Genomic DNA, 576,716 nt, shown 5'->3' with positions numbered 1-576,716 from the left:
AAGGCGAAGAGCAACTATTCTAACCACGTGCAAAGAAAAGTAAGGGCAGAAATATTGTTTACACAGGAAAGAATGAAATGGAGAGTCAAAAGAAATTCGGACAGAATGTTGTCATAAAGACAATTTATATTATGGTTTTGTCTTTTACCCTGAGCCATTGAAGGGGTTTATGAAGAAGGACAGATAACATGACAGATTTTTAAGTGATCATTGTGTATTCTATGTTGTGGGTAAAATTTGAGTTAATAGTAATTAGGATAGGCTAAGTTATGCTGCAGTGAAAACATCCTAAAAATTTCAGTTGATTACAACCATGAAGCTATCTCTCATTTGTTCTACATCTACATTGTTAGTCGGAAAGGAGATTGTATACATAATAGTTACTTAGGGGTCTAAACAAGTGAATTTGCTTCCATAAGCAGAGTACAAAGAAAATACTGTGACACACCACACATTGGCTCTTAAAGCTTCTGCCTCTCTGTGTGACACCATCAATTCTGCTCATATTGCACTGGTCCATGCAAAATCACCTGACGCTGCTTGAATTCAACTTGTTAGAGAATTTTAATAGTAAAAAATGCCTAACAACAACTAGCTATTTTTGAACACCCCAACTGATCAATGTTCTTCCCTTATGGTCACAAATGTTGGGTTTACTTTCTTTTTTGATTGCAAAATTCCCTCTCCAAGAAGAAAAGCCAAAAGTCCTATCCAATAAAATTAATATTATTTAAGATTTAAAAGAACAAAATTTAATGATTATGTCTATAGAAGTCTAGATGTGGCACCTCTTGTTATAGAGACTTAAGGGGAAAAAAACACAATTTATATTATCATTCCCCTCCCCACTCCGCCACTCCCATTTGTCTGAAGAAAGTGAAATGGAAAGATTGGAATAAAAATTCTTATTTTGGAAGGGGAAGAATGCAGGGCTACCTAGAAGCCACTGAATCATAGAAATTTTGCACTCCCACTAAGCAGATATTATGAGGGTTTCTTCCTAAGAGTAGATCTCCAACCTGTAATTAGGGGTCCCAGGCTCTGATCTCTCTTTTTAAATTGTCCTCACTGGATATTTCTGAAGAGGATATCAGAAAAGGTGTCCTCATTCAGACAGGAGTAGCTTTCTAAGCTTTCCTTACCTCTAGAAAGTTCAGGGCCCAAGAACTATTTTAAGTTTCTAATAATCAGTTTCACAGGTTGATGGTTCTTTTAACACACAATGCTCTTAAAGCTACAGTCACCTATTTCCTATTTGTTTTCAGTCAGTTTCATGTGCCAATAATCTCACTCAAATTTTTTTTGGCACTATACTCCTCTCTCTTGACTTCTTTGCAGGTATAAACAACAGATATCCTGGGAAAAGCACACCCCCAGTATTTTTCTCTATGTCTACCTGTTCAACTGAAACGATTTGCTAGGTGAGAAACTAATCCATTCAGAGATTATTAAATGGATGTGATGGCCACGCTTTTGTTTTGACCCTTGCTGCTGCTAAGCTACATTTCAATTAGTTTCTGCTTTTTCAAGGCCTTCACAGTTTTATTTTTACTAGATAGAGATGGAAATTAGTTATACATGGGAACTTCCAAGCTCCCACATTGTTTTACTTTCTTTTAGTCCTTTTCATTCTTTGTTGCAAATTAATTAATTTCTTCCCTTAAATATCATGTCAAAATACAGTCAAAAGTAAGAAACTCAATCTTCTAATGCTTTCTTATTCTTTCTTCTGAAGCTATAAATCCAGTAGTTACAACCTTTAATTTCCACATTGCTACATGTGAACATGAACCACCATCCTTCCAGCTGTCAATAATATCTCTTTGACACCTACCATCCATCACCATAACCAATGCCAGGTATTTTGTTGCTGCTGTCTTGTTTTTTGGTAACTCCTGAAACAATTCCTGTCTCAGGTAACATAGGCTAAACTAAGCTGTTTTTCAACCTGAAAGTCTCAGTGGTTTAAAGCTACATTTATTTTTTCTCTTATTCTTCAAATCTACCCAGTGTTCTCAAGGGAGTTAGGCTCCTAACAGAAATCTTAGTGAAGGGCTTATGGAAGCTCCATCTGTCACTCTGTTTCTTAAAGCTATAGCCCAGAAAGGATTCAGATCAATTCTTACACGTTTCACTGGCCAAACAAGTCACATGGCCATGTCTGAGCTTAAGTGAGTAGAGAAGCAGATTCCTCCTCTATGGCCAGTGCTAAAAGAAGTGATGTTAGCAAAAAGTCCTAACGAATACCATGATGAAAGAGGGTGAAGCAAGGGAGACCATATAAGAGTGTACTGGAATAACCCAGGAGTGAGATGGATGTGGAAGGGATTCAGGTAAGTTCTGGAGGTGGTATGAGGTTTTACAAGTCTGGATAAATTTTGAAAAAAAGGTCAAATAGATTTTGCTAATGAAATGGGAAATTATAAAGAAAAGTGAGTGAAGAATCAATCTAAAGTTCTGACCTGAACAAATATAACAGAGTTACCATTTACAGCTATGAACATGCAAGGGGAGCCATTTTTGAGATAATAGCAAAATTCAGTTGTATGCATGTTAATTTTAAGATGCATATGCTGCATTAAATTCTCCTTTGGGTTTCTGAAGAGAAGTTTTTTTTTTTTTCTTATAATGTCTATCTGCTTACACCTACTCTTTAAATGTTAAGACTGAAACTATTCATGCTGCACAAGAGTAAGTTCATCCCGGACTTGTGATGATGTGATGATCACTCTTATTCTGTTTTTTTTTTTCAGTATTCTTTTATCCACATATATTCAAATTTTGAGAGATTTATTATGCATTCCTATATTCAGTGACCCATGATACCTACCACACTACAAGCTAACAACATTAATTAAAAGCTTCTGCTCACCTTAGAAAAAGTGATCTTAGAGAAAACAATCATTCTACAGCACTCCTCAAAATTTTGGATTATTTTTACCCTATCAAGCACTATTTCCTTTTTAAGGAGATCATGTCTCACTTATAAAGATAGAAACGTACTCTTATTTTCTAACTACCCTTTTAAAAACACAGGAGATCAGAAAACATCGAAATCGAATATTCCTTAAATGTCTCAGAAAACTGTATACAGTGCTTCCTGGCATTTCTCCCAAGGCTCTGTGAATGTGACAAAAGATTATTCTCAATAGGCAAAATAAGGGGCAGCATAAACAATAAATTTTAATTGATCCAATATGGACCATCTATGCAATCACTTTTTGATTGTAGATACACTCTTGCAGAAAGGCCATTACTATGTAGTCTGCATAATCTCTTTGCAAAAATCCAATTTCAACAAACTTTTCTCCGGAATTTTGAAATTTGTTTGTAGTCAATATAAATAGCTATAACTTTGTACAAAAACATAGATCAAAAGCCACTCCAGTGGTTAGAAGTTGTGGTAACTTGATTACTGTCCAGTATCACTTGGCATTCATTTCTCATAAATCCTACTCAGATTTTTACTCAGCCTTCACTACCCTTATTAAAGTGCCAGAAACGTCTGGAACACAGCTCAAACTCAGTGTTAAGTCTCATTCTCAGGGGTTTTACCGGCACTGGTCTGGAGACTTTGCCAGTTTCCCGGCACTGTCACTCAGAGGACGTTCACATTTTTTACAACAATAAGAGGGGATGTCTTGGTTCTTGCTATTTCTGTCTATAACAGTGGAGAATAGCCGACACCAGTGGTACTTCCTGATTCTGCAGAGCTACACCTAACTCTTCCCTAATTTGAAGCTCAGTGTTCTGATTACCAATGTCTTCGCGGGGAGTACAATCATGTCAAATCAACTCCCAATGGCTAACTCTCCCCTATGGATGAAGACGCGAATGTGGGTCAGGGACCTCACTCTAACCACCCAATATTACTGTTTATTTTGTTTTGCTTAACTAATGTTGTTTTTCCTCAGGTTGCTTCTCTTCTGCTTAAATTTGCATAAGATCAAGTCTTTTTGTGTGCTAAATTTGGCTACATTTTCCTTGGCCCTGAGCTGTTCATGTAAGCATAAGTTCGATCTTTGTCTTTTTGTCACTTACTTCCAGAAAAGGCCATAATATTGGGGAAAAATGTATATCTAGTCTCCTAAAACTGCAAGTTCTCTTATCCTTTCTATATTGGGTAGTGAAAAACTCATGCTTCCACAAAAATCTCTGCCCTTCCGAAAACTTGTTCGAAATTCAGCATCCAGTCAAGCACAGGTGCAAAAGCCTTCCCAGCTTTCACCTCATGTTTGACTTAAATGATCTATCTCTACATTATCCAGCTGTGCATCTCAATCTCTACGGCATTTTATTCTTTCATCTTTCCCTGAGGATGTTCAGTGTGGAGCCTAAATTTTTATGTCCAGAGAACACATTTCAACCACCTGAAAATTGTCTGAGCTTTTTATCATATCATAATCATCACTTAGAGATCTTTTCTTCTCTGGGAAAAAAAAGAAACATTCATTTTACATTTTATGTTCCATAACAAGGCACAAATCACCATCCATGAACACTATTCCTTCAATATTCTCGCATGAAGCTCATTTCTCATATTATGAACTCTAAGATCCTGCACTGTCCTTGGAATATCCAGTTTTGACATTATATTCCCCAAGGGCATCCACTGAAGATGACCACCATATTCCACAGAAAAGGGATGTCCACCCCCAAATACCATTAACTAACAGTTTAGAAGTTTTCTTTAAATGGTATTAAGTTTTCTTTAAATGGCATTTCTTTAAATGGCAAGGTACACAATATGAACGTTTCAGCAGCCAAAGACAGCAAACTCTTTCCTATGGCCCTAATTCTTTAAGAGTTTAGGATTATATGAATCTGAAAAATGGACACACATGCCAAAACATGAAATCCAAAGGATATTTTAATGATAATAATAATAATAGATAACAAATATGGTGCTACTATATGCCAGGACTGCTTCATTATTTTATGTACATTAACTCAATCTTCACAGTATATTATGAGCTCAATACTATTATTTATCTAGGTTTGGCATAGGAAATTGAGGCAAAGAGAGGTTGAGACTTCTGCCCAGTGTCATACATTTGGGAAGAGATAAGGACAGGATTCCAAAAAGTCACATCCATTTTCATGGAGTTGCATTATAATTCATATAAAGTCCCCTTTTCCATCAAAGGACATCAGGAAATCTGTTTATTCCTGTCTCCTTTCTCCCGTGTCATTCACCACTTAGCCTATTCCCAATTTCAGAATCTCTGTTTGCAGATAATTCATTTCTTTGAATTTTCTTTCTGTTTGACATTTGCTTGGTATTTTGATGGAGCTATAGTGTTTTGCTTCACTTGTCATTTCTCTCATTTGCTTCACATTCATTTCTCTTGCTCTTATGTATAATTTATTTTCACTGTCTCACTAAAATCCAAGGCATGAAAAAGGGAAAGATGTGGGTTGGAGAAACCCTGAACTGCCACAAAAATATATCAAATATGTGTGACTGTATTTAGGTGTATCAATTAATTTGTACAAGGTCACACTGAAAATAAATGGTGGAGTGAAGCTTTCACCTCAAGTGGCATGGTTTTCACATCTGTGCAAACTACCACTCATTCTCACACTATCATAATAATGATAATAATAATTCTATTATAATAGAATTTATCTTATATAGAGGTTATCATGTACATGATTTTTATAAAAATGACTGGCATATAGTATGTACAAAATAAATTTTAGCTACTATTATCAAAGATGAGATTTTTTCTTTGGTTGGTTTTTAAAATAATATCATTATTAAACCTATTTTTCTGCATTTCCTTTGCTTGATTTTCAGCTGCCTTTTCTACTGTAGATTCATTATTGACAAGAAAATCTGTTTTCTCAAGGAAATTCCATCATGCCACCATTCAAGTTATTTAATTAACTTTGAACAGTTGCCCTGTAGCCCCAAGAATAATGCCCAAGCTCCTTAACATTTGGCTTCCTTTTACAACTCCAGGCACGCTTCTCAGTAACTCCCTCTCAATGCAGCAATATGGAGCCATTTCTCATCTTTTTTGTTCCCTAATATTATGTAAGAGTTGACTCCTACTTTCCTCCTTTAAACACAGCTCAGACGGTCTCACCTTCAGACCTGCCTCCAGTGTCACCAGTATTCAGTGAAAGAACTTTGCCATGAACACTCTGCAATGTATGAAGAGGGCTCTTTATATTTGTCCTGCAGCATGTATCACACTATATTCTAATAGTCTGCTAATTTGCTTGAGAATTCGACAGTCTTTTGTTCTTCTCTCAGGCCAAATGAAATATGTCTTTCTTATTTTGTACCAATAAAAAGCCTGATACATGATAATGACCCCTTGTGGAACAAATTGACTAAAATTTTGTAATAAAAAACATAAAATTGGGCTGCATGCAAGGAAAACAATGTCAATGTTGGAGTTACAACTCATAATTTTTCTCAGTTGCAAAGATAGGCAGTCAATTATTGATATGAAACACTGAAATACAAGACAGGAGGCTGTTGCACCTCAGAACACAAATTCAAAACTATTGCCCTGTAGTAAGTGGTAACTGAGCAGAACAGACAGATTGCTTCTGTCTATAATAGTGGAGAATAGCCGACACCAGTGGTACTTCCTGATTCTGCAGAGCTACACCTAACTCTTCCCTAATTTGAAGCTCAGTATTCTGATTACCAATGTCTTCGCGGGGACTACAATCATGTCAAATCAACTCCCAGTGGCTAACTCTCCCCTATGGATGAAGACGCGAATGTGGGTCAGGGACCTCAGAACACAAATTCAAAACTATTGCCCTGTGGTAAGTGGTAACTGAGCAGAACAGACAGATTGCTTCCACGCAAGGTTCAGAGTAGAGCGACTTCTCCTGCAACCAAGTTTTAAGAGAGGTTTTCTATGATGAGAGAGCAACAGAAAGATAAAAGAGATGGACAAGGGGAGAGAAAATTAGATTAAACAGGATCAGAAGGAGAAAGAGAAAAAGGATGGAAAGATGAAAGGAAGGAAGAATGCAGAGAGGGAGGGATGAAAGAGATGACGGAAGAAATCAAAGAGAAAATTTTGTAGGCACACTGGGTGATAATGCAGGTATATGTTAGGATGGGGTACTGGGTCAACCTTAAAGAAATAATAACTAGGACTAGTACATCAGGAAAAAAGTGATTCTGCAGCAAATTATTATTTATTTTTTTTAATAAGGGGCTTTGAGGCTGAACAAAAGTCAACAGCAGAATGTTTCCCCCTCTAAAAGATAGAGCAAGTGATTCACTGAACCAACAAATAACTTTTAAGTAGCTTCTATGTGTCATACAGGAAACAGTGAACAAGAAAGATATAATCTCTCCTTTAATCGTATTTATAGTTCAGCCAGGGAATGAGACATGAATTATTTATAATGCTCCAGGCATCGTGCTATGTTTTTTACATGCATTTTCTACATTTAATTCTTAAAATAACTGTAAAATACTGGCTATTTAAAGCTGGTACCATTTTAAAGATTAGAAAAATGAGGCTTATAGGCAGTAGTTCTCAACCTTTGCTGCCTGTTAGTATCACCCAGAGAGATCTGCACAAAGCCAGGACTTCAGGCCAAGAAGTTATGATTTATTTTTTTCTGGAACAAATATATTTGAATATTTAAAAACTCTTAGGTAATTCTAATATGCAGACAATTTTGAAAACATTTGGCTTAGACTAAATTTATAATGTATTCAAAGTTTCTATGCAAGTAAATGCTAAGCCTGGACTCAAGACCCAAATGTTTCCAATACCAAAGCTGGCACTCTTAATTCCCTTGCTATGTCCTTATGCTAACATCAAAAGACATCAAGAATGGAACAGTGAGGATTGTTCATTGAACACATGCCTTTTGTTGGTCTAAAGTTTCATGACAATTTGTAAAAAAAAAAAGAAAAGATATTGGGGAAATAGTATTGAAAGATGGACATGCTAGACATAAAGAAAATATTTAGCATAAAGATGAGATATTTTTGTGGTTTCTATAAGGAGGTAGAAAACAAGCTAAAGCTAACATTATTACATGGTAACCTGCCTCTGTTATGCCAAGGAAACTTTTGACAAAAGGGGCACATAAATGACATTCTAATCTATGTTCACTACCAGGTATCCCCATCAAATGGGATAGTGTAATTGTATATATTTGAGGTCCTCTTTTATTCCTGGATATTAAGGAAAAACTTCCTGATGATAATTTCCCCAGTGGTATTCAAAAGCTCCATGATTGGAATATATTACAGCAGTCTAATGAGAACATCATAAAGATTCCAAGATGGATACTTAAAAAGCATAATTTTAGTGTCTTCACAAGTGTATAATTTTAAATATCAGGCATAATGCTATTTCTGCTATGTAAAATGAAAAATTAAAGTTGAGATTAATGAGACTTTAGGGAAGCAAAACACCCAAAAAATGTAGTATACATTTTAAACAACGTCATTTCTCTTGATTCTTATTCTGTTTCATGCTTAGATTTGGTTAAAATTTTGGTTGTACCTCATTTTCTCATTATCCACAGCAAAGACAAACCTTTAGTAACTAACGAACATTAGGGGGTCAAGTTAGTTAGCTGGAGGACTTATAAAGGGAGAATAAAACATACAAAATATTCAAAGTTTCCAGGAATGAAGATGTAAAATACAGGGCTGAAATGGCAGTGATGCGTTAAAAGTCTTATGCAGAGAGGATGAACACATGGTGCCAGCCTCTTGCCATTTTCTTAGGAAACACATTACTTTACCCTCAGGATACATAGTTTTTATTATCAGGAAGAATTGAAAAAGGGCTTTAAATAGAGAAGAAAAGACAAAACAAAGGGTAGGAGTAAGGCATCGGGCTGAAACATTGAGAATTAATTAATTAATGTATTTTTTATTGTAACTGTACACACTTATATTTTTTAAATGTTATTTTTCCACAAGTTATTGGGGTACAGGTGGTATATGGTTACATGAATAAGTTATTTAGTGGTGATTTATGAGACACTAGTGCACTCATCACCCAAGCAGTATACACTGCACCGTATTTGTTGTCTTTTATCCTTTGTCCCTCTCCCATTCTTTCCCCAAAGTTCCCAAAGTCTATTGTATCATTCTTCTGTCTTTGCATCCTCATAACTTAGCTCCCACATATCAGTGAGAACATACGATGTTTGGTTTTCCATTCCTGAGTTACTTCACTTTCAATAATAGTCTCCAATATGTCTAAGCAGCCAAGAGCTTTTTACTACAGAGGGTTGCAGTTTCCAGAACAATGGAAATCAAGCAAGTATCTACTAGAGGGAAGTCCAGCTTCACACGCATGCAATTTATGCAGTCTCACACAGGGCCACAAGCTTTGAAGGGCCACACTCTTAAGTGTATTTTTCTGCTGTTGGGATCTTGATATTCTTAATATCTTTTATAACAAGAAGCCCTGTACTTCCAAATTGTATTATACCTCACAAATTATGTAGCCATGACCAGATTTTATTTTCTAGAGGAAAAGAATGGCCAAAAAGAAAAGATTCTCAACTTGGAGTCAAAAGGCTCTCAGGCTTGACTGTGAAGACTGGGTATCTAATCAGCTATTTCATGCCTTAGTTCTAAGTATAAATAGACATCTAAAAATGAGCAGCCATTTGAGAAAGCTTATTAAATGGAAGGAAGGGGAAAACCAAAGTCAAACACAAAAGGGAACTCAAAGTAAAAATAATACTGAAAAAAGGAAGACTCATTTATACTAAGAAACTGTAATGACTGATGGTTATTATGTCACATAAATAAAACAAAAACATTACACTGTAAAACGAATGTTCAGCAAACAAAAATAACTCTTGCAAAATAAAGTATTATAACTGAAATTATAAGTTCTGGAAAGGCATTGAAAATAAACTCGAGAAAATCAGTTCGTTAAAATAGATTGATAGAACAATGGAAAATAGGAAGAAAGATGAACAAATTAGGGAATTATTCAGAAATGTTGACAGCCAACACATAGGATAACAAATAGAGAAGGGAAAAATGCAGACAACATAATTTCAAGGGTATAATACAAGACTTTTTTTTTTTTTTGAGATGGAGTCTTGCTCTGTTGTCCAGGCTGGAGTGCAGTGGCACGATCTCTGCTCACTGCAAGCTCTGCCTCCTGGGTTCACGCCATTCTCCTGCCTCAGCCTCCCGTGTAGCTGGGACTACAGGTGCCCACCACCATGCCCAGCTAGTTTTTTTTTTTTTTTTTTTGTATTTTTAGTAGAGGCGAGGTTTCACCGTGTCAGCCAGGATGGTCTCGATCTCCTGACCTCGTGAAACGCCCGCCTGGATCTCCCAAGTGCTGGAATTACAAGCGTGAGCCACCGCGCCTGGCCCCAAGACAAATTTTTTACAACTGAAACAGGAAGGGGGACATCACACACCGGGGCCTGTTGTGGTGTGGGGGGAGGGGGGAGGGATAGCATTTGGAGATATACCTAATGTTAAATGACGAGTTACTGGGTGCAGCACACCAACATGGCACATGTATACATATGTAACTAACCTGCACGTTGTGCACATGTACCCTAAAACTTAAAGTATAATAAAAAAAAGAAAATAATATATCAAAAAAATGCAAAGACTTATGAGCCTAGGATAGAAAAAAAAGTGCAACATCAAATATAAAGAGAAAATTCTAAAAGCTCTCAGAAAGAAAAACGTTCACAAATATTAAGACTGAGAATGAAATTGACGCCACACTTAGCAATAACAATAATGAAAACTGGAAGACATTCATTAATGCCTTCACGATTCTGAGAATAAGAGATTTTCAACTTTAAATTTTATAAACAAACTGCAGTATGGAATAACAATGTTTTTAGACAATATTTTTAAATTTTCCATATGCCATTTAATAGGAAGCATTGGGAGAATGTGATTTAACAAAACGAAGTCATTTTTGATAAAGGAAAAATACATGGGATTTTGCATAAGTTGCATGCCCGTGAAGTTGGTCCTGTCCTTAGTAGATATTTATTTGACCTCGACCACAGGAGAGGGACAAAACGAATACACAAGATGAGAGTTCTGGCCTAGAGAGTGAGATTTTCTTTGGGAAAATAAGAAAATCAAGGGGTATGGGACATACTAACAGGGGGGGAAAAAGTGAACTGATACAGTATTTGGAACATTGGAGCGTTTAAATATTATACTTCTAATATTTTAAAAATACGTTGGGCTTTTTTTAACTATTATACTTTAAGTTCTAGGGTACATGTGCACAATGTGCAGGTTTGTTACATATGTATACATGTGCCATGTTAGTGTGCTGCACCCATTAACTCGTCATTTACATTAGGTATATCTCCTAATGCTATCCCTCCCCCCATGTTGGACTATTTAAATGAATAAAGCAGAATGTCCACAAAAATTAGGCAAATGCAGGACTGGTCAGTCATTAACTCTAAGAAGATAAAATGCTATGTAAAATAAAATATTTTAAAACAGAATCAGTGAAAATATATGTGTATATATATATATTCATCTTTATACATCTATATATGTATATGCCATTTGGTTAAGTAGTGAGTGATGTCTATCAAATCTTACTAATTTCAACATTGACTATTGATTTAATCCAAGCTTGTAAGAATGGGAAAGTAAAAAATAAGGAAGTGGTATACTAATAAAAAAAGCTAAATTTTTAATCTAACATAAAGTTACCAGATAATACCTAAAACTAATAAATTGAGATATATCAATATATGCATATTTTGAAACAGAGAGGAAAATAATTGAGGCAGCTAAAATCATTGAACTTCTAATAAAAAAACTGCTGTGTTATTCTATGATATAGCATTTACATATTTTTTGTTAAACCATTTTCAATTAATTAACCTTCAAATTATTTGGCTAGATTTCTCTAATAAATTAAAATTATTTTAAATGATTTAAAATATAAACCGCTTTAAAAAAATTTAGGAAGCAAATTGCTTCCTGAGTATCAAAGTAAGCCAAATTTTAGGGAATCAATTTATAGACATCTTTGCATTAAATAGTGAGGTCTTTCGAAACTGCATCATTAAAAGTCCTTCAGAGAGTTTAATAAACCCACAAACATATGAAAGGAAAACTCTAAGTAAAGACAAAGTAGTAACTAAATTGAATAGTCAATGATATTCATGACTGAAATAGAGTATGCAACACATACACGCTAGAGATACAGAATTTACATAGAGTTAGAATAACAACAAGAATAGCAACTAAAATTATATACATTTTACAGTTTTCAAAACAATAGCCAGATTTGTCATTTTACTATTTAAATGCAATAAAATCTGTAAAGAGAAAGATGAGCTGATAATATAGCAATAATTAAATAAATAATACTAAAGATAGCATTCCTCTTCTGCTTGAACTACCCGGATGTTGCAGGTCAGAGGGCTTTTATAGGCTAAATTATTTGGATAATCTGTTTATATATACCCACTCATTTATCAAGGATACAGATAGTCATTAACTCTTTTCCTACTTGAAAGAAAAATTAAATAGAATTAATTTGCAAGAAATGAAAGTCCTCTAATATTTTCTTATTCTCCTTCCTCTTAATTTTAATCACAAAATGATAACCTCCTCCACACCTGCCAATATATATGATACAATCTCCAGCCACTTAAACAATATTTTGAGGCATTACCCTCAAACCTGATACAGAACCACTTCACTCTCATTTGCAACATCTGGGAAAGTCTTAGCCATTTGATTTCTGTCATCTTCTATAGGCTCCATTTGCATACATTACATTGAATGAGACATTTCATGTTTCTCAAAGTGAACTTTAACCAAATAACTGGAGTGGAATACAATTCTTCATTCTTTTCAACTTCCCATTTTAGTTTCTGCCATAAAAAATCAGGTGGCCTGTAGTGCACTTTGCTGTGCTCCAGTCGAGGACATCAAGCTGTTCAACAACATGCAAATGAAATTCCCCTCAGGATTGTGTATTCCTGCACTCGGTTCAAGAAAGATGAAAATGAAGATTTAATGTAAAGCCTTGCCACTGCAATGTCAGGGAAATTCATATGTTTTTCTTCACAACATTCTGGATGTGTTTTGAAACCAGAATACATTTAATTTATAAGAACATTATCTAAAATTCTATCTACAAATTTGAAGGAGGAGAAATAGCCTGACTCTACTTAAAAATTGAAAAGGAATTCAACTTTTTTTGTTTTAAAATTTACCTATTAAATTATTCTTAGTTATTGAAAGCTCTCCTCATTAGCCATCCAGAATCAACAAAATAATTTAATATGTTTCAAGTTCTAGTGATAGAACTCACTTTCCACTTTCTCAGCACTTAAAACAATCTTTGATTTATGTGTTTTTATTATTCCAAAAGCTTTAGACAAGGGGTGGGTATTTTACTTCAAAAGCTTTGGTCAAGGAAAAGCCTGGAAGACAGAACACATCCCACCCATGCCCCACGATCCTTCTGACAACTCAAAGCAAGGGATGGGCAAGAACAGAAAGCACCATTCTTCGATGCCCTAAAGCAGGTGAAATGTAAAAAATGTCTCATTTTCTTCTAAAGGCCATTTAAGACCCACAGATGTCCCCGACAACAGTATCATGAGAATTGGCAAATTGTGTCTAGACAGATCTTCCTTGTGCATCTCCAAAAACAGTAGAGGCAAGTCAGAGAGGTTATGATCATGAAAAGACCTCACAAATATGACAAGAACCCACCATAGGAAAAGTAGCATAGATCACACATCTGCAGACACCAACAGCACAGTGTCTTGAAATGAGTTGTTCATATTTATCAACATCTAGAAGCATTGCTTAATGTTGATAGAAATGAGTATGGTTACTTTAACATAAATGTATAAGGCAAATACACACTCATACATCAAGCTTAATAAGAAAATATTATTTTTACTATTTTGCTTGTGCTAAAAACAAATATAGAGATGTAAACTTGATGATTCTACATATCATGGTAAAAGATTAGTGATGTCCAAAAATTACTATGAAATTATTGATACATGGCCGGGCACAGTGGCTCACGCATGTAATCCCAGCACTTTGGGAGTCCCAAGCGGGCGGATCACAAGGTCAGGAGATCGAGACCATCCTAGCTAACACGGTGAAACCCCGTCTCTACTAAAAAATACAAAAAATTAGCCAGGCGTCGTGGCGGGCGCCTGTAGTCCCACCTACTCGGGAGGCTGAGGCAGGAGAATGGCGTGAACCCGGGAGGCGGAGCTTGCAGTGAGCTGAGATGGCGCCATTGCACTCCAACCTGGGCGACAGACAAGACTCCGTCTCAAAAAAAAAAAAAAAAAGATTGTTTCATGTGTGAATTTAAACATATTCTTAAATTATAATTGAAAATATAACATGCAAAAAAAAAAAAACTCTCCCACCAGACACACACAAAATAAACATATAACACATGTGAATAGCACATATAGTGATTTAAGTTTAGACCACAATAATTACTACCAAGGAAAATACAAATTAAAATATATTTAAATAGAAAAATACACACACACACACACGTTGATATGGTTTGGCTCTGTGTCCTCACTGAAATATCACCTTGAATTGAAATAACGCTCATGTGTCAAGGACGGGACCAGGTGAAGGTAATTGAATCATGGGGAAAGTTTCCACCACGCTGTTCTCATGATAGCAAGTGAGTTCTTAAGAGATCTCATGGTTTTATAAGGGGCTTACCCCTTCAATGAACACTTATTTTCTCTCCTGCCTCGCTGTAAAGAGGTGCCTTCCACCATGACTGTAAGTTTCCCGAGGCCTCCCCAGCCATACGGAACTGTGAGTCAATTGAACTTTAATTTTTATAAATTACCCAGTCTCCGGTATTTTTTCATAGCAGTGTGAGAATGGACTAATACTGCACACACACACACACACACACACACACACACACACACATCCAAACTTCTCTAAAAGACGTGAACATTTAAGATGGACACAGTCTCATTCCTGTAATGCCAGCACTTTGAGATGCAGGATGATCACTTGAGGCCAGGAGTCGGAAGCCCGCGTGAGCAACAAGGTAAGACCTTTTGTCTCTACAAAAATTTAAAAATTAGCCAGACATGGTAAAATATGCCTGTAGTTCTAGCTACTGAAGAAGCTGAGGCGGGAAGATCATTTGAGCCCAGGAGGTTTAGGCTGCAGTGAGCTATGATCACACCATTGCACTCCAGCCTGGATGACAACATGAAACCCTATCTCTTAAAAAAAAAAGTGAACATTGAAAATCCATGAAATATATATTAAATAAGTTTTTAACAATATGTCAGCATAGATCGTCTAACTTTAATTACTTAGATAATGTTAAATACTATTCCACCCAATAAGAAGGAGTACTGAGTTCTTGAAAAAGCACATACAACTTAGTATTCTTTGGGGCCACAAGAGCTCTAATACAATAAATTAAGATAAATCTAATAAATCTCTTCTGTTTAGTACTTTAGTACATTCTAATATGATGCTACTCCATTCTAAAATACTGCTACTGCAGCTGTGCTATGCTGAGAATGAATTCTAAATTCTATTACTTACTATCTATATTACTGGAAGGAAAGATTTAATCTCACTTAATTTCTGATAAATGGAAATGCTGTAAGTTATACATAGTCTCCTTGAGAATTCAATTAAATGTAAATGATGAAAACATTTCTCATAAAGCCTCACATAAATGAGGTGATAAAAAATTCATTGAGTTTATGACTATTGCACCTTGCTATGAAATTGAAAGGTAAAATGAGAAGGTAACATTTAGAGGTGCAGCAATGGATGGGCAATAAAGATGCCATCAACAAGTAGTAGCCTTCACTATAATGTTTGTCATATTCTTGAAAGGCATGATCATTGCCTTCAATTAATTGCTTGAAAAATTAAGCAAAATGGGTAGCCAATCTGTAGTATTTTAAAAACTATAAATAATTTAGAAATTTTGTGAAAAACCATCAGTTTTGGTTGGAATAATTAAAGCAGGCTTCACAAGGATGTGCTCCTCAAATGTATCTATCAACTTCAGAGCATTCTGTATGTTCTGAAGGTAAGTTCCATTATTAATCATAGAGACCTAGACTAAAATATCAAACTTAAAAGTACTTTTCAATACATATCATTTATATCTGAGTATATTTAAAATTGGCAGCTATTGAACGCTTTCTATGTGCCTATACATACGATGTTTCTCAACATTTTTAATGAATTATCTCATTTTATATTACTTCCTAAGTGACATAGAAACCAAAGCTGAGTACAGGCAGATGGTGTGAGTGTAGAGAAGCTAAGCACCAGAGAAAAGGTTTCTTGAATTAATCAAGTTCTGTCAGAAAATGTGAAAACTGCCTCATTTTCTTCCAATTGCGAGATCATCTTTTGACCATACTAACTCTAAAGTGTGATCCTTTTGCTAAGATTTATGTTTAATTTGTCATTTGTCTACCTTCAAATATTTGTTATTATTCTTTTCCATGTCAGATATGATTAAATGTTGGGAGTGACATCGTATTAAAGAATATCAAATGCTATTAATACTTTCTCTTTTTAATACTTATTACTATTGATCTTTACCAAACTTAAATGTGTGAAAAATTTGAAAAACTCTAAGAGAACAAATAAATTCCCGAGTTTATATAAAATTTTAATCTTTTGAACTCTCAGGATCAATATAAAAATAAATTAGGTAAAAATGCTATTGTTATATTTTGCATAAACATTTTTAGGGGTTGGTGTACTATAAATCTTAATTGAGGAACATAATCAAAATAACACCTTCTATCAACTTCCAGCTTAAATGAATCCATCAATATAAAAAGAAAAATTTGTGAACTCTTAGAAATCACACTCTATACCCATTTCTGTGGTTTTAGGAGAAATAAGGAAGAAGTGAGAAGCACCTCCATGGTTCACCATCACCTGGTATTGAACACAAGCATGCCCTGGTATCTAGAGAGACTCCTTGCTTGTGAAACTGTGCAATCTCCATCTCTAGAGACGGGCTCTTCAATAGAGGTTATAGAAGTTAAAATCTAGAAAAATCCTGCTTCTATGCCAAGTTATGTCCCTACTTGTCCTTAATATTCTGTAGCCATCAACTGGAGTAAAAGCTTGTCTTGGAGCATGCTACGCTAAAACAAAACAAAACAAAACAAACAAAAACCCACTAAACTAACTCCACAGTTATCTGTTATGGTCCTATTTAGAGATAGTTGACTTTAGAGACTCAGCATAGGAGAGCAATCAAACTTGAAGATAATCTGATTTCTGTCCCAGCAGGGGATGTCAACAAGGCTAATAAATCTAACCACCCCACGCCTCCACCACCATTGTTCTCTCTGGAAAAGCAGGATAATGTAAGAAAGACACTTCTTTCTCATTCTATCCATTGCTGCTACATTCTTATCTATGCTATCTCACTCTCCTGTATATTTAAATAAATATGAAATAAAATGGCACACAATTCTGAGGTAATCTTTTATATATATATAAATATAAGTATATATAGACACATATATAAGTATATATACATATATGTGTATATATATAAATATAAGTATATATACATACGTGTATATATATACATATATACTTATATATACACACATATATATACTTCAGTAGAAGTCATATATGTTTAATAAGATTACTTGAACTATATGTGTATATATATATACATATATATGTATAAACTGATTACTTGAAATTTCAGTTTATAAATAAGAAAAACAAGGAACAAGCAAACAGACAGGAAAAATCAGCCTATTAGAAGAGATGTACCAAGCAAGCAATGAAAGCAAATGGATAAAGACAAATAATATAGGAAAAAGCAAAAAACACCGACAAACGTGCTTGTATTTTTTCAGAAATATCTGACTGTACACACAGGCTGCTATGTCTGTACAGTTGACAACTGAATAATTTTGGAATATGGAAGATGCATAAAAATAATTACATCATTAGTTTATACATGTATAATATATAATGCACACACATATATATAGACTAAAGTTGTTGAAAGTAAAAGAAATGAATACTAGAACAGACAGAGCTGAAAGGTAAACTAGCAATTGTGTAAACAATTTACAAACTATTTAAAGCATATAATAAAATAATGAAGCAGACTATTAGGAAAAAATAAGAGACTTGGAGGAAAGAGGCAGAATATGTATATTAATAGCTGCATTTTCAGTAGAAGTCATAAAACTGTCTAGAAGAAATTCAAGAATAAAAATCTAAGAGTATGAAATTCCTCATAGTAGAAAGGACAAAAAATACTCTAATCATAGGGTGGAAACAGCTTACTAAGTACCATCAGGATTAGAAATGGTGAAGGAACAAAAACAAAAGAAAAAAGAAAAAGAAAGATTAAATACAGAAATGATTATAGCCCTAAATTTCTTATCATACAAAACTATTAGCAATTATCACTTGAGTAATTATCACTACGAGTCAGACACTATTGTATGTGTGTTATATACACATATAATTGATTTATTAGTTATCGCAACCACCCCTGTGTTAGAAACTGGAATATCCATTTTAGAGTAGAAGATAGCTAGAGTTAGTAAAGGTAAATAATGAGTCCAAACTTACATAGTTTTGAACCTTGTTCTGTCTGAATATAAAGGATGTTTTTTAATGGTAATGTGTATAGCCCTTCTAAATGTTTCACTTAAAAACCTAATAGAAACAATAAAAGCAATATTCAGAGAACAAGTCACAGGCCTAAATTATTTTTATTTTAATAAAAGAAGGCCTATATTTCAATTGTTAGTAGTTAAATAAGAGCTGACACTTGGAAACCAGAAGGCAGAAAAACAAATGAAAGTGAATTGATCAATAATGTTAAGTGCTTGCTTTTTACAATGACCAGTATAATATACAAAATTCAGGCCAGTCTTTTCATTAATATTGGTAAAAACATTCATGCAAAACATTGAAAATAAAAAATACCACCTCCGTACAAAAATGTGCAAATGTTTCTATTCATGTTATTCTTATCGTTACTAAAGAGAAAAGCTATTCTTACTATGCAGTGTCAAAATGTATAGGATATAAAAATATTAAAATCATTTTCTCTTCTCCATTTAAGCAATAACTACTCCCAGAATGTAGTGCAACAGATGTATTTAAAGCACTCAACAGAATTCCTCAAGAAAAATAGAAAGGCTTGTTAGAAATGAGTAAGACCTATATGAAGGCTACCATTAAATTTACTAGAAGTAAACATTACTAGAGACAAGAGAGATCCTTTTATGATGATAAAGGGGGTCAATGCATCAGAAAAAATAACTTGAGTAAACATATATTCAAATTAGAATGGACCGAATTTGAATGCACCAAAATCTAACATAATTTAAAGGAAACAGTAGACAATTTAACAATAGTTGGAGGCTTATATATCCCATTTTCACTGATGAATTACAGCACTAGGCGGATTATCAACAAGACAGAAAATATTTGAAACACTCACTAACCCAAGTATGAATCATCTAAGTAATATTTCACCTAACAACAGCAAAGTATGCATTTTTCTCAAGCACATATGGAATATTCTCTGGGATAGACTTTGCCAGACCATAAAACAAGTAAAATATTTAAAAATAATTGACATATAAAATATGTTTTACATTCACAATTCAATTAAACTAGAAATCAAAAGCAGTAATTATGTGAAATTCACAAGTATGTGCAAAGTACACATTCTTAGTCAATGAACCAAAGAAAAAAAGCACTAGATAAAGTAGAAAATACTTTGAGATATATAAAAATGAAAACACTGAATAGAGAAATTTACAAAATGCATCCAAAGCAGTCCTTAGCAGGAAATATATGGCAAAGACATTTTGAATAAGATGTTGAAAGCACAGGTGTCCAAAGCAAAAATGGATAAATGGGATCATCAAACTAAAAATCTTTTGCATAGCAAGGGAAGCAGTCAACAAAGTAAAGAGACAATCCACGAAGTGGGAGAAAGTATTTGCAAACTACCTATCTGACAACAGATTAATGAGAAGAAAATATAAGAGCTCAAATAACTCAATAAGAAAAAAAGGCAAAATCCAATTTAAAAATGGGCAAAACATATGAGCGGTCATTTCTCAAAAGAAGACATGCAAATGACTCACAGATATGTGAAAAAAATGTTCATCACTAATCGTCAGAAAAATGCAAATCAAACCTACAATGATCTATCATCTCATTCCAGTTAAAATGGCTTTTATCCAAAAGGCAGTAACAAATACTGGCAAGGATGTGGAGAAAGGGGAGTCCTTAAACACTTTTGGTGGGAATGTAAATTAGTACAACCACTATGGAGAACAGCATGGAGATTCCTCAAAAAAAAAAAAAAAAAGAAAATAGAACTCACATATGATTCAGCAATCCTTTATATTTATTGTCAATTTACTTTTCATGAAGGTGCTAACACAACTAAATGGGGAAAGAATAGTCTTTTTAACAAATGTTTCTGGGACAACAGGATATTTACATTTTAAATGATAAAGTTGGACCTCTACTGCATACTACATTCAAAATTTAACAAAAAAGATGCAAAGACCTCAATATGAAATCCAAACATAAAAAAATACCTCTTAGAAAAAAAGCATACAAGTAAATCATCATGAGTTTGAACTAGGCAATGGTGTCTTAGATATGACACCAAAAGCACAAGTAAGAAAAGAAATATAAGATACGTTGGACTTCATCAAAATTATAGCTTTTTGTGCTATAAGTGGTATCATCCAGAAATTCATAGAATAAAATATATATATATTTATTTGCAAATTTATCTGACAAGGGACTTGTGTCCAGAATATACACATGTGTATATATATATATATATACACACACACATATATATTTTTATATGTTCCAACTTTATTTACAACTTAATAATAAAAGCACAAATAACCCAATTACAAAGTGGGCAATAGATTTTCATAGAAAAATTCCAAAGAAGATATGCAAATGGCCAATAACTACATGAAACTTTACTCGACATCATTATTCATTATGGTAGTGCAAATCAAAATCACAGTGAGATACCCTTTCACACAGTCAAATGGATTTGATGAATAAGACAGTGAATAACAAGCATTGGCAAGGATTTAGAAAAATGATATCCCTCAGACATTGCTGGTGGGAATGTAGAATTATGTAAACTCTTTGGAAAAAGTTCCATACTTCCTCATATTATTATTATGCAACATGCAGTTACCTATGACCAGCAATTCCACTGCTAGGTATATACTCAGGAGAATTTTTTTAAATGTCTGCATAAAATTTTATATGTGGAGGTTAATAGCAGTTTTATTTATAATTGTTAAAAAGTGAAAACAATTTGAATGACCATCAACTGACGAATGAATAAATAAAATATAGTACTTCATAAAACATGATATTATTTGTTAATAAAAAGGAACGAAGTGCTGATATGTGATACAACATAGACAAACCTTGAAAATATTATACCAAATGAGTAAAGTCAGCCATAAAAGATCACATGGCATAATTCCATTTATATGAAATATGTAGAACTGGCAAATTTAAAAGAAAATAAATAGATGAGTGGTTACCTAATGTTAAAGTGGGAAGGATCCACTAGAACTGCAAATGGATGTTGGTTTCTTTTAGGGTGATGAAAATATTCTAAAGTTAGATTTTCATAATAGTTTTACAATGCTATAAATTTACCTAAAAGCAAGAGTTTATTTTATGGTGAGATATATCTCAAATATCTCTCTCTGTCTCTTTCTCTTTCTCTCTCTGCCCCACCCTTCCCCATTCACACAGAGCAATGCTTAGTACTTCAGGATAGCACTTAATAGTCCTTATAAGCTCTGGTTCTGAAATAACAAACTGGTTATGTTAAAATTTCCATTTTTTCTTCTTTTGATTGTGATACATAATCACTAAGTACTATGCCTCAGTGTTTTAACTCATTTAATAAGTAAAACAATAAAATGTATTTCATAGGGTTATTATGAAGAGTGAACAACTGCATATAAAATGCTTAGTATAGGACACAACACATGATAAATGCTCAATGTTAGCTATTGTAATAATTGTTATTAATATTGTATTAAAATATGAACTTCATAGTTGTACACTATAAAAACTCCTTTCAAAATATTGTCAGTTTAACATACATGGTCATTGACATAAGAAATATTATTATCTATCTGTCTCAGATTAAGAAATAAGAAATTTGTTTACAATCCTTCCCTCACTAATTCTTATTACAGAAAATGTAATGGACTCTATAAACAAAGTTATTTTTCTACTATAAGTTCAGGGAGATAGATTTCTTATTATATTTTACCATGGCAATCATGATATGCAAATTGGATCCTGGCATAAAAGATGGTGTGGGAATAAACGTGAATATAGTAAACTAGATAAAAAAAAGAAAACAAGGAAGTCTAATTTTTAAAATTGTTGGAAATGAGTAAAGGAAGAAACTGAGGGGGTAGAAGAATATTCAACTGTTCTCAGTAATAACAGACTAATGTCGTGTTAATAAAAGAACATTAAAATGGTTTTAATTTTTAAAACGTAGATAGTTGCACCCTAAGTTTAAACATCAGGAAAATTAACCAAAATATCAATATGTGTTTTTTGTTTGTTTTAACTTGATATCTTAAAATTTCCAGATTTTTTTATGCCTCTTTTATTGCAATGGAACATCCTTAGCCAAAGTCTCATTCAGCATACATTGTAGTTTTAGAAAAATAACATTCAGCTTCATTAAACTACTCTTACAAATTAGTAACTTGAAAATAAAAGGAAGACAGTCTTCATAATTGAAGGATGGTTTTATGTTCTAAATGGAGACTTTTTATTAAAAGCTAAAATGTGGCTATTCCTGATAAAAAAACATGGAAGACCTTATCAGATGTATATAGCTACATGTATTTGCCACATAATACTTTGACCAAATATTAATTCTTCTTATAATAACAAATGTTAAAAAATCATGTCATTGAAATATAAAATGTTTTATATAAATTGAAGATGACTAACTTATGTGATTATATCATATTTTGCTACTAAAAATTATAGATTATTATGCATATAAATATAGACACATATTAAAATATTCAAGTCTAATTTTATTAATACATATTACAAAACAAAGAATGAAATTAGTGCAACATATGTACTTCAGTATGCAGCTTGTTTTGTCTGCTTATGTGACACATGCCTATATTCCTTTTGGATAATTTCTCATAGTTCAGCTTTTATTATTTGAGCAAAAATCCTAGTAATGAAGAGTAAAATGTGTGGACAACTTTTAAGCTGCTAATAGCATGGCTTTAAATAAATCACTTAAGCTCTTTGATTTGTCTCAGTAAAGTCAGGAGAAAACAATAATACCTTTCTCTTTAAGCGAGACAATAAAGTGCTTGGTGCACTGCTTACCGCATAATATGTGTTCAAAATTGTTATATCACCACCACCATCACCAGCATCCTCCTCATCATCTTCACTATAGTATCTTTGAAGGCAGACATGGTGTATCATTAAATCCCCATAATTTTCTCAATGAGCATTATCAGTAATATTAAAATGAAGATATTTCTAGTTAGGTGCTGATTAAAAATCAATGTTTTAATCTGCTTCAATTCCCATGGATTTTGTTCATTCTGAGCTCTGTATTTGACCTTTGGTGATTTACCATGCGGCTAGTTTAGAAGTGTGTTTAACATACCGATGATACAGTTTTATTGAAAAATCTTGCTACCAAAATAACTCAGTTAATTTGGGGAATTTCTCCTAACACAACATAACACAACAGAAATGTTAAACTTTTAAATTTGTTCTTAGTGTATTTGTTACTAGGGTTTCCATAACAAAGTACCTCCAGAAGTGGCTTAAACAACAGAAATTTATTTTTTTCACAGTTCGGAAGACTAGAAGTCTGAGATCAAGAACTATTGGGTACTGAGAACTATTGTGTACCTGACTGATGTAATATTCTGTACAACAAACCCCCGTGGCACATGTTTATCTGTGTAACAAACCTTCATATGTACTCCTAAACCTAAAATAAAAATTTTGAAAAGATACCAGCAGTGTTGGTTTCTTTCGAGGCCTCTATTCTAAGCTTGTAGATGGCTGTCTTCTACCTGTGTCCTCACATAACTTTCCTCCAGCACTGTTTGTGTCTTAATTTTCTCTTATAAGGACACTCATCATGTCGGACTAGGACCAACTCTAAGTACATCATTTTTTAATTTAATTACCGCTTGAAAGACTATCTCTCCCAATGTAGTCACATTCACAGATACTGGAGGTTAAGACTTCAACAAATGAATTTTGGGGAGACACAGTTCTGCCCACTAATAGTTACTTGACTTACTAAGAAACTTGTAGTTTACATTTTCATAGTTGAATTACATTCTGTATTTTACGCCTTTTTATTATTTTCTGAGGCTTATTTTTTGCATCACTCTTTCATAGCAGCCACATGATTACATTCCTTCTTGCATTATAACTATTTTGAGACAAATCATGTACTTGTGAAATTCTTTTTCACGTAAATGGACTTAACTTTTTACTTTCTCTCCTTTCCCACACTGGAAAATACTTAAATTAATTCTAAGCCATCAGTTTTTCCTATAATAGCATCTATTACAATCCTCAAAAAATTAAATTAACAACATGATAAGCATCCTTGTATATCTTTAAATTTTAAAATAATTGGCAAAGGTTTAAGTTTTCTGTCTATACAATTTTTATCTTATCATATATAATTTATGACCATAATAATTTGTATGTCAATAAGAAGCATAAATGCTTTATATATATAATATATATAAAGAGCAAGTTCAAAAAGAATATGTACTTTTCTATCACTAATTTTTTAAAAAGCCAAAAGCAATTAAAATTGCATTATAAATATATCAACATTAGACTAAATTGAATAACTGTAGTGTATTAGATAAGTTATTTTTTAATTATAAGGAAGAAATGTCAGAGTATATTTAGTGATGGGCAGAGCTCATTAAGGTGAGGGTAAACATGAGGGCAATATGTCCAAGGTCTTAATTTTTTGAAGGTGTATATTTTAAATTATCAATATTATATATAAATGGGATTATAATACAGTCTTTGGATTTTGATTTGCTCAGCATTACTTGTAATATGTGAACCTTGACACTTTTATGTCATTTTAATATTTTTTAATATGCCAGGCATCTCAAAAAGTAAAAATGGTCCAGAATTATTTTTATCATTGCAATGTGCTAGCATCGGGATTGCAGAGGTTGAGAAGCTGCAAGTTCAGCAAGGAAGTTCACTAAAAGATTCAAAACATCACCCTGGGTTCAACACTTTCAAGAATGGAATGTAAGCTGGCCATAAGAAGGATGCAAACAATACATTTATTTTAAAAAATGATTTCAGACAAACAATAGAAACCTTGTTATAGTGTGATTTTTACTCCTTATGAATACTATAAACTTTATACTACTTAAAAGTCTATGCTGAAAAAGTGATTTTTTCATATTTAAGAATCATTGTTCTAAAAAAGAAGAAACAATCAAAGAATTGCATACATTCCATGCATGGATAAGGATGTTAAGGCACATTCATTCGAACAGCATGTGGTATATGAGACCAACTAAAATTGCTATGTCATTTCTATATATTTTTGGATTTGGTTACTGCTTCTTGTATTCCACACTCTCCCTCTCTTCTCACTAGTTCTTTCCTTTCTAACCCTCAATTGTAAAGCTACATCCTATTCTTTAAGATTCAATGTGACACCACCATCTCCAGAAAATCTGCTACTAGCTGAAGGTAACATAAGGAATTAATAATATTATTATCTAAATAAATAAATAATAAACTTAACCACGCAGAGAGAAATGTGTGCTTGATAATTTGATAGAAAATTAAATGAGATATGTTCTGTACCGTCAAAATTTAGTTTGATTTAGTTAAGGATATAAGTAGCATCAACTTTATCCTACAAAAGTTATTACATCAGCCTTCCTTTAAAATATATGTTCTATCTCCAAGTAATTTAAATGTGTCATTTAAATAAAAAATTTAAACATGTAAAATAATAATTTAAGATATATAAAATACATGCATTTAGAAATTACTGTCAATAAAATTTCAGATTTCTATGACATATAAATCAAAGGAAACATAATTTGTTCCATATGCAATTGTTCAGGACTATTGAGCAACTGTCAAGCATATTTATTCAACAGATACTTATTATCACCTAGTATTTGTTCTATGCTGTATACCATGTGAGAAGTTGAATAAGTATATTTTTATAGTAAAATAAAGGAGAACCAGAGCAAACAACAATTAATTCAAAATAAATTAGCCACTCTATATGTAGCACATGTTTTACTTATTGGTACTGTGGTGAAAAGCTTGTTATTCAATCAACCCCTCCTCAATTTTTCATCATGTGGATTGAAGAAACGTTGGCATCAAAACATTCACTATGATGGATTACATCATTAAGAAAGAATTTCTCTCTGCAACGGTCTATTGTAAATTCTGGGTCATTAAAAGTCTTTTATCATAATATTGAACATTTATAAAAAGAAGGATGAGGTGCAATTTAAAGGTTAAATAAGAACAGATATAATAATTATAGTAATAATAAGGATAATATCAATATCAATATTGACCAAGTGCTTCTTTAATGCAAAGAATGACCTAAAAAAATACACAAATTATCTCATTTAATTCACATAATAACCTAGCTTCCCATTTCATATTTAAAGACTATTTTATTATTTATTTATTTTTACACAGGCACACACATATGTGGATATAGAATAAAAACATATTTATTTTTGTCTTCCTGATCACCATATCATAACTCTTTCTTTCCTTCTATATACTTGTAAAAGAAGAAACAACATTTTTAAGTAACTTAAATATCACAATTTCTAAGTAAATTATCTCTGGCTTACACTTAGACATTAATCACACAGGATGCATAGAGGAATAAAGTGACAAATTCAATCATACCATATATCTTATGGAAAATATTGATCTTTCAGAATTTTTGTTTGTTTGTTTTATTATTATTATACTTTAAGTTTTAGGGTACATGTGTGATAATAGCTGAAAAATAAAGATAATTGTTTTCAAAAAGGCATTAAGTTGATATTTTCAGTACTAGTAGTAGCACAACCTGGAAATAATAACAATACAATAACTTTGTTCTTGCAGACCTATTACAAAAGTATACCAAGGTATAGTTTATGGAAAGTGCTATAATTTGTTTACTTACATTTTTTACATTTTCTTTAAAAGAGCAATTATTTCAGTACTAAATAAAATAAAGCACCATCTTCATTTAGAAGAGAAAAGAAAGCAAGTGTTTGTGGGAAAATACGCTGTTTTTCTCCAAAAAAAATGTGAAATAAACTCCAAGCTTATTTTGCATTCTATTAATCAATACAGAAATGTTCAGAAATAATTCTTCATTCATTCAGTTTATTCAACAAATATTAATTAGATATCCAATGTCTGCCCAATCCATAGTAACAGCTATAAATACTTTGGTGAGAAAAACAGACCTGTTCATATAAAGAGCCATTGGCTAGTGAAGATAGATACGTATTTGTTATTCAAATAATACCAAAATAAATGTTAAGTTACAACTATGATAAGTGTGATGAGTGAGAGGTATGTGGCTCTATGGAGGGTGTGAGATAGAAGAATGTGGTTTGGTCTGGATAGTTAGGAATATTTTCCCTAGGGAAGTGATTTTTGAATTGAGATTTTCAGGTTGTATTTTCTAGGTAAAAAAGTTTACGATTTTTCTCCAAGGAGGATATGAAGTGTGCAAAGGAAATGAAATGTTCTATGACACTAGAGAACTCAATTAGAAGGAACTGAAAGAAGGCTACCAGGTCTTAAGCAGGCAAAGAAAATGGAAAATGACTAGATGAGCCAGAAGAATAGAGAAATAGCTGCATATTTAAGACCAAGTGGACCACATTAATGATTTAGGCTATTAAAAGCAACAGAAAATAATGGAAAAAACTTTATGAACTACCAAATATATTTTTGATTTGATAAAAAAATCCCTCTAAAAGAATCAAGATGTATGAAAATAGACCAGTTAGATGAGAAACTAGATGATGGAAATGAATATCAAGGGAAGTGGACAGAATCAAAATAATTTAGAAGGTCAAGTTGACATTTTCATGGTTTGGATATGCAATAAACGTGGTTGAATTGTTAGAGTTGACTCCTGTGCTTTTTGGCCACTGTACACGGGATGTTTTCAGGGTATATGATGAACACTTTAAAATGATAAAAGGGTAATTCATCAAGAAGGCAGAACAATTCCTAAAATGTGTACATCTAATTAAAGAGCTTTAAAATATATAGAGTCAGTATGTAAAGTCTAAAGGAAAAAATAGAGAAAGCTACAAGGATATGATAGGTAGAAAAGCGAACACTGATTGAAAAAGTAAGCAAAACATCAGTAAGAATACACAATTTAGTGATGAAAGATCAGAGAACATTTTTGGTTTTATGATGGTGGTAAAATTAGCATATGCCTTCTTTTAGTAATTTAGTGATGGCCCTGGTTATCTAAAAGATTCCACCTTTTTTTTCTGTGTTCTAATCTTATACTATTTTGCCACATTTAAGGTAGAATCCAGTTCTGAAAATTCTAAAATTACAAGATAACTCTAGTAATCCCAGAATACTGGAACACAAAAAGAGTTACCTAGCAGATAAGCCTCAAAACCAGGCTCACACAAATAATTCACAAAGGTTAAAAAGAAAGTTTTCCTTCATCATATTTATGTAACCCTATGGTGATCTCTCCAATGAGCTTATATTTTTCAAAATAACCAGAACAAAATGTGAAATTAGGGATGTTTAGGATGATGATGGTCTTCAAATTAAGCAATTGAAAGATACCACAGGCAACACAGAAAGGATAAACAAAGAGTAACTCCCCAGCCCACTAAAACATCAATTTAGATATAATTACTGATATTAGCACATGTAAAGAAAAATAAAAGGTAATATGAGAAAGGAGACTGAGCCTCATAAGAAATAGAAAATCTGGTGGTCCATGAAGTAGGATGAACAGGTCGAGTATGTCAAGAACTGGGCAGGCACAAGTGACACTGAATCTAAGAAACCCAAAGTGTGTGGTCAGGTCTCTTGAAAGACAGAAAGGGTTAGTTAGATTTGACCCTGACTTAGAGAAATTTATCCCTCAATACTCTCAATTTAACTTTTTTTAATCAAAATCAATGCCCACATCCTGCTTACTTACTCAGTTTCCTGGGACCATAACACTGGGAAAGCAGATGTCATGCACACTAAAGCATCTCCTTGCTGAAAAGGATTATCTTCTTGTACGTTTAACAAATTGGTATTCTGTTTTAAGTACTGGTCTCACATAAATTATACTAATAGTGATGTTTCTTTGAATGACTACTCACATAAGAGTGGCTTAAATAACTGTGGAGTTACACAAGTGAGTCTTAGACCCTAAACCTTAAAAAATTCAGCAAGAGATATTAACCCAAGAAATATCTTAGTAGTCAGGCCTTTTTAATGACATCCTGATGGTTTAACACATTCTTCCCTTAAAATTTCAATGGAGTAAATATCTAGGAATCAGTATAAATAACTAGTACTTATCTCAGGAGAAATTGTCAGGAATGCAAATATACAAACGGCTAAAATTAATCTAGATTTTTCAAAGGGATAAGGTGAGGGGAGTGGATATGAGGAGAGTGAAAGGGCACCAGGGAGAGGGAGAAATGCAGCACTTACTTTCCTATTGTCTTCCTCTCTGAGGAAAGTATTTATCAGATTAAAATGTGTGAAAACATACTGATAAGAACAAATGGAAGAGAATGTTTGAGTTCAACTTTTAGGGGCTTAATGAATTATATATCTCAAAGTACTGAGAAAACTCTCAATATGTTTGGAGTGGTACTAATAATTTTTGAGAAAACAGGCAAAACATGAAAAGAAAGGAGAAGTGTAGATTAAACTTCAATTAAAATAATAGGAGGTAGGGATGATAAGAAATACACTATGGTAAGAATGAAAATAAGTTGAGGAAATAAATGTTTTAAGTGTGTGTGCTTGTGCATTGGTATGGTTTGAATGTGGTGTCTCCTCCAAAACTAATGTTAAAACTTAATTCCCATTATGGTGGTATTGAGAGGTGGGGATTTGGGGGAAGTAATTAAGCCATGAGGGCTACACCTTCATTAATAGAGTAATACCCTTATAAAAGAGTCTTCATTAACAGTTCACTCTCTCAGCCTTTTTTGTCCTTTCTGTCTTGGAAAAACACAATGACCCTGCCCCCCTAGAGTATGCAGCGACAAGGCATCATCATGGAAGCAGAGAGCAGCCCTCACCAGATACCAATACTGCTGGCATTGTGATCTTGGGCTTCCCAGCTTCCAGAACCATGAGAAATAAATATATGCTCTTCATAAATAACTCATTATTAAGTTTTTTGTTATGGCAGCGCAAATGGACTAAGACGTGAAAGTAACAAGAAAATTAGTGAATATAGCAAAAGCAAAAATGACATTGCCAAATGCATAAAAGCTACTTTTATTCTCGTGCATTGCTACTAAACTCAAATATCAGGAAAATTGGTATACTCAGAATATATAGATATCAGCATAATGCTCAACCAATTCTAACAACTCACACATTTGTTAACATTTAAAGCACACTAAACAGCTGTCTGGTTATAATTCAGATTACTGATTGCTCATTTTTTCATTCTAATGTCCAATTGCTCATTCTCTCATTCCCATATCCTTGACATTAGAGTAGAAAATTCATTGGTCTGGGCTTGCTTTGTTATTGGATGAATATGTCTTACTGCTGCTTTGTTATGGCACCACTACTTACTGCCTTTTTTCTACCCCAGGGAGAGCCAAAGGATCACAACTGGAACTCAAATATCCTACCATAGAGGATGGAAGTAGGTAAATAGCAGTTTAAAGATTTTCAGGACTCAGAAATGTATAGTGACTCTCTCAACATCTTCCCGTCAAGTCGTAACCCATTTTCTACTAAGCCCTCTTTAGCAAAGAGTTACTTTAACAGTGTGGAGTGCGTGTAGGTAGGTGTAGTTTTGGGTGTGTTAGAGAGACACAGAGGGACAGTAGGGGGATCTGGAGGTGTGAAGGTGGTTCAGGAGACAAGGGCTTTTTTGAATTGCCTTATTTCCTTCTAAGCACAAGATTATAAGACAGAAGTCTCGATATTAGATCTTTCATAGTATTTAGTGTCCTAAAGCAAGATTTTTCAGTGCCTGCATTATGCAAGGCAGAATAAAATATTATTGCATAAAAACTAAAACATACTGACTACCTTATCTCAATATTTGTATGGCCTCATTCTCAATTTATATAAATGGAAGAAATACTCAATAGAAAGTACTTCATTATTTTCCCAAATCCAAATATTAAATAAGCACCAATAATTTTTTTTTAAGTTTCTACATTTCTAATTCTATTTGTGCAATTAGGTAAATTGATGACTGCTTAACTGACCATACCTATATGTTGATGTGAAATCACTGCCCATGTCAATGATGGTAGAAAGTCCCAGAGCTTTATTTTCTTCTACTTCATTAGTAACTTGCATTAAAATATTCAAGGCACAATCAGAAAATGTGTTTAATATGAGTTTGGTAGTCATGATGACAAAATAACATTCCAAGAAACTGACAGACTCAAATGATGGGCCAAATTTAACAAGACGGATTTAATCAAAATAATTATAAGGTTACTCAAGGGATATCTTATGTCCAAAAACCTAATTGCACAAAAATGACTGGAAAAAAATGTGGCTCAGCAGTAAAAAGTATGGTAGAAAAGTATAAAGCAGCTTAAGAGTTTCAGTTAATATTCATTCAATGTTAGTTAGCAATGTTGTTAGTTGAACATAAAGGCAAATTTCTTACTTTAATATTTTTCTTTATTGATTAAAAATAAACATCTATAACCTGATAATTTCTTATAGTCTGTTATGATCCAGCCATATGTAGGTCATTGTTTTAGCTACAGAACCTGCCATTTTTAAGAATACTTAAGACAAAGGAAACCCATCCAGACAAAGATGAAAAATTAATAAGTTTATGAAGCTTGAAAAATGTTACAAATATTTGACAAATTCTGGATATTTATTTTAGAGGAAAGGCTTTATGTGGGAATGGTACTAATATTGAACAACTCTAAAAAGGACTAATGGGTAAAAGTTAAAAAGACAACTGATTTTAACTTCTTGTAAAAACATGATGAATAAATGTTTATATAATGCCTGTTATGTGTCAGATGCTATGTAATTAAATCTCAAAAAGTTATGTTACTTTGCTTATATGGCAGAGACTGTAAGTACTCAATTTAGTTTTCAAACCCAGGCTTGACCATATTTAAAGTCTTTGATAATTCCAATTAACCTTTTTATTATAGAAAACGTTTCTGTCACATGCACCTACTGGTGAAATGAGCCAGCTCAAAAGGCGACATATTTCCAAACCCTGGTAATGTTAAATCATGTAAAAAAAGGCATTTTCTATTTAGTCAATTCTACTAAAAATGTCTTTCCCCTAACTTATCACCTTTACACATGCAGTATTTCCTTAAAAAAGTGTTCTCAAAGCAACTCCGTAAAACCATGGTTCCTTGGGGATTTTATGGAACTGTCACAGCTGAGCAAAGAGCTCCATGTAACCAAAACAAGTAATCTGAGTCAAGACCTTCTGTGTCCCCCTCAAAATCTCATCTTGAATTGTAGCTTCCATAATTTTCACCTGTCGTCCCAATGAGAAGTAATTGAATCATGGGGGCGGGTCTATCCTGTACTGTTCTCTTGATAGTGAATAAGTCTCATGAGAGCTGATGGTTTTATAAAGGGGAGTTCCCCTATGCAAGCTCTCATTTCTGCTGCCGTTTAAGATGTGCCTTTGCCTCTCCTTTGCCTTCCAACATGATTGTGAGGCCTCCCCAGCCATGTGGAACTGTGAGTCCATTAAATCTCTTTCCTTTATAAATTATCCAGTCTCCTGTATGTCTTTATTAGCAGGATGAACATGAACTAATACAACTAGTAAATGAGAATATAGACTAAGAAAATTCAAACAGATTAAACTCACAGACTTCAAAACCTTGGTAAGAGAAGTTCTCTATTCCTTGTAATATATATGCACATATTTCATATAAATATATGTATATGCATGTGTATTCACTACGATTCATGATGCTTCCTAGTTTTAGAGTACAATAATCACGATATTTATAGATTGTCTAATATGCCCCAGGTATTGAAATTTTATTTATATCAACACATTTGATCCTCACAATTCCATGAGGCAGACTTTACAGGTTAATTAACTGAGGTATAGAGACACTGAATTACTTGCCCAAGGGCACACAGATAGAAAGTGCTGAAACAGGATTTAAGTAAGTAAGCTCTACTGTTGAGTCCATGTTCTTAACATTTAAGGATACTGCATCTTACAATTATCTGTCACAGTAATCAAAATAACAAATAACTTAATAAAGGTGTTATTTTTTGAAATTTAGTTTAGTGTCAGCATGTGAAAAGCCTAAAATATAATTTTTTAAAATAATGTATTTGGTGTAATTGCCCAGAATATTGTTTTATTATTTTCAACCTTAAGCTTATTTTCCAAGGCATTTATTTTTTTACCCATATGATATGCAACAAATCCTCAGTGGATATAATTTTTGCTAACCTATCTGCTAAAAATCTAATTGGATAACTTACACTTGAAAAAATGCAAAAACCTGTAAAATATGTTTGACACTGCACTATTGATGAGAGAATTATCAATACAAGGTATCTGCATGCAAAGACCATATTTAGTAGAAAAAAATGTAAAAATATTGCAAATCAATTTTACCTGTGCTATAATTAGATAAAGGCACAGAAATAGAAGAGAGTGATTGGGGAGAGCATGTCAGGCACTACACTGACATACAGTCCAGTGAAACTTCAGCAATGTGTCAGCTGAGTAAAGTTTTGCAATATGAATATAGGCTTAGCAACTAGCCAAGACTTCGTGCACAATAGGAAGAAGAAAATATACTTACAAAATAGGAAGAAATGAAACAGCTGTAAACAGAGGAAACTTTATAGAGTTTGATATGGGAGTAAAGAATCACTGTGAGTATGGTGTGGCGCTAGAACCTGCAGAGACTTAAAGAGACTAGGCAGAACGTAAGGAGCTTCCTGCATTCTGTTCTGTAGCCAGTGAGGCTCTACACAAGGTTCCAAACAGGAGAACGATATGTGGATCTCTCTGGTGGCAGAGGGGAGCATGAGCTGGAGGTGGGGACAAGGGAAAGGGTTCGAGGCATAAGAACAGTTGTGAGTCTATGTTACTATAGTTTGCAGGAGAGATTTGGATGGCTTGAACTTAAATAATCATAAGAAAGATTGAGAGAATGGGAGTTGAGAAGATAAAGAGGTCAGCAAGATCTGGCTTCTGGTATAGGTATCTGGAGGGATTGTTGATCAACTGAACAAAATCCTAAACACAGGCAAAATAATTGCTTTGATGGGAGAAGAAAAAAACAAGAGACAAACTCAGGACTGGGGTTTGAGCTGCTTTGTGTCATTCATTTGAGATTTGAAACTATGAGTCTGGCACTCAGGACACAGGTAAAACTATTAATAGTATTTTTGAGCTTGTGATTGATAATTTAAAACTGTACATCTTATTATAATCACCCAAGTAAAGCAAGTGAGTAAGAAGAATGCTGAAAGCCTTCCGACCAGTATAAATTCATACCCCAATGCAAAGTAGGCAATATCATTATGAGACATTTGCACAGCACGGTTGATAACAAGGAGGTGACTAATCCTTGACTCATTTGACAGAGACAATGCTACTATAATAAGGGTAATAAAGTACAGTTTTTATTTAAGTCCCAAATTGAAACACTATGACAAGGCAGGTAATTTGTTTTGCTCAGACTCAGGCTTACCCTAGGGGTAGCATGGAAAAAACTGGCACCAAATTACTATCAGATTTAGGTCAAAGAAACCCTGAGCTCTGTTTTAGGGCAGAAATTCACTGAAATTTTGTGGACAACTTGCAGAATTTTTTTTTTCGTTTTACAAATGAGGCACAAGAAGAACAGATATTTTTCTATTAGAAACAATATTTCCTGAAGGTTTCCTCTGTCCACTTAATGCTTCAGAAAGATTTATTTTCAATCTACAATGATTAATTAGAAAATGTCCAACTGCTACAGAATTAATCTGAGACTATACAAGCAGACCACGCAGTAGGAGCCTAGCCATTAATATCTCATGGAATAAAGCTGTTCATTCTTTATAAAAAATAACCTCTGAAGTGCTTGGAAAATCCTCTGATGAACTTATGAAACCATATTTCCATCAGCTTCCCTTATTGACATAAGAAAAACATTGTGATCTTTACAGAAAGTGCTTTCAGTTCCTTCTTGCAATTGTGTTGACAAGAGCTCCCACTACTTGAGTTAAACAACTTCATTTGTATAGCAGAAAGTTCTTTACCAATCAATCAACACAGAACTGTGCTCTGTTATCTTGTGCTTAATACTGCTTTTCATCTTGCAGCAAATATAGAACAAACACAGGACAAAATACATAGATAGGAAATGTCTAAATTTTGATTGGAAAAATAAACCTGTATGTGAGAATGAGAGGTAGGTAAAATCAATTCCCTGAGAGCTTAAAGGAGAAAACTCTAAAGACAACTGGAATAGCCAGAAAAAAGCGTTGTATGGAGATAGAGGTTTGAATAATGTAAAAGTACAGGAAAATTTTTAAAAATCCCAGGGATCAAATTGATAAAAGTTTGGTTTTGATTACAGTGAGTTTGGCAATCCAGACTAAAAATCGTATGATTTATGCAGTAAGATAATCACATTTCTCAGTTTAATTTTCTGAATATTCTAGTTACATTGTATTACTTGTACTATAAATTTTATTTGATGCCCCCTAAAAAGTACAGTGCAAATTAATCTCCATGACATGAAAATTCTTCTAAAACCTAAATCTTATTTACCTATAAACCCTTATCTAATTATACTCTGGAATAGTTAATAAATAATTTACTCATAACTTTCTTAAACACAGCAGGCCCTTGAATGTCTCTGCTTAAGATATTTACATTTTATGGATTTATTTTTTGAAATTTTCAATCTATAGTATCATATTTTCAGTAGATTCAGTTCTCATGTCACCTATATTGTAAAACTTTCCTTACCTGTAAGTTGGAATTATTTACTTCTTTCGCTGTGGAATATATGTCCATATATATTTATTTATATATTTTTGTGTATGTGTGTACAGGGTGTATATATCTAATACAGCACGTGATAATTGAGCTCCATAATTTAGCTAGGGGGTTGTGTATTAATTTCCTCTTCTAAAGCCTAACTCATTTAAAAAATTATTATCTATAGCCTGCATTGCTTAAAACAATTGTCTTGCTTTCCAAGACAATTACCTAAGAGATATATATATTGCATATTAGAAATATATACAGCAGGTATTTTATAGTGCCATTTTGTTAAATTAAACGTTGTTTTGTTTTGTTATAATGTTGATAAGAAAAAAAATGATTCCGGGATGTGGTCACTGTGTGTCATTTGCATGTTCTCCCCATGTCTGCTTGTGTTATCTCCAGGTACTCTGGTTTCCTTTTACCATCAATTAGCCTATAATCTCATTTCTTAAAGTCACAGTTTCCAAGAACCTATTGATGTTACGTGTGGACTTACTGTACACACACACACACACACAGAGCCATATTTATTGAGAACAACATTTATTTTATAATCCACTTATTCCACTTATATTTTTAATCCATAATGGATTAAAAACAAATGCCCTGTGGAATGGATTATGATGATAAATGATTCAGATAGATCTATAGCATTTCAGATAATAAGAAGACATCACAGTTCATGCTAGGAATTGGTTTCTCAGAAAACCACTATATTTATAAGACCCTTTGACATCCAGGTCTGGGGGTTCTAGCTAGTGAAATATAAATCGAATTGATATGTGTTAGTCCCTGGTTTTAGAGGCATTGTTCCTTCTCTATGATCTCCTACTTTTAGTTCCACTGACAGGAAAGTGAAGTCAACAAAACATTGTGGATAGCAAAGCTGGGTCCAGAGAATCCTCACATGATATAAAACTGCCTGCTAAACTGGAACAAACCATCATTGAACTTGTTACGTGAGTAACAAATACATTTACATTGTATCAAGCCATTGAATTTTTGGGATTCATTAGTTACAACAGCCAACATTGTCCTTACTAATATTCCTGGATGACATTCAACCAAATACTTAGTAATAACACTCTGGTCTCATAGTATCAAAATGAAGCACTAGTTTCACATATTTAGCACTTAAAGCAAGATACGACACATTTATATAAAGAAATCAGTTGGAAAATTAATTTATGTAAACTTCTACCAATGAACAATTTACAATGATTCACAAGTATATAAAAGGTGAAAGAAATTTACAAATATGTAATTAGCGAAAGATATGTCAGCAACCTCATTTTATAAGTGAAGAAAAAAAGAATTTAGAGATGTAAATTGTCTTCTCCAATATCATACACATCTTAAATAATATACATATATACGTATATATGTATGCATATATACGTATATATGTATACATATATGTATGCATATATACGTATATATGCATACATATATGTATGCATATATACATATATAATATACATATATAACATATATGTATGTATATGGGTTTTATAAGGTTTTAGTTATACAGTCTAGTTTGGGGTCATACAGAATTACTTATAATTACTTATAATTCTGTATTTTTTCTTTTTGTTCTTCTAAATATACCATACTAAGAAAGTGTTTATCTTCTTGTTAAGCCAGTGGAAAATCCATTACCAGACAGTATATACAGCCTAAAATAAAACTATAGTAATGTCAAATTATAAACTCCTTAAATTATACTCTCAGAAATGCATTTTGAGGGAATTATTTATAAATCCTCTAGCTAGTTTTCAGTTACCTATATTATTTATTAGCTGAAACAAATTTGTCTGGCTTTCTTTTAAATTACTTAATAAATCAAAATTATTATATGCTGGTTTTTAACAACCATAAAAAAGCTGTAAAATGAAATTTTAAAGACATATAGTAATAATTAGACTAGGTCTAAAGTACTTCACTTACTAATGTAAACCAGAAAAATACCAACCAAAACCTTGCTGATGAAATTATTTCAACTGGTTACCCAAGGGCAAACCTTCCTATTTATATTTGCAGTATTTCTATGATATTATAAAGGGCTACTCAAGTAACAGGTTTTATCCAGAAAATTTTACCCTTAAATTATTAAAATCAAAGAACATCATTTTCAAAGTCCTGAAGCTAAATTTGGACATGGTACATTCTATTTAATCTTTTTTTTTCTGCTTGAGAATATGTAAGCTTTGACAGTTGATGTAAAATATGAGATGACGTTAGAATGTCTGAGTGATCTTCTTTACTGCCTCAACTAATCTTGACTGCTTCCAGAATTTGTCTACTGGTCTTTAAAGGGTGTTCTAAATTTAGCTTTCAGAAAAAAATATTCAGAGATATGATGGATAATACTCTTTCAACATGTCTAGACTGTGGTGCCTATCCTGTTAAACACTGGTCTGTATGTTGCAGTGAAAACATTTTTTTAGATGCTACTGTATTAACATTTACAATCAGTAGACTCTGAGTAGATGACCTTTATAATACGAGTGGGCCTCATCCAATCAGTGGAAGGTCTTAAGAGCAAAGGCTGAGGTTTCCAGAAGGAGAAACAGTAATGCCTCAGGACTGCAACATAAAAAAAGTTTTCTGCCTGCTTATTTGTACTGAAGGTTTTATTTTAACTCCAGACTGAAAAATCAAATCTTACCTGAATTTTCAGTAGGCCTGCCTGACCTTACAGACTTCAGATTTGCCAGCCCCCACAATTATATGAGCTAATTTCTTAAAATAAATGTCACTCTATCTCTGTCACACTCTCTATTTATATATTCTTTTATATCCTATAAGTTCTGGAAAAACCCAGATTAATATAGGAAATTACACTAGCCACCACTAGAAAAAAAATAGGTGAAAATATGAGCCAATTTAGTTAGATAAAACTTCTTGCTACTTGGCAAGTGTTATTCTCTCAACATGCCATAAACACCTTTAACTGTTACTCAGTATTTCACAGTAGCTTATTGATCATCTGGTCCCTTCCAATTAAAGATGAGAAAACCAAGGCCAAGAGACATAGAGGTTGAGAGGCTTACCAAAAATACCACACTTTCTTATACTGAAATTCTCAGAAGAAGATCACAAGACAATCAATGATTGTTGTGCAAGTGATGTAATATGAGGTAAGTGATATAGGACAGGGGAAGAAGCTAAACAAAAGTGGACATTAATATAAATTTTATGCCTCAGCTTGATCCTGTGGGGACACTTTGTAAAGTATTAGACTTCACTGAGTAATGCTGAATATATCCATCTATCCATCAATCTAGTGTATATACTGTATATGTGTATCTCCTCTTGTATGCATACAGTATGTGTTTGTATCTCCTGTTGGTTTGCCTTTTTTCAAGAATGCTCACTAATACACGAAGTGTATCACATTCACCTAGATATACATAGGGATAGGTCATAGGTCATGTGAATCGACCCTAAAAGTAGCACATGTAGAACTCATTATACTTGGACTACTTCTAGAAATGGGATATGTCCACTTCAGAGCCCTGAAGAGAGGAAGTGTTATAATTAAAGCCAACAGTGATTTAAGACAGCCCAGTTAGACTTCTGGTTGGCATTTCTATCAATAATGTAGTTTACCCTCAAAAAAATCACAGGCATATTGAAACTTTAAGGGTCAAATGGTTTAGGATTATTCTACAAAATAAGACAATTAGAAGATATCCCCTCTATTTACCCAAAGGTAGACAAAGCACTGAGCTTCATTGACTATGTCTCCATCAGAAAGTGACTGCAACAGTATAAGTGACAGTGAGGCATGACTGAAGACACAGATAGGTCATGGTGGATGCAAATCAACAAGAATAGCAGGCAAGGAAACTAAGGACCAGTGACTTTTCACTCAGTACTGAAGACTGTAACATAGTTGTGACTTTAGTAAGGTACGGTGATGACATCAAGCCAGCATCAATGGCAGCTTCAAAGACTGAAGGTGTATATCGATGAACTTCTAGAGGCAGATTTCAGTATTTATATTGGTTAGAATCCCAGTCAAGGACACATGGATATTTGGAGAATTTTGGAATAATGATAATGAGGACTACAGAATATTATTGATGAAAACTGTTAGTCAACTTTGAGAGCCATGAAGGTAGAAACAATAAATGAATCCCCATGTGGTTTTGTATTCATTGTGAAAATAATGTAGCTGGACAATAGATAACAGACAGCAAGGAAGAGTAAGAGCATCTTGAATATTGACAAAAATGGCATTGAACAAAAAACATTGTTGCAACCACAGGTGTGGCCAGCAGCGGAAGATGGCTATGCAAAGGATGTTCTAGTGTGGTAGAAGCGCCTCACTTTGAACTACAGAGGCTAATCAGATCACAGGAGAACCATCAGATTTTTGGCCAAGTACAGGCCTCTACACAAAGCATTAATGAGAACCAAGAGCGTATCTAAACCTCAAGAAAATATATGAGCATCTGGGCCAAAATATAAATAAAATGACTATGAGCAAAATAACCCTAACAAAAATCTCTATTTTCTAATTTTCAAAATAATACTCTTTCAAGTATATGATCAGCTGTTTTCTTTTATTTTAGTTGTTAAAAATGTTTTGCATAAGGGAAGGGAAACATGATATAGACTTCTTGGTAGAATTTAGTGGGGAAACTCAAGTAAACTTTTCAACTTCATAAGCTCACCATCTTTATTCACATTAACTTTGCAGAAGAAAGCATTATAATAAAGTAGTTTTGATTTTTAAAAATATACATATTAACACAATACGTCATTTTGCCAAAGAGAAATCTAACTACAGTTTCTTAAACTGAATTGCTCACATTACAGTATTATATTAATTATATGTATTATTTTTACTTTTCCTATTAGAACTAACTTGGTGGACAGAGCTGAATTTAAAAAAACAGCATTATATATATTTTTAACAATTAGGGTGTAATTTGAAAAAATATATTGGAATGAGAGAAGAATTATTAATATAAATAAACGTGACAGGCTTAATATGCTAAACAGGGAACTTACCAAAAAGCATTCTTGATATATCCTATCAGATTTTTGTCATTAAAGTTTTCAGGATTTAATTCCACTTTTTCATTTGGCAATATTTTCTCTAAAGTTGTTATAGTAATATGTATTTGTTCAACAATTTTAGGTTTTATTCGTTTGTATTTATTTCTGTATATCTCAATAGTTACACATTTATGAACTCTATGTGACCTTAGTTTCTTATTCTAATCTATAAATCTTATAACTTTTAGACTGAAGGGCTAGATGGAATTGACATTTTCATGAGCAGAGCTCTCATAATTGAGAAAACTGTTTTCAAAATTAATATTAACTTGAATTCTTAAATTAAATACAATGACTAAACACATATACTATTATACAATAATTCCCCTATATCATAGTTTATATAAAATATACATAATTACGTAATGCATATTTTAATATGTAACATGTAATTATACAAAATATATTAATAATACATTAATATTACATATATCATTGTAAATCTATCACAAAGAGAATTTCTATATTAAAAATAAAATTATAGAAATGTGGTTACTTCAGTAATAATAACAATCTATAATTAGATAATGGATGATAGGTTTCTTTTTACATATGAAGCTCCTTTGGGACAAAACTGTAATTCGATCAGTGTGCTTATTTTCAGGATATTCTTTTAGTATTATTAGAAGTGAATCATAAAACATTTATAGTCACAATCAATTCTGCAGTTACCTCATGGCTGATCAAATTTCATCTACATCCCTACTTACTTATGCTCCTTCTTAGACAAGGCCATATACTCAAGAGAATATAAAATTAGTTAATGAACAGTCATCTCAAAGAGCTTTCAACTAACTATTAAAGTTCTACTTTAAATCAACTGAGGAGAAAGTGAAATAAATGAATTAAAGATCAAAAGAAAATGCTATTACACACCTGTGAGTATGCTGGGAAAGCTCATTTTATAAAAATTGTTTTATAAAACATCTACTCTGAAAGTTTCGGTGACCCCGAGTTATATAGCAGCTCACATATTCCGAGCATGATGGATTGAATTGAGCATGAGATTGGTTATTTGGAGGCTTCATTTTTATTTTCTGAATGTAAGCTACCTTAAGCAAATCAATTCACCTTTTTATAATATGAGTTTCCCTACCACTTTCTTTAATTTTATATATTCAAGATTTTTTTTAAACTTTCAAATCATAACATAGAGCAGACTGCTAGACTTTTTAAATCTTGCAATACTGCCTTTCGTCTCAAGCATTCTCTGTCCACACTTTTCTCATTGTCTCTGGCATTTATGTGACGTTTGGAAACAATCCACAACTTGTAAAGAATCCACGTTTTATTAGACATGTTGAATCCCCTAAAAGCCCTTAAATAATCTACATTTTTATTTCAAATACAGTAAAAATGCACACTTTATTCTCACCTCCATAGCTACATTTAATGTGATTCTGGAGCTGAGGCTAATGTATGGGCTGGAGACATTTTTCTTTAGTAGGTTACTCTAACGTCTATGGAGTGAAATAAGGGAAAATAAAGAAAGGCCATTATACGAATTAATCAGTGTCTGCTCTCACTTGTCTTAAAGATGTAACATTTCTGCCTTAATTTATCTGCTGATAACTCTATTTGCCATGCCTTGTTACTGTACAATTGCAATGAAAATAAATGTGAGGAAAATTTTAGCAAAGGTTGCATAATAGTAGGGCTAAAAAAATGTTTGTGAACTCCTCCCTGGCTGAACCCATGTTTGTATCAGTATATCTCAAGTCTGAGATCACAGGTTATTAATGTATGTCCAATTAAACTTATGAAGAGGCCTGCCAGTCAAATCTTCTTTGTCTTAATTTACCTTAATGCAGGACCTGACATACTTTCTCTAAAGAAATGAAAATATATTTTCTTCTATAAAATAGAAGTGCTTCAGTAAAGTAGAGTGTTAAAGAAGCCAAGTATCCTGGCTGATTTTTAATATGTTTTGGGGTCTTGCATTCTCTTTTTCTATAGAGTCCCAAAGTGGGTAACTGAAATGGGAATGTGGGACAAAAACTATCATGGGGATCACAGATATAGGTGATTGAGTATTTTCCTGGTTAATCAGAAAACTCCAGCCGGGCACGGTGGCACACGCCTGTAATCCCAGCACCTTGGGAGGCCGAGGTGGGCAGATCATGAGGTCAGGAGATCGAGATGATCCTGGCTAATATGGTGAAACCCTGTCTCTACTAAAAATACAAAAAAATAGCTGGGTGTGGTGGCGGGTGCCTGTAGGAGCTCATGAATACAAAGAAGGAAACAACAGACACTGGAGTTTACTTGAGGGTGAAGAGTCAGGGGAGGAAGAGAAGCAGAAAAAATACTATTGGGTACTAGACTTAATATCTGGGTGATATAATAATCTGTACAACAAACCCGCATGACACGAGTTTGCCTATATAACAAACCTTCACGTGTACCCATGAACCTAAAGTAAACATTAGAAATTTAAAAAAAAATAGAAAAACAAAGTTAATCCTGGGCAACATAATGAGACCCTATCTGTACCAAAAAAAAAAAAAAAAAAAAGGCTGAGCATATTGATGCATTCCTGTAATCCCAACTACTCAGGAGTATCACTTGAACCCAAGGGTTTGGAGGCTGCTGTGAGTGATCACACCACTGCACTCCAACCTGGGTAACAGAGTGAGACCCTGTCTTCAAAAAAAAAAAAAAAAAAAGAGAGAAGGTAATGTGAAGAAACATGTACCCTCGCACCCAACTTGAAGATGTTTGGACATGCTGTTACCAATTCAACCAACCTCAATGGAAAATAAAATAAAATTTTCTATGTCTGAAATACTTGTCATAATAACAAAGATCAAGACTATTGGATGGAACTATTAATACTTTGAGTGTTTTAAATTTTCATTGTAATAATAACATTTTTTCTTTTCTAGTAAATGTTCAAAAAATAACTTACATAGTAAACATTTGTGATACTAAAAACAATCTGTGCATTTTCAGTACAGATGCATTTTTTTGAAGAATATTTGTTGAATCCACAAATACGGAACGCACAGATAACAGAGGGTCAAGTGTACACACACATACACCTTTTCAGCTGTTGTCTGTCTTGCTAATGTTTTCAAAGATCAACAGAGATCATGATAAAATAAAGTTTAGCTAAAATTTGTAAAGGTAGAAAAATATCCTGAAGTCCTGTTTTTTATTCTATTCACTAAGAACATTAGAATTAAGTTACCCTTTTTTTTTTTTGGCTTACTTTAAGATCTTATTATATAGTTCTTTAAAGGAAATTATTTTCTTGGAAACCTTTCGTTTGGTTAAGAAGTGGTGCAGTCAAAAGACACATTGAAAAAATGCTCACCATCACTGGCCATCAGAGAAATGCACATCAAAACCACAATGAGATACCATCTCACACCAGTTAGAATGGCGATCATTAAAAAGTCAGGAAACAACAGGTGCTGGAGAGGATGTGGAGAAATAGGAATACTTTTACACTGTTGGTGGGACTGTAAACTAGTTCAACCATTGTGGAAGACAGTGTGGCGATTCCTCAGGGATCTAGAACTAGAAATACCATTTGACCCAGCCATCCCATTACTGGGTATATACCCAAAGGATTATAAATCATGCTTCTATAAGGACACATGCACACGTATGTCTATTGTGGCACTATTCACAATAGCAAAGACTTGGAACCAACCCAAATGTCCAACAATGATAGACTGGATTAAGAAAATGTGCCACATATACACCATGGAATGCTATGCAGCCATAAAAAATGATGAGTTCATGTCCTTTGTAGGGACATGGATGAAGCTGGAAACCATTATTCTCATCAAACTATCACAAGGACTAAAAACCAAACACTGCATGTTCTCACTCATAGGTGGGAATTGAACAATGAGAACACATGGACACAGGAAGGGGAACATCATGCACAGGGGCCTGTTGTGGGGTGGGGGGAGTGGGGAGGGATAGCATTAGGAGATATACCTAATGTTAAATGATGAGTGAATGGGTGCAGCACACCAACATGGCACATGTATACATATGTAACTAACCTACACGTTGTGCACATGTACCCTAAAACTTAAAGTACAATAAAAATAAATAAATAAAAATAAATAAATAAATAAAAATGTTGAAAAAAAAGAAGTGGTGATCTCAAAATATTTTTCTTATGTTTCAAATATATTTTTCCTAAAACTTATTTACATTCTTCTTTATGAATTCACATATATTTATCTTTTTATCAAAATCAACATTTTATGTTCTTAGTAAGCTGCATTATTTCCAAATCACATTATAGTTAACATACACTCTTATGATGTTATATTTTAATATCTACTATTGTGCAAAGACATAAATATGTTTGATGTCAGTCTTTAATGTTCCTGTCCTTATAAACCTATTTCACAAAGTTCATTCAATGCTCTCTCTTTATTCTACATTAAAACACTATAAAGTGAACTCCAAATGTGTAGTAGCAGCTAAGACACTGCCTACTTATTATACCATTTACAAGGAAACTATTCACATTGGTGAGGTTATATTAACTAATATCTTTATTAGATCAAAGATATAATGGACTAAAATATGGCGATAAGCTAGAAGATATCTTCATAGCTCAAATAAGACTGCTGTTGCAGGATAAACAGGAAAGTATAGGCAAAGATATGGACCCAAGAAAGCTCATAGTGATCTAGGAAACAGGGGTTTATGTTAATGACTGGAGCTTAAGGGATATAGAGGTACATGCAAACCTTTTAGGTCAGTTGATCCTAAATAATTAATAATTTTAAAATTCATGATAATTATTTGAGTTTATGCAATGATTTCAAGTTTTTAATTTCATTTTATTTAAAATTGACAAAAAAAATTGTCCATATTTATGAGGTACAATGTGATGTTTCGATACATGTACACATTTGTGGAATGATCAAGCCAACCTAATTAACATTTCAAAATAGCTAAAAAATGATTTTTTTCTTTTTGAGAAATTAAATCACATATCAACTGTACAAAAGATGTACTTGACATGTAACAGCTATAACAGCAGGATCCTTTAGGAAACAGTTACTTTAGTAGGACACTTTACAGAAGTTCAAATAAGCAAAACTCAGGGTTTGGCTTGGGGCAGCAGGAATGCAAGCAAAAGGGAGGAGACATGTAAGGTTGTAGTTATAGGTGTAATTACTGCTAAAAATGTGGGGGTCTTTGAGATTAGATGTAATAAATGGTTACCAACATCCAAATTCAAATAACATTGTTGGTTGCTGCACTATTAGTTAAGACATGGAATGCAGAAAGTACAGGCTGCCTATAAATATGTGTTTTGCATTGTAACCCCACTTTCAAGATGAAAGTAAGAAAATTATGTGGATTTATCCAAGTTGCAAAGATTATCAACTGACCATTTCAGAAAAAAAAAAAAAACTGGCACTGCAAGTTTTTGTTTGTTTATTTTACCCAAGCAATAAATTCATACAACTTTACAACTTTAACTATACAACTATACAACTTTATATAAACTATACAACTTTACAACTGTATAGTTGTATAGTTTATACAACTATACAACTTCAACTTTTTAGATTTCTAAGTAAGAATGGCAAAGCCAAGCCATATCATATTAAATATTCTGAATATCTAATAAAATGAAGAAACACTATAAATACGAGTAACAACTTTAACCATAGAAATCAAACAAGAAATTTGATAAAATCTTAATTAAAACTATTCAAAAGACATCTGCCAAAGAAACAAGGGAAGTTTATTGTGAGGATGGATGAGACTCTGTGTGGCTCCCAATCCTAGTTTCAACCATCAGAAACAGAAGATGTGTTTTCTAACTCTACAGCTTGGAAATACACATACACACATACACACACACAGAATATTATCATTATCTTTCTCACCTTCTGACTGGACCAAAGATTAGAAGAGTACAGAGGTGAGACTAGGAAATTGTGAAAAACAAAAAATGTAATGGTAATTTCTCAGTTAAGTAGTAAAAAGAAATTGTCAGTTAATTAAAAGAAGACTCAGCTATATATTGTCTATAAGAAACCCATGGTATTACATTAAAAGGCTCAGGTTGAAAGTAAAGGATTAGAGGAAGATGTATTATCCTAACACTAATCAAAAGAAAGCTGGAGTAACTGTATTAATTTCAAGAAAAGTAGACATGAAAACAAAGAAGACTGTCAGAGATAAAGATAAATGTTAGATTATAATAAAATGGTCAACTGTTCAATTCTTCAAGAAGACATATAATTCCAAATATGTCTGAACATGACTTAAAAAAAAGTTTCAAAATACATGAACCAAAACTCATAAAACACAAAGGAGAATTAGGAAAATCTACTATTAAATTCAAGAATTCAACACCCTAAGATGACCTAAATAACACTGCTGAACAACTTTATCTTATTGGAATTTATGGAATCTTCCATCCAACAGCAGAGTACACATTCTTTGTAAGCTCACATGTGACATTCTCCACGATTAACCCATATTCTTAGCCATAAAACACACCTTAACAAATGAAAAGAATATAAATTATACAAGTATGTCCTCAGATGACAAAGGATTTAAACTAGGAATTTTTATACAAAGCTGCACAATCTCATAATAGAGATTTTTAAAAACACATTTCTAACTAACACTTTGGTCAAAAAGGAAGTATCAGATAAAAACAATTTCAATTATATGAAAATGAAAATACAATTTATGAAAATTTGTGGGATGTAGTGCAAAGAGTACTTAGAAAATTATAGTATTACATGCACATATTAGAAAATAGAAAAGATTTAAAAAATAACTTCAGTTTCTCCTCTGGAAAACTAGACAAAGAGAAGCAAATTAAGCCTAAAGCAAGGCAAAGACAAAGAAAACAATAGGAATTAGAATGTTCTCTCATTCCTACTATTCATCATCACACTGGATGATATGGGTTGGGTCTGTGTCCTTACCCAAATCCCATCTCAATTTGTAACCCCCACATGTTTGGGGAGGGGCATTGTGGGAAGTGATTGAATCTTGAGGGTGAACTTCCCTTTTTCTTGTCTCATGATAGTAAGTTCTCACACGATCTGATTGTTTGAAGTGTGTGGCACTTCCCCCTTTGTTCTCTCTCTCTCCTCCCGCCATGTGAAGAACTTCCCCTTTACCTTCTGCCAAGATTATAATTTTCCTGAGGCCTCCCAGTCATGTTTCCCTTTAAGTCTGTGGAACTGTAAGTCAATTAAACCTCTTTTCTTCATAAATTACCCAGTCTCAGATAGTTCTTTATAGCAGTGTGAGAAAAAATACAGAAAATTGGTACCAGGAATGAGGGGCATTTCTGTTAAGATACCTGAAAATGTAGAAGTGATTTTTGAACTCGGTAATGGACAGAGGATGGAACAGTTTGGAGTGTGCAATTAAAGAAAGAATGATGTAGAACGTTTGGAACTTCCTAGAGACTTGTTGATTGGTTTTGACCAAAATGCTGATAGTGATATGGACAGTGAAGTCAAGGCTGAGGTGGTCTCAGATAAAGATGAGGAACTTTTTGGGAACTGGAATATAGGTTACTCTTGCTATGCTTTAGCAAAGGGATTGGTGACAATTTTCCCCTCCGAGAGATCTATGGAACTTTGAACTTGAGAGATATAATTTAGTGTATCTGGCAGAAGAAATTTCTAAGCACCAAAGTATTCAAGAAGTTACCTGGCTGCTCCTAATAGCATACAGTCATATGCATTCACAAAGAGATGCTCTGAAATTAAAACTTATGTTTAAAAGAAAAGCAGAGCATAAAATTTTGGAAAATTTGCAACCTGATCATGTGGTAGAAAAGAAAAAAAAATGTGGGGAGAAATTCCAGCCGGCTGCATAAATTTGCATAAGTAAAGAGGAGCCGGATGTTAGTAGCCAGGACAATGGGGAAAATGTCTATAAAGCATGTCAGAACCTTCATGACAGCCCCTCCCATTACAGGCCTGGAGGCCTAGGAAGGAGAAATGCTTTTGTGGGCCAGGCCCAGGGCACAGGCCCCAACCTTTGATGGCTTCCATGTGGTGTTGGTTCTCTGGGTGCACAGAAGTCAAGAGTTGAGATTTGGGAACCTCTGCCTAGATTTCAGAGGATGTATGGAAGCACATGGATTTCCAGGCAGAAGTCTACTGCAGGGGCAGAGCTCTCATGGAGAACCTTTACTAGGGCAGTGGAGAGGGGAAATGTGGCTTTGGAGCCCCCACACAGAATCTGCACTGGCACACGGCCTAGTAGAGCTGTGAGATAGGGCCACCATCCTTCAGAACCCAGAAATGTAGATCCACTGACAGCTTGCGCAGTGTTCCTGGAAAAGCCACAGGCTCTCAATGCCATCCGAATAAGCAGTGGTGGGTACTGTACCCTTTGGAGCCACAGAGGTGGAGCTACCCAAGGCCTTGGGAGCTCATGTCTTGAATCACCATGCCCTGGATATGTGACATGGATTCAAAGACTATTTTGGAGCTTTAAAATTTAATGATCTGGTTGTTTGAAAGTCTGTAACACTTTCCCCTTCACTCTCTCTCTCTCTTCCCACCATGTGAAGAGCTTTCTCTTCACCTTCTGCCATGATTATCAGTTTCCTGAGGCCTCCCAGCCATGCTTCCTGTTAAGCATGCAGAATGTGAGTCAAACCTCTTTACTTCATAAATTACCTGGTCTCAAGTAGTTTTATGTAGCCATGTGAAAACGTACTAATTCAATGGAAGTCCAAGTTAGTGTATTAAAACAAATATAAATAAAATCTATCCAGACTAAAAATGAAGAAATCTAACTGTCTTTATTTGCCAATAACATGATTGTCTATGGAGAAAAGTCAAAAGAACCTACAACAAAAAACTCCTGGTACTAATAAGCATGTAGAGTATGCATGCAAAATACAAAGTCAATATGTAAAAGTTGGTTAATTTTCAATATAAGCAACAAAAAATGGGAATTTGAAATGTAAAAAAGTACTAATTACAATAGCACCTATATATAAACATTTAGATATCAACCTAACAAAACATATACAGATTATAAGTGTAGAAAAATATGAAACACTGATGAAATAAATCATAGAAGATCAAAATAATAGATATGTCATGTACATTGATGGGAAATTCAATGGTTAGAATATCAATTATTAACAATTTGATCTAAATATTAATAAGATTCCAATAAAAACCACAGAACAATATTTCATAGTTGTAGATAAACATTTATAATTTACATAGAAAGGCAAGAATCTTGGACAGTCAATAAAATGCTAAAGTAGAACAAAGTAGGAGTACTGGCACTACCCCAATTTCAAGACTCCTATAAAGCTTCCTGTAGCCATCTATAAATCTGCAGTAATCAAAACAGTGTTAATAAGAGAATAACACATAGATGAATATGACAGAATAGAGTGTTCAGAAATAGACACATACAAATATTGTTTATTGGTTTTGAACAAAGGACCATGGGCAATTCAGCTAAAAAGAGATAGACAATTTAATAAATGTTGCTGGAACAATTGAATGTCCCTATTAAAAAACAAAATTGAACACAGATACAGACCTTATAATTTAACCAAATATTATATTAGCACAAAATAAATCATACCTCTAAATAATAAATGCAATACAATAAAAATTATAGAAAAAAATCGGAAAAAAAATCATGTGAACAAAGGCTGAAAAACCTTTCAATTTTTAGGTACAATAACAAAAGCACAATCAGAAAAGGAAAAGGTTGGTTTTAGAATGTACTAAGTAAACTTTTGTTCTGTTAAAACCACTAATGCCTAATTGGGTCAACTATTTGGAAAACAGTTGAAAAATCATATTTCTGAAAGAAGACTTACAACCCAAATATAAAAAGAATTATTAAAACTCATTAAGAAAATGAAATTTCAATTTTAAAATGAGCATAAGACGTGAACAGATATTTTACCAAAGTAGACAGACAGGTAGAAAATAGCATATACAAAACATAGTCAACATAATTTGCCATTAGAGGACTGCAAATGAAAAAATTTTAAAAAAAATGAGATATGAACACCCATCTATTAGAATGGCTGAAATCCAAAAATTTAAGAATCTACTAACAGGGTTACAGAGCAAAAAATCCCTTATTCCTTCCTGGTGGGAATGTAAAATGGCATCTCTATTTTGATATAGTTTGGCAGGTTTTACAAAGCCAAATCTATTTTTTCAATACAATTCAGAAATTTTGCTCCTGGTATTTACTCAACTTATCTGAAAACTGATGTTCATATACAAATATGCACAAAAATATTGAGAGCAGATCTCTTCATGGACACTCAAAACAGAAAGCAATCAAAATATCCTTTTGAAGGTAAATTATTAAGCAAATGTGGTATATCCCATAGAATGGAAACCAATTCAGTGAAAAAAGGAATGAGTTTTGAATCCATGCAAATACAAATACATAAGTTTTTTTTGCTGCTGTGTTTTTTTTTTATTATTATTATTTTTAACAAGGTATTGTTCTGTCACCCAGGCTGAAGTGCAGTGGCATATTCTAGGCTCACTGCAACATCCACCTTCTGGGTTCAAGATGTCTCCCACCTCAGCGTCCCAGGTAGCTGGGACTACAGGCATGTGCAACCAAGCCCACCTAATTTTTGTATTTTTGGTAGAGACACAGTTTTGCCATATTGCCCAGGTCTTTAACGCCTGAGTTCAAGTGATCCACCCGCCTCACTCCACCAAATTGCTGGGATTACAGGTGTGAGCCACTGCACCCAGGCTAGATAATTCTTAAATGCATATTTCTTAGTGAATTTACTCAATGTGTAAAGACAACATACTGCACCATTCCATTCAGCTAGTATCCTGGAAAATGCAAAACTATAGAAATTATAGATAAGTGGTTGCCAGGAATTTGGGGAAGGGTATGTTTTGAGTAAGGGAAGTACAGTGAATGTTTCAGAATAGTAAAACTATTCTATATGACACTGCAATCATGGATAGTGGCACTATGCTTTTGTTAAAAGCCATAGAATATTATAGCACCAAAAATAAAAACATAATGTATAAAAATATTTTTAAATAATGTAGGAGAGCAGGGAATTCCAGGATATAATATAGAATGCTACAAAAGCATCTAACCTTGTAAGTGTGTAAAATAACCTCACTGAAAGATGTGGGGTAAATATACTGACCCAAGTAAGTTTTAAAATTAAAGGCATTAAGGAACTGTGCATAAGCACTATATTCTAATTGGGAAGGCAATAGAGAAAGTTAAGTGGGTAGTATATAAAATCTTTATATAACCTCTTTGCAACTTTTTCGTAAATTTAAAAATGCTCTAAAATAAAATCTTTATTAAAAATGAAGAAAACATTATGCCAAGTGAATGAAGCTTATAATTAAAGGTTTCATGCTGAAGTGCAGGTGTATCCAAAAGGATCTTTGCATTGAAACAGGATTCACCATCTAATCTGTCAAAGAAACTCTAGTGCTAGACATTTAAAAAATAACATCCTGAAGAATGAAGAGAGTGCTTCCAAAATGGCCGAATAGGATCAGCTACAGTCTGCGGCTCCCAGCAAGACAGATGCAGAAGACGAGTGATTCCTGCGTTTCCAACTGAAATACCTGGTTCATCTCATTGGGATTGGTTGGATAGTAGGTGCAGACTACGGAGGGTGAGCTGAAGCAGGGCCGGGTGTTGCCTCACCCAGGAAGCTCAAGGGGTTGAAGAATTTCCCTTTCCTAGCCAAGGGAAGCCATGACAGACTGTACCTGGAGAAACTGTACACTCTTGACCAAATACTGTGCAACCTGCAGACAAGGAGATACCCTCCTGTGCCTGGCTCAGTGGGTCCCAAACTCACAGAGCCTTGCTCACTGCTAGCGCAACAGTCTGAAATTGACCTGCGATGTTGCAGATTGGCAGGGACGGGGGTGTCCACCATTGCTGAGGTTTGAGTAGCTCACAGTGTAAACAAAGAGGCCCAGAAGCACAAACTGGGCGGAGCCCACCACAGCTCAACAAGGCCTATTGCTTCTATAGATTCCACCGCTGAGGACAGGGCATAGTAGAACAAAAGGCAGCAGACAGCTTCTGCAGACTTAAATGTCCCTGTCTGACAGCCCTGAAGAGAGCAGTGGTTCTCTCAGCAAGGCGATTGAGCTCTGAGAACAGATAGACTGCCTCCTCAAGTGGGTCCTTGACCCCTGTGTAGCCTGACTGGGAAACACCTCCCAGTAGGGGCCAACAGACACCTCAAACAGGTGGGTGCCCCTCTGGGACAACGCTTCCAGAGGAAGGATCAGGTGGCAATATTTGCTGTTCTGCAGCCTCTGCTGGTGATACCCAGGCAAACAGGGTCTAGAGTGGACCTCCAGCAGACTCCAACAGACCTGCAGCTGAGGGATCTGACTGTTAGAAGAAAAACTAACAAACAGAAAGAAATAGCATCAACACCAACAAAAAGGACATCCACATCAAAACTCTATCTGTAGGTCACCAATATCAAAGACTGAAGGTAGATAAAACCACAAAGATGGGGACAAACCAGAGCAGAAAAGCTGAAAATTCCAAAAAACAGAGTGCCTCTTTTCCAAAGGATCACAGCTCCTCACCAGCAAGGGAACAAAACTGGACAGAGAATAAGTTTGATGAGCTGACGGAAGTAGGCTTCAGAAGGTCTGTAATAACAAACTTCTCTGAGCTAAAAGAGCATGTTCTAACTCACTGCAAGGAAGGTAAAAACCTTGAAAAAAGGTTAGACGAATGGCTAACTAGAATAAACAGTGTAGAGAAGACCTTAAATGACGTGATGGAGCTGAAAACCATGGCATGAGAGCTTCGTGAACATGCACAAGCTTCAATAGCTGATTCAATCAAGTGGAAGAAAGAATATCAGTGATTGAAGATCAATTTAATGAAATAAAGTTAGAAGACAAGATTAGAGAACAAAGAGCAAAAAGAAATGAACAAAACCTCCAAGAAATATGGGACTATGTGAAAAAAACAAATATACGTTTGATTGGTGTACCAGAAAGAGACGGGGAGAATGGAACCAAGTTAGAAAACACTCTTCAGGATATTATCCAGTAGAACTTCCCTAACTTAGCAAGGCAGGCCAACATTCAAATTCAGGAAATACAGAGAACACCACAAGATACTCCTTGAGAAGAACAACCCCAAGACACATAACTGTCAGATTCACCAAGGTTGAAATAAAGGAAAAAATGTTAAGGGCAGCCAGAGAGAAAGGTCAGGTTACCCACAAAGGTAAGCCTATCAGACTAACAGCAGATCACTTGGCAGAAACCCTATAAGCCAGAAGAGAGTGGGGCCAATAATCAAAATTCATAATGAAAAGAATTTTCAACCCAGAATTTCATATCCAGCCAAATTAAGCTTCATAAGTGAAGGAGAAATAAAATCCTTTACAGACAAGCAAATGCTGAGAGATTTTGTCAACACTAGGCCTGCCTTACAAGAGCTCCTTTAAAGGAAGCACGAAACATGGAAAGGAACAACTGGTACCAGCCACTGCAAAAACATGCCAAATGGTAAAGGCCATCAACGCTATGAAGAAACTGCATCAATTAATAGGCAAAATAACCAGTTAACATCATTATGACAGGATCAAATTCAAGCATAACAATATTAAACATAAATGTAAATGGGCTAAATGCCCTAATTAAAAGACACAGACCGGCAAATTGGATAAAGAGTCAAGACCCATGTCTGTATTCAGGAGACCTTCCTCACATGTAAAGACACACATAGGCTTAAAAGAAAGGGATGGAGGAAGATCTACCAAGCAAATGGAAAGCAAAAAAAAGCAGGGATGGCAATCCTAGTCTCTGACAAAACAGACTTTAAACCAACAAAAATCAAAAGAGACAAAGAAGGCCACTACATAATGATAAAGGGATCAATTCACCAAGAAGATCTAACTATCCTAAATATATATGCACCCAATACGTAAGCACCCAGATTCATAAAGCAAGTTCTTAGAGACCCACAAAGAGACTTAGACTCCCACACAATAATAACGGGAGACTTTAATACCCCACTGTCAATATTAGACAGATCAATGAGACAGAAGGTTAACAAGGATATCTAGGACTTGTACTCAGCTCTGGACCAAGCCGACCCAATAGACATCTACAGAACTATCCACCCCAAATCAACAGAATGCACATTCTTCTCAGCACCACATAGCACTTATGCTAAAATTGAGCACATAATTGGTAGTAAAACACTCTTCAGTAATGCAAAAGAACAGAAATCACAGCAAACTGTCTCTCAGCCCACAGTACAATCAAATTAGAACACAGGATTAATAAACTAACTCAAAACCACACAACTACATGGAAACTGAACAACCTGCTCCCAAATGACTACTGGGTAAATAACGAAGTGAAGGCAGAAATAAAGATGTTATTTGAAACCAATGAGAACAAATACACAACATACCAGAATCTCAGGGACACATATAAAGCAGTGTGTAGAGGGAAATTTATTGCACTAAATGCCCATAAGAGAAAGCAGGAAAGATATAAAATCGGCACCCTAACATCACAATTAATAGAAGTAGAGAAGCAAGAACAAACAAATAGAAAAGCTAGCAGAAGGTAAGAAATAACTAAGATCAAAGCAAAACTGAAGGAGATAGGCACACAAAAAACCCTTCAAAAAAATCAGTGAATCCAGGAGCTGGTTTTTTGAAAAGATGAACAAAATAGATAGACTGCAAGCAAGACTAATAAAGAAGAAAAGAGAGAAGAATCAAATAGCCTCAATAAAAATGATAAAGAGCATATCACCATTGATCCCACAGAAATACAAACTACCACCAGAGAATACTATAAATACCTCTACGCAAATAAACTAGAAAATATAGAAGACATGGATAAATTCCTGGACACATACACCCTCCCAAGACTAAACCAGGAAGAAGTTGAATCTCTGAATAGACCAATAACAGGTTCTGAAATTGAGGCAATAATTAATAGCCTACCAACCAAAAAAAGCCCAGGACCACACAGATTCACAGCTGAATTCTACCAGAGATACAAAGAGGAGCTGGTACCATTCCTTCCGAAACTATTCCAATCAATAGAAAAAGAGGGAATCCTCCCTACCTCATTTTATGAGGCTAGCATCATCCTGATACCAAAGCCTGGTAGAGACAGAACAAAAAAAGAAAATTTTAGGCCAATATCCCTGATGGACATCAATGTGAAAATCCTCATGTAAATACTGGCAAACTGAATCCAGAAGCACATCAAAAAGCTTATCCACCACAATCAAGTCGGCATCCCCATCCTGGGATGCAAGGCTGATTCAACATACACAAATCAATAAGCGTAATCCATCACATAAACACAACCAATGACAAAAACCACATGATTGTCTCAATAGATGCAGACAAGGCCTTCAACAAAATTAAACAGCTCTTCATGCTAAAAGCTCTCAATAAACTAGATATTGATGGAACATATGTCAAAGTAATAAGAACTATTTATGACAAACCCACAGCCAATATCATACTGAATGGGCAAAAACTGGAAGCATTCCCTTTGAAAAACAGCACAAGACAAGGATGCTCTTTCACCACTCTTATTCAACATAGTGTTGGAAGTTCTGGCTAGGGCAGTCCAGCAAGAGAAAGCAATAAAGGGTATTCAATTAGGAAAAGAAGAAGTCAAATTGTCCCTGTTTGCAGATGACATGATTGTATATTTAGAAAACCCCATCGTCTCAGCCCCAAATCTCCTTAAGCTGATAAGCAACTTCAGCAAAGTCTCAGGATACAAAATCAATGTGCAAAAATCACAAGCATTCTTATACACCAATAATAGACAAACAGAGAGCCAAATCATGAGTGAACTCCCACTCACAATTACTACCAAGAGTATAAAATATATAGAAATTCAACTTACAAGTGATGTGAAGGACTTCTTTAAGGAGAACTACAAAAGGAGAACTACAAATCACTGCTCAATGAAATAAAAGAGGACACAAATAAATGGAAGAACATTCCATGCTCATGGGTAGGAAGAATCAATACCGTGAAAGTGGCCATAATACCCAAGGTAATTTGTAGATTCAATACTGTCTTCATCAAGCTACCACTGACTTTCTTCACAGAATTGGAAAAAACTACTTTAAAGTTCATATGAAACCAAAAAGAGCCCACATAGCCAAGACAATCCCAAGCAAAAAGAACAAAGCTGGAGACATCACACTACCTGACTTCAAACTGTACTACAAGGCTATAGTAACTAAAACAGCATGGTACTGGTACTAAAACAGATATATAAACTAATGGAACAGAACAGAGGCCTCAGAAATAATGCCACACGTCTAAAACTATCAGATCTTTGACAAATCTGACAAAAACAAACAATAGAGAAAGGATTTCCTATTTAATAAATGGTGCTGGGAAAACTGGCTAGCCATATGTAGAAAGCTGAAACTGGATCCCTTCCTTACACTGTATACAAAAATTAAGACAGATGAAAGACTTAAACATAAGACTTAGGTCATCATAAAAACCCTAGAAGAAAACCTAGGCAATACCCTTCAGGATATAGGCATGGGCAACGACTTCATGACTAAAACACCAAAAGCAATGGCAACAATAGCCAAAATAGACAAATGGGATCTAATTAAACTAAAGAGCTTCTGCACAGCAAAAGAAACTATCATCAGAGTGAACAGGCATCCTATAGAATGGGAGAAAATCTTTTTAATCTACCTGTCTGACAAGCTAATATCCAGAATCTACAAGGAACTTAAACAAATTTACAAGAAAAAAACAAACAACCCCACCACAAAGTGGGCAAAGGATATGAACAGACATTTCTCAAAAGAAGACATTTATACAGAGCCAACAAACATGCAAAAATGTTCATCATCACTGGTCCTCAGAGAAGTGCAAATCAAAACCACAATGAGATATCATCTCACACCAGTTAGAATAGTGATCATTAAAAAGTCAAGAAACAACAGACGCTGGAGATAAAGTCATACTGTGGTAGGGTGGGCTCCTAATCCCATAAGACTCATGTCCCTATAAAAGGGGACATCTGAAGATAGACAAACAGGGAGAACAAACACTTCTCAAAGAAGACATTTATGTAGCCAACAAACATGAAAAAAATCTCATCATCACTGGTCATTAGAGAAATGCAAATCAAAACCACAATGAGATACCATCTCATGCCAGTTAAAATGGCAATCATTAAAAAGTCAGGAAACAACAGATGCTGGAGAGGATATGGAGAAATGGGAACACTTTTACACTGTTGGTGTGAGAGTAAATTAGTTCAACCATTGTGGAAGACAGTGTGGCGATCCCTCAATGATCTAGAAGCAGATAGACTGTTTGACCCAGCAATCCCATTACTGGGTATATACCAAAAGGATTATAAATCATGCTACTAAAAAGACACATGCGCACGTATGTATGTTTATTGTGGCACTATTCACAATAGTAAAGACTTGCAACCAACCCAAAAGTCCATCAATGATAGACTGGATTGAGAAAATGTAGCACATATACACCATGGAATACTATGCAGCCATAAAAAAGGATGAGTTCATGTCATTTTCAGTGACAAGGATGAAGCTGGAAACCATCATTCTCAGCAAACTATCACAAGAACAGAAAACCAAACACCACACGTTCTCACTCATAGGTGGGAGTTGAACAATGAGAACACATGGACACAGGGTTGGGGGAACATCACACAGTGGGGCCTGTCGGGGGGTGGGGGGCTTGGGGAGGGATAGCGTTAGGATAAATACCTAATGTAAATGACGAGTTGATGGGTGCAGCAAACCAATATGGCACATATATACCTCTGTAAAAAACCTGCACGTTGTGCACATGCACCCTAGAACTTAAAGTACAATAAAAAAAATTTTTTTAAATCACATCAAGTGACAGCATGGTGAACTTTCTTTACCAATTTATGCACATAGCTCAAATTAAGTACCCTTCTCCACCCATATAATTGTAACCAGTCAACCCAGTATCCAGTCCTCGAAGTAGAATTTGAACAATCTTTCTTTAAAGTAGCACTTCTGACCTAGAGTTTGTGTAAAGCAAATGGGTCACAAGAACTGTCTGACAGTATATCATAACTTGTAGAAGATCTGCGCAAATCTACCCATGTTAAATATAAACAAAATATAAAGAAACAATGAAATTCCATTATTAGAATACGTGGGAAACTAGATAACCTAAAACTGTTCTGCTAAAACATAGATAAAATTACTACATAAAATCAAATGAAGTCTTTTAAATGATTAGACAAGACTCCAAAAATGTAATAAGATTTCTCTAAGGCCAGGAATACATGACAAAGGAATTAAGACAATAGTGCCTCTAACACATTTCCTGAGCATATCCAGCGATCTGGAAGGTTTAAATATTGTGTGCCCCACATAGAATAGAGTATACAGTCTTCGTGTGTGTGTGTGTGTGTGTGTGTGTGTGTGTGTGTGTGTGTGTGTGTGTGTGATGGAGTTTTACTCTGTTGCCCAGGCTGGAGTGCGGTGGCGCGATCTCAGCTTACTGCAACATCCGCTTCCCAGGTTCAAGTAATTCTCCTGCCTCAGCCTCTCGAGTAGCTAAGATTAAAGGTGCCCACCACCACGCCTGGCTAATTTTTATATGTTTGGTATATACGGGGTTTCACCATGTTGGCCAGGCTGGTCTTGAACTCCTGACCTCAGGTGATCCACTCGCCTCCACCTTCCAAAGTGCTATGACTACAGGTGTGAGTCACCGTGCACTGCCAAGAATAGAGTCTTAATGAAGACCAAGCCGTGTAAAGACAGTGTGTAGAAAAAACTTACTCAGCAATGCCAGACTGAAGGAAGAATTTTCTTTCTCATCATTAGTTTGGTTGGTACTGAAGAAAAAGGAAATTTCCTTTGATATTTCATAAATGTACGTAAGCTAACATACTTTGGGAACTGAAGATCATATCTGTGTAATGTGAAACCTTAAAAAATAATTCCATTTAGCAAAGAAAAATTTTATTGTGTAATAGATGCTTGGCAGAGGCAAAACACAGCTACTTCATGGAGGAAGACCTCCTAAAATATGCCTCATAGAATACTCATGGAAAGAATTCTTAATCATTACCTTAAATTTGAGGTTTTCTTTTTTGTGGTGGCTGTCCTTGGCTATCATTGTCCATTTTCTCATTGGACTAGTTTTTTTATTAATATTTAAATATTCTGCATATTACATTGTCATCATAAATGTATTTTTTCATAATCTATTATTTGTAGATTTTTCATGGTATATTTTCTATATCCCAAATTTTATTTTTATACATCCTTTGAGTCTTCTGTCTGGGTTGAGAAACTCCTTCTTGACTCAGGATAGTATTAGTAGTTGCATATTTCTTGCAAAAATTTTTTTAAAAATCTATGTCTAAGAAAAAGATTCAATTTATTTCTACATGTGACAAAAGATATGGATGTTATAGTCTTAAGAAGTTCATAATTTTTAAGATAGTAATTTGTGTCAGAACCATTTATTAAAATCTTGTTTAACATTATTTTTAACTGTAATATAATTGAACACTGTCAAAATTATTTCAAAGAACCATAAAAAATATGTATTAGCAGATACTTCAAGCAAATCGATCAATTTCCCACTTTATCCCACTAGCAAAATTATCAGGTGGAAAATGTGAAATAAGCATGTCTAGTGTGCTTAAGGAAATACCAGAAAGAATACAATACATAGCAAAAAGCAATGAAAAAATAAAAAGATAACAATAGAAATTATAATTCTAAGTAAATACTTAACAGCAGACTAACCATGACAGAAGATAAAGACACTTGCAATTTTAACTATACAAAATTTACAAATAATGTAGCAAAGAGAGATAAAGAAGTGGAAATTTGGAAATAGCAGTTAGCATAGTTCAGAGTTCCTGAATGAGATCATAGGGTAGACAGCAGAGAGTGATGAAATTTTCTTGAAAGAAACAACAGCTGAGAATTATTCAGCATAGATTTAGCGACAAAGATTTTTATTGTCTGTTACTATAAGAACTACAAACAGAAAATAAAAATAAATCTATACCATAGCCAAACGGCAAAATAACAAAGAGTCTTGAAGTAGATATAGAAAAAAAAAGATAGATTATTTGAAGGGAACTACATTGACAGTTGCAACTGTCTCAACAAGGGTAGATAACAGAAGACAATTTCTTCACTGTTCTATGAGAAAATAATTGTCAAACTAGAATTCTTATGTCATGTAAATTCTTTCACAAGAGGGATTGTGAAATAAAAGTATTTTATATAAATAAAACTCCAATCTTTTATCATCAAGAAGCTCTCATTAACAAAATTCCCTGGGAATATTAAAAAATAAATCTCTGATAAGCAAAAAGAACAAATAAATTAAGAAAACTGTAACAATGTAGTTAAATCTAAGCAAAACCTGTCTATACATATCAATAATAATGTTTAATTTACAGAATAAAAAATTAACAGAAGTTTGAGAGGTGGAATAACAATGATGGGGTGATCAGCATTACGGCATAGTTTATTTCAAATTAATGCAAATATATTACTTAACTTTAAATGTTTAAATGTATTGTTACAAGTTAATGGCTGTTAGCATAAAAATAAAAATATGTATCTTTCAAAAAGCTGAAAGGCAAAAAAGAGAATGAGGCCAAAACCAACAATAGAACCCTAAATTTAAAATATTAGGAATTGAATAAAAGGTAAAATTGTGACAAATAACCCCCAAATTACTTGGTAGAAATAATTTCAAACATATTCATAAGCCAAATGAATATATTTACCCTATTTTTATATAATGTAAATACACTAAATTTTTCAGTTGAAAGCATAGATTCTCAGTCTCACAAAATAGTAACCAAAGGAAAGCAGGTATATTTAATTAAAATAACATTCTGATCATTTATTCTATTAAACATTGTACCAGAAGTTTTAGAAAGGACATTTTGACAAATAAAGTAAACGAATGGTAAAGATTTGAAGGGGAGAACATGAGGTAGTTCTCTAGGATTAAATTTACAAAAGAAAGAAAAAAATTATAAAATATTTAATTAAAAATATTAGGGAAGTACAAAGTAATTATTTTTGTAGAGATTGCACTAACTTCATGAAGATTTCAACTCTACCCAAATTTATATAGTCATTGCAATTCTAACCAACATCCCAACAAAGTTATTATTGACTTGATAACTAAAAAATAAAATTTTTATAGAAGTCCAAAGAACCAAGATTATCCAAGACATTTACGATTAAAAATCAATAGAGTGAGTATATTTGACCTAGAATAAATAAAGGTCTTACAAACTGAAGTCATTAATGTAATATGTGGTAAGATTCTGACATGGTCATGAAGAAATAAATAAATGGCACAGAACAGAAAGCTAAGAAACATATCCACACATATATAAAAGTTATTAATATATCACAGAAGAGTCAAAATAGGTCTTTGGAAAAAGAATGGACAATTTAATAAGTGATGGGACAAATGATCATTGGCATAAAAAACCCATAAAACAGTTTTTATAAAATTCAGTGTCAATATAGAAATTTATTTTATAAATTAGAAAAGAAAGATTTTTTTAAGTATATAGATTTTCCCCATTACTTGGAGAAGAGGAAGCATATCTTAACAGGACACATCAAGTGTGATCATAGAAATGAATATTGAGCATTTGATACTGTCAAATTAATAACTCATATCAATTAATTGACACCACAAGAAAATAAAGAGAAAAGCAACTAACTGAAAAAATATATATGTTTGACACTTATAATAAAAATAAAAATATGTAAGGTCTCTACTTGTAGTAAAAGCAATTTTCTAAATATTATCTCTTTAGCATAGAATATCATCCAGCAGTATACCAGGGATTTTATTTTACATTTTATCAAGGTAAAAACTATGGCAATTAATTTCACCAAATCTGATAATGACAGGGCAAGATGTAAGCATCCAGGGAGTCTAATATAATCTAATATTATCAAAAATGTTAGTGGTGTATTGATAACCATTCTCTGTATTCTGTTAGTGGACTGCATATGGATTGCATGCTCTAGTTCATGGATAGGATCAGAAAACATTTCCTCCCTAGTAACACAGAGAGTTTGCTGTATATATAATTTGATATCTTTAGATTGCATAGTAACACATTTCCCAAGTACTTCCGATATGAAATTCAACTTGAAAGTTAGATTTGTGTGCTCCAGCTCATGAACTTGACACTATTCTGACTATCACCATGGGTAAGTTATTCTCTGCATGGTATCGAATTTTAGAAGTTAATCAGAGATGCTACATGATTTCAGCTACTTGTGAAATGTGCAAATGGAGATTTGATAATCCTCCGGAAAATATTTTTTCTGACACAGAAAAAGGATAGATATGTAGCTGTAGCTGATTTGCATTTTAGTGTTTCATATAACGTGACTAATTTAGATAAAATTGCCAAATTGTCTACCGTTTATCATTTGCTTACAGGCTCTGAGTTCTGTGTGTCATCCCTCCAGTGATATAACAATTTATAAGGAAGTTACAGGAGCAAGACTATTGGTATTAATGGTAATTAAGACTAAAGACAATGCCAATAACTCTGAGGGATAGGATATTGAATTTCTTTCCAATAAAAAGTCACTTAAAATCATAGCTTGTGTACCACAATATATTATAGTATCTGATTTTGTTTATCTATATTCACCACAATACCATAAGCTTCATGAAAACAAGGACTTTATTGAAGCTAACAGTGTGTGTAACGTGACAGGCCCTAAATAAATATTTGCTGAATGAATAACTAAATGAGTAAATGAAATGATCTTTTTCTCCTTGATAAACAGGTTATACAAAAGCAAATATAAGATTAACCAGATTAAAGATTGCTTTTTTAGTGTTCTGTGGTAGATATGCTATGATCTAGCCAATTTGAATTCTTAGTGTAGTATCAAAACACACATCCCATAATACTGCTGGAGGGAAAATGGCATTTAGGATTAGAATTAATTTTTAACTGATGCAGTTCCAAAATGTTCTAAGCATAAAAGCTATGAAAAACTGAATTACTTATTATGGTTCTTACAGACCTTTCTTTTCACTGAGAGTCCAGGTAAGTGCAAGTTAATTATAAAAGTTGTAGGCTGGGCGCGGTGGCTCACGCCTGTAATCCCAGCACTTTGGAAGGCCGAGGCGGGGGGATCACAAAGTCAGGAGATTGATACCAACCTGGCTAACATGGTGAAACCCCGTCTCTACTAAAAATACAAAAAATTAGCCAGACGTGGTGGCATTTGCCTGTAGTCCCAGCTACTCGGGAGGCTGAGTCAGGAGAATCACTTGAACCTGGAAGGCGGAGATTGCAGTGAGTCGAAATCGCGCCACTGCACTCCAGCCTGGACGACAGAGCGAAACTCTGTCTGAAAAAAAAAAAAAGATTGTAGGTGTTCCTTAAAATTTGGGGGTTTTCATTTATAAATCGCATTGCAAAATGTGTTTATATACAGCATAACTTCATAAATTTGATTCAATTTCCCAAAGAAACATGGGATTGGTGTATTATTAACCAGAACATAGTATATATTATAAAAGTACTAAATAAAGGATAATTTAGTGCAAATTTCTGCATTAACTGTAAGGCAAGAATAGTTTCCAGAGCTTACATAATAGCACGTAAGTGTGTCATATACTTGCACCTCCTAAAATAATAGATGTATAAGTATATATTCAGGACATTAAACAATTGTTTTGATTTGTATGTTAAAGATTTGATCTAAATGACAGTAAAAATTAAAAAAACAATTGTTTTGGTTTTCATTTTAAAATTTCACGCTATTTAAGAGAATGTTCTAGTTAACTGTAAAATCATGTTGAATTAAGATTTCTTGGATTTTTCTTTTTCAAGGAGTAAACTTTCTATTTTTTATGCTTATTGAAAGTGTTTTCACAAATTTTAAGATCACCTCAAAAATGTATAATTGTCAATGTCTATATTCTTGTTGGTGATGGTAGTGATAATGATGACAAGCTTTTAAGAAGTTTAGAAAATAATCAGTTTTCTTCTCTTTATTATTTCCTAACAATCACTTTTCTTTCAAAAACTAAATTAATATATGACAGGTATTCCAATTCCAGTCTTCATTGAAAAAACGAAAAAGGAAATCTATTATCAACCTTTTTCAAACTTTTCAGAGGATTCTAAACCTCCTCAACAGACTGCTAAAATATGCATTAACATTTCAACAGTATATGCTTAATTGTCATTGCCCTTTTACTCAGTGAATGAATAAACGCACATGGGGTATGGGCACTTATTAGGAAATGTTGAATCAATAGAGAAGGAAAATACAAAATTTTCTACTTTAGTAGGTAAAACTTATATTGATGACTTCAGGAAAGGCAACTTAAATAAAAATAGCTAATGTATGTAAAATGTGAAGTATGCATGTGTTACGATTTGATATCATTTACATGAGCCAATAATAACTGAGTGAAGTATTATAAGTACCATTATGCAAACCATTTCACAGATGAGAAAACTAAGGTCCAGAGAGATTAAACAACTTGCCCAAAGTTACACGCATACTAAATGGAAAAACTGAGACTTAGACACAGGTAAGCTGGTCCAGAGTCTACGTTTTTTTAACAACTAGCATTCTGCCCTAGCATTGAATTTAATTGATTTGAATTGGAACAATTTTTGGGTCAGCAGCTAGTGCTTTACTGAGAAAAAGGCAAAGATAAATAACACACAGCTTCTGCCCTGAAGCAGCTTTCAATCTCATAGCCATTCATAAATATTGAACACTTAGAAATGCATTCACAGATCTTTGGTATGCAAAAATATCTTTTTTGTATGATTTGCTATTTAACACCTCTACATGTTTTTATCTCTCTTCTTTGAATTACTTAGCACTAAGTTGGCTGGGTTGCTTATTTTAGCACCCAGTCACCTATTTTCTTATCCCATTAATTGCATTCAGAGTCACTCACTCAGGCAACTTTATTGAATGCCTGTATTGCTTAAGAAACTGTGGTGACACTATTTTTGTCTTTTCTCAATGAAAAGTCTTCAACCTGGGGCCCTGGGGTACATAAAGACTTTCTATCAAGTTGGCATGCACCAGTAGTTTCAATGGAATTGATTCCTAGATTCTCGTTCTCATATATGCCTTTTTTAAAAAAATGATCTGAAAACAAATCTAAATTCACATAATCTGCTATCAATATACACAATTACAGGCACACCTTTCTCTGAACCTAAATCTTAATACTGCTTATTAACCCAAGGTTTATAAAACTTCGGGATGTCAAACAAATGGATACACATATATAGAATACAGAAAATTCTCCTTTAATCTTTAATCAAAGCTGTCTTAAACCTTAAAATATTTTTTCTCTTTACACACACAGAAACACACCATATCAATACAAACACACACACAGTGTTTTATATTATTAATGGATATTTTGATCCATGCCTCAAGATCAAATTTAGAATAGCCAAAGCATAAGTTACTGATGTTCCTATTTTGAAAGATTAATAATTCATACATTTTGCAGGAATACTGAACTCTGCCAGTAAACAAAATACATGATATGGTTTGGACCTGTGTCCTCACCCAAATCTCATGTTGAATTGTAATCTACATTGTTGGAGGTGGGGCCTGGTGGAAGGAGACTGGATCATGGGGGCGGTTTTCTCATGAATTATTTAATACCATCCGCTTGGTACTAACCTCAAGATAATGAGTGAGTTCTGGTGAAATAAAAGTGTGTGGCCCCACCCCCTTCTCTCTCTTGCTCCTGCTTTCTCCAAGTGACTTGCCTGCTCCCCCTTCACCCTCTGCCACAATAGTAAGTTTCCTGCGGTCTTCCCAGAAGCAGATGCTGCTGTTTCCTGTGCATCCTGCAGGACCATGTGGCCATTAAATCTCTTTTCTTTATAAATTAGCCAGCCTTGGATATTTATTTCTAGTAATGTGAGAATGGACTGATATAATACATTTTTTATATTTGTTTTATTCAATTAGGTAGTTAAAGTTGACTTTATAAATATATTCAGTATTTATTACTACTTTAATCAGTACGTTGTTTCAAATTTTAAAATGAAATATCTAATATTTTTAATCACTTATGGGTAATAAATTTATTTAATCTTAGGATGGACATCTTTAGTTTTCACCCCTAAAAAGGAAGGGAAGTACAGTGTTCCAGAATTCTTTTAGGTATGTGTAGTTAAAAATTTGAAGGCTACTACTCTAAAAGTTTAGCTCTTAGAGAACTTCCTGTGAATCTACAGTAAAATATTGTGACTTTTCTACTGAAAATGAATTATTGAAAGACATTTGAAATATTAGAAGTTGTAAAGAAACATATAGGCTAATACTCCACTGTAACATTTCACAGTAAGTAGTAATTCAGTTATGGTCAAAGTTAAATCATGTCCCCAAGGATGGCAATGGAGGATTCAAATCCTTCTCAATAGCACTGAAAGGGTATTTATTGCTACAGCAATATTGCATAACATTCACAAAATCTCACTGATATACACTTATTAGCATTTATTTCACTTATATGAACCCCTTAACAACTAAGAGTAGCCATAAATAGAAGATCTTTTTGATTTTGGCCGAGGTGACTTATGCACCTGAGTATATGCAGTGATAATTGGGGCAACTCAGCTCTGCCCCATGTGTTTCTCATCTTCCAGTAGCTAGACAGTGAATTTCTTTTTTACATACAATTTAAAATTGTATTTTACATTCAGGGGGTACATGTGCAGGTTTGTTACATGAGTATATTGCATGACACTGAGGTTTGAAGTACAAATCATCCTGTCACCCAGGTAGTGAGCACAGTACCTAATAGCTAGTTTTTCAGCCCTTGCTCTCCTCTCCACCTCCCCTCCCTAGTAGTCCCCTGTGTCTATTGTTCTCATCTTTATGTCCATATGTACCCAATGTTTAGCTCTCACATTTAAGTGAGAACATGAAGTTTTTGGTATTCTTCTCTTGTGTTAGTTCATTTGGAATGATGGCCTCCAGCTACATCCATGTTGCTGCAAAGAAAATAATTTTATTTTTTATTTTTTTATCAGCCAGTGCATTTCTTAAGGCAATGAAATAAGTATAGGAGAACGAGTAAAAATATTCACAGACTTGGCTTAGTACCAGCATAATGTCACTTCCACCTTACTTCATTAGTCAAAATTAGTGAAATGACCAAGACCATATAGGTAGGGAGGGCACTACAAAATACCATGCCAAAGAGCATGGTAACAAAAAAGAGTAAAAAATTATATTCAGGGCCAGTTTTATCATCTACATCAGATGTACACAGTATTGAATTATTTCCCTTTATTAATTAAGCAGAAGGATGAAATCTTAGGTAGTTTGCCTAGATGTTAGCTTTGGGCATATTTTTTACAGCTCTGAGTTAGGTGACTATGTTCTAGATGTCCAAATCTGAAGGGGAAAAAGAAGAACACTTCGCTTTATATATAATAAGTAATTTTCAAGCTATACAATTTAATATACAAGATAATTAAAATATGCACCATTAAACCTAAAGATAAAAAAGAAAGATCTTACAATGTGGGTAAGGCTTTTAGACCAGTGGTATGGCCTGGGACCAATTTGACTATTTTTTCCACTTTTTATATTTCCTGTATTTTCTATCATTTATTACATGTGTGGTACTTTTTTCCTACTTTTTATATAAATATGATGAATTTTTATCATAGCTATAATAGAAAAAGCATGAAAAATATTCTGGAAATAAAAATGGGTTAATTATAACACTGAGCCTAAGTCTTTATATCCCTAGTCATTTTTTTAAATGCATGAACTTTTATTTTATCTTCTTTGTACTCAGATATATTATAGGTTGGTGCAAAAATAATGGCAAAAACTGCAATTACTTTTGCACTAACCTAATAATTTATACGACAAATTAAGAGCGTATTTGATTACAAATTTGTGGTTAAACAAAAAATTGTAAGTGCTTGTTAGAAAATCCCTGGAGGCAGAGATAGTTCTGGATGTACTTGTAGATGTCACAGTAATTTCACTGTTCAACAAAAAAAGTAAATTATTATTTTTAATGTCTGAATTAAAAAAGCTTTATATAATTTTAGTTCAGAAATATAAACAAAATAAGGAAAATAGTGTATTCACATAGGAAATTAATTACCAAATATATTAAGTCATCTAACTTGTTAGATGGAAATATGGTCTTTGTCTTTGTGAATATTTAAGACCATATCAAAAAAATATGAGCATAAATCTTGATATTCTGTTACTGAAATATAATATGGTCCTGATGATGATGGGGACAAAAGTATCTTTTTTTTCTCCAAAAGAGCAATGATTAATTAAAAGCAACAAGTTTATGATGGTAAATCATCTTTCATTTCCTCCAAACAATACATTCCGTTCTAGCCTTAATGTCCAGCTTTAAATTCCATTAATGTTAGACCATTCTGTGAACAAATTTTCAGGGTCTTCCTCATGAAAATCACTGGAGATATTTGGGATTGAAAAGGGGGGGTGAAGAAATAACTAATGGGCTTCCTTAAGTTGCTTATGAAATATTTAAAGATACATAAAGACATAGAATACAAATAGCTAGAAAATTAGTGTCTATGATAACTAAGAGAGAAATAGATAATGTAATCTGGGACTTTAGGGGATGGGGCAATAATACTATAGCATATCAATGCCACTGGAAAATAAGGAATATAACTCAATCAGATAAATAACAAATGTTTTTAAGCATCCTCAATAGCCCCAGAAGTTTGCTAGCAACTGTGATAGAAAACTAAACTAAACAAAAATATAGTGCCTGCACTCCATAAGTTTTTTTAGTGACCTAGTAAAAAAATCGATTCATTTTGTAAAATTTAAATACTTTATTGTATGGTAGAGAATGTAAGTGCATTCGGGCTAGGGAAAAAGAGATCAGGGGAACCTGGCAGAAAATAATTCATCGAAGAAACAGAGCCAAAACTGAACTTGGTAAGCCAAGGAAGACACTGGCTGTGAGGAAAGGGCATGTGAAGTGATGAAGAGCTCATAATGAGTGTTTGTGTTCCAGGACTAGAGAGCAGATATATTAATTTTTATAACAGGTACTTTTTTTTTTGGAGGAAACAACAATGGGCTAAACATATAATAGAAAGGCAGACAAAAGGAGACAATGGAAACACATCTGGGTTTAAAATGCATTTAGGAAAACTTCTAGTTTCATAAAGACATGAATATTTATTTGGCAGCTAAATGCAACATGGATTGGAACAGGCAGAGAGAGGAGAAACAGATGACAGAAAAAAATTGAAATGCTTTTCCAATACAAAAGCATATTCCATTCTTGCTCCTTTTTCGGAAATGAAGAGTTTATTTCCCCAGCTGCTGCCACTGCTGCCAGCAGACAGCTCAGTTGTCAGCCCCCTTGGAGATTCCTTTAGCCAAAGGGAACCACTCTACCAAATACCAGACCTCCCTCTCAGGGTGACCTGCATCTAATTTTCTTGTTCCCACTGGGGAGATTTCTGAAGGATCATCCCATTTACTATGACTACATTGGAGCTTGACGTCTTTCTCTGTCCAATCCTGATGCCTTGTCTTCTCTTCCACAGGTCATCTGGCGAGCACCCTGGTGTTTCTCCCGCACATTAATTTCCTTGGAGTCCACTTCACACGATCCCAACTGGCAGACATTCTCTCTTTTTTTCTCTTTATAGAACTATAAAACTGTGTTATTTGAGTTATACATTACCAGAATGGATGCGGTAATAGTGCTTTGTCAGCTGTATCTCCCTGTTGGCTGTCTCTGCTTTTGCCTTGAGGAGCTGTTATTGTACTGTAGCAAATGTTAAGAAAAAGAGTAGACTTCTATCTTATTTATTAACAATGGTGAGTAATTATATCTTAAAACATTTGTCCCACTCCATTTACCCTCCATAACATAGTTTCTTGCCAAGAAGACATTATTTAAGAGAAATTGAAAGAACATATGCATTGTGCACTGCCCCAGTATCACCATCACCTCCACCTCTACTTCCTGGGTAATCCTGTGTGCTGAATTACTCACTTTCTAACCCAGCTCTTCATTTTTCAGCAAAGAAGAATTGTGTTTATAAGATGTGTGAAAAGAGAAGAAAGATGTTTGTCAGTAGGTTGGTTTACTCTGTGAAAGTAAGTGTCCTTAGGACGCATCACTTCTGTTGTAAGAGTCTTAATGGGAATAAGCTTTAAGTGGAACCAAACAACTTCAAATGCCCTGTTATTTATCATCTCACATTCATTTAAAAAAGTGTGTGAAGAATACTCTTTTGAAATGCTGTATTTTTTAAAAATGTATTTGTATTAAAAATAATAAAAGTCATTTTGACCATTAGTAAAGGTAATAGGTTTTAATTAAAATATTGAAAAGAACAAGTTCACTTAAAGAATAAAGCAAGTATATTTGGGGCAAATTATTCTTTGAATATTAAAGGAGCAGAGGCTTTAATGAGCTAAAAAATTACCATTATTTGTCTCAAACATTGTTTTCTCATTGGCTTATAACAGAAGAAAAAGCCTCATTTTTGGATATGCAAATTTGCCAGAAAAGCTAACAGGTCACAACTTTTATCATTTAATTCATTTGAAGGAGAATACTCCAATTAAAGTAAAAATGGTTCACAGTTTTAGTCAGAAACGTGAGTCTGTGGCCCATCCATCAGATTAAGTATTGAGAGCTTAATTAGCCAATTCAGTACTAATTTCCAGGGAAGTATCCAGCTGAAGTCAAAAAACGAGGAAAGACTATTCAAGGGAATGTTCTTCTCTATTAGGCCTTACAAGTGAATTTAATAGTTCTGAATTTAAAAACCTTAAAATAAATGCTTTTGCTATATACAATTTTAAGTTATGTTATATTACTTTCATCTCCAAATATATCTATATCTAAAAATTAACCTATTTAACTTGTGCAAAAATTTACTTAAATAAGATGTATTTTGTTAAAAATAGTAAAAACTTGTATTTTTTTATTATTATTATCATCTCAAATACTATGACACAGAGTGATTTATACACACAGTATTTAGCAAAGATGTCAGCTTTAAAGATCCAGGCTGATCAACAAAAAGTATTCATTTTTATTCTGATAACCAGTTAATGGAAACCATCCTTCAGCTGGGAAAAAGAAGCGATGAGCTTCCACAATCTAATAGCTAGGTAGATATTAACTGAAACAGCCTCAACTCTATAATATGCAAATGTAATACAATTTTGTGAACATTTAATAGAGATATCAAAAATTCACTCTATCTTATGCCTAACTTCTTAGGTTTTGAAAGTGATAAAAATAATCAATAGTTAATATTTCAAAATATTTACTCTAATTGCCAAACATTGTTTTCTGTCAGATTGTTTATTCTGCAACATACCCATAAGCTCTAGTCTCCAAACCTCTGTGACTAAAATAATCAGTTGATTACTTATTAACGTATTTTATTCGTCACTTTACAATTTCTTGAAGTGATAACATTTTTTTAATGATAGACTATGTTTTTCTCCAAAAGTCCTCGCTGTCCTGGTAAATATATTTTATTGTTATGGCTTATAATTACTATGCAGTGAAAATTCGACCAATGCTTCCAATATCCTCTCAAAAAGAATAAAATGTTACAGAAACAGGAGTCTAAACAGAAACAAATCTAAAAATGGCAAAAGGATAAGGAAATAACTATAGTATAAATCATAGGCAATTAATGAAAACTCTAATATATCTTCTTGCATACTAAATATCTTTATTCCTGTATATGAACTGATTCATATTTCTAAGGATTTTATTCTCAAACAATATTCTTCTATGCAAAATTATATAGCACTTTAGTTTATTAGAATAAATCAAAAATTTGTTGAAGCTTTACTTATAATCCCTAAGTGTATCCTGCTAAAATTATCAAATAATATATTTATATAATAAAGTTACTCTCACTGAGAATGGTATATTATTTGCCATTATCTATGTAGAATGATTTTATAAAAAGAACAACACAAATTTAAATGATTGAGTGCATAAGGAGTTGTTTAATAAATCCCAAAGCAGTTAAAGAAACGTCAGAAAAGTTTTCAAAAATTTACTGAAAACTATAAACAAAAATGGCCTTTAACTTTTATAAAACCATAAGATTTTCTTTTAAAACTATTCATATTTATATGTACTTTCCTGTCATCTTCTTAGAATGTTTGCAACCTGAAAATAAATGCTGCTTTGATAACTATTTATATTTAGTAGATATTTGCTCTCTCTTAATAGAAGCTCAATATATATTAATTGACAATTGTAAAATCTACTAGTTTCATAAAGTACTTGTGGCAAGTTTTGATAACCATATCTCTGGATATGCACAGAATATAATTCAGCTTTGCAATGACCAGATGACTCTGGAGAAGTTCATGCTCAATCTCCTGGATTCCTGGAACAGCAAAAGGCCTAACAGCAGAAAGAGTGAGGCACAAGAAAGCCACCCGGGGAGCAATGCTGTTTGTTAGGTCTATGTAGTTACAGCCTGAGTAATCGCAGGGTGCTTGTTCTAGGAGCAATTTTGTTTTCTAGGTCTCTGGAGCCCTGCAACAAGCAATAGATCAGACTAGCCACCAAGGAAAGAGCTCATGTCACACAGCCCTACATATGGCAAGGAAGGCAAAAATGGCCAAGAATGGGAATCAATCTTTTTTATGGGCTCCATTTGAAAACCAAAGTAATATCATGTGGTACAAGACTAAGTGACCCACCTTGGGACAAATGCAATTGTACCAATTCTTTGAGCATGAAAATAGCTCAGTGGATCTTTGGTTGAATGATACGTAGCCCTTAACTATACGGTTGGGAGCAAGTTGTCTCTTGTAAGAATGAAATGTTTTGCACCATTATTTTCTAGGTTGGGTTATATAAACAAGGCTGTTTTATTTTCTATGTGGTGGGTTTAGAGAGAAGAATACATACTAGTCTATCACTATTTAGTATTCAGTTGCTAATGTGCAGTGGTTTTTTTTCCAAAAAAATTTCGCTTACAATTCTCATTTTTTATACAAGGATTGAGTCTATCCAGTAGTTAGCATTGAGTAAGGCTTACCTGAGGAATCTTGCCTCTGAAATTCATCTTCTTAGAGAGAATGCCTATGTGGCAACTGCTAAGTACTAAGCAGTCAGGTATCCAAAGAAAACAATCAAAAAAGTAAAAAATGAATAAGATGAAAATGAATTTTATCTGAAATGGGTCCCAATGATTACATTTTGCATTTCATAACCACATGTGCTTTGTAAAATATTCAATCTTAATGTAATTGTGTTATAATGATTGCAACAGGTAAACATGGGAGGAAAATGGAAAGACTAATAAAATCAGCAGAGAAGTGATTTTATATCTCTCTTCCACTCAAAGTTATGATTGAGGCCAAAGAGAATAATGAACAACTGTTGTGTCCATTGAGGTAATTAGGGAGTTTTAGGAAGAAATTTAGAGAGTCAAAGGGCAGAGTCTCCTGCGTAAGCAAAGTAAACTCCAATGACTGAAAAGCCTAGGACAGTAAGTGAAAAGTGGAAAGAGTAGGAATGATGATAGAGGTAATTTTTAGAGCAGTAGAAATACTGTCTGTACAAACATACCTAGTGCTTAAGGTTAGTAAGTAACATGGTATCATTTTCTCAATTATAACACTGAGGGTCAGATTAAATGGCAAAATGGACAACCATCAGGAGAAAATGAATCACAAAAGTAAAGCAACCTGTTCCTATGAATGTGGTACTTCCAACTTATTGATACATGTAGATGTCCAAAGAAGGACTGGTGGTACGCATTCCCTTCAGTCATATCATACAGGCTTGGAGCGGCTTGATCTTTGAGAACATTCATTGCTACCGAGATTATTGGTGCCTTTCGACAGCTCAATTCAAGGAAACTGACCTGGTAAACTTCTTGTTCTACTGCTCAGTTAAGATATTCCAGAGGATACCTCAAGCCCAGCATTGTCCTTTTTCTGAGCTTCACAATCAGGTGTTATAGCCATTTAAATTACTGGAAAATAGCTCGGTGTGGTAGTGCACACCTGTCGCCCTAGCTACTGGAGAAGCTGAGGCAGGAGAATAACTCAAGCCCAGGAGTTTGAGGCTGCAGTGAACTGTGATTGTGCAACTCCAGCCTTGGTGACAGAGTGAGACCTTGTCTTTTAAAATATTGTAAATATTGATATTTGAATTTTCATATATATGGATATATATATATATGTATATAAAAATAGACAACATTTCAGTGAGGCAGCAAGTAGGTACTATTTACCACTGTTAGATACTGGAATGCTAGACATCATGCTATACTAAGTGGTTTCAGAATAATGGGGTAGTCTGTCCCTGGTAACAACCCAAATAAGATAATCTTATTGTGCATAACACCAAGGAGGTTTATATACCATTTCCAACCACAGTCACAAGAAATACATGAGTGTGTGTGTAAACATAGATAAGCTTATCTGTATTTCAAGTAGACTTAAATCTAGCAATTTGGTATCCACTTAGAGTTGAACAATGACAAAACTATCAAAATATTAATTACGATCATCATATAGGTAGTTGAATTACTTTAAAAACTAGACTTTCAGTTTCACAAATAAATTAAATCCATTACTCCCTTCTTTGTTTAGTTGTAGGGGCAGAAGGAAGAGGAGAAGGAAGGGAAAAGAAGTAATGATAAAACATTGATAATAATAATTAATATTTATTTAGCACTATAAAAATTTAGGCACTATTTTAAGACATAACATGTATTAATGCATCTAATTATCTACCTGGAATACAGGAACTACTGTTGCTTACATTTTCCAAATTCAAAAATTTGCACAGAGAGAATCAATAACGAGTTCAATCTGATGCAGTTACATAGTGTCAGGGACAGAAGATAAGCCCTGGCCTTCTGATACCAATGCCTATATGAAAATGAACAATCTGACTTAGGTGTTTTCTGAAGAGCATTAGATAAGAATGTCAAGGTGAATAGAGACAGATCCCAATATACTGCATAACTGACTGATAACCTAAAGTTATCAACAACAGAGGAGATGGACTAAAAGTTAACAGTATATCCCATTGCATTCATACTTATAAATTACTCTGTATTGTCAGCAATATGATATCTATTTCCAAGACTTATAAACAGTATGTAGTTTTCCCTAGGCTTAATTAATTCCTTTTTTTCCTTCATAACATTTAAAAATTAAAGAACCACATCAGACAACACTTAAGATGAGGTACCTGAAATTTTTGGTTTAAGGCATATTTGTGTAATGTTTATTTTGATATCCAAAATTAGAAGTCAGATAAGGCACAAGTCTACACAATGATTTTGACCAGGACTTGTTCTTAGTATAAATTTGTATCTACCTACTGTTATTATATACTGTTTACTATCCACTGTCACTATCTACTGAGCTTTTGAGCTTGAAAAACATAGAACCTAAAAAAAAAAAACTAGAACTAATGTCACCCCATTGTTTAATTTAAAACTATAACAAAAAGCTGACAAAATTATTTTTCTTGTGGCTAGCTGCATCTCCTTAAAATGTACTCCCTGTAAAGGATACTTTTAAATCATATTCTGAAATTTCAGTAATATAACATTCATTGACATTAATGGAAACTGCCCTGCTAAAACATCACATGATGTTTTCCTAATGCACCCTACAATCCCCAGTGACCAATATGGCCATAACATATTGATTCACTCATTACTGCCTGAAGCTGCACAAGAAGAATAAACTAGAAAACTGTTAGTTCCTAGTTTTATTATTCTGCTTCAAAATGAAAAACAAATACCCTTTTCTACTATTAAAATTGCACCCTATAACTTAGGAATTACAAATAAAAGCAATTACATCATAATTCATGTTAAAAGGGCAATACTGAATTTCGTCTTATTGAACAAACTCTTGCCACATCAAGATTGAAGACACTGAATACTAGCCATGATCTCATGACCATTGAGTAAATATTGCTTTATTGCAAACTGGGATTCTGAAGTATACAGCTACTGACCTGAAATCCTTTCAAGTACAATGATCTAAGAAGGATGTTTAAAGCAATCCTTCCTTATGTAAGAATTTCTCAGATGTCTGCATCTTTTTCCTTACTTAGTACTTATAAAATTGTGTTCATTATAGCACAAAATGCCTTGCAATACATTAATAGTGATTCAAAATATCTTTGTGACTTTGTTTCATTTTTGAAGGAAGATATAATTAGTTATCTTAGAGAGATGTTAAACACACACATCCATGATACTAACATATATATGTATCATATATATGATACACATACTAACATATATATGTGTGTATCATATATATGATACACATACTGACATATATATGTGTGTATCATATATATGATACACATACTAACATATATATGCGTATATATATACACACACATATATGTATATATATACACACACGTATATATAAATATATATATATGATACTGTTCCACAGACATATGAGTGATTTTAAGGAAATCTGCTCAGAGAAAAAGTCCAATAACTTCATCCCTGTAAGCCATGTTTATGTCTGATTCCAAGGTTCTTCTGCATTGCAATCAGTAAATACATGCATTTCTAAACATCAAATAGGTAAACAAGTTGAAGAAACAACACACAATGATGATATACTCTGACATTATTTTGATGGACTCAAAATACCAGACTAAAAAAGACAAAATAATGAGAATACTAGTTGTTACATAATATTCAGTAGTAAAACCACTTTCTTCTTAGTTGTTCATTGCATTTATTTTCAAAGTCCATTTATGTGTGTTTGTATTAACCAAAAGAATGTTAGATGTTCCCTAATACCAGAGAGAGCCAATTTTGTAGAGTTTTGGGGATAGGGTGATTCTGTAAAAAATATATGTATAGTCTTATTTGATGAGTAATTTCAACCCTAACTATACTAACCTTTAGCTCCACTGTTTATCTGTTTATATTTGCATGAATTAATTATATATTGATACATACCTAAACTATTAAAATTGTTGCGCGGTTTCTATATCTGTGGTAATAAGGGATGAGCATTTTAAAATAGTTAATACACTTGATCCGTTCAAGGCATATACAGAGTTATTTAACTCATTTTTTTTCAATAATTTTACCTAACAAGGCTATACATTTAATAAAGAAGATGTGCTACAGTTATTTAAAGAAAATTTCCCATACTCTCTTGGTCAGTACCTTTTTGTGCTTAACGGCTGTTCAACCTAGATATTCTTTGTCATTATGCCAGAAATCCCCCATACAGGGTTTAAGCCAATTTATTCTTATCTCTCATTGAGAAAGAAAACCTCTATTCACAGTTTATCTAGATTTATTTTTACTTTTCAAATACCTCAAATTAAATAAATCAATTTTCTTTATATAATCAGAGTTGCATGTATCATCTAATTGTAGATAATCTTTTTTTTTTTTTTTTTTCAAGACTGGGTCTTACTCTGTCCCCAGGCTGGAGTGCAGTGGCATGATATCGGCTCACTGCAACCTCCGTCTCCCAGGTTCAAGCGATTTTCCTGCCTTAGCCTCCCGAGTAGTTGAGACTACAGGCAGGCACCACCATGCCCAGCTAATTTTCTTTTGTATTTTTAGTAGAGAAGGGGTTTTACCATGTTGGCCAGGATGGTCTCGATCTCTTGACCTCTTGATCTGCCCACCTCAGTCTCCCAAAGTGTTGGGATTATAGGCATGAGCCACCATGCCCGGTCTGGGATATTATTCTTAAATTTCAGTTTTTATAGTTATTCTATAGGTATAATTTCTAAATCTTTATATAATTATTTAAATACAGTTTATTTCTAAAAATTAATATCTAGAGTAGTCTCTCCTGCTGAGAATCATAACTCCAGAAGAATTGCTTAAAAAATATGTTAGCTTCTCCATTGTTTAGAACTATTGTCATTTTTGAGGGAAAAAAAGGAAGTGCTTCACTCTTGAATGCGAAGTATTATGTATACTTATAACATACAATTAAAAGAATCCACATAACATACAATTAAAAGAATAATGATTCAGTTTCAGCTAATTATTTTGCTGTTTGTTTACTCTTCATGTTACTATAATCTAATGTTTAAAATATCTCTCCTTCTTCTTAACTCTACTTTTATTCCTCTTTAGCTATGTGTCTCTATTCTCATCACCTCTGATAGCTTAATAAATATTTTGTCATATATAATAGAGAAACATTTATTTTTTTAATTAAAAAATAGATTTTAATGGTAAAAATATGCTGCAAAATTTTGTCTTAGTCTTTAGGCTTTTATTATGCAAAGTGACTTCAAAAACCTGACGGAAAACACATATAAGAAACTCTGCATGGCTTTCCATCTTTCTGCATTAAACTCACCCTAGCTTGTTACAACATGCCTGAACAGGAAGTAGCTTGAAGCCTTAAGAAGGATACGACATCAGTTTGCAAAGAGCTCCTATTGGAGCAACGTGAATTCTGGTAAAATCGAAGCAAGAACAAACATCAAACTTATGGTGAAGCTTGGGTAGAAGAATGGTGAAATCATGATGCATTACAAAATGTTTGTGAGGACAATGCCCCAAAGAAATCAGCAGTTTACAGTTGAGTAACTTGTCTTAAGAAGGGATGAGATGATGTTGAAGATTAAATCCACAGAGACAGACCATCCACATCAATTTGCAAGGAATAAATTCATCTTGTTTGTGCCCTAATTGAAGATGACTGATGATTAACAGCAGAAATTATAGCCAACCCCTTGACATCTCAACTGGTTTAGCTTACACAGTTTTGACTGAAAAATTAAAGCTGAGCAAACTTTGCACTCAACAAATGCTAAAACGGTTGTGCCCAGATCAGCCGCAAACAAGAGCAGAGCTTTCAATGCAAATTTTAAACAAGTGGGATTAAGTTCCTGAAGACATTTTTGAAAAATTGTAACAGGATATGAGACATGGCTTTAACGGTAATATTCTGAGGACAAAGCAAAATCAAGGTAATGGCTATGTGGAGGTGGAAGTAGTCAAGTCGAAGCAAAAGTGAACCAGCCAAGAGCAAAGATGATGGCAATCGTTTTCTGAGATGTCAAGTCATTTTGTTTGTTGACTTTTCTGGAGGGCCAAAGAAAATAATATCTCCTTGTTACAAGAGCATTTTAAGAGAGTTACCCAAAAGCGTTAGCAGAAAAATGCCTAAGAGAATTTCACTAGGGAGTCCTTCTCCACCATGACAATGTGCCCGTTCATTACTCTCGTCAAACAAGGGCCATTTTGCAAGATTTTCAATGGGAAAAAATCCACCTTATCTAAGATATCCACCTTAGAGTCCTGATTTGGCTCCTTCTGACTTATTTTTGCTTCCTAATCTTAAAGAAAACAAACAAACAAAAATACTTTAAAAGGCACCAATTTTTCTTCAGTTAATAATGTAAAAATACTGCATTGACATGGTTAAATTCCCAGAACCATCAGTTCTTTAGGAATGAACTAAATGGCTGATAGCATCACTTACAAAATATCATGACCTTGATCAAGCTTACGTTGAGAAATAAAGTTTATATTTTTCATTTTTACCTTGTAATTCCTTTTTCCACAAGCTTTTCAAAGTCTCCTCGTATTGTCTTAGAGTAATATCTTAATGAATGGGTTCCTAAAAGTACTTTTATATTTCAGAGTGGATCAATTCAATTAATTTACAATAACTACTTGAAGGTCTCTGATGTGTAATAAGCAATTTTAGGAAGATAAAAATGATTTCGTGGAGTTCTTATGTGAGTTGTGTATTTGTGTGAAATCAGAGGAAAGACAGAGAGAGCCTCGGAAATGGATAGCACTTTTAAAGAGGCATAGTTGCCTTAACTTTACTGTTTTTATATTGTATGTCAATGTTCTTCTGCTTATATGCAAATAACCATTTTCCTTAGTGCGGTTATGCAAACATTTGACTTAGAAAGGGAATAGATTAGGGAGAATTAGAAGAAAACAATGCATATTAAGTAAATTTGTGTGTTATGCTATGTATGAAATGAAGCCTATAATATACTTTTACTTGAATTCTATGATCTAATGAGGCAAATACTACTCACAATTGAAAGGCTGGCTTCCAGAAACTTTCTTTTCAGCAGTCGCAAACCCCTTTGTTAATCTCTCTGATTTGAATGTCAGACACCCATTCCTCAAACTTTAAATAAAATGACATTTCTAGGTTTTTTTGAATATCTTTAGAAAATATAAAAATACTTTCTAAACATAAAAGATTCAGATGGAAGGTATATTTCATGATTGTGCTGAGATTGATCTAAAACTAAACACAGCTTATTTTTCTGTGTGCTTCATGAAATTTATTTGTTATCGAATAGCTATATTTAAGTCTTAATATTTATTAATTTTATTGCTGTCACAACTAAGAAATCATACCTTTTCTAGCATTTGTTTCCAGGATCTTCTCTTAATTAAAAAATAATAATTACTGCCTCCTTTTTATACATCTTGTGACACAAATTCTTCAATCTTGGTATTGCTTACCAAGTTGAAAGGGAGAGTGATTTTCCCAGTTTCCACGGCACAGTCTTGCATCTTTTCTTCAGCAGTCTAAAGCACAAATCACTGCTGAGTACCAGGTACACAAGCAGGGGCTTACATGAGATATCATGAGGAACAAACAAGCTGCTCCGACACTGATATAACTTGCATTATAATAGGAGTTTGATGAAAACCCCAATTTTTTTTCCAAAGAACTCCAGAAATGTGAGATCCTAGGGTGATAACCATAAATACTAGAAAGCAAGGAAAGGGAAATGAATGCATTTCTTTGTTGTCCTCATTCTCTTTTCTAAATAAGATACAAATGGCAGCTAATAAAATGCAAAGTAACAAATAGCAATTTTTCCCTGAAGTGATTGACCATTGTACTTCGCTTTCCTACTACACAGCACTGTTAACACTCAAGCACCTCCTGGATTCTATCTTTCCCATCATATAATTCTTGTTTAGGTTTATGGATCACTTACACTCTACTCTTTGTGACCTTTTAGACACTCTTGCCACTGAGAAAACCTCACATTTATGCCTATTTAACCATTGCCTCCTCAAGTATATACTTATCAATGTTCAGAGTATATATGAATAGAAAAACAGGCCGGGCACGGTGACTCATAGCCGTAATTCCAGCACTTTGGGAGGTCGAGGCGCGCGGATCACCTGAGTTCAGGAGTTCAGGACCAACCTGGCCAACATGGTGAAACCCTGTCTCTACTAAAATACGAGGCACACATCTGTAATCCCAGCTACTCCATGGGAATCGCTTGAAGGAATCGCTAGGAGGCAGAGGTTGCAGTGAGCCGAGATCACACCACTGCACTCTGCACTCCAGTCTGGGCAACAGAGCAAGACTCTGTCTAAAAAAATAAAAATAAAAATAAAAGAAAAAAAGGAAGTACAGATGTATTTTAAATGCATTTAATTTAATCAGCAATGCCTCAAAATGCTTTCATGCAAGTCATTATTAACATGCAAAGAATAAAGTGTACGTAAAACTTTAAACCCTTTGTGTAATAAAGGAAGAATCCCATCTTAGAATATCTTCAGATGTTTTACTTTTTCTGACACTAATAGAATGTTATCAAACTATTCTATCACCCAAATTTGAAAGAAAATACAATGGGTATAACAAACTAAAAATAAATTGCTGATTTTGCAGTGATTGAAACTTATTACCTATGATGACAAAGAAAATATGAATATCCAAATAATAAATAGTACTGTATTTTTCCTGATTCAGTGAAGAAAGCAGCTGATGGCTCTATCAAAGATAAGATGAGTCAAAATAAATATCTGGAAGATTATAGTTTTCTGCTTTTGAAGATTAAAAAACAGAAAAATTGAAATTGTTCTTTACAGAAAGGAAATAATCAAGGTGATACGTATTTCAAAAACATATATAAGGTTGCCTCAGAACAACTTTAGGACTTAATATTTACATCTTAATAACAATTTCTTATAACAATTTCTAATTACTCATTAGAGCTTCTAGGAAGAACATTTGTAAATCGTGTTTATGAAGCAAAAACAATAAAAAGAAAAAGAAGTGATTGTTGGTATAAGTGTCATTGTTTCTTATGGTACATTTTCTTAAAATGAAGCCTCAGAAAAGCTAGAACAAAATAATAAACCAGTGAAAAGAAAACAGTAAATGGTTAACTTTCTAAATAATGAGACTAAATTTATCAATCACCATAATTTCTAATTCCTAATGTAACGTTTACATAATTTATTGTTAGCTCAATCATACAGTATATTATTTCTGCTGTAAAAGTCTTACTTTATAATCTCTATTGTATAATCCCTTATTTTATTATATATATGAAACAGTAGAAAATATTTGTAATAATAGAAAATTAGTAATTATCATTGGAGCATCACTATGTTTAGGTACATTATCATTTTCACAGTCCTTTTTTAATTTTATTTTTATGAATAGTGGGATAAATATTCTAATACTGTATTTTTTGGAGATCAATATGTGTTCTTCGTGGCATTCATTATTATTTTTATTAGCAGTAGTAGTCATAGTAATAACAACGGTATGCTTCTTTTTCTGATAGTGATACTAGAGTACTTGGGGAAAGATATGATGTATACATGCCATTTTCAACTTCATATTTTGAATTGCTATAATGACTGATTTTATTATTACATTAAAGATGAAAGATTATTTAGCAAAGTGAAAAAAGTTAAATTTGCTACATTATATACATGAGTATGGATAGACATAGATATATTTTGGATATATGTGTATATTCACACATACAGATGTGAGTAAAAATTTTATAGGAAGAAAACATTTGTTTGAAAAATGCAAAGGCAATAATCATGGAATGTCCATCATCACAGACTGCAGCTGTGGGTGAGTTATGATTACTATAAGAAGCCACATTTTTGCTTTTCCTGACTATAATGGTTTTCAAATTTCCATCTGCCACATTGTTGAAAACCTCATCCCCTGTTGCCGTCCACAGTAAATCATACCTGATTGCTCAGCACCAAGCTTTATAATCGAATCTCGGGGCCAAATCATTTACTAATGATTACTGTTCCAAACAGGAATAAACAACAGAGCCTACAATTGCTGCACTGTTTTTTTTCTGGTTTTAAAAACAAACTGCTTTCCTGCAGCTAATTATGTTCCATTTTAAGCAGGTATAATCTTTTCCTTGGCCTTTTCCTCTAAAAATTAATTCATGCACATAGAATGCAATCACACGCTCTCCTTAAAAAGAGACATGCTTTTAAGAGACAAAAAGTTAATTGAAATATCATAAACAACAGAATAATACTAAGTAAAAAACCTAAAAGTAAAATCCTGAGCATCACAAAAAGAGACAGGGGACCCTGGGCTTTTCTTTGTCTATTATTTTCATTCAGTCAATTAAACACTTATTTTTCCTTTTAAACTTTCTCCAAGTGGTTTCCCATTTTCCTCTATGACATATACATTATCTTCTTCAATAACATATCAAAGTTCTTCTTTTACACAGCATATAATAAAAGGTCTATTAACCATCTAAAAAATCCCCAAATAGATTATATTCTTTTTATTAGGGTTTATTCAATTAGTAGAGAGCTGCTATCATTAAAATGGTTTGAAGTATATCAAAATGCCTTTTGATCCTGAAAAGGTCAGAGTAATTGTATGCTTTCCATTTATTTCCCACTTGACCAAAGCTGACACTAAATGACATGTTGGCAAGAGTACCATCATTACAGGGACAATTTACTAATCAGTTGATTGTTGATGGACATTAATGGATAATTCACTGTCACATTTAATATAGGAAAATTCTATTCCCATAATTTCTTCCAGAAGTTAAATGTAATTCAACTCTACATTGGCTTTACAGATGAAAAATTGCCTTAAAAGTAGTAACTTGCTCACTTATGTCAATTTTATTTCAATAAGAAATTTCAAAGGCATGAGGACACAAAGACTCAATGTTGCAGGTAACATTTTTTGAAACATCACTTTGAAGTACATAAGACCATTTAAACACAAAAAGTAATATATCTTTCCAACATTTTAGGGCGGGGTATAAAGCCATGAAATTTTTTCTATCTCAACATTCTAGATATCCTTAGTTATTTGTAACTTATTTTGCCATTTACCCAATCAGCACAACTGTAATATAACAATTGGAAGGAATTTTATACCATCAGTTTTTTCCTAACCATCTATTTAAATCAAAATTTCCTCAATTTTTCACTATATAAACTTCGAACTTTTTCACTACATTAATATCACCGATTGTTTATATTTACCTTTAGTGAAAAGTATTAGAATTTTTTAGAATTCCCTTGAAAAGAAGTGTTTTGAAAGGATTTTATAAATTAAATACTGAAAGTAAAACTTGTTTTGCAGTGTATAGAGTGGTTCTAATGTTAAGAATGAACACCAAATGACAATGACTTGGGGATACAAAATTCTTATATAATACAGAATTCTAGTTTTTATAACTGATATAAAAGTGTAAATATTAATGCAAATTTACATCTGTAAGACAATAATCGTCTCCCTAACCTAAACACACTACCTTTACTATTCCTTAGATTAATCACAGTCTTATTTCTAAGGTAAAATCATTTTTTAGTTTTTATTGGTTAATTACTGATGCGATGTTTTTCTTTATATGGGACTGAGTCTACTGCACATTTTACAACATATGTTAAATAATGTATGATTTATACATATATTTCACAGTTTAATAGTGTAACTGAGAAAATGAAGGGAAATATTGTCCTCAAATCAAATAGAAGTGATTTTTTAAAACGTGATTGAAACAAAGAGGCATAATTCAATGAGGAGTTTAAGGTGATTTCATTATAGCTATCACTCTTTAAAATGGAAGAGAGAAAACTAGATTATAAGACTTTATCTTCAAAAGCATTAAGATTCCACTTGACAAGTTATACTTGAAATTTACTTAAAATCACCTGTGACTTAATGGGTTGCCAGTTGCTTCCACAATAAATTGTTCTTAAAATTGATGAGATTGGGTTGAATAACAACATGCATATAGTCAACACTACCGTAATGTACTTAACAGTTTTCAAGACAATAAAGTTTATATGATTTTAAGCACAATTTTAAAAATTGTATGAGATTTCAATGTTTGAAAATGATTTTAAAGACAGGAACAGTGTAAGAATCTAAGATTAGCCCAATTAAATAAATAAATTCTAGATTAGGGTTAATAATATATTGTTTAATGAACATAATTACTACACTATCTTAAGAAACACTTACAAATGTAAATATAACCTATAAAGTCAATAAGAAGTGTTGTCAATTTTAATGATTTACTTAAAAAACACACAGTCTGGTTTGATTTGAGCTTTGTATTTTATGACATGAAACATGGAATATTTTAAGGAAAAGGAGTGTTACATTATAAACAGGAATAAAAATGCTAATGAACACTAATAGAAATATGTAAAGTCTTTAAACAAATCATAGCTTACTTAAAGATTAAACAATACCAAAATCTTTTCTTGTTATTTTTATAGCACCAGGACCCAAACACTGACGATATTTATTTTGTTGTTTAACTGTATTCACTTTTTTTCATATATTGCTCTTAAAAGCAGCAAATGTCTTAAAATTATTAGTTGAAATAATGTTTCTATAGCATGTTTTGAGTGTTCTGGGTGGAAAAATACATCCGCTAATAATGACAGTGTGCTGTTTTTGTCTCTTAATTTATTTTTCTTGGTTTCGTACACAGGCTGGAACTTCTAGTACAAAGTTTATTACATGAAACAGCAGTGGGTATCTATCTGTGTGTTTGCATGTGAGGTTTCTCTTTAAAGAACATATCTGTTTAGGTTTTTGTAATGTCAGTATTCACAGTTGAAATTGATCTGTAATTTTCTTCATGTATAGTCTTCTCAGATATTGTTATTAATATTTTAAATATTGATACATAATAATTGTACATATTTATTGGGTACATGGAAATATTTTGATACATGCGTGCAATGTGTAATTATCAAATCAGGGTAATTAGGATATCCACCAACTCAAGCATGTATTATGTCTTTGTGTTGAAAACATTTTAAATCTTTTAGGTATTTTTAAAATACGCAGTAAATTATTGTTAACTATAGTCATCCTATTGTGCTATTGGACACTAGAATTTATTCCTTCTATCCCACCTGTATTTTTGTACCTAATAACAGACCTCAGTGTTACCCTTTTGCTCATCTTCACCAGCATCTCTTAGTCATTGTCTTTGTAATAATGGCCATTTTAACTGGGGTCTGATGGTATCTCATTGTGGTTTTGATTTGCATTTTCCTAATAATTAGTGATATTGAGTATTTTTTCAGATAGCTGTTGGCTATTTTATGTGTTCTTTTGAGAAATATCTATTCAGATCATTGATCCATTTTAAATTGGATTATATGATTTTTTGCTATCAAGATTTTTGTTCCTACTATATTTCATTTATTAATCCTTTATCAGATGGATAGTTTGCAAATATTTTCTTCATTCTGTAGGCCGTCTCTTCACTTTGCTGATTATTTCCTTCGCTGTGTAGAAGCTTTTTAGCTTGATGCAATCCCATTTGTACATTTTTGCTTGTGCTGCCTATGCTTTTGCGGCCTTACTCAAAAATCTTTGCCCAGACCAATGTCCTGTAGTGTTTTCCCCCAATGTTTTCTTCTGGTAGTTTCATAGATTCAGATCTTACATTTAAGTCTTCAATGCATTTTGAGTTGATTTTTGTATACAGTGAGAGATTATTGCTAAATTATAAAAATGAGTGAGTTAATTCCATCTTGTTCCATCATTTGAAACAATTTGCATAATATTGATGATTCATTTCCTGAAAATTTGATAGAATTTTCCTAAAAACTGATGTGTGGTTCATGTGTGAAAATAATTACAGGTCTATTTTCTTTTTGTTATACTTCTTGTGTCAGTATAGATAATTGTATTTTGTGAAAGTTGTCTTGAATTAAAATTTCTACTTTAAGAACATATAATTTATTTATAGTATTAATTCGTGACTTTTAAATTTCATATACATATAAAATTTGTAACGTTCCTCATACTTATTGATCAGTCATACCAGAGGAGTATTTTTTGGTTGAATTACATTTACAAAGAAAACGGTTTTCTTGTCACTAATATCTTTGACTTTTTACCTTTATTAAATTCAAAATTTACATATAATAGTCACCTTACAAAGCTTTCTATCAATTTCTCTTGTTCTTTATGAGATTTAAAGTTGTGCACATTAATATCCATTTTTTCTTCCTTTCTAATATATAAATATATGCTAAAAGTTTTCTTCTAAATGCTATTTTAGCTGAATTTTAGGGATACAGCAATACTGTGTTTTTGTATTCATGTGACTAATTTGTCATATTCATTTTAATGAATTATTTTGCAGTAATTTTTAAATTTCAAAAAGGTGCTGAGTCTTATATCTTCATTATTGAGTTATAATAATTGTATGTGATTACAGATTCATTTGCTAAGACCCTGCTGAGATTTCTTCTGTTGCTTAATACATGGTCAATATTTCTAAGTATTTCATGAATGGCTTTAAAAAGTGTTTCTTCATATGTTATTTAAGTCAAATTTGCTAAATATGTTAATTACAGTATTTCATATCATTGCTTATTTTTGTCTATTCTATTTATCTATTGTGCAAATTACACATTAAAATCTCCAATGTGATTGTGAAGCTTTTGTTGTCTACTTGTTAATGTTTAAATGTTTGCTTTATAAATTTAGTAGTTTGTTTCTAGAGATATAAAGATTTAAAGTGGCTTTTTTTTCCTGTGGAACCACAGAAATAATATCAGTAATTATCCTTTTTATTACCAATTTGAGCATATATATGCATATACACTGGTTAGTATGTAAATATATTTACATGCAAATATGTGTGTATATATAATTTTATAGTCAATATTTTAATTCTCCTCTCCATTCTTTATTTCTAAGCATATATAGTAAATAATATGCAGTGATATATTATAATTATATAATATATTATTAAAAGCATGTACTATTATACATACATATATACGTACATTGATAATTTCTAGTAACTTTGTTTCAACTTTGAATTTTATATACCTATTGTTTTCCTTTTCAGCTTGCTAGTTTATTTATCATGTTCACTTCATTTTCTATTATTTCCTCTTATATTTTTGGCAATTAGGTTTACATTTACACAAATACTTAGACAGTAGAAATTTCTTTCTTTTTATTTGTTTGTTTGTTTTTAGAGACTGGGTCTACCTCTGTTGCCCAGGCTGGAGTACAGTGGCACAGTTAGAGCTCACTGTAATCTCGAGTGCCTACGCTCAGGCAATCCTCTCACCTCAACCTCCCAAACCCTGGTATTACAGGTGTGAGCCACTGCACTCAGACGTGGAAGTTTCTTAATCGCTGTCTCTACTAGCCTCTTTCTGAATAATATTAAGATAGAATGTTGTAATTTTCATTAACCCAATCCTATCTTGTTATTATATCTATATATTCTCAATTGGTAACTATCATCATTACTATTTTTCATAGTTTATGATTGTTCAGATTTACTCATATACCTACCAATTACATTGTGTAATGTTTCTTCTAGCTTTCTCTCAACTGGATTTGATTTCACTTTCATGAGTGAGTGACAGAATATTTTTTCCTGAAAAAAAGAAACTGTTTTTGCCCTTATTCTCACATTATAGTTGAATGGGATATAGAAATCGGGTTGACTTTTTTTACTGATGGATTTGATGATATTATTCTATTGTGTTTGGCCTACATTTGAGGTTAAGATACCTAAATATATATCTGATAAATGTTCTTTTGTTGAAAATTTAGTGAGCTTTTTTCTCCTTTTATGGTTATCTTTTTGCAAATATTGTTCTGTAGTTTTACTAAATGTGTAAAAGTATGAGTTTATTTATTTATTTATTTTTCTTTAAGGCCATTTTGTCTTTCCCAAGATTTTGTGCTTGCCTTAGCCAGAAGCTGACATGACAATAGCATCCTGGTACCATTTTTAATATTTTCTTCACTTGGAAATTTTCTACCCACAAGGATTCTGAAACACAGTTTCAGTTTCTCAGGAAACTCCACCCCACGCCTCATAAACTGTCCCTAAAACCAGGAAGAAACAAGGTTATTTTTTCTTTTGCCTGTAACGCACAGGGAGGCATTTTCTGGTTCTTCCTTTCATGCTGATGTAGCCTTTCAAGCATTATGGTTCATGCAGTTTCATTTGTTGCTCTGAGTTTGGTTCAGACTCAAAGTCTTTTAACCTGTGATTGTATGTCTGTGAGCACCAAGTTTTTACAGAACATCGTCTCATATTTATTCCACCACCTCTTCCAAAGCAGTTTGAGGTTGCAGTCTCAACAGTGGCTCCTGTGTTTAACACTTTATTTTTATTTTTTTATTTCTGCCAACTTTACATTTTCTAATTATTGTTGTTATTAGTGTGAATAATTATATTAATTGTTATATTTAAGCAAGCCTAGGTCTTTTAGCTGAAGGGCGTGTAGATTTTCTTAGTCCTCTATTTTTTCCAGGATCAAGAATACATATTTATTGATTAAAATCTTTTATAAGTAATAAATAAATCCGAGATCATTTCACTTTAAAGCTGTTTATGTCATTACTCAAAATACTATCTTTTTAATAAAATAAAATTTATGAAGATACATTAAAACATATGTTCTACTAATTTGATGTATTACTAAAAAGGCATATGATTTACATTTAACTTATAGAACAGAAATATATATGAGTAATGCAAAAATCATTATAATCATAATGAATAAACTTTTTAACTTTGCTAAAATAATTGTTATTACAGATTATGCTCCTTTGGCTGTCATAGATCGTTTCACCAGAATCAAATGATACTTTGACTTGTTTTGACAGGAATATTAAAATTTTGGATGTCTCACGGTCTCTGATGGCTACATAATTCAGTTAATTAATTTGACTAAACCCAAACACATTGGTTGTATCACTGCTCCATTTCTTCAGTATATTGACTTTCCAATTAATTGAATATTCTCACTTTATTTTAGTAGTACAATATAATGCTATTAATAATAGTTAACATCCTATATTTGAGCACTTAAAAAGATTAGGGATTATAATTGAGCACTTAATAATGGTTTGGCACTTCTATTGTTATTAACTTATTTCTATTTCTCAAGAAACCTCAGAATTTTTTTTTGTTAATAACTCTATTTGATAAATGAGGAAACAGAGGTAAAGAAAGCTTAACTATCTTGCTAAGGGAACACAGATAAGTGGTAAGATGGGTTTGCAAATTCAGACATGTTGGGCTCCAGAGACAGGACCTTAACCACCATTCACTGCTCTGCAACTGAGAGAGACCCTTGTAGAAATTACCTTGCAATTCAAGTTGAGTGATCATTAAGTTAGAGAGAACACAGAAAAAAAATAGCAAAAATTATACCCTTTTCATTTTTAAGAGTTTCCCTTAAATTTAATAAGAAATACACAGATTTATAAGACAAAAATTATAAATCTTAACTCAGAGACAAAAGAGAAGACTTGAACAAATCACATCATATTCTTGGATAGTAAGATTTAAATGTATAGATCCTCTTTCTCCCTCAATTCTTTTATTAGTTCATGAAGAACAATATGAGATAATTTTAACAAATACAAGTGGAAAACAAGAGTTCTAGAAGAATGTACTTTAGTACATATATTGTATAGTTAAATAATGTGGCTTATTAATAGAAAAATTGATATAGTATCAGTCAAGTTGATATGATAGATTGTGTTGGAACACTGTGTGTGTTTGTATGCCCGTGTGTATACAGAATGTACTTTCTAAAGGATAATAAAGAAAATCTATAAAGAATATAGGCATTATTCAACAATTAGTGCAAATAAAAATTTTTAAAACTTTAAATATTAAAAATCTATTCTAGCATATATCATATAACAAAGATATACTTCAGACGTAGTAGAAATTTAAAACAACAAATAAATTCCAAATAGTATAACAATTTGAAGGAAACATTAGCTAATATTTATTATCAAAACAGTGAAGAACTTTCTAAGCATAAAAACAACTACAAAAAAAAAACAGAAAAGAATCACCCAGAAAATAAAGTATGCATTTAACTACATATAAATTAAAACTCCAATATTTGCAAATATTATATGAAACTTGATAAATGAGAAGCTTGGAAAAGATGTCAGTATATATAAGGATGAGTTACTGATATGTTTAATAGTCCTTAATGGATAATAACTGATGTCTTTATAAAAATATGGTACTATGTATAGGAACCAACAAACATGTAAAAAATGACTAAACTGTAGCACTCAAGGATTTACCTATATAATTATGATATATTTTCAAGACTAGAAGTTGATGAGACTTTCTTTTCTTTAATGATAATTCCCCATGTTAGTGACAGTGTTTAGAGAGATAGGCACTTCCAAGCAATGCTGGTGGTGAGACAACTTAATCCAACATTTCTCAATGTCATATTGTTGATATGCACTAAAGCCTTCAAAATAATAATATCCTTCTATGACTAGAAAGAGTTGTAAGAATTTCTCATAGTTGCATTTATACCACACAGAAAAAGAAAAAAAAACCTTAATATAATAGACAGGAATACAGTTTGATTAATTATAAGGCACTTATGTTTCAAAAAATTGATTTTATGTAACTTTTTATATTTTCAGGGTATTTAAAAGCAGAAAATAATAATTATGATTTATTTATCTGAGAGGTGAACAGGGTACTATATTATGTGCAGTAAAAAGAAAAATTCATTTGTTATATATATATATAATATTTTTGAAAGTGATAAACATTTATTCTGTGGTTTTCACAGCATCAGGAAGGGAGGGGGAAAACTGGAGAGGGCCTGCGTGGGTGCTGTAGGGACTCCTGAAGGCTTCTTTCTGGTGGCTGGAGGGCATAGGTTGGGGAAGTAATCAAGTTAAAGTGTTGTCCTGGAAGTTCTGCAGGTTGAGAATGGCTCTCAGGTGACAAGGTTTAGGAAAGGCCCAGATGGTGGTGGAGTAGAGGTGCTTCCTTCAGCCAGGCCAAGCAGAGCAAAGGGCACAGAGCAGATATAGGAATGCAGACTGCAATCAAGAATGAAAAGGGTCACTTAGCCCAGTTTGGCTTAAAGGGCACTGGGCTTTTTCCCCACCAGCTGCACCTTCAGCACACTGTAGATGGGCAGCACATGTCAGATGTTCAACTCAGAAGTCACTGTTCATGACAATCTTGATTTCACTAAGTGTCTTGCTCATAATAGAATTTGTCACAGCAAGTTTGGAAGGTCAGGAAGCCTTCCCTTATGTGTAACAGGGACATCTTGCTGAAAAATGAGAGAATAGAAAAGAGCATCCCATAAATTAGCTGCACCTGTACATCACCTCCTTGGGATCTCCAATTGTTCCCTGAAGTGCCATTCCTTATAGCGCAGACACACTTGATTCCAGAAGGCCAAACAGGTTAAACAGATACAGGTTGTGGACAGTGATTTGAACTGCTCCTAATTGCTCCTAATGCCTATCACTAGCCACTTCTGGTATATATATATATACATGTATACGCACCCACTCAGACATACGTGTCTATATACATATATATGATGATTTGTGTGTGTTTGGGACTCAAACACCCAAGTTTTGTTTATGACATTAACGCTCACAGAGTGACCTGGGCTCTTTCTTAATTGAGCTGAGCTCCAGTTTTGTCATCTATAAAATAACAATAATCAAACCTAACTCCAATGTTGGTAAATTAAATAGAAGTCTACATAAAAAACACCTAGTAAGTCCCCAATGCATTTTTCATAACTACATGAAGTTATATTAAAACTAATTTTGAAATAAAATGACTGCTTATTGTGACAAATTGTTTTTTAAAAATTAGATTCTTCACACATTACATTTACTAGTCAAATAGCGTAGTGTCATTGTTCTAATACTATTTTGTCTTGGAGATAGTATATTAATTTTAGTAACAGGGGATATGGATTGAGAGTGACAGGGTGTAGTGAAAGATTTGGAGTTTGAATTGTGCTTCTGAGACTTGTGAGCTGGGCATCCTGGGACAGCTATTTAGGCTGTTAAAACTTTCATTCACCTTTTTAAAATATGATAACATTTATATCTAACTTATAGGGTTTTTATAAGAGTGTGATTCATTAATGAACTTAAAGTGACTGAAATTGTGCCTTCCAAATAGCGAGTATGAAATTTTAAATAAATTTATTATTAGTGGTACAATTTCCTCTATTGGTTGTAGTAGAACTAGTAGCAGAAAGCATAGTACTGTTTTATTTTAATAATATCATGCTCACCTTTGGATGATGTTACCTGTTTGCTGTGTTATAGATTTCTTACATATTTTTCAGAGTTATTCTATAGCATTAATATAACAAGCTACCTGTAAGAAAAAAGGCTGCCAGGGCTTAAGGTACATGTTTGGTACTTTCTTAGATTTGCACCTGTATTTAGAGATAATTAAGTAAAATTATTACCAAGTGTGTAGAATTGTATTTATAAGTATAATGATGAAGATTTTCATTGGATAGATTAATTATTTAATTTAATCAAGAGCCTAGTAAAGTTACTTAAAATGAAATTGTCTGGTATTATGTCATATAAGTAAATTAAGAGCATTATCGTAGTTGATTTTTTTCAGTTGGTCTTTAGGCACATGCCTGATTAATGTAAGTTAAGTATTTAAGGAGAAAAGCTATTGTGATTATTTTAAAAATCTACAAACAAATAATATTATCTCGTTATGATTTTAAGTTTTTCAATGTTTGAAATATTCCCCTCATATTTTTATTTATCCAACAAATATTTATTATCAACTTTGTGTTATGCACACATTTATGTCAGTTTTTAATCATGTGTTTAGTAAACTATATGCCCTGTTTTGACCATGTAGTTGTCACAAGTTCTCTATATGAGAAAATATGTATGCTTTATTTAAAAGTAAAGTAAGTAATTGACCATGAGGCTTTTTCTTTCCTCTTGACTTTTAAGTTAGTAACTTTGAATTCTTAAACCATTTCAGACACTTTTATGGTAGTGAGATTTTGCATTTGGACTTCAATTTGAAGTTCGTTCAATCTGAAAGCCATTCTCTAAGAGATCCACAAAAGGTCTTGTACATGGATGTCTACTTTCCCCATCCCTTCAGTCTTGGGCTAATTATAAGCAGATTAATACTTCTAAATTAACATAACAGCTCTTTGCCTGAACTGATTGCTTAATATTTGGTGACCAATGAGAAGGTTAAGTTCAATTAAATCTACCACTGGGATCTAATCTATGTACAAGTGATGTTAGATGTAATTAAAAAGTCTTTATAAGGCCAAGTAAATTTGAGTAAAACTTTTACTGAGTTTGCCAGGCACTTTCATATCTCAAAAGCAAACTTCATAATTATTTGTTTAGGAAAACTGAAGACATTCATCATGTACCTCCTAAGTGAGCTTAGTCTTCCAAGGAGATCACAGTGGCAACAGAATATGGCTTGATCTGTATTAGTTCCATCTTTGTTTTTTGAGACAATTAAAATAGTCTTAATCTTATGTAATGTTCTGTGAAAAACACAGCCTCCTGTCTGTGCTTTCAACAGATTGTAACCTTGGGTTCCCTCCCATAGAGAAATGTTTAATCTGCCAGAGAGCAGTGGCAAGATCCTTAGTGAGGTGCCATCTAGTGGGATTTGGGGGATTTTCCAAGGAGGAGAGAGCCTCTAAATTAAACTTGTCTACTTAATTTCTAATCAGGGCCATGAGTATCAGTGAGAATAAGTCTCAACACATCATAATAGGAATTAGATAAACGCATTATTTACAAGTGAAACAAATACAATATTATAGAATTATAATGTTAGAAATTATAGAAATTTAAATCTGTCTTCTAACCCACATCGTCAGCTATCTAATGCTGAATAAAGCTTTCCATCTGAGCTAGGAAAGATAGTGCTGTGTCAACTCCTCACAATGAATCTAGAATTTCTAAGTCTTATAAAGTGAAACATTCTATTTTTGAAGATGAAGCTTTCAGCTGTAATTTACTACTGAATACATTTATAGGTGATGCTTAAATAATTCAAGCTAAGTGAATTGGACCACACTTACAACTAAAATCAATTTGTATTTGCTCCATAAAATAGCTACTGCTCTCATTTACTTGAGTCTTAGATTGAAACCCAAAATACTACACCATAGTTTTTAAAGCTTTATAAATTATTTCACGCGGTGTCAGGCAAAGGTCATCAAAATATGGTGTAGTGGTTACATTGGAGAGTCAGAAGTCTTGAATTATATTCTCGACAACGTTAACAACTCCCTTTTTTTTGACTCTGCGGAAATAAGTCAGTTAACCAATAGCCAAAATAATTAGCTTTGAAATAGTCCAATGATATTACACTCAGGATTTTTAACTCGGAATTTTAACTTCAGCCTAACTTTAATATTCTTCATTCTAAGGGACCACACTTTGGCCAAGTGCAGAAAAGAAAATGTAAGATTTAATAAAATTTAAAAATATAAAATATCCATTGCCATCTGACTGAGCACCAGAATCACCTGTAGAAGACCCAGAGATGCATGTGAAATTCATCTCTATTTTAACTTTATAATGCCCTCCTTTTATTGCTTCCACCTCAAAGAATCCTGTACCATTATGCTATTGCCCTTTGGAAATTAATCACCATTCTTTACTCTCTTTCATACTGTGCTTAGTCTCCTGACTATTAAAAATTGACCATCTCTTATCAAAACATTAGTGTCATGTGTCATTTACTGAAAGCTGACTTAGATCTAAAAATGCATCTCATTATCTTATCTTGTTCTTTTTCTTATTCACCAATTTTTCCATTTACGAAATTCTGACAAGTTTTCTACTCTCTACTTGCCCTTAGATTCAACTTTAAATTGGTAAATCTTTTCTATAGCTTCAATCTTCGAAATCTTATTTAAGATAGCATCTCTTCCCACATCTACCTCTCTGGTCCCAGAATTTATATACTTAACTCCCTAGCTCCAATTTCCTGCCAGTCCTCTTTGCCTAAGGCCTCTATTATAGTTCAATTTGTTTAATTTTGACAGCCAAAATTTGATTTTCATTTATTTTTTGTAGATGACCTTTAAATATTGTTGTAACTGTTATTATTTAATGTACTATATTTCATATACTTCATCTATCTACTATGCTTATTTTTGGATTATTGTTAAATTAGAATAAGTATTAACAATAGTAAAACAATTAATTAAGAGGACCAAAACACTAACAGAGTTACAAAAGAGTCAACACCAAAAGAGAATCATATAGACAACTAAGAAACAGAGAATTAAGTAATATGTAATTAGATTAAGGTTAAATATCTTGAGATTAAAATTTGAAAATGTAGCTAAATATATAAACATAATTCAAGAATAAATAGTATAATTTAAAAATGATTTTATAGGCATTAAGGGTGGCAAAAAGTAAAACTGTAGAATATTACATGAAGACCGCACCATGTAAAGAAATAGAATAAGAGTGGAAAAGATGAAAGACAACAAAAATACTAGTGATGGCACAAAATAGATATTTATCAGAATTTAAATCCTAGTACTCTGGGCAAAGATAAGAAGTCTGTCATATTTACCTACATTAAGTAATTGGATATTGATTAATTATCTAGTATTTCATCTTGCTGCTAACTTCAAAGGATCCCTAGAAAGAAACTGCCCTGGAAAGATTACCATTGTTGTGAATTAAATACACAAATTTAATACACTAGATGCATTAAAATGTTGATTGATCAAGCATCTAGTTGCTTCTGGAATGCAACTTGTGGATGTATATTTTACAAAAATATAGAGCACTAAAATGTTACATAATAAAATTAGTATTGCTATAAAGACATTATGTATCTTAATTGATTCAAAAGAAAAATATTAGAATAATTTGACCATTTCAATGAACTAAAGAAAACAATTATAATTAAACGATTCCTGAATTTCTAATGAAGATTTGCTCTTTTTCTTTGCATCAAGTCTTATATTAATCACAATTCTGGCCACACTGAGATCTCAGGAAATTTGAAATGGTAAGAAACACAATTATAGTGACTTACTTGTTATTTTTTCATTTAGAAAACTTTATTGCTACTTCCATGTGTCCCTCTTGTAAGCTAACATTCAAAATAGTGTTAGAGGCACTATAATAAATATCTTTATAGATAAAATTAATTTTTGTCATTAGAGTTTGTTTAATTTACACGAATATTAAAATTATATAATTAAACAGAGCAACTACTTATTCTGACAAGTTACATCAATTTAGCATGAGTGATAATGTAAGTAAAAATGATAAGAAAATAAATACATTCATTGCAAAGTTTAACAGTGTCTTTTCAGAAGAAAAATTTTGTAGTGTAGAAAAGGCCTCCAAACTGTAAATTAATATAAGATGAAATGGTATCACTAAGAACAGTGAAATTTAATAAAAATAATTTCTCTTTTATTTGAAAATAAACATTTCATTTTAAATAATGAAAACATTTTTAAGGAAAATATTTAACTTCTTAGGTAATATAGTGAAGAAACTTTTAGCTGACTTTGTCAGAAACAAATAATCAATTTTCATGAAATATTTATTTCATCCCTGCGTTTATATACCATTAGTCAATCCAAATAAGAAAGATAATTTAAAAATCACTCATGATGAAGACCAAATTCTTTTAACTGAATTTCCAACTTTCCAGATATTTTGACACCTTAGCAGGCCAGTCTTTCCCAGAATTTTATTCTCTGGACACCTACATTAGAATCATGTATGTGATGAGGTAGAGGATGTAAACTGTTGAGATACTCAAGATTGACACACAATTTGCTGAGGGAGTGGTAAAGGCCAGGAACTGACTCATTTCTGAGATAATCCTGATGTCCAGTAAAGTTTGAGAAATGTTGTTTTAGAGAACATTTGATGTCATTAAAAATCCATTGAAAACACTCTTGATAAAAGGGTTTGCCTACACTGTACTATTCATTCTTAAATAAAGGAGAGTGGAGAAGGAAATAGAACCATTGGACCATAGAACTGGAATTTAGGGTGATCAAGTTTCATTGTTTCACAGAATCTGCCCAAAGAAGGATTAGAGTGAGTGTTCATTGACTACGTAAACAAGAAAAGTGATTTTTGAATCACAAGCCCAGGGATACAAATGGTACTTATTTGCCTCTAAATAATAATTATTACAATTTTTATTTTCTGTACCTTTGGAAATTATATTTTAAAGATAAAAATAAACAAAAATAGTATTCTAGTTTTTGAGTACTATTTATTCCAGCATTTGCCAGTGAGTCAATAGAAAAAACAGCAGAACACTATAAGGGTGCCAACAAGAAATTATTGGGGAAAAAAAAAAAAAACTATTATTGAGGTTCTAAAAATGAACTTAAATTTATCTACAGTTCACATTAATTTATTTTTTACTGATTTTAAAGAAAGTAAAAAGCAAATCAAGACTAATAAAAGAAATAAATAAAAAGCATACGATGAAAAAAATCCACAAATAATAAAAAGTAAAGAAATGTATACAGCCGATTTTAGCTATTCACAATTGCTAAGGCAATATCAGTTAATTCACTTGACTTGCCCCTTTAGCTCAGTTAGGGCAGTCATCATAGAGAAGAGAGTGTTAAGCAATTTTGAAAGCATAATCTATAAAAGTGTTCGAATAAATTAATTATAGAGAAGATACTAGATAAGACTGTGTGTGATTACTCTTCAGTACATTCAGGATAGAAATTAAGTTTGTTTCCCATAGAAGAGCAAGAAAACAGTGGTTAAGCACCCAAGAAAGAAGGTTAAAATTTAGTTTAATTTATATTCAGAGCTACATACATTTCCCCAGTCTCAAAGCTCTAATTTTCTATTGCTATCATTATAAAACTTAAAATTATGCATGGTTAAATGGAAATAACGCTTTATACTACTCACTTTTTCCATTAGTCTTGGTATTAATCACTATATTCTGAGACACCAAACTCAGAAACATGTAATAATTTATAATCACGTATTTCTCTTTATTTCTCACAGTGTATCTATTAAGCTTACTATTGTGCATATGTTATGTCTTATATTAAAGTTTCCTGTTACCATATTTACTTATTCCCATAAAAATATGCTCTTTTAGTCTAGGAACCAAATTTTGTATGAGGTGCATGACATTGACTTGATATGAACTCATGTTAGATATTCAAAAGTCACTTACTCTCTCCTCTAGATCACCTAAAAGACTAAGAAGCACAGAATTCTAACAAATAAGTGTTACATAAATATGAGTTTATTAAATATGAAAATGCAGGTTCTATTGATACTTTCTGTATCTTATTTCAGCTTTTCTTTATTTGTTAGCTATTACCCTAATGTAATCATAGAAAGACTTGCACATTCTTATAGCTGACTCCAAATTTGCCATTCCTTGGTTCATTCTGTATACAGCTACAGTTACAATGTATTTATATAGCAAATATATATAATCTGTCTTTCGTATTTGCAACAACAAACTAAGCACTGTAGGAGATCCAAAATTTAATAAGAAATAATGCCTAATATCAAAGGAACTTAAGATACATATGTCTTTAAATAACACAAGGGTACATGGAGTATAGAGCTCAGGAAAAGTAGTTTGAGTTGATGTGGTAAAATACTAAGAGTGGATTCAAAATGAAAATGTAGAATCTTGTGTTTCCATAATTAGAATTATGATTTGAGGGTTTTATTAAACCTTACTCATTTTAAGTAGCACCATTGTATAAACGTTTTTTCATCTTTCTTGTTCAGTGGTCATTGGGTTGATTTGTACTGTTTCCAAAGAGTTGTGATCCTAAATGACATAACAATATTAATTCTTATGTAAATATATGGGTTCGCACGTTTAAATACCATATAGATATTAACATGTGGGAGGTCTTTAGTCTGTTATCTCTGTATTCACAATAAAGAGTATCACACCCAGGCCATACTAAATGCTGAAAAAATAGTTAACAGAATTGAAAACGTTTGATAAAAAAAGTCATAAATTTTGTAATATTCCATTTAAAATACAATAAACAGCTTTTAGGAATTGGAGATTCTTGAGGACATTTTTTAAGCCACTCCACTCAAAAATTCATTCAAAAAATGTTTCTAAATGTATTTAGTTAAATGTTTTATGGCTAAATTGTTAAATGTAATAACTTAAGACTTTTAATGCACCAACCTTATTAACTTGATCTGGAAAGATAATTTTGATCCACTCTATTGCTTTCATTTTTCTATAACTTTGCATGTCTTAAATGCCCTAAGACTTATGAAATGCTATTTTATGTCATAATAGACACAGACAATGCTCCTTTTCCTTAAAAATAAACAACAACAATGAGAACACATGGACACAGGAAGGGGAACATCACACTCCGGGGACTGTTGTGGGGTGGGAGTAGAGGGGAGGGATTGCATTAGGAGATATACCTAATGCTAAATGACGAGTTAATGCAGTACACCAACATGACACATGTATACATATGTAACAAACCTGCACATTGTGCACATGTACCCTAAAACTTAAAGTATAATAATAATAAAATAAAAATAAAAAATAAACAACAACAAAAACAACAACAACAAAAACAGTTTAAAGTAACGTATCCATAGATACTTAGTGAGTCCCAATTGACCTGAATGTACGCTGCCACAACATAGAGTATTTATTGTTGACTTGTACATGAATTCACACATAAACTATTTTACTAAAGTTTGTGAATAATTTATGCATATAGATAAATAATGCATTCTTTTGCAAAGGATTGAAGTTTAAACTTTTTGTGATCATTTTTAATTTTTAGTCACCAAAGAGGCACTGTCATCATAGGAGCAAATAAACAATGGTTATTAACCTAGATAGAGAAAAATGTATTTACTGATAATTAGATGAGGTGGCATTTTGGAATTCTGCTTTGTTGGAGTAAGGTTCCAGAAGTTAGTAATATACTAATTATAGAAAGGCTGGTATATGGGTTAGTTAAGGACACACAGGTAAGTGATAGTTGCTAGGTCCTGGAACTGAATTTTAAATATGAAAAGAGGAATAAAAAATCAGGGTCATTAAAAAATAAAAGAGGAGCCATTGATAGTTTGGGCAAGAAGTAAGTGAAACACATATGACAAATTTACACCTAACAAATAAGGCTAGTGAACTCAAAGTAAATTCATTCATTTAACAATTATGACAATCAGATTTGTGATATGGAAAACATTTTAAAATGAAAACATTCTAAAATTCTATAAACAACCTTGTTCCCATCATGACCAAAATGTTTCTTCTTTCCATTACCAAGATACTTATCAAGAGAAAACAAAAACCGTATAGAGTGATACCAGCAGAGTCGTCAGTTCCAAGCTCTTGTTATTCCACAGAAATTGTCAGAACCAACTTTTACAGAACTCTGGTAAATAGTCAAAGATTTACCTCAACTATATGGATGATAAATTAAGAAAACTGCAACTTAAGATGGTAGAAAGGCATTTGTGGCGTTTTTACTTTCCTTGTCCATCTTTCACAAGTCTTAAAGCAGTAGCACCCTGTGTACCCAGTTCAGAATCCTGGTCCTTCATTCTGAAGAAAGTCAAATGGACCTTATTCACAAATTATTGCGTATGTCTGTTCTATTGTGTCTGGGGACTACCTGGAGAAATCGTGAAAAGCAGTCATCTCTGTTTTGGATCTCAGGCTAAAGAATCAGGTATTGCTCAAAAATGCGGCAAGGCAAACAAACAGATGCTTGAGGTAAAAGATTACAGTTGTGACATAAAGTAGACTGCTTAAGATCTAGGAAGAAATTCTTTGGAAAATCAGGATATTCAAAAGCACTTGTATATACAGGGGAATTTATAAAGCCAAGCACATGATTAAGGCAAGACACATGTTAATAAAGGAACAGAGAAAACTCTGTGTTTCCACCCTGAGCTGATGCCTAGGCTCAGTGCAAGTCTGGCTAAATGACGAAAATGCCACAGCACGGAGACAATCTCCAAATACTAAAGCTTTTTCCTTTTGTGATTATTTTCTAATATTTTATTTGCTATGTTTTGTATTTTTGCTTTGTTTTATCTTTATTTTAGCTCCTAGAGTTCAAGGAAATGTCTGTTAAAACATTAGTCAGACATTAGCTGAATGAACAGATACTTTAATGGTCACAAAAAAACAAGTAAAAAGTTTTGGCAAGAATAGCTTGCAAAAGTAACTAAACAAATAGACTAGCACAGACTTCAACAATTGAAAATATAGCAAACTTTAGGGAAGGAATAAAGTTTGATTTCCAGATTCACTATATTATAATATGTAAATGTCCAATTTTCAACAAAAATCAACAAGATGTATAAAGTAATAAGAATGAGTAAAAAGGAAAAAAAGTAAATTGAAATAAACCGTATCAGAGGAAGCCAAGCATCACACATACTGGAAAAATATTTTTAAAAAACTGTTTAAATATGTTTAAAAAGCTAAGGGAAAACATAGAGAACTACAAAAAACATAAACAAAAAAAGGATATATGAAAAAATTATGGTATCAGTAAAAACAGAAATTAGAGAATACAACAGAAGTTATTGAAGTAAAATTATAGTAACTGAAATAAAAAATCACCAGAGGTATTCAACAACAGATTTGATCAGGCAGAGGAAAAACAGCATGGACTTAAACATAAGACAGATTAAGTTACTAGGTTTTAAAAGAAAAAAATAAAGAGGAAAAGTGAACAGAACATAAAGGCCCTCTAGAAAACCATCAAGCGGATTAACACATGCATTATCTAAGTCCCAGAGAAGACAGAGAAAAGGGGGTTGAAATAATATTTAAAGAATATTCAACTTCTCAAACTTACCAATTTTAACAAAATACATGAATCTAAAAGTCTAAAAAGCTCAACAAACTTCAAGGTGGAAAAATTCAATTATACCCACATTTAGAAACATTTCACACACTGAAAACCAAAGGCAAAGAGAGGATCTTGAAAGCAACGAGAGAAGAAACTTGTCACTAACAAGGGATCTGCAATAAGATTCATAGGCCAAATGTAATCAGAAAGTATGATGGTAAGAAGGCAAGGGAATAGCGTAAAATGTTGAAATTATTTTATCATAAAAGAATCTTATTTGATTTTAAAAAGTCAACCAAAAATTCTATATCCAGCAAAATTGTACTTAAAACTAAGAGAGGTATTCAGAAATTCTCAGATAAAAAAAAAAAAAAGAGGATGGAAGACTGTTTTACCATCAGATCTGGCCTAGAGGAAAAGCTAAAGAGAATCCCTCCAATTGAAATGAAAGGACACTTTACAGTATTTCAAAATCATGTAAGTAAAGGTCTTAGTAAAGATAAATACACAGAACTATAAAAAACTAACATTACTTTATTTTTGGTTTGTCATTCTAATTTGTATTTCTTAAAAAATGTGTAAAACACAGTATTCTATGTACCCTAGAACTTAAAGTATAATTTAAAAAGTGTAAAACAGAAATGCATACAAATATTTATAAACTTATGTTATTGGATGCACAAGGTATGAAGCTGTAGCTTTTGATGATAACATAGAATGAAGGCTTATACTATTTAGGAGTAGAAATTTTGTATGCTATAGAAGTTTAATCAGAGTCAATTCAAATTATGTTGTTATGCATTTAGTATGATAAATATAACTCCCATCATAAACACAAAGAAAATATTCATATAATATACATGGAAGAAATGAAAAGAGAGTAAAAATGATTCATCATCAAAAATTAACTAAATACAAAAGAAGGCAATAATGAAGGAAATAAGGGACAAACAAGGTATAAGACATACAAGAAAACACATAGCAAAATGAGAGAAGTAAATATTTCCTTATCAGTAATTATTTCAAATGTAAATTAATTAAATTCCCCAATCAGAAAAACAGAGATTGAAGACATCATGAAAACAGAATGTAAAATATCTAGTTAACATTTTATATTTGAACATAAATGTAAAATTTGAGTTTTGAATCTAAACACTATTAATGTTTCTCTGTCCTGCTTACTGATAGCTGCAATGATAGAAGATATAACTTACTAAAAAGTCCTAATTAAAGAGTATTTTTTCATAATTTGGTGATTACATAAACTCTATTGGTATTCAAGGACTCTTGAAAGCGGAGGTCCTGGATATGTCATTGTTTTTTTTTTGTTTGTTTTTCCTCTTTCATGTTTTCTGAGGTTGCTCATTGATATCTATGTACTGAGACATCTTATGATTTATCCCAAGACATCTTATCCTAAGACATCTTATCATTTATCCTAAGACATCTTGTCATTTATCCTAAGACATCTTATGTTTATCCCAAGACATCTTATGATTGACCAGAGAATGGAAGACCAAGTCCTTCTAGTTTTCACCAAAGAGAATATGACCATGTGGAAAAATGCCAAATATAAACAATATTGTGTGGAATTTTTTCAAGAGTAAAAAAATCAAACAAATAAAAAAATCCAGTGATTGGTAGAATTGGTAAGAAAAATCACCCAATAATATGCTGACACAAATATTGTGTCCAAAAACATAAATATATAAAAGGGTCACTTCATCAAGAAATATAACAATTGTAAACTCATATACAACAACAAATATAAGCAAAATGAGCAAACATTGACATAATCAAAGGTACAAACAGACAATTCTACAGTAAGTGGTTGGAGACTTCAGCAACCACAATCAGTAATAGATAGAACTGACCTTAAAGAATCAAAAAGAATTATAAGAAAATATTACAAACCACTGGTAAATTAGATAGCCTAGATGAAATTCAGCAATTCTTAGAAACACAAAAATTACCTAACCGACTCAAGAGAAAACAGAAAATCTCAGCAGGACTATAACAACAAATACATTGAATTACAATCCAAAACCTTTGAAAAAAGACATGCCAGGACCAGATGGCTTCACTGGGGAGTTCTACAAAACTCTTAAAGAGAATTGTTATCAGTTCTTCTCAGACTCTTTAAGAAAATGAACAGAAGAGAGGACACAGTCCTTAACCCATTCTATGGGGCCAAAATAGTCCTGATACCAAAGCTAGATGAAGATATCACAAGAAAATAAAACTGCACCAATACCTATTTTATACATATACATATACATTTATTATATATATTACATATAAATAAAACTGCACCAATAGTCATTATATATGTATGTATATTATATATAATGTATATATAAATGAAAAAGCTATATATATACTAATCTACAACAGAACACTAGCAAAAGAAGTGCAACAGTATAGTGAAAGGATAATAACAATGGCCAAGTAAGATTCATCCCAAGAATGCTATGGTAATTACAGATCGAAAATCAATGAATACAATACAACACAATATAGTAAAGGAGGACAAAGCACATATGATAAATCAAAACCAATAGGGATTTGATAAAATCCAACACTCCTTTCTGATAAAAACACTAGAAAACAACAATGAAAGGGAACTTCCTTAACATGACAAAGCTTATTTATGAAAAATCTACAGCTTACATCATACTCATCATGAAATATGAAAACGTTTAATATCAATAACAAGACAAGGATGTCAATTTTCACCACTGCTCTTAAACATTCTACTGGAATTCTAGCCAGAGAAATTAGAAAAGAAAAGGAAATAAAAGGCATCCAAATTGGAAAGGAAGAAGCAAAGTGTCTCTATTCACAGATGACATGATCCTACATAGAGAAGTTCCCAAAGAATCGACAAAAAAGCTACTAGGGCTAATCAACACATTCAGCCATGTTAAAGGGTACAAGATCACATATAGAAGCAACTGTGTTTCTAAATAGCAACAAAACCTTGTTGAAAAAAATTAAAATGACACAAATAAATGGAAAGACATCCAACATTCACAGATTGGAGGTTTTAATATTGTTGGCATGTTAATACCACCCAAAGCAATGTACAGGTTCAATACAATCTCTGTAAAAATTCCAACAGATTTATTGCCAAAATGAAAAATCTAAACTTCAAATGAATATGAAATTGCCAGGGGCTTTCACTAGACAAAACAATCTTGAAAAAGAACAAAGTTAGCGGACTCACAATTCCAGATTTCAAGACTTACAAAGCTACGGTAATCAAAACACTGTAATATAGACAAATAGACCAATGGGATACAATAGAGATCCAATAAATAAACCCATACATCTTTGACCAATTGATTTTTGATGAGACTGCCAAATTAAATGAGAAAATAACAGCATCTTCAACAGATAAAGCTGAGACAACTGCATTTTCACATCCAAAAAAACGAAGTTCGAACTCTACCTCACACTATCTACAAAAATTTACTCTAAACAAATCAATTACCTAAAAATAATCACCATTGTCTTGTGCACTGAAACTATACAACCCTTAGGGGAAAACACAGGCGCCAATCTTCATGACCTTGAATTGGGAAACAAGTTCTTAAAACGACACCAAAAGCACAAGAAACAAAAGCAAAAAATACAATCAGACTCATAAAAATTTTAAAAATTTAATCAAAGTATATTATTAAGAATGTAAAAAGACAATCTACAAAATGGGAAAAAATATTTGCTAATTATATATCTGATAAAGGACTGGTATCCTGAATATATAAACAACTACCAAAAGTCAACACAATTTTAAAACGGGCAAAAATGTTGAGTAGACATTTCTTCAAAGAATATATACAAATGATCAATAAGCACATAAAATAATGCTCAATATCATTCATTATTAGGAAAATGCAAATCAAAACCAAAACCCATAAAAAAATTAAAAAGTTGGAGAAATTGAAACCCTAACACCCTCACAAATTACTGGAAGAAATCTAAAAAGGTGCAGCTATGGTAGAAAACACACTGACACTTCCTCAAAAAAGTAACAAAAAACTCAAAATTAAAACTATCATATGACCTAGCAATTCCACTGCTAGATATATAACCAGAAGAACTGAAAACACACAGTCTCAAACAGATACCCGTACACTGATGTTCAATGCAGCATTGCAGCATTATTCGCAGTGGCCGAAGGTAGAAATAACGAAAGTGTTCATCAAAAGATGATGGATAAACAAAATGTGATACATAAAATATCATTATATCATAAGAGGAGGTGAAGATCTGAGGCATACTTCAACATGGGTGAGCCTTGGAGACATTACAATAAGTGGAATAAATTAGACATCAGAGGGCAAATATTGTATGATTCCACTTACATGGCATATCTAGAATTGGCATATCATAGAAAAAAGGTAGATCGGAGTCTATTAAAGACAGGGAGAGAGGAGGAATGAGTATTATTTGCTACATGGGTACAGAGTTTGTGTTTAGGTCATAAAAAATCTTTAAGTGCTTTTTAAGAAATATTTAAAATAGAAGGTGATGATTGCACAGCATTGTAAGTGTAGTTTACACTATTGGCTTGTACAGTTAAAATGGTTAAAATGTCAAATTTTATGTTATATATTTTCCAAAGTAAAATCTTCTTTAAAAAAATTAGTGTAGATAGCCTCCCTATATAATTTTATATTAAATAAAATAATCAGGTGCTGGGGACTTTTACGTGGTATATACTTTTACTTTTTTACTTTTACTCTTCTACACAAAAATTTATACCTCATTTGCATTTTTAGATAATTTCATATGTTTCAATACACACCAGTGCACATGATAATTAATTATTAGATCTATAAAAGTCTGTATGAATATATTTTGGAAACATAAAAGTAAAGAAATAAAACTTGAATAATTTTCTGGAACAAGTACAACAGAGTGATTGAATAAATAACCTGAGTTTATGAGTTTATTTTAGAAAAAATAAAAAAAGTGTCCTAAAACTTTCCATATATAAGAAAAAGAATATTTTGTGATTTATCTGACAGTTAAAACTTGTATAGAAACTAGCCAGAGAGCTACAAAATTATACATAAAATAAAAAATAAAAGTTATTTGAGATTTATTTCCGTGTGTTACTCCTTTCTAACAGTACTTTATTTCTACAAATTGTTAGAAATATTAGAACTCTTTAGTTCTAAAGATTATTCCAAATTTTAAAAATCATGATTTTAGATTTTCAAAAGAGGAACTTATAGTTTGAAGTCTACTTCCACACCTCATTCAGCTATAACTCTATTGCATTCAAAACACTTTTATTTGAAATTCTTGTGTTTGTTGTGCTTTACAGTATATACTATGCATTAGATGTGCCCTAAGATGTATGTATTTATACTTTCATATTTTTGGCAGCTAGACTACTTCCAAAATTACCCAGGAATGTAGAGTAACAGGAATGATTTAAATGGTTTCCAGTCTATGTCCATTAACATTAGCATTGAGACTTGTTATCATAGATTAGCTAATTCCTGTACCTTATAAATATGCTCAGCTAAAACAAATTTCTCCTGCTTATTTTTAAAATATAATTATGCCACTTTCTGTAGAACTTTATGTTTTTGTAGAACTCTATTTGTTAATGATTATTAATCTTATTTAGTTACGGGTATACACCTATGTTCTCTTAATCTCCTTAATATAAGAATTAAATACCATTTCAGAGGTGGCAGCCAAGATGGCTGCATAGGAACAGCTCCGGTCTACAGCTCCCAGGGTGAGCGACGCAGAAGACGGGTGATTTCTGCATTTCCATCTGAGGTACCGGGTTCATCTCACTAGGGAGTGCCAGACAGTGGGCGCAGGCCAGTGGGTGTGCGCACCGTGTGCGAGCTGAAGCAGGGCGAGGCATTGCCTCACTCGGGAAGCGCAAGGGGTCAGGGAGTTCCCTTTCCTAGTCAAAGAAAAGGGTGACAGACCGCACCTGGAAAATCGGGTCACTCCCACCCGAATACTGCGCTTTTCCGACGGGCTTAAAAAACAGCGCACCAAAAGATTACATCTCCCACCTGGCTCAGAGGGTCCTACCCCACGGAGTCTCGCTGATTGCTAGCACAGCAGTCTGAGATCAAACTGCAAGCAGCAGCAAGGCTGGGGGAGGGGCGCCCACCATTGCCCAGGCTTGATTAGGTAAACAAAGCACCTGGGAAGCTCAAACTGGGTGGAGCCCACCACAGCTCAAGGAGGCCTGCCTGCCTCTGTAGGCTCCACCTCTGGGGGCAGGGCACAGACTAACAAAAAGACAGCAGTAACCTCTGCAGACTTAAATGTCCCTGTCTGACAGCGTTGAAGAGAGCAGTGGTTCTCCCAGCACGCAGCTGGAGATCTGAGAACGGGCAGACTGCCTCCTCAACTGGGTGCCTCACCCCTGACACCTGACCCCAAGCAGCCTAACTGGGAGGCACCCCCCAGTAGAGGCAGACTGACACCTCACACGGCCGGTTACTCCTCTGAGACAAAACTTCCAGAGGAACGAGCAGACAGCAGCATTCGCGGTTCATGAAAATCCGCTCTTCCGCAGCCACTGCTGCTGGTACCCAGGCAAACGGTCTGGAGTGGACCTCTAGCAAACTCCAACAGACCTGCAGCTGAGGGTCCTGTCTGTTAGAAAGAAAACTAACAAACAAAAACGACATCCACACCAAAAACCCATCTGTACATCACCATCATCAAAGACCAAAAGTAGATAAAACCACAAAGATGGGGAAAAAACAGAGCAGAAAAACTGGAAACTCTAAAAAGCAGAGCGCCTCTCCTTCTCCAAAGGAACGCAGTTGCTCATCAGCAATGGATCAAAGCTGGACGGATAATGACTTTGACGAGTTGAGAGAAGAAGGCTTCAGAGGATCAAACTACTCCGAGCTACAGGAGGAAATTCAAACCAAAGGCAAAGAAGTTAAAAACTTTGAAAAAAATTTAGATGAATGTATAACTAGAATAACCAATACAGAGAAGTGCTTAAAGGAGCTGATGGAGCTGAAAGCCAAGGCTCGAGAACTACATGAAGAATGCAGAAGCCTCAGGAGCCGATGTGATCAAATGGAAGAAAGGGTATCAGCCATGGAAGATGAAATGAATGAAATGAAGTGAGAAGGGAAGTTTAGAGAAAAAAGAATAAAATGAAACCAACAAAGCCTCCAAGAAATATGGGACTATGTGAAAACACCAAATCTATGTCTGATTGGTGTACCTGAAAGTGATGGGGAGAATGGAACCAAGTTGGAAAACACTCTGCAGGATATTATCCAGGAGAACTTCCCCAATCTAGCAAAGCAGGCCAACGTTCAGATTCAGGAAATACAGAGAACGCCACAAAGATATTCCTCGAGAAGAGCAACTCCAAGACACGTAATTGTCAGATTCACCAAAATTGAAATGAAGGAAAAAATGTTAAGGGCAGCCAGAGAGAAAGGTCAGGTTACCCACAAAGGGAAGCCCATCAGACTAACAGAGGATCTCTTGGCAGAAACTCTACAAGCCAGAAGAGAGTGGGGGCCAATATTCAACATTCTTAAAGAAAAGAATTTTCAACCCAGAATTTCATATCCAGACAAACTAAGCTTCATAAGTGAAGGAGAAATAAAATACTTTACAGACAAGCAAATGCTGAGAGATTTTGTCACCACCAGGCCTGCCCTAAAAGAGCTCCTGAAGGAAGCACTAAACATGGAAAGGAAAAACTGGTACCAGCCACTGCAAAATCATGCCAAAATGTAAAGACCATCAAGACTACGAAGAAACTGCATCAACTAATGAGCAAAACAACCAGCTAACATCATAATGACAGGATCAATTCACACATAACAATATTAACTTTAAATGTAAATGGACTAAATGCTCCAATTAAAAGACACAGACTGGCAAATAGGATAAAGAGTCAAGACCCATCAGTGTGCTGTATTCTGGAAACCCATCTCACGTGCAGAGACACACATAGGCTCAAAATAAAAGGATGGAGGAAGATCTACCAAGCAAATGGAAAACAAAAAAAGGCAGGGGTTGCAATCCTAGTCTCTCATAAAACAGACTTTAAACCAACAAAGATCAAAAGAGACAAAGAAGGCCATTACATAATGGTAAAGGGATCAATTCAACGAGAAGAGCTAACTATCCTAAATATATATGCTCCCAATACAGGAGCACCAAGATTCATAAAGCAAGTCCTGAGTGACCTACAAAGAGACTTAGACTCCCACACAATAATAATGGGAGACTTTAACACCCCACTGTCAACATTAGACAGATCAATGAGACAGAAAGTTAACAAGGATACCCAGGAATTGAACTCAGCTCTGCACCAAGTGGACCTAATAGACATCTACAGGACTCTCCACCCCAAATCAACAGAATATACATTTTTTTCAGCACCACACCACACCTATTCCAAAATTGACCACATAGTTGGAAGTAAAGCTCTCCTCAGCAAATATAAAAGAACAGAAATTATAACAAACTGTCTCTCAGACCACAGTGCAATCAAACTAGAACTCAGGATTAAGAAACTCACTCAAAACTGCTCAAATACATGGAAACTGAACAACCTGCTCCTGAATGACTACTGGGTACATAATGAAATGAAGGCAGAAATAAAGATGTTCTTTGAAACAAACGAGAACAAAGACACAACATACCAGATCTCTGGGACACATTCAAAGCAGTGTGTAGAGGGAAATTTATAGCACTAAATGCCCACAAGAGAAAGCAGGAAAGATCCAAAATTGACACCCTAACATCACAATTAAAAGAACTAAAAAAGCAAGAGCAAACACATTCAAAAGCTAGCAGAAGGCAAGAAATAACTAAAATCAGAGCAGAACTGAAGGAAATAGAGACACAGAAAACCCTTCAAAAAATTAATGAATCCAGGAGCTGGTTTTTTGAAAGGATCAACAAAATTGATAAACCGCTAGCAAGACTAATAAAGAAAAAAAGAGAGAAGAATCAAATAGACACAATAAAAAATGATAAAGGGGATATCATCACCGATCCCACAGAAATACAAACTACCATCAGAGAATACTACAAACACCTCTATGCAAATAAACTAGAAAATTTAGAAGAAATGATAAATTCCTCAACACATACACCCTCCCAAGACTAAACCAGGAAGAAGTTGAATCTCTGAATAGACCAATAACAGGATCTGAAATTGTGGCAATAATCAATAGCTTACCAACCAAAAAGAGTCCAGGACCAGATGGATTCACAGCCGAATTCTACCAGAGGTACAAGGAGGAACTGGTACCATTCCTTCTGAAACTATTCCAATCAGTAGAAAAAGAGGGAATCTGCCCTAACTCATTTTATGAGGCCAGCATCATCCTAATACCAAAGCCGGGCAGAGACACAACCAAAAAAGAGAATTTTAGATCAATATCCTTGATGAACATTGATGCAAAAATCCTCATTAAAATACTTGCAAACCGAATCCAGCAGCACATCAAAAAGCTTATCCACCATGATCAAGTGGGCTTCATCCCTGGGATGCAAGGCTGGTTCAACAAATGCAAATCAATAAATGAAATCCAGCATATAAACAGAACCAAAGACAAAAACCACATGATTATCTCAATAGATGCAGAAAAGGCCTTTGACAAAATTCAACAACCTTCATGCTAAAAACTCTCAATAAATTAGGTATTGATGGGACGTATCTCAAAATAATAAGAGCTATCTATGACAAACGCACAGCCAATATCATACTGAATTGGCAAAAACTGGAAGCATTCCCTTTGAAAACTGGCACAACACAGGGATGTGCTCTCTCACCACTCCTATTCAACATAGTGTTGGAAGTTCTGGCCAAGGCAATTAGGCAGGGGAAGGAAATAAAGGGTATTCAATTAGGAAAAGAGGAAGTCAAATTGTCCCTGTTTGCAGATGACATGATTGTATATCTAGACAACCCCATTGTCTCAGCCCAAAATCTCCTTAAGCTGATAAGCAACCTCAGCAAAGTCTCAGGTTACAAAATCAATGTACAAAAATCACAAGCATTCTTATACACCAATAACAGACAAACAGAGAGCCAAACCATGAGTGAACTCCCATTCACAATTGCTTCAAAGAGAATAAAATACCTAGGAATCCAAGTTACAAGGGACGTGAAGGACCTCTTCAAGGAGAACTACAAACCACTGCTCAATGAAATAAAAGAGGATACACAGAAATGGAAGAACATTCCATGCTCATGGGTAGGAAGAATCAATATCGTGAAAATGGCCATACTGCCCAAGGTAATTTATAGATTCAATGCCATCCCCATCAAGCTACCAATGACTTTCTTCACAGAATTGGAAAAAACTACTTTAAAGTTCATATGGAACCAAAAAAGAGCCTGCATCACCAAGTCAATCCTAAGCCAAAAGAACAAAGCTGGAGGCATCACGCTACCTGACTTCAAACTATACTACAAGGCTACAGTAACCAAAACAGCATGGTACTGGTACCAAAATAGAGATATAGATCAATGGAACAGAACAGAGCCCTCAGAAATAATGCCACATATCTACAACTATCTGATCTTTTTCAAACCTGACAAAAACAAGAAATGGGGAAAGGATTCCCTATTCAATACATGGTGCTGGGAAAACTGGCTAGCCAAATGTGAAAAGCTGAAACTGGATCCCTTCCTTACACCTTATACAAAAATTAATTCAAGATGGATTAAAGACTTAAATGTTAGACCTAAAACCATAAAAACCCTAGAAGAAAACCTAGGCATTACCATTCAGGACAAAGGCATGGGCAAGGACTTCATGTCTAAAACACCAAAAGCAATGGCAACAAAAGCCAAAATTGACAAATGGGATCTAATTAAACTAAAGAGCTTCTGCACAGCAAAGGAAACTACCATCAGAGTGAACAGGCAACCTACAAAATGGGAGAAAATTTTTGCAACCTACTCATCTGACAAAGGGCTGATATCCAGAATCTACATTGAACTCAAACAAATTTACAAGAAAAAAACAAACAACCCCATCAAAAAGTGGGCAAAGGACATGAACAGACACTTCTCAAAAGAAGACTTTTATGCAGCCAAAAGACACATGAAAAAGTGCTCACCATCACTGGCCATCAGAGAAATGCAAATCAAAACCACAATGAGATAGCATCTCACACCAGTATAGAATGGCAATCATTAAAAAGTCAGGAAACAACAGGTGCTGGAGAGGATGTGGAGAAATAGGAACACATTTACAGTGTTGGTGGGACTGTAAACTAGTTCAACCATTGTGGATGTCAGTGTGGTGATTCCTCAGGGATCTAGAACTAGAAATACCATTTGACCCAGCCATCCCATTACTGGGTATATACCCAAAGGACTATAAATCATGCTGCTATAAAGACACATACACACATATGTTTATTGCGGCACTATTCACAATAGCAAAGACTTGGAACCAACCCAAATGTCCAACAATGATAGACTGGATTAAGAAAATGTGGCACATATACACCATGGAATACTATGCAGCCATAAGAAAGGATGAGTTCATGTCCTTTGTAGGGACATGGATGAAATTGGAAATCATCATTCTCAGTAAACTATCGCAAGGACAAAAAACCAAACACCGCATGTTCTCACTCATAGGTGGGAATTGAACAATGAGAACACATGGATACAGGAAGGGGAACATCACACTCTGGGGACTGTTGTGGGGTGGGGGGAGGGGGGAGGGATAGCATTAGGAGATATACCTAATGCTAAATGACGAGTTAATGGGCGCAGCACACCAGCATGGCACATGTATACATATGTAACAAACCTGCACATTGTGCACATGTACCCTAAAACTTAAAGTATAATAATAATAAAATAAAAAAAGAATTAAATACCATTTCATAAAAACAATAGATTCTCACGAACCTTGAGAATCAGAGTCTGTGCCTACTCTTCATCATAAACAAAATTAAAAAAAGAAAATGTGTACATTATGGGTGTCTGAGTAATGTTGTTTGATTGAATATATGCATAAATGGAAATTTTGGATTTAGGTGTAGGGGATGCAGGGTAAAGTCTTGAAGTGATTAACTTTCATTTTAACTCACTAACAATTCTGTTCCTTCGAAAACAATAGCATAAATATCCTGAATGAATGAAAAAGTAGATGACAGGACAGGCTATGAACAACACTGCTTTGTTATCACCATCAAGAAAAGAATTAGCCCCAAAGGGGTGGGAGGACTGTAAGAATAAACAGGACAATGTCCTTGAGGAACCAAGATAACTGAAAATGTCACTCTGAGCTGAGATCCAGGAAAGCCATTCCTGTTCTTGATTCTCTCTTTACACATGTATATTAGGAGAAAAGCTGTATACAACAGCAATGTATTTGCAGAGGCAGAATTCACTGTTCAATCTGTCTCTTTTTAATCATCATACACATTTATGTATGCATATGCATACACACCCATAAGCAAAATTGTTCCAGGGTGTTGAAGTTGTCAGAGAATTAGGTAAATTGCCCAATGTCGTGACTACAAAATGTAACTACAAAAATTCAATTCAAACTTGTAACTTCTGTTTCAGTCTTGCATTGTGTACGTCAGGGAGTGTGTGTGTGCGCGTGTGTGTGCCTCTATGTGTGTGCATGCAAACAACTGTGTCTATGTTGTCCGGTGGAGTTACGTTCCTGAGCACGGCTTCCAAATGTTCTAAATGGCTAATGTCTTGAAACCTCTCCTTGGATGACTGGATATTTTTAATAGTCCAAATGTGGAATAATTAACAGATTAACCTGAATTTCTTAAAAGGCAAAGAGTTTTCTAGCTTATTTGACTTGAATTAAAAAAAAAAACTACATATTGGTCTCAATGATAACTATCAGAATTACCAAGGAATAGAGATATAATCTATAATATCTGAGAGAGTCTGAATTCAATTGGGAGTAACAATGCTCTTATGAATATTTTTATTGAACTTATTGCTTTTGCCATGTATTCTGATAAATGTACGTGTTTTCAAATTTTACACTAATATCTTTTCTATGACAACATGGAAGATTGCTGTGCATAACTGGCCAAACTCACACAGCTGAGGCCTGCTTCACACCAGGGGCAGCTCTTAAATGCTTAGCTTGGATATTGCTTAAATATGACTGCATTCTCCTGTATTAGCCCTCAAAATTAACTCAGTTCTACGTGTGCTGGTAGTGAAGCAGATGCATATTCTTTGTTCTTACTCTGAACTTGTGCAAAATTGGAGAAATGTGCACTTAAGGCTTGTAATTATTAAAACCTCTTTTGCCCCGGCTCCCTAGAAAAGCAATGAATCAATTTGGATTAATTATAATATTCCTATCTTGATCATTTTGGAAGTTTTACTAGGAGAAGAGAGCCTTTATCACTTTCTATCCTATACTGAGGCATAAAATTAGTATAAATTTGCTTAAATAGCTGTACTGCTCTCCCAAAGAACTGGGTGCACTGAATCATGGAAGAAATATTTCCAATATTATAAAGCCGCTTGTAATCTCTTAAGGTTTTTGCACGGCCTACATGTAAAACAGTAGTATTAGTTCTTGCAATAATTATTTCACCACTCACACTTGAAGCAATGGGTACTTTCACAAATCAGGCAATGTGCAAATTCTGTCATAGTAAAACATTTATTTGTTAAAGTGATATAGATTATTCAAGATTCTACAGTCTGTTAAATCATGGACGGCAATGTAAGATGGATTGATACAGAACTTGATGCCAATGTAGGCTTTTTTTCTTTCTTAAAAAAAAATACTTGTAGGCCAGAAGAAAAAAAAGTTTGGTTTTAAAAGAGGATGAACCATGGTCTAATGGAGCCAGTTCCGCCGTCATCAGAGACTTTCACCTCGGCTCCTGTAGATAATTTCTTCTACGACACCAGTTCAACAATTAGCCTTTGTGAATTGAAACATTTTTGAATTTTATCCAGTAAAAATATCAGTGGCAAATTTTTTCAGGAGAGAGAGGAGAAGTGGTGCTCTTCAGATTAACTCCAGCCTCTGAAATGAAAGAAAAAGAAAAAGGAAAAAAAAAGAAAGAAAGAAAGAAAACACATAGCTAATAAGATCATTGTGCTAGCAATCTAAAAGTAATTAAATGTAAGCACCCAAGGAGGAGTTGCTTGCCATGAAATACAGCACACACCCATGAAAACTATCTAAACATGCATATAAACATATCAAATGCTTTTTAGTAACTTCAATTGGTGAATATATAAAAGTATCTTATTTTTTTAATCTAAGTATATGAAGCCTAGATAATTATGTAAAGTCAAAGCTACATTGTAAAATGGCATTTTCTATTGCTTTGTTTTTCACATATATAATTTCAAGGTAAGATAAACAAATAATAATTGCAGTTATTAATTCGTGCTACTTACAAATTTTAAAAATTCTGCTAGAAAATGTGTATGATATTAAAATTTTACAAATATTTAATAATACATTTAATGGTAGTAAATTATTCACCTTAACTAATCAGTTTTTCACCCACAAAACAAAATAAATGGAAAACTCACAATAACTCTTAAAGGCATTCCATGTTTGAATTAAACATGATTTTGAAAGAAAATAATGTAAAAGCCATTTTATAAAAATATTTAAACATACAACTGTGAAAATATTTTTCCTCTAATATGTGTTCTCAGTCTTCATGGATTTAAGATATGTCTAATGAAGTCTATTCTTGATGAAAATGGAAAATAATTTTTGAGAAATATATGCTTTCATATACATGAGTACAAGTAATTTTCTCTTTTCCATTAAAAAACAACTGCATCTTTACAATTTTTTATTTGGGAATTATAAAATGCATGGCATGAATGAATCATGAAATAGAGATTCATTTATTTAGTATTCTATATTAAAATGTTGATGTAGAATATCTTTAGATAATTTTATGTGATAAAGTTATTGAAGGATATTAAAGGTTATTTTGGTAACTTTAGGTGAAGGTAGGTAAAATGCTGTAAAGATATTTTATTTAAGAAAACATTTCAAAATAATTGATAATCTGAATAGTGAAATTGATTTTAGCAAAAATAATAATTTTGGAAAGCTAATAAGAAATACACCATATATGTGAAGACTGTTAAGGGACCAGTGTGTATCTTATTTGTAAAAAAAGAATTACTTTTTAAAAAGCTACTGAAATATAGATATTATTATCATAATTTACCTGGAATATACTAAGAAAAACATTGCAAAATCACTGTAAAATGTAACGGTATATATTACTAAATTCTTCTTTATTTGGTTCATTGCAGAGCTCATATTGGTAAAATTGAAAATCAACATGTTTTCTCTTTTTATATTTCAAGTGATATACTCCCTTTGACACAAAAAAGGTGTTATGGTACTATATCAAAGGTCAAGTTACAAAAAGTAGTAACATAGTAAAAGTTGCAGTACACCTAGAAGGAAAATGACAGTGGACAAAATAACTAGTTTAAGCTTTTAAGTAATAAATGGTTCCAGGATAGCAAACTTTAATTTAGTATCAAGTTAATGATTTTGTAAGCTGACATACCTTAAAGATTTACTTGAGTTTCACATTAACTAATGATATTAACAAACTGTGAAATTATGGTTCATATTTGAATAGTAGGAAATAAAAATTTTGTGAACTATGAAGTTTGTCTGCTCTGAAGATGTAGCAATATTAAAATTATTAAATAATATGAAGCCAAATAAAAACTGGCATTTAATAGAATATCCAAAATGACACTTTTTAATTTACTTATCAATAGATAGCTCCTATAGTAATTCCATAAATATCTAAACATAAAACACAAAATTACAAGAGTATCAAACAATACAAATAATACAGACTAAATATGGTAAAAATGTTACAAAAACTAAAAATAATCAAGTTGTAGTAGGTTTAGGATGTTTTGGTTATTGTCCTCATTTAAGAGTGAGTGGATATCATGCAAAAATCTGTGGACAGTCTTATTAACAGTACTAAAAGATAAATAAGAAATGTAAGCTCCCTGAACATTAAGAGAAGAAAAAAATATCCTGACATTGAATGAATTGTGGGAAAAGATTTATTACTGCCCCTATTCTCAATGTAATTAAGAACTGTGAAATATTTTGATCTTTTATAGCTAGGATGTCTAAGCAAGGAGATGATTTCTAAAGGTTATTGCTGACACAAAGGCTCTCCTTTTTTAAAATTTGGTATAATATTCAAATATATATGTTAAAAACATGCTTTAATTATTATAAAAATAGCCAAATGTTTCCTACATATGTGTTTATTCTGTTACTCTTATTTCAGAAAATTTACTTGAAGAGAATATCATAGGAACCTCCTCCTGCAGAAGCAAATATTTTACATTGATCACACTCACCTGGAAACTTATTGGAAGCATATTTGCATCATGTGTATAAAATTTGCTTTTCTCTTTGGCTCTTATTTCATGTATTTTCATAACCCTGTGTTTTCCCATAGTTTTATCAGTGTTGTTATGTATTCATAATCAATATTAGCTTTTTATTAATTTGTATATTAATTATCTAAAAAATTGTACTCATCTGTAACAGAGATTTTATTGCAAAGTTTACATTTTTGCTTGTTATTAAATGTGGACTAATCGCAAGTTAAATTTATTAACATCAGGAAGCAATTATCTTAAAGGCCTGTGCAAGCAATCACAGAATAAGCTATAGCTCTTGTGCAAAGCTACACACACACACACACACACACACACACACAATGCATACATATTTTATTGGTCAGAAAACAGCAAACACTTCTTAAGAAATTTTATTTAAGGCATTTTCAGTATAAATGGAAACTACTCAACTATTTCTTACTTAACTGCCGAACAGCATAACTATTGTTTTACTGTGTTCCTTGTAAAGATAAAAATCTTGGCCAAACACAAGGAAAATTTATAGGTAAGTGTCAATTTCCACGTAGAGTTATCAGCATTAATTTTATACGTAATTCCTTTCCCCTTTCCTCTCAATTCATTTTAGTGTGATTAAAATTTTATGATTATATTATAAAAGAATTGTATTATATATTAGATATTAAAATATTTCAAGGCCACTCTACTTTTATATACATTCCTAAAGGCTTCTAAAAAAGAAAATTGGCATGGGGCATATTCTGAATAATGGAAATGAAATATGTGTTTTAACTCTCTATGCTTAGAAAGAAATTCACCTTAACAGGTACCTCAGTATGACTGGCTACGGAAAACTCGGAGCTGAAGAGTTGCAATCACAAAGGGTCTCTGCCCGCTCTCCACCTCTGTTCATTCACACACTAACAATGTGAAAGGCTATGACAAAGCTAAGAACACACAGGTCACACACTGTCTTCAGTAGGGGCATCACTGTTTGGTCTTCTCACAGTGGTAGACATAGGCCTGCTATAGCACAAATCATTTACCGAGAATCAAGAATAGTTACCTTGGGGTCATACAGTAACTTAAATCTGATAATAGAAAGGTAGCAAGGAGCTGGCTAGTAAGTGAATGATGTATGGCCACTGAATTTTGTTAAAACTATTATTTGTCTTTGGATTTGTTTTACTTGCTAATATTTATAGAAAGAGGAACAAGGTAGCTTAAGTATGAAGGGAAGTTTTCTATAATGTTATGACAGTCATTTATTTTTAATGATATTTTCTTATTTTTTGTAATACTAATTATTTTAAGATAAAAAGTCATTATTCAAAGCCTTATGTATGTATCATATTTGCAAAATTTTGTGCTATATCTCATAGTACAAAGACTTCCAAAGAAAGTCCAAATTCCATTTCTAATAATATACTAAAATAAATACATAAGCAAAATAATATACAATATTCCATTTCAAATGTGAATCTTTCGAAAATTCTTTAAATTGATAATTGAAAAATTACGTAGACATTTACTCACCTGCTTCCAAATTTTGAAACAACATTTAGTACCATTTTGGCTTGTGTTCCTTATAGATTAATCATCTGTTTCCTAATTATTATATAAAGGTATCCTATCCTAAATTTCAGGTTGGCTGGATATGATTTATTAAAGTTACATGATAAATGAACTTTAAAAATGAAAGAGAGAAAGAGAAGGAGAGGCAAAGAGGGAGAGAGAGTGATGGGTAGAGAGAGAGAGATGGAAAGAGAAATAAGAAGAAATGTTAAAATTGAGAGCGAGAGAACAAAAGAGGTGATGGAGAAACAAGACACCTTCATGCAGGTCAATTCACTGCATACAATAGAACACAAACATGTGCCAGACATTGTGCTATTGATTGTTTCAGTATTTCCAATGAGCCATCTGCTGTTTTTTGCACATAAGAATGGGATTCTAAATTCAGTAAAGAAATGATGCATGAAAACATTTTGATTTGTGGATAGAATTCATTAGGGAAGATCCTGAAAGATTGACAAAGTTGTTTTTCTTTTAAATATAAAATGTTAAAAACCAAGACCCTATTTTTACTACCAGCAAATAAATCAATGGCCTTTTTTAGAACTGTTAAAAGCAGAATTTTTGTGTGTGTGCCAAACCTCAAGCAAATGGCTGATGCTTCCAGCTGTTTGAACAGATTGCTAAAGTGCTTCTCTGCTCTGGAAACACACTCTCCGATCCAATTAAAATTCAAGAATCAAATACTCATTTCAAACATCCCCCCTAAAAAAACCACTCAAGAAGAATAATTGGTTGCTGACAAAAGTAATACCATGAATATTTCATATGTAGTCTTTTGCTCCATTTTAAAGAGGCTTCATTCATTTTCGATAACAGTGAAACACTTCTGTTCATCTGTTTTCAAAGAGGCATAATGTGTCATCTCAGCTCTAATTAGGATGTGGAGGTCAAGGATAGGAGTAAATACATTCTTATCAAGGTACTGTCTTCACATTTGGAAACATTTGTAAAAATGCACATTGTATCATGTATGACTACAAGAGTGACTCCAAAGTTGCATGCATCACAATTATTATTAACTTTATTTCTTACAAGACAAAGCAGAGATGTTTAGTTAACCCCAAATATCTCTAAATTTAGAAACCGTGAATTCGCTTAATCAAACTAAACTTCAATCTTCACTGTTGAGAATTATAAGTAAATTTTAAAAGAAAATTTCAACAAGCTACATAAATTAGCAAACTAATTTCTTAAAGTTAATTTATAAAAAGTGTATACCCATTTAAGTGTTGAAGTAAGTTATAGGTAATAAGAATCTCACCTGTGTTTCCTGGAAAATCTGGTCAACATTAGTCAGCAAAGCATCTGGGAATAAAATGTTCAGTGTCATAAACAATTCATTTTTTTAAAAGAGATAGATTCAAAAAACTTCTTACTGAAATCTTGGTAATACTTCATATCAAGAATTAACAAAGATTTATCTAAAGATTTTTTTTAAAAAACCAGTTCATGGGTTAATTGCAATTGACTTTTATAATATTTCAGTTCTCTCTGTCTACTTTCTTATTCCTAATGCTTAAAAACATAATTTTCTAAAATGTTATTCTAATAACTAAAATGAGTGATTTTCAATATGCATTTGGTATTCGTGACAGAGTTCAATAAGATAATCAAGTTTCTGTTCATTTTCTTACTCACAGTTGACATTTCATCTATATAGATTCATATGAATAATATGCAAAATTACATCAAGGAAAAAAGAATTCAAAGCAGAAAATATAGTTTAACTATGTTCACCATATGGAGTACAAAAGAATCACTTAAAATATTAATCATCATTCAATACCTACTCCCCAAATAATAGCTAATATTTTAACAAGTACCTGTTTGTCCCTATGTAAGACACTAACATTCTAAATATGAACAACTTTCCTTTAAATGTTTATATGTAGGTTTCAATTGCCTATAAAAGTTTAATACCATTACATAAATCTGTGCAGCACACATTCTATTTTTTTCCAAAATGCCTTCTTTTTAAGCAAATACGTTTAATCATTGAGAAGTGACACATGATAGAAAACTAGGAGTAAAGGATAAGTCCTTCTTAGGATTCATAGGTGAGTGTTACGAGATTGAGACAAATTGTTTTATACAAAACTTTCAGCACAAATATTCATGTAAATATACAACGGTCTTTGGAGATTAGATTTTACATAAAATCAATAATAGGAGATGTTCACATTATAGATGAAAAAAAGAATACAGAATTGTATTATGGTAGAGCCAATAGCCAACACAGTATATTTCATAAGCTCCTTGATTTTACTCAAATATTTATTTATTAGACATATTCTAGAGCAGAAACATAATATGTACATAGCCTATGTGTCAGGTAAGGTTAAATGTTTAACCACTTCCAAACACAAGTACATTAAATGAAAGGGCAGTCATGGCTTATTCCTGAATGAATTTGAAAATATTTCGTTTTTGTTTTCAGACATCATGAACATAACAGTCACCAAGTTTGAAATGGATGAAATTAGGTTGTAGAGATGGGTATAATTAAAAAATGCAGAAAATTAAATTTGTACTTTATATTCTATTGTTATCTGATAAGTAACAGTTATAATTTTTACAGTTTTTCTGGGAGAAGTTCTCTGACAGCCAGTCCATTTAAATCTATGTTTTCATACTAATTAAAATTAATCTATATTGCAGGACACAAAATTATGATTTTAGCTGGTTAATGTTATGAGTATAAATATTTATATGTCTATATAATACATATATAGGCAGATATTTGTTGAGCACATATATATTTATACAAATGTATGTGATGTATATATTTATTCAATGTTAACTTTAGATCCTAAATTTTGACTTTGAAAGTGCTGAACATAACCAGAAGACAATCATTCTAAGTGTACCATTACACTTACCAGAGTAATCAGTGATTACTTTGTTATATTCACTGTTTGTGTAATTTGATGAAATCCCCAATGCATTAACAGTACCTTAGTGAGGTAATTTACTACTTAAATATACTCCTGGTTATAAATTGTTACTTTCTATATCCCTCTTCAAGATAACACCACATTTTTAGGATGGCTCAATCAAAACAATATGCTTACCACTCTATTTTTTAATATTTATTTATTTATTTATTTATTTATTTACTTATTTTGACAGAGTCTCACTCTGTCACCAGGCTGGAGTTCAGTGGCACGATCTTGGCTCACTGCAACCTCCGACTCCGGGGTTCAAGTGATTCTCCTGCCTCAGCCTCCCGAGTAGCTGGGATTACAGGTGCGCACCACCACACCCAGCTAATTTTTTGTATTTTTAGTAGAGATAGGGTTTCACCACGTTGGCCAGGATGGTCTGGATCTCTTGACCTCGTGATCTGCCTGCCTTGACATCCCAAAGTGCTGGGATTACAGGTGTGAGCCACTGAGCCCGGCCTACCACTCTTTTTAAGTGGCCTTCTGTACCCTGCTACATGAATTGATTGTTTCTGTGGAAAAACATAATAATAAATAAATAAACAAACAATAAAGATGTGAACAAACTAATTTTATTAATAATCCCAGCGTATATTTATCTAGCATGGGAAGAAAAAGACTGGGCAATCTGTCCTTTGAAAGTAAAACTTCAAATATTAATTTTGATTATTCTTTTCTGAATGCCATTTCAAAAATGACATATTTCTTGTCTATAAATTTACTTAAATATCACTAACATTGTAAGGTACAGTGTTATTATTAGCAACATAAAAGGATAAGAAAAATATCCTTTTTACATACAATCCACCTCTGTGCAGAAGTCCTTTCCTCAAAACACTTCACACTCACACAGAAGCATACATTGTTAATCACTGGACTGTTCTTGAAACAAGGGAAGGCTGAACAAGGGAAAGATCGTAGATAGTCTTCATTCTGTCTCATGTAAATGAACATTGTTTTCTTAGCATGATAAAATCCAATTGGAAATCAACTATGCTGAGAAGACAATGGCTTGCATTTGCTGTCTTCTTAAGAAATGTCTAATTTGCTTCACAATTCTACCCAAAAGATGATACTTTATATTTATGGATTTTTAAACTATTGGAATTTTAAAAAGTCTTATGTTTATTGCTATAATGAAAGAGAAAAACTTAAATTTAAGAGCTAAAAGGCAAATAGTGTAAATTTTAGGGCAACTTTTAAAGTTTTTAGCTTTATAAATGATATATTTTCTTTTCAAAAATACAAGCAAATAAAATAATAAAATTTATTGGATGCAAGTACTTTAAATTGAAGAGAAAATACATTACAAAACTAAAAGAAAAAGATGTCTGGAGACAAATGGATCACATTTATGTTTTTTAATTGTTTATAAATTTGTGGAGAAAGTATGCATCTTTCAAAGATTAGACTTGTTATGTTTAGAGATTTCTTAGAATGGTTCAAAACTTCTATTCCAAAATCTTAAGTAAAATATATCTACAAAGCAGGTAAAAACCCACTGTTATAAAGCATGAAACAACTTACAGAAACCCCCACTGACTCCTTTAATGGTTAGGAAAAAAAAAAGGGGAAATAAATTGGCCACAGTTTGAGTGTTACTGTGTCTAATTTATTTATTCACTTATTTACTTTTTTTTTCTTCTCTTTTGAGACAGAGTCTCTCTCTGTCACCCAGGCTGGAGTGCAGTGGTGGGATGTCAGTTCACTGCCACCTCCACCTCCCAGGCTCAAGGGATTTTCCCACCTCAGCCTCCTGAGTAGCTGGGACTACAGATTCCTACCACGCCCCCAGCTAATTTTTTTGTGTTTTTACTAGTGACAGGGTTTCACCACGTTGGCCTGACTGGTCTCTAACTCCTGACCTCAAGTGATCTGCCCATCTTGGGCCCCCAGAGTGCTGGGATTACAGTGTGAGCCCCCGTGCCCAGCCACTGTGTCTACTTTAAATTGCTGTATTTAATCTTTTTATGTATTTATATATTTGTAGACATAAATAATATCCATCAAACTAAAATATACTGCTTCTTAAAATTTGGGGCTACCTTAGATGCTTCATTATCCCTTTATGACACTACTGTAATAATAACTTTATATTTTCAATTGGGGGACAATTATTCAAAAGGGACAAAAATAATGCAGGAACACAATTTTAAAAAAAGTTTGAAGTAAACATCGTTAATACATGCATAACAGGAAACACATTATTTTGTTTGTTCTCACATTGAACAAGCTGAAACTATAATGCAAAATGACAAAAATAAAAGAAAAATAAGAACGAGGAAGCAAAAATAATATATATGTATATATAATCTTCATATAGTCAGAAACAACAAACAGCAAACCAGATGCTTCCGATCACATATATATGACTGTTTAAATGAGGAATAAAATAATAAATGACAGAAAGCAAAACAAGAAAAGGACAGAGAATTTGTTGCTTATGGTAATATAATACTTAGATAACAAATCTGTATTGTACTAACAAATGAAAATTCTTATTTCCACACCTTACTCCATGGCCATATTTACCTATTCATTTACTCATTTATTCATCTAAGCAACAATTACGTTTCAGACATCATGATAGGTAATATCATTCCCAACTTTTCTGTAGACTTACTTTTGAGTCACTTCACACTGCAATTACTTTAAGCAAAAATTTCTTCATATGTTTATAAACAAATACAAAAAAATTTTGACCTTCTTGATAAGCCAGTCTTTTGTTAATCTCTCAAAATATAGACTTTTTGAAGGGCAAAATCTCAGGCCAGATACTCACCTTTCTATCATTTTTAAGAACAAGTGTTCAAGCATTTGGTTTAAATATTGTAAAAATGATCATATTAAAAATATATTAAATCACATTAAATTATTTTCAATGGTGTTAGTCAAACAAAATAAATCTCATATGATTAAATATGGAATTTTAAATGTCTATGAGAAATGAAAGATATTTAATCAAACTTTATTAGAAATATAAGTAGGCAAATGATTTTTAAAAATACTGGAAAACACTAAGTTCATCAGTAACTTATAGTACATATGTTAACCTTGCTAATGTTGCATGATTTCAGAGCATCCTTATCTTTGATCACAACCTTCATAATCCCAGAAAGTCTTTGAAGATTCATTTCTTTAAGTCTTGCAAGCCTTTGTATGTTCAATATTTTTAATACTATGCTGATAAATCTAAGAAGGGAAAAAGTAGCATGCTTCTGCAAATCAACACCTATTGAGGAATTAGGCAATTGATGTTAATTAAAAATATTTAGTTGGAATTAGAGCATTACTACATTAATAGTACTGAAAATATATTTCACTCTGAGTGCTGCTTTTGATTTCGCAAACTACGACCACATGTGACCTCATCTATTCCTTACAAGAAATAAATAACTGGGCAGTGAAGGATAATTAGACTTTGCAAATGTGAAAAGTAAACTTTTTAGAAAGAGAATCAGGGCAGAGAAGGGATTTAGCAAACGCCTAAAATAAAAAAGCCCGTTGGATAATTATTTTCAAGACTGGCACTGAAAGTAATCTCTAACTACTTTAATCTTACATACTATTGAATGGCATCATGATACACTGTGTATCAGAAGATGTGGCTTTGTCAAGTTAACAGTAACTGAAATTGTTCTATATGCTTCTACCAGAAGGAAATTAACGATTCCACATTCCTCACTTGTGTTTTAAGTGGTATTTCAAGTGATCTGAAAAAGTTAATAAACTTTTACTGTGTGTTTAAGTTACTCCCAAAGAGTACTTGACATAAGATAGTAAAGTATCTATCTTATGATATTATGGCTAAAATGTCATTTCTTTTGTGCAAAGCAATGGGTCAGTTCTCATGTGAGCCTTATTCTCAAAACAAAACAAAATAAAACCTCTTTGATGGTAACCTGTTTGTAGATCTTTAATAGAACACCATCAAATTATTATATAATTAAGTTTTTCAAGGAGTGAATAGAAACATTTATCTATAGACCTTAATTTCAGTAAATTTCTAATAATTCCACATTATCCAGGAGCAATATTAGTTTCTACTAAATTTAAAATCCTGTTTTTAAAAATTATGTATTCTCACTAAGCGGCATGATTTCTAGTTAAATTTATCACAGTTTTTGGCTAAAATAGCAAATGCATTTACTTTAAAAGGAAAACATTCAAATGCAAAAACTATAGTGCAAATGGGAAAAAAAATCCACTATCTGCTTAATGAGCAATGACTTTTATGACTTATAAATATAATGAGAACACCATTAGAAGTTTTAAAATTTTACTTGGTGATAAAAATAAACACCCCTTTGATAAAGGCAGTCTTGTATGTTTGTCTCCCTCTTTATCTTGCATTAAGAACAACATAAAACTCATTTATTCAAAAAATGTGTATTAAATGAATGAAAAAATCTTCATATGTCCATGTAGATGCATAGGCATTTGTAGCCTGTGACTGAAAACTGATTAAAGTTTTCATAAATGCAAAATAAATTGCACTTTCTTCTCCTTTCCACTGAAAAAGGTGTATCATAGAGGAGAAATATCTTACAACCATTAAGGCGCCTGCACCAAGGATGTTGTTTAGAAGTGAACTAATTTTAACATTAACTCGGTATACTAATGGAATATTTTATTTTAAATAATTTAGCAACATGAAGTTGTTCTCTACATTTCCCTAAAAACAAAGGAAACACTATTACCATTGAAAGAAAATATACAGTCTACTTATTAAAAATATCAATTATCCATAGGTGGCCCTTTGTAAAATTAGAGAAATATCATTTTTTATGCAATACTTTTTTCTACAACAATTTTCATTTTTTTAATCTGCTGTTGCTAGCCCTAGGAGTTGGTCCTAGAATAGGGAAAGGCACTGCTGCTATGTCATGCTTTTTCCCTTATCCATTTTATTTATGTTTCCTTCCAGTATACCTATACATACATACATATATATATAGTTATATATGTATATATATATACTGTACCTGAGAAGGTTGATTTATACACAGCATTGGAATTGCAAATTCCAATCTTCTATGTGAGTTCTCAAAATGATTTTTCATGAAAAAGAAATTATAAATTACACAGAACTTTCCAGTAGTCCCTCAGAATTTGAGAGTTGCCTTTCCACTATGACCATCAGAACAGTCAGACTGAATAAACATCACATTCATAGACATGCTTCTTTTAGGAAACAGTCCACATGTGTTCGGCGAGTTAATATAACAATAGTATTCCTTTAATTTTCCATTGAGGGAGTACTTGTGCCTTGCTCTGGATCTCTCAGCAGGCAAAGTGATAAACTTACTTGGCTTTATATGTGCTCTTTTAGACGTGGGCCCCTCTGTGACAGAATCGGGAGGTCGGCTAGCTAACTGCAAGGCAGTTGAGTTGTTCCTGTTAGTGTTTTGGGATTCAACACTTGTGACGGCTTCATTCTGTGGTTCTGTACTTGGCTTTGTGCCAGTCTTTCTTTTCTGCTTTTGGGACACAGAAGTGCTTGAAGTCCAGGAAGGAGGCAAAGCAGAGGTAGTGGTAGAGGAGTCCTGACTCGAACAAGTTTCTGAAGATTGAATCACATTGTCACTGGCAGCTTTACAACACTGGGCATTCTCTTCGTGTCCCACAGCTTGTTTGGACACGGACTGGGGCAGAGTTACACTACAGCCTTGTATTTGAGCCCCGTTAGTTTGAGAATAAACATTGCTAACCTTGGTGACCTTGTGTTGCCCATTATTGTTGCAAACCTTATACCGGATCATCAGAATAATGATGAATACCAGCACAGATGCTACAATGATTCCACCAATAATAATAATCATGGTGCCTCCCAAAAACTGGGACTGCATGAAATGGCAACGCACATAATCCTGTTCCGTAGTAAACTGGATGCAACCCACGACTCTTGTGGCAGTGAGGGAAGTGATGCCATCATCATATATGGCCAAGACACACAAGTCATACATAGTTCCAGCAGCCAGATTATTGACCAGAAAAGTTTTGCTCGTAGGAGGTATCATTCTGAGGGACAATGGAATTTGTGTTAATATTAATAACAAAACAAAACATATACACAGAAAGTCATTATGACTTTAGTTCAGTGTCATTTTAGTATCATTAAGATAAGTACATTTATAACATATGAATTACTGAAAAATGATCTAATCTCATATTTACTGAGTTAAAATGGCTAAAAGTCCTTGTCAGCATCTGCACTATATTAATCGTGCCTACCCCAAGCCTTCACAAGCTTACTAATTACATTGCTTAGCAAAGGAGAACTCCTAATAAAAAACACTGCTAAAAAAATCATTGATGACAAATTACTTTTGAAAGGTGTGACTGTGACATTATCTGACTGCTAAACAAATCCATTTAGCACTTACAATACCTCTATGACTAAAAGCAAATTTGAAGGAAGGAAAAATGTTGACAATCACATTAGAAATCAAAATAGATACGCATTTTAGAGCATTTATTTTCCATTTCAGAAAAATGAAATGGCACCCAGTAAATATATACTTAATAACTAAGATTATTACTAAGATTAAAGTATTTTCTTTACAAATATAATCCTTTTATAATGCAGTCAACACTTGGACCGTGTTATGTTTTTATCTATACATGAGGATAATGAAAACATACAAGTAATATTATCCTAGAAACATGAACAAGGCAAGGCTATTGACCAGAGCATAAATCCCTCATCCCATTGTATGCTACCGCAAATTTCCATCAGAGCACAATTTATAAAGTGCAAGAGTTTAGACAGTGCCTAAATCTAATATCACCTAATTCCAGTGATACTTTCACTGCGGTGGCTCATGCCTGTAATCCCAGCACTTTGGGAGGCCAAGGCAGGTGGATCAACTGAGGTCAGGAGTTTGAGACCAGCCTGACCGATATGGTGAAACACTGTCTCTAATAAAAATATAAAAATTAGCTGGGAGTGGTGGCGGGCACCTGTAGTCCCAGCTACTGGGCAGGCTGAGACAGGAGAATTGCTTGAACCCAGGAGGCAGAGGTTGCAGTGAGCCGAGATTGTGCCACTTCACTCAAGCCTGGGAGACACAGCAAGACCTTATCTCAAAATAAATAAATAAATTAAAGAGTTTATAGACATCTCTGAATCTACTACATTCTAAAAGTTTCTTGTTGATGTCTATTTTCTTCTGTTCCTTCAGTTGCAACTGAATATGACCTAATTTATAATTAAATAACAGGCATTACTAAGCATTTTGTATACATTAAAATTTAATCTTTACAATGACCTTATGAGACAGGCATTATCACTATTTTACAAATTACAAAAAGGGTCAGGGATTCAAGAAATTTCCTCAAGATTAAACAGAATTTTACTTGTCATTGCAGGATTAAGATCCTGGAATTTGGAAAATAAAATCTGGCTTATTTCACAGAGCTAATGTTTAAAATATATAGAATATCCAATAGCTACAAAAAAGTGTGGGGTGGGGAGGGGTATTTGTCATTGACAGTAGTCCATGAGTTATGTGAAGAGCCTGGTATGACAAGAGCAAATTACTTTAAGTTAATATATATGTATCATAGTCCATGTCCCCATATATTTAGTGATGAAGGGATATTAGAGACCTTTAGTCTAATTTCTCCCTTGTAATGACGAGGAATTGAAACTCAGCCATATAGAATCCTGCTCTGAGCTGATCACATGGCTAGATAGGATAGGTTTAATTTTGCCTATTAGTCCATGCTTTAAAAAAAAAATTACTCTCATTTCCATACAGGAATGAAAATCAATTATATTGAATAATTCACCTGGGTACATAGGAACTGATCTGATCTGATTTCTGAATATCTTAAACAGAATATATATATATAGAGAGAGACATATATATAGAGAGACATATATATATGGCTTTGAAATATCTATATATGTGTGTGTATATATATACACATATGTATATATACATGTGTATACATACACACATATACATACATACATATGTGTATATATATATATAAAATGCAAAGCCATGGTTTTGCATCATTTCCCAGGGCATAGTAAGTCTCTCACAAGTGAAATTATATGAAAGGGTAAAAATATGTCTTTTTAACTGAAAATTGGATAAGATGTGACTATAAATCAATGAGGCTGAACTTTAGAAAAACATACCAGAAATTGTTTAGTAGGTGCAAATTCTCCATCATCATCCTTACTTGGATATTACATACCTAATTCCAGTGATACTTTCACTGCTCAAATTATTTATAAGGTTTCTTTTTGGAACTGTCTTAGAACCAGTACACATGAGACAACACAACCACACAGACACACGCACACACACCCCTTAATCACTCAAAGCATCAGTCTCATTATTTTATAGTTACATCCTATTTTTGACCAAAAATGGCAATACCCATCTTGATCACCCACCTTATTCACAAGACTTGACTCCAAATGGCTTTTGCTTGTTTCCAAAATTCAAATTCACCCTCAAAAGACGAAGATTTGCCACCACTGAGGATATTCAAAATAGTATGACGAAGGTTCTAAAGATAATTCCAAAAGTGCTTTGAGCAATGGCAGCATCATTGGGATAATGGTATAGCCTCCCAACGTGGCTTCCTTGAAGGAAAGAACACTCATGTGGATGTGTAAGTTCTGGTATGTTTTTGAATTTTTATAATAAATCAGTGTTGTTCTCTGATAGTCACATCTCTTAGATGAGGGGGAAAAAAGTAAGTAAGCATAATATTAAATATAAATTGAACTCTCTAAAAAATACCATTCAAAATATCTCCCCACTTGTATTACCACCTTTTTCAAAGCTTACACTATGCACTTTAAAATATGGAATTACAACACAGAACAGCACTGCCAATTAAAAAAAAATCAGTAGTACATTAAATTCTACACTAAGATGCATGGTAAGTATACAAATTTGCTTAATTTTTCTTACCTGTAAACAAGGGTGTCATCATAAGTACCATTGTACTGGATTTGAAACATACGTATTCCAGGGATATTTCTTTGAAAATTAAATTTAAGTAGTGCTGTTGATGATGTAGCTTCTGCCACCACAATTTTATCTTGACTCAATTTAGTATCACCATTACTACTGCTTGTATTAGAACCTGACTTGGTAGAAGTTGAGATATCTGAAGAACCAGGATCAGGCTCATGGATATGGTTTGTACTATTTAGTAAGTGAGGGAGCTTAATTATATGAAGATCCACTATTTGTGTTGCTTCCCCAGCAGGATTGGAAGCAATGCAGGTAAAAGCACCTGTATCCTTTACAGTTGTGATAAGAATGTCAAGTGTTCCGTTATCATACACCAGAGATCTTGTTGCATTTGAAATAAGCTTCCCTTCAGGAGAAATCCAGTGAATTGCAGGCTCAGGGTCTCCCCTGGCTTTGCACCTCAGTGTTGCCCTTTGTCCCTCCAGGACTCTCATCTCATGTGTATGACGAGTAATGAGAGGAGGCTCACACAAAAACTCTTCTTCAGGAATTGACCAAAAGTAGCGGCCAGTTAAAAGTGGAGGAGAAGCACAGGTCTCTAAGTCATCTTCTCTGGACAGACGCCTCAACCACAACAATTCACAATTGCAATGCAAGGGGTTTCCACCAAAACTTAATGCAAAAGTAGATGGGCTTATGATTCCTGAGGTTGCTAGTACCTGAGCTCGCTGAAAGAGAGGGTCAGGTGGTAGCTTCTGCAATTTATTTGATGTCACATCTAACCGAGTCATCTTGTGCAAATGGGAGAAGGTCCCCTTAGGAATGTTATCAATCATATTGTGATCCAAACTAAGGGTATGCAAGCTAACCATCTTCTCAACAGCATCCCAAGGAATGGTTTCTAGATTATTATAGGACAGATCCAGCTCCTCAAGGGCGAAGACATCATCAAACGCTGTAGAGGAAATTAAAGTCAGCTGATTGTTGTTCAGTATCAAATGATGAAGATTGGAAAGACCACTGAACATATCATTTGTAATTTTAGTCAATCTGTTGCTATTCAAATGCAAAGCCCTCAAATTTCGTAGGTCAGCGAAAGCATGAGGTGTAATAAAACTTATTGTATTCCTGGATAGAGTCAGGTCCACCAAGCTGGTCATATTGGCAAAATCTTTCCTTTTAATATTTGTAACAAAATTGTCTGCCAACCGCAGTTCCACAGTTCTTCTGTCAATGTTTGGTGGAACAAATAAAAGCCCTTTCTTGGCACAAAGGGTTGCAAGATTAGGAGACAAAATCTGACAGACACAACGCTTTGGACAGATCTGAGCTTTCACTGCTATGCCAATGAAAAACAGATAAAAAAGAATTTTTTCCATTGTAGATCGGATTTAAGAGCCTGTAACGGAAGACACAAAATAGAATGTTAGCACCCAATAATTTAATTCATATTCATATTCCTACTAGCATAATATTTGTATGCAATCTAGAATAGAATAGAGAAATAATTTCACTTGTTTGCTTAACAAGTATTAATATTTATTCTGTAGTAAAGGCTATAATGGGCACTAGGGATGAATAACATACCATTGATAATTTCATGGGATTTAAAATCAAGTAGGAAAAACAAAGCAGTCAAAAGTTTATTATAACTCTGCAAATTAAGCGCCATTTTTTAAGTATGTCCAGGGTACTCCATGGGTGAACCAAAAGAGATATACAGCCGAGATTGTAGGCCTGGGGGTTCAGGAAAACATACCCTAGACCCTGAAGAACATCTTGTTACATAAAGATATTAAAAAAATTAGAGGCATATTTGAAGATTTGTAAGTAGGTCAATTCAGTAGCCTAAACAGAAACAATAAAAAACAATATTTGTTAGCTTGCAGCATGACCTTTGAAGATAACAAATTCTTGATTAATTTTTTTCATCTTTACAAACTATCTTGACATAGATCAACCTTCACTTTTTTTTTTTTTTTTTTTTTGAGACGAGCCTTGCTTTGTTGCCCAGGCTGCAGTGCGGTGGCGTGATCTTGGCTCACCGTAACTTCCACCTCCCAGGTTCAAGCAATTACTGATGACCGTTCAGCCACCCTGAGTAGCTAGGATTACAGGCGCCCGACACCACACCCAGCTAATTTTTGTATTTTTAGTAGAGACAGGGTTTGTCATGTTGGGCTGGCTGGTTTCGAACTCCTGACCTCAGGTGACCCGCCCACCTCGGCCTCCCAAAGTGCTGAGATTACAGGCATGAGCCACTGTGCCCGGCCAATCTTCACATCTTAACTGAAAATACAAAAATCTTATTCTCAAAAATAACAAGGTTGAATGTTTATCACAATAGCTCTGAGTTCCCTAAATATTAAAATATTTTATTGGTTAAAAATGTGGATTTTTAAAGATAATTTCTGGGACGCAGCCGTCAGTGCTTTCACTTAACAGTATGTTCAACAAGATATTATATTCTGTTTTCCTTCTTTTACAATCTTAACGAATGTATATTTATCCAAATTTTATTTTAAATAAACACTTTGACAATTTTCATTTTTCTGTTTGATCTTGAGTATATGCTATTGAAATCAATTCTCAAAAATAAAAATAATAGCATATATTTGATTAAAAGTTCTCATATGTTGCGTCAGGTTTTCTTGTTTTTTTTTTTTTTTTAGACAAAGTTTTTCTTTGTCACCCAAGCTGTGCAGTGCAGTGGTGCGATCACGGCTCACTGCAGTCTCGACCTCCTCAGCTCAAATGATCCTTCCTCTTCAGCCTTCTGAGTAGATGGGACTACAGATAAGTGCCACCACCCTAGGGTAATTTTTTTTTTTTTCTGTAGAGACAGGGCTCAAACTCCTGGACTCAGCAATCCTCTTGACTCAGTCTCCCAAAGTGCTGCAAGTACAGGCATGAGCTACCTTACTCAGCCCATTGCATGAAGTTTTAAAAACCATGAGTGAAAATAGCTGCAGAAAATCATACATATTTTCAATTTAATATAAATATGAAATCATCCTGGAAATGTCATGCCTAGTTTTCTAATTAAAGCATATTTTATGACTTCTAATTATTTAATGCCTTTTGTAGGGTAAAAGCCCCTGATAGCAATAACTTAAACATATATTTAGAATGACCCCAGATTGAAGATGCACCTGAATGTGTGTCCTGAGCTAGGGAATCCAGGAGTGGCCAATCCGGAGATTCATTCCTTGTCTATGAGAAACATCTGAGCCCCCAACCTGTCCAATGGAACATGGGCTGTACAGGGGATTGATGCCCTGAATTTTGGGTTAAATGGAGGCTGCCAGGTGGAGATCATTAAGGGGAGGGTGTTAAATGCTATGTAAGTTTCAAGCAGTTGTGGTTTTCCTTACCAGCTTGTTGCCACTGGACTGTGCATAAGGCAGATAAGCAGTCCAGCCTGCGACCACTGGACTCTTCCCTGTGTGTAATCCCCTAATCAAACCCCGTATCTCACTTGCTGGCTCTGGGTCTCTTCTTCCGCCTCTTGAACCTGGATCCTTCCCTACTGAGGTTAAGAGGTGTCCAGCACAACACCTATTTGATGCCATATGAAATGTTGATCTAGTTAATAAAAATGATCATTATCAACAAATAAAGATAGAATCTTCTGTTCATTACTAACTGGTATTAAACTAGCCTTTCCAAAATAAGCATTAACAAATAAAATCACAAAAATACATAAAACAACAAGTTTTGGACATTGGAAGTGAATAAATACAGAACTGTGATCCTTGAGATAATGAGTTAAAAATTAATTCTATAATTACCCCTGGAGACATCTTCCAAATCACAGCACAAGAAGGGGAAACGAGGCAAAGTATGAACAGTCTTGTTAAACTGAAAAGACAAAGACTGGAGAGCAGAGTCTCAGGTGGCTTGAATTTATGGGGCAGTGTACTAGCGAAAAGAGAGTTATTGAAAAAGAGCTCTGGTAAACTATGTAAGTGGAGGCAGGGTAATAGGTACAAACCATGCTGTAATACTGATAAAAAGGGATGAAAGGAAAGGGACAAAAATCCAATGACCTGTGGAATGGTGTTAAGAAGTCAAACATATACGTAATTGCAATATCAGAAGAATGCTGTTAGGCAGAAATATATTTAAAGAACTAAAAGCAAACAATTTGTTGAATGTTATTTAAAAAATCTATAAATCCAAGCTCAACACAATGAAACCATACCAAGACATATCATCATCAAATTGCAGCTAACCAAAGGAAAAATAATCTTAAATGTAGGCATAGAAATAAGACGGATTACAATAAGGTAAGGTAAACAAAATAAAACTAACTGCTGACTCCTCACTGACTTCTCATCGTAAATAAAGTGAGATGGAAGATAATGAAAAACATCTTTAAAGTGCTCCATGAAGAAAGGAAAACCTAGCAACCTAGGTAGGATTATACTTTTATAAAAGATGAAAACAAGGTAAGAAATTTTAAGAGAAACAGTTTCTTCACCGGCAAACCTGCACTTATATGAAAATGTAAAGGATAGTGCCTTTAGGCTGAAGGAAAATTATATATGATGGAAGAAACTTGAAACTTTATAAATGTCTAAAGAACAACAGAAATGATACATCTGTAGATATGTATGCAATATTTTTATTGCATTTTAATGTGTTTATAAATAGTATTTCTGGAATAAATATAGAAAGTAATAAGAAACCATCACTGTCACCCTAAACAAACAAAATAAGCTGGATAAGCTATAAATCATATTTTTAAAAATAGTAACATTATAACCTTTGGAATACGAAGAAACTTAAAGAATCTAACTTCCAGAGGTGGCAGTCCTTGATAAAAGGGGGGAAATGGCGGGGGGTGGTGACTCAAGCCTGTAATCCCAGCACTTTGGGAAGCCAGGGTCGGGGGGGACAGATAACGTGGTCAGGAGTTCGAGACCATCTTGGCCAATACGGTGAAACCCCGTCTCTACTAAAAATACAAAAATTAGCCGGCCGTGGTGGCGTGCAACTGTAGTCCCAGTTACTGGGGAGGCTGAGGCAGGAGAATGGCGTGAACCCAGGAGGTGGAGGTTGCAGTAAGCAGAGATCGCGCCATTACACTCCAGCCTGGGTGACAGAACGAGAATCCATCTCAAAAAAAAAAAAAAAAAAGAGGAAATACATAGCTGTTGCTCTACTTCCCCCACCAACAAAAAAGAAACTAGGACATCGTATCTATCTGACATAACTTGGGATAAAACGCACCCTGCCTATATTTTACCAAACTTTTAAGAATGCATTTGTGGTTCAACATAACAAAATAGAATCCACAAGAGCCCCAATAGCAGCAGTGAGAAAATATTAACACCTATCTCATTCTCATACCTTCATTGAGTAACAGGAATATTATCTTAAAAATATGGGAATAGAAAGAGGGTAGAGATCACTTCTCTCAGATACACCTTATTTTCAGACGAGTAAAAAATTGAGGAAGGAAAGGAAAATTGAAAGAAATATTTCAGGCAACCTTGCTTTTCAGCTTGGAAAGAATGGGAAAGATGCAGAGGAACTAGAAGAAAAATACAGTCCCTCAGGGATTTCAGCTATCAGGACTGACAGAGGGGAGGGAGAGCTCAGTCCCCTTCATTTCCATACAGATACCTGTGATTTTAACCACAAAATGCCTAGGGTGACATTTGGCAGCTGAAAAATCCTTCCTAGAGCTTCCTAGAGGATATTTCCACCTTCGTAGACTATGGGGTAGGTGCAGCCAAAAGAAAAAAAAATGCTAGGGGTGAGATTTGAGATCAATAAATTCTCCTAGGCCACCAACAAATCTGGCCCCAGAGCTATAAAGCAGGGTGGTGAGACCTCCAGAAATTTGGAAATCAAAAGATTCATCTGTAAAATAGAAATAGAGCTCCAAAACCACCATAGGGCACAGATCTCAGGTCTTACTAAATAGGAAATTCCCAAACATGTAAGAATTCACATAAAAACTTGAAGAAGCAAGAAAAAGTGATGAACATTAAAAAGGAAGTGATTAATAGAAGCAGATCCAGAGACACCCCAGATATTACAATTACCACAGGGAGCATAAAATTACTATAATAAAAATTCTAACGTATCTGCAGGAAAAGATGGACATCATGCATGATTTGATGGGTAATTTTAGCAGAGATGTGAAAAACAATTTTTAAATGTATATGATCTAAAATATAACAATATCTTTGTAACAGAAGATTGGGCACAGCAGAAGAAAGTATAAATGTAATTGAAGACAATAGAAAAAAAACTAAATTCAGATTTTAAAAGCCTGAAAGAACAGAACAAAAAGTATTAGATCTGAGGGACAAGTATTTGAATGATTAATATTATCATAATTTTAATCCCTCTCAGAAAGAAAGGGAGAATGGGGCAGAATAAATAGTAGAAGTAAAAATATCTGAAAAGATTCCAGAGTTGATGATATTGATAATATAAAACGACCAATGCAGCAGATAAACACCTAGACACAAAAGAACAAATGGCTGAAAACTAAATATAAAGATAAAGATTTATTAAAAGAGGCAGAGAAAAAGATATTGCATATATGGAGAATAACTATAATTTACAACTGAATTCTCATCATAATTAAGGTCAAAAGAAAATGAAATAATATATTTAAAATTTATAAAGAAAAGAAAAATCCTATACTCTAGAATTTTATATCCAATAAAAGTATTCTTCAAAATGCATAAAAAGGTATTCACAGCTAGGCAAAATCTAAGAAAAATTTATCTCAGATATTCTGTGCAAGATATAACAACAGCAGTTCACCAGTATAGAAGGAAAAGAGAAATAATGAACCCACTGGGAAAATAGAAAATCACTGCCAAGGTAGTAGACTTAATCCTAAACTATACCAAAAACTTCAAACACGAATGGGATGTAAGAGTTAAAGGCAAAGGTTTTTATCCTGCCTAAAATAACCAGGCCATCCATGAAGCATTTAGAAAAATACACGTTGAAAATAAAGATATGAACAACTAAAAGTAAAAGGCTGAAAAAGATATGTCATTAAAACACTGAACATAAAAAGTTGATGTGGCTATAAATTAGAAAAAGGCAAACAGTATATGAGAGATAAATATGGGCATTTTATAGAGAAAAAGGATCAATTCATCAAGAAACCACGAAAACACTGAATGCACATGGACTCAGCAGAAGATCTTCAAAATACATGAAATGACACGATAGGAAAAAGGGAATTTTTTTTTAAAGCCACAGTTACAATTGGAGATATGAACTCTTCTCTTTCACTATTAATTGATACAATAAGCTGACAAAAAAGAGAGAGCAGTAGCTATAAAAGATTTACACAGCACTATCAACCAACCTGACCTAATTTATAATTATAAAATGCAACTTCAATAGAGAATACACATTCTTTCCAGATTCTCATGGAACTTTAGCAAGACTATTAAATTGAAATGAAATTAAAATTAAATTAATTAATTAAATGAAATTAATTTAATTGAAATTAAAGTATAACAATTTATGGTATAAAAAATAGTATATTTGAATTGTTATGGTGATTCAGACTAAATATATTATTAGAAAGAAAACATGGTTTAAAATCAGTTATCTAAGCTTGATACCTAAGAAGCTAGAAAATAAATACAAAAGAGAGTAAATAGAAGAAATGAGACTATTAAAATGAGCAGAAATTTATAAAATAGAAATCAGATCAAAAAATAGAAAAAATACATAAAGTCAAAAGCTGTTTTTTAGAAAAGATTGAGGGCCGGGCGCGGTGGCTCACGCCTGTAATCCCAGCACTTTGGGAGGCCAAGGCGGGCAGATCACGAGGTCAGGAGATCGAGACCATCCTGGCTAATAGGGTGAAACCCCATCTCTACTAAAAATACAAAAAATTATCCCGGCATGATGGTGGGTGCCTGTAGTCCCAGCTACTGGGGATGCTGAGGCAGGAGACTGACGCGAACCCAGGAGGCAGAGCTTGCAGTGAGCCGAGATTAGATCTTGCCACTGCACTCCAGCCTGGGCAACAGAGTGAGACTCTGTTAAAAAAAAAAAAAAAAAGGAAAAATTGATCCCTGCAAGATAATTAAGAAAAAATGAGAGAAACCAAAAATTGCCGATGAGAAGAATAAAAAAATACAAAATCCCCTGTCATGCCAATACATATACACAATAACTTAGATGAAATGGACAAATTCACTGAAAAATGCAAATTACCAAACTACTAATAGAAGAAAATGTATAGACAACAAGATACATAGAAAATATAAACAATATCACATTTGTTGAGGAAACTGAATTCAAAATCAAAATCCTCTCATAAAAGTAATTCCAGATCAAGGTGGAGATCTATATGTCCACATATCTATCATAATATAAATATATAGCATATCAGTTATGTATACAATTTAAACATGTAATATATAATTTTATATATAACAATATAAATACACATATATAGAAAGAGAGAGAGAAAAATAGAAAGAAGACAAGAAGATGAGGAAAGAAAATGTGGTATTTGTGAGTATTTGGGAATCCGGGTGAAGGGTATACAGAAATTCTTCATGCTATGCCACTTTTTAGTAATTGTGAGTAGGTGATTAAATTTTTTTTAAAAAGGAAATAGTGATTTTTCATTATGTTTCTAAATATTTGCTCCAAAGGAAGAATAATATATAAAAGGGCACTTTATCTGTAGTTAATCAAAACTTAATCATATTTTAGGAACATAAATCCTCTTAACTTTGTCATATATGTTCAAAGAGGTGACCCTATTGCAACTTAAATTATATTTCCTATTTCATAGCTTGATTTACTTTTTATCATCAGGCAACATATATACAGATACGGTAATTTAGAAAGTAAGAGTAAGTGTACAATAAAATCTGGACTACTCCCTAAAGTCTATTTTCCGTGTGAGACCTCTAAGTAATGAAAAAAAATCATATAAATTGTGATTAATGATTTTTCCCAAGTTATTTGGACAAGATGAAGATTTCAAAGTTTATTAAAAAATACAAGGTAAGATCTCATGTAAAGAAGCATAGTTTTCATCTCCTACAAGTTCACAAACTGATCCTTGACATATTTATTATATTAACACATAACCACTTACAAAAATCAATGTAAATGGAAAGTCAGAATGGTTTTCATGCTTTTCTGGAATTGATAATTTAAAAATTCATAAATATAAAACATACTATGTTTTTAATCTAGTTAAGTAAAGCCATTTCAAGCACAATCTGTCTATTTCTCCAAATAGTTAAATGTAAGCAACACAGACAGGTTTTTGTTAAATATTTGAGTGGAACTGTAACTCAGCAAATAGTGATGCAGTTGCAGCTCTTTAGATAATATTTACGTATCTCTTTATTATATGTCATTTGAAGCAAATTCTGTTCAAAGAAGAGTCTATTACACACAAACTGAAAAATGATTTTCCATTACTACATCCATCTTTCTGTCATGGCTATTACATAACATATGCTCAAGAGTATCAGTACTTATTTGGGAACCAGGATGGAATATAAAAGCAAATTTAGATTTCACAACCAACTGAGAGTAAAGCCTATTCTCTGCAGAAACCAATATGGTAGCAATTTATATGTTGAGTTAAAGGAAAGCTATTGGGCTCCTCCATAGCTATTTTGCCATCATTCAGTAGAATGCTATTAATTCAATTAGTGCCCCTTTGTCTCAACTAATGTCTGGGGACAAATGTTAATGTCTGTTGATATTGATGAGTTTTTGCAGGATGTGTTAAACGGCTACAGTATTGTAAAGGATATTTTATAATATAGCTTAGAAACTGAAATGCCTTTAATAGTTTTATTTCAAATATTTTAGGTTTTCTGTCTAACTTTTTTTCTAGAGAGACTATAAATGCTAACATTTTAACTGCATTCTCTGTTAAAATACATACTAATAATATTATTATTGAGCCTCTAAAATTCAGGCCTCAAAATATGATATATATATAACCTGGAACAATTACATTTTGGGATTTGATTATAACAGTCACTAGTAATATGGCTAAGTACATGAATGTAATAAATTCTTAAAATTCACCCATGCATCAATTTATTTATCCTTTCATTAATATTTTCGGGAAGATGTGTTTAGCAACTGCAACATACACAAGGTGCATTGCAGGAATCTACCAAACTTAGAGAGTTAGGATCTGTGTAAAACGGGTATATAAACAAAATAGATGGCCAACTATGAAAATGTTGACTTATTATACTTTGATATTTAAATTTGCATAGTCCTAATGGGTTTCTGAGTTCTTAATATAGTATCCTGTAATTTTTGTTCTCAACATGTGCGTGTGTATATATATACACACACACATGTATTTTTACCATGAAATAAATTTACATAAACATTATTTACATAAATTAGCTACAGATAAGACACCAATTACTTACACAAAACAAATAATTTTAAAAATAATAATTATCATTTATTGAAGATAGGTAAACACAAAATAAGTAATAATTTCTTTATTTTATAGATGAGGAAACAAAATTAGTCATGATCATGCCTTCTCTAACTTGTGCCTTCTCTAACTTGTAGATATGCAATATTCCAGATATTCATTGCTTTCTAAAACTGAGGTGAAGCCTGCATAAAAAGATGTTTTATGTCATTTTGAAAATTTATTAGCAGGGCATAGTATTCTGCACCCGTAATCCCAGGTACTCAGGCGCCTGCAGCTGCTGAGCTTGTGCAACTATATTGCACAACTGCATATAGTTAATTTATTCTCATTGTATATGATAAAACTGAATTTAGGAAATGTAAGTGATATTCTCACAGTCGTATAGAAAGTAAACAAAAGGCAGTTTTAAGAGAGAGAGAGACATCTATTTCCCAAAGCCATGTTCTTCCTAGTATGTTAGATTGCTAGTGGTAAATATTATTTATAGTGTTTTTCTGATTATGTAGCACTTTCATATAAAGGATTTTTAATTCTCACATTGTAAACAATGATACTTTACATTCATCATGTCATTTACTCGTTTATTTTCTTTGTCTCTCTTTACAATTAAATTACATTTTAAAGGTGCTAGCAGATTATTGTGGCTGTTAACCAAAAAGTGATTTCGACAAGTGTCTCAATTGATAGAGGTTTATTTAGCCAAAGTTTGAGGATGCTTCGGGTAAAAACACAAGGCATAGGAGCATCTGTATTGTACACTTTTCCCAAGAGGGTTTTGGAAACTTCAGTATTTAAAGGAGAAAGAGCAAGCAGGAAGGATGAAAGAGAGGGCAGGTAGGCAGTAAGGCAAATGTTCACATTCTTGTGAGACTCTGATTAGTGCTCAGTAAACCTATATTTTACAGGTGAAAGGGAGTAAAAGAAAAAGACAACTGGCTGGGCACAGTGGCTCACGCCTGTAATCCCAACACTTTGGGAGGCCAAGGCAGGTGGATCACGAGGTCGGGAGATTGAGACCATCCTGGCTAACACGGAGAAACCCCATCTCTACTAAAAATACAAAAAAAAAAAAAAAAAAAAAAAGCCAGGCATGGTGGCGGGCACCTGTAGTCCCAGCTACTCGGGAGGCTGAGGCAGAAGGGCGTGAACCCGGGAGGCGGAGCTTGCAGTGAGCTGAGATCGCACCACTGCACTCCAGCCTGGGCGACAGAGCGAGACTCCGTCTCAAAAAAAAAGAAAGAAAGAAAAAGACAATTACACATTCCTCTGGTGCTCAGTGTATCTACATTTTACATAAAATATAGGAAACATGAACAAATAGAATAGAGAAAAATTCTATTATGCATTCTTCTCTGGGTAGGTGGAGAAATGATTTCTGGTCTGCTCTTGTCCTGCACCTGTGAAGATAAGCTAGTAATTGACATAGTCGGGGTGAGATTAAACAGAACTTGGATTTAGTGCTAAGTTACAGAGGAGGATATCTCCCTTACATGTATACATATGTATCTTTCAGGTTATATATGTATCCTGAAAGATTTAGGAGCTTACAGGGAATTTCCTCATGAGCAATTTGTGAGGGAGGCCAGCTGGTTAAATACGTGGCCTATAGTGGGAACCTGATTTATGTATGAAGTCAGGACACAGTGTTGTGAAATAACAACTCTCTTTTGGGGAACAGAAGGAAGACAGTATTACATGACTCAGTTTCCAACCTTAACTTTCCCTTTGGCATTGTGAGTTTGGGATCCTAAAGACTCTATTTTCTTTCACACAGTAAAGACATCAGAACAACTTGGAAGGCAACCAAAATGACACACTTAACTATAGTCATTCATTTTTCTTTGGTAAGTGAAAACATGACTGAAGTCACCCAAATATTTTAATTCAGAATGCTAAGTTTTCTTTTAAGTGTATAAATTCCACCTCATACGAGAGAGTGATTTCTGTATGTAAAGAAATCTCAGTATTCTTTAATTGGTATAGCTTGAGTTGTCACCTATCTTGCCTACTCAGAAATCTCCCTACAGAGACTCTATGTGATATTGGGAACCCATGGATCCTACCAGTAAATACTACTAGGAACTGTGAAGGTAAATGTGTTCTTTCTTGCAGAAAATTGTTTGGGGAGAAAAAGCAGCCTAGAAAAGGCTAGTGCTAAGAGGCTGTGAAGATTCCCTACAGTGCTGGAACAGCAGGAGTTTGGAGTTGAGTCAGCTGGCGCAGGTGGCAATGGTTCCCTAAAATGAATTTTTGTTGATCATGAGCATTTCCTATGCATGTGCAGAAGTAAGTGGGAAATATCTGGGAAAGGGGAGTGATGTGTGTAGAAAAGAGGGAGAAAATTCATATATAAAACTTCAATTAATTAAAACAGTAGTACCTCCAGGAGATAAGTACAATTAATCTGGGGAGTAGATGGCTATTTGTTGATATTGTTTGACTTTCTCCCCACCCAAATCTCATCTCAATTTGTAGTTCCTACAATCCCTATGTGTCATGGGAGGGACCCAGTTGGTCGGGGGGTAACTGAATCATAGGGGTGGTTACCCTCATGCTATTCTTGTGACAGTGAGTGAGTTCTCATGAGATCTGCTGATTTTATAAGGGGCTTTTTCTCCTTTTGCTCAGCACTTCTTGCTGCCACCATGTGAAGAAGGACATGTTTGCTTCTCTTTTCACTATGATTGTAAGTTCCCTGAGGCCTTTCCAGCCCCGCTAAACTGTGAGTCAATTAAACCTCTTTTCTTTATAAATTACCCAATCTTGGGTATGTCTTTATTAGGAGTGTGAGAATTGACTAATATATTCATTTAGATAAATAATTTGATTATCCACTTTGTTTGTGAAAGGTACATTCCCCAGGGCATTGCTTTTGTAGGTACAATAAAACAAGGATAGCCAAATTCCTCTACTTGATAAATTAAAGTGCATTATGAGGAAGAGGAGAAAGGACCCAAGAAAGTATAGCAAAGAACAATATTCTATATAAAATGTGGGTAGGCATGTGGCTTCAAATAAATAAGCAGAGTTGTTACCTTTCAGTTACAGAGTATATTGTTGCTGTGATATTGCCCTGTTGCTCCCTATCAATGTCAAACCTGAAGATGTTTGCCTCAACATATCTGTGCCTTTTGGAAAGCATCAGAGTAAAAAGATCTTGAGTTCTACATCATTGATTAATGAGGAATCTGAATCTCAGTGAAGGCCAGAAAACATTATTAGGTATCTAAGATTCCAACCTGAATTTAATGCCCCAGTTCTCTTTCTACTGCATCTCATTGCAGGATAATTAGGCTTCAATGGTCACAGGAATTAGGAAAGACTCACACATTGAACATTGCCACAAATGTGAAATGCAATGAAATCATCATGCTGCTACCTCAGCACAGTAGATGACCCCTGTTTCTTCCAATATAGCAGCCTCTTTCCTGGAATTCATGTTGATTTATGACAACTTGAAAGGACATAAAAAAGGTTATAATACAAATTTGAATGCTATTAACTGGTGTTTCCAATCTAATAAATGATTTATTACTTTATCCAGTTTTTCCTTGAAATTCTGAAAGGTGAATCTCTGAGCCACAGAGATGTCAAACTATCCACTGTATTTCAGTTTCCCTAGGGTATTTAACATTTCTTGTAACTGTAGTCCCTGTGGTTATATTGGCTCTGTTGTGCTGTTGCCATAGCAATTAAAGAAACACAGTAGTAAAGCAATGCAGAAAGAATGATCATCAGTATGGAGATGCTGTATGACAGAATTCAGGCATCTAGAAATATGGAAAATTCTTCAGGAAATAATTTCTCTTCATATTATTGTGGGCATTGAGGTAGCCTAGTTATCTCTATCAGAAAATCAAATTGAATAGCTGAGTCTCTGTGAACATGAAAAATGGGAGAAGAAAGGCATACCCACATACAGAAGGAAGAAAAATGAATTTACTGAGGGTATAAATACTAAGTATGTGTGTGGGTGGAAAGTTCCGGCAGTACTCCTACAGAAATATTTTGACAAACTAACACCATATGGAAGATTTTATATCACTGAACGCAATGTCTCTCTCCTTCTCTCTCTCTCTCTCTCTCTCTCTCTTTCTCCTCTCTCTTTCTCTCTCTTCTGTCTTAGGAAAACGGAGCATTAAGAATATTTAGTAAATTTTATTGTATTTTTGGAAGTGCACTCTGCTCTTCTACCCCTAAAGAAAAATTTAAAAAAGCTCTGCATTAATTGTGTTTCTGTGATTTGAGTTTGTGTTTCCTTCAAATCCTGCACTATGCCTGAAAATAGGATCAAGATGCAGTTTTATTCACTCATTGTAAATACAAACTGTTTAACAAAATTCTTGGCCCAGGACAGATTCTCCATAAGCAGCAGCTGCAGCAGCAGTCATTACTGCAACAGTGTAGTAAGCAAGAACAATAACAAAGTGGAAACAGCCTATTACCAATTTTAGGGTGAACAATGCTACATCAACTCAGTGAATTTTAAATCAAGACATTGAAATGTTTATGACTCATAAAGAAGTGGAATTTAGACAAAAGTTCAGTGAAAAAACAGAATAAACTATCATATATACTTTTGTGTATGCAAATCTATACACATATCTGTGTGCACACATATGTGCCCATGTTAAGTGTTTATGAGAAAGTACGAGTTGCGTTTCTAATATCCACTTGTCCCTTCTTTAGAAGAAGAACCTAATTTTTACCCATTGCATTGCCCAGAATGAAGTTTGTTTTGTAAATTGTGCCTTCCAATGATACTAAGCGAAAATGTTGAGAACTTCAGAGCAGGCTGCTTACACGGAGATAACTGAGATGGGATCTACCACTTATCCCGTGCTGTTTGCCTTCTTTCGAATTACAGTTCGAATATAACGTGTGGAACCCTAGCACCAAACTGGGACATTAAAGTAACCTTGAAGATGAGAGTCATGAGCAAGGATGATAAGGACTCATTCCTAATTGCCTTGAATTTACTCTTCCAGCCCTGGATTGCTCTCTAACATGTTTAAACTACTACTATTTTGAAAAGTCTGTTATTTATAGCCAAACTAATTTCAATTGGTTACAGTGTGATTTTAAATCATTAAAGCATCAAATATGAATATGCTAAAATGATTAGAAAAAAACATAGCATGCATTCAAGTCTATATGTCTATAGATACTTTAGATACTTTTTGTGTGTAGCTCTTTTCTGTAAATTTTTCAAAAAGTTAAAAGTAACTTGGGTTCTTTCAATATTAAATCATCCACATTAGTGATTAGTCATAGCCATAAAAGTTATCTACTAATTGAGAAGTTTTTGACAGGTATAGCTGTAAGCTGTAACAAAAATTACTAAAAACAAATATTATATGATGATTAAAGTGAATAAACACATTTAGCCTACATCTGTCATCTATCAGCAGGCAGGCACTGTTCATTCAGTCTCTGAAGCATTTCTTGATAGTAACTTAGATAGGAGAGATTATTATTTCAAACCAGCTAAAGAAATTCTTATTTAAAAAAAGCCATTGAGCCCACATTCCCTAACTATAAGAATGTAAAATAATAATTAAAAAAAGCTTTCCAACATGGTTATTGGTTAAATATGTGGAGTAAGTACAAGTGTTGGCTAATGTCCTCAACTTTAGCTTGGGTAAAAGAGCAGGTAGAGTAATATTAATTAGAATGTAGTAAAAAAAGTTGGACTGTGATAAAATAAATTAATTGGGGTAATCTATTTTTGAAGGTAACTTTCTGGTTTAAATCAGGGTGGGAGAGATGTTGAAATAAACAGGATACTGTGAGTAGAAAACCTTGGAGGATATAATGGATAGATACGGCTGCTTTGCAAACAATAAGTATGTGCTATTTGAAATTTCTTGACAGCACCCTATTGTATAAATTTGGGATTTTTTTTTTTAACAGAGTTTTGCTCTTGTTGCCTAGGATGGAGTGCAATGGTGAAATCTCAGCTCACTACAACCTCCGCCTCCCGGGTTCAAGAAATTATCCTGACTCAGACTCCCGAATAGCTGGGATTACAGGTGCCCACCACCATGCCCAACTAATTTTTGTATTTTTTAGTAGAGATGGGGTTTCGCCATGTTGACCAGTCTGGTCTTGAACTCCTGACCTCAGGTAATCTACCTGCCTTGGCCTCCCAAGTTGCTGGGCTTATAGGCATGAGCCACTGTGCCTGGCGTAAATCTGGGAGTATGTTTTTACTGTTATTTGTTATCACACAAAATAATAATTACTTTTGATTTTATGATTATTTTTAATTTTTCAATTGGCAAAGCTATTGATGCAAGCATTTTTTTAATGAGATAAATCTAGTATCTACTTTTGTCCCTAGGATTTTAAAAATAGAATTGGATGATTTTTAAATAAGACCCCATCTCTCATTTTTTTCTAGTTTTTAAAAGCACTTATTTCTAGCTGAGAATATCAAGGCCTAAATATTTATCAGATATGATTGGAATTTTTCAAACCTTAAAAACTGACATATGCAACCTAATATGTACTGATAATCTAGTATTTAGATGAATTATAATATACCTGGTCGGTTGTAATATAAGACACTCATAAAAAATTTTTGAGAGTTAAAAATAATAATAAAACATGTGCTACAATGTATGTTGGCATAATTGTAAAATGTCCCTGTTATTGCTACTCCCCGGTGTATACACTTTTGTGTAATCTTATTCCATTGAGTGTAGTTAAAAGCTAAAACTTCTAATCAATATTAAATGTCAGTAAAAAAAAGGCAGTTTGTATTGTATGTACAACTCCCAATTATTTGACTTTGAGTTAATAAAAAGAGAGTTATTGATATGGTTTGGCTCTGTGCACCCACTCAAATATTACCTTGAATTGTAATAATCGCCATGTGTTGTGGGATAGACTCATTGGGGGTGGATTTTCCCAGTGCTGTTTTCATGATAGTGAATAAGTCTCAAGAAATCTGATGGTTTTATAAAGGGGAGTTCCCCTGCACATGCTTTCTTGCCTGCTGCCATGTAAGACATGACTTTGCTCCTCATTTACCTTCTGCCATGATTATGAGGCCTCCCTAGCCATGTGGAACTGTGAGTCAATTAAACCTCTTTCCTTTTAAATTACCCAATCTGGAGTATATCTTTATTAGCAGCAGGAAAACAGATTAATACAGTTATTTTGAGGGATGCCATATTGGGCAAATCGTTTGAAAGAAGGTATTTTTCCTGAAGTTAGAGACTCCAAACAGCAGATTCCCTCTCTTAATTGCTGGCTTTGAAAAATCAAACTGTCATAATTCTACAGCAGTGAGAAAATGAATTTTACCAACAACCTGAAGGAGCTTGGAAGTGAGTTCTTCCCCAGTTAAGCCTCCAAATGAAAACTCAACCAGGCCAATACATTTATCATAGCCTCGAACAGAAGACCCAGCTAAGATGTGTTTAGATTCCTACTCCATGACAACTGGAGATAATACATGTGTACTGTTTTAAGCCCTCAGTCTTTATTCATTTCACAGCCATAGTAAACTAATAAAAATATTTAGATTAAAAATTGAGCTAAAAGTCAAATGTGCACCATGGTCACAATTATTGATATGGTTTGGCTGTGTCCCCACCCAAATCTCATGTTGAATTGTAGCTCCCACAATTCCCATGTGTCATGGGAGGGACCCAGTGTGAGATAACTGAATCATGGGGGTGGGTCTTTCTCTTGCTGTTCTCATGATAGTGAACACATCTCACAAGATCTGATGGTTTTATAAGGGGGAGTTTCCCTGCACAAGCTCTCTCTTGTCTGCCGCCATGTAAGATGTGCCTTTAGCCTTCCAACATGATTGTGAGGCCTCCCCAGCCATGTGGAACAGTGAGTCCATTAAACCTCTTTTTCTTTATAAATTATCCAGTCTTAGGTACATCTTTATCAGCAGCATGAAAACAGACTAATACAACTATGTAAAAAAATAAAACTAAAATAGTACTCGATATAATTTTTATTTCAACAATGCCAGGCTAGATAATTTGGATACCTCTTTAAGCTGAATGAAATACTAATAAAAACCTTTTTTTAAAAAAAAAAGCTGCATAAAGTTAACACGATGAGGAATAGCAGACTGACATTTAGGAAACATAAGATGCCATAGAGGTAAACTTACTTCTTAAAGACAATTTTGTTCTGAGAGCTTTTTCTGATGATGAAAATAGGGACTTCCTAACAGACCTGTGGTGTTGTACAGGTGCTCAGGAGACATGCAAAAAGTGTTTTCCTTTCAGCAGTGTCATTTGTGATAATGTCAAACTGGAAACAACCAAGTTGCCCACTCAGAGTAGAATAGAAATATAAATTGGAGAGAACAAGAAAATACTACAAAGCAATGGAAATGAATAACTACCACTCCAGCAGTAACATGTTGCTTGTAAGCATAATGTTGACAAAAGAAAGACACAAATGAGTGAATACTCTGGATTTTATTTATATATAAATTTCAAAACCAAGGACATATTTAAGTGGTGATGGAATCATAACTAAAAGCAAATTAAGTGATTAGCATAAACGTGTGCATTATGTTTATTTGCCAGTGATTGGAGGGAATGTAGTTTCCATGGGACATATAGGATTTGAAGGTACTGGCATGTTCAATTTCTACACCGAAAAGCAGGCTGCACGGCAGTCATTTTATAATTACTCATTGTACTACACATGTATGTTTTATGCACTTTTCGGTATGAATAATGCATTTCACAAAAATGTTTTAAATGGCTTAAAATATTGAAAAGTATTCAATGTGTCCTAAGACTAGCAATGGCCTCTATTCAAATGCTTCTCATTTTGGCAAATTAGATACTGCTAACGCAGTGGAAGGAGTCAGGGAGCAAAGAGATGTCTTCTAAAGACATTTCATGGCCTACATTCCATTCGTACCATGCATCAGCAGGTGGTGGATAGTTGCAGAACAGGGACTCATATTTATGTGCCCTCTGGAGAAGCCAATTTTTAAGCACTTATTCAGGATTTTTTAGATAAGTAAATGACTACCAACACTATTATCACTAATAAAATTAGAACTAGAAATAGTCTGGCTACCACCATGCATTCAATTGGTTTCTTTGTGTTGGTGCTAAGCTTGAAGGAGCATGATAATTAAAATACTACTCAATACGGTAACTTTTTATCCTAAAGTTCTAGTTCCTTTACATATTCCATTGTTCATTCTTTCCACTAGCCAAATATTTAGAACCTTGTCATCTGCTATTCCATAGGTAGTCAAAATCTAAATAAAATACAAAAAAAGTAAAGAAAAGTTAATTTTTATGAGCTCTTGAAGGCCTATGTCTTGGAGAAAACTTTTTTACTGTATTGCATCCCAACTAGTTTGCTGCTGCTTTTTGTTTGATTTTCTCTGTCACAGAGGAATGTGATTAAAAAATTGTGGCCTGGAGAAAAAAGTACAAAAACAAAAACATACATATGGATAGCAACTCCATGGTGAATATAAGTGAAATATATTTATAAATATAAAGTGAAAACATTAATGCTTTCTAGGAGTCAGGAGATCTGTCCTACACTTTCTATCTGATTTCCTGGAAGATCTCTCCCCTACAAAAGTTCTTTTTGCAATTATGGCAAACAGAGACAAAGAAGAAATGAAAAAAATATTCCCAGTTAGCATAAGACTAAGAGGGAGGATATGAGGGAAGGCAGCAAGGAAGTGAGAAAAGGTGAGCAAGGAAGTGAGAAAAGGTGAGAAGTGACAAAAAATAAAAAGTCTGAATGAAGAGATTTTTTCAGCCAATTCTTCACTGAACAAAATGGCAGAGATCTGATGGAGATAAAATACATAAGGAGAATGTAATATGGAGATCTGCTGTGAACTGAGAATCAGCTGGGATGACGTACACATGAAGCATCAACACCAGTGTAAATTCACATTTAATACATGCCACCCATCCTAACCAAACCAAAACTTAATTGGCAGTCTGGAAAAATGAGTGGAAAGAATTAAAAGTCAGGTGGAAATAAGTTGAAATATAGAGATTTGCTTTATGTAAAACATAAATCTCTTTTCATAAGCCAGAGATTTGGATTAAAACCAGGGCATTAGGATTTTCACCATGTGCACCCATGCACACACATACCCCTCCACACACACACAGATGTGTGCATATGTGTAATACACCAACCAACATTTAACATGACACTCTTATATAGGTATTATAATACCTTTAAAATATAGGTTCCAAGAGTCTAAGTAAATCATCAAGAGTCAAAGAACTATTAAAAATCATAGCTTCCATTCCAAATATACATATTTAAATCTAAAGTCTATATTCCTATCCAGTATGTTTTATCACCTTCATTGAAAATATTCTCATACCATACTTGTACTGCCTTATGGATTTAAGGAGGCTGGTCTTAAAGTAATGTATATAATTAAAGGTTATGTCAATAACCTTTTCAGTGTAGTTTTGGAAGATAGTTCTTCGTGATTTGCAGACTGTGTATCTCACTATGTAAGATAAATTACATTGACAACTACATAAATAAGAGCATGTGGTCCATATAATAATATGATCCAATATTATGTAGCTAATAATATAATCTAGGTCATATTCTGGATTCACTAATCAAAATTACTTGTGGGAGACAACATTGATATGTGTCTATGTTATTGTTTAGAGATTAAGTCATATGTGTGTTAAAATCAGGTATATTTGATTTGTCTCTTAAATGCAACTTGTTAATTATGTGATGATTTTAAATTCTGTGATTTTCTCTATAAAGGAGCTTGCCTGTTTGGCTGTTCTACATAAGTGATATAAAGATAAAAATCAAACAAAAATGTAGAAGGCTTTTCTCCTTTCTTATATAATAATATAAAATGGCACAGGGTTATCAGGGTGAGTTGAAGGAAAGGCAGCTAAGCAATAAGACCAGGTCCGAGGGAGTTTACATAGTTTATTTGCACATTTTGGAGATCCTTGGCCTCCTTGGTTCAGATATACCATAACTCGGGGTGAAACTTCTTCTCTGCCAGTGATTTTATCTCATGCTAAGAGACCCAAGAGTAGAGGATTTAATAGTGGCAGTGTATCTGCAGCTCTTTTAATGGTAACCTAGACTTGCTCCTCAGCTGTAACTGCCCTGAGCCTACAGAAGATGAGAAAATTCTTTAAAGGTGTTTTCTCTCTGATCTCTTTTTTAGTGTAAGAAACCCTGTTAACACAATCTATAATTGTCAGAATTCCCAGGAAGAAAGAAAAATGAATGATGGAGAATGAACCCATTTCCTTTACCAAACTTAACTAATGGATCCAAATGTAATATCTAACCCTATAAAACTTCTAGATAAAAACAGAGGCGTAAATTGTTGTGGCCTTGAAATTGGGAGTAGTTTTTTAGACGTGTCATCAAATCCCAAATAATAAATGAAGCAAAATTGGTCATCAAAATTTAAACCTTTTGTGCATCAAATGATTCCATAAAGAAAATGAAATGACAACTTGCAAGATCGGAAAAAGTAGTTGAAAATCATACTTATGATAAGGGTCTGGTATTCAAGAACATATAAATGACTTTTACAACTTAATAATAGGAAGACAAACAGATTATAATTGGGCAAAGAATTTCAATAGACATTTCTCAAAATAAGATATACAAATCATCTATAAATACATGAAAATATGTTAAATATCAAGGGAATGTAAAACAAAACAATAATGAGATACCACTTTGCACACATTAGAATGGTTATAGCCAAAGAGAAAGATGAAAGCAAGTGTTGGTGAACATGTAATGAAATTAATATCCTCATACATTGATTCTGGAAATGCAAATATGTGTAGCCACTTTGCAAGCAGTTAAATACAATTGCTTAAAATGTTAAATATATGGTTACCATATGACTTAACATTTCCATTCCTAATTACACACCAGAGAAATGAAAATATGGTGACACAAAAACTTGTACAAAAATTGTGAGAGCAATATTACTCATTATGGCAAAGATGTGGAAACAATCCAAATGTCTATTGGCTGATGAATGGATTAACAAAACCTGGCATATTCACACAATGCTATATTATTTGTCAATAAAAATAATGCAGTACTGATATACGCAATACCATAAATGAAACTTGAAATCATGCTGCATAAAAACAGCCTGTCAAAAAATACTGCATGTAGTACAATTCCATTTATATGCGGTATCCAGAATCAATAGATTCACAGAGATGGAAAGTAGAGTGGTGGTTATATGGAGTTGGGGATGGGGCATGGGGAGTGATTCTGATGAGTATGGGTTTTTTGTGGGACGACAAAAGTGTTCTTAAATGTGATTACGGTAATGGTGGCACAACTTTGTAAATACACTAAAAACCACTAGATTGCACAGCTTTAATGAGGAGATTGAATGGCACATGAATTATATCTCAATAAAACTGTTCTAAAATAATGATACACAAATTTTTTTAAAAATAGAAAAGTAAAATTCTATAAAAACCAAGAAGCTATTTTTAATGTGATGTGGTTTGCTGCCTAAAAAGTGGCAAAGTAATTAACTAAGTCATCTTGTAATAAATTAAGAATATATATTATAAAATAATATAAAATAAGGTACAATGTAATAGCTGATAGAGGAGAGGAATGAGCATCATTGTAAAAGCTTTTCATTATCCCAAGGGAAAAATAATCAACCAAAAAAGGAGAGAAAAGAAAATAAAGTATAATAGGTCAGAGAAAGGGAATGTAAACACTAATGTAGTATATGTAAACAAAAATACATCAATAAAAATATAGATGGGCTATCTACCCACTGTTATGGGTTGAATTGTGTTCATCCTAAAATTTATATATTGAAGTCCTAAACTCCCAGTACCTCAGACTGTGACCTTATTTGGTGATAAGGTTACTGCAGATGTAAATGGTTAAGATAAAGTCATACTGTAGTAGGGTGGGCTTCTAATCCCACATAACTCATGTCGCTATAAAAGGGGACATTTGAAGACAGACGAACAGGGAGAACAAACACTTCTCAAAGAAGACATTTATGTAGCCAACAAACATATGAAAAAATGCTCATCATCACTTGTCATTAGAGAAATGCAAATCAAAACCACAATGAGATACCATCTCACTCCAGTTAGAATGGCAATCATTAAAAAGTCAGGAAACAACAGATGCTGGAGAGGATTTGGAGAAATAGGAACACTTTGACACGGTTGGCGGGAGTGTAAATTAGTTCAACCACTGGGGAAGACAGTGTAGCAATTCCTCAAAGATCTAGAACCAGAAATACCATGTGACCCAGCAATTCCATTACTGGGTTATACCCAAAGGATTATAAATCATTCTACTATAAAGACACACGCACATGTGTGTTTATTGTAGCACTATTCACAATAGCAAAGACTTGAAACCAACCCAAATGCCCATCAATGACAGACTGGATAAAGCAAATGTGGCACATATACACCATGGAATACTATGAAGCCTTAAAGAAAAGGATGAGTTCATGTCCTCTGCATGAAGCTGGAAACCATCGTTCTCAGCAAACTAACACAGGAACAGAAAGCCAAACACTGCATGTTTTCACTCATAAGTGGGAGTTGAACAATGATAACACAAGGACACAGGGAGAGGGAGATCACATAACCGGGGCCTGTTGGGGGTTGGGGGCTAGGGGAGGGATGGCATTAGGAGAAATACCTAATGTAGATGACAGTTTGATGGGTGCAGAAAACGACCATGCGACGTGTACACCTATGTAACAAACCTGCACGTTCTCCAAGTGTATCCCAGAACTTAAAGTATAATAATAAAACAAATCAAACATTCTTTAAATTAAAACTAGCCTACAAAATTTCAAAGAATTGTATTTATTCAGAATAATTTATACTGCAGTGCAATTAAACTAGAAATTCATAAGGAAAACATGTCTATAAAATATGCATTTGTGTAGAAATTGGCCAGTGCACTCTAAATAACCCATGGGTCAAAAGAGAAATCATAAAATAGATTAGAAAACATTCTGAATTAAATGATGATTAAAATCTCTATATATCAAATCTTGTGGGATATAACTATAATCACCAATAGGTCAATGTATAATCTTAAAGACATTTTTTGGAAAATAAGGAAGGTTGAAAGGCAATGACTACTCATCAATCTTCAAATGTTTTAAAGAGAACAACAAATTAATCCTAAGCAAGTAAAATAGTATAATAAAGACAAGAGGAGAAATTATTGAAGTAGAAAGCAAATATAAGATAGGAAAGATCACAAACAAAAATATTATTTAAGATATCTATTAGAATTTACTACCCACTAGTAAGACTGATTAAGAAGAGACTTAGGCTGGGCGTGGTGGCTCACGCCTATAATCCCAGTACTTTGGGAGGCTGAGGCGGGCGGATCACAAGGTCAGGAGATCGAGACCATCCTGGCTAACACAGTGAAACTCCGTCTCTACTAAAAAATACAAAAAATTAGCTGGGCGTCGTGGCGGGCGCCTGTAGTCCCACCTACTCGGGAGGCTGAGGCAGGAGAATGGCGTGAACCTGGGAGGCGGAGCTTGCAGTGAGCTGAGATCGCGCCACTGTACTCCAGCCTGGACCACAGAGCGAGACTCCGCATCAAAAAAAAAAAAAAGAAAAGAAAAGAAAAAAAGAGACTTAAATAAGCACTTCATGAAAAGTGATTATTAAAAGCCAATATAAATATGAAGAGGTAGTCAACCTTACTAGTCATCAAGAAAATACAGAATAAAATAACACTGTGTTACTACTACATATATACACATCCACCAATGACCCCTCATAAAAAATAAAGTTGTCAATTATAGATAGAGCAACATCTACTCTCATACTCTGTCTGTAATTTGCACAATCATAACTTGGCATTTTCTACTTAATGTTGTATGTGCATGTAAAAATTATGATCCAGCCTTTTCACAAATGGCATATATCCAACACGAGTGCATGCTCATAGGCACTAAAAGTATGGGAATGTTCCTATCAGCATTATATGCAATTACGAAAAAAAAGAAGGAATTCAAATGTCCATAAATGTTGGAATTAATATAATTGAACAATATAAAAGAAAAAAATTAATTAAACCCCTTTTAATATACAAAAATACAAATGAATGTCACAAGAGTAACACTAGGTAAATAAAATCACATAAAGTACTGGGTGATTCTACAAGATGTAAAAACAGGCTAAAATAATTAATAATGTAGAACTCAAGATAGTGGGTTTTATTTTGTTTGTTTTGGTTTGGTTTGCTTATTTGGAAGAGAAAACATGAGTGTATTAGTCCATTCATACTGCTATAAAGAACTACCTAAGACTTGGTAATTTATAACGAAAAGGAGTTTAATCGACTCACAGTTCTGCATGGCTAGAGAGGTCTCAGAAAACACTGTGGAAGGTAAAGCATGGCACGTCTTACATGACAACAAGAGAGAGAAGGTGAGTGAAGTAGGCGGAGGGGTACTGCCAAATACTTTTAAACCATCAGATCTCGTGAGAACAGCATGGAACAAACCGCCTGCATGATCTGATCACCTCACACCAGGTCCCTCCCTCAACACATGAGGATGATGATTTGAGATGAGATTTGGGTGGGGACACAGAGCCAAACCACATCAATAGGCAGGGTACGAGGGGAGTGTCTAGGCTGTTGGCAATAGTCTTTTTCTTGACCAAGGTGGTGTTTACATAAAGATTCAGTTTGTAATAATTAATAGAGCTGTACATTTACTTTTTGCACCATTCTGCATATTACAATCTACTTCAATAAAACCTTTAAAATTAACGTAACTCACATGAGAGCTATTGCAGCCTTCTATTCACCCAACAAATGTTTGCTGATCACTACTACTATGCAAGCATTCTGTCAGACATTGGAAATACAGAGATAAATAACACAAGGTCTCTCTGCCCAGACAGTTCAGTAAAGATGGAAAACATGTAGACACTCATTAAAAATGCAGCATAATATTTGCTAAAATGAAGCTTTTAAAACCGTGATGCTTAAAGTGAGTTACATCCAATTTTAACATCAAAATACATATAGCAATGTATTAACCTGTTGAATAACATAGGAATTCATCAGTCAATATGATATAATAAACATATAAACAAGTAGTAGGGAAGGAAATGCTCTTCTTTATAGTAATAGAATGGCAATGAATAAGCAAAGAAACAACGAATAAGCAAAGAAACAATAATCGAGCTAGTAAAAACCACCATTTGGCAAAGATCATAGTAATAATTGATTCAGGCATAAGTCAATGTTAAAATAGTGGGTCTAATTTTGATGAAAAACAGGGTGTTTTTACAGTGTCAAAATATCTCCTCACAATTGCTAACTCCGAAGAGAAATGTGCTTTCTTTATAGCAAGGAAACCTGGGAGATAACATATTAAATTAAAAATGTATAAACATTAATGACATTCTGAAGAAGTGTTCCAGATAGAGACTAATAAACTCCATGAAATAAATGCAACAAGTAATCCTGCACCGGACTCTGAGCAGAATTACTTTTCTTATAAGGACAACCTTGGAATAGTTGGCTTTAGAGTATTCTTTCAAAGTGCATTATTCTTTAAATGTATTTCATTTTGTTTAAATTTGCAGAGGTTTCATTTTGTAGTGGATGTCTGTAGCTTTCGTTTTCCAAGTATTTCTTCCTCCTTCATCTGCTAAAGAAGTCCTATGTCTGCAGAACTGCCTCTGGCACTCCAGGGAGTTCTGGAGAAATGACTTGTTACAATTCTCTGTCTTTCTGTCCTGAACACCAGGGCAGTCATGTAAGCCAAGGGAGGCAAATCAGAGTCATTTGCTTACTTATCCAAACTTGGATGAAAATGTAAAGAAAACATTCTTTTTCCTCTCTTTAATTTTTAAATAGCAGTTTCAGCAACTTGGTTAAATATAACATAGAAGTATGCTATGACACAGTAGAAATAATATATATTGTGTGTACAGTGTAATTATGTCCACAGTAAGGTGTTAAATTAAAAATGATTAGCTTCAGAATAGTCTACTTTGATGAACTGACGTATATTAAAATATTGTATATTTGGTTATATTTATTTTTGTTTATGTAAGAAGATATCAAAAAGAATATAAATCTAAAACAAAACTAAGATTGGATTAAAAAGGAGAAACACTTTTACTTTCTAAAATCCTTTAGTGTTTGAAATAATTATCTTATAAATAAAGCAAATGAAATAAAAGCAACATTTTCTTGTTGTTTATTGCTGTGTGCATAAAGTATGAAAAGATTTTTATTTTGTATGCTGAGTACCTTATTATGCCTTTAAATTTCCTGGGGTGTTTTTGTTTGTTTTATTTTGTTTGTTCTCTGGACTATAGTAGGAATTCTGAACTTCACTTTTCTTCTGGATAGCTGGAATTGTGTTAAAGTAATGGCAGCGATAACTGTCTGTACCCACGGTCCTTGGAACCAAGTCCAGAATATTTGGAAAACAGTTAGGCACAGGAATGCATGATGGCCACACCATCTCCAAGTATACTCCACATGTCTTTGCCTGTGAACCGCACTAACTGTCTCCAAAACCCAGTGTAGAAAGAAGGGTATAGTGATTGATGTGATAAATGGTTGATTATTATGTATAAGAAACCTGGCACAAATAAGGGGAAAATGATACTTTCAGTGTGATGACAACTATGAGAGAGTATTAAGGTATAACATTAATTTTTAAAAAGGTATAATATTAAAATATTCGAGAAGCAAAAAGAAATGTTAAAACTGCATCTTTTCTCTTAATCTGTGCCAGAATGTTCATGAATTTCTATATATTTGGAGAATGTTTGAGTGTTTTCTGTCCTGAGTTAGAAAACTTTTGTTAAATAAAGCTTCTTCCTGCATTTGAACTCATTTATAGCACTACCTAAATATGGCTATAAGTAGGCACAGTGACCGCTGAAAGCTTCCCCCTCTGGGTTACACAATAGATATTTGTAATGTTTGGCGTGAGGCAAGAAAGAGTTTAGCCATTGCCTACTTGTTATAATAAAGAAGGTGTTAGGACCTCACCAAACATTAGGGTTAATGGTCTTTCCTCGTGAGGTTACTTCCTCTCAAACAGGTGCAAATGGCTATGGTTTTACCTGCAGAATTGTATTTGGAGATAGCTGAATTTGTAGACAGGGAACATAGAAAGTGAATAAAAGTCTGGGAGTAATGAAATCATTTAGAATTGCTCTCTATGTCAAATTAGTCATAAATATAGTCTGATTTTTCACGACATGTAGCTAGAAAGTTTCTGAATCCAGTGGTATGCTGGAGATGGCTCTCAGTGGCACATGGAAGACTGTTAAATTTTCAGGAATGATGTCAGCTTGTTCACCTGACAAAGGTAGCTTGAAGTTGGCCCTGGTGGGAATAATTTCACCATAGAAATTCATAAATGCTACAAGTCAGGATTTCTCCCTCAACGACCAGCCAGCTATTAATATACATTTTCCAAAACACTACTGTGTAATATCCTGCCAGCTAAATGATCTTTCTCTCAATTCACATAATCAGTAAGTCCACATAGACCATTACTCCAGGGCAGGATTTGTATGGGAACCATTTGGAAGGAAAACTAAAGAACAATGCTACAAAGTAGGGATACTGGGGAGTTCTAGAGTAAACCAGATGAAATGCCTGGAGAGCCCAAATAAGATTGTGACTGAGGAATATACACTGAAGTTCAGGGTTAATCATGATTTTTTTTGTGTAGTGGTGGAGACAAAGCAATGTGCACTGGAATGAGTAAAACCATGGGAGGATAGAGAGTGGTGAAAGTGAGTTTCTTTGGAGTACTCTGAAGATTCTGCTTTGAAGATAAGACTCAGAGGACAAAGATAAGAAAAGCATGTGACATTAAAGGAAGAGTTTTACTTTGTTGTTTTGCTTGGTTTAGTTTTTAGCATCGTCCAGTCCCATGCAAGGCTGAGGAAAAGTCCCAAAAGAGAAAAAATAAGCCTATGGCAGAAAAAAAACTTACTAGAGCAATGCCTCTGTGAGGCCAAGAGCTGATGACATTGAGAACATAATCCTTATTGGCAGGGAGGGGAAAAAAAGGATGTATTATGGGTAGAATCAGAGAAATTTTTTACTGGAAATAGGCATTTGAGAGAATGCATGTCTAAAGGCCTTTTTATCTTGGAGAAAGGGGGACTTGTTCTGCAGAACTGCCACCTTTACACGAAGGTGGCAATAACTGGGTGGTGCTTGGAGAGAGTGGTAAAGGGTTACGATAGGCCCTGGGTTAGTGAGCATGGACGCTGCCTTGCTCACTAACAGGTGAAGATAATATTCCTGAATGTGTATTAATTTGCCTTTTGCTCCTTCTCCTCCAGTTTGTTCTTCCTACAGCTGGCTCCATACGTTAATGTTTGAAATTAAAAACCCACAATGTCATCTCTTAATATAATAACATTTGCAAATGTATATTTATAAGATAAAATTAAACTTTCTCCAATTTAGCTCTAATGTATTATATTCCCCTTATCTTTCAACATTCCCTGTTGGAACTCTACATTCCATTCACCCTGGCCTGCTTAATCTTTGCCCAATCATTTCAGCTCTTGTATTTCACATCCAATGGAACTATCTCTTTTCTCTTCTCCTCTTATTTTCAAACTTCAAGTTTCAGCATAAATGTTCTCATGTCTATGAGGTCTTCACTGGCATTTTTGCTGAGCATAAATTGCTATCTTCTTATTGTCTAATAACATTTTTAGAGACTTCTAGTAAAGAACTTGGAAGACTGAACAGTAATTTGTTTTCAGATTTGTGTCTCTTTCCAAATTGTGTGATGAACAAGTCCAGAGTATGTGTATTATGCATGTTTTTATCACCACACAGGTAGTACAGGTTCGACCACAGTGTTTAGTATGTGGGACTTAAGAATGAATGACCAAATACATAAAACGATGAGTTGCACGCAGTAGAAAAATCAGAATTATAAACAGCAGTATCACCAACTGTAAATAACCTTGCTTACTTGAAGGTAGAAAAAATAAGTAGCATATATACTATAGAGACAAACCATGAGGAGACAGATTCTGGGAATTATATTATTCCATCTATTTATTTCCTAAATATTTTATCGCATAAATAACAAAATGAATGGCATCTGTCTCTTTTCTGTTTCCAGGGAAACAGTATTATTAAATAAGTTAAAATTGTGAGATCTGGGCCAAATTATTTGGGCTCCATCAAAGCATGGCTCTACCACTGAAAGCTAAGGGACCTTGAATATGTCACAAAATGATTTTTTCTTGAGTTTTATCTATAAAACAATAATATGAAGATTAACTTCCACTTAAATAATTGTGAAAATAAAACAACACTTATAAGGTTCTTAGATAAGGACTTTATACATAGTAAGTGTTATTATTGGCCTTTAATAATTAGGAAAGAAAGAATTACAAAATACTTAGAAGACTCACTAACAAAACTTGGCAAGTTCAGATTCCTTACATGCATTGGGTGATCAAAACATGTTCAATAAATGGTTCAGAGAGTGAAAGTTTGAAATGCTCACATTCAAGGGGGCGAACACACCCCATAAGTTTTTTCTTCCATTATTGCCTCCACTAGGGCTTTAACTCCTTGACGGAAACGGCCATGCACTATTTAAATGTCTTTCTCTATTAGAGATAGAAGCCCCTTGAAGCTCCTTGAATGAAAGGGCTATGCACTATTTACATTTCTATGTGTAGAACATACCACGAGGTCTAATGGATAATATATATTCAAGGACTATCTGCTAAATGCATGGATTAATTAGGTTAAAATCACACATTTAGTATGTAAATTTTGATCATGTGTTTATAGAAGATGATTCCCTTTGTTTACTGTCTGGATCATTAAGCATGGTCAGTAATTTCACAATGACAGTACATTTGCTATATTTGCTGAAAGAAAAAGCTAGATAAGAGAGACAGTGTCTTTGTACACGTCACATTCCTCTCATGAAAGGACTACTGAAATTCGACTATGCATTGATGTTAAACTTAACTCCTTTACAACACAAAATTAACTGTCTGAAATGCCTAGATATTAGGGTACTAAAAGAGGAAACAAAAAAGGTAACAGGTTGATTTCTTAAATACTTTAAAAAAAGAATTATTGATGATTCTCTAAGTTGTATCTAAAAGGTCTCTATACACTAATATATGTATACTAATGTAGACATATATCACTATGTCTACAGTGATACATAATTTCACAAAATAAATATTTTATTTGGTTAGATCCTAATAGGTAAAACAGTTTTGCAGTGAAAACGTCTGTTTTACTGAAATTTATGTTTGGACTGTTATAGGTGAATCAAAAATATATTTTAAGCCAGTGGGACTCGTTAAACATTTATTCAAATGTTTATTCAGCTTGCTAGCATAGTCATCAAGAGTTTCCTTAGTAGGCAAGAACACTTTTGTCGTTACATTTTTCAGAGTGGAAATGTGCCATGGATGCTAAATGGCTAAAATATTTAGTTATATTTTAACAGACAAAAATACACCCCAGTACCTACGACATTCTTGTCCAACTGTATAAAAGAGCAGTGTCCTCCAGTGTTGCCCTAGGCTTGGAATAGAAAAGATAATAGAAGGAAAAAAGTGTCAACCTAAAGTGTAGCTAGATATGTTTAGTGGTATTAAAATACCACACATTCCAAATTACAAAACAGTAAGGCTCATTATCTACTTCCAAATATATTTGTCTCATCACTCTACTGCTAAAACCCTCCCCTGTCTCCAGGTTTATTACATAATAAATCTATACACAGTGTGATGTTCAAGGCTGTCCACAATCTGTCCCTAATATCTATGTGAGTTATATCCCACTATTATAACTTTATTCACCCTACGTTTAAGCCAATTCAGCTTTATTACTTCTGATCATGCCTTTTCTCACCCTGCCACATCCATCTGGATTACTCTTCACTCAAAATTTTGCCCATGAAAATCCCACTCATTCTACAAGTGTCCACTGAAATGTGTTTTCCTCCATGAAACCTTTTAAGATCACTGGATTTAAATGCAGCCATTTTTAAGTTTGATAGAATTTTATCTTTCACCTGGAGAATTTAATTAATTCATGTCTTACCCCGCTTTCTGCAGTCACGGTTCCTTGCCAACAGATGACTCATGCCATAGATACATATAAGTGCATACTATTTATGAAGCTTTTGTTTTATCGATCAGAGATGTGAATTTGTAAGTGTATTGAGTTTAAAACCTATAAGATAATTAGGCTCTCCTCCACAAATCAATCTCCTTTGATTCCCTTTTAAAACACAACAAAAACAAACAGAAGCAATCAAAAGGGAGCTCCTCATCTTCACATGCACAAGCTGCACATTCTCAATGCACTGTACATTTGCTCAATTTCTTCTTTCCTCCAATTACACTAACTACTTAAAGACCAACCTATTTTCTTGAGCTTTGGATTCTGAATTTTCTTTCCTTCAAATTCTCAAGGGCATAGCTTCAGTGTTAATTCTGTTTCTTTCCTACTTCAGCAATTTCTCATTCTCTCTACCAGGTCATTTCTTTTTTTCTTTTCTTTTTTTAAGTTCTAGGGTACATGTGCGCAATGTGCAGGTTTGTTACATATGTATACATGTGTCATGTTGGTGTGCTGCACCTGTTAACTCGTCATTTACATTAGGTATATCTCCTAATGCTATCCCTCCCCCTCCCCACCCCACGACAGGCCCCTGGATTAAGTGGCACATATACACCATGGAATACTATGCAGCCATAAAAAAGGATGAGTTCATGTCCTTTGTAGGGACACAGATGAAGCTGGAAACCATAATTCTGAGCAAACTATCAAAAGGAAAGAAAACCAAACACTGCATGTTCTCACTCATAGGTGGGAATTGAACAATGAGAACACTTGGACACAGGGTGGGGAACATCACATACCAGATCATTTCTAATAGCACACAAATGTGTTCTGGTGCTCTCTTATTAAACAAATATGCAAGGAAAAATAACCTCTTCAACCCAGACAAGTCACTTTACTCTTTTGTACCTTACCTGCCCCTTATGCCAAATGAAAGTGATAATAGTGCACACAGCATATGGCTGTCATGACAATTAAATGAGTTTTCTAAAGTAGTGTAAAGTGCTTAGAATACTGATTGGTTTAGAATAAGAACCCAGTAAATCATAGTTGTTGCTATGACTGCTGTTGTTACTACTACCAACACTATCCTCAGTCATCAATTTCTCTAGCTGGTATCTAAACATTGCTATACCACTAGAATCCAGTACTTCTTCCAGCTTCTATTCCTCTTTACCCATATTCTTATTCAAAGTAATCTCACCATTCCCCATGGTTTTAAATAATTTCTATAATGTTATTTTTTCCAAATATATCCTGTGTCCTGATTTCCCCTCTGAGTTCCAGAACCTTATATCTATCTGCTTCTTGATATCTATATTTAGATGTTTAATAATATCTCAAATATAATATATCCAAAATGGAAACCTAATTTAACCCAAGGAAACTACTCCCTACAACCTTATTTTCCCCATCTCAGGGACTAAAAAGTTCGCTTAAGAGTTACTACTGTGGCATTACTTTTCCCATGCTGCAATATCCAATTCACTGGTAAGTCTATAGTCAAATATATCCTGAAAATACACACTTAACTTGATCTCCATTGTCAGTTCCCTAGACCAAGACTCTATTACCTTTTGCTTGAAATGCTTAATTTCCCACTACCTGGTATCTTTGTTGTCTACAACAATGTTCCACTTATTGTATCCAGAACAGAGCTGAAAACTATTAGCTCTAAGGTGGCACTTGTTGTATAAATTAATGAATAAAATATGCATTGATCTCTCACACATAGTGAACAATTTATTTGAAAAATTCAGGTGGATTCTAAATTTCGAAAATATTTAATGGATCCAACCTCATTCTTAAATTTGGAGATAGTAAATTCAAGAACGCTGTGATAATAGCTTTATAAACAAATTAGCTACTACTTTTTATGCCTACGAGTTCCGTGTCTTTCTTCTGAGACTAATACTAAGTTTGCATTAAAGATAGTGTCTGTAGATAAGAGACACATTAATGTGCTTTAATTATCTTATAATGGGACAACTTGGCAGCAAGAAAACACAAAAACATTATTTTAGTTATAAAGAAAAAATACCCTCCATTTGAAGCATCTTGGTGGAATGTGACAAGGTATAAGATCAGGCAGAAGATTCATGGTACCTGTCACAATGTGACATTTCATTGGTGAAAAAGAAAACATGCAGATAGTTTCATGATTTAGGTAGTTTTATTCAATGGAGCAATAATCTCTGAAAGAAGGATAGCATAGACGTTTTTGAAGCCCTGTGAGCTAAAGAGAATAAAGTTTTGGCAAGGGGCTTAAAACTTAATGGGTAAATTTAGTGCAAAGCTGAAATGCTGGCTTTCAAAAAAAGATAAAATAACTACAGAGCTCAGGAAAAAAACTATGTCAAAAAAGAAGATAGGCAGCAGAAATGGGAGAAACAAAACTTTATGTCAATATGTAGTATCTGAAAGTCTGAATGCCTTTCATAATTAGCTTTAGATATTTTGATGTTCTTTAGATCAAGGAAAGAGAACAAATCTAATTTTGAACTACCTGCGAGCCAGTGAAAAGAAATCAATATATAAAAGGAAAATGTGAGTGACATGCTGAAAATTCATTTTTCATAGATTATCAATTATTTCGCTTTAATGTTGATGGTAGTGATAAATTAGAAGGTTGTCTTCCTTTACATATGTATCTTTGATTCAAAATGCAAAAAAAGAAGTATAGATTCATTTAATTATGTTATTTGCCAACTTCTGAGGGTGAATTAACATAATTGGATCTTGTTCATAGAGTACTTTCTAACAGGATTGCATTAACAACTTTTTTCTTTTTAACATGTTAAAAGAAGACTGAAAATGGTAAATTAATTATGATCATTTATAGTAAATAAGCAATTTTAGGGAGTATAGTTATATCCACAATTTTCATTAGGAAAGAAAATGCCATGTGAACTAAGCTGGACAAAAAAGGATGTTGTGGGTTCCACAAAGATTCTCTTTTATTTTTTCTGCATTAATTTAGAGCAAGGATTACCACTGCCAGAGGATACACATCAAATTAGGTATGGTTTCTATACCAAAGCTTGATCATTAATAAAACAGCCTAATTTCTGATTTTTCTCAAGTGCCACAGACCAAACAGACCCATTAATATTGGTTTATTAATTATGGGCAAAGGCCTGAGACAGTTAAATGCTTAGACTGAAACATGCAATACTAATAAACTGCCTATGTAATGCAAACTGATGTTTTAAAATATGCTTTTCTATGGCATTTGGTACTTTAAGCCACCCAACCTGTTTATGAAAATTAAACTTAAAATTACATTTACAGTATTTATATTAAATAACCTTGTTTTGAACAGCTTCAGAAAAAATTAAACAACCGCCATAAGTTTCCACACTGAACAGATGTACATGTTTAATTTAAATTAATTTATGTAAAAAAGTACCTGTAGACATATTTTTAATTTTTCAAAGAATTGTGGTTCCATATTGGGGAACTTTTACATAAGTATTTTATGCAAATATCAAAACATCATATGTAACATAATCAAAAGCTCAGCTTTTTACCCATTAGCTCTTATATTTGAAGTGAGAATTAGCTTTGAAATCAGCATATTATAATATTACTCTAATAATCATATTCAAAATGCTTTGCATGTAAACTGAGTAGTAAATATACCAGAATGTAATTCATATGTTAGTATTGTAAGTCTGAAAAGTCCCTAAGAATTGTTTTCTAGTTTCATTGTTTTATGTAATATACATAGCATGTGTGTTCAGATGCCAATTTCCACAGTTTAATTATAGGCAGAAGGGACACCAAAGTACAATGCATTATTATAACTTCTGCTTGGAGTAGTAAATATGGTGTACTACAATATTGTTACCAATGAAACTGTTATCTATTTGAAATTAAATTAATTGTATTGAAGCAAGGAAGGCAAATGCATAAGATACTATGTTACACACATTTCAATAGTTTATTCATTATTACTAACCCTTTGGGCAAAAATGGTGGACATTTTTCTTACCCACTTGTTAACTGCAAAGACATTTGGATACTGTCATTCAGGAATCCTTCAGTAACACATATTTTTTTTTCTGAAATACTACAATTACATTTGGATAACAAAGTTATAAATTGTTTTGCTAAGATGTAACTTTCAGGAAATAGTCTCTAGCATGGAGGGGGTGCTGTGTAAGACAGAGGACTGTTGTACTGTACTGGAATGTACTGCAAAAATAATGGCCAACTGGTGATCCTATAACAGACTGAGATCATATAAAGGTAATGAAATTGAAATTGCTCATGGAAATTAATTCAGCAAATAAAGAAAGAAAATATATCTATAATTATCAAAGGGACATTAAACTGTTATTCTTTTTAATGTGCTATTTACCTTTTTATCTCTTTTTGTTCTCACTTTAATGAGAGTAAATGCATTGGTGTGGTATGTAGTCCCATAATTTTCACAGTTCTATGATATTTTAATAACTTGGTAGTAATAATAAGTAAGAGGCCTCAATATTGGGTGTTAAATATAGATTTTTTTTTCTTTTTGGAAAATGACTATGTTTCTTAGATGCAGAAGTTATTCAAACAATTCATTCATTTTTGAAGCAGATTTATGTGACTGGATTTAACTTCTCTACACCTCAGCCTTGTCCTTATTCTACCTCAATCACTTTTATTAATCACTCATTAGTCAGATCTTTCATGAGCATGTATTGTGTACGTGTCAGACATATATCATGTAAGTACTTGCATTACCTATGTGTATTCTACTTGTTACATGTATGTAAATATACTATACATGTTCAGCTCCAAGTAGTATACATGTACATAATACATGTACTATACATACATGTACTATATTATACATGCACATATTATTACATGTATAGTACTTGGAGGTGAAGACCGAAACCTAAGTAGGTCATTGTTTCTATCCTAACACTTGAAAAGCTCACCATCTAATTTGGGGCAGTGGTAGAGATGTCATAAAAATAACTGCAAATTTAGTATGATAAAATATTTTTATAAACAAGTTTTCTTTTAACAAAGTTGACTAATCACTATAAAAAATCTCAAGTCTCAAGTATATAGAATATAATATTTACTTATTAATGGTAAATAATGACAGTGATTTAGAATTTCAGAGGGGAGGATTGACAGGAAACTATTTTAAAATTTATAAAAGTTACAACATTACTTCCCTTTGAGCCGATGCATTAACTGAATTTACACCATGCATGCAGTAAACCACCCCACAAGGGCAAGAGCATATGATTCCACGTAAAAGAGACAGAGAAATCTTCACAGATATGGTGATGTTTGAGGTGGTTCTTAAAAATTAAATAATCATTTGGAACAGAGGGAGTAGGAGAATATATAGAAAGGCAAGGAGGTGTGAAGAAGCAGGTGAGCAAATGGATGTTCACAAGAAGGTGTCCCAGTAATTGTAGTGCAGTCTGGCAGAGTCTGAAAAGAGCCTCCCACTTTTGTTTTTTTTTTAACCACACTAAGAAAATCTGATGCTACCTTATAAAAATGTGTTGAAATGTTTTAAACAAGAAAGTCAAAACTGTGTTTTGGATTCAAAATTTCACCATAGAGTGGAAGACAGTTTGGGAAGATAAAGATGAAGACCTAGGGATGGGTTAAGATCTTCTCAAAAGTAGAGCAATATTTTAGAAAATAAATAGCTGGATTTTTGGGGAATAATAGCATTGGATTACCTCATTCTATGCAAGAGGGGTTAATAACATAAGGTTTTGTAATAGCTAATGGAAGTAAAATTTGTTACTTTATAGTGTAAGAATGTATAGAATTTCATGCCACCATTTCTTAATACTGACTCTTTAGGGGCATAAATGGAGATCACATCAGCGCAAGTTGATTCTCATGTGTCAAACATATGTGAGTTCAGCTGTTAAATTAGTCAATATTTATCTTAACATTGCTGAGAGGGACCTACTGTAAATGTGACATCCTCACACTTCCCAAATCTTTAACTCTGAAAAAATCTCAAAAACTTGAAGCCTAGAAGTATTCCAAAGCAAGGGTTACAGAAGTCTTTATTCTCAGGCTCACTGAATTAAACTCAGGACTAATTTCACAATACAGGCACAAGAAGCCTGTTGTATGGTATACTCTGCCAGTGTCTTGGTTGAGGGGCTCCATGGGGAACTGAATAAAGCAGAAAAGATATGATTTGAAGCCAGTCAGTCCTGGTAATCTATGAAATGCTCACTTACAGCCAGGTTTCATAAGCTTCCAATTCTACAGAAAAACCAGGCTCTAAGTGTTTTAGAATTTCCCAATTCATAGTGTTTCTTGTCTTGATCCCATGACCAACAGTTGAAGGTTGGTAAGGACTTTCCTACAGTCTAAACACAACCTGAAGCCCTCTTCATTGTTCACACTCTAACTCCTACTTCTGACGAATAGGAAAAAAAAAATAATGCAGAAGAGATTTATGTCTTAGCCATAACTCCCGCTGTACAACTCAATTGCCCCATTATCTTTTGCGGTTCAAAATGTACTGCTGACCTTGGGTTTGTTTTACTTTTTTCTTTTTCCTGTTAGATTTTATTTGGGGACTTTTGGTAGTTTAAACTTTCTAACTTTTTCCTTGCTGTGTATGAGGAAAGCTAAAGCTGTTATCAGCTTCTTATTCTACGATACCAACACAGGTTTTCAATGTTTGTTTGTTTTTATTATTATTATTTATTTTGCGTGATGTGAATACCCTCTTCCATCAATATTTGTATTATGGTGCTATATACTGGTAATGATCCTTTAATATTGGGAAGGGATTTTTAAAATACTCTGATTAAACTGGGGTTCTTCCTTTGATTTTCATATTTTAAATAAAGCCACAGTCATTTATATAAAAGAAAAGCATCTGCCCCTAGGCAAATCTTTTGAGGACAGAAGTGAAAGTAAACTGAATAAGGTTTTCACATCATTTCTGCATGTGTTTGATATGTAGATCAATATCTGTATAAATTTGATCTTTTATTTTCTTGGTAACTTGTGGTCATTGAGAAAGTGTTTGAAACTTCCTCATGACGTGTTTATATAATGGCGTGAAAAATTCCTTTGGAGAATTTTATGTTCCTTTCATTGTTATCTAATTGCAAATGTACAGTATGTATGTGAAAAGCATTAAAATTATAAATTTTGTGCAAGATAAAAATAATTCATAAATTTACCCTTTATAAAATGTTAAAATGAAAAAATATATATATTCCTCCACCAATTACTAACTCTGGAAATTTGGAAACATTTCTTCACTTTGATTTTCTCATTGGAAAGAAGGGTAATAATTCTGAAAAAAAACACATATCAAACGATTAAAATATAGTGAGAGCATAATCAAAAGTATTATTTGTAATAAAGCAGGAGAAAGGAAGATACTAACCATGGTGATGTAATTTTAAAAATTTGAGAAGTATTAAGGAGTTATGTTCAATTTTAAGACCAAGAAAAAACATTTCTTATGCATGATGTTAGGAACTTTTTCAGGATATTTTTGAAAAATTCCAACTATATTTTGGTAACACTGGGTTAATGCAGGCAAGTAAATTAAGTAAATTTCTTTACCGGAGAATATCTCAGTCTTGCTATACTAATGCATACTATTACTCCCCATGAATGAATATAGAAGTCAGGTTTCTCAAGTTTAATTAGACATTTTTAAAGGAGGACTAGCTCACTTTTAACAGAAATCTTGAATGATCTCAGGTAGTTTACTAACCTCATGGAGCAGAAGGGCAAAGAGTGTGGGCCCCAATGAAGGCTCTAAAAAAAAATAATTACTCTTGAATTAGTCCTGTCTTGATATGTTTTTAAAAACACTTTCATGAAAATGTTTTATCTTGAAGGTTAATATCATGGTAGGCAGAAAAATTGTACCTCCAAAGATGTCCAAGCCCTAATCCCTGGAATCTATGAATGTTACTTTACACAGCAAAAAGAAGCTTGAAGATGGAAGTAAAGTTAATAGAAAACATGAGGGGACGGGGCCCAACTTTGTCGCTTTGAAGTTGAAGGAAGGGGCCATAGACCAAGAATATGGGTGACATGAGAAGTTAGGAATGGTCCTGACCTGACAGCCAGCAAGGAAATGAGGCTCACAGTCCTTACAACCTCAATAAGTTGATTCTTAGCAACAATCAACAGAAGACAGATTCTGCTCTACATCCTACAGAAAGGAACACAGCATTGCTCACACCTGGGGTTTAGCTAAGTGAGATCCAAAGCAGACTTCTATGCTACAGAAACATACATATAGGAAAGTGCAGAAAATATAAATATGACAAAATAAATTTCCACATAAACATAGTTATATAACTAGCATCCAGATTAAGAAACAGAAATTCCAGTTTTAACACCATCGAACATTATTTTGCTAGTTTTTGAATGGTATGTATATGGAATCATACAGTATTTTTTTGCATGTGACCTCTTTCCCTCAATAGTTTGTGAGGTTAATCCCTGCTGTATTGTTTTCACTTTCATTGCTATACATTATTACATTATACGATTATAGCAAAATGTATTTTTGATTCTATTGTTGGAGTCTTTTTCTAGTTTTTGATTATTTCAAATAGTGCTATTATAATAATTCTTCTCATTTTCTAAATATATGCAAATATATGTTGAGTTCATACCTAGGAGTAAAATTGCCAGATGGGAAAGTGTGTGTGTGCGTGTGTGTGTGTGTGTGTGTCTGTGTAAACATATACACATCTCTGGTAAATTCTGGAAATAGTTCTCCAATACTGTTGTACCAACTGAGATACACACTAGCAGTGTATGGACACAGTTTTGAGTTTGCTGGATTTCAAGATTTCAAGATTGCATTCACCGCCATGTAACCAGACACATGGTCATCTGTACAGTTTTTTAGTTTTATAACAGTTATGGAAGGGGCTCTGAAATGGCTACAAATACTGTTGGTTTTCTTTCTGAAACAAATACTTTAACAAGTGTTAAGCCCTTGAGATTCAAACTTTCCTATTAGTTTTAGCTCTGGAATGCAGGGAAAATGTCCCTCTTATTCATTACTTAATTAACTAACTTTCAGAAGTAGCTGGCAATAATAGGCACTAAATGCTTTGGCTTTATATAAGAATGCATGCATTTACAGTGGTTAGCTATATGCATATGAGCTATTTTAATACTCTTATTGTTGGGTAGTATTCAACTTTTTTTTTGTTGACAACTAATGAAATTATTATCTGTTGCTAGTTGCACCTAATAATCTTGAAATTTAAAATTACATTATATGATATCCTAGAAAAGAACTAGGTTCTCTCTTCACATTTATATATGTCAGAATTAGATGTCAGATTTAAAATCACAGAATACCTTGCAGTTTCCAAGGAGATGTAGACTACTGAGAGAATAGAGAAAAACAAGAACAAAGAAAGAAAAAAATTTACAAACTTCACATAGGATGAAAAATGCTTTTGTTTAGATACACCATGCAAATATGTAAATATACATGCATATGGCAGACGACATATAGCATTTACATAGTATGTGTATATTATATACACATGGTTGTATAACTATATATGAATAACACAATAAATGCAGATATAGTCTATTAAATGTATACAGTCTTTTCTAATAAAAGACTATACATGCTGTCTGGTTGCCTCCTTTTCCAATATGTATTCTGCAATAATTTTGTCGTGTCCTTTAAATAGTATTTCAAAATATTTTATATAATGCATGCTTATTAATCTATCTTCTAGCTAAACCGTAACTGGATTAAAATATTTATTATTATCTACTCATGTTTTCCCCCAGCAGTTGCTCAAAAAAGGTAACACTTCAGTGAGCCTAGTGTTAGATAAAATTGTGCACGTTCATTTTAATTTCCTTAGGATAATCTAGAGGTAGAATTTCTGTATTAAAATACGATCATGTTTTTAGATTTGATACTTATTTATAAATTGGCCTCCATGAAGCCAAAATCTTTTAATTTTACATTTTACATGAGGAAAATAAGTCATATTCAAATCCATTTCTTCTTGAAATAATTAATTATATCTGATATATTTCTAATTTAATCTCTTGTTTAACAATTCACAGCTATATGAAAATGATACAAAAAAAGACTATATGTAGTGGAATTCTTGTTCTGGCTTGAATTTTCTTGCAAAGAGATAACTGTGAAATTCTGTGAATGAATTGTTAAACTGTTAATAGCTTGAAACTGACCATGTTGGGAGTACTTATATCATAAACATTGGCAAATGCTACAAATCAAGGCTTTACTTTTTCCAGAGAGTCAAATTAATAGCATACCATGGTTATGTGTATTAGAAATCAGTGTCAGTGTAAAGTGGTAAAAGATGTGATATTTATATAACTAAACTGTCCTTTAAAATGTTGGAATGCTTTTTAAACTCACCAGGAGGTTGTAGAAATTCCCATCTTACCGCAACTCCAAAATCAGTGTAAATTATACATATATATATACATATTTTTTTTTTTTTTTTTGAGACGGAGTCTTGCTCTGTCACCCAGGCTGGAGTGTGGTGGCAAGATCTCCGCTCACTGGAAGCTCTGCCTCCCGGGTTCACGCCATTCTCCTGCCTCAGCCTCCCGAGTAGCTGGGACTACAGGTGCCCGCCACCACGCCTGGCTAATTTTTTGTATTTTTAGTAGAGACGGGGTTTCACCATGTTAGCCAGGATACTCTTGATCTCCTGACCTCGTGATCCGCCCACCTTGGCCTCCCAAAGTGTTAGGATTACAGGCGTGAGCCACTGCACCCGGCCGAATTTTATATTTTTAAAATATTCATTCATTTCAGTTGAACTGTGACATTGTTATCCTTTCCATTTCTCTAATAATTAGCATAACCAAAAATTGTTCATGAGTTTGTTATCTGTTTTTTCCTCTGTTATGAAGTATCTATTCACCTCCATTGTTCTTTTAGCTATTGGCGCCTTCATGTATTTTTATTATTTTGCATAAGCTATTTCTATAACAGTGACCATTAAAATTTTATTTTTAAGTGCCAGTTGTTGCAAATATCTTTCCATATCTTATTTTCTATATTGTTACTTGTTTATGAACATGTGTGTTTATCTTCTTTATCTTTCCTTTGTGATTAATTCCATTTCTTTCAGGTTTGTAAAATCCATGCTCATGAAGTGATTACTTACATGGACCATATATTCAGATGTAGGTGCATTTTGTGTTGACATATATGTATACGTAGGCAAGAAAGTATTAATACAATTTATCAGTAAAAAGAAGGCCTTTTTGGTAAATGGTGCTGGAGCAACAGTATATCCCTATGGTAAAAAAAGGAATCTCGAATGCTACTTTCAGCATCCACAAAGACTGATTTGAATTGGATCATTCACTAAAATGAGAAGCTTCTACAAAGTTTTTAGAATAAAACACAGAAGACGATTTTTATAACAGAGGGGTAGGCAAAGATATGAACAGGACACAAAAAGTCAGTAACCATTAAATAAATAATTGATAAATATAATTTTATCACAGTTAAAGTTCTGCTTATGAAGGATATCATTAAGAATGTTTTTCTCACGTATGAAATCCCAGCACTTCGAGAGCCTAAGGCCAGAGGATCACTTGAGGCCAGGAGTTCACGACCACCATGGGAAACATAGTGAGACCTCATCTCTACAAAACAAATTTAGAATATAGCTGGGCATGATGGTATGCCTGCAGTACCAGCTAGCTAGCTACTTGGGAGTGTGAGATGGGAGGATCACTTGAGCCCAGTAATTCAAGGTTGCAGTGAGCTGTCATTATATCACTACACTCCATCCTGGGAGACAGAGTGAGACTCAGTATTAAAAAAAAAATAAAAGAAAAGACAAAAAGAAAAACGAAAATTTTTAACAAACTATAGAGTGGGAGAAAATTTACATACACCTATATCTCAAAAAGAAATGATATGAATAACATATAAAACATTGATATAAATTAACTAAATATAAAATATGTTTGAACGGCAAAGATCTTGATCAAATACTTCATTCGAGAAGTATTGCCAATAAAATGCAAATAGGCGTTCAGCATAATTTCCATTAGGTAATGTTGAAATCACAGGGAATGTACTTAAAACCACATCAAAATGCCAAAAACACCAAAATGACTAAAATTTTACAGCACTGACAATATTAAATGTTAGATAAGATGTAGATTAATTAAAACATTCATACACTTCTCATGGTAAAAAAATGTTATACATCCACTGAAGAAAAGCCTTCAGTACTTTGTTTAAAATTAACTATTTTTTAAAGTTTTGTGTTGTGTGGGAAATATTTCACAAACAGCACTCTGAAAATAAATGTATCAGTGTATTTAATGCTTATAATCCATATAAGCCCATATACAATTATTATAAATTTTAATGATATAATGGAAGTGTAACCCTTAATGTACAAATACTAATAGACTACAAAATTCTATTTGTTGTAAATTATATACAACTAACATGTTTTAACACAACATTTTTTAAATACCTGCAGCCAACCTATGGTTGCAGTTAATCAAGTGTAGTTTTGACATAACTATTTGTTGATATTTGGGTTTACATTAATCAGCAAGACAAAAGTTAACCTACAATGATGCTTGTCACTGTCTATTTAACGATGTATCCAACTTGTTTGCTGACTTAGATAATAGTTTTTGAATACTGAAAGAATATTAGTTAATTTTTGTGATAATCTCAATGCAATATCTACAAATGCAACAAATGTTTAGGTTTAACCTGCATAAGTAATATCATCTCCATCATTTTCTTAAGCCTGGAAAAGCCAAAAACAACAAACCCAGCTATTATTTATAGCATATATCAAATTGTGTGGTATAATTAGTCCCACCATATTCATTGTGACATCACTGAATGGAAAGCTGGGGGGAATATGTACTATAGCACATATTTACACAGCATTTCCACCATCCACATATAAAAGACATAAATTACCTCAATAGCATAGATAATAGAAAATTATAATAGAGTAATTAGGGCATAGTGAGTTTTGAGAATTTTTTAACTTTAGTTTTAATATAATTTATTTAAGTGTAAATTTACATAATTTATTTTTTATAATGTCCATGCATAAAAACTAACCCACAAAACAACTAAACATTTAATAAGATCTGATGGGCTGATATGAGATTATTCCAGCATGCCCATCTACCCTGTGAACAGAAAGTCTACACTTAGTATACTCATAAAAAATGAGTGTACAAATCTACAAAAACATAAGAATGTTCAAAGCACTTTACTCATAATAGCCCAAAACTGGAAAAAAAAACATGTGAGACCATCAAGAAGAGGATTCGTCAAGAAATTCTGATACACTCATGCAATGGAATAGTACATAAATATAAAAATAATAAATTACTGACACGTACAAATCATGAACTAAAATATTTCATTGAGTAGAAGAAACCAGACACAAAATGGTATAACCATCTAATGTCATCTGTGAGCATTTATGTAACACATACACATACAAACATACTTAAACCAATGAGATTTATAAAATAATTCAAAGGGGAAAACAAGGCAATTTATCTCTACAGCCCTAAATTTCGAACTAGCTATTTCCATCCAGTGAAGCCATTTTACTTTTCTCTTACATGAAGTATAATTCTAGAAATTTCTTTTTCATGTTCAGGTTTTCTAATTAGGATAGTAACAGATAATGTCCTTATATAATTTCTATAATTGCCTGTAAAAATTATTAAAATGTGATACTAGAATCACTGGTTTATTTTTAGCCTATTTATTGATTTAGTTACATATTTATGTATTATTTATACAGTTAAATGATTGCTATTGTAGAAGAAAAGTGGTTTTTTTTTCCATATTGCTACAGACACATACCATACTATTGTTGATTGTGGGTTTGGATTACACACAGATCTCTTGAATAGTAACATTTTTAAACAAATTCAAATACTGACTACTAAAATACGTAATACATACATTGATTCTGTGCATTTGTATAACCAAAAAATAAAATATTACAACCCCTGTGTAGATTCATATTTGAATCCAAATCCATAGTTGAATCCAAAAATAATTCTATCTCAGGTTTATACAACAAATAGATACCACATTATTAAATCATTTAATATCAACAGGAGCTAACTGGATAAAAATTAAAGAACAATGTTTAGAATTATTTTAGTTGCCTTCCAGTCCTCTGAAGAATATGGCTCTTTTGGCTCTCTCAGCTGGCCTATAAAATAATATAATGGCAAGGTTACAATTTTCCCTACTTAAGGGATGAGGGGAAAAAGAATATTAACTATTGATGTACACAGAAAATATTTATGCCTAGGAGAGGTACACCAGAGTTCTTATCATTGTCAATGGCTACTTTAAATTGCACTTAAGCATCAATAAAACATTTTACATTCTACTTCTGTAATTTTGATGTTTTGTGCATATTATGATACTAAAATATTTAACAGATTTGATTAAATAATAACAGAAGCCATTCCATGGCACTGTTGCCTAAATAGCCTTCAGGAATAGCTGCTTTGAAAATAACCACAAAATACATTTCACTAATAGTATTTATATTAATTTATTTTATAAGAGAACAAAGAGTTTTAGAGATGTGAAGTTATTAGTCTATGTATTTGCTGCTTGAATTCCTTTTTAACACTGATAGTTTTACATTGGTGAGAAAAAAACTCATAAAGAAATATTTTGCAACTTTTGAAGGTCATATAATCAGCATACCAGACCAATTTTTCTACATCTTTTAGGACATTGTGGATTATTTATTAAGTGACTGGATAATTCTGTCTAACAAGAATGATCTTCTTTAATTAACGAAAATTTCCAAGTTGCCTTCCACAGTTATTGCACACATCCAAATTATCCTTCCAAATAATCATTAAATTAAATTTACAGATTGGGGTTATATGGATGAACAAAAGAGAGGAAGAATTAAGAAGACACAGAATGCCAGGATAATGTGACTATTTATAGTACAAACAGCATGCCTGTCTTGATTTGGTGATTCTTTGGCTGTTCCCCTCTGTATTATCAAAGCTATGAATATGTGTACACAGCATGCTTTAGCAATACCCGCTGGTTAGAAATTGAATTAGCTAAAGCCAGGGAAGTTCAATCGAAAGACCTCAGCAAGGGTATAGCAATAGGTTCACAGGTATTTAGATCAGGAAGAAAAAGCTGATCATTTTCAAGGTCCCTCCACAGAAATAGCTTTGGTGAGTTGAGCTGTCTTTCTCACAAATTTTACAGCTATTATTCTTATAAAGAAAATCAATGGCTCACATTTAGCTTGAGCATGTAGTCCTTCCTCCCAGAATGCATATTATTTGATAAAATACCTAGGCTTGCTTGTATGGAAAGCATCAGGCAAAAAATAAGATAGCTGCTACCAGGTTGCAAGGACTGGCAATAAGTATAATTAGGTGAATGTAAAAACAGAGATATTGTACAGACTGATCATGCAGTCATCATTATTGAAATTATTGTTATTGTTATTGTTATTATACTATCTTAAGGATCAAATATACATTTCTGAATACCAACAATATGTTTGAAACCATTTCATCTTTCATTAAGAAGTTCCTTCTTTTTTTAAAAAAAGTCTACTCTTATGGTTGTTCAAAAGCAACTTGACTAGGACACCACATCTGCTGAAGTACTCAGTAAATTTGTTCACTTCGATTTCTACTCTGAGAATTATTTTGTTTATATATGCAAAGAGGAGATAGCTGTAATTAATAGAACTGTCTAAATCGTAGAAATTATAAAAATATATGACATTCCAAGTAATTTATGAAATTAAAACTCTGTTCAGTAGTAGGTAGAATACACTATCTCAGGCTACCAAAGACCTTGAGAGGAGACAGACACAATTCAATATTGTAACCTGAAGCAATAGAAAAGCATATAACATAAGCAACAACAAAAAGACATTCTCCAATAGCCAATCCTTGTCTCCATAAGGGAGAAAAAATAGCGGCTGCAATATTTTAAAATTGCCTTCCTTTAACTCTCCTTAAAATAAATAATGATTTTGGTCATATGTGTAGAGGCAATGAGCCAAGAAAATAACCACACATTCATGGCCACCAATAATTTTAGTGCTATCTATTTTCTAGTCAACATTCCCACATCAGTCTAAGACAGGCTAAGTTTAATGTTTTTGGAAACATGTTAAATATTCATTCATATCTAAGACACTCATTATTTAATGACTTTTGCAAAATATTGCTATAGTATTTCTGGAAATAATTGTTTCATTTAATTATTTTTGCCTTTATTTCTTTACTCCCTGCACCCCCATCTGAGTTTCTTTCAAAACCTCAAGGAGAACAGGGAGAGACATAAGACATATCTGCCAGGAAGATGATAAACATATTGTTCCTACTCTTCTTATGTCTGCTTAAGGTTCATCTGTTCATAGCTCTAAATGCAGAAATTAGAAACAACTTCATAACTAGGTTGTATGGTGCGGGCAGATACTACAGAAGGGTGCTGGAGGAAAGAAAAGCATAGAACCTCTCTTCCAGGATTGCAGCTCTTATCCAAGTCCACGGAGTCCTACTTCATTAGCATCTCCCTTGGGTATGTGATACCAAGTATTGCCTATGCCATAATCATAGACTTCCCAAAATGAAATGTTTAGCATTAAAATCTCATAATAGTTTATATATTATGTGAAGGATCATCAAAGGAGAAAAATAATATGTCAGAACCAATATGGATGTAGTCTTAGTAATAAATAATACAAAATAGAATAACATAGTGCATATCCGTGTTTTTGTAGATGTTAAAAAATAGTATTACATTGATATTACACTAACGATAAGCACACATTTCCTTTTTACAACATTCACTGTGCTTTAACGATGTAAAAACCACACAAATCAGGCTCTACATCCTTTTTAGATGATGCACAATTTTTCCCGATACTAAATATAGTCTCATGTGGGTATGTTAATGTTGTATATGTTCATAAGCAAAAGCACACACAATTCCTACATTTACGATGAGTATATTTGTGAAAAATTGGTCCATAAGAGAGAATTAAATTAGAATTGTCAGCGGTTAGCTTGCCTTGGTTTGCATTACAAGCTTCAAAGCTGAATATCATTTTACAAACTCCCAGATAAATTATTTTAGCTATTTTAAAGCAGCAGCTCTTTAAACAGAATAATTCTTCCACATGACAGAGAGCTTGCACATGCAGGAAATACATTTTTTAAAGTGTCTCTAGCAGAATAACTGAAAAAAAAAAATGATCCCTTTTCCCCTTGCTGGCCTACCTTCTCCATCTTTTTACAGCAAATATCATTCCCTATTTACTACTTTATGTAAATTTATATTTGTCTCTAAAGTGGGTTGTTATTTTGGCCAGATTGTACAGCTGACAGGTTGCTTTTAGTTAATAAAATTTAGTTCTTACAGTTTAATACTACAAATTTCTGATTCAGAGGTCTCTCCATGCACCATCTCAGGACAGACTAAGGAGACTAAGAAGCCAGTGGAAGTAGATTCTGTCCTTCTATGTCTTTCTCCACTGCCCTGTACTAAGTCTAGCATTTCACCACAGGGGCAGAGCAGTGGGCAGGGAAAACAAATGCCGATTTGTCTTTAATTGCAGGTGTGGTTGTTCCTCTAACACTAACCTGACTGTTGATGCTCTTGATTTAACTGAGATTTATTCAAACGCTGGCTTTTTTTTTTTTTTTTTTTGGTGGAGTGTGTGAGAGAGATAATTCTTCAAATTCCCTTTAGTGCCTCCAACTTCTCAGTCCGCTGATTTGGGAAACAAATTGGACTCAACATTTTTCACCTTCCAATTCTCTAGAGGTTCTGGCTTGACTTCTTTCCTTTGGAGCAATCTTCCTGTGTGGGTAGGAAGAAACTGGCAAAACCACCCAAGCTTAGTTAACTTCCCAAGTAACCACTAGGCTCAAAGAAATTTCACCTGTCCCAGCCCTGTCAAACAGGGGACTACACACTGCTCCTCTGTCATTCCCTCTCTGTGTCCTGCTGCTACTATCTTCCTCACTCCTTAGGAAAGCACAGGCTGAACAGGAAAATTTCTGACTATTAAGATACCCAACAAGGAGGCTACCAATGAGAAGGAATAAAATGCCACTCTTGGAGGCATCCCTATCTCTCTGAATGAATCTGTTTAGGTGCAGTCATACACTCATACTGAAGAAAAGGAACTGCCTCACAGAATAAGCACTACAAATTCCACAAGGCCAAAGATTGTGTCAATTAGCAAAAATTGGGTAATATTTGATCCAGTTGTTGCTGGATCACTTCAGAACATGAATATATTTAGCTTCTTTTTGTCCTCAGCTTTGGGCCCCACTCCCCAAATCAAAAGCAACAAAAAGTTACTTATAGCGTCCTATAACAAATATAAACATGCATGTATTATAACAAATATATACATGCATATTAACAGACACATAAGTACACATGCATATATTATACATGCATATGCCCAAACATACACATGTCTACTTATATGTATATACATGTATATCAAGTATGTGCAATTCATGCATTTTAAGTGAGTTTGTTTTGTTGGTAAATATATAATCTTTATTTGCTAAGATTGTTAAAGTAAAAAGTGTCTCCTTTTTAGCAGCACATATTTGAAAACTTTGTCAAAGAATACTTGCCCATTTTTCCAGAGATATTCATGTTCTCAGAATAGTGGAAGCGTGACAATTTACACTTTAAATAGGATGCAAAAGCTGAAACTAAAGTCTGAGTTCATAGAAACATACACTATTCCTCTTTCCCCCAAGTCCAAGTAAGCAGCATTTATTTGTAAAGGCTTTTTATATCTTTGTGATTCTTTTAAAGGTGGAAGATCATATAATTTCTGAGCTCATTTTGAGATTTCTCTCTTTAAGAGATGGGATTATTATAGTATTTGTATTATAGTGAATTCTGAGGATAATAGAAAGCCACATTTTCAAAGGTTTTTTTTTTTAAAAAAAAAAGAAAAAGAAAAGAAAAACTTTTTATCCTGATTAAAATCATTTTTGGTTTGCATGCTCTTTGTTTATGAACCACTACTTTCATCTAGAATGATTACTTTAACATAAACTCCAAAGATTTTTATCTGCATTTCCAAAATCTGTTTCTCTCTACCTCATTTATTAACTCATTAGTTTGTTTTGTTTTGTTTTGTTTTGTTTTGCTTGAGACATGGTCCCACTCTGTCATGCCAGGCTGGAGTGCAGTAGAGTGACCGTGGTTTACTGCAGCCTCGACCTCCCAGGCTCAAGCGACCCTCCCACCTCAGCATCCCAGGTAGCTGGTACTGTGGGTGCATGCCACCATGCCCAACTAAGTTTTGTACTTTTTGTAGATACAGAGTTTCACCATATTATCCAGGCTTACTCATTAATTTTTAATGCTACCTTGACTACATTTAACCCTACTGGAAGTTATGAGGTCTATTTGACTTCAAAGTAATTGGCAGGTGTTTGGAAATCCAAACATAAGCATCTGCTCAAATTGTTCAGACCAAAGGTTTATTTGAACCCTTGTTTACTGCACAATTTTGTGTCCTTAGGCAAGAGAGAGCATTCCATGTTTTTAGCCTATAGCCAAAGAAGCACAGACAAGCAGTGAAATACAGCAGTAAGCATTTATTTATCATGACCATCCCATCTGGTTTGCAAAAATGATGTCCTGTATGTTTAATAATCCTGGACTCAATTATCTTTTTTTTCTAAGCAGGACACTTGAAAATGGAAACTGCTAAATAATTTTCTGTTTAAATTTACACCTCACTTTGTTTTTGCTTTTAAAGTCATTATGTTCAAGAAATAAGAATATATAATGATGAAAAAACTTTGCTTTCATTCTTTGGGCTTCTAAGATTCTCTTCTATTTCATGTTTTTTTTTTTTTAAATTTGTTCTGAAATTCACTGGAGACTAACATTCAAATGTCAGTCCCAGGCTGGGTGTGGTGGCTCATGACTGTAATCCTAGCACTTTGGGAGGCTAAGGTAGGTGGATTGCTTGAGCGCAGAAGTGCAAGAGCAGCCTGGGCAACATAGCGAAACCTCATCTCCACAAAAAATACGAAAATTAGCCAGGTATGGTGGTGCATGCCTGTAGTACCAGCTACTCAGGTGGCTGAGGTGGGAGGATCACTCGAGCCCAGGAAGTTAAGGCTGCAGTAAGCCTTGATTGTGCCACTGCACTCCAGCCTGGGCAACAGAGTGAGAACCTGTCTCACAAACACAACAAAACAAAACAAACAAACAAACAAACAAAAAATCCACCCACAAATATTAGTCCCTTTATAATATTTAACATGATTATCAAGTAATTAGATGAAGATATAGAGAGTGTACTTTATCGAATGTTAAGGTGAAATAAAAATATAATTAAAACATGTTATGTAATTAGCATACAGCAGATTTTGCTGGACTGTGAGCACAGGTGAATGTTAATAGGATTAAATGCCCTAAGTGTAGTTGGGTTCAAAAAGTAAATACAGATCTCATTCAATATGGTAATTTGAGCCCTTGAGTTTAGCTCTAAAAAACCAAATGAAATGACCAAAGTGCAAGTAAGTAATTGAATAAATGAATAAACCAACACATATAAATAAAACATAAGAATAAACTTAGAAGATAACAGAACACTTTGCAAAAGATATTTAAGATTTTCAGCTAATTATTATGCAGATTGAGACCAAAATGAGATCTAAAAATACTGAGGTTCCCTGAATGCAAAATATTTTTTTTTTCCTAGGGAAAAAGTGGCACATACCTTCACTGGAATCTTACTGACAGCTTTAGCTCACAATGTAGATCTGGAAGCAAGTATAGGCCATGCTGACACACAAATAAAAATGTTCTCTAGTTCTTCCTTGCTTTCCGACACCACTGCACTAAAATAGGCAATTTATAAACACATTCAAAACATCATGCCCTCACATATCTGGGGCATAGACTGCTGTACAAAAATCACTTCAGCTATCAGATTCCCAATAATAACTAAATACTGAACTTCACCCTGTTAAGTGTTCTCAGAGATTCAGTAGTTGAAAAGAAAGAGACTAATTTGGAGAATCTGAGCAACTCTCTCCCTACCAAGAGATTTATGCCAAGGAAAGGGAGAAACTAGGAGATGGTTATCATATGAAAAAATAATTTGACTAAGTTAAGAAAGTAGAAAAAGTAAATAATAAATTGGATGTTGCCCAAAAGCCAATACTGAATACACACATCCTGTTCAGAGAGGTACACTAAATGTTCTTTGCACAAATATGAATAACAGCAGCTGTAGCCTTAAAACATCACATAAAAGTGACATTGAAAGACAATGACGAAGGAAACTCTGCTCAGCAGGCAGGACTTTGAGAAGTGTACCTGGTTGTAACTTTGCCTTGAAAGAGATAAACCGAGGTGCGAATTTTCTGTAACTCATGTGTAGTGGCTAATATTTTGGCTGGATGGTTAAAGATTTGAAATACTATAATTGGAAAATTGGTATCAAGAGATTCTATAGAAGGGGGATGTGGCTAGACCCCTCTGATTGAATCCAGAGAATGAAGAAATTTGTGCCCTCTCTGAATGCTCATCACATAGCCACCTCAGCAGAGGATCCTAACAATCAGGTGGATAAGCTGACTTTTCCTGCGGATTGCTAATCATTTTCTTTCTGTGGCTACTTCTGTTCTTATCAATGGGCTCGTAAAAGCATTGTCATAATGGTTGTAATCCAGTTGTGATTGAGCTTATCAGGATAAATTTCTACTTATCAAGGCTTATCTGTCTAGAGAAATTACTGAATGAGTAAACTGCCAACAGCAGAGATTAATACTGAACCCCTAATATGGCATGATTCCCTGATAGGGAGGAGCCAGCTACCTGGTCACAGGTTGAATATATAGGACCATTGGACCACATCTAAAACAGAAAAGGCCGCATGTTGTTCTCCAGATATATATATTTATTATGGATGCAGATTTGACTTCTCTTCCCACAATGTTTCTGTTAAAACTAACATCTTACATTAAAGAAAAGAATGTATGACAATGGGCTCACAAACTAGGAATTTACTGGTATTATATTTACCATTATCCTGAAACAGCTCACACAAGAGAAAAGTAGAATGGCATTTTGAAAAATCAGTAATGGTATTATCAGAGTGATAACACATTGTGGGACTGGGGCAATGCTTTACAGTATGTGAGAGGTCCAGATATATGTTCTGAGAAAGGGACCAATATATGGTGAACCCATAGCAAATATAAGGTTAATGCACCACAACTAGCATTAAGTCCAGGAGTCATGTTGTGCAAAGGTGAACAGCTCCTCTCATGATTACCCCTAATGACCCTCTAGAGAAAATTTTGCTTCTCATTACTGCAAATCTGATAGTGCTGCTAGTATAATAATCTTATTTCCGAAGGGAGGAATATTTCCACTTAGGGGCACAACAATGTTTTTATTAAACTAAAAAATGAAATTGCCATTGGTCGTTTTGTGCCCCTTATGCCAGTGACCGAATATTGTATTGCTACTATAAGAATATAAAAGGTATTCTGGAAATGGGGGGAACTCTTGGGAACCTCTTACTACTTTTACATCCTGTGATTAACCAATGGAAAATGTTAACAACCCAATACAGGCAACACTAGCCATGTCACAGACAATTCAGAAATAAAAATTTGTTCCAGAATAATGTTCTGGGTCACCACACTAGGCAAGAAACCCTGACTAGCTGAGATGCTTGATGAGGACTGCTATGGACTGAATTGTGCCTCCCCACAAAATTCATATATTGAATCCCTAACCTCCAAAGTGATAGTATTTGAAGATGGGGTTTGGAGAGGTAATTAGAGTTTGATGAGACCATGAGGGTGGGACAATTGTGATGTAATTAGTGGCTTTATAAGAAGTGGAAGAGAAAAAAGTTAAAAAAATTTTTCTCTCTGCTATGTGAGGACAAGGAGAAGGTGGACATCTGTAAGCCAGTAAGAGGGCTGTCACCGGGAACTGAACTTGTGGGTACCTTGATCTTGAACTTCCTAGCCTCTGGAATTGTAATATATAAAAGCATATTGTTGAAGTCACCTAGTCTTTGGTATTTCATGAGGCAGTCTGAGCTAAGACAAGAGCAAAGGGAAATGGAATATATAAGGTAAGAAGGAAGAGGCAAATACTACCTTGAGCCATATGAACTAGTTACAGAGAAAAAGGACTGTGGTAGTTGTAAATGTATAAGATGTAATAATATATTAATATTTGTTTATGTGTGTATTCAGTTTAAGGAAGAAATACTCATAAGGTAACAGTCCTTTTTCCTCTAACTAGCATGTACCAAGCATATATATAGAGAGAGATATGTGTATATACTTACAAACATAAACACACACACACACATACATCTATGTAAGAGTATAGCATACGCTGTGTGTATATTTTACATATTGCATACATTGTTTCTATTATATATCTGTGACATGTATATATGTGTATAGTGTATATTTATGGTATGTATAGAATGTGTGTTTACGTCTATGTATGTATACACAAACATTACACATACAAAATTATTACACTTTACTCATTCTCCTATTCATAAAATGTGTTAGTAGTGATTAAGTTATATCTCAGTATTTAAGTTACAAGCTATCAAAGAATGGTGTGATTCAGCTAGTAAAAAAAATAAACATTATTAAAAGACGGGTAATGTAACACATATCCTCTTTGTATTCTTTTTTGGAGAGAAGGTTAGCATGTTTTCAATTGTATAAGGTACAGCTGCATGGGCTTTTTAACTCACTTTATTCAAAATAAACAGATGATTAAGAAAATGAAATATAAATACTGAGTTTTTAAGAGTGACAAGAGTGGTGATAGACTGTATAAAGTTGTAAGCTGGAGCAATGTTTCCCAGAATTTCTAGTATAAACAGTGGTTGCCTAAAGATAAATTTCTGTGAGATGTAGAAGAAAGAAATGACGCAACAGCTACTAATCTCTGAAGGCTGTTGCAGTCAGATGAGAGAAGAGGCAACTCGGAGCTGGCAGGTTGCAACTTGTCCTGGCTTCCCTTGTTCCATGGCCAGTTCTTTCCAACTGCTGACACTGCTGACCAACAGGCCCACCAGGAGACAGAGCAGCAGCAGCCTTTCACACACATCTCTATCAACTTCCCTTTATGGTTCCCCTCTGGCAAGTCAGCATCCCCAGCTTCCCTGCAGCTCAGGTTTATCTACCTGAGCCAGCACTGCAGGAGTGCTAGTTTCTGACTCTTCTCTGACTCTCCAAGTGCTATTTCTGGACTTCATCTCCTATAATTCATTCTTTATTCTTCAAAATTTATAGTAGCTCTGCTTTCCTGATCAACACTGACTGATATAGAAGGGTGTATTTATTAAAATATGAGGTACGCTAAAGATAAATCTTTCACAATATTCAATATATCAAACAGCAGTATTGAAATCAAAGATAAAGCTGATGGGAAACATTAATAAAACCCTTTAAATATTGTATTAACAGTATTTAATAGATTGAGCTTTGACTTTTAAGGATCATATTTTTGAAAGCTAAGTTAGAATTCAAAATATATGAATATTATTACATATGAGTATTGATCATGAAATAAGCCAGAAAGAGAAATTTTGCCATATCAAAAACAACAACAAAAAACATGAAAAGTTGTGTGGGCTACATAACACTACTACAATTGAAAAAAGACACATATAAACACAAGAAATATAAACCAAAGATTTATAAGTTTATAATACAAGTTAAAATTTATAAGATTTATAATACAAGTTAAAATAATTGTATGATCTGAAATAAAATGAAATCCATAATTTAAAAATATAAGATAAATAAAGCCAAAAGTTAATTATGTATTAAGATACAATTAGAGATAAACCCAAAGCTCTAAATAGTAAGTTTATTTATGTATTAAGTAATACAATTAGAGATAAATCCAAAGCTCTAAATAGTTTCATAGTTAATAATGAACAAAATATAGATGAACTAAGCATTCAAGTAAATACATTTTAAAAAGAGACAAAAAATAATTTGAGAAAAGAATAAAAAGGTTGTATAAATGTTACAGCAGAAATTAAAAAAAAAGTATTACTAAAAAAAGGTGTGGAATCAGAAAGTTCAAAAAATATTGACTTAGCAAATAAAAAGCAAATAGTTTAATTAATAAAAAGGTAAACACACACACAAATATATAATATTTGAAATGAACAAAGGAATATAACCACTTAATGAAAGGGAATTTTATAAACAAAGATATATTTGAAGTCATTAAGAAAATAACCAGATTAATTCAGAAAAAAAGATAAAAATCAAGAGGAAAACAACCATTAATAGACCTGGATAATATGGTTTATAATTTACCTCATTCAAGATAAGGTCAATCAGATAAACAAACCACCAGACAGTGTGGACAATTGGTCTGAAATTGCTCATCTCATCATAAATTTTATTTAAAAAACTAATGTTTTCATGAAATATACTTTTAAAAACAAATCAAAAGGAAGATATGAGTTTTTTGTGGATTTGAATACTCATGATCTCTGTGGCTCTTTTGTTAATATTGACATTTAATGTAATTATCTTCAAAAATTCATTCATGGGTTGTGGTTTTATGTTATCTGTAAGGAAATGTAACAAAATTAGTTCTATGTTCACAGAACTAATCTCTGTCTTCATAGAATGCAGAGTATAGTGGAGGTGGAGGTGACAAATATTAAACATGTAATTATGCAAATGACATATAAAGAAGAAGCAGAGTACTCTAGGATTGTGAAACTAGGAGTGATTTTATCATCAGAGAAGTAAGAAGAAGGTTTTCTGAGGAAATAAAAATTAAGCTAATAAATGAGTAATGGTTAAGTCATAAAATGTGGGAGAAGGATAAATGAAGAGAGAGGGAAGATTATTATAAGAAAAGACATTATGTGTAATATCTCATATTAGGAAAGACAGCTTTAGAACAACTGAAAAAGGATCATGAATCTGGTGCCTGTTGTAAGGAAATTGCATCAGGTAAGTCTAGAGAGGTCATAAAAGAAAGTCCATCATAAGCATTTTCAACTTTAAGAAAAATGATCTAGTAGTTAATTTGAGATTGGAGAAAGTTATAACATTATTACTCAAAGTGAGAAATAGTAGTGTCCCTGACTATCACAGTGTTGACAATAGAAGCTTGAGATTTAGTGAAGAGATTTGGGAGTTAATTTTGCTGGAGAATCAATAGGACTTATTTTCTTATTAGGTTTGAATAGGTAAACGTATGGACAGTTGCCATAAAGGACTTCCAGATTTCTGACTTGAGGAATACTACATGGAGAAAAGTGGGAAAAAAGGAATAGGTTTCAGAAAACGATCATGAGTTCGGTATTAAACATGTTGATTTGGATGTGCTTGTTAAAGAAGCATTTGTTTAGTATGTAACATTTCTTCATCAACTACTTGATCTGTTTGCTTTAGGGTAGAAGTTGTGAAGAATGCAAATAAACTTGATTCTACTAGCACTACTACCCTCTCTAGCTAATCTGATGCCTACAAAATAGATGATTTGTTTGAATTTCAAATCTTGATCTGTGAATATTATTTTTTGAGAAAACACACGTTATTAGGTTAATTAATATCCTATAATAACAGCAATAACTTAAGAAGAAGTTGTATTTAGATAATAAATGAAAGGAACTATTTTGAGTTTGAAAGGTTTTCTTCATATCTAAAATCTAAAATGTACAGTCTGTTCTACTGACATAAAGTTTATGACTAGAAAAAGCTGAAAAAAGCTGACCTATTTCCCTTTAACTTACTTCAGTTTCATGATACAACAATACATACTTATTTTTACTGTGAACAGATATAGTCCCCTTGTGACATGAACCAAATGCTCAACATTAAGGACAACCTTGAAGCAAGTGCAAATTTGAAGGGTAATAGTTGAAACTTTTGAGAATAAAAGCACATAATCAAGGCAACTGGCAAGGAAGATCATGTATGTTACGTTTCCTTTTACTGCTAAAATAAAGTAGGAGAACAGAAAGATGTAAACGAGAACTAGTTCCCAAATTTAGAAACATATAAGCAATGAAATATGTTGGTATTTCAGGCAATTATAAACAAATAAAAAATTGTTAAAACAAATGGTTCTAAATTTTAAGTTTGGAAAGATATAGTAATCTTATTCAAATATAATTAATTTTGCTTTAATTGGTTAATGAGTAGCAGGTCTATGGTTTTGTTGTCATAGTTTTTGGAATTTATGTCAAGGAAAAATTAATATCAGATGGTGCCTAGAATTTCAGAGAACGGCTAATGAATGTGCCATTCATTTTTTTCATTTTTAAAAAATTTTCCTTTGATACATTTTGCCTCGATTATTTTTCAGTGTATGTGGCTTGATATTTCCTCTAGCTAATAAAAATATATACTTGCCAAATATATATTTTTCAAAGTAATTCAAGCAATAACTTTTGAAATATGATTCTATCTTTATTCTTATGCATTCAAATTTATATTCCAGCATTGCCTATAATTTACTTCTTCTTGAAAATTAGAAATAAATGCACAGATCTTTTTAAGCAGCTGAGAAACCCAATTGCCATCATAAGCTTACATTTTAATAGCTATGCTTTTATGTTTTGTAAAGTGCCAGTAGGTTGATATAAAAAAGAAAGCTCTAAATGACCCTCAGCTTCATGATTGTGAAAGGAAACAAAGTATATGCCATTCAACACTAATTCACTTGATATTAATCTTAATTAATTTCTATACTTCAGGTATAGGTAATTTGTTCTAATTATATGTGTTGTAATTTCAGATTTTTGAATTAGGTAAGGTTAATTCATATTTCTGAAGTTACTTATGAGATGATGGAAAATTACCTTTGGAAAGTTGGATTGTTTTGATCTGTTTTACTCAATGTGAATCAAAATAATTACTTATTTTGTGAATCAAAATAATTACTTATTTTGTGAATCAAAATAATTACTTATTTTGTGAATCAAAATAATTACTTATTTTGTGAATCAAAATAATTACTTATTTTGTGAATCAAAATAATTACTTATTTTGTGAATCAAAATAATTACTTATTAAAACAACATTTACACAATTCTTACAACATATCATATATATTATTTTCTCATATTATAGATGAAGATACTTATATATTTACTTAAATAACATGTCCAGAGGCATGTGAGTAGGCACTGGCAGAGCTGGTATTCAAACCCAAGCAATCTGGCCTCTGGTTTCATGCTTCTAGTCAATAATCCACACTGCTTTATGATTTATGTGACAAGGATAAACCTACAATAATGACATATATATTCAACATCAAAACATTTCTTAGTTATTATTGAGTATATATTGGACCAACAGAGAGATTGGGCATTTTCTATAATATCCCTAGGTAGGTGGTGAAACTAACAGCTGAGATAGTTATGGTAAATGACTTTTCAGACGAAATGACATCTAAAATTTGATAAGAATGAAGACAGAGTATTAATGGAGAAAAGAAGAGCATTTCAAATTAAAAGTACAGCATGAGAAAGGATCAAATATAAGAAAGGCATAGATGACATTTGAAGAGCTAAAGGAAGTTAACCATGATTGGAACTTCATGTGTAAGGAAAGTATGGTACAAGGCTAGTTTAAAAAGCAGAAAGTCACTTTTAAAGCATCTACATAATCTTCATAATGTAATGAGCAACCTCTGAAGGGTTGTAAACTATAAGTGAGTTAGTGTGACTTCTCAAAAGAATTTCCTCTCTCCACACTCCACCTCACAAAATCCTTTTAAAATGATGGCAGTGAGATCATTTCAAGATTGATGACTAGATCTATCTGATGCCAGTTCTCAGAAAGAATAATCAACATTATGGATGAACATCACAACTTGAACTAAATGTTGAAAGTAGAATGCTGGAGCCTAACAGAAGACTCACAGGAAGAAAATGGGGTGATGAGAAAGAAGGAAGCAGAGAAGCAACACTGAAGAACTTGAAGTCCTATGGAAAAGGTAGGTGGAGTTATTGTTAGTTCATCAAATCCCTGCAGCAGGCTGCTGGTTTCCAAACTGCTGGAGGGCTCCTCTGCCCTCATAAACCCAAGCTCTGGTGTGGGTGGCGATTTGAGAACTTCTTGAGGGCATTGCACTGAGCTGCCAGCTGGCAAAGGGTAACTCACCCTCCCCCCAAACCAAAGCTGAGGTGGCAGGCACTATACTGAGTATGCATCCATTATGGGCCACTGTCATGCCCAGGAAACCTCAGCCCTAATGTATTCATATCCCCTGACCCCTGGAAATATACACCAACAACTGCTCAGACTACAGCGGCCACAAAGGGCCAACGAGAGCCAAGGGAGCTGCATAATTACTGGTAGTCTGAACCTCAAGGCAGACAGTTCTTGGGGAAAGAGAGTGAGTGCAGCATTCCAAGAGAATGCCCCTTGGGACAAAGGAAACCAAAATCCAGAATGCATGTTCTCCCGTACCAAGAGCTCCCTGAATGTGAGCTGAAGGTGATTGTTCTCCTTCCAGCAGGGACATGAGCATTGCTCTGGGCTCTGAAAGGGAGGAGTGTGGTTCTGTCCCAGCAGCCAGGCAGTACCAGCACTTTCACATAAACATGGAGAGGGGGACTTCTCCCCCTCCCAACCCTCTAGGGTTCCTCTCCCAGGGGCTTGGTGCAAAAGCGTCTGTGGATGGCCATTCCAGGTCTATTAAGGGTGACAGGACCCACAGTGGCAGTGTGCCCATTGGGCCAGGGCTTGAACAGAGGGCATGGTCCTTCCCCCTTTCTACATGGAGCGGCAGAGTTCCTGCAACAGGGAATAGGTGAGCTGCAGAGCTATCTGTTCTGGGCTAACAAAAGAGCTTCTGCCCAGAGGCCATTGCAGCAGATAGCTGTGGCTAAGCATTTTCCACAGCCATTAACTACGGTGCAGCATGGAAATAAATGACAATATCTCTCTGAACAGAGAGTCCGGAATCCCAGGACAGGGATATGATAGGGAGGTGGACATTGTTTTTGCTTGCCCAGGACTTGGAGCTAGTGCAGTCCCCTCTCCCCTCGCAGAGACCACAGTGCATTTCACCACAGGTTCCATCTCCCACTTCCATAAGGGGCAGTGCTAGTAATTATGATATCTGAGAGCAGCTTTGTCCCTCTCTCCAAGGCTAAGAAGGAAACTCAGGCATCAGGCATGCATTCCACAGAACACCCCACTGCCTGAGACAACAGAGATGTCCTTCTCATAAACAAAGATGGAACAGTATACCGATTTGCTTCTGCTACAGCTTTTACCCATAAACACCACCTACTGGCCTGGAGGCAGAACTACATAACCCAATAAAAAACCTGCTAACAAAAGTGCACAGCACTGGGTGTAAGATAAGCTTCCTGAGCTCCGCAATCTCAGTCTTGTGGAAGGTAGTGAGTCTGCTCATACAACCAGTGCATCACTACTACAACTGAGATTTGAGAAGGTCACTATACAAAAGCTTCTACAACCAAGGAACTCATAATGAGCCTCAGCACCCTGAAAGCACCTGGAATAAAAGCTAAATGGTAATATACAACATACACACCCTTTGGGAGGGAAGAGGAACCAACTGACCAAAAGTAAATTCAAACCTAACAAGTGATAGCTTCTCCAGATGATAAAACACAGTGTAATAATTCTCGCAGTGTGAAAAAACAGGATGTTACAACACCTCTAAATAACCATAACAGCTCTCTAACAATGAATTCTATCAGAAATGGAAATTCTGAAATGCCAAATAAATAATTCAAACTACGGCTTGTAAGGGAACTCAATTAGATCAGAGAGAAAGTTGAAAACCAACACAAAGAAATCAGAAAAAACAATTCAATATATAAATGAAAAATTTACTAAAATGACTTAAAAAAATGAACAGAGTTTCTGGAAATAAAACATTCATTGAAGGAATTACAAAATACAGTTGAAAGCTTTAATAATAGCCTAGACCAAATAAAATAAATTATTTCAGAACTTAAAGACAGGTCTTTTGAATTAACTCAGTTAGATAAAATAAGGAAAAGATAATTTTTAAAAATGAACAAAGTCTTTGAGAAAGAATCATGTAAAGTGTTCAAAACTATGAGTCATGGGTATTTCTGAGAGAGAAGAAGAAAAAGTAAAATGTCTGGAAAACCTATTTGAGATTTTCCTCAAATATTTCCTATTTGAGAGAATAACTGAAGAAAAATTCACTAGTGCTGCCAGAGATTTAAATATCAAGATACAAGAAACTCAAAAACCTACTGAAAAATACATTGCAAGACAAACTTCACCAAGGCACATAGTCATCAGGCTTTCTAAACTGAATGTGAAAGAAAAAGTCCTGAACCAGCAACACATGAGGATGTAATTACCTATAAAATAAATCCCAAAAGACTAACAGTGCACTTCTCTGCAGAAACCTTACAAATCTGAAGAAATTAGGGTCCTATTTTCAGTCCTTTAAAATCAAATATAGATATAGATATAGATAAGCCAAGAATTTTGTATCCTTCTAAACTAAGCTTCATAAATGGAGGAGAAATAGTCTTCCAAACAAGCGAATGCTAAGGGAATTCATCACCGCTAGATCAGCCCTACAAGAAATGATCAAAGGACGTCGAAACATGGAAACGGAAGGTTAATAGTCACTGTCATAAAAAAAAAAAAATGAAAGTAGAAAACTCACAGGTCTTATATAGCACATACACGTATACAGTACAAAACAACTAGGTAAAACTTATTATGACAGAAACAATAAGTCACATATAAATATTAACCTTGATCACAAATGGGCTAAATACTGCACTATAGATGAGCAGAATGGATTTTTTTAAAAAAAGATTCAACCATATGTTGCTTACAAGAAGTCCGCATAACTAGTAATGACACTTATAGACTCGGGTGGAAAAAAATATATCATACATATGGGAACCAAAAGTGAGCAGGAGTAGCTACACTGATAATAGACAAAACAGACTTTAAATCAACAACATTAAAACAAGACACAGAAGATAATTATATAATGAGAAAGAGATCAATGCAGCAAAAAAAAAATAACCCTAAATATATATGCAACCAATACCAGAGCACCTGGATTCATAAAGAAATGTTACTAGACCTAATAAAATATATGGAAAGCAACACAATAATAGTGGTGGACTTCAACACCCCACTGATGCACTAGAGAGACCGTCAAGGCAAAAAACTAACAAGGAAACAGAGTACTTAAATTGGATGCTAGACCAAATGAACCTAACAGACATTTACAGAACATTGTTCCCAACAACAGAATATACATTTTTCTCATCAGCATATAGAACATTTTCCAGAATAGACCATATATTCAGCCAAAAACAAGTATCAACACATTTTAAAAAATAAAAATCATATCAACTATCTTCTTCAACCACAGTGGAATAATACTTAGAAAACAATACCAAGAGAAACAATCAAAACTACAAAAACACTTAGAAATTAAACAACCTGCTCTTGAATGATCTTTGGGTCAATGACAAAATTAAGAAGAAAATTTTAAAAACTGAAACAAATGAAAATAGAAACACAACCAAAACCTTTGGGGTATGGCAAAAACAGTGCTAAGAGTTTATAGTAATAAATGCCTACATTGAAAGGATAGAAAAGATCACAAGACAACAAGTTCACATTACACCTCAAGGAAATAGAAAAATAAGAACATAACAAGCCCAAAATTTGCGGAAGAAAAGATATAACAAAGAACAGAGAAAAATTCAATAAAATTGAGATGAAAAATACAAATAATCAACAAAATGATAAGTATGTTACTTAAAAAGATAAAAAAATTTGCTAGGATGCTGGCTAGATTAACCAAGACAAAAAGGGAGAAGATTCAAATAAGCACAATCAAAGTTGAGAAACGAGACATTACAACTTATACAACAGAAACAAAAAAGATCATCAGAGACTTCTATGAGCATTTCTACATGCACAAACAAGAAAACCTAGAGGAATTTGATAAATTCCTGGAAACATCCAACCTCCCAGGACTGAACCAGAAAGAAATAGAAACCTTGAGTAGACAAATAATGAGTAGTAAGATGGAAACAGTAATTTAAAAAAAAATCTCCCCCCACCCCAATTAAAAAAAAAATCCCTCCCCCACCCCACACCCAGGAACAGATGGATTCACAGCCAATTTCTATAGATGTACAACCAACTGGTACAAATCCTACTGAAACTGTTTCAAAAAATCAAAAAAGAGGAAATCCTCCATACCCCATTCTACAAAGCTCATATCATCTTGATATTAAAGCCAGGCAATGACACAACAAAAATAAAATACTACAGGCTGGTATCCCTGATGAACACAGGCACAAAAATTCTGAACAGAATACTAGAAAACCAAATCCAACAGCACATCAAAAAGTTATTATATTATAATCAAGTAGGTTTTATTGCAGGATAATTCAATATATGCAAATCAATAAATGTGATTCAACCCATAAACATAATTAAAAATAAGCATCATATAATCATTTCAATAGATGCAAAGAAAGTATTCAGTTAGATTTAGCACTCCTTCCTGATTAAAAAAAATTAAATTAAATAAAATTTAAAAAACTTGCAACAAACTAGGAATGGAAGAAACATACTTCAAAATAATAAGAGCCATGTCTAACAAACCACAGCCAATGTCATACTGAACAGGGAAAAGTTGCAAGCTTTCCCTCTAAGAACTGGAATAAGACAAAGGTGCCCACTTTCATACTTCTATTTTACATTGTACTGGAAAACCTAGCAAGAACAATCAGGCAAGAAAAAAATTAAAAACATCCAAATTGGAAAGGAGGAACTCAATTTGTCTCTATTTGTTCATGATATAATTGTATACCTTGAAAACCCTGAAGATTCTTCTCAAAGACTTTGACATTTGAAAATTGACTTAATTAAGTTCTATAATGCAAAGCAACATACAAAATTCAGTAGCATGTCTATACACCAATGACAATCAAACTGAGAACTAAATCAATAACTCTGCTCCATTTATAATAGCTACAAAAAATAAAATATCTCAGGATATATTTAACCCAGGAGGTGAAGATCTGTACAATTAAAACTATAAAATATTTGAAGGAAATTGTAGATGATACAAACAAGTCAAAAAGCATTCCATGATCATGGAATGGAAGAATCAGTATTGTTAAGATGAATATGCTAACCAAAGCAATCTACAGATCCAATGAAATTACTCTGAAATGACCAATATGAATGCTCACAGAATTAAAAACAAACAAACAGAAAACTAAAATTCACAAGGAAACAAAAAAGAGCCTAAATAGCCAAAGCAATTCTAAGCAAAAAGAGCAAAGCTGGGGGCATGATGTTACCTAACTTCAAATTATACTATAGACTACAGTAACCAAAACAGTATGGTACTGGTATAAAAATAGACACACAGATCAATAGAACAGAATAAGGAACTCAGAAATAAAGCCAATATCTACAACTAACTGGTTATCAATAAAGTCAATACAAATACACCATGGAAATGGGAATCTATTTGATAAATGGTGCTAGAATAATAGGATAGCCACATGCAGAAGAATAAAACTGGACCCATATCTCTCACCATATTTAAAATTTAATTCAAGATAGATTAAATATTTAAATATAAGACCTGAAACTATAAAAATTCTAGAAGAAAACCTAGAAAAAAACTCTGGGATTTGGCCTACGAAAATAATTTATGACTAAGACCTCAAAAGCAAATGCAACAAAAACAAAAATAGACAAATGGGTCTTAGTTAAACTAAAAATCTTCTGCATAGCAAAACACACAATCAACAGTATCAGACAACCTACAGAATGGGAGAACATATTTGGAAACTATGCATTCAACAAAGGACTAATTTCCAGCATCTAAAAGAATGCCAAAGAAATCAGCATGAAAAATAAAAAAAAAACAAATAACCCTATCAAAAAGTGGACATTTTTCAATAACATACAGGTGGTCAGTGAACATATGAAAAAAGGCTCAACATCAGTAGTTGATATGTTTCAGATATGTGTCTCCACCCAAACCTCATGTAGAATTGTAATTCCTAATCTTGGAGGAGGGGCCTGGTGGAAGGTGATTGGATCATGAAGGCTATCTCTCCTGGTTTAACACCATCGTTCTTGGCACTCTAGTGACCATAATGAGTTCTCATGAGATCTGGTTGTTTAAAAGTGTGTGGAATCTCACCTCTCTCTCTCTCTCTTTCTCCTGCTCTGGCCATGAGATGCCTGCTCTGACTTTGCCTTCTGCCATGAGGAGAAGCTCCCTGAGACCTCCCCAGAAGATGATGCCATGCTTCCTGTACAGTCTGCAGAACTGTGACCAATTAAACCTATTTTCTATAAAAATTATCCAGTCTCAGGTATTTCTTTATAGCAATGCAAGAAGGAACTAATACACTAGTCATTGGAGAAATGCAAATTAAAACCACAATGAGATAACATCTTTCGTGAATCAGAATGGTTATTAAAAAATCAAAATCAATAGATGTTAATATGAATGTAAAGGGAACACTTATACATTATTGGTTATACAATTTAGTATAACCTCTAAGGAAAAGAATACAAAGATTTCTCAAACAGCTAAAAATTGAACTACCATTTGATCCAACAATCCCACTACTGGATATCTACCCAAGGGAAAATAAATAATCATATAAAAGTGACACCTGCACTGGTATGTTTATCACAGCACTATTTACTATAGCAAAGTCAAACGAAGTGTCCACCAATGGATAATTCGATTAAAATGTGATGCATTTATACTATGGAATACTATATGGATATACAAAAGAATAAAACCTTGCCTTTTGCAGCAATATGGACAGAACTGGAGGCTATTATCCTAAGTAAAATAACTCAAAAACACAGCCAAGTACCACATATTCTCACTTAAAAGTTGGAGCTAAACAATGTGTGCTCATGGACATACAGAGTGGAATAATAGATACTGTACACTTAAAAATATAGGAGGTTTAGGAGGGGCATGAGGGATGAGAAATTATCTACTGAGTACAATGTACACTATTCAGGTGATAGATACACTAAAAGACCAGAATTCACCACTTTGCAATATATCCATGTAACAAAACTGCAGTGTGCCCACAAATCTGTTTTTTAAATTATGGTAAAGAGATGAACAAAGAATTAACACAAAAAGACAAAAATATTTGGAGAGATAACAGTAGCTATTCCAACACATTAGTTACAATTGAAACAAGAGAAGTAGCCACAACAAACTTGAAAGATCACAAGAATATAGCCAATTAGCCCACATACTACTTAAGAAATATTGGAAATGTGATGGCATATATCACTTGAAGGGAAGGAATGTAAATGGGATGTGTATGTGTGTGTGTGTGTTTGTGTGTGTGTATATCATATGTATATGATATATATATGTAAATGATATATTTAGTTATTAAACATAAATAAAGTTTTGTTAATGGTCTCTATATAAAACAGTGAGATATTTTAGTCCCCCATTAAAAGCCAAGGTAATTAAGAATTTTGTTCCCTGTTTAAATTGATTCACAAATCAAAAATTGAAATCTATATAAAAGGCAAACTGGAAAAAATAGTACCATGAATTACAATAGATAAAATTAAAAGAAGAGTTGAAGATACAGTTAAGTATTCATCCAGGAAATAGAATGAAATGGCAATGAATGCTAAACAGGAAGGGAAGAATAAAAAAGGAAAAGGCTAAGACCCAGATAATTAACATGCAGTTAGCATGATTTTTTGAAATAGAAAATAAGTATATAAGTAATAATTTAACATTTCCAGAATTAAAGGAAATAAAATAAAGTATATGTGAATATTCCAAAATACATAGAGGAAATACATTAAAATACATTAAGTCATAGAAAAGGATTTAGAATCAAAATGTCATTGAATTTCTGGTTTCATGATGGGATGCAGAGAATCACAGCTTGCTAGAGCAGAAACCAAGCCCACAAACCTCAGAAGGAACCACTATCTATATAGGAAAACCTCAGTTATGACTGATAAATTGCTGAAGGCTCAGCATGAAGTTTGAGAGTTAAAAACTCCAAAGGAACCTAGTCATCAGGGGCCCTTACCCTTTTGTATTTTACCCCCCAGAGTTTATCTAGGTTCTCATAGTAAACACTAGAGAAAACTCTTGGTGCTTCCAGCAGGAGAAAGATGAAAATAAACATTTTGAAATGTGTCAGAGCATCTGGCTCTTCTAATAAGGTCTTCTCTCAGAAGACGGAATTTAGCCAAATCCTAACCTCTAAGTTTCATCAGAGTCTAAGTGACCTGGAGGAAGAGAAATACCCAACTGTGGACCCCTCTAGTCATCCTGTCTTATAGAGTGGCAGAAGTGAACTAAGAAGCATGTGAGAAGCTCTCAGTTCAGAGGTACAAGCTTGTAAAATACAGTTCTACTCCTAGGATTATAGAAGGCTTCTCCACTCCTATCCATTGCCACCATGTCACTAACAGTCTATTCATAGCATTTCTATTTATCTAGCACACCATGTCCAGTTATCAAGTACAAAGCTAACTAAAAGGGAAGAAAAAAAAATACCTATGAAGAGACAGAGCAAGCAGCAGAATGTGACTCAATTGTCAGGCATGTTGGAATTCTCAGGCTGGGAAATTAAAACAACTATGATTACGATGCTCAGAGCTCTAATGGACAGGCAACATGCAAGAACAGATACAATGTAAGCAGAGATATAAAAATTTTAATAAAGAAACAAACATAAATGCTAGAGATTCAAAACATTGTAACAGAAATAAAGAATTACCTTCATGGGCTTACCCATAGACTGGACACAGCGGAGGAAAGAATCTGAGCTTGAGGCTATCTCAAAAAAAAAAAAAAAAAACTTCCCACGTTAAAAAGCTTAGACAAAAATAAAACTTTTAAAAAGAACAAAACAACCCCAAACTGAGAAATAATTACAAATGGTATAACATGTGTGTCATAGGAATTCTAGAAAAAGAATAAAAGAGAGAAAGAAAGATAGTAAATATTTGAAACCACAATCACTGAGATTTTTCCCAAATTATGTTTAGACACCAAATCACAGCTCCAGGAAGCTCAGAAAAAACCAAGCGTACATATGTCAAAAACACCATACTTAGGTATATCATTTTCAAGCTACAGAATAAAGAGACAAAGTTTGGAAAATACCAGAGGATAAAAAACATCTTACCTCTAGAAGAGGAAAGATAAGAAATTACATTTAGCTTCTCAGAAAACATGCAAGCAAGAAGAAATTAAAGAGAAATATGTATAGTGTTGACAGAGAAAGAAAAAAAACATAGAATACTGTACTCTATGAAATTATCCTTCAAAAATGAAGCAGAAATAAGGACTCCCTCAGACAAACAAACATTGAGGAAATTTGTTGCCAGTAGACTTTCCATAAAAGAAATGTTAAAAATAAATTCTTTAGAGAGAAAGAAAATAATAAAGGCCAGAAATGCACCTCTCCATAAAGAAGGAAATAAAACAGAAGATAAAATAAAAATTTTAATTTTTCTTGTTCTTAATTGATCTAACAGATAACTTTTAAAAATAATAATAGCAAAAATCTGTTCAATAATCTATGCATATATATATATGTGTGTGAAATGAATGACAGCAATGATGTAAGGAACAGGAGAGAAGAATTAGAATTATTTTGTCATTATAAAAAACTCACAAGGGAGAGAAAATAGAGGGAAGGAAGGGGAGGAAGAATAGGAACATGGGGGAGAAGGAGGAAGGGAAAAGAGAAGGGGGTATAAAATAGAAATATAAAACTCACACTACTTGTGAAGTTGGTACAGTGTTCTGTGAAACACTACAACATCTTGGAGTAGTTGTAAAAGTATATCGCACACTCTAGAGAAAACTCTAAAAAATGAAATTAAAAGAGTATAATAAGGGCAACAAATAGAAAACACTAACGAATACGATAGATATTAATCCAACTATAACAATACTCACATTGGACATCAATGATCTACATGTAACCATTAGAAAACAGAAATTAACAAAGTGGATCAAGAAACAAGATCCAATTACATGTTGTCTACAAGACATCCACTTCATTTTATTTATTTATTTATTTATATTTATTTTTATTTATGAGACAAGGTCTCACTCTGTCACCCAGGCTGGAGTGCAGCGGCACTCAGTGGCACTCAGGCTGGAGTGCAGCTTTGATCTCTTGCATTCAAGGGATCCTTCCACCTCAGCCTCCAGAGTAGCTGGGGCCACAGGCATGCACCGCCACACCTGGCTAAGTATTTTTATTTTTAGTAGAGATGAGGTCTCCCTATGTTGCCCAACCACTCTCAAACTCCTTATTTCAAGTGATCTTCCTGCCTCAACTTCCCAAAGCACTGGGATTACAGATCCCAGTGAGCCACCACGTCTAGATAAGAAACCCACTTTAAATACAAAACCAGGTGAAGATTAAAAGTAAATAAGTGGAGACCCATACATCATGTTAGTACTAATCCAAAGAAAGCAAGAGTAGCTATATTGATTTCAAAGAGTAAACTTCAGACCAAGGATATTAATTACATATAAAGAGGGGCATTACACAGTAATAAAGGGCAAATTCTCCATGAAAAATATAACAATTATTAACATGCATGTACCTGAAAACAGAGCATCTGTTTTGCAGAAACAAAAACTGATAGGATGGCAAGAAGAAATATATTAATTCATTATTATAGTTGGAGACTTCAACACCTGTTTATCAGAAATAAACAGATCCAGAAGGCAGAAAATCAGTAAGGACCTAGCTGAACTCTACAACACCATTAATCAACTGGATATAATGGACATCTGTAGACCACTTTTTTATTATTGGAATAGACTTTTTTTAGTTCTTCAAGTGCCATCCATGCTTTTTTCGATGGATGTTTTTCCATGCTGTTCTTCTAATCTAAAATGCTCTTCTGCCCTCTCTTAACCAGCAATACTCTTTCTCTTTCTTCATACCAAAGCTTAAATGTTATTCCATCTCAGAAGTGTTTCACAGTAAGTGTCCCAACTATTAGATTCACCACCCACCACCCAACACTATAGATGCCGTCCAATTTGTCCATTTGTCTAACATATACCCAACAATGAAAAAGACATGTTTTGATGTTGACTGAATATGGCATTTCTGTAGGTTAGTTGTGACAAAATACAAAGTGGGGGGAGCAGTAATTAGAAGCACGAATTGTCAAGACAGGCCCAAGAAGACAAAGATTCTCTTAACCTAACAAGGCCAGGCCAGAACTAATACTCAAGAAATAAGGCCAACAGTTTATTAATAAAATAAATTGATGCTTCTTTCTACAGAATGTGATTTAAGACATAAATTCAAACTCTCTATGTCAAGAAATTAAGGAGAAAACTGGGTACTACCAGTAAATCTTTGTAAATAGGGTACACAGGAATCAAAGCACCTGCCATCCTTCTGCCCAACTTAGAGGACCACAGCTTACCATTCTCTATGTTGGATCATATAACGTGGCTAAGGTTAAGAATTAGATATAGCAGTTAAGAGGCAAGAAGTATTTGCACAATGACTAAGAACTCAGGTTGTTTTTTTTTTCATTTGTGAAATGGCTTAAAAATAATAAAACTTCCATCCTAGGGTTGTCGTGAATACCAAAATAATACATAGAGTTTATTGAATAGTACTTTATTTGCTTCCCTCAAATTCACCTAAGGCAGAAGGATTTCCAAGATACAAGGAGGAGCCCATTATTAAATAGTCTATGGTCTGTCCATTTAGAAGGAATAAGATGAGTATCAGGCTAGGCAAGACTCTAAAGTTTGAGCTCTGAATGAGCACAGTAAAGATTTAGGATATTAAATTCATGTATTCCAAGTCTATACTGCCATGTTATATTTAATGTGTGGTGATATTTAGGACTAAAGCTAAAGTTTCTAACAACCTAGGGATTGAAAGAAAGACTGTGTCTTTCCTCTTGGATTATTTGGCAGAATAAATTACAGGCTACATTAAAAACTCCTCAAACCTTGGAAAACATAGCACTTATTTTTCTCCTTTACAGAATGAAAAAGAACACTTATGATTCAAATGTCCACTTCAGGTTGTTGAAATGCCCTCTTTGTTACATTACCCTCTCTGCTAAAATCCCATCGCTACTGCAAATTCCAGATCACAAACTATTAGATTCTCATAGTTTTTACGTTATGAAGAAACTTAAGCAAAGTAAGACAGCTAGGAATGGAGAGTCAGAAGACCAAATTTCTGAAGGTTTGGCCATACAATACTTGAGCAATATTGATTCTGAGTGTTGATTTAATCATCTGAGAAACAGGAAAAATTTGGCTCCTAAGATTGTTAAAATATTCCATTCTGTAAAACAGGCAAACATGAAGCTCAGTCAGTATGTGGTACATAGTAGGGTTTCTTTCCTAGTCTATTTGAGTCCCCATTGATTTATTCCCTCGTTGCTGACTTCCTTGAGTGCATCTAGGTTGCCCAAGAACATTTACCATTTAAGTAGGTTCTGTAAATATCTTTATACAGGGTCCCCTATGTGCATTTGTTATGCCCCTAAAAGCATTATAAGCTATTTAGGGAAAGAACTATGTTCCTGACTCAGTTGAACTTTCATACCATTTAATTAAACCTATTGTTCAATTAGTATTTATTGATTGCCAGTAAAAAAGACCTTTTATAGTGAAGTGTAGCCCCTTTTAGACCAGAATAATAAGGTCATAATAAGAAAGGATTAGAAAAGTTGCTCTAAACATTGGCTTTCTAAATCCAATACCATTCAGGACATAGGCATAAGCAAAGAATTCATGACTAAAATACCAAAAGCAATTGCAACAAAAGCCAAAATTGACAAATGGGATCTAATTAAACTGAAGAGCTTCTGCACAGCAAAAGAAACTATCATCAGAGTGAACAGGCAATCTACAGAATGGAAGAAAAATTTTGCAATCTGTCCATCTGACAAAGGGCTAATATGGAGAATCTCAAGGAACTTAAACACATTTACAAGAAAAAAACAGCCCCATCAAAAAGCAGGCAAAGGATATGAACAGACACTTTTCAGAAGAAGACATTTATGTGGACAGCAAACATATGAAAAAAAGCTCATCATCACTGGTCATTAGAGAAATGCAAATCAAAACCACAATTATATTGTCAGTTAGGATGGCAATCATTAAAAAGTCAGGAAGCAACAGATGCTGGAGAGGATGTGGAGAAATAGGAATGCTTTTACCCTGTTGGTGGGGATGTAAATTAGTTCAACCATTGTGGAAGACAGTGTAGCGATTCCTCAAGGATCTAGAACTAGAAATACCATTTGACCCAGCCATCCCATTACTGGGTATATAGCCAAGGGTTTATAAACCATTCTACTGTAAAGACACATGGACACGTATGTTTATCGTGGCACTATTCACAATAGCAAGGACTTGGAACCAACTTAAACGTCCATCAGTGATTGAGGGATAAGAAAATGTGGCACATATACACCATGGAATACTATGCAGCCATAAAAAGAATGAGTTCATGTCCTTTGTAGGGACATGGATGAAGCTGGAAACCATTGTTCTCAGCAAACTAACACAGGAACAGAAAACTAAACACCATTTGTTCTCACTCATAAGTGGGAGTTGAACAATGAGAACATATGGGCACAGGGAGGGGAACATCACACACCAGGGCCACAGGGGGTTGGGGGAAAGGGGAAGGATACCATTAGGAGAAATACCTAATGTAGATGGTGGGTTGATGGGTGTAGCATATCATCATGGCACATGTATACCTATGTGACAAGCCTGTACACTCTGCACATGCATCCCAGAACTTAAACTGTAATAAAAAGAAAAATCAAAGGGATGAAATTGTTAATGTAATTGTTCTCTGTAGTTAGTTGAAAACAGATTTGAGTGGACTATTAACAAATGTAGTTTAGTATTCACAGTCATCTTCAAATTATCTCTGCATAATCAGTATTAGGAATACAGCCACTTCAAAGGGTGGGAAACAACTTTCCTATCTATTTCTCATCACTTTCAACCTATATTTTCTATGCAGTTACCATCTTTTACTTATTTTCCTCAGTTGAAAGCTACCTGTGTGTGTCTTTTCTCTAGTCTGGAACATGATGACTTCTTCAAATCACCACCCCATTCCTGAATCTAGCACAATCTAAGTTTCTTCATGAAACTTTCCATCATTACTTACACTGCCTTGTTCTCTCCTGAAATAATTTTGGTCTATACTAAATAAAATATTGCCCAGAAGGCAATCATTTAAAACATTGTTTCATCATCAATTTTATTTTTCATCATCAATTTTATTTAACAAATTTTATTGTATTAAAATCATTTTGTTCAAGCAAAGAAAAATACAAAATTTTAATTACAATCTCTTTCAAACAGATCTTTTTGAATGTTGACTCAATAATGTATATATATATATTTATTTCTACTTCTGACATGTGGCTGAAGTTACAAAAATAAAACTGCAAGTTTTCTGTGTGCCTTTGTATATATAATTGAGAATAATCTTTGTCCATCGTTGCCGAAGTATACTAAGAAGGTACTAAGGAATTAGTACCCCCAGAAGGTACTAAGAAATTAAAAATGAATGTCTTAAAACAAAGGAGCTCTGTTCTGATTAGTTTATCACAATTCCCAGGAAATAAGGGAGCTAAAATTATAATATTATTAAGATGCTAGTCTTTAAAAAAACTCATAGAAATTCCTAGTTAAAAATCATTTTAATATATAATAAATCCAAATTCTGTAAAAAATGAAGACCTGTTTTGATTATTTTGTTTTAAAACAATCTATGTATTATTTCTCTGATATCATTTTGGAATATATACAAGTACATATGGATTTGTGTAAGGTAAATGAAAAATTGGTTCAGAGTATTTAATTAGTTTATAATAAGGTTACCTTCTGTGTAATGTCCTAGATAGTAGATATTCCATATTCACCAGAATAACTTTTCATGCTTTGTGCTGACTTTTTAAAAGATGTTATGCTATAAAGAATTACTTTGAATTATCTTATACTCCATATTTATTTCTGTAATTATTTTAAATAGATTTATTGAAATATAAATCAATAACCATACAATGTACCCTTTTAAAGTATATAATTCAAAGGGTTCTAGTGTGTTAATGTAGTTGTACAATAACCACCACAATCGATTGTTGAACATTTTCATCACGCCAAAAATGAAACCCCCAGTCCATCAGCACTCACTCCCTACTTCTCCCAAGCCTTCCCACCTGACCCAAGTCCTAAGTAAGCACTAGTTCTTCTTTCTCTGTAGATTTTTCTATTCTGGACATTTCATACCAATGGAATCTTATAATATGGAGTCTCTCTGACTGGCTCCTTTCATTAGTGTGATGAGGATTCATGCACTTTGTAGTACATATCATTACTTCATTCCTTTTTATTAATAAACAATAGTTCACTGTGTATATACCATGTTTATTTATGGATTTATCAGTTGATAGTTCCCTGGGTTGTTTCCATTTTTGGGCTATTATGAATTATGCTGCTATAAACAGTTGTGTACAAGTATTTATGTGGATATATGTTTTCACCTCTCTTGAGTATGTATACCCAAGGCAAGGATTGCTGGGTCATATCTAGTCATATATTTAAGAGTTTGGGAAACTACCAACTGTTATCCAAAGTAGCTGCAATATTTTACACTCCCATCAGCAATATATGAGAATCCTAATTTCTCCACATGCTCACTAACACTTGTTATTGTCTGTCTTTTTTATTGTAGTCATCTTAGTGGATGAGAAATGCTATTTTATTGTAGTTATAATCTGCATGTCTCTAATGGCTAATAATTTTGAATGCCATTTCATATGCTTATTGACTATTTTTATACCTTCTTTGGAGAAATGTCTGTTCAGATTATTTGCACCTTTTAAAATTGAGAAATTTATCTTTTTATTATTAAGCCCTTACTGTCCATATTATGCTCATCCTCAGGAAAAACACCAATAAAATCCTTGTGAAATAATTCTGTATTTTAATCTAATAGATGGCTTTATTGTCCTTTATTCAGATATCATTTTTATTTTCATAAAAAAAAACACAACCATCAAGTCTTGTCATCAACATGTAGTTTCTGCTTTTCCTTGTGCTTGCCTGAAGGCTTTTCTAATAGCTGCATACTAGAAAGAGTGTTTTCAACTAAGAAAGACAGTACAGAAAAGACAGCGTTAAGGTTGGCAGGTTGTTTGGGTGTGTTATTGATATCTTAATTTTGTTTTTATTTTCTGATGAGAATGGGATGAAATATTCTTACTTTCTTCATAATACAACTTAATGATAAATATAACGCATTTGGAAAGTAAAATACAACCTTTAAAACAGTATTTCATTTTCACTCTACCTCAGAATTTAGGAAAATAATTTTAACCTGTATCTTTCTTTTTAATGGCCATGTAAATATTGCGTAAGTCAATGAAAAACTATTCTCCTATTTTATCTGGATCTGATAGGAAAATGAGACAGTCGACAATATCTTGGGTGTCATATTGAGGGTAATTCTGATTTTACTATGGATGATAAGCCCAAAATTACTACCAAGGCTTTTAGAACAGACATGAAACTAATGCCTACAAAGCTCTGACCAAAAAACTGGCACCTCTTCGGAGTCTTAACAAGCATCCAGCCTCACAAGTAGCTATGGTCTTCCTGGGAGGCCAGGAAAATTAACAAAATTTGTGGATCTCAATGAGGCAGTAATGTATTGTTACCTATAGCTCTTCAGGCAAAAACTGGTGGAGATGAACTTCTTAGGTTTGGTTTTCTAAATTCTCTAGAGTAATAAAAGTCACTGAAGTAAACTACAATAGAATGTCTGTTAATCTGTGTATTGGTCTACAATTATGTCATAAATCTCAATCAACTCAGTGAATTCACAGCTTTAAAAACACTAATTATAATGTTAATTTTTATTATTAAAGAGAAATTTCATATTATTTGAAAGCTGACTTTTACATTAGTATAGATTTGAAGTGACTTATTCTGCTATCCACACTTTCTGGTCATAGTTTTGGTAAACTTGGCTTCCCTTAGATGCTAAATAAACAGATTGTCAGTAATTGTCTGACATACTTACCTTTCATTCCTCTTGTATTCATTACTTCTTATCTGGAAAGGACTCAAATCAGGAATGTACAGTATTTTTAGATAGTATTTTTACACTAAATAAATCATAAATGTGTGTATGTATATCTCCTATAAATCTGTATGCTATCACTTTGTTGATTTATATTTAAATATCTTTCTTTTGTTTGCCATAATTTAAAAAAGAATAAATATTAAATATAAAAATATGTAAATATGATACAAAAATACATAAACATATATTTAAAATATTAGACAAAGGTAAATATAAAACATAATGCTATCATCCAGAGGTAATATGGTTAATAATTAATAAACACTCTTAACATCCTTACTTGACTTATATATTTTAATTAAAATTTTGAAGAGTTTTATAAAATTAGACTTTTTCAGGTCACATCCTAGCTCTGTCACTTGGAGAAATGTAACGATTGGGTTGCTATACCTGTATCATTTTTTGCCACCCTCTCAATATTTCAGTGTTGCATTAAGAATTAAAAAAATAAAAGAGTTTAGTAAGGTGCCTGCCTACTATTTTAGATATAATACAAATAATCAATTATGTTATTTTAAACTGCTTTTTAAAACAACTTGTTATAGTCACTTTTCATGAAAACACACTAGACTCATTTTTATTCCATTTTATATTCACTTCATGACTATTTCATAATTTGTTTAATCACTTTCCTACTAATGGACATTACCTAGTTGAATTAGCCATTTAAAACACTACTTTCTAAAACAGAATAATTGTGCTTCGTTAGACTAAAAAATCCAGATAACTATAGCTATATGGCACTTTGTACTACAAAGGAAGAACAGTCCGAGGATAGGAAATGTCCTCCTGCTTCACATAACTAAAGTTCAACAGCAGGCATATTTCTGCTAAAGCTGATGGTACTTACAGTGCCAGATGAATGGAGGACTTTGTGTTTTAGAATGAATAACTGATCAAGTAAAGTGCCTAGAAACCTATACTTTGGGACAATATTATAATCAAATGCACAATGCAGGGTCGTGATTAGGAGCTGGAGTGGATTTCTTCCTGACCTAATAAGCAATCAATTGACACTCAAAGCCTGAAAGTTATCTTACCTTTAGCTTATCCTAATAGTGAATTATGTTAAATGACACACGTCTAATTCATTATCGAAATGTTAGAAGGAGTTTTACTTATTTTGATTTATCTTGTTTTAGTGTTTTTACATCTGCTTTAGTCAGGATTAATAGCTCTGGCCACAATTGGGTACACTATTTCTGAAACTAATTTCATAGGTCCCTTCCTTCCTTCCTTCCTTCCTTCCTTCCTTCCTTGTCTGGCCACAATTGGGTATACTTTTTCCAGAACTAATCTCATAGGTCCTCCCTCCCTCCCTCGATTCTTCCTTCCTTCCTTCCTTCCTTTCTTCCTTTCCTTCCTTCCTTCCTTCCTTCCTCCCTTCCTTCCTTGTCTGGCCACAATTGGGTATACTTTTTCCAGAACTAATCTCATAGGTCCTCCCTCCCTCCCTCGATTCTTCCTTCCTTCCTTCCTTTCTTCCTTTCCTTCCTTCCTTCTTTCCCTTCCTTCCTTCCTTCATCCCTCCCTCCCTTCCTTCCTTCCTCCCTCCCTTCCTTCCTTGTCTGGCCACAATTGGGTATACTATTTCCAGAAGTAATCTCATAGGTCCTTCCTCTCTCCCTCCCTCCCTCAATTCCTTCCTTCCTTCCTTCCTTCCTTCCCTCTACTTCCTCTTCTTCCTCCCTCCCTCCACTTTCTTTATGCTTCTTAACATATAACATATAATTATACAGGCTCAAGACACAGGCATTGTCTTAACATCCTACAGTGCAAATATGTAGACAAGCTAATCCTGGGGGTTAGCTTGTCTACATATTTGCACTGTAGGATATTAAGGTATCAAACTTTAAACAGCACATTTTAAATCACCAAATAGCTCATCTTGGTCTTACTTTGACTGAGGGTCAGGACTAGACTACAAGGAGTCCTGGAGATAAACATTGTGAAAATTATTCACTTCGATGGCGTCAGCCTCAAAATTATTTTTTACATTTCCAATATCTAACTTCCCAAAGTTACCCAGTACAGGAGGCCAATTATTAAAAATAAAAGGGGCAGGGGCTCATGGTAATTTCTATCTTCATTCAAATCTATGTAACAAGGAAAATTCTTATTAAGCTACTGCTACCTATACTTTCTTTTCATCACATGCTGTTCCTATTAGTATGCATCAATTTAAAAATACACCAAAAATATTCTCATTGTCCCTCCCAGCAGACAGGGTGGTCTGTGCTTTCTAACTTTCAAACTTTCACACATAGTGCTCAGGATCTTCTTGCAAAGAGCATTCAAATCTCATTTACTCAGATTTCAGTGCCTAGATCATGGTATAGATTCAGTAGATGTGTATGAAATAGCTTTTCATCAGATGTTTTCCATATTCCTCAAATGGCTAAGATAATTCTAGAACTATTGTTTACTTTATTAAAAATGTATTACGCATAAATATAGATGCTGTCATTCTGATAACATATCATCTGCAGTTGTAGTTTTGGCTAACAGGTTTTAACAAGTGATTTCTGTTCTTTAATGTGTCCCCTATTCAATGGATACAAAACGATCATATTATGTTGAGCTAAAAAAAAACTTTTACTTTTAAACTAATTGGCAATTCTAACCAGTTCATATTTCTTCAATAGGTAGAAAATCAGGTCTATAGACATCCTTTAACTTCTGGATTATACCTAAAAATACCAGCAAATTATTCTGGATGTTTGCATTACACATCCTTCTTACAGAATGTATCTTATTTCTTTACTTCTTATATTAATTTTTTGACTCGTTAGATGGTATGAATTCCTTCAACAGCCATGCAAGTTAGTCTTTTCTGGAAGGTGCTAGGTAAGTAGTAAAAGGTAGTAGTGTAGTTACTTCTCTAGAGTAGCACATAGGCGTTCAGACTTAGGCCATTTAGTTTAGTAGTTTAGGGGTAGGGCTTCAGAAAGGCTCTAGATTCCCAGGCTGCTGCAATTTTGACTGTTAAAGGTTTAGTCTCCATAAAAAAAAAGGAGCTGTCCAGGCCAGCAGTAAGCTGATGAGACGTCTTCATCAGTGAGATCAGTGTCCTTCTTCAGATCTGTCTGTGTACAGTAAGCAGGCAGGTGTACTTCCTGTTTGTGTGTGGAGGGTATCTGCTTAGCTGAATTATCCCCAGAATTCAGTTTATTTGAAATGAATCCCCAGTCCTAATCCATAGCCAAACTTCAATCATACCGTGTTCCAATTTCATCATCACCAACATCTGGGCTCATTTTCCCAGTATAAAGGATGTGGCTTTGGCCCTGGTTTATTATTTAGAAATACTCAGAATACTTAGTATTATCACACGTAATCACAGCAAAGCTTTTAGTTACTCAAGATCTATGTTAAGTGCTATCACTTCTAGGAATATCATTCTGCTTACTCTAGCAAACAAAACTTCCTTTTCTCTAATGGTAAAGTACAATAAAATAGCAATTGACTATCCATCTAGTACATTTTTCACTTTATGTTTTTTAGCCCTTTTCCCTAAGAAAGCAATAAAGCCTTTGGCTGGACAGATAGCTCATATGTCTGTATTCCCTGAATGCTGAGCACAATGAAGGCAGTCAATCCTAAGTTACCTAGAATGATCTAGATATGTAGCTATCTAATTTAGCAAGGTTAATGTTAAAGATTATCTTACAGTTTAATTGAAGTATCATTAGGCTTATTTCTCAGACTCCTGAACGTCTAATCCTGACCCTCAGTCAAAGTAAGGCCAAGATGAGCTAGTGAAAGGAATAAAAATATTTTACACCAAAATATATTTATTTGACATATTTTGAGATGGCTGCCAGGGGCTAGCAAACAGAACTGGCACTGCAAGTTTGTCTTTTGTGGGGGAAATTTGCATCTGCAGATCTGTAGGTCTGTCTGCAAGACCAGTGGGCAGAGTCCACTGAAAACTTATGCCTCAGTCGTGTGACCAAGATTCCTCATACATACCCTAATGATTCATGATATGATGAAAAAGGTATGCTGTGCAGCAACCAAAAAGAAAACCACTCTGAGGAGTTGCACCAGGAAGTCACTCAGCTCCTACGTTTGTCTTCACTTTCATCTTCCTGTTCTAACGTATCCTCTACTTAAATAAAACTTACACGGTGTTTGGTGTTTTGTTCTTGCGATGGTTTACTGAGAATGATGATTTCCAATTTCATCCATGTCCCTACAAAGGACATGAACTCATCATTATATTCTCACTCATAGGTGGGAACTGAACAATGAGAACACATGGACACAGGAAGGGGAACATCACACTCTGGGGACTGTTGTGGGGTGGGGGGAGGGGGGAGGGATAGCATTGGGAGATATACCTAATGCTAGATGACGAGTTAGTGGGTGCAGCGCACCAGCATGGCACATGTATACATATGTAACTAACGTGCACATTTACCCTAAAACTTAAAGTATAATAATAATTAATAAATAAATAAAATATAACTTATGTAAGTATGCCCTGACGAGTTTTGTGAGAACTTCCAATTATCCAAATCTGCATAATTGATATACTTGTTCTTCTATATTTTATTCTATAATATATAAAAATAAAAATCTAATATTCCTGATATTTTTCACTTTCATAATAACCAATCTGGCCAATAATTTTTCTGATAAAAATGTTCAGACATTTACTGACATCCAAACCTTTGCTTCAAAAGCAAAGAAGCCACATAATGTTGCTGTAATCAAATTTTTATTTAAATTGAAAATACAGATGCTATTTATTACTTTTCTTCTGTAGCTAATTTTAGTAATGTTATCCTCCATCTGCTTTTTGATTCACATTGATTTTTCATTCTCATTCCTTCTGCAGTAAAACCATTACCATCACTAATGGCCTAAAGATATTTACAATTAATAGCTAATATAACAATAATTTCTAGAATTAATGAGCTGACATTTCAAAAAAAAAAGGAAATGCACATTTCTATTCTGGAGGTTTATTGGTATTAGAGGTAATATCAGTTTCCATTCAAAACATTATAAGGCAATTAAAAAGTAGAAAAGAAAATAAGAGAATAAATCAATTATTTATTCGTTTAACAAATATGCTTTTGAAACTGCCTTTGCCAAAATTATAACTGAGAAAATTGTGACAGTGAAAGAGATCTGATCTGACCAACCTCCATCTTGCCTTTAACCTCTAAAATTCCCTTAGTCTTTCCAGGGCTTGGGTCAAGCTAACTTTAGGATAAATTTAGTTTATAGTTTAAATGATAATAGTCCTTCTCCAAAACTGAACCACCTTTGTAAAACTAATGAAAGACCACCAGGTTAGGAGGATGAGAGGAGGCTGAATTCTGCCAAGATGTAGACATAAATGATTACCAGTCATTATTCCGGAGGTCACAAGATTTGCAACTTCCCCAGTTACTCCTGCAGGTAATATCACTATTGTAGAAATTAAGATTGGCCTTTGAGATGTCTTTTCAGGCTTTTGCATTTCTGATGACCAAATGGCTCCACCCAGATCCGCCAACTTGTCCTGTGGGCCCTACCCAGAAGTGAACTTGGTGCACTAGGACCATTTTCTACACCCCTATGATTGCATCCCCAACCAATCATCAATACTCATTCACTAGGCAACTCCCTCTCTGCCAAACTATCTTTGAAAAACTCTAGTCTCCAAATTTTCAGGGAGGCTGATTTGAGTAGTAATAAAACTCTGGGCCAGGCACGGTGGCTCATGACTGCAATCCCAGCACTTTCAGAGAGGCTTTGGGCAGATCACTTGAGGTCAGGAGTTTGAGAGCAGCCTAGCCAACATGGTGAAACCCCGCCTCTAACAAAAATACAAAAATTTGCCGGGTGTGGTGGCATGCACCTGTAATCCCAACTACTCAGAAGGCTGAGACACAAGAATCACTTGAACCTGGGAGGTGGAGGTTGCAGTGAGCCTAGATCGCGCCACTGCACTCCAGCCTGGGTGACAGAGTGAGACTGTCTCAAAACAAACAAACAAAACAGAAATAAACAAACAAATGAAAAAAAACTCTGGCTTTCTGTTTAGCTGGCTCTACCTGTGTAAAGCTCTTTCTCCATTGCATTTCCTCTGTCTTGATAAATCAGCTCTATCTGGGCAGCAGGCAAGAAGAATCCAGTAGGCAGTTACATTTTGAGAACTCGCTATGTTCTAGTTACTGTTATAAGCATATAATGACAAAAATGTTCTAAAACAACAACATAACTAAAAGTGTATTTGGGCTAGGTATGGTGGCTCATCCCTGTAATACCATCATTTTGAGAGACCAAGGCAGGAAAATTGCTTGAGTTCAAAATTAGCATGGGCAACAAAGTGAGGACCCATCTCCACAAAATTAAAAAAAAAAAAACTATCCTGGCACAAAGGGGTGCACTTGTAGTCCTAGCTACTCAGGAGGCTGAGACTGAAGGATTGTTTGAGCCCAGGAGTTTGAGGCGGCAGTGAGGTATGATCATACCACTGCCTTCTAACTTGGGTGACAGAGTGTGACCCTGTCTCAAAAAAAAAAAAAAAAAAAAAAGCTATATGCACGTAAATGCACTGTTCAATGAGTTGAATTAGCTTTTTTAAACCAATTACTGTAGGTACGGTATGTAGTTTTGGAAAAGAATGTACATAAAACTTAAAAACTGCACATCCATTGGCTATCAAAAGAATCTTAATGACAAATACTGAAATATATTATTTGTTCTGGGGATAATTCATACCTGCTATGATTTATTAACTTATCTGATTTTTACACATAAATAATTACATACTTGAAAACCACTAATATCTTTATAGTACTCTATTTTGTTTGTTTGTTTTGGGAGGTATAGGTCAAGAGCTTCACTTTGACTCGATAACAACACTAAGCCAACTTGCATTATTAAATAGGACACAAGAGACTCTTAAATTTATTTTCCATTTACAGAAGAACATAAGCAGAAAAGGATTATGCTGAATAAAAGGTCTTACAATTTGTCTTCAGTAATATACAATTCCCTTTCATTTCTGTTTTCTGCTACCATCTCATTGTCAAGTAATTCTTCAACCTTCTTAGATATATTCTTCCCACTTCCTACCTTCTATTAAACAATTTAAACTCCAAGTAAGTGATATTTTTGGAGCCTAAAGCTACAGAAAAGGAAAAAAAAAAAATCCTGCCTATGAATGTCATCTTTACTATGATTTTAGCCTAAAATTTACTTAACTGGAAGGAAGCGTTTTCAGTTTGCACGTAAAATTTAAAGACCACAAAACTCTGGGCTAAGAAAATTTTATCCTAGCCTATTAAATTATTCTATGGTGATAGACTTTCCTTGACAAAACATTTTTCCCACTCCTCTAAACTCTTTTCTCAACTAGGACTCCACCTTTGGGTTTTGTGTTCCTCTTTGCATTGCCTAGTTTCAGTAAGAATCCTGCTAAATCACTTTAGGAAGAATCCCTTACCCTCATACCTGATGGAATTCCTTATCTCCTACCCTTAGTATTAGATCACCCTGGCCTGCCTTCAGCAAGAATCCTGTCAAATCAGTTTAGCCAGAATCCTCCCTGCCTCTGATGTTTTCTCTTAGTAATTTTCCATCTCCCAATTCCCATCCCTGACAACCTGTTCCTTGGCTATAAATCCCCATTTGTCTTTGCTGTATTCTGACTTGAGCCCACATCTATACTTAGGTTTCTTTTCCACTATTGCAATAGTCCCTAAGTAAAATCCATATTTACTGCTTTAACTTTTGTCCAGCTCTGGTTTTCTCTGACAATATTAAGGCTGACTGTTGCCATTTTAATACTGCTGAAAGATGACTCAAAAGGGACAGAAAGATGCATTAAATCAGTTGCAAAAAATTTCCACCTTAACCCTGTTTCATCTCATCTAATTTCTCCACCATAAGACTTCCTCAATTTCCAGATTCTGGGAATTTCGAGTCCATTCCCCTTTCTGCTTCTTCATTGAGGTCCCTCCCAGTTCCTTGTGAACACCCCTTGGCAGGTGTACCTCAACCTTAAGACCCACTTGGGATGTCAAGGAACTGGCAAGTAAGATGAGACTCGTCCCTCCCACCCGGTGAAACATGCTGCTTTTCTCCTGCAGGTTTTAAGGCATTCTTTCATTCTCAGAAGAGCAATTTATGCAGTTACTACCAATCACTCAAAGCTGGCAGGGTGAGAAAAAAGCTATTTACCATCTCCAACACACTCTGTGTGGTGCTTCAGTGCCCCAACATCTGGGATAATGAGCACATGCTGCGAGATTCAAGCTCCTCAAGGATCCTTCTTGTAGAGAAGTAAACAGGCATAGGAGAAAACTAGAAAAATGGAGGAACACTGATGGAGCACTGAAAATCTTTACTCTGGAGTAACTTATCTGTCAATGGCACTGGAAAAGAACACTTAAAGTATAAGATCAAGGACTTTTGTCTAAGATATATGCAGTTTGTTTCCTTGTAGGTAGGCATGATGACTAAAAGTTCTACATTACTCTCGAATACTAATTTCAAAATGAAAGATTAAGAATAATATTTAAAAATATGCAAGATTTTAATTGACATTAATTGAATCCCTATCATTAGTTGGATACACAGAATCTAAGTGCTTTACAAACATACATATACTTAATCCTCATAACAGTTTTTAAGGGAGGATTGATGTTCCATTTTTTATATGCAGATACGGAGTGGTTGAATATTTTTGTGTATATTTACACATCATTTAGTGCTAAGTACGAGAAACTAAGTTTAAATTATACCAGGCTTCAAAATCATTTTTTTTTCTACTCCTTTACCAACATTTTCATATGTATATTATGTAATATGTACATATATATAACTCTGATATTGTTAGATATAGTGTGATATTGTCATTATATATAAACAAAAGTGTCCCATTAATTTTGCCATAGGATTGTTGAAAAGTACAAATAATTTATATGTATATCCAGTCTTTTTATCTGACTCATAAGTGAAGCAGTCCCTAAACATTACATATTTTTCTTGATGGCCCTGCTCTCTAGAGCTAGTATTTTTTAAAAAGACAAATTTGCCTCTTCCTATAAAGCACTTAGACAATACTAGTGATTTTTATATTTTCCTTGAACTGAAGTGTTTTTTTTTCTCCAGGGTAATCTTTTATGAGTTAGGAGACACAGAATTTAGACTTACTTTTTTATTGTATATATTTTCCTCTGATTTGCCATGTATGCTGCATTTAATTTTTTTAAAACATATTATTTCATTCGTTAGGAATTATAGACTTTAGTTTGTATCTCATATTTATATAGAGTACAGCTGAATTCATATTAAATAAAGTAGTAATGAGTTTTTTGCCTATATCTCTACTGTCTAATAATGTACTTGTTACATAAAATTGGTTATATATTTTTGCTTAATTATTTAATATAATCATTCAATTATTAGAAAATATATTAAAAAGTTAGAATTCATTATCTAAAATGAAAGTATAAGTATTAATAACCTATATGTTAATACAAATTTCTCACTTTTACCAATTTAAGTTTAGTTATACTTGAGGAAGTAGAGTCCAGAATTATAAACTAAAATAATATATCATTGCAGTAATTAGCTTTAACTTAAGGACATTTGCCAATAATTTCTTTTGGTTTCATCTGTGATCAGTATTTTAAGAAACAACAACATCAACCAAACATAAGTCCTGCCATTTAAAATCCTCCAATTAAAGATAAATGAAGGCAAATACATAAATAATTATAGGATGTGAGGCAACTTGAAATTTTAAGTGACCCACATGGTACATCAGTAAGGTGTCAAATTTTGGAAGTGCCCTTTAGAAATATTAGCTGATGTCAATTATATATGATATAACAGGTGAGTTATTCATATTAAGTAAAAATACTTAGTCCATTATCTTACCAATAATTGATCAGTGATAAATTTTTCCTTCCCTTCCCTTTCCCTTTTCCTTTCTCTTTCCCTTTCCCTTCCCTTTCCTTTCCCCTCCATTGACTCTAATTCATAGCCTGAGATATCATTTTATCAGTTACACTATTTATAAAGAGGATTTTTAGGACACAAATACTAAATACCACCCATTATTTATAAGTGATGAAACAACAATGGCAAAAACAGCAGCAAGAGCCACATTTCCTCAACTTCCAATTCCAAAGGACAGAGAACACCACCAAATGCATTTATCTCCTCACATACCCTACCATAAAACTGACAGTAAATCAATTCAGAAAGAAAAGTATCCACAGTGATGAGGAAAACCAGTCTGAAGCCATCAACAGAAAAATATATTAACAAATAAGAGAAAGAAAAAAAGTTGATAAAGGAGGTCTAGTGTCTACAAATCAGATTTGTAGAACTTGTAGAAAAGGGGTTATAGTATTGGAAAATGGAGGCAAGCAATGTTTCAGAACACCAGAAAAAGAAGTTGTACCTAGAAATACTAAGCATGAGGGAAAGGAGAAGTGAAATGTGCAGTAGAAAACAGTGCTATTAGTTGTTAAGTTTGTATTTGGATCAGCAGTGATCCCCCTCAATACACACATGTTGCTGTGCACAGAATGCCTGGCAGCAATCCAACCTTCAAATTCCCGGGCAAAAAGTGGAAAAGATTTTCCTAAAAAACAACCATTATGAACTCCCTTGCAAAAATTAGAGCAGACTTTTGGTTATTTGTACTCTACAGAAAAGGTCTTCATATTCTGACGTTTAGTGATCCCTTGGCCCAGTGCAACAACCAGCAATTTATGCACTTGCCCATGAGCTAAGTTCACTAGTCAATAAGGTTAGATCTTACACAGTGCTCCCAACTGGATTTATACTCTATTTTAAAGTTTGGACATACAACTAAGTTTTCCAGGTCATCTAAGGAAAACCAGAGACCAAGTTAAAACAAACAGAAAAAAGAGTAATAAAAGGTAAAATGATAAAAAGAGCACACACACCACAAGAAAACCTCAACTAGAGTAGCCTCAGAAAGATTAAAACATATATTACAGAGATATAAATTAATATAACACTATAATAAATGATCAGAGACAAAAATGAGTATATGGAATGAAGTCAAAATGTTAAAATAGTAGAAAACCTGTGTGATTACGTGAAAAGTGAAACTGAGTCCAAATTTTAGAACAAAACAAAGAAAAACATGATAAAAGGCATAACCTGCAAAAGATTACTATACAAACTTTTACCTCTAATGAGACAATGTTTCAGGGGAAAAAAAAGTGAATTCAGTCATTACAAACTAATACAAGATAATTTCTGTTGGTTAAGGTTACACTATTTCTGACGAGAAGGGCTTGCTGAAAGTCTAACAATGCATATAAAAAGATACATTCATGGATCTAATCATTAGGAAATTGCTAGTCTTTCTCTGCCAGCTCTATGGTAAACTACGTAAGAGCAGGAATTTTGCCTACTTTGCCCACTGCTCTGTTTTAAGTACACAACATAGAACCATAGCCAGCACACAGCAACTACTTAGTGGATGAATAAATAAGTCAAACATAAGTTCTTAAATTTTCTAGAGAGGAAAAGCAGAAGACAGGTACCATAAATCCTGGATTCTAATCAGCAGCAACATTGATGTTAACAGAAAGTGGAACAATGCGTGTAGGCCAAATTACAAAATTAAGTAAGAATATTTTCAGACATGGAAGAGCTCAACAAGATTTACTCCCCCAAATTTTCTCATAAAGTATCTGAAGATGGCTAAAGTATCTGAAGATGGCATAAAATGATTAATTCAAGTGATAAGAAATCCCATGCACCAAGAAATAAGTTGATTTCATGATCTAACAAGGTGAGTAATGAAGGCTGGTCTGAGGATAACAGTTTGGAGCATGTCTAGAGAGCAATAAGTCTAAGTTAAAGCAGGGATAGAGATACTTCCAAGAGGAACACATGTGTGCAAATAATGGGGCACTTGTATTTTGGTACTATTTTAATAATCAATAATAAAGATACGAAAAACTACATAATAAAGTAAGAGAGACATTTAAAAAATAAAACCAACAAACTTTTAAAAACAAGAAATCCAACATTAAAAAATTCAAAATTGAGAAGCAATACATGTATGGTACATCGAGTAAATTAGAGATTTTCTTGTAAGAAATACTTAAAAACTAAAATCAAGAAATAGTCTGAATGGAACAAATGAATATCACTGGGATGTTAGTTTTCTCAAAGATGAACAGACAGATAGATGGACAGATGGGTAGATAAATATATGCATACATATATACATACATACATAAATATGTAAAAACTTTGATTATTTTATATAATATAATTCAAATGTGTAAAATCCAAAACTTTTTCTCTGGCTGGAAATTTAGCAAATTCTAAGCAGAGAAAAAATAGTAATTTAGCTAAGAAACTTTAAGAAAGAAAGAAAAAGAATAAGGACAGAGCACTTTTCCAATAAGGTATTAAGTAATATTATAAAGCTATTTATATTTAAAACAGAACAATGCTATCATAAGATTTGCCAAGTTGATAAATAGAAATATATTCCAATGACTAAACTTAGGTGTAGAATTTTAAAAATCATCACAAAATAGGAAGGTGATATATTCACAAACAAATGGCATTAGGAAAACTGTCTAAATACTGAGAAAAATAAACCAGCTAGGGTATCATATTTAATAGTATTCAGAAAAATTAACTCCCAAATAAATAAATAATTTCAAAATTAATGCCCAAATAAATAAATAATTTCAAATGCCATGAAAAATGCTAAGGAAACACAGTTGACTATTTATCTGATCTCACTATGACAAGAAACTTTCTCTGCATAAGACATTAAAAATCACTAAAATATTTGACACTGTTGATTAATATACATTTAAGATTTCGTAGATTAAAAACTATTTGAAATAATTAGTAACCATGTAGGAAAATGTGAGCAGAAAGTACACGAGATAAATATTCTTACTAATCAATTTAAAGACAATTTAATTTTTAAAATAAGTAAAGGATACAAAGAGAATATACAATTAGAAATAAAAATCATAAGCAAATATTACAAAAATATTTAAAACCTTTAATGATTGAAGACGTGAAAAAATACTAAAGAATTATTATCTTCGACAGCTAGTTGAAAAAATATTTAGGAGTGCCTGTTTAGTAAACATACCCAAAGCAAGAAATGAAACCATCAGATGGGCAAAAATGTTGCCATGCTTGTGAGGTTGTTAAATAGAGCAGTAAGATCAGAGATTCATGCGGAATTCTATAATATGTAGTTTTATAGAATTAATATACATTGATATAGTAATGCCTAATAAAGTGACCCTAATTAATTGCTAATATAATAAGATGCAAACAAAAATTATGTGATATACTAAAGTACTTATAACATAAAACTATAAAAAATACAGCAAAGTATACATTTGTTAAGGTATACATAAATAACAAAACATTACCCAGGCTTTTTAAAAGCACATTTTGGAAGACTAATATAGAGGAACTGTCTGAAAAATGCACTTACGTTAAAAATCTGAAACTCTATGTAAAATATGATTTCAACTTATTTGCTTATCTACCATGCGTATTCACATGCACTAAGCTTATTAAAACACATGGCAGCAATATTTTAATGCTGGTAATATCTGAATAACAAGTTTATGAATGACATATAATTCCTGCTAATTTTCTGTATTCTCTACAATAACATTACTATTATCATTAAGCAAAATGATGTTTTTAATAAAATTGTAATATCAATCTTTAAGAGGTGATTAGAAAAACTTTTTTATTCAAAGAATTACTCAGATTTTTGAATTCACAAAATATAAAGAACATTTTGTGTTTAAAATTTATTTTTTTATTTTTGAAAAAACTTTTATTGATTTTGTATTTTTAGAAAGTAACTACTAAATTAATTTTATCTACAAGAATAAAATTATGTATTATTTGTATTATGCCCATTCCTAAGATAAAAAGTGTCTTTAAGGCACACAAATACAAATCTGATGACAGAGTGTTAAGCCGGAACTTTTTTTTTTATATACTTTAAGTTCTAGGGTACATGTGCACAACGTGCAGGTTAGTTACATATATATACATGTGCCATGTTGGTGTGCTGCACCAATTAACTCGTCATTTACATTAGTTATATCTTCTAATGCTATTCCTCCCCCCTCCCCCCACCCTACGACAGGCCCTGGTGTGTGATGTTCCCCACTCTGTGTCCAAGTGTTTTCATTGTTCGATTCCCACCTATGAGTGAGAACATGTGGTGTTTGGTTTTCTGTCCTTGTGATACTTTGCTGAGAATGATGGTTTCCAGCTTCATCCATGTCCCTACAAAGGACATGAACTCATCATTTTTTATGGCTGCATAATATTCCATAGTGTATATGTGCCACATTTTCTTAATCCAGTCTATCATTGTTGGACATTTGGGTTGGTTCCAAGTCTTTGCTATTGTGAATAGTGCCGCAATAAACAAATGCGTGCATGTGTCTTTATAGCAGCATGATTTATAGTCCTTTGGGTATATACCCAGTAATGGGATGGCTGGGTCAAATGGTATTTCTAGTTCTAGATGCCTGAGGAATCACCACACTGACTTCCACAATGGTTGAACTAGTTTACAGTCCCACCAACAGTGTAAAATTGTTCCTATTTCTCCACATCCTCTCCAGCACCTATTGTTTCCTGACTTTTTAATGATTGCCATTCTAACTGGTGTGAGATGGTATCTCATTGTGGTTTTGATTTGCATTTATTAGATGGCCAGCGATGATGAGCATTTTTTCATGTGTCTGTTGGCTGCATAAATGTCTTCTTTTGAAAAATGTCTGAAGCCTGAACATTTAATAAATATTCAAAGCATAAATTTTAACCTATTTAGCTGCCAAACATTTACAGCCCACTTATAAGAATATATAGTATATATACCAAACATATGTGTGTATGCATAATTAGAATATACAGCATGCATACATATGCATAACATAGATCTATATTTGTATATATACACACCTACAGACATATATATTTAAATATTTATAATTAAAGTTTTCAATAATTGTGCATCTTAGGAACATATGACCACATTGCACAATTAACAAATATGGAACAAGAAAACCCCACAATTTTGAAGCAGATTATGCATTTTTTTATATGCTGCGATGCTTACCTGATTCTAGAAAAATTCCTGAACTCAAAGTGCATCTTCTACAATTTCTGACTAGCATAAACCATATATTCTTATTATTAACTCTATACAGATTTATTTTATCTACCAAAGGACAATCATCTCAAGAAAGGTACCTTCACTTATTGATGTCAGTACCCTCACATCTAAGCTCATCTTGAACTTTTCCCACACTGTACTTTTCTGTATTCCTTTATGCACTTATCCTGCATATGAAGGCTACACTCCTGTTGAGGAGAGAGCTAAATAGAGCAATTCTTATAATGAAGTTTAGTAATTGCCAAGATAAAACTAGTAAAACATGCAATACAAATACAAGTGTAAATTAAATGAATCAGAAAAGTCTTACAGGACGTAATATTTGAACTTAATTTTTAAAATACAGTAGAAATTAGATCAAAAAAGGAAGAATAATTTACAAGAATAAAATGTCATATTTTCAGGCATAGAATGTATTGAATTATTATATGTTAGACAGAGATTATGACCAGTTTAGTATTATTACAAAGCATATATACAGGAAGGAGAAATAGTCAAATGGGGGTATGGATGACAATCAGTAATGAATAAATGTAGCAGATCCTAGAATGTAAACAGTAAAATGTCTGGACAGCTCTTTGGAGCTATTATATTATTTTCATCATTTGTGGGGGTCACATTTATAAATATGAGTTGATATGGGCAGAACCAAAGCAGTGGAATAAAGAAAGATAATAATGAATAAAATCTATGAAGTTGGTGAAAGAATAATTATGGAAGTGAGTGACAGGAGGAATCTATAATAACTCCCTTGTTTCTGCATGTGGCAAAGGAATATAAAGACGGGAGAGTAGATTTTCAAAGATGAATTTAATTTCAGATATATTGTATGTAAGGAACATTTAGGACATACAAGTGGATGAACCCCCAAAGTAACTGAACATCGAGGATAGGAACTTAGTGAAAATCTCTGGCTAGAAAGTAGTTAATTAGTGATCTGCTTTTGTGCTTCATCCATGTTTCTCATTCGTGGGATCAAACTTGGGCAGTGTGACTATTTAGTTCTATTTTTTTTTCTTAGGAGTAGGATAACTGTATATAATAGTGATGCTTGGGGGAGTCCCAGTTGATAACTGTGGCCCCACCATGCTCTTTGGATTAACATTTTTACAGCTAAAAGTGTCCCAGTTGGACAATAAATTGTAGTGTTGCCCTACCAGGAGGCAGTGGTCTTATGGGTCTCTTGAATGAATATTTAAGCATTAGAGACAACAAAGATTACACCATGAGGTGAGAAAATATATTAAAAAAGTTTTCTAGTAAAATTATATTACAAAAGTTACAATATTTTGAAATTTTACTGGAAAAGAACTATTTCAAAAACACAATACACATGCATTATTATACGTAGGACTTTGGTATGTCAGAGTGCACAGAGTGCATTTTATCTCATCTCCAACCTGTGTGCCTTACATATGATTTAGGAGAGCATTCAAATTAATTGTTGTGAGAAGTCAGGGACCCCGAACGGAGGGACCGGCTGGAGCCCCGGCAGAGGAACATGAATTGTGAAAATTTCATGGACATTTATCAGTTCTCAAGTAATACTTTTTTTTCTTTTTTTTTTTTTTATTATACTTTAAGTTTTAGGGTACATGTGCACAATGTGCAGGTTAGTTACATATGTATACATGTGCCATGCTGGTGCGCTGCACCCACTAACTCGTCCTCTAGCATTAGGTATATCTCCCAATGCTATCCCTCCCCCCTCCCCCAACCCCACAACAGTCCCCAGAGTGTGATGTTCCCCTTCCTGTGTCCATGTGTTCTCATTGTTCAATTCCCACCTATGAGTGAGAATATGTGGTGTACAAACAAAAAACCAAGTAATACTTTTATAATTTGTTATGCCTGTCTTTAATCTCTTAATCCTGTTATCCTTGTAAGCTGAGGATATAGGTCACCTCAGGACCACTGTGATAATTGTGTTACCTGTACAAATTGATTGTAAAACATGTGTGTTTGAACAATACGAAATCAGTGCACTTTGAAAAAGAACAGAATAATAGTGATTTTTAGGGAACAAGGGAAGACAACCCTAAGGTCTGACTGCCTGCGGGGTCAGGCAAAAAGAGCCATATTTTTCTTTTTGCAGAGAGCATATAAACGGATGTGCAAGTAGGAGAGATATTGCTAAATTGTTTTCCTAGCAAGGAATATTAATATTAATACTCTGGGAAAGGAATGCATTCCTGGGGGGTGGTCTATAAACGGCCACTCTGGGAGTGTGTGTTTTATGTGGTTGAGATAAGGACTGAAATACACCCTGGTCTCCTGCAGTACCCTCAGGCTTATTAGGGTGGGGAAAAACTCCACCCTGGTAAATTTGTGGTCAGACAAGTTCTCTGCTCTCAAACCTGTTTTCTGTTGTTTAAGATGTTTATCAAGATAATACATGCACAGCTGAACATAGACTCTTATCAGTAGTTCTGTTTTGCCTTTCATCCTGTTCCCTCAGAAGCATGTGATCTTTGTTCTGCTTTTTGCCCTTTGAAGCATGTGATCTTTGTACCTACTCCCTGTTTTACACCCCATCCCCTTTTGAAACCCTTAATAAAAACTTGCTGGTCTGAGACTCAGGCAGACATCATGGTCCTACCGATATGTGATGTCACCCCCAGCAGCCCAGCTGTAAAATTCCTCCCTTTGTATTCTTTCTCTTTATTTCTTAGCAGGCCAACACTTATGGAAAATAGAAAGAACATACGTTGAAATATTGGGGGCGGATTCCCCGATAATTAATCATGTTTGCTGCAAAAGTATAATAAATTGTTATTCAACCATACTGGATAGCCAAAGGAAAGGAACTGTATTGCTTATATGATGTTTCATATTCAAAGACTCCACAGTAATTACTTCTTAGTTCATAGTGACATTCAAAAGTCTTATCTAGCATAAATTTTCAGAATAGCCTCATCTTTGAATAAAACATAGATCATAGACATTATCTCATCTCTTGCAGCAGTATTACCTGAAAGTTGAGATTAAATAATCCTTTTAATGAAAACATAGTATCATCAAAGACACTTTTATCAGTAAAAAAACTGAACGCAGTTAATCAGTGATACTGTTAACAGGAAACATTTTTTTAAATGACATGATTGTGACAAAAACTACCAACCTAAGTACTATTCAGTCTTGAAATTTTTACTTCCCATATCAGAAATGAGTAAATATTTCAGACAAAGTTAAGGGAAATAAATGGCAGTCCACTTTGACAAAATACATCATATGGAAAAAGTTGAGTCATTGTTACCTATTACTGCCTATTAATCTTACTTTATTTTCAGACATAATTGGTCACTCCTTAGAAGCAAGTACATTCATTATGCTGAGGAGACAGGTAGATAACTATAACAGAAATCTTCTACTGATACTGACTGATCATCTGCATTTGTAGAGAAAATGATACATAGCAGATCTTTTATCACCTTGCCTCCAGGTTATTGTTGATGTATTTATTTTATAATCCATAGTATAATGAGTGTCAAAATGACAATTTCAATAAAGTTGGAATGTTTTCCAAAATACTTTTTAAAAAAAAAACACTAGGTAATCAAATTGGTATTAAGGAAAAAAATATACAGATAATCTGGGTTAATAATGTTAACATTTTTAACTCTTAAAGTCAATACCATCTTTAATCACCAAATAGTATAGCAACAAAATATATAGAGTAAAACTCTGTCGTACCATGAGGACAAATAGGTAAATAGAAAATAATATCTGGATATTTTAATACACATTTCTCTGTTACTGATAGACTAAAAAGAAAAAAGCCATTAAGTATATAAAGGATTTAGTCACATAATTAACAGCTGAATGTATAGTGCATAATGCCCAACAATTATAAGATAAATAGTCATATCATATGCTAAAAGTTTATTTAAAAATTGGACTGTAAACTAGTTCATAAGGCATTGTCTTAACATATTTCAATCTGGAATAATAAAGACCATGGTTCCCTACCAAAATGAATTAAGCTTTAAATTAGTCATAACTGTTAAAAGATAAGAAACATTCCTAAATGATCGACTGATAAATAAAGTTCTTTTTTATAAATCAGAATATACTTTAAACTCAATGGTTATTAAATACTACATATCAATAATATGTATTGCAACTAAATCAGCCCTTAAAAAAAAAACAAAATTAGCCTTACATGTATATTAAAGAAGAAGACCAAATATTAATTAGTAGAAAAAGAAAATCCACCATAGTTAGGAAAAAAACATATTAAAATAAATTATGGGAGTAACGGGAAGGAAATAGCAGCGATAAGAACTGAAATTGAATAGAAAACAAACATACCAGAGAAAATATCAACAATGTCATTAGTAGTACCTTTAAAGGACAAAATGAACAAATAGTTTATAAGTCACTGGTAATATTAAGAAAAAAAATAAGACTCAAATAGGAATTCCATCCAGAATGAAAAAGAGAACACTACCACAGAAAATGCAGACATAAAATAATAATAAAGTTGTTTATGCATAAGTAAATAACAATACATTTTAAAATTCAGCTTTAAAGTACAAATTCCTAGAAAAAGTGACTCTCGAAACTAGTTTAAATGGTAATGGAAAACCTGAATAGTCCTTTAATCATCAAAGAAGTAGAATTTATAATACCACATCTTCCACAATGAAAATTCCAGGCTCAGATGTATTCACTGTAAAACTTGAGAAAGCTTTCAAGGAATAAATGATTTAAGTTATACACTAACACTCCTAAAAACTCAGAAAAGGGGAAAGTCCCCAATGCATTTTATGAAGCAGCATAACCTTGAAAGTAGAAAAAAGGATAATTACAGGAAAATCACTCATAAACTCAGATGCAAATTGTTTATGAAAATATTACAAAACCAGTCAAAAAATACATTTAAAAAATCCTACCCAATAAACATTTATCCCAGGAATGCAAAGCTAGTTAAACATTATAAAATCACTATGTTTATCTTAGCAGATACAGAAAAAATGATGGGAAAATTAAAATTAGAAAAGAACAGCACACATAATCCTAGATACAAATGAAGATTCTATAGTGAAATAGAAGTGAGTGAGAGGCTAAGATGCAGAGTGTACCTTTTGAGAGTCCCTTGGGTCTGGGAGAACAGTAAATGGAGTTTGGGACTTTCCAGGTAGAGTAGCCTTTGTAGAAATACCAGAATCTTGATTGCAATAAAAATGGGCTACTCTAAAGGGCATGTGTGCATTACAAATAAGCTAGTCCTCAAAATGACTGACATTTAGGTCTGTATTCATTCAAATTCTAGTTGGATTCAAGTGAATATCAAGCGATATCAGAGAGGAGGAAGATGCCTCCAGCTTACTTGCCATTTCTAAGCAAAGGTAAATCCTCCATGTGATCTAATCTACTAAAATATTATCCATATACTGGAATTATTTCCATAATTTTTTATATCCAATAGTTGGAACAAAATTTAAAAATAAATCAGTCAAATAAAAAGGCAACATTTGACTGCATAGAAACAAGTAATGGATATAATAGCAAAAAATGTAAAAGACAAGAAAATATTTGACTTACCACTTATCAGACATGGTCTTTAAAATAAATTTAATTAATATGAGCTATAAATTAAATGGCACAATTTAGAATGCTAGAAGAAAAGTATAACTTATTTAGAAACTTCAAACATCAATTATCAGAACTAAAATTGTAAACTCAATAAATGAGTTTAGTAGGAAATTAGGTATCTTTTAAGAAAAATTACAAAGTTGGAAAACAGTATAGAAGAAAAATAATTTTTCCTCAACCCTTTCAAGTTCTTAGTTGGAACAGACTTCTGTAATTCCACATTAACACGAGAAAAACAAACAGAAGTATATTAACGTGTATATTAACACGCACATGGGAAGTACCTAAGGAATTAGTAATTCTGAAAAAGTTGTCCTTGAATTGCAGCTTACGTGACATCTCAAATAAAAGTTAATGATTGGAAAAGTGATAAGTCAAAGAAAAAGGACTTTGAATCTCTATAGGCAGAAAATTGTGGAAAAGTAAATAAATAGTAGATAAAGGCTAGTTAGTAAAGCATGTTAATGTAGATTCCTTTGGTGCTATCTCCAGGTAAATAATTGTTTATAGTTGTCTTCAGTGGTTATTCTTTGTTCTCCCTGGAGAGAGGAGATGGAACATCTTTTTCTTTAAACATAATTTTTTAAATTTATATCCCTCTTTTATGTAAATAGAGGAAAGGCAGAGAGCTTTCCTGCATCTACTTCTTCCCAATTGCATTCAACTGGAAACAATACTTAACGCCATATCTGGCCTCACACAATTGGGAGTAAACATCCAGATAAAACTTTAAGAGGAATAAGGACAAGAAAACAGAAAAGATAAGTAAATATCAATGGAACAAGGAGAATGAATCTGCCATACATGTAATTGAAGTGGCAGAAGAATTAACTTCCATATAATGGAAAAAAACAATATTCAGAGATATAATGAACAGCATTTAAAGCTGTTAGAAGGTATCATGAAATAGATTCAAGTAAGTCTATGAACTCTAGCACAATAAATAAAATAATATAACTCTGCTTGGGCTGACATAATAAAATATCATAGACTGAGCAGCTTATACAACATAAATTTATTTTCTCACAGTTCTGGAGGCTGGAAATCCAAGATCCGGGAGCCAGAAGAGTTGAGTTCTGGTGAGGGCTCTTTTCCTGGTTTTCAGACAGCTGCCTTCTCACTATATCTTCATGTTTTAGAAAGAGAGACACAGCAAACCCTCCGGTATCTTTTCTTATAGGGCACCAATTCCATTGGGAGGGCCCACTCTTAGGACTTCATCTAACCTTAATTACCTCCCAAAAGGCACAAGTCCAAACATCATGACACTAGGGGTTAGTGCTCCAACATGTGAGTTTGGAGGAGACACAAACATTAAGTACAGAAGATACTGCTGCATCATAAAAATAAAAAATAAAATATAAACTACTGAAAAACTACAAGGAGAAAATACAAATAGCAATAGGATAAAAAAGTTATATTCCTGTAATGAAAAAACAAACATAAAATATAAACTAGACAACAAGGAAATGAAATAAAATATTTATGAACTTAGAATACCATGTTCAGCAAAATATACTTTGAAAATTCAGGAAAAATAGAGATTTCTGCTTCTACCTCTACTGAAGAGACTGATATATTTTTTCCATTTTTTAAGCCACTAGAAAAAAAAAGACAAAAAAAAGTGCTATATATTTCAAACATGAGACAACAATTGGCACAGAATTTTAATTGCTAAAAAAAGAGTAGCAATGAGATTATCCCTAAAACTGCTTCAACTTTCTTTGTGGAGGCAGTTTCCAGGTTTTATTACAGCACAGGAAAGAGTGACTCAAATAGAACCTATAAGTTTGGTTGGGTTGGGTGGACAATGATAAAGTTCAGAGAGATGTAGATATCAGAGAGGAGGAAGATGCATAGAGAAAGCTCCCAAGATCTGCATTGGGGTCACCCTGAATCCAACAACCAATAATTTAAAATTCATTATGTCTGGTATCCAGCTAAAATTAATAGGAAGGAACAGAAGCAAGAAAATATTATCCCAAGTCAGAAAAAGTCAATCAATAGAAGAAAATGCAGAAAAGAGATAACAGAATTAGCAAACAAAGATATTAAAATAGCTTTAAAGATGCACCATATAATCAAAAATTTAGAGGAATACATGACCATGATGAGTAAGGAGATGAAATATATATAAAACACATCAAATAACACCTGGAGATATAAGAAATGCAATATGCAAAATGAAAAACACACAAGATGGTATTCATAGCAGAGTAGACACAGTAGAAGAAAGGTTTAAAGAATGTCAAAACATAGTGATAGAAACTGCCTAAAATAAAGCACAAATATACTAACAACAACACAATGAAATGAACCAAAAAAATAAAAAAATAAAAAGGTATAGTGCATCAGTGTCCTGTGAGACTCCAGAGCAGTTCAACATAAGTGTCATTGGAATCCTAGAAAAATGAAAGCGTACATGAAGAAAGAAATTTGAAGCAACAATGGCTAAAATTTCCAAAGACAATTTAAAAAAAATCACAACCTCACCGATGCAAGATGTTCAACAAATCCCAAGCAAAAGAAATCTTAAAAACGACACCAAGCCATAGTATAATGAACTTTCTGCAAAAAAAAAAAAAAAAAAAAAACTCATAAAGAGGAAAATTCAAATACAGCTAGAAAAACACATACACTACATACAGAAGAACATAACTAAGAATGGATGTATGCTGTTCTCAGAAAATATGTAAGAAAGAAGATAGTTGAAAGACATCTTTAAAGTACTGAAAGAAAAAATGTTAAATTAATGTATTAAAAAAACTCTAAATATGAAAAATAACTACTTTTTGAAAAAACAAAAACTGAGAAATTCATCACCTGTGGACTTATACTACTGGAAATGCTAAAAGAACTTTTTTAGGCAAAAGAAAAATGAAACTAGATAGAACGAAGTCATACAAATGATAAATATCTTGTGGGTATTATTTTGCCCATTGTCTGTCTGTTGAAAATGCAATTGCCTGTTTAAAATAAAAATAATAACCCTATGTTGTAGAGTTTATAACATACATAGAAGTAAACTATAAGACAACAATGGCCCAAAGGACAGGAGCAAAAATATAGACATAAACCATTGTAAGCTTCTTGTACCATATATCAGGGGTCCCCAACCCCAGGGCAGGGAACAATGCCAGTCAGTGGCCTGTTCTGTTTAACACAGCAGGAGACGAGCAGTGGGCAAGCTAGCAAAGCTTCATGTTTATTAACAGCTGCTCTGCATCATTTGTATTACCACCTGAACTCCACGTCCTGTCATTAGATGGCGTTAGATTCTCATAGGAGTGTGAACCCCACTGTGAACTGTGTATATGAGGGATGTAGGCTGCATGCCTTTTATACGAATCTAATGCCTGATGATCTGTCACTGTCTCCCATCACTCCCAGAGCGGACTCTCCAGTTGCAGGAAAACAGGCTCGGGCCTCCCACCGATTCTACATTATGGTGAGTTGTATAACTATTTCATTATATATTACGATGTAATAATAATAGAAATAAAGTGCAGAATAAATGTAAAGTGCTTGAATCATTGAAAAACCGCCTTCCTCTCATCTGGAAAAATCATCTTCCACGAAACCGGTCCCTGGCACCAAAAAGTTTGGGGACCGCTGCCATATGTGATATGGTATAGTATCATTTAAAGGAAGTTTTGGTAAGGTAAAGGTTTATAAGTGCTGAAGCAAACCATAAAAAATAAACAAAGAAGTATAAGTATATAATCCAACAGAGGAAATAAAATCCTAAAAATACTCAATTATTTTCAAAGAAGGCAAGAAAAGAAGAGAAAAATGAACCAAAGATATAAGGGACAAATAGAACAAAAATAACAAAGTGGAAAATTAAAACCCACCATCTCAATAATTGCATAAATTATAAGTGGTCTGAACACTGCAATTAAAAGGCAGAAATTATCAAGCAGAATAAAATAGCAAGACCTAACAATATGTCCGCTAAAAGAAAGACACTTTAAACTCAAAAATGCAAATAATATAAAATAGTAAAGGAATGGAAAAGCTACCTTATTCAAGCACCACTCCAAAAAAAAGCTAGAGTGGCTATTTTCATATTATTTGAAATAGATTTCAGAAGAATGAGTATTTTCAGGATTGAGATGTATTTCATGATTATCAATATGTCAGTGTCTCCCAGAGAACATGGTAATGCTCAATGCACATTTAACAATTAAAGAGGCTACAGGGCCAGGCAAGGTGGCTCAAGCCTGTAATCCCAACACTTTGGGAGGCTGAGGCTGACAGATCACCTGAGATCAGGAGTTCGAGACCAGCCTGACTAACATGGTGAAACTCTGTCTCTACTAAAAATACAAAAATTAGCCGGGCATAGTGGTGTGTACCTGTAATCCCAGCTACTTGGGAGGCTGAGGCAGGAGAATCACTTGAACCCAGGAGGCGAAGCTTGCAGTTAGCTGAGATTGCACCATTGCACTCCAGCCTGGGTGACAGAGCGAGACTCTGTCACACACACACACACACACAAACACACACACATACACACACAGGCTTCAAAATACACTTAGGCAAATGAAGAAAAAATGAAAACATTTTCAGATAAACAAAAAGAAAAACTATGTCAGCAGTCTACCTACAATAAAGGAAATTTCAGAGAGTCTTTGCGAGGAAGAAAATAATACAAGAAAGACATAGAGGAAGGAATAAAAGGCAACATGAGTATGAGGGTAAACCTAAATGATTACTGTGTTTTTTTTAAAAAAAAAGAAATAAAAATTTTTAAAAAGGTCATGAAAACCTAAGAAAATTTGGAAATACAACAATGTTGGAGGATTGGCACTATCAGAGATCAGCATTTATTATAAAGCTATGCTAATTATGAGTGTGTTATAGATACAAATGTAACAAAATAGAGTAATATAATAAAGTGTCAAAAATCACTACCTTCATTCACTTCACTGCTATACTCTGATACATTTGGAATATATCAAGTATCTAATATAAATAATTTTAAATAAAAGTGGTGGAGCATAGCAGTGATGTAAAGAAAATTTTGTCATTAATAGAATGGTAAGTCAATTAGTTTTTGATTAAGAAAAAAATCTTAAATCCTACCCAGCTCCTTACATATAGGCCAATGTTCATGGGCATGAGAATGTGAAAGGTAAAATAAGCTTGTAGAAAGCAGCATTAAGAGTATATTCATGATTTGGGTACTATAGAACTTTTCTTATAACACAAAAATCATAAAATGAAAATTAGAAAAAGACTAATAAATTGTACTACATTAAAAGTAAGAACCTCTATTAATCAAAAATCACCATTATGAAACTAAAATGCTAATCTTCAGAGTAATACATGATAATGATATTTATAACATGTATAATTTACAAAGGACTTATGTAAAAAATACATAAGGAACTTCTAAATTAGTGAAAAAATAACAGAACATCCCCTTTTTTTAAGGCATGGGCAAAAAGTCTTAAAGAGGTACTGCACTACAAAGAATATCTAAACGGACAAGCAGCATGCAGGAAATTACTGAAGTTCATTACTCATTAGTGAAACTGTCAGCCGTATTAGTCAAAATTGAAACCTCTAAACTACCAACCAAAATGGCCACTAAAAATGATTGATAAGGTTTTAGCTGTAACACGTAAAAAAAACTTGGATGCTGTCATTCCAGGCCTTACAACAATAAAGAGCCGAACAAAATATCAGTGACTTTTCATGGACCCATCAGATAACTGAAGATACAAGAAAAACTGCCACAATGAAATCTGGAGACTCAGGCACATCCAGAGAGATACAGACAGCATCCGCTTACCTGGAGCAGCAGCTGTTAGAGCCACACAAAGGAATATTTACATTGAAATTTTGGTGATTTGCTGAAGGCTGAGAGTGAGAGTGAGAAACTCTTGGAGGCTATAGTTCGAAAGTCTCCCCCTACATTCTTATATTTTAGTTCATAAACCCACCGATCTGATTGACAAGAAAAATCCCCATAGGCTTCTGGCAGGGAAAGGGGAAAAGTAACCATTCTGAAATATACCCAGATTTTTCTCCACAAGGAAGCCCTATTTGTCAAAGGAAATGATTTTACCAGGCCTTGTACCATCTCGAGAAAGGATTTCCACCCACTTGAGCCAACACTAGCCTTCCTGATTCATCTAATAGAAAAATAAAAAAAAAAAGCTGTATCACCACAGGAACACTTGTAAAGATTATAGCCAAGAGATATAGCTCATTAAAAGACAATATTCAGTCATAAGATTATAGAAGACTTCCCCTATCCCACATTACTACCACTATAACAAGGCTCCAATGTAATAAGAGTGATTTCAGGTGGAAGAGCTGTAAGTAAGACACAGTCTCTTTCTGAGGAGAAATACTTGGAGAAGCCCAACAGTGAGAAGAGGGACAAAAATAAGTACACTGAAAGAATTTACAGCCTCTGGCACCTTCAACTAGAGCAAATGCTAAACAAAGTCTATCTCTAGCCAAATGAACATAAATCCTCAAAGTAAAGGCCTATTTACTTCAATTCTGTTACTCAATGCCACATGTTTGATGTTTAACAAAAAATTACAAGGTATCACAACAGGGAAGAGAAACAGTTTAAAGAGACAAAGCAAACATCACAACAAGATTCAAATATGACTCAGGTTTTGCAGTTATCAAAGAGGGAATTTAAAATAACTATGATTAATATGTTAAGGGCTCTAAAAAAGACATCATGCAAGAGCAGATGACAATGTAAGCAGAGAAATGGCAACTATAAGAAAGAACCAAAAGAAAGAGTAAGAATTAAAATATTGTAACAGAAAGGAAAAATGATTTGATGGGCTCAACAGTAAACAGGATAAAGCTAAGGAAAGACTTAACAAGTTTGAGAAATGTCAATAGAAACTCCCCAAATTAAAATATCAGAGGAAAAAAAGAATTAAAAAATAATAATAAAAAGAAACGGAATATCCAAGGTCTTTAAAACAATTTCAAAAGGTTAAACATTAAAAAAGTCTGAAATAGCAGAAGGAAAAGACAAAGATAATGGAGTAGGAAAATATTTAAAATAATAATAATAACCAATAATTTTTTTAAAATTAAAGACAAACTCTAAACTACAGATCCAGGAAGCTCAGAGAACACTACACAGTACAAATGCCAAGAAACATACATATAGAGAATATTCAAATTATAAAGCAAAAATCTTGAAACAAATCAGAGGGAAAAGCACCTTATTTGCCGAGCAAGAATATGAATTGCATTGGGCTTCCCATCAGGACTCATGTAACAATAAGAAAGTGGAATAGAATACATAAAATGCTGAAGGAAAAACAAGACCAACAACCTGTGATACTGTATCTAGCAACATCTTTTCCTCCAAAAAGTAAAAAGAAATAAAGGCTTTCTCAAAGAAAATAAAAACTATAACTTCCTTCCTTCCTTCCTTCTTTCCTCTCTCTTTTTCTTTCTTTCTCTTTTTCTTTCTTTCTTTCTCTCTTTCTTTTTCTTTCTTTCTGTCTTTCTTTCTTTCTCTTTCTCTCTTTCTTTTCTCCTTCCTTCCTCCCTCCCTCCCTTCCTCCCTCCCTTCCTTCCTTCTTAATTTTATTTGAGACAGGGTCTCACTACAGTGCCATGATCACAGCTCAATGCAGTCTCAACCTCCCATGCCCAAGTGATCCTACCAGATCAGCCTCCCTAGTAGCTGGGTATATAGGCACTGTCTATTTTGAAGAAAAGAGGTTTCACTACATTGCCCAGGCTGGTTTTGAACTCCTGGCCTCAAGCAATCCTACTGCTTCAGCCTCCCAAACTCCTGGGCTTACATGCATGAACCAACACACTTGGCCTTAGAACTAAGGAAATTCATCACAAGCACACATGCCCTGCCAGAAATTTTAAAAGAAGTTCTTTCAGGAGAAGAAAATAGTAAGTCAGAACTTCAATTTGTATAAAGAAAGAGAGAAAGAAAAAGTAAATGTAAAATATTTTCCCTGTTCTTAATCAATCTAAAAGATAGCTAGTTGTTCGAAGTACAAATAGTAATAATATTTTGTTTGAATATAGCATAAAGTGAAATATGGTATATGTGAAATGAATGACAGCAATATAAAAAGGGATGGGAAAAGAAATTAGGAAAATTCTGTTGCTAATTATCTGGATACTTGTAAAATAGTATAGTGTTACTTAAAAGTAAATAATTTATGGTAAATGTATATTATAAACACTTGGGCAACTGTACTATAAATTTTTTTGAAGTAGAATTAATACATAAGGAGAGAAGGTGGAATCATATAAAATGTTCATTTAAAACCAGATAATGCAGAAAAATAAAAATTAAAGAAACTAAAAATAACTGAAATGAATAGAAACAACTAAAACATGGTAGATATTAACTCAATATAGTAATCATTTTTAACATGAATGATCTAAATTCTTCAAATAAAATACATAAATTTTCAGATTTGATTTACAAAAAACTCAATTATATGTTATCTGCAAGGAATCCACTTTAAATTAAGAACATATTGATAAAAACTAAAGGGATGAAGAAATATAGACCATACTAACCCTAATCAAAAGAAAGCTGACGTAGCTATATCAATTTCAGACAAAGCCGACTTCAGAGCAATGAAAGTTATTAGGGATAGACAGGAACATTTAGTAGTGAGAAAGCTGTCAGTTCTTCAGGAAGACACAACAATCCTTAACATGAATTCACCTAACAGTGCATTAAAAGATGTGAGGCAAAAACTCACAGAAATGCGAAGGAAATTATATAAGGATAGAAAAAAATATTATGTTCTAAGATGACTATGGAAATAAATGTAATTAAATTAATGACAGAAAGATAGCTTGAAAATATCAAAACATTTGGATAATAAGAAATATACCTGTAAATAATCCACATGTCAAAGGCTCAAGAAAACTTAAAAAAAATTTTAACTAAACAAAACTTAAACTATAACTTAACAAAATCAGTGAAAGCACTGCCTATGGAGATATTTATAGCATAGAATACATAAATTAGAAAAAAAGATATAAATTCAATAGTCTTTCTACTTTAGGAGCCTAGAGAAAATTGACCAACATAAACCTAAGGAAAGCAGGAGAAAATTAACAATAGTAATTAAAGCAGAAAATAATTAAATGGAAAACAGAAAAATCTAGTTATTTGAAAAGACCAGTAACATTTATAAACTTCTAGCCAGACTAACCAAGAAAAGAAAAGGAGATAAGACACAAATTACTACATCAGAAATGAAAGAGGAGTTGATATTACTGGTTCAATGTACATTTGAATGACAATAAAGTAATATTATGAATAACTCTATGGCGACCAATTTGATAAACTGGACAAAATGGACCAATTCCTTGAAAGACAACTACTGAAACCCACACCAAGAGAGTCAGATAATCTGAATATCTCTTTATCTGTTAATGGACATTGAGTAAATCATAAATAACTTTCTAAAGAAAATGCACCAGGTCCAGACTATTTCACTGGCAAATTCTACAAAACACGTAAGGGGAAATTATGTTGTTCTCTACAAATTCTAACAGAAACAGAAGGCAAGCATATGCTTCTTAACTCATTCTATGTGAAGAGCATTAGCCTAATAATAAAAACAGATAAAAGACATTACAAGAATGGAAATCTATAGACCAACTGCTCTCTTTAACATAGATCCAAAAATTTCTAATAACATATTAACAAATTGAACAAACAATGGATGAAAAATTATACACCATGATGAAATCAGATTTATCCAAAGCTAATTTAAAATTGTAAAATCAGGGTAATCCATCACAAGCTAAAGCAAAAACAAAAAAAGTCATATCAACTGATTTAGAACAAGCATTTGACAAAATCTGATATCTTTTCATAATAAAAATTCTCAGCCAACTAGAAAGAGAGGAAAACTTCAACTTGATAAAGAACATTTACCAAATACCTACAGCTAATATATACCCTATAATGTGAAACTAGATGCCTTCCCTCTAAAATCAAGAACAATATAAGAATGTTCCCTCTCAGCATTCCTATTAACAGTATAAAGGCAATCTGAACTAGTATAATAAGAAATGAAAGAAGAATAAATGTTGCACAGATCAAGAAGACATAAAACTGTCTTTGTTCACAGATGACACGTCTGTCTACATAGAAAATCCCAAAGAACTGATTAAAAAAACTCCTGCCATTAGTAAGTGAGTACAAACTTAACAAAATATGTACAAGATCCTTATGTGGAAATTTGTGCACATGTACAACAATTCACATGTACTTTATAATAACCATAAATCTAAAAAAACAAAAAAATGGTTATTACATAGCTTAGATCATTATACAACTTTTAGCTTTAGTGAAGGACAATATTGCACACAGAGGCAGAAAGGGATCATAACAATGTTCTATTTCTTGAACTGAGTGGTAGCTCCATAGTTCTTCACATTGTAGTTATTAATTAAAGTGTACATGAGTTTTATAAACCTTTCTTCATTAAATGTTACAAAAATAATAGCACAATATTATTCACTAAAATACTAAACCATAATCATGATGATAATAATAACAATCTGTCCGTAGGAGCAAGTGGCAGTATAGAAACCAATGATAATCAAAGAAATAAACTGGGAAAGAAAACCAAGAAATTTTACCTGTAAAACTATAAAATAGTCCCCAAAGTACTTTAAATTTTTGAAGTTATAACCCAGAAGAAGATAAGCCAATTACACAAATTGTCTGCATAAGCTCACGTAAATTAATCTCTTGATGGCCCCTAATCCTTCAGTTATAAAAGAAGAGTCATGTTGTTTCAAATTCTATCCAATTATGAAACATATGCCTAATTGCTCATTTATTTTAAAAATCCTATTTTCTTCTAGATTCAGACTGGGAATCAAATTTCTATTTTCAGTTATTATAAATATTTCATATTTAAATATGCCAAAATAAAGTTTTCTGGAAAAGAGCTGAGAAGGGACATTATTCTGAGCCTGGAAAAAATACTATTAAAAATTATCAAATATTGAGATATTCAAAAGTATAATCCTCCCCTCTCAATCCCCCCCCACCAAAAAAAAAGGATCCCATGCATCTTCTTAATGGTTCTTTTATCCTGACTGCAATGTAAGTTGAGAAGAATTACCATCTTAAAGACAGAGTCAGAAACAGGATTAAGGTTTGGTTAGTTTAAACACCATTACTCATTAAAAATTAAAACAGACTACTGCAATAGAATCTCCATAATGTTCATTATGAAGAAGATAATAAAAAGGACAATTGTGCTTCTGCAGTTTTACAGTGTATATATCCAAAAATGGTACTCACCATAAAACGATTTAAAGAAAACATCCTACACTATGGCAAATACAAAAAGCAAAGGAAAACATAAGAATGACCTTGATCACTATTTTCATTTACCATTGTAATGGAGCTCCTAGCATGCTCAATTAGATGATGAAAAAAATAATATAAGGAAAATTTAATAGTGCTATTTTCATAGATATTATAACTACAAACATGTAATCGGAATAACAAACAAAACTACTAAAACTAGTTAGACTTCAGCATGTTAGTTAGAAGAGATAATGATAAAAAGCAATGTTACTGCTCAGACAAATCAATGTAAAAATGTAACACTTTAAAAATCCATACACAGAAACACAAAAAGCATCATTTGTGAAGAAATAGAAAAGAAACTCAAGATGTATCGGATAATTTTATAAAAATGTAGTATAGGACCTAAAAAAGAACATTGATAGAGTAATTATTTAAAAATATAAAATAAAATATTTCTACTCATCTAAAATAAAAATTACTTGTGACTCCAATAAAATTTACAACATAATTTTTCACCAAACTTGTGTACTCCTAAAATTAAAATAGAAGGATAAAGAATAAAAAATCAACATTAGGCGAGGCAATTTTGAAGAGAAATGGAAGTAGCTATTTATTCCACAATCTATTGAGACATATTACAAATAGGATAATTACATTAGAGTATAGTATTTGTGCAGAGATGATGAATATAACACTAAAATAAATAGAAAAATCAAGATATATCCATTCATATATGAAAACTGTATATGGCAGTGCTAGAATTCCAATTCAATGTGTAAAGGATACATTATTCAATAAACAATACAAGACAATTGGTTATAAGTATGGAAAACATAAATGGAACTGTACAGTACTGCAAATCCAACTTAATTTCTACATTACACAAAAAATGTGAAAATAAACTTTTAAAATACTAAAGAATGCCTAGGAAAATATCTTTATTTCTTCCATAGCAGAGAAAGATAGCTTAAACAAGGCACAAAAAAGCACACATGCACACACAGCAAAATAAATAATTGATAATTTCATCACATTAAATGAAACCTTTTTATTTTGGTAAAGGGTTTCTGAGACAATCCTTTTCTTAAAATGTTGGGTCCTTTATGAAAATTCCTCTTTGTAAAAAGGACCGTCACCCTCAGTGGGCAGTCCCTTTAAATTAAAGACAAGTTATGAAATATAAAAACGTTTCACAAAAGCTGATGACAATAAAACACACTAAATTAAGGCATCCATACATTGTGTGAAATGATAACTGTGTCATTATATTAAAAAATTATCTCTGTGTTATTTGCATAGGTAAACACCAGAATGCCCATAAACCCACACCAAATAAGACTCAGGAATCCACTCAGAAGACACCAAAACGGGGATACTCACGTGGTAACTAAAAGATTCTTACTTGACATTTCCTTCAATACCTTCCTTATCTATCATTACTTTTCCTATTGGGGCAGCATAGATCCCTTGACATGAATACACTTATGGAACTAACTAAACAGGAAGTCATTTATGTGTATTTTGTCCCCAAATATTTAGGAATCAGGATTACTACTATAAAACTTCCCATAAAATACACTAAAAATTTAAACAATCTCTTTTAACTTTCAAAAGAGTAACATGTATGTTATGATAAATAGAGAACCACAAATCCAAGAAGCGATTCCAATGTTGGTTGTTTGCTGGAATCACTACTTAGTGACACATTCAGGCACACCAATTTCCAGACTGGAGTGTTTGCATATAACTACCTAAAGAAAATCCATGAAGGCCATAAGCCCACTCTCATCATCAGTATAACTGTTACATTTAGAACCACTTTTTAGTAAATCTGACCGAAAATTTTGATCACCTGCTGTTTTATTGCAGGATGCATATAAGAAATGTTGAAAAATGCTTCATAATACAACCTTGATAAAATGAGAACATTAATTTAAAATTACATATAATTTTATTTGTGAATATTCCTCCTTTTTTATAACGAGAGGGTTCTCATTATAAAAAGGTTTACCCTATAATTCTGTCACTTTATAAATAATGAATGCATTTTTTCAATTGTGGATGATTTCTGCGTTGAAATCATTACTGCAGTAGGTATTGAAATAATCTAAGAGATGCTTATTTGCCTGTAATGGAACTACATCTTCAAGACATAAATAAGTAAGCAGGTATGAAAAGGTTATTTGTTTTCCAGATATTAAACAGTATGTGAAAGCTTGAAGATTTAGCATAGTAATCCATATTTGCATGCCAGTTATCAAAAAGAAAGCCAGATTCTTATTATGGATTTATGATTGCCTGGCATTAAGAGGAAAAGTCACCTTATAAAAAATAGTTGCTTAAAAAGTAGCAACTGCCGGGTGCGGTGGCTTGCCTGTAATACAAGCACTTTGGGAGGCGGAGGTGGGCGGATCACGAGGTCAGGAGTCGAGACCATCCTGGCTAACACGGTGAAACCCCACCTCTACTAAAAACACAAAAAATTAGCCGGGCCTGGTGGTGGGCGCCTGTAGTCCCAGCTACTCGGGAGGCTGAGGCAGGAGAATGGCGTGAACCCGGGAGGCGGAGCTTGCATTGAGCCGAGATCGCGCCACTGCACTCCAGCCTGGGAGACAGAGACTCCGTCTCAAAAAAAAAAAAAAAAAAAAGAAAAAGAAAAAGTAGCATCAAATCTTTCACCTCAATTGTCAAATCTAATGTGCCTGGACTTTTATTGTATTACTACAGGGGAAATGTGTTTTTATGTTGAGTCAGTTATCCTTCATTATTCCTAAGAGGCCAAAGGGAAGTTTAGTTATACATGTAAGATCAAGCTACCCCCCTGCAAGATCACAGTCATTATCCAGCCTTACATATGTAATCAGGAGTGATGAAAGAGGTTATTGTCAGCAACTAACCTATATATCGCCTACATGTCAGCATTCCCAATAGGTGTGCTTTATGTATCCTCTCTGTCATGATCTTTTCAACCTCATTGGGATTCTTAAATATTCTAACTATTGAATACTTACGTGTGAAAACTGTTATGATCAAAGTTAACTAACATCTAAGTTAACGCTTTTCAAAATCAAGTCTAGATTTTCTTATGCTATTAATGTTTTCACCTGGTAGTCCTGAATCTATCAAATTCCTGATGTTTCTTCCATACAATTTGTCATGTAGTTCCAACATTAAATTTTGTCGTGTTTTATTCATTTCATATTACAAATCATTAGTAATATTATGTAAGCATTTATAATCAATACACAATTCTTCCAATCTGTGAATTTCTTCCCATAATAAATCATGAATTATCCTAAAAGAAGCCTTTGTAGAGACTGCCAATGTTTTTCTTGCTGTAAAGGCTCCCATATTCTGTTTCATATTGATAAGAGATGCCTCAGTTTACACAGAAATTCTAAGTTTAATATGTGTTAAAATACTCCATAGTGTAGTCTGTAGTGGTATATGGAGATCAACTGCACATTCACAAAATAGATTGCTCATTACAATAACTGAGTTAATAACCTTACATTGAGTCAGTACAAATTGGATTGTTTCCATTGGTTTTCATAGCCAATGCTTTGCAATTAAGATTGTTGTCATGCATCTAATGTTGGTTGCCAAGAGTACTCTCCAAGTTACATAAATCTCTCCTAGTCCTAAATGTAAACTCATCATTATCTCATAAAGAAGAGCATTTATTCAGACTTCTTCCCTGGACATTTCACAGTAAGAACCATAGTGTTAGCAACCCAAAGACCAACATTAACAGCAGGCAGAGACAGCAGAGACTCCTCTATATCAAGTACTGCCAGTTAAGACATTTGTAGCTGTTGTATCAGTATGTATGGGCTTTCAGAAAGACTCTGCATTGTCTTTCTAGTTTTTATAATTTTTATTTAAAAGAGACAATATATCAGCATATTAACCACAATAGTTTAATGCTGAAGCCTGTCTCTGAAAGCCAGAAAATTTGTACTTCTAATAAGTATATTTGCATTATCTCAGATGGAAGTAATCTCCTTTTCCACTGAACTCACATGACTATTTGTAGCTTTTCCTCACTATTTATCATATGGTAGTTATTTCTGCAGTGTACTGCCTTACCTCACCAACAAGTCTGTAATTATTTTTTAGACAAAAATTCCAGTCGTATTAATCTGCAGAGAGAGAGAAAGAGAAAGAGACAGAGAGAGAGAGAGACAAAGAGAGAGAGAGGAAAATGCTCTATGCCTGATTATATACAATATAATAAAAAAGGCATTTTAATGTTGAGCAAAATTGATGTAGACTCTGATCTTGCAGTGTTTACATTCTGGAGGAGAGGACAATATTAATCAGACAACTAAAGAAAAAAACATAAAAATATAATGAAATACAGGTATATGATGCTATGAGACCATATAATAGAAAGAACATATCTGGTTTGGCTGACCAAGAAAAGCTTCCTTCAGAAAGTGACTACTGAATGAGATGCAGGCAAAAAAAGTGAGCTGCTCAGGAAGAAACAGTCAGGTGCAAAGACCATGGTGGGAGGTGACATTATATGAACAAGAACAGAAAGGTCTTTGTGCCTTGAATGCAAGAAGTGCATGATGGGGGACAACTTGGGGCCATTTAGAAAAATGCTAAACCATGGATAACATCGTAAGCCATGTTAAATAACTTTGTCTTCAGTCTAAGAATAATGGTCTTTACTGAGGTCACGACATCTCAATCTTGTGTTTTGTAAGCTCTCTCTGTCTGCATGTGGAGAATAAGCAAAATAGATACATCACTGGGTATTGTAAATAATTTAGGAGGCTCTTGGGGTAGTCTACGGGAGAAATCACAGTAGTAAAGATTAGGATAATGATAGTAAAAATAGGGAAAAGTAGATGAATTTTAGAATTTTCTTTGTAGGTAAAACTGACCAGATTAGGTGATGAATTGTTTTTGTGGAGTGAAAGACTGAGAAAGATGACAAAATGATTCAGAATTTTACTGGTATATGGTGAGCCGTATACTGAGCTCAAGAACACCAGAAGAATGTATGTGGCAAGATATCAAGAGGTTAGTTTTCCACAAGTTAAATTTAAGGCATGTAGGTAATTAGATATATCAATTTGGAATTGACTAGCAAGGTCTGTGCTATACAAATTTGTGAGGGCCATTATAAAGAATTTTTTATTGTCTGAGGGTTTTTTATTCTTTCTTCTTTGTAAAGTGAATGCTGCATAAGATAGCATGTCTAATTTGCTCTAACTTTTGATATCATTTAAACTAATTGAACTCAATTCATGTAACCAGATAAGCATTTATAGGTAGCATATTGCTTTTGTCCTATTGATGACTTTATTTTGTATCTGTATGTTTTTGTGGATCATATTTTATGGGATGATTTTAGGCAGTGAAGTATATACCTAAGGATATTAAACATGAAAACATATCTATCAGATTTGATATGGTTTGGATGTTTGTCTCCTTTAAAACTTATGTTGCAACGTAATCCCCAGTGTTGGAGGTAAAGCCTAGTGGGAGGTGTTTGGATCATGAGGGTGGATTTCTCACGAATGACTTAGTGCTATCTCCTTGGTGATGAATGAGTTCTCACTCAGTTCATGCAAGATCTGGTTGTTTGAAAAGATGTGTCATCTCCCCCCTCGCTCTCTTGTTCCCACTATCATCATGTGACCTGCTGGGTACTGCTTTGCCTTCTGCCATGATGGTAAGCTTCCTAAGGCCCTCACGAAAAGCAGATGCTGACACCATACTTCCTACAGCCTAGAGAATAATGAGCCAATTAATCCTTTTGTCTTTATAGATTTTCCAGCCTGAGACATTTCTTTATAGTGATACAAAAATGAACACAGATAATTGGTATTAAGCAGTGGGGCATTGCTATAAAGATAACTGAAAATGTGAAAGTGGCTTTGGAACTGGGTAACAGGCAGAGTTTGGGAGACTTTGGAGATCTCAGAAGACAGAAAGATGAGGGAAAGTTTAGAATTCTAAGAGACTGGTTAAATGGTTTTGACCAAAATGCTGACAGAGATATGGATGGTGAAGACCACACTGACAAGGTCTCCGATGGAAATGAGGAAGTTACTGGGAAATGGAGTAAAGGTCCTCCCTGTTACACCCTAGCAAATAACTCGGCTGTACTGCATCCAGGTCCTAGGGATCTGTGAAAGTTGATAATTAAGAGTGATGACTTAGGGTATCTGGCAGAAAAAAATTCTAAGCAGCAAAATGTTCAAGAAGTGACATGGCTCCTTCTAACAGCCTAAATTATATACAGGAGCAAATAAATGATCTACAGTTGAAACTTATATTTAAAGGGAAACAGAGGATAAAAGTTTGGAAAATTTGCAAACTGGCCAAGTGACAGAGAAAGAATATAAAGAACCGATGGAGCAACCATGTGCTAGAGAGGCATGCGTGACCAGAAGGACGCCATGAGCTAATATCCCAGACAATGGGAAAAATGCCTTGAAGGAATTTCAGAGATCTTCAAGACTGGGCCTGCTCCCAGAAACCATTCTATTCTCCTGGGCCTCTGGGCAAGGAGATCCAGGGCCAGAGGCCCAGGAGAATAGAATGGTTTCAGGGGCCAGGCCTAGGGCCCCACTGCCCTGAGCAGCCTTGAGATATTGCTCCCCATATACTTGCTGCTCCAGCTATGTAATGGCTCAAAGGGGCCCAAGTGCAGCTCAAACCACAGCTCCAGAAGGCACAAGCCTTAAGCCTTGGTGGTTTCCACATGGTGTTAAATCTGCAAGCGTGAAGGGGGCTTGGTGGCTACCACCTAGATTTCAGAGGATATATAGGAAAGCCTGGGTGCCCAAGCAGAAGCTTGCCACAAGAGTGGAGCTCCTCACAGAGAAACTCTACCAGGGCAATGCTGAGGGAAAGTATGGAGTTGGAGCCCCCATACAGAGTCTCCACCAGGACACTGCCTAGTGGAGCTGTGGGAAGGAAACCATTGTCCTCCAGAACCCAGAGTGGTAGATTCACTGGCAGCTTGAACCCTCTGCCCAGAAAAGCCACAAGCATACAACTGCAACCTGTGAGAGCAGCTATGTGTACTGTGTCCTGCAAAGCCACAGGCACAGGGCTACCCAAGTCCTTGGGGGCCCATCCTTCACAACATGCTGTGGAACATGAAGTCGAGGATTGTGTTGGAGCTTTAAGATTTAATGCCTGCCCTGCTGGGTTTCAGAGTTGTACAGGGTCTATTACCCCTTGCTTTTTGCCAATTTCTCCCTTTTGGAATGGTAATGCTTACCCAATGCCAGTAGCATCATTGTATTTTGGGACCAAATAACTCATTTTGATTTTACAGGCTCATAGGTGGAAGGATGAGACAGGACTTTAGACTTAATGTTGGAATGATTAAAAACTCTTGGGGCCTATTGGCAAGTGATGATTGTATTTTGCAATCTGAAAAGAACATGTGATTTGGGGGGCCAGGGATGGTGTGACAAGGTTTGGATGATTATCCCCTCCAAATCTCTTATTACAATGTAATCACCAATGTGGGAGGTGGGGCCTAGTGAGACATATTAGATCATGGGGATAAATACCTCATGAATGGCTCCTTGGTGATGAGTAAATTCCTGGTCAGTTAGTTCATGTGAGATCCGGTTGTTAAAAAGAGTGAAGCACCTCCCCACTTTCTCTCCTGCTCCCACTCTCTCCATGTCATGTGCCTGCTCCCCCTTTGCCTTCTGTCATAATGATTACCTTCCTGAGGGGCTCACCACCACACTTCCTGTACAGCCAGCAGAACCAAGAGCCAGTTAAATCTCTTTTCCTTCTAAATTACCCAGCCTTGGGTATTTCCTTATAGTGATGCAAAAATGGACTAACACATGGTTGAAGAAATAGACAAATGAAAACTGGACTCATAGAAATGGTATACATGGCAAATAAATTAATGTTTAGTAAAGAATACTACAAATTGTCAAATGATAATATGTTGACAATTATTATGATAGCTAGTTAAGCCACTTTCAAATAATGTCATAAAAGGTGATAATTTACACACTTTAAATATAAGGGAGTTGATTTCAGAAAAATAAAGCACCACTTAAATATTATATATTTAATGTCATTAAGGGTACCTTAATAGTTAAAAGGAATATTAGCTTTGTAAAATAATTATCGTCATTGTGTGTACAATAAATTATCTTTACATATACATACACATATATACATATATACACACATATGTAAATATATACATACACATACATGCACATAAATACACACACATACATAGGTATGTATTTTCAAAAGCATGTACCTACAGGCACATTTGCTGTTAAGACATTAAGCACTGTTTAATTTCATCAATACTTTTGTCAAGTGAGAACGAATAGAGAAACAGACAAAAGTAGTCTTCTACTGTCCAAGGCTAATTGGAAATGCCAGAGTGAGAAAAATAATCATAATAGCAACTGTTACCACCTCAGCTGTCCTCCTTAATCACAAGTGGATATTCCATTGCATCATTATTCTGCTACTACTACTCCATTCACTGTTTCACTCTAAGAAAGTTTCTGGTATTCCATTAATTTTTAAAGGGATTTTAATGGATGTCCTATGAATTTTCAATGAGCTATTTGAAGTTGGACAAACCTAATTAGGAACGTGTTTACTTTCTGTTTTTTTTTTTTTCAGAGTGATTAATTTCACGCAAGACTTTAACCTAATGTTACTCCAAAGAAAAAATAGAGAACATGAGGTACTACTTCTACACACTAATGGACTGCCAATTTAAAAAACCGAATCAAGCATTAACTTGGAAGAGTCTTTTTCAACATACAAATTATTTCTGGTTAGCCTTTTATTTCCAGGTTAATTAAGAAAATCTTTTGGCCTTGATTTTAGCAATTAGTAAATGAAAATGTGTTTGAATTTACTTCGTTTTGTGATTTACACTGGAGAATCTATCAGTAAACACAGTTCCTTTGCTAACAGCTTTTGTAAAGTAAATGCTTTTATCTAGAAAAAGTCTTGCCAGTGGAAAACAACATACAAAAAATTATTAATTAACGGATTGGGCAGATAAAATCTCTGGAGTTTCTTGTGGGGTTGCCATAAAGAAACACACTATTTTTACATTTTCACAGTCACCTCAGGCTTGGACAGTGTCCTCTGTCTCCTTAAGAACATGAAAAACACAGAAAATTTAGAATGCATTTCTCATGTTGTTTCATTTAATGGAAATCTAAAGAAGCAAAGCAACAAAAGCAATTCCTAAAATAAATGAATAAATTATGTACAAAAGCAGTACCAGGTAACAAAATATAGGAAGAAGAAACCTACACTAAAATCATGTTTGGAATGAATCAATCTGCATACTCAGACTCATCATTTTACACCATCATCACAGTTATAATCAATTAACCTCAATATAATCTAGATATATTATTTTTGTATATGTCTTAAAAGTAGTCCCTCTACACCACCTTGAGCATACTAGCAACAACATACTGGCTGCCTATTTTAAATGTTATATAATTAGATACATCATGATTCAGATATAAATTCTTAACTACAGTTTTTCTGTTCTTCTAATAACATATGCATTTCTATTGCATATTGACATGTAATATGTTGCAAAATAAAAGTGGGTTCATTAAGTATCTCTTACCTGTTCACTTCAAGAAAATTTTAACTGCCAAGCATCCAATCACTGACAATTTCAGCTATATCAAACTTTTGTTCTATATAAAACTGCACCTACAATCAATTTTCTGTGCAGTGACATTGCGATGTAAATATATCCCCAAGAGCAACAAGAAATGCTTACATCAAGTATTTAGGAGAAGAAAAAAAAATGCCTCAAACATGAAGTTAAACTAGAAACATGGCAAAACAATAGGCTCATAAGTATGAACCAGGAAAGTCCGAACTTTTCCTGAGACGTTGTCTTTATTTTCAAATCCTATGACCATAAATAATCTTTTAACTAATACATTTACCTGATTTCCCTAGAAGTTAGAAAGCCCATACATAAATTTATGCCTGGGAATTTGTTTTGTGGTGGTATGCAGTACATTGTGTTATGCATTTTACAGATCTTCATGTCCCCTGATTTCAATTCATTTTCCTATATATGATTTTCATTTTCTTTTGTTTTTCTAGTATGCACATTTAAAGGCTGGCATAAACTCTCCTTGAATGACCCAGATAACGTATCATTCAATAAACCAACCAATCAGGAAAAGTGCTCTTTCTAGCACCAGTTCATTACCCTCTATATAGCACTGGACATCAAAGCCATGGAAACAACACTTTTTTTTTTAAATTTAGAAAACGAGAAATTGTATTCCATTTTCATAGTTTATTAGCCAAGCAAATTTGATAAAATATTTGGTCATTTTGAACCTTTTTATTCATTTGCAAACATTGTTATTTTAATCTATTCCTTGTCCAGGCCTTAGGGTTGTAAGTATAAATTATGATAATGCATGTGAAACACAAATCCTAAAAAAAAAATCAGAAAATTCCATAAGGATAGAGGTTATCAACACAAAAAGTGGTAGACATTGAATCTCCAAAAAATATGACTCAAAAACAACAACAACAACAAAAAACAAGATAATCAGTGATGAATAATACTAGGTTTAATTTGTATGTAAGTTAGCAAGATTTTTAGTTTTCCTCCCTTAAGTGTTTTAAACCCACTGACAATGATTGAACTGAATGCAATCAACTTACTTCTGGAGCCTGAAGAGTTCCTCACGGCTGTGAAGGAGTCGGCACTCTGCCTGGCTGCTGCAGAAGACGGACAGAGTGAAAGCATCTCCAAAGCTGATTTCAGAGGACGGTGTCAAAAGATGGGTGCTCGGCTGCTACATATCTTCTCAACACCTGGATGAATGGTTACAGGGATTCTTCAAAGGAGGCAAGCACAAAAAAAGAGTGTATCAAAAAATGCTTATAAAGTATCCTTGAAAAATATAGTGGCTGTTAACTGGGTGATCAATCTCAAACTACAGCAGGAGTATCATGCAATATGATTTAAATATATTTGCATAATAAAGCTTTCCAATGGAATGTGCAACATACTGTGATTTCAATAAATATATTAGCATTCTCCTTTCCTTTTTGAAATAAGTTTTCTTATCAAAACTGAGGATAATTTAAATAATCTTAAGCTGTATAGTTCGATTTCATCATATTTAAATTAATTCAACTTGCAGTCTAATGTTAAAACACTGCATAAGTTAACATATATTTAAGCATCACCTACTACTTACGAGTCATATGACAGTTAGGATATGGCAGTGAATGAACCTGAAAAACCCTTATCCTGATTAAACTAATAGTCTTATGTTGTTTTTCCCGTATATTTTTCAACAGAGAAAATCTGAGTATTGCAACCTATATGTCTATGAAAGAAATACATAGGCATGCCATTTATTTTTTAACTTTATGTCAGAAGATTACTGATTTCTACCTCTTTTTGAGGTTTTCATGTCACTCTAAAGAATAGCTAACTTGGCTCTATAAAACACAATGCTTAACTTTCTTTCCTATAAGATTACTATGTAATAGTACCAATTGATATTCAATCACTGATATTTGTAATGCAGAAATAGGCTGAATTTTTAAAACGTTCTTGAAATTAATAAAAGCATTGTAATTTTACTTTAACTATAACTTATTTTGTCTGAAGAAGCGAAAGTGAGAAATAATGAAATTCCGAACCATAATAATAAAAAACAGACCTAAGATGAAACAGCAACTTGAGTTTAGCTTATTATTTCTGCTGCCTCCACTTGTAAAGATATATGAATGATCTTATAGAGTCAAAATTTAAAGAAGTGATTATATTGTCTTAAGATACTCAATAATTAGGAATTTATTTAAAAAGGAAAATTAAGCTATTGCTTAATTTAATACTAATATGGTCAGAAATACTAAAAATCAAGGCACAGATTAATTGTACAATTAAATAAAAGTAAATTATAGCTTACATATTTCAATTATTTATCTGAATCTGTCAATCAATGCTGTATCTTTTTGAAATTTATGTTTACTATAGCACTTTAGAATAACTAGGACATACCACATACACCAATATGAATATAAATCAATCATTTGACAACCATGTTGATACAGCAATTGTTTACCTTTTCATTTATTTCCTTCCATGAATATATTTTAAGCTAACTTTCACATTCATATATGCACGACAAAAACATCAGAAACCCAATAGTACATCTCCCTCCAAAGTAAGATATCCTCCTCGGAGAAAACCAATTTCACATTTTAGAACATTCTTTCAGAAATAGTTTGTGTGTGTATGTATGTGTGTGCGTGTGTAAATTTTTGTACATATATCAGAATACTTTGCTCTGTTGTGCCCTGTTTTTTTTTTGTTTTTTTTTTTTTTTCTCCTTTTTTTCTTTTTGAGATGGAGTCTCGCTCAGTAGCTCAGGCTGGAGTGCAGTGGCGCGATCTTGGCTCACTGCAACCTCCGCCTCCCGGTTTGACGCCATTCTCCTGCCTCAGCCTCCCGAGTAGCTGGGAATACAGGCGCCCGCCACTACGCCCGGCTAATTTTTTTGTACTTTTAGTAGAGACGGGGTTTCACTGTGTTAGCCAGGATGGTCTCGATTTCCTGACCTCGTGATCCGCCCGTCTCGGCCTCCCAAAGTGCTGGGATTACAGGCGTGAGCCACCGCGCCCGGCCTGTGCCCTGTTTCTTTAACGTCTTGAAAAACATTCCATCTCTGTCTTCTAGCATGAATCCATCCATTCTAACAGTGCACATCTACCATAAGCATAATCTTAGCTGGTAAAGTATCTTAACTGAAAAAGTACACGTTTCTGGGATTTTGTTGTTATAAAAATAATATTTATATGAATATATATGTATTCTGCATATATAATCATATATATGTATTCTGCACACATGTTAGTAAATACAGGCACAATATATTGCTAAATAAACTGTTTAGGTTAAAACACCTCATTGTCCGTGCAGCTCTGATCATGTTTCTTTCTTTGTAGTAGAGATGCAGTATAAAAAATAAATCTGAATTCTGTAATTACATTTTCTACCATTTCTAGCAAATGTAGCAATTACATTTGCTACCATATTTCATTATGGTAGCAAAATATAAAGGCCTCAAAATATCATCCTAACTCCCCCTAAAACATACTGTTGACCAACAGTAGGTCTATGTCTTTATTTTAGCATGAAAAGCACAGTAACAACTGAAATTCCTACCTAAATTATAATTTCCCAGAGAAAATTTATTGTCTATATGGCCACATTACTAATGAGAACAGCATTTCCTTTTTTGTAATAATACCTTTTATTAAGATTTACTATGTGCCAGCTACCATAAAACATGTGTTAACTTAAAAAAATTCTCTTAAGAATCGAATAAGGTAAATATATATTTCTATTTTAGTGCTACAAAAATGCAAGGACAGAGAAAGGTCAACTAACCTTGGGCAAGGTCATATAGGTAAATAGCAAAGTGAGGACTCTCACCTAGGGCTATCTCACTCTATGAAATGTCTTATATCTCATAATGTAAGTGAAATTTTCAGAAAATCAATAAGGATTCTATATTAAAGTAAGGTGTTTTTTTTTTAGTCCATATATTTTGGTCAATGCAATGACCAAAGAGGGAAAGTTCAGATTTGAGATTCCAATACTACATTTTCTAGTGTTATCATACAAAGTTTTTTTTCTTGATATTATGTTGAAATGGAACATCCTATAAAAAATTATGGTCAATTTCTTAGTTCCAAGTTGTTACATTCTTAGCATAGTCTTAGAAAATTCAGCAACTGTTATTGTTTATGTACATGTGTTTCCAAGAAATATAGTTCTCCCTCTAACAATTATTGTGGATGCCATATTAGTCTGTTCTCATGCTGCTAATAAAGACATAACTGAGACTGGGTAATTTATAAAGGAAAAACATTTAATGGACTCACAGTTCCACATGGCTGGGGAGGCCTCACAATCATGTCAGAGGATGAAGGAAGAGCAAAGGGACGTCTTAAATGGCGGCAGGCAAGAGAGCATATGTGGGGGAACTCCCCTTTATAAAATCATTAGATCTTATGAGACTTATTCACTATCACCAGAACAGCTTTGTAAAGACCTGCACCCATGATTCAATTCCTTCCCACCATGTCCCTCCCACGACACGACACATGGGCATTACTGAAGCTACAATTCAAGATGAGATTTGGGTGAGGACAAAGCCAAACCACATAAGGTGCCAATACTAAACTCAGAAAGAACTTAGAAAAAATGGGCAAAGCTCTAGAAGTTATTAGAAAATATGTATTTAAAAGTGAGAATCATTACCTCCTCCAGCACCCAGTGATACTTTCTTATCCTCTAGGATATCTTTACTAAGTGTTCATCAATTGCCTGAACATATGCATTGGTAAGAGCCTTAAAATCAACAAAGGTAGGACGTTAAAGTCTTCTAGACCAAGGCTGAAATCACAACTGTGACCATTTTTCTCTTTCAAAATGAAAACAGTTACAAAAAGTTGTAATTATTTCAGGATACAATGTATGTGAAAGTACTCATCATAAAACCTTATACATTATAGGCATTGCAACAGTTTTGTTACCCTTAGAAAATTCTTCCTAAACCTGCCCTAAGTTTTGACCCATTGAAAGCCCTTGAAATACTTGAAGACACCAGAATATTATCTCACATATTCCCTTCATTTTAAATATTCATAACATTTGAAAAATTATGAATCCATCAAATGGTATCATTACCAATCATTTCTCCCTAGAATTCCTAATAGTACAAAATAAAGAATGAGTTGTTCTAACTTTGTTTTTAGCTATATTTACTTTGTGTTAAAAATGATTAAAAAATAAACAGCCAGATGTTTTGGCCTACATGATGCAAAAACCAGCTGTTTTAAAATATATAAATAATTGAATCATATGGTTTTACTACAGTTCATTCAATTACTTATTTATAATTATGTAATAATATATTGAGATAAAATAGCCATTATCTTTTGGGGGATTACTCCAAAACTGAGGTTATAAGATAGGAAATGCTATTTTATTAAAACAAATGACTTGAAAAATAATTTGGGACACAAGCAAAAAATTGAAAATTACTCCATATTAATGAGTTTGTTAAAGCATAATTATTCAGAAATTCATATAAACACTATTATTAAAACATGCTTTCCTCACCATTAATACTGCTAAACCTACTTTAAAAGTAAATTAGAGGCAATGATTGAATATGAAAATGCATTTGTTATTGGAAAAAATGTAGCACCATATGCTTGGCTATAGGAAAACTTTTACAAATTATTACACACATCCAAGATCATATGACAAATAAATTAATATACTACTAGAGCATTTATTGCTTAATGTAAATGTCACGTTGGAAATGAGAACAACTAATCATTCCTTTCCTCTAATAGCAAGAGTTCAGCAGTTAAATAAAGCTTAAATCTTGCTGACCTAAAAATTTTATTACTGCATTTGTAATATCTTGTTAACAACTAACGGAAAATAACATTAAGGGATACTGTATTTCAGTAAGCTAGAACTTAGGTGAAGGTTTTTTTTTTTTTTTTCAGGGTGTGAAGACAGACGGTGGGTAGAGGTTGTGCTTGCTTTTCATTGTTTTTAAAGAAATGACTCATTCACTATGTTTCATAGTAATAGTTTAAAATAAGATATTCTCACCACATACAAAAAAGAGATGCTAAATTAATAATGGATTCAGTGAAAACCAAAATGTATTATTATAATTTAAATTTAATTACAAAATTTCTGATTAGTAGATAGTGGTTGTAAAATTCCTGTACAAAAAATAAACAAAAGAAATGTAAAACCAGGCCCAGATGAAGATCCCAGAGCTATCAAAGTACTTCTACTTGCACAACAATATTTTGTCAAATGATAGAATCAAAATAATCCAAAATAATAACAAAAATACTTCAAATAATGACTTCACAATTTAAATTTACTCTGCTAAAATTTTTCTTGATATTTATCAGAAATTCAAAGTGCTATAAACTTTTTTTCCCTGAAGACAACTTTGGCACATCTTCATCCCTTGGTTAAATGAGAGAGTGGTCCTTTGACTTCATTTGCTAGCTTATGCTGTGCTCTTGACAATGTAAATGTCAGGCCTACACTGTTTTTTGGACCATAGGGAAAAACAAAATACAACATTCTTGTTGCTCTTGGTGGTTTGGCAAAAGTCAGCAGACAGATAGTATGGTCACACTAATATGTATGTCAGTTTATCTCTTTGGTAATGATCTTTTTCAATTAAAACAGAATATCAGTTTGTGCCTATCAATAGAATAATTATCATTTTTTATCTACATACGGTATTTTCTTCTTTCTTCCCATCTCCTTTCTTTCTTTTTTCCTGTATCCCCCATTTCTTCCCTCCCTCCCTCTCTCCTTTCCTTCCTTCCTCTCTTTCTCCTGCCTCCCTCCCTCTCTCTTTTTCCCTTCAGTAACTCAACAACTTATACTTAAACCTTTTGTCCATTAGTATTTAAATGGTTATAATACCTACATCAGAGTGTCACTGTGAATGTTATTGGATATATTACATACATGCACACACCTGTGTATGCACATGTACCCAAGTACCATAACCTGAAAAAAAATGTTTTATATAAATCAATATCTTATCTATTTCAAGTTTGTTTGACCTGATTTTTGACCTCTTTCCACTACTTCCATCAGGGGCCCAATTTAGGTTCATGTCAGGAGGAGGTGGCAAATCTTTATTAGTCCAAATGGACATTGGGGCTTACTGTCAACATCATTTTAGCTGATTATTGGATAATAGCAAATCTCCGTGTTAGTGTATTCATGGAGGTTTTATCTCCATCTAATCCCTAACCATTTTGTTCTATAATATAATCCCCTTATTTAGATCCTTTATATCTACCAGTTTTCACCTTCCCTCTTTTTCTCCCCTCTTCTGTGTCCCTTCCCTCCCTGTTTCCTCTTTCTTCTCTCTATCCCTCCCTGATTCCCTTCTTTCCTTCCTCCCTCCCTCTCTCATCCTTCATTTATTCCTCCTTTGCATGTTACATCAGAAATTATTTCATAAAGAAACCATAATACTGCACATTTTATAAACATACAAATTTTTAAAAACCCAATTCAGTAGAATTTCAAAACATTTATATTACATTATGTGTCCTCTCTTTAGCGTTCTGATTCATGTGTAAATTTGCAGAAGTCAGATCAATTTTTTAATGTGCAAATGAGAAAGTGCATGTTCTGTTTGTTTATTAATATTCATAATACAAGTAATACATGAGTACATTATTCTTTTAAAATTAGATATAATAGAAGCAAGGCACAGTGACACATGCCTGTAATCACAGCTGCTTTGGAAGACTGAGGTGGGAAGACTGCTTGAGCCCAGTAGAACAAGCCCAGCCTATGCAACATAGTAAGACCCTATGTCTGAATATTAAGAAATAAATGTTTATTTATTTATTTATGGATGAGGGAGAGAATTATTTGTGGCTATACATGTGTAGCAGAATGTATCATGTTAACTGAACTTTTCCGTATTTTTACTGTGTTCATGTATACCTACATATGTGATAAAATTTAGAAAACTAAAAGGAAGCAAATACAAATATATATAAAATTGATAAAAATCTGATAAGGTCAGTGGGTTGTATGAATGACAGTTTCTTGATTGTGATATTGTACTACAGTTATGCAAGATGTAACCACTAGAAGAAACCAGGTATAAGATATGTGGGAATCCCTCTGTGTTATTTCCACGACTGCATGAAAATTTACATAATAGCGCATCATCTGCCTTAGGGCGGACTTAAGTGTGAACAGTTTCAGGACTGCAATCTTAGCACTTTACTAGAAAATGAATATCTAGAAAAACATGCTTAATTGTCACAGTGAATTATTTGTCCTTATTAAACCACATTTGAAATACAGCGTGTCTCACAGAAAACTAGAAAAAATATAAATCTATCAGTCAATGAAAAGCTCTGAATTGCTGTTTGCTTTGGGTACGAGACCACATCAATGGCATTATAGTAAAGCACAGAGATTACATTTTGTACCAGGTATGTAATATGGTAAAATGACCACCTACTAAGTGCACTCCTGGACTGGTGTTAATCAGAGTCTTAACCTGTGCTTGTCTAATTGCATTTCCCTTTATTAGCCAATAAAATAAAATAAAATGCTGTTTTCTGGTGCTCTCTATATGTGTGTGTGTGTGTGTGTGTGTGTGTGTGTGTGTAGAGAGAGAGAATATACTTTATAATGGTCACTGTAAAAATACTGGAACATATATATTAAAGTGAGTGGGTTGAACATGAGACTGTAAGTCCTGGGAAACTATTAAGCAACTGAAAATTTGATTCATAGATAGTTAAGAGAGATTTTGAAATAAACTCAGAAAAACTAAGCACCACATGGAGTATGGGAGTTTCGAAGAACTGCAAATATTCTGAAAAGCAATATGGGTGTGAGAAATATCTACAAGCACGAGAAGCACCTTTTTTGGAAGGAGGACTTAAAAACACATTACAATGACCGGGAAGAACTAAGAGTTTTGATGTGAGAGGTATTACACTTTAAAATGTACCATCCTAATGGTACATCATGTGATGTACCACGTGTCTTAGATCTCTTATTGGCCTGTAAGCTCTTTGAGGTCCAGGAATATAATATGAATAATTGTATGCCCTGCAGCATCTAGCACCTTCACCTACATGCAACAAATTACATTTTTAACTGCAAATGAGGAAAAATCACATAGTAAAAAACATTCAAAGAAGTCATCTCTTGAGGAGAAAGTTTCCAAAAGAAAAGATGACTCAAAAAGAAGAGAATATTTTAAAAAGGAAAATTAAATGATGCAATTAGAAATTATTTTGATAGAGAGGTCATTGGAAACAAAGTTAAACTATGAAGGCTGTACGGGACAAATTTTCCATAAGGTCAGCTTATAAACCATCATGTATAAAAGACAGAGGAAGAATGAAGAACTAAAGATGAATACAAAATAATGTTTGCAAAGCATTTTCAGAGACGTTATTTTATTAGACTGTAACCCTGCTGTCCTTGGTCTTTTCTTGTTCAGCATTTTAACATTGACCTAAGAAAGGACATAAGAAATTATACTTGTTAAATCTGTGAATCTGTGACTGACACAAAACTGGGATATAAAAATGTCTCCATAGGTTTAATGAATGGGCCAAGACTGTCAAAATGAAATATAGTAAAGCCAAAGTAAAGAGCCTTAGATTTAGAAACTTAACTATTAAAGTACAGGCAAGGGTTACTTCTTTGAAAGTAGTTTATATGAAATACACATAAGGGATTAATTGTCTCTATGATCCTTAATGGTCAATAGTTTCAGGACTGCAATCTCAGCATTCATTAATAGAAAAGATATATCCAGAAGAACAAGTTTAATAGTCATATTGAAATATCTCATCCTTATCAAGCCACATCTGGAAAACAATGTGTCTCATTATGAACTTGGTGAAACATGCCAAGAGACAAAAACTCAAGGAAATCTGGCAAGCACTGCAACTAAAAAGTGGTTGGAAACACCTTGGAAATTTTAGCTTGAGAAAGAGATACGATAAAGAGAAGACACCTTCATAGGCCATTTGAAAGCATAATTTGGAAGAAGGATAAGAGTTGCATGGGGGCTCTACTTTTACATTAAGAATATACTATTAGGATAGTCCCATATTAGTATGAGCCACCATGGAAAAAGTGAGTGAATTGATTTCTGATAGCTCACTCTATATGGGTACCAAAAATGACATTCTGGTGGAGCCAAGACGGCCGAATAGGAATAGCTCCAGTCTACAGCTCCCAGTGTGAGCCACGCAGAAGATTGGTGATTTCTGCATTTCCAACTGAGGTACCGGGTTCATCTCACTGGGGAGTGTCAGACAGTGGGTGCAGTACAGTGGGTGCAGCGCACCGAGCATGAGCCAAAGCAGGGCAAGGCATCGCCTCACCTGGCAAGCGCAAGGGGTCAGGGAATTCCCTTTCCTAGTCAAAGAAAGGGGTGACAGATGGCACCTGGAAAATTGGGTCACTCCCACCCTAATACTGTGCTTTTCCAATGGTCTTAGCAAATGGCACACCAGAAGATTATATCCCACGCCTGGCTCGGAGGGTCCTACGCCCACGGAGCCTCACTCATTGCTAGCACAGCAGTCTGAGATCAAACTGCAAGGCGGCAGCGAGGCTGGGGGAGGGGCGCCCACCACTGCTGAGGCTTGAGTAGGTAAACAAAATGGCCAGGAAGATTGAACTGGGTGAAGCCCACCACAGTTCAAGGAGGCCTGCCTGCCTCTGTAGACTTCACCTCTGGGGGCAGGGCATAGCCAAACAAAAGGCAGCAGAAATCTCTGTAGACTTAAATGTCCCTGTCTGACAGCTTTGAAGAGAGTAGTGGTTCTCCCAGCACACAGCTGGAGATCGGAGAACAGACAGACTGCCTCCTCAAGTGGGTTCCTGACCCCCGAGTAGCCTAACTGGGAGGCACCCCCTAGTAGGGGCAGACTGACACCTCACACGGCCGGGTACTCCTCTGAGACAAAACTTCCAGAGGAACGATCAGGCAGCAACATTTGCTGTTCACCAATATCCTCTGTTCTGCAGCCTCTGCTGCTGATACCCAGGCAAACAGGGTCTGGAGTGGACCTCCAGCAAACTCCAACAGACTTGCAGCTGGGGGTCCTGACTGTTAGAAGGAAAGCTAATAAACAGAAAGGACACCCACACCAAAACCCCATCTGTACGTCACCATCATCAAAGACCAAAGGTAGATAAAACCACAAAGATGGGGAAAAAACAGAGCAGAAAAACTGGAAACTCTAAAAATCAGAGCACCTCTCCTCCTCCAAGGGAATGCAGCTCCTCACCAGCAATGCAACAAAGCTGGACGGAGAATGATTTTGACGAGTTGAAAGAAGAAGGCTTCAGACGATCAAACTACTCTGAGCTAAAGGAGGAAGTTCGAACCCATGGCAAAGAAGTGAAAAACCTTGAAAAAAAATTAGACGAATGGCTAACTAGAATAACCAATGCAGAGAAGTCCTTAAAGGACGTGATGGAGATGAAAACCATGGCACGAGAACTACGGGACCAATGCACAAGCCTCAGTAGCCAATTCGATCAACTGGAAGAAAGGGTATCAGTGATGGAAGATGAAATGAAGTGAGAAGAGAAGTTTAGAGAAAAAAGAATAAAAAAGAAACGAATAAAGCCTCCAAGAAATATGGGACTATGTGAAAAGGCCAAATGTACATCTGAATGGTGTACCTAAAAATGACGGGGAGAATGGAACCAAGTTGGAAAACCTCTGCAGGATATTATCCAGGAGAACTTCCCCAATCTAGCAAGGCAGACCAACATTCAAATTCAGTAAATACAGAGAATGCCACAAAGATAGTCCTCGAGAAGAGCAACTCCAAGACACATAATTGTCAGATTCACTGAAGTTGAAATGAAGGAAAAAATGTTAAGGGCAGCCAGAGAGAAAGGTCGGCTTACCCACAAAGGGAAGCCAATCAGACTAACAGCTGATCTCTCAGCAGATACTCTACAAGCCAGAAGAGAGTGGGGGCCAATATTCAACATTTTTAAAGAAAAGAATTTTCAACCCAGAATTCCATATCCAGCCAAACTAAGCTTCATAAGTGAAGGAGAAATAAAATACTTTACAGACAAGCAAATGCTGAGAGATTTTCTCACCACCAGGCCTGCCCTAAAAGGGCTCCCGAAGGAAGCACTAGACGTGGAAAGGAACATCCAGTACCAGCCACTGCAAAATCATGCCAAATTGTAAAGACCATCGAGGCTAAGAAGAAACTGCATCAACTAACGAGCAAAACAACCAGCTAACATCATAATGACAGGATCAAATTCACACATAACAATATTAACCTTAAAGGTAAATGGGATAAATGCTCCAATTAAAAGACACAGACTGGCAAATTGGATAAAGAGTCAAGGCCCATCAGTGTGCTGTATTCAGAAAACCCATCTCATGTGCAGAGACACACATAGGCTCAAAATAAAGGGATGGAGGAAGATCTACCAAGCAAACGGAAAACAAAAAAAGGCAGGGGTTGCAATCCTAGTTTCTGATAAAACAGACTTTAAACCAACAAAGATCAAAAGAGACAAAGAAGGCCATTACATAATGGTAAAGGGATCAATTCAACAAGAAGAGCTAACTATCCTAAATATATAGGCACCTAATACAGGAGGACCCAGATTCATAAAGCAAGTCCTTAGAGACCTAAAAAGAGACTTAAACTCCCACACAATAATAATGGGAGACTTTAACACCCCACTGTCAACATCAGACAGATCAATGAGACAGAAAGTTAACAAGGATATCCAGGAACTGAACTCAGCTCTGCACCAAGCGGACCTAATAGACATCTACAGAACTCTCCACCCCAAATCAACACAATATACATTCTTCTCAGCACCACACTGCACTGATTCCAAAATTGACCACATAGTTGGAAGTAAAGCTCTCCTCAGCAAATATAAAAGAACAGAAATTAAAACAAACTGTCTCTCAGACCACAGTGCAATCAAACTAGAACTCAGGATTAAGAAACTCACTCAAAACCGCTCAACTACATGGAAACGAACAACCTGCTCCTGAATGACTACTGGGTACATAACGAAATGAAGGCAGAAATAAAGATGTACTTTGAAACCAACGAGAACAAAGACACAACATACCAGAATCTCTGGGACACATTCAAAGCAGTGTGTAGAGGGAAATGTATAGCACTAAATGCCCACAAGAGAAAGCAGGAAAGATCTAAAATCGACACCCTAACATCACAATTAAAAGAACTAGAGAAGCAAAAGCAAACATATTCAACAGCTAGCAGAAGGCAAGAAATAACTAAGATCAGAGCAGAACTGAAGGAAATAGAGACACAAAAAACGCTTCAAAAATCAATGAATCCAGGAGCCGGTTTTTTGAAAAGATCAACAAAATTGATAGACCACTAGCAAGACTGATAAAGAAGAAAAGAGAGAAGAATCAAATAGACACAATAAAAAATGATAAAGGGGATATCACCACCAATCTCACAGAAATACAAACTACCATCAGAGAATACTATAAACACCTCTACACAAATAAACTAGAAAATCTAGAAGAAATGGATAAATTCCTCGATGCATAAACCCTCCCAAGACTAAACCAGGAAGAAGTTGAATCTCTGAATAGACCAATAACAAGCTCTGAAATTGAGGCAATAATTAATAGCTTACTGAACCAAAAAAAAAGTCCAGGAGCAGATGGATTCACAGCCGAATCCTACCAGAGGTACAAGGAGGAGCTGGTACCATTCCTTCTGAAACTATTCTGATCAATAGAAAAAGAGGAAATCCTTCCTAACTCATTTTATGAGGCCAGCATCATCCTGATACCAAAGCCTGGAAGAGACACACACAAAAAAGAGAATTTTAGACCAATATCCCCGATGAACATCAATGCAAAAATCCTCAATAAAATACTGGCAAACCGAGTCCAGCAGCACATCAAAAAGCTTATCCACCATGATCAAGTGGGTTTTATCCCTGTGATGCAAGACTGGTTCAATATACGCAAATCAATAAACGTAATCCAGCATACAAACAGAACCAAAGACAGAAACCACATGTTTATCTCAATAGATGCAGAAAAGGCCTTTGACAAAATTCAACAGCCCTTCATGCTAAAAACTCTCAATAAATTAGGTATTGATGGGACGTATCTCAAAATATTAAGAGCTATTTATGACAAACCCACAGCCAATATCATACTGAATGGGCAAAAACTGGAAGCATTCCCTTTGAAAACTGGCACAAGACAGGGATGCCCTCTCTCACCACTCCTATTCAACAGAGTGTTGGAAGTCCTGGCCAGGGCAATCAGGCAGGAGAAGGAAATAAAGGGTATTCAATTAGGAAAAGAGAAAGTCAAATTGGCCCTGTTTGTAGATGACATGATTGTTTATCTAGAAAACCCCATCGTCTCAGCCCAAAATCTCCATAAGGTGAAAGGCAACTTCAGCAAATTCTCAGGATACAAAATCAATGTGCAAAAATCACAAGCATTCTTATACACCAATAACAGACAAACAGAGAGCCAAATCATGAGTGAACTCCCATTCACAATTGCTTCAAAGAGAATAAAATACCTAGGAATACAACTTACAGGGGATGTGAAGGACCTCTTCAAGGAGAACTACAAACCACTGCTCAATGAAATAAAAGAGGATACAAACAAATGGAACAACATTCCATGCTCATGGGTAGGAATAAGCAATATTGTGAAAATGGCCATACTGTCCAAGGTAATTTATAGATTCAATGCCATCCCCATCAAGCTACCAATGACTTTCTTCACAGAATTGGAAAAAACTACTTTAAAGTTCATATGGAACCAAAAAAGAGCCCGCATCGCCAAGTCAATCCTAAACCAAAAGAACAAAGCTGGAGGCATCATGCTACCTGACTTCAAACTATACTACAAGGCTACAGTAACCAAAACAGCATGGTACTGGTACCAAAACAGAAATATAGACCAATGGAACAGAACAGAGCCCTCAGAAATAATGCCGCATATCTACAACTATCTGATCTTTGACAAACCTGACAAAAACAAGAAATGGGGGAAGGTTTCCCTATTTAATAAATGGTGCTGGGAAGACTGGCTAGCCATATGTAGAAAGCTGAAACTGGATCCCTTCCTTACACCTTATACAAAAATTAATTCAACATGGATTAAAGACTTAAATGTTAAACCTAAAACCATAAAAACCCTAGAAGAAAACCTAGGCATTACCATTCAGGACATAGGCATGGGCAAGGACTTCATGTCTAAAACACAAAAAGCAATGGCAACAAAAGCCCAAATTGACAAATGGGATCTAATTAAACTAAAGAGCTTCTGCACAGCAAAAGAAACTACCATCAGAGTGAACAGGCAACCTACAGAATGGCAGAAAATTTTTGCAATATACTCATCTGAGAAAAGGGCTAATATCCAGAATCTACAATGAACTCAAACAAATTTACAAGAAAAAAACAAACAACCCCATCAAAATGTGGGCAAAGGATATGAACAGACACTTCTCAGAAGAAGACATTTAGCAGCAAAAAGACACATGCAAAAATGCTCATCATCACTGGCCATCAGAGAAATGCAAATCAAAACCACAGTGAGATATCATCTCACACCAGTTAGAATGGCAATCATTAAAAAGTCAGGAAACAACAGGTACTGGAGAGGATGTGGAGAAATAGGAACACTTTTACACTGTTGGTGGGACTGTAAACTAGTTCAACCATTGTGGAAGTCAGTGTGGCAATTCCTCAGGGATCTAGAACTAGAAATACCATTTGACCCAGCCATCCTATTACTGGGTATATACTCAAAGGATTATAAAACATGCTGCTATAAAGACATATGCACATGTAAGTTTATTGTGGCACTACTCAAAATAGCAAAGACTTGGAATCAACCCAAATGTCCAACAATGATAGACTGGATTAAGAAAATGTGGCACATATACACTATGGAATACTATGCAGCCATAAAAAATGATGAGTTCATGTCCTTTGTAGGGACATGGATGAAGCTGGAAACCATCATTCTCAGCAAACTGTCGCAAGGACAAAAAACCAAACACTGCATGTTCTCACTCATAGATTGGAATTGAACAATGAGAACACATGGGCACAGGAAGGGGAACATCACACACCGGGGCCTGTTGTGGTTTGGCGGGAGTGGGGAGGCATAGCATTAGGAGATATACCTAATGTTAAATGACAAGTTAATGGGTGCAGCACACCAACATGCCATATGTATACATATGTAACACACCTGCACATGTACCGTAAAACTTAAAGTATAATTTTAAAAAAATGACATTCTTGTGTGGGACTTAAGTTTGGAGGAGATTGGTCCTAAGGATTCTGTCTGATGCTAATGTCCTGTGAGACTGCCTTTAGTAAGATACTTAGGGTTAAGTTAACCCTATGCTCAAAGTCAAACTGACTTCTCTGCATCCTCAGAGTGTGCATCTGCTTGGAGAGACTTCCAAAGATGAGATAAACAGATACATTGTATGTATCACCAGTGACTTCATAATGTGATAAACATTTAAAACTAAATATAAGTGTGAATATTTATCTCATCTCCTTGAACATATCTAGAAGTCCATTCTTAAGCCAATACATATGTGCATTGGAGGAATGAAAAATATACATATGTGGAAGGATTATAATTTCAATTTTTTTCAATATATTCTAATTTGTGATTTTGATGCTTGACCACGGGAGCTGTAATTCCATTTATAGCTCTAAAAGTATGTGCATTTGAATTTTACCATAGTGCTATTAACACCGAACTTTATTAACAAGAGCACAATTTGATTTTCCTCTTTAGAGTGATTACATGCTGAAATGGTTTGGCTCCCTGTTCTCACCCAAATCTCATCTTGAATTATAATTGTGTTGAGGGAGGGCCCTAGTGGGAGGTGATTGATCATTGGGGCAGTTTCCCCTGTGCTCTTCTCATGACAGTGAGGGGGCTCTGACAAGATCTGATGGTTTTAAAAGTAGCATGTTCTCACTCATAAGTGGGAGGTGAACAATGAGAACACATGGACACAGGGCGGGGAACATCACACACTGGGGCCTGTCGGGACGTAGGGGGCTGAGGGAGGGATAGCATTAGGAGAAATACCTCATGTAGATGATGGGTTGATGGGTGCAGCAAACCAACATGGCACGTGTATACCTATGTAACAAAACTGCACGTTGTGCACGTGTACCCTAGAACTTAAGGTATAATAATAATTTTTAAAAAGTGGCAGTTTCCCCTGTGTGCTCTCTTCTGCCACCTTGTGAAGAAGGTGCCTGCTTCCCCTTTGCCTTACTCCAGGATTTTAAGTTTTCTGAGGCCTCCCCAGCAATGCAAAACTCTGTCAATTAAACTTCCTTTGTTTATAAATTACCCAGTCTTAGGTGGTATCCTTACAGCAGTTTGAAAATGGACTAATACACATGCATTAGCCAAATAATTTTGCGTAAGTGGTAACTGAGATCACAATACAATGAAAGCAAATTTTAATATTTAATATATGTACTTTATTATTTTCAAAGCTTTTTTACATACATTATTTTATGTGCCCTTCAAAATAATATTACAAAGCAGGTATCACAGTTATCATTTGCTCTCATTTTCAAGGCCCAAAGATGATATCTCTTGCACAGGTCTATGCCACTATTTGCTGGCAGGTAAAACAACAAACTATAGAATCTCTTTCCATTCTCTCTCTCTCTCTATAGAAATATATATACATGAAATCTTATATACATATAAAAAATCTTATATATATATATAAGAAAAGTTACTCAGCCTCAAGAAATTCCAACTAAGCCATGACGTTAAGAGAGAAGAAAACTGATAACATTATACAGGATGTAAACAATAAGAAATAAAATGGAAATTTAATTTATAGGGACCAAATTGTAAAATTACTTATACACAATTTTTCTAGTTTATTTTGGAGCTAAGGACAATATATGTTTAAACTTATCTCATCATATCAAAATGAATAAGCCAAACAGAAAATATGTTTTAATATAGAAAAGAAAGTTAGAGAGACAGTTTCAAAATGTGCATGTCTCCCTATTGATGTTAACTAAAAGTTACCATTTTTGATATTTTATTTAAATATGTGCTAGTTTTCTAACATCAGTAACCCAATTCTTAATTCCGGCATTGATTTAGTGACAATGAACTTTCAACATTAGGATGAAAATTTTCTCATCTAATTAGTGAACTTATTTTAACTTTTATTTTAGGTTTGGAGGTACATATGAAGGATTGTTACATAGGTAAACATGTGTCATGGGAGTCTGCGGTACATATTATTTCATCACCCAGGTATTAAGCCCAATATCCAATAGTGATCTTTGCTTCTCCTCTCCCTCCTCCCACTCAAATAGACCCCAGCGTCTGTTGTTTCCTTATTTGCATTCATAAGGTCATATGGTTTCACTTTCACTTATAAGTGAGAGCGTGCAGTATTTGGTTTTCTGTTCCTGTGTTAGTTTGCTAAGGATAATAGCCTCCAGCTCCTTCCATGTTCCCGCAAAAGACATCATCTCTATATACACCATGGAATACTATAGCTGTATAATATTTCGTAGTGTATATGTAGCACATTTTTTATGGAATCTATCATTAAATCAATGAATGTTTGTTAATTCAGTGTCTATGACATCCTTTGGTTCTATTTGCACTCAGTTCTTGCTTTATTATAAGTCAGTATTTCACTACCTCTGGCATGCATTAATACAATAGCTTTATAAATGGATTCAGTCTTATAAGACAATACAGTTTTATAAGACAATACAACATATTCTGGATTGTTACTGTTTGCATACGTCTCTCAACGCTCATGTATTGGAAATTTAATTGTCATTCCAACAGTATTAAGAGGTGAGGCCTTTAAGAGGTGATTAGGTAATGAAGGCTCTGTCCTCGTAAATGGTTAAATGACATTATTATGGGAGTGGGCAAGTTATCATAACAGTGAGTTCATTATAAAACATATGAGTTTGCCAATTATTCTCTGTCTGGTGTCCTCACTTCCACCTTCAGCCCTTCTATCATGGAGTGACCCTTGCCAGATGCTGGTGCCATGCTATAGAATCCATTGCCTCCAGAACTACAAGATAAATAAATTTATATATATATATAAAATATCCCGTCTGTGGTATTCTGTTATAGCAGCAGAAAAGAGAGTAGGTCATCCACATTTTTATTTTGCCAACACTGTAATGATTACCTTTAAATGCAAATGAAATTATGTGTCACATATAAAATTCTAGTGTACCATTAAAAGCCCATAAGCATCTGGCTTTCACCATTCCTCACACTAAGCTGTATTCATACTGAACCATACATTTTTTTCTGAGTTTTTAATATTGGGGTAAAAATGCACAACACATTTACTATTTAATAGTTTTTAGTGCACAATTTAGTAGTATTGTGTACATTTATACTGTTGCACAACCATCATTACCACTCTTCTCCAGAACTCTTTTCATCTTGCAAAACTATTAAAAAATAACTCTCCATTATCCCCTACCTGAAGCCCCTTGCAATCACCATTCCACTGTCAGTTGCTATGTTTGGGACTACTCTAAGTTCCCTCTGTAAGTGGAGTCCTATAATATTTTTTGTAATTGGCATATTTTATTTAGCATAATCTCCTCAACATTTATCCATGCTCTATCATATATAAGTTGTTTTTTCCTTTATGAGGCTAATATTCCATTGCATATATATACCATTACCTTAGCCATTTGTCTCCTAATGGACAGGTGAATTGTTTCCAACTTTTAGCTTTGTGACTAATATAATTTTAAACATGGGTATACAAATACATTTTTTGATATCTTGCTTTCTATTCTTTCCACTTCTATACCCCAAAGTGGAATTACTGAATCACAGTAGTTCTATTTTAATATTTTGAGGAACTATCTTATTTTCCCAGGCAAATGAACCACTTTCACTTTACATTCCCACCAACACATCAAGAGCGTAGAAAGGTTTAAATCGCTTCACATCTTCTCCAAGTCTTCTTATTTTCTGTGTTTATATTCTTTGGAGAGTCTTCATCCTAATGATCATGAAGTAGTATTACATGGCGGTTTTGATTTGCATTTTCCTAAAACTGTTGATGCTAGGCATTTTATTATATGTTGTTTTCCATTTGTATATCTGTTCTGGATCATGCCTGTTGAAGGCCTTCATCTATTTTTGAATTGGCGTATTTCTTGTTGAGTTTTAGGAGTTCTCTATATATTCAGGATATTAATAACTTGTCATATATATAATTTCCAAATACTTTCTCCCATTCTGTGGGTTGCCTTCTTACTCTATTGATAGTATCTTCTATGCACTTTAAAAAATGTTCATGATTCCAATTTGTCTATTTTTCTCTTTGTTGGCTATGCCTCTGCTGTCATATTCAATAAACCATTACCAAATCCAATATTTTAAAGCATTTGCCTTGTGTGCTGTTTTAAGAAGTTATAGTTGTCAGTGTTATATTTAGGTCTTTAATCCAGTTTAATTTTTGTATATGGTGTTATGTAAAGGTCCAACTTAATTATTTTGCATGTTTTTCCAGCATCACTTGTTAAAAAGACTGTCCTTTCCCCACCTGAATGGTGTTGGCAACCTTGTCAAAAATAATTTGTCCACACATGCAAGGGTTTGTTTCTAAATGCCGTATTCCATTTCATAGGTATATATGTTTGTTTTTATGCCAGTACCAAAATCCTTTGATTACTGTAGCTTTGTAGTAAGTTTTGCAATCAGGAAGTATAAGCCCCATAGCTTTAAAAAATATATATTGTGTTGGTTATTCAGGATTCCTTGAAATTCGGTATGTGTTTTAGAATTTTTAAAAATTTCTTCAACAAAGTAATCAGAATATAGTGATTGGAAATTTGTAGATCCTTTTGGGTAATACTGATGTTTTAATATTAACTCTTCCCATGGTGAACATAGGGATTCTTTCTAATCTATGTCTTCTTTCATTTATTTCAGAAATGTTTTGTAGTTTTCATTCTGTAAGGCTTTTGCCTCCTTTGTTACGTTTATTCCTAACTCTTTTATTCTTTCTGATGGTATTGTAAATGGAATCATTTTCTCAATTTTCTTTTCATACTGTTCATTATTAGTGTATAGACTGCAAATGCTCTTTGTGTGTTAACATTGTTTTCGCTTATTTTGCTGAATGTGTTCATTAGTTCTAGCAGGCTTTCAGGTGTGTATTTTCTTTAGCATTTTCTACTTAAAAGATCATATCATCTGAGATCAGAGATAATTTTATTTCTTTCTTTTCAATTCTAATGCCTTTTCCTTCCTTCCTTTCTTCTTTCTTTTACACATTTGGAGTGCCTAATGTATTTTTGCTTTTTAAAAAAATTTTTGTGAGTACACAGTAGGTGAATAGATATTGCTCAAAAGAGGAAATATAACTGGCAAAGAGGTATAGGAAAAGGTGTTCAACATCAGTGATAATCAGAAATAAAAATAAAATCTACAATGAGATATCATCTCACCCCTTTATTTGTTTTTATTGCCTAATTGCTCTGGCGAAGACCTACCACTCCATTGAGTAAAAGCGGCAAAGTGGATTCTTGCCATGTTCACAATTTTAGGAGTAAATATTTTAGTCTTGCCCCACTGAGTATGATATTTCTGTATTTTTTGTCATACATGACTTTTATAATATTGAGGTAGTTTCCTTCTATTCTTTGAGTGTTTTGTATCAGGAAAAGATAGTGAATTTTGTCAAATCTTTTCTTGGCATTAATTGAGATAATCGTGTATTTTTTCCTTCATTCTGTTTATGTGGTATATTACAGTGAATGATTTTAATATGTAGAGCCATCATTCCATTCTAGGAATAAGTCACACACAGTCAGTCGGTATATAATCCTTTTAATATGCTGCTGAATTCAGTTGGCTAGTATTTTGTTGAGAATTTATACATCAATGATCATAAGGCGTAACTGCCTGCAATATTTGTTTCCTGTATTATCTTTCTTTGACTTTGCTACCAGGGTAATGGTGGCCTCATAGAATGAGTTAGGGAGTGTTCCTTCATTTTCCATTTGAGAAAGATTAGTGTTAGTTCTATAAATGTTTAGTAGAATTCATTAGTGAAGCCATCAGATCCAGGGCTTTTCTTTTTGGGGAAAGTTTTAATTAGTGGTTCAATTTCCTTACTAGTTACAGTGCTATTCAGATATTCTATTTCTTCTGGGTTAATTTTGGTAAGTTTTGTATTTTTAAGAATTTGTCTATTTCATGTAGGGTTATTCAGTTTGTAGATATACAATTGTTCAGGATAATTTCGTAATCCTTTTTATTTCTGTAGAATTAGTAACATCTCCACTTTCATTTCTTATAACAAACTTATTTTGAATCTTCTCTTTTTTTTTCTTAGTCCAATATTCATAAATTTTTATTAAGCATTTCAAAGAACCAATTTTTAATTTGAATGCTCTCTCTTATTTTACTATTATTTATTTCAATGATCTCTGCTCCAATCTTTACTATTTATTTCCCTCTGCTATGTTTGGGGTTTAGTTTGGTACTCTTTTTCTAGTTCCAGAAATTGTAAAGTTGGGTTGTTCAATGAAGAGCTTTCTTATTTTTAAATGTAAGCATGTATAGCTAAAAGTTTTCCAGTTAGTATTGCTTTCACTGAGTACCGTAAGTTTTGATATATTATGATTTTGTTTTCATTCATTGCTAAGTATTTTCTAATTTCCCTTGTGATTTTTGACCCATTTGTGTTATTTAATTTCCACAAATATATGTTATTTAATTTTGACAAATTTGCGGTATTTTCAGCTTTTCTTTTGTTATTTCTAACTTTATTCTGCCATTGTCACCAGAGTAAATATTTTATGTGATATCAATCTTTTAAAATGTATAGATACTTAATCTGTGGCTTAATATATGTTCTATCCTGAAAAATGTCTTGGGTGAACTTGAGAAAAATGTGTATTCTGTTGTTGGGTAGAGTGTTCTGTGTATATGTTAGGTCCGGTTGTCTTATTTTGTTCATTAAATCTTCTATCTTCTTATCTTCTGTTTATAGTTGTTCTATTGAGAGTGAAGTATTGAAGTATCCAACTATTGTGTAGAGATATTTTCCCCTTCAATTCCATCAGTTTTTACTTTATATTTTTACAGTCAATTACTACGTGTAAATGTTTAAACTGTTTTGTCTTCTGACTCTATTACTCTTGCTCAAATTTTATTAATAAATAATGCCTTTGTCTCTTGTAAGCTTTATAAATTTAAAGTTTATTTCATCTGCTATTACTATAGCTACCCCAGCTTTATTCTTGTTAATATTTGCATGAAATATATTTTTACATATTTTCATTTTCAACCTATTGGTGTTCTGGATCCAAACTGAGTCTCTTGTGAACAGCATATTATTTGAATTATGGTGTGCGTGTGTGTGTTTCTTAATGCATCTTACCAGTCTCTGTCTCTGAATTGGAGTGGTTAATCTGTTTACACTTAAAGTGATTACTGATAATGTGGGACTTACTTTTGTCATGTTGCTATTTGTTTTCCATATATATTATAGAATAATGCTCCTCATTTCCTACACTACTGTCCTCTTTTGTGTTTACTTAAATTTTTTTGTATTGAAATGGTTAAATTTATTTCTCTCTTCCTATGTATTTATTTTTTCATTTATTTGAGACAGGGCCTCATTCGGTCACCCGGGCTGGGAGTGAAGTGGCACGATACCAGCTCTCTGCAGCTTCAACCGCCTGGGCTCAAGTGATACTCCTGTCTCAGCCTCCTGATAGCTAAGACTACAGGTGCATGCCACCACCATGCTTAGTTAAATTTTGTATTTTTTCTAGAGATGAGATTTTTGCCATGTTGCCTTGGTTGGTCTCAAACTTCTGGGCTTGAGCAATTCACTCACTTTGATCTCCCAAAGTGCTAGGATTATAGGCATGAGGTACTGCACCCAGTAGCTTTCTCATTTTCTTTTGTGTATATTCTTTAGTATTTTATTTGTAGTTACCAAATGATTGAATTTAACATCCTCCAATTACAAGACTCTGATTTTATTACAGCTTAACTTCAATAATGTACAACATCTCTACTCCTTTGACAGTTTCATCCACACCACTTTTAGCTGTTGTCACAAAATTATATCTTTGTACATTTTTTCCTAAAGTACAAACGAATATATTTCTTTTAAAATTTTATTAATTTGTTTAATTCACAAATAATAATTGTACTTATTGATGAGGTAAAATGTGATGTTTTGATCTATGTATACACTGTACAGAGAGCCAATTAAGCTAATTAACATATCCACCACCTTAACAACTTATATTTTTTGTGGTGAGGACATTAAAAATCTATTATTTTAACAATTTTTAAATACATGATATATTCCTACTAACTGTAGTTACCCATGCAGTGGAATACAACACTGAAGTTTATTCCTCCAATAAAACTGGAACTTTGTCCCCTTTGGTCAACATTTTCATTTTCCTCATCCTTCCCCAATCTCTAGTAACCACTTCTTAACTTTTGATTCCATGAGATAAACTGTTTGATTTTTATTTTATTGATTTATTTTTTGGTCAAGCACTGCGTCTTTATTTTACATATTATTTCCAAAGCAGACACTGTTTAAGTGAGCAGCCAACAGAATTTATAAGATAGAAAGTGAAAGCAAAGGTAACTGGCTCAAGTCTCTAGCATACACCATGTATATTTCATATCTGATCACCTTGCGTGTCTGGCTTAAGTGAAGGTAGGGCGATGTAGATTTTGCAAGCAAGAAATCTATTTTCTGTGACCAGGAATGGCTACTACATGCCTTATAAAAAAATGCACAACATGAAATGTTTCAATGCAATCAAAATTTCCTCAAGCAAGGATATGCATGAACAATAATGAACACATACACAGCAACTTGGGCAGAAAGAATGGATCATGCCATAAGACAGTGAGGTTAGCACACTGATCAAGAGCCCCAAACAGGAGGAGCCAACCCAGTGGTAAAGCAGGCTAGGAGGGTGAGCAGCAGCCATCTCCATCCACCTTGATTTCCTTCCTGCCTTCACTCTAAGTTGAGCAATTCCATGTCAAAGATAGGGTAGCACTGGGAGGGATGATACTAGAGTAGCCTGGAGCTCTATATGACACATCACATATGCAGGTCAGCTTCACCTTCTGCCCCAAGCTCATCTGCGCTATGTACTCTTCAAAACCATTGATGACTTCCTGTTCACCAGTTTTGAACTTGAAAGGTTTGTTTCTGTCTTCGGATAAATCAAATTTATTCCTATTTTGGAACACCCCTATGTAGTGCGCTACACGCATCTGGCTCTTCTTGACTCTTCTGGCTCTTGTTGGTGAATGTCCTTCTTGACCCATCATGGCCCCATAAGCCCCATCCACGGGAATTGCTGATGTTGCCCCAAACCCAGTTTGGCTCCCGCCCCAGTCACATAGTCGCTCCAACTTATCTTCCTGTCACAACTGCAGAGATGAAAGAAGTGCAGCTGAAGTTGGGACCTAAGTCAGTAGGTAGGATGATATCAAGTTTTTTAGATATTACATATAAGTTAGATCATAAACTATTTGTCTTTCTATGACTGGCTGAATTCACTTAGTATAAATTCCTCCAGTTCCAGCCATGTTGTGAATGAAAAAAATTTCCTTATTTTTATGGCTGTATATTATTCGTGTGTGTGTGTGTGTATGTGTCTGTGTGTGTATATACACACCACATTTTCTTCATTAATCTTTTAATAAAACCAGGTTGCTTCTATTGCTTCTATATCTTGGCTACTGTGACTAATTCTGCAATAAACATGAAAGTACAGGTATCTCGTTCACATGCTGATTTCAGATTCATTGGCTATATATCCAAAAGTAACATTTTTGGGGTCATATGGAATCTACTTTTAGTTCTTGGAAAATCTCCATACTATTTTGCAAAATGACTGTATTAATTTACATTGGCCCCAACAGTGTACAAAGGGTCCATTTCTTGCCAACACTTGTTATCTCACCAACACTTATCAATTTTTGTAATAGCCATTTTAATGGGTGTGAGGTGATATCTCATTGTGGTTTCAATTTTCATTTCCCTGATGATTAGAGACATTGAGGATTTTTTCATATATCTGTTGGTCATTCACATGTCTTCTTTGGAGAAATATCTGTTCAGATTCTTTGTCTATTACTAAATTAGTTGTTTGGTTTTTTTTTTTTTATTTTAGCCCCTTACCATATGTATGGTTTAAAAATATTTTACCTAAATTTGTGGGCTATCTCTCCACTATGTAAATTGTTGTCTTTGCTGCATCAAAGCTTTTTAGTTAGATGCAATATCCTGTCTATTTTTGCTTTTCTTATCTGTGCTTTTGAAGTTCCATCCCAGAAATCCTTGCCCAGACCAAAATTATGAAGCTTTTACCCTACATTTTCTTCTAGTGGATTTATTGATTCAGTCTTTCATATTGGTCTTTTGTCCATTTTGAATTAATTCTCATATATGGTGTGTCAGAAAGATCCAATTTCATGCTTCTGAATGTGGATATAAAGTTTTGTCAACACCATTTCTTGAAGTGATTGTCTTTTCTTCATTGTATTTATCTTTGTGGAAAATCAATTGACCTTACATAGTCAGGTTTGCTTCTGTGCTTTCTATTCTTTTCCATTCATCAATATATCTTCTTTCATGCCAGTACCATGCTGTTTTGACTACAATTGCTTTATAATCTATTTTGAAATCAGGAAATTTGATACCTCCTACTTTATTCTTTTTGCTCAATTGCTTCAGCTATTCAAGGATTTTTTTCTATTAGACTTTTATTCTATTTCTGTGAAAAACAAATTGGAATTCTGATAGAGATTGCATTGAATCTGCAGGTTGCTTTGAGTACTATGTATGTTTTTAAAATAGTAAATTTTTCAACCTATGAACATGAGTTATCTTTATATTTACTTGTGTTTTTCAACTTCTTTCACCTATTATAGTTTTCATCATAGTCAATCATTCACCTCTTCAGTTAAATGTATTCCTAAATATTTAATTTTATTTTTGGATGCTATTGTAAATGGAATTATTTTCTTGATTTCTTTTTGGATGGTTTGTTGTTAGTTTATAGAAATAGTACTCTTTTTTAAATTTTGTTTTCATAAACTACAACTTTATTAAATGTACTAATCAGTTCTAATAGGTCTTTGATAAAGCCTTACCTGATGCCAATTTCAATTTGCACTGACAATTTCACTTCTTTTTTTCCTTTATGGAGGCCTTTTATTTCTTTTTTCTAATCTAGTTGTTCTAGCTAGGACTTCCAATACTATAATGAATAGAAGTGATGACATTGAGCATCCTTTTCTATTTCCTAATCTTAGAAGAAAAACTTTCAACTTTTCACTGTTTAATATGATATTAACTGTGGGCTTGTAATATATGTCTTTTATTATGTTCAGGTACATTATTTCAATACCTATTTGTTGAGAGCTTTTATCATGATCAGATGTTAAATGTAGTCAAATGTTTTTTCTGTATCTATTGAGAAAATGTTTTTTTCTGTATCATATGATTTTCTTCTTCATTTTGTTAATATAGTGTAACTCATTTATTGATTTATGTGCATTGAGCCATCCTTTCTCTTGTGGAATGAATCTCATTTTATCATAGTTAATAAATATTTTATGTGCTTCTGAATTTGGTTTGCTAGTTTTGTTGAGGATTTTTGCTCCATATTTATCAGGGATTTTGGCCTGTTGTTTTCTTTTCTTGTAGTGTCCTTGTATGGTTTTAATATTAGGGTAAAGTTTGCCTTGTAAAATAAATTATGAAGTATTCCCTCCATTTCAGTTTTCTGGATAATCTTGAGAAGGACTGATATTAGTTATTTAAATGTTTGGTAGAATTGGCAGTGAGGCTATCATGCCCTGGGCTTTATTTTTATTTTTGAAAGTTTTTTATTGCTGATTCAATCTCCTTACTTATTACAAGTCTGTTCAGGTTTTTCTATTTCTTTTTTATTTGTCATGGTACATTACATGTTTCTAGGAATTAATTTATTTTTTCTGTCTTATTCATTTTTTATTATATAGTTGTCCATGACAGTCTTTAGGTCCCTTGCATTTCTGTGGTATCAGTTATAATGATTCCTTCCATTTGGATTTTATTTGAGTCTTCTTTCTCTTTGTCCTTGTTAGTCTAGCTAATGGTTTGTCAATTTTATCTTTTGAAAAAACCCCAATTTTACTTTCATTTATATTTTCTACTGTTTTTCTAGTCTCTATTTTGCTTATTTCTGCTCCGATCTTTGTTATTTACTTCCTTCCACTACGTTTGTGCTTAGTTTGTTTGTTTTTTCTAGTTGCTAGAGGTATAACATTAGGTTGTTTGAAATCTTTCTTCTTCTTTGATGTAGGTGTTTATTGTTATAAAATTCCCTCTAAGGATTGTTTTTGCTGTATCCTATAAGTTTTGGTATATTGTGTTTCCATTTTTCCTTGTCTCAAGATTTTTTTTTTCTTTTAATTTATCCTTTGTCCTATGTGTCATTAAGAAGGATATTTAATTTCCACATATTTGTGAGTTCTTCAAGATGATGATGATGATGATGATGATGATGATGATTGACACAATGTCTGGCTCTGCCACTCAGGCTGGAGTGCAGTGGTGTGATGACAGCTCACTGAACCATTGATGAGCCAAGCTCAAACAATCTTCCCACGCCACCCTCCTGAATAGCTAAGACTACAGGCACATGCCACCATGCCTGGCTTATTTTTGTATTTTTGTGGAGATGGGCTTTGGCCATGTTGCCCAGGCTTGCCTCAGACTCCTGAGTTCAAGCAATCCACCCACTTTGGCCTCCCAAAGTGCTGGGATTATGGAATGAGCTACTGTGTCCAGCCTGCTCCTATTATTGGTTTCTAGTTTCCTGCCATTTTAGTCACAACAGATGGTATTCAATATAAATTCATTCTTCTTAAATTTGTTAAGAATTGACTTGTAGACTAACATGTGATCTATAGAAGAGAATGTTCCGTGCATACTTGAGAAGAATATGTATTTCACTGCTGTTAGATGAACTGTTCTATAATACCTGTTAGATTCATTTGTTGTAAATAGTAGTTCAGAAAATTTCCCTTGCCTGGGTAAGAAGTTAGAAACACAGATTTATAAAGCTCAGTGAACATATAACAGTTTGAATATAAATCAACCTACATTAAGACACATTATAAATAAATTGCTAAAAGTTAAAGGGAGAATATTGAAAGCTATCAGAGATTCCATCATGTAATGATGAGCAATCTGGACTCTGAAAGCTATCAGACGAAAGCTACTTAATGTATAAAACGGGATCTTGAAAAGACTGTCACTGGATTTTTCAGCAGAAAGCTTGCAGGTCAGAAGAGAATTGAATGATATATTCCAAAAGATGAAAGAAAAAAAAGAAAACAACTTCTAACGAAGAATTCTATACCCAGAATCCTGTCATTTAAAAATAAAGGGGTTAGATCCCATTTGTCAATTTTGGCTTTTGTTGCAATTAGTTTTGGTGTTTTAGTCATGAAGTCTTTGCCCTTGCCTATGTCCTGAATGGTATTACCTAGGTTTTCTTCCAGGGTTGTTATGGTTTTAGGTCTTACATTTAAGTCTTTAATCCATCTTGAGTTAATTTTTGCATAAGGTGTGAGGAAGGAATCCAGTTTCAGTTTTCTGCATATGGCTAGCCAGTTTTCCTAATACCATTTATTATATAGGGAATCATTTCTCCATTGCTCACTTTTGTCAGGTTTGTCAAAGGTCAGATGGTTGTAGATGTGTGGTGTCATTTCCGAGGCTTCTGTTTTGTTCCATTGGTCCATATATCTGTTTTGCTACCAGTACCATGCTGTTTTGGTTACTGTAGCCTTGTAGTATAGTTTGAAGTCAGGTAATGTGATGCCTCCAGCTTTGTTCTTTTTATTTAAGATTGTCTTGGCTATACAGGCTCTTTTTTGGTTCCACATGAAATTTAAAGTTTTTTCTAATTCCGTGAAGAATATCAATGGTAGCTTGATGGGAATAGCATTGAATCTATAAATTACTTTGGGTGGTATGACCATTTACATGATATTGATTCTTCCTATCCATGAGCATGGATTTTTTTTTTCATTTGTTTGTGTCCTCTCTTATTTTACTGAGCAGTGGTTTCTAGTTCTCCTTGAAGAAGTCCTTCACATCCCTTGTAAGTTGGATTCCTAGGTACTTTATTCTCTTTGTAGCAATTGTGAATGGGAGTTCACTCATGATTTGGCTGTTTGTCTATTATTGGTGCATAGGAATGCTTGTGATTTTTGCACATTGATTTTGTTTCCTGAGACTTTGCTGAAGTTGCTCATCAGCTTAAGGAGTTTTTGGGCTGAGATGATGGGGTTTTCTAAATATACAATCATGTCATCCACAAACAGAGATAATTTGATTTCCTCTCTCCTATTTGAATACCCTTTATTTCTTTCTCTTGCCCAACTGCCCTGCTCCGAACTTCCAATACTATGTTGAATAGGAGTGGAGAGAAACGGCATCCTTGTCTTGTGCCGGTTTTCAAAGGAAATGCTTCCAGCTTTTGCCCATTCATTATGATATTGGCTGTGAGTTTGTCATAAATAGCTCTTACTATTTTAAGACACGTTTCATCAGTACCTAGTTTATTGAGTGTATGTAGCATAAAGGGGTGTTAAATTTTATCAAAAACCTTTTCAGCATCTATTGAGATAATCATGTGTTTTTTGCCATTGGTTCTCTTTATGTAATGTATCACATTTATTGATTTGCACATATTGAACCAGCCTTGCATGCCAGGGATAAAGCCAACTTGATCGTGGTGGATAGGCTTTTTAATGTGCTGCTGGATTCAGTTTCCCAGTATTTTATTGAGGATTTTGGCATCAATATTCATTGGGGATACTGGCCTGAAATTTTCTTTCTTTGTTGTGTTTCTGCCAGGTTTTGGTATCAGGATGATGCTGGCCTCATAAAATGAGTTAGAGAGGATTCCTTTTTTTTTCTATTGTTTGGAATAGTTTCAGAAGGAATGGTACCAGCTCCTCTTTGTACTTCTGGTAGAATTTGGCTGTGAATCTGTCTGGTCCTGGGCTTTTTTGGATTGGTAGGCTTTAATTACTGCCTTAATTTCAGAACCTGTTATTGGTCTATTCAGGGATTTGACTTCTTCCTGGTTTAATCTTGGAAGGGTGTATGTGTCCAGGAATTTATCCATTTCTTCTAGATTTTCTAGTTTATTTACATAGAGGTGTTTATAGTATTCTCTGATGGCAGTTTGTATTTCTGTGAGATTGGTGGTGATATCCCCTTTATCATTTTTTATTGTGTCTATTTGATTCTTCTCTCTTTTCTTCTTTATCAGTCTGGTTAGCGGTCTATAAAGAGCTTCTGCACAACAAAAGAAACTATCACCCAAGGGAACAGGCAACGTATAGAATAGGAGAAAATTTTTGCAATCTATCCATCTGACAAAGGGCTAATATCCAGAATCTACAAAGAACTTAAACAAATTTACAAGAAAAAAATCAAAAAGTGGGCAAAGGATGTGAACAGACACTTCTCAAAAGAAGACATTAATGAGGTCAACAAACTTATTTTAAAAAGCTCATCATCACTGGTTATTAGAGAAATGCAAATCAAAACCACAATGAGATACCATCTCATGCCAGTTAGAATGGTGATCTTTAAAAAGTCAGGAAACAATGGATGCTGGAGAGGTTGTGGAGAAATAGTAACGCTATTACACTGTTGGTGGGAGTGTAAATTAGTTCAACCATGGTGGAAGACAGTGTGGCAATTCCTCAAGGATCTAGAACCAGAAATACCATTTGACCCAGTGATCCCATTGCTGGGTATATAACCAAAGGATTATAAATCATTCTACTATAAAGACACATGCACACATATGTTTATTGCAGCACTATTCACAATAGCAAAGACTTGGAACCAACCCAAATGCCCATCAATGATAGACTGGTTAAAGCAAATATGGCACATATACACCATGGAATACTATGCAGCCATAAAAAAGAATGAATTCATGTCCTTTTCAGAGACATGGATGAAGCTGGAAACCATCATTCTCAGCAAACTAACACAGGAACAGAAATCCAAACACCACATGTTCTCACTCATAAGTGGGAATTGAACAATGAGAACACATGGACACAGGGAGGGGAACATCACATGCTGGGGTCTGTCAGGGGGTGGGGGACAAGGCGAGGGATAGCATTAGGAGAAATACCTAATGTCAATGACGGGTTGATAGATACAGCTTATCACCACGGCACTTGTATTCCTATATAACAAACCTGCATCTTCTGCATATGTATCCCAGAATTTAAAGTATAATAAATAATAAAAATTAGTAAAACTAATAAAATAAAAATAAAGGAGCGTGGCCAGGTGCATTGGCCTATATCTATAATCCCAGCACGTGGGGGGGCTGACGCAGAAGGACTGCTTGAGCCCAGGAGTTTACGACCAGTCTGAGCAACATAGGGAGACCCATCCTCTGCTAAAACTAAAAGTAAAGATTAGCTGGGTATGGTTGTGCACACCTGTGGTCCCAGCTACTCAGCAGGCTGAGGTAGGGAGATTGCTTGAGCCCAGGAGTTTGAGGCTTCAGTGAGCCATGATTGTGCCACTGCATTACTGCCTGGGTAACAGACTGAGACACTGTATCAAAAAATATATAAAATAAAAATAAAAATAAAGGTGAATGGATGGTAAAAACTTTTTCAGACAAAACCCAAAGGAATTTATTTGTATAAGAAATGTTAAAGTTTTTCATGCTAAAGGAAAACATTGCAATGTAGTGACATAAAAACATGTAAAAATATAAAATGCATTAGTAAAAATAAGTCGAGTAAAACTCAGAATATTTTTATGCTGTAATGATGTTGAGAAAATAAATCAAATATTTACGATGATGGTTTAAAGAAAGAACTATTAAAAACTATAGTTACAAAAATGTGTTAAGTAACACAAACTATAAAAGATAAGCATGTGTCATCAAAAACACTTTTTTGGTTGTCAGGGGAAGTGGAGCTTTTTTTGTAAGTGATCAAAGTTAAGTTATTATTAGCTTAAAATAATCTGTCAATATATTTTATGTAAGCATTATTGTAACCACAAGCAAAACCCTTACTAGATACACAAAAGATAAATGAAATAATTCAAAGCATACCACTACAGAAATTCATCAAAATGCAGACAGCAAGAAAGGAAGAGAGAACAAATGATCTACAAACTAACCAGAATGTAATGAACAAATGGCATAAGTTCTTACCCATCAGCAATTACTTTGAATGTAAATGAATTTAATTTCACAATTGAAAGACATAAAGAGGCTGAGTGGATTAAAAAAAAAGACAAGACTCCATTGTATACTGCTTATAAGAAGCTTACTTCACCTCTCTGCACACACAGAGACTGAAAACAATAGAATGGAAAAAAGGTATTCCATGCAAATGGAAACAAAAGAGAGCAGGGGTAGCTAGATAGCTATACTTATATAAGATAAAATAGACTATAAGTTGAAAACTATACAAAAGAAAATGATGTCATTATAAAACAATAAAAGGTCAATTCATCAATAAGTTACAGCAAATTTAAATATATATATATATATATATAACCAGTCCAGGCAAGGTGGCTCATGCCTGTAATCCCAGTACTTTGGGAGGCTGAGGTGGCAGATCACCTGAGGTCAGGAGTTCAAGACCAGCCTGGCCAACATGGTGAAACCCCATCTCTACTAAAAATACAAAATTGGTGCGCACCTGTAATCCCGGCTACTCAGAAGGCTGAGGCGGGAGAATTGCTTGAACCCAGGAGGCAGAGGTTGCAGTGAGCCGAGATCATGCCATTGCACCCCAGCCTGGTCAATAAGAGTGAAACTCCATCACAAAAAAAAAAAAAAAAAAAAAGAAAAGAAAAAAATATATATACATATATAAACACAGCATCAGAGGACCTGAATATATAAAGCAAATATTAATAGAACTGAAGAAAGAGATCTGCAATACAATAACAACAGAATACTTCAATACCCTACTTTCAACACTGGGCAGTTTATGTAGATAAAAAATCAATAAGGAACTATTGTTCATAAATCAATAATTTTTTTATATATTAATATTTTAAATTGTGTAGAAAACAAAATTTAGAGTTACCAACCAGAGTTACAATGATATTAGCTTTTAGAGTAATTGCTTTTTAATGTATTCATGACTAAATCATGGAGAAATCAAAAAGTGGAGTTACAATTATTAAAAATAATATGACTTTTACAATTTCCCACATACTTACTTACCTTTACTGAGATCTTTATTTCTTCTTACTGATTGAGACCTACTGTTTGATGTCTTCTTATTTCGATCTGCAGAACTCTCCTTAACATTTATTTTAAGGCAGGTCTAGTGGTAATAACTACTTCAGCTTTTCTTTATCTGGGATTCTTTTACTTTCTCTGTCACTTTTGAAGACAAGTTTTGTTAAATACAGGAGTCTTGGTTGATTTTTTTTTTTAATTTTCTTTTAGCACTGAATGTATCAACCCACAGCTTTGTGGCCTCCAAAGTTACTTATTAGTATCGTTTGCATATGATAAGCAGGCTTCTCCCATGCTGCTTTCAAATTTATTTGTCTTTAAACAGTTTGATTATATAATGTATTTAGGTGTGGCTGTCTTTGAGTTCATCCCACGTGGAGTTCTCTGAGATTCTTAGCTGCTTATATTTATGTCTTTCATCAAATTTGGAAAGCCTTCAGCCATTATTTCTTCAAACATTCTCTCTGCTCCTTTCTAACTCTCTTCTTTAGGTCTACAAAATGTGTATGTTGGTCTCCTTGATGACATACCAATGGTCCTTTTGTTCAATCTGGTTTTTTTAACTTTCTTTTCCTAAGACTACAATTTTTAATGCTCTATCTTCAAGTTTGCTCATTCTTTCTCCAGCCTGATGAAATCTTTCTATAAATCCCTCTAGTGAATTTTTTTCTTTTCTTTTCTGGTACTTTTTAGCTATAAGATATTTTTTGTTTCTCGTTAGGTTTTCTGTAAATTTATTGATTTTTCTACTTTGTTCACATATAATTGTGTTGACGTTTCAATGTGTTCCTTTAATTCTTTGAGTATTTTTAATACAGATTTTTTTTTTGTCTAGTAGATCTGCCATCAGGAATTCTGTTGGTTAATTTTTTTTCTTGAAATGTCTCATCTTTTCTTGTTTCCTTGTATGTTTATACATTTTTCTGAAAACTATACATTTGAATCTAATTATATAATAACCCTAGAATATTAGATTATCCCTTTCCCACAGTGTTTGTTCTTGTTTTCATTTTTTGTTTATGTTTTGTTTTGATTGTTGTAGGCTGTCTCTGTTGCAGAGTTCGCCTGAAATGTAAACTTAAGGTGTTTTCATGTCTTATTTAAGCCTGTAACTTCCCCTTGGCAAGTGTGGTTACTTCTTAATTTACCTAATATATGTATTTTTAAAAAATATTTTAGTTATCAATGTCTGGCTCCCAAAATGAGACAAAGGCAAAAATAAAAGTGGGAACAAGGCACCAGCCTCTTAAATCCCCTTGAAGTCACCTCAGCCAGAAGCAGAAGACTTACAACAATAGGGGTTGGTGCAACAATAACGGCCACTGCCTCGTCATAATCATCAAAATCAGCAATCAATAATCAGAACACAGATCCTGATATTTGAGAGTCGTTTTTGCACATTCTGGCTTCCCCAAGCTGTATGCATGCTGCTCTAGGAACATGTACACAGCTGGCTGCCCTGGAACTGGGTGCAGGGGATGGGTAGCTGAAGTGGAAGATCAAAATTAACTACAATTTACTGTCCAATCCTTCTTTCAGAAGTTTCAAGACTTCAATAGGCTTCAGAGTTTCAGTACAGTTATATCAGACATATTCTGAAAGTAAATTTGTTGTCTGGATGAGAAGACAGATTTCTGGTGCTTCTCACTATGCCATCATTCCAGAATCACCTGCTAAAACATATACTTTAAAAAATGACTTCAACTCTCTAATTATACTTGCAAATCTTCAAGCAAACTTGCCTTTTGGATATGTGAGGCATCTGCACCGCCAATTTGGAATATCCTAATTCCTCTTCTTTGCCTAGCTAACTCTTTATCATGTAAATTTAGCTCAAATATCTGAAGGAGATAAAGAAGGGAAAACATCAACAATGGATTACATGATCAAATTTATATTTTTACAAATATTTTTCTGGCTAATGATGGCTAAAATTGAAGCAGAGAAATCAGTTAGGGGATGATTTCCATAGTGCAGGCTATAGGTGACAATTTTAGGGTAGAATGGTGGAAGTAGCAAGAATGGAACTCCATACAGATCTGTCTGATGCAAGACTGCATAAACACTATACTAGAAAGAGGGATATTTTAAAATTTGATTCTATCATTTATTAGCTTTATGATTATTAGAAAGTCATTTTACCTAAGCACCTATTATTTTATCTCACAGATTTTACATGAAAATTAAATAAGATAATATCAGTGAAGAGTTAGCACAAGAGACTGAAGAACACAGAAGGTAGCCAAGAATGGGACTTACCTTTGAAAATATCAAATCTGGTTAAGTTTGTGACAAATTTAAAAAGAGAGAGAGAGAGAGCATTTCAGATACTCTATGTGAAAAAAAAGATCCCCTAAATTCATATGATCTGAAAATATAAATAAAAACCCAAATGATTTAGATAATTTTAACCATGGACAAAAGGAAAATAGAGTGACGAAGACCTACAGTTGGTGTGTGATGAGACTTTGGTCCTAGACTCAATTATCTCACACTTTTTTATTGTTGTTGTCATTGTCCATAAGAAAAATTTATTAACATTGCATCATTAAACATCTTAGATATTAAGAGTCTTGAAATATATAACTACAAAATTTCCTTTTGTTTTTAAAAATGAACATCTAGATGCCAAAAGCCCATTTAGTATAGATCACTCCATTGGGTACTACCCATCAAATGAGCAGATGAGAACCTTTCATTCAATTAACATATATAGGCATAAATTAAGACATTACCAATGATCGGAGAAAGGAAAGGCAACTTCAAATTCTCTATTTTTTTTTTAAACTCTCATCTTTTGTTAACAAAACCATACCATTTTGGTGGCTTTATTTTAATAAAATCATACAGATATATACATATATATTCTATTAGACATACGTATAATGGCAAATTAAAGGACTGAAAAGAACCAAGGCTCTAAAACAGAAAAATCATTACGTAAAATAGAGATGACTTGAACACTATATAGTCATTAAAAATGAAAATTATATAATATGTGTTAACGTACAAAACTGATATTATCTATGCCTTTTTTATAACTACTTCTAAACATCAAGTTCACACTCAAACTACATTTCCTGTGGAAATCCTTTCTGGACTCATAAGAATGGTTTGTAAATCACATTTTAGGCTCCCTGAAATATAAAACAATATGCATCTCCTTGCAAGTCCATTATATTCTAAATCTAGCAAAGTGCATTGCCACTAAAGTGTTCAAAATTTAGCAACATTGATAAAAGTAAGTTTGCATATTATCAAAGACTAGAAAGGAATAGAGACATGGTTGTTTTGTTCAATATTTACTGTAGGGGTGATAAATGATAAGGACCTTTATTTATTTTTAAATAATATAGTTTAGTAGTTCATATCATCTTTGTAATACAAGGTGAAAATTAGAAGACAGCCATTTAAAAGCAGTCTATTTTTGTCTATGGTTTTATTTGCATTTGTAATGAGATAATAAATAACTGATAATTTGCAATAAACATTTTCATCTTTATTTATGAACAGAAAAACAATTGCTATGTTAAAATACCAGAAACAGAATTTTGGCAAACATGTATAGATTATATACAGAACATTACTTCTAATGTTTTAGGTTGCAGTTTATATACGATTTGGTTTCAACAATTAAAATTTTTAATACTAATTCTTCCAGTAAACTATCTCTTTAAATAAATTATTCTTCACCTAATTGGCAACAAAGTGTTGCTTTCTTAAATTTTCCCCTAATAATCATGTATACTTTAAAATATTTAAAACTCCAAAACCATTGCTAAATATTTGAGTATTTTTTAAAAAAAATGAATATTATAGGTACAGAATGCATTAACTTGGACATATTTATTTTAAAAGAGGGGTGCAAAAACAAAACTTCATTTTTTTAAAATCATGCCTTCCATAGAACTACTTAAGATATAAATGTGTACAAGAATTAAGATATCAAAATATATGCAAGAATTATTTTTAAAAGGTTTGAAATTACAAAAGCATTGTCACTCAAAATAATGTATTCTTTCCTGTATAGAATAGGAAACGATTGTTTATGAAAATGAGGATAGGTAATACTATAATGTTGTATTACTCTGTTTGTGTTACTATAAAGGAATACCTGAGACTGGTAAATTTATAAAGAAATTTATAATTTATAAAGAAAGGAGGTTTAATTGGCTCATGGTTCTACAGGGAGTATGGGTAGTGTGGTGCTGGCATCTGCTTCTATTGCAGGCTTCTGGAAGCTTATAGTCATAATGGAAGGTGAAGTGGGGAGGAGGGATGTCATATGGCAAGAATGGGAGCAAGAGAGAGAAATAAGGGAGGTGCTACACTCTTTTAAATAACCAACTCTTGTGTGAACAAACTGGGCAATAACTTATCCATCACCAAGGCAATGGTGCTAAGCCATTCACAAGGGATCTGACCCCCTAAACCAACCACCTCCCACAAAGCTCCACCTCCAACACTGGTAATCACATTTCGACATGAGATTTGGAGAGGACAAATGTTCAAACCACATCAGATGGTGTGACTGAATGATTGATTAACTGCAAAAACTGAGCTCATTGTTGGAAACCTTGGTTCTGGGTTTCAAAACACAATTCAGATTTATTTTTAAAAGATGCCATCTGTGAATAAATAGTTCATGTAGTGAGCTGAAGGGGCGTTTTTAAACAAAAATGGATGAATCTTTAAAATTGTTGGTTAGTGAATTCATTTCTAAAAGGACTCACAAAAACAACATGCTTGATCAATTTTTGATGGAGCCATTAAAATTAAAGATGCCATTTCTGTCAAAGTGATAAAAATGTCTCTCATCTAAAATGCTCAGACACTCAACTGAGTTAAGAACATTAGAACCAAGAGACTCATAAAATGTTTTGGCTTCAAGATAGAAGGCAGCTATAAAATTTGGAATCTTTCCCATTCTTATGTGGTAGCCTTGATGAATTCTCTTAATGATAAAGAATTAGGAGAGAAAGTTAGATGAATTGAATAGATTCTAATCTTAATTACAAAAGAAATCTGAGAGTTAAAGGATTTACAAACATTTACAAAGATTATGCAGTATCTTTCACTCTTGTTTTATTAAAAGACAGATAGGAGATGGTTTCAATTTGCTTTATTTTTCATACTTGAAAGACTTCCGTCATTTTTGAAATGGAAAGACAAAGATGTGTGTGTTTTCTTTTCCCTTGAGAGTCTTTGGACTCATTAAGATGATCTATCTATAGGAGGCTCAGACACGTAAACTTTTTTGCTGAGCAATTATATTTAGTCTTTTCTTCTCTGGATTATAGATTTTTTAAGTTGTTAGTCTGTAACTCTCAAAGAGATAGTTACAGCCTACCTTATTTGTGTTTTCTTCAAACAGAAGCAACACCAACTAAATTTGTTTGCGTGTGCTTTTAGTGATTGCTGACCTGGCCAAGTTTATCCAATAAATATGACTAATGGAAGATTGCTCAAAGTGAAATACAGCCCTTTAGATTTTGGAAACCACCCCCAACAGGAGTGATATTGCCAAAATCATTACCAGAATTTTCCCATTGAATGAGCAGAAACCTGAAAATAAGCATGGGTGTATGTTAATGCAGTGTCATGAAAACAAAACAGACAAATTTTTTCCCATCTGCAACTGACCTCTCTGGAGAATTTACACTCAAGGGTGAGAAGGCATTTGCATTTCAGATTATTTAGCAATTTAGTAATCCTCTACCACTCCCACCTTCATGTACTACTCAATACTCACCTAACTTTCATAGTTGGAATATTTTATAAATGCAGAAAATAAAAGTATTTTGGCTCAAAGTCACATATACAGCCAAAGGTACTGCCAGAACTAAGATCCATACATTTCAGACTCCAGTTCAAATGTTTTGTTGAAATTGTTTCTATTTATTTGTTTTTATTATTACTCTTATTATTTTGTATTATACATGCTGCTTGATGATGTTGACTATTTATTTTATTTTAAAAATATATTTATTTTATTTTAGAGACAGGGTCTCACTCTTTGGTCTATGTTGGAGTGAAGTGGCAGAATCACACCTGACTACAGCCTCAAACTCTTAGGCTCAAGCAATCCTCCCTGCTTAGCCTTCTGAGTAGCTAGAACTACACAAGTGTGCCACCATGACTGGCTAATTTTTTTTCTTTCCTATTTATTTATTTATTTATTTATTTATAGAGATCGGATTTTTGCTTTGCTGCCCAGGCTGGTCTCAAACTCCTGGGCTCAAGTAAGCCTCCTGCCTCTGCCTACTAAACTGCTAAGATTACAACTTGGAGCCATGAGGCCTGGCTGACTGGCTGTTTTACCTCAATTGCTGATTTGATGTTTATAAAGCACTGGTTTTAATACTAACTGTCGTTTAAGATAGTTACCAGTAAATAGTTCACTGTTTTAACATACAAATGACTTTTAAATTAGTTTCCAACATTAAGATTATATTCTTCCACACATATGTGAAGTCATTACCCTCAAATAAATGATTAGTAAAAAGTTTTGTCACTGTAAAAGGTCAATGGTGATTCCATCTTCAAATGGAAGTGTCTCACCTATGTATAAGCACTGACTAAATTGCATAGTGCACAAGTTTCATAAAACACCAAGATGTTATGACCTCATTTTGCAACAAAATTCATATTAAGGGTAAGAAACAAAAAATAACTGTTAAAGAAACTGAAAGTAAATAATTTTACATAAAATGTTAATATATACATACAATTACAGCCTTTTGTCTACACTCTTACTATAGTCCTATATTGCTCTGGTGAGCATTATGTTGATTTAGTGTTTTTACTAAATATCTATCAATGATCTATTAAAATATTACCCATTTTAGTCGTTTTAGTAAATATGTATGTTTACACAGTCAGCAGTTTAACTATAATGAATAATGTGCTTTATACTTTTGAACCACCTGTAACAGAGAAAACTGTTTCAGAGTGACAGATTTCTGTGATGGCCATTAAAAAGTCAAAAAAAAATAGAAAAAAAAATATATGAACCATTATTTTGTTCATGGAGTAGGTATGACTAAGTAGAACAGACTACTGTTCATATGGGTTTTCAGAGGCACATTGGTCTTTAGTTTCAGCATCATAATGCTCCTATGAAAATTCAGGCATTATAAACATTATTTTAGTTTAGTTATTATTTGTAGAATATCCTGGAAGGATGCACGGGTGTTACTTCCTCTGATGCAGTTTAGCAAGAGTTATCTTTCATACAGTATATTTGTTATTTAACAAAGATTAAGTTCCACCAAATTATAACTTAGGAAAGTTTTAATTGACACAAATTGGAAAGGAAAAATGAACGCAGTTTATAGGAAAGGCAAGCAATGATGAAAGTTCCCTGGATCCCTCTGAACAACAAGGTTTACCAGATAGCAAAATTAGAGCGTAGATAATGAAAAAATAATAATTGAAGGAACAAAGACTATGTATCATACTTTTGAGCTCCAAATAGGAACAGTTCTATGGCCAATTGTAAGCCAAGCTACTTAAGTAACATGATCCCCTTTTTATCCAATTAATGTGTTGTGATCATCAATCGTACTTGATACTATATGCTTAGGTTTCTGAGAGCAATCATGTTTAAAAACTAGGAAAAATACTACCAAATAAATAACTGATGAGAAATTTAAAACAAATGAATCATAATTTCCTGTTTAGGAGATAAGAGGTAAACACTTTGAACAGTAACATTTTCCAACATGTTTTTTACCTTAGTATAAGAGAAAGCAAATAAATATAAAATTGGAGAGTTAAAAGTAAATACTGGTTACTCCAGAAAAGAGCATGTCTTCTGCATTCAGGAATCTATATATATTATGAAACAGACATACACAGCCTGGAAGATCTTAAAAGACTTCATGAAGTAAAGCAATCTGGTTCAGTGGAGACTTAGAAATATTATTTGATCAGAAGCACTCTGTAATAATTACACATATGTGGCAATTTACAGTAATTCTGGCAAATATTTACCAACTCCTAACAAACAGATTTGGTTGAGGGTACAAGATGTATACATTAAAGAAATGTTCTGGCCCCAAAAATATGGTACAACAACTATGGAATTAAGAATGACTTCTGGCTTATAGTTTTCAGACAGATGACTAGTTTTCATCTGTCGGGCAGTGGACAATAGCCAGTAAGGTTAGAAGAGACAAGAAGATATCTCTCTAGTCCTGATCTAACTACCACATGATATACAGAAATAAAACTTGTGAATCAAGATGCAGTGAAATGTCAACTATCTCCAAACAGCAGATGAAGCCATGCAAGCAAATGTGAAGCAGAAAACACGAGCGTTAAAGCAAGGATTCCAAAGTCAGCTAGCCCCACGTTCTTATCCTGAGTCCTCCTCTTAATAGCAATGTCACCTAAGGATGATAGCAACATTTTTAAGCCTCAAGTTCGCCACACCTAAAATGTGAATCCTAACTCTAGGCACCTTGTTAAAGTAGTAATAAAGCATAAATGAGAGAATTAATGTAAGGCGATGGGCCAATAACTCAATTTCTAGTACTAGGCTCCTATTTACTAAGAAACAAGAAAGGGAAAATACATAGCCCCAAGGCAAAATATCCTAGTGGTTTTTCACTTCAACAGGGCCAATAAATGTAACAATTCAGCTCTGTTAAAAAAAAGGATAATCTGACAAAATGGACAAAAAATAAGGGAATATAGTCCTTCAAAATCGACAAGGCTTTTGAAAGGTAGTAACCGATTACCAAAGTTTGAAATAGAAAGTTCAAAGAGTAGGAAAAATAAATGAGACTTTTATTATGGCTGTGGGACAAAGATGAATGAAGAACTGACATGATTCTCATAAGGGGGGGTTGAGGTGTAAAGATGTAAACATTTAAAGATTAAAATTAATAATTATCACATACAATAATTTTCCAGGTTATTACATTCTATATTATGTATTAGTCATAACACATTCTTGAAAATATTTATACTTATTATATTACACAAAGATAAAAATAACTACACTGGCCATTTTGCTACTTAAAACAACCATAACTTAATATGGCCTTGTAGTTTTAATTAATATAAATTCATTCATACGAGCTTATGAACAGTTTTTAGATCTCAAATGCAAATTATTTCAGTCTTCAGTGCAGCATTTTAGAATATATTTTAGCTAAAGGTATTAGCTAATTGGTAATGACATATAAATATCTTAATGTGTTTCAAAGGTTTTTAGTTTGTAAATTTGTTGGTCTGAAAAAAACCTTGTGCTCTAAATGTAAATGGTTCTTTCAGTCACGCTAACTGTGAAAATTAGGGGTGCTTTCTAATGTTTCAAAGTCATTTTAGTTTTTTTTTCCCAAGATGGAATATCAGGGGATGTTAGCATGCCACTTGAAAACAGCAAGATAGTACATAAAGATCAACTCTGTCAGTTGTATTTTGAGAAAGAAAATTGGAATCATGAAGGACACTCCAGATCTCAAGAAGGAGAAGAGATGGGTAGACAGATCCCATGACAGCATTTGGCTGATAAAAGTGAGTGTAGCCCCAGTACGTGAGAGAGGCACAGAACCTCCTTTTGTGACTCATCTTATCACACGGAATTCGAGGCCAAGGGAGAACATTTTGTTTCTCTCCAGCCCTGGAGCTAACTTGGAGATAGGCTTACAGACAGTGAGAGGGAAAGATACCATGAAAAGTGTCAGGTGTTTAACCCAGACCCAGGACCAAGAACAGGACACAATTTTTAATCCAGGTGTATACAAAGTCAGTCATTCTTTGGTGACATGGCATTATGATGGCACAGGCATTTTAGTTTCAGGCCAGAGACTAGAGTTCTTAATCTGGAGTAGGGTAGGGGCCTTCACACTCAGAACTGTGAAAAGTGGCTCAGTAGTAGGTGCTAGAATTGTGCTCTCCATGGTCACAGGCCTGGGACAGGAGAAGAGCTGCTGCAGCTCTGGTTTCTCCTGGGCAACGAGATTTGCAGCAAGAGTCAGCTTGGGGACCTGGAACCAGTCTGTGTGTGTCATTGCTGGATGCCCTAGCCTGCTCCCCAGAGATCCTGGTGCAGCAGGGTGCCCTCTGCTCCACTCCTGGGAAGATCACCAGGCATTTGGGACATCCGCTAACATGAACTAGCAGCCTGAGCTGTCCCATCCTTCCTGTGCAGAAATCTTGGTGCAAGAAGGCCCTGTCTTCCTCATACTTGGTCAGAGCTCCAGGCATTCTGAGAACCTGCTTGCCTGGTTCAGTAGCCCAAGCCACACCACCCTTTCTGTGTAGAGATCCTGGTACAGGGAGGCCCTCTCCACTTTACACCAAAGTAGACTTCCAGGCATTCTAAGCATCTGCTTGCCTGGCTCAGCAGCCTGAGCCACACCACCCTTTCTGTGCAGAGATCCTGGTACAGGGAGGCCCTCTCCAATTCACATCCACGCAGATTTCCAGGCATTAGGAGTATCCGCTTGCCTGGTTCAGCAGCCTGAGGCACCCCGCCATTCTTGTGGAGCGATCGTGCTGCACTGGGGTCTTCTACACCTCACACCCATGCAAATTTCCAGCTATCTGGAGCACTCACTCTCCTGGATTAGGAGTTGAGGCTACCCCCACCTACTATGCAGAGAGCTTGGGGCCAAGGAGGTTTCCCAGCTTCAAGCCTAGGCACACTTCTGGGTGCTTGGTGGCTACCCATTTGATTCTCCCTTGGCACTGGTGCTTGCGCCTGCCAGCAGGGAAACTGTAGGTGGACCTGCCCAACCTGGCCCCACCCATCTTGTCCCCCACCTTAGGAGCACAGAACATTGTGTATTCCATGAATCAGCCCATTGTCTGAGGGAACAGAGAGCTCCCAGTAAACAAGAATTAAGTATATACGCAGCCACATTGGCCACATCTGGCACTTACCCATAAGAATCATTTACTGACTTGTAGGATGAACTGCACAGCCCAATATAAAATCTGCTGAAATGCATAGGGCTATAGAGGCAAAGCAAAAAGACTCTTCCCAACATTCTTTACAATCACACCCTGGAGTGGGGACAAAGGGAAAAGGGAAAGAGAAAGAAAAAAAAAACACCGTATTTTATTATAGGGAGAGAAAGAAAAAGAAAAAAAATTATTCACATATGAAAATGATTATAAAAAATAGAAGTTCTAGTGTCTCCATATAAGAAATCAGAACAAGAATTCTGGAACCATGAAAAATCTGAATGCAGTGAAACAACCAATGGATCACACTAGCTCTCCAGTAACGGTCACTAACCAAAATGGAAACTCAGAAATGACAGATAAAGAATTCAAAAGCATGGATTGCAAAGAAACTCAAAGAGACCCAAGACAAGGTTGAAAATCAACATGGAGAAACTTCTATATCAATCCAGGAAATGAAGGAAGACATAAACATTTTAAAAAGAAATCAATCAGAATTTCTGAAATTGAAAAACTTAAGGAATTTCAAAATATAATTGAAACACTTATTACTAGACTGGATCAAATAGAAAAAAAGAATTTCAGAGCTTGGAGCTGGACCTTCAAACTAGCCAAACTAGACAAAAATTAAGAAAAAATAATTTTAAAAAATGAACAAAGTCTTCAAAAAATATAGAATTATGTAAAGCAACCAAACCTACAAATTATCGGCATTTTTGGAATCAACAAAAAAAGTAAACAACTTGGAAAACATATTTGAGGGATTAATTCAAGAAAATTTCCCTAATCTTGCTAAAGAGGTAAACATCCAGATACAGGAAACCCAGAGAAGAACTGTGAGATACTGTACAAAATATACATCACCAAGACACATAGTCCCCAGACTGTCCGTGGCTAACCCTGAAGAAAAAATCTAAAAGGTAGCTTGAGAAAAAGGCTAGATTACATACAAAGGGAATCCCATCAGGCTAACAGGAGACTTCTCTGCATAAATCTTATAAGCCAGAAGAGACTGGAGGCCTTTTTTCAGCATTCTTAAAGAAAAGAAATTAAAACCCAGAATATCATATACCACCATTTAAGCTTCATAACAAAGGAGACACATTTTTTTTCTAGTCAAGCAAGCACTAAGGAAATTCATTATCACTATATCAGCCTTAAAGAAGATTCTTAAGGGAGTTCTAAACATGGAAATGAAAGCATGATACCTGCTACCACAAAAACACACTTAAGTACATAGGCCACAGAGCCTATAAGGCAACGACACAATAGAAACTACAAAGCAACAAGCTAGCAACTTCACAACAAGATTAAACCTCACATATCAATATTAACCTTGAATGTGAATGATCTAAATGCCCCATTTAACAGGCACAGAATTGCAAGTCAGATTAAAAAGCAAGATTCATCCATCTGCTGTCTTTAAGAAACCCATCTCACACATAATGACAACCATAGGTTCAAAGTAAAGTGTTGGAGAAAGATCTGTCACTCAAATGGAAAAAAAAGGAGTTGCTATTCTTAGATCAGATAAAATAAACTTTAAACAATGATTTAATAAAGCCAAAGAAGAACATTACATAATGACAAACAGTTGAAATCAACAAGAGTACTTAACTATTCTAAATATATATGCACCCACCACTGGAGCACCCAGGTTAATAAAACAACTACTTCTAGACCTATGAAAAGACTTACAGAGCCACAGAATGATAGTACGAGAATTCAAGACCCTACTGACAACATTAGATAGAACATTGATGCTGAAAACTAACAAAGGAATTCTGGACTTGAATACAACACTGACCAATTGTATCTAACAGACATCTATAGGACACTCCACTTATCAACAAGAGAATATACATCCTTCTCATCTACACACAAAACATTCTCCAAGATCAACATTATGTTTGGCCATAAAGCAAGTCTCAATAAATTTTAAAAAAATCAAAATGACACCAACCACATTATCAGACCATAGTGAAATAAAAATATATATCAATATAAAATAGTTTCCCCAAACCACACAAGCACATGGAAATTAAACAACTTGCTCCTGAATAACTTCTGAGTAAACAATGAAATTAAGGCAGAAAACAAATATTTATTTGAAATATATGAAAACAGAGACACAACAAACCAAAATATAGGAGATACAGTGAAAGCAGTGTTAAGAGGAAAGTTTATAACCCTAAACACCTATATCAAAAAGTTAGGAAGATCTCAAATTAATTTTCTAACCTAGCAATCGCATTACTGGGTATATATCCAAAGGGAAATACATCATTCTGCTGAAAAGACACGTTTACTCTTATGTTCATTGCTGTTCTACTAACAATAGCAAAGACATGGAATCAACCTAGGTGCTCATCAACAGTGGACTGGATAAAGAAAATGTGGTACATATACATCATGGAATACTATGCAGCCATAAATATGAAATCATGTCTTTTGTGGCAACATGAATGGAGCTAGATACCATTATCCTAAGTAAATTACATGTTCTACTTGCAATTGGGAGCTAAACATTAGGTACTCATGGACATTAAGGTGGCAATAATAGACACGGGGGACTACTAGAATTAAAGGGATGGATGAGGGAAAAACTAATGATTGAGTACAATACTCACTAGCTGCGTGACAGGATCATTCATATCCCAAACCTCAGCAACACACAATATACTCATATGACAAACCTGCAAATGTACCCCATGAATCTAAAATGAAAGTTAAAATTATTAAGTAAATCAATACATACAGAGAAAAATATCTATACCTCTCTATATGGAGAGATAGTTCAGATATACATATATGAGGAAAGTTTATAGCTCTAAACACCTACATCAAAAAGTTAGAAAGGTCTCAAAGTAATTAATTTTCTAACATAGCAATCGCATAACTGGGTATATATCCAAAGGGAAATATATATATATATGGAGAGTGAGTTCAGATATATATATATATATACACACACACATATATATACACACACATCTCAAAATCTATCAAAATTTTGAAGTATATATCAAAATCTTAAAAGATGAAAAGAGTAAAATGATTTGAGAAATATTTATCTATGTCAGAAACAAGAAAGTGATTAGACAGAATGCAGTGAAGTTGCATTAGAGGTAATCTGAAGCTTATGAGATTAAGTGTGTTAAGTGTTGGCATAGTAAAAACAGTAGTAAGAAATAAAGGTTGCTATGTGAGTGACTTGCAATAATAACTATTACAATAGGATAATTTCAACAACAATTTCTTAAAATATACATATGTATAACATATATTAAAATACCACACAATATGAATATAAAAGGACGCAGTAGTCATCATTTTTATATTTAAAATATATCATATATCTAAAATGTTATCAGTCTAAAAATAATAAACCACTTACTTAAAATGTACTACTCTTGCTAAAATGGAAAGCCTAAATGGAACAAATAGACATCATATTTCATAAATAGATATATAAGCCCCTTTTCAATGATTTGAGTACCCACAGCCAGGATGAGAGTAAAATAATGAACACATTCCTTTATATGAGGTCTCTTTTCGTGTTTTGCATGATAATTAAAGACAAAGATTCTAATGACTGACAATTCTGGGATTCCAGAGAAAGGACAGTTCACAAAAGTGATGAATCACCCCAGATTTTTCTTTTCTGGTACTCTGTAATCCAGAGTGTTCAGCTTCCTCTTAATGCTGCCTCCTTCTGTGGTTGTTCAATGGCTTCCTGTCTTACAGTCACAAGAGGAAGCTAGCATTGGCTTCCTCATTCCTATTTGCTGCAAGAGAGGTGGCAAATGCCTCTTTCTAACTATGAAAAATAAACTTCCATCCCTGTTAATGCCCCATACATAGGTACCTATAAAGCAGTACCTATCACCAGTTTAATGTCAATCACTAAAGTGTTTAAAGCTGAGTTTCTGAGCCAATGGCTAATAAGGCAGGTGAGATTTAGCTTAGATTTAGCGTAGATGAATCAGGGCCGAGATGTGGAGTTTTTGGCCAATTGCCTAAATAAACAGGCAGTCAGGAAGACGTGAGATGTATTTGAGGGAACTGACTATGCTGTCTACCTCATCTAACATGGAGAGCTTTCCCATATGCAGGTGGCATGAGAAACTAATTCAAAATATGTAAATTCTAAAAGTGAAAAATCTTATCTTTTAATTTAAAAACATGAACAATAGGTAAGTACATGTAAAATATAGGCTTAAAATGGTTATAATAACTAGAATTTCTGCCTGTTAGTAGCTAAAGAGATATTTCTCTGCCCTTTTTAATCCATGTCAAACAAATCAAAGAACAGGTACTTAATATGACACTTAATGGTATAGTTGGCTAATTTCAATAAGCTCAGTTATCACTTGTACTGGTGATATTTTAAATTGCAAGACGGAGAAGTGCATATTCTACAATTACATTCAACAATCATATTATTGTAAATCTATTTGTCAGGCATTACAAATAGATATGATATTTCCTTTTGACAGATGAGGAACCTAAGGCTTAGAGATGTCAAGTAACTTCTCCAAGGTCACTTAGTTAATAAGAGAAGATGCCAAGACCATAGCCAATTATTTTAATAGAGTCCAGTTATTTTTCCACTACATGCATTACAATGTAGCTACATTTTATCTATGTAAAACAAGATGCTAGGACACTTTCTGTCTTGGTTTTGGAGACAAAAAGTCTCCATAGGTTCTTAGCTTCACCTAAGCTAAGAACAACACAAAAAATGAGAAGCATACTTATATTCCATAGTGAAGAGCTAGCCCATGGGTGTAGGATTTATAATATACATGGTCTAAAACCTGTCTAGTAACTTTTGGCCTACCACCCTTTTCTAAAATAAATAAGAGGTTTGAGACTGAAGACACCAGGAAAAAGACTTCTCTTTTTGGGGAAATTTGTAGGACTGCTGAGATTGAGAGAATTTACCTTTAGCAATGTTCACTAGAGTTATACAGTATGTAAAATGTCAGCCTCAGGATTTAACACAGTGTAGACACTCAATGATAAAAACTAGTGTAACCCTTAAGATGGGTCTGACCATAAGTTACAGAATACCCAACTTTAGCTGGTTTAAAACAATAAGAGAAACTATTGGTCAACAAAAGTGGAAGCTGTGGTGAGAATGGGCTTCAGCAAAGGTCAGAGAGACTCAGGAATTTCATCATGGATCCAAGTTTCGTAACCCTCCTCAAGTGCACAGGGTCAATTTTACTCTAAGGCTGGTGCTTCACCATGTAGGTGGCAATTTAAAACTATGTGTTTCAGTGTTTACATCTAGCAAGACATGGAAAAAATTAGCTTTCATAGCTTTCATTTAAACACAAGAAATAGACTTACTGAACATATTGAGGAAAGAATATCTTCAATATGCATTGATCCATCCAAGCCTACTCTAAGCCATTCCTGCAAGACTGAAAGATCAAACATGTTTTGCCTAAGACAATTAGATGGGATGTAATAGAGGGTGAGTGTGGAGTTGGGAGGGCAACCACGACGTCCATAACTTCTAGGTAGAATCTTCACCGTTTACATTCTTTTTTATTTATAAACATGGACAACTTAAAATGCTAACCTATAAGCTTAGATTCGTTAAAAGAAATTTAAAAATGACCATTGCTATCATGAGCCTGTGTGGTTTTTATAGCAGTAAAGGAGGACACGATTTAGAAAATACATTGGTTTGACGAAAAACAAAGGTTGAAAGACTCTATTAGAAAATACAGCATAGAAAAGTAATTCTATCAGAACAAGGATTCCATGGTGGGCTCTGACTTGAAGGAGAGAAGACAGAAAGAAAATCAAACAAAACCAGAGTGCTATGGTTTGAATATCCCCTTCAAAATGCATGGTGAAATTTATTTGCTAATGTAACAGTGTATTAGCACCAGTAGAGTGGGGTGCTGCTGAAAAGATACCTGAACATGTGGAAGCAACTTTGGAACTGGGTAACAGACAGAGGTTGGAGCATTTTGGATGGCTCAGAAGACAGGAAAATGTGGAAACGTTTCACACTTCCTAGAGACTTGTTGAATGGCTTTGCCCAAAATGCTGATAGGGATATGGACAGTAAAGTCCAGGCTGAGGTGGTCTCAGATGGAGATGAGGATCTTGTTGGGAACTGGAATAAGGGTGACTCTTGCTATGTTTTAGCAAAGAGACTGGCAGCATTTTGCCCCTGCCCTAGAGATCTGTGGAATTTTGAACTTGATAGAGATGATTTAGGGTATCTGGCAGAAGAAATTTCTAAGCAGCAAAGCACTGAAGAGGTGACTTGTGTGCTGTTAAAGGCAGTCAGTTTTACAGGGGAAGCAGAACATAAAAGTTCTGAAAATTTGCAGCCTGACAATGCAATAAAAAAGAAAATCTCATTTTCTGAGGAGAAATCCAAGCTGGCTGCAGAAATTTGTGTAAGTAACAAGGAGCCCAATGTTAATCCCAAAGACAATGGAAAAAACGTCTCCAGGGCATGTCAGAGGTCTTCATGGCAGTCTCTCCTATCACAGGCCCAAAGGCTGAGGAGGAAAAAGTGGTCTTGGGGGCCAGTCCCAGGGTCCCCGTGCTGTGTGCAGGCTAGAGACTTGGTGTCCTGTGTACCAGCTGCTCCAGTTGTGGTAGAGCTCAGACCGTGGCTTCATAGGGTGCAAGCCTCAAGCCTTGGCAGCTTCCACGTGGTGTTGAGCCTGCCAGTGCACAGAAGTCAAGAACTGGAGTTTGGGAACCTCCACCTAGATTTCAGAAGATGTATGGAAACGCCTGAATGCCCAGGGAGAAGTTTGCTGCAGGGGCAGGGCCCTCATGGAGAAGCTCTGCTTGGGCAGTGTGGAAGGGAAATGTGGGGTCAGAGCCCCCACACAGAGTCCCTACTGGAGTACCACCTAGTGGAGCTATGAGAAGAGGCCCACTGTCTTCCAGACCCCAGAATGATAGATCCAATGACAGCTTGCACAGTGCACTTGAAAAAGCCACAGACACTCAACATCAGCCTGTGGAAGCAGCCAGGAGGGAGACTGTACCCTGCAAAGCAACGGGGACACGCTCTTGTACTTCCCAACCTCCAGAAATGTGAGCTGAATAAACTTATTTTCCTTATAAATTTCCCAGTCTGTGGTATTCTGTTATAGCAGCAGAAAAGGAACAAAGGCACAGAGAAAGCAAACTCCTTTGCTTCTGAAAAAAGTGTCCATCTGAAAATTAAAGTTAAGGTGAGATACCACATAAGGTATTTTTGTTAAAGGAAGAGGTTTAAAAAGAACACAGAGGCAGAGTTGGAATTCTGACCTTTCATATGGAACCATAGAATGTTCTACATTGTTAACCTAATTGAAACCTCTTCAAAGTGTTAAACATTCCACATTATTGGATCAAATGATAGAATTTCTGGTGACTCAATACAAAGGAAGGATATAAGATCAAAAATAAAATAATGCCAAAGAAGTGGTCTTAAAGAATCCCTCTTTGATTTTTAAATAAGTCATTTCAGAATGGTAATGCAGTGTCATGCATTAGAGAAAGCACAAGATTTTGAAGATGTTTTCTCTCCAATTTGTTTCAATTTTCTCTCTATGTTCATATACCTTAATATACAAATTCCTTTAATTCATGGATATGTTACTCATGGATATAAGGATCTTGGAAATCTGCCTGCCTCTGCATACCTTCCACCATCACCATTTTATAAAACCCTTTAACATTCTATGTTTTTGAAAGTTTGAGGACTATGTTGCCCAGAACTCTGGAAATGAAACATTCTAAAAAGTCGTAATGATTTTTCAGCACTTTTTTTTTAAAAAAATAGGGTCTTACTTTGTCACCCAAGTGGGAGTGCAGTGGCATCATTACAGCTCCCTGCAGCCTGAACCTCCTATGCTCAAGCAACACTCCTGCCTCAGCCTCCTGAGTAGCTGGGACTATAGGTGTGCACAACCACTCCTAGCTAATTTCTACATTATTTGTAGAGATGGGGTTTTGCCATGTGCTCAGGCTGGTCTTGAACTCGTGGGCTCAAGCAATTTGCCTGCCTTGGCCTCCCAAAGTGCTGAGATTACAGGCATGAGCCACCACATCCAGCTGATTTTTAGCATCTTTGACTAAAAAAATCTAAAATACCAATGTCCTCCACACATCAGAAAATAGCACACGTCTGTCCAATTAAATTAGTTCTGATTATAGTAAATAAAACCTTACCAGTTCACTACAGCAAAGGGAAAAAATTAATCTGATTTTGTTAACCATGCATAATTTTGAAGTAATAATAGACTACTATATAGTTCAGTAACAATTCTTGTATGATAATTATATGTCAAGTATTATGTTTTGTGCTTTGGGGGTAAATAATATGTTGATTCATCTAGGCAAATCTCATGATTTAATGTAAGTCCTTGAGGAGAAGCATGACCAAATTTCTGTGGGCAGCCAAGAGAAAGAGAAAGAAGTAACCCTCTAAATATCAACTAAAGTGGATGATAATTATGATTCTCAAGTCTGTTCCTTTGAATTCCATATCCCATCCACTTAAAGTAAGCACTTTTAAAAATCTTATGTTTTCCATTTCTTTTTTTCCTTAATTTATTGAGGTATAATTGCCATACAGAGGATACACATAATTAATGCCATTTCTCTTATATAATTTAGTTTTGCATATTTATGCATGTAGTTATGTTTCATTTTAACTGCTGCATGATATTACCTTTTAAAATACAACTCCATTTACATATTAATTGCTCTGACAGTGGGCATTTGATTGTAACCTGCTGATGCTACAAGAAATATAGGCATGAACCTTCTTTTCTAACTCACATTAAGAAAAATTTCTCTGGAATTATTACATTCCTACAACTGAATATATGAAGTTATAAGGCATGAACACACTCAACTTTAAAAGATAATGACAAATTGTTTCAGGAAGAGATTGTATCAATTTACCTCTAATCAGAAGGCAAAATTATTAATGTTCTCTATACACTGTAACTTGATTATAAATGATTAACAGTTTGCCAATATGGTGTATTTGAAATGGTATCTCACTTCATTCTTAATTTTTAATTTTCTGATTACCAATAACATTGAAAGTACTTCTATAGGTTTATTGATCATTCTTCTTTCCTCTTCTGGCAAATATATCTTTATGCCTTTTGACTATTTCAAACTGAGATTCTGGAGATTTTAGATTGTATATAGATTTTTTTGTATACCTCAATACTACTCATTTCAATTTTATGTGTTACATAGTATCTTCAGTTTTATGTTAATAAAGACAAGTTTATAGACTGTCTTTGTACTTGATGTACTTTATCAAATATATGTTTTAAAATCTTAATTGTACAAGAGTCTAATTTCTCAGTACTGCTTTCCATGGTTTGCACACATTTTTCTTTACTATTTATTCTTAATATGTTGCCTAAAATTTTCCCTTACACTATGAAGACTCTCCCATTAGTTATTTTGAAATTACTAACAGACTGTTTTGCACATTTAAGTCTTTAGCTGGAATTGATTTGGGATTACTGTAGTCATTTTCAAATATTTTCACATGCATATTCAGTAGCTGGTTCTACAGCTTTCTTAATAATCCATTCTTTCCCACTAATCTGCAAAGACATTTCTATGATATACAGTTTTCGTATCTGCATAGATTTGTTTGTAGACTCTTTTTTTAATCAGACTCTTCCATGAATATTTCCTTGCTAATACCACAGGCTTTTATTTTCCTTTTATAAATTATATTTCTCTTTACATTTGTTTTATTTTATTTTTCATGGAAAATAATAATTATATATATTTGTGGAGTAAAATGTAATGCTGTGATATATCTATACATTGTACCAGATTAAATCGAGACAATTAACATATTCATCACCACACATCTTTTCTGGAGAAAAAAATTTTAAATCTATTATTTTAAACTTCAAAATGGGAGGAGCAGCAAAAGTGGAAAGTTTGGGCATGAGATCAAATTTAAGCTGTTATTAGCATAAAATAGCCTGTTTTAAGATGTCTTATGCAAACTTCATAGTAATCACCTTCTCTTTCTTGCTTAGGTTATATAAAAATTGTTGTGATTTGGTAGAATACCTAAACCTGTTCATTTAAAAAGAAATATGTCTTGGCTATTTTTGATCCTTTCTCTTTACATATTAATTTTAGAATTGCCAAGTTATATAACAAAACCTATTATCCTTTTGTTTGGAATGACATTTAATCTGTGGATCAATTTTAGAAGAAGATATCTAGATACAAAACTAACGCAAAATTCAGAACATTTTACCTTTTATTTTTTCTTTGTCATAGAGATGTCTATGTCATAGAGATGTCACTATGTTGCCTAAGCTGGTCTTGAACCCCTGGCTTCAAACAATCCTCCTACTTTAGCCTCCCAAAGTGCTGGGATTATAGGTGTAAGCCACTGCGCCTGGCCCAAAACCTTTTTCTTAATGAAAATTATAAATCTTACATAGTTTTTAATCCTGTCTTGAAAGACAATATAATTAAGAGATGTACCTGATCTGTTTATAAGACTGTTTTGACATATATTAGATTATCTCAAGCTGTCCCTCATGTCTCTCAGTCTCTCTTGCATATTCCCCGATATTACTTCCACTTGTTGTATCATTTCTTCCGTTCTCGTCAACTTCAACAATTCTTTCTTCTATTGTGTCTAATCTGCTGTTGGATGGATTTTTAATTACAACATTATTTTTCATTTAATGAAGTGTCATTTAGCTCTTTTCCTAATCCTCATGGCAATTTTTCATAGTATACAATCCCTAAGCATCATTTTGATTCATATATATGTGTGCATACACATGCACACACACACACACACACACACACACACAAACACACACACAAAACGGTTTTATATTCCAGAATTATCATTCCAAAATCTAAGAACATGGAGAGTCTAATTCTGTTTTCTTTGACTTCTTCTTGGTCATATTGTCTTATTCATAATGTGTTTTTTTTTATGTTTTCAGATGTATTCCTGTGATTTTACATTAATAACAGTTTACCTGTGAAACGGAATCTTCTTTTTAAGGTTTTCTTTAGAAAGAAACTGTGATTGTTTCTGCAAGCTATCCATTAAACACTACAAACCTGGGACTACATTAAAAGTAATTTACAGCTTAAGATTATTTGGAACAAGAAGTACAGAATATTCAGGTCCCAAATCTATTCTACATGATGGGGAGATTTGAATTCTCAGGAGATATATACATATGACCTCTGTGTTTTTCTCCCCTTCTATGTAGAACATTTTTCTTATCTCTATGATTCAGTAAGATGTTACTCTCCAGGGCTGGCTTTATATAGGCAACTCCTATGAGACCCTCATCTACAGTGCCCTGGCTTTGTACCCTGTTCTCTGCACCAAGTACCCATCAAACAAAATAAGCTCAACGTCTTCTATGACTACTTTATAGTTTTTATACAGCTCTAGCTTCCTATTTTCACTTGCCTTTTATGCCTTAGTCAATACTCATTCGATTCCTGAAAATATGTGTGCATGCGTGTGCGTATGTGTGTGGGTGTACATATGTATTGCCTATTTAAGACCATTTTTTTCATCTTTGTAGTAAGATGTTTCTTCAGGATATCTAGTCTTCTTTCTTGACAGAGAGAAACTCATGGATATAATTTAAATACATAGTTTCAATTACTATTTTGAGTGATTTTCAGAGTGGAGTCATCAAATTATTGATTATCTAAATATGCAAGTCAGATGAAAAATGCATCAGCATTTAAAAATATGGCACATATACACCATGGAATACTATACAGCCATAAAAAAAGATGAGTTCATGTCCTTCGTAGGTACATGGATGAAGCTGCAAACCATCATTCTGAGCAAACTGTTGCAAGGACAGAAAACCAAACACCACATGTTCTCACTCGTAGGTGGGAACTGAACAATGAGAACACTTGGACACAGGCAGGGGAACATCACACACCGGGGCCTGTCGTGGGGTCGGGGGAGGGGGGAGGGATAACATTAGGAGATATACCTAATGTAAATGACGAGTTAATGGGTGCAGCACACCAGCTTGGCATGTGTATACATACGTAACAAACATGCATGTTGTGCACATGTACCCTAGAACTTGAAGTATAATAAAAAACATTTAAAAATAAAAAATATATATATGTTTTAATTTATGTTTTATCCCTTTTTCAATCTAAAGTAGATCAAGAAATCTTGTTAGTTATAACAAAATGAACTACTATTATCTTCATAAAACAGTATCTTATGCTGTTACTCTACATTAACAAAAAACACACCTACATTAACAGGAAACCCTCTACTGAATACATATTTGAAAAGATATAACCACTTTAGGTATTTCAAAAAAGATTAAGAAAAATATGTTAAATGCTTTAAAAAACTTATTCCTGAAGTAACTTTAATAAGCCATGATGCAAGAATATGCCACTAATGAAATTTCTTTAATTTGAGGTCCTTTCAAAATGTTTGGAGACTGAGACTCTTGGTCAGTATCTAAAACTGTTTCATACTAATACCAAAGAAAATGTATTGATACTTTCTTGCAGTATTATATTGGAACACAATAATCCAATACATTCATATTATTGCTTTAAAAGTTTTGCCTGTAAACAACCTTGATCTACAGTCTTCAAGAGCTGTAAATTATGCTACATTTATTTAAAAGACAACAATATATTCTATCATGATATTTGAATTTAGAATAGGTAATAATTAAGTGTGAAACACGCCAGTTAGTCTATGCTCAGAGAAAAAAAAACTGAATACAGGCCCTGGATTTCAATATTATTGTTTGATGCTTTTTATTTGATGGTGGTTGTTTATTTATTTAGGTATATTTACATCTATAGTAAAGTCACTTAAGCTGCAATACATTTTATTTTCCTTTGAATTTTTATATTGGAGTAAAATATTATATTTTTCTATTTAGGTAAAATGGAGACAAATCTACTTTTTACTATTGATAAAATATTAACTCAAAATAAGCTTATATTATCTTTTATATTTCCTATTATGTTATTTTGGCTTTTTGGCTATATGTTCCTAAAATTAAAATAAAATTCCAGGAAGATACAAGTAAATAAAATAAAACAGATAAATTAAGATGGGTGACATACAGTGTCATTCTTCACATACAAAGAGAAATTCCACACCACAGTTAATGCTATAAAAAGGACTGGCAGGTAAGATATTCAATAGGCTTAAAATATGACTAGGAAAATATTTGAAGCAAAATATAAAAAAGGAATTAATACGTGGGAAAATAAATGTATGAAGTATTTCCCTGTCAACATCTTTAATAAACAGTGTGAAAAATGAGAAGTGATTTCAAGTTCTAGTCCTCAAAAATATAATAGAATTCCAAGTCTGGGTCCAAAAATGTACAAAGCAGGTTAGGTCATCTCATTTTGCCATATAAGCAAGGAAGTCTTCTGAGTTCCACTCAAAATAAATCAGGAAACAACCAAAGGAATCTTTCACTAGCCAAATTTGTGTTAATTTCAGCATATTGATATTCAATAGGCAATCAATCCAACAGATATAAAATAAAATATATATTATGTTTGATGCTAGGAAACCAAGATATTCTGAAAACCAGCAAACAAAGGAAAATAATCAAACATACAGTTACATGAACTGTACCTAAGTGGAAGAAACAGTTGGTACGAGTTTTACTTTCTAGAAGACTTACAGCTAAGAAATAAAGAAAGAAAAATAAACCTAGAATATCACCACGTTCATATCCTAATGAATAATGACTCTCAATAATGCTCAAAATATAATTAGGGAACACCAGATGGATACGTTTTGAACACATGTGTTAGGCTCACAATACATGAAAGCTCAGTTCTTAAGATAAACCAGACACAATGTACCTCCTGATAAAAACAGTTGGAAGTACACAACGCTATCTATGAAGAATATTGATTTTAAAATGTGAATCTAAATCTTATCAAGCCTCTGTATCTTGTATCTAGCTACTAGTCCACAGGAAATACAATCAATAACAAAACGTGAAAAAAAAAAAAAGGAATTCAGCAAAATCCGTAATGGAAGGGATCAATATACAACAAAGCAGCCTACTTACTTCAAGGAATTCCTGGCAAGGGAGGTGGGAAATGAAAATTCATAGACTTGAAGATACTTCAGAAACATCAACTAATTGTAATTCTTGGAATTTATTTGAATCTTGATTAGAAGAACAATCATGAAAAGAACCTTTATGAAGCAAATACGGAAATTTGAACAGTGATTAGATATTTGATTATATTAATAAGGTAACAGTAGCTTTTTAAGCCTGATAATAGTATCACAGGTTTGTTTTTAAAAGTTCTTAATCTTTAGCAATGAATGCTCAAATATTTACAGATGAAATAATACAATGTTAGAGATAAATATTTTAAGTTGTTGAATGAGAATAGGCAGATGAATGAATAAGATTAGCCATTTGGTGATAATTATTGAAGATGGGTAATGTGTACTTGGCATTTATTATACTGTTCTTTATATTTTAAATGTATGTTTAAAGTTTCCAGCAATCAAAATAACAAAAATATTTAATATGCAATATGATATAATCCCTATGAGAAATGTTTTCCCAAAAATAAAAACTTTATGAATATGGAAAAAGTACTAATATGAAATACTTTACTGTACATTTTGGTACTTAATTCATCATCTTTTTTAATATCAAAAATTGGTTTTGATAATTTGTTAATAGTTTAATTTGTATTGGCGTATATATGTCATCTTATTTATTGCTCAAAACAGTTAACATGTATAAATATTTAGACATTAGCAGGTATTTAGTTTTTGAACATCTTTTAATTAGGTCAATACCTTCCCTCATTAACTAGTCATTTAGGGGCCAAGAAACTTTTGTGTAAAAGAATTAACAGTTAATATTTTAGTCTTTGTGGCAATATATAACCATTGAGCTCTACCAATGTAGTCCAAAAGCAGCCATAGATGATATGCAAATGAACAGAGGCATGAGTAAGTTCCAATAAAACTTTATTTACAAACATCAAGCAGGGGGTTGCATTTGTCAATGTGCTCTAGTTTGCTAACACTTGAAAATAATTAATTTAAATTAGTATTGTACTGACAGAATAACAGAAAATAGATTGAGAGAAAGTCCAGAAGTATATTTTAGTATATATAAAAGTAAAGTAAGTGGCAAGGGTCATATTTCAATTTAGTGAGAAAAGCATGATGAGTTTCATCATTTACTAATGCTAACATACTTAATAGCCATACAGACAAAATCTAATTTAAATCCTTTCATCACATTATTTGTAAAAATATACAAAGACTGATTATGCAAAATAAAGCAATATATCATCTTAGAAACATGATATTATCATATTCATTCAGTGACTTGGGAAGAATTCTTAACCAAAACATAAAATTTAAGAGGAAAAAGACAGATTTGACAGTAGCAGGTAGTACCCAAAATTTAATAAATAAGACAGATAATCCAATAGTAATGTAGGAAAAGGATAAGCATGGCAGAGAATGCCTCTGACCTCCTAATGTATATTCTTGCCTTCCACCTTAGTAAGATAAAATTGCATTTAAGGCAGGCCTTCTTCCAACAATGTAAAACACTACACTTCATAAACTATATTGTAATTATTTGTGGTAGTACCTACCTTCCAGTTAATACTATATAAGCAGGCAGAACAAATTTGTGCATTTAGGGAAGATTTATTTTAAAGGGAAGGAGCAAGTGCACCTCCTTTTCCTCCTCCTGTCTCCACATGCCAGGGATGTAGATTTAATGGTTAAAGTTCCAGCCCATTTTCGTGGATCAGGTAAAAGATGCTAAGCACAACAGAACACAGACTGGACCCAGGACCCAGGTTATAGTAGAAAGCCACCATTATAGGCACTGCTAACATCTAGATCTCTTTTATAACAGAAACTTATCTTTCTATATGGCTTTACATACTATTATTTACAGTGTTTTATTTAATGCAACTAAATCTAGCTCTACTTAACAAAAGGAAAAATATTCATATGAAAGCAAAACAAAAGCCCGCAAACACATAAAAAGATGCTCAATATAAAATTAAAACAACACTAAGATATTAGATAACATCCATCACATAGACTGGTATAAATTTAAATGAATGATAATAACTACAGATGGCCACAGTGAGAAGACATACTCACGTATGAATAAAGGAATGCGGATTTTGATAGGCTTTTTAAAAGTCAGACTGACAATATAAACAGAATCTTTGACTCAATAAGCCCTCTCCTGGGAATCTATTCCATTGAAGAATAAAAAATAAAAAATAAAAAATTTTAAAAAAAGCACTAAAATTTTTAGGGTAAAGTACAGGAACGGCCGGACACGGTGGCTCACGCCTGTAATTCCAGCACTTTGGGAGGCCGAGGTTGGAGGATCACCCGAGGTCGGGAGTTCAAGACCAGCCTGGCCAACATGGAGAAACGCTGTCTCTACTAAAAATACAAAATTAGCCAGTCGTGATGGCACATGCCTGTAATTCCAGCTACTCAGGAGGCTGGGGTGGGATAATCGCTTGAACCTGGGAGGTGCAGGTTGCGGTGAGCCAAGATCGCGCCATTGCACTCCAGCCTGGGCAACAAGTGCAAAACTCTGTGTCAAAAAAAAAAAAAAAAAAGTACCGGAACTTTGTTGTAGCATGTTTGTAGTAGTAAAAATAAACAAACAGCATAAGTGATATCAATGTGCATATGGTTGAATCAATTATTGCCAGGTTTATTATGATGGGATAAAAAGGAAGAAATTGGAGGCACAGTAGTCAAGTTGGCAGGATTTCCACAAGGTATGCTTAAATGATTAATGTGTATACATTGAACACAAGTTTACAAAAGCAAACAGTGATAACATATGTGTAAGTGAGGGGTGTGGGTGTGTTTGAGGGATATGAAACACGTTTGTATTGCAGAGAAAAGAAAAACAGACATTGTATAAACTATATAAAGATCGTTTACTATAAATGTGTAAACCCTGTATATAAAATACCATGTAAATGACATATGAGCATAATGAGACATATGGAACTATAAACATGTTGCTAGATTACCTTGGGTAGGGATAGAGTATGATATGGATAAAGAACAGAAGAGCTGGACAAAGAAGAAAAAGAAAAGAAAAGTGTATTACCCTATCATAAAACAGTCTATACAATGTCTTATATGATCCTATCATTTTTATGTCTGTCTGTGTGCATGCTTATGTATATGTGCATATGACGTAAGAGTAATCACCAAAATATTAATGGCATTTCACAATAATCACTAAAATATTTTATAATGCAAAATAGTATGCATTATTTCATATATGTTCCTTAATTTCAAATTGTAATATTATCATTTCAAAACAATTCAAAAATTACCTTAGTGACCTCAAGAATTTTCACAATCTAGAACAAGGTACTTGGAGAACCGGCAGCTGTGGTGACATTAGTATTTATGTCACTTTAGTATCTTTGTTGTCTCTAAGAAAGCAACTGAGGCCACAGCACTGCGCAGAGTAGTGTGTTACATTGTTTAGTTTGGGGATTTTTTTTTTTTTTGCATTTTCACCAAATAGATTGTGAGGCTCATTTGCAATTATATTAGTTAATTTATATGAAAAATTGTTACTCTCTCCTTTTGAAAAATGGTACATTTTAGTATTTAAGTGCTCCTAGAAACAAACAAGTGAACCAGTCAAGCCACATAATAACTTATCCTTATAATTAATGAGTGAGTGATACAGCTGACTAGCCTACATACATCACATCATTAAACTGTATCTCACTTTTATCTTTTATTCTTTAAGAGCATTTGGAAGATGAGCAGGTAGAATCCAGAAACCTAATTGCTTACAATAAGTTTATTTCTCCAGAGATGTATAATATATTCCAGCTAACATAATAGGTTTCTTCTTTATTTCCTCTCCCAAAATATCTTTAAAAGATACTTATTTCCTGTTGTATATACAACTAAGGAACGATAATAGGAAAGTGGCATGATCCTTCACTTTCAAAAAAACACAAAGCTAAAAAACACCTCTGCAACTAGTACAATAAGTGATAATATATTTTGACATGTGGATAGGAAAAATAATGACAAGTATAAAAATAAGTCTATCCAGGTGTGGTGGCATGCATCTGTAGTTCCACCCACTTGGGAGGCTGAGGCAGGATGATGGCTTGGGCTCAGGAGTTCAAGACTGTGGTACACTATGATTGCCTGTGAATAGCCAATGCACTGCAGCCTGGGCAACATAGTGAGACTTCAGATCTCACAGACACACACACACACACACACACACACACACACAGAGAGAGAGAGAGAGAGAGACAGAGAGAAAAGTATAATAATAAGTCTAGAAAATGGAGGTCAAATTCTCACTGAAAGTGAGGTACAAGCAATACAAGGCCAGAGGTAAAGTAATGAGATGATGAGACAATGCCAGGGAAAAGAGAGAAAGGGAAATCACGTGGCTACTCTGGAAGTTATAAATAATTCCCCAACTACAGCTCTGGCTGCTGATGTCTAAAGATGGCCTCCATATTAGAGAAATATATTTGGAAAAGCATTCATTTAAATTCAAATAAGCGCAATGCAGTAGCCACTGGTAAAGGTCTGTTTTGGCCACTGTTAGCCCACACACTTCTTTTAAAAACATTATTGTCCTTCAGCTTCTTTTTGTGGAGATATGATCTCCTTGAGTCTAGAATATAGAAGGTCATATTGACAGGGTAAAAAATTCTGGGGTAAATAATGGAGCTACCTAGATCGGAGTGATAAGCAAGTCAGACACAGAATTTTGAAGATTTTCTCCATCCTTATGCTCTGCTTGACATTGTTAAATATGAGTATTTAGTCCCATTAAAAGAAGATACATGAAAGTCAAAGTCCCCAAAGAAAACAAATCTACACTATCAAGGTGTGATACAAAATTGTTACAATAATGCTGATAAAATACTTACATTTATTGTACCACCTGACACTATCATCTTTGAAGGCAAATGTGCTGATTTTCAAAGGGTTACCATGAAATGATCATCAAATCTGGGGCATTTACTCTGAGAATGTGCACATGATTGTAGGCAATTATTTATAAATAGTTATTCTCCCAAAAGAAAGAAAACAAGGAGCAAAAACTGATGTGTGTGGCAGCCTTTTTAAAGAAAACACTTTTGCTGGGAAAAAAACAAAAAACAACAACAAAAAAAACACTGTCTTACCTGTCATTGCTCTGAAGGCCATTCTGTTTAATAGAATAAGTTTAAAAGGAAAACTGAGAAAACTGATTAAATAGTCAGAATGGAATAATTAATGCAGTTTTTTACAAGCTGACAAAATGTTGTCACTTCATGGGTCTTGATTTTTCAGGAAAAATAAAAGGAAAAAGTCCAATGTTTGTTTATAGAAACCTTCTCTTCCAAGAAAAAAAGCTATTTTTGAAGAAACCATTAATTTTACTAAATGTGTCCTTATAACATATGCACATGCTATGTAAATTAGAACCCATCATCAAATATTACTATATTTAAAGGGCTGGAAGAAATTAACTGAAGAATTAAATTAATTAAATTGTTTAATTTCTAATTAACTAAACAACGATATTCCATTTGTAGATAAATACAGACATTATCATCAGACTTTGATAGCTACACAGCAGTCTTAAAATATTCCTAGTTTATAAAATCTGAATTTTCATTTCATTCCTCTTTCATTTTTACCAGGAGAGCTAAAAGGATCTTTTAATAATTGTCACACATTCGAATTTGAAAGTGATAAAGGGGTGCCATGGTTTTAAAAGATACAGGTAAAAATACACTTTGAACTATTTTAGCCTCAGGAGGGGGTTTAGTACTGCTTCACCAACTTCTTTCTCTCTCTTAACTGAGAGATAGAAAATACATATTGTTTAAGTAGTAGTGTATATCCTTATCTCCAGAAAGTACTGTAGAAATTAGTGTGATTATGCTTATAAAACACATTCATTCTGGGTTTAGTGGCTCATGTCTATAGTCCCAGAGCTTTGAGAGGCCCAAGCAGGAGGATGGCTCTAGGTCAGGTGTTCAGGATCAGCCTGTGCAACACAACAAAACCCCATCTCAAAAAAATAAAAAATAAAAATTAGCTGGCACAGTGGCATGTTCCTATAGACCCAGCTCTCTGGGAGGTTGAGGCAGGAGAATCCCTGGAACCCAGGAGTTTGAGAGTGTAATGAGCTATGATTGTGTCACTGCTCTCCACCCTGGGTGAAAGAGCAAGACCCTGTCTCTAAAAAACAAACAAACAAAACCTTCACCACCAACAAGAAGAATCACATTCAGCCCTTGAATAGAAGCTGCTTTAATTATAACCAGAATTATTGAAAGTATACAATGTATTGTGCCAGTGGCTTCCTATTGATTTAATTTAGAAGTGTGAACTGTATTTCACTTCAGCATCCTTGTATGTCGCTTCATGGATTCCCTGCATGTGCCACCTCGAGCAAGCTACTTAACTTCTCTGAGTCTTGGTGTCCTCATTTGTAACACAGACAAAAACCTCAATTTACCTAGGCTTCACTAACTTGTACTTACAGATGGAGTCATGCTAATAGCAATTAGCAGGATTTTATTTAAATTCTCTCTCATTTGCTCACATTGGGTCTGTATTCATCTACCTAATCAGTACAGGATCTTCAGAATAAGTCCTATGCTTAGTCCTGGGCAAGTCTCCTATTTCTAATATTGCTACTGCTCCAGGAGGTTCTGCTCCAACTAACTGCTTAGCCCAAAGCACTACCTACCAGTGCTCCTCATACTTTAGGATGGGGAGCTTGTTAAAATGCAGATTCCTAATAGTAAATCAGGGGTTGGGCTTGAGGTTCTGCTTTTCTGAAAGGCTTCTAGGTGATGCTAATGCTGTTGATCCATCAGCCAAGTTTAAAAGGTCACAACTTTCAAAGTAGTGCTAATCTCCACTTTTCCCTTTGATATTCATGATGCTGTCACCATCACCCTGAGCCTTCTCAACAACGAGTCCTCTTGGTGATCTGTGTCAAGTGAGATAGTGGAGTTTCTCTTCCTGTCACATTCTGCATTTCCCTGTGTATTACAGCATTTATTGAAGCAGCCTTTTTCTCTGTCCATAAAGCACACCTATATTCATGCAGGTAGGATAGGGACAGGGACAGGTTTTTATCTATCAAATCAGAAACGTCCACTTACCAATTAATGCTTTGTGATGAACCCACTTCGGCCTGACATCTTCTTTGTTTAAAGAGGTATTCTGTCCCAAGAGAGACTTTATCACACAAATTATCTTTTGTAATATCTGCCCAATAAGTACACTATATATTTTTGGTCTGAGCTCTAGCAGTAAGAAATTGACAGTTTAAATACAAGCTTAGGTCCCCATTGGTATAATAATAACTACTTTCAAGAGTTATTACGAGGATTAAAAAATAATGTATGTACAGCATGTGGTTCATATTATGAGCTGAGTAAGTGTTATGTATTCTGATGGTCCATCAATACTTAGTGAACACTTGAAGTGATAAATGCTTCATAAAATAACATTCCCTTTAGCAGACTCATAGTTCTACAATAGCATCTAATTGATCAACATATTCTAAATTTTAAAAAGGTGTGTTTATTCATGTATTCTGCAAATATATAATGAGTATTAACTCAATCAGATATGTTACCAAGAAATAAGAGATGAAAAACCCCTGTCCTTACAGAGCTAACATTTTGGAGGGAGCATTAGAGCCAAACATTAATTTACCTTTCCATTTTGTATTAGCTAGGAACGAAGTTTTCTTATTTAATAAGCTCTTGGTATGTATGCCTACACCACTATGTTCAAAATCACTACCACCACAGCCATCATCTTTACTGTTACCAAGAACAAGGGAGGTTAACTACCTTGTATTCTAGTCCCAACCATTATCTAAGAGATAGCTGTTTCTGGACAAGAAATTTCCTCTCTTGGTTATGATCTTCCTCATCTATAAGTTATAGTATTGTACAATATTAGTTCTAAGTTTCTTCCCAAACCTATTACTCTATGATTTTATAATTATATCCCTCTTTTCAAATCCTCAAAGCTAGGATCCACTTTCTCCCTACTTGACAAGTTCAAAAACCGGTTTGCATGTTTTGTTTTTCTTTTCTTTTCTTCTCTTCTCTTTTCTTTTCTTTTCTGTCTTACACATGCAGACATCTATACTACCTCTAATAATACATTGTGAAATCCCATATCATCCTGTTTTTAAAAAAGGAAAAGCTTCTCTCCTTCATGCTATTGATGATCATATTCACTCTCTATCACTCGTTTACGCTTCATATAACCATGCCTTGTAACTTGTCATCACATAGCATATTTCAAACCCAAAGTTTCAGATATTTTTTTTGCCCCCATGTCTCACAAAGTAATTCATTTTTGCCTCTTTACATTCATCAAAAACTTCAAACTAAATTTCTTTCTAATTGACTCAACTCCTTTGTTCCTTTCTAGCTACCTGCGCTTCTCCTAATATTAATAGCCAACTATTATCATGTAACCCTTACTGCCCCTCCATAATTATGTTCTGTGCTATTACCAACAGTGGTCACAAGTCCCTCACTACACAAAATCATCTACTTCTCCATTACCTTCCCTGGGCTGCAGCACATTAACATGTACCTTGCCCACCACAAATTCATGTTTCTAGTAGCAAACAAGATCTTCACGTTGCTTTAAAAGCCTTTTTGTAATGTTTTACTGATCATTTTTTCCTGAGTTGTAAATCTTCATTTCTTTTTCTCATTCTTGGCAGATATCCCCTCCTCCTATTCTCTCAAGATGGAGGAGCCCTCTGACACACTTTCCTCGACCAGTTTTAGTTGTTCATCCTTGAAAGAGAAAAAATGGTCTTTTTCTCCCTGCATGGTTTACTTCCAACTCTAATGTTATTGTATTTCCTTCAGTGCTCCCTGAATACCTACACTTTCAAATTTTCTGTTGATGATATCTCCATGTAAAGTGGATATCAGTTCCTGATTAGTGTCTGGGGTCGACTCAGTAACTCTATCTCCTGTAACAATCTCTTCCATGGAGTGTTAGTGTTACATAAACAGATGAGTAAACGCATTTGTGAAGCATGTGGAGTTTTATATTGACTATGACCAAAGACAGCTGCAGATAAAACAGTCCTGCTGAACTTCTAAGTTCCTAAGCTCATAAGTTCTATTAATCTTTTTAGAGAGGAATCAAATTCTTCTTCAAGTAGTCTCATCTTTATGAACTTCAGGAATTCCTCCCCCAAAACTCCTTCCACATAATCCTTTAACATGTTGTTCTATCTCTCACTGAAGTTTATCTCATTTTCATTTGAATTTTATAAGTTGTGTCTTATCCTGAAAAGGTGCAGTTACTAAGGCAACTAAGAAAGATGCATGAGCAGCAAGACCTTTCCACTACTTTTAGCGATAACTAGGTTCCAGCTCCTTGCTGTGGTAAGTGTGGACCCACAGAAAAAGCATTTCATCACCTAGAACCTTATTTAAATAGCAGAATTTCATAACCTACCCCAGAGACATACAAGGTAAGAATATTCATTTTAATAAAAATCTCCAGGCGATTCCTCTGTATGTCAATGTTCGAGAAGCACTGATCATGTTCTTCTCACTTTTGCAGTGGTAAAAATGAAAAAAAAAAATTCTACAAGTCTGTCATGTACTTTGCCTGTTTTGTCTTTTCTAAAACTCACCTCAACTTACACTCTCATAAATTTATTGGCTTATCTATTTTTATTTCTGCAAACCAGTTTTGATTGCTTTTCTGTTTCTGATATAATTAAATTTTCTGATCACTACTGCTCACTCAATTTCTGAACAGTTACAGTCAGCACATTTTCTTACCATACACAAATTAATCCTATACCAATGATTACCACCCATTATTATATTTTGCCAAGTATCTCCTAAATTACAATCCATAGACAGAAAAATCACATAATTTTAGAACTGAAAGAGCATATTTGCTAAATATAATTTTAAAATATACAAAAATAAAATTGATTTATAGGGAATAAATGAATTAACTCTCAAAGAAACAACAAAGACTAGAATCCAGTCTCTAAAATCCTCACCATTTCTTAGTAATTCTCTAGTTTTGCTTTGTTCTCTTCCATGTGCCTACAGCACTGGATCTCAACCTTGGCTGCACAAGAGAACCACCTAGGGAGCTTTAAACATATAGATACCCGAGTGCCAAACCCACAGGCTCCAATTTAGTCTAGGGTATGGCCCAGGCAATGGGATTTCTAAAGGCTCCCCAGATGATACTAATATGCAAATAAGGTAGAGAACCACTGTTCCATACATTGCTCAAATTCAATGTGCAAAAAACATCATTTGGCAATTATTTAATGTAAAATCTGATATAGTAGGCCTGGAGCAATGCCTAAATTTTCACATTTTAAACAAGCTCCTAGAGAAAGTGAATGCTGCTTGTTCTAGGACCGCACTTCAATAATAAGAAGGCTTTATCATATTTGATAATATAAATCATCTAGTCCAGGAGGAAGGATTTCTGAATGTAAAATATCCAGGTTCTCCTGTAATCTTTGATTCCTTCCCTATATTTTTATAGGAATTTGTTGCTTTACACATTTCTTAAATTTGTCCAGCACCTAAGTGTAAATCTATAGCCCTTCCCTTTTTAAAACAAAATGTTTACAACTATCCCCTTCATGTGCAGGATTCTGTTCAATTTTTCCCCTAGTCTCTATAATTCCTAGGATAGCAACATCTCAAACTATTAATTGTAACAATCTCCTGACTGATTTCTCTACCTCATCCCTTGCCTTCATCAGTGACATAGCCTACTTCTTCTATAACTCTCATCATATTTTTTAATTTCTAAAAATATTTTAATAACTCACTATATCTATGATATAAAATAAAATTGGATGAATACATTATCAACTACATAAAAAGTAAACACACAATTATTTCATTTAAAATACAAAGACATTCTTTTAAAAACTAGTATATGCTATTTGTAATAGTCATATCTTAAGTAGGAGGACATAGGAATGTTGAAAATAAATAGATGGAAACAAGAAACTCTCCTATCAAAAAAAAAAAGAGCAGTGAAGCTATATTCATATTAGTTAATACAGTTTAATACAAAACTCTTAATAAAAAGGTAGACTTAATATGGACGAGTCAATCCACATGAAAGATATTAAAATTAACAAAATCTCTGTTGTAAATAAGACAGTCTCAAAATACTTAATCAAAAATTGACCGAACTCGAAGAAATAGACAAATCCATGATTATGATGGCATATTTTAACACATGTCTAACAGTAATTATAAAGTACTGAAACAAAATTATTAAACTAACTTCCACTTCTGATTTGAATAATTTTTAAAAGATTATTGATTTGTAAAGCAAACATAGTAACAATGTATTATTTTTGAAACAAAAGAAAGTAATTAAAAAATTAAAAAGCAAAATTTAATTTCTTCAAAATATTAATGCAATTGATAAACCTCAAGCAAGGATAGAAAAATCTTCCTACAAATAAAATTCTATGCCCAGATGGCTTCATATGTGAATTTATCAAACCTATCTATAAGAAAGAAATAATAACGATGTCTATAAAAATTATATTAGAAAATACTGAAGAAAAATAATACTTAACAAGTTTTAGGAGGTTATCATAACTCTCATACCAAAACCTAATAAGAATACTACTAATATCAAAAGTGCAGATTAACAATGGAAAGATACAAAAACTGTGTACACAGTATTAATATGTTGAATCCAATAATATCACTATTTGTGGTTTACTCCAGGATTCAAGGTAGGCATGTCATTAGAAAACAAATAACCTGATTAGACTATGGACAATGTGGTGAACACTTTTCAGAATTTCACATACAAATGGCCTACAGGTTCATGAAACATGCCCGGCATCATTAGTCACTAGAGAAATGCAAACTGAAGCCACGATGAGACGTCACCTCATACCAGTTAGAATGGCTTTTCTCAAAAAGATGAAAGATAACAAGTGTTGGGAAGGAGGCAGGAAAAATGGACTCCTTGTACACTGTTAGTGGGAATATAAGTTAGTTAGTCCATTGTGGAAAATGTTATGGAGGTCCCCCAAAAACTAACCTTAGAACTACTATATAATCCAGCAATTGCTCTTCTGAGAATATATCCAAATGAATAGATATCAACATGCCTACGGGATTTTTGCACTCCCACATTGATTGCAGCATTATTCACAATAGGCAATATATAGAATCAACCTAAGTTTCCATCAAAAGATGAATAGATATAGAAAATGTGGTATATTCAGGCATACCTCAGAGGTATTTTGGGTTTGGTTCCAGACCACTACAATGAAGTGGATATCATATAAAGCAAGTCTCATGAACACTTTTTGATTGCCCACTGCATATAGTTTTATTTACACTATACTGTATGTACTCTATTAAGTGTAATAGCATTACGTAACAGCATTACGTCCAGGAGAACAATACACATACCTTAGTAAAAAAAATACTTTGTTGCTAAAAATGCTAACAATAACCTGATCTTTCAGAGAGTCTTATGTATTTTGTTGGTGGAGGGTCTGCCTTGATTGTGATGTCTGCAGAATGATCAGGGAGGTAGCTGCTGAAGGGTAAAGTGACTGTGGCAATTTCTTAAACTTAGACAATAATGCCGCATCATTTGGCTCTATACGAATATACAAAATATTTCTCTGTAATATGTGATGCTGCTTAATAAAATTTTACCAACAGAACTTCTTTCGAAGTTGGAATCAATCCTCTCAAACCTTGCCACTGTTTAATCAACTAAGTTTATGTAATATTCTGTATCCACTGTCATTTCAACAATGTTCACAGCATCTTCATCAGGAGTACTTTTCATCTGAAAAGACTACCTTCTTTGCTCATCCATAAGAAGCAGCCCCTCATCCATTCAAGTTTTATCATGAGATCGCAGCAATTTAGTCACATCTTCAGGCTCCACTTCTAATTCTAGCTCTCCTGCTATTTCTTTCACATCTTCAGTTACTTCCTCCACTGAAGTCTTGAACCCCTCAAAGTTGTCCATGAAAGTTGGAATCAAACTTCCAAATGTCTGTCAAAGTTATATTTTGGCCTCCTTCAGTGAATCATTAATGTTCTTAATGACATCTAGAAGGGTTAATCTTTTCCAGAAGCTTTTTAATTTACTTTGCCCTGATCCCTCAGAGAAATCACTATCAATGGCAGCAACAGTCTTATGAAATACAGTTCTTAAATAATAAGACAAAGTTTGAAAGTACTTGTTGATCCATGAATTCCATGTTGTTAGCAGGCATGGAAATCACATTAATCTCCTCGTACATCTCTATCAGAGCTCTTGGGTGACTAGGTATACTGTCAATGAGCAGTAATATTTTGAAAGGAATCCTTTTTCCTGAGCAGTAGGTGTGAATATTGGGCTTAAAATATTCAGTAAACCATGCTTAAACAAATGTGATATAATCCAGGCTTTGTCATTCCATTTATAGAGCATAGGCAGAGTAGATATAGCATAATTCTTAATGGGTTTAGGATTTGCAGAATGATAGCTAAGCACTGGCTTCAACTTCAAGTCACCAGCTGCATTAGCTCTCAATAAGAGATTCAGCCTGTTCTTTGAAAAACTGAAGGCCAGCATTGACTTCTCCTCTTTAGCTATGAAAGTCCTAGATGGCCTCTTTTTCCAATAGAAGGTAGTTTTGTCTATATTGAAAATGTGCTATTTAGTGTAGCCACTTTAATTCAATATCTTGTCCAGGTCTTCTGCATAACTTGTTGCAGCTTTTACAACAAGACTTTCTGCTTCATCTTGCACTTTTATGTTATGGAGACACCTTCTTTCTATAAGTCTCATGAACAAATCTCTGCTAGCTTCAAACTTCTCTTCTGCAGCCTCTTTACCTCTCTCAGTCTTCACAGAATTGACATGAGTTAGGGCTTTGCTCTGGATTAGACTTTGGCTTAACAATGTGCTGTGGCTGGTTTCATTTTCTGTCTGAACTGCTAAAAGTTTCTCCATATCAGCAATATGGTTGTTGTGCTTTCTTATTATTTGTGTGTTCAAAAGAGTAGCACTTTTAATTTCCTTCAATAACTTTTGTATTTACAACTGAGCTGTTTGGTGCAAGAAGTCTAGCTCTTGGCCTATCTCAGCTTTCAACATTCCTTTTTTACTAAGCTTAATCATGTCTAGTTTTTGATTTATAGTGAGAGACATTGGACTTTTCTCTCGTTCAAACACTTAGTGGCCATTGTAGAGTTATTAATTGGCCTCATCTTGTATGGGAATGTTTTTTGGTCCCCCAAAACAATTACATAGTAACACCAAATATCATTGACCACAGATCCCCATAACAGACACAATAATAATGAAATATTTGAAATATTGTTTGAATTACCAAAATGTGACACAGAGACATGAAGTGAACACATACTGTTGGAAAAAATGGCACTAATAGACTTGCCTGACACGGAGTTGCCACAAACCTTCAATTTATAAAAAAGAATATCTGTGAAACACAGCAAAATGAAATGCAACACATACAAGGAATGCCCATATACAGAAAAGAATATCACTCAGTCTTAAAAAAGAACAAAATGTTGTTATTTGGGATACCATGGATGAATCTAGAGAACACTATGCATAGTGAAATAAGGAAGGCACAGAAAGACAAATACTGCACGATTTGTAGAATTTATATATAGTATCAAAAAGAGTAGGATTCATAGAAAGAGAGGGTAGAATTATGGTTACTAGAGGATGAAGGATTGGGGAGCAACGTACTGAGGAGTTATTGGTCAAAAGATACGAAGTTTCAGCTAGATAGAAGGAATAAGTTTTGAGATTTGCACAGCAGTGTGAGTACATTCGATGATAATGTATTGTATAATTCAGAATAACTAGCAGAGTAAATTTCAAATGTATCTCCACAAAAAAAATCAAGTAAATGAGATGATGTATATGTTCATAGCTTTTATTTAACCACTCCACATTGTACACATATGTAAAACATTAAATTAAACTACATAAATGTCAATTAAAATAATAAAATTGGTATATTTCACGGTATTAATAAGCAAAAAACATATACAAACATCTCAATAGCTGCAGAAAAAAAATTGCCAAAATCAAGACTCAAACATGACAGAATCTCTCAGCAACTACTATTTAAAGAAAATCCTTAAGTCTGGTAAAGGGCATTGAAGTGGTCTGCAACTCATAAAGGGCTAACATTAAACCAATGGAGGACACTGAACGCTTTCTCCCTAAGATGTAAACAAAGCGAGCATTTATTCTTTCTGTTTTTAATCAATAGTATATGGAGTCTAAGTAAGAATAATGAAGCAAGAAAAAGAAAAGTTATAAAGATCAGAAAAGAAGAAAAAAGTTATTATTCTGAGAAAACATGACAATGGCATTCAAAAAATCCTTTATGAAGCCTATCAAAAAATCACAGAATACAAAGTTAATATGTAAAAGCCAACAACATTTCAATACATGTTAAAGGAACAATTGGAAGATGAAATTTAAATATAAATTCAATAACAACAAAGAAAAATTAAATTTCTACAAAAAAATCTAATAAAATATATACAAAACCACCACATTCAAATGTCCAAAAGATTGTTGAGAAAAAATAAAACATACCTAATTAAATGGAGAAACATAACATGTATTTTGGAGTTTACAAAACACGTTGAGTAAAATACGTGTCAATGAAAGTTCCCATAATAAAAGCAAATGGAAGACTCTATATTGTTAAAGTACGTTTTAAAGTATCTTTTATGCCAACAACAATTTATAACTTCAATGCAATCTTAATCAAAATTCAGGCAGGGTTTATTATAGAAACTGCCACACTGATTTTTCATAAGTTATATTGAAATGCAAATGACCTAAATGACACAGAACTTCCAAAAATATTTAAACACTATTTAAAACACTTGCACTACTTGATTTCAAGACTTGCTCTACACTTAAATAATCAAGATTGCATAGTGTTTGAATAAGAATATAAAAATTCATCAGTGAAATAGGAAATGAAGTCCACAAATAAATGCACACACATATAGTTAATTGATGTTTAACAAAGTTACCAAAAGCAACTGAATGAGGAAATAAAATTTATATGACATATATTGATGGCTCCAATGGATATCTACAGGAAAAAAAAATAAACTTTAACCTGTAGATAACTCTATACAGAGAAGCTTGTTTGATGTATATCATAGAACTAAACATGAAAGCTACAATAATAATGATTATAGAAGAAAAAAAATTGAAGAGCTTTGCCATTTTAGAAATAGACAAATATTTCTTAAAGAGAAGACAAAAAACACAATTCACACTGTAAAAGAAAAATGTGATACACTGTCTTTACCAAGTTAAAAACATAGGCTTTTCAAACCATCATTCTCAGCAAACTATCGCAAGGACAAAAAAACCAAACACCGCATGTTCTCACTCATAGGTGGGAATTGAACAATGAGAACCCTTGGACACAGGAAGGGAAACATCACACACTAGGGCCTGTTGTGGGGTGGGGGAAGTTAGGAGGGATAGCATTAGGAGATATACCTAATGTAAATGACGAGTTAATGGGTGCAGCACACCAACATGGCACATGTATACATATGTAACAAACCTGCATGTTTTGCACATGTACCCTAGAACTTAAAGTATAATAATAAAAAAAAGAAAATTAAAAGAGTAGTAACCATTTAGAAGAAAATATCTACTGTATATATCTTTAATGAGGAGTACATATCCAGAATCTATAAAGGACTCACATAAAGTTACAATAAAAATTAACAAAAAAAAAGACAGCATTTATTCCAAGAATAGCTAAAAATTAAAGAAAAATAATGACAAATAGTCACAAATATTGGCAATGATGTGGAGCAAATAATACTTTTGTACAAGTTGGGAGTGCAAAGTGGCACAAGTACTTTGAAAAATGATTACCAGTTTCTTACAAATTTTAATATACATCTACCCTATATTCAACATTTCTATTCCCAGATGTTTGCCCAAGACAACTGAAAACATATATACATGAAAAGATTGGAGAAAATACGTTCACATCAATTTTACCCACAAGAAGCCTTTCTTGAAAAATAACACAAATATCCGTTGACAAAATAATGGGTAAAGAAATTGTGGTATAAGAACACCATGGAACATTACCTAGCAATGAAAAGGAGCAAAATACTGATATATACACTAATATTGATGAAACTCAAAAAGGTTGATGATTATTCATATGAAATTCAAAAATAGGCAGAAACAAGCAAAACTAATCCACAGTGTTAGACATCAGAAAGTATTAGTCTCTGGGACTAGTAAGGAATGGGGATAATCTGGAAAGTGGAATAAGGAAAATGAAAATATGAAATTGTTCTATATGTTGTATAGTGTGGTGGTTAAATAAAGTACACAATTGTTAAAAAATCACCAAACTCATCATTTAAGATCTATGTATTTTAATGTCTATAAAATATAACCAAAATTTTTAAATGTTACGTATAAATTGTATATGTATATATATATATGTATATGCACAATTGCACCAATAACATAAACATTCTTTTCAAATACATATGGGAAGTTTAGCAAGCTTGACCAGTGATGGGATTCTAAATATCATTAAGCATTGAAATCATAAAGAGTTTGTTTTCTGACAACCGTAAAGTTGAGTTAGAAATAATAACAGACAACTAAAAGTTCCAAATATACATGTATATAATTCATAGGTAAAATGTGATAGCTTGATGAAAGTTAGAAAATATTTTGACATGAATCCTGATGAAAATTTAAATTATAAGGAATAGATGTAAATTAATTGTATGAGGAAGTTTGTAGCTTAAAAGCACATGTCAGAAAAGAAAAATGATTTTTAAAAATCAATTATTTAAGTATAGAGCTGAAAAAAATGTTCAGAGTAAATTAAGCCTAAAATGAGGCAGAAGAAAGTGCATAAATAATAATGACAAAATTTAATACAATCAAAAATAAATGCTCAACAGAGAAAACAGCAAACTCAAAATCTGTCTCTATAAACAGACATAAAATTGATTAAATGCATAAAACATAGGAAGAATAAAAGAGAAACAGTATAAGTGTTTCTCTTTTATTCTGTGTCAGGAATGAAAATTGGCTTATCACTAATAAGCCAAAAATATTAAAAATATAAACAAGAGTTCACACAAAATATGAGCAATCAAATGAAAAAGATAAAATGTTTAAATAATAAAACTTACGAAGTTTGAAATAAGGGTAAATAAACAATCTGAATGTCTTTTATTTATTTTTTCTCACCGAATTGCTCCGGTTATAATCTCCAATACAGTGCTAAATTAAAGAGAAAGAGTGGACTTTTCAATATTTTACCTGATTTGGAGGGAAACTATTCTTTCACCAAAAGATATAAATTTAGCTGTGGGTTTTTCATAGATGCCCTTTATTAGGTTAAGCAAATTCCCTTCTATTATTTATTTGGTGAAGGTCTTTATCCTGAAAGGACATTAAATTTATGCTAATTTCTTTTCACTTTTTTTGAGACAGAGTGTTGTTTTGTCACCTAGGCTGGAGTGCAGTAGTGAGATCTCGGCTCACTGCAACCTCCACCTCCCAAGGGCGCAAGTGATTTTCATGCCTCAGCCTCTTGAGTAGCTGGGACTACAGGTGCACGCCACCATGCCCGGCTAATTTTGTATTTTTAGTAGAGATGATGTTTCATCATGTTAGCCAGGCTGATCTTGAACTCCTGGCTTCAAGAGATCCACCCATCTTGGCCTCCCAAAGTGCTGGGATTAATTCCAGGGGTGAGCCACTGCACCTGGCCAAAATGTTTCTTTATTTACTTTTGTATTTATTGAGATGGCCATTTTTTTCTTTTAATTATACATGCCTATGATGAATAGGACTTGGTTATGAAGTACAAACTTTTTAAAAATATTGCTACATTTGGCTTGCAAGTACTGTGTTCAAGGTTTTGGCATCTGTATTCATAAAGAAGAGTTTAAAATTTATTTACTTGTAATGTTTTTGTTTGGTTTTGGTATGAGGGTAATTCTGGCATCCTATTTTGAAAAGAGAGTTTGTAAAAAGTTAGCATTCATAATTCTTTCAATGTTTTTCATAGTTCAAAAGTGTATTATTAGGGACCTAGGCCTTTTTGGTGGGTAATTTTTAAAATACTAATTTTATCATTGTACTTGTTATAACCTTAATTAGATTTTTCATTTCATCCTGAGTCAATTTTAATAATTTTTGTCTTTCTAGGAATTTATTTATTTCATCTAAGTCATTTAATTTGTTTGTGTAAGCTTTTAATAGCATTCTTTTAAAAAAATTTCTGTAAGATCAGTAGTGATTTTCTCTCTTTTGTTTCTGTTTTTCTGTAATCAAAGTCATGTTTTCTTTTTATTGGTCAATAAAGTGAAAGATTAGTCAATGTTGTTAATCTTTTCAAAGAACCAAATTTTGGTTTTGTTGTGTTTGTCTATCATTTTTCTGTTTTCTATTTCATTTATTTATACTTTGCTTTCCGTATGACTTTCCAACTATTTGCCGTGTTCAATATTCTCTTCTCTTTTCTAGCTCCTTAAGGAATAAATTTAAGTTATTGATTTGAGAGCTTTCTTCTTTTTAAAATTCATTATCATTATCATCATCATCATTATTTATTATTTATTATTATTATTTTAGAGATGGGTTCTCACTCTGTTGCCCAAACTGCAGTGCAGTGGTGAGATCTCAGCTCGCTGTAGCCTCAACCTCCCAGGGTCAAGTGATCCTCCCACCTCAGCCTCCTAAGTAGCTGGGACTCCAACTACAGTCATACATCCCAACACCCAGCTTTTTTCTTTTTCCTTTTTTTTTTTTTTTTTTGGTAGAAATAGGGTCTCACCATGCTGCCCAAAACGGTGCTTGAACTGCTGGCCTCAAGAGATCCTTCTGCCTCGGTCACTGACAGTGCTGAGATTTCAGACATAAGTCACTGTGCTTGGCTTCTTTAAATGTAGGCATTTCCAGGTCTACATTGACCTCTGAGCATTGTGCACTGCTTTAGCTGCATCTCATAAATTTTGGTATCTCATGGTTTTTTTTGTTTTGTTTTGTTTTGTTTTGTTTCCCATTGATCTCGAATTATATCCTAATTTTCCTCATTTTTTTTCTTTGACCCACTGGTAATTTAGAATTGTTTGGTTTAAATTTGTGTATTTGAACTTCACAAATTTCTTCCAGTTGATCATTTATCATTTAATTACATTGTTATTAGGAAAGATATTTTGTAGCACTTCAATCCTTTTAAATTTACTAATTTATTTTTAAATTTTTTATTTTTAATTTTTGTGGTGGATATGTTTATGGGGTACATGACATATTTTGATACAGGCATACAATGTATAATAATCACATCAGGGTAAATAAGGTATCCAGCACCTCGAGCATTTTTCCTTTCTTTATGTTACAGACAATCCAACTATACTCTCTTAGTTGTTTTTAAATGTACAATAAATTATTATTGACTATAGTCACCCCATTATGCTATCAAACAGTAGATCTTATTCATTCTATCTAATTATATTTTTGTATCCATAAAGCATCCCCGCATACCCACCCACCAACTACCTTTCCCAGGCTCTGGTAACCATTATTCTACTGGCTATCTCCATGTGCTCAACTGTTAATTTTTAGCTCTCACAAATAAGTGAAGAAATGTAAAGTTTGTCTTTTTGTGCCTGGTTTACCACACTTAACATAATAATCTTCAGGTCCATCCATGTTGTTGCTGACAAGATCTCATTATTTTTAAAAGCTGAATAGTACAAGCTTTTCTTTTTTTATTGTTTTTCTTTATTTCTTCTAAAAAAGGGGGATACATGTACAGATAGTGCAGGTTCTTTACATAGGTATACGTGTGCTCTAGTGGTTTGCTGCATCTATTAACCATCCTCTAAGTTCCCTCTGTTCAAACCCCAACCCCCAGCAGGCCATAGACTGTGTTGTTCCCCTCTCTGTGTCCATGTGTTATGAGTGAGAACATGTGGTGTTAGGTTTTCTGTTCCTTTGTTAGTTTGCTGAGGATGATGACTTCCAGCTTCATCCATGTCCCTGCAAAGGACATGATCTCATTGCTTTCTATGGCTGCATAGTATTCCATGGTGTATATGTAGCACATGTTCTTTACCCAGTCTATCATTGATGGACATTTGAGTTGGTTCTATATCTTCGCTATTGTAAATAATGCTGCAATAAACACATGTGTGCATGTGTCTTTATAGTAGAACGATTTACATTCCCTTGGGTGTATACCAAGTAATAAGATTGCTGGATCAAATGGTATTTCTGGTTCTAGATCCTTGAGGAATCGCATTACTGTCTTCCACAGTGGTTGAACTAATTTACTTTACCACCAACAGTGTAAAAGTGTTCTTATTTCTCCACAGCCTCACCAGCATCTATTGTTTCCTAATTTTTTAATAATTGCCGTTCTGACTGTAGTGAAATGGTATCTCATTGTGGTTTTGATTTACCTTTCTCTGATGATCAGTGATGTTGAGCTTTTATTCCTGTGGTTGTTGGCTGCATAAATGTCTTCTTTTGAGAAGTGTCTGTTCATATCCTTTGACCATTTTTGATTTTTTTTATTGTAAATATGTTTAAGCCCCTTGTAAAGTGTAAATATTAGACCTTTGTCAGATAGGTACATTGAAAAAAATTTCTCCCATTCTGTAGGTTGCCTGTTCACTCTCATGTGCTGGTAACATTCCTTCTGAAACTATTCCAAACAATTGGAAAGGAGGGGCTCCTCCCTAACTCATTTTATGAAACCAGTATCATCCTGATACAAAAACTGGGAAGAGACACAACAAAAAAAGAAAACTTCAGGCCAACATCCCTGATGAACTTCGATGGGACAATCCTCACTAAAATACTGGCAAACTGAATCTAGCAGCACATCAAAAAACTTATCCCCACGATCAAGTCGGCTTCATCCCTGGGATGCAAGACTGCTTCAACATATGCACATCATTAAATGTAATTCATCACACAAACAGAATCAATGACAAAAATCACATTATTATCTCGGTAGATGCAGAAAATGCCTTTGATAAAATTCAACATCCGTTCATATTAAAAACTCTCAATAAAGTAGGTATTCATGGAACATATCTTAATATAATAACTGTGACAAACCCACAGCCAATATCATATTAAATAGGCAAAAGTGGGAAGCATTCCCTTTGAAAACTGGTACAAGACAAGGATGCCGTCTCTCACCACTCCTCTTCAACATAGTATTAGAAGTTCTGGCCAGGGCAATCAGGAAAGAGAAAGAAATAAAGGGTATTCAAACAGGAATAGAGGAAGTCAAGTTTTCTCTGTTTGCAGATTACAAGATTTTATATTTAGAAAACCCCATTGTATCAGCCCCAAAACTTGTTGAACTGATAAGCAACTTCAGCAAAGTCTCAGGATATAGAATCAATGTGCAAAAATCACAAGCATTCCTTTACACCAACAATAGGCAAGCAGAGAGGCAAACCATGAATGAACTCCCGTTTACAATTGCTACAAAGAGAATAAAATACCTAGGAATACAGCTAACGGGGGATGTGAAGGGCCTTTTCAAGGAGAACTACAAATGCCTGCTCAAGGAAATAAGAGCGGACACAAACAAATGCAAAAATATTCCATCCTCATGTCTAGGACGAATCAATGTCATGAAAATGGCCATACTGCCCAAAGCGATTTATAGATTCCATGCTATTTCCATAAAACTACCATTGATATTCTTCACAGAATTAGAAAAAACTATTTTAAATTTCGTATGGAATCAAAGAGGACCCCATATAGCCAGGACAATCCTAAGCAAAAAGAACAAAACTGGACGCATCACACTACCTGACTTTGAACTATACTACAAGGCTACAGTAACCAAGACAGCATGGTAGTGGTACCAAAAACAGATATATGGACTAATGGAGCCGTACAGAAACCTCAGAAATAACACCACACATCTACAACCATCTGATCTTTGACAAATCTGACAAAAACAAGCAATGGGGAAAAGCCCTTTTATTCAGTAAATGGTGCTGGAAAAACTGGCTAGCCATATGCAGAAAACTGAAACTGGACCCCTTCCTTACAGCTTATACAAAAATTAACCCAAGAGGGATTAGAGACCTATATGTAAAACCCCAAATCATAAAAACCTTAGAAGAAAACCTAGGCAATACCATTCAGGACATAAGCACGGGCAAAGATTTCATGACGAAAATGTCAAAAGCAGTTGCCAAAAAGCCAAAATTGACAGATAGGATCTAATTAAACTGAAGAGCTTCTGCACAGCAAAAGCAACACATTTTTCTCTATCTGTTTGTCTGGTAATAGGCATGTGGGTTTCTTTAAAATCTTGGTTATTGTGAACAGCACTTCAATAAATATGGGGGTGCAGATATCTCTTCAAAAAAAAAACTGATTTCCTTTCTTTTGTGTATATAACTACCAATGAGATTGCCAGATAATATAGTAGTTCTATTTTTAGTTTTTTTGGGGAACCTCCATACTGTTCTGCAGGTCTTGTGCTAATTTACCTTCCCAACAACAGTGTATGGAGGGTTCCCTTCTCTCTACATCCTCACCACATTTGTTATTGCCTTTTGGATAAAAAGCATTTTAACTTGCACAAGATAGTATCTCATTGTAGTTTTGATTTGCATTTCCCCAGTGATTAATAATGTCTAGCACCTTTTCACATACCAGTTTGCTATTTGTATGTCTTCCTTTGAAAAATATTTATTCAGGACTTTTGCCCATTTTTAAATCAGGTTTTAGATATTTTCCTATAGAGTCCTTTGGGCTTCTTACATATTCTGGTTATTAATGTCTTGTCAGATGGATAGTTTGCAAACATTTTCTCACATTCCCTGGATTACCACTTCACTTTGTTGACTGTTTCCTTCACTGTGCAGAAGGTTTTTAACTCACTGTGATCTCACTTGACAATTTTTCCTTTGGTTGCCTGTGCTTGTGGAGTATTACTCAAAATATCTTTGCCCATTCCGATGTCCTACAGTTTTATTTTACTAGTTCCATTGTTTTACGTTTTAAATTTAAGTTTTTAACCCATTTTTTTTTTTATTTTTCTGTATGGCAAGTGATATGGTTTGGCTGTGTCCTCACCCAAAATCTCATTTTGAATTGTAATCCCCATAATCCCCACATGTTAAAGGAGAGACCACGTGGAGGTAACTCAATTATGGCGGTGGTTTCCCACATGCTGTCTTGTGATAGTGAGGTTTCACAGGATCTGACAGTTGTATAAGAGTTTGGTAGTTCCTCCTGTGTTCATTCTCCTTCCTGCTGCCTTATAAAGAAGGCGCCTTACTTCCCCTTTGCTGTCCACCTAATCGTAAGTTTCCTGAGGACTTCCCAGCCATGCTGAACTGTGTGTCAGTTAAACCTCTTTCTTTCATAAATTACCCAGTCTTTCACAGCTCTTTATAGCGGTGTGAAAAAGGAATAATACAGCAAGAGATAGGGGTCTACTTTCACTTTTCTGTATACGGATACCCAGGTTTCCAGGCAACATTTATTGAAAAGACTGTCCTTTCCTCATTGTATGTTCCTGGCACCTTGGTCGAAAATAGTTCACTGTAGATGTATGAAATTGTTTCTGGATTCTCTATTCTGTTCCATTGCTTTATGTCTCTGCACTATGTTGTGTGGGATACTATAGCTGTGTAGTATAATTTGAAGTCAAGTAATATGATTCCACCAGTTTTATTCTTTCTGTTCATGACAGCTTTGGATATTCTGGGTCTTCTGAGGTTCCACATAATTTTGGGGATTGTTTTTTTCTATTTCTGTGAAGAATAACATTGGTATTTTGATTGGGATTGCACTGAATCTATAGATTACCTTGGGCAGTATGGGCATTTTAATAATACTGATTCTTCACATCTATGAGCAGAGAATATCTCTATTTTTGTATATCTTCTTCAGTTTCATTAATCAATGTTTTATAGTTTTAATTGTAAAGGTCTTTCACTTCTCTGGTTAAGTTTACTCCTAAGTATTTTATGCCATTTGTACCCATTGTAAATGAGGTTACTTTGGTGATTTTTTTTTTCAGATTGTTTGCTATTGGCATATAGAAATGCTACTGATTTTCATATGTTGATTTTGTATCCTGAAACTTTATTGAACTTGTTTATCAGTTCTAATAGTTTTTGGTGGAATCTTTAGGTTTTTCCAAATATAAGATCATATCATTTGCAAACAAAGATAGTTTGACTTATTCCTGGCCTTTATATCTTCCTCTTATCTGCTCTAGATAGGACACCCCATACTATGTTGAATAACAGTAGTGAAAGTGGGTATCTTTGTCTCATTCCAGATGTTAGAAGAAATGTTTACAGTTTCCCCCACTCAGTATGATACTAGCTGTTGGTCTGCCATACCCAGCTTTTATTGTGTGGCATTATCTTCCTTCTATACTCAGTTGTTTGAGATATTTTATCATGAAGAGATGTTTAATTTTATCAAAGCCCTGTCAGCATCAATTGAAATGATCATATGGATTTTTTCCTTCATTCTATTGATACGATGTATCACATTGATTGGTGTGCAAAAGTTGAATCATCCTTGCATCCCAGGGATGACCCATTTGGTCTTACTGAATAATGTTTTTAATGTATTGTTGAATTTGATTTGCTAAAATGTTGTTGAGGATTTTCATATCAATGTTCAGTAGGAACACTGGCCTGTGTTTAATTTAATTAATTAATTTATTTACTGCTGTGTCTGTCTGGTTTTGGTATCAGGGTAATACTGGCCTCACAGAAGGAGTTTGGAAGTATTTCCACCCTCTCCATTTTTTGGAATAGTTTGAGTAGGATAAATATTAGGTCTTCTTTAAATGTCTGGGAAAATTCATTAGTGAAATTATCTGGTCCCTGGCATTTCTTTGCCAGGATACTTTTTTATTATGTCTTTAATCTTGTTACTTACTGCTCTGTTCAAGTTTTTAATTACTTCTCATTCAGGAAGAACCAGGAAGAACCTTGGTAGACTGTATGTTTCTAGGAATGTATCCATGTCTTCCAGATTCCAATTTATTGGCATATAGTTGCTCTAATAATCCTCTGAATTTTCGTTATCAGTTATGCCTTCCTCTTCATCTATGGTATCATTTATTTGGGTCTTATCTTTTTTTCTTATGTAGTCGAGCTAAATATTTGTCAATTCTGTTTGTCTTTTCAAAAAAATAGCTTCATATTTTGTATTAGTTACTTTCATTTCAATTTCATTTATTTCTGCTCTAATCTTTATTATTTCATTTTTCTACTAATTTTGGCTTTGCTTTGCTTTTGTTTTTCTAGTTTTTTCCATTAAAAAATTAACTAATAAGTAAACAGATAACTAATAAAAACTCTAAACTTTAACTTTGTCCTCCCACTTTTTAATGTTTTGTTGTCTCTGTTTGTATCTTATTATACTGTCTATGTCTTGACAAGTTGTTGTTGTCATAATTATTATTATTATTATTATTTTAAGATGAAGTCTTGCTCTGTTGCCCAGACTGGAGTGTAGTGCCACGATCTTAACTCACTGCAACCTCCTTGTCATTATTTTTTATTGGTTCATTGGTTAGACTTTTTACTTATGATAAGAGTAGGTTAGGCTGGGTGTGGTGGCTCATACCTGTAATCCCAGCACTTTGGGAGGCCAAGGCAGGCGGATCACTTGAGGTCAGGAGTTCTAGACCAGCCCGGACAATATGGTGAAACCCTGTCTCTACTAAAAGTACAAAAATTTCCAGGCATGATGGCGCACGCCTCTAATCCCAGATACTCAGGAGGCTGAGGCAGGACAATTGCTTGAATCCGGGAGGCAGAGGTTACAGAGAGGAGAGATCGGGCCACTGCACTCCAGCCTGGGCTCCATCACAAAAGATAAATAAATAAATAAATAAAATAAAATAAAATAAAAGAGTACTTTATATATCACAGTTACAGTGTTATAATATTCTGTGTTATCCTGTGTACTAACTTTTACTAGTGAGTCTTGTACCTTTAGATGATTTCTTATTGCTCATTAACATCCTTTTCTTTCAGTCTGAAGAACTCCCTTTAGCATTTCTGGTAGGACCCTTTAGTTATTTATGAAATCCCTTGGCTTTCATTCATCTGGGAAAGTCTTTATTTCTCCCTTATATTTGATGGATATTATTGCTGGATATACTATTATAGGATAAAGTGATTTTTTATTCTGTTTGGTTTTGTTTTCCTTCAGCACTTTAAATATGTCATGCCACTCTCCCCTGGCCTATAAGGTATCCACTGAGAAGTCTGCTGTCAGAGGTAGTGGAGCTATATTTTATGTTAATTGTTTCTTTTCTCTTGTTCATTTTAAAATCTTTTCTTTATCCGTGATCTTTGGGAGTTTAATTATTAAATGTCTTGAGGTGGCTTTATTTGAGTTAAATATACTTGGTGTTCTATAACCTGCTTGTTCTTAAATATTGATATATTTCTCTAGGTTTTGGAATTTCTCCTTATTTATCCCTTTGAATAAACTTTCTACCCACATTCTTTTCTTACCTCCTCTCTAAGGCCAATAACTCTTGGATTTGCCCTTTTGAGGCTATTTTCTAATAGGTGTGCTTCATTTTTTAAATTATTTTTCTTTCCTCTCATCTGATTGTGTATTTTCAAATAGCCTGTATTCAAACTCGCTAATCCCTTCTTCTACTTGATCAATTTGGCTGTTAAGAGACTGTGACACATTCTTCATTATGTCAGTTACATTTTTATTTCCAGAATTTCTGCTTGATTCTTTTTAATTATTTCAATCTCTTTGTTAAATTTGTCTGATATGATTCTAAATTGCTTTTTTTAACTTAAATTTTGTTGAGCTTCCTTGAAACAGCTAGTTTGAATTCTCTATCTGAAAGATCACATATCTGTGTCTCTTCAGGATTGGTCCCTGGTGGTTTATTTAGTTCATTTGGTGAGGTCACGTTTTCCAGGATAATCTGGATTTCATCAGTTTCTGGAATTAAAGAGTTAGGTATTTATTATAGTCCTCACAGTCTGGGCTTGCTTGTACCTGTCCTTGGGATGGCTTTCCAGGTATTCAAAGAGACTTGGAGGTTGTGATCTAAGCTTTTGGTCACTGCAGCTATATTTGCATTAGGGGGCACCTGAAGCTCAGCAATGCTGTGGCTCTTAAAAACTCATAGAGGGACCACCTTGGTCATCTCCGATAAGATCTGGAAGAATTCCCTTGATTACCAGGAAGATACTCTTGTTCTCTTCCCTTTCTTTTCCCCAAACACATTCTCTCTGTGTGTCTCAAGCTGCACAGAGCTGAGGGAGGTGTGACACAAGCACCCCTCTGGCCACCACCATTAGGAATGCACTGGGTCAGACCTGAAGCCATAACAACACTGGGTCTGGGCCAAAGGCTAGAGTAACCAATGCCTGGCTACCACCTATGTTTGTTCAAGTCCATAGGGCTCTACAATCAGCAAGTGGGAAAGCCATCTGCTCTTGTGTTCTTCCATTCAGGGTGGCAAGTTCCCTTTGTTCCCAGGCAGGTCCAGAGATGTTGTCCAGAATCCAGAGCCTGGAGTTGTAAACCTTAGGGATCTACCTATTGTTCTATTCTACTGAGGCTGATCTGGCACCCAAGCCACAAGAGTGAAGTCCTTCCAACTCTTCCCTCCCCTTTCCACAAGCAGTGGGGTCTCTCCTCATGGCCGCCACCACCCCAGGCCCTCAGCCACTACTGCCTGGCTACTGATGATGTTAGTTCAAGGATCAAGTGCTCTTTAGCTAGCTTTTGGTGAATGCTGCCAAACCTGGGACTTTCCCTTCAGGGGAGTGGTCTCCCCTCTGTCCCAGGGAAGGTCCAAAAATGCCATCCAAGACCCAAGGCCTGGAATCAAGGACTCCAAGTGCCTGCTTGGTTCTCTACTCCATTGGTGCCGAGCTGGTACCTGAGCAGTAAGAAAAACTCCCCTTTACCCGTCCTTTTCTTTTTCTCAAACAGAAGGAGTCCCTTTCCATAGCTACCACTGCTGGGAATGTGCTGGGTCACACCTGAAGCTAGCACATCCTTGAATCTCACAGAAGGCCATAACAAGCACTACCTGGGTACCACTGCTTCTTATTCAGGGCCTAAGGGCTCTTTAGTCAGCAGGTGATGAATTTTGCCAGTACTGGGCCATTCCCTTCAAAGACAACATGTTCCCTTCTGGCCCAGGATTTGTCTAGAAATGTCATCTGAGACCTAGTGCCTGGAATAGGGGTCTCAGGACTCTGCCTGATGCCTTATCTTACTGTGGCTTAGCGGGTATACAAGTTTCAAGACACATTCTCTTTACTCTTCCCTCACTTCTCCTCAAGCAGAATGAAGGAGTTTCTCCCAGAGCTGCTAGCTGTGCTGCCTGGTGTTAAGAAAGTGGTGGCATATTAACTCCCTTAGCCACCCTGGCTTGTGTTTCACTGCGTCGCATGGCTGCTAAGTCCATTGGCTTTGAGCCCAGCACAGCTCCAGAAATTGCCCAGGAATTGCAGTCCTTGTGGCCTAGACTGCCTTTCAAGTTTATTTAGAACCCAAGAGTACTTTAGTCCACAGTGGTGGGGCTTGCCAGAACTCAGGTTCCAACCCCTGGGATTGATGATTCCCCTCTGGCTAGAGCTGGTGTAAATACTCACTTCATGGGCACCAGCTGAGTTCTGCCTGGTGTTGCATTCTGCTGTGACGGAGAAGCACTGAGTTCCAATGCAAAGTCTCATAATCACCATACTCTACCTACGCCAAGGTCACAGATTCTTTCTCTGTGCCGTGAGACTGTTGCAAGAAGATGGGGGAGGTGTGTGTAGGTGATTCAAGACTGTCTTTCTTACCCTTTCCAATGACTCTTTCAGTAATATGAAGTTAAAACCTGGTACCATGACTGCTCATACGATTTTTGGTTTTTAGAAGGTGCTTTCTTGTGTGGATAGTAGCTCAATTTAGTGTTCTTACAGGGGTCAGGGATGATTTTTGGAAGCTTCTATTCAGACATCTTGCTCTGCCTCGCTTTCCTCTTTTAAATTTATTGAGACTAGTTTATCCACCTAAGATGTTATATATACTGGGAATTGTTAATATGCACTTTAGAAGAACTTATATTCTTTCATTGTTGCATGGCATGTTCTATAAATGTCTGTTAGGTGTAGTGGGCAAATGATATCATTCAAGTCTTTATTCCTTTGTTGATCTTTTATTGTTATATCCATTATTGAAAATGGGGTATTGAAATCCCCAACTATTATTGCTGAATTGTCTATTTCTCCCTGCAATTCTATTAGTTTTTGCTTCATAAATTTGGGCCTCTGTTGTTAGATGTATATATATTTTAATCAAATTTGAGAAGTTTTCAACCATTATTTGAATATTTTCATATATATGGCATATACATATACGGAATATATATATATGTATATGTATATGTATGTATGTATGTATGTATGCATTTATCTTCCAGGTAGAGTGATCTTTTTAACATTATAAAAAGTCCCTCAGTATTTCTAATAACATTCTTAAGTGTATTTTATCACATATTAGTATATCCACTCTAGCTCTTTTTTAGTTGTTGTTTGCATGATATAGCTTTTCCATCCTTTCTCTTTTCACCTAATTTGAAATGTGTCTCTTATAGACAGTGTTTAGTTGAATTTTTAAGTTTTCTTTTTAAATTATCATGACAATCTCTGACAATATTTTCATTAGATTGCTTAATTCATTCACATTTAAATTTATTATCAATATAGTTGCGTTTATATTGCCATTTGGTCTTTTGCGAATTTATCATACTTAGGGTTAATTGTACTTCCTGAGTTTGTAGACTGATTTTTTAAAAATCAAATGTGAGAAGTTTCAACCATTGTTTGAATATTTTCCTATCCTACCCTCTCTCTTCTTCTTTTGATACTCACAATATATATATATTGTATGTCTAATGGTGTTTCACATTTCTTATTCAATTTTCTTTATTGATTTTATCTGTGTTCATTGGATCACATAACTATTATCTATCTCAAAGTCTGCTGATTCTCTCTTCTACAAACTCTGATCTACTGTTAAGCCCTCTAGTGAAGTTTTTGTTTTAATTATATTACATTTCAACTTCAGAATTTCCATTTGATTCTTTCAAACAAGTTGCATCTCTTTATTAATATTCTGTATTTTATGAGGCATTTCCATTATACCATCCTGTAATTTTTTAAAGCATGTTTTTTCTTAGTTCTTTAAATATAATTATAATAGTTTCTTTGATATGTTTATTTACTAATTCCACCTTCAGAGGAAGTTTCTACTGCCTGATGTGTGTGTATGTGTGTGTGCGTGTTAGATTTTTCCTGTTCCTTTGAATGCTTTATAATTGTCTTTCTTTAAAACTTGATATTTTGCTAATAGATTGTAGTGACTCTCGTTATTCATCCCCTGCAGGTGGTAGCTGTTGTCTACTTGGCCATTTTGTTTATTTGTTTAGTTACTTGACTGAACTAATTCTCAAAGTCTATTTCCTTAACTATGTTTAGCCTCTCATATCTCTGCTAGATTTTTTTTCCCCTTGTTTTTCCCCCTTTTCTCCTTGTTTTTACTTTTTTTGCTCTGCTACCTAGGATGTGTTCCTGGATTGGCATAAGCCACTTACTGGTCAAAACTTATGTTTAATTACCAGTTATATTTTTACCTTTTGTCTCTGGGTGCATGTGTGTTGTGCAGGCTGATAGCACATATCAGAAAGTTTTCATTTTCTGGTCCCACATTTGGTGAGGATCTCAAAATGTGTAGCATATTTCATCCCTCTCTCATTGCTTCCAAGAAGGTACAGCTTGAGAATGCACAGTCTTCCACATCCACAGGGATGTCTGTGATGATATTTTAAAGACTAGCTTCTCAGGAGTCACCCTTGGGGCAGAATAGCCTATTTGTACAATAATGCATGATCAGTGGTTTTAAACCCTTGAGTCAGGAAGACTTTTTGCCCCATATTTATAGGTCTTTTGTGCAGGTTGGTGGATGCTTTCGAGTCTGTTCCACATCTTTCTCTAATTGCTCTTAAGTGGATGCTGCCTAGAACATATGAACAACATTCTCCAGACCCCGAGAGTTGACTGAAAACCTAGGAGGGTTCTTCTTAGTTGTCTGTTTCCCTGGTTCTCACCACCACTGAATTTTTTGTTTCTTTGACATTTTGTTCATTATCAAAGCTTCCAGCCTCCTCTTAGTTTCTCTCAACCAAGATGCCCACTGTTCTTGACACACTCTTAGGTAAGGAGTTCTCCACTCTCTTTTGCAAAGTCAAATCCTTCAACAGTGGCTTCTGAGCTTAAGGTCTGCCTCTTTTTTCTAGGCAGAGCCATATAGGCCACTGCTGCTTTTCTCAAGGTAATACTCTTGATCCGCAGAGTGGGCACTAGCAGTGAGCACCACAAGGGGAAGTAGCCCCTGGTCTTCTCCGCTTGCTTCTTCAGAAATGTGGAACTTCTGCTGTAGAAGGTTGAGAGAGGGGAATTCAAGAGACTACATGCAAAAAGAAGATACAGTCATTGAAGGGGCATTTGCTGAAATATGGCTTCTTCAACATTTGGCAAGAGGGTGATGAGAGACACTATCAGCGTGCCCCTCCCAGGGTGAAACCATAGCCCCAGACTGGATGTAGGGAAAAGGGAGCTTTCCCTTCTTGGTTGCTCACACCCATCTGTATCATGGAGCTGCTGGTGGTGGGGTGGTAATAACGAAGCAAGTCATAAACAAAGCAGTCCCTCGCTGTTTTTATAAAGGTATTGTAGATTTTCTCAAATGAATGTTTATCTGTTTGCTGAATGCCCTTTAGGTAATTTTCACAGGCTTTAGGTGATTATCATTTTTATAATTTTCACTGGTTAAATTATTGTTTTGCTGGAGAGAGTTCTGCAAAGCTTATTATTACATTATGTTGGAAGCCAACTGATCATCATTAATATTTGTAAAGCAGAAATTTCATTTAGTCAAATGTGGGCAGGGAAATAAAGGCTTATTCATTTAGGCCCTCATATGCAATAAATACAATAAATAACAAAATCATAAAAATCTCATATATTTAACTTAGAGTAGATCTTTCATAAGCATGGTGTAGAAGAAAAATAGGATATATTTATATAATATGATACAATATCCAGTGTTGATTAAATTGTATATTCTTAGTTTTGTCCCTATTTATTTTAAAGGCATAGATAAAAACAATAAATCATTAAAATAATTCCTACTATTCTGTGTGTCCATCATTTCTCTTGAAGAAAATACATGTTGTTTACATACTCAAAAGTCTATAGATAGTTTCAGAGGCTTTCTGTGCCTCTTGAAACCCATCCACAAATCCCAGGGTAAGGATTCCTATATTTAAGGGAGATTCAATGAGTTTCATGTAAAAACAGAGAGACATTTTGGTTGAGAGAGTGATAAAGATTAAAGGTTATAACTTTTTAAAACTGGAGTCCATGAAATGGGTGCATGACACATAAGAAATTTGTTACTTTATTGATTCTAATAGTCTACTTCTGAAAGACATCTGAGCACCCAGACATTAGATGAAATCAAATAACTAAAAACATCATCACTACTCTTAAGAAGTATTTGATTAAAAGCTAAGTATAATTTTCAGTCCAATGCCATTAGATATCTAGTTGAAGTACACAGAGAAGTATATATCAGAAAGGAGGCACTTAAACTATGTTCTGAAAAAAGAATAGAATTTTAATAAATAAAGAGAAGGAGGAATGATATCTTACACATGAGACACAAAGGAACCTATCAGAGAAATCAAACAACTTTGACACTTCAAAAAAGAAGGTAATAAAAATAGCTAATAAATCAGAGTGCTTCCTAATGCCAACTGTATTTCTAAAGCATGTTACATGTGTTATCCTAACTTAATCCTAACGTCTAGTGAGGTAAGAAGGAATGCTTATTATTCCAGTTTAAAAAATAAACAGAAGGAGGAAGCTAAGAAAGGAATATGTGCCCTAAGGCACCTAGTAGAATCAGAATTTGAATATAGATTAAACTTCTGGCTTATGGAAAGATAACTATTAAGAATCAGGTAAATAAGTATGGTTAGACCTTGAACATGGTTAGATGCTTAGTAAATAGGTTTTGAATCAAGATGTGGCTATGAAATATTTGATCTCATGGCTGGGCACAGTGGCTCACATCTGTAATTTCAGCACTGTGGGAGGCCAAGGCGGGCGGATAACCCGAGGTCAGGAGTTCAAGGCCAGCCTGGCCAACATGGTGAAACCCTGTCTCTACTAAAAATACAAAATTAGCCGGGCATGATGGTGCACACCTGTAATCCCAGCTACTCTAGAGGCTGAGAGGCAGGAGAATAGCTTGAACCCAGGAGGCAGAGGTTGCAGGGAGCCTAGATAGTGCCATTGCACTCCAGCCTGGGCAATAAGAGGAAACTCCGTAAAAAAACAAACAAACAAACAAACAAAACGAAAAAAAAATCTCTCCTCCACACCCACACAATGGTGAGCTATTGGAAGTTCTTGAGCTTGGAAGTGATACCACGAAGTAATATTTTAAGATTTAATTAACCACTTTGTTTGAAAAGAGGTGAATTGTTCAAAGTGGTACTGCAAAGAAAATAAAGATTAATTGCTTGATGAGAGACTGGAGTGAACAAATAAAGATGACAAGCTTAAATAGCTAGAAAGATGTCAGAGCAACAAACAAAGAAATTGTTAGGAATGGGGTAAAATATTTTAAAGAGGAAAATATTAGTGTGTTGCCCTTCACTTTTAGATTAAGATAATTATTAGTTTGCAATTGACATTATATTTAAACTTTAGGAAGATAAGTCCATATTCTCATCTTAGATGATTACGATATTGAGAACTTAATTTCTTTTTAAACTATAAAATGCCTTGATAATATTAATTTCTTTTCATGACTTTGTAAAGTAGACAAATAGACATTCTATTTTCAAAGAAATCTCATATTAGAAAATAAATTTCCTTTACAAGCATGACTTTTGCAGTCTAATAATTAGAAGAAAATTAAATATTAATTTTATATTCTAAATATTAATGGTTACTCTAAAAATAGATGTTAATATATCTTAGTTTGAAACTTTCACATTCTATTTTGGTAACATTGTTGTCCTCAAAGAAAAGCCAGTTCAAGGTTTTTACATAATAATAAAAAAGAAGCTTTTAAAAGTGAAATAGAACATATAAGAAATAATAGTGTAATGTAATAGAATTCATCATCATTAAGGGAATAACGGCTGGAAGTTAAAAAACAGAAAATTTAGTGTGTTTTCTCCTAGTACTTTGCTTTCTGACATTATGCAAAAGTAATTTTCCTGGGTCTTATTTGGCTATCTATTGAAATAAAAATGATGGATAAATCCTGAGCCTATTTCAGTGAGGAATTACGATTTTATAACTCAACTGGATACAACCAAAGATGAATTTCAAAAAAATTAAATTCAGAGGCCAAAAGGTTCACTCTACACACATAATAAACAAAATTAATAGTGTTATAAGTGGCTTGAAAGATAAGCTACATAAATATAATTTTTATTTTGAATTCCTCAAAGGGATATTTTCCTAATTAAGCATTTTATAATTCAATTTATTGATTTTGAAATAGGTAATGCATTTAAACTGTCATAAATCAAAAACATATACAAATTATACAGTGAAAAGTTTTCATCTCATCTCTATGCTCATATAACTAATTGTCATGTATCACCTTTAATAATATATATTCTTCCTTCCAGGGGTTCTTTCTGTGTGTCTGTATATATATATATATATATATATACTGTGTGTGTGTGTGTATATATATATATATATATACACACACACAGAATGTATATATATATACAGAATGTGTATATATATACAGAATGTGTATATATACAGAATGTATATATATACACACAGAGAATGTATATATACATGTATATATATGAATGTATAGATATGTATGTGTGTATATATGTGTATATATAGGTGCATATAGTAAAACACATTTTATTATACATTTTTGTATTATGTTATATTTTATATACTGCATAGCAAATTTTTTAAACTATATTTTTAACTATTTTTTTCTTTAATATAGCAAATTTTTTCTTATTTAACTATATAGCTTGAATGCTTTTCCACATTTCCAAATAGTGAATTTCTCTACTCCTTTTTTCAATTATCAGAGTCAGAGAGCATTCCATTTTATGAGCATACTTTAATTGGTTTAACCATCAAATACTATGGAAATTTAAATTATTTCTGATATTAAAATAATGTTAAGTGAAAATTTCTGTGCCCATATTATTTTATGCATATGCAACGATAGAACTGCAATAAATTCCTACAATAAGAACTGGCTGGGTCAAAGTGTGTACATTGTTTCACTAATTATACTTCTTTCAAAATTGTCCTACATGTGGAATGTATTGCTTACATTCCCACAAGCAACAACCATGCCAACAGTATGTGTTAAGCTTACAGATGCTTATCAATCCAACAGATAGAAAAACAGTTCAAAAAAAAAGTTCAATCATTGTTGCTTTAATTTGAATTTCTAATAGGATTCTAATGTTAGATATAATTTTCTATATGAGATAACTATTTTACATTTTCTTGTATTAAATATCTGTCTTTTTTGTATTGGTTTAAACTTTGTTTTGTTTTTGACTTCTAGAAAATCTTAGTCATATTTTCCCTTTCTGTGTTATTAATTGCAAATAATTTTTCATCTTTCCTTTAATTTTTTTTTTCTGGACAGATTATTTCTAACTGATTTGTATGGGTTCCAGTTTTGGAGTTGCAGTTATACAACTGCAAGATTATAAATGTCCTCATGTTTTCCTCTTATATTAGTAAGGCTCCATATTTTACATATAAATGTTTTACCTCTTCACATTGGTTTATGGTTTCAGCTATAGATCCTTTTGTTTTGCTATTTGGCTATCCATTTTTCACAACACCATATACAAATTAGTCACTTAACTTCATGAACAAAATTACACATTTCTATTACATAGCTGCCAAGATTATTCATCCTGATTTTCTACTTTTTTTCTCTTCTTTATATAGATCATAATTGCTTAAGTACATAAGCAATTACCAAGGTGTATGTGCATGCACATTTATATTTATATATAAATCGAATTTTTAGAAGAATAAAAGCCAGAGCTACGTTCAACAGATAAAATCCATAGTACTGAATGAAGATAAGCTCATGGGGTTCTTGGCTTCATTATTCTTCAGGATATCCAATTATTATGTAAATGCTGCTTGGTAACTGGTGAAAACATCAATTATAAAAAACTTATTTCAAATCTGAGACTTACTAATTCTAATACAGATGGGGAATTACATAAAGAAAATGTATTCTCACATAAGCTGATGTGAAAAGCAGTCTTGGGGACAGCATTTTGTCTGAAAAATTCTGAAGTTTTATGGAGTCATGCTTAAAACCCATAACAGCATGTGTAATTAACAGCAGATGTTGTTTAAAACTGCTTCCTAAGAGGATTTTGCTGACCCAGGATTTTTTATTTGACTAGGTAGTAATGTGGGATAGGAGGGGTGATACAACATGAGTGAAGGAGAAAAAAAAGTATGCATAGATATGTGTTATTGTCCAAGGTTATAAAGTAGGGAGCTTGGGATAAAAATTGAGTATTGAAAGCAAATTTCAAGTTCCTGAAATTGAATATATAAATATGATCTCTTTCCTAATTCTTCCTACAAAATTTTCAATCTAGATTATAAAAATAAATATAAAAGAGGCTTATTTTGTGATACTCAGACACATAATAAATGTGAAGAGTTAAGTGAAAATAATCAAATAGTTTTGATGGGATGTGATGTACTGATGCAAACTGCAGTAATATTGTTATTAATGGCTATATCTACACAGCAATCACTATATGCTATTCTAAGCACCTCCCTTGTATTAACATTTATTTCTCAAGTGACCAAACAAGCAAGATACTGTTATTGCCTCCACTTTATAAGTGAGAGAGCTGAAGCACAAGGTTCGACCTTCCCAAAGTTCTACAGCCAGTCTTGATCCAGCTGTGCAATAACAAAATGAAGAATAGTAACTTCATCACCAGGTTTGGTATGCAGGGATCTCCTAAGGAGCACAGTCAAGATGCCATTGCACACTGAAAAATACTTGTATGTTCAAGAATCACAAATAACTAATTATAAATAGGTATAAACTGTCAGAAGCCATGCTCAGTAGTTGTCAGTGTGATTCAGCATTGGGAAGAATAGGATCCAATCTTAATTAAAAGAGAAGGCAGACAGGCCACCAGCATTCCAAAGCTACAGGCCCACTAACAGATACTGGCTAATCAAAGAATTTTACAGATAGAGGTCTACCCATTCAGGATAGGCTGACACTTGGGAAAAAGGAATGTTTAAATTCATCAATGAGGCAGGGATTGATGAGTCTTACCAAAGAACTAGCAATCTATAGATTCAGGAAAGGGGCAGGAGCGTGGACACCAGCAGCCTCTTCTGAGCACTAGAGCTACACATTTCCCTGTCCAGCATGTTAGCCACTAACCACATGGAGGTGAACTGACAATTCAGTTCCTCAGTCACACGAGGCACATTTCAAGTGCTAGATATAGCAAACATGGCTATGGCTGCTGTATTAGACAGCACTGCTAAAATATAACAACTTTATCAGAAATCCTCCTTGCTGAATATAGGATGAATCCATTGATTTAATTCAGGTTTTATCAAGAATTGACTACAATCTAGATGTGTGCAGTAAAAATACCCATGAGAAATTCAGGAATGTAGAGTGAGGAAAGAACAAAGCAAAGAGTGATAGCCTACATTACAAATTGAAGCCATAAACATTCTTCTCTAAACTAACAGTTCATCGCTTTCCTTACATTGATCCTGACTACCCACTAATTCTTTGTCTTGTTTTAACCAAAAGTATGAACTACTACGAATTCTTAAAGCTTAAATACAGCTTTTGCTCTAATTGTTAAAATAAAATTGTTAAGACTGTAAAGTAGACTTTTAAAAAGTGAAATAAGAAATAGAAATACAATAAAAATCCTACAAAACTCTATAACGTTGTATAATCATTATGTTCTTATTCTTGTAAAGAAATATCAAAAATAAATTGTGAATCTATAAGGGTCAAATTGAAGGAAGAGTCCATTTATTGCAATTTAGGTTAACTATCACTGTTGCATAGCCTTCCCTCCTTAGATCTAGCTAGCACTTCTCATCTCTCTTTTCTGTCACTCTTGGGCAGTGAGAAATGGCTGAAGAGCTCATCCAAAGAACTTCATATTCCACAAAAAAATTTAACAGGAACAAGACTTTATCTTGGCCTTTTTATTTCTGTTAGTTGGACAATGCCTTAGCCACGAAATTGAAACCTTAAAAGAATGAAATCCAAGTATAAAATGTTTTATCCATTGAAAATTAACTCTATCTTGCATTATTCCACATAAATGTGCATGCTTCCTACTTAAAAATAGCCATGAGGAATTACAGAAAAAAATGCAAAATCTATAGTATGAATCATTTTGCCATTTAGCAGGAGTAGTCATGATGATTTGAAATATTCATCCAGAATGCTAAACACTAAGATGGATCATCTTTGCTGAGTAGTGTGGCCCAGTGCAGGATACTTTAAACATTATAAATATCCATTTCCGTTGCTGAAAAATGGGGATAATACTAGTAATTTTCACTAAGGCTAGAATTTTTTGAGATTTTTTTTAATTGGGGAGTTCTTTCAAATAATTGCTAATGTCTTGTAACCACAAGTGCTCTTCAGGGCTGCAATAAAATGAGAAAAAGTAGAAGCAGAGATTAAACACATCACTCATCAGTTTTATTTCAAAGGTACCTAGACAAATTCAGATAAGATAATTTTTAAAACTCTTGAAACATGTGACTTCTGTTGCTTCTAGCCCCTTTCTAATGTTAGTAAAATGAATTTTTATGTGAAGAGAATGCTAGTTAAAATTTAAAGGAGAAATGGTCTCTGAAAGAAACTGTCTTGTTTAAAATGAAATATTCATACACTAATACACAACTATTTAATACATGAAATACAGAAAATATTCCTTGACAACAAAGTTAGTAACCCAAGTTTGATGAAATATTCAGTCATAATTGAACATAAAACAGACATAAAAATAAAATTTTACATAGTAATATAATTGGATTTAAATTATAATTAGAAATGGCTAAATATATCTGTTATTATAATTTAAGTGAATAAGATGTATCGGGTCTACACATTAAAATTGAAGTGAGCACTTTAAAAAATGCCCAGTTTTCCTCTATGTATGGAGTTTTAACTTTATCCTAGTAGTAACTTTTGAAATAAGAGATTATATATTTATGTTAAAAATGTCAGAGCAGTAAGAGACACAAACCTAAACAGGATACTATTATAGTAAAGTTTACTTGTTCGTAAGCTGAAAATCCAAAATACGTCTGTCTTATTATGATACTTTTACTGTAACTATGATAATTATAATTTCGTACCCATATAAAATGGGTTTCACTGCTTAACAATTAATGCTGTCAATCAAAGGAATGAGTTAAGTGCTGGCAGAAAATGCCCAGATGAGTTTCCTGCACTGGATGGAGGGTAGTCATTTCTAAAGTGCACCTAGTTACATTGTTCTATAAATTATCTGAATGTTACCTCTCATCCCTCATTTGTTAGTCCCTTATATAAATTTCTAATTTCTAATTTGTTACTCTTTTTTTTTTCTTTGTTTTCTTTATCCTTCACATACATAAATTTCTTCAATGGAAAACATCACAGCAAGTGTGTCATTGGTCTTATATCTGGCCATAAGCACCTTCTTGCATAAAACAATTTTGGAAACTAGACAGCGTAAGAAATTTGAGATCATTTTTTTTTCTAAAAACAGAAAAAAATTGTCAGAAAAGGATGCCAAATTAAAAAATAAAAATTTTCAAGTTTTCTAGTCTTGGATACATATAATATTGATATAATAAGCAAAATATATATTTTGAAGAAAATAAGCATTTTAGAAGTCAAAGACAGCAAAATGGTTTACTGACAAATTATCATGTGCTGACCAGCTGGCTGAAATATAATCATTGGTACCCAGATATTTGGCAGTTATCCTGTGGATAGAATTACTGTCATCTCATACAACTTGTCTTCTTGTGTATTGATTTGTGTGGCCCATACCTCAAATCAATCAATACCAACATGTTAGGAGAAAGAAGCTAATCAGAAAAGAATTTTTAAAGAACTCTCTCAGAGTAGAAAAATAATCATTTTTGTGATGGAATGTATATTGCATAATTTTTTGCCTTTTTTTATGTCATTGGATTAGAGAGGAAATTTTATTTATTTTTCATTATTTCTCAGAGATAGGTTCTCACTTAATTGCATGGGCTATGGTACAGTAGTGTGATCATAGCTCACTGTAACCTTGAGCTCCTGTCCTCAAGCAATCCTCCCACCTCAGCATTGCAAAGCACTGGGATTACAGGCATGAACCATTCTGCCCAGCCCAGAAAGAAAATTTTAAAATGATTTCGTGCTAACATACCCCCAAGTTCTTAAATAAGGACTTAGTTAATTCTCAAACTGGTGAGATTCAAACCTGTTAATATCAGGAGTAGATACCACCAAGAAAAATTGTCACAAGGAAAAATGTACAAAATGATGGCGCAGACAACTGAAAATTGATATAAGCAATATCCTGTGTCATCTGTTACCACTTATAACTAGGGAAGTAGTAGAAATTTAGCAGTTTTAAATATGATTTTATTAGCTATTCTTGATAGTATTTTAAGTTAAAGATACAACATCACTCATAAAATTTAGCAACTTCCCATGACAGCAAATTCTTATTATAATTTTTACTCCCTCGTGTCTCACCTACACATGATTTGCAAACACTTGTAGGGAGAGTTTAATTTTGTAGTTATGTTTCTGAGAATGAGGGAAGGTGAGACAGAGGGTATATATTGAATGTTTATAACACTTGAGACTATTAAGTAGGAAATGGGGGGTGAGGACAAGAAACAGAAAACATTGCAATTCATACTGTGAATACGATGATTGTAATCCAATATAAGTCTATTTCTAGTTGTTAATGTGTATTGATCAAGTTATCTCTCTCCTATATGAGAGGTTTTTCATTTAAAAAAACTATTTATTTCATTTTTATATGAGTTCATCTTATTATTTAATATTTTTCTCCTGAAACTAGCAACTCTTACCATGTTTTCTAACTCCAAGTCTATAAATGTGTTCCCCTTTGTGAGACCAGGTTGCAGAGTGCAGAAGAATAAATCACTGCCAAATCATCACTAGGTTATCGATGCATAACTAAGTATGGGCTGCCAGGATATGCTGGCAAATGAAGAATGAGGTAAGTCTCACAAGCAGCTGCTTTACATATGAGTAATGTCTTCACGGAGGAAAATGAGATTCCATTCAAGGTAATCCTCCCTTATTCTCATTTTTTTCTAATAACTAAATCTTGGTAGGCACTCTTTCCTCTCTATTCTTACACAAAGGGTTCATAGTAAATATAGAAGCTAGAAGACTTACTTCCCTGTAAACACCAATGCATACAATTCACCTCCTATCAGGTCTTACAGTCCTGTGAGGCTCTTTCTATACCTCAAAGTCCATTTTGCTGAGCTGTGACCTTCTGGTTGGCTTTTCTGTTAAACACCAACCTACTGACATCAAAGGATGCAAGTGAGTCCTCTCTGACAAGGAAGTGTAAACACCTATCTGAACTCTGAACATTCTTCTCACCACTATTTGGGTCAATCATCAAATGCTGATTCTACTCTCAACAGCACGGCGGTTTGGCTACGCCCCTTGGCCTAACAAATTAGCATTTTTTAAATAAAAAGACATGTTAGAAAAATAATGTTAGTCACCTCTCATGTTTCTATACATACGAAATTAGATTAAACTGCATGTAAACAGTTTCCACAGTTCTTGGCAGATCCTAAGTAGCTAATAAATGCTACTTATTTTTAGTAGTAGTGGTGGTAAACCACCCTTATGATTCACATGTCTTATCAAGGTACAATTTCATATGATATGTGAAACCACTCTAACTCATAAATGTAAAGAAGGTGGTTGGCAATGTCAGTGATGGGTATATTGTGCTGTGCAACTTGGTTAAACTGGGATCAATGGATGCAGAATTTGAATTCCCTTCCTTGTGTTGTGCAGGTTAGTCAGTTGTGGAATTTTCACAAAATTTAGAAAGCAGAAGTGAAGCAGTTGTCAGCACTCCCTGAAGATCTTTTCATAGACTTATGTGATGATAAACAGCTGCAGAGATGCTTCATGGGTTCCAGGTAGTTTACACTCTCCTCTACTCCATGTACAGCTGATTTTCCTGATTGGTGGCCCTGCTGACCAACTGCAACTCCAGGCCCAGAACAGATGCTTGGCTGTGGACCCAGCCATATTTTTTTAATTATTCTCCTGTCTTGCTTTAATGACAAATCTTGTTTGCACTTGTTTTATCTCCATTTCCTCTTATATCTGTACTATTTAAAATTTTACAGTTGGTTGTAGTCCTATCACGTAGCAAAATATATCTATCTCTCTAGTTTACTGGTTCTTAAGTTCCAGGGTACAAAATAATCTCTTATTTTTTTAATGGATATCCTTAAGCCACATACCCCAGAGATTCTAAGTTAACAGTCCCGAATTAGAAGGCAGGGATTTGAATATGTATAAGCATTCCTAAATTATTCTGATGTAGGTGGTTAGGAACAATGTCATGAATAACTAACTACCAAATGTGAAGGAGACGTCTCAGCTTTTATTCATATTTGACCTTTCTACAATATTTGATACTCTTAATGATCCCTCCTTGAAATTTCATGTTCTCAGAGGCTCAGGCCCAGGCCCCTGAATAAAGCTGGCCCTGTTATCTGTGAGTTCATAAAAGAGAGTTACAGACACCACCTACCCTAAGTTTGTGCTTGCTGCTGAGTCTGAAGCTTCAGCAGCCCCCACCCCTTCTCTTGTCAATGTCATTCATGGGATACTCTTCCCTTTTCAGCCCTCTGCTGAAATAAGTAGTACAAATAATGATAAGTAGTTAATGAATGCTTTTAATCAGTGCTAAGTACACATATTAACTTCTATAATAACCCCTTATGTCAGGCTTTCTCTCATTGCAAATTTTTCTTGGTTTAGGTTTATTGTTGTTCTATTTTTTCCCACAAATTACTCTCAAAGGTGCCTAGGAAATTACTTCCCCAAATTCTGCTGCTGCCACTAGGGTCACCTTCTCTGGGATGTTTTTCCTAAAGGCCTTATTGACACTCTCCACTACTGGAGGCGCCTCTCTCTGTGCTCCACATCACCTAACACGATAAGTAATTGATTTTCTTATTTGCCACCACCGCTAATCAGCGGGCTTCTTCAGTCATAAGGACTATGGGTATTAGCCCTAGGGCCTGTCATAGGGCCCAGCTAAATGACTTTATTCTTAGTTACTTTGCCCTACTTTTAATTATTTATTTATTTAACTCTTCAACCCTTCTAGCAGGATATTGTACATTATTTCACAAAATGTAGGCCTTGAACCACTTACATTCAAATCACCCTTGAGAGTTGTTAACAAGATAGATTTATATGCTTCTTTTACTACAGCAGTATTTTGAACCCAGGAATACTCATTTTGAAAAGCATCCTGGGTGTTTCTTATGAAGAGGAAAATTTGAAAAATATTGCTTGAATGAGAAGAGTTCTTACTGAGATTAAGAGACCTATCTTCTACTAGTGACAATACCAGTGATTAGATTATGTTTCATGAATAAATATTTCAATAAGATGAGATTTTAGTTTCAATTAGGAAGAAGGGATTAGAAACAAGTTGTCTACAATATCTCTTTAATCTCTAAAGGATTTATTTTGTGTTGGTAAGTTGAAAGAACTAGTACTATACATGCAAGTAAATTTGCTTCTGACCCATACGAGATTAGCATCTATTATTTGTACCTCATAGGAATGAATAACAATAATTCCAAATCATGCAAGGGTGCAAAAATATATAAGTGCAATAAATCCAAGATTGGAGCTATAGGTATTATAACTAAAATTAGGTAGAGAAAAACAGTAATGGCTGTTTGAACTTGGCCAAAGTATCTTAATTTAACTATGCATTCTAAATAGTTCATAGAAAATTATATATATATATATTTAAAGAGAATATATATATATTAAAGAGAGTGATCCATGGGCCACATGCATCAGAATCACTTGAGGTTCTGATTAATACTGTAGTTTCCCAAGTCACATCCAATACTTAACCGAATTGGAATGTTCGGCCAACAATCAGTATCTTTACAAGCACTCCAGGATAGTTATTCATCTATCATTTCAGAACCACTGATATATTTAAGCTGTTGAGATATACACGAATAACAGACAAACTGCTTCCAATGTCTACAATAAAGGGATAACTCTTTAAAATCCTCTGCAAGCCAGTCTTCTAAACATGCATAGAAAATGCTGGCACAGCTATGTAGACAACAACAGCATGTTTTCTAATATTAGTAATTGTAAATTCAGGTTTGTAGACCAGGATACAATTGTAATCCATCGCATAACTACTGTTTGCAAAAGTTCAAACATTTTGATCCAGCACGGTTTGGGGTTGAAATAGAAGCACTGACTAAGATATAAGAGTTAGTCATATGGCTGGGTGTGGTGGCTCACACCTGTAATCCCAGAACTTTGGGAGGCCAAGGTGGGTGGATAACCTGAGGTCAAGAGTTCAAGACCAGCCAGGCTAACATGAAGAAACCTCCTCGCTATTAAAAATACAAAAATTATCTGGGCATGGTGGTAGGTGCCTGTAATCTCAGCTACTCAGGAGGCTGAGGCAGAAGAATCCTTTGAACCCAGTAAGCAGTTGTTGCAGCGAGCCAAGATCATGCCATTGCATTCCAGCCTGGGAACCAGGGAGAAACTCTGTTTCATTAAAAAATAAATAAATAAAATAAAACTATTATCAGAGTTAACAGGCAACCTACAGAATTGGAGAAATTTTCTGCAATCTATCTATCTGACAAAGGACTAATATCCAGAATCTACAAAGAACTTAAGCAAATTTACAAAAAAAAAAAAAACCATCAAAAAGTGGGTGAAGGACACGAACAGACACTTCTCAAAAGAAGGCATTCATACAGCCAACAACATATGAAAAAAAGCTCATCATGATTGGCCATTAGAGAAATGCGAATCAAAACCACAATGAGATATCATCTCACGCCAGTTAGAATGGCGATCACTAAAAAGTCAGGAAACAACAGATGCTGGAGAGGATGTGGAAAAATAGGAATGCTTTTACCCTGTTAGTGGGAGTGTAAGTTAGTTCAAACATTGTGGAAGACAGTGTGTTGATTCCTCAAGGATCTAGAACTGGAAATACCATTTGACCCAGCAATCCCATTACTGGGTATATACCCAAAGGATTATAAATCATTCTACTATAAAGACACATGCACCCATATGTTTATTGCGGCACTATTCACAATAGCAAATACTTGGAACCAACCCAAATGCCCATCAATGATAGACTGGATAAAGAAGATGTGGCACATGTACACCATGGAATACTACGCAGCCTTAAAAAAGGAAGAGTTCATGTCCTTTGCAGGGACAGGGATGAAGCTGGAAACCATCACTCTAAGCAAAGTAGCACAGGAACAGAAAACCAAACACCACATGTTCTCAATCATTAGTGGGAGTTGAACAATGAGAACACATGGACACAAACAAGGAGGGGATTATCACACACTGGGGCCTGTTGGGGGCTGGGAGCTAGCGGAGGGATAGCATTAGGAGAAATACCTAATGTAGATGATGGGCTGATGGGTGCAGCAAACCACCATGGCAAATGTATACCTATGTAACAAACCCGCAAGTTCTCAACATGTACTCCAGAACTTAAAGTATAATAATAATAATCATTACATAATAAAAAATATAAAAAGAGTTGGTTGTAATAGAGCCAAAGGAAATTTTAGGGGCTAAGAAAAAAAGAAAACACCATAGCATACAGAGAGGCAGGCAGGAAAAGAGAACAATTAAGGAATGAGATAATGAGTTAAGTAAGTGAAACTGAAGTTTTGATAAATTAGATAAACCAGCTTTGATCCTCAGATCTATTATTAGGAATCACAGATTTAGTTAATAAAAATTACACATATTAAAATATATTGACCATTGATACACCATATCCAAGGTCATAGTTAATATTAACTAATAGTAAATATATTTTCACTTCTTCAGGAAGAAAAATAATCAGTGAGAAAAATTTTATATGACATTAAGGTATTTGGGAAAATATGCTAAAAATTTCAAAGTAGATGTAATGTAACCTTTTAATAGGATAATTGCGTATCATTGGCTATATAGGTAAAACTTTTATGAAGTGCATTATAAGTTTTTCTTATTTACATATGAGAAAATTTGATATATTAGAAATAAATTATATGCTACAGATGGAAAGAAAAATAACTTGAAAAATATATTACAAGTTCATAGAGGTTACTTTCAAGAAAGCGAGAAGTGAATGCCTGAATCATCAATGAATTATTATTCACTTCTTTCCCTGGACAAAGTTCCATGTATTAATTAAGCCATGATTAAAGGAAGATGGTATAAGTGCCAATCACACACTGATCAGGAATGTGTCAAGTAAAATTATAGCTTAATTTTCTTTTTACAATCCTATGAATAAAAATGCCAGTCCCTCTTCATTGGAAAATTAGTCTGGTGTTTCTGCAAGGTCAGTCTTTCCTGACAAATGTGTTTTCAATACCTTGTTGAAATAACAAATACAAAAGCTATTGTCTCCATTGAGACCAAAATGATTTACTAATTCCTGTAACATGACTTACCCTATCAGCATGTGACCTTCAAAAAAATCATATTTTAGCTATAAGATTTAAGAAAAATGTTTTCATTCCTTTAATTACTCATAAGGTATTTTTAAATGTTTGATTAGAGCTTTGTAAACAGGTAGAATACACATGAATTTAATAATAAAGACTTGAAAAAATGTTGACATAGGTCAGAGGTTTTTTTTTTTTTTTTCTCCCAAGCTGGTTTTCAACAAGCTCTTTTACCTTATTGAAGCAATTCCTAATTCCAGTTTCTCTGCGAGAGAAAGCAAGAATATTCCTTATGCCAAATATATTTAAGGTTCACCAACAATTCCACAGGATGCCCTTGACAAAGGAGATGAATTGGGAAGGTTTATTAAATAATTTCATGCCTTTAATAAGAAAGCTTTTAAAAATGACTACGGGTATATACGTTAGTTTGGTTTTATTATATCATCACAAAGGTGTCTAACAAGTCATAAGTCCTTAAATACTTTAAATGGCTTTGAATACTTCTCACATATTATAAGGTGCCTGTAAAATCAAAAGGTTTTAAAAGGCATTTTTCTTAGTTACAAAGAAATTTTCCAAATCACCTTATGAGCTTCCTATCAAATGCAATAACTATTTTCGTAGAGATTAATTTTAAAATGTTGCCTTTCTGATGTCCTTCTGAGATGGGTCAGAGCAGAGTGTTAATTCCAGTGACAACCATGGGAATCTTCCACTCGCTTTTACATCATTCAAGATAAAACTGAAATGGACAGTATAAACATACAGGTGTCCTCCAGACTCTTACTAAGAACAGGATGTTAAAATTATCCTGTATCCATCTTGTGGGTAAAATTAAATAAAAACATAGCCCCACTTACCTATAAAACATTTATAAATAAACATAAAAGCTGAAATATCAACTTTTTTCTGCTAATTAGGAAAATCCTTTTACCTAAATGGACAATGTTTCATAATGCAAAACATGTAGATCAGAAACATAGAAGAAAGATATAGACGAGAGGCTGGAAAACAAAGTTGTATTTCATTTCTTTCCCTTGAAAACAAATGATCCTATGACTTAGTATCTCTTGGCCTCAATTCCCTTTTCTATATATTAGGAATAATAATATATGACTAAGAAACATAACGATTGAGGATAAGGGTTTTTACTTTAAAACGAATCCACATGGAGAACTGTCTATAAGTGGTAAAATGATATAAAAAATGAACAAATAACAGATAATGCTACGTATTCCTATCTGACTGAGGAAAAACATATAGAATTGTTCCCACCTTCAGTCTCAATATGGATATAATAATTGAAATAAAATAATGTCACACTTTCAGTCCCTCAGTCTTCTCAAGCTTTACATAAGCGATCAACGCTCTTCCTCCCCTATAAAGGAAATTACTTCTATGTTCCAGTAATTATGGGACACTGATTGGCTGAGCATTTGAATCATAACAATGCGTTTGATCACTGTACTCTGGGAGTATCTATCTAAAGTACACTAAGGTATGAAGCACTCTTCAGTTGAATGCCTTAGACAGATCTCGTCTAAATTGTTCCCCTCCCCTACACTCCCTTCTCGTGCCCAATATTCATCCTGACTGGAAGATTTGAATTCATCAAATCTTTTAAAAAGTGGCTCAATAAAGCTGATCAGGTCTCAATAAATCTCAAACTGTGAAATATAAAAACAAATCTCACCAAGGAAAACATTCAAATACTACCAAACAAGAATAAAATTCGGTGTGAATAACTAATGCGTTCAAATTCATTTCTTTCATGCCTTTAAGTGGGTAGGATTAGCATAAAGAGTCTTCTCAGAGTGTAGGCAACAACAAAAACTGCAATAACTCATACTTTGCAGTGACTTTCATTTTTGAATCTGGATATTTTTTAATTTTCATAATAGCCTTGGGAGGTAAATATCATTATCCTCATTTCAGAGCAGATGAAATTGAGAGATTAGTGATTTGCCCATAGCTACGCAGTAAGTCAACTATATGCCAATTTCAGTCCAAGGCAATGGCACTAAGATTACTACATTACTCAAGTTTATTTAGCTAGATGGTTACCACTGAAAGGAAATGGCATTAAGTTTACACTCAACTTGAAATCTAGAAGTCAAAAGCATTAAAACAATATATAAAAGCATAAAAGTGCAAAATAACTAATAAGCATTTAAAAATATTAAATGCTAATATTTATTGAGCACTTATTATGTGCTAGGCATAATTTAATATGCTTTATATGAACTATGTAATCCTTATCATCATCTCAACAACAGAGCTCAAAACTGTGAGATCATGCTTGATTTCTTTCATTTTCCTGCACTCTACGTCTAACCCATCCACAAATCTTATGGTCTCCAGCTTCAAAATATATGTAGAATCTAACCACCTCCCACTGCCTACATCACATATGTATCTTCTCTTACCAGAATTACTGCAATAGCCTCCAAACTCCTCTGTTTTTTCCTAAGCAAGTCCCCTTAAGCCTATTCCCTAACCCAATACCAGAATAATCTCTTTAAACCATGTCAGATGGTGTCACTACTATTCTCAAAACTTTCTAATGGTTTCCCATCCTACACAGAGTACAAGCCTTAACCAAGTTCCAAAAGGCCCTCCATGATCTCTTCATTTATACCTCTTGATCAGGCCTCTCTTTGGTCTAGCTCCACTAATCTAGCTGCTTGTCCTAAATCATTCTAGACATGCTTTTTTTCTAAGGGGTGTATGCTTGCTGTTTTCTCTTCTAGAATACTTACGATTTAGTCTCTAATCTTCTTCAGGTCTCTGTTCAAATATTATTAGTGAGGATTTCTCCCACTAGTCTATATAAAATAATAACCCTTCCAACAGCTTCCCACTCTGATCCAGATTCATTTTTCCCTAGAATCTATTAGCAGCTGCACATGTATTTTATTTGTTTGCTTGTTTGGAGAGGAGGGGAGTCTATCTCCCCTACACCAATGGAAGCTCCATAGACAGTTTGTCTTGTACGTAGCTATAAGAGTATAGGTCACAAACCAGATGCTCAACATAAACATGTTGAACAAACGACTGAATTAACAACCCAAACAAGGTAAGCATTACAGTATATATCCTTTAGAGATGAAGAGACACAGGCAGTGGCATACAGAGACAGAATAACTTATGTGAATCACAAAAGTACAGAATGGCAGATATTGAAGAAAACCTGTGCCATGTGGTTGCAGAGCATAGCACCTAACCACTAACTATACTACTGTTCATGTGGTATCTCTCTAAAAATAATTCTGTGACCTAAAATTACCTATGCTACTACAATATCAGTACTGTGGGAAGGCCCAACCCTCCCTGTTTTCTACTTGTTTTTATAAGACTGCTGTTTAAAAAAGACACTGATAAACCTAGAGAACACCAAAGATCTACATTTTGCCAAAGCTAATGATAAATTATCTCTTCTTATTCTACCATGCAATAAAATTTGACACAATTGATTATTCTCTCTTCTTGAAAATGTATTGAGGTTTCCTAGTCCCTATACTCAGGATTCTTTTAGTTCATGGAATGTTTTTTACTGAGACCTCCTTCTGCTCCAAACCTGAAAAGTGTTCTAAGCCCTTCAACTCGATCCTAGAACCCTTTCTTTTTTCTTTCTGAACTCAAACTATGTGATTTCTTCCAGTTTCCTAAGGATTTAATATGTACATATTAAAAACTATGTACATACGAATATGCACTATGTACATACTATGTACATGCTAAAAACTCTCAAACTCAGACTTCTTGCCTGGAACTCTTCTCTGAGAACAAAGCTCACATCCTATTACCTATTGTCTTCTCCATTTCAGAATTAACTTGACAAAATAAAACATGTCATGTCTCCTCCAATCCACCCTCACTCAGAATATCTCCCAGGAACTGGTTCTACTTCTCTTTTTTCTTATTATTATTATACTTTAAGTTCTAGGGTACATGTGCACAACGTGCAGGTGTGTTACATATGTATACATGTGCCATGTTGGTGTGCTGCACCCGTTAACTCGTCATTTACATTAGGTATATCTCCTAATGCTATCCCTCCCCCTTCCCCCAACCCCACGACAGGCCCCGGTGTGTGATGTTCCCCTTCCTGTGCCCAAGTGTTCTCATTGTTCAATTCCCACCTATGAGTGACAACATGCAGTGCTACTTTTCATACAGTTATTGAAACCAAAAAGAAGTCAGATTCATCTTGGATTACTTCTTTCCCCTTACACAACACACCTGATTAACCTGTTACTCCTGTCAGCTGTATCTTCAAAGCAAATCCCAAATTTGATGACTTCTCCCCTTTTCTGCTTCTCCAGCCCTTCTTAAGGCCATCTTTTCCTCTTCCCTGTAGCACTATAGAAGCAATTTCAGTGGTCTACCTATCTCCCATCCTGCCTCCCTTCTGTGCAATAGTGATGTTTCTTAAGTATTTATGCAGACCAGTTACTCTCCTACCTCAAACTTTCAATGCGACAAAATTTTACTTAAAATAAAATCTAAACTTTTTAGTATAAGCCAAAATATTTTCTGAACTCAGTTTCTCCCTCTACACACTTTGTTTGCTTCATTTCAGTCACAATCACCTTGTTTCCATCCTTTAAACACTTAAGGGAACTTAAGAAAAACTGCATGTTGGCTTATAAAAAACAGAAATTTATTTCTCATAATTCTGGAGGCTGAAAGTTTAATATTAGGATTCTCTATTTAATAAATGGTGCTGGGAGAACTGGCTAGCCATATGCAGAAAATTGAAACTGAACCCTACCTTACACCTTATACAAAAATTAACTCAAGATGGATTAAAGACTTAAATGTAAAACCCAAAGCTATAAAAACTCTGGAAGATGACCTAGGCAATACCACTTAGGAAAATAACACAGGCAAAGACTTTATGATGAAGATGCCAAAAGCAATTGCAACAAAAGCAAAAATTGACAAATGGGATCTAATTAAACTAAAGAGCTTCTTCGTAGCAAAATAAACAACAAACAGAGTAAACAGACAACCTGTAGAATGGGAGAAAATTTTTGCAAAGTATGCCTCTGACAAAGGTCTAATATCCAGCATCTACAAGGAACTTAAACAAATTTACAAGAAGAAAAACAAACAATCTCATTAAAAAGTAGGCAAAGGACATGAACAGACAGTTCTCTAAAGAAGACATACATGTGACAACAATCATCTAATACACTCTCAACAATACTGAGCATCAGAGAAATGCAAATCAAAACCACAGTGAGATACCATCTCACACAAGTCAGAATGGCTATTATTAAAAAGGAAAAAAAATAACAGATGCTGGTGATGTTGTGGAGAAAAAGGAATGCTTATACACTGTTGATAGGAGTACAAATTAGTTCAACCATTTTGGAAGATAGTGCAGCAATTCCTCAAAGACCTAAAGACAGGAACATTGCATTTTAAGAGAAATTACTCTTGTTATTTTTGCCTAAAAAGCCTACTCATCAGGTAGGTCAGAACTCCCAGCTCATCTGCTGAAGGAGGTTTTCCCTGGTCCTAGTAGAAACCAGCCTGTCACTCCTTGTCATATTTTTCTATTTTATTCTCTTCCTTGTAGAATATTAAATGCTAAACTTATTTTATTGATTGGCTTGCACATGTATTTACTATATTCTCATTTGTTTGTTAACACTTTGAAGGCAAGGGCTCAATCTCCTTTATTTATTGTTACATTAAGTAATGAGAACAGCGCCTAGCCCACTCTACAATTATTTGTTAACTGACTTATTGATTTAACAATGATTGCATATCACAAAAAAAATTCATCTTGCTCCAAAACTTTTCCTTACATTTTACACTTCTAGGAGTATCATAGAAATGATATAATATTGTCAACATGCTACATTAAAATATGATGTTGAAAAGATTATATCACTAATTTTCAATAATTTATTAATATTTATGCATATTTAATTGAATATATTAAAAACAATTTTAATATTAGAAAAATTAATTCATTTATCTATACATCAGTCATTCATTCCTTCAATTTGTTTGTGCTCCCCTCAAATTCATATGTCGATGTCCTAACCCCTAGTATTCCAGAATGTGACTGTATTTGGAAATGGGGTCTTTAAAGAGATTATTTAAAATGAAGTCACTAGAATGGATCTTAATCCAGTGTGACTGGTATTGATACAAGAAGTGGAGATTATGACACAGACAGACATATTAAGACAAAGGGAGAAGAAAGCCATTTACAAGCCAAGGAAAGACGCCTCAGAAGAAACCAACCCTGCCAACACGTTGTTCTTGTACTTCTAGTCTCTAGAATTGTGAAAAAGTAAATTTCTGTTGTTTAAGCCATCTAGTCTTTGCAAATAAGCTTCGTAGCTCTGGCAAATGAAAATAGCTGAGAATAGGAATCATCCAATATAGTATGCTTTGCTTAGGAAAATTTGTGGCTCAGTTACACTTTTTGGAATTAACAACTTCACAACAAAAGTGTTAAGATTCACATTAGTATTTGGATGTCTATTTTTAATTCTTTCTAAAGGATGGTTTATTCTGGCAGCATTTTCCAGGCTTATCAGATACATAACTACATGGAGAAATTAGAGAATCATGTAAAGAATTACCTACACTACAACTACCTGGTAATAAATGTGAAAGGTTTTTGTTTTTGTTTTCCATTTCAAGTTCTTTCTGTAAGTGTACATCAAAATTTAATCTTGTTTTTCCATTTTTTGCTCACATACATTTTCTCAGGGACCATCTCAGAAGCATAGTTTGAGAGTGTTCTCCTTTTGAGATTCAGTACTTGTCACAGAAAACTCCAGAGTTAGAGAACTACCATTTCAGGTTAGCTGAGTGACCGGGCTTTTTTGCAGCATAATTTTAATATTCATTTAAAGTTTCCACAAAGGAAGCTCAAATTGTTTCTGGTTGTTAAAAATCCATGATAGTGCTGTGATAGCAAATAATATACACAATTTGCTCCCTTGCCATGAGCTTGAGCACAAAATGTATCTGTTGTCTTCATGTCTAAATATATGAGACAATACATAGAAATAGCTTTATCTTTTTCCAAATTCAAATTAAAACATGCTTATTTCATATATAGAAAAACACAAAGAAGAAAATGAATTTATAGATTCAGCATCTTTTTTGTAAGATTTTGGTATGTATCTTTTTAGTCATTGCATAAACGCCATATTCCTCTCCCTCTCCCTCCGTCCCTCTCTCCCTCCCTCCCTCCCTCTCTCTCTCTCTTTCTCTCTCTCTTTGTTGCTTAATGAGATTGCATTACATGTGTAGTCTATCATGTCTCCGTTTACTTAAGAGCATATTAGTGAACATGTTGGTTTAAATATTTGATGGCTACACCACATTCTAATGTGTGTAGCAATGTACTTTAACTTAACCAGGAACAAAATACTTCAAGATGTTTTCTTCCTTTTTGTTCTTTAGAAATATTCTCATATAAATATACATAAATATGTAATTTTTAAATCATTTCCTTAAAAGGGATTACTCAATGTGGATTTTCTGAATTAAAGCCTTACTAATATTTAAGTTTTATACATACTGTCAGGTTGCTTCTTAGAAAGGTTCTATCAATGTATCCTCTAACAAAGAGTTCATGTAAATTTCCATTAGCTCACCGATTTGTTGTCACTGAAGCACATCTTTAATTGCTAACAAATTTAATTATATTTTAACTCTGATTGACCTCAACCATTTCACCTATTACATATTGACCTCAACCATTTCACCTATTACAAATCACCATATCCTCATTGGTCTTTTTAATATTGGCAATTTATATTAATATTATAGGTAAATTAAACCTCTATCTCTCATCTGTGTTGCAAGTATCGTGTGTGTGTGTGTGTGTGTGTGTGTGTGTGTGTGTATTTTTGTAGATACAGGGTTTCACTATGTTGGCCAGGCTGGTCTCGAACACCTGACCTCAAGTAATCTATCACCTCAGCCTCCCAAAGTGCTGGGATTACAGGTGTGAGCCACCACACCCGGCTTGTGTTGCAAGTATCTTTTACCAGCACATAATTTGTTTATTGACTTTGGTTTTTATTACTTTTAACTAAAAAGCAAAATAAAATGTTTACACAGTGAAATCGTTACATTTTTTCTTATTGCCTTTGAGCACTACAAATGTTAAAAATACATATATTCTATGAGACTTATTAAAGCCCAATAAGAAAGATTTTATTCAGGAGCATCAACATGGCTAGAGGAACTACTGAAACAGAGTATTGCAATGGGGGAGAGTGGTTGGGCTCTACTCCAAATACAGCAGGGTCAAGTAGGAATTTATAGCCAAGGAGCAGTGTGGAGTTCAGTGAATTGAAAATTACTAAGAGGAAACATCAGGGGTAAGGAGAATTCTGGTTAAACCCACCTAACAGGATTCTTGCTGAAGACAGACCAGGGTGATCAGGTGTCATTTGGGGATGTGGAGGATGAGGAACCTGATAAAATATCAAAGATGATCAGATATTGAGGATGGGGGATTCTTGCTAAACTGACGCAGCAGGGTTTTTGCTAAAACTGGATTTTACAATGAAGTGCACAGATGGGCCTAGAAGATTCAGAAGCCTGACTCAAGCTTAGCCAAGCAAATAATTTTTGTCACCAAATGTAAAATGTATTATACTTATACCATTTTATTATAGTATCTTAACAGCTAAATATTAAATATTTGAGTATTTATTTTGATCTACAGTGGTAATATATTTACTCAAGTGCTTTTCCAAACTTAAAACTATGACAATATTAATTATTAAACAATTTATCATTTTCTCAATATTATTAAAATTCTAGCCTAAAAACTAAATTGATATACTTACTGGTGCTTACTTTTTTGGGGGGGTGGGGGTGGTGGGGAGACAGACTCTCGCTCTTTTGCCCAGGTTGAAGTGCAGTGGCGCAATCTCAGCTCACTGCAACCTCCGCCTCCCGGGTTCAAGCAATTCTTCCCGCCTCAGCCTTCTGAGTAGCTGGGATGACAGGCGCCCGCCACAACGCCCAACTAATTTTTGTATTTTTTTAGTAGACACGGGGTATCGCCATGTTGGCCAGGCTGGTCTTGAACTCCTGACCTCAGGTGATCCGCAAGCCACCGCGCCCAGCCTGGTGCTTACTTCTTTAAAAACGTTTAATTTTCATTATATTACTTGTCAACTTTTCACCAATATTTAATTACACATTTTCAATTACATGATAGAAGTTTACAGGGCAAGTTCTAGAATATTATTTCTATAATAATTTTTATGATTAATAATTTCAATTAAAGGTTTATCCTTCAAATAAAATTGAGAATTATTTCATTACGTTCCAAAAAAAAAACAAAAGTGGATGCCACTGTAAGGGGAGGGCGGAGTGGAGGGGAGGTGAATTCTAATAAACACATTAAAGAGTTTTGGGAAAAGTGGCATGTTTAAAATATAGTCATCCCATGCAAGAGATTTGTTAATGCCATTTATTTGTTTTATTAAATTTCTCTCAGAAATACTTACAGTTTTATTAATAAAGTTTTTATACATGTCTTAAGATTAATCCTGAGCATTTTTTAATGTTTTAAGGTATTTTGATGACACAGCCATTTTATTTTTCAATTGGCAACTGCCAATTTTTATTTATTTTTATTTTGTAGAGACAGGAGTCTCGCTTGGTTGCCTAGACGAAGATTACTGCCAATTATTTAAAGCAAACTATTGAATTCTATATGGTTATATTATCACCAGGCACAATAATTATTATTATTTTGAATACATTTATTGATTTGGAAGATTTCCGGGTTGATAAAATAATCTGGAAATAATATTAAATACACCTCTTCATTTCCAATGTCAATTTTTTTCTTGAACACTTCAAGAACAATTTTAAACAATAATGGTATATTCCATACTAGAGCCTTCTGAAAAATTACTGGTGGTAAAAAGAATTATTATATTGTTTTATTGTAACAATAACAGATTTAGTGATTTCTCACCAAATAAGCAAAATGCTGATGGCGCTTGTATGTTACCTCCAAAAGCATACTATTGAACAAAGGATGCAGCTATATAAAAAGATATAGACGTAGATGTGTTAATATAGGGTTACATAGAGATATACTGCCTCAAAATGTTAAATTGGCCATATTCTTCTTAACTATTACTGTAATAACATCTATTTGCCTATGTAATCTTTATTCTTCTTAAAATTACCTGAGTTTAGATATTGTCTCTCCTGTTGTTTAAAATTTATCATCACACTCCCCGCCATCTTGGTCTAGTCCTCTCAGTTTTTTCCCATCTGATTAGCTCCTTCATCCAATCACTTCAAAAACTGGATGACTATCAAATCTCTTCTTGGTCCAGAGTTGGCATCTCTTCTTATGTTAAGTTTTGAATCCCTGTTCTTATCCCATGTGGAACTCAAAGTAAACATGCCCAAACCTGAACACTTTATCCTCCTGATGAGCCATATCCTTCAGCCTTTCTTACCCTTGTTAAAATTATAATTAATATCCATATTATGACCTCCAACTAACCTAACTCCTTCCTCCACTTCTCTGCCCCCTTCAGTTACCAATGCTTGTAGATTGTACTTCTACATGGCTTCTTCATAATCAGCCTCATGCCCACTGCAAAAATCCCCTGATGTACCTACATCCCACCTTCTACATACTGCTATCCATCTGATTTTACTAGTCATGTCATTTCTTGTCTAAATTCCTCCATGAGATGTAACATTTATAAAAAATGCCCAAACTTCTTTGGGTGGCATTTGATGACTGATTTGCTTTCCCAGATAAGCTGAGGCTGGGTCTTCATTATATGGGGCCTAGACAAGGAGTAGGCATTTGTCATATTGTTTCTGTGGTATGGTGATTGGTGACATCTGAAAGAATTTTATAATATGCAGAATCAAAATCGATGTATGTTATCCAAATACACTAAAATCACATGAAAAGGATGAGAGGAGCTACTGGTTAAACACCAACAATATAAACACCAGGGGAACTTGATAAGACTTGGGGCTAATGTTAGGTGCATAAACTGATATATACCAATAAAAGTGTCATATAAACATTCAGTCTTCCAAAATTTTTCACCAAATTTTACTTCCTCACAGACTCCTGGAAAACAAAAGGACTCTCTTGTTCTCTGAATACTCTCCATCCTTGCCTCAATTTAGATATGCTCAAGATGGAAGCACCCAGAGTGTGGCTTGATCTGACTCCAAGCCGATCTAGAATTGAGGCTGTTAGGAAGACTATTCTCACACATAGTTGTACTTTGAAAGGTGGCTCTAGAAATTGTCTGGAGGCCCATGGACAATATCAACAGAGCTTTGTGAGGAAAGAGATCCCCTTAGCACCAGTGAGCATTGTCATGCACAGCATGAATGCTCAATAAATGTACAAAATTGAACTAAAATGTTTTACAAATATGAGGATATACTAACATAAAATCAAAAACAAAAAAAGTAAAATGATGCTGCGAGCTTATCATGGCATAATTAATAGAAAGATATTTCATATTATCTTCTCAAGGCTAAAGGAAGCATTTTGGGAGTTAACTACAAGGATAAGTGATTCTAGGAAATGGGATACAGAAAAGGGGTTTGTGTCCCTGAGACTTCTCCCTTGTCTGGGGAGCGCCATTTCTACTTCATGTTGAATATCCTCACCCAAAAAGTGAGACAAAGTTTGCTTTAGTCCAGCAATAGACAGGATAGTACCAGGAGCTGAAATTATTTTTATAGGAATAGGAATAGAAAGAAATTTCTGCAATAAAACTTAAAAATATCACTTAAAACAAAGACAAATATACATGATGAAACACAACAGCATCCAATCAATGGGATAGGAGATTAAAAATCATTTCATTAAGGGTTACAAATTATGCTGGATAGAAGGAATAACTTCTAGTGTTCCATAGAACTATAGGATGATTAACAATAATATATTATAGTTTCAAATGGCTAGAAGAAGGATGTTGAATGTCCCCAACACAAAGAAATGATATTTGAAATGAAGGATATGCTACTTACTCTGATCTGATCACTATACATGATATATATTGAAACACCACTGTATACTCCCCAAATATGTACAATTATTGTGTCAACTAAAACATGAAATAAAATAAAATAAAACAATTTTAAAATCACTTCAGATTTTGTGTTGACTGAAAGGTTAATTTTCATGATGTTGCTGAAAATGTAATTTGTAACTGCCCCAATTTAACATGAAAATGTAGCCCCAAAATAATAAGAATGGAACCTACATCACCAAAAGCAGATTACACAGAAGAGTATGGGAAAATTCTGCTTCACTCTGCCCTTCCAATCTACAAGAAATATTGCAATCAATTTCTAGGAGAACATTAACAAATGTTCAGTCCCCAGAGGAGAATAGTAAGAAAGATGAATCATGACCCATGAAGAGGTGAAACAACTGATTATTTTAGTTTCAGAGGAACATGTGACCTTAAATGCTTAAATGGCTCCCATTTGAGAGAGACAGTCCTTTTGAATACCATCTACAAGGTATAAACTCTTCTAACATGTAGGAGTAACAAGATTCTAGTTTGAGACTTAAAATGTGGGGAAAGAAACTTTTTAACAAACTCTCAAAAATGTAAGCATATAAAAATAATTGCTGGCTGGAAACCAGCCTGGCCAACATGATGAAACCCCATCTCTATTAAAAATACAAAAATTAGCTGGGTGTGGTGGTGCACGCTTGTAATCCCAGCTACTCTGGAGGCTGAGGCAGGAGGACCACTTGAACCTGGGAGGCGGAGGTTGCAGTGAGCAGAGATTGTGCCACTGCGCTCCAGCCTGGGTGACACAGTGAGACTCCATTTCAATCAATCGATCAATCAATCAACCGGTAACATTGCTACTAGTCATTGAGCATTTCCTTCCAAGCACTATGCTACACTTTACATGCATCATCTCTTTTAATCCCCTCAACCAGACTGTGAAATAAGTATTATTAATAACGTCATTTTACAGTTGAAGGAATTGAAGAATAAAAGACGCTAAGCTCATTTAGCTAGGACAGGTAGAACACACAGGCCCAGTTGGACTAATCCATACCAAAAGCTCTCAACCATTATGCTTTAGTTACCTTACTGTGGTTGTACTAAAGGAACTAGACAGCTGCTTTTAGACCATAAAAAAGAAACCATGTTTTAATTTAGAATGTCAAATATGATCCCTGAAATTTATTCCCATCTCATTTTAAAGATTCTCTGATCTTGTGTTCCTTGCAGAAGAGAAACCCACATCTTCAGCCAAGATTCTCCCAGAATTTCTGCATCCATCTGTTCTGATCCTCAGCATCTGAGGATTAAACTATCAAATAATGGAGCGACTGAAAGTTGGAGGACACAGGGGAAGGACATAAAATATATCCTAAAGAAAGATCCTTATACATTTTCTTAGGATAAGCCTTGATTCCTTTTTTATCACAGGGTTTAATTCAACCTCTGCCAGTACACACACATATACATAACACACACACACAAAACACACACTCAGACTATCTCCTTACCCAACCCTGCCACACTGTGTGGTACGTGGTTCATGATAACTAACAAAACTGGATGCATATTAAGTAAAGTAGGATAGGTATATAATTTTCAGATATTACACTATCAAAACTTTAAACAGCAGCTTGCAATTATATTCCTAAACGGATGATAGATTTAAACAGTTAGTGAAAGCAACATAAATGGTCTTCATCCCTTCTGTATGTTCTTAAAGATGTAAGACATTATCTAATAAATTCAACGACTAATTTATAACTCTTGGAATCTGCCTACATGCATGTTGTAAATGCAAATGATTTAAAGTCCATTAGGAATCTTGGATCCACACATGAAGTATCTATATTATCAAAACTGGTTATAGTCATTTTATAAAACTTTTAGAATCTCAAGGTATCTATTAACTTTAAAACCCTCGAGTGTTTGCAAAATAAGCAACCACAAAAAGTATCAGAAACAAAAACACACTTTCATTTTCAACCATGACTTCAAACAAGAAAAAGTATTCTAATTACTTTTCATTTCAACTTTCAACAGTAGTAGTTTATTTTTATATTACCACATGTTATATAGGGTAACCTACTAAACTGCATTGGTTACAGAGCATTCTCTCTGAGTAGAGAAAGATTAGTTTGGGCATATTTAGTAAAGAATTCACTTTGAGACTTACAGAGATTATGAACAGAAGTGGTTTATTGTAAGGAAAAACATGACCATAGGAAGAGAGGGAAAGATGGTTTCATGTGTAGAGAAAGATGAGAAAATCAGTGTTTAAAGCAGAGGGTTAAAAGAATATATGGGAGTAACGGTAAATAGCTTTAAACAGTCAGTGTATGTGTGTGTGTGTGGTGTGTTTATGTCTATGTGTGCACTCTCATGTGCATGCCAGTGGGGAGAGATTGTGCCCAGGAAAAATAGTTTATAGATGAATGTGAAATGATGTTATTGAATTTGCCTTTTTTAGTGCATCATGGGAGCTACTGAAGATAGAGCCAGAATCTTGAATCAACCCAATGATTCAAAGACAAATGATTTTCAAATACACAAGATAACTTAGAAGCTAACACACATGGTTTGTGTGCCGAGAAGATATGTATGTGGGGGGAAAGGGGATTTATTTCAAAAATACTCCCTGAGAGGAAATCATTCCAAAATATTTTCCATTTCAATATCTCCACAGGATATTGCATATGTAAAAATATAAAACTTTAATTGCACTAATACGTATTCAACATTCCATTGGTTTTGATTATTTAATTTCTGCTGATATTGTTTAGTCAGCTTTATTCACTCAGTTTGGAAAAATGTAACGGAATTAAGAATGTTTTTGATTCCTATTGATACCTTTTTCTCTTGATTTATTTTATAAAAGAACCACAGAATATCTACCTAGGTAATCATTAATTAGCTTATCAACAAAATATGTGGGGAGTCAAAAATATGATTTTTCTAAATGCTGTATTTTGCTCCGAAATTATAAGTCAGTTAAGATGAATTTTTAATACTGCATTCAGTGAGACTGTCCCACACTGATTATGTAAATCTCTTAATCCCATTTTTATTACTTGCACTAAGATATATGGTATAAATTGTGACAATGAAGTATGAAGTAACAGTGTACAAGTATAACAAATTATTTGGATTTAAACAGCTAACTATGTGTCTCTAATCTTTAACATTTAAAACCTCTGTGTTATATTGTGTACAATTTTATATAAAACAACTGGACATCTTATTTAGCCTTTTACGCTACAGTTCAATATGTTAAGAAAAAAAAAGAAAGAAAGAAAAGGAAAAGACAGTGTGAAGTAGCAAATGGAAGCCCATGAATCATGAGATGTATTGCCTTTCTGTCAATCCATGCTGGCAGTCTTCATTTGATCCAGGTCACTATGAATGCAAAAGCAGGAGTCAGGGCTCAAGTCCTGGAATCTATGCCAGTTCTTCATGATAATCCATGTCTTTTGGCAGGCAGCCTATTTTGCCCTTAGAATGGGAGAAACTAAATAACAATGAGGAACCACTTGCCTCAGCCAGGAAAGTTGACCTATGCATTACCTCAATTTGCAAAGCAACTTTCTTCGAAAGCTTTGCGAACTATTCACATATGCTGTCTCATGTATTTTCATAACAGCCATTGAGCTAGAAGAAGACTAATGTTATCACTATTTTCCAAATGGAAATGCTGAGGTGCAAAGGAATGATATACTAAATCTGAGAAAGAGTGGAATTCAGGTTATAACACAAACAACCTTTTACTCTAGAATTTATTTTCTCCACATGTGCACTAGCCAGATTGTACTTTGTGGTCCAATAGATGATTCAGTATGCGTATTTATTTCAACACATTATTGAAGGATGAAAGTGTTATAAGAGTTATATTGGTTAATCTGTTAGCTCTTATATTGAGTATAATGTGTTTGATGTTTTCTTAAAGCTACAAACAAATTCAAATAGTAAGACAAGGTCTTACATGTGTTTTTCATAACAGAAATTACTTCTGCATCTCTATTAAGCTGTAAATCAATAAATAACACATGAAAAGAATCCATTGTCAGAAATAGAACATGGTTTAGGGTCAATTTCAATAACTTCAAGGTATTACAGAAAAGCACTTATAGTGATCAATATACATTTTTCTCGCTCAAGAGGCTTTTATGCTGATGCACTCATTTTCAACAAGGAGAAATATTTTGCACTATAAAAACAAAGGAACATCAGTTGATTTGTGTGACTACAATAAAGTTTCAAAACTTCATTTTCTGATATTTTAGGGCGGCACAATTACCCTTCATCTATCTAAATATTTTAAATATAAATCATAAAGCCATTATCAAACCACAAGGAACTATGTTAATATCTGGTTTGGGACACCATGGATCTGATCTCTATTACTGTGGCATTATATTTATGGAATTTAAAGAGCAAATTGGCATTTAATTTTGTGTTTTCTTCCCAAGCAAACTACAAATATGTGTATAGAAAAGTATAGAAAAGCCATTTCATGCTAAAAGTACTGATGTTTATGTAAAATGGGAAAATAGTAATTTTATTACTATAGTATGGTGTTTCAAAATATCGAAAAATGTGTTATAAAATAGCTAAAATTTGAAACTTAAATTAACCAAAATATTAATCTTCCCATCCAACCAGCAAGCAATAAAAAATGGTACGGGAAAAATTGTCTTAATGATGGTGAAAGAGAAAGATGAATTCACTTCTTTCATCCATTTTACAAAATCCACCACCAAATGCATTTTCATTTCTGTAGAGTGCTCTAATACCTGAATTTATAGTTAATATTTTATATGACCCATCCAATGTCCTTTTAGACCTTCAGAATAGCGTTTTCAAATGCCCTGTAAAGAGATCTTCCTGTCTCCGGGAATTATCAAATATGTCTCAAGTTACTGTGCTGTGGTTTTACATTAGGAGGGGTTTATCTGCCCACAGTTCATGTAATTCGCACTTTAGAGAGTGTGAATTTTTTTTTTACTCTTTGTCTACTCAGCCGTTCTATATCTTTGAAAAACATCAAGATTTTTGTGGCATTTCTTTCAATAGTCATCCTTGAAATACTAACACCAGGGATTCACAAATAGTTAAGGTAATGTCCTGTGTGTTCTATTTATACCTGAGTTTTCCCATATTTTGCTGATACAAGCAACCAAAGATAAAAATAGGTCATTAAGATAGAGAATCCCAGAAGCAGGCAAGACAGAAGCGTGAAATTATGAAATATGGGATAAAGGGCAATAAAATTCGAGAAAGAAACTTAACTAGGTATTATTTGTTTGTTACAGTTTTGTGTGTACAAAGTATTTATTTGTAAAATAGTTTTTGCAAATAAAGAAGCCTCAAGAGTATCTAATATCCAGATACAAGTTAATCAGTGACTATAATGTATAAATTTAATTAAGAAGGAAATGACCTACTTCTGTGAATGCTGAGGACATTTAATTTTTTATGAGTGCTCCACATGAGTGTCTCCACAGTGTCCTGATCTTTCCTGTGTATTTCTCCTTCAAAGATATAAACACAAGTACAATCTGATATAAAAAGGTCATGATAGAAACCATTTGAGAATGGAAATGCATCCTCAGTTTGCTTATTCAAAATCAGGTTTGCCTTCCATGTAGAGCTACACGAATATATGGTTCTTTGACGTCCATTACTGTTCTGAAAACCTGAAATCATTATAGGTTTCTAACAATAACTCATCCCCACTTGGTTTGACATAAGAAGTGTATGTTTTATATTAACAGCCTAAGGCAAAGCAAAAGTGGCACTCCAATCTACCTCAGCCTATAAATTCATATTGACAAAGCTTATTTGGAATGTCAGGGCCTTCAGACGGACAATGAAATATGTTTTCACCTCTGATATTTTCATCACCTAAGTTTACTTTTCCCCCAGGATCCCAGGGGTATGGCCCGATTAAAGAATATGGGCTGGGCATAGTGACTCACACCTGTAATTCCAACACTTTGAGAAGCCCAGTCAAGAGGATTGCTTATGCCCAGGAGTTTGAGACCAGCCTATGCAATATAGGGAGATCCCAGCTCTAAAAAAAAAAAAAAAAAAAAAAAAAAAAAAAAAATTAGCCAGTCATGTTGGCATCCATCTGTAGTCCCAATTACTGTGGAGGCTGAGGTAGGAGGTTCACTTGAGCCAGGGAGGTCAAGGCTGCATTGAACTATGATTGCATTACTGCACTCTAGCCTGGGCAATGAAGCAAGACTGCATCTCAATAAATAAATACATTAACTAGTTAATTAAAATTAATAAAAGTAAAGACAAGAATGTGCTGGATACCATCAATGCAACAGTTTTTATTATAACTCTAGTTATTTGATAATAATTGTTCCATGCAGTCCAGAATTAAACATTGTTATCCTGTATCTGTTCAGTCCTCCTACATTTTTCAATTTTGATTTTACCTATGAAATCATATTTTTCTTCCTCACATTGATCCTGTGAGGTAGGTAGGTCAAGTTTTATTTTAACTATTTCATAAATGAACAAACTAAGGACTAAAAAGGTTAAATGATACTCTCAATGTTACACATAACGTTAGTAACAAGGCAAAAGTGGAATCCAGGTGTCCAGTTCTTGGAAGAGTTCTCTTTCAATGAGAACCTCCACTTCATCTGCGGATAAAACAAGTTGAACCATGGGCTTCTTTTTGGTCAATCAATAACATTGTAGGGGAAAAGAGAAGACTGCATAATACGGTTACGTGACTTCTAAATTAGAGTATTTATCAGACTGTCCATCCTTTGAAGGCAAACCTACTCGTTAACGTTGTGTTCCCTGTGCCTTGCAAGATACCTGGCCAAAAAGAGAAACACAATGGATTCCTGCTATTGAGCAAATGATTCATGAGCCCTGTCTTTAGTAATATATATATATTATACATATATAATTTCAGCATTTCAATAGAGACAAACTAATACTAGGAGTCGTAAGACTCTAGCTCCATTTCTGTCACTTTTCAGGTATGTTTTATTGAACAAATTTCTTCTATTTACTTTAAATATAATGACACCAACCTTTTCTACCTCACAGCATTTTTGTAAGGATTAAATGAGAGAAATATTTTCTAGCAGATGCCAAAGTTATGTACAAATATAAATTACTTCTATCTATAATTGAAACATGTCCACTGTATCACTGATGCTGTATTTCTAGAAGAATATTTTTAAAACTCTAATTAAAATATTTAATGATGTTAACATATTTATCATTATTACTATGCTTTATAAAAATTAATGTGTTTATACATTACATAATTTAGTTTATGTTATAAAAGCTATAAATTATCATATTAGGTTACATTAATTTTAAAACTAGCATCTATTCATTGAATTGGCTAAAATTATTTTATAAAGAACTAATGTCTTTCTCTCACAGAACATGAATTTCAGTAAGCAGAATCAATATACAATACTAGGAGAGTTACAAGCTAGAAAGCTGGTAAATCAGTTATTTTTAAACATCTTTTTCCCATTTAGCAATAGAAAGCGATTAGAATTTTATATTACATGTTCACAGTCCATTTTTCTTCACTAAATTGCTTTCATCATTCATTCCCTAAAAGTATATTTAAGCAAGAATGGGAAGGGCTGTCCTTCAGTAATTCCTTGGGACACACAGCTGCCCCTCTGACAGTATAGAATTAATTATTGACACTAGAGAGATGCTTCCACTGTATTCTAAGGAGAATTGCACAGCTCTTGCTTGGGCCAATCTTGGTTTCTAACCCTCTATCCTTTTAATTAGGAGGAAAAAGTTATATCTAGTGTGGCATGAAAATATATTGACATTTTCAAAGTCCTCACTACTAATGGCAGAAATCCTGGAGGTCCCAAGGTCTTCAGGGTACATAATTTCTATGAGCTGAGTAGAGAAATTGGGGTGCTGTTATCCATATGGATAGGTTACTGTCATACTATAGCATGCATTTAGGATGCCACAGCTGTCTTGTGGTTAGTGTTGTCCAGTCACAAAAGGTGATAACCAAGAGGATCTGGTGTTGCTGCAATAGGCAAAATGGGCCTGGAAATAAGAGAATGTTTTTATATTAAATCCAAGGGACTAAACAGAAAGTACAATTTGAAGCAAAACCCAGAAAGCTATCTAGGTACCTGCAGTGGAGCCCATGGGCAGAGAGGAATTGTTCAAGGTGCTGAATTGACACGACAATCTGATCTTGTCTAAAAGGTCCTAAGGACTCCCTCGAAATTATGAAGAATGCGGTCATATCCCTGGTGCTTAACAAAAATGCAAATCAAGAAGCTCTTATACTTTTTAGACTTATCCTTAGACACAAGCTGCAAAATTCACTTATCTGTAAGCAACCTATAATATTAATGACCTCCAAATAAGGTGTACAGAGCTCAGAGCAAAAGAATAACACGGATCCACCCAATCAGTTCTGGGCTTGACTGAAATAGACCTCAAACATGAGTGAATAGAATCATTCCAATTCTAACTACTGTGCTGTGATAACAGGATAAGGGTAAAGTGTGCAAATTTAGAATGGAGCTCTTTAAGAATTCAACACTAGTATAGAAAAATTCTGGATTTAATAAAGACCCCTTAATTTATACCTACATAGGAGCAAGGCAGGTTTGGAAGAGGGAAAAAAATGTTTTCCTTCCTCCCTTGATTCTAATAGTTTTAATTTGCTGAAATCACTAAATTAAAATGATATATTTGAACATACCAAGCTGAAAACCATGTAATTGGTTGACTGCAAGATGATGGAAGCACAAGAAAAGAGAACAACTCTCCCTAGTTACAATCATGAAATTAAACAGCCTGACTAGGATAGGGCCTCCTACAGAACAGTTCTCGGGTGACCTTGAACTAACCCAATTCTCCCCTCTTTCTTGTTTGTAGTTCTCAAGCATATCTACACAAGGAACTGGAAATGGAATATCCTGAGATAGGGAGAAGCTGCCTGACACAGTTCAAGCCTTGTTCATGTCCCTCCTGTGGAATGTAACATCTTGAGTTAGAAAGGAATTGCCTGCAATATTCAAGACTTAGTTTCTCATTCTCCTGGATGCAGGACGTCCTTCAAATATTTACTCAGTGATTCATGCTGCGCTGAGGTATATAACCCAAGGCAGTCTGCCTCTAGGGGGGTCCCTCAGCTCTGGTGCAAGTGGGGCCTGTGCAGTCAAAACTCAATCTGCCCTAGTAAGCTTTTTTGAACCTTGAGAAATGAGCTCACATAGGATGCTATGCTTCTTTTGTCCCTTTCTGCTTATCTGTAAGTAATAAATCCACTTCATGTGGCTTGCTGCATATGAGTGTGTTCTGTCTCATTGGAATCAGGCAGGTTGGTAACCAGTGCACAGTAAATCTACTCCACACCTCCTACTGGAGACCATAGCCTAAGCACCTACTTTCTTTTTTTTTTTTTTAATTATACTTTAAGTTCTAGGGTACATGTGTGCAACCTGCAGGTTTGTTACATATGTATACATGTGCCATGTTGGTGCTAAGCATCTACTTTCTATCTGGCCTAAACAATGTAACTGGTGCTGAGGGGTCTGCAAGCCATAACAAATACCCATAGTAAGGAACACTGCAAGAGACCCACGAAATTAACTCCTCTTTCAGACCAAGAGCTTGAGATTAAAAGAAAGTTCATTATTCACCTCCATGATATCAAAAATGAAAATGTTTAACTCCTAATTTTAAAACTCCTAATTGCTAAATTCTAATGGAAGTAAACTGAAGTTCACTGAGCCATATGTTTATGTCCATTTGTAATACCAACTCCATGATGTATTTCCTCATTGCCTCCACCCAGAATGTTTTAACTGCCTTTTAACCAGTCTCATTGCTTCAAATATTTCTCTTACTCATCAGTTGAACCAATATCTGATTATACTCATAAGTTCCAACAGTATAATTTCCCAACAGAGAACCTCAGTGGCTCCCGAATGTCATCAAAACCTAATATGAATTCCTTATCTTTAAAATATTTCAGGTGTTTTTCCCCATTAACATGGAGTCCACCCAGTCAGTTCTGGGCTTGAATGAAATAGACCCCAAACAGGGTTGACTAGAATATTCCAATCCTGACTGCTCTGCTGGGATAACAGGATGAGGGTAAAGTATGCAAATTTAGAATGGAGCTCTTTAAGAATTAGAAACTAGTATGGACAGATTCTGGATCTAATAATAACACCTTGAGTTATGCCTACATAGGAGCAAAAAAAGGAAAAACATGCATAAATATCCTATTTATGTCCTATACTGAAGCAGTAGTGAGACTGCTCCTCATACCGAAACATGATTTGGACCTCACCTGTTGTTGTTTTATTCATACTGTTCCCTTATTCTAAAATACCTGCCCTTATTTTCAAACCACTGTAATCTAACCTGTTCTTCAAGGACAACCTCAGGTGCCTCCTTCTCTGTGATATTTTTCTGGATTCCTAACAACTTGATCTTATCTTTCTTTCTTTAAACCCCATAAACACAGTAGTCCCCTACTGCACGCTTAGTATTCTGATTTGATTAGAATCACGAGTGAGGTTGTTGTAGTTCTCAAGGATATAACAACTTAATTTTGACTGCATGTATTAACTTTTAAAACTGGACTCAAAATTATGACACTTGAGTATTTGGGTTCTTTGGTTTATAAAGTTTCAGATAAATTATATGTACTAGCCAACACAGAGGCCTGTGAATACATAATCTTATTTATGTTTTTAAAAATAATGTATTCAAACTAAGACATTTTAAGGAAATACAAAAGCACATTCTAACTTTTCATCATTTTGAAGGCTGTATCTAGGTCAATAGTCAGAATTCAGCATGGTTTCTTAACAAAATACAATGTATTGGACAGTAATATGTTCCAGATTCACTATAAATCAAAAATGATGTTTCTCTGAGTTCTAAAATTGTAAAAATATCAACATGTTGTTCTTTTATAATTATTATTTGAGAGCAATTTACTGATTATACTCATAAGTTCTAATGGTATAATAATTCCCCCATTGTAAAGATTGCCTTCTATAGTTAGAAAATTTTAAAAAACAGCATAAAATAAAACTGTTTAAATGTAATTATGTTTCATTACATAATTAAATTATTTCTCAGGGAATAATTATTTATCAGGGGACTATAATAATGCATTTTTCATATTATACACCATATTTAAGAATAATTTAAAAGAATGTTGATCCAGTGTATGTAAAAGCAAAAGAACAAACTTCACTTTCAAATGATTTTCAATATGCCAAAAAGGAATCAAAACTGAAAATGATACAAATTAAAACAGACCCAAACCCTACAGCATTATGATTCAATTTACGCAGAGGGTCGTTAGTACACATTGGAACATACAGGTCTTAGAATCAGTTTACAAGATATATTACAGTTAACCAAGCCCTGAAAGAAAGTTTCATACTTCAACTTTTCAGGACCTATGTCTATCCAGATGGTGTATCAGGGATGATTACAAAATCCTTCCCTAGTTACCAAATTATATGATTCTACTATTTTATTTCTACTGTTGAAGTACGGAAGATCTCGTGTCTAGCCAACAGCACTGCATGTCCTTTCTCTGTATGAAGCTATTTGCCTTTATGGCTTTTTGAACATCGGGAGACTCCACGGGGAGAAACTGCATTAGACAGAGGGCTATCTCTGGATGGTTCCATCACTAGAAGAACTTCCTAACTTAGTGACATATTTTTGGCTACTATTCAAAAAGGAGTATGGCTTCCAATATATTAATAGAAGATGCTGAAAAATCTAATTTAAGAAAAGATAGGCTCATCGGTGATTCACACAGATCTAAAATTAAGTGTGGTGGAGCTCATTATGATGCATACCCTTCACAAACTCAGCCCAGTTTTACTGAGAACTATTACACAGTATGAGTTTATTTTATAACAGTCACTGTACTATGAAGAATCCTGTGACACTGAAGGAAATTGAAAGCTAATGAGAATAACTTATAATAGAGGCAAAGCAAATGTTAATAATATAATTATATGGCGATAATTCATTAGAACTGATAATTTTGAAACATGCTGCAGAAGATTGGATTTTTTTATTTCTTTGTTCCATATCTCTAGGAAAAATGCAATTGAGTCACACTAATTGGTATCTAGCAGTCTTTTATTTGGATTGCTATAAAGCATAGGGAAAAAACATACATACATACATACATACATACACTTGTGTATGAGGAAGATAGGGTCTATTCCATTATTTTAGGTGTGCACATAATTACATTTAAACAGTTTTATTTTATAGTGTTTTTTAAAATTTTCTAACTAGAGAAGGCAACATTTACAAAAATTACAGAAAACATTTTTGTTTGATGTTTTTTAAAATGTAATTGAAAAAAAGAATATCTTAATTTACTTTGTCACACATAATGTCATAATTGCAATGACTTTTACGGAATTGGACCTGATCCTAAAACTTCTATTTAGACAAAACAGGCACTGACATCAAGTCTGTTTGCAACTGATGTTAGCAGATTGTTTCACTAAACACTGGCCCATGTTAAACCAGTATCTAAGAGTAATCCTGAACTGATTATTCATAATTTTTCAAAGTTATTGAAATGTATCTGCTAAGGCATTTATAAGTAAGTGACAAGAAATTAATGCATATTAATTATTTAAAAATGAAAATAAATGCCATCTACAAAGGTCTAAAATCAAGTCATAATATTGAAGAATTAAACAGTGAAATTTTTTAACATTCTGAATTGAAATTCATTTTCATAGTAATTTATTAGTTATAATATACAGCTATTTGTTTATATATATTATAGTACTATATCTTTTTTCTTATCTGCTGAAAAATTTAATCTGAATATCTACATAACATGGACATCATAATAGCAGTCATTTATTATGCTGTATTTTGTGACAGGTATTGTGTTGAAGACTGTCATTTTGTTTCCACTTACATCCTGAAAATAAGTCTAAAACCTTGGGATTTCAGTTTACAGATGAAGACCCTGAGGTTCATAGGGTCTAAATTATTTGTCCAAGGTTATAGAATTGGAAACCAAGTCTGACTACAAATTCTGTACTTTGTTAACTATAAAATAGCACAGAAAAATCATATAAATGGGGTATCAATTCATAATTCTTACATTTAATGGTTATGAGATTATTAAGGCAATATCCTTATTCACCAAAACATAAGAATTTTAAAATAAGTAGAAGAAAAATCATACACTTTCTTGAAACAGATGCAGATAAACATAAAAATCTAAAATATTATTTATTATTCTACCACTAGTAAAATTCTAGTGTATTTATTCCTTGCCTTTTTTCCTGTTCTACTAAGACTACAGGAAGATTGACACATACAATATTTTCTTATAACTCAAACTCTCTGTATTCTAAGTTCCTCATCTGTATAAATGTAACAATAACAACACATACTTTTATTTTTGTTTTTGAGACAAAAATCTCTCTCTTATTGCCCATGCTGGAGTACGATAGTGCGATCTCGGCTCACTGCAACCTCCACCTCCTGGGTTCAAGAAATTCTCCTCCTTTAGCCTCCCGAGTAGCTGGGATTAAAGGTGCATACCACCACAGCCAGCTAATTTTGTATTTTTAATAGAGATGGGGTTTCACCATGTTGGCCAGGCTGGTCTTGAACACCTAACCTCGGGTGATCCACCAGCCTCAGCCTCCCAAAGTGCTGGGATTACAGGTGTGAGTCACCACGCCCGGCCAACAACACCTACATTTTTAAAGGGCTGTTATGAGATTTACATATGGATGATGGAAGTAATAGCATAGTAAAGAAGCTGTTACAAGAAACAAACATAATAAAAAGGAATGATAGTTATTAAGATGAAGTACTATTCCCTGAAATGCTACTTTTTTTTTCCTTGTGATTTCTTATTCACCCTTTATACGTACTTCCTTATTTTATGATAGTTTCCCTGAATCTAGTCACTTCCTACGCCAGAACTCTGGTTCAATTTACCACTAAGTCTTGATCAGCATAGAGTTTAGTCCTCCCTTGTTTTTCCTCTGTGTCATTAGAGTCTATTCAAGGGCAGCAGCCAGAGCAATCCTTTATAATATAAGCCATTTCAGGTCATACCTCTGCTCAAAACTCTCCGTGGCTTCTCATCTCTTTCATAATGAAAACCAAAGTCCTTTAACTGGTCCCCAGGACTTACTCCTCTCTGACTTCAGTGACTCTTCTGCTCACTCATTTCTGTTTAGCCGCATTTGCCCTTTGGCTATTTTATAACCATGCTAAGCTTGCTTCTGCCCCAAGGTTCTTGAACTCACTCCTCTCTCAGGCTCTGTTCTTCTGGATATATTCATGACTTATTATTTCTCTCAGTAGGCATCTCTGAAAAATACCTTCTCATCTGAGATGACATGTTCCTGATGACTTTCAATAAAATATCAGCCCTCCCTCTCAAACTCCACACTTGATATCTTACATTCACTATTTTCCTTCATAATTCTTATAACTTCATATTTTATATATTTAAATCTTTATTTTTTATTTATATGTTTCCTCATTTATTATCTACCTCCCCTAGCTAAAAAGTAAGCTCTGGATAATAGGGATTTTTGTCTTTTTCATTCACAGTACACTTGACTAATGCCTGGGAAGGTAAATACTTGTTGAATAAATAAATCAGGAGAGGCTTCTCACAGACATGGTTTTCTGAGATAGGCTCTGAAGGATCAATTGGATTTGAATAGTATGGAATGATACAGGAACAAGTGTTCCAGGAAGAACAAGCCCAGAAAAATACACAGAGTGGAAAAAAATAAAATAGAGTCTGTGGAAGCCAAATAATTCTGTCTTACTGTTGTGAACAGTGTAAACAGAGGAATAGTAATAGTTGAGATTAGAGCTGGATTATATTGGGGTTTGGAGGGCTATGAATGTCAGAGAGCAAGTTTGAGTTTAATTTAGTAAGCAATGAGGGACCTCTAGAGGTTTTTGAGTGGGGAAATTACTTGACTGAAGCACTTTACGAAGATTTATCTTGCAGGAATATACAGTATAAATTAAAAGAGGGAGGATTAAAAGAAGAGAGTCCAGAGCTTTACATAAGCCATTCCAACCTAATTCACCCCAACAGTCGGTAAATCAGAAAAGATCTCCAGATTATAATTGTTAAGCCTTCCAGTTAAATTCATTTAATTAAAAGGAAATACCTTTATATAAATAATTAGCAAAACGATAAAGAACTAATATAAATATCAAAGGAAACTCTCAAGAAAATATAATTTCTAATCATATATAAAAGACTTTACAAGTGACCAATGAAAATTCGAGCAGATAAATTTATGTCCCATGATTGAAGCAGTTATGTGTTAAATGAATAAAGTAAAAGAAAATTATCTTTTCCCATTTATGTTCTCTCAAAAGTATATAGTGCAAAATAGCAATGCTCTTAAATAAATGAAATTCTACTCAATGTTTCATTACTGCACATCTATCTAAATTGACAACAAATAAATAGTAATTACAGTATATAATATAAAACATGGAATTAGAAGTTCTAAGCAAACAATACAGATTGATATTAAACAAATGAGAAGAATGTAATTCAAGAGCATATTTTTAAGGACATGCATTTCTCAAAAGCAGTCTTCAGAAACCCTTGAATAGGATCAACAATTCCCATTATACTTTTGAAACAATAAATATTAACAGTATTTATTGAATTTACATGATCCAACTGCCAATTCAGACAGGTATCTACAAAACTGAAAAAAAGTCTTTGCCCTAAAGTGATTTAATCCAGAGGAATGCTTTAACCAAGATGTATATAGGTCCTTCCTAGCTCTTCCCCTTACTTCTTTATTGATAAAAGTTTTTTCAGATATCATTCTATAGTAAATCTTTTGCTTAGCATTAACAGGGTCAGAGAAAACCTCTGAGAAAACTGTCACCTGTGTTTTATGACATCATTAATGCCTTTACACATAACTGAGTGCTTCATGTTGATAATATCTTAAGCACCTTTCTAGGTACTTGGATAAAAAGATTGAAAGAAGCTAAATATATCCCATACTCAAAGATATCAGTGACTGTCTCGTATGTAAATAGAAGGATAAATGATTTAAATATAATGTGTGTGACAACGAAATAAAGCTCTGATACAAAACAGCCACTACATAAAAAAAAGTAAGGCTCTCAGAAAAAACAACTTCTCAAAGATCCTAGAACTGATTCTGCAACTTATGAAGCTACTTAGAAGAAACTCCCCTGTGGTCTCACCAGTACATATGATTTGAGTGCAGTATGGGAACTAAGACATGTGACACTAACTTCAACTTTGAAGCACTGGGAATGCCTCCTTCCAAAGGAGATTTTGGAAATCTTGTTGAATGACTAATTAAAGGATGATCAGGAAAATGACATTTTAGCAGAATGAGGAGCAAAAGCAAAGACACCAAAACATGAAATAGCTTAGTGCGTTTAGAGAACTACAAACAATTTAGTTATCCTTGAACAATATTTGTATCAGCTACACTGACTATACAATTAGGAAATTTTATTCAGAGAAATAAAATGGTATTTGTCTAACCTAAGTAAATGCAAGAAACTTTGAATATCTTAGTGTGTTGAAGAGAGTGAAATAAAGCAAAACTACGGCATTATTTTACAAGTAAGTAATAGAAAACCCTTTCAAGGCCATAAAGCTGCATGGACATGTAACCCACAAATAAGTAAGCATGAAGCTGGTTGAACAGTAAAATCCCATTCTCCTGTTGTTGGATAAATTATCTAATGGTGCAATACAAGAAACAATCATAGGGCAGTGAGTTTTTGATTAATGAAGAATAATCTTTAAAGACATTCTCAACCCAACACTTGAGCCAGAGCAGTATACATGATCTAAAATAAAAGTGGGAAAATCCCCAGAACTCATAAATAACTGCAGAATGTATTTTTTTTGCAAATATAGAGACATATGGCATCTTCAATGCCTTTAAATATCTATATAGATCTATAAATATCTACAAATATCTACTTTTTAAAAGCATCTGGTGATGAATCTAACCTAACAACTGGATTTTAACAGTTTACACACTAAATGGGAAGTTGTGAGAGTCAGAAAGGTAGATTCGACATAAACAGCGAGTCCAACATGCACCATCTCTGTGCATGTAGTATGCGCTGACAGGAGACACAGAAGGTGAGTCTGATGTTGAGATGTCACCTTACACACTGCCAGGGCACACGAAGTTTCCTGTTTTATCACAGTCCCCACACGTGCAAATCCACTCTATATCTTCAATGCTACTATCCATATCAGACATCATATTGGTGCTCAATACATTTAATCAATGAATGCTTGGGAATCTGATTGCCTCCTAATCTGTACATTCAACCAAGACAACAATCATCTCTCTCTTGTTTACTGCTAAGCATTTATTTATTTATTTATTTATTTATTTATTTATTTATACCAGGGTCTTATTCTATTGCCGAGGCTGGAGTGCAGTGACACAATCATGGCTTGCTGCAGCCTGGCCCTCCTGGCCTCAAGTGATCCTCTCACCTCAGCCTCCCAAGCAGCTAGAACTACAGGTGCATGCCACCACACCTGGCAAGTTATTAATTTTTTTTGTAGACATGAAGTCTCACTCTATTGCTCAGTCTTTAGATCCTACCACTCTTTATGGAACAGGAAGACGTTTAGCAATAAATATTTGTTGAATGAATAAATCAATGAGTTAAAGATGCAAAACCTGACAAGAGAAAAAGAGGACCAGCCTAAAGATAGAAATCTTTTATTTTTGCCTACTCTGATAAATGACTTCACTGACAGCTTAGTGAGAAAAAAGCAAGATATTGTTAAGAATAAATGAGGGGTAAAAGAAACTTAAAATTATAGAGGATTCAAGAACTCACTGCTGAATGATCAGATTAGCTTCACCTTTACAGAACAGTCTCTTCCTAGAGTTTTCACCACATATTATAGAAGCAGTTGTGAAAACAAACAAAAAGAAACTCAGCATCCTTGAAAGTACCTATCAGTTAAATGTCACTAAAGCCTAGAATAAAAACTAAGTAAATGCTAATTTTCTTAGCTGCAATAAATAAAATTAATTCCCTCAGTCATCAATTGCACAAATAGAAACTAAGTACATTTCATTGTTTCTCAAGAGAAAAAAAATGTATACAATTTCAAGTGATATACAAAGAGGCCCTTAACCTAGTATTATTTATTCAAGTCTCTGAAATAACAAGATTGCTTAAAGCAGAATATTGTCACTACAATATCCACTAAAGAATTTCTCATGTACATAATTAGCCCCATTCAAATGTCTCTTCATATTATACCAGCATAGAAAAATGGACACATAAATTAACATAGAGATATCTATATATTCGACCATGTTGTCGATTCCTTTATCAATACTTTTGGATTACAAACATAAATATAGCTATGGAAAAATGGAATGGAAATTTCATTTATAAAGGTTAGGATTTCATGAAGTCAATGAGAATTTTGTTGGATAACTCCTAGACTCAAATGTATAGCTGCTAATAAATGAGAATCTGGCAAAATCAAACCACTTGACAAAAGGAAAATGTACCTAGAGGAATGCTTCAAAAAATGGTTTAATTATCCTAAAGATTAAGAAAAAGGCCCTTGGGGAAATGAATTTTTTATAAAGTTTCATTTTTGTGTATGTGTGTTTGTTTTTCTTTTGCTTGTTTCTCATTTCCCAGAAATAACCTCCTGAGAGGTGGAATGGGGAGTGACTCCTAACAGATACGGAGTTCCTTTTAGGGATAATGAAAACATCCTAAAATTAGATGCTGGTGATAAGCTGCACAACCTTGTAATTATAATAAAAACCACTAAATTGTACACGCTAAAAAGATGAATTACTTGTTATGTGAATTATATCTCAATATAAAGTGAGAGATTAGTCTTTAAAAGCTAACCTCCTTAGAGTTCTGCTGTGAAAGTTAAATGTGAAAACTATCCTTTTATACTGTTGATCAAGTTTATTGAAAATGTACAGAGCAAAGATATGATTTAAGTATTTCTTCTGTTCTAGGAATATGCATCAATGCAAATATATTTCTGTTAAATATGACAAAATGTTTTCAAAAGTGTAGCTTCATTCTTCTGTACAAACCCAAATAAAACATTTATCTCTGTTAATGTGGAATTCAGTGTTTTTTTCTATTATTACTTTTCTAGAATAGCATCTTAGCAGAACCTATTAACCTTTTCGTTTCTTTGTCTAATACATCAGAGTAAATTAGAATACACAGTTGTATTATACGAACATAATCTTAAAATTACGTTTAAATTGTAGGAAAAAATGGTATTTTTAACTTAATTATGTAATCATTAATCTACATAGTGAACATTGTGCCAGGGCCAGAGGTAGAGATGCACAATACATTCAAGATTCCTGTCTCCATAAACATAACACTATGAACATAAATAGAGCCCCCAAATGACATATCCTTTATCACGTAAGTCAAAAGTTTAGTATTACTTTAATTAAATTAGATGTTCAGATTCTACAGGTACTCCCTCCATAAAATTACATTGTAAGACATAGAAAAACTCCCCAAAAATTAGTATTTTTGGTATTTCCCACTGTTAGTGAAATTCCCATTAGCAGCCAGGCATACAGTCTGTTGTATATAGTACAAATTACATTGTAGATAAGCTTGATTGCTAAATTTCTTTAATTTATTTATAGAAAAATAATTTGCAAATATCACTGATGTTTTAGTTAGCACATACATATTTAACAGCACAGTAAGTAGCATATACTGGCCTTTAATCATAATTTTAAAATACTCATATTTAACTTTATTTGACCTATAATAATAATCTCTGTTAAAACATGTATTTGTTTTTTATTACTATGAATTTTTACATTAACAAGGTAAAAAGTGTCAAATTCTATAAAAAAGATAAAATTGAGTATCATTTGACCCTCCTACCCTAGAACCTCCCACCCTAGAAAGTACTCCCATCTACTTTTTGCCTATGTATGTATCCTTCCAGAAAATGTAAATTCACAAATGTGCATTTATGTGTGTCTACGTATGTTTCTACCCAAAGAAACATACCCACAATGGCTTCCATGCTTACGTAACCACATATTTTCAGCAACTTACTTTATTACCAAATATAGACCTATTTAATTTAATTAAGCAGCAGAATAAGATTGTTAAGAAACCTACACTCCATTGATGAATACTTAGGCTGTATAAAGTTGTTTAAATGTGTTTTTGATGTTGTACTTGACTTTTTTTTTTTACCTTGTACATGTGAAAATTCATAAAATACACATTTTAATAGAGATTATTATAGGTCAAATAAAGTTAAATATGACTATTTTAGAAATGATCATTAAAGGTCAGTATATGCTATTTGCTATTGACACACAGCAATAAACTTTCTTGCCATTACAGTTTACCTGTTCAACTATATCTAAGGAATAATTCCAATGCCATACCTGTATACTATTCTAATGACGTTTGTATTCATCCATTCTCATGCTGCTATGAAGAAATAGCTGAGGCTTGGTAATTTATAAAGAGGTTTAACTGACTCACAGTTTTGCATGGCTGGGGAGGCTTTCAGGAAACTTACAACCGTGGCAGAAGTTACCTCTTCACAGGGCGACAGGAGAAAGAATGAGTGCCCAGCACAGGAGGAAGCTGCTTATAAAACCAATGGATCTCATGAGAACTCACCCACTATCACAAGAACAGCATAGGGGAAATGGCCCCCATGATTCAATTATCTCCAGATGAACCCACCCTTGATATATGGGTGTTATTACAATTCAAGGTGAGATCTGGGTGGGGACAGAAAGCCAAACCATATCAATGTTAGAGTACAACACAGAGTACTATATGAAGAACAGCAGACTATAATTGTACTATCCTCTCTCATTCATTATTTATCTTTAAATATTCATCCATTAATCATGATGAAGATAATAAAGCAATCTGTATCTTAGAAAAATATGAATAGAAATACTAGTAAAAAGCACATCCTTAAAGCTGCTTCATTAAAAATTAAACTGGCAATTGATTGCCTATGATTAGGATATTTTACCTGGAAATAGTCAACTCTTTGCAAATAAGACATGAAAAGAAAAAAAAATTAAAAAGCAGGAGGGACATTATTTAATCCAAATAGAGGAACAAAGGAAGATAATGAAAAAATTATAAATCCTGTGAATGTGTATGTGCATGTATGCACACTTAGAGGTAAACTGTGAAGAAACTGATTTTAAAAAAGCATGATTTAGAACTTTTGCTTCTTTGTTTTTGCTTAGTTGCTTTTGTTGCTTTTAGTCAGATTCTGCACTTCAATTAAGGTTCCCAGCAGTAATGTAGAGTAACAGTATTTCATAATTCAACATTGCTTAATCAAAATGTTACTTTAGTCTGTCACTGGTTACATTTCAAGAAACTTAGGTTATCTCAATTAAAAGTGAGTGTTCAGAGCACTTTTCAGATTCCCTGCAGAATCATACAATAAATCTGCTCTACCCAAATTGGAAAAGATTCTATTTTTCCATTTTTTGCTATATGCTACTTTCGCTGTTAACCTTCTAGTTCAATGTTTCTCTTCTCCAAAGAATTATTTGAAGAGGCTACAAATGATATAATATTATATTACAGTATATTCTCCTTGTTCATGATTATGAACAATCTATTGTTGATTTTAATTAAATAGTGGCAATGAAATTTTCACAAAAGGATTAATTGTAGGAAAATTAACCAGTCATTCAAATTTCAGTCCACAATGATTAAAATGACAAAAGTATAATGTCTTGGACTATACTTAAAATATTAAATATTTCAAAGTATGTTTATCTAGTGAAATATATGGAGTATGTGCTACCCATGCTGAAGTTAGGAGTAGAGGTTATTTATTTCAAAATCTGAATATCTGAAGCTCAAGGTATTTGACTCTGAAACATCTTAGTTGTAGAGGCGTAGGAACTATTTTCTTCTTGATAATTCAGGAGATTATTTCTGCACATGTAATTTATTAAACTAGTTACATTACACTATAGGAAACAGGAACATTAGTTAACCACATTGCGTTATTTTCTTCACAGGCTGTCAGCAACTTCCTCCCAAATGGAATGCTGAGTTGTGATTTCACCATAATTAGTTAATAAATTTTAGAGTACTCTGACCAAAAAATGACTATGAAAAGGGGACTTTCAGATTTCCATCTCCACAATATTGAAGTGAGCTGAAACAAAATAAATATGCAACTTTTAAAGAATGTGTTAGACCTGAAGAAGCCTGCCCAGTGCAATTAAAATATAATAATAATATAAGTTGATACTGCCCTACAGTTTCCAATTAAAACTAGAGTAGGGCCTACATATTTTTAATGTTCTCACACAGCTTTATAGCAAAGTCACTGAAAGTTTGTATTTAAAACTGATCTTAAAACCACTTAATATAGACTGCATACACAAGTAACTGAACCACATTTGATTCCCCTACAAAACAGAGGTGTGTTTGATTACTTTGCTGACATGCCACTTGGGAACTCAAACACAGAGAATTTTTTTAAAATCCCCACACTTTTAGTCCATTTTCATACTGCTATGAAGAACTGCCCGAGACTAGGTAATTTATAAAGGAAAGAGGTTTAGTTGACTTACAGTTTAGCATGGCTGGGGAAGCCTCGGGAAACTTAGAATCATGGTGGAAAGTTACGGGAAAGCAAAGCAGCCGCTTCACAAGGTGGCAGGTATGGGACTTCAAATCAAGATGAGATTCGGGTGGGGACACAAAGTCTAACTGTATCACCACAGGAGGTTAATTTTGGCTGTTTTATTTGTCAAATGGAAAATTATTTATTCAATGACTGTAGAAATGCTGTGGTCCTGAGAGAAAAGCAATGACCCTTTAGAGGGTTGGAAAGCTGAACTTTAATAGCAGAGCTGACATTATACTGAAACAGAGGCTCTCAAACTGACCTAGATCTCACCAGCTCAAAGGTTTGTAATTTCCTTCCTCTAACTGTAATCATAGCAGAAGTCAATACAAAATATGGTATATCATAACTCAGTTAAAATTGAGTTTGTTTTTGTCTCATATAAGCTTAAAATTAAATTATTGTACAAAGCTAAAAGGAAGTTGATAAGTAAATACAGATTTATCCCTATCAAAAAAGAGTATGACTTGGATAAATCATAATGGAGAATTCTGTATTTCAGATTATTCCAAAATAGATCATGATAACAAATACAAAGCTACAATAATTCTTCAGCACTTGTGTGATCTCTCTCTAACAAAAAGAAAAAGAAGTTACCTAAGACTTTTAAGAAAAATTATATTTAAATGCAGCCATTGTCATATTCCCTTCTATAATTTTACTATATTTTATTTCATTTTAAAATGAAGGAAAGATGATTATATTTCCACAACCTTGTAGCTTAAGTTTATTTGTAAACTTCTTTTAAAGTATAATTATGAACAGTACAATATATAGTATACATATTAATAGAGATTCAGTATTTGATAAAAATAAATAAGCTTATTTGAAAGTATGTGTATATTCATACATGTATATGGTCCTTTACTCTTTTATGATCGTAAGACAAAGCTTAGCTTATACAAATATTACAGTTGTGAGCTTCTCAATGAAAAATGATGCAATTTTATTTGTAAAATTCTATTAGATCCAGCCATTTCAAATATTTTGCTGTAAGACTGTGGCTTGACAATTTTCCATTTGTTTACCTAAAATAACAAAATTTGCTAAGAAATCTTAAAGCAGGAAACACTAATTATCAAACCAAAATATTAGAAGTTCACTAAAGGTATATTGGCTTTTGAATTTCACATGGGGGACAGAAAAATGGCTTCTCAGATAAACTATTTCTGAAAGAAATGAAAAAAAAAAGAGGGATGGAAAGAGAAAGAGAGGACAAGAAGGAGGAAGGGTTAAATAAATCAAATAGTGCATTGATTCTTCCCAACCAAGTTCAGAGATGGTAACATGAGCCAAGTCAAACAACTAGGGCTGAAAAGAATCAATTTAAGGATCTTTGTTAGGACTGTCAGGAAACAGTTTCTATCTCCCACTTTCTCTCTCCCTTCCTTCCTCTCTTTCATGGTCTTTCTCCGTCAGCCTTTGGACGTGGTGTTGTTATGATGCGAAGCGACCCTGACCTACCCCTCCAAATCTGAGAAAGGAACCGATGGAGACAAATCAGAGCTGAAAGTTGCATCCTGATTTTTCAACTTTTTAAATACTGAGCCAAGCTATGCCTGAAAATAATCCTGCAATTGGTTGTCTGAACAAAAAAATTCCTTTGATGCTGAGGCAATTTAGGTTGAGTTTTTCACATCCTGCTAAATGAGTTCTAAGTGATACAACCCTATTTTCCAGCCTTAATTCTAGATGCTGAAACCAAAAATATTCTGTTAAATGCGAGTTACAGAACCTGAACTCCAACAAGCTCGGGACCATCATATAATTCCATCTGTCTCACTCTTTTTACACATTGTTCACCTGTAGGTCTCAACTCCTCCTTGGACTGATACATAGTCAATTTATCATTTCAGTTTAAAACGGCAAAGCATATCTTCAAATTACTATTGATAGCACCAATTCAGCAACAGTGAGTGCTAACTCCATTTAAATTCAGCTCACATAGTTTCTCCACTTAAGAATCACTGATAATCCTACAATACCGATCACCCTATTCAAGAAAGTTTTGTGTTATGGGCTTTGAATCAGTTTGAGAGACTTGATACTAATTTCTCATTCCCAATATAGACTGTATTTCACACAGGGGACATAGGGACACAGAAAATAGAAAAAAATCTTTAGAATGATATGACATTGTTATTCAAAGGCTCTCTCATATTTCAAAAATTAGGACTCTTTTCTTTTTCGTGTATCCTCAAATGTAAACAAAATGCTATCACTAAAAGTATATATACCAATATAGAGGTAATGACTATAAAAAACAAAATTAGTTTCCTTCTATTGGTACATGTAAGTAAATTTTAGTGCTTTATGGCCACATTCCAAAATCAATATTTATTTATTAATGTATGTATCAATTCATGTATTTGACCAACACCTCCTGAATACACACTTTATACCAAGAGTGATATATTTCACTTAAATTTCCTATCTTGGTTTTAAATTGCCCTTGAATCTGCTTCCTTTGTTTAATATAGACATTAGAGCTAATTATTTATTCCATGTTTTCAAAATGTGATGGTACAGACAACACTTAGAATTGGGAAAAAAAACTGCTTTCCCCAACATCATTGGGAAAACTTGGCCATCGATTACACATTTTCATTTGTCCATTTATTTTGATCCCAATAGAATAATAAGTGCGATAGTCATATACTCACATAGCTATTTAAACAATATTTTAATTTTCAATTTAAAAAAGAAATAAAACTATTAAACAGATAGACATCAATGGGAAAAAAGTTACACAAATTAGTCTAAGCTACTATAAGATCAATTTTCCCAAATAGAAAACAAAATCAAGTTACTCATCTCTCCTCAATTCTTCGAACATGTCCTTAATAAGAGTGACACATGTACCACAAAACCAGCCCCTTCCAAGATACTTTACCTACTTTTTGTGTTTGTAACTTTACATAATTTTTTCTTTAAAAGATTTCCCAAATTAAGTTACTTCAAAACCCTAAACAACCTGGATTGGTCCTGCCTATTAGAACCATATATTATTTGAGACGTTGCTTTTAAAATATCCCAGTTAGTTTAACAATAGTTAGTTACTGTAGATCTGTAGGAAAGTTTGCTTTTATTTTAATTATTTTTTTAACAATTTCTGTATCAATCTTTAAGGAAATTTACTGCCTTGATATGGTTTTATAAGATCCCTTTGGTCCTGTGTCTCAATAGAATAAACTACAAACAGATTTCAAAGCTGACAATCTACTAAGGCCAAATATTACAGTCTAACATGTAAAATATAAAGACGTATTTTTTAAAAGAGCCATCATGCTATGCATAAAAATATTTACAATTATTCTTTATGTACAATTGCAATTTTCTCACTTTCAATATATAATAATAATAATTGCTAGTGCTGTTTGAGCATTCCATTATTTGCCAGTCGCTGTGTGAGGTGCTAGGAATACATTATTTCACTGACTCTTCACAACAGCTTTTGGGATGGTCATCAACATTAGCCCCATTTTACAGATAAGGAAACTGAGAAATATGCCAAGAAAATCAATGTTTATGTACCGTATATAATACACATAGTATATGCAGTGTGTATGTGTATATGTATGTACATATATATGTACATATATTGCAATATACATATATTGCCATATGCAGCATATGGAACCTAATTATTTTAGAATTTACTAGTAGAAATTTCAAATAAAAAGCATACCACACATTACCTATCTTACATTAGATTCTAAAGAAAATATAAATAAAATATTTTATATTCAACATAATCCAGGGAGGCTTTCAACCCAATTACAAAATAACTTTGAAGAAAATATTTAAGTGAATATGACATGCATTTTCAGGTACCCCCTCACAAATATATCTCTTTTACTAAAAATACAAACACTGAAGTCAAATTCACTCATTTTAATTATTTTCCACAAATAAATAATAATCAGAAAGTTATGAAATTATAATTGTAATGCCCCATGACCTATGCCCTGCACCTCATTATACCTGTAATAGTATGTCAAATTCCTGTAGAGTAATTTGATACATAAATGAGATTATTTACTAAAAGATGAATATCAAGGCCCAGAATAAAGTAATTGTGCAACATCGATTTAATTTACAAAAGAAATGAATAGTAAATATGAATCACCAAAATATAATTAGAAGATAAAATGAAATCTTGGAGAAATTACAGAATATCACACTGAACTAAACCAGCCCAAATACCACTTGGAGGAAAAAAAAGCCAAATTTTCCCTTGGGTTTTAGGTGAATAGCATTACTCCTAGCACAAGAGGAAAACCTTTTCAGAGAAGCTTCTCTAATACAATGATAAGTCACTACGTTATAAATTAGGCAAATCAAAATTACTTATCATGCACATGTTAGGAAATATCACAGAAAATTTTACCTACTGAGAAATCAGCAAATATTTCCAAAGGTGTAAGAAAAAAAACATATTCTGCCTCAAAAACATATGAATCCATGGATTGAGGGGCATCATGCTTAGCTATGGTAGATACTTAACAAATATTTGTTGAAAATATTTTTTAAAAAGAGAGCCAAGCTTTTCTTCTAGAGAGGTATGGTGGCTGGCTATGGCTCAGTACCTAAGACAGGTGTCTCAGTTATTTATTCTGATTACATAATTTTGTGGCTTAAAGTAACAACCATTTTATTTGTTTATGATTTTATGGGTCAGCAATTTGGGCTAGCCTCGGCTGGTTAGTTCTTCTGCTGGTCTCACCTGGGGTCAATCTTCTGACTATAATTATCTGGAGGTTTGAATGTGTGTGAATGGTCTCAGGTGGCCTCATCCGCGTGTCTGGCCATTGGAGCTGGCTGTTAGCCAGGCCACCTGTCCTCAGCAGAGGAATCCATGTTTCTTCACATAATGGTAACATTTTTTGAAAAGAGCAGAGTAGAAGCTACATAGTCTCTGGAGGATTAGGCTTGAAAATTATACCATATCACCTCTGCAATCCCTGTTGTTGAAAGCAAGTAAAAAGGCCAGCTCAGATTCAAAGAGAAGAGAAACACACATCTATTCTTGATGAGAAGCACTGCAATGAATTTGCGGCCATTTTGAATTCAAGAGGTAACAACGTAGCTTACAGATAGGAAAACATGACAGGGCTTACTTTAGAAAAGATTTGTCCTGATAACAGTTATATCTAGAATTAAGCCCAGATTTTGACTGCCCATTATCTAGCCCCTCTGTCATGGAAATAACAACAGTGATTCAAGATGAGAAAATGAGTTTGTCAAGTGCCTTCTTTTCCACCCTCTGCCAAACGGAAGAGGTAACAGGAGTAACACCTGAAGCACTCATTAAGAGCATCAACAGCAGTCTACACAAGTAGCACAGCAAAAGAAGAGGTGAGTGGAAGGTAGAACATGATGAGACAAATGCCAGAGTGTTCATGATGGACAGATGATCTGTAAGTTTCACCCCATCATGATATTGCAGTATGTTCTGATTCTTTGCACTAGGAAACATGTTAACCTGAACATTTATTTATTACTTACAGCATACCAGTCCATTTAAATGGCATGTCAGTCCCTCCTGCAGATGGTAACTGAAAATTAAAGAGGGCAAATCACCCAAAATCACACTATTTTATCAAAAAGTTTTAGTATATATTTATATCCCAGACTCAGGATGCAAATACCTTCTCAATACAAACAACTACAGAATCTCCTAGTGGATAAAGTGCTTTTATAAACATACAGATATAAGACATGGCAGTTCATAGAGTACCAAAAGCACATGAGAAACTAAAAATAGGATATATGATCAGAGGATGCTCATCATCCTTAAAGGAGATTAAAAACACATTTTTTGTAATAATCAATGGAAAACAGCCATAAGCAGGAGAAAAGGGCAATCCCCTAGGTGTAGCCGACAGAGCATCCTCTTTAGAATCAAAAATGTTTGGATTTTAATTTTAGCCCTATCATCTTAGCTGTATAATCATGGGCAAGCAAATTAACCACCCTGGGCCTCAGTATGTTCCTCTAAAAAACAGAGACAATCATGATAAAGCTATAGGGTTAGTGCATAGAGTACAGAAAAGTAAAAATCTACAGTGCCAGGAAAAGACCACCTTCTCAGAATATGATGAAGATGATGCTGATGATCATCATCATCCATTATATATTATCCAAGTTATATTAGCATCTTTGAGTGCTATCCTCATCAAGTACAGGGAAAGCTCATGTGCTTGTCCCAGAGGATGAAGGCTTAGACTTTCATTCAGCCTCAGGTCCTTATTTTACCAACATACCTAGCAATCTTATTATTTTCTTAGTAAGTTCCTATCAGGAAGTTTAAAAAGAAAGCAAGTACACTGACAACAATTAGCTATATAAGAGCAAAGAAAATCGAAGAAACACTTTACAGTTGAGACAGAAAGAATAAAAGAAGGGGCAAATTTATAAACTGCCTTAAACATATCTTGGATTGGTCCCAAGGGTCTTCTGCAATCACTAACATATATATTGAAGGAGTCATTAAGAAAATAACTATACCTAGATGTGGTGTGTTGATCTTGACAACTATTTGAATTCACATCAAATGCAATACTTTTAATAATTTTTAAACAGGATGCCTAAAGACAACATTCAAGACTATGGATAATGCTGATAACCAAAAGACTCATTCTACCAGGATACTTAGTCAAGTAAGTTTACATGTCATTTTCTTCTGTATTCAAATTATTGTTCCCTCTTTTAGGAATTAGATAACCTCATATAGAGGCTGAAAAACTGCTAGGAGCTTAATCATCAATTTTATTAAACAATGGAGGAGGTAACAAAACTTAATTTAGTAAATAATCTAGAGATCAATGGCATCTAGAGGAAAAGGTGTGAGAATGTCATCAAGACTGATTAAGGACTAGGGCTCCTCTCTGAAAGAATGTTTGTTTCTCACTCTAGACTGCAACTTTTCTAGAGTGGCATCTATGCCATTTTGGCTTCTGTGACTTAAAGGAGAAATGGTTAGCAGAAAATCCAAGTATGCATTAAATGCCAAATAAATGTTAAAGGAATTAAAGAATGGGCTTGAGTCATTCTTGTCTAGAACAGACAGCTCATGATGCAGCCAGCCAGTCACCTTAGAGTAAGGTGAAAATTTACTCTTCTTGTGTTGCTCCATTTCATTGTTGTTCATATTTATTATGAACAATAACATTAAAATATATGAGTGAATTTTCTTTATTTATTGGGAAAGATTTAAGTAACTTTGTCATCATGAGTAAATCATATGATCTGAATGTTCAAAAAGTGTCAAGATTCATAATAGCAAATACGTTTAATCCTGTGATCAAACTTGGATTGACCAGTTGTTGCATCTTGAAGAGGTAAACTTAAAGTGTGTAATTTGATTGTTTGTAATTCAAAAGATAAATGCTTGAGGGGATGGATACCCCATTCACCATGATGTGCTTATTTCACATTGCATGCCTGTATCAAAACATCTCCTGTACCCCAGAAATATATACACCTGCTATGTATCCACAAAAATGTTTAAAAATAATTTTTATTTTTTAAAAAAAGAGGTATATATTTTTTAAAAAAAGAGGATCAGCAAGAAGAAAACATTGATCAAATGGTAACATCTAAAATGAGTGCCGGCTGGAGAGTTACAGCATTTTCTTGCTTTCTCTGCTCCAAAAGCAATGAAGTAATGGCCCTGCTTAACTCGACAGTAGTCTACCCACGTGGTTGTTGTCATGCTTCAGCGAAAATTTGGATAACAAATGAAAACATTCCAGAAAATGGTGATGATGAAGACTAATGATAGCTAACATTTATTAACCATTAAAGGTAAAAGGACTTGAAATCACGATATACAGAAAACTGTCCCAAACCAGTTTAGGGCCAAGATATGTTTAGTCATAAGCACAGCAATTGTGGTTTGGAAATTTCAAGGAACTCAGTGCAAACACTCGAAGTACTATCTCAGGAATTAGACTTGTGTGCCTCTTTCAACCATGCTAAAAATAATTAGAAGCAACAAGATGCCAGAGTTTTGGCTCAAGTTAAAGGAGAAAATTATAATACATCTATATAAAAGTGAAATAATATATTTTAGTTGGAGTGATTTGGGAATCACTAAAGTTACTCAAGCTTAGTCAAGATGACCACTTGGCAGAGATGCTTTAAAAAAAATTTAAGATTGAATATATATGTCAGGAGAACTTACAAGTTGCCTAATGCCATGTCCATCAGAGATTAAAATGAATATAAATTTGAACATCTGTGGGTAAGTCATGCACTCTCCAGAGTATTAGAAATACAGCCTACGATTTCTTAAACTCAGCTAGATTCTCGCTTTACATCTTCTGCCTGGTTGCTGAAGACACTGGACTATATTATGACCCCTGGTCTGGTGAGCTTTTGAAGCCATACGATTATTACCTCCTTTATACTTTCCCTCTTGGTGCTCATGCTAGCTAATGATGAGATGATCATGGTGATGGTGATAATGATAATAACAGTCAGGTGCCTAATGAACTATATCACTGAAACCTCCAGACCGTCTGATTGCATAAGTCATATTATTAGCCCTATTTCTTAGGTGAGGATTCTGATGCTCAGAGAAGTTCAAAGACTTGTTCAAGGTTATACAGGGCTGTGACCAAGGAGGGTAGAATTCCATAGTTCCTTTTTCTAACTACTGCACAATACCAACTTCTACAAAACACAGCCATGATTTCTTAATTTCTTCTCTCTCTCCTACTACAAAGCGTAGAACATCAAAATAGAACTAAAAGTTTCAGTTAATAAATTACTTTCAAGCTTATTAATTTGTTTATATTTTTCATGTTACTAAGAAAATAAGTTATTGAGGTCAGGACCCAATGTCCAGTAATATATTGTTTAAGTGCCTGATATTTGAACAGTCAATACATGGCAAATATCCTAACATAATTCCTAAAAATAACCTTAAACTTTTCACTTAAAGTTAGGCCTATTTTTGTTGAGTGCGGGATTCCAAATTAAAATATTTGTAAATATTAATCATCTGAAGATATCTATCCACGTAAAATAAAGCATATGCACTACTCATGTAGTGTTCAATGCTGCCATATAAATTATATGTATTTTAATGTTACTGTACGAATGTCTAAACACTAATAAAAACAAGTGCAAATAAACAATTCAAAAACTTGACAAATCTTCACACCATAAAAAAGTAATAAAAGGAGAGCTAATTAATAAGAAAAGTACCACATCCTATATTTCCAAAGGAGATAAGAGAAAGTTAGGTTTCACAGTAATGTAGTTGGTATGTCCCCACTAGTAAATCACATTAATACAAATATTCTGTTACTCGGGAGGTAATACCACTAAAATCCATGGAAAACCTACTTGAAGATAGAAAACAAGGAGTAAAAATGAAGACTGGAATCAAGAAGTAAATTGAAGTTTGTCCTTCAAGGCTCTTGAGCACTTCCTCAAAAGAGCTGAACATGGTAGAGTGAAAATAGATCAAGATAAACAGCATTGTTTAGGCTTCCATTCCTGATTAAATATGCTATTTCTGATTGAGCATCTATTGAATGAATTAGTTTTTTTGTTTTTTTTCTAAGAATTCAGAAACTGCTCCCAGAATTTGTTAAAAGTATGCTGAAACCTTAATCATTTATTGTATTACTTCTTTTCTAGAGTCTTTCATTCTTGTAAAATCTAAAATAGATTCCATTTTCTATCAAAATTCTACAATTGTTTTCCACAAGGATTATAATGCCATTTTCAAAATATTTGTTGGGAAGATTTTTTAGAGCAATAAATTATATATATGTTCCCACAAAAAAAAAATGCAAGAACAGTGTGAGCTTTGAGTTTTGATAGATTTCTTTTGTAAAAAGATATATTTTCTTATTTTATTTTATTTTAAGTTCTGGGGTACACGTGCAGGTTTGTTACATAGGTAAATATGTGCCATGGTTGGAATGTAAATTAGTTCAACCATTGTGGAAGACAGTGTGGTGATTCCTCAAAGACTTAGAACCATAATAATATCTGACCCAGAAATCCCATTACTGGGTATATGCCCAAAGAAGACATATTTTCTAAGAAGAACAAAACTTGTCGGTTGACATTTTCCTGCCAATATGACCATGTAACTTAAACATTGTCTATGAAAACCAATTTCTAAGAAATATTACAAATGTAGTCTGTAGTTTAAACAATAAATCCTTTTCATGTGGTTTACTTGGAATCAGTAAAATGATAGACAGCAGAGTTGTATAACCATGTAATTCCATTGTAATTTTTATCACTTATTAACCAACTTCATAATTAGTATTAAATTATGTCACATAAAATGTTTATGTAAAATTAAATTATGTTTATTAAAAATCATTTTGTCAACACAGTATCTTTCACAACAATATGATGAAAAAGCTTAAAAGTAGCATTGGCTATCTTTGACTTAAATTCTTATATTTCTGTCTTCTGTTATATGAAACTGGAATTTTCATAATAACATACAATTTATGTTGGTAGAGCATACTAAAAATGGTTCACCTCTAACTGGAATAGCTTCAATAATTATGAACATAATACTTCTTAATTTCACCATGCACATACCATGTAATGAACAAATTATACAGCCTTAGGTTCTAAATAGTCCTCAATGATTGAAGGATGCCATGGGAATAAAAATGTGGGCTCTGCAACCAGAATAAGAAGTCTCACTCTCAAGGCTTGTTGAACAAGACAGAGTATGCACATGTGTGTCATTGGAATGATTTAGCAAAATTATCTGCTAGTTATGTATTCTAGGGGCTCTCACACCTATAAGGTCCAAATTTCCAGTTTTACTCTTCAATAATACATAAAACATAAAATTCATTATACTATATACAAAACCCTGAAGATAACGCCAATATGTTACATTTTTAAGTAAACAGAAAATAAAAATCACTGAAATAAGCTAATAGGTTAGCCAGTTAAGCCTTTAGGAAGTTTCAAGTAGCTTCCTTTTCCCAGCCTCAAAATTGGCAATAATACTTATTAGCAATCTTATTTATGACACATTTATTTTTAAATATATAATTTAGTAGATATTATGCAGTAGTTTCATGTAGAGGCAGAAATATTGTTAGATACCTGCAAGCATCTCATCCCAACCATATATCACAGCAATAGGTCAGCAGAAAGCAAGATCTCAATTTCACCAGCAAGAAAACTCAGCAAAACTACTAAGCCAAAAGTGCTTCAAACAGCAAGAAGATCCAGATCACTGATTTAAATGGACAAAGGAAAATGACGGTCATTTATGAAAAGATGAAAGAGTGATAAAACATGATATAACATATGAAAATCATTTAAACACCAATGCCATAACTAGATACTGCTTTAACACCCAAAATCCATTTAATGACAGAGGAGACAAAAATAATTGAAGAGGGAATAGGGTGGGGGTATTCTCCCACAGGTACCTACAGCTCTTGCTATCCCCTCTTGAGAAAAAGGAAAGAAATCACTTCTGGCTGCTATCAGTCAGAACTAAACCTTTATGAACTTCTCCCAAAACACCAGCACAGGAATCTCATATTTCAAAAACAAGGTGTGTGTGCTCATATACACATTAGATCTACGAGGGAAGGAGAGACGTATGTGAAAGAACAGAAGGCTGGTGTTCAAGGTCATTCTCCTCTTGAAAAGAGAAAGGGAAAAAAAATGACTAAAAGAAATTATCCAAGGTTCAAGAATCAAGTGGCAACTTCTTTTCGCCTATCTGCTTATGCTTGTTCTTATAGATATCTTATTGTTCTGTCCCTATTAATAGTGACTAAAAAAGGGCTTACAAAGAAGGAGGCTTTTGGCTGGGAAATTTCCTATCAATACCTAAAGTGTTAACTCATCAATGAACCAGGCTAGTGAGCCAGGCCAGCTCTACTTAAAGACAATTCTTAACAAGGACAGTGGACTTAGATTTTCAAAGTAACTTGTACCCTCTCCATTTTTCCAGAAAAGGGAGAAGAAAAAGGTGGCAGAAATATTTTCCCCCCGCCTTAGGAACTTCTATGCATGTAACCTTGTGCTAGTAGCTCTATTTAGTATGACCTTTAACCTAACTCCAATCTGCACCAATGAGTGACATTTTCAAACATGCATCACACCATCATCTATGTTCAGGTTTCTGAGCATTCAGCATCCATTTTAATGCATTTGCTTTGCCTTCCCTGAGGCTGAGGGCGGAAGAACAAAGCTTAACCTGCAAAAATCGAGTCCTTAGTGGGAAAAGGCCAGAAGAAAGTGAAATAGGTGGGAGGTGATGAAAACACCTTATTTTCCAAGTACCTATATTCACCAGCATTTCTTTTTTCTTGTGCACTCTCTAGATAGGTATGACTTACTCGCTAACAAATATTGTAAGTATGATATCAATACTGTTGTAATAGTATTCTGGGGTAATTTGGGAGGACAAAGTGGGGTCCTTGTCAGACGTTTAGAATACACAAATCAGATTTCTAAGATTTTCTGAGTGATAAGAGGATTAGAAGTAAATTCATTAAAAGACAAAAAAAAAGAGAGAGAAGATAAAAGAAAAAAATCCTTTTTAAAATTTATTCCCAATTATCTGTTATCTTTCATTTATTTCGTTATTTAATCCAGGCAATACACTTTTTTTTTTTTTTAACCTTCCCTGGGACCTCAGAGGGGGAAAGTTCTGTTAAAGTCGAGATATCTTCTGTGTCATTCCTCGGTTATCCCTGGAGCTAGAAGTTACAAAGCAAATCTATCTGAAGAGTGGAAATCATGTTCTCCTCTTTCACGTTTATTGGGTACCAGGTGGGGGAGAGAGGTTAATTGACTTTACAGAGGTGTTTCAACTAGAAACAATACGGGTATAAATGACATGATCAAACCGAGGAGAGCAAGAAGGGAGGGAAGAAAGAGCAACAAATGGAAATCTAGGAAATACACACTTAGCTTCAGGTTTTTAATCCTGATAAATCATGCAGTATTTGAATATCAAGACATTTTTGTAGCCAGCTTTCCTTCCATATTCTTCAATATTCATTGTCGCGGGGAGGGAGAGAGAGAGAAAGGTTTTGCAGGCAAAGACAGGACACCACCGCCCTCCACGCTCCTCTGTGGCTCTGGGCATCTCCCTCCTCTCGCATCCAGGCGGCCGCCTCGGCCACGATGCGCTTGCTGTCTGCCAGGGGGTCCGCTGAGCTCTTCCGCCCTGCCCGGAGAAAGTGTCAAAGCCGTCCTGCCAGCTGCAGTGGCAGAGCCCAGCCCCCAAAGCCCGCTGCATACATGGCCTTGTAGCACCACCAGCCTGCGAGGGCTGCAGCAGCAACCGAGCCCAGACTCGAAGAGGAGTTGGGGACGTCAGTGCGCAGGGACAAGCAGAGCAGCTATCGGCCAGCTAGAAGTCTGCAAATGCCATCATATGGATATCTATAGAAATGCAGCGAGTGGGGGAAAATCAGGCAGCGCCCCTACACTTCCTAAACGGCGTTAGCAAAGAGAACCCCCCGCCCCCCAGCAGCCCCAGTCACTGCCTCCTGAAGCAGGGCACCCTGAGCTTGGCTGGGCCAAATCCTCCGCTGAATGTAGCCACCAAGCAGCTCCCAAAGGCGGGAGACAAACGAACACTCCTTAGTTAAATTATTCAGACCGTCTTCACTATGGAATAAAACATTGATGAGACTACTTTGGAAGTGCTTTATCTTGTTAATTCTAATGTCTTCGAGAAGGGAGTGAAATTTTCCGATGGGGGCGGGCGCTGAGATAAGACGAAAGGGAATTCAGGGGAAAAAAAGGCGCCAGGGTAAAGGGCTTTGGAAGTTAACTACATTTGTTCTGCTTCAGCCGGCCATGGGAATCTCATTTTAACATACCAGACCCAATATGTTAATTAGGCAGTCGCAAATCCAACCTGCTCCTTGTAAATCAAGGCACCGGAAAAAAAAATTCAAAATATCTATTATACAGGGACAAAACAAACAAACAAACAAAAAAAACGCGCACAGGAGTTGCGTGTCCGTGACGGGGACAATACAGCTGGAGAGAATGTTGGGTGGTGGCTATCGTTTTAGCCTGGTTCTGCTAGATATAAAAATGACTTCTTTCATGGATTTATTCTGCTACATAAAAGCACGTCCTGGCAGTTAAACACCATATCTCAAGACACACAGCCGTGACAATATGTATTCCCTTTCATGCAAACCAAGTTCCAAGAAAACTCCATTTCGAGTCAAAGTCTCCAGATGCGTAATTTACAACTACTAAAAAGATCTGGCAAGCTCCTCCACAACAAGGAAAGGAAAACAACCTGGCACCAGAGGTAGAAAAGGGTAGAAAAGATCTTTGGTTTAAATGATGGGTGGAAACCAAACACCCACTCACACTCCACAATCTGGAAAGGGTTGGGTACCAAATGGTCCGTGGCAACCACAGCCTGAAGGAAACACAGAATTTTGATCTCTGGCATCTTCAAACAGGTTCCACACGCCTAGCTCTCAAAAAATATCCTCAGGGTGGAGCACATCCATATTCTCAAAGCTTTCACTACTAGATTAAGTGCTTAGGTATAGATTTATATTTCACCTACTAGAAATCGTATTACAAAATCACAGAGCAGGCGCCCTTGGATACCCAACCTTCCCAATGATTTTCAAAACATTAATAAGTAAAGTAGCCTGCAATGCAGATAAGACACTAGAAACAAGATCAAAAGGAAATTGGCTGAGGCGAGTAATCGTTGGTTTGTTACCTGGTGCCTCTAGGGGAAAAGACGGTCGTAGGAAGACTTTCTGCCTGCAGGTACAATCCCGGCAAGGTGGCTCCAGGTGGCTTTCACAGTCGTACGCTGGTCTCGCTCGTCACTTCGCTGCCCTTTGCCATAGCTCAGCACCCGCATCGTAGGGAATCGGAAAGGCGGCTCCTGCCACTGCCGCCGCTGCCCGCAGGTCGCGCTGGGTGGGGGAATCGCTGCAATCGCCCCATGAAACCCGCGGCTCCGCGCCCGGGGAACGGGCAGAGGCAGGGCGGCCGCGCACGCACACACAGACACACGCTCACACTCACACACACTCGCACCCGGGCGCGCGCGCACTTGCACTCACACTTGCACACGCACACCCAGCACTGCACGGGGAGGAAGCAGCACGGAGGGAACCGGTCCTTCTCACGATTGGCCTCGAAGCCCACCGGACCGCGGGCAGCAAAGAGAGCGTTCTCGCATAGCCCTTTAATCACGTTTCCTTCAAGTTCTCCTCCAACCCGAATCCACGTAATTCAAGAGCTGGTGACATTTTGGTGGGGAGGAGGGAGCCGAGAAAGGGCTGAGGAAGAGTCGGGGATTTTGTTAAGCAGTTTAATAAGCAATCCTCATTACCTTATTTGTTTTGTTTTATTTTGTATAGCAAACCAGTTCGAAGGGCTGAACTTTTGGCTTCAAATGCTGTGAACCAAAACGTAAATATCCTTCTGGCCAAGAGAAGAAGGTGTAGATACACGAAAACAAGAGGGCTGCAAGACACTCTCTTGACCTTGTGATGTACCTGGAAGCAGGTTAATATTGGCGCTTTCCAAGCTTCTGGATAAAGCGATCCACACACCTGGGTCCACAGCCCAGCAGCCGCTCCAAATCCAGCCAGGAAAATGGGTCTGGGCGTCCTCAGAGCTCTGCAAGAACCCGGGCATGAAGGCGCATCGCCGAGTTAACACATTTGCTTCTGGGCAGTTGGATAAAAGACAGTCAAATGCATCAGATAGGCGCGCGCGTACACACGCGCGCGCACACACACACGCAGCTAGCTGGAAAGCGGCTTACAAAACACTAGAGACATGCCAAGATGACTTGAAAAGGTAGCCAACATCCAGGATCTTTCCGGAAAACAGAAGGGCCAGCAGGGAGGTTATCAAAGTCTTCTCAAGTCTTTCAATTCTTCCTCTCTCCTCTGAATGTGTGTGTGTCTGTCTAGAAGGTTTCGTTGGTCTGCCCCACCCCCGTCCAGTTGCGCTTTTTTTTCTGATATAACCGACCGTGCAAAATGGATTATATGGGTGGGTTGTGTTCACAGCCCAGAGCTCCCCGAAGTCAAGAATCCTAAGGGAGCAGCCATCTGCTAAACAATTCACATCCTCAAGGGAAGAAGGAAAAACACGCTCAAACACACGCAAACACGCGCACACACATACATACTCCTCCGTTCGGGCAGCTCTGCACACGCTCACCGCCTCCCTGCGCGCCGCTGCACACAGCGCCCCGCCCGCTGGCCACCGCGCTGGGGCGAGTCCGCAGTTCAGGCGCGAGGCAAGCAGCCGAGGTCCGGGGCTGCGGCCGCGGCCGGGGCGGACCCGGGAGCTGGGCTTCCCAAAGCGTCGCGTGCGGGCAACGGCGGCCTCCTGGCCGCGTGGAACTGAGCCCTGCGCTGCAGCATGAAGGCGGCGGCGGCGGCGGCGGCGGGCGCGCGGCCGTGAGCTCAGCCCGCGCCGCAGTGACGGGAGCGGCCGTGTCGGCCAGACCCCGAGAGTCCGTGAGACCCCGGCCGGGGCCGCTCCGCTGCTGTCAGCCCTCGGGCCTCCCAGCCAGACTGGTTCTGAACCGATTTATCAGGGGGGTGCGGAGAGGGCCGGCGAAGCGCCAGGAAATCCCCAGGCTGAGGAGGCGCGGGGGCGTTGCAGGAAGGGGGAAGGGAAAAGGCAGAAAACCTGGAGAATGAAAGCGAACTTCCAGGGGCGTCCCCAGCCTCCTGCAAAAGGGCAATTTGCTGATTGCCCACTTCCTCGCAGTTACGGGATAGAGAGAATCATCACTGAGTCAAGCTTCGGCTGCTTAGGGCGGTGGGAAAAGTCATTAGCTATAATAACCCGCCGGAAATTTTGAGGAGAGCTACTGACTTGGGGGTTTCAGTCATCTGAGGCTGGCTTCCGCTGTCCCCTTAGTTGTGGGTGGTGATTTGCTTACTAATCAGATGGGAGCGGATTCTGAAAAGAACATTTATATTTGGGAATCAACTCAGCTCAGCATCAGACATTACGAATACTGCAGTTGGTCACATTTTACTATGTGAAGGGCAGAAAGGGAGCCCAACAGTCTTCGTAAGCCAGACCTAGTCTCTAAGGTCACCGGCACAGACGCAGGGTCTAAAGCAGGAAAGAGGTGCGACTGGAAAGGACAGGGCCCTGCGGGAATGGATCTGCCCGGAGCCCTCGCCTGGTTTTGCTTGAGACTCCGACAAGACTCCCAGTGCTTCTCTCTCCGACCCTATCCCCACTCCCTCCATCCTGGAAAAGCCAGTAAGCAAAGTTAACTCTTTCTTCTAAGAAACCCTGAGTGAAATCTTGCTCTTCCTTTGTGCTAGAGTCCTGAAACCCTTTCGCTTCTCACTGTGGGTTCACCAGCACGTGGTCTTCGGACACTGAGCGCACCTTCGCTCTCAGCTGTGATCCTAGCTAGCCCAGACACCAGTCTGTACCCAAAGGAAGAGTAGGAAGTTGCAAAGGGAAGCTGGCTAACAAGGGCTTCTTCTGCCCTACTTGGCAAAGGCCCATACGGGTGGCCTCCGTGGATACGGAGCTCCTTCATTTTGTTCCAAAAAGAGCTCTGCCAGGCTTTACCATTGCCCTGGAGGTGCACAGGCGCCCGTATACTCGAGCACAACCATGGGCTCACCCCAAGCGCGCACACCTGCACCCACGCGTAAGGAAGAACCACACAGCTATCTCTGTCGGGGAAGAACACGAGGAGTGAAGTGTTTTAGGTGGAAACTGCTCACATCTCCTTTCTTTCCTCTGCTCCCCCTCTCTGCCCCTGGTACTCCGGATCCAATCCTTGGCTTAGGAATCCACTCAAGCCACGTCTGGCTGCTTTGTTCCAGAGGAGCGCAGCTCCGAGACTGCACTTCAGCGGTGCAGCCTCCCTCCAGGTCGGCGAGCGGCGCCAGATCCGGGACTTCAGGGTCTCCGCGGGAGCTTAGGAGGCTCAGGATCTGAGTTGGAGAGCTGGAAGGCCAAACTCCGAGCCGCTGAGGGACTGCGCAGGAAGACCACAGAAATAAACCAAAGGGACACCTCGGACAGATGTACCAGAGGACACCACTGAAGTCCAGGAGAATCTCCACCAAAGCCATCAGCGTTTTCCTTGTAGCTTTCTGTCCCTCGAAGTGGAAAATTGAGGTTTCTGAGAAGTCCACGGAGAGAACCTGCAGCAAACTGAAGCCACAGACTCCGAAGGCATAGGGAGAAAAAATGCTTCCATCCCCCTTTCACTTTAAACTTGATCGCTTCTGGGACTTCACTGGAGGGCGGTGGAGTTGCACCAACCTGGAGTACAGGCAGATCCCAGCGAGCACTTCCGAGTACTTTAGGACGTGGGGGTGACTCCTTTTTCTTCAGGATTGTCCCACTTGCCACCCTTTCCAGCTGAGCTGATAGGAACCAACGAAAGTCTAGGCGATGAGGATTTTCCGTTACCTCAGGGATGAAAGTATAAAATGTTGAATGAGAAACCCGAAGACCTTGCATCGCTGGGCTGAATAACTTTTTGTTTTCTTTTTTATGGTGTCCAGACTGAGGTAGGGAGGGGACACACTGACCTAGCTGTAAGAAGTCAAGGGTTGGGACAAAACAAAGTTCAAATATATACTGGAATTTGTGTTGTGTGTGTGTTTCAGAAACTGTGTGTGTGTGTTTTCAGCTTGAGAAAGATGAAATCAACGTTTCCTTAATGCTGGGAGTAATAATGCTTGATGCTTAACTTTTCATTGTTCTTTCATGTTTCAAGCCCTACCAGGCCCAGGAAAACACTTCTTTCCGTTTCCTGTAGCTTTCCTGCGTATCATGCATTATATTTGAAAGTGCTTTCCTCTACTTTCCTCATTTTATCTCAATAATCTCTGCTAAAACCAGATAACTTTCACTCTCCCGGTTCAGCATTTGCTCTTTCCCCTCCTACACGAGCTGATTAGAATTTGCAAAGAGAGAGAAAGAAGAAAGGTTCTATTTTGTTTCATGATTGTTGCTAGAAAACGGCAAGACCTCGGGAGAGAGACCAGCATATTATTTCCCAATGATGTCAGAGCTAGCAAAGTTTTTTTTTTTTCTTTAAATTTTATTCCCTAGCAGGTCAAAAACTAGGATGTTTGCAAGAACAATTTCTAGTTTGCTCATAAAACTATTGTTATTAGCCACTCTAAGGTTGGCATACTTTTAAAAGTTCAAACAAGTTCCTTCTAGAATAGGGTTCTTTTAAACATTAACATTTAAAAAGAAGTATTTTTTCATAAATAATTTAGATTTAACTCTTTACCTCTATAGTATATCTGCCTTACTTTCTTAATGTGTCCCCTGATTTACTGCCTATGTCAAATCACTTTTAAAATAATGTCAATTTTCTTGTTCTCCCAGGTCATTTTTCTGAGGACCAATGGTGATAAGTGTTGGTTTGCCTATCTTCCCAGAATAATCCAAGATTTGGGGAAAGAAAGAGTATTTTGCTAATTTCAGGTAATTAATGGAGATATGAATGTTTTTCAGTTAAAATGATGAATATCAAAAGATTACCTGAGTTTCTGTTTATATTGTTACTTAATATTTGAGTTTCTCTTTAAGGTAGTAAAAAAGTTATGATCTAGTTTTTTTTAATGGCGTTAATTAGTTTGCACATCTTATGCATTTTATTTACATGGATTAAAGTATGTGGTAAGTTATCACTTTAATTCATTAATTTGTTTTATATGTAACTGAAGAAGCTTATTGTAAATTGGAAATATCTTACCTTCAAATTTCCTGGGTGAGAAATCACTATTAAGTTATTTCTACTTTGATTATTTTTACTAATATAATGTAATATAAGTTATCTGACAGTTCAAGACTGGAAATTGGTATGAAGAAACAAGGAAATACAAGTTTCTGAAATGAAGGGATATCATTAAAAACAAATCTGAGTTAAACAGAATAAATGAAATCCAAACATTGAAATTTTTTTTAATCTACATAGTTTTGAAATATAAAACGAAATGTGCTTATATTAGGAGCATGTTTCCAATGTTGCAACTGACCTTGAACTCCTAGAATACAGTGTATTTTAGCAACTAGATCTCACCAAAATATATATTTCAACTGACTTCAAAACAGAGTTGAAGACCCCAGCATATTTCTGGCATACATAGGTAAACAGATTTCTCATTGGAACAAAAAGAACCAAATGTATTTAGTATTTAATCTTCTTTTGAGTTACAGAAATATTTTTTCTTATTTTATTGTTTCTTGATTTTTTAAACTTGATTTATATAAAACACATTTCCTTTCCTTTCTTTCTGTATCTCTGTTGTAGATTTTAACCTTTATAGATCATAATAGTGAACTAAAAGATCAAGGTCTACTTGATGAAAACTGGAACTAGCCCTGGGAACCCAATAAATTACTGGACAGAAGTAGACATTTATTTTACTAAGAAAAATGGTTTTTGAACCTAATTTTTTGAAACACAAATACAATGTGTTTCAGAGATTATATCCTCAGCAGAGACTTTTTGAGAGAGCTCAGAGGAAAGGAATTACTTCGGAGATAAGCATTGCTGTAGAGAAAGGACATTTCTTAATACTGAAAGTTAGAAGTAAATTTTATCTTTCATCTCCATTCATATTTTTTTTCTTGCTTATTTGCTGATACCTTGATGTTAACTCCTCATATTTGTCTGGTGCTCCTATTTAGTTATCCAAGGGCCCCAAAATGCATCATGCTCTCGAGGGCTATCTGACCCAAAGAAGAATTCTCAGCTATTACAATTCCTACTTCTCATCAAAACTCCATTGAGTCATAGTAGATAAATCTAATTGAGCTTTTAATAAAAAATAAATTATATCAGACTAATTTAAGCTAAAGTATGAATGACTAGCAGCCTACATCAGGAATATGAAGCCAACTTAATTTATAAACAGTAGACTTTCTGGCAAATTGTGTTAATACATATGGGAAGCAGGGGCACCTCAATCATTCTTAGCCTTGAATACCAAATTGAATAAGCATGGTACTATATTTTATATTTTCCTTTTTTGTATCTTTGATAATGCTATTGAACAATTATTCACACCTAGCTTTAGCCTTTGAAAGAAATTTTTTTTAATTTATGTGCGTGTATAGATAGCATTTCAAAAAGATTTCCACTAGATAGTGAAACTGTTCTCTAAAATGAATCTAGTCGTAAAGCAATTATCTTAAAAATAAAACATCAGAGTAATTGTTGTTATGACTTGATTTAGGAGTTCAGGTAGGCGCACCAAATCATATTAGATGGAAGTAATAAGCTGTTTGAATGTCTATGGAATTCATTTCTTCAACATACTTATGTTAAAAGCCTGATTAAGAACTATTGTCGTGCCGGACCCCTATTAACTCCAATAGGGATGATATCTGACATCGTGTCTGAGAGGCAGAAGGAGAGACCCTGAGCCAATGAATCAGACACAGTGTTTATTGAGGAATTATATATAGTTCAGGCCAGGTGGGCTGGACAGGAAAACTGCTGCTGTTTATAAAAAAGCATACAGGATATGTAGCATTTTCATTTAGGAATCTCTAGCTAGCAACCTCCGTTTTACCCGAAACAAACGTCCTCAGTCCCCTTTATGGCCTGAGTTCCAAGGTATGGGTGAGGGGTTCAGAAGTCCTCCATCCTTAAGGAGTGAATCTCCAGGTTGGCCACTCCTGAATTTCTTAGGTCAGAACTCCAAACAAACCTTCTTCTTACACCATAGGGACCTTCTCAGGGTATGCTTGAGTTATTGCTATCAAGTGCATCTGCCATACAATTACATAACAAAGATTTGGCTTCTTAGCTTTAGTTTTACAGGTTTTATTTTTTTAATTTCTATTTTTTCTTTTATTATTTATTTATTTATTAATTATTTTTTGAGATGGAGCTTTCACTCTGTCACCCAGGCTGGAGTGCAGTGGCACAATCTCGGCTCACTGCAACCTCCACCTCCCAGGGTCAAGCGATTCTCCTGCCTCAGCCTCCCGAGTAGCTGGGATTACAGGCGTCTACGACCACGCCCAGCTAACTTTTTGTATTTTTAGTAGAGACTGGGTTTCACCATGTTGGCCAGGCTGGTCTCGAATTCCTGAACTCAGGTGATCCACCCGCCTTGCTCTCCCAAAGTGCTGGGATTACAGGTGTGCGCCACCGCACCCAGCTTTTAACTTTTATTTTACGTTCAGGAGTATATGTGCAGGTTTGTTACACAGGTAAACCTGTGTCATGGGGGTTCACTGTACAGATTATTTCATAACCCAAGCATTAGGCCCAGTATCCATTAGTTATTTTTCCTGATCCTCTCCCTCCTCCCACCTTCCACCCTCCCAAAGGCTCCAGTGTATGTTGTTCCCCTCTGTGTCCATGTGTTCTTATCATTTAACTCCCACTTATAAGTGAGAACATGTGGTATTTGGTTTCCTGTTCCTGTATTGCTTTGCTATGGATAATGGCTTCCAGCGCCAAATTAGAAAACTGAATCTGTCTTCAAGGTTGAGGCAGATTCAGCTTCTTAATTATTCATCTTGAAACTCTGTCCTTGAATTTCAGGCAGGTGGCCACAAGTCGGCAGTAATGAGACACTCTCACGTGGTTGTAACCACATGGTTGGACTTTCTTACAAGCCCCCATAGATTCAGAAGGAAGAATTAATTTTAATTTATTTTATTAAAGATCCTTTTTATTAAAATAAATGATGTGTGATAAGTTTTATTTACATGAAATCAGATAATTTCTTTTGGAACAGTCATTTTTTAAAGAATTTCTAAAACATGATTAGGTAATTTGCCTTTTAATCTCTTCACTGGTTCTTTTTCTTTCCCCCTTTAAATCACAGCCGTTTAGAGAGAAGACTGAGTTACTGTTCTTTTTTAACTCATCTTTTGCTTCCATAGTATTCCTGGTCCTGTAACTGAATGCAATCTTTTGGCTAGCTTCGTGTTAAAATTATTTTGGATTTGTATCTCAGCTCTTAGTGGCTGTGACTTCTGTAATGAAAGGGAATCCTTTCTGTGACTGGTTAGCATCAAACTTCTTTCTCCACACAGTGTTCTTTATTTCTCTGCTTGCAGTTTTGTTCATTCCATGTAAATTCTTTGAATGCCTTTGTCAGGCCTCTGAGCCCAAGCCAAGCCATCGCATCCCCTGTGACTTGCACGGATACGCCCAGATGGCCTGAAGTAACTGAAGAATCACAAAAAAGTGAATATGCCCTGCCCCGCCTTAACTGATGACAATCCACCACAAAAGAAGTGTAAATGGCCGGTCCTTGCCTTAACTGATGATATTCCACCACAAAAGACTTGAAAATGGCCGGTCCTTGCCTTAAGTGATGACATTACCTTGTGAAAGTCCTTTTCCTGGCTCATCCTGGCTCAAAAAGCACCCCCACTGAGCACGTTGCGACCCCCCCCACTCCTGCCTGCCAGAGAACGAACCCCCTTTGACTGTAATTTTCCTTTACCTACCCAAATCTTATAAAACAGCCCCACCCCTATCTCCCTTCGCTGACTCTCTTTTCGGACTCAGCCCGCCTGCACCCAGGTGATTAAAAGCTTTTATTGCTCACACAAAGCCTGTTTGGTGGTCTCTTCACAGGGACGTGCATGAAAGCCTTGTTATAGCCAGTGCCCTGCACCAGGCACTGGAGAAAGAAGACTAACCATAATTTTCATGGCCTCTGTCCCTCATAATAGAGCTTACCATCTAGTAGAGGTTAATAGACCAACAAATTAGTTGTTACATTATGATCTTGTTTTTATTTCACCAACTACAATTTGTTATCAAGCCCAAGTGTGTTCTTTTGTGAGACCTCTGGAACCACCTCCTATTAACTCCAGTAATAGCTTCTCTGTTGCACTTAGTTTCTGGTTTATTTTTCCCACATTCATTCTAACTGCCTTGGGAGGTAGTTTGTGAAACATCTGTATGAAGTCTTTTACTGCAGTACCAGATACAGCCCAGGGTATTACTAAACAAAGTTCTGGAATAAAACAAACCTGAGTTTGAATCATGGTTCTGAGATTCACTGTGTTACTTGTGTAAATCATTTAACTCACCCGAATCCTCAAGTTATAATGCATATCAAATAGAAATGAGAATATTTATATTTAGGGTTGACAGGCTTTAATGACTGCCTGTATATAAACTACCCAGTAGAAGTAGGTACTCCATATAACATTTCTATTCCCTGTCAGTCTATCTCAAATCATGTAATGAATGATTAATTTCACATTAAAGTACAGTACAGATAACCCAGTTTCTCAAACTACTTTTTAATCAAGAAAATCTGCTCATAAAAGCTTCCTGAGATAAAATCCTTGAGAAGATGCCTAAAATATTCTACTGATGTTTTTATTTTCCCTCATATTAAATATATATAATATATATTATCTATTATATATAATACATATACCAAATTATATATTAATTCAAACATGAAATTTAAGCAAAATTTTCATATCCAACTTATTCTCCTCAGACGCGATTTGTTCTCAAAATGCTTTTTAGAAGTTTTGTACCTTAAATTAGCTCCCCTTTAAAAGGGCTAGTTTTAGAATAAAGTAATCAAAGAAGTTTCCATGGATTTTATACAACTGGTCTTTGGCTTTCAGACTAGTTTCTCTCTCTCTCTCTCTCTCTCTATATATATATATATATCTGTATACATCAAGCCCAAGTTTGTTCTTTTTTGAGACCTCTGGAACCACCTCCTATTTACATACACACACATAGAATCTTATTGAGGTACTTACACATTATTGAGGTATTTAAAACTCATTAGAGGGAAAAATGTTACACTAATTGTTAAAAATATTAAGAAATATGTTGAAAATAAAAGTAAGGTAATATGAAAATAAATATAGAAACATTAAATATAGATTTTATTTACCATCCATTTGTTAAAATAATCATGAACATTTATATTTGTAGAAAATGTGATCAGTTTAATAGTTTTTAAACTGCATTATATGGTTTTGCAGTATTTTTCCACTTTAAATGTCTATTGTCAACATTAAACTATTAATTTAATAAATTATTAACTTAAGCTATAACTATTATATATTTAATTTCTGCTTGGATATGCAAAAACATAAATTATTGTTTTATTTTGTGTTTAGTTTGGCATGTTTTAACATTTTGTAATATTGTAACTGAAATGCAATGGAGGGGTACCGCGAACAGGTACGGCCGAGAGGCGAGACAAAGAGGACAAAAATCTCCTTTATTGAGTCACTCCCGCAGGGAGTGGGCCAGGGAAGTCGCGCTGTGCCAAAGGTGCAGCGCGCTTATATGGATGAGTGACTTGCCTTAGTGACGTGCTTTAGTGGGCATGCGCGTTCACTGGGGCGGCGGCAACAAGAAAGGTGAACCCGGAAATGCTGAGTCAGGGTATCCGAGGTGGCTGTCGGGATGGCGGGAATAAATGGCAGGAACAGGCGAAAATGCCAAGTCAGGGTAGCCAAGATGGCCGCTGGGATGGCGGGAACCGGCGAATCCGGGAATGGTGAGTCAGGGTAGCCAAGATGGTTGCCGGTCGCCATCTTGGAGTCTTTACCGGAGTCTAATCAGTTACATTAGAACATTTTAAAACCAAAAAACATATTGTTGAAAAATTAACATGACACCGATTATGGGAACTTATTATATATTTTATAATAGTTTTATTATCAACAGAATTTAGGAAATAAAAGAAATTGCATGAGAAATCGTTGTGAAAAATTATATGGCATTGTATTTTCTATATCATTTTCAAACTTGTGCGTCCAACATTGATTACCGTTACCTTTTATAATTTTACAAATTTGAGGATTTGCTACATTTTCTGGTTGAATATTTTCAGTACTTTTTTAAATATTAAATAATGTAGCCAAAAGTGTAAAAATATTAGCATTACATTTATTCATGCATAGGATTAGGTACCTCCTGATATAGACTTCATTCACTAAGATATATTATCAGTCTCCAGTTTTCTTTCACATTAAAAAGTTCAACGTATCTAGAACGGAACAAAATGGAGAAAGCAAAGAATAAAGGTAAACTCTTAATAGTTATTCAGTAATACATAAACAATTCTATGTTATCTAGAAATGCTTTTTTTAAAACTAAACACTCTATTTTCAAAAACATTGTCTTACATTCCACAGAGAAGTTTATTTTATACTTTTAATAAGACGAGGGTAAATGAATGATTTATTAAAAAGACAAGTAGTAATGTGAAAAACTTGCACATACCCCCAGGCACATATGATGGATCTTTATAATACGCTAAGGTTTTATTTTTCAATTTGGTAAATGGTGAGATGCAGTTTTAAATCTTAACTTTTTCTAAAATGTGAAAATGCTCATAATGTAAAAAATAAAAAATTTACTAATTTTGAAATAGACCCTTATGTGAGGCAGTGAACTAGAATAAGGCAGTTTCTTTTTCTACTGACCTCATCTTGGAAACTTTGATTGGATTCAGTAGTACTACTGAATATATTAAAAATTTAGAAAATTGCCAGTGAGCTATGAGATGGATTCCTCGACCTCAACTCATTTCTGCTTATTGTGTTGTCTTCATAATATGCAACTAGGTTCTCTTTCTTGCTTTTGTTATTTAAAAACTTCTGATTTATCCTTGGTAAGAGGATTCTTACTCGACATGTTATTAAAAGTGTGTATAAATGTGATTGCTACACTGCCCCGAGCTTCTAGTCTCTAAGTATGGGGTAGCCTTGCAGGAACAGTCACGGAGCAGTGGCACCGCTGGTGCTGTAACACTGCCTCCTCAATAAAGCTGTTTTCTTCTCCCTCTGGCTTGCCCTTGAATTCTTTCCTGGGCAAAGCCAAGAACCCTGGCTGGCTTAGCCCCACTTCAGGGCTTGCCTGCTCTCCATCAGAATGACTCTTCTTAGAATTGCAGAATTAGAAGAGCACCTCTTTGAATAGTTAGGAAAGAAGCTTCTGGAAAATGTTGCACAGAACACTACAGTGTAAGTTGAAACTTACAGTGAAACTTTAAATGTCAAAGAAGAAAATATGTGTAGAGTGGCCATGCCTACACTAGTTTATGTAAATGTGAAAACATTCTTCTTGTAAAAATATGCAAGGTGATTTTATAATTATAGAGCAAATGTTTAGTTCAAGTGGCAACTACTCTTTGAAAGCTAATATTGCTTTCCCTGAAAATATTTTTGTGTTTTTTGAAATGTATAAAGTCTTGGACACTTTCTTGATTGTAAACTCTCTCCCACTGGGGCTCATTTGCTTTTTTTTTTTTTTTTTTTTTTTTTGAGACGGAGCCTTGCTGTGTTGCCCAGGCTGGAGTGCAGTGGTGCGATCTCAGCTCACTGCAAGCTCCGCCTCCCGGGTTCACGCCATTTTCCTGCCTCAGCCTCCCGAGTAGCTGGGACTACAGGCACCGGCCACCACGCCTGGTTAACTTTTTGTATTCTTAGTAGAGACAAGGTTTCACCGTGTTAGCCAGGATGGTCTCAATCTCCTGACCTCGTGATCTGCCCTCCTTGGTCTCCCAAAGTGCTGGGATTACAGGCGTGAGTCACCGCGCCCAGTCTTTTATTTTTATTTTTATTTTTTTTTGCCTTAGTGCAATGCATCTACGCCATGGTATACACTAAGAAGTGAAAGCTCAGATTGAAAGTCAACATTGATGAGTGCAGCCCATTAAAAAAAAAAAAAACAGATTTGAACAAAGTTGTTAAACTTTGGAAAAGAAAATGAGTGAATATCATCCGCAAGGTACTGAAGTGTGTCTGTAGTTTCAGCTATAACCCAGTCTGCAAATTCAGAGTCTCACATTCTATGTAGATCACATTTGTATAAGGTGGTAAGGTTTTTTAAATGTAGTCAGTACAAAGAATCCTTAAATTTATGTTTTGTCTTTTCAAATTTATTATTTATTATTTCATCTCTTAAGTGTTGCAATGCATAAGATAGTGTGCCAGGCTTTTTTTTTTAACCATTGGTTTTGTGATAATCAAACACCTGCCTAAATCTCTCCTCTTTGATTTTAATATTAACTAGAGCCATATGTTTATATACATAAAATTTACATGGAACATATTGTTCAATAGGGGTAGATCATATTTATTTTAAAATATGTTTTTGTTTTATTTGTCCTAAGCTAATAACTGTAAAATAAGTGAAACAAAATACCTGACTTTAAGAAACTGCAATCCAAGACAATCAGAAGTCTTTTAAATTTAGCAATCATGATAAAAAGGCAACTGATTATTCCCTGTTCTGATTCTGGTAGTGGTTCTTTTTCAGGCTTCATAAACATGAGCTAATGATGAAACAATCTTGATACACAATCTATTAAGCTTAACTCCAACTGAATAAGTACTTTATCAAATCTGACATTTAATTATACTATATCTCTGATTTAGTCAAAATTATAATGACATAATTCACATTTACTATTAATTTAACATATAGCCCCTGTGATTTATATTTCTGTTACTATAATCAAAATGTTTTGTTGGTATTTACAGCCTAAGAAGATGAAAAGTACTTTATAAATATATTTTTAATTCAAATTTTAGATTACTTTATTGGAATAAAACAAAATATTTGCTGTTTACAAGATTATTTCTGTGTCATGAACATCATCTCCCTCCCAGCCATGTTTCTGGAATTACTGTCCTACCTGATTTAATCTTAGCTGTCACAATCAGACAGACAGAAAGTGTGGGACACTTTTCTTGCATCTGTAGTGGAAACTTTAACAGCATCCAGTAACTGCTGCAGGTCTGTCAGATAAATAAATACATGATTAATTGCATTTTTTATTTATGCTTATACAAAAAGTAATATATGCCTTTAAACATTAATATGAATGCATGCAGGTCAGTAATAATTACAAATTACTCCATTTATTCATATTTGGAAATGCTTGAATTTCCCCAGAATAAAAATTTAAAGTTAAAAAGGAATTTTTAGATCAGGTATTTCAACTGCTATTTTTAAGCTTAGTAAAACAAAAACAGAACAAAACAAAACTGATGCCCAAAGACTGTAAGCTTGGAGAGAAGTAGAGAAACAAATGAATCACAACTAGACTATCCTGACTCCTCTTGGCTCTCCAAAGCATATTAATGAGATTCCTTGTTGTGATGAACAGAGATTCACCCACATTTAGAGAAAAGAAGTTTGTTTTAAAAATACTTATGGAATTTGAGTAGGAAAAGATAAATTACAGTTCTAAGTAAACATAGTAATATGTGTCACAATTTGAAGTGCTGTGAAGAGAATTATTAATCTAAACAGGACAGAATTTATGAGTTTCTTCACAATTAAATCAGGTGCAGTAAGAATTATAATAATTTTTCAATTGTATTCTTTCTTGAAGAGGAAGTGAATTGGATTATGGATTAAAACATAGGCCAGTGGATATTCATTAGGATCCTGAAACCTAGCTGTACCTTGCATTAAACCTATAATTTTCTGAGTATAGGCAGATCATAATAAGCAAATCAATGCTAGATAAATAATGAAGTGTTCTTTTCCATCAACAATGACCTCATATTCTGGAATGAAAAAAAGAAAGACATAAGTAAATGAAATACAGTAGAATAAATGGGTATGTGTGTGTCAGTGTGAGTGTGTGAGTGTGTTTGTGTATTACAAAAAAAGGAAGTAATAAACTGGCAGATCAGGGAAGGTTTGCAAAAGTGGACACTTCAGTTGGATCTCAAAATATAAGTAGGGATGACCCACACAGTGAGGTAGAAAAGGGTATTTTAGGCAGCAAGAATGACATGAACCAAATAGAAAGGTACAAGGCGGTAGGCACACAGGATAATGTGAGGTTAGGCTCTGTTGTGTTTTTGTTTGTTTGTTTTTTGTTTTTTAACTTTGATTTTAAGTTCTGGGATGCATGTGCAGCTGTGTTACATAGGTAAACTTATGTCATGGGGGTTTGTTTTACAGACTATTTCATCACCCAGGCATTAAGCCTACTACCCTTTAGTTATTTTTCCTGAACTTCTCCCTCCTCCTACCCTCCTCTCTCTGATGGGCCCAGGTGTGTGTAGTTCCCCTTTATGTGTCCATGTGTTCTCATCATTTAGCTCCCACTTATAAATGAGAACATGTGGTATTTGGTTTTCTGTTCTTGCATTAGTTTACTAAGGATAATGGCCTCCAGCTCCATCCATGTCCCAGCAAAAGACATGATCTCATTTTTTTATGGCTATGTACCATTCCATACTATATATGTACCACATTTTCTTCATCCAATCTACTGTTGGTGGACATTTAGGTTGATTCCATGCCTTTGTTATTGTGAATAGTGCTGCAATAAACATATACATGCATGTGTCTTCATAACAGAATGATTTATATTCCTTTGGGTATATACCCAATAATGGGATTGCTGGATCAAATGATATTTCTGTCTTTAGGTCTTTGAGGAATTGCTGCACTGTCTTCCACAATGTACTAATTTACACTCCCACCAGTAGTGTGTAAGCATTCTTTTTCTTCCACAACATCAACAGCATCTTTTTCTTTTTTCTTTTTGGACTCTTTAATAATAACCATTCTGACTGATGTGAGATGGTATCATTGTGGTTTTGATTTGTATTTCTCCAATGATGAATAATATTGGGCTTTTTAATCATATGATTGTGGGCCACATGTATATCTTCTCTTGAAAAGTATCTGTTCATGTCCTTTGCCCATGTTCTGATGAGATTCCTTATTTTTTTCTTGTAAATTTGTTTAAGTTCGTTAAAGATGCTGAATATTAGACCTTTGTCAGATGCATAGTTTGCAAAAATTTTCTCCCATTCTGTAGGTTGTCTGTTTACTCTGTTGATAGTTTCTTTGTACTGTGCAGAAGCTCTGTAATTTAATAAGATCCCATTCGTCAATTTTTACTTCTATTGCAATTGCTGTTGGCATCTTCATCATAAAGTCTTTGCACATGCCTATGTCCTGAATAGTATTGCTTAGCTTGTCTTCCAGGGTTTTTATAGTTTTGGGTTTTACGGTTAAGTATTTAATCCCTCTTGAGTTAATTTTTGCATACAGTGTAAGGAAGGAGTTCAGTTTCAGTCTTCTGCATATGGCTAGCCAGTTATCCCAGCACTGTTTATCTAATAGGGAATCCTTTCCTCATTGCTTGTTTTTGTCAGGTTTGTTGAAGATCAGATAGTTGTAGCATGCAGCCTTATTTTTGGGGTCTCCATTCTGTTCCATTGGTCTACGTGTCCTTCTGTACCAGTACCATGGTATTTTGTTTACTGTAGCCTTGGACTACAGCTTGAAGTTGAGTAGCATGATGTCTCCAGCTTGTTATTTTTGCTTAGAACTGCCTTGGCTATTCAGGCTCTTTTTTGATTCCATATGAATTTTAAAATAATATTTTCTAGTTCTTTGAAAAATCCCAATGGTAGTTTAATAGGAACAGCACTGAATCTATACATTTCTTTTAACAGTATTGATTCTTCCTACTCAATAGCATGAAATGTTTTTCCATTTGTTTATGTCATCTCTGATTGCTCTGAGCAGTGTTTTGTAGTTCTCCTTGTAGAGGTCTTTCACCTTCCCTAGTTAGCTGTATTCCTAGGTGTTTTATTCTTTTTGTAGCAATTGTGAATGGGAGTATGCTCCTGATTTGGCTCTCAGCTTTACTGTTGGTGTATAGGAATGCTAGTGATTTTTGCTTATTGATTTTGTATCTTGAGACTTTGTCGAGATCGTTTATCAGCTTAAGAAGCTATTGGGCTGAGGCTATGGGGTTTTGTAGATATGGGATCATGGCGTCTACAAAAAGAGATAGTTTGATTTCCTATTTGGATGCCCTTTATTTCTTTCTTTTGCCTGATTGCCCTGGTCAGGAATTCCAATACTATGTTGGTTTTTTTGTTTTGTTTTGTTTTGTTTTACTTTTTAACATTTATTTTAAGTTCAGGGGACATGTGCAGGTTTGTTACATAGGTAAACTTGTCATGGGGGTTTGTTGTACAGATTATTTCATCACCCAAGTATTAAGCTTGGTACTCCTTAGTTATTTTTCCTGATCCTCTGATACTGATCCTCCTCCCACTTTCTACCCTCCAAAAGGCCCTAGTGTGTGTTGTTCCCCTCTGTGTGTCCATATGTTCTTATTATTTAGGTGATTGGCTGGATAAAGAAAATGTGGTATTTCCTCAATACTATGTTGAATAGGGATGGTGAGAGAGGGCATTCTTGTCTTGTTCCAGTTTTCAAGAAGAATGCTTCAAGCTTTTGCCCATTTATTGTCATATGATATTGGCTGTGGGTTTTTATTTATATATGGTTCTTATCATTTTGAGGCCTGGTTCTAGACGTAGAGTGATTTGCATACTTTACCAAGGAGTTTTACCTCATCTGATAATCAGCAGGGAGCTAGTAAATGGTTTCATGCAGAATAATAAATATAGGTTTCTATTTTGGAAGGAATAATCCTGCAGCAATATGGAAGATGGAGGTATGGCTAAGGATGAATGAAAAAAAAAAAAGACTTCCTAAAGGAAAATCAAAGTAGTTTCAGCAGCAAATAAAAGGGTATGACTATGAATTGAGGGGGAAAGATTGGATTTTAAAGTTTATAATTATGTTATATATATATAACTATATATATCTATATATAGTTATATATATAACTATATATATCTATATATAGTTATATATATAACTATATATAGTTATATATATAACTATATATATAACTATATATATAGCTGCTTCTGTTATTTTTGCTTATATTTTGTTTATAACAAAAAAATTGTTATATTTGCTTCCGTAAGGGCAATGTGCAGCATCAAGACAAGGTGCAAAAGTGGAAAGGTTAGTGGATGTGTATAAATAGACCAAACATGAAGAGGAACCTTGATTTATAACAACCTGCTCTCAAAGTAACTAATCTAGTTTCTCAAGAATAAAATATGACTCCCATGTGATAGTATTAATCTATTCCTGAGGGATTCACTGCCCTGACCCAAACAGCTCCCACTAGGTCCCATCTTCCAATATTGTTTCTTTGGCAATTAAATTTCAGCATTAGTTTTGGTGCAGACAAATCACATCCAATTCATAGTCCATGACATTAAAAGCTAAGGCCTTTGGGAGGTGATTAGGTCATGAGGGCAGAGTCCTCATGAATGGGACTTGTGTCCTTATAAAAGAGGCCTCAACAGGTGGATCACCTGAGGTCAGGAGTTTGAGACCAGCCTGGCCAATATGGTGAAACCCCATCTCTACAAAATTTGCAAAAAGTAGATGGGTGTGGTAATGGGCGCCTGTAATCCCAGCTACTCAGGAGGTTGAGGCAGAGAATCGCTTGAACCCGGGGGGTGGAGGTTGCAGTGAGCCGAGATCGCACCACTGCACTCCAGCATGAAAGAGCGAGACTCAGTCTCAAAAAAAAAAAAAAGTTTCTGGCACCTGAACAGGAACTGGTTTCCATCATCAACTCGGAAAGCACTAAAATCTAGGTGGTGATTCAGGGAGGAGCAGGGGAAGACAGCCTCCTATGGTGGCATGAATAAAATGCTTCCAGAACTAGTAGGGAAATAACTAACCTCTTCAGGCTTTAGACCTTGCTCATGTTAGCAAGAAAGGTATCCTAGAGAAGCCACTCAAAAGGCTCCCTAATCCAGCCTGTCTCCACATACATACTGAAAATTCTTCCCTACTCTGAGGCAGGGTGTAGTGGTTTAGGGGTTTCTCCAGACTGGAATCCTACCTATCTGTACCGACAATTGAGCAAACAACAGTTGGGAGAGTCCAAAAAAAAAGTATTAAAATGTGATTGATGTAATTTACCATGTTTACTTTATGCATGCATTTTATTGGGGAGGGGAGGTCAGAATAATTCACCCAAATCTAATGGTCTTATTTCATAGGCTAATCTGGTTTATATTTGCATTAAAGATACTGGAGGGCAATATTTACAGAGTTTAGTTTTTCTTAATTAAAAACAGTCCTCTATTAATATAGTGTGAAATATCTTTCAAAATTTAGAGTTTAGGTTTAAGATGTCTACTAGATATCTTTAAGATTTTCCTGTAAACTCACTGCACAAACTGGAATTACTTTCCAAAAGACTTAGGGAATGCAAATATGTTATCTGTAAGATGCATTGAGTATTGTAAATAAAACAAACCATTTTTGATTTGTTTAAAAAAAAAAAAAAGAGGCCTCAAATACGAAAAAAAATTTCTTTGTCCTTTCTATCATATGAGAACACAATCAGGTCTCTATCTATGAAAAAAACAACCTTCACCAAACAATGCGTCTGCTGGGACCTTGATCTTGGGCTTCCCAGCCTCAAGAACTGTGAGAAATCAATAGTAGTACGTTGTTTATGAGCCACTCAGTTTATGGTATTTTCTTATGGTATCACAAAGGAAGTAAGACAAAAGTAAATAAATTGCTGAAGCAAGATACCTAAGGAGTTTGTAGGGTATCCTATCTAGTAGAGATTAACTCTAAGCAGAAGAAGGAACACTTCTTTCTAGAAGAATAACAGAAGCTGCTACATATTGTCTTGTCCAAGCTCTTTCATAAATATTTCCATTTATTTTTGTATGACTTTTCTTACTAATATTTTAAATTAAATTTAGGATGATGGAATGTGGTGAAATTTTTAAATGTCTTAATTTTGAGAAACAAAGGTCCTGTGATAGATGTATTATTATAACAAGCCATGTAAGAAAAATCTGTAAGCAAATTAGTGGTTGACAACTATTTTTGAAAACTAAATAAATGATAAAACACAATAAAAATTCAATTTAGAAACTAACTAAATAAAACAGTTCAAGCACACTGTGGTTTCCCCTCACCAATTATCAGAATTTTTAGTAGACTTTGGATAGGTATAGGTCTTTCTTCTAACAGTACAAACACTTTGATTCCAAGGACAAATACTTTATGGATAAATATTAACATTATGTGAGTATTATTTTATAATATAGGAAATAGCAACTTCAGAATAGTTGTTTGACTTGCTGAATATCAGAAAATATCCAAATTATTTTTAATACAATCTGAGCTCTTCGTGTTTTCCATTATGCGGGTCAACTAGTTGAGGATAATAACCTCAATAAGATTTCAATTATACTTCTTAAAAGTACTGAGGTTTACTAACTAGCATTCATGTGTCAAAGATTTGGGTGATTTGTCAGTGTCGGTGTGGTTACCATTGATAAAGTCAATACTTAGAACACTTGCACTTTTAGAGCAGCAGTTCACAAAGTGTGGTCCTTAGAATGCCATATTTTTAGAAGTGCAGATTCTCAGGTCTACCCAAGATCTACTGGACGAGAAACTCAGGAATCTGTTTTAACAAGCCTTCCAGGTGATTCTGTACTTCTTATATTTTTTGAGAACCACTATTTTTAAGGCTAGAACTTACCTACAATAAATAGTAAAAGGACCAACTGATGAAAAACAGATATTCCAAATTTATATTACTTTCATTTAAATATTAAACAATTTTCATTTTTTTGAATTCTAAAGCACATCTTATATTTTTGTATGCTTTGTCAAAGATCAGTTGGTTTTAAGTATTTGGCTTTATTTCTGGGTTCTCTATTATGTTCCATTGGTTTACTTTCCTATTTTTATACCAGTACCATGCTGTTTTGGTTACTGTGGCCTTGTAGCACAATTGGTAATGTGATGCCTCTAAATTTGTTCTTTTTGCTTAGTATTGCTTTGGCTATTCATGCTCATTTTTTGTTCCATATGAATTTTAGGAGGTTTTTTTTTTTTTTTTTTTTTGGTTCTGTGAAGGAAGATGATGGTATTCTGTTCAGAATTGCATTGAATCTGTAGATTGCTTTGGACAGTATGGTCATTTTCACAATATCAGTTCTTTCCATCCATGATCTTGGGATGTGTTTCCATTTGTTTGTGTTATCTGTGATTTCTTTCAGCAGTTTTTTGTTTGTTTGTTTGTTTGTTTGTGTTTTTTTGGTAATTTTTCTTGTAGAGATCTTTCACACCCTTGGTTAAGTATATGTCTAAGTATCTTTTCTTTTGCAGCAAAGAAACGTATATTGGGGAAAGGATACTGTATTCAGTAAATTGTGCTGGAAAAAGTGGTAAGCCACATGTAGAAGAATGAAACTGGATCCCCAGCTCTCACCTAATACAAAAATCAACTCAAGATGGATCAAAGACTTAAATATAAAACCTGAAACCATGAAAATTCTAGAAGATAACACCAGAAAAACTCTTCTAAATGTTGGCTTACGCAAAGAATTCATGACTAAGACACCAAAAGAAAATGCAACAAAAACAAAAATAAATAAATGGGACTCAATTAAACTGAAAAGATTTTGCACACCAAATAAATAATCAGAAGAATAAACAGACAACCCACAGAATGGAAGAAAATATTCACCAACTATGCATCTGACAAAGGACTAGTATCCAGAATTTACAAGGAACTCAAACAAATAAATAAATTCAAAAATCCCATTAAAAAGTGTGCAAAGGACATGAATAGACAATTCTCAAAAGAAGATATACAAATAGCCAATAAACATAAAAAAAAAACAGCATCGCTAGTCACCAGGGAAATGCAAATTAAAACCACAGTGAGATTCCACCTTACTCCCGCAAGAATTTCCACAATTAAAAAGTCAGAAAACAATAGATGTTGGCATGGATTTGGTGAAAATCACATCAGTGAATACAGATTTGGGAAGAAATGTGCATAACTGGTTTTCAGCTAGCCAACACGCTGGTCCCAGTATACCACTGGCTACGGCATTCTAAAAGTGTCCTCATATGGCTCTATTAAATATTCAAGAACTTTGACCAATATATTCTCTGCCAAATGCTCTCAAGAAATCTTGGTGGAGATGGTGTGGGGGTAAGGTGGGGGTTTTCCGAAATGGAATCATGTTAATGTGGACTTAATGTTAAAATATGAATTTTCAAAAAAATTTGCTTTACTTTCAGTAGGCTAAATACCTACATAGTAAAATTTAAAAAATCTGTAATTCTCTCTTAATTTATTCATTATACTATTATATGTGGTAGGCATTTTTTTCCTGGCTCTCATATCATTTGTGTTTGTTTTATACTAATGAAATACAGAAAAACTCTGTAGTATATAGAGCCCAATGGAACTTTTAAGAGTAAGAAATTTTAATTTGTATATTATGGAAAAGTCATCTCAGAAATATTAGTTTATAAATATGCAGATACAATTTCTAGAATGTCAAAAAATAATCCTTTCACCTGAGTTGTCTTAAGTAAATAACTTTTAGGATTTTTAATTGGATTATTTATGTAATCATTATAAAGGAGATCTGAGGTAAATTGCTTAAGCATTTTCTTTAGCTTTTTGCAAGACTAAAAATGGAGAATAAATATTTGCTCAAATATCGAGTCAAACTAATTTTGAAGAGAAATCTCTAAATACTTTATTAAATGACCAAAATATAAGAAAATGTTTTAAAAGACTGCAAATAGAAACACATCAGTTTAAAGCACACAAAGAGATAAATGGAAAAAGTATTTTCTCAGAACATGCTAAAAAAACTTAGAATATCCAGGATACTGTATTTATTCATCCTTGCAACATGAATTTTAAATATCTTAGTGACTGTGCTATCATTTTCAGTGTTCTGTATGAATTCTTACCTTCTCAGAAGATTATGTAGATATAACAGATACTTCTGGAATATATATCCATGATAAGATTTGTCTTTTTACAGGAGAAAAGAAAATATATCAAGTCCAACAGAACTTAAGAAAATAAAATTTAATTAACTTTATATGATATAGGCCTTGTTAATATTATATATCAAAAAAGAATTCTAGTTTATATTCTTTTGTCTGTAAGATGGGGGAGCTGTTGCATTATAAAAAATACTGGTCAGTTCCATTCCTCTAAGCATTTTCTTTTGATTAAAATCATTTGTAGTAAAAATGATGACCCAAACCTTTGTAAATGATATTTTAGCTGGGTTATAGTCTAATGAAATTGTGATTTTAAAAGTACTTCAATTACTACAACTATAAAATCTTGGTTTACTAGGAATATGTATAAAGTGAAGTATCCATTATTTCTTTAACATCAGTATATATTGTTTAACATTCTACTTTTGGGCTAAGACTTCCTAGGCTTTACAGAAGAGAGGTTGTTTATCTGAACACTAAAAATATGTGTGTGTGTGTTTGTATGTGTATAAAAATATATGTTCTGTTGTTATTTAGTTATGTCTTCCCTGAAAACACTGATAGATCCAACAAGTCTCTTGATTCCTCTTAAAGATAAGCAAGAAGAAGAATAAAGTATGTCACACTTAAACTTGAGTAAATCCAAGTTGGAAAAACAGAAGCAGATTTTTTTTTTAATCCTACAGGATGAATGTTGAGAGAGACAAAAATATTAACACCACATAAATTATAACCTAGAGAAATTCTAAACCAGGTTGAAAACCTATGCATAAGCAGTCAATAATTATCTTACACTTATGCAATACAATGTTTTATTACAGAAAGAACTTTAGTAATTACCTCATGCTGTATATATGGGAAAGGAGATAAGGAAGAAAAACTCTTTATAGTATGCAATTAGTTATCTCCTGCCTTATCTTGGTATTTGTAGAAAAACTTGGAAGTAGGAAAAGTGAACATTTGTGTCCCTGTTCTATAGTTTTAAAAATTGACACACATAAGTTATTTTTAATTTATCCAGTTAATCACCAGTAATCATGATGCTTTATGAATGACAATTCTTTTATATTTATTCAAAAATATGGGGAAAATAAATGACATCTGCCTATATAACTTAAAATTCTTGAAGAAAATGTATATAGGAATAACTTGTTATGAAATGTTATAGAAATGTTAGTTCTTTGTCTCTTATAGTTACAGTAAGTGGCTAATCATCATGTCTACCTTTATGTATAATTTATTTACATTTTAAAATGTTCTAACCTTGAATACAAAGGGAACAAATATCTGATGATAGGTGTTTGCAAGGCAGTGTCAGTGATTTTTCTTGATATTTTATCTGAAATATCTGAGTATCTACTAGGAATCTAACATGGAAAGGTAATTACATATGATGATGGAAGCAAATTTGTATACACCCTATTTATGGCCAAGCAAAACAAAGTGTAATGTGTCTGAGCATGTATGTGTTCCTTTCACCAATTTTCTTGTGGTAGAATTTATAAAACTGCATATATTCACAATGTACAATGTGATAGTTTGATGTATATATACATTGTGAAATAATTACCACAGTCAAGTCAATGAACACATTCATCACCTCAGCGTTTTCTAAAATTACATTTATCAAACTATATTTGAAAGTAAATGTGTTTTCCCATTGTTAACCACGACTTTAAAACTTTATTACAGATTAATGTTAAGAAAGCTACTGAAATTAATTTTGGTAATAAAACATCTGAATATACACCATGAAATGTATAAATGTATGTGCTGATTTTAGGAGTACAACTAAATAAGTAATGCAAACTTACTTGCAGGATCATCACTTTAACTCTGTCTCTCTCTCTCTCTTTCTATATATATATGTCTCTCTCATATATATGATATATCTTATACATCTAACTATATATATGTAGAGGGAGAAAGAGACACTATAGAGTAATACAACCTTTCCATTAACTGCATATAAAGTCAGCCTTATAATAATGCCCCTGGATTATCTGACCCTTTAATAAAATGTTATACATATTTAGAGACTTGGATTGTGCCTGTTTTTACTAACAGTTATTATTTAAAATATTATTAGTAAGTTAATTCATATAAACCATGCAGAGAAGCTGTATAACTGTGCATATAAATAGTGAAGAGAAACTGATCTGGCATTCGGGGATGTTGAGATTATTCCAACTCCGCTGCCAATTGGCTCTGTGTCTTTGGAGAGGTCACATAATATCTCTGAGCTATAGTTTCCTTATCAGTAACATAGACTAGATGATTTTTAAAATTTCACTCAGCACATAATTTGATCTCTAACTTAAAAGAGCTGGAATAAAAATCACCACTAAAAATTATTAGCATTACTATGGTTGTACTTTGTTTTTATACATTACAGGCATTAAAAACTACCTAGAGTTAATTAGTATTCAACAAAATTATTTGTTACAAATCTTATGCTATTCTGTAACGCATGGGTCTAATATGTATTTAATGTAGCTTTCGTACAACTGCAAAAACTTCAAAGCATATCTGAACTTGTGGGTTTTGTAAGACTTGAACGCTATAAATGAAAGTAATGGAAATTTTATTATATTCTATTATCGATGTGTGATTAGAGTTGTTGAGTGGTAACTCAGTGTCTCATGTGTGTGAAAGAGAGAGAAATGATGACAGTTGTAAAAGCCTAAGATACACAAGACAGAATAGTGGTTAGGATCATAAGCTTGGAAATTAGAACCGATATTTTACTTCCAGTGTCTGCCACATCTCAGTGGTATGACTTTGGGAAAGTAGTTTAATTTATCTGAGTTACTTCATCTGTAGTATGCAGATTACAATAGCCACCGCACAGTGGGTATAAAGATGAGTAAGGTTATATTTTTGAACACGTAGAAGAGTATCTGACATACAATAAGTGTGTACCGTTAGAGTATACTTAAACAAAATTTAATATTAATAAAAGCTATATATAGGTATATGGTTTTCACTTTTTGTTGTTGTTGTTGTTATTGTTTTTCTTTAGTGCTGGGAAAACTGGCTAGCCATATGTAGAAAGCTGAAACTGGATCCCTTCCTTACACCTTATACAAAAATTAATTCAAGATGGATTAAAGACTTAAACGTTAGACCTAAAACCATAAAAACCCTAGAAGAAAACCTAGGCAATACCATTCAGGACATAGGCATGGGCAAGGACTTCATGCCTAAAACACCAAAAGCAATGGCAACAAAAGCCAAAACTGACAAATGGGATCTAATTAAACTAAAGAGCTTCTGCACAGCAAAAGAAACTGCCATCAGAGTGAACAGGCAACCTACAAAATGGGAGAAAATTTTTGCAATCTATTCATCTGACAAAGGGCTAATATCCAGAATCTACAATTAACTGAAACAAATTTACAAGAAAAAATCAAACAACCCCATCAAAAAGTGGGCGAAGGATATGAGCAGACACTTCTCAAAAGAAGACATTTATGCAGCCAACAGACACATGAAAAAACGCACATCATCACTGGCCATCAGAGAAATGCAAATCAAAACCACAATGAGATACCATCTCACACCAGTTAGAATGGCGATCATTAAAAAGTCAGGAAACAACAGGTGCTGAAGAGGATGTGGAGAAATAGGAACAATTTTACACTGTTGGTGGGACTGTAAACTAGTTCAACCATTGTGGAAGTCAGTGTGGTGATTCCTCAGGGATCTAGAACTAGAAACACTATTTGACCCAGCCATCCCATTACTGGGTATATACTCAAAGGATTATAAAACATGCTGCTATAAAGACACATGCACATGTATGTTTATTGTGGCACATATACACAAATGTCCAACAATGTCCAACAAATGATAGACTGGTTTAAGAAAATGTGGCACACGTACACCATGTAATACTATGCAGCCATAAAAAGGATGAGTTCATGTCCTCTGTAGGGACATGGATGAAGCTGGAAACCACCATTCTCAGCAAACTATCGCAAGGACAAAAAACCAAACACTGCATGTTCTCACTCATAGGTGGGAATTGAACAATGAGAACACATGGACACAGGAAGGGGAACATCACACACAGGTGCCTGTTGTGGAGTGGGGGGAGGGGGTAGGGATAGAATTAGGAGATATACGTAAGGTTAAATGACGAGTTAATGGGTGCAGCACACCAACATGGCACATGTATACATATGTAGCTAACCTGCAACTTATGCACATGTACCCTAAAACTTAAAGTATAATTTAAAAAAAAGAAAATCTGCAAATATTTAAAATAAAAAAAGAAAAAGTATAAATTCATCCTAAATTTATAAATTATTGCTTTAGTCATTAAGGTCTCTCTCCCAACCATAAATATTATTTTATTATATATCTGAACAATAATTTTCATATTTTCATTCTTTCATAAAAATATAAAAAACAATAATACTAATATTTTGTTTGAATGTCTTTAATAAAACATTGCCTTTTGTTTATTTAGATTACACTGCATTTTGTTGAATCACTAAGGAAACAACTTAAAAAATTCAGACTTAAGCCTCTAACAGCCACAAGAACGTGTTTAAGTTAACCAGCCACCAGATATGTTTGACAAACATCTACTTCCAAACCTCATCCGAAGTTACTATATTATGGCGAATAGAACTTTAATCATTAGAGAAACTCTGACATCCACTAAATTAAATTATTCTAAGCAAATATCTATATATTCACTGGTATAAAGACATAGTATCTTTCCTAGTATACAAAAGATAGACACGTGTTGCTACATATATGTCTATCTTTTGTATACTAGGAAAGACACTAGCCATCTTTCATCCTAAATAAATTTCTTTCATTGATAATTGTTTCATGGCTAACAATATCATATAGGTTAAAATTGCAGGCTTTGTTTGTCATTAGATAGTTTGAGTTCAAATTCTGCAGCAGGTTATTTAATCCCTGTCTATCTCAGGTTCTTCTACTATAAGAAACAGTAATAATAAAACCTATTTAACAGGTCAGTGTGAATATTAAATAAGCTGACACAGGCAAAGGGCCTAGAATAGTGCTTGGTGCACACTAAGTGTTCAATTAACATTAGCTATTATTTTTTGAAGGAAAATAACATAAGAGATAACTTGGATATATATATATTTCAAGAATAAGCATAGATGTTAAAGTTAGCAATTATTGAGGGTATGAGTATGTATGTTATATTTTTAAATCCTTAAAATGAATTATGTAAATTCCTTAACTTTTTAAAAATTTAATCCAAGTGCTTTCATTTGACAAGGGCTGTCCCCCCTTACTATTTTATAGGTAATGGGATTGATAATGAATAGGTAACTGTGTGGCATGGCTCTCTGGATATAATATAGTTTTCTTAGAGGCAGAATTGCAATGAGGATATATCATTTCTGGAATCTTATTAGATAAGACCGCTTAAAAGTTGAAAAATATCAGAAAAATATCCGGCATGTGCATTATTAACTCCTCAACATGAAAAGCCTAAAATGAGACTTCAGAGAGTAAGATAAGAAAATATATAGAAGAAAATATCTCTCAAAATGAAGAAGTAAATTAAGCAAGTTTTTTTCCTATAACCTACTAAATCTACCTTGAAAATAGAAAAAGAAAAAACACACACGTACATTCAGAGAGATTTGAAGGGAAGAGCAATTAGCTCAAAGCCACTAGAAAAAAAGCTCTTTGTTTGTTTTCAAAGCAATCAAATCAGGTTCTGAAATCACTTTTTCATTTTTCTCCTTCTTAGTGAAAACAAACATCACATAAATCCCCATGTGAAGGGAATACTGAGAGAATAACTTCTCCAAACAAATTTGCATATGCCCACAAACCAAAAGCATTTATTTCTATGGGGCATTTTATTTTAAATTTTTAAATTTAAATTTAATTTTTTCATCATTTGCTTATTAATATACTTTTAAGACTTCGTGGTTAAAAAATTCTTTAAACTGTTTTTAGATAATAAAACTCATTTATTTAGGGAAATGACAAGTAATATCATGTATACTACTGGTAGCTCTTTAAATCACAAGAATATGCAGACATATATGCAATTTAATTTTAACTTTCACTGCTTGATTACAAAATCATAAGCAATTATTTAAAAATATTTTATATGGTAACATACATGAGCATATGCCATGAATCCATATACATCTTTAGTTATATGTAACATAAAATACCAGTTTCTATGTGTATAAAGACAGAATTCACTTTATGCAGAAAACATGTTTAAAAATTTTCCACTTGATACTTCAAATACCAACCTGAGGCCAAAAATGTTAAATTAAAATAAATAAGTGTGTACAAATACATGTGAACATTTTTTAAAAAGACTAAAAATGTTTATTAGTCCATTTTCACACTGCTATAAAGAAATACCTGAGACTGGGTAGTTTATCAAGATAAGAGGTTTAATTGAACTAAAGTTCCACATAGCTGGAAACTTACAATCATGGCAGAAAGGGAAGCAGGCCATCTTACATGGTGGAGGCAAGATGGAGAGTGTGAAGAAGGAATTGTCAAACACTTACGATCATGAGAACAGCGTGGGGGGAACCGCCCCCGTAATCCAATCGCCCCCCCACCTTGTCCCTCCATCGACACATGACATTTACAATTTGATATTCGATTTTGGGTGGGGACACAGAGCCAAACCATATTAAATGGTAAACACCAACATAGTAAAGTGATTATTTCAGTGTTGTTATTATGGTTGATTTTTAAATCAATTATTGCTGATCTAATTGTTAAAACTGCCTCATGTTTATATTTTATATTAATGCTTTAGGTGTTTCCTGTACTACATGATTTTGTGTCATTTTCTTAGTGATTATCCTGGTAGTTACAATTTACATATTAGTTGAAAATCTAGATCAGATTAATACTGAATTAATTTGGATGACATATTTAAAAAGTTGTTACAATACAGCTCTATTTCTCCTCCTTTGTATAATTATTCTCATACAAATTACATGTCTATGCATTATGAGCCCATCAACAATATTTTTAAAATATTGCTTTACACAATTGTGCTTTAAATCAAACAGTAACATAAAACAATCGCAAATAAAAACTACATTTATACTCTCTATTTACCTATATAGTTAGATTTACCAGTGTAATTTCTTTTTATTTTATTTTTTTGGATTCAAGTTAATATTTGGTTTTCTCAAGCTTAAAAAACTTCCTCCTGGGGTTCATCTGTTAATGACACATTCTCTTTTTATCTTGGAATGTCTTAATTTGTCCTTGATTTTTGAAGAATAGTTTTGCAGAAGATAGAATGTTTGGGCTGGCAATCTCTTCTTTCAGCATTTTGAATATGTCCTTCCACTGACTTCTGGCCTTTGTGGTTTCTGATGTCAATATTATTGAGTATATATGTGAAGTCATTTTTTAAGCTACTTTCAAGGGTCTCTCTTTGTACTTGCCTTTCAAAGCTTTGATTATGATGTGTTTACATGTGGATATCCGAATTTATCCAGCTTGGAGTTCTTTAATCTTCTTAGATGTACAGATTAATTAAATTTGAGGAGTTTTTAGCTGTTACGTATTCTAATATTTCTTCCTTCTCTTCTTTCCTTTAAAATCTCCCATTATATATTAGTGTAATTTATGTTGTCAAACAGATCTCTAAAGCTCTGTTTATTTTTCTTCATACCATTTTTTCATTGCCTTAAAATGGATAATCTCAATTAAGCTAGTTTTGAAACTGTGAATTCTTTCTTCTGCTTGTTAAAATATGCCATTGATCCTCTCTAATTAATTTTAAAACCCCATTGTACTTTCAACTCCAAAATTTTTATTTAGCCATTTTTAAAATTTTTATCTCTTTATTTCTATCTTCTATTTGGTAAGAAATTTATCTCATATTTTCCTTTAGTTCTTTAAACACGGTTTCCTTTGGTTCCATGAATATGTTTTAAATGATTAATTTAAAGTCTTCACTAAGGTCAACATCTAGGCTTTCTTGGAAGTGGCATCTATTGGCTGCTTTTATTCCTGTTTATGGCTCATATTATCTTATTCTTTTGCATATCTCATAGCTTTTTTTAGCTGGACATTTTAAATTATACGATGTTTCAACTCCGAAAGTCAGATCACCTCCCTTCTTACCCTGGAGATTGTTAATTGTTACTGTTTGCTTGTTTAGTTACTTTTCTGGAAAAATTCTGTAGATTATGTTTTTTTGTCGCATTTGTTAGCGAAGTCTCTGCTTGCTTCAGTTAGTGGTCAGCTAATGATTGAACAGGAGATTTCCTTCAATACCTTGAACTAATGAATTTGCCAGACATTGCTTACGAGTGCTGTGGTTGTATTGGAAACACATCTTCAATTCTGTAGAAGGCAGTTGACAACTCTGACTTAGTGTTCACTTTCTGCTTCTGCAGACCCTCAAGGTCAACTAAGTGGCAGGGATAAGCACCTTCTCATGTCTTTCACTAGTATGTGCACAGCCTTGAACAAGTGTGTGGCTTTTCAATCCCAGATATATTAGTCCATTTTCACACTGCTATAAATAACTAACTGAGACTGGGTAATTTATAAATAAAAGAGGTTTAACTGACTTGCAGTTCCTCATGGCTGGGGAACATACAATCGGGAAACATACAATCATAGTGAAATATGAAGGGGAAGCAGGACATATTTTGCATGGTGGCAGGAGATAGAGAAAGGGAGGGGGGGAAATGCCACACTTTTAAACCATCAGATCTCATGAGAATTCACTTATTATCACCAGAAGAACACAGGGAAAATCTGTCCGCATGATCCAATCACCTCCTACCAGGTCTCTTTCCTGACATGTGGGGATTACAATTTGACATGAGATTTAGGTGGGAACACAGAGCCAAACCATATCACCAGGACTTTGTTAGAGCTTTGAAAGCCCCCTGTGGACATGTTATTCCACATTATTTTCTTTTACATTTTTCGATCAGCCTCTTGTTATCTCCAACTGGTAATCCTACCCAAGCAGCTATGATGACAAACAAGTGCCACTAATTGTTCTTGACAAATATCTTGAGGATAGGACTATTCGTGCAGAGGAATCCCTCTGTTAGATCAAATGTAGTCAAGCCCTGAGAATAAAGCTTTTTAGTGAGCTGCCAGAAAAGTCAAATAATAACTATAATCTGGAATTTTGGAGTGCTCCAATCTCATTTTATTCCCTCCAAGTTTCCAAATGGTGGTTTTACATAAATTTTTTAGTTTCTTTGGCTGTTAGTTTTCAAGGCTACTACAGAATTGGGGAGGAAGAAGATTGGAATAAGGCATAAAACACATAGCTCACTCTTCTTGTTGAGAGTAAGCTATTAAAAAAAAAAAAAAAAAAGCTCTCTATATTGTTGCAAGTCTTTAGTTAATTTCCAGAGTTCCAAAAAGGTTGATTCCAAAATCTGTGAATTTTGACAGTTTTTGCATTTGTTCTCATTGTTTGTATGGAGTAGATTTTTGGATATTATTATTTTACTTTTCAGAAGAGGCTCTCTCAGGAACTAGAATTGTGGCTTGTATAACTTTCCTCCATAACTGGTGTTCATTTGGATGGCTTGCTATGTCCAAACAATTCAATGACAACCGTCTGCCTACTTATCTAGATATATCTCTGAAAAATCACCTTTTCCTAGATTTCACATCAAGTAGACTACACTAGAGCAGTCATTCCAGGATCAAAGTCATGAGAGTAACAATTTGTACGTGAGCAACATTATTCCCACTTTGTTGATTTTTAAGTCACATTCTAGGGGTGCGTAATTCTACATCGGTTCTCCCTCTTACTCCAAAACTGTGCTCTCATACAGCATTCCCTAAGATATCTTGACAAAGGAGCAAAATATTGGAGCATGAATCGCAGAATACCCAGCATGATATGCTGGCCAGCCAGATGGGCATTGCTGTAGTCTCACTCAGGTAGGGCCCTGAGAGGCATGCAGGAAAGAATTCTTCCAGTGGGCAGAACATCAAGTAGTGCATCCTGTTGTCTACATTGCTTATAATTAGAGCTGGCCTAAAATTAAAATCCATATTGCTTTCTGAGAATACATGGAAGTTGGGTAGCATAGGATTGGAAATAAAACAGGAGAAATTATGAGAAGATTGATGGAAGAGATACGTAGATGGACCACTAGTAATGGACGTCACACCCACAATTTAATAATATTTGTATGTTATATAAATATTCCCACCCATATGTCCCCAAAATAAGTAAAGTAAAAAAAAAAAAATGCCCACTCAATGCTTTCTAATAAAGCCATAAAAATACCATCCTAAAACTGGAGGCTATTCTTGGACTCAATATCAACATTTTCTCACAACAAGGCTAATTTGGCTAATGTCTCAGCTAAGTGCCTGAGTTTCTAACAGAAGCAGCCAATATTGAGCCACCAAATGGGATGCTGCCTCGAAACGACATGCACTGCAAGCTACAGGTGAAAGTTTGACTACATTAGACCCACTTACCTGAGCTAGTCTTTTGTTCTCATGTGTAAATAAAAAGAGTATAGATTTAAATTATTTTCTTTTTTCATCATATTTCAGCTAGACTCATCTTTTGAATTTCTGACTGCCTTATAGAATGTCATGATATTTCACAAAATATTACTCTCTAAAATTAACTCATTCTACAGTAAACAAAGTGAAATGATTGACAAATGTTCAGATAATTCACTGTTCCTATAAGGTTCTCCATCAGCCAGAAGTCACTAGACATAAAGGAAACTGGAAGGCTTATTATGGCAACAGTTAAGAGACAGTAACTTGTCAATATTGGGGTACCCTCTAGCAGTGTGTGGTATGTGCTTCAAGCCGGTGAGCAATATAAAATATTTTCATTCCCCATAGAATACGTAGGTTTGAAAATAAAAGGTAGAAATAGAGGTGGTATCTCTCACTCATATATATCATGACCTGTTGGCAAAAAGAAACAAAAACAAAACAAAAAAAAAACTGCTTTTCATTTACTTGGGAGTTAGTTGGTTTAGAGATTGTAAGGTCCAAGGAAAAATGCTCCTATCAGCCTCTGTATCTTAAGTAAATAGACACAATAGGAGTGTAATGTGTTGACTGAGGTTATGGTGTTTACTATCGAGAAAATAACATGATGCCAGAGAAAAGGGGAAGGGAAGACTATGAATAGAATCTAGGGCATCCTCTGAGGTTTCTCATTTATGTGATCATCAGTGCTAAATATTAGAGGAAGAATGTAGACGGGCCAACTAAAGATTCAGATTTCTTAGGAATAAAGCTTTCACTCATCTAGTCTCCATCCCAAGTGGATAATCAAAAAAATGTGAGCTGAAGTGTTGGATGAAGGAAGGGAATTTTGAGTAGCTGGTAAAGAAAGAAAGGAAGATATATATATATATATATATATGCACATATATATGTTTTTTTTTTTTTTGAGATGAAGTCTCGCTCTGTCACCCAGGCTGGAGTGCAGTGGCGCAATCTCGGCTCAATGCAACCTTTGCCTCCCAGGTTCAAGCGATTCTCCTGCCTCAGCCTCCCGAGTAGCTGGGACTACAGGCACGTGCCACCACGCCCAGCTAATTTTTATATTTTTAGTAGAGACGGGGTTTCACCATGTTGGCCAAAGGTCTCTATCTTTTGACCTTGTGATCCGCCCTCCTCGGCCTCCCAAAGTGCTGGGATAACAGGAATGAGCCACCGTGCCCTGCCAAGAAAGGAAGATTTATTCACACTCTTCATGGTCTTGTATTCGTTGCAGATGCACTGACCCTATCTGCTATGTTTACTTGATTTCCTGTAATTAAATTTCAAATTTTAACTAATTTTTCTTTTTTTATTCCATTCTTCCATCATTCTATTTGTAGAAGTTTTCTTTATAATTTATGTAACAATATCCACAATGCTAAACAAAATATAGTACACTGCTCTTTTTTAGTAAAGTAAAAAAGTTGGTAAACTTTCTAAGATTTCTGTTTTTTAAGGGAACAGAGACTTGTTTTAATTTTGCTTACAACTTTGTAGCCTAAACTTTAGTAAAGTGATAATGGGCCAAGTACTAGTTATATTACTGAAAAAAAAAAAATGTTATGCCTAAAGTAAAAATGATTAATTAGTCTTCTTTTTTAAAAAAATTCCCAATTGTAATGATAGTGTATGTATGTGTAGGAATTCGTGTATTGGGAGATTATTACATATCTGCAGTATTAATGATGTACAAAATTCATTTGCTGGTATTTAAAGTCAAGAATTCAACACTTTTTCATAATTAATGGTATGAAGTTACTGTGAGGCTTTTTCAGATATTAAAATTCACATATACTGACAATCATTGCTAATTACCTGGTCTAGAGAAAAGCAATTTATCTTGGAAGTTAGAATATTATAGCCAGCAGAAATCTCTTCAGCTGTTACATATGTACACAAGTTAGTGTTATCAGCGGAGTATAGGTGTATATAAATGGAAAACTTTCACATTTAACCTATATATCATCATCTTAATTAGCTTCATTCCTTTCTCCTCCATCTCTTCTTGATATTCACATTTTATATATTTACTGTTAAAACTTCTACCAGGGTGTTTTTGGAGAAAGTTGTGGGAGAGATTTACTTTCTTTTAAATAACACGTCAGGACATAGACAATAAAATTTGAATTTTGAAGTTTATTTGTGACTGCTGTTTCTTTCCACCATATGTTCTAAGAAGACTTGGATATATTAATGTGCACATAGGAGATCTCACTTAAAGCAGTATTTTAAAATCTAATAGATTTGAAAATTTAGATACTAACCTGTGAATTATTAAAAACTATACAGATATTTTGATGGCTTCTCAACATTACACAGGAATCTACAAGGGTGGTGGAATTTGGGCATTTATATCTATAAATTTCATGGACTCCTGTTATAACTATTCCTAGTAAATGATTCCTAATTAAAATGTCCACAAAACTGACACTCATATTCATTCAGGTTAGGAAATGATTTTTTTTATATACTTCCAAAAGTAATTTGAGCATGCATGTGAAAAATCTACTCACTTTCTTATATGAATTTATATAAGAAGAGATGCAAACAGAAACTCATATAGAGTTTAAGGAAACAATTTGTAAGTGTGGATTTTCATAAAGAGCAAGTCTTTGGCATGTATAGAAAATGCAGCTATATCAAGTATATTTTGAGAGATGATGCATGAACTGACCCTGTTATAGTATCTTACCTTCTCACATTGTTCACTTCCTTAGTCTCAGCTGAGAGGATAATGATTTTTAAACTACAAAAACTTTAGTTTATAATTATGTTTCAGATTATATAATAATGCACCTGGATTGAACCCACACGAAGAAGGGGAGAAAGAGTAAAAAAAGCTGAAGCAAATGTGCTGTTGGCAAGGGCACTGTGGATACTGCGTTAGGAAACCCTGCTTTGACAGCAGCGGGTTGCTGGAACTGGGAGATAAAGTACTAATTTGGGGGCAGTTGACGTGCACTAAGCATTCAGCCAAAGGAATTATTCTCAGATTGAAGTAGAAGAATTGATATAATGACAAGCATTCTACAGGAACTTAAACAGTAATTGAATTGAGCAATCCCTGTCTTTACATTCACTCATTATACACATACATTGAAATTATACAAAAACATTCAGAATTTATCATTTGGCATCTGAAAGCAGAGGTGGCAAACTCATCCATAGAAAGAGGCACGTTCTATAGCTTTTTGGCAGCCTCATATTCTCAAGCAGTAACATTCTTTCTTCCTTTTTTACAAAACTTATGCCTTCCCTAGGACTTATATTACCTGGAGAGTAATTTATTATAGGCACCAGTGCATTTCTGTGTTGACAAACATGTAAAAGTGTTCATATGGTCTAAGACAGCAATGCCCTTACCTGGCACTATTTTGTGGCCATATGGGAGGTTTCTAAAAACCTCTTCCTATTTCCTTGTTGTTTCCTTTCATGGATTTTGTGGATTAATTTCATTTTTCCTTTAGGATGCTCAAAAACATAACAACTTTAGATCCTAATGACTAAAATAGGTAGCATTTTATTACAATTATATTGAAAATACTATGATAAATGTGTAGTCTTAACAACAATCTATTTTTTTGTTAGCAATCATAAATTTTCAGATATTTAATTTCTGCTACTTCAAAATCTTTCAAATATTCAAACTGTCTGCTATCTGTAGCACAGACAGATAAGGATCAGTCGTAGTTTCTACAACTTTCAGTTGTAGTAGTAGAAACTAGAAACATTCATTTAGTAAACTAATATTTATTAAGTACATAGTATATGGCAAAGATGTGGCACAATTGTGAAGTCCTATCAGATAGCCTGAAAGGCATAGGAAGAATATCAAACAAGGTAGGAAAGTGCTTGGAGGCAAGATGGCATGAAACAGTTTTGGACTAAGACATGTCTTAATTGTTTCTCAGTATATATTCAGTTACTAAAAAAATAAAATAAGATAGGCTTGTAACTAAAGAAATAATATGTTTGTTGATATATAGCAATGGAGAGAAGGGGATTTTTCTTTTAGTCTGAGGCCAAATACCAATATTGTAATACAACACTTAGGTGACTCATCTTCACTTTATTTCCCTTGGAAAATACTACTGCATGTCTTCATATTGTCGACCTACTTTCTAAGCACCAAATTTGTCTTAATAAAACTTAAGTTCTTACATAGATATTATTTTATAGTTTATCATCTAGAATCAATAGACTAATAATAACATAGTCAAGATATTACTATTTAATAAATCCATTAACTCTCATAAACATTCTGGTTTATAGGTATTAGAGGTTTTCTGAAAGTCATTTTTCCCCTAAATATGTTGTCATACTAGAAAGAATTACATAACTAGGGTTCTGGTTTTTTAAACAAAGGATAAATGCAGAGTATTGAGTGTATATATACACACACAATGTTAGCTCAGCATTAACCTTTGTTGTTAAATGAACCAAATTTTACATCATCAGTTACATTTATTTCATTGTGATAAAGTAATATGACCATATTGTAATAAAGCAAAAGAATAAAAAAGTAATTCACACTTTCATTATACAATTCAGAATTATCCCTCTAGTCTTTGTCCAGAGCTTTAATTTTTTTTTTTTTTTTTTTTGAGACAGAGTCTCACTCTGTCGCCCAGGCTGGAGTGCAGTGGTGTGATCTGGGCTCACTGCAGCCTCCACCTCCTGGGTTCAAGCAATTCTACTGCCTCAGCCTCCCAAGTAGCTGGGACTATAGGCGTGCAACGCCAAGCCCGGCTAATTTTTGTATTTTTAGTAAAGATGGGTTTCAGCAGCTTTAATTAATTTTAAATGCTAAATACATCTATATTTAATGGCAAAGCCAATATACATATTATAAATAAGTTAGAAGGAAATTTGGAAATGTTCACATTTAGCCAGTTTGTTATACGGTAACTTTTATATCAATAATTGTCTAAAGATTTTATTTCCATTCATGATGAAAAGACACAATGCCACCATTAGAAAATTATAAACACTGTGTCCAAGTACTTTCAAGTGTCACGTTTTGTTTCTAAAATCCAGTCTGGATTCTGCATTGCCACTGGCAGGCAGCTTTAATGAAAATCATCTCCCAGGCAGCTGAAACTTCCACTTCAGTTTTAGTCACAGCAGCTCTCCTGATTAGCACCTGCAGGAGCTGCCACAAGGCTGAACCTAAATCTGCTCTCCAGAGTCACAGACATGCGTACCACACAGCCACTAGTTATCAAAATTCGTAAACGCAACGTGATAACCTTTCTGTTTGGCTTAAACATTTTGTATGCTCAGAATAGCCATAGATGTTCCCATAATACACATTGTTAGAACTTTGAGCATAAGGCTAGTAATTTGTTATTATGTGATTTTTGCCCACTAATGATATATGATGTACAAGAGCATAGAGAGCTAAAATAACAGCAGAAACCATAGCCACCTAAGGTTTCATTCTATTCTTTTGTATTTAATTGCATGTGTTTGAACTCTTGGTTTCCTGTATAACTCAATAGGTGCAGGATCTGCATAGTTTTCTCCAATTCTTATGTAGAAAAGGCACAGCATGCAGGTGAGGTTTTATTTAGAATAAATTTTACCATCAGAAAGTCTAATTGAACAGTCCTTATGCTGGGATAAATTGTTTTGAACATGCAGGGTTTTATTATGATACAGTTGTAAGTTTGGGCTTTGTTTATTCATTCTGACTTAATGTACTACGAAGTCCTATATTCTCACTAGTTATTCTGGACTCAAGGAAAAATTTTAATTCATGGATATGCAAACATGAGTATGTGTTTGTGTGTGTGTGTGTGTGTTTGTGTGCATGTGCTTTGGTACATTTATCCCATTAGATAGGGTCCTCAAGGGAGCTAAAATTGGAGACAAAGGCATACACAGAAGTGGTAATCAGACAAAGGACAACATAAGTTGAGCATTTTTAGGAGTCAAATGAAAAACAACATTAGGGTGTAGAGTGGGTAGGGAAGAGTTTGAGAAGTGGGAGGTTCTGTTTTATGAACAGAAAATCAAGTTGGAAGGCAAATATGAGCACAAGACCAAAGAAGCTATGGTAGGAATTTGCATGTTGATATGGTTTGTCTGTGTCCCTACCCAAATCTCATGTTGAATTGTAGTTCTCACAATCCCCATGTGTCCTAGGATGTACCCGGTGGGAGGTAATTGAATCATGGGGACAGTTACCCCCATGCTGTTCTTGTGATAGTGAGTGAACTCTCATGAGATCTAATGGTTTTATAAAGGGCTTTTCCCCCTTTTCTTGGCACTTCTCCTTCCTGCCACCATGTGAAGAAGGAGGTGTTTGCTTCCCCTTCTGCCATGATTGTAACTTCCCTGAGGCCTTTCCAGCCCTGTGAGACTATGAATCAATTAAACTTTCCTTTATAAATTACCCAGTCTTGGGCAGTTCTTTATAGAAGTGTGAGAATGATCTAATATGCATGGTATCTCCACATCCTAGTAAATAGTTCCATATGAGTCTAAAATAATTGGAGGTTTTAAGAAAAGCTTTAGGTCCACTTCTCCCTATTTCCCTGCATCCCCAAAACACTTATGTTTGGGTGAGAGAGGGAGGAGATACTTGAGCTGGGCTACACAGCATTGGCAATTAATTTCAGAGAAAATCCTAGATCCTGATTTTTTTCCAGGGTCTGGAATGGGTAGAAGTAAAATAATAATATAAGACGATACTTATTGACTAACATATCTTTGTTGGGTACTCTTTTAAGAGAAAGCAGCAAAATAAATAAATAAATAAATAAATTTTAGTGTGGCTTTTGGACATGTAAAATGAGGTAAAACTGAGTACCAATTGAGGACAGAGAATAATAAAGACATGCTTAGCATAGATACATGATTGATGAAGGGGAATAAGGGAAGACAGAGAAGGGAAAAGTGTATTAGAAGAATTGGAGGAGGGAGTACAAGAAGGGTGTGGTTGCATGAGTCCTCTCAGTAAAAGCATGGCTCAAGTCCACAGTGTGGGCACACAGTATGAAGTAGCCCTCAGAGCTTGAGCAGGAGGAGTGGAGTCTGTGTGGATTCCCCTGATCTAGACACCAATCACTGCCAGATTTATGGTCATTATATAACATGACCATTTAATTCAATGCGTGAATTAAATCAGATATAATAGGGTAAGGAATGGAATTGACATTGAGAGATTTGGAGAAGTATTTCAGATTCCGATCCATGTAAATAGATGAACAGATCCCAGGTACAAGGCTGCCTGCCCTCAAACCTTATTTGAGCAGTTATTCTATCATAGCTGATTAATATGGATGCCCCAGTGATGTTAGGCTGTTTGCGAGGAGCAAAGACTCTAGACAGAACTAACAAAGAGGCACTCAGAATATAGCTAAGAGAGGTGCCTTTTCTTTATATTCAAGTTACAACATACACAAACATGAACACCAGGACTAATATCCTTTATGGAGTAACTTCACCCCTTTCTTAAGTTTCGCATCAGATATATTCATAGAGAACAGTGAGGGGATCACTTTTGTAAAATAGTATTTAAGCAAAAAAGTAGGATTCAGGACTGGGATTCAGCAACATGATTTCCAGGAAGATGGATTAAACAAAATGGCACCATCTCAGTAAATGCTCATGTGCTCAGGGTAAATGTACAAGTTTGTTATGTAGGTAAACTTGTGTCATGGGGGTTTGTGGTACAGATTATTTTGTCACCCAAGAACTAAACCTAGAAACCAATAGTTATTTTTTCTAATTCTTTCCCTCCTTTCACCCTCCAACCTAAGTGTCTGTTGTTCACGTCTGTGTCCATGAGTTCTCATCATTTCAGCTCCCACTTACAAGTGAGAACAAACAGTATTTGATTTTCTGTTCCTGCGTTACTTTGCCAAAGATAATAGCCTCCAGATCCATCCATGATCCCACAAAGACATGATCTTATTCTTTTTCGTGGCTATGTAGTATTCCATAGTATATATGAACCATATTTTCTTTATCCGATCTTTCATTGATGGGCTAATTCTGCGAAGAATGTTATGGTAGTTTGATAAAAAACAGTATTGAATCCATGCAACTCTTAATCCTTCTTCATTCCAGCAAACTCTCTGTTCATTTATTCATTGAGGCCTACGGCTAATGACAGCTTCAGATTTACACTCTAGTCCTTGTGATTTTCCCACACCCTTCCCATGCTCTGTAATTAGTTGTTTGCAAATAAGTTTTCCTCAGAAGATCCTAATGTGAGTGTGCCATCTGTTTGCTGCTAGTGTTATGAATAATACAATCTCTAAATTAAAAATAGCTTGTATAGTCACTGATTTTATTTGTCAAAGAAGATATATTCCAGAAATCATTTATTAACATATAAGAAATAGCATTCCAGAGACTCCTTAAATGATTCCTTGGTAGAATGAGGAATTATTTAAAAAAATAAAATAAAAATACAATATTTATGTTATTGAAATAAATTCTTGACTCACTTAAAATATTCCAAATAGTGTAGACTCATTTCCAGTGAAAAATATTTTGTAAATATTGCATAGAAATATCATTGTTTTTGGCTATTGCCCTTCTAAGTCATTTATGTTTTTCAAGCATCACCTGAATCAGGATTAGGAAAACAAATGACTACTATAAAATGGTCAAGTTTGTGTTTAAGATTCATTTACCTGCAGATAGGATCATATAGCAAAGGTTAAATCAATAAGCAAAAATATCAAAATGAGCGGCAGCTTGATCAAAAGAATGTCTCAGTAACAACGGATTATCACAAGGAATGGACTTTAGAGTCAAATAGGCTGGCCTAGAACCCAAGTTTGCTACTTAATACCTAGGTGAACTCAGACACATTACTTAACCTGTTCCATTGCTTATAAGAATGTAGATAATAGGACTATCATGCAGCATTGTTTGAATGATTAATTAAAAATGAAATGACTGATGGTACAATATATTACAAAGAGCATAGGCTTTGGAGTCAAAACATTCGTGTCAACACTGGCTTTTCCACTTAGTAGCCATGTTCTTTATTTTTTTATTTTTATTTTTTATTATACTTTAAGTTTTAGGGTATATGTGCACAACGTGCAGGTTAGTTACATATGTATACATGTGCCATGTTGGTGTGCTGCACCCATTAACTTGTCATTTAACATTAGGTATATCTCCTAATGCTATCCCTCCCGCCTCTCCCCACCCCACAGCAGGCCCCGGTGTATGATGTTCCCCTTCCTGTGTCCATGTGTTCTCATTGTTCAATTCCCACCTATGAGTGAGAACATGCGGTGTTTAGTTTTTTGTCCTTGCGATCGTTTGCTGAGAATGACGGTTTCCAGCTTTATCCATGTCCCTACAAAGGACGTGAACTCATCATTTTTTATGGCTGCATAGTATTCCATGGTGTATATGTGCCACATTTTCTTAATCCAGTCTATCATTGCTGGACATTTGGGTTGTTCCAAGTCTTTGCTATTGTGAATAGTGCCACAATAAACATACGTGTGCATGTGTCTTTATAGCAGCATGATTTACAATCCTTTGGGTATATACCCAGTAATTGGATTGCGGGGTCAAATGGTATTTCTAGTTGAAGATCCCTGAGGAATCACCACACTGACTTCCACAATGGTTGAACTAGTTTACATTAAAAAGTCAGGAAACAACAGGTGCTGGAGAGGATGTGGAGAAACAGGAACACTTTTACACTGTTGGTGGGACTGTAAACTAGTGTATGCCATGTTCTTTTAGTCACATTCGTTATTTAACTTCTCTAATCCTCATTTATCTATCTGTATAATTATATGGGAAAATAATACCTAATTTATATACTCATTATAAGAATTTAAATGGACATAAATTGAAGAATGCTATTTGAATTCAGGCATCAAGGTGCCAGAATACAGGAAGCCTTCACAGCAAGGCCTTTCTTTTATGTTTCAAGAGGGCAGAGTCTCATATTAGTTAAGCATGTGACCTCTGATGTCAACCTGCCTATGATCAATTATTGTCTGTGTGACATGTTCCTAAGCAAGTTAATCTCAGTTTCCCTGCTTGAAAACTGGATATAATGATAGTACAGAACTCTTAGAATTATCATAAAAAGTAAATGACATAATGTTTCCAAAGCATTTTATAGAGTAGCTGGCAAATTGAGTTAGTGCTCAGTCAGTGTAATGTATGTATAAATAATAAAGATGGTATTCAGAAAATTAAACAAAAGAGGAGGAACACATAAATGTCTTGACTTTCAAGAATGTTATCATTTTGGTCTATCATCCTTCTAAGTAAAAAGGAATAGAGAATTGTATGTAATTATGTATAATTAACTGTGAATTTGGGGTCAGTAGAAATATATCTAGACATGATATTTGGAAAAATATAAAAAGACCAAAAAACCATTTTAGATCTAAAATTGTGTAATTACACATACACATTCACACAACCTCCTACTAAATTTAGATTGATTTGGCTTTAGATTGCATAAAGAAAAAAAAAATTTCAACCTCCCCCATGAGAAAAATTAATTTTACTTATTCTTGAGTTTTCATTTGAAAACACTATGATTCTTCATAGCTCTTATGAGAGACACAGAATGGTGCTAAACCTGATGTCTCTGAGGCCACCAGGAGCCATCTCCCTCTGCGTGAGAGTGAGATGATGTTCATCTCAGAATAAAGATAATGCAATTCTTGAGCTTCCATTTCTGTGTACATATTTTACTGTATAATTTTTAATTGAGAAGTTTTCACATTGTTATTAATTAGGAAATAAATCTATCTCTAAGAGTTCTGAAGTACAGAGACTCTTCACTTTGTCGATATTTACATATGGACCAGGGGAAAAGTAAACAGAGAATATAGTTTTCTTCTACAGTTTTCCCTCATTTACTGTTTACCTCTTCCTTTTGTAGTTCCGTGACTATTTGCTCCTCAGCAATCTGAGAACCTGCTGTTCATTAGGCATCTCTTGCAATTTCAGTCAAATTTCTTGTGGCCTCTTCAATGTAGGGTCCCTCTTCAGTGTAGAGTCCCACATCTTTGTGCTTCTTGAGTCGTTTCATAGCTTGTGTATCATGATTCCTTAACAGTTTTAAGTTACCTGTTTTATATTTGCCAAAAGATATGGTTTAGATCCTTGCTGACTAGATTCCTAGGGCATAATTCTGGCTTTAATTGCAATTTCATGAAGTACATGGATGTAGATATTTGCTCTATATTGTACACACAGACCTCCTTCAAGGACTGAAAAAGTCTCTAGGGGCAGTCTTGATTGTTGTAAGAGGGTGATGACCAGAGCTTGAATCAGTTGTATTATCAGAGAAAGAATGCTAGAGCTTAAAGGAAAACATATATAATTGAGGTTTTTTTTTAATGATTTTATTGTTTAGGGTTTAGAAAGAGAATACTTGGCTGGGCACGGTGGCTCACACCTATAATCCCAGCACTTTGAGAGGCCAAGGTGGATGGATCACTTAAGGTCAGTAGTTCAAGACCAGCCTGGCCAACATAGTCAAACCCCATCTCTACTAAAAATACAAAAATTAGCCAGGCGTATTGGTGAGCCTGTAATCAATCCTAGCTACTTGGGAGGCTGAGGTGGAAGGATCGCTGGAACCCTGGAGGCAGAGGTTGCAGTGAGCTGAGATTGCGCCACTGCATTCCAGCCTGGGCAACAGAGCAAGACTCTGTCTAAAAAAAAAAGAAAAGAAAAGAAAAAGAATACTTGATCATAATAGCACGTAGAACATGTGTTTTATTAATTTATCAACTTTTAATTTGAGATTTAAAAATTTACCCTATAGCTAAACTGGTCTCCTAGGAATCCTGGATAACACTATACATTGTCAGTTATGTATTTTAATTAATAATAATAATAATAATAAATTTTCCATTTTTTTTCCTGGGGGAGAAAGCTTAAAAACAATTGCAGAGATACTTGTACAATTATATTAATGTAGGGGCCAGCCCACTCCTAAATATCCAACCAACTTCCCTATAAATTTAAAAGTCTTGGCAAGCCTTATGATTAGTCTGTGTTTGACACAGTTGTGGCCTTAATAATAAAAATTAGAAAATATCATATAGATTGTTTGGTTTTCATAAGTATTGTCTCCAACATTAAATATTAAGGCATTGGTATTTTGTAGACTGGAGAAAAACTATAGATGAATAGCATCAGTAATTACATAATGTCTTAATATTTGTAGGCAATAGACTATCAATCTCTGATGTGCTCACCTCTTACATTAGCTGTATAGCAATTGGTAGCTGATGACACTATACATTCTACTAATGCTTTCCTATGTGAAACTCTCCAAAGACTTGCAAAGGGAAAATTCAATTATATCCGAGTCTATGAAAATGCTAAAGGGCAAATAACTTTGACAAAGATAACTTATCACAGGCAAGTGTATTTACCAGGAGGTTTATAACTATTAAATTTTATCTTTGATGATGTCTAGCATCTTACCTGTAAAACAAGATATGAGACACTCTGAAGCTGCTCAATTTTAATACTTATCACACTGCAGTGACACTTCTCCTGGGTACTCTCTAGCCTAGGCTAATGCATGCTAGATGATGAGCTTGTTAAACAGAAAAATCTTTCCTTATATAGTTCCACAAAACTAATATCAACAGCTGATCTTTACATACCACCTACTATGTTCTAGACACTATTCTAGGTGCTTTGTATAAGTTAACCTACAATCTTCTAATGCTGCTAAGGAATTTTTATTAATATTAGTATTAATCTATGTTTTACAGATGAGGAAACTAAAGCACAATTATGAAGGAACTGAATTCCCAGGAATTTGCTGAAGTCTCACAGCTGATTAAATATCTGATCCCAGTCCACATAGACTGACATCTGTGTTCTTAACCGCTGTAAAATGCAATATGTGCTTCTTAGTAGTTCACCAAACTTTGGTTGACCTAAGATAAATTATATAGTATTTCTTGTAATTAAATTGTACAGCTTCTGGATCCAGAACAATATTTGGAATTACCACATGGAGAAACCTTCCTTTCTTTCTGATTATTCCGCAGGAGGAGAAAACACTCACTTTTTTTCCTCTGGAAATTATAAATTTCCCTTTACATGCTTATGAAAATCTTATTCTTGACTGGCAGTTTGTAGAATCAGTTCGATATATATATATCGTAAAGACCATTATATTAATATCATAACTTGCTTTCAAATGCCTCATAATTCAACTGTGCTTACTTTTTAATGTGCCTGAAAAAAGTGTTTAAAATGCATTAGATAGCACATTTATTTAAAGGAATTGTATGATAAATTTCTTTGCAAAACAAGAATGTCTGACCTCATACTATGAACTCATTTGTAGGACTGGATAGTCAAAATTACATTTCATTAAAATGAGATAATTATTTCATTAATTGACTACAAAACATATATAAACACAAAGTCATGTTTCTATTTGTTCAGTGGTGTAAAGTACATTCTTCCATTGTAATAGACACACAATAATGGGTTATGGTATCTTTTCTCTCCTCCGATAATGAAATTCAGCCAAACTTGAAGTCAGTTCTGCTATAATCTCTATTAAATAAAATACATGTCTAACATATAGTGAAGAGCTGGAAGCACATTAATTTAGAACTTGGTGGTTGGATACTTTTTTTTTTAATTCTATAATTGCTTAGGACTATACACATATTAAGATAAATAAATTTATTATTCAGTGATTTTTGTTTAGTCTGGTTTAGTCTTCTTAACAAAGGCAACATTTAAAGATTCTAATTCATTTATGGTCTAGCAGCAGTTATGAGAGAAATAAATTTCATCTTTCTATTTACTATTATTTAATGTGAAAATCTTGGAAATTTTGTATTTTCCAGTGAATTAATAAAATGTTTTAAAATTCTACTTCTAGCATAGTGTGTTATGAAATGTGTACATCCTTGTAAAATAATAAAACAACATTTCAATAAATATCTATTTAGTGTCTGAAATATGACCAATGTTGCTTGTGAAATTTTACTTACAATATTTTATTCTTATATTTATTGAAATTTTATAATGCTAATGTTTCTACAGATCAGAATTGCACTTTCAAGGCCTTGCTTATATTCAATAAATGTAACATTTAAATTTTCACAGGTACCTTTACCTCCATATGCAGGTGCAGTTCTCAGGAATTCCACTTCGAAGCACATTACTACAAGACTGGCTATAAAAGATCCTTTAGCTTCTCACACCTGGGCATCTGCCTTATCCCCAGTGCTTGTATTCTTGTATTGGTAACATTTTCAGACAGAACATTACGCTTTCTAAGAATACTGTCTACCTTGATTTTGGCAATCTTTCCTCTTCGATATAGTATAGCATAGTATGGTGCGGTACCAAAGAGGGAAGATTCTGGGATTGATCAGCCTGAATTCAAATTTAGAGAGTGGAATGATAATAGTAAAAAATGGAGACTAGCAAGGGGAATGGAGACTAGAGTGAAAGAGGATGGATGATAAAAAATTACTTAATGGGTACAATGTGTGTTATTCAGGTGATGGATACCTTAAAGCCTTGATTTGACTGCTCAGCAATCTATACATACAACAAAATTAGGCTGTACCACATTATTTTTTTGCCAAAAAAATTAATCTGCTTTACCACCAAGCATGCGTGTGATCCAGGGCAAACCCCTCAGTCTCTCAATCTCTTGCATGCTCTATAGGCAAATGGTTTTTGGTCTGAGTGGCTGTCATATCTTCCAATATGAATTTCTGCATAAACACATTTTTTCCTTCATGAGTTTGATTAACATTGGTTCTTAAAACGGAGGAATAATTTTTGTTACATTAAAATTTTGGTTTCATGAAAAATTATGATTATACATTTTGTAGCACATTACCATTTACCAAACTAAATGTTGGTTTGAATGTACCGTGCACCAAAGTTTTCCATCTCTTTCCTTTTAATTATTCTGTAACATCAGATTTATGTGGTCTAATTGTTGCACCTTTTTGTGCAAAACTATGTTTATAATCACTGAGTCAGTTTTTTCTTTCACTCATTTAAAATCTCTCATTCTTGTAGGTATACTCAAAAAAGATGTTATATACAAGAATGTTTATTGTGGTTTTATAAAAATAGCAAACAACTTTAATATTTACCAGTATGAAGCTGGTTGAATGCAATATTATAAATATATTCAGTTAAATACTCCTTAACTTTTTAAAATAGTGTGCTAATAATACTAAGGGATATCCAGGATATTGTAAATAAAAAAGCAGAACTCTAATCATTACACAAGGAGTGTCAAAACCATTAGCAGGGATTAATTCTGAGACTAGGCTCAGGATACTTTTAGTTTTCACTTCATGCCCCTACACCTTTTAATAAACAAGGTCAATTAAGTAGTTCTAATACAAAGCAGATTCATTATTTCAATTACATGTTCTTACAAATCATATTTTTCTTATTACAGACAGAGAAAAAATAAAATGTAAAGAATTGATTAAATTTACTGTTGCCAAGGATTATGGGCACTCCATTTCTTGTTAGTGAGCAATAAAGCTTATCCATTTTTAAACAGTAATTTGGCAATTTCTACGTCAATTTAAAATATGCATGACACTTGAACCTAGAAAGTTTATACCTCAAAATCTTGAAGAAATTCTTATAAGATTGCACAAACATATGCATGGAGTTATGCATACATTTTTCAAGGGCACTTTGTTTCTTAAAGGCTAGAATTTGGCTTTATCAATTATAAAAAAGAAAAATTTAAAATAGTCTAAAGGTCAGTTAAAGAGCTCAGATTAGGTAAATTATAGCACATAATATGACAAATACAATGTGAGAAAACAGCTAACAATACACCTGGTAGATTTGAAAACAATACCCTAGAATAAAGTCTGCAATACAGTGCCATGTGAAGAAAGCAAATGGAACCCAGCTTAGTAGAAACAATTAAGGAATAGGTATGTATTGAAAATGCTATGGAATTGTATTAAAATAAAGGCATGACTGACTCTGAGGCCTGATACGACATGGATAAGTATGTTAACTTTCCACCAAAATATTATTGAATGTCTTCCAGTGAGTTCCTTGCATTGCTTTAAAATTAAAAGTGTTTTTGACATACAACATTTTTCTCCCTGTGTCTGTATTTCCATCATCATCACCCTGTCCTATATCTAGTCACCCTGATCTGGGTTATAGGAGCAAATAATCTGGAGTTAAAGAACTCTAGGTTAACCTTATCTATATACCTTTCTGAGACTTGACATGTCTTGTTAAGTTGTTAGTCAGTTTTTGCTTGACCTCTTGCATTGAAATCTCACTAGCACCGTTAGCAGCTCCCACTCATTGATAGGAGATCAGCAGAGTGGTTTAAAGACCAGTCTTTGTTTGCCATCAGACAGTTTGAATACCAGATCTGTATTTACCAACTAAAGGACTTACTCTTTATGCTCCAATTTCTGCATTTTAAAAATGAGGATAATGCCAGTGTGTTAGTCAGCTCAGGCTGCCACAACAAAATGCCACTGATGGGGTAGCTTAAACAACAGAAATTTATTTTCTCACAGTTCTAGAGGCCAAAAGTACCAGATGAAGATGCCATCAGAGTGGTTTCTGGTGAAAGCTCTTTGCCTGGCTTGCACACAGCCAACTTCTCATTGTGTCCTCTCATTTACTTTCCACTGTATGCATGCAGAAGGAGAAACAGGTCTCTGTCATCTCTTCCTCTTCCTGTAAGGACACCAGTCCTACAGGCCCTTCCCTTGTGATCTCTCTAAATCTTTATCATCTCTTTATTGCCTCTGTCTTCAAATACAGTCACATTAGGAGTTAGGGCTTTGAAATTTGGATTTAGTGGAGAAACAATTCAGTCTATAGTAAACGGTCTCTAATTCACAGGGCTCATGTTAGGTTTAAAAAAGGTAAGTGTAGGAGAGGCAAAACTTCACCTCTACCCTCTAGTGTCCCAGCTGGGCCCAAGAATCAAATTGACATAAGACAAATTAATAGAAGAAAAGTATACACATTTCATATAAGTTTTACTTGACATGGGAACACTCATAAGGAAATGAAGACCCAAAGAAATTGCAAAACCTATGCACTTCTGTATTAGGTTGAGAAAAGAGAGGCTATGGTGGAAAAGTAACTTAATTGTGTGAGGAGGCTAAATAATAAGAATTATTTTAACAAGGTTTGTACATAATAATCTTGACTATGACTCCCCGTTGAAGAGTGTTTATTTTCTCCTGGTACAAGGAGGACATCATTCACACAGGAGTGTTTTTTTCCCTGTTTTCAGGAAGAAATGGGGAAATTAGCATGTCCTTCTTGCATCTGCTGTTTTTCAAGTGCTATTAGCTTGAATTAATCTTTATGTCAAAGTGGCATATTTTGGGGTGGCATATTCTGCCACTCTTCATAAGCACATAATTCACTTGGCACAGTGTAAACACTCAATACATTAGAGATGACAGTGTCTTCACTACAGCTGTTGGTTATGATTATTCAGCTTAACAATGAATCAAAGTCAAGCTATTCCAGGCTGCTCACACAGTATCTCACTGTATTCTGCAAAATATACTGTTTTGTTCTGCTTAGGCTATTTCTTCACTATCCTATAAATAACAAAACCCTTTATTCCTCTGTATATATGTATGTATGTACATATGTATGTGTTTTCTAATATTGTTATTTTCCTAGCACCAAATAAAAACAAGTCTGGACTTAGATAAGGAGGGTTTATTTGAAGACTGTTGCAAGACTGGGAAAGGGATGATTTACAATAGGGTGAGAGGAACCACTGCAATAGAGAGAATACTGTGATGAGAAGACCTGCAAGTTACCTCAAAGGTCATGGAGAAAAGGGGTTTTCTTTTATAGGGAAAGGTAAACAAAGCTATAAGAATCCTGGTGAGAGGAAGCGGGACAACTGGGTGTTGTGATAGGATAATTGGTTGGGGAATATCCTTACTTGCAATCAGCTGATTCTTGGGATGGGCCCTTACAGAGCTCAGGCTAAGGATAGGTCACAGTTTGTGAGCCTGGAAGAAGGGGAGAAACTTAAGTTTGGTCAAGTCAGGGAGCATTTTGTCCTGATTGGTCAATAGGGAAAAAACATCTCAGATAATTATTTATGAATCAAAGAATGAAAATTTGGAGGGTCTGTGTCTGGCTGTGCCTTAAGTAAAGAAGGAGGACATCCATGATTATTATCTAAATCACATGGGGGAGGATGATTATTTGAAGCAAGTTGTTTCCCAGAAAACAGAAGGATGGGGATTTTCTTAACAGTTGCTCTTTTCCAGGAGCAAAGGACTCAGGCAGGTAAATTTAATCTTGTCACTAGAAATATTCTCTCCTTTCCCTTTCACCCATATAAATCTTAATCTCTTTCAAAAGGTTCACTTCCTTCATTAGATCTTACAAAAAAAACCCACAACTATACTAGTTTATAAAAACCAAGTCCTAGTTTGAAGTATGAAGAGTTAAAATTCTGACATGCCTTTTTTTTTTTTTTTTTTTTTAATGACTTTCCTACTAGAGAGTAAGGTTCTGGGAGAACCTTTGATTTCTTATATCTCTTCAACTTCCTTACATAGTAGGATGTGATGCTCCTCATACTCACTATTGTTTTCTTTAAGTGTGTGGGTTCTAGAATCAGATGGTGCAGGTGAGAGAGCTACTCAAAACATCCTATCTAGGTAACCTTGGATAAGTTACTTAAGCTCTTTGTGCTAGAGTTTCCTCATATGTAAAATAGAAAAGAAAAACAGTAATAACTATCTAATTGGATTGTTGTATGGATTATAAATGTTCAGAATATTTTCTATCACATTGTTAAGTGCTCAATAGATATTAGTTGGCTTTTAACATGTTATAAGTACAGATTTTGAAAACAGAATGATGTTACCCTTATTGAATTCCAAGTGATACATGCAGTAGATTTATTTGTGTTCTACAAACTTTTTTTAAAAAGAGAGAGAGCAGTCTATGGTACAAGACAAGCAAATTAGTCCTCTTAACACTCTGAAAGTCTTCCTAAATATTGGTCCTTTTTATTTTTTTACAGGACCAATAAATATGAACATCCTCCTTGTCCTCCTTGTCTCCTGTATGTAATTTACCATTATAGTATCACATAACATAATAAAATAATTATTACCATTATCATTGGGGTCAGACCATAGATTTGGCCCTCTGAGTCCTCTGGCTCTTTGTCTAGTCTTCAGGAACCTACCGGGCTATTTATTGACATAAGAACTAATCTCTCACTTTCTTTCCTTTCTCTTGACACTCTATCAACAAACCAAATGATGTCCTTCATTTTGTTCATTTTATTCCCCTGGTTTCCTGATCATGATCACCATGTCTACTTTATCTTGATATGTTTAATATAGGAAAAAATTATGTATTTATTCATATTACCATCTAATAAGAACAATATAGTAACAATACAAAGCAGGAAGATTAAGGGAAATTATGTAAAAATGATATAAGGGAGAGGACTGGTGAACAATAAAGACTGACAAAGATAATGCCATCTAGCAAAAGCACAGGGAAATTGGCAACACTGTTCTTATCCACATGGTCTTTTATGAAAAGAAAAAATGAGGAAAAGAAAAAAACTTAAAAACACAAAAGCAAAAAAGACGTTTAGGCAAAGCTAATTCTATTGACATGTTTTCTAAAGTTGTTCTTGTCTATTCTTAACAATTCTGCCCTAGAAGTTATTTCCCATTGGAAACAAATCTACCATATGACTTTTCTCTTAAAGACTTATTTTATAATTTCTTATTAACAGAAATAGCAGGAGAATAAGGCATTTGTACTATTTTCAATAAATCATTTTCTTATCAAATATAAAACATTTTCCACAAATATTTTCACTAAAATTTTACCTGTCTAGCCTCCCATCCCATGACCTACCTCTGTCCCCTGCCCTCCTAGTTCCATCCCCAATCTGTTTAGTAAGGTGACAGTGTATGTCAGAGCAGGTGTGAGAGTAGACAATCCTTCCGAGCTGCTTGAATAATCGAGTTTTAGCCAGAGCTTTAAACACATACTGAGATAGTGAGGAGCCAGATGAAAAGTACAGACTATGCCACAAAAAATGGATTAACACAAACTGAGTGATTTGGCCCATGACCTTCCAACTCAACGTTCTGCAGGTCCAGCTGGGGATGATATGTTTCATTGGCAAGCCACAATTATGGAATCTGATAACAGCCCATATTAAGGCTGTGTGTTCCTTTTGAAAATTCACTTTCGTATAGACTATCCCTTCAAACCACATGAGGTTGCACTTAGAAAAACAATTTATCAACCAAATATTAATAGTAATGATAGCATTTGTCTTAATATTTTAAGATTAAAGTCATCTTCTGCTTTAACTATTTCTAACGTTCTCTTATTCATTTGTTCGCTACTATGCAATCCCAACCCAGACGACTTCTATGTGCCAGAGATTGCAGGGAACAATAAGACAAACAGAGATAGGTATAAAAGAATATCTCGAGAATGGACTTAGAAGTATGCCATGTGATGCTACCTTAAAGTCAAAATTAGGTGCATTGTAGCTCAAACATTAAAATATTGTTCAAATGTTTATAATTAACATTATACATGCTAAATTATTGTTCTTTTTTACATACCTAACAAGCTCAAAACAGAATATCTAATCAAAAGGAACTAAAGATTAATTTTGATTTTGCATAATTAAGTGGTCCTTTATCATTCCAAAGATGCTTCCTTAATTGCCTTATTTATTTTACACATGAAGTACAGAGGTAGAAAGAAACAGGGACACATTATCTTGTTTCTCTGTTTTGCACTGCCAATTTATGGTAAGCTCAAATAATAACTCAAGTCTTCTTACTGTGTCGCAAAACTTGAATGCCAGTTGCAGTATGCAAATTATTCAACTCATTTTTCTTAAAATAGTTTATTCTCTGAAATTGGTCCAGTTTGTGAATATAGCCAGACCCTCAAATTGTTTTGGTACTAAAAAGCATGGACTTGGATTATTTAAATCGCTTTAAATTTTGCTCAGCTCATGGCTGCATGCTTCCCTTTTATATACCAATGTTTGTGATGACAATAATAATGAAACATTCTGCTCCAAAATATCTAAATTGCCTCTAATATATTTGACAAACCTTGAATTAATGAAAAAGTCTTTAAAAAATATATTTCTAAGAGGAAATCCTGCTTTTCTTTCTAAGACATTGTTTGTTCCAAATGAGAAGAGTTTCTGCCATGTTCTCGGCATGCTCACGGTACTATAAAGAAACCAGTCACAATCTTCATGAAATTGCTTTTTTACCAGTCAGTGAAAACCAACTCTGAAAAGGTCATTCTTATTTTGTTTTGTTTTGCTTATCAGGATTAATCTTTTTTTAGAATGTAACCTTCAGTCTATTTTGTCAATATAGCTATCGGAGATAGGAAAATATTATATTATTTTCTGGATTATAGGAGGAACTTGATTTATTTATTGAATAAATACATGAAAGCTAGAGGAGGACAACTAATGAACAGTTGATTCAGGTGAAACATGACTTTTAGTGATTGGGAACAGTCTTATGAGTTAGTTCCCCAATGTTAGCTCTAATGTCTTTTCTCCCTTCATCTTTCTCACTCTCCCTTATTCTGTTATTCTGTTACTGTCTTTATTCCTTCATTTGAAGCCATCTGTTATTGCAAGATTTCCAACCATAGAAGGCCCAGAGTCCCAGTTTACGGTTACCACTCACATTTCTCTTCAGCTGATTAGCCACTGCTCACTGACTTCAGTCAACATTATTCTTACTTTTTTTTTAACTTTTATTTTAGGTTAAGGGGTACATGTGCAAATTTGTTATAAGGTAAATTGTGTGTCACAGGAATTTGGTGTACAGATTACTTCATCCCCCAGATAATAAGCATAGTACTTGACAGGTATTTTTACGATCCTCACCCTCATCCCACCGTCCACACTCAAGTAGGTCCTGGTGTCTGCTGTTCCCTTCTTTGTGTCCCTGTGTACCCAGCATTCAGCCCCCACTTATAAGTGAGACTATGCGATATTTTGTTTGCTGTCCCTGTGCTGCTTTGCCTAGGATAATGGTCTCCAGCTCCATCCATGTTGCTGCAAAGGATATGGTCTTATTCTTTTCAATGTCTACATAGTATTCCATGGTGTATATGTACCACATTTTCCTTACTAGTCTACCGTTGATGGGTGTTTAGATTGATTCTATGTCTTTACTACTGTGAATAGTGCTGTGATGAATATATGTATGCACGTGGCTTTATGGTAAAAAATTTGTATTTCTCTGGGTATGTACCCAATAATGGGATTACTGGGTAAAATAATAATTCTGTTTTAAATTATTTGAGAAATCTTTAGACTGCTTCCAACTAATGAGCTAATTTACATTTCCACCAGCAGTGTATAAGCAGTGTATAACCTTTCTCTCTAAAACCTCACCAGCATTTGTTATTTTTTGACTTTTTAAAAATAGCCATTCTGACTGGTGGGAGATGGTAATTCATTTTGCGTTTGATTTGTATTTCTCTAATGATTAATCATGTTGAGGATATTTTCATATGCTTGTTGGCTGCATAAATGCCTTCTTTGGAAAAGTGTCTGTTCGTGTCTTTTGCCCACTTTTTAATTGATTTGTTTTTGCTTGTTAACTTAAGTTCCTTATAGATTCTAGATATTAGACCTTTGCCAAATGCATAGTTTGCAAATATTTTCTCTCACTGTGTACGTTGTCTGTTTTCTCTATTTGTCTGCAGTGCAGACACTCTTTAGTTTAATTAGGTCACGATATAGATTATATCATCCTCAAACAGAGATATTTGACTTCCTGTCGTACTATTTGGGTGCCTTTTATTTATTTACCTTGCCTGATCGCTCTGGCCAGGACTTCAGTACTATGTTGAATAGGCTGATGATTCTTGTCTTGTTCAGGTTTTCAAGGGGAATGCTTCAAGCTTTTGCCCATTCTGTATAATGTGGTTGTGGGTTTGGCAAAGATGGTTCTTATGGAAAATATTATTTTAAATGCTGTATGAACAGTGACTATGTCCCCAATTAAAGAGAATGGTACTTTGTTGTATGTCTCTCTTTAAATGAAGAAAACAACTCACTTCCACTAGAAGCAGTTGTAGTTCTCAAATATGAAAATATAAGGATTACTCTTAATGCCTGATCAGGACCTAGGCACCATTTATTTTCCCATCATAGATAAATAAATAAGGTGCTGTGGGTGGGTGGCAGAGAAGAGGTGTGAGCAGAAAGAGACAAACGGGGGGGTGGGAATTGACTTGTGCTGAAAAGACAATCATCTAAATGTCAGTGCCTGTATGTATATATAAAGCATATATTATTTTAAATCTGATTATTTTGGATCATGTGGCCAAAGAAAGAGTGGTTAATTTGTTGTTTTTAATCTTAAGGTTAGTAGATTCTATTTTCCTTTTAAACATATATGTATGAGTGGGTATTTTTTTAGTTTGAAGTTATTTCTATGTGAATGTATATCACATAGCATATATTGTTTACTCATGACAACTCCTCACTCACAATCCTGGTTGTACTCAGCTCTCCTCCTTCTCCTTGTTCATATCAGGCAGCAAACACGGTCAGAGAAAAAGGCAAAATTGTGCCCATTGGTTTCACTTTAAATTAGTGCACAGTGACCTACCTATTTGGCCTTTAGCACTGCCTAGGAAGTCTAATACGTTTCTTAGTTGTTTTTTGTTTTTGTTTTTGTTTTTTTTTATGCTCCCAATCTCAGACTACTATTTTGCCTCCTCTCTCCTAAGTCCTTCCTCGTGCTTCCTCCTTCCTCATGCTCACTCCCTGTAGTTATTTTGCTTTCTGTTTCACTGACAAAATAGAAGAAAGGAAATTATTTATACACATTCCCATACCTCATTACTCAATCTAGTCATATTTCCTCTCTGCCCTCCTTTCTGTTATTTTTATTTAAGAGCATTTATATTTAAGAACAACCCTTCATTCAGTCACACCAGCTCTCATCCACTCAAGTATTACACTTAAGCAATAGACCCCTTCTGTATTCCGTAACATCAAATTTTCCACTCCAATTGAGTTATTCTCATGATCATTCAAACATGATGTAATACTGTCCATGTTAATTAACAAAAACCTTGAACACACATATATCTCCAGATACCACCCCATCTCCCTGCTAATTTTAAAGCAAAATTTATTAAAAGATTTGTTAGATTTTTCTATTTATAATTCCTCCCATTCAGTGTTAAAACTTCTCTAATTAGGCTTTTTTCTCACAACTGCAATGAAGCAGATTTTGTCAAAATCACCACTGGCTGTTACGTTAATTCCTGGTTCTCAATCTACAGTTCTTATATTCTTTATCTATTGACTTTATCACTTTCTCCTTCTTCATACAGGATCTAGACAGGATTCTCTTCTTGTTCTCCTCATACTTCATTGGCCATTTTTCTCTAGTCTTATTTATGAATTCCTCCTCATCTTCCTATGAATGAATATTGGTGTGCCCAGGTCTCAGTTGCTGACAGTTCCCTTTTATCCTCGCTCTCTTAATGATCTCATCGTACGGCTTTAAACATCATCTGTGTCTTGGGGGAGGGTTGGTTGGTTGTTTGTTTTTTGAGACAGGGTTACTCTGTTACCCAGGCTGGAGTGCAGTGGCATGATCTCGGATCACTGCAACTTCCACCTCCCAGGTTCAAGTGATTCTTGTGCCTCAGCCTCTGGAGTAGCTGAGATTACAGACATGCACCACCATGCCAGACTAAACTTTGCATTTGTGGTAGAGACAAGATTTTGCCATTTTAGACAGGCTGGTCTTGAACTCCTGGCTCCAAGTGATCCATCCACCAAAGTGGCTTCCCAAAGTGCTGGGATTGCAGGCATGAGCCACTGCGCCTGGCCATCATTTATTTTAAGAACACGTGATTCCAGACTTCTAGTTTAACAACAGCATTGCATTTCCAATTGTTTGTTTAATTCTATGCAGTTTCTAATATGCATTTCAAACATCACATTCTCAGACGTATTTTTTATTTCACAACTTCTCTCCACCTATTTTTCCATAATCTTATCCATCTTTGTAACTTTAATTCCTTTCTTACAGATGCTCAGGGAAAATCCCTGGGATCCTCCTTTACTCTTCCTTTTTAAAAAATCATACCCATAAATCCGTCACAAGTGCTATGATTTACAGCCTCAAAGCATATACAGAATTTGGCCATCTCTACGACATCCACTTTTACTATTTTTGTCCAAAATCATTTATCTCCTTGCTTCTGCTTTTTTCTTCTTAAGTCTCCGTAAGCTCAAACTAGAAGGTCCTATTAAAACAAGCCAGATCCTGTCACTTCCCTTCCTCAAATCCTGTAATGGCTTCTTCTTTATCTCAGACTGAGAGCCATAGATTTTAGAATAGCTGACAAGGCCCTTCTAGAACTTCTCTGCTCTATCTCTTACAATCTTTTCTTCAAACCCTGCACTCTTGCACACTGGAGTGATTCAACAAATATTTATTGAGCCCCTAGTATGAGGTCAGCACTTTTAACATAGTACAAAGTAGTAAAAAACATATCTTTTTACTACTCCTCCTTGTTTTTCCTCATATATAACATACCTGCTACCCTGGATCTTTGCATTTGCTAGTTCTGCCTGTAAACTCTCTATTATTGTTGGGGCTCAGAAGATGATATACCAAAGTGTGATGCTTTGGCATGCTGACTACTCTGAACTGAAGAAGATTGGAAGCCCTCAGAAATAGCTTCATAAGCAAAGTCTGTCTCTGACCTTTCTCTGCATTCTTATTTTCTGCCCCTCTTACCAACCCCCACAAAAGTGAGTCATAAAAACCAGAATTATTATTTCCTAAGGTGAGTCATAGAAACTAGAACCTCTCTTTCCCAAAGCAAACCATTCAACCTAGAAATATGCTCTTTCTCCTGCCTTTCTGTGTAGAAGTTGCCCATAGAGAAATTCTCTGACTTACCTTGTCTGATAGTAAGTCTTAAGACCCTAATTCCAGAGGAGTCCTGTGCCCTACCTAGGAAGAAGAAATGCCACACAAACAGGCCATAAAGCATCTGAATGGACAGGCCTTACCAGGTTTTCCTCCTCAACCTGCTACCATTAGATGTATCCTTTTCTCAATCACATTTCTATATGGCTTTTCATTCTTTATTGAAGCTATGAATAAAAGTAGACAGTTTTCCCTAGGTCTTTGGGTCTTCACTTCTGAAGACTCCCATATCACATAAGACTTTGATTATATAAATTTGTCATGCTTTTCTCTTGTTAACCTGTCTTTTGTTACAGGAGTGTTGGCTGTTATTTTTATGATAGGTGAGGAAAATATTACATCATCATATGATGTAATATGGATCATATGTAATATGGAGTCATATGGATGGCTCCCTTCTCTCCTCACATCTTTGCTGCAGTAAAAGCTTCACTGATCTCACTTCTTTCTCATCCCCTAGCAGTATGCCCTACACTTTAGCTCTCCTTTGTTTTTCTTCATATCACTCATCACCAACCAAGACGCTCTATATTTAGCTTTTTTATTTGGTTATTTTATATCTCCACCCATTAGAATATATTACATTTTTTTTTCTGGCAATAAAATGGGATAGAAAAAGAAAAGGAAGAATAGATTTTTAAGTTATTTTTAAAAGCAGGGATATAAATAATGCAGATGAAAAATTTAAAGCTACATTTATTACAACATTTTTCATTTCACTGTTTTGTACATATACCACTTTCTCCAAAATCAAGTCAACAGACTCCTATTTGGCTTATTTAGATTCACTTGTGAACAATACTTCATTAACACAAATGGTTTACTTGGCTTTTTAAGGACTCATAGCAGAATAGTGCTAAATAAAATCTTTCTGATTACTTTATTATCAAAATATTATCCAAATCCAAGCACAGTGCATACAGCCAAAACGTTGTTTATGCTCATTGAGAATTGGAGTCATTGCTGGGAGAATCCAAGTAGCTCTCTATGCTATTCATGGATAAGAGCCAACCCTAATCTAGTTGCTGGCTGGATTCATCACCCCAAAGTATTTCTACAGAGTCTATTGCAATCGGAGTCTATATTTAAATTTATATTTATATTTTATTTATTTGTTACATGTCATAAAAATCTTGTATATAATTTTCAGCCTTTGTTATCTGAAGTAGTCATCTTTTCATTAGGAAAGCAGAGAAGTAGAAATCATGATTGGAAATTGGATTGCTTATGAGGCTAATGTTCATGAAGCTCTCATTTCATTGGAGTTGTGTGACCTGCCATTTGGTAAAACCATCAACAACCTTGGATATGGTTTTGAAATATGATTTTATCATAATATTATCTTAAAATATATTTTTTAAATTTAAAAATTATATTCATAAAACAAATACTGTTCCAGTATGTTTTAACATATTAGCACTTTAGTACTTGATGGAGAAAAAAAGTCCAATTTCTTATCTTAGTGTTGAGGATCCTCCAAAATATGCCCTCAATCTATCTTGCAGTCTTCTAACCCATAACTTACCCTAAAACTATCAGGGATTTTCACCATTTCTCAAATACTTACTTTGCTTTCATGTTACTCAGCCTTTGTGTGTGCTATTGTTTTTTCAGTCCCCTTATACATTTTTTTGTCTACTCATCTTTTAAGTCTGCAGTCACATTTCACTTCCTTTAAAGAATATTTACTGATTTTTCTTCTTACTTGCTTTTCCTCTGAATTATTTTACTGTTTTCATAAAATTTTGCTGAAATGTCTCTGCTTATACTAATCACAAACTGATATGAATTAGGTGAACTAAAATACATTTTTAGTAAATATTTCTTCCTTACCAGACGATAGGTACCTTGAGGAAAATAGTGACTTCTTAGTAGGCATTTCAATACCTACTAAAGTCTAGCACAGTGATTCTCAAATAGGGGGCGATTTTGCCCCCCAGGAGACTTCTGAGAATGTCTGGGGACATTTTTATTGTTATGACTTGGGGGAGGGGGTGAAGTGACACTGGCACTTAGTAAATAGAGGCCAGAGATGTTTCTAGACATTCTACAGCACACCAGATGTCTGTCACAACATTGTCTGGTCCAAAATGTTAATAGTGCCAAGGTTAATAAGCCCAGCATATGCCCACCTGTGGTATCTACCATATTCCTACTTATGAAATATGTTTATCAAATTTAGGATATCTGAACAGTTTTGCCAAAATTTCTTTTAGTTTTTTTTCTGTTATACATTTTAAATGATCAACAGCTTCATTTTAATAGAACTTATTAGGACTTAGGACTCTAAGTTAGTTCTCAGCTTTTTCTCTTGCTTTACCACTCTCCTACAAGCTTATCACTAGAAAAGAGAGGGTGAAAATTAAGAGAACATAATTGTGCAGTACACTGACCTACGAAAAAAAAATTGTGATGGTCTTCTCTACAACCTGCCAAGCTGCATGCCTCACCTTGTCATTCCCATGATAGGAGACAACCTACAGCCTCACTTGTTCCTTTCATGGCAGTAAGTTCAGCCATTTTATTTCCCTGAAGATTCCCCAGACTGTCAGGTTATAATATTTTTGAGTATAACATAAAAAGAAAGCAAAGTAGAAATATGTAAGATTAACCAGTCAAAAGGTCTTGTGCACATGTGGGCTAGAGTTAAAAGTAATGTACTGTATTCAAGAATTTTGCTAAATGACTAAATTATACCTACTCTTGTCATGTTGGGGGAGGGGGATGAGTAACTAAGTAAGATGATGGATATGTTAATTTGTTTCACTATAATAACACTTTTACTATATATATGTATCTTAGAACATCATGTTGTATACTTTAAATAGATACAATAAAATTTATTTTTAAAAATTAAAAAGTTTTAAAATAAAAGTATAAAATTCTTTAACAGAACTACTCAAAACAAACAAACCACAGAACAAGACTGGAGGAAAAACACTGTGGGAAATTGACCTTGGATTTCTGACCTGGAAAGCTGAGTAGGAGACAGAGGGAAAGAGAGGTCTCTGATTATTGCTCCCATTACTCTCTTGTTCCCCCAAACCCCTGCTCACAACTATCACATCACCTTACTTATTTTGTATGCTTTGTTCCAAGTCTTCTGAACATAGACTTTGCTTCCCTCGATCTCTTAATTTCTCTTCTGGGTCTTGGTCATCCCACTTCGTTTTACTGAAATATCTTTCTATTTCCTTTGCTTATATCTTCAACTCTTATTTAGACTTTAGGAGTATGCCTAACTATTAAGTCAAAGAAACCTTCCCTGGTTGCCCACACCTCTTAAATGAGGATTAAATGTCCTAAGTAGTCTCTTAGCCGTCAGTGCTTTCTCCTAACAGAGCACTGAATACACTGAATTACTTTCTGATTCCCTCCATGAGGAGAGGTATCATGTCTTCCTTTCAGTGCTTAAATAATTACTTTTTGAACAAATGGTTAAGAGGAACAAAATAATGAATGAATAATACAAGTCATACTGAGCATCAGTTGCAGGCTTTTGAAGTACTGAACAGTGAAGTCCATGGAGGAAATGTCCAAGGAGTTATTCTGCTCTTTTAGGCCTATGTGAGAGGTAAATATTTAATAACTGGAAAAAAAAAAGGAAAAAGAAAAGGGCTGGGCATGGTGGCTCACACCTGTACTCCTAACACTTTGGGAGGCTGAAAAGGGTGCATGGTTTGAGCCCAGGAGTTCGAGATGAGCTTTGATAACACAGTGAAACCCTGTCTCTAGCAAAAATAGAAAAATTACCAAGTCTCATAACCCGGACTCAAGATAAATAAATAAATAAATAAATAAATAAATAGATTAATGTGTTTTAAAAATGCCATTGTGTCACTCTATTTCCCATGTGACAATATTGCCCTGTTTGTTATGTAACTTTCTTTTTTTTTTTTATAACATTAGCTGTGAGCTTTTAATAAATGGCCTTTGTTGAGGAAATTTCCTTCTGTACCTATTTTGCTGAGAGTTTTTATTTTTTAAAATCCTGAATGGATATTGAAGTTATCAAATCTTTTTTATGCATCTATGGAAATGACCATTTGGTATTTATCTTTTATTTATTTACCTTTTTGAGGGTGAATAATTTGTTTCTTTATGCACTGACTATTACAGAGGGTATAAAAAGAGGTGTTTTTACTAATATGCCCAATGTTTTTATATAAAATGTTGCTATACCATGCAGTAATGTGTGAAAACAATGAATGTGACAATATTCAGTTGAGAAGTTCTGTTTCTGAGACAATTATTTTTTATTTATTTATCTATCTATTTATCTATCTATCTATTTATTTATTTTTAAGTTCTGGGATACATGTGCTGAACGTGCAGGTTTGTTACATAGGTATACATGTTTTGCAACTAACTTTCTATTTGAAAGAGCTATGGCAAAAATTTCAGTTTCTTGTATCCCAGTATCTCTGCAAAATAAATTGACCAAAAAAAGGTAATATTCTATCTGACACTAACTACTTGGAAAATTTATGTAAAATATAAGAGTTAATATAAATGTAAAATGAGAGCTTATGAGCTGATTCTCCATAGCTACATCTTTTGTGAAAGCATGGGTGTTAATCATAAAATCTAAGAACTGTAACACAACTCTTGTGTCATCTTATCCTTTACCTTTATCCTACAAAATTATAATAATCACTTTCATGGAATAAACAACATATATTGAATAGTTGGAGACACCCTTCAGTGGGAAGCAGTGGTTGAATAGTTGTAAACGCAGATGTTATTCTCAACATGGTATGCAGTAACCTTGAAGTGGCTTGACATCAGACACAGCAAAGGTATTTGATTTCTCATCCTAACAGCAAATAATGTTGAGACTTAAGCTGAGGAAACACTGTAGAATAGTATAGTAGGATATGAACTGTCCTGATGATGTCCCAATGATTTAGGTAGAAGAGGTTAACTCCCAGAAAGACTCATCTGCTCCCGGGTGTAGAAAAGAAACGGGGCTCATGTGAAGGACCGATCCCTTCCACTGAACTGTTCTCAAGCACCCAGAACAGGTGCTGCTTATTTCAGGTTCAGTGGTAAAGAGCTAAGATTATCTAAATAGATGCCAAAAATGAGCACAGTGGAAATGTTGTAAAGCCACCTGATGTTTAATGCAACATAATCATATCTTCTTCTGGGAACTCTCAACCCACATCTCCTCACAAAACCTGGGAATACTTCACATAGAGAAACAGTATTCTTACAGTAGCAGTAGCATTTGAATTCTCTGAGAGTGCTGTGAGCCTTCTAAGAGGGCTCATCGATCAGGAAGAGTCATAACAGTCATGCACTAAGCAAAAGATGACGCCAGCTGAAAAAATCTATCCCATTGTGAGTCAGAGGAAGAAATGGCAGTTCGAAAGACTGAAACCCAGGGTAGACATTGAAGTTTTCATTTTTTATTTTATTTTTCACAATGAACTAGAACTCAAGGTGGTAAAATTTTAATTACACCTAATAGCAATATCTATATCCTTATTTCAAGATCCTAGTGCCCTGGGTCAGCAAACCAGGAGCAGCAATTGTAATGAAACGCTGCTTCACCCTGGCTTATTTTTGAATAGGCGATGAAAACAAGGTTCAGAGGTGGGGGCAAAAGATGGGCAATTAGACAGCCAGAAAGCACTTCTCTAAACCTGAGAAACCAAAACACCAAGTAAACCATCACACTTTCAAGAGATCTTTTGAGAAAAAACACTGAAAGTCAATGGAGAGGTAATGCAGACAAGAGGTGGATGTTTCAGGAAGCTAGGAAGCATGCAGAGTTGCCAAGTACCAGGACCAGCTTCCAGCCCTGAAGAATTCCCAAAAAAGGGATAAGTGAAGAACCTGCAGGGCAGCACACTCCTGCTGTGGACCTCTGGGAGTCTACTCCAGGAGATTCCACAACCCTCATAGACATTTGAATTGGCAGGGGGAACCCCTCAGAAAGTAGGCAGAGACAAAGCTGGAGCCTGTGTGGTTATGTGTGAGGGGCAACTGCAGCAAAATGTTCCCATAGGCACCCATTCCCGAAGGCTTTGAGTGGTTCCAGTCCCTCTTGACTGCCAGTCCTCTTGACAGCAGGGCTGTTTTTCCTGTGGAACCAGGGTGCATCCAACCTATGTGCCCTTTGTCAACCGGTCCCTCCAAACGCCCCTGTCTGGCTGCTCCCACAAGGGCATACGCACAGCACATCCTCTACTTTCCCAACTAGGAAAACTACTTTTCCAACAAAGTTTCCCAAAACTTTCTGTTTTGCCAGTGGCCTGGGAGCACTTCAGCCCCCCGGCACAGCTGATGTTTGACCCTGAGGAGCCAGAGGACAAAATCGTGGGACCGGTCCCCATCCCCCAGGGTGTAAGGACTGGTACCAATCCCTCAGCTCTGGAATATGGAGCTGAGATCTGTGCCTGGAGCTCAAGTAGTGGGGAGCCCCCACTCTCTGAGCACTGGGAAGGGTGAGGCATGGGTTCATGGGCTAGCTCAGGAGCTGGGTATTCTTCCCTCAGTAAGACTGGTCCAGGAAGGATGTAGCCTGTTTGCCATCCACAGCATTTGCCTAAGGGAGCCTTGTGGCCTGGAACTCCAAGGCCTAGTGATCTAGGTGCAGAAGGCTTGAGACAAAACTAGCTGGTCGGGCCAGCTACTGGGACAGACATGGGAAGGAGACCCAATTGGGGCACTATGAGGTAGATGGTACCCACAGCCCTCTACTGGGCAAAAATCTCTGGGCTATGGGCACCACAAAGCTGCACACCACCCACAGCAACACTCTCCTGCCTGGGAACCCTTTGCCTTTGGCCCACTACTTCAACAGAGTACCTCCAGACTTATCTCACTCTGCCAAACCCCTCCAACTCTGCCAAACACAGAAGACCAGCAGGCCCCTAGAAAATTGCAGGTCATCTGGCAATCTAAACTTTGGTTCCAGCTACCGTTAAGGGAGGAAGGAGGGCAGCCCACTAGGGACCCCATAAATACTAAGGAAATGTGGGCATGGCCCCAGTGACTGGAGAGGGTTTCTCAAAGACCAAGGAATGGATGTAGTAAGTGGGTCATCTCTTGCCCACCTCCTGTCTTCCCCACCCCAGAACACTGCTGTGAAAGTGCTGAAATACAAAAGAGGCATGTAGCTGAACCTATCTGCAGGCCTTTACTTTTAACCACCATCTACTGGATTTCAGCCTGAATTAAACCAGCAAACAAAAATTATTTCAGCACATATGGCTGGGTGAAACCCAGTGCAGGAATATAGCTCCACACAAAGATTCTGCACAGAGCCTTGGTCCTCTGAAAGCACACCGAAATGAAGTTAATTGACTACACTCAACACACATCACAGTCAAATCCTCAAAAGAAATAAAGACTATAAAAACAAAAAGCTTCATTTAAATGACAGCAACTTCAAAAAGATAAAGAAACACTAGCCCTCTCAGATATGGAATAATTAGTACAAGAACTCTGAAAATTATAAAAGTCAGAGCATCTCCTCATATCTAAGTGAATGCATTAGCTTCCCAGCAATGGTTCCTAACTGGAATGAAATGACTGAAATGACAGACATAGAATTCAATACCTGGATGGCAAAGACACTCAATGAGATTCAGGAAAAAGCTGAAACCCAATCCAAGGAAGCCAATAAAGTAATCAAAAATTTGAAAGGCTATTTTTACAAGGAACCAAACTTAATTGCTGGAATTGAAAAAAACTCAAAACAGGAATTTCATGATACAGGGGGAAGGAGTAACAGCAGAATATACCAAGCTCAAGAAAGAATGTCAGAACTCAAAGACCGGTCCTTCAAATCAACACAGTCAGACAAAAATAAAGAAAGAAGAATTTAAAAGAACGAGCATAACCTCCAGGAAATATGGGGTTAGGTAAATAGACCAAACATATGACACATTGGAATTCCTGGGAAAGGAGAGAGGGTGAGAAACTAAGGAATATAGTCCATAAAAATTTCTCCAGTCTCACTAGAAAGGTCGACATACAAATTCAAACAACTCCTGAAAGATACTACACAAGATAACCATCCCTAAGAAATATAGGCAAAAGATTCTCCAAGGTAAACATGAAAGAAATAATCTTATGATCAACTAGATAAAAGGGTCAGGTCACTTACAAAAGGAGCCTCATCAGGCTAACACAGGACTTACCAGCAGAAATCTTACAAGCCAAAAAACACTGGGCACCTATTTTCAAAATCCTAAAAGAAAGAAATTCAAACCAAGAATTTCATATCCTGCCAAACTAAGCTTCATAAGCAAAGAAAAAATAAAATACCTCCAGACAAGTAAATGCTAATGGAATTTGTTACCACTTGACAAGCCTTACAAGTGGTCTTCAAGGCAGTTTTAAAAATGGAAACACAAAAACAATACCTGCTTGTTGCGGGAAGTCAGGGACCCCAAAGGGAGGGACCGGCTGAAGCCATGACAGAAGAACGTGGATTATGAAGATTTTATGGACATTTATTAGTTCCCCAAATTAATACTTTTGTAATTTCTTATGCCTGTCTTTACTGCAATCTCTAAACATAAATTGTAAAGATTTCATGGACACTTATCACTTCCCCAATCAATACCCTTGTGATTTCCTATGCCTGTCTTCACTTTAATCTCTCAATCCTGTCAGTTGAGGAGGATGTATATCATCTCAGGACCCTGTAATAATTGCGTTAAGTACACAAATTGTACAGCATGTGTGTTTGAGCAATATGAAATGTGGGCACCCTGAAAAAAGAACAGGATAACAGCAATTGTTCAGGGAATAAGAGAGAGAACCTTAAACTCTGACTGCAGGTGAGCCGGGCAGAACAGAGCCATATTTCTCTTCTTTCAAAAGCAAATGGGAGAAATATCGCTGAATTCCTTTTCTCAGCATGGAATGTCCCCGAGAAAGAGAATGCGCACCTAGGGGTAGGTCTCTGAACTGGCCCCCCCCCGGGGCGTACCTGTCTCTTATGGTCGAGATTGCAGAGGTGAAATAAACTCCAGTCTCCCATAGCGCTCCCAGGCTTATTAGGAAGAGGAAATTCCTGCCTAATAAACTTTGGTCAGACCGGTTGATCTCAAAACCCTGTCTCCTGATAAGATGTTATCAATGACAATGGTGCCAAAACTTCATTAGCAATTTTAATTTCACTTCGGTCCTGTGGTCCTGTGATCTCGCCCTGTCTCCACTTGCCTTGTGATATTCTATTACCCTGTTAAGTACTTGATGTCTGTCACCCACACCTATTCGTATACTCCCTCCCCTTTTGAAACTCCCTAATAAAAACTTGCTGGTTTTTGTGGCTTGTGGGGCATCACGGATCCTACCAATGTGTGATGTCTCCCTCGGATGCCCAGCTTTAAAATTTCTTTCTTTTGTACTGTCCCTTTATTTCTCAAGCCAGCCGACGCTTAGGAAAATAGAAAAGAACCTACGTGATTATCGGGGCAGGTCCCCCGATACCTGCTGCCACAAAACACACCTAACCACACAGCCCACAGACCCTATAAAGCAACTACAAAATCAAGGCTACAAACTACCAGCTAACTACGTGATGACAGGATCCAAACCTCATATAATCTGGAAGGTAAACGGTCTAAATGCCCCCACTTTTTTTTTTTTGAGTCTCGCTCTGTCACCCAGGCTGGAGTGCAGTGGCGCAATCTTGGCTTGCTGCAAGCCCCACCTCCTGAGTTCATGCCATTCTCCTGCCTCAGCCTCCTGAGTAGGTGGGACTACAGGCGCCTGCCACCATGCCCGGCTAGTTTTTTTTGTATTTTTAATAGAGACGGGGTTTCACCATGTTAGTCAGGATGGTCTCGATCTCCTGACCTCGTGATCTGCCTCCCTCGGCCTCCCAAAGTGCTGGGATTACAGGTGTGAGCCACCACGCCCAGGTAAATACCCCCACTTAAAGGGCAAAGAGGGGCAAGTTGTGTATAAATATATAAAGTTTATATATATATATAAACTTTATATATATAAACTTTATATATATAAACTTTATATATATAAACTTTATACATATAAACTTTATATATATAAAGTTTATATATAAATACATATATAAACTTCATATATATACAAATATATATACAAAGTATATATACAAATATATATACAAAGTATATATACAAATATATATACAAAGTATATATACAAATATATATACAAAGTTTATATAGAAATGTATATACAAAGTTTATATATAAATATATATAATTTTATATATAAACTTTATATATATAAAAAGCTTTATATATAAATATATAAAATACATATAAATATATAAAAATATATATAAATATATAAATGTATATATAAATATATAAAAATATATAAATACATATATAAATATATAAAAATACATATAATTACATAAATATTTATAAATATATTTAAAAATATAAATATATAAATATATATGTAAATATATAAAGATATATAAATATATATATAAAGTTTGTGTGTGTATATATATATATATATATATATATATATATATATATATAAACTTCTGGCTTCTGTCTTTAGATCCATCTTACACATAAAAATACCCACAGGCTCAAAGTTAAAGAATGAAGAGAGATCTATTATGCAAACAGAAAACAACAAATAAGTGACCACTGTCACTTATTCTTGTACCACATGAAACAGACTTTAAGCCAATAACAGTAAAACAGGAAAGGAAGGGTATTACATAATGATACGCTGTTCAATTCGACAAGAAGGCATAACTATTCTAAATCTTTATACACCCACACAGCCAGATTAATAAAAAAGTACTTCTAAACCTATGAAAGGACTTAGCCATACAATAATAGTGGGGGCCATCAACATCACACTGACAGTGTTAGATCATCAAAGCAGAAAACCAGCAAAGAAATTCTGGACTTCAACCCATGTTTGACCAATTTGACCTAGTATACATATACTGAATACTCCACCAAACATCCAAAACCACAGAAACCACAGAATATACAAATATATATTCTTATTTGCACACAGAACATACTGTAAGACCAATCACATTCTCAACCATAAAGCAATTCTCAATACAATTTAAAAAATAAAAATCAGACCAACCATACTCTTAGAACATATTGCAATAAAATTAGAATTCAGTGCCAGCAAGACCTCCCCAAAACACACAATAACATGGAAATGAAACAACTTACTCCTTAATGACTTTTGGGTAAACATAAAATTAAGTCATGCTTACAAAATTATGTGAAATTAATGAAAACAGAAATAAAGCATACCAAAATCTGTTATTCAGCAAAAGCAGTGTTAAGAGTAAAGTTTATTGTGCTAAGTGCCTATGTCTAAAAGTTAGAAAGCTCTTAAATTAATGCTCTAACATTACACTTAGAGGAACTAGAAAAACAATAACAAACTTACCTCAAAGCTATCAGAAAAAAATAACTAATTAAATCAGAGGAGAACTGAACAAAATTGAGAACCAAAATCCATACGAAAAATCAAAACAAAAAGTTGGTTTTTTGAAGGAATAAGCAAGATTCTTAGGTCACTAGCTGGATTAACAAAGAAAAACAAGAGAAGATCCAAATAAACACCATCTAAAATGAAAAAGTTGGCATTACAATTGAACGCACAGAAATACAATAGTATTTGTGTTTCAAATCCCCAAAGACTGTTGTGAACACTTCTATGCAAAGCAACTGGAAAATCCAGAGATGGTGGATAAATTAAATTCCTGGAAAAACACAACCTTCCAAGACTAAACCAGGAAGAAATGAAAACATTAAATAGATCAATAATGAGTTCCAAAATTGAATCAGTAATTTAAAAAACATATCAAACAACGACAACAACGACAATAAAAGCCCTGGACCAGATAGATTCAGTGCCAAATTTTACCACATGTACAAAAAGGTGGTATCAGCCCTGCTGGAACTATCCCAAAAAGTCATAGAAGAGGGTCTCCTTGCTAGTTCATTTAATGAAACCAAAATCCTCCTAATACCAAAATCTGTCAGAGACACAAAAAGAAAACTACTGACCAAAATCCCTGATGAACATAGATGCAAAAATTGTCAACAAAATACTAGCAAAATGAATCTAGTAGCACATCAAAAAGTTAATTCACCATGAGCAAGTAGGCTTTATTCCTAGATTATAAGATTGGTTCAACATATGCAAATCAACAAATGTGATTCACACATAAACAAAATAAAAAATAAAAACCACATAATCATCTCATTAGATCTGGAAAATGCTTTTGATTAAATCCAAGATTGCTTCATTTTATAAAACCCTCAAGAAACTAGGTATCAAAAGAACAGACCTCAAAAGAATAAGAGCCATCTATGCCAAACCAAGAGCCAGCAACATACTGAATGGGAAAAAGCTGAATGCATTCCCTTTGAGAAATGTAACTGGACAAGGATACTAACTCTCACCAGTCCTTTTCAATATAGTACTGAAAATTCTAGACAGAGCAGTCAGGAAAGAGAGAGAAATAAAAGACATCCTAATAGGAAAAGAAGTCAAACTATTTATTGTTGCTGACAATGTGATTTGATACCTAGAAAGCCCTAAAGAATCCACGAAAAGGCTTCTGGAACAGATAAAATGTTTCAATGAAGTTTCAGGATACAAAATCAATTTTAAAAATTAGTAATATATCTACACATTTATAATGTTCACGCCGAGAGTCAAATCAAGAACACAATTACTTTTACAATAGCCGAAAAAAAAAAAAAAATCTAAGCACATATGTAACCAAGGAGGTAAAATATCTCTGTAAGTATAATTACACAACACTGCTGAAATAAATCAGAGATAACACAAAAAATGAAAAAAAAATCTATGCTCATGGATTGGAAGAATCAATACTGCGAAAACTGCCATACTGCCCAAAGCAATTCCCAGATTCAGTGCTATTTGTATCAAACTACCACTGTCATTTTTCATAGAACTAGAAATTATTATAAAATTCATATGGAAACAATAAAAACTATATGATAAGGATACAGTAACTCAAACAGCATTATACGGATACAAAAACAGACCTATAGAACAATGTAAAATTCATGAACTATTGTTCACGAATTAAGCTGCACACCTATAGCCATCTGATCTTTGACAAAGTGGCCACAAACAATAGAGAAAAAACTCCTTATTAATAAAGGCTGCTGAGATAGGTCACTATGAAGCAGAAGAATGAAACTGGACCCCTTCCTTTTGCCATATATAAAAATTAACTCAAGATGAATTAAGGATTTCAATGTAAGACCTCAAACTATAATAATCCTAGAGTAGACCTAGGAAACATCATTCTGGACATGGCAAATTATTTATGACTATGTTATGAATAGCAATATAACAAAAACAAAAATTCACAAGTGGAACCTAATTAAACTAAACAACTTCTCCACAGCAAAAGAAACTACCAACAGTGTAAATTATCTACAAAATGGGAGAAAATATTTATGCACAAAGCATTCAACAGAAGTCTGGTATCCAGACTCTATGAGAAACTTAAATAATTGAAAAAGCAAAAAACAAGTAACCCTGTTATAAAATGGACAAAATACATGAACAGACACTTCTCAAAATAAGACATACAGATGGCCTACAAACAGCTGAAGCAATGCTCCACATCACTCAGCATCAGATACATGCAAATCAAAAACAAAAAAAGATACCATCTCACACCAGTCAGAAGGGTATTATAAAAAATGTCAAAAAACAACAGATGCTGGTGGGGCTGCAGAGGAGAGAGAACATTTATACACTATTGGTGGGAATGCAAATAAGTCCAGCCACTGTAGAAAGCAGTTTGGAGTTTTCTCAAATAACTTAGAACTACAATTCAACACAGTAAGCCCAATACCAGATGTATATCCTAAAGAAAATACTTCATCCTATCAAAAAGATGTAGGCACTTGCATGTTCATTGCAGCACTATTCACGATAGCAAAGACATGGAATCAATCTTGGTGCCCATCAATGGTGGACTGGATAACAAAAATGTGGTATATATATATACCATGGAATACTGCACAGCCATAAAAAAAATAGTCTTTGCAGCAACATGGGTGCAGCTGGAATCCATTATCCTAAATAAAGTAAAGCAGGAAGAGAAAACCAAGTACCACATGTTATCACATGTAAGTGGGAGCTAAGCATTGTGTACTTGTGAACATAAAGATGGCAACAATAAAAACTGGGGGCTGCTAGAGTAGAGAGAAAGGGAGTGGAGTAAGAGTTGAAAAGTAACTAGCGTGTATGATGCTGAGTTCCTGGGTAATGAGATCATTTGTATCCAAATGCCAGTACCATGCAATATAGACAAATAACAAACCTGCACATGTTCCCTCTTAATCTAAAATAAAAGTTAAAAAAATTAGAAATTACCTACGAGAAATTACAGTGGACTTGTCAACAGAAATCATGCAATCAAGAAGAGCATGGAATGAAATATTTAAAGTGTTTAAAGGACAAAACTCAACAACCTAGAATCATATATCCAGTAATATTGTCCTTTATAAATGGAGAAACAAAGATTTTCTAAGACAAAAACAAAACAAAACAAAAAACCCTGCAGGATATGTCACCAAAAAAAAGTTAAAGAAAATGTTTTTTAGGGAGAAAGAAATGATAACATTCAGAAACATGGTTTTACATAAAGGAAGAAAGAATGTCTGATAAGGAATATATAAAATAAGTAAAATCTTTTATTTTTCTCATTCTTAATTTATCTTATGGACCTCTGGATTCAAAATAGTAATAGTAATAATCTATTGTGTGATGACAGTGTATTGATAAAGGAAATAAATCAAATCAGTATTAATAAAAACTGGGGAAAACAATTAGGAATATTCTGTTACAAGTTAACGGCACTACACCTGAGGTTCTATAGTATTATTTGAAGGTAGACTTAAGTTATCTAAAAAGACATATTGGAAACTTTAGTGCAACAACTAAAACGTTCTTTTAAAATATAATTGATACAATAAAATATGAGATAAATGGAAACATATAAAACATTCAATTAAAACCGGAAAAGACAAAAAAAGAACAAAAACAAGAAATGTAATGACTGTTAAAATGTTATAAATATGGTAGATATGAATGTGACTATCACTTAAAATGTGACTAATTTAAATGTAACTATTAAACAACTGAGGTTGTCAGATTATATAATAAAACAATAATCAACTGTATGCTATATGTAAGAAATCCAGTTAAAATATAAAGACTCAGGTTAAAAGTAAAGGGATAGAAAAAGATATACTACAGCTAAACAAAATGTTACCAGGACCCAGGTGTCACAAATTCCTAGGACTAGTTATTATTTTATCTGATTAATTGATCTAGTTTTAATTACATACATAGGTAATGTGCAAAAATTAAGTGTTTTAATTTTCACAAGACAGTAAAAAAATTCCAAAAAATTACATAAATTATGTATAATACACTCCTTTCTACTAGAAAATATCTGCAATACTACTATATGAGATAGCAAAAACATTATATTCTAATAATAGTAACAATAATAATTGTCTAGATCTTTGTTTTCAGAAAATTATTATTTTAAAATTAATAGTTTAATAAAATTGAATCTTATTTTGGTTCACAGTTATGAGTCACTTTTACCATAGAGAAATAATACCTAGTATATTTATTCCAATAGACAAAATTTCTAAACTAAACTTTTATTTTAATCTTGTACACACATTCTACAAAATAAAATGAATTATCTTCATTTTTATTTCTACTTCTACTTTTTCTTATATCAGTTATATATTGCTAGAGTAAATACATATGGTAATATAATATCAGAACCTTGTTATATCTCATCTCTGAGTTCTATTTTTACTATAATAGTAAACTGTTTTTACTATCTGTACTGTATTAAAGATGCTCAAAAAACTAAAAGATGAGAAACTCAAGAAAATTATACATTAACAAAATGTTAACATCAATAAAGATAAAATATATAAAGAAAACAGAAAGAAATTCTAAACTGAAAAGTACAATAAATGAAATAAAAATTTTACTTGAGTAATTCAAAGGCATATGTAAACAGGCAAGAGAAAGAATCAGTAAACTTGAAGATAGAACAATAAAAATTGTCAGTCTAAGGAACAAAAACAAACAAAAAAACATTGAGGAAAAGTGAACATAGCAAAAGGTGTTTGTGGGACAACATCTTGCAGACCAACATTTGCATTATGGGAGTTCCAAGAGGGGAAGAGAAAGAGAAAAGGGCAGAGAAAGTATTTGAATAAATAATGACCCCAACTCCCCAAACTCAATGAAAGACAATGAACTTCAAGAAGAATAATTAGAAAAAGATCCACACTAGAGAAATTACACTCAAACTGTCAAACCCCACAGAGTTAATTTTGAAAGGAGCAAGAGATAAGTGAATCATTACATATACCAGAACCTCACTAAAATTATCTGCAAAATTCTCTTCAGAAATTTTGGAGACCACAAGGCAGTGGGATGATTTATTTTGGATATTAAAAGAAAAAAATGTCAACTAAGAATCCAATATCTGGCAATATTGTTCTTCAAAAGTGAGAAAAAAATTAAGACATGATCAGATAAACAAAAGCTGAGATATCTCCTTATTATTATACCTATTCTGCAAAAAATGCTAATGATAGTCATGCAGGTTGAGATGAAAGAACACTTTAGCATAACTAGAAGCAATCAGGAGAAGTAAAGATCTTAGCCAAATAAATATATGAATAATTATAAAAGCTAGTATTATTATAACAAGGGTATGTAACTCCAGTTTTTGTTTTCTGCACGATTTAAGCAATTAATACAGTTTTCAAAACCCAGACACTTATTAGTTTCAAAGGTAGTATTATTGTAACTTTAGGTGGGAGCTTTACATTTGTATTTTACATAACTTAAAAGTTTAATACATTTTAAAATTATTAGTTTATGTTTTTGGACACAATTTATAAAGGTATAATTTTGTGACATCAACAATTGACATGGGCTGAAACAGAGTTATCAAAGGAATAGAGTTTTGGTATGTTATTAAAGTTAGGCTTGTAATTATTCAAATTAGAGCATTATACCTTTCAGCTGTTAAATACCCATGAAAACCACAAAGAAAATATCTTAAAAATAGGTACAAAATGAAATAAGAAAGGAATTTAAATGCTTAACTACAAAAAAAAATCAGATAAGCACACAAATAAATAAAACAATAATGCAGGAAATGAGTAAAATAACAGCATATGGAAAACGAATACCAAAAGGACATAAGTAAGTTATTAACAATTACTTAAAATGTAAATGGCTTAAACATTTCAATCAAAAGCCCGAGATTAATAAAGGGTGTAAAAACACATGGCCCAACTATATGCTGTCTATAAGAGAGTCACTTTAGATTCAAAGACACATGTAGGTTGAAAGTATAAGGATGGAAAAGGATATTCCATAGAAAAAATAGTAAGCAAATGAGAGGAGGAGCAGCTATATTAATATTAGACAAAATAAACTTTAAATAAATAAATTTTACACAAAAGACAACTAAAGGCATCTATATTAATAAAGGTTTTAATGCAGCAAGAAGACATAACAATTACAGACATTTACACTTATAGTAATAGATCATAGAAATATAAAGTAAACATTGATGAAATTGAAGATAGAAATAAAAGTTCTACAATAATAGTTGGAGACTTCAATACTCCATTCTCAATAATAGAACAGCCAGACAGAAGATAAGTAAGAAAATAGAGGACTTGTACAACACAACAGATTTAACAGATCTATAAGAACACTCTATCCAATAAAAATAGAATATACATTTTTCCCAAGTGTACAGCTGACATTTCCCAGGATAGATCATATGTTATTCCACAAATCACATCTCAGTATATTTAAAATAATACATATCTTGCATAGTATCTTCTCCAAACAAACTGGGATGGGTTTAGAAATCAATAGTAGGAAAAAACTGAAAGATTCATAATTTTTAAGATATTAAATAATATACTCTTAAACAAGTGAATCAAAGAAGAAATCATGAGGTAACTATGAAATACTTAGAAACAAAAGAAAACGAAAACATAACATGCCAAAGCATAACATACAAAAACTGTGGGACATAGCAAAAATAGTGTTAAATCAATATTTATAGCTTTAAGTGCTTACATCAAAAAGCAAAAATGATCTCAAATGAACAACCTAACTTTAAATGTAAGACACTAGAAAATAAATCAAACTAAACCCAAAGCTATCAGAAGGAAAATAATAGTAGGTATCAGAACAGAGATTTAAAAAAATATATAGAATATAAAATAATAGAGAAAACCAATGACACTGAAAGTTGGTGCTTTGTGAAAACCAACAAAATTGATGTCTTAATAGACATATAATTGGTATGATGATTAAATCAGCAATCAAAAATTTATTGGCAATGAAAAGCCCTGGACCTGTTTCACCAGTGAGTCCTACAAAATAAAGAATGAATACCAATGCTCCTCAAACTTTCCTAATAATTTTGTGAGGAAATAACGTACTCCAACTCATTCTATTAGTCTAGCATTACCCTGACACCAAAGACAGACACACACAGTTCAAGAGAAGAAAGCTGTAGAACAATTTATGTTATAAATACTGATGTAAGGATCTTCATCAAAATACTCACAAACCAAATTCAGCAACATATTAAAAGAATTATAAACCATGACCAAGTGGAATTTGTTCCTGGAATTCAAGTATAGTTCAACACACAAAAGTCATCAATATAATATATGACTTAACAGAATGAAGGAAAAAAGAACATATGATCATCTTGATAGATGCAGAAAAACAATTTCTCGGAATTCAACCCACTTTCAAAAAAAAAAAAAACTCAACAATCTAGGAATAGAAAGTAATTACCTTAACATAGTGAAATATATATATATATTAAAAAAACAGTGAACCTCATCCTTAATGGTGAAAGATTGAAAGCTTTTCTTTTAGACTAAAGAACAAGGCTAGGATGCTTACTTTCACCATTTCTATTCAATTTAGTACTAGAAATTGGAGTCAGATAAAATAAGGCAGAAAAAATCCAAATTGTAAGGCAAAACAAAATTATTTATTTTCATAGATAACAAGTTACATATGTAGAAAAAATCTAGATTCCCCTCAAATCAGAACTAATAAAGGATTTTAACAAAGTAGCAGGATAGAGTTGACACAGAAACATCTGTTATGTTTCCATACACTAACAATAAATAATCTGAAAAGAAAATTTAGAAAATAATTCCATTTATAATTGCATCAAGAAGAATAAAATACTTAGAAATTAATTTGACCAAGGAAGTAAAATACTGTATAATTAAAACTTCAAAATATTGCTGAAAATATTAAAGAAGGCATAAACAAATTAAAAGATATCCATGTTCATGGATTGGAAGCCTCAATATTGTTAAGATGACAGTATTATCAAAAGCTATCTACAGATTTAATGTAGTCCCTATCAAAAATCACAATGACATGTTTTTTAGAATTAGACAAACCCATACTAAAATATATATGGAATCTCAAGGGATCCCAAATAGCTAAAACAATCCTGAAAAAGAATAACAAAGCTAGAGGATTCACACTACCAAGCTGATTTCAAAACTCACTATAAAGCAATAGTAATGAAAACAGTGTGGTACTAGCATAAAAAGAGACGTACAGACCTATGAAATACAGTCTAGAAATAAACCTTAAAATATATGTCTAAATGATTTTCCACAAGGGTGCCAAGACCATTTGAAGAGGAAGAGTCAATCTTTACAACAAATGCTGCTGGGAAAACATACAGTATGTTCGCATAAAAAAGAATAAAGTTGGACCTTACCTAACACCATATATAAAAATGAACTCAATGATCTATGATCTAAATGTAAAACCTGTAACTAAAAATCTCTTAGAATAAAATATAGGAGAGAAAATTCAAAACATTTAATTTTGCAATTATTTTTTGAATATGACACCAAAGGCACAGAAAACAAAATAAAAAGTAGATAAATTGACCTAAGGAATTTTTTTGTAAATATGCATCAAAAGACACTGCCAACACAGTGAAAAGGCAACCCACAGAATGGGAGAAAATGCTTGGAAATTATATATCTGACAGCGTATTATTATACAGAATATACAGAGAACTCTTGAAACTAAACAACAACAAAAAGCAACCCAATTAATATTGTTCAACAAATTGTGCAATGTTCAAAGTCACTAAAAATTAAGGAACTACATATCAAAACTACAATTAGATACCACATCACACTCATTAGAATGGTTACTATAAAAAATGGAAAATATATTGGCAAGCATGTGGGGAAATTAGAACACTTGGACATTGTTGGTGAGAATGTAAAGTGATACAGATGTTTGTGGAAAATAGAACGGTGTTTCCTGAAAACAATAAAAATAGCATATGATACAGCAATTTCACTTCTAGATATTTGCTTGAAAGAATTGAAAAGAGGGTCATAAAGAGATATTAGAACATCCATATTCATAGCAGCCTTATTTACAAAGCAAAACATGGAAGCTACTCTAGTGCCCGTGAATGAATAAATGGAAAAGCAAAATGTGATATATGTATTCATTGAAAATTATTCAGCTTTACAAAGGAAGGAAATTATAATATATGTCATAACATAGCTGAATCTTGAGGAAATTATAAGTAAAACATCAATCACAAAACATAAAACATTATATCATTCCACTTACATGAAGTAATTAGAGTAGTTGAAATTATAGAGACAGAAAGTAGAAAGCTTGTTTTCAGGGTCTGAGGGGAGGGGGAAAGAGGTGGTTATTGGTTAATTGCTATAGAATTTCAATTTTTTCAAGAATAAATGAGTTCTGGAAATGGCTGGGAGAAATGGTTGCAAAACAATATGAATGTATTAATACTTACAAATTGTATACCTAGAAGTAGTCAAGACAGTACAATTTTTTGTTATATGTATTTTGCTACAATAAAATATTGGAAATATATATTGCATAGTATGTACATAATAAAAATAATGAATGTTTAATGTATTATATAAAATGTGTATATATTGAGGTAGGTAACAACATATCACATATGTAATATATAAAATTATGTCTATACATTATGAATCTCAATATATTCATAGTTTTATACATATTAATTGCTGAAAAATACCATTGATAGAGGATTTTTTTTCTCCTTTATTAGCTTGCTTCCTGGAAACTGGAGAAATAAACCTCTCTTTCATCTTCCATTGTTCAATTTAGTTTATATTTAGTTGTATGACAAATCTGACACATCATTCATCAATATTTTACCCTTAGTAAGTGGCTAAATATTAGTCAACTGTGATGGCATTACATCAAAATACCAAATATTTTGGTTTAGGCTTTCACTTAATTTGTAAAAAGTAAAATGCTTTGTCAAAAAATAAATAATGCTATTTTTAACAATAAAATTCTATGCAATAGTTTGACAGATAATTTTATATTTTTTATATCAAGGAAAGAATTATCAGCTAAACAACTTTATCAGTTTTAAAAGAGGCAAAATTTTGTTAGCAGGAATATTCTTGTTCCTGCTTTCTAAGTACAGCATGTCTTATGTTTTACCACATGGAAACTTTCCTAGCTGGCATTTGTCAATCAATGAAAGGTTTTACAATAGGCATCAAGGTACAGCTAAAAAAATAATGAATTTCAAACCTTGGGTGCATAGAATAGCAGAAAGAGGACCTTTTATAAAACAGTGGTTTTATGAAATCAGAGGTGGTTTCTCAGGGAAAGCCATTTGTGGTAACTCCCAGACAGGGAAGCTGTCCACCTGAAAGTTTAAAGCATCCTGTATAATCCCTGTTGCCCTATTGATTTCTATCTTAGAGCAGTTGTTCAAAAATGGAAGGATAAGCAAAGAGTAGAAAATCATCAGTATCAGACCAGAAACAGAGGCAAAGAGAAAAACAGACAAAAGTCCTGGGAGAGACTGACAAAGACACTTCATTTTCCAGTTGTTGGTTTACCCGTCTGATTCTACCTAGACATTTATCTCACTTGCGAAAAATTTAATTTTCTATTTCTTGGATCATTTGGAAATGTGAAAGATCTACTTATTCTTAAAACTCTCCTTGGTGGTCTAGAATGTTCAAGATGTGTTTTTACATTTTTTAATTTTTTCATGTTTTTTTCCATACTCTTTTCAGTTTTGTGGACTTCTACAATCTGTTACCTGTGTAAAGAAATCATTAGTCACATTTGTGCAAGCTAATCTTTGGCTAATCCTATTACGAAGGCAGGGGCAATTTCAAGAAATGCAAGTATGTTCTAATAAATGTAGTTTCCTAACAATGACACCTGCAATAATTTTATCATACAACTTCAAACTGTGGAATCTAAAGAATATGGACAATATACTTTTTTTTTTAAATTTTACTTTAAGTTCCAGGATACATGCACGGAATATGCACGTTTGTTACATAGGTATACATGTGCCATGGTGGTTTGCTGCACCTATCAACCTGTCATCTAGATTTTAAGCCCTACATGCATTAGGTATTTGTCCTAATGCTCTCCCTCCCTTTGCCCCCCACTCCCTGACAGGCCCTGGTGTGTGTTGTCCACCTCCCTGTGTCCATGTGTTCTCATTGTTCAACTCCCAATTATAAGTGAGAACATGCAGTGTTTGATTTTCTGTTTCTGTGTTAGTTTGCTGAGAATGATGGCTTCTAGCTTCATCCATTTTCCTGCAAAGAACATGATCTCATTGATTTTTATGGCTGAATAGTGTTCCATGGGGTATATGTGCAATATTTTCTTTATCCATTCTATCACTGATGGGCATTTGGTTTGGCTCTATGTCTTTGCTATCATAAATAGTGCTGCAATAAAGATACGTGTACATATATCTTTATAGCAGAATGATTTATAATCCTTTGGGTATATACCCAGTAATGGAATTTTGGGTCAAATGGTATTCCTGGTGCTAGATCCTTGAGGAATGGCTACACAGTCTTCCACAATCATTAAACTAATTTACATTCCCACCAACAGTGTAAAAGCATTCCTATTTTGCCACACCCTCACCAGCATCTATTAAAGCAATTGCAACAAAAGCCAAAATTGACAAATGGGATCTAATTAAATTAAAGAGCTTCGGCACAGTCAAGGAAACTAGCATCAGAGTGAACAGGCAGCCTACAGAATGGGAGAAAAAATTTGCAGTCTATTCGTCTGACAAAGGTCTAATACCCAGAACCTACAAGAAACTTAAACAAATTTTGAAGAAAAACCAAACATCCCCATCAAAAAATGAGCAAAGGATATGAACAGAGACTTCTCAAAAGAAGACATTTATGCGACCAACAAACACAAAAGATAAAGCTCATCATCACTGATCATTAGAGAAATGCAAATCAAAACCGCAGTGAAATACCATCTCAGACCAGTCAGAATGGTGATTTTTTTTTTTCTTTTTTCTTTTAGATGGAGTCTTGCTCTGTTACCCAGGCTGGAGTGCAGTGGTGTGATCTCAGCTCACTGCAAGCTCCACCGCCTGGGTTCATGCCATTCTCCTGCCGCAGCCTCCCGAGCAACTAGGACTACAGTTCCCCGCCACAATGCCCGGCTAATTTTTTGTAGTTTTAGTAGAGACGGGGTTTCACCATGTTAGCCAGGAGGGTCTCAATCTCTTGACCTCGTGATCCACCCGCCTCAGCCTCCCAAAGTGCTGGGATTACAGGCGTGAGCCACCGCGCTTGGCCCAGACTGGTGATTATTAATGTAGTTTTTAAACAATTAAAAAACATTTGTTTTGCCTTCGAAATAAAATGTATTTTATTTTAGTGAAATGTCTACCATCAGTTTTGGAACATTACCTAAGTGAAATAAAGAAGTTTCTAGTAGTTTTGTTCCAAACATAGGGGAAAAAAACCACAAGAAAGAAAATAAACTTTTTTCCTTTACATGTTCTATATCAAGAAGTGAATAATACTGCTCAGAAAGACATCAGAGACCAGGGAAGGCAGAAGAAAACATAACTGAGATACTTGTTAAGAATACCTGAGAAGATACTAATTACATAGTAAAAGGAAAAAACATGGATTTGGAAAAGGAAAGTAATCAAGAAGTCTAACTATCATAAGTAATATGCAAAGAAGGATCCAGATGAATACATTCTGTAAACTCTTGGAAATGTGAGTGTGGAACTTAGGAGAGATACCAAAAAGGAGATACAATGATACACAATTTTATCACCTACAAGATACAGGTAAAGTCATGTGAATAGATGAGACCATTATATTTATATAATATATATAATATATTTATATATATATATATATATATATAGAGAGAGAGAGAGAGAGAGACAGAAGGCGAAGAAGAAAATAAAAGAAGAATGAAGATTATGAAGAATGGAGAAAGGAAGAATATGTTGGGTCATAAGTACAGAGGAAGTGACTCACCAGGGAAACATACCAGGTGTTAGAACAAAGAGACCACTCAGGAAAGTTCTGTGTCATGAAGATGTCAGAGATGCATGAGTTAAGGAAGAAGGTGGGGTGATAAGAGAATAACAGGTAGAGGAGAGACCTTGACTTCATTCATGGTTACTAGAGCCTATCTCTGTAAATACATCTAATAGGTTTGTACAGGTAAACCATTCATTAAGAACAATGCATACATGTTTTGGATGATTCTTTCTGTGCTTGTACTTGAAATAAAGCAGAATGTCTTCTGGTGTCGTATACTTACCAAATCAGAAAATAGTGAAGTATGAAACTATAGAATTCAACGTGCAATTTGTATTTATATGTCTAGAAGACTGATTATAATCTTTAGTAATGAAATTTGATTTGGTAGTTAAATAATAAATACTAATTGGTTATGTGGGAAGGATAAAGGAAGACATTCCAAAGAGTTCGGAGACACATTTGGGAAAGAGTAAAAAATTAAAAACAAACAAACAAAAAAACATAATGGCACAAATGGCAATGGAGTGTCTATGGAGGTTTGAGAAACAATGAAGAGGTAAGCCTGGCTAAAATGGGATAACTATGCTGAGAAAGTGTGAAAAAAATAAATTTGGGAGAAACAGGTAATAAACAAATGTATTAGGTTGGTGTAAAAGTAATTGCGGTTAATAAAAGGCTTTACAAATATAATAGTTTTGGATTTGTGAATAGATAACTAGCTCTTATTGAACAGTCTTTAATCTGGAAAAAATATTTTTTGGGAGATGATTATTTGCAAGATTTTAGAGACACTGGTGATGGTGTTGGTGGGCAGAGAGGGAAGAAAGATTCAATGGTGAGCACATCCTGAAAGCAGAGAGATAAGCCAGTAAAGGGCTCCTGAGAGGTGGCAGCCACAGGAATGAAAGGGAAAAATCTAAATTAAAATGATTTAAGCAAATTATTGCAATAGAAGAAAAATAGACAGTGTGATGGGATACTGGTCTACCACACAGATTTGGTTTAAGCTAAGATACTAAAGAAGCCAAAAACTTAGAATTGGTTATTTTCAATGGTAACTAGTAAGCAAATCGGTAATTGTGCATGCTTAAATATACTATTCCAGCCAACACACTTGAAAGTATACGGAAAGGGATAAATAAAATACATTTTTCGCCTCAATTAGAACAGGGGAAATTATTTAGGGGATTGTGAGTCTGAGAATCTAATTTTATGATTATGCTTTCCTCTTTTAAAGAATAATAAGAGATAAGATAATTTTAAGTATATACTAGGATTTGTCCTTTACTTATGTATTTATCCACTTATTTATTCAGTTATTAATCAACATATTGAAATTTTAACATAAAAATAGGATTCATTTAAAAAAGAACCTTTACTTTTCAATTAATATTGGTGAGATAGCCATAATCTTTTACAGTTCAATATGAAAATTAAAATATATCACAATACCAGTTTTATTTTCTCCCTTTAAATCTCTATTTTATTTTTCAGCAATGTTAGTAAATATTGAAACTTATCCAACAACTAAACTGGTGTGCTTAAGGAGACTATGTTTTAAATTTTAAAGAAGTTTTCTCATAATGAATTTATTAACTTCCTGTGCTTTATACCAAATATACTCATCTTTCAGGAACTGATGGCCTTTGTTCCTCCTTGCTGTGACTCCAGTCTTCTGTCTTCCATCCCAATGTGTTCCTTAAATCCATTTGCACACTTCCCCATACAAGATCCGTGATACTTTCATTAGAGATAAAAATCCTCTCAGGCTTATTCATTTCCTATAAAACCCAGTTTAATGCTTTCCCTTTTTGTGACTAAATCCCTTATTTATGTTTGGGAAAATGTCCTACTCTCCAAATTTTTGTTGCTTTTCCTCTGCGTTGGAAATACTGCACAAATATTTATCTTGTCTTGTACATTTGTAGGCTGAACCTGTACCTCTTTTATTACATTCTCCTGAAAAGCCAAACTCTAAAAGTAGAGCAGAGTTTATTTTCTCTACTGTTAAGTTTCTTTGTTTCCCATCTCAAGAAAATCATATACGTAGAATGATTGCAGAAAATGTGGAATATGGTGTTTTCTTCTGGGACATATTGAGGAATTTCAGTAGAAAAATGGTCATTGTTTTATTTGAAAACAATTCGTGAAATCTTTAAAATTTATGATGGCAGAATGAACAATAGATGGTGAGTAAAAAAGATTCTATTTGAGTGCCTATAAGGGTGAAAAGTATTCTGTCCCCCAGGCATACATATTTTCTCTGCTGGATTTCATTGAAAGCTGACTTTTTGTTAGAAAAGGTAATAGCCTAGAGTTATGATCTCAATAGCATAAAACACAGCAGCCAATTTTAGATGAACTTGCTACTAGGAATATTTTATTGATTATATGCCCAATTGTCTGCAAAGATTAATAAGATGGCAAAGAAAAAGAATTACAATATCTAATTTAATAATCTTTCATGGATTACAATAAAGTATCTATCATTTCAGCACAGATTTTTATTATTTTCTTTATACTTTCTTTTCTGGATATTCTCTGTGTGACCTTCTACTGAACTATTTTGACTAGGTGTGAAGATCATTCCATCAAATTTATAGAGGAAAAAAAGGCTCTGCTTTCATTATAGTCTGAAATATCTATTTGTTCAATATACTAAAAACAGATATCTACTAGCACAGCAAGTTTTCTTTCTTGAATAATAGTTTTCTAACTGGATTTTGAAAATGTTTTTAAGAAAATCTGTCCAGTTTTCTATTAGGTTCAGTTAGTTTTAAATAATTTTCCAGGAAAATATTTTTAAATTTCCCATTATTATATAATTACACTATATTTTTCTGAAAAGTATTTAGAAATGGACTCACCTATTTTGGTAGCAAATATGGATCTGAACAGGAATTTTATAATACTTAATTTCATACTTATGTGAAATTATATATTTAATAACATGGAGATGGTTTTATTTTATTTCACTGGCCTACCACAGTTTCCAGTTGAAGATTGACTTGTTCTGCATACATTGAATAATTTTTTCAAGTAGTATATTATAACCTACAAATAACTTCCCCATATATCACTGGGCATATACCTGACTCTTGCTGAACGATTGTGAATAAATAAAATAATGTATAACAATAAAGGAAGTATAGGGAAACAGCCTGTTGCATGGCAGGAGTGATGTCATCTTGAAACTAAGCAGGTATAATGACTGATATTTGACTCCTGCTAGTAAGGTGTTCTGCAAGGCCAAGAAACAATGCCTGTAGCATAGATAATCCCTCATAAAGATGCTATCTAACTTCCTCAGCAAACAAGAGTTTCATAAAATGGTCTGAGACATGACCAGCTGCACATATTTTACCAAAAAAGCTTGCTATATAAAGAATACTTTCTGGAGGTTGGTGTGGGATCTACTATCCCTCGGCCAAGACCTTGCTTCTGTTCATAAGCCCCTATTAAATGTTTCTTTCATGCACGTCTGTGTGAAGAGACCACCAAACAGGCTTTGCGTGAGCAACATGGCTGTTTATTTCACCTGGGTGCAGGCGGGCTGAGTCCAAAAAGAGAATCAGCAAAGGGAGATAAGGGTGGGGCCGTTTTACAGGATTTGGGTAGGTAAAGGAAAATTACAGTCAAAGGGGGTTTGTTCTCTGGTGGGCAGGAGTGGGGGTCGCAAGGTGCTCAGTGGGGGTGCTTTTTGAGCCAGGATGAGCCAGGAAAAGGACTTTCACAAGGTAATGTCATCAGTTAAGGCAAGGACCAGCCATTTACACTTCTTTTGTGGTGGAATGTCATCAGTTAAGGTGGGGCAGGGCATATTCACTTCTTTTGTGATTCTTCAGTTACTTCAGGCCATCTGGGCGTATATGTGCAAGTCACAGGGGATGGGATGGCTTGGCTTGGGCTCAGAGGCCTGACATTCCTGCCTTCTTATATTAATAAGAAAAATAAAACAAAATAGTGTTGAAGTGTTGGAGCGGCGAAAATTTTTGAGGGGTGGTATGGAGAGAGAATGGGCGATGTTTCTTAGGGCTGCTTCAAGCGGGATTAGGGGCGGCGTGGGAACCTAGAGTGGGAGAGATTAAGCTGAAGGGAGGTCTTGTGGTAAGGGGTGATATTGTGGGGATGTTAGAAGAAACATTTGTCGTATAGAATGATTGGTGATGGCCTGGGTACGGTTTTGTATGAATTGAAAAACTAAATGGAATAACAGAAGGAGAAAAACAGGTATAAAAGGTCTAATAATTGGGACGACTCAGGATATCTGATTAGAGAGTGCTTAAGGAGATTCGGCATAGTCCTGCCAGCAAAGATTATTTATTTACTTCAAGAGTTAAGAGTGGCAGTTTGGGGATAGCACCAGGAGATATCAGCTGTGATGGCTTGGAAAAACAGTGTAAACCGGCAGTGTAAACAAGAGCAGGGCATGTATGAGTAGTTGAGGACGGTGAATAGGAGTATGACCAGACAGAAAATAGTAGGGATGACAAGTTTTTTTTTGGGGGGGGCATAGTCTAAGTTGGTCTGGTGTCTGGAATGAGACTGGGGCCTAATAAAAAGGAGCGTCTATACAGGAGCTTAAATAGGCTGTACCCTGTAGCATTCCGAGGACAGGCCTGAATTCTGAGAAGGGAAAGTAGTAAAAGTATTGTCCAGTCCTTTTTAAGTTGGTGAGCTTGGTGAGGTGTGTTTTTAAAAAACCTTTAGTCCATTCTACTTTTCTTGAAGATGGAGGACCATAAGGGATATAAAGGTTTCACTGAATACTAAGAGCCTGAAAAACTGCTTGCCTGATTTGACTAATAAAGGCTCATCTGTTATCAGACTGTATTGAGGTGGGAAGGCTAAACTGAGGAATTATGTCTGACAGAAGGGAAGAAATGACTGCGGTGGCCTTCTCAGACCCTGTAGGAAAGGCCTTTACTTATTCAGTGAAAGTGTCTATTTAGACTAAGAGGTATTTTAGTTTCCTGACTCGGGCATGTTGAGTGAAGCTAATTTGCCAGTCCTCGGGCTTGATGTGTAGGGAAGGGACGGGGCCTGAATAATCCCTGAGGAGTAGTAGAATAGCAGATGGAACACTGAGAAGTTATTTCCTTGAGGATAGATTTCCACGATGGAAAGGAAATGAGAGGTTCTAAGAGGTGGGCTAGTGGCTTGTACTATAGCATAACCTGCCTTTCTGGTGTGTGGCGATTAGGCCTGGTGGAACAGCCATCAATAAATCAAGCGTGATCAGGGTGAGGAACAGGAAAGAAGGAAATTTGGGGAAATGGGGTGAATGTCAGGTGGATCAGAGAGATACAGTCATGGGGGTCAGGTGTGGTATTAGGAATAATGTGGGAGGCCAGATTGAAGTCTGGGCCAGGAACAACAGTAATTGTGGGAGACTCAACAAAGAGTGAGTATAACTGAAGGAACCGGGAAGCAGAAAGTATATGCATCAGGTATGAGGAAGAAAATAGATTTTGGAACTTATGAGAACTGTGGAGAGTGAGTTGAGCATAGTTTGTGATTTTGAGGGCCTCTGAAAGTATTAGGGCAGCAGCAGTGGCTGCACAGAGACATGATGGCCAGCCTAAAACAGTAAGGTCAAGTTGTTTGGACAAAAAGGCTACAGGACGCGATTGTTGTCCTTATCTAAGAATTCCGACTGGACAGCCCTGCACTTCGGCTGTGTGTAATGAAAAGGGTCGGGATGAGTCAGGGAGAGCTAGAGTGGGGGCAGTTTCTAAAGCTGTCTTCAAGGAATGGAAAGAGGAGTGGGGAAAGGATTTAGGATCTATGGGGTCAGCTAGGTTTCCTTTTGTGAGTTTATGTAATGGTTTTGTTAGGATGGCAAAACCAGGTATCCAAAGGCAAAAGTATCCAACCATGCCCAGGAAGGAAAGGAGTTGTTGTTTTGTAGAAGTGGTTGGGGTTTGAGAGATCAGTAGGACACAATTGGCAGGCAGAGCACGTGTTTTTATGAGAATTATGCTGAGATAGGTAACAGATGAGGAAGAAATTTGGGCTTGATTGAAGTAATGGGGGCTGTCTGTGAAGCTTTGCAGCAGTACAGCCTAGGTAATTTGCTGAGCTTGATGGGTGTCAGGGTCAGTCCAAGTGAAAGCGAAGAGAGGCTGAGATTAAGGGTGCAAAGGAGTAGTAAAGAAAGCATGTTTGAGATCTAGAACAGAATAATGGGTTGTAGAGGCAGGTATTGAGGATAGGAGAGTATATGGTTTTGGCACCATGGGGTGGATAGGCAAAACAATTTGGTTGATAAGGCGCAGATCCTGAACTAACTTGTAAGGCTTGTCTGGTTTTAGGACAGGTAAAATGGGGGAATTGTAAGGAGAGTTTATAGGCTTTAAAAGGCCATGCTGTAGCAGGCGAGTGATAACAGGCTTTAATCTTTTTAAAGTGTGCTGTGGGATGGGATATTGGCATTGAGTGGGGTAAGGGTGATTAGGTTTTAATGAGATGGTAAGGGGTGCATGATCGGTCGCCAAGGAGGGAGTAGAGGTATCTTATACTTGTGGGTTAAGGTTGGGGGATACAAGAGGAGGACGCAAAGGAGGCTTTGGATTGGGAAGAAGGGCGGCAATGAGATACAGCTGTAGTCCAGGAATAGTCAGGGAAGCAGATAATTTAGTTATAGTGTCTCAGTCTAATAAGGGAACTGGGCAGGTGGGGATAACTAAAAAGGAGTGCTTAAAAGAGTATTGTCTAAGTTGGCACCAGAGTTGGAGAGTTTTAAGAGGTTCAGAAGCCTGGCCGTCAATACCCACAACAGTTATGGAGGCAAGGGAAACAGGCCCTTGAAAAGAAGGTAATGTGGAGTGGGTAGCCTCCGTATTGATTAAGAAGGGGATGGGCTTACCTTCCACTGTGAGAGTTACCCGAAGCTCGGCGTCTGTGATGGTCTAGGGGGCTTCCGAGGCGATCGGGCAGTGTCAGTCTTCAGCCGCTAAGCCGAGAAGATCTGGGAAGGAGTCAGTCAGACAGCCTTGGGCCAGAGTTCCAGGGGCTCTGGGAGTGGCTGCCAGGTGAGTTGAATAGTTCGATTTTCAGTGGGGTCCCACAGAGATGGGAAGTGGCTTAGGAGGAATCCTGGGCTGCGGGCATTCCTTGGTCTAGTGGCCAGATTTCCGGCAGGTGTAGCAAGCTCCTAGGGGAGGAGGTTCTGGAGGAACGCCTGGCTGCTGCGGTTCAGGCATTTGGAAGTTCTTGTGTGCTGGAGATGTGGCTGGGGTTTGTCTCACAGTGGAGGCAAGGAATTGCAACTTTTTTTCTGTTATTGTACACCTTGAAGGTGAGGTTAATTAAGTCCTGTTGTGGGGTTTGAGGGCCAGATTCCAATTTTTGGAGTTTTATTTAATGTCGGGAGCAGATTGGGTAATAAAATGTATATTGAGAATAAGACGGCCTTTTGACCTTTTAGGGTCTAGGGCTGTAAAGCGTCTCAGGGTTGCTGCCAAATGAGCCATGAACTGGGCTGGATTTTTATATTTGATGAAAAAGAGCCTAAACACTATCTGATTTGGGATAAAGAAAAAGGAGCATTAACCTTGACTATGCCTTTAGCTCCAGCCACCTTTTTAAGAGTAAATTGCTGGGCAGGAGGGGGAGGGCTAGTCACGGAACAAAACTGTAAGCCGGACCAGGTGTGAGGAGGGGAGGTGATAAAAAGATTATAGGGTGGAGGAGCAGAGGCTGAGGAAGAATTGGGACCTAGCTCGGCCTGGCGAGGAGCAGCCTGGGGAGGAAGGGAGAGGTCAGATGGGTCTGTAGAAAAGGAAGATTAGAAAGACTCAGTGACGCTTGGGATTGGTACTGAGGAGACAGGCGGGAGGGAAAGAAGGAAGATTTGGGACGAGTTGCACTGGTCACAGAGACTAGGAAGGGACTGATGTGTACAAGAATGCCTGGACATCAGGCACCTCACACCGTTTGCCTATTTTACGGCAAGAATTATTTAGATCTTGCAGGATGGATAAATTCAAAGTGCCATTTTCTGGCTATTTGGAACTACTGTTGAGTTTGTATTGGGGTCAAGCGGCATTGCAGAAGAAAATAAGGCATTTAGGTTTTAGGTCAGGTGTGAGTTGAAGAGGTTTTAAGTTTTTGAGAACACAGGCCAAGGGACTAGAAGGAGGAATGGAGGGTGGAAGGTTGCCCATAGTGAAGGAAGCAAGCCTAGAGAAAAGAGAGAGTAGAGAAATGGAGGGAAGGGGTTCGGGGGTTCTTATCTTCCAGAAAAGTGGGAAAAGGGGTTGGGGCACAGAAATAAGGGATGGGGCACAGAAATAAGAGGTTGGGGCACGGAAATAAGGGATTGGAGTGCAGAGATATAAAAGGTTGGGGCATGGAAATAAGGGATTGGAGCGCAGAGATATAAGAGATTGGGGCACGGAAATAAGGTATTGGGGCACAGAGATATGAGGTTGGGGCATGGAAATAAGGGATTGGGGCACAGAGATAAGAGGTTGGGGTGCAGAAATAAGGGATTGGGGGTTCTTGCCCCGTAGAAAAGCAGGACTTGCCGCTAAGGGTGAAGGAGAAGGGGTTGAGGGGTACTTGTCCCTCCCCAAGAAAAGCAGAGAAGGGGTAGAGACAAGGAGAGAAGGGGTTGGGGTACTTGCCCCTTCCCCAGAAAAGCAGGACTTGCCGCTAAGGGTGAAGGACCGAGGCAGGCATCCCTGCGTGGTCTGACACCTTTGAAACGTGGGTGAATAATCAGAGAGGTGTCCCTGCAATGATTAAACACCAAGGGAAGGCTGCCTTCCCAGTCCGTGACCGGCGCCGGAGTTTTGGGTCCACGGATAAAACGTGTCTCCTTTGTCTCTACCAGAAAATGAAAGGAATTGAAATTAAGAGAAGGGAGAGATTGAAGTGTGGCGCCAAGATTGAAAGGAGAAAGAGGTTGAGGGATAGTGAGGGAGGTTGGAGAAGAGAGTAAAAAGAGGCCACTTACCAGATTTGAGATGTTTCTTGGGCTGGTCGGTCTGAGGACCTGAGGTCGTAGGTGGATCTTTCTCTCGGAGCAAAGAACAGGAGGACGGGGGATTGATCTCCCAAGGGAGGTCCCCCAATCCGAGTCACGGCACCAAATTTCATGCGCGTCCGTGTGAAGAGACCACCAAACAGGCTTTGCGTGAGCAACATGGCTGTTTATTTCACCTGGGTGCAGGCGGGCTGAGTCCAAAAAGAGAATCAGCGAAGGGAGATAAGGATGGGGCTGTTTTATAGGATTTGGGTAGGTAAAGGAAAATTACAGTCAAAGAGGGTTTGTTCTCTGGTGGGCAGGAGTGGGGGTCGCAAGGTGCTCAGTGGGGGTGCTTTTTGAGCCAGGATGAGCCAGGAAAAGGACTTTCACAAGGTAATGTCATCAGTTAAGGCAAGGACCAGCCATTTACACTTCTTTTGTGGTGGAATGTCATCAGTTAAGTGGGGCAGGGCATATTCACTTCTTTTGTGATTCTTCAGTTACTTCAGGCCATCTGGGCGTATATGTGCAAGTCACAGGGGATGGGATGGCTTGGCTTGGGCTCAGAGGCCTGACAGTTTCTTTCTGAGAAACTGGATTTGTCAGTCCCTTTCTTTGGCCTCTCAGCTCCCTTGACCTTTATAGGTAGGTTTGAATATACCTGCTCAGAGTGGAACATACATCGTTATCTAATCTACTAGAAGAGACATGAAGGCATGTAAGGAGTGAAAAAGGATTACAGAGTAATTTACGGGGAATATTGTTAGATGTAGGCAGGAATATTAGAGCAACGACAGTTTCTTCTCAGAAGAGGTGTGTGGCATAAATATTTTAGATCCTTACAAGAGTCACAATTGGAAAACCATAAATTAATTGACTAATCATCTAATGAAACATCTTTGTTTTTTAGGTGAGAAAATTGTATTCCAGAAGGTTAAAGGAAAGAGTTGAAAGTCATATAACTTCTTATTGTTAACCCTGTGGTGATGATTCACAACTCCTGACACCTTAGTTAATTTTTAAAATTATAACAATAATGGAGTTTACATTTTAAAATGATTTTTAATATTAAAAAATATATAGAATACAGATTAACAATTGAATTGACAGACATACCAGCCAATAGCTTTCCAACTATCAGTTAACAGAATGATGCTATCTTACTGTGAGGATTCTGGGCTTACAGCATTCGTTTCCAGCATAACAGTGATGATATGCTTTATTTATTGAGTTTCCTCATAATAACATGTTAAATATACATTTCATATTTACTTTTTATGATTATGGAAGTAATGTACTAACCCTTCATGAAAAAATGAAAAAATATCAGGATGATGTAAAGGCAAAAAGACACATCACACATCTCATTCAAAAATGAGTTATATTAGTATATTTCCTATTAATATTTTTCTTTCACAAATATTGATTTATAGTTATATTTTATAACAGAGCTATAATATACAATAACTTAGGTGTCTGACTCTTTACTTTGGCATTTAATGCAGTTGACAACTGTGTAATATATTTCTTTGCATGGATACAGTAAAGTTTATCCAAACCATTTAAGTTAATCTAGTTTCAGCATATGTAATGTTTGAATGCACAGCACTGTGTAAAGGTATTTATACACATATCTAATTATTTTCTCATCTTAAATTCCTAAAATTTAGTTACCTGGTCAAAGTATTAAAATTATTTTAAGGATTTAGACCTTTGTCTATGCTGCTTACTTTCTGAAAATGTTGTAGCTTATACTTTATCAGTGGTGGATATTAGTTCTATTTTTACTATTTTTACTATTTTACTATTTTATTATTTTACTAAACTTTACTAAACATTTAGTGTTACCTGGGGGAAAAAAAGCAATTTGATAGGAGTAAAGTGTATCTCATTAAAGTCTTGTACTATACTCCTGCTGATGCTGTAACAAATTTCCACAAATGTAGTATTGTATAATAATGTACATTTAAGGTTTTAACAGTTCTGGAAATCAGAAGTTCAGAATGGCTCTTACAGCACGAAAATCATCAGAGGTTCTGCAGAGTTGCATTCTTTTTAGAGGCTATTAGGAGAGAATCTGTTCAATGCCTCTTCCAATGTCTAGGGCCTGCCTGCATCTCTTGGCTAGTGGCTGCATTTCTCTGATTTCTGCTTCCATCATCATATCTCCTTCCATGACTCATTTGTTTCCACCTTCTGTCTTATAAGCACCATTGTGATTATATTGGTCCTACCCGATAAATCCAGGATAATCTTCCATTTTATGATCCTTAACTTAATCACATCTGTAAGGTCCCTTTTGCCATGTAAGATAACATATTCATACATACAGGCAAGCAGGAAGTGGACATCTTTGGGTGGTTATTACTTGGTCTACCACAAACTTCTTTTGCATTACATGTTTATTGCTCATTTGAGCTTCTACTGTAAAATACCAATCACTTAATCATTTATTTAGTACTATCTTATTCTAAGAAAATATTTAATTTCTCTTAAGAAAAAAGTGTATAATAATGTCACAATATTAAACGTTTTAATGTAAAAAAAGTGAGGTCAAAAAAGTAAGAGTAGGAAATTCAAGCTAGCATTACAGCTACTAAATAAAGAGCCTGAAGAATCCCAAAGACCACCACTCTAAGGCACAGATACACTAATATTAGCATTTGCACCCAAATTTCACATTTTTCTTTACCTCTCACCATCGTAAGTGTAGGAACTGGTGTCCCTGAGAATTTCTCCTTAAGCATTCCTACGGGTTCAATATGTCTCAGTGTTAAGGTTGGACATGCTTCAAGCCAATGTTCTTTTACCAGGCTGCACCTTGTCTTTGCTGTCTCCACTGGTGCTCTGCTGGGCCAGCTACCACTGCCGCTCTGGGAAGAACATGTCTTTCTCTAGCACAATGCTCAGGCTGCTATAACTGCAAAACAGTAGGTGCAGTCCTTCCTCAGGGTGTTGGAGCACAAATGGGAAGATAAATTATGTCTCCTACTGTGTGTTTCCCATTGGTACCTGGGTCCAGAGGAGCATTGTTTATAGCCAGACTCGCACACGATTCCTCTTGGAAAAAGCTTCTGAAGCTTTTCTGTACCACTCCAGAAGGACGTACAGGGCAAAGTCCAGTGGGAAGGCTAGATCTGGGTAACAGAACAGACATTGTCATGCCCTATCATTGTGCTACTCTTCCCTTTCTTTTGAGACAGGGTCTCACTCCCATTGCTCAGGCTGGAGTGCAGTGGCATGATCTTGGCTCACTGCAGCCTCAACTTCCTGATTTCAAGTGATCCTCCCATCTCAGCCTTCCACGTAGCTGGGACTACAGACATGCGCCACCATGCCCAGCTAATTTTTTGTATTTTTAGTAGACACAGGGTTTCACCAGGTTGCCCTGTTTGGTCTTGAACTCCTAGGTTCAAGAGATCCTCCTGTCTCAGCCTCCCAATGTGCTGGGATTACAGATGTGAGCCACTGCACTGGGCCTACTGTTCCCTTTCTTGTTTGCACCTTTCCTCTTTACACACTCCCAGAGAAGTTGGCCACAGTGTTTTTGTTGTCGTTTCTTGTTTGTTTGCTTTCTGTAACCTTTTTAGCAGCCAACATCAGAAAGAAAACTCAATACATTATGAGGTTCACAGCAATCAACATAAACAAATGATTTTTTTCTTAGGAGAAACACAACCACTCTTCATATCAAGACAAGTGAAACATTTCTCCTGTTGTTTTATAAAAGGTGACACTTCTGTGCAACGAATTTGATATGACCAAGAGTTTCATAGTTAAAATTTTTATGTCTCCCAAAACAGACTGTACTGATGGAAACAAACATGGCTTTTGCAGGAATGAATTTTATCGCAAATTATGGTTTATGTAATTTTAATTAATTATATAAATACATTTTAATTATATAAAATTCTAATTATATAAATTATATAAATTTTCTAAAAATTTTTGTATTTTTAGAAAAGACGGGATTTGGCCATATTGGCCAGGCTGGTCTCCTACTCCTGACCTCAAGTGATCCACCTGCCTCAGCCTCCCAAAGTGCTGGGATTACAGATGTGAGTGATTGCGCCTGGCCTATCAGTATCATTTTCAAATGAAAATTTAATTATACAAATTATATGGTTTATATAATTATACTTTTATAATTATTGCAAATTATGACATCATGTGAAATCATGACAAGTGATTTGTGGGTTTTTTCAGGGTGCAGAAGTGAATACATTTGAATGCTGCACACTTTATATTGCTCTTGTAGATGTACAAATCACCTTAGTTTATTATCAGGCTCTGAGGAGTCTTGTGGAAGATAATTATTTTTACCTTAGGTGAGCTTAGTGTGTTCCTAACGTTTTATCACAGAAATTTTCCTTTATGTTTCTCTACTAATAATTCTGGGAATATTAATCTTCACATGAACACAATTTGAGGAATACTTGCCAATGAAATTGGAAGGTATATCCTACAGAGAGTTCTCCATAAATATTGCTTGTCACAGTCAAGTTTTTGAAATTTCTTGAGTGGAAATAGGTTCAAGATTATATTCTGATGAAGTCCACAAATGTAGTTATTCTACCGAGGGTAGGGTTGGCCTTCATTATGAAAATAATAAAAGCACCCAGAACAGATATCATCTGATTGGAAGGAGTGTTTCAGCCTTCACATTGGAAACACAGTTTGTCCGAGAGTGAAATTCTTAGGAGAACATATTTTTCCTTAAGTTTTTGTATTCATTGTTGCTTTAATTTCAAGCATTTACCAATGTTAAAGAAATGCAGAGTTTTTCCTGGCATGTGTTAATTAATAATCTGGTTTTACTTCATGTCTTCTCTTCACTGAGTACTTGTAGTTCTTTTTCTCCTAAAAACTTGTCATGTGTTCTAGATAAATGGTTAAGTTATTTTGTTTTAAATATTAGTATAATTTCCTTTTTGTTTTGTTTTATTTTTTGAGATGGAGTCTCACTCTGTCCCCCACGTTGGAGTGCAGTGGCGTGATCTCAGCTCACTTCAGCCTCCACCTCCTGGGTTCAAGCGATTCTCCTGTTTCAGCTTCCCTAGTAGGTGGGACTACAGGTGACCACCACCACGCCCGGCTAATTTTTGTATTTTTAGAAAAGACGGGATGTAGCCATATTGGCCAGGCTGGTCTCCTACTCCTGACCTCAAGTGATCCACCAGCCTCAGCCTCCCAAAGTGCTGGGATTACAGGCGTGAGCCACTGGGCCCGGCCTATCAGTATCATTTTCAAATGAAAAATATTTATTTCCAGTTTTATTTCTGATGACTGCTTTTGTTTCTGTTCTGCATTTTTTTTTTTTTCCTGAGGAACCCCTACTATTAGGCTTCCATGTTGTTTCATCATATCTATCACCTTCTTGTTGACTGGTTTTATCTCTTTGGTCTTTTCTGCTATTCTAGGAAAAGGATAGCTTCTCAAATTTATCCTCCTCATAACTGTGCCATAGTCATTCCAATCCTTACCATCTCCAGGGAGGCATTTAATTTTCATAATAAAATATGGATTTCCTTTTGATCATTTTGTTCCATTCCATCTCTTTTCTTTTTGGTTTGTGCCATCATATCATTTTTTTTTTTTAGCTCAGCCTCTTCTGTCCTTTTGCCTGTGTTTTTTTTTTTTTAATGTGTGTGTGTGTGTGTTCCTAGAAATTGAGACTCTCACCTCCCACTAAAAGATGTAAAATTTTTCTGAATTTTTAATCTCTGCTCTTTTTTCAAGTAATTTTCATAGCTGTCATATTTTATTGAATCTACAATAGTTAACTATATGATGCATCATTATTTTTTGTATAACTAAGAGAGAAAAAATATTGCAAATTAAGTTGTAAAATTTCTTAACGCATTGATTGTTAGCTGAGTCCTAATTTCAGACATGTTAAAAAGATATTAAAATTATGTGTATTCGGATAAATGAAACAATATATTATTTTTCTGAAGCTTCGATATGTTATTCTTGAGTTTTTTCAAACTGTTTTTTTCCTATTATTTGTGATTGCTTTAGTTATGTTAAATAAAATTTATGGGAAGCCATTGTTTTAAACTGAGATGCTGCACATGGCCCAAAGAGACCAGACCAAATCATGAGAGTCACTTGTGCTTGGTGCCATGTAATAAAATGTAACTTAGAAATTGGCCAGTTTTCCAAAAATAGGACATTTATAGCAACCAATAAAAAGAGGCCCAGTCAACATGAATCTGCATGATAAGAAGGTTCCCTCTGCCTTAGTCCTTTAAGGAAAGGAACTTTGAAAGGGCCAGTCTCCTTTCTGTTCCCGGTTTTGGCTTTCTTCAACCTTTTCTGTTTGTAGAGCTCATCCTCTGTATTCAGCTCACAGGAGCGCCATTCTGTTTTATAGATGAGATGCTACCTGATTCATGGATCATTTAAAAAAGCCAATTTGATCATTAAATTCAATTTGTTAACATTTTGTTTTTTGACATTTATTTTTGAACAATAAAATTTATAGGGACTCTACTTGACAGGAAAAGAGTGTGTGGATCTCCTTTTCTTCTATTCACTGTACGCCTGCCTGATAGTATTCAGCAATAGGATGCTTAAACCTCCCACCTCTGAATCTTTATACTTACTGTTCTTTCCAGCTAGAATGTAGTTTTTGTTTTGCTTCTTAATATAGAAGTCCAGTGCTGCTCTCTCTCACCTCCTTCCAGGTGGTTCAATTGTCACATTCTCAATATGGGCTTTAATACCAGCTTATTTATTTATTATTATTATTATTATTATTATTATTATTATTATTATTATTTTGAGACAGTCTTGTTCTGTTGCCCAGACTGGAGTGCCGTGGCACAGTCTCGGCTCACTGCAACCTTCGCCTCCCGGATTTAAGCGATTCTCCTGCCTCAGCCTCCTGAGTAGCTGGGACTACAGGCATGTGCCACCACACCTGGCTAATTTTTATATTTTCAGTAGAGATGGGTTTTAACCATGTTACCCAGACAGGTCTCGAACTCCTGACCTCAAGTGATCCGCCTGCCTCAGCCTCTCAAAGTTTGGGGATTACAGGCCTTTTTAAAAATTTAATAATCGATTTTCTCAGCAGCCTTTAATGTTTTTCTCTGCTTATTTTTTTTTCATAGCACTTCTTGCCTTCTTTATATCATCTGTTTCCTCTGAAAGAATGTAAGTGCCATGTATTTTGTCCACTGTGTTTACTGCTGTCTCAAGTATATAATGTTCTCCACTTAATACATACTCAATAAATAAATTTCTTTTGCAATAAATGAATGGCAAGTCTAAGTATCACTGTGACTATTTTACACGTGAGAAAACCGAGGCTTAGAATTACAATGAGTAACAAAGCTGGAATTCCAATGTAAGTCATTCTGATTTAAAGTCTATGCTCTTAGCATCTAGCTGGACTTGATAATAATGGCTGGGAAAATCTTCTTTAATATTTTAGTTTTGGATGTCAGGTAGATTTTAATATGTGTGTGGTTATTCTCTCACTTACCTAAATCTCAAGCTGTGGATCAATATTCCTGGTGGTTAAGGGACTTTCATCACACACAGATAACTCTGTGCACCTATTTCTGAATTCCACTAAGTACGATCACTGGACACATAAACCTTCCACTTCATATCATCACAAAGGTTCGAAAAAATTATTAAAAAAAAAATCACCAGAACAAAAATGAATCTTTAAATTTTACTTGGAAATTCTTGGTGCTTGAATGGCATTAAGAAATTGAAAGATCAACCCCATAAACTGTTATATCAGGCTCTGTGATAGACAGGAATAGATATTATTGGCATCTGTGTAGGTATCAAGTACTCTATGTATTGCTAACGTCATCTGGGTTTTATGTAGATAGTACTGTGTGCTTTAGCATATTAATGTTCTTCTCCTGCTAAGCAATTTTTTTCTAATTTCCTATTTAGGCCATTGTATACACTAATTAGAGAAGCTGCCATAACTGGGTAATAAAAATATTTTCGGCCGGGCGCGGTGGCTTACACCTGTAATCCCAGCACTTTGGGAGGCCGAGGCCGGCGGATCACGAGGTCAAAAGATCCAGACCATCCTGGCTAACACGGTGAAACCCTGTCTCTACTAAAAATAGAAAAAAAAATTAGCAGGGTGTGGTGGCATGTGCCTGTAGTCCCAGCTACTCGGGAGGCTGAGGCAGGAGAATGGCGTGAACCTGGGAGGTGGAGCTTGCAGTGAGCCGAGATCGTGCCACTGCACTCCAGCCTGGGCAACAGAGTGAGACTCCGTCTCAAAAAAAAAAAAAAAAAAAAAATTCTTCAGAGAAAAAGCAAGGTGAAAATAACTAGAAGCAGAAAATGAGAAAGGTAAAATAAAGTAGGAACTAGTTTGGGATCTTGTTGCTTTTTAAATCCAACTTCTAAATTGACTTCTAAATTTGACTTTGTCTATGAATTTTAGACCTACGGGTTTTCAAAATAAATGCCTTTATTTTTCTGGATAGCACCATTTATGACAGAATCTACTAGGAAAGTCAAAGTGGTGTTAGGGCTCAAAAGGATGAAATAATGCAAATTTTATTCAGAGTGCTTTTCAAGGCTACTGCAGAAGACTTTTCTACTTTCTTAGGTATGAAACCATTGAAAAATGATGGATTAAAACTTAAACATAGAATTAAACTTAAACATAGAATTGTGCATTCTAGACTACAACTAATATAGGATTCCAGGCAAGAGACAGAAATTAATATGCCGAAATATTTTGCTGCAATATGAGTCCATTTGTTACTAAGGTTTATTGTTAATTATCTAATTCCTCCTTCCCAGTGAAATGAGTAAATTAAATAATTAAGAAGATGAGTCTTGAGTGTGACTATAGTCTGGCATATTAGTTTAGAGGACTGGCTGGATGTTGAATTCTCTTGGAATTTATGTTTTCTTATATCTTATAGTGTTATGGGTCAGAAATTTGGAAAAGGCCCAACTAAAAAATTAAGCATCTCCATGACACGCTGACTGGCTTCATGAGCAGCTACTCTGGTCTTGATAAAGTAAAAAAGTCGGTTTCCCTCACATGCCTAAAGCCTTGATGAGTATGATGACTGGATCTCTCTGCCTTTCTCTGTATTCCCAGGGCCTCTTCATATAGTCTCTGTGGCTGGGTAGTCAGAATTCTTATGTAATCCAAATCCACAGCATCCTGCTGTTGAGGTTTTGGGCTTACTTTACGTTTCCAAACCCCAGATCTCCTCATTTGGAAAGTAAGAATAATAATTGTACCTACCACACCGTAAGTGGTAATTTGGATATTGGCACAATGCCTGGCACATAAGTAATCATACCTATAAATGGTTTTTGGTGAGCTGGATTTTAAAGCACAGGGAGATTTTACCAGGTATGATGAAGAGAGAAAGGTATGCAGGGTGGAGTGAATGCTCCAAACAAAATCGCCGTAATGAAACTCACATGGAAAAGTACTGAGGTGCCATATTTGAAGGAAATAGATAGGCAGGGGTGCAGTATTCAAAAACTCATTTGTAGATAGGTGGGGATGACACATAATAGAGGATCTTGAGTTGGTAGAAAGAATATAACTGGATTGTAATAATTAAAGCGAATCTCAATTATAATTAAAATAATATTATATCACTGCATAATTTGAATTCTGCCTAGTAACGAAGATTTTTCTCTAAATATTGACTGAAAATTTGACTATTTTTAAACACCTTGGTTTTCCCAAATGTACAAATGTGTACCATGAAGCAACAATTGAATTTTATTTACCTGTCAGCATATAAATTCACACTTCATGGAATAATCTTTTAACATAATTACCAGGTGATTAACTTTAATATTAGTTTTCCAAAATTTCCCTCACTCACTGAAGAGTTGCCTTTTCTAGATGCAGAGATTGGCTATCCTGCTTTAAAAAAGAAACAGTTATCTAAATACTAGGTTTCATGAGTAATTGTGATGTTCTTTATAAACCAAAAGAAATTGCTAATAGTGACTTTATAATTGGAATTTCATACTCCTGGAAGATGGTTGCAATTTAATCAAAGTTGTATTAGAGTTTTGGAAAAAATATACTATAACTTAGCACTAAATTAATAGTTCAAATTTTATACTGAAGTCTAATGTTACTAATTCCCTCCAGCCATTAAAAACAAAACTCATTTTGTAATATTGTTCTTTTCACTGGCTATAATATTATAGTAATTTCTTACCTCCTTGACAGCCTCAAATATTATAATTTACTTATCTTTAATTCATGTATTTATTCAAATTTTTGTAGAAAACCTACTACTTAAACATTACCTATACCATGTTCTATCTTAATATAATATTTGGTATGTAGTAAATATAGTCCATATTAACTGTTATTATTAATTTAAATATTATTAACATCATTATTTTCAGGCAAATAGGCAACATAAAGTAGTTTAATTAAAATAAAATTAATAAATTTAAAATTATTATAATTTTTGCTTTTTATTAAGAGATAATTATAGACTCATAGGAAGTTTCAAAAGAATGTACAGGGAAGTCCCCACGTATACTTCACTCAATTTCCAAACAGTACAACTTTAGCATTAGGATGTTGACACTGGTACAATCCACAGATTTTACTCAGATTTCCTGAGTTATGGATGTAATGTAGTCCAAAATTAGACTGGATATCAGTTACATCTGGGTATCTTCCTACATTCAGTTGTTGAAAAATAAAACAAAAAGTAGCAGAAAAATCCCAAATATCACGTTTATTACTCACAGAAGTGAGGTTGGGAAATGCAGCTCAGTGTGAGAGCCTAATGGCTTACTGATGAAACCCAAGAACTAGGTAGACTTAATCTCCCTGATCATAACAGCAGGCTTCCCCTCCTGGAGGGTTACATCCAGTCCCTGAGGGCAGAGGAGAATGCTTGCCTCCAGAGTCAGCTGCATACTATGTGGTGCCTGACACAAAGTGAAAATGTGGGGCCACTTCTTTAGTAAGTTGGAAAAATGTATTAAAACATTAAAAGTTTCTTTTCTTTGTTTCACCGTCTCTCTCTCTCTCTTTCCCAATTAGGACATTTTTATTTGCTACTTAATGTCATTCTAACTAAATGAAAATTGAAAATTTAAATTATTAGCATGAATTTTACTGTTCAATGTTATATTGTGCAATGGCAGTTTTAAATGAAACTATAAGAGAATTTAACTCATTAGCAAATTATCACAATTAATCTGTATTTTGTAGCTTTATATAACCTATGTATTTCGCTTTTAACATAACTGTCTAAATGATGCACAAAACTAACTCAACTGTTTTTATTTCACTTCTTGATATATACCCATTCTACCAACACTTTGCCTTTGGCCTACTGATGAGTAAGGAATGGTTGAAATGAAAAGAAACCAAGGGTGTCTCTATTTCTCTCTCTTCCTTCTATGCCCTTATTTCAATGTGGTGGCTGGCTAATACAGAGAAGTAACATGAGTAATAAAGTATATGAAAGGCTCACTTGGTTGTCCATGCTTCTTAGAACACCATTGTCTTACTTCTGCATTCAAAGCAAGTTCTGGTTTGAATGGAAAACTTGGACTCTCTAGGTTGTCAGCACTCCCACTTTTTCAGTCTGAGATGTAACAGGCTTACCTTGAACTCTTTTTAAATCTCTTTAAACTGTCATGGAAGGTGGGTCCACAGAAATTCTGTGTTCATGGGGCATTATGAATATCCTATGCTAACGGAGCAGCAACAATGGTAGACGTATATATTGCATTTATCTACTCTACTCCTAAGTGTGCTTCATTTTCCTGCTGGACTTCATTTCCATAATACAGTTTAAAGATAAAATTATTAAGAGTTTCAAGATGGCAACGGTAGAACATTAAACCAAGGAGGGCTCGTCTCAGTGGTAAGTTCTATGTGGCCACACAGGTGATACATTTGTGAAGCCAATTCTGCTTGCTCCCTCGAGGTAGCTCACTTTCAAGACAAAGTTTACTCCGTGGGAAGAACTACTGTTAGCATGTCTAATTCATTTGTCCCAAATTTATCAACTGATTACTCATTCTCCTGGGGAAAAAAGTGTAAAAGATGGAGAGGCCACAATTTACACTAAATGAGTTCTCTCCAGGTAGAAAAAAATAATTATAAGAATAGACAAGAAGTATTTTTTCTCATTTCTCTCCTGACTTGAGAACCAACAGGGAGTAGACACTGGAGTCTGAATTTGTGAAGATCCTATGTGGTAAACTTGTTTGATTAGCTTTAATTCAACGTCTCCAAATCATTATTATCACAAAAGCTTTTGAACAATAACACAAATATGCTTGGAAAGTCTTCTGTGAACCCATTTTTTGGAAATGGCATATTATAGAGTCAGCACGTGCATATACATGGGAAAGGGATTACCTTTCTCACCTTTATTTTAATTAACATACCTATTTTTCATTTCTAAAAATATTCTGTTTCAACATGTTTCTTTTCTGGATATTGGAATATTCTATGTTTTATCCAGATGCTGATTACAAGGATGTGTTCAGTTTGTGAAAATTAGCTGAACAGTTTACTCATAAGTTGTGCTTAGACATTTGTTTTCTATATTAGGTTATATTTCAATAAAAAAGGTTCAAAAATGAAGAAAATATAGAGAAAACTTTTTTTGTGTTCATACATGTGTGGAGAAAACTTTAGGAAATGAGGATAGAGCTTGAGGAGATTAGGGAGGAGTTTGCAATCCATAAGGTGACCTTCACAGCCTCATGTCCTACTAATTGTGAGTGCTCACTAACACCAAGGTAGAAAGCATCATGTGCTGGGGGATGATTTTGTGTTTTCCTGTTAGTCATGAGTGACTCTTGCAGAATTGATAGCTAACTTCTGTTCAGAGGTTTTAAGTAATAAGAATGTTTCCACTGAAAATAGTACAAACACAAAATGTTTGACCCATTTTCTCCCCTTTCCTTTAGCTGTATTTTTAAAGATGTTTGATCCATTTGAGAGAGTATAATATAGGCTTCAGGCTTTGAGTTATAAGTTAGGAGTCTCTGCAGCATTTCAGCTTACTAACCTCAAGCATAAAAAGTCAGAGAAGTAATCTAAAGAGTTATGAAACTGAAAAATGAGCAAAAAAATATTTGGGGCAAAAATAAAATTACTACCATTATCACATACTGTATTCAATTGAGATAGTTTAAAATTTTCAGCACATTCTACAAAGATTTTTTGACTATTGTCGAAAATAAAGCCTTGCTAAAAAGTCAGGATATGGAGAATAATTACAAAAGGAAGGAGTTTGACATTCTACATAAATGTATTACAGGAGAGATGGCAATTTGAGGCTATTTTAAAACTGTTTAAAAAGTCAGTAGTATCATCAACTTTGATACTTCTAGTGCTTATTATACGTTACCCTGTATACTTGCAGCTCACCACTAGACTTCATGAGTCTTGAGAAAGTAAAATCACTTTTTACTTTTTAGTCTCCTACTGGGCTTGCACATTCTGTATTTTTAAAAATTAAATTATTGCAATTATTTTGTCACATGACAAAATAAAGTGTTGAGAAAATGGAATATAAGTAATAATTTAGGAAGAAAATAGAAGAAAATTACAAAGAAGATTGATAAAAGAAGATGAAATAACTGCATGGATTCCCATGACTGAGGGCCAGGGGGTAGACCTAAATAATCACTGAGTAATTGTTAATGCTCAGATTACGAATTTAGTGTTTAGTACGAGGTCACTAAAAGATGAACATAGAGCTGAAAATCTAACTGAATTAATTACTCAAAATAACTCACTCTACTTACGCTATTTTGTCTAGGGTTAGACCTGATAGATGAGAACAGACCTGTGGTAATATTATCAAAGTTGAAAATTATTTGATAAGTAGTTGAAACTTATTTGTGTTTTGGAGAATTGAATTTGGATCCCTAAATAATTCAAGTAGGACAGAGCACGGCAGTAAAGCAAAAATCAGATTACACTATATTTTGCATTAGTATTTCTATTGCTACAAAACACAGTCAGCTCTGTGGTTCTATTACATGAACTCATTATGGCTAAGCTGCCGTATTAAAGCATATATAATTGTAAATAAGCAATTTAAAATGTAATATACAGAAACTAAAGTGCTTTAATAGAATGACCTGTGACTCTACCAGCACTTAGGTGAAATACATTCGTTTTACAACATAACAAAAAAAAAGTGAATTAAATGTTTGAGGATACTTATTATGGCCTTTAAAAAAATAAGTTAAAATTTAACCTGATTATTATTTTTAATATTTATTTATATTAAGTACACACGAATTAACAAAAGCCTACAAAATCTTGTCTATAAATATAAACTGTATAGCAACTTTAGAGGATTAATACTTTGAAAATATCTGAATCTCGGTATTTATGTTACAAGTTAGTTCTATTTCATTAGAAATTATTTTGTAAAGTAGGGCTCTTGCGTCTAGTTATAGTCATTTCCACATAATTCCTTTTTAATGCTCTCTATTTGAAAATGTACCAGAATTTTTAATTCAAATCGCATATCTAATTAACACCTGTTTATAAGTGCAGCCAAAATAGAAACTAACCTTCATTCTTATATATACAAGGAGCCTGGCTCCTATTATACCTAAGTTTTGTTTTGGCATTATATAATCTAGTCAACATTTCAAAGGTTATTAGCGTACCTGATGCCAAAAGGTCATACATATTAGCAGTAATTGGCTTTTATAAATATTGCTCATTATGCAAATGCATTATTTACAAGCACCATTAGGCCAAAGTGGTTGTAAAAACTTGAGTATTAGGTTTTCTGCATTCATTATGAGGCAAAATATTTGACAATAGATAAATTAGAAGTTCATCTTAGATATTAGAATGTAATTTAGAATATGAAAAACTTCAGATGTTTGCTGGCTTAGAAGCCTTAAAACGAGACTGGTTAGGAGACAGAAATGACAATCAGTTGGTTGTGAATATCTGTTCAGGATACTCATTCTTAATGATCTATCATCAGCATATTGGTTACAAACTTTAGGAACTGATGAGACCATCTGAGAAGATACTATAAAGAGGCTGGAGAAGGGCTTCAGGATCAACCATATCTTGTAACATTTTTTACCTGCATATTTTTGAAAATATATTGTAGCAGCTCTGGATTTTTTCCTGAGATTTTTCATTTTTATTTAGTTGTTGTTGATTGATTTGTTTTAATAACTTGCTTGGGCTAAATTTGCAGGATCTGCCTCTCTCCACGGTGTGCAGCAACTAATGCATCTGCTTAATATTTTTGAATACTTTTAATCTTTTTTGGTTGGCTTCCTAAGAGATTGTGGCAGTTTTTGCATAGCTTAGCAGTCCTACAGTAAATGATTATATGTTGTCTTCAAACACCTCAAACAGGAAGGCTTCTACCCCTTATGAATGGAGCTTAGTGTGGGTTGGGAGCACATTTCAAAGCTCAGTCATTTTCCAATCTACCCTGGCTTTATTTTCTGCTAGGCCTTCTTGTGTTTCTTCTGCACACATATGTAGACTCCTGGTTAGCCAGGGATCTATGGAGATATTAGCAATGCTTTCTGTCAGAAAGTGATCTTGGTGAGAAGCACATGGAGAAAGTCAGAAAATTAAGAGGAAAATCCTTTATATGAGACAGCCATTTGCTTCTCACTAAGATCACTCTCTTACAGAAAACATTGCTAGATTTTCCTTCTTCTCCATCAGTTTATGTGCTCCTTCTCCATCAGCAAAGCTGCTGGCTTTCATGGCCAGTGCTACCCTTGGAGAACCACTTCTGTTTGTCATTTAATAAAAAAACCAAGGCAGAATATTGTGTTTAATGTGTTCCCAATTTTGCATTTTATAGATGTCCAAGATGTGTACCAAGACCATTATGACATTGAGGTAGATGTGAAAAAGAATTCCTGACCAAATATAATTTTATGGAAAATCTAGAAACAAATAGAAAACTCATTATGCTAAGGCAATATACATGTACAAGGTAACAAGCTTTTGAATTATGGTGGTAGCAATGGGAATGAAAAGTGTCTATGTAATGTAATTTAAGAATATTTAAAATAAGTGGTAAAGATAATTTTGGCATTTTTAGCATGGAAGAAGGGTGGAACTATAAATCAAAAGAGAATCCAATGAAAACTTTGTTTCCGAGAAAGACAATAAGTTGCCTTTTAGACACATTAAAGTAGCAAGATTAAGGACATTCAAATGGTCAAGTCTAATAGGCAATTGAAAAATGAGGGTACTCAGTTAAAAGTAACAACTGGAGATAAGACGTGGAAATCATTCTCATAGGCATAATAATTTAATTTATGAGAGGGAATGAGTTTTCTAAGATTATATAATTTTATCTTTAATATATATGTGTGTATATATATAATTGAGTTTTTAAATATATATTCTCTCTCCCCTTCCCCATATAAACAGATTATATCTTCTCTCTCCCTTCTGCCATATAAACAGATACATCTAAAACTTTATAATACTTGAAATACAATTTGGAGATTATTATAAACAGATATATCTGTTTGTGTGGGGGAGGGGAGGAGGGAAGAGAGCATATAGCATATAGCAATATCTATATCTATTTGTCTATCTATCTATCTATCTAATCTATCTATCTATTTATGGAGAGAGAAAGAGATAGATGGTAAGGGCAATTATCTTATAATTACCTTACAAAAAAAGTTAGAAAAATCTGAAGAAATTTCTCCCTGAAGGCAGGAGAGGAGGAAGAGGACTCATCAAGGAGGGCAGAGAAAGAGTAGTCAAGAAAGTAGAAAATGAATTGAAATAAAGTTCCCTAAGAATTAAACATAAATGGGGATTCCAAACAGAAAGCCTGATGGTGCCAAATGCTGCCGAGTTCCAGCAAGTGGGATGACTGAGAACGGCGGTTTAGTCATTAGGTTGTCCTTGGAGATTTTGCCCACATAACTCCCAGGCAACCTAAATTTATGGTAGACAATAGCTTTCAACAGAAAATGGAAGTTATGTCTAATTAGATTCCTTAAAAGCCTTAATTTACTAGTCTTTTTATTGTTTCAAAATAGGAAGAGAGAAAAAATTTTTCCACTTCATCTATTCAGTGTTCTTAGTAAGACAATACTAAAGCAATACAACAATCATATCAAAAATTACTCCTAAAGTTGTATTTTATTTTTTTATTTTGGAGCAGATGATTTTTAAAAAGACTTTTTGAATATTGACCTCATTATAGGATTGAACCTAATGCTTTCATGCATTATGAAATTTAATTCTTATAACATGCCTCTAAACTTGAGATTGTGCAAGAGGAATAAGAACTAGAATGATGATAAACCATTTGCCAAAGTGATACAGCCAGTGAGTAAAGGAGCTGGAATTTGAACCCAACTGTTAGAGCTGGTAATCACTTTGCCAAAACATGCTCTTGAGGAGACAGGGATATGAACCTCTGTGTATACACACAAACTCACAGCATGCATATAGAATTCCTTCCCTTCTTATGTCCGAAAACATGTTATATCCTTTCTACACTTCTCTGTATTATTTCTCCTCTACTGAGCAATCCTTCTCATCTGTAATTTAACTTATATAGTGCTGCCTCCATTATCTTTTGAAATAATAATAGTGATCATCTATTCAAAAAAATTACTCTCACCTCTTTCTGAGCTTGAATTTAACCCTTTCTTTAGTATGACACCACATTTCCTTTTTTATCATATTTATTAATAATTTGTCTTACTCCTTGTCCTGACATTTACTTCCACAAAATTCCATTTGCACTAGATTGCAAACCATTTAACAGAAAGAACCATGTTATTCAACTTGATGTCCCCACTCCCCCAGATTTTTTAAAAAAATTATTATAATATTAATCAGATTGCCTGATGTTTGTGAATGACATGTATGTTTCATTGACTCAATACCTAACACCTTTTCCTTTTGGATACTCAGTAGATATTTATTGACTGTAAAAATGAATGTGTGTCTAAGTGAAGGGAAACTTCTTAATTATCTACTAGAGGTGCATTGATAATCAGACACATACTGTTGCTTACCTCTACTCACTCTTGATAAAGCAGCAGGTGTTTCTTGATAAAGCAGAAAATCAGCAGGTGCTTCTTTTCTGTGCCAAGAAAACTCTCATTGAAATTCACAATGAATTAGAGCTTTGTAATAGTCAGGAAAAAAAAAAAAGAGAAATGTCACCCATAAAACCCATAATACCAAGCACGTGGATCCAGATCTAGTTTGGCTTTCGGGTTTATGAAAATAGTTGGGGGTGGATAGGTGGATAAAGATAATAGAAAGCTCAAAATAACACAATGTCTTGGGTCAAATGAAAATATATTTCTTTGAAAATAGGGATGATTATCACTTAATTTTTAGAGGCCCACCTTGTCTCTAGAGTGTATAGTGTGTGTGTGTGTGCGTGTGTGTGTGTGTGCAGTGAAGGGAGGTGTAAAAGAAAACAGGACACTGAGTTTTTAAACTGTTACCATCACATACTTGTGGTCCTTACAGAGAAATGCATGGTAGTCTGGCAAAAAAGGGCTACACAGGTCAGATTAAAGAAAAATTAGTCTTGAATTTATTTTTTCTTTATGATTGTTGTTGATATAAACAGCTTTTGATTACCCAAATTTTCATTTTACAATAAGTTGTATTCAAGATGTGTGCATGGTCCAAAATAGTAAACTAATTTTATTGCATCTTTACACAATTCCAACTAATTGTAAATAGAAATCACACGTAAAACTTTATAATACTTCAAATACAATTTGGAGATTATTATGAATGCTGATTTTCTCTCCTTATAGCTAAATAATGGATTAAGTTGCCAATCACAAATTAGTTAGAAGATGATAAAATTATTGGTTATGTTCTCATATGAGGACCATAATCTCAAACCTATTAAATATTTTTGTTTGGCTGAGTGCTAATAGAATTGTTCAGATCAGCATGCGCTTAATTTATGTGCCAGGAAAACTCTTATTGAAATCCACAAACAAATTAGAACTTTGTAATAGATGTGTGGGGCTGGGGAGGATGGGTGGTATCACCCATAATGCAAAGCATCAGGATTCATATCTAGTTTGATTTCAAGTTTGATAAGAATAGTTGGGAATGGATGAGTGGATAAAGACAATGAAAATGTTCAAAATACTGATTAAGTGTGTGCATTGGCACTCGTTATATTGAATAGATGTATAACTTTATTTCTTTTTTTTAAATTTTACTTTAAGTTCCAGGATACAAGTGCAGAACATGTAGGTTTGTTACATAGGTATATGTGTACCATGGTGGTTTGCTGCACCTATCAACGTGTCAACTAGGTTGTCAGCCTTGCATGCATTAGGTATTTGTCATAATGCTCTCCCTTTCCTTGCCCCCTACCCACCACCTGGCCCTGGAGTGTGTTGTTCCTTTCCCTGTGTCCATGTGTTCTCATTGTTCAGCTCCCACTTATGAGTGAGAACATGTGGTGTTTGGCTTTCTGTTCCTGTGTTAGTTTGCTGAGAATGATGGCTTCCAGCTTCATCCATGTCTCTGCAAAAGACATGATCTCATTCCTTGTTGTGACTGCATAGTATTCCATAGTGTATATATACCACGTTTTCTTTATCCAGTCTAGCATTCATAGGCATTTGGGTTGGTTCCATGTCTTTGCTATTGTAAACAGTGCTGCAATAATCATACGTGTGCATGTATCTTTATAGTAGAATGATTTATATTCCTTTGGGTGTATACCCAATAATGGGATTGCTGGGTCAAATGGTATTTCTGGTTCCAGATCCTTGAGGAATCATCACACTGTCTTCCACAATAAATGAACTAATTTACATTCTCACCAACAGTGTAAAAGCATTCTTTATTTCTCCACAGCCTCACCCACATCTATTGTTTCTTGATATTTTAATAAATGCCATTCTGACTGGTATGAGATGGTATCTTGTGGTTTTCATTTGCATTTCTGTAATGATCAGTGATGTTGAGCTTCTTATCATATGTTTGTTGGCCACATACATGTCTTCTTTTGAGAAGTGTCTGCTCATATTCTTTGCCCACTTTTTAATGAGGTTTTTTTTAATCGTAAATTTCTCTAAGTTCCTTGTAGATTCTGGATATTATACCTTTGTCAGATGGATAGATTACAAAAATTTTCTCCTATTCTGTAGGTTGCCTGTTCACTCTGGTGATAGTTTGTTTTGCTATGCAGAAGCTCTTTATTTAGATCCCATTTGTCAATTTTGGTTTTTGTTGCAATTGCTTTTGGCATTTTTATCATGAAGTCTTTGCCCATGTCTATGTCCTGAATGATACTGCCTAGGTTTTCTTCTAGGGTTTTTATGGTTTTGGGTTTTACACTTAAGTCTTTAATCCATCTTGAGTTAATTTCTGTATAAGGTGTAAGGAATGGGTCTAGTTTCAGTTATCTGCATATGGCTAGCCAGTTTTCCCAGCACCATGTATTAAATAGGGAATCCCTTCCCCATTTCTTGTTTTTGTCAGATTTGTCGAAGATCAGATGGTTGTAGATGTGTGGTCTTATGTCTGAGGTCTATATTCTGTTGCATTGGTCTATATGTTTGCTTTGCTACAAGTACGATGCTGTTTTGGTTACTGTAGCCTTGTAGTATAGTTTGAAGTCAGGTAGCATGATGCCTCCAGCTTTGTTCTTTTTGCTTAGGATTGTCTTGGCTATATGAGCTTTTTTTGGTTCCATATGGTTCCATATGATTTTTAAAGTAGTTTTTTTTTTCTATTTCTGTGAAGAATGTCAATGGTATTTTGATGGGAATAGCATTGGATCTATAAATTACTTTGGGCAGTATGTCCATTTTCATGATATTGATTCTTCCTATCCATGAGGATGGAATTTTGTTTGTTTGTTTGTTTGTGTCCTCTCTTATTTCCTTGAGCAGGGATGTATAGTTCTTGAAGAGGTCCTTTACATCCCTTGTTAGCTGTATTCCTAGGTATTTTATTCTCTTTTTAGCAATTGTGAATGAAAGTTAATTCATGATTTGGCTCTCTGCTTGTCTATTGTTGGTTTATAGGGATGCTTGTGATTTTTGCACATTGATTTTGTATCCTAAGACTTTGCTGAAGTTGCTTATCAGCTTGAGGAGTTTTGGGGCTGAGATGATGTGACTTTCTAAACATAGAATCATGTTGTGTGCAAACAGATACAATTCGACTTTCTCTATTCCTATTTGAATACACTTTATTTCTTTTTCTTGCCTGATTGCCCTGGCCAGAACTTCCAATACTATGTTGAATAGGAGTGGAGAGAGAGGGCATCCTTGTTTTGTGCTGGTTTTCAAAGGGAATGCTTCCAGCTTTTGCCCATTCAGTATGATATTGGCTCTGGGTTTGTCATAAGTAGCTCTTATTATTTTGAGATATGTTCCATTGATAGCTAGTTTATTGAGGGTTTTTAACATAAAGGGATGTTGAATTTTATCAAAAGCTTTTTCTGTATCTATTGAGATAATCATGTGATTTTTGTTATGGTTCTGTTTATGTGATGGATTAAGTTTATTGAGTTGCATATGTTGAAGCAGGCTTGCACCCCAGGGATGAAGCCAACATGATCTTGGTGGGCAAGCTTTTTGATGTGCTGCTGGATTCAGTTTGCCAGTTTTTATTGAGGATTTTCACATCGGGATATTGGCATGAAGTTTTAATTTTTTTTTGTTGTGTCTCTGCCAGGTCTTGGTATCAGGATAATACTGGCCTCATAAAATGAGTTAGGGAGGAGTCCCTCTTTTTCAATTGTTTGGAATAGGTTCAGAAGGAATGGTATCAGCCTCTCTTTGTACCTCTGGTAGAATTTGGCTGTGAATTCATCTAATCCTTGGCTTTTTATGGTTGGTAGGCTATTAATTACTGCCTTCATTTCAGAACTTGTTATTGATCTATTCAGGGATTCAACTTCTTCCTGGTTTAGTCTTGGAGGGTGTATGTGTCCAGGAATTTATCTATTTCTTCTAGATTTTCTAGTTTATTTGCATATAGGTTTTTATAGTATTTTCCAATGATATTTCTTACTTCTCTGGGGTCAGTGGTGATATCCTGTTTATAATTTTTATTGTGTCACTTTGATTCTTCTCTCTTTTCTTTTTTATTAGTCTGTCTAGTGATCTATCTATTTTGTTAATTTTTTCAAAGAACCAGCTCCTGAATTTATTGATTTTTTTGAAGGGCTTTTCGTGTCTCCATCTTCTTCAGTTCTGCTCTGATCTTAATTATTTCTTGTCTTCTTCTAGCTTTCGGAATTGTTTGCTCTTGCTTCTTTAGCTCTTTTAATTGTGATGTTAGGGGGTCTATTTGAGATCTTTCTAGCTTTCTGATGTGGGCCTTTAGTGCTATAAATTTTCCTCTTAACACTGCTTTAACTGTGTCCCAGAGATTCTGGTACATTGTCTTTTTGTTCTCATTGGTTTCAAATAACTTCTTTATTTATGCCTTAATTTCATTATTTACCCAGGAGTCATTCAGGAGCAGGTTGGTCAATTTCCACGTAGTTGTGTGGTTTTGAGTGAGATTCTTAATCCTGAGTTCTAATTTGATTGCACTGTGGTCTGAGAGACTGTTATGATTTCAGTTCTTTTGCATTTGCTGAGGAATGTTTTACTTGCAATTATGTGGTTGATTTTAGAATAATTGCCATGTGGCACTGAGAATAATGTCTATTCTGTTGATTGGCATGGAGAGTTCTGTAGATGTCTATTAGGTCCATTTGATCCAGAGCTGAGTTCAAGTCCTGAATATCCTTGTTAATTTTCTGACTTACTGACCTGTCTAATATTGACAGTGGGGTGTTACAGTCTCCCACTATTATTGTGTAGGAGTCTAAGTCTCTTTGTAGGTCTCTAAGAACTTGTTTTATGAGACTGGGTGCTCCTGTATTGGGTGCATATATATTTAGGTTAGTTAGCTCTTCTTGTTGAATTGATCCCGTTACTATTATGCAATACCCTTCTTTGTCTTTTTTGATCTTTGTTGGTTTAAAGTCTGCTTTGTCAGAGACCATGGTGCTGCAAAATATGTGGTTTCAAAATTTTTAATGGCTGATTAGTATTCCATTGTGCATATATACCACAGTTGTAGTCCAAGCTGTTGATAGGTACTTTGGTTGATTCCACATATTTGCTATTGTGAATAGTGCTGCAATAAACACATGAGTATGGTTATCCTTTTGATATAATGATTTCTTTTCCTTTGGGGAAATACACAGTAGTGGGGTTGCCAATCAAACAATAGTGCAATTTTTAATTCTTTGGGATATCTCCCTACTGTTTCCCATAGAGGCTGTACTAATTTACATTCCCAACAAAAGGGTATGACTTTTCTTTTCTCTGCATCATCACCAACATCTGTTATTATTAGTCCTTTTAATAATAACATTCTGATTGGTGTACATTTAATAAGCCATTGTGTTTTTAATTTGCATTGCTCTGATGATTAGCAGCAATGTGCATTTTTTCTTAGGCTTGTTGGCCATTGGTATGTATTCTTTTGAAAAATATCTATGTATCTTCTTTGCCCACTTTTTTAAAATTTTATTTTATTATTATTATTATACTTTAAGTTTTAGGGTACATGTGCACAATATGCAGGTTATTTACATATGTATACATGTGCCATGCTGGTGTGCTACACCCATTAACTCGTCATTTAGCATTAGGTATATCTCCTAAAGCTATCCCTTCCCCCTCCCCCCACCCCACAACAGTCCCCAGAGTGTGATGTTCCCCTTCCTGTGTCCATGTGTTCTCATTGTTCAATTCCCACCTGTGAGTGAGAATATGTGGTGTTTGGTTTTTTGTTCTTGCGATAGTTTACTGAGAATGATGATTTCCAGTTTCATCCATCTCCCTACAAAGGACATGAACTCATCATTTTTTATGGCTGCATAGTATTCCATGGTGTATATGTGCCACATTTTCTTAATCCAGTCTATCATTGTTGGACATTTGGGTTGGTTCCAAGTCTTTGCTATTGTGAATAGTGCCGCAATAAACATACGTGTGCATGTGTCTTTATAGCAGCATGATATATAGTCCTTTGGGTATATACCCAGTAATGGGATGGCTGGGTGAAATGATATTTCTATTTCTAGATCCCTGAGGAATTGCCACACTGACTTCCACAATGGTTGAACTAGTTTACAGTCCCACCAACAGTGTAAAAGTGTTCCTATTTCTCCACATCCTCTCCAGCACCTGTTGTTTCCTGACTTTTTAATGATTGCCATTCTAACTGGTGTGAGCTTTGCCCACTTTTTAATGGGATTATTTGTTTGTTGTTGAGTTGTTTCAGTTCCTTTTCTATGCTGGATATTAATCTCTTGTTGGATGTGTAGTTTGCAAATATTTTTCTTATTCTTCATGTTGTCTGTTTACTCTGTTAGTTATTTCTTTTGCTATGCAGAAGCTTTTTAGTTTAATAAATCCCATTTGTCTATTTTTGGTTTTGTTGCCTCTGCTTTTGCTTCATGAATTCTTTGCTGATGTTAATGTCAAGAAGAGCTTTCCCTAGGTTTTCTTCTAGGATATTTATAGTTTCAAGTCTTACATTTAAGACTTTAATCCATCTTGAGTTGATTTTTGCATATGGCAAAAAAGATAGGATTGAAGTTTCATTCTTCTGCATGTGGCTATCCAATGTTCTCAGCACCATTTATTGAAAGGCTGTCCTTTCTGCAATGTATGTTCTTGTCAACTTTGTCAAAGAGCAGTTGGCTGTGTGTGGCTTTATTACTGGAATATATTTAACCAAGAAGGTGAAAGATTTCTATGAAAGACACTACAAAACGCTGATAAAAGAAATTGTAGTTGACACAAATAAGAAAAGTCCCATACTTATGGATTGAAAGGATTAGTATTGTTAACATAACCATACTGCCCAAAGGAATATACAGATTAAAAACAATTCCTATCAAAATAATAATGTCATTTTTCACAGTATTAAAAAAATTCTAAAATCCATATGGAAATGAAAAATGCTCAAATAGCCTAAGTAATCCTAAGGAAAAATAAAAAAACATACAGCCATCATATTACCTGACCTGAAATTATACTGCAAGGCTATAGTAACAGAAACAGGATGGTAGTGGTAGAAAAATAGATCAACATGTTTTCTTTAAGATATTAGAATAAAGTGTTGTGTTGATGATAAGGCCAATAATTTATATTTACATAATAAATCACATCATCTTATTTGACTCAACTTGTGAGTCAACAACCTGTGTTTAGATTAATAAATTTATCAACTCATAGATGCCGTAATATACTTATTTTCATACCTCTTGTAAAAAGTGGAATCAGACCTCAAATTTAGGAAGAGTACCATTACTTAGATCCATGCTTTCTCTTCTATATCAGAGCTGCTCCCAGAAGTTTATCATCTGCCCTCTCACTTAAGCCATTCACTCACCCTGATAGGAGGTAGGATTGGTATTATTGCCTCCATCTCATATATGTGACAGCTGATGGAAAAAGAGAGTCAATGATAGAGGTTAGTGGCAGGGCCATAATTGGAATTCATTTATATGAACTCAAGATACCTTTCAAAATCATAACAATCTCATGCCAAATAAAATAACAATTCTTTGCTTGAGTTACTGCAATTTTTTATGAAGGTCACATGCAAGTTTTCAGGTAGATAATCTACCATTTCCTGAGCATGTATTTAAGGGTAAGAGTGATGCTAAGACTCAAGTTACTACTAACCTTTGATAAACAGAGAATAATGTAATTAATATAATGTGTATTTCTTACCATGTGTGTTCATGTGTTTAAAATACAAACTCAGTGACTTCCAATGAGAACGATTTTCTTATTTACATTATATGTTCATTTGTGTGAGCCAACTACTTATTCAAGGACCCAGTATGAACAATCAGCCTCTGTTTGGAAAATGCAATTCTCATTTCAAAGGGAAAAGAGGAAGTCAGCTTGTAAAAAATGACTTTTGAAACTTCTGCTGAAACTTAGTAAATGTCATATCTGCTCATTCCATTGGCCAAAGCAAGTCACACGGTCAAGCTCAGTGTCAGTGAGGTGGGCATTTATACTTTTTCTACAGTAGGCAATACAACTGTTGGGAATCATTGGGAATGTAATCCTCTTATAGGAAGGGAGTAAATAATTATGAACAATAACAGCTACACATGGTGTTTAACTCAAAGTAATAAATGATGGAATTGAACTTTTAATCCAGGTCTGTAGACTTTACAATCATATTGCCTTTTAAAGGTAGCTTATTTTATAGAATAAAATAAGATTGTAAAATATATGCATTATTCTTGACCCATTCTTCTTATGATTAAATGGACAGAGGTGGGATTGCAATTCATTATCATAGAGGACATGCTCATGCTTAATTATAAATACTAATTTGTTTTTTAAAAAATGAATTATTTGCTTTATTTTTTTCATTTTGACAGAAATTGCATGTGCACATTTTATATGACATTAAATAAGATGTTTAGAAAACAGTAAGTGGTTAATATGACAGCCCTTTTCACAGTTTGCTAATTCAATCAAGCTTTTGTTTTCATCAAAAAAGCCAACTATGCCTGAGAACATTACCAAATAATTAAATCAAAGTTCTCTGTTTTCTGGGTTGTGAGTCTCAAAATGCTGTAGGCTAGGTCTTTAAATAGAAATGCAAAAATATGAAGCTTGAAAGGATTAACCACCCATTTCAAGAAGACAATATCTTGCTGAATCACTGAGTGACCAAGTGTAGAGGAGTCATGAGGTTGGAAATTGAATATAATAAAAGTCAGTACAATAGCCTTCTCTTTCTTGTGTCAAGAAAACATTTTGACCCTGTGAAGGAAAAGTTTGTCTTCACCTTTCAGGTTCTTCTTGTCCTCCTCTCTGCTCCCATCTGGTATAATTAGGAATAATTAGTAATCTTCCTCCACTGTGTCCCTCCTCTGTCAGTCCTGGTACACCACAAGTATGTGCATTTTGAGAACAATTCAGATATTGCTAGGCATGTTCAGGTAGCTAGATGCAAAGACAGAAGAAAGGGAACATTTAGCATGGTGAGTTCTCCACTCTGTCATAGGCTCAGAGACATTGATTTATTTCTTCCTTTTGTGGACAAAGGTAATATAGCTTAGTGGTTAAGAAAATGCATCCCAGTTCTGATCATTTCTACCTGTGTGATCTTGGCCAAGTTTCTCTCTGTGTCCCAGATTCTACATTTATAAGATGGAGGTAATAGTAGGTTTGAATTAATGATTAAATGAGTTTATATATCTATATTTATATTCACATTTATATGCATATATAACTTAGAATATTTTCTATATAGAATTAGTACTATTTTTTAACTTATTCAATAATAGCTAGCTACAACTGAGAGGAAATATGTATTAGAAAACAACATATCAACCCATATTAGTTATCTAATGCTGCATTAAAAATTACTCTACAATTTAATGACTTAAATCATAATAATCATTTATATTTATCATGATTCCTGTGGAACTTGAGCATGGCTCAGCAGAGAGATTCTAACCTGGGTGTGTCTTGTGAGATTGTTGTTTAATGTCAACTGCTGCTATAGTCATCTGAAGGCTGGAAGGGAGCTGCTTATTCACTTCCAATGTAACTCATATGCATGGCTGGGAATATGGTACTTGCTAGGAGTGGAGACCTCAATTTCTCTCCATGCAGGTCCTTCAATGATGTTGCTTGAGTGTTTTCACAGTATGGTAGCTGGCTTACCCCTAGAAGGAGTGATGCAAAAGACCAAGGTGTACTTTATCATACTTTTTATGACCTAGCTTGGAAGATTTTCTTTCCCACTGAGGACAATTGAATACCTTCAACTGAACACCTGCCTTTTGAATTTATAGTTTAATGCTTAGAGGACAATTTTATCAAAATTGAGAGGGAACAACTCAGTGTTCCCTCCATATGCTGTGGATACACCCTAAGCTTTTGTTCTGCTCTTTCCCATTTTTCCTGTCTTCACCATAATTTGTACCTCATGCCCCACTTGGGTCTCTCAGAAGGGATTTATTCCCAAATTTAATTTTTACTTCCTATGGTAGGAGACTGTAGTCTACTACTCTTCAATCCACTCACTCACTAACTCACTCACTCATTCACTCACTTACTCACTCACTCCTCCTTGGTGAAAAATGACTTAATCTCTCTCCTTTTCCTTGGAGTAAGCTACCTGTGGGAAGCAAGTTTTATTCTTTTCTCCATGTTTAAAAGAATGTCAGGAATAAAGTCCCTAAAAAGAGAGACTGGCCCTAGCCTGGTCTAGTACAAACGGGTTTAGAGAATAAGTTACTCTAATTTTATTTTTTGGGAGGACAGGGGGTGGGGGGACCAAATTATCTTAAAGTAGAGTCACATTCTTTATCAGTAATTGAGATGATATTAGGTCCTCTTCTGCCTTACTTCTCCTGTGATTTCTGGATTGGTTCAAAGCCCGGGCAGATTGGTATTAATTAGTGGCTCACTAAAATTCCCTACAGTGCTCTATTGCTTCTTATTTCCACATGATCTTTCTCTGTGGTATTGAAGTGATGAGGTACAGGGGGTTACAAAGCCAAGATAACAATTACATTCCAACAATGGGTTTCCTCATCAAAATGCCTCTATCTGTGATAGACATCATGTTTTGCTTTGGCCTCATTAAATTTTTTGCATGCAATTTGCCTTACTAAAACCCTCTAATTCCTGTTATAGAACATTATTTATTAATATATTTATTATTTATACTTTCTTTATATCTGAAGATGATTCAGTGTTGCCGTTTAAACATTATGCCAGACAATAAATGCAAATGACATATGAATACTCATTCTTTTTCTCTTGCATTACCACATAATCCTATATGTAACTTCAAAGTCTTCAACTGGGCTTCATAGCATTATGAAATATTACAAAAAGAGTGGCAGTCAAAAACTTTAATTTGAGCTCTAGCTTGTGAATTTAGAGAACTCATTTATTAATTCATAACTCAATTTATGTATAATCACAGCATCAAAATGCAGTAGTTTTGAGGGTTAAACAAAATAGTGTAGGTAAAATAAATTCAAAATTACTATGAAATTGCATTTATAACTAAGCTATTAATATTTAAAAGGATTTCTCTAATAGTTGTAATTTTAAGATATTGATCCAAGTATTTGGTGGTTTATGAAGGGAGTTACATATTCCATTCTAGATGTTAATAGTAATTATTGAGACAATATTTTAAGCATATGTACATCATGAGAGAAATACTATTTAAAACCTTCTTTACAAATATGCTCTTATCAGATTCTTGAGATAATAACATAGTTGTTCCTGACTAAAAATAGTTTCCAGAAAGTATAAGCACATTCTCTGATCTATCCTGGTGACTTGCTAATGTAAATAAAATGGTTACATGTGTAAGAAACTTTAACTTTTTAATATTAAATAAATATTTATATTATTGTATATTGTGTATTAAAATATTTGTAGATACAACAAAAGAAAATAAATTATTAAGAATGTATGTTCACTACTGATGGCTAGAGTTTATATTTTATGTTATTCTATTAGAAGTTAATTGTGGATTCATGATTATTTATATCCAGTTCTCTTTGATTAGTGTTAAGATTTTTTACTCATCTTACTTCAATTCTTTCTCTGAATGGGTTTGCTTGTCTACATTTTTTGTTTCCTTTTTTTTGTTTGTTTCATTGCACTTTATTGTACTTTGCAGATATTGTGTTTTTTACAAGTTGAAGGTTTGTGGCAACCCTACGTTGAGCAAGTCTATCAGGACTTTTTTTTACAAATTTTATTTTATTTTAAGTTCCAGGATACATATGCAGAACTTGCAGGTTTGTTACATAGGTAAACTTGTGCCATGGTGGTTCGCTGCACCCATCAACCCATCACCTAGGTATTAAGCCCCGCACACATTAGCTATTTATCCTGACGCCAAGTCTCCATTTTCATGCAGAGGTAACAAACTATGGCCCAAGGGCAAAATTTGGCTCAGAAAATTGTTTGAATTGGGCTGCAGAGTGCTCACTTTTTAAAGCCAATATTTTGAATCTGGACGTTTTATATGAAAATTTATATCATAAATTATACTGAAAAATTAGAAGGGCTATAACAGTGATTTTTCATTTCTGCATGGCTAAAATTCACTAGAGACAATTTTCCTCTTTTGAATGAGATAAGTTCTTTTGAATTCACCATACTAGTCTGCCTTTTCACACACTGCCCATTTTCCGTGATCTTCTCCTTGTCTGTTTTACCTGAATATTACCTACCTGACTCTTAAAGCATTTGCATTTTGGAGAAGATAGAGGTCTAATTCATCAAAATTGTCTAGATTTCCCCTTTAAGTATTTTTCTCTTTGATTTTTGTTTACTATCCTTAGAATATTTCTCTAATTTTGAAGTTATTTTTCTAAGTTAAATCTTAATTATGAAAATATAATTATTTCTATTCTTAACACCCAAAATTCTTAGTATTGTTATTTTATGGGTTCCTTGACTATCAACATACACACATACACAAAAACATCAATTGGATTTTCACAGTTTAAGAGGAAGAATGTATATACTGAGAAGTTTGTGTGGTGGAGGTGCTTTTCAGAAAACCAAACTGATGTTATAAGCGTGAAATATTTACTATAACATGTCAAATAATTCAAAATTTGCCTATCTTGTGTTCGCCCTTCTTAATGTGGTTAGTCTGTCTGTCTGTTTTCTTCTTACAAATGCTGACCTGCAAAGTAGCTGAAAAAAATAGCACAACATCATTTGTGAAATCAATGGATAGCATCTGGACATTTCATAAAGAAATGATTTTAAATTATGGAAGAAAATTTAGCAGGCTGTGGTCAAAGTATTAAATATCTGTCTTACCATTTTTCAGTAGACGTTTCTTGAGCAGATTCCTCAGAATACTTGGAATATTCCTTCAGTTACAACTTATCTGTTGAAACTACACATCTATTTTCTCACAAAATGGGCTATGAACATTCTAGCAGTGATTCAAGTTTCCGCAATGTACTGATATATAGCCCTGGTTTATGTTATTGAGGTTGTGAAGCTAGTGGCTATCACCCCAATTAGACTTAGGATGAGTGTTCCAGATATCCCTCTCATTTGGGATCATATGTGAATGAATCCCTAAAATGAAGAACACAGCTTCAACATCTGGGAAGAAGTTGCCTTGATTCCTATTAGGACTCCCTGTACTCCTCTTGTGAATGAAAAAGAAGACATTTAACATATGCATTTTATCTTTGGATCGTTGTTTCTCTTTGTATGTGGTTAGAATGTGGAGATCTGCTTTTTAATTAACTAGAATCTGGTTTGGGATTTTTAAATTTAAGTTTAGTATGCATATTACTCTCCCAGATGATTCCCACATTTGGCATAGAAATGTTTCCATCTTGCAATTCAAATAGAAAGTACAATTATTCTGTTTCCACTTGAACATTCTACATAGCCTTATCAAAACTTTATTTTTTGTCTGTATTTCTATCTTCTGCCTTAGCTTACCATGTATTACTATGAGATTTTAAATAATCATTTTTGCTTTTTCAAAAATGTATAAGAATTGAATTCTTTTCTATTTACACTTTGAGATTATGTATGTTCAGACAGGTGTCAAAAGGGAGGAAGGGCTGGCTTGACATGTTATGGACAAAGGCTTTACTTACAAGAAATTTGTGGAAGGGAGATACTGTAACTCAGTCCTTGTATTATCCACTATTATTTCATAGTATAAAATTATTGAGTTAAGTACTCATTTATCTCAGTTACTAAAGAAACATTATTAATAATAATTATTTACATAAAACACATTGGGAATTGATGATACTGTCCCATAGATTTATTATTGTTTTCAATATTTTCTGAGACTGTTTCCTGTTTTCACCTCCATACGATGATACTAATTAGGAACAAGTATAAACCACTTTACTAAAGTGGTCTGGTTAAGTAACTATGTATAATAAGATTGTGGAGGAGGCAATGAAACCGTATTTCATTTATTTTTAATAAGAATAATGTATAAACTAGCACCTAATTTGCTGAATTTGTTGGAAGGGCATTATCAAATGTTAACAAGTGTTATGAATCATATGTTTGTATACCCGTAAAATTCATATGTTGAAACCTAATTCCAAATGTGATGGTATTAGGAAGAGGGACTCTTGAGAGATGATTAGGTTATAAGTGTGGAGCCCTCATTAATGGGATTACTGCCCTTACAAAGAGCTGAAGAGACCAGAGCTTCCTATTTACCATGTAAAGACACAAGAAGAAGGAGCCACTACCAACTACGAACCAGAAAGTAGGCCCTCACCAGGCACCAAATCTGCCTCCATCTCTGACTTCTCAGCCTCCAGAACTGTAAGAAATAAATTTCTGTTCTTTATAAGCTAGAGATTCCATGGTATTTTGTTATAGCAGCACAAATGGACAAAGACAACAAATAAACCCTCTATTAAATTAAATATTTGTCCACAAAATCTGACTTGTTTGGTAAAGTATTGGCAGAGTATCATAACACTTTTTTCGAACTCTATTCAGTCACTCTGTTCACAGCACATGTTCAACTGTCCTTTTTTCCATTTTCTCTATAGCAAACCTACAAACCTCTTACTTTAGATAAAGGTTCCATTTAAGTAACCACTTTAGAGATATATACTTTCTGATTGAATCCAGCTTAGCCAGTTCATAGATATTTCATTTCTAGTACCAACTGTCAGTCTCCTAATATGCTTTCAGACTGCCTGACACCAGAGTATTACTCGTTTTTGATAACATTGCATTCACCTTAGAAAAAGGCCCTCCTTAGATCCATAGCCTCAGCTGCTTAGCTGTTTTCTCCATGATTGACTCATTTTTCCAACAGCAGTGACAAGCTTTTCCTTTTATCTCCAAAGTGGGGAAATATTCAAGGTTGTATATTGGAGATTTAAAAATATATATTTTTATTAAATATTAATATGTGTATATCCCTTTTAATGATAAAATAAATCTTATTCAATTAAATTAAAACACAAATATAAGAAGATTAAATTTTAAAATATATACATACATGAAACCATGAATAACTACTCTATATAAAACTATAGCTAATGTTACTACTCTTATAACTGTGGTTGATGTAGTTATACATATATAATTATATATAATTCACATTTTGCTTTTTTTCTTCATTTTACCTTTAATATTTCTAGATTCTCTGATGGCTATTTCACATATGCTCATAGACTATTCACAGTAATGATGTGGCAACTTTGGTTTTATTTCAGTACTTTTCCCCAGCCCCATTGGACATAGACAGATCATGGCCCTTAGGCACCACCAACCCTATTGCTTTTTGCTATGGCTCCTGCCTGCTCACTGATGCATTATCTGGATTCACTGTATTTTGCACAAACCACCAAATTATCAGGCAAGCTCTGTGGTTTCCTGTCTTCATTCATTGCAGCCTTCAGAGACAAAGTGGCCTCCAAGTTGAGAGAACTTTATAGTCACTAGCAATGTGAGATTTGGTCATATAAGAAGAAAAGATCATCATCTATGAACAAGTGAGGTGTAAATGGTTGCTGATTAGAGGGAGTTTAGGAATATAATGACTGGTCAAGACAGAGGAATAGGGGATGAGTGAAGGTGGCCGAGGAGATGGAGACATGTCATGAATAATTTTTTTGTTTGTTTCACACAATTTTCTAGGCTGACCACAATGGCTCACATCTGTAATCTCAGAACTTTGGGAGGTAGAGGTGGGTGGATCTCTGAAGCCTAGGAGTTCAAGACCAGTTGGGCAATGTGGTGAAACCCTGTCTCTACAAAAAATACAAAAATTGGCCAAGCATGGTGTCATGTGTCTCTGGAACCAGCTACTTGGGAGGCTTAGCTGGGAGGATCACTTGAGCCTGTGATGTTGAGGCTGCAGTGAGCCATGATGGCACCACTGCACTCCAGCCTGGGTGACAGAGTGAGACCTCGTCTCAAAAAAAAAAAAAAAAAAAAAAAGTAGTAGTATGCAGCTCCAGGCTGAGCCTAAAAGTGAGCACCATTTAACTCTGCCAAGAGCATGCAGCTGTCCAGTCTCTGCATACCTGATCTATGAGGAAGCCTGGGACCATAGGAGGTGGGAGAGCAGATTTTTCTGCCAGAAGCTCTGTGCTCATGCTATGGTCCTGTCTCCCTAGTTGATTTGCCTTCTCTGTCTTCTGGGCTGCATTTGATAATGCATGCTACAGGAGAATAGCCAAATCAGGTTTAACATAGAAATATAAAAATTTTAATAGAAAACTGTTTAAATTTTCAAATATAACAGTATGAGGCTAGTCTTTCAATGTAAGGTTTCAGGACCAAGAGACAAATCTAAATGTCAGGCACCATGTTTTCTTCAAAGTCACTTGGCCCTGCTTAAGACTAAAACTTTGATATTAAGTCAAGCTCATCTGAGTTTTTTTTTTATTTATTATTGAAACAGGTTGAGTTATCTCCCCCAAAATCCTAAGTAATTTATGCAAAGAGATTTCACTTGGGCAGGTGCCAATTATCTCCAGATATGTCCAGATTGAGCTGCAAATAAAGCTTAGACCATAGGAGAAACATCTGCTACATTTATGTTGTGTAAATACTCTGCATTTATTAATGTAGTTTAGTTTATACATCCACAATTTTAATGCATTTCAGTTAGTCATTTCTCTATTTAGCTTTTGGGTATTATTTACAAATTGTATCTTTATTTGTAGCAAAACGCTTTTTTCAGTTGTTTGCTTGTTGGTCTATCTTCAAAAAGAAATAATTGGAGCAAAACTAATGAAAAGTTTTAAAACACATGTTGTACATTATCCTCCTTTCATTCACAAAATATATTGATGAAATAAAACTTCAAGGCATTCAACTATAAGCTGAATACACAATGGTAGGCAAAATAGACATGCTTTCTTTATTTATGACCAATCATGTAAATACAGAAAAATTACTAGAAAATTAGATATGTGCAAATACAAATAATCATAATAATAAAATTAGGAAAAAAAAGAGAGAGGATGCTAAGTTGGACCTAGAAATCTGAAGAGTAATCTAAGGTTTAAAGCATCAGTCTGTCTGCTAAGCAAAGAGCCAAGGGGGAAATGCTACAGTAGAAAGGCTGTATTTTAATTGAAAATGGGGCAGTGTGTCTGTCAGGTAGTGAACTAGACAAGAGAGGTGTGAGAGGAGGTGGTAGAGGTAGGCAAGAGGTTATGCGGGTATGTAGTGGCTTACAGGTCAGTGTAATATTTAAGAAGTTATTCCCAAGTGTAGGGGAAACAGTTGACAGGTTTTAAATGGGGTATGAAGGGATAAAAATTTTACTAGTCTTTTATTAAGATCATTTTGACATTTTATGTATGATAACCACATGAGGTAATGGAGTGGGGGGGGGTGAAAAAATTTAAAAATTAGAGAAGCCAATTTGAATACAGTTACAATAGCTCAAGTAGGATGTGACAGTGAGTTATTCTGTGTTAGTGGGAGAATGGAAATAGACAAAATGCAGGTATCAGAATAAGATTTTGGGGGTAGAATTTAAAGAGTCTAGTATGATCAGGTGTTAAAATTCTTTCATATCTGTGGTTTGAGCAAACAGAGAGTTGGAAAAATCACTATAGAAATTTGATAAATATTTGCTATCTCATTTAAAGCTGAAAATACTGAAAACCTATCTGTGAACACATTTCTGCATTAGGATATATTTCCTCAATTGTGCATTTTGAAAAACCATTTATTAGTACAATATGTGTGCCAGACATTTTACTAAGTATTGAAGATATAAAAATGAATAAGATATGGTCCTAGCTTAAGAAGCCATCATTATTCTGCAAAAGATAGACAAACAATTTTGTGCAAGCAAATTTTATTCATAAATATTTATGAAACGATCCAAACAAATTATAATCAAAACAAGTCCATTGATGTACATAAGTGATAGTGTATCAAGACCTAGTTGGTTTTGTCCTAGGATGAAAAGGTCAATTAACATTGGAAAATATGTAACATATTAACAGATAAAGCATGTATAATCATCTCAATGGGAGCTTTAAAAGATTCTGAGAAACTAAAATAACGTTTCATGATAAAAAATCTCTTAATTAAATTTAGAAGAAAATTCCATTCACTTGCTAAGAAATATCTATTAAGACCTGTAGCATATATTATTTTAATGGAGGAATTTTATAAGCAATCCTCTTAGAATTAGGAAAAAGTCTACCGCTTGTCCCACTTTTATTTAGCACCATACTAGAGACTCTAAAAGGTATAGGAAGACAAGAAAAATAAATTCCACATGGGAAAAACAAAATAGGATTTCATGCTATTTTATATGAGGTTGGACTAAGCTTTCAAAAGTAACATAAAAATCCCCCAAATTCCAGTGTCTTAACACAATAAATATTTACTTCTTCATCACATAATATTGAATTCAGTAGGTCAAGAGAATCAAGAGTATGATATTTTACCCGACTTGCAAGCTGTAAATTAGGCCAATGTATGAGAAAAAATGAACTTTATTCCTCATGGCAGCAAGCAGCATGCACATCATGTTTGTTTAGTTCCTATTGCCTCAATTCCCCAGGACAACTCAAAGAGGGCCAGGTAGCATCTCATACTAATGGGGCTGCATAAAAGGGAGGAACCCTGAGTTAGACAACCTGAACCTAATACTGGAGAATAAGCATGCCTGGCCTGTGAAACAGCATGAGAGTATCTCTGTCCTCCAATGTTGTTTGCCATACATAGTCCTTGGAAACATAGTCCAGACAAAGGCAATCAATGCCTCTGCTCTTCAAACATGCAAAAATGTAAGAGACCAATGGAGAAGAATTGTCTCCCAATAGAGTAAAATCATCCTCCTAATCTTATCCTTAAGTATTCAAACACTCTCCTTCTTGTAACACTCTTCCATCTCCAACACAAAACCTTGTCACTAAGCCTGGGGAAGAGAGAATGTGGAGAAATCACACCCACTCACAAATACTTCATCCAGAAGTATCAAGCAATACTTTCTCTTATAGACTCTGCCCTGCTCCCTAAAATGAGAGTGTCTTAGTCCATTTGGGCTGCTATAACAATATTCTATAAACTGGGTAGCTTATATACAACAGAAATTTACTTCTCATGATTCTGGAAGCTGGGAAGTTCAAGACCAAGGTAGATTGAGTGTCTGGTGAGGGCCTTTTTTCCAGTTTATAGATGGTGCCTTCCTGCTGTGTATTCACATTGTAGAAGGGGCACAGAGCTCTCAAGGGCTCCTTTTATAAAGGGCACTAATCCCGTTCATGAGGACTCTCCCCTCAAGGCCTAATTACCTTCCAAAGTCCCTGTCCTTTAATAACATCACCTTGCAGATTGGTTTCAATATATGAATTTTGGGGGACACAAACATTCAGACTGTAATAGAGAGTATATGGATTATTTGGTTGATGTACTGTGCCTGCCATGATTTTAAATCACTATCCCACAAAGTTTCTAAGAAATGTATTTAGTTGATTTTAAATATTGATATTTAAAAGCAAAGGCCTAAGAAGAACCAAGATTCTCCTAAAGAAGAATAAGGTGGAAGGTTTGCGATGTTTACCAGATATCTCCCTGTATTTATGCGTATTAAAACCTAAAGTAAAGGCCATGAAGTTTTAGCATAAGCGAAACAAAATAGAAAGACTAGAAAAACCCATGCATATATAGAAACCTAATATATGACAGATATGGTAGATGACTGAGGAAAGGAAGTTCCATTCATATAAGTGTGTTGATAAATTAACCAAACCATAGAAAAAAATAAATTCATTTCTTAATGAAAATGAATAAAACTTTTTTGAGATTTAGTAAATAAATAGGGAAAAACATGATGAAATTAAAACAAATACAATAAAATATTTTAAAAAATAACTTCATGACCTCAGGATAAGAAAGAATTAACTCATAACAAATGTGCTAAATATAAAAAGATGGTTAAATTAGAACACATTAGAAAACTAAAATTCCATTCTACACAGAGTACCACAAAAACTCTGAAAACGTAAGATACAAAGCAGCAGCAAATATTGGCAATGCATAAAATTGATAAATGTTTGGCACAAAAATATAAAAGGAACTCATAAATCAACAGAAAAATAATTTAAACAAACCTTCAGATAAATTGCCAAAGACTTAAAAAAGCATTTTTAGAAAGAGGAAACAACTTCTGAGTGAACATATGAAAAGATGTTTAACTTTATTAGTAATCAGATCAACGGAAATTAATACAAGGTGTTCCTATTCTCATGATCCAGATTGGTTAAAGTTTAAGAGTCTTAAAATACCAATGTTGATAATGATATAAAATAATGAGAACTTATTTGGTTTATGTGTGAGTGTGAACTAGGACAATAATAATCTAAAACAATCGGCTACTACCTAAAGTTGAACATAGGTACACACTAAGATTTAACAATTTCAATTCTCACCATAAACGCTAGAGAAAGTCCTTCATGTAAGAATCTCTTGTTTCTGGAATATTCTAACCCAAGATATGCTGGATCTATACCAAAATATCCTGCACCCATGTGTTTATTATCAAAACCAAGAGAGTGTGAATAAAATCTTCATTAACAGGAAGTTAGACAAATTAATTGTACTCTTTCATCACCATGAAAAAGTATACAGTAGAGAAAATAAATCAACTTCAGCTACATGCACCATTATAAAACTATGTTATAAACATAATATTAAATAAGATAGTTTAAAATAAATGCATGATATAAGGCTAGAAACTTAGGAAAAACAACAATAAATCAAGAAAAAGATGAACAAGTAAGTCAGGGTGATTATCTCTAGGGCAAGAGTGTTATGAAATAAGATAAGAGCAATAGGTAGTTTCAGTGGATTGATAGTGGTCTAGTTTAAAGTAGGTAGGAAATTACCAGATGATCATTTACTATTTTATGTTTCATAATATATATATGTGTGTGTATGTGTCATACCCTGTTACACACACTCACACTAGATGTACAACATGAAAAGAAAATAAAATGGTATTTATTCTCTGGGCTTGAGAGGGTGGAGGAACATTTCCATAAAGGAGGCAAAAATTGAGAAAGAGACCTTATAGAGGAAGTAGGCTTTTGTCGGATAAGAAGGTGGAATATTCTTTCTTCTGACAAGAAGGAAGAATATTTAATAATGGCAAGAAATTGTAAAATTGCATTGAATATACAGAAAATCCAAGCATTAAGGGGTGGCCATGGTGTAAGTAGGATTATTAATAAAAGTCATAGAAATTCACCAGGATCAAATTTGTTCCAAACTTCACATACTAAAAAATTTGGATTATATTACATAAGCACAGAAATATTAGCTTAAATTTAAATCATGTTTACTTTCAGATTCAAGTGTAGAAAGAAAACCTAGGAAAATTATTGTGACATTTAATTTATGGGTACTTGACTGACCTATGGGGTGCTCAGGTATTTGGTCATATTTGGTCAAATATTATTCTAGATGTTCCTATGAGGCTGTTTTTGGATGAGATTAACACTTACACTGTTAGAGTGAGTAAATCAGATTGCTCTCCCTAATGTGAGTGGATCTCATGCAACTAAAAGGCTGACTCTTCCCTGAGTAAGAGAACATTTTTCCTGCTTGATTACCTTTGGACTGAGTCATTAGCTTTTCCCTGCATTCAGAGTTGAACTAAAATTTTGGCTCCTCCTGAGTTTCTGCTGTGCCAGCTGTCAAAGTGGAATGAACTGGAACTGCAATATTGGATCTCCTGGTTCTCAGGCCTTTGGACTCATACTGGAACTATACTTTCTGCTCTCCTGGGTCTCTGACTTGCCTATTCACCCTACAGATCGTGGGATTTCTCATCCTCTGTAATGACATGAACCAATTCCTTATAATAAATTTCTATCTCTCTACATCCTACTTATTTTGTTTCTCTAGAGAATCCTGACAAATACAATTACTAAGGTCATCTGATAGCATTGGTAAACTAATAAATAGCAAAAAATACTGGATCCAAATTGGGTGAAAGGGAAAGAACCAGGAAGTTTAACCCAGATTTGAGGGTTTTGTTACAGTTGCTGGAGTGAGTAATTCAGCAGGCAAGAGCCTGAGAGGCTGTTTTGAGGATTTTGAAAAACTAAAGTGACAGAAATTGATGTCCAGGTGTTATTAAAGTTGAAGGAATGGCTGGTGGATCTGCCTTGCTTTAGGATGAGAACTTAAAAAACTGTAATCTGAGAGTAAGGGTCAACCAGAATAGGTTTTCTGTAACCTAGAGCTCATGTTTGAACATATAAATCTATGATTTCAGACAAAGATAATACTAAATTATAGGTGTTAATAGGTTCCTCAAGAAAACACACAAAAATATCTATGGAAAAAGATAATATGATTCTAGTTCTCAAAATTATTTCTACAAATATTTAAAAACAAATGTTGGACACATACAAAAATTACTAGACCCACTAAGAGACAAGAGGGCAAAACCAAACCAAATCAAAACAAAAATCACATAAAACATTAAACATTAGATAATAAAAACCACTAACAATTGAGCCAAATACACAGGGGAAGAGACATTGGACACCTCACATAAACTTCAGGTAACTTAATTTACTGTGCTTATTAGAATAAAAGATAAGAATAAGAATATAAGCATAAAACTGGAAAATATATAAAGGTAGAAATTCTAAAGTTGACAAATTCATTACTCAAAGAATCAAATGTGTTGATTAAACAGAAGATTGTATATATGGAAATGAAATAAGTCAAAAGAAACTATTGAGAATAAAGTAGCGTGAAAAAAGGTTTTAAAATTAGAAGGGGGAAAAAAGACACAGAAGATACAAGGTAAAGATCTATTATATATTATCCTGAAAATGAGAAAAATAAAAAAAGTAGGCAGAATAAATAACATGTGAAAAAATAATGTCTGATAGTCTTCTTAAAACCATCGAAAGATATTGTACTTCAGATGCAGCAACCTCAATAAATTCTAAGCAGAAAAATTACAAGGAAACCTAATGAGCCGGCCATGGTGGCTCACACCTGTAATCCCAGCACTTTGGGAGGCTGAGGCAGGCGGATTATGAGTTCAGGAGTTCAAGACCAATCTGACCAACATGGTGAAACCCTGTCTCTATTAAAAATACAAAAATTAGCCTGGCATGGTCATGCGCGCCTGTAATCCCAGCTACTCAGGAGGCTGAGGCAAGAGAATCGTTTGAACCCGGGAAGCGGAAGTTGCAGTTAGCAGAGATTGTGTCACTGCACTCTAGCCTGGGCAACAGAGGGAGACTCCATCTAAAAGAAAAAAAAAAAGAAAAAAAGAAAAGAAAACCTAAGGTAGGAACATTATACTGTATTGACTTTCTATTGTGGCATCACAAATTTGCCAGCTTAAAATCGTAACTATTTCCTAGCTCACAGTTCTGTGTAGTTGGGTTCTCTAATCTGAGCATCACAAGGCGATGGGAATCAAGGTGTCTATTGTGCTGGGTGTTTGTCTGAGGGCTCTCGGGAAATAAGTTCTTTAGCTCATTCTTTTTGTTGGTTTTCTTGTGATAGCAGGACTGAATGAGGTCTTTGTTTTCTTGCTGGCTGCCAGCTGGGAGGTGCTCTCCGAAGGCCACCCATATTTCGTGTCACATGGCCTCCTCCATTTTTAAGGAAGCAATAGTGCATCAAACCTTTCTGGTGTTTTAAAATCTCTGACTTCCTGTTGCTACCAGCTGGAGAACACTCTACTTTTAAGGTATGCACATGATTAGGTCAGAGCTACCTGGATAAACTCCCTACGAACCAGCCAACTAATTTATAACTAATATAATCAACAAATAAGAAATCAACTAATAGGATATCTAAATTACAATTGTAAAATCCCTCACAGGAGTCCTGGCTGAGTGTTTAATTGACTAAAAGAGAGAATGTGTTTGTACATCAAGGACTAGGAACAATAGGGTCTTCTTAGGATGCTGCCTACCACACACATTAAAATTGCTGAGAAAAAAAGATAAACAGAAATGATTAAAAGCAACCGCAGAGGGAAAAGTAAATCATATTATCTTCAAAAACATCACAAATATCTCAGGAATTAATTGAATTAATATTAATTTCAGATAAGAGAAAAGTGAGAAACTTTATCAGCATTAGACATATTAAGCAAAAAATACAAAGAAAGGTTCTTCAGGCAGAAGAAACATAATCAAGATAAAAGTTAAAAAAACATGGAAGTGCAGAGATCTCTTTGATATACTGATTTCCTTTCTTTTGGGTATATACCCAGCAGTAGGATTGCTGGATCATACAGTGGCTTTATTTTTATTGATTTAAAAACATCCATGTACCTTATAAATATATACACTTAGCTACGTACTCACAAAAATTAAAAAGAAAAAAATGAAAAAGATGAAATTTTAGAAATACAAGAAGGAATAAAATGAAATGAGTAAATCTAAAGAAATATTGAGTAAATAAATGGCAAAATATCCTGTTGAATTTTAGAAATACATAGAATAAAGCATGGAAATAATGTCAAATAATTCAAAAGGAGGTGAATTGGGTTAAAGTGTTTTAGTATTCCTTAAATTATTCAGAAAGAAAGTAAATTATCAGTTCATATTAGATTTTGATTATTCAAGGATGCAGGCTAAAATTGCAAAGAAAATCATTAAAATAAGTTTTAAACAGTACATACCAAGCTCACAATGGAAAAAATTAATAAGAAGTAATCAATGGAAAAGAAAGAAAGTAAGTAAAAAAAGAGAGAGGGGAGGTGGAGCAAGATGGAGGGATAGGAGGCTCCACTGACCTCGACCCCAAGCCACCCAGTGCCCCCAATCCCCTGGCGACAACTCCCTCCACTCTCATCCCTGACAGCAGCAGTATGGTGTGCAGAGTCTCTTTGTTCACTGGGGAAGGCATTTAACTCAGTGTTATCTTGTTAGAGCAGCAAGGAAAATCAACCCAAACTCAGCTGATGACCTTTCATGGAGGGAGCATTTAAAACAGCCCTAGCCAGAGGAGAATTGCTTGTTCCCAGTGATCCTGACTTGAGTACCCTCAAACCTTGTCACCGAAGGCTACAATTCTCTTTGTCTCTAAGTAAACTTGAAAGGCAGTTTAAGCCATAAGGGCTACAACTCTTAGGCAAGTCCTAGTGCTGAACCAGCCCCAAAGACTGGGCTGGCAAGGCATGCTGCCTACTGAAACACCATCTGGGTGGCTAAGGAAGTGCTGGCATCACCCCTCCCCTAACCCCAGGCTGCACGGCTGGTGGCTCTAGAAGAGACTCCTTCCTTCCACTTAAGGAGAGGAGAGGGAACAGTGGAGAGGGCTCTGCCTTGCATCTTGGATACCAGCTCAGCCACAGCAGGATAGGGCACTGGTCAGAGTCAGGATTAAGAATCATTGAGTTATGGTTCATATATACCAGTATAAATCTGATATGGAAAAATTTAAAATAATATTTCAGATATGACATAGTAATGAAAAAAAAACTATGCAAAGGAAGAATTAGAATACTTGGGAGTGATTCTTGGATACACTATATTAAGTGGTTGTATGGCCTTCAATAACTTCCTTGAAGTAAACTCTACCTGTGTTTTCTCATCATTTTCATGACTGTTGGATTTTTTTTTTTTAGAAAAAAAATTTAAAATACTTTTTATAATAACCACAGAAAATAGCAAACAACTTAGGATAAGTCTAAGTAATTTCATATAAAGCAGTACATTAATTTATTAAAAAATAACTTCATTTCACACCCTCCCCTAAACAAATAGTCTTCAGGGCAAAAAATAATAAATTTATCAGAATACAATATAGAATATGCTTAATGAGCTTGATACAGGTAAAAACTTATTTAACACTTTATAAAAAGTAATAAACACTAAAAAAATTTACAAATTAGACTGAGATTAAAAGAGAGACTCTGTATATCCAAATATACCATTTAGAAAGTGAAAATTTACGCCACCATGTAAGAAATTACATTTCAAATGCATATTAAGAACTTCTAAAATTAGTGTGAGAAAGTCAGAAATTACTAAATAAAAATACTGGCAAGAACTTTAAATAAAAGAATATTCTTTTATTCTTTTATTTAAAATAAAAGGAATAAAAGAGAATATTCATGTGGTCAAAAAGATAAGAAAACTCATCAAATTTCATTAGACATCAAGAAAATACAAATTAAACTCACAATGGGAAACCACTGCAAGTTTACCAAAATGATTCAGATTAAACAAGGGCAATGCGTAGTTTTAGGGAGTAAAGTAACAGAAACTCAGGCACTGCTGACGGAAGTTTAAACTGTGCACGCTACCTGGGAAAGGAATGTGTGGGCCATCACAGAATTGGCTGAGAAGTTTGGAATTCAAAATCTCCTTGAATTTTTCTTGCTAATAGATAGAGCAATCTACTCCTCTCTTTCCTTGAAGTCTTAGCTATGGAATTTGTCTCACAGGAGGATGCCACTTTTTCTCAGAACGCAATCTTCACCTCCTCCAGGTCCAAGAGAATTAAACCCCAGGATAGAAAAAAGCAGAGCACCAGAATTGTAGGGGAAGGCATTGCCTGGGAAGATTTCAGATACAGTGAAAAAAGACATGGGACTTTATCATTTTGTATTGGAAGGAGGCTGGAGATTGTTATGGATTTATTGTGACCCACCCCCAAAAAAGATATGTTGAAGTTCTAACCCTCCAGTACCTCAAAATGTTATCATATTTGGAAATTGGGTCTTCATAGAAGTAATCAAGATAAAATGAAGTTGTTAGAGTGAGCCCTAATATAATATAACTGGATATCCTTATAAAAAGAGGAAATTTGAACCAAAAAAGCCAACCATGCACAGAGGGAAGATAAAGTGAAGATACAGAGAGAGAAGGTGGCCACAAAACTGGCATGATGCATCTAAAGGCCAAGGAACACTAAGAATTGCAAGCAAATCCCAGAAACTGAGATGCAAGAAAGCACTTTCCCGTAGAGCCATCAGAGAGAATGTGCTCTGCCTATACCTTGATTTTGGACTTTTAGATTTTATAGCTGTGCGAAAATAAATTTCTGTTATTTTAAGCCACTCAGTTTTTGATACTTTGTTACAGCAACCTTACAAAACTAATATAAGCAATGTATATAGTGATGAATTCTACGGGAAGTAGATGAAGGAAGACTGATATATTAGATTAGATGGAGTTAAATTCATGGGTACACTCACCTGGGATTCAGGACTTAACACAGTAGCTTGAGCTGTTGGAAGTTGTATTAATAATCCACTGAATTGATTAATTGATGCCTGGACTGATTGATGGTCTCATAGTTAATGAGGGTAAAATGCTAGATGTTCCACTGTCATGCTGGAAAAATAATCTGAAAGATTAGGAAGATGATAATTTTTGAATGGATTATGAGCAAATTGTTTAACTACTCCTTCAGTATTCTCTTCAGTAAGGACCAGAGGATACTCTCTTTGCTAGGCTATTATAAAAAGCAGTCATGAAGGGTCCTTGATGAGTACCATGGTGGCTGTCCTGGTAAGCTAGAGTTGACTATGGGGGATGCCCTGATCTTAATGGAAATAATGAGACCTATAGGGATAAAAATAGATGGAGACAATACAGTTATCAAAATAAGCCATAGGAACAGAATAGTAGACTATTTTGATTTGTTGGGATTTTTTGGCACTGACAAATTGATCCTGAGATCCCCAGAAAGGAGCAATGATACTTGACCTATATAGATATATTGATTATATTTTGCTACATACATTACAAATTACCCTAATATTTAGCAGCTTAAAATAACACGTTTATTAATTCATAATTTTTGAAGGTCAGAAATGTAGGAGCAGCTTATCTGCATGTCTCTGGTTTCCAGGTCTCTCATGAAGTTGCTGTGAACATGTCAGCCAGGAATGCATTCATCTGAAGGCGTAAATGAGGCTGGAGAATCCACTTCCCACATAGCTTTCCTACATGACTATTAACAGAAGGCCTCAGTTTCTTGACACATGGAACTCTCTATAGGTTGCCTGAGTTTCTGTCATGACATGGCAGCTGACTTTCCTAGAAGGAATGATCTGAGAAAGTCGGCAAGGAGGAAACCGAAATGCCTTTTATGACCTAGTCTCAGAAGTTATACTTTATCAGTTCTGCTACATTTTTTTTCATTACAAATGGAGTCACTAAATACATCCTATAACCAACAGGAGGAGAATTACGCTCCATCTTGATGGAAGTATTGGTACATTTATTTGGTAGACAGATACCTAACTTGAGTCTCCATAGTGGAAATTCAAGGATTTTTGCTGAGTTTTTGTGTGTCTGTTCACAGACTTGAAGCCCTTTGAACAACTGGAAGAACAGAGTACTTTGAGTAAGGACCCTGCAACAAAACCAAGGAGTGGGTGTGTCTGTGTGTGTGTGTGTATTTTTTTTTTTTTCATTCACTAGGGTGACTGTGCACTGCAGAAAGGGAAATGAGGAGACTTTCAGAAGGACAACAGATACTGGTTCTGATCTCCTGCTAATCCCCAAAAATTCAAAATGACATCATGGTGTACTTTTCAAAGTGCTGTCAAGGGAGGACTGGTGATAACAGACTTTGTGTGTCCCCATTTTACCTTTTTTGTTTGTTTGTTTGTTTGTTTGTTTGAGATGGAGTCTTGCTCTGTCGCCCAGGCTGGAGTGCAGTGGCGCGATTTCGGCTCACTGCAAGCTCCGCCTCCTGGGTTCACGCCATTCTCTGCCTCAGCCTCCCAAGTAGCTGGGACTACAGGCGCCCGCCATCACGCCCGGCTAATTTTTTGGTTTTTTTGTTTGTTTGTTTTAGTAGAGACGGTGTTTTACCGTGTTAGCCAGGGTGGTCTTGATCTCCTGACCTCATGATCTGCCCGCCTTGGCCTCCCAAAGTGCTGGGATTACAGGCGTGAGCCACCACGCCTGGCCGTGCCCATTTTACTTTATGGAGCACGAGGTTGACAGGGCAGCAGCTGCCCAGGCCATGCTTTCTTTTTGCAGAGGTAGAAGTGTTTATTCAGACAAATGACAAGAATAGATAACAACAGGTAAAAGTACTGCACTCTGCTAGATACTTCCTGATTGATTCTTCAGACCCACCTGCACTCTGCTTCATTCTGCTTTGTGCCTGGGGAGGCTTTAACTTTAGAGATTGCATCAGCAAGCTATCTTGCCCTCTGGATCCCAGTTAGATTTAGCCAATGGCAAGCACCAGTAAAAAGTCAGCGGGCGAAAGTAAAGTTTAGACATTTATTTTCCTGAATTCATGTTTATTTCTCCATCTTTTTCTCTTTCTTCAGATAGGCAGTGGCTGCTTTTCATTATTGAAAGCCAGAGGTGCTATAGTTGTAGGACTCTCCCTGGGTAACTAAGGTAACTATTCCCTATGGATAATCAACTACACTGGGATATGTTGAATTTGAAACATGGCTGTCTTTGGTAGGTGAATTTGAAAGGTAACTACATCAACAGAGAGTTAGATACATGGTTTTGATTTTCAGGTGTGATATAAGACCTGTTGGAAAAAGATATGAGTGTTGTCAGCTTAATGATGGTAGTTAGAAGTCATGCAGGATGATGGAGGATACTCACAGAAAGTGCATGCAATGAGAAAAGAAGGAGGCTGGTAGCTAAAGAAGGAGGCTGGTAGCTGACACTTGGGCTATTTAAGGGATAAGCCCAGAAGGAAGTAGTTGCAAAGGAGATTAAAAAGCCATGACTAGAATACAATAAAAAGAACCAATGTCAATATATGCCAAAAGAACATTTCTAAAATAAAAGAGTTGTCAGTGTTGTAAAATGAGATAGAAAGTAGGATAAAAACTAAAACTTAAAGTATAATAATAATAAAATAAAATAAATAACTCAAAAATATTCAGTGAATTTAGAAGGAAGAACTAGTGAATTTGGTAAGAACAATTTCAGTGAATTAATGGTGGCAGGACACAGAGTCCAGTGGTTTGAGATAAAGAGTTAAAAAGTGGTGAAAAAGTAAAAACTGGGAATGTTTCTTTCATGAGTCTTGTATGTGAATGGGAAGAGAAATGACTGAAACTAGAGGACTGAGAGATTCATTTGGGGGGTTGTGGTGGTGGGGGATACTTATGAGTATGTGTAAAAGATAGGTGGGAAGAAATAAAGAGGGAAATGTCTGTGGTACAAGAAATGACGCTTTTAATTTACTTCCCTACCCTCCATTTTTTAAGAAACGTGCATTTCAGTCTCTTTAGTTCTCTGGTTCATAGTATCTGTATCAGGTGACTGCTGATTTCTTTGTATGTGATTGGTTTATATTTTGACTATCAACACTCTCCACTGGCATTTACTATCCATTTATTATCTAGGCATTCAAGCCTGCCTAATAATCCTATGCTAGATTAATTGAGTCATATATTTGATATCTCTAAATTTTTGGTAAAATAGTCTCAAATTCTTACCCTAAGCTAAAATATCAGGAGAGGAGGGTTTACCACTTAACAACTGTGAGAACCAATGCCTCCTTTTCTCAGATGAACTTTAAGTGATATCAATAATCCAACTATTCATTAGAAGAGAAAAACAGACATCTATGGTATTAAAGAAAAAAATTATTCTGACACATTAAAACAGTAAAGAAGACTCCAATCGGGAATATTGCAATAGAAGTCAATTCTACTGTAACAGGGAAGAGAGAGTGAGTCCAGCTCCAAATACAGCAAAGACAGCTGGAGATTCATAGCCAAGGAGTAGAGTGAGGAAATTAGAGGATGGCAAATTATTAAGAGGAAACATCAAGGATAAGGGGATTCTTACTGAAGGCAGGCCCAAGTGATCAGAAATCAAGGGTAGGTGTTCTTGCTAAACTGATGTAGCGATATTTACTGAAAACAGGCCTAATTGAGAAGAGTGCTTAGAGGAACCTAATTTAGTTTGAAGAAAAAGATAGTCTTTGTCAGGGATGATGGTGAAATAAATTAGTTGAAATGAGCTGATTCTGGTTAAAAACATATCTGCTAATGGAAGTCAGGCAATTTTGTGCTGTCCAATATTTTATGACTGAACAATATGAAAATTTATCTTGTATCAAAAACTATAGCATTATGATGATAAGAGTTCATGTTTTCAAAGAAACAATAAAATAAAATAACATCCAATGCATTGTCTTTTATTATTTACTAGATTAAATGGAGCTATGTCAAAAATCATTAAGAACAACATTGTCCCTTATAAGAAATTTCCCCTCTCATACAAGCTACATAAATAAGCCATTTTTACATGAACCTGTTCAGGGAAATATTTAGCCAAAGCTGTAACTGTTTTTTTCCTTGCTTGCCTGTTGTTTACTATTATAAACAATGAAATAGAAATACTTTAAGAGAGTAAGTAAGTCACAAAGGAAATAAGTGCAAAAATTCAGTCAAATAAAATGGACTTTTCTGGTTATCTTTGGATGCTGTTTCTTTCCCATATATTATTTGGTGATATGGAATGTGCAAATAAGTTGTTTAAATAATGTTGTATTGAATGTATATCCTACTGCTTAGAATCCTGAGGAAGAAGGTCTCAGAAGAAAAGTACTAGAAGGTCTCAGAAGAAAGAACTAGTAAGCAGTGGAACTTACTAGTTCTTACTATTGTTCTGTTTCTGTTAGACTTAATAGATTACAATAGATTTAATAACCTATTTACTTGACTGTCAGATGCGAAAAGCACAGAAATAAGTTATACATTTTTGAAGCTTTCTAAGGCAGACAACTTTGTTCTTAAACATTTTTAGTATGACATTCATTAATTGCTTTGAAATGGGAAGATAGTAGGAACTAAATTACCCTTCATAATTCTGATTAAGAAAATAGCACCTGTAATCCCAGCACTTTGGGAGGCCAAGGCAGGCGTATCAGGAGGTCAGGAGATTGAGACCATCCTGGCTAACACAGTGAAACCCCGTCTCTACTAAAAATACAAAAAAATTAGCCAGGCATGGTGGCAGGCACCTGTAGTCCCAGCTACTTGGGAGGCTGAGGCAGGAGAATGGCGTGAACCCAGGAGGTGAAGCTTGCAGTGAGCCGAGATTGTGCCACTGCACTCCAGCCTGGGCAACAGAGCCAGACTCCATCTCAAAAAAAAAAAAAAAGATATTAAAGTCAGATTAGCTATAACATCTATAAGTACTTTTCTACTTAGTCATATGTGCAATCATTTATATACTTCAATGTAAGCAAAACAGTTAATAAAAAACATTAAGGAATCTTTTTATAGGGAACTCTTCAAAATCTGTCAACTTTTTATGTTTTCCAATTAAAAAACAATCCCCTTTGGCATTTATATTTATTTTTTTTATTTCCATGAAGACCATATTACATTTTGCAGAATTAAACCAGATGGCCTGTAAAAGGAATCTATCACCAAATTTAACTAGTGCATTTCATAGAAGTCTTTCAATTTCTACATGACATTTTTATGAAGTGTTTTTTCTTCATACCCTTATGTAAATTAGCACAGACCCTGAGGCCCAAAGTTTGAAAAACATTAGGCCAGACATAAAAAGAACCAGGCGGTTGAAAGATAAGAAGCATAAAGTGAAGACATAGCACTAATCTATACTCATGCTTTTAACAAGCATTAACTGCACTGGCTCATATGCTAGTCGTGATTATGTTTAGAAGTAGTTAGAGAAGTTTGTAGACTGAGAAAGGGTTTAAAAAGAATAATTCTATTTAAATAGCTAGCCTAAAGCCTTCTTAATGTTTATTGTCCTTGCTTTTGTAAATTGATAATTTAAGTGGTTAGCCTCCTTAGCCAGTTCCCCAGACCTGGTTTTTCTCTCCATTGCTAATCATTGACTTTGTTCCCTTCCTCCAAGTTTCCTTATGGAATTAATATTTATAGCTCTGATGGTCTATGAGGGCTCTGTTGAGTCAGTCATTTTCTATCTTCATTTATTGCTGGGTGCAGCTTTAGAGTGTGAGGAGTTGATCAGGTTAGGATTTAGTCTGACAGGAATTTCTAATCATAGATTTTCTTTCAGAATAAGATATGGGAAAGACATTAATAATAAAAGATTTTGTCCCCTTTGCATTTGAAAATGATACTGTGACTGGTATTATCATTCTAGGTTTTGGGGTGTGGCTGAAAACCTGGAGCCTTTTGCAGCAGCTTTCTGTATGCTGCTAGAATATTAAAGAGAACCCTTTGGTCTACAGCTGCTGATACAATTCACTAAGCCTAATGCAGCTTGGAACTGTTTCCCTTTTCTTTTTCAGAAATTAATTCAGAGCACAGAAAGGCTTCGAGAATGAGCATATGTTGGTGCACACATGCTAATACGAAATCAATGAGGAGCCTTTCATAAGTAACAGAATTTGACTCAAGCTAAATTATAACAAATTTATTATCAGACACTAAGGATTACAAAGAATTTTGTTTTTAAAAGTTTGGAAAACCTGTATAGTAGTCAGGATAACCCAGATTGCAAGTCAGGAGCTGATGACTAGTTTCCATATTCATGTTGGAAAGAGAAGCCGAAAGCCTTCCTGTCTTTTTGCCATGATGATTGAGATTAAAATTCTATGGAGGGAGAGATATTGATTGGCTTGTTTTGTGGCACAGTGAATGACAGCTCCACCAGAACACTGTGGAATTGGGAAGGGTAGTACTTAGGATTAACTAATGCTAAAGAAAATAGAAGGTACAAGCAGTGGGCTATTGGTCTTATTTCATTACTGCTACTGGTCTTTGATAATGAGGTGCAGGACTGAAGAATTATCATTATGGATCATGTTTTAGAAAGCAGCTGTTTTAATCTTTAATATTATCGAGATTTTTCTATCTTCTCTATTTCTATCTCTCTCTCGCTGTCATTTTTCTCTCTCAATAGTCATTCATTGGATCATTTCATAGGACAACTTCTGGGCAAAAGCATTTTGAAAATTGTAACTGCTACAGTCTGAATGTTTGTGTTCCCTCAAAATTCGTATGCTGAAACCCTAACACCCAAGGTGATGGTATTAGAAGGTGGGACCTTTGGAAAGTAATTAGGTTTATATTAGGTCATGAGTGTGGGTCCTTATGATGGGATTAGTGCTTTAATAAGAAGAGGAAGAGATCTTTCTCTATTCATGAGTGTGCACCCAGGAAAGGCCATGTGAGGACACAGTGAGAAGGTGGCTGTCTACAAGACAAAAAGAGGGCCCTCACAAATAACCAAATCTGCCAGCACCTTGACCTTGGACTTACCAGCCTCCAGAATGGTCAGAAAACAAATTTCTGCCAATTGATTTACCTAACCTTTTGTTATTGCAGTTCAAACTAAATAATACAGACAGGTTCTAAGAAAGGGACTATTATTATTATTATAGTTTGCTTTGTACTTTCAGTTAGTAGACTAGCATGTCCACATTTGCCCAAAAAAATGAAATAAAGCTAAATGATACAGACAGAGTCTAAGAAAAAGATTATTATTGTCACAGTTTGCTTTGTACTTTCAGTTAGTAGACTAGCATGTCCACATTCACCCAAGAAAATGAAATCAGTTCCCAATATGAGTAACTCAGAGAAAACCAATATAGGGGTGTTAGTCAAGTTACCTATTTTCCTGATGTCTTTGTTTACTATTTCAATATTTTAGTAATATTAATAATACCAGGAAGTGTCTGGGAATTACGTACAGCATTCTTCACCGAAGAACACCTGTATTTTTACCTTCAAAGACTGCTATTATATTTAGGACTCCTCTCTTTTGAAACACAACCTATTCAAGGTCACAAGTTTCAAGGACAGGAAAATTTATGCTCTTAGTGAAATGCCTCCCATGCAAATCTCACATAAAATTATTTTTTCCAATTTTCAGACTTACTGTAAGCATTAAATAAAGGACATAGAATACTGAAGAAGTTAACATCAAATTTCTTTTCAAGGGGGTATGTTTCAGAGTTTCAAATAGAGAACAAATTTTTCTCTTCTTTAAATTATCTTAAGGCCTCTTTTGCTAGGAGCAGAAAGTTGATGAGATAAAGCAAACTCTAAGTGAAATAAGAAATTGAATGCACACGTTAATTTATTGAGAGAAGAAATTACTGATCTTCTTGCAGAGTTTAACCGATAGGCTTTTGTGGAATTATAGACTTTTGTGGAAAAAAGCTAATACCAGTTAATGGTAGTGATGATGAAGACACACAATCATCTAATTTCAGCCAAAATATTCCAATGGGATTGATGAATCATATTATATAGATTGGTTGTCACCGAGGAGTGTGCTGGCACACAAGTAATGAGACTAATAGTACAGAGATTAGCAAACAGGTAGGTTGAAGCAAAAGAACATGAGATTGAGTTTAAATTGGGAGAAATTCTTCACATGGTCTGTAAAGTAAGACAACTTCCACAATGACACCATTTTCCAAGGTTACTTTCTAATCTCTATTTCTGCGAAACTTCAGTTTTAAGGTCTACAAAGTTTCAAAGGCTCAAGTATTATTTCAGTGGAGATAGCAACCTCTCTTTTCTGGTATGACATGTCTGGCCTATTGTTGTATATTTTACATAGAAAATCACATTTGAGGTACATGCAATTACCTAAGAAGTAAACTCATTTATTAAAATGAACTTTGTACTGAAGAGAGATTTATACCAACGTTCTTTTAGGTAAATTCTAAAAGAAAAGAAGTATAAATCTATTATTTGGTTTGGTTTTATGTGCTTTAGTCAATTGTAAGAGAATCTGTAGTCCAGGACATTAAATCAATAAAAAGACAAAAAAAAAAAAAAGCTGTAAAAATAGAGAACATATTCATGTTACTTGAAACCTGGTAATCTTTGGCCCCATTCATGTCAATCTAATTCTGTAGGACTTTTTTTTTGACATTATCTCCTTTCCAAAGATGATCTGCTCCTGAGAAATCACTAAAATCTTCAGCTTGAGATGTCTGATTGAGATAGTTTTCCAGTAATCTGAGGATGGCTTATGTTTCTTTTATTGAAAATTAGGAACTCAAGGATTAAGTTTCTGGAGTTTTACTGATATCCTACTAGTTGACGTTACCTGATGTGGTCCTTCCAACTGTGTTTCAAGAGCTGTATTTATCTGTATCTCTTCTAGAAGACTAGATCTTCAGGCTTTAGATCATGTAAGAGTTGTTTGGGAGGATGTTGAAGAAAAGTTGATGATCAGATATGGTACATTGCTTGTATGGTATTGGTATAAACAATATCAATATAGGTAATGTATTGTTTTTCAGTATTCATCCATGTTTGTGTTGAGTTGGCCTATTCTTTAACCATGAGGAAACAGCGAATTAATCCCAGAAGTTGATTTGGTTGTTAAAGCCCATGGCTTTACTTTATGAAATGGAAGTTTGAGTGTCTCCAAGCTTTGCTGATTTTAGTTTGACAATTCAATTCTCATACATTTTGCAGTGATTGAGGGTGATAAGAAAGTGAAATTTCTGAGTTTGTTATTACAAAGTTATTACAAAGCTGTTAATAACCATCTCAGTAAAACACAAATTTAAGCATTTATTTATTTATTTATTTATTTATTTATTTATTTATTTATTTATTTGCTATGATCAGAATGCGGAGGTTTGCTAGGTAGCTTTCTGGCAAGGAAAATTTTCACTCTATCCTAAGGCTCAGCAGACAATGACAGAGATGTATTCAAAACTATTTAGGGTTAGTCTTATGAAACATTTTGGAAATTTTAAAGAGGCCTAGGATATTGGTATCTTGTTAGTGCCTTATTTTTATCATTTTTGCAAGATTATACTAGTGATGGGTGAGTCAGGCACCAGAAACTTACTCAGCAAATTTTATAACATTCCCCACCAATATTCATTGAGCCTATTGTCCAATTTGTACTTTATTTGGTAGGCAATTTTATTTAAAATTTTGGATGATTTCTTTTGAGTTACTTTGGTACTATTCAGCAGCTATTTTGAAAGTGCCAGAAATTATCATCATGTAAATTGCAATCAGACTGTTCAAAAAATCTTTTTTTTTTTTTTTCCTGAGTCTAGATCACTAGCACTCTATATAGCCTCTTTGAACTTTTCCAAAGTTTTGGTCTTCTCAGATGTAGTGGGAGACAGGATGTTAGGAACAACTGCCTGCCTGTCATGCTGATCAGCTTGGGCATTTCCTTTAGCCTTCTATTTTCCTTTTATACATGTGTTCCTACTTTTATACTAGCTATCTTCTTAGGAAGCTATAGAGCACTTTGCAAAGTGTTCTATTGCTTCCTAAGAAGATTCTAAGAAAAAAACTATTTAATTGTTAACGATTTAAATTAGGTTTCCTAGGTAATGTCAAGAACCCTCATTGTTTCCAAAGCATTCCAAAATTAGGTACTGCCACAATAGCATGTTGCTACCAATTTATGTATTGATTCTTCTATCACTAGCCAACTGGTAAGCTCTGATGGATACAATGAAGTTACCATTCCTGCTGACGTGTGCTTCTGAAAAGCAATAATTATCTATGGTTGAATGGACTTCTAGTTTGGTGGTAGAATTTGAAATTTTTCTATTTCAGTCTTAAGGTATGACCTAAGAGCAAAAGAGATTAGACTTGTGTTTTCTGGAAAAGTTTCTAATAAGTTTCTTTAGAACATAGTTTACAAACAAAAGCTAATATTAACTTTCCCCTTATGGTAATAAAAGGAGAGTAGCAAAGCACATTAATAATCATCGTGGGCTGCCGTAGCAAAACACTAGACTAGAGAGCTTAAACAGAAATGTATTCTCACAGTCCTGGAGTTTGGGAAACCTCAATCAAAGTGTCACCAATTCAGTTCCTGGTAAAGGCACTCCTTGTGGCTCGCAGATTTTCAGCTTCTCACCATGTGCTCATGTGGCCTTCCTTAATGCATACACAGAGAAAGAGATTTAAGTTTTGTATTTTTTTAATTTGCCTTGGCCAATGAATCACTTCAAGATAAAATTATGGAATCTTGATTTCTTTTGGAAGTTTTTTCATACAAAAATTTCAGACTATTGAATGTTTGAAAGTTTGCTCACCTTTTGCTTCAATTTCCTTTCTATTAAAGTTATCTAAAGTGACAACTATAATTGTAAATTATTCTTGGTGAAATTATACCACTTATAAACATAAGCACAAAAGTGATGTTTATAGCACAAAAAAGCAGGAGTTTGTGCTGAACAAAGTGTGTCCTTAGGCTGAGATAAACCCATGAGAATCTGGAAACATTCAGTCAAATTTTTTATTCATTTTATATGTGGGGTTGCCACCTAAGGACTGGCCATTTTGTGTTGCAGACCCAATCAATCTGCAACTCCTGATAGACAAGAAATTTTCAGATGAGATTTTCCTTTAACTAGACTTTCACAAAACAAGACTGAGGAAAGTTGTCATAAATTTTGGTAGATGTCCCTATCCAATAATGAAAGGTCTAGAAGAGACTATTACCAGTTGGTCTCTGAGATTAGTTACAGAGATGCATTTATCAGAACTACGTATCTCTTCCACTCTGGGATTTACTCTTATAGACTCACAACAGATACAAAGGCAGACAGGCAAACAGAAAAGGTACTAACTTCCAAAGTTACAAGAAAAATTAATACCAAGAAAAATTATTTTCAAGTCTGATAAAATAATCTAAGAATCCCTTAAAATGGAGGCTAAAAAAAGTAATCAGAGCTCGGACTTAATGTGGAAACTCAACTTTGCAGTTTGAGAGACCCTAAATTTGTAAATTCAATGGTATCCTGATCAGTATACTATTTACATGGTGAGAGATTTTGCTGCAGTACTGAGGATCCTTGGCTTTATCTCAGTGGGTCCTCTAAGACTATTTGCCCCCTGAAATACCACCAGAGAAACCTACTGATTAATTAAACTTGAGTGTATTTAATTTACTGAAGCAAGGGAAAACATCACTTTGATTAATTATTGGTAATATCTCAAAGGGCTAAATGGACCGAAGGGTATTTATCAAGCTTTGAAGTTTAGGCTTATATTGTTTAAGCTGGCTCATTCAATGTGGGAAACTCATAGGGACTGCACAACATTTGTGACATTAGAGATGAGGATTGCTGGAAAAAGTGAGATGGGGGTCTTGAGATAAATCTTGTTAAAAAATGTTGTCTTGATAGATTAGCAGTTTTTCACAGATAAGCAGTCTTTGCTTGGGTGAATTTGTTTGCAAGAACTCATTACAAATTATTATATCATTAAAGTTACTTATTAGTTTGCAGCCTTGATTATGTATGTAATTATCTTCTGGAGAGAATACTTATCAAACATGAGTTAATCCAGACAGAACTGGGTATCGGGGCAGACCTATAGTTCCCCATCTGGTGGGCACAATGGAGTCAATGACTAGAGAATTCTTATCAGGCAAAAATGTTTTCAGCTGTAAGCAATAAACCTTATGATGTTAAAAAACCAAAAATCAAAATAAAGAGTTGGATACATTGTATATTAGGACTTTGGGTGTTCTTCAGATTTTCTTGACTTTGACCCTCACTGAGTTTTGTAGCAAAAAGGCTGCAGTAATTCTGGGAATTTAAATAATTATATCCACACATGACAATGTCAAGAAACAATAACAAACATGTATTTCTCTTTTAAAATTGCTCACTGAAGAAATGTCACTATGAAAACTCTAGTTGCACAAGCTAGAAACCTTGGAAATATCTTTGAAATTTCCCTCTCTTTAGCTTGGAATATATCCTTATATACTCATATAGTCTTTATTTAAGACTATCATCCTGACATTCCATTGGTTTAACATTTTCCTGGATTTTAATTTTTAATGTGGTATTTTTATTAGAAGTTTTATATAATAAATTTTTCATATGGTTTTAGATTTTTAAATTTTTGAATATTATAATGTAAAGGCCTACTTATTTAATAAGGTTAATTCAATGATTACTAAATAAATACATTTTTAAAAAGTTCTGGCTATGGTGCAGTAAGTGCCATTTGTTGTTGTTAACCATAGAAGCATAATTGTAATATGAATATTAGGCATATCATATTATATATATGTAATAAGCATATTAAAATTTTGCTTCCATGGTTAACAACTATAGAACTGACAAAATATCTGAAATTCATATTTGTAAGCATTGTATTACAGACAATACAAAACTCTGATGTTTGAGAGAAGAGAAGCAAATTAAGTGAGCCCCACACTCCCTCACGCTCTTCACTGGAATCATTTTCCAGATAATAACCAGGGTAAGTGAAGCCCTTGCAGAACATGGTCAATATAACCTGAAGAAGAGAATTTCAGACTTCAAAACTTTGATAATTTAGGTGGTAAAGTATCAGAAAGGAGAGTGATGTCTTTCTGGGGCATGACTGAAGTTTCATGATGATTTCCTAGGGACACTTGTCTTAGGACTAGTTTATTATATCACAAGTTGGTACTACAGAAAGCCTAGGAGAGAGTGACTCTGCTGCATGACTAAGACTCAAATGGACATGTAAGAAGTCACACGGTGCTAAAATACATTGAAATTGTGACCCAGTCAGAATGTAGAGAGCATCTTGGCAATTCAGCTGAAAGTCCAGAAATGTGCCATGTCTTAGTGTTAACTCTATGATTTAAGGGAAAAACTGAAATAGGCCCTATAGAAAAAAAAAAAAAGCCCAAAAAGATCACATGATTTACAAGTATTTTAACTGCCTGCCTTCTAAAATACAATTTAATATCCTTCAAAGGAAGACAATAAACTGGGCTCTCTAAAGTACATTAGTTACAATATAAAGCATACAATAAAAAATTAGCACTCACAAAAAGAAGGAAAATATAAGCCATAACCAACAATAGTAAAATAGGTCAGAAGAAACAAACACAAGATGACTCAGATGTTGGAATTAGCAGATAAGATCTTCAGAAAATAGTTGTTATATGTATTTTCAAGGACTTACAAGTAAAGTTATCAGAATGAGGGAATGGATAATAATCTTAGCAGACAATTACAACATAAAAAAGAAATACGTACCAATTTTAGAACTAAATAATGCTAAATAATGCAATATCTGAAATGAAAAATTTACTTTTTGAGTTAAACAGCAGATTGGAGCCTACAGCACAATGGTTTAACTAAAACTAGTGATGTGTTGAACAGTATCAACCTATTGAACATCCATGTATTTGGAGGCTCCATGTGCATTTGAAGCAATGGTTGTTTCTTTAGAGACACATATAGAAGTTATGTACAACCATTTACATCTATCAGAAATGTTCTCTTTCCCCCCACTACCTTCAGTTTATAACCAGACTTGTAGGGTTTTTTTCTACTAAACAAAGATTTCTGTTGGTTATTCCTGAGTCACATATTTTTTGACCATTAATAAATCTTTGCTTTACCTAAATCTTGTATTTTAATGCTTAAAGAAAGATTAGATGTATTTATTAGATGTGAGATTGCATTTTTAAAAATCTTGCAACACACCATTGGCTATGCTATTTGCCTTACATATTTAATACATTCCCTTTGAACGGGGCTCTCAAACTTTGTAGCCTGGTTTAGTTTGAGTAACTACATAGGTGGTCTTAAAAATTAACCTAGATTTTAATATATGCCATTCTTTTAAAGAACAAGCTTCACATTTCCACCAAAGTATCTTTCTATTAGTTCATTAGGCATTACTGTTAAACTTGTATTAGGCTGTTCTCGAATTGCAATAAAAAAATAACTGAGACTAGGTAATGTATAAAGAAAAGAGGTTAAATTGGCTTATGGTTCTGCAGGCTTTACAGGAAGTATAGTGCTGTCACCAGCTTGCCTTCCAGGGAGGACTCAAGAAGCTTTCAATCATAGTGGAAGGTGAAAGGGGAGCAGGCACGTTACATGGCAAAAGCAGAAGCAAGTGGCGTCGGGTGCGGGGGAGACACACTGTTATATGACCAGATCTTGGGAGAACTTACAAAGACAGCATCAAGCATTGAGGGATACGACCCTATGACTCAAACACCTCCCACCAGGCCCTACCTCCAGCATCGCGGATTACAATTTAACATAAGATTTCAGCAGGGACAGAGATCCAAATGATATCGGAAGTCTTTGCCAGTTTTCTCCTTGTCAAATCATAATCATTAATTTCTCACCCTAAAAATACAGCAATTGGCAGGCATCTTTAGCTTTGATTAATACTCAGCCAGTTTTTGTAATCTCTTTCTTGTATAAAAATGTGCATAAGATACTTTGTAGTTTGTATTGATTTTGAATCTGTGGACATGAACTAAAAATGAGCTACAATGACTGAGCTCATCAAGGAACTCCTGTTATCTCTAGAATTTTCCAGAAACTTCATTAAAGCCAGTACAGTATAGTGACAGTGTCCTGACAGATCAGATAATACAGTGAAGAGTGTCACATTGGGGGGAATTTTTGAATATTTTTGTCAGATTTTTATCTTAATAATTTATAGTCATTTTTCAATTAACTGAACTAAATGTCTTTCCCCTTGCCATTGAGAATAGAAATAGTAATTTTCTACAAAGGTGGTTTAAGTACCATAAAGTAGGCAGGTTCTTATTTGGAAAATTGGTCATATTTTCTAATTATTGTACCAAATGCTCTAAAATAATAAAAGCTCTGAATCATACATTGTACTAAAACCCTCAAAGGTTTAGTACAGTGGTCTAATCAAAATTGTATCATGTATACAATGGTACAGATAGTCTTTCGATTTTTCTAGGAATAGCAATTCTAGGATTTAGGTAGTGAAGGGAATGTGGCACAGTCTGTTTAAATAAGTTGCCAAGTTACTTGGCTACCAAGTACCAGAGCCAGGATCAAAATCCAGGTAGTCCTTGAACCTGAGTGTTTAACCCTCTACTTTGTAAACTATCTCTATAATACCCTAATGATCACATCTATTCACTCCTGGCTTTGATTACATGAAGCTTCTGTTTTAAATGGACTTAGAATAGGAGATAATGATGAAGATTGGAGACAGCAGAAGTGCTCACCATAGGGAGCAATTCTCATACTGTGGAGCTGGCTGTGTAGATGCTGTTTGGTTAAGGACACATGCTTTTCTGGAAAATACATGTAGGATGAATGGATTTTTCTTCCATATTTATTGTCTTTTGGATGCAATTTCCATGGTCAATATGTGCATCAAGTATTACAATTTCCCTAGTAATCTTATTTATATTCTGTATTTAGAAGCGTTGCTGTGACTTTGCTCTTCACTATCTCAGACCATGGGTACTTCAGGGTTGGTCAGGGACCCTTAAAGCTTCAGATCTGTTATTTTCTCTAAAGTTTTCATTAGTCCTTCATAGTAGGGATGATCCTGCACAGTCCTGCCTCTTTGCAAAAAACAAAATTTCAACAAATTGAGTTTCAGAATATAATTGTCTTTTATTAGTGACTCATAAATCGAGGAACACTCTATCTATAAAATATTGAAAGGTGCACCATTAGGAATAGTAGAACAGTCGGTTTTTATAAGATAACTTGAGCAGGAACAAGGAAACAATGTAATATAAAAAAAGATGACTGGTTAACATCAGGGTGTCTTAGGTTACTTTCCTTGTAAGTGTTAAAGCAGAGGCAATTTCTTTATCATGCTGGCTAAAACTGGTCTGTTTGGGAATTTGGCTATCATCTCTCTCCTGATTTCTCAGAAGGTCAGATAAACAACTTAATTTCAGTTTGATGACATGGAACTTTTAGCATGAGTGACTAATTTTGGTTTGGTCTTTTGGAGTCTAATGCAGACGCTCAGTCTAAATTGACAATGACCTTCCATAAATTGTATTTACTATTCTCATAGAACTACTGGTCAAATTGAATTTTAATTATTTAGTTAGATATCTATCTCTGGTCTTGTTGGAACCAACTTGAATATCCCTGTCCCCACTTCCAAGTCACTTTTATGTACACAATGACTTCAATTAAGTAACAAAACCAATTATTCCAATTCTTATCTATGTCCTGTTTTTCTCTCTCATTCTCAAAAGACTGTCTCAACCATGCAGAAGAAAGAGTCATATACTCTGTTAAACAATGCATCAACTTCAGATGTGGTCCATATAAACAAGCTAAAGTTTGTCTTATCTTGGAGATATTTGCCCCGGAAAAATGAGGAAGTCTAAAAACCTTTCCAATGACAAACTCAAATTACATTTATTTTCTGATAGGAGATGGTTGAGTAGATAGAATCAACAAACACTTTCATGAAGAGATAAAGGGACCTAAGATATCATCATTTAATGTTGACTTGGTAGAAACATTAAAAAAAAGTTACAGAACAACTTCAATACATTGTGTATTTTTAAATAATAATTTAGTGATAGTACTTTATGTTAATGAAATTTTCCATCTCATTCATATATAGCACACAAAATTAATTCGTTACACATAGAAGACACTTCCTAAATTTTGTGAAATGAAGAGTTTTACTTCCAGAAAACTATATACAAAAATGCTTTGTTTGTCATAAAATATGTTCTCAAAAAAAAAAAAACCACAAAAACGAAACAGTTTGTAAGTCAAATGAGTGTAACCCTTCTTGGTTTAAGGAATTCTATGGAACCCATTTATAAGACTGAATATGAATGATTTTTGTTTTGCAAATACTACTATTATTCCTGTTAGTGTCTTTGTTAAAATTATCCTATTCTTAAAATGCTCATGAACTACAGATGGGAGTAGGAAGGTTCAGAGCATTTTTTTATGAAAAAGTGCCCATTTTCTACAAGCTTTCAGAGTGGTATTATTTTCCAAAGCTATCTCCCCTAATGCATTTAAAATTATGTGCTTGATTTTAAAAATCCAATTTATATAATTTTTCTAAATTTGCATTTCATGCACAAAGCAAGCACTAAATATTTTAGTGTTATTTGTTACTATTTTATTTTTACCGGGTTTTTCCACCTGCTTATATGAATATATTTTTCATTATTCATTGACCTTCAATTTCTCCATAACCTTTAATGGATTGCCTATGACACAGAAAAGCCTCAGATTATTATTTTATCTAATATTGAGGGGAATGAATAGGACTATCTGTCTTTCACTCTTTCAATTACAATATTTGATATATTACAAAAAGCACCTAAATAGCCCAATAATGATACTTACTGGGTTCATGAAAGCCTAATAGCTATGGTTCATGCACTTTCAATTTTCAATTTTTGCTGAGAAATTGAGGTTTGCTCAATGGTGTATATTGAATTGAATCTTTTCTCTGTTTGCTATCAAGTATGTCTAATTTTTGTTTTTAAAAGATGGCTCTTGGTTAGGTGATTATTAAACATAAGTGTATATGCTGAGAGATCTATTTGAACATTTAAAATAAGGATCCTTTATAAGTCACATTTATAAGAAAAATAAAGGCTTGCTTTTTCTTCTAAGTGTTGATTTTCTGGTTTGCCTTTTAAGGCAATTCAACTTTATGATTTGTTTACCACAAGCTAGAGAATATGGTTACACAATTATTTATTAAAACTGGAGAAAACACTAGTATCTGAGCTGCATGCTAATGATCCCATAACCAGAGTTTCTCATTAGTACCTGTGTTTTACTTTTAAGATCAAAATTAGAAAGTGTGAGCATATTTGCTTGTTTTCTACCTTTTAAAATCACTTCAGAAAAATACAGCTACCAGTAAATCACAGTGTCTGATTTAACATTACTTCAGTATCAGAGGATAATTTAATTTTTATATTATTTGCACAGTTGAAACTCATTCTTTATGTTAATCCAATTTGATTTTTATCTTAAAATATTTTGATGTAAAGATGCCTATATGATTCAATGATAATCAACATTAGAACTACAGATTCCAGGTTATGACCATTGTTCTTTGCAATTGTACCATTTTATTTGTGCCATTGGATTTTATATCAGGCTAATTTTTGAGGCATTTATTACTTCTTATATCTATCATCTTCTCATTAAATAATTTCTTAATTGTTTTTAATGGAAGACAGCTACATCTAAGAAAAGATTATGAGAGATATTTATAGCAAGGTTTCTTATTTGGGGGCTTTCATCAATGTAATTGAGGCAGTCTGTGAATCCTCCAAAATCGTCTGCAAATTTTCATGTGCATATACGTTTTTCTGGGGAAAGAACCCAGTTACCCAAAATGTTAATAACACCGTTCTCTACATTGCTGAGTACTAAAGCCATAAAAGAAAATAAGAGATTTAGGAAACTAGAGAAGTAATGTAAATATGTGTATAATAATATATAAACATATATATTCTAAAATATATATCATATATATAATCTAAACATATATGTGTTTAGATTGATAGTAAATAAGCCTTGGTTAAATCATTTCCTGGAAAAGACATGTTGAAACTGAAGAAAAGCGGAGTATTTTAATAAGAAACTGTAATCTGATGAACTGAAAGTTCCATGCCTAAATGTAATAAGCATTCGAAAATAGTAAACGCTACATTTTCTTTAGTAGAGACTGTTTCAGTTGATCTAGGAAACTGCAAAATCTTGCTTTTTCTGCTTCCACTATTGTTTATTCTTTACACGGTAGCAGGATAGAGTTTGTAAAAACTTTGTTAAGATTATAGTCCTACCCTACTTAAAGCCCACCAGTTGCTTTCCATTCCAATTAGAATAAAATCAAAACCCTGAAGTGTGTCTTACAAAGCTGTTTGTGATCCCTGCCATTTTCTCTAATTTCATCTTGTACAGATCCTCCTGTCATCCTTAATGGTTCTGTCACAGGTGCCTTTGCCGGTGACCAGAGTTTGTTCTCACTCTGGATACTTTGCATCAGCTATCTCTTCTGCCTCAGACTCTCCTTCTCTAGATTTGTGCAGGATTTATACTCTCTCACCATCCAGTTTTTTCTTTGAATGTCATTTCATCTCATACAAGGGGATTTTCTCAACTATCAAATATAAAGCTAGTCTTTTCTATCACCTCATCTTGATCCATTTTCTTCTATCACTTATGATTGGTCAAAACCAGCTTACGTTTGTTCACTTGCTCACAGTCTGCTTGTGGACTACTGAATGTAAGCTTCATGAGAGCAGCAGTGCTCCCTTTCCTGTTCACTATTGTGTATCTTCTGTGTTTGGGAATGTACCTGAGACATGGAGGAAACTCAATACATATTTGTTAAATGAATGAAGTGTCATTGAAGAATTGATTATGTTTACCTCCTAATTGGTATGGATAAAAAAAGTTGATGACAGGGAATAAGAAATAGTTAAGCCTTTGACAATGATGTGCTTAGCTACAGTCATATCAGAGGGATATTTATTAGATGAGCTCTGCTCTGCAGTTATTGTTTCTATCCTACCTCAAAGGAAATAGCAAACTATCTACTTTTCTCTGAATGACCTTGAAATGGCACTGATATTTGACCCTTCTAAATCTTTTCTTTCATTTTCTCTCTTTCTTTCTGTTTGTGGAGGTGTACCTGGTTTTCCAGTTTGATATTTTATTAATAATTAAAAATCTTGTAATTTCACTGATGAAAACTAATACTTGTCCAGATTTGAACATTCATAGTTTTGCAATTCTTGTGAAACTTTTAAACAATATTTCAAACTATTAAGGAAATAGATCATCAATTTTTCCTGGGCACGGTCGCTCACACCTGTAATCCCAGCACTTTGTGAGGCCGAGGTGGGCAGATCACTTGAGGCCAGGAGTTCGAGACCAGCCTGGCCAGTATGGTGAAACCCTGTCTCTACTAAAAATACACAAATTAGCTGGATGTGGTAGTGCATGCCTGAAATCCCAGCTACTCAGGAGGCTGAGGCATGAGAATTGCTTGAACCCGGAAGACAGAGTTTGCAGTGAGCCTAGATCACGTCACTGTACTCCAGCCTGGGTGACCGAGTGAGACTTAGTCCGAAAAACAAAAAACAAACAAACAAAAAAAACTCAATTCCTATGAATATACTGATTTAAGGGAGGGAAGACTTTCCCCTATCCTTTAGGGTGCATAACTGAGTCCATGAAATAAACTGACAACAGGCAGATTAATGGGAGAAATTTATACAAATTTATTACTTGCAAGGGGGCATCACAGGAAAGAAAGGTGAATATCCCAAAGCCCAGTGATATCCAGAAGCTCATATGCCCTCTTCATAAGGAAGGGGGAAGAGGGGACTGTGTAAGCAACTTAAGGGAAGGTAAATAATGTTTTGGAAAGATAAATAGGTCCTTAGGAGAAAAGATGATTTTTTGTGACAGTCTTTCTGACCGGGGTGTCAATTTCTCCTCTCCTCTCCTGTGATATGAGTCTCCTGGTTGATGAAACTCCTGGGGAGGAGACTGATGACAATTGAGTTATTTTTGCAGGATCTTTATTCAGATAAGGAGAGCTCAGAGAAAGCCTTACACTGCATCTGCTGTGCCCCAAGTGCCCTCTGGTTAAGTAATCTGTATACAAAAGTAGCATATTTTGAGGTAGCATTTCCTACACTCCTTCATTGTCAAAACATATGTTTTCATTCTGGCCACAGCGAGTAAGTTATCTCCTTCCCAAGAAGGCACATTTTAGTTTCTCAACAGCTTTAGTTTTTTCACAGTTTCTTCCAATACTGGGAATAGAGCAGCTTTTCACTAGATTTGATTAATTGAAAATTCATGTGAAGTTCCTACTAAACTGTAAATGGTTTAGATACTGGGTTTACAATTTTTATTCTTTCACTTAGCAAATATTCATTGAGCCCTTTATTTGTGGTGATAAGGAAGTGGTGATAGTATTTTTAAAAACTGATGGTATTCTTGTTGTCAAGGAACCTATGCCCTAATAATATCAGATACATAAATTTACCTTTAAGTTAACTAGAGTTTTACTGCCTGTAATAGCAAATTATTTAATCAATAAATCTTTCACTATTGAAAACTTTAAAACATAGAAGAAACAATTGTATTAAAAACATTAAAGAGCTAATAAGAAAGACAAGCATCATTTGGTGAAAGTTCAGGAGTAGGTAAAAATCCAGCGAGACAGACATGGCATTTGACAGGACTTTTGCCTTGGGATAATTTGCTGACCTACATCTTGGGGCCTTAGCATAGATTTGAAATCCTTATCAGTCTAAGTAAACAAAAGTTGGATTCCAAGTTTCACCGAGAGTAGGAGTCATGTTTAATTACTCCTATTTGGGCTGTCACTTAGAAGCCTAATCTTTTGGAATAGCACAGGACATGTGTAGTAATCACAGAGACTGCAGCACTTGCTGGTTTTGTGTTGTCTGGTGGCCCAGAATATTGCCCGACCTATACCTGGTAGTGCCTTCAGGTGATAGACAGAAACAAAAATTCTCTTTGGAGAAAATAACCCCATTCTAGTTCTCAAATTATTTTTATAAGTGTTTCTATGTGTCTGTGTGTGCAAATACCTATATGCCAGCACACAATGTTAAACAGACAACATTAAAAAAATAACATAAAAGATAAACATCAGACAATAGCAAAACTCTAATTAGGTCTTCAGATATTTGAATTATCAAAATAGACTCTGAAACAACTATCTCTTGACTTCAAGTAGGTAAAAGGCATTCCAAAAAGTTGAAGTGGAGAACTAGAGTCCATAAAAAATCACATGGCAGGTTAGGAAAAAAAAATCAAGCAGAAATTCTAGAACTACCAATTAAAGTGACTGATATTAGGAATTAACAGAATGGACTCCAGAGCAGATTAGAGATAAATATGCAACACCAACTTTAGTAAACAACTCCAAACCATTTTCCAGGGTGGTTGTACCATGTCACGCTGCTAACAGCAGTGTGGCGAGGTTTATATGCACAGAAATGTGCCCATGTATGTGTCCTAGAAGACATAGAAGAATGTTTATAAGCAGTGTCATTTGTCATAGTTAAGAATTGTAAAAAAAAAAAAATGCAAATGTTAATTAAGATCAGAGATTTTAAAATGTGATATAATCATTACAATATGTTAGATAATGGCAGTGCACAAACTATAGTGTACACAAAGTGGATAAACATTGCAAACATAATTTTAAGTGAAAGACACCAGACATAAAAAAATATACAGTATAATTTAAAAAGCAGGCAGAACTTAACTAGTGTGTTTTGGAATACATATTTCCAGGAAAACTATGAAGAAAAATAAGAAACTATTCACCATAAATGTCAATATAGTGGTTAACTCTAAGGTAAAGGAAGGTCATTTTGATTTTGTAGGCACGTGCAAGGGTGTCCTGGGGTGGGAATGAGTGGGAACCATATTCTATTCCTTAAACTTGGTTGTAGTTAGAGATATCAACTATATACTAACTTATTAATTTGTTCATTTATGTATTATATTATTTTCTTTTTGTCTTTGGCACGTCAAAATGTAAAATACCTAATTCTAACCACTAAGTAATTAATATAATATGATGTAATATTAATATAATATGATATATGTACCGTAATATAAATGTTTAATGGTACCTACTACATAAATATCCCTTGATATATACTTGGACAGAATAAAAGCATAATATTTTTATACATTCTGTATTATCTCTATATTAAAATATTTGAATATTTTTATGATATCCTCCTGAATACCTTCTCTTCTCTTCTGAAGATCGTGGGAAAGTTTTTCATATCCCAAGATTACTGGTGAATAATGCTGTCTATTTCCTACTATGCCTAATGAGTCAAAATTTCTGATAAGGTTATTTAACATTCAAAAAATAGTTATTCATGAAGTGCCTTATTATTCTTATCGCCCCCAAAAAACGTGGACATGCTCCAAGATTTTTATTAGCTGTTGTAACAGTGACCCCAAAATATTGTCTTTACTATGTGATATCTAGGATTATAGGACAGATATCCCCCAAATTACCAAGACACCAAATTTCTCTTCTTTTATGGCTTACTGTTCTTCCAGTTGTTGTCCTTGGCTGAATGTTTAAAGGTTGGTTACTGCCATATTTGTGTTACAGTTAATGGAAAGAAGATAAGAGGAAGTCCAGATCATTCTGTTCTGAATTAATATGAGCCAAATTCTAATCTCAGAATTTTATAATGTTTAGATTGCTGAATGGATAAAAGTGCTCAAAACAAAATTATTTTTTCCAGGATTTTCATTCACTAGCTGACTCACCCAACCACTTCCTAAGTCCAAGCTGCCATTTATTAAGCTCCATACATATTTACAGGTTGCAAATCAGCCTTCTGAGAGACCTATTGAGAAAATATGCAAAAACAACTGGATAAACCTCTATAACTGATAGTTAGCTAGATGCTTAGATGTATTTATTTATGGTAACATCAGATTGTCAAATCAGGAGAGAAATTATACATCATTAATGTAAAACTTAAAATTATTTTAATACATTCAGAAAAAATACGTAACAAGTTAGATTTCTATCTTATACCAAACCAAGTCTAGACATGCTAAAGGTCAAAACGATATGTATGTTATGTATGTTCACTTTTGTGTGTGTCTATGTATATTTACACTTGCACACAATTTAGTATAATTGTAGGTAGAAAGGGTTTTCCTCAGAACAACACACACACACACACACACACACACACACATCCTAATCCAGAAACTATATAGATAGAAATAATATAGACATTTATGACAACTGCTCTAAAATTAAAAACACCACAAATCACCTGAAAGGACAAGCTATAGGCTTTGGAAAAAATGTAAAACACATATGACAAATATTCCATGGAAAATATTTCAGAAGGGCATGGGAATTGTGGGAGAAATCAAAGAGTAGAGAGTTGACAAATAGTCTTAAACATTTTACACTCTCTCTCTCATCTTTCTGTCTTAATTATTAGAAGACCGCTGGTTTTATTTACAGCTTAATGAATCGAATTCAATTTCCTATAATAAGCATATTTTATAGCCTAATGAACAAATATGGTTTCTCACAAAACAACATAATTTACAAGTCTCTTTATTAAGATTAAATTCCTGAGATTTAGCGAAACTTTATTTGAAGATTATTGGTTAGAGTACACCAGCTGATGTAAAAATGTATTCATATGTCAGTAATTTAAAGCAATAGAATTTTATTTTACCCTGGGAAAAAAGTTCAGCATGGATATTCCTTGGTTGTGTGACTTTTTTTTTTTTTGCATGGTAATTCAGAGAGCAAGACTCTTTCCAAGTTGCAACCTTGTCATCCTAAAGGGATGTAAATTTATGACGAGTAATTTGCTTTGTTTAACACAAGAGAATACCATTTAAAAGAGGAATTCTAGTCATGGTAGCAGGAAGCAGAGTTTCTACGGATTTAGGCTTGAGTAAAAGCTTGGGTTCACTTGAGCTCTAGCTGCATATTATCTATCTATCTACCATCTTCTGTTCTCACTAGAATGTAAATGTCTTCTCAATATCTCTTCCTTTTATTTTAGAAGAGAAATTTAACAAGAGCTGTTAAGTGAGCTATGTGTGTGTGTGTGGTGTTTATATATATATGTGTGTGTGTATAACATACATTTATATGTCAACATGATTAGTCTATGATTTTTATACGATTGAAACATACTTATCTAAACTCATAATTTCTAATTACATGAAAAATAAAGCAAAACAATAGATTAAGAATAGGAACATAAGGATGTAAGTATACTGACTCCAACCAAATTTATTCTATCATTATAAGTCAACTATAAAAATATTACTAATTTTTCAGCAGGCAAGTGGGGAAGGTTGCTTTTGAGCAAATCTTTATTTTCTTACAAAAAAACTCCAGTAGCTCTCTTTGTTATACAAGTGTAAACATAGTAGATATCTATAGTCCTGGACAAATACACCTTTTGTCTTGTGGAACTATGCAGAGCTGAGGTTTTTCTTACTCTGTAGGGATCTGGAAAAGGGAACAGACTGATTTGTAACTGAGTGCTTGTTTGTGTACTAGTTAAGCACGTGGTTTCCAAAGTCAAGAGCTTAGCTAATTCTCGATTCTGTCTCTTACTAGCTGTGTGAATTGGAGTCAAATTTTCCATGCCTCAGTTTCTTCATTTGAAAATAAATAAACTAACAAATGAGGCAATACCTATAAAATACTAAGAATAAGATCTGGTATATAGTAGTGCTCAATAAATTTTGGCTCTGTTATGCTGTTATTTTATAGAAGTCTAGGATTTTCTCTTGTGGCATGACATTTTTTGAAAGATAGGCCACAAATTCTTGTTTTATAATAGGTCACATTAGGGGGATATGTTAGAATGAATAATGATGGTTTGATCAATGTCTAGTGATAAGGGCAATAAAACCTCAGAAGAAAGGGTGAGTCTAGTCTGTGGCACTGGTTTAAAACAAAGACATAAGAGTTTATTTATATCATAGGGTTGCCCTCATACAGAGTAGATCCTGGAATCTCCATGCCAAGCGAACTTGCCACAGTGGGACACCATACAGGCAGGCATATGTGAAATAAAAACTGTTTTAAACTTGTCCATCAACATGGGGCACTGCTGCAACCTGGGTAGGGAGGGAGCTAGATATGCAGCTAAACATATACTTGTTTGTAAATCTAGGATTGACCATATAGCAGTAAGAAAGAAGATCACCAGCCCTCATGAAAACAAAAGGCTGCAACTTACTCTCTCTTCTATTTACAAACAAATTTAACTGCAATTGGGTCTAGTAAGCCCGTTAATATAATATGATGAGACATCAAAAAGTGATACAAGATTTCTAGCTAGCACACTTGAAACACAAACAATGCTATATGTGTAATAATAAACTATAAAATTATATGAAGAAACATCTATATTATATTAAATAATATAAAATTATATGAAAATAGAAATGTATATTATATAAAATATAATAAATTACATATAACATACTATATTTCAGATTTGTACTGTGAGTTAATAAACAGGCTTATCAATTATGTATCTCATTATGCAAATATCAAGAGTTATTTATAAAGTAGCTGTTCAATAATAAGAATAATATGGATAACATTACATCAGAGGGTCAAGTGCAGGGAGTAGAAGGATATTGAGCCATCCTACTTGGAATGACAGTATTTGTAAGACAATATATTAACCAATATGTGTTATGGAAAGAGTAACAGTAAATTCCTAATATTTCTAAAACACCGGACACTAAGCAGTAAGTAAATGTCCAAGCACAGGAAGTAAAGGAAGTGTAAAAGAACAGATAAAGCAAGATGACAGAAATAAGACACACTGTTTATTATAAAAGTTAATGCTTATATT

At 34.4% G+C, this 576,716-nt stretch overlaps 1 protein-coding gene, 1 long non-coding RNA gene, 1 other non-coding gene and 1 pseudogene across 14 annotated transcripts; 2 read left to right on the top strand and 2 right to left on the bottom strand.

The window, feature by feature from the left end:
* Positions 1-118,022: 118,022 nt before the first annotated feature.
* On the bottom strand, positions 118,023-413,623 carry LRFN5 (leucine rich repeat and fibronectin type III domain containing 5). Of its 10 annotated transcripts, none has more exons than XM_003831760.5 (6): positions 411,728-413,623; positions 255,891-256,066; positions 134,230-135,634; positions 130,599-131,311; positions 123,610-123,653; positions 118,023-118,413 (listed from the first exon to the last, which is right to left on the bottom strand). In XM_003831760.5, the coding sequence occupies exons 3-6, from the start codon at positions 135,612-135,614 to the stop codon at positions 118,396-118,398; spliced, it is 2,160 nt and encodes a 719-aa protein (XP_003831808.2). In that variant the 5' UTR covers positions 135,615-135,634; positions 255,891-256,066; positions 411,728-413,623; the 3' UTR covers positions 118,023-118,395. The 10 variants fall into 10 exon arrangements, with proteins under 10 accessions (XP_003831808.2, XP_054953515.1, XP_034793387.1 ...); XM_055097540.2 differs by lacking the exon at positions 411,728-413,623 and adding an exon at positions 289,198-291,952; XM_034937496.2 differs by lacking the exon at positions 130,599-131,311 and having other exon boundaries at positions 411,728-413,555.
* Positions 413,624-413,806: 183 nt separating this feature from the next.
* Positions 413,807-437,740, top strand: LOC117975811 (uncharacterized). Of its 3 annotated transcripts, none has more exons than XR_004666167.3 (3): positions 413,807-415,535; positions 416,368-416,466; positions 433,019-437,740. It is a non-coding gene; the product is annotated as an uncharacterized LOC117975811 (long non-coding RNA). The 3 variants fall into 3 exon arrangements; XR_004666168.3 differs by lacking the exon at positions 433,019-437,740 and adding an exon at positions 420,108-421,888; XR_004666166.3 differs by lacking the exon at positions 433,019-437,740 and adding an exon at positions 419,832-421,888.
* Positions 425,638-425,767, bottom strand: LOC112437095 (small nucleolar RNA SNORA31). The gene has a single exon (XR_003025757.1). It is a non-coding gene; the product is annotated as a small nucleolar RNA SNORA31 (small nucleolar RNA).
* Positions 437,741-465,260: 27,520 nt separating the features above from the next.
* Positions 465,261-465,674, top strand: LOC100995277 (ubiquitin-conjugating enzyme E2 D3-like; annotated as a pseudogene).
* The last annotated feature ends 111,042 nt before the right edge of the window (positions 465,675-576,716 follow it).

Source organism: Pan paniscus, chromosome 15 (assembly GCF_029289425.2).
Source record: "Pan paniscus chromosome 15, NHGRI_mPanPan1-v2.0_pri, whole genome shotgun sequence".
NCBI lineage: Eukaryota > Metazoa > Chordata > Mammalia > Primates > Hominidae > Pan > Pan paniscus.
This window is presented reverse-complemented; position numbering and strand designations above follow the sequence as displayed.

Coding starts and splice junctions, on each gene's coding strand:
- LRFN5 (XM_063596060.1), bottom strand. CDS start 135,614: ATGGAAAAAATTCTTTTTTATCTGTTTTTCATTGGCATAGCAGTGAAA. Junction 131,312..134,229: donor GATGACACCCTTGTTTACAG/GTAAGAAAAATT, acceptor ATTGTCCCTCAG/AATGATACCTCCTACGAGCA.